The sequence below is a fragment of the Chiloscyllium plagiosum genome, unplaced genomic scaffold (assembly GCF_037043375.1).
Source record: "Chiloscyllium plagiosum isolate Xiang-an unplaced genomic scaffold, Cpla_swu_hap1 HiC_scaffold_4, whole genome shotgun sequence".
Taxonomy (NCBI): Eukaryota; Metazoa; Chordata; class Chondrichthyes; order Orectolobiformes; family Hemiscylliidae; genus Chiloscyllium; species Chiloscyllium plagiosum.
The window spans coordinates 83,618,448-84,106,034 of NW_028270142.1; the positions used below are offsets into that span (position 1 = coordinate 83,618,448).

General features: G+C 40.0%; 4 protein-coding genes and 1 long non-coding RNA gene across 11 annotated transcripts; 1 reads left to right on the forward strand and 4 right to left on the reverse strand.

Annotated features, from left to right (window-relative positions):
- Window positions 1-50,164: 50,164 nt before the first annotated feature.
- On the reverse strand, window positions 50,165-181,234 carry LOC122549475 (chloride channel protein C-like). Its single transcript, XM_043689335.2, has 16 exons — window positions 180,925-181,234; window positions 166,454-166,583; window positions 165,037-165,117; window positions 164,170-164,345; window positions 157,732-157,824; window positions 156,592-156,835; window positions 152,399-152,593; window positions 149,620-149,699; window positions 142,864-143,003; window positions 139,152-139,323; window positions 134,941-135,112; window positions 111,689-111,855; window positions 77,354-77,533; window positions 71,061-71,154; window positions 57,935-58,027; window positions 50,165-51,187 (listed from the first exon to the last, which is right to left on the reverse strand). The coding sequence occupies exons 1-16, from the start codon at window positions 181,164-181,166 to the stop codon at window positions 50,969-50,971; spliced, it is 2,478 nt and encodes an 825-aa protein (XP_043545270.1). The 5' UTR covers window positions 181,167-181,234; the 3' UTR covers window positions 50,165-50,968.
- Window positions 181,235-191,083: 9,849 nt separating this feature from the next.
- Window positions 191,084-214,401, reverse strand: ube2v2 (ubiquitin-conjugating enzyme E2 variant 2). Of its 2 annotated transcripts, none has more exons than XM_043688300.2 (4): window positions 214,300-214,401; window positions 194,151-194,290; window positions 193,226-193,351; window positions 191,084-192,357 (listed from the first exon to the last, which is right to left on the reverse strand). In XM_043688300.2, exons 1-4 carry the CDS (start codon window positions 214,313-214,315, stop codon window positions 192,211-192,213), a joined length of 429 nt encoding a protein of 142 aa, XP_043544235.1. In that variant the 5' UTR covers window positions 214,316-214,401; the 3' UTR covers window positions 191,084-192,210. The 2 variants fall into 2 exon arrangements, with proteins under 2 accessions (XP_043544235.1, XP_043544233.1); XM_043688298.2 differs by having other exon boundaries at window positions 214,294-214,351.
- A 3,399-nt stretch (window positions 214,402-217,800) lies between these two features.
- Window positions 217,801-236,002, reverse strand: mcm4 (minichromosome maintenance complex component 4). Of its 4 annotated transcripts, none has more exons than XM_043688294.2 (18): window positions 235,875-236,002; window positions 234,659-234,752; window positions 230,487-230,564; window positions 229,729-229,896; window positions 229,165-229,325; window positions 228,947-229,048; window positions 226,803-226,898; window positions 226,603-226,698; window positions 226,348-226,486; window positions 225,936-226,156; window positions 225,001-225,121; window positions 224,548-224,807; window positions 221,378-221,743; window positions 220,975-221,102; window positions 220,580-220,787; window positions 220,254-220,482; window positions 219,410-219,543; window positions 217,801-218,450 (listed from the first exon to the last, which is right to left on the reverse strand). In XM_043688294.2, the coding sequence occupies exons 3-18, from the start codon at window positions 230,554-230,556 to the stop codon at window positions 218,358-218,360; spliced, it is 2,592 nt and encodes an 863-aa protein (XP_043544229.1). In that variant the 5' UTR covers window positions 230,557-230,564; window positions 234,659-234,752; window positions 235,875-236,002; the 3' UTR covers window positions 217,801-218,357. The 4 variants fall into 4 exon arrangements, with proteins under 4 accessions (XP_043544229.1, XP_043544228.1, XP_087842551.1 ...); XM_043688293.2 differs by lacking the exon at window positions 235,875-236,002 and adding an exon at window positions 234,852-234,987; XM_087986425.1 differs by lacking the exons at window positions 234,659-234,752; window positions 235,875-236,002 and adding an exon at window positions 234,474-234,551.
- On the forward strand, window positions 234,923-483,757 carry prkdc (protein kinase, DNA-activated, catalytic subunit). Of its 3 annotated transcripts, none has more exons than XM_043688290.2 (86): window positions 234,923-235,196; window positions 244,806-244,882; window positions 245,668-245,760; window positions 246,340-246,414; window positions 249,929-250,028; window positions 250,816-250,928; window positions 251,331-251,430; window positions 251,518-251,573; window positions 253,107-253,137; window positions 254,845-255,002; window positions 260,836-260,982; window positions 262,738-262,902; window positions 263,597-263,765; window positions 264,673-264,722; window positions 268,421-268,564; window positions 269,911-270,063; window positions 272,585-272,700; window positions 276,348-276,504; window positions 279,017-279,103; window positions 280,400-280,519; window positions 283,881-284,037; window positions 285,400-285,503; window positions 285,606-285,696; window positions 293,464-293,627; window positions 294,127-294,273; window positions 303,010-303,117; window positions 305,212-305,438; window positions 309,208-309,302; window positions 309,790-309,889; window positions 312,328-312,461; window positions 313,548-313,802; window positions 315,798-316,024; window positions 318,798-319,006; window positions 320,227-320,350; window positions 322,564-322,722; window positions 324,940-325,143; window positions 328,623-328,808; window positions 330,555-330,659; window positions 335,185-335,352; window positions 336,637-336,764; window positions 338,169-338,376; window positions 343,043-343,221; window positions 344,690-344,858; window positions 352,924-352,989; window positions 353,416-353,488; window positions 357,102-357,250; window positions 361,288-361,428; window positions 364,912-365,031; window positions 365,954-366,097; window positions 368,446-368,597; window positions 370,081-370,212; window positions 383,960-384,065; window positions 388,956-389,080; window positions 390,697-390,846; window positions 392,472-392,645; window positions 398,801-398,899; window positions 399,052-399,262; window positions 400,386-400,575; window positions 401,705-401,911; window positions 402,591-402,706; window positions 405,371-405,502; window positions 407,099-407,278; window positions 411,291-411,499; window positions 411,814-411,952; window positions 413,387-413,575; window positions 417,599-417,823; window positions 420,703-420,811; window positions 422,488-422,599; window positions 424,656-424,842; window positions 427,087-427,261; window positions 427,907-428,097; window positions 428,190-428,370; window positions 429,819-429,979; window positions 433,101-433,312; window positions 438,164-438,251; window positions 438,334-438,477; window positions 440,175-440,382; window positions 451,925-451,992; window positions 455,903-456,123; window positions 457,152-457,235; window positions 458,523-458,606; window positions 460,505-460,576; window positions 471,617-471,818; window positions 473,788-473,976; window positions 475,516-475,655; window positions 482,526-483,757. In XM_043688290.2, exons 1-86 carry the CDS (start codon window positions 234,923-234,925, stop codon window positions 482,728-482,730), a joined length of 12,495 nt encoding a protein of 4,164 aa, XP_043544225.2. In that variant the 3' UTR covers window positions 482,731-483,757. The 3 variants fall into 3 exon arrangements, with proteins under 3 accessions (XP_043544225.2, XP_043544226.2, XP_087842548.1); XM_043688291.2 differs by having other exon boundaries at window positions 458,526-458,606; XM_087986422.1 differs by lacking the exons at window positions 234,923-235,196; window positions 244,806-244,882; window positions 245,668-245,760; ... (7 more) ...; window positions 260,836-260,982; window positions 263,597-263,765 and having other exon boundaries at window positions 262,828-262,902.
- On the reverse strand, window positions 397,814-451,895 carry LOC122549083 (uncharacterized). Its single transcript, XR_006311401.2, has 6 exons — window positions 451,553-451,895; window positions 428,172-428,342; window positions 422,090-422,158; window positions 411,557-411,898; window positions 409,355-409,440; window positions 397,814-398,463 (listed from the first exon to the last, which is right to left on the reverse strand). It is a non-coding gene; the product is annotated as an uncharacterized LOC122549083 (long non-coding RNA).
- Window positions 483,758-487,587: the final 3,830 nt, after the last annotated feature.

Sequence of the window (487,587 nt, forward strand, 5' to 3'; positions counted from 1 at the left end):
GGGCATCAGTGAGCAAGTTATTGCTGAGCAGATGCCTTTTGATGGCACTGTTGATGACCTCTTTCATCCCTCTACTGATGATCAAAAGTAGACTAACGGATCTAATTGGCTGAGTTGAATAAATTCCATGTTTTGTGCACAGGACATATCTGGGAAATTTACTGTGTTGTTGGATAAATGCCAGTTCTGAAGCTGTATTGGACTGTGGCACATTCTTAAGCACAAGTCTTCAGTACTATTGCCGAAATATTGTCAAGGCCCACAATTTCTTGAATGTAAAGGCTGCTCATGTCCAGGCAAGTGAAACCTGTTCCCTCATTCATGTCTGTATCTTGTATCTTGCAGATGGTGAACAGACTTTGGAGAGTCAGAGTATGAATTACTTGCTACTAGAATTCCTAGCCTCTGACTTGCTATTTTAGCCAGGGTATTTAATTCAAACACCCAGTTCAATTTCCGGTCAATTGTAACCGCTAGAATACGGATGGTAGGGAATTCGATTATTTTGATGTTATTGTATTCAAGGGGAGATGGTTTGAGTCTTTCTTGACATTGAATGGAATTTGTGCAAAGTTACTTATCACTTCTCAACCTCAAACCTGAATATGCCCTTGACCTTGCTGCATGCGAGCATGCTTTCGTATCTGAGAAGATATGAATGGTCTTGAACATTGTGCAAACATCAATGAACATCTCGCTTCTCATTTTGTGATGAGGCTAGGTCATTGATGAAATAGTTGATGATTGTTAGGCCTGGAAAACTATCCTGAGAAACTCATGCAGTGATGTCCTAAGGATGAAATGTTTGGCTTCCGACAATGAAGTCTTGACAAGGGTTTATAATATGCTCCAAGAAAAGATGTCAAATTCAGGTGAACCCATACGGTTATACATAATTTAACAAAAAATTCTCTCCCCTCTGTGATCCAAGAGACAATGTCACCCTTCTGTAAAAGAAGATGGTATCAGTGGAGTTAAATATTAGGCATTTTTGTTCATTTTCTCAGTGTGTATATTATTGGAACCAATAAAGCGATATTTCAAGACACTGAGGTTTGAATGAGGTTTGTCCAGAGAAGGAGAGCCCTTCTGGAAAGTCAGATGGCCTGCATCAGTACAGTCCTAGCAGCGACACTGTGTGTAGTGGCCACTGCTGGGAACGTAGCCAGCCCTGGATATTGACCTTACCAGGCTATTTGTTCCTAATGTGGAAGCTCTCATAATATAAGTCCGAAATATTGGTAATGTAATTCAGCAGATTGTTATTACCACCTTTAAATGTATTGATATATTACAGTCACAGATACCTTAATGTCTGGTCTAATATCAGTTTGGGTACAAACAGTGCTTCCAGCTGCATGTCATGCTTCAAGCAGCCCCAGTTAAGATGGATCCTGAGACCTTCATACTCTTGGATCAAATGCTATGATATGATATCATGAGCAGATCTCTTAAAGATCTACTGCATACTAACTGTGAGACATAACACCACAGACATGAAGTTGAGGAAAGTATAGTGCTGATGCCAGGGTGGCACACTTTAGATGAGGGAAATGAGGTGGCTTGGGTATCCATAATTAGAACATAGAGCATAGAACATACAGCACAGAACAGGCCCTTCAGCCCACGATGTTGTGCCGACCATTGATCCTCATGCAAGGTAAACCTAATGTACAAACCCTTAAATTTCTGTGACCATATGCATGTCCAGCAGTCTCTTAAATATCCCCAATGACCTTGCTTCCACAACTGCTGCTGGGCAACGCAGCAGTTGTGCTCTCACAACTCTCACAACTCTCTGCATAAAGAACCTGCCTCTGATATCCCCTCCATACTTTCCGCCAAACAGCTTAAAACTATGACCCCTCGTGTTAAAAATTTCTGCCCTGGGAAAAATTCTCTGGCTATCAACTCTACCTATGCCTCTCATTATCTTGTACACCTCAATTAGGTCCCCTCTCTTACTTCTTTTTTCCACTGAGAAAAGTCCGAGCTCAGTCAACATCTCTTCATAAGCCCTCCATTCCAGGTAAACCTCCTCTGAACCCTCTCCAAAGCATCCACATCTTTCCTATAATAGGGTGACCAGAACTGGACACAGTATTCCTAGTGCGGTCAAACCAAAGTTTTATAGAGCTGCAACAAGATCTCACAGCTCTTAAACTCAATCCCCCTGTTAATGAAAGCCAAAACACCATATGCTTTCTTAACAACCCTGTCCACTTGGGTGGCAATTTTAAGGGATCTATGTACCTGCACACCAAGATCCCGCTGTTTCTCCACACTGCCAAGAATCCTGTCTTTAATCTTGTACTCAACTTTCAAGTTCGACCTTCCAAAATGCATCACTTCACATTTATCCAGGTTGAACTCCATCTGCCACCTCTCAGCCCATCTCTGCATCCTGTCAATGTCCCGCTGCAGCCTACAACACTCCTCTATACTGTCAACGACACCTCCAACCTTTGTGTCGTCTGCAAACTTGCTAACCCATCCTTCAATCTCCTCATCCAAGTCATTAATAAAAATTACAAATTAACACATGCAGCTGTGCCAATGTGCAGTCTGTTTACACTGGGGCCTCAGACAGACACCATGAATATTTTATGTACAGCAGGGAAATACCTATGTCACATGCAAGGGGAAGGGAGTAGGGCTGGATGATTTTTGGGGACAGGTCACTGATGGGTTCAGAACGCCCATAAATGAGGAACCCCCTTTGTCCACAACCAGTCACACAGATAAAGATTTTAAAAAACTGAAAATGCTGGGAAAACTCAGCAGATCTGGCAGCATCTGTAGAGAGAAATCAGATTGACCCTTCCTCAGAACCACCCCTGAAATAAAGCTTTTGAACCAGGCCACTGCTTCACTGAATGCCTGAAATTATTGTGGATTTTAGGAGCTTTGTGAATTTTTAGGATTACGTCAGGAGTTGAGGCTGCTTTTCTGCAAAAACTGAACCCTGTGGTCTCATGTTGATGGGAAAAGGAATATAATCTATTCTGATAATAGTGCAATAGGAGATAGACTTGGTCTGACTTCATCCACAAGTATACTCAGTGACAGTCAGCTGCTAAGGACCCCTATGAGGAAGGGTCACTCGACCCAAAAGGTTATCTCTGATTTCTCTTCACAGATGCTGCCAGACCTGCTGAGCTTTTCCAGCAATTTCTGTTTTTGTTTCTGATTGACAGCATCCACAGTTCTTTTGGTTTCCATTTACACAGTTAAAGATGTCAATTTTGATACGTGGCATGGGTATCTCCCTTCTGCACATAATATACCCATGGAATTTATCTGAGGTCCCAGGGGAAACAGGTTGCTCATTAGCATGCCTGCAACTGCACAAAATATTGTGGCGGGGGAAAGGCAAGAAGGTGGTGGACATTGAACCCCAGCCTTTAAATCCATTAGCACTGGGCAAATCCAACTTAATGTTTCAGTTTGACACTGTTCTGATGAAGAGTCATTGTCAATCTTAAATGTTAACTCTGTTTCATTGCAGATTCTGCCTGACATGCTGAGGTTCAGTAGGTATCCATTATCAGCAGTATTTTGCTTTTGCATTAAGAGTGAATGAGGGAAGTCAGGAAATGCATCTAAGAACATTCAAATTCAAAAGCCCCCCCAGCAGCATACTCCCAGAACAGGTAGGCAGGTGCCTTTAAATTATATGAACTCATTTTCCCCTGCAAAAAAAAATGCCTTTGTTCTTTTTTTCCTATAATAAACTGATGAGTATGCTTGCAGATGAAATCAGGCCAAGTCTATCTCCTACTGCGCTATCAGAATAAATTATTTTTCTTCCCATCAGTATGAGACCACAGGGTTCAGCTTTTGCAGAAAAGCAGTCTCAATTGCTGAGACAATCCTAAAACATTCATGAAGTTCCGAAAACCCAAAGTAATTTGATACATTCGGCAGTGGCCTTGGTCATAGCCTTTAGTTCAGGGCTAGTTTTTATTTTGCTGGTTACTTTCAGTTGTCAGCTTTTTGCAAACATTTGGTTTCTTGAAGCTGTTGGTTAGCTTTGCCAAATTTTAAATATTGAAGTTCATGAATGTTGTAGCTATTTTGTCACATCAGCTCACAAATATATTAAACTGGACATTGTAACAAAAAGATGTCCTGCAATAAATTAGTAGATTAATTTTTTAAAGAAGATTTATAAACCAGTATTGGATACAGTTACTGAAGTTGCTCTTGCAGTTTTTCAGTTTTTAAGTGTATTGTCCAGCAAAGAACTGTGCCAGATAGACCAGCAACCTTCCAGGCTCAATTTTCACACAATTCTGAACTAACTGATGTCAACATTACCCCATCTAATTCCAACCAAAAATGTTTTATTTAATGTTGCTACTAATGCACTGTATTAGACAACAGATCGCTGTTTTTCAGATGAATAATAATTAATGTCATGCCCAAACTGAAGAAAACCAACAAAGTTTCCAATTCATGATCAGTTTTCAAAAACATGCCAAGAAATATGAAGATACCAGGTAAAGCCAGGAATTGGCATAAAATATGTTGCCTCTCTCCTGAGTAGACTTCTGGCACCCCGAGTTTCCATTTCAACTGCAGGGGATAAATTGTATCGGGCAGTTGACAGGCAGGAATCATAAAACCAGAGGCAACACAATAGGATCCATTCTCAAAACCTCTCCAATGTAACCATACAGTTGACAGGTAGCATTTGCAACAATCCTCAGCGAGAAGCGCAGAGTGGATAATCCATTTTGGTCTCCTCCAGAGATCGCCAGCATCACAGATGCCAGTCTTCAGCCAATTCTGTTTACTCCACATGAAGGAGAAAGTGAGGACTGCAGATGCTGGAGATCAGAGCTGAGAATGTGTTGCTGGAAAAGCGCAGCAGGTCAGCAGCATCCAAGGAACAGGAGAATCGACGTTTCGGACATGAGCCCTTCTTCAGGAATGAGGAAAGTGTGCCAAGCAGGCTAAGATAAAAGGTAGGGAGGAGTGACTTGGGGAAGGGGCGTTGGAAATGCGATAGGTGGATGGAGGTTAAGGTGAGGGTGATAGGCCAGAGTGGGGGTGGGGGCGGAGAGGTAAGGAAGAAGATTGCAGGTTAGAAAGGTGGTGCTGAGTTCGAGGGTTGGGACTGAGACAAGGTGGGGGGAGGGGAAATGAGGAAACTGGAGAAATCTGAGTTCATTCCTTGTCTCAGATTCTCCTGCTCCTTGGATGCTGCCTGACCTGCTACGCTTTTCCAGCAACACATTTTCAGCTCTTACTCCACATGAAACCAAGAATTAGTCAGAGGCACTGGATACTGCAAAGGCTATGGGCCATGACAAGATTCCGGCAATAGTATTGAAGTACTTGTGCTCCAGAACTTGCTGTACCCCTAGCTAAGCTGTTCTAGTGTAGTTACAACATTGGCGTATACCCAACAATGTGGAAAATTGCCCAGATATGTCCTGCACAGAAAAAGCAGGACAAACTGAACTTGGCCAATTACCGCTCCATCACTCTTCTCTCAATCATCAGTAAAGTGATGGAAGGTTCATCAACAGTGCTCTGAAGCAATAACCTGTTCAGTGACACCCAGCTTGGATTCCATGAGTGCCACTCAGCTCCTGACCTCATTATAGTCTTGGTTCAAACATGGACAAAAGAGCTAAATTCCAGAGCTGAGGTGACTTTGACATGCTTTGATGTCAAGGCTGCATTTGACTAACTGGCATCAAGGACCCCTCGCAAAATTGGCATCAATGAGAATCAGAGAGAAAACTCTCTTCTTGTTGGAGATATACCTGGCACTTAGGAAGAGATCAGTCATTTCAGCTCCAGGACATCTCTGTAGGAGTTCCTCAGGATAGTGTCCTAGGTCCAACCATCTTCACTTGCTTTACCAATGACCTCCTTCCATCATAAGATCAGTAGTTGAGATGTTCACCAACGATTGCACAATGTCCAGCACCATTTGCAACTCCTCAAATACTGAATGTCAAATGAAATAGTGAATATCCAGTGTCAAGTGAAACAAGACTTGGATGATATCCTGGACAGGAGAGAGTGAGGTCTGCAGGTGCTGGAGATCAGGGCTTATGCCTGAAACGTCGATTCTCCTGTTCCCTGGATGCTACCTGACCTGCTGCGCTTTTCCAGCAACACATTTTCAGCTCTGATATCCTGGACAATATCAAGTAACATTTACACCATACAAATGTTAGGACATGATCATTTCCATAACAGATGACATAACCACCACCACTGTATTCAAAAATTCTTTATCTTCACTGAATGCCCCACTAACAACATCCTGGGGTTTTCCATTGACTAGAAACTGAACTGGACTAGCCATATAAATACATGGCTACCAGAGCATATTAGAGGCTGGGAATTTTGTAGTGAGTAACTCACCTTTTGTCACTGCAAATCCTGTCACCAACTACAAGGCACAAGTCAGAAGTGTGATGGAATACACCCACTTGCCTGGATAAGTGCACCTCCAACAACCCTCAAGAAGCTTGACACCATCTAAGCAGCCCACTTGATTGGCACTGTATCCAAAAACATTTAGTCATTCCACCACCATTCTACCATCTAGAAAGACAACAACAGAAGATGGGATTACCACCACCTGCAAGTTTCCCTTCAATACACTCACCATCCTAACTTTGAAATATATCACTGATTCTTCACTATCATTCAGTCAAAATCCTGGTATTCTCTCCCTATTGGCATTGTGGGTTAGCAACAATAAAGGGACTGCAGTGTTTAAGAAGGCAGTTCACCACCACCTTCCAAAAGCTAACTAGGGATAGGCAATAAAATAAAAAAAAAGGAAAGTAGTCAGGCAGGCTGCCCAGCCATCAGTCAATTAAGACCCTGAAGTGACTAATTGATGGCCTTTTTCTGACTGTCCCACAATGAAGGCAAAGGCCAGCACCAAGTTTGAAGTCCAGAAGTTTTCTCTGTTCAGGCTTGTGGTAGGAAAGATTGGGATGGTAAGTACCTTCTCCACAGACCCCTTCAGCCTATTAGAGGGTCTCCAAGGTATGTCCTTTCCCATGCCCCCCTACTGGCTCTGTCTACCACACACCCTATATTCTTCATCATGGTCTGCAAACATAGTTCTGATGATAACCTCTCCCCTTACACAGAGTCTGGCTCCAAACCAGTTGCCATTGGAAAATTTTGTACACCCTGCAAGAGTAAAGTCAGAGCCAAATTATTAGCAGCCACCTGATTTGATATTGGCTGATACTGACATACAGTAAATGTGGATCAAGACACCAAGAAAGCTACACAAGCCCAAGAGCATAGTATCATAAAAAACAGTCTTCACATCGGTAATATTGCCCACAAAACCCTATTGCCCCACAAGATAGAAATTATTCATTTTAATCGAATGAGCAATGTAAGCAATACAGACCTGACACTGATGAGCAAGTGTAACAGAACAGCCTAACAATTCATTTGGTTTTGTCTTGAAGTTACTGACACAATCCACCTCTACTGTATCCCTGAGCAGTATGTTCAATACTTCTGTCAGACTTCTGTGAATTAGATAAATCTAAACTGCAACCTTCCTCCTTTGACTCACTGGTTGCATAAAATAGCACTGAAGAATTTGCACATACTGTCACTACTCAACTGCATAAATATGACATTGTAATTCCAAATTCCTCTTTTGCAGGCAAAATGCATGACAGCAATTCTAGTAGTCCACTGTTGGGCATCATCAAAAATTGCTAAACTACTACATTAGATTTATATACAGAACCCATAGCAGCATAAATATTGACTCTTCTTGCAATAGTCAACAAACATGTTTCAGATGCTTATGTCTCTAAATATTTATTTCAGAAACAGCCATGTTGCAGAGCTCAGAAGAAAAGTTCAATTTTCCAGGAATTAGCTTGTGAAAAGGACCAAATTTGCCAAAAACTATCAAAATTTCCAAGCATCACAGGATGTAAGATTCATGCTGTGATAATCACCCTTCAGTTACACAAGAAAGCCTCATGGTCATCAACTGAGTAATTCAGTAACCATTTTGCAACTTCCCAATAAAAACGTAACAGATTTTGTTTTCACTCAGTTTGAGAAACAATGAAGGTATCCTTCTATTCTCTATTTTCATTCCAACTCAATTTTATTGAGAAGTAAAAATGAAAGACAAACCCTGGAACTGCACCAAGATAGAAATCAGCAAGAAAAATAAACCATTAGGCAGTGTGCAAACTACACTAAGTTTGAGTTTTAAAAGTTTGACAGTTGTAAGGGAATCGAAAGGCTGAAAAATTCAGGAGTTTTGAAGAATTGCATGGGGATGAATGGATTAGGCATGATGCGTCTTCATTACAAGGGAGAGTGTTGGGTGGAGAAAGAGCTTCTAAAACAATGGACAGAGTTGTCTCAAACCTTGAAAACCATGCAACTTGGCCAGCATAGTAACAGTGATCAGTTCAGTGGATGGACATCTTGCAATATAACATCATGTCACATCCACATGCCAGCATCTCATGTGGCAAGCATATTGCATGCGTTTCAGTCAAATGGCCATGCCTCAAGTTCAAAAGGGACACTGTTGTCAGTCAGAATTCCCTCCACAATTAGTCAAAGACAACATCCAATCTCAATCCGACAATTTGGACATGGTCAGTCAGCTGCTTGGGACAGTCAGGGTTCAATATCATTACAATTTAGGGAATGGGCCACAGTCAATCCTACAAGTTCAATTCAATCAGTCTGGGAATTAACGTAAGTTAGTTGAGGAGCTTCACAGAGGATAACTCAGATTAGGAATCATACTGGTCACTTCTTAGTTGTGGCTGTCCTTCCAGGTCAATCGGTGTGGGGAGGCCACAGCCAGTCCTTGGATCTGTTCACTGAAACTCAAGGCAGCTTATTAGGTTCTACCACAGTGGGAGGGAAGTTGCAGAATTCAGATGTGGGGATTGGAGGCAGTGCGCTGGGATGAAGAAGTGGCAATAATTCTGTTGGGGGGGCAATTGAGCATTTACAGGTGGGACTTACTAGTGCACTAGATGTCAAGAGATACTGCAGGGAGAGTGGTGGTGGGGGTATAGATTCATTGAAGGTCACCACCACTCTTGCTTCATTGAGGAGCAGTACAGCATGGTGGTTGACAAGTTAAGGTGTAAGTCGGAGACTCAGAGGGTAATGTAGGGAGATGAAGAATTAACTGAAAGAGTTGAGCAGGAATGTGTGGAATCTTAGAACTGATGGTGTTGCGAGGGAATGCAGGGAATAAAGCAACACGGAGGTTTTAGGGATCACCTAGATTACCAAGCTGAGCCTAAACTCACCGTGTAAAGCATGACTTATGTTGCTTTCTACTCTCATTGAATCACAAATGTGCAAAATGAAAACTTGTTACCACCACACCTAAAGTAAGAGGAGTCAGTATTTTATTCTGTCTGAACATGCGGGCTTTGCTTGTGAGTTGTAAAGCCCTTCAAGAGACACTTGAATTAATCAGGCACTTTCACAGTGTTGATTGAAATCATCTCTTACCGTAGTACCCAGGATGTAAAACACATGAAGTGTTCATTTTGTGGAGCACAAATTCTGCCCTCAAGCAATATTGACACTGTCATTGGTCATTCCAGATTGATAATTATCATCTCTGAGAATCATAGGTGATCTTAAAATGATCATCTGCCAGCCAGTTTTCAACTGTCTGGCAGCTTTCCAACAGGTGATGTTACGATATTGAGCAATGACAAGTTATTATGCTACACTGGGCATCAGGGAAAGAATAACTCCTTTAGACATGGCTCTAAAGTGGCATTCAGGAGAGCTAGCCAGTGTGGCTTGATTCTTGTAGCTGTGGTTATCAGGACAGACAATCAGAGAAGTGACAATGCAAAATAGCAACTTACAAATGTACACCACTATTTCCAATGAAGACACATCTCTGTCACCTGTATGCCCTCAGAAGCTGTTCTCTTTTAGTTTTCTTCCTATTATGTGTACTCTAAGGGCTACTCATGCCTGGCACCAATTGACCAGGTGCTCAGCTGGGCTTTAAATATGGTACCAGTAGCAGAAATTCCAGAATAGTCTCACCATGATCAGCACTTCTGCTACTGGTGGATACACATTACAATGAGTGTGGCACTATAGAGGTGTGGTGCACACATATTATGATGGGCAGCAGAGAAAACTCATTGGAGTTGACAAAGAGAAACTCTTCATAAAATATCTGAAATAAACATAGTCGATATTTAGTAAAACACAACCAAAGATATTGGAAGCTTAGAATGACTAAAGCAATGTACAGAGTATTGGTAGTATTAATAAATAGAGAGATAGACAGAGATATGACAGCTGAGAATGGTTTGCTTATCAACAATAACTGCTTCTTGTACCCTGTTCAGAATATAACAGAGGTGCTGAAAGAGACTCCCTGAAATGTGAACATTGTATTAGAGCCTTGTATTTTGGTATTCAATACTTTTACTGATAGTCTTGGAAATGAATGATACAATGCTACATTTCAGAAATTTTGGCATTCAAAGGCACAATGGATTACCAGTGAATTCACACAAATAAAAAAAAATCAAATCTCATATGGATGTGGTTAGTTGGTTTGCTAGATGGTTGGAACAGAAATGTTTCCTCTCTGGCACAGTTTTACCCGAGTGAATGTTGAAGACTAACTGAATAGGCGAATGATGCTATATTTATTAATTAATAGATACACTTCATGGTACGTTCTGTTAGCAGATTTTTGAAATTTCTAACTTTTTAAATATGGATATACAAACTAATGAACAAGAAGCATGAGTAGGCCATTCAGCCCCTCAAGCCAGCTGTATCATTCAGTAAGATCATGACTGATATGATTATAACCTCTCACTGAAAGCTTTTCAGCCCTATATGCACAAACATACATGCACAAAATATTCCCTCCTAAACTCAAGTATTTGATGTAATTGCAGAGCATGTAACAGTTTTAAATCAAAGTCTGGGAAGAATTTTAGTTTTTGACAATGGGATAAAACAACAATGTTGGATGAGCCACCTGTTATATACATCTCTCCACATTTATTCCATAGGGAGTTGAAAGAGGCCTGTCAGTCTAATATCAGCCATGTTCTATTACTATGTAAAACTGAAATTAACACAAACAAGTCCCCATTGAAAAAATTAGGGATCACATTGTTGGATCTGTTTCTTCTACGATAAATTTTGTAAATGTCACTTTTATGTTCAAAGCTCAGAGTGATTCTGGACTTCAACTGCAATTTACACCATTTGGCTCCAGGCAATAGGACACACCCATGTAATTATGTGGACATGGCACAGTTATCACTGCATCTCAATGCTTGACTCTACTATTACATTTCTGAAGCCCTAATGTCAACCATCCTTGGGCCAAAATATGTCAACAGCTTCCCAGCAGTAACATACACTGCTGAGGCCTATTTGTTGCCAGATCAGTAAATGAGACTAAATCTGAAGTGAATGGTAGCTAGCGTTTAAATGCAGTAAGCTTTCATAATTCAAGCAATCCCATTCTAGAAGGTGATTAAAAGCATATAAGTAAAAGGAACTGGAAAAAAATAGTTACTGCCTTACATAAAAGTTGAAGAACTGGCAAATTTACAAGATTAAATTAAATGAAAAAATTAGCTTAAATTCTTTCCCATTTTGAGGCAATTAACTCAACCCCAGAGTCACTGGCTCTAAGCAGCTTGGATTTGTGTTTTATTACCCACTTCCTCTCTCTCAGCCAGCAGCAGCAATGTAGCCTGACACTGAAGGATCCAAGTAGCTACAATGCCAGAGTCATCTAGGGGACACTAAAAGCAACTGCCAACTATCACATCTCGCTACATTGCCAGCCCCTCAGCTGAAAGATAGATACTGATTTTCTTTTTCTCTCTATCAAGATATTTTTCAAACTTTCAATTTTAATTAAAAACATCCAGTGCAATTTAATAATCTCCCTAGAGTGGCTAAGTTTCTTTCTAATGACCCAAATGTACAGATATATTAAATACGCAGCTTAACATAACTTCTAGTTAACATAAGGAAGGTTATTCATTAAAAATTAATAATAAATTCTCAGAAGTGGCCAAGTAACATTTCAATTAACACTTTATGGTCGGTATGAAGAGTAGACAAGAATTTAACCAAACATTCCAACATACAGACCACTGAACGGTCATGGATCTAATCTTAATGCATTTGTGAAAGTTTAACTAACCAGCTTCTTTACTTTGATTTATCTAATGCTTATCGCTGTTTCTTTGTTCAAATACAGCTCTGAAAATTACATGGTGGACCATTGTTGTATGGATACTTAACATTGGACACTTAACAGTGGGCACTTAACCAGGACATTGTTTCGACCACTTTTGGAATACTGCATTTAATTCTGGACCATTCTGATCTTGCTCTGTTGTGTGGAAAGATTATTTGATCCAAAATGTTAACTCTCACTTCTTTCCACAGATGCTGCCAGATCTGCTGAGCTTTTCCAGCAACTTCTGTTTTTGTTTCAATTTTGGTCTCCCTGCTATAGGATAGATGTTGTTTAACTAGAAAAGTTGCAAAAAAGATTTTGAGCTATAGGGAGAGGTGAATAGACTGGGACTATTTTCCCTGCTGCATCAGAGACAAAAGGGTGACCTTGTAGAGGTTGATAAAGTCATGAGGGCATGGATTGGGTGAATAGTCAATTTTTTTTCCCAGGGTAGGAGACTCCAACGGGAAGTCTAAAACTAGATGGCATACGTTTAAGGTGAGAGGGGAAAGATATGAAAGGGACCTAAGGCCCAACTTTTTCACGCAGAGGATCATGCACATATGGAATGATCTGCCAGAGGAAGTGATGGAGTCTGGTACAATCCAAACATTTAAAAGGCATCTGAATGGGCCCATGAATAGGAAGGGTTTGGAGGGATATGGACCAAATTCTGGCAAATGGAACTAGATTAATTTAGGATAACTGGTCAGCATGGACAAGTTGGACTAAAGTGTCTATTTCCATGCTGTACAATTCTATTACTGTATGAAATTCCTCCATCCATTACTGTAACAGGACCAGTAATGTACTGAGAATAAATAAGTTAAGACAGCCACTAACATTATATGTGATAGACTTTTGTGGAACTGCCAGTTCTGGACTGCTGACAGCACTGGTTGGCCAGCAGCTCTCAGAGGTGACATATCTGCCCTGAAGATAGCAGAGACCAAACCAGGTAAGTGCATGATTCCATGAAATCAGGTTGGGCAGGCAATGGCCTAATGGTCATATCACTAAACGAGTAATCCTGAGACCTAAGCAATGTTCTTGGTGCATTGGCAGATGGGAGAATTTAAATGCAAGGGAAGTACAATAAAAATTGAGAATTAAAAGTCTAATGATGGACCATGAGCCAATTTTCCTTAAAACACATCTAGTTCACTGATATCCCTTAAGGTAAGAAACTACCATCCTTACCTATTCTGGTGTACGTGTGACTCCAGACCCCCAGTGATGTGGTTGACTCTTAACTGTCCACTGAAATTACCTAATAATCTGCACAGTCATATCAACCACTAGAAAGAAGAAAAGGAATGAAACTGGATGTTCTACATGGCATTGACTAAGGCATTGGAAATGACAACTTCAAACACACCCCTGTTGATCTTACAAGGTTCTCCTTCCTAACATCAAGGGGCTAGTGCCAAACTTGGGAGAGCTGTCTCACAGGATACTTGAGCAACAGCCTGACATAGTCATAATCATAGAATGATACCTTTTACACAATGCCCAGGCAGCACTATCACTATCTCTAGACATGTCCTGTCTCTCTGGTAACACAGGCCTAGCAGAGGTAATAGAACAGCGATGCAACAGTCAGGAGGGAATTGCACTCAACATTGACTCCAGGCCCCAAAACATCTCCTGGTATCAGATCAAATATGGGCAAGGAAATCTCCTTCTGAATGCAACATACCACCACCACTTGCCTGATGAAGCAAGTTGAACACCACTTGGAGGAAGCACTGAGGTTGGCAAGTGTGCAGAATATAACCTGGATGTGAACTTTAATGTTCATCACTAGAGTAGCCGATCAACACCACTACTAATTGAGCTGGTAACGTCCTAAAAGACATTGCTACTAGGCTGGATCTGCAGCAGGTGAGGGAACCAATAAAAGGGAATAAGACTTAACTTCATCTCACCAATCTGCCTGCTGCAGATGTATTGCTCCATGACAGAATTGGTAAGACTGACCACCACACAGTCCTGTGCAAAGACGCATCTTCACATTAAGCAAACCCTCCAACATATTGTGTGAGACTTTCATCATATTATCACCAATCCAACAGATCTAGCAACTCAAGAGTGGGCATCCATGCAGCGTTGTGTGCCATCAGCAGCAGTTGAATTGTATTCCAGCACAATTCGCAACCTCATAACTCGGAATATTCCCCATTCTAACAATTTCATCAAACCCGGGCAATCAACCTTGCTTCAATGAAGAATGTGGGAAGGCATGTCAGGAGCAGTACCAGGCAGATCTAAAAATAATTGACAACCTGGTGAAGTTGCAAAGCAGGTCTATGTGCCAAACAGCAAAAGCAACTGATTCCACAATCCAAATCTAAGGTCTGGAGACCTGCCACATCCAGTCATGAATGGTGGTGGATACTTAAAGAACTCACTGGAGGAAGTGAACCTATGAACATCTCTATCCACAATAATGGGGAAGTCCATATTGTCAGTGCAAAAGATAAAGCTAAATCTCATGCAAAGGTCCTCAGCATCAGTGATACCAGTCTTCACTCAATTTGATTCATTCCACATGATAATAGGAAGCAGTATAGGAAAGCATTGGATACTACAAAGGATTTGGACTCTGATAACACTCTGGCAGTAGGACTGAAGATTTGTGCTCCAGAACTTGTAGCTCCTCTAGCCAAGCTGTTCTGATGCAATAGCAATACTGGCATCTACCCAGCAACATGGAATGTATCTGCCCAAGTATATCCTGGACAGAGAAAGCCAGACAAATTGAACATGACTAATTACCATTCCCTCAGTCTATTCTTAATAATCAGTAAAGTGATAGAAGTTGTCATCAACAGTGCTATCAAGCCGCACTTGCTCAACAATAATCCATTCACTGCCGCTTAATTTGGGTTCCGCCTGTGCCATTCAGCTCTTGACCTCATTATAGCCTTAGGTCAAGTATGGACAAAACAACTGAATTTCAGAGGTGAAGTAAAAGTGACTGCCCTTGATATCAAAGCACATTAAACCAAGTGTGGCATCAAAGAGCCGTAGCAAAATTCAAGTCAGTGAAAACATAGGAAAATCTTTCCATTGGTTGGAGTGATACCTGGCATACCTGAAAATAGTAGTTGGAGGTCATCTCAGCTGCAAGGACATCTCTGCAAGAGTTCTTCAGGGCAGTCTTTGAGTTCCAACCATCTTCAGCAATGACCTCCCCTCCTTTGTAGAAGCAGAACTGGGGATGTTTAACAATGGTTACACATTGTTCAGCAACATTTGCGACTGCCAGACAATGACTATCTCTAACAAGAGAGAATTTAACCATCACCCCCTCACATTTAATGGCATTGCTATTACTGAATACCACATTATCACAGGGAATACCATGGACTAGAAACTGAACTGGATTAGTCATGTAGCTACAAGAACAAGTCAGAGGTTAGGAATCTTTAAGCAATTCATCTTTGGACTACTAAATCCTGACTACTATCTACAAGATGCAAGTCAGGAGTGTGATGGAATACTCACCACTTGCCAGGATGATTGCAGTTCCAACAAAACTCAATCAGTTTAGCAGCATCCAGGACAAAACTGCTTATTTGATTAGTACCAGATTCACTAACGTACACTTCCTCCTCCACTGATAGTCAGTGGCAGCATGGGTACCAATGAGAAGATGAACTATAGAAATTCACCAAAGCTCCTTATTTATTACTTTCCAAAACCATCACGACTGCCATCTGGAAGGTCAAATGCAGCAAGTGGGAACACCACCAGCTGCAAGTGCCATTCCAAGCCCCTGACCATGTCGGCTTGGAAATATATCACTGTTCTTTCAGTGTCACTAGGTCAAAATCCCAGAAGTCCCTCCCTAACAGGATAGGTCTACTGATACCAAATGAATTGCAGCCATTCATGAAGGCAGTTCACCACCAATTCTCAAGGGCAAAGAGAAATGGGTAATAAATATCAGGCCAGTCAGCAATGCCCATATCCCCTGAATGAATTAAAACAATGGCTGCAGTGGGATTGTCATCAGCTCTCCAACCAGTTGACAGGCCCCTACCATGACCATTAAATTCTGCTCATTAAGATTATTCATAGAAGATTGGGAGATTCAAAGATTTGTAGCTCGGGTGCTCGTTGTTGTGGTTCTGTTCGCCGAGCTGGAAGTTTTTGTTGCAAACGTTTCATCCCCTGGCTAGGCGACATCATCAGTGCTTGGGAGCCTCCTGCGAAGCGCTTCTTTGATGTTTCCTCCGGTGTTTATAGTGGTCTGTCCCTGCCGCTTCCGGTTGTCAGTTTCAGCTGTCCGCTGTAGTGGTTGGTATATTGGGTCCAGGTCGATGTGTTTGTTGATGGAGTTTGTGGATGAATGCCATGCCTCTAGGAATTCCCTGGCTGTTCTCTGTCTGGCTTGCCCTATAATGGTAGTGTTGTCCCAGTCGAATTCATGTTGCTTGTTGTCTGCGTTTGTGGCTACTAAGGATAGCTGGTCGTGTCGTTTCGTGGCTAGTTGATGTTCATGTATGCGGATTGTTAGCTGTCTTCCTGTTTGTCCTATATAGTGTTTTGTGCAGTCCTTGCATGGTATTTTGTACACTACATTAGTTTTGCTCATGTTGGGTATCGGGTCCTTCGTTCTGGTGAGTTGTTGTCTGAGCGTGGCTGTTGGTTTGTGTGCCGTTATGAGTCCTAGGGGTCGCAGTAGTCTGGCTGTCAGTTCTGAGATGCTCCTGATGTATGGTAGTGTGGCTAGTCCTTTTGGTTGTGGTATGTCCTCGTTCCGTGGTCTTTCTCTTAGGCATCTGTTGATGAAGTTGCGCGGGTATCCGTTTTTGGTGAATACCTTGTATAGGTGTTCCTCTTCTTCTTTTTGCAGTTCTGGTGTACTGCAGTGTGTTGTGGCCCTTTTGAATAGTGTCCTGATGCAGCTTCGTTTGTGCACACTCAGGAACAATGGACTGACAGAAGAGATACAACAAACAGTGAGACAAACTGTCGTACCTATGATAATAAGAAAAAGACAAACACGAGAGAAGAAGAAAAGGATAGCCAACTCCCATTCCTAGACGTGATGGTACAGAGAACACCGAACGGAGAATTCACTACAAGGGTATACAGGAAAGCCACACACACAGACCAAGTCCTAAACTATGAAAGTAACCACCCCAGTACACACAAACGAAGCTGTACAAAATACCATGCAAGGACTGCACAAAACACTATATAGGACAAACAGGAAGACAACAAGCAACATGAATTCGACTGGGACAACACTACTATCATAGGGCAAGCCAGACAGAGAACAGCCAGGGAGTTCCTAGAGGCATGGCATTCATCCACAAACTCCATCAACAAACACATCGACCTGGACCCAATATACCAACCACTACAGCGGACAGCTGAAACTGACAACCGGAAGCGGCAGGGACAGACCACTATAAACACCGGTGGAAACATCAAAGAAGCGCTTCGCAGGAGGCTCCCAAGCACTGATGATGTCGCCTAGCCAGGGGACGAAACGTTTGCAACAAAAACTTCCAGCTCGGTGAACAGAACCACAACAGATTGGGAGATTTCTCTTGGTTCTTCCCCAAATTTATCCCTCAACAATTACCATTATTATCTGGTCATTGTCAAATTAGTGTTTCTCAAAAAGTACTTCACTGACTGTAAAGCACTCTTGGATGTCCTAACACCACGTGAGGCAAGTTCTTTCTTTTTATGTTGAATGACTTAACCTTAACAGAGATCAGTTTCTAACCACCTTTACTTAACCGAATCACAGCTTGCAGCAAAATAGTAATCCTTGCTGATATCAGACAGTTTTAGTCAGTCAGAGTTGCATAGTTTGTAGACTTCCCTGACCTCAGTGAGCCAGCTATTTCAGCTTGGACTAATTAAGTTCAGCAGGATGCAACTTTGCTTGTCAGCTTGATTATCCTTGACTTAACATCCCAGCAGAAGGTTGACAAAACATTAGTGAGTCTGTTAGGGCCTTTAGTGAATTCCTCATATGAACACATTGTAACCTCATTGCAGTCATGTGTGAATGCTTTGAGTTAACAGCTAAATGCATTTGATTACTGTGCTTAATTACAGTTGGGTTGAATTATTCTATGTTACCTGCAACATGTAAACCTGATGATTTCAGAACAGGACCCTGTTAAAGGATTACACACTGTTTCTCTGCCTGATTTAATAGCAAGATAAAATTCAAAGAAGCCGATGTTTATAAACAGATCACTTCAAAACTGCTGTTGCAATAAATATTCTCTGGAATCAATTCTCAAAAGCAAAATCTCAAGCTACATATGTGTGCCTCATGGATTTGGAATGTTCTAATGGCATGAATGACACATGTAAGCATTGTTACTGTCATTTAACCTCTTCCCAAGAAGCTCGGAATTATTTAAATGAGTAGTTCTGTGTTAAAGAGAATAAACTATTTGATTTTTGAAAAGATATATACACACATAGCACAGAAAATGTTACACCATCTCTGGGGAATGATGAAATGTAAGGACTTTAGCTGGCAAATGCTAAAAAAAATTAAAATATTTTTTCCTTAAATTTTTTACAGCTGGGGTTTCAGTTCATTGCAACATAGTAAAACCAAAATGAGTCTAAACATTTAAACTGCACATAGGTAAAAATGTGTTTCTCTTTTCAACATTTCTAGATACAATAGTTTGAAAAACTCTGAAAATATAAAATTTAGTTATACAAATACCTCAAATTTCTTCACATTTTCACGAACTGTTTGTTTGTAAAATAGGAAACCAAAGTAAAGAATAAAAAGACATACAGTGCACAGCACTACTCATTTTGGAAGGAAGAGGAGGGAGAGCTTGCCCCCTCCATATTCTCCCTGGGAATAGTCAGTGAAAGTTATTTACATGATCTTTCTCTGCAAAAGTCGATGCTTCAGTGCAACATTAGTCTTATCATTATGTACTTCAATATATCTTGGCAGGCTTTGGTGTAATGTTGATGCTGAAATGTCATTGATGCTTTCTTATGGAATTCAACAGGAGATCAGACTCACAGAATTTTACAGTGCAGGAGGCCATGTGGGCCCGTCTGCCCACACTGTTCTATTACTAAGTGTCAATATTCTACTTTTTCCCGATATTCCTGAGCACCATTGCTGTCCAAACAATCATCCCGTTGGATCTGCCTCCACCACGTTTCCAGGCAGTACATTCCATATCCTAACTACTCACTGAGTGGAAAACAAATTTCTCACATCATCCTTATTTCATTTGCACGTCACTTTAAATTTATGCCCTCTTATTCCTTTTTACGAGCAGGAACAGCTTCTCCTTATCTACTGTATTCAGCCCATTCATAATTTCCGATAAAATGGTACCCACAACTGCACAATACTGCAGCTGAGGTCTAGTAAATGTTTTATGTAAGTTCAAATCACCTCCCTGCTCCTGAGCTTTATAGCCTTATTAATAATGCCAAGAATGTAGTATGCTTTATTAACTGTTCTTAATTAAATTTTTTTTGCATACACTGTAATGTGCTTGGTGTGGACCGATTCAAGGGAGTCAGAAGGCCATTTATTAAACAACATTAGTAGATGAACTGGAAGAACGCAGCAAGCCAGGCAGCATCAGGAGATGGAAAAGTCAATGGTTTGGTTATTTACCCTTCTTCAAGACTAGATATGAGGGTAGGGAGTGCTGTACATAAAGTTGGGGGGTGGTTGGGTTCGGTAGAGTAGCGGAATGGTGAGGTAGTGATAGGTGGACACAGGTAGTGGGTACGACCTGGTTGGTCGATGGGAAGGATGAATCTGGTTGGTAGCTAAAGGGAAGGGTAGGTAGGTGTAATGGATGGGAGAAGGCGGTACTGGAATTGGAGTCAGGGGATGGGTAGGAAGGTTATTTGAAATTGGAGTACTCAATGTTTCCGGGGTCTAGGCTGCCCAGTGTTGTTCCTCAATTTGCTGTCTGATTCCCTGTGGCAATGGAGGAGACCGAGAATAAACGACATTTTTTAATAGGTAGGAAGTGTTATGAACTAGGCTAGACCCCCTCAAATCATTTCAAGAAGGTAACCAAGATCATAATGTTTCTAGTTGTTTTGAGCAAGTATGAAGTGAATATTCCAGCAGGGATGCAGCTGGTCAAAACCCCTCAGTGTTAAGCAAAACAGAATTTATTTACAGAGTAGCAAATGAAACACAAAGAAAAGAGAACAGAATACAAAATAACCTGAACTATCCGAAAACTCAACAGATTATCTCAACTTAATGATGATGTTCCAAATACTTGCAACATTCTCATAAACACTGCCTTGGCAAACAAAGGTAAAATCAAACACAGGTTCATACAGGAGAGGTGTCAGAGAGAGAGATGGCAGAGAGATTCAGCATGGAACACCTTCTTCCATGTAGCTGTTTTTTTGACCAGCAGCCTCAAAACTGACTACTTACTCTGAACTACCAGACTGCTAAAACCAAACGAAACCCCCACCTTGTCTCAGTCAAATCCATCGAACTCAGCACCGCCTTCCTAACCTGCAATCTTCTTCCTGACCTCTCCGCCCCCACCCCAGTCTGACCTATCACCCTCACCTTGACCGCTTTCCACCTATCGCATTTCCGACGCCCCTCCCCCAAGTCCCTCCTCCCTACCTTTTATCTTAGCCTGCTGGACACACTTTCCTCATTCCTGAAGAAGGGCTTATGCCCAAAACGTCGATTCTCCTGTTCCCTGGATGCTGCCTGACCTGCTGCGCTTTTCCAGCAACACATTTTCAGCCAAAACCAAACTAAACCAAACCACAGAAAAGCTGAACTGGGAGAACCAGCCACTCCCTTTCATTGTACAAGTGTTTGTTTTTATTTGAAAGCCTTTTTCCAGAGGCAGTATCTGTTAGCTATAGTCAAATTGGCCTGAAAACCCATTCAAACCAAACCTCCTGGAGTCTCTGCATTTACAACCCCTCTGAGAAAAAGGGCAACGTAACCTGGTTAGAGGAGCAGCACCGTCACACAAGGAAGACATATCTTTTCGGAGTTGTGAGGGTTTGATGAAGTGTTTGCTTTGTGCCCCCTACCCCCACGCCCCATGCCAAGATGTTATCTGCCTCTTTGTGTCTCCATGCCAGGTCTCCAAAACTTGAACTCCATTCCCTTTGCTCAACATATCTCCCTAATCTCCTCAAAGCCCTCCAGTTCAAAATGCCAGACCTACCCCTTTCCATTGGCAATGTTATTTTTATCCTAGGACCCCTCATAACCCCAATATTCATCCGACTGAGTTCTGACATGGATGGGACTGCTTTGCTTCTGGCAATTCAAAGAAGCAGGCAGCTCTCCAAGCTAGAAAATCTTGTCCCTAAGGGACAGATATCCTACTCTCAGCATATGTAAGTGCCTGTAGAACTTTATTGTTGAAGGACAACTTTTTAAAGTCAGTCAGCTTGTAACTGGCATTTGTTAGGCAGGAAAACAATGCGCACCCCTACCCACCTTCCCTCTAGTGTAAAATTCACCTGATAGAAACAGTTGAAACGTTTTTATTTAAACCATTAAACATTATACTTTTAATAGTTGCTTTCAGTTGCACAGCCCCATAGATTTGAAATTCTATCCTCAATTTCTTTACCTCTCTCACTTTGCTTTCTTCCTTTTGATACTCCTTAAAACTTTAAGCAAGTTACTTTGTACTCTGTTTCCATATGTGACTCAAATGTATTTTTCATGCCTCTATTAAATGTCTTGAATGTTTTGTTCCATTAGCTGTTCTAATAAGTCATTATTGCTTTAAGTGACAAAACATCTATAATCCTCAAGATAAACTTCATATTTCAAAAAGTTGGACAATTGAAAATACAATGATCGTGATTTACTTTTGAGGGAAGGAAAGAGCTATTGTGATGTTTGAGTACTGGCATCAGTATATCAAATCCATGCTCATTCCAATAGCTGGTCAGAATTTTTGTGGATAATTTATGCTTCTCTTCTTCCTTCTTTTGATTGGATAAGTATCTTTTCCACTTAAGGAAAAGAATAGTTGGCCTGTTCCAAGACTTTGCTCCATGCTGCTTAGTGTCAGCTGCCAAGAGTAATTCACTGATAGTCCGGTGAGGATTCATCCAATAAGTTCCTTCTCCCATATAGGACATACCTTGCCTCTACTTATCACTTCACAGATCAGCAGATAATAACTTATGATTTACTGATAGCCAGCACCTTACAATAATATTTCTGTGGGCACTCTCTTGATTGACTGCTATAACTTTGGCAGAAGTTCAATAGAAACCCCAGAGAAGCAGCATAACATGTTTTTTCTCCACTGTTTCTTATTTGCTATGTTCTCTCAAAGTTAAAGCATATGATGAAGAATCCCTTGACACAAATAAGATAAGAATTGGAGAATGAAAAACTGTGAAGTATAGAAGTTACTGCCAAAAAGGTTACAGGACAATATCACTAAAGATTTGATTCTTCAAACCAAGCTTCGAGAGTGCAGTAAAGCTTCAGATTCGCGAGCTGGAGAATAAGAACTCACTATTCTTATCCACCTACGTAATAATTTACATTCTCTTTTAGCTTAGCTTATCTATAGGAAATACGTGAAATTGGATTGAACCCTAAAAGAGACAAAGATACGAAACAGCTTGAAACATGTGTGCAAATTATATCAGAACGTGTTAAATATTTTAAGGAAATCAATCGACATAAGAATTTGGTAGAAGCAAATATTGAGCCAACTTATAAAAAGGGCTGAAAGTAATCCAGCAAAGACCTATTACCTTAAACTTTGAAGACCTTAACTCTACAATTAATCTTTCTCTTCAAATGATTATTGCTTTCTGTAACTTTGTACATAAAGTACTATTTGATCTGTGTCAAAAGATTTGGCCTAGAGGTTTTGCACGAAACCAGTAAACAATAGACTCAGGTTTGAATCCTAAGAGCAAATGGTGGAATTTGAATTCACTAAAAATCTGGAATTAAAAGTCTAATGATGCCAATATCGATTGATTGGGGGGAATCCCATCTCATAGAACATAGAACATAGAACATAGAACATAGAACATAGAAGAATACAGCGCAGTACAGGCCCTTTGGCCCTCGATGTTGCGCCGATCCAAGCCCACCTAACCTACACTAGCCCACTATCCTCCATATGCCCATCCAATGCCCGCTTAAATGCCCATAATGAGGGAGAGTCCACCACTGCTACTGGCAGGGCATTCCATGAACTCACGACTCGCTGAGTAAAGAACCTACCCCTAACATCTGTCCTATACCTACCACCCCTTAATTTAAAGCTATGCCCCCTCGTAATAGCTGACTCCATACGTGGAAAAAGGTTCTCACGGTCAACCCTATCTAAACCCCTAATCATCTTGTACACCTCTATCAAGTCACCCCTAAACCTTCTTTTCTCCAATGAAAACAACCCCAAGTGCCTCAGCCTTTCCTCATACATCTCGTTTACCAATGCCCCGAAGAGCATAAAACTGCCGTGTTTACCTGGTCTGGCCTACAGGAGTCAATGTGATTGACTATTTACAGTCCTTGAAAATGACCTAAAAAGCCATTCAGTCATACCAACCCATAGAAAGGAAGAAAGAAATTGAAAGCAGATAAACAACCTGGCATCAACTAAGGCACCAGAAATTAAATTAGTAAACGCAGCCCTGTTGATTCTGCAAAGACATCATCACTGACATTTGGGGGCTAGTGCCAAAATATGCCATTACCCATTCCAATTAGGATTGAGTAATGAATGCTGGTGAAGCCAGCAATGTACACATTCCATGACTAAATAAAAGAAAGTAAAAATCGAGACAGATTAAATCTAATAAGTTACCTTGTCATTTTCTTCAATTATATCCTCAAGATCTCCCATCACATTGCTGAGCCAGATTTATCACTTATCACGTCAGTATCAACTTTTCAAACGTTTTTTTCGGAATGAACTGATATTGGCACAGCTGTTTATTCCTTGTTTATTCTGGTAAATCTTTTCCTTGTACTGTTGAGCTAATATTGTTCCTACATGGAAATGTTCAGCAGATACAGGTAGCATCCTTTCACAAGGCCTTCAACCTGTCATGACGATGGATCACAACCCAAATGGATGGTTTTTAATTTTTAATTCCTATATATATATATTTTAAAAGAGGACTGTTACAAATTAAAATGAAGACTGCAGATAGAATAGAACAGAATATAATAAAATAGAAATTCATTCTTGTAAGTAGTTTTAAATGAGAAAGACATTGAAAAGTTTTATAAGTCGCCCCACCACAGCACTGACATCAATGTCAGTAGTGATATGTAATAATTTTTAAAAAGTAAGATTGAGACAAAGTTTATCACAGTTCAGTTAATACCTCCAAGTCTTGGGAAAAGCTGATTCAGGAATGATGGCATACCCTGAAGACACAATGAAGCTGTTAATTCAGTGGTGTCTGATAAAGCCCTGACAAAACCCATGGAATGTTTTTCCTGTGGAACATCAGGGTAAACTTGAACAGAGAAATGTAATAGAAAGGTATAAAGAAGGGGAATGACTAGGTTCAAATGCCAAAGTCCTGTAAAAATCACAGTCAAAGAACCACCCATTAATCAGCCCTACATTTGCACAGTACTATGGCTCCACGGTTAGTATTGCTGTCTCACAGCATCAGGAACCTGAGTTCAATCCCAGCCTTGGACAGCTGTCTGTGTGGAGTTTGTACATTCTTCCCATGTCTGTGTGGATTTCCTCTGGGTGCACTTACTTCCTCCAAAGATGTGCAGGTTAGATGGATTGGCTATGCTAAATTGTCCACAGTGTCCAGGGATGTACAGGCTAAGTGGGCCCAGGGATGTACAGGCTAAGTGGGTCAATCATGGTAACTGTAGGGTATTACAGGAATAGGGTTGGGGCTAGGTTTGGGTGGGCTGCTCTTCAGAGGGTTGGTGTAGACTCTTTCCGCACAAAGAAATTCAAAAATTCAAGTGAAATTATTCTCTGTCTCTGAGTGCTAAATGTGAGTGAGTTGACATGTCAATCGAAAGGGAAGAGGACAGCAGAAAGGCTCTCTCTCTCTCTCTCTCTAAGTGCTGCCTGTCACTGTCAAAGGAAATGGGACAAAAAGAATTTCAACTAAATACAAAGCCAAGAATAACTGCTCAACTTTAACATTCCACACTTCACAAACCACCCAGAGAGACTGATCCATATCTTAAAACTTCTATCTTTTTCTGAGGTTCTTAATCCTAATCTGTTATATACGTGGTGCATTATTCATTCTTTTGCAGTAAGCAACTAACAAACTTATTATTTTGTTAACTCAGAAAGCTTGGTTTAATTGATTTATTTTAAAACGTAATTTCATGTGTGGTTAGGAGAAAGACATCCATCAGGGAGGGATCCTTTTAAGATTAATATCATTATGACCAACTGACGATAGGTTGAATAAAAAAGGGGATCCTCACCCTGGATTGTAATAGACTCAGAGTACTTGCCAAGAAACCAGTGGTAACATTAGGAAAGGAAATTGTTAAAGTGATGAAGGGCATTAGAAGAGAAGTAGAAGTAATGGGACAATACAGAAGCAGAGACAAAGAGTTGAGATAAAAAGATGGCTGATGAAAAGTCATTGGATTCAAAATGCTACTCTCTCCAGAGTTGCAGCCAGACTTGTTGAGTTTCTTTTGCACTTTCTGTTTTTATTATAGGAGAACATGAGTTCAATCATGCAGGAACAGATTAAAAGAATGGGCCTACTGGGGCAGTCTTGTTTGTTGAAATTTGGAAGGATGTAAAAGCAGGCTGTTCTAGCTAGGTTTCAATTATAATGATTCTTGGTGGAAACCCCAAATCATTAAGGTTCTAGATGATGTGGGCTTTATTCTCCAACACTATGGTTAGTGAACACCTTATCCCTACTCCTCTTTAAAGATAACATTTCATTTACTTGCACATTCAGTGTACATCGAGTAGAAGTTGTCAGATGTGCTTCTCCTTAGCCCAGTGGAACTTCGTTCACAAGATCAGACACTAGCAGGCCAGCTCTCCAACAGACCAGCACATTCAAACCAGGGATTGCGTAGTGATTATAACGAGGTCAGCCAGGTGAATCTGATAAATTATGGGTTCCCTGACTGGGGCTGTTAATCTGGTCCAATCAGCGAGCTCTGGCTGATCATATAAACAAGAGTGTCAGATGTTCTGTTCACTCTGAGAGCTGGCACTAAGGGAACTGGATCAGTGTCAAGGAAACTCCACATGTAAATAAAGGGTGACTGGGTGATGGGATACTGGCCTCTGTGCAATTATTTGAGAGGCAACAAGAGAAAAGCATGGCTCCAAAGAAATTCACTCGTGACAGTTGACTTTGAGTTTGGGGTAAGCATTTCTGGCATCATGCCATTATTTGGGAACTTTGACTCATTCAATCTTGCTGTCAAAGACTGGGCCCAGTACGTGCAAAGAATGCAAATTACATTGGAGTAGATGGAAAGTACAGAGTAATTCTCCTGACAGCTTGTGAGCCTGCAGCTTTTTTATTTATTAGGAGCCTAAGTTATCCTGAGGCACCAGATATTAAATCCATTCAAGAATTGGTAGATTTAGTTAAGGGATATTATGACCACAATTCTCCTCTAATTCTGAGATGTTATCAGTTTTTCACAGCAATTTGAGAACTAAAGGAATTTGTCTTGGGACTTTTGACTAGGTTAAGACAACTGGCAGAGGCATCTGACTTTGGCTCAACACTAATGAGACGCTGAAAGACCATTTGGTATGTGGGATTAATGATTAACCATGCAAAAGCACCTACTATTGGAAGCCAAACTAGCTTTATCATTAGAGAATGAGAGAAGTGAAGCACATGAGTTGCAGGGTATTCCACTAGAAGTGGACACCCTTGTCAGTCCAACTGAGTTTGGGGAACTCCACTTGAATAAAGACATTTGTGTAGCCTCACTCAGGACATTTCCTGAACAGAGGGACTCTCGGTCTGCCCACAGCAAAACTCCAAAACAAAGCCAAGCCTCGGCCAAACAGATGAACTTTTCCACAGGATCTAGGTTGATAAGTCATTGTAATTGTTGACTGTATGCAGACTCATGACAACAAACGAGTCCCACTAGACCTAAATTAAGTAAAATGATTCAAAGGCTGGTATCCAGCAGAATGCACACCATAGAGAGTCTACCTACACCTGGAACTGTAAAATTGCTCACCAACATCCAGTCACTCGGTTCTAGTGGAGGTCGATATCGGTGTGCCGTTTTAGTCTTTACCAACATTTACTCAGAACTCCAACCCTTACATTTGCAGAAGACCTTTACTAGACTGTGAAGTCATAACAGGAAGCCTTTGTAGATTAAGGATTAAGAAACAACTGGTTCAGTTACCATTGATTGTAGTAAAAGGCTTAGGCCCAAGCTTGATGGTGTGAAATTGGTTGAGAAAGATTCACCTAAATCAGTTCAACAGTATTCAGTTTGAAAATGGCTGCTTGAGTGAAGTCCTAATTAAATAGCTGGAGGTTTTTAACAAGGCCTAGGGAATATCAAAGGAGCAAAGGCCACCTTGTATGTTGATCAGGAAGCAATTCCATTTGTTATGCAGGCAAAAGTAGAGGCAGACGTTCAGGAGGCTGGAAAGTGTAGGAGTCATCAAACCAGTCCAATTTTTGGAATGGGCAGCACCAGGAGGACCGATGTAAATGCCAATAGGTCAGTTCACTTTTGTGGAAAATTTAAACCACTTTTCACTCACATTGAGGATCTAGACTCAAAGCTGGTAGGGGGTACCGGCCTTCATGAAATTGGACATGAGTCATACATATTGCAATTACAGTTACATGAGGATTCCCAGAAGTATGCTATAATTAATACCAATAAGGGTTTGTACCAATATACAAGACTGCCATTTGGAGTATCTTCAGCCTTTTTTCAGCAGACAATGGAGAACATTATCGCAGGTCACCATTTATCTAAGGGCAGTCCAATAAGAAGCACTTAGATAACTTGAACATAGTCCTTAGATATTTCTCCCGGTTGGCATGTGCCTTAGAAGGGAAAAATGTATGTTCCAGGCACCCCAAGTGACCTACTGGCGCTACAGAGTTGGCAAGACTGGATTACACTTGTTGGAAGGTAAAATGAGGGCAATCAAAGGTGCCCAGAACCAATCAAAATAAACATCTGATTAAATAGTCACTCAGTTCTAATGGAGGTCAATACCAGTGCAGCCGATGCAATGATCACAGAACCAGTCCTTAACAAAGTTCACTCTGGATTCCAACCTCTTTACTGGACCTTAAGTCTTTCCTTAGTTTGATGAATTATCATAGAAGGTCCAAGGGTTAGCCTTGGAAATAATAGCGTAGCCAAGCCATCACTTTTAGGGAAGTGAGTAAACAGCTATCATCCTCTAAAGTGTTGGCCTCCGTCCAGGAGGCCAAGTAGCAAATGTGAATGCATTGAGCTGCATCCGCTGGCAGATATACCACCGGTCCAACTGCCACTGGAAGACTTCGTCATGATTTAAAATTTTCTGGACATACTTCCAGTCACAGCTGACAATATCAGACTTTGAATGCTGAAAGATGCAGTACTGGCAAAACTGAAGAGCTGGTGGTGATGAGGGGGGGAGGGTGAAATACTATCAGGAATGCCTTTGCAGCCTGAAGAAGAGCATGAATTTCTTCTGAGACATTCCGGACGCAAAAGGCAAACTACTGTGTGTTACATGCTACCCATATCAGAGGCAGAGGTGGAGGAACCTGACCCGATGTTAAAACTCAGTCTATGTCCTCGGACTAAGAGGAGGAGGGATGTAGTTATTGTAACAAGGTCAGGCAGGTGGACCTCATAGAATAGGAGTTCCCTGATTGTGGCTGTCAATCAGGTCCTATTAGGAACCCTGGCTGGCAGATAAGAACAGGAGTGTCCTACATCCTGTTCACTCTGCAAGTTGACTCTGAGGGAGATGGATCAGTTACAAGAACGTTCCACATATGAAGAAAGGGTGACTTGGTGACAGGAAATCAGCCTCAGTGAAGTTATTTCAGATTGCAATTGGTTTTTAACCACGTTTCTTATGTAATCTTGGAAAGATAGAAGACAAACTTAGCTTTCACCCAGAATAGTCTTTCTTTTAACTCATCATGTCTACAGTTTGGGAAATCACAGTTAAAGTTTTCTTTTGAATGACATCCTTCATTTGAATTTCCCTTCTCACTCTGTATGTACACCATTCCATGATTTGTCTCAGGAGTCTGTGTAATCCAGAGAAAATTTAGATTGCCATTGAATTGAAATCCTCAGCTATTTGGTTTGTTTTTTTTAAGTAAACCATATGTTATATTTAAAAGTTCAATGTATTCGTAACTTATCAATCATAAGTAATTCAGGGTTACAATCTGTTTTCATGATACTAATCATCCCAGTTTTACTGAAAGGACAGTGACCAGAACTGTTAACACTGTACTCACCACAGATGCTGCCCCACCTGCTGGGCATTTTTATTATTTTAGTTCAGATTCCAGCATCTGCAGTACTTTGTATTTGTATTATTGCTTCCATGTTATAAGCTGGGGAATTCCAATCTATGGAAATAGCTCGATGGTTTCAAAAAAATACAAGAAAGGCACTTGTATTAGATGAAAGTGTAAGTCTACATGGATCTAGAAGGAGAATAGACTGACTAAATGCTCTATAGGAAACCGTGATAGATGAAATTGTCTCTTTTAGTCCCATAATAACATTTTTTTTTATAGATATTTTTATTAGAAATTTAACATTTTTACAAGTTTACACAAATAAACAAAACTCTCAGATATAAACATTGATATACAATTAGCTCAAATATACAAGAGCCAAAATTTGACAAAAAAAAACAAAACAACAAAAAAAAAACCCGAAAAGAAAAAAAACAAACAAACAAAACTCAACTATCTACTAATCTAACCTACAACTAACCAGGGTGTATATTTAAGTCTCTTACATGCTCGGGATATGTTAGCATCAGATATGATAAAACCCGTATTCGTGCGGGATTCCTCCCCCGAGGGGCCGCGGACCAGCCAGGTTTGTAATCTCAATTAAATAAAAGCCCTTGTTAGGATAACTGAAATATCTGTATTTATGTAATTCAAAAAGGGCTGCCATATTTTATAAAATAATTCGGTCTTTCGGTGCACCATATTTGTAAGGAAGTCAAGGGGAATACATTCCATAATTAGTCTGTGCCAATTTGAAAGTCCAGGGGGGCCCTCCGCCACCCAGTTCATCAAAATATTTTTCCTTGCACAGAAAGAAAGAATAGAAAATAGTCTCTTCCCGTACGTGTCCAGGGAGGGAAAGTTCGAAAAGCCCAAGAGGAGAGATACGGGGTCCACTTTTATTTCCGTTCCTAAAATTTCTGTCAGGGTACTTGCTACTTTAGTCCAATATCTACGGATCTTATGACAGGTCCATAAGCAATGTACAAGAGTGCCCACCTCTATTTTGCATTTAGGACACATTGGAGATGCTCCTGCCTTAAATTTTGCCAATCGAACCGGTGCTATATGGGCCCTATGAAGTATCTTCAGCTGGATAGCCTGGGTTCTGTTACAAATAGTAATTCTTCTAGCATTTTCCCAGATATCATTCCACGTTTCTGTGGAGATTTCTAGTCCCAGATCCTGATCCCATGTTTTAAGCAGATTATCCATATCTCCCGACACTTCATCATGTAGTAAATGATAAATATTACTGACGGAAGATACCCCCACTGGTCGTAGGACACTACATTCTCTATCGGATTTATAAAGACTATCTAATAACGTAGTCTTCTTCTGTATATAATCTCGAATTTGGAAGTATCGAAAGAGGTCTCCATTGGGTAATCCAAATTTCTGACGCAGCTGTCCGAAAGACATCAGGACCCCATCTTTAAATAAATCCCCGAGACATGAGATACCCCTGGATCTCCAGAGTTTAAAAGTGGCATCTGTTAACCCCGGTTGGAATCCCCATGCTCCCACTATCGGTGCATAGGGGGATGTTTTATGTGAATTACCCTCATTTTGCCGCATTATATTCCAAGCCTTGATTGTATTCAGTATTATAGGGTTTTTACAGTGATCTGTAATGATTTTCCTCTTGTCTGAGAATAAAAGGCTAATAAGTGGGTATTTTACTTGAGAAGCCTCGATGTCCAACCAGATTGAATGTGGATCAGACAAGACCCAATCAGCTATGTAACTTAATAGGGAACTTAATTGATATTTCCTAAAATCTGGGAACTCCAATCCACCCCTTGCCTGTGGAAGCTGTAGCTTCTTCAGCTTAATGAGGGGCCGCCTATGATTCCAGATAAAGGAACTCAGCCAGCCGTATAATTTACATAAAGCCGTCCTCGGCAGCATCACCGGAAGCATTCTCATAGGATATAGGAGACGGGGCAGGATATTCATTTTGATTAATGCTATTCTACCCAACCAGGAAATTGGCAGGTCTCCCCATCGCTGCAGGTCCTGCCTTATCCTTTCCAATAAATACACAAAATTAGCCTTATACAACTGACCAAATACTGGAGTAATAAAAATGCCTAAATATAAGAAACCCTCCAGGGACCAGCGAAAGGGAAAAAGGGAACCGTCCGCTAAGCGGGGTATCACAGCAAGGCCACCCATCAAAGGGTTACTGAGGAATAGAAAAACATCATCTGCATAAAGGGTAATTTTATGTTTACCTGTACCAATCCTTGGGGCCACTATATTAGGATCAGCTCGTATAGCTTCTGCTAGTGGTTCAATTATTAGCGTGAATAACAATGGCGAGAGGGGACATCCCTGACGGCAGCCCCTACCCACACTGAAGCCATCCGAGCCTAATCCATTGGTAACCACAACTGCTTTGGGATCACTATACAATGTTGAGATCCATTTGGTAAACACCTGTCCAACACCAAACCTCTCCAATGTGTAAAACAAATATGACCATTCGACCCTATCAAATGCCTTTTCCGCGTCTAATGAAACCACTACTCCTGGTATCTTTCCCTGATGACAAGCTTGAATCATATTCAGAGCCCTTCTAACATTATTGGATGATCTACGGCCCTTAATAAACCCCATCTGATCCTCCTTTATAATATGTGGCAGTATCCTTTCTAATCTCAGTGCTAACGTTTTAGAGAGGATTTTAAAATCTACATTTAGCAAGGATATTGGTCTGTATGATGTACAATCTTCTGGGTCCTTTCCTTTTTTAAGGATAAGAGAGATATTTGCCTCTTTCAGCGAAGGCGGGAGACAGCCCTGACTATATGCATAGTTATACATGTCCATAAGTGGACCAACCAGTATTTCTGTAAATTCTTTATAGAATTCAGCTTGAAAGCCATCTGGGCCCGGCGCCTTACCATTTTGAAGGTGCCTAATTGCATCAACTATTTCTTGGGGTGTAAGAGGAGCATTTAGGACCGATACTTGTTCCGGAGTTAGGTCTGGAAAAGTCAAATTTTTAAAAAATGACTGCATCCTCTTCGTCCTATCTTCACAATTCTGTGATTTATATAACTCAGAATAGAATTCTCTAAAGGTCGCATTAATCTTTTTATGATCATGAGTCAAAATACCCGTACTTTCCTTGATAGACATAATAGTCTGAGGGGCCTTTTTTTTCTTTGCAAGAAATGCTAAGTATCTACCCGGTTTGTCGCCATATTCATATAACCTTTGCTTTGCAAATAATATTTCCCTCTTAGCCGTTTGAGTAAGTGTAGTATTTAGAGCTGTCCTAAGAGCTGTAATCCTTTGCAATTTAATAATAGAAGGTCTATCAGTATATGCTGTTTCAGCCGCTTTTAAGCGGGCTTCAAGCAGACGCTGTTGTTCTCCCTTTAATTTCTTCTGGGTCGCTGAGTAGGAGATGATCAAGCCTCGAGTGTAAGCTTTGATGGTCTCCCACATCATTGACGGGTTGCTAGCTGTACCTGAATTAATTTCTAAAAAAGTTTTAAATTCTTGAGAGAAGTACTTTACAAATTTACTATCTTTCATTAAGAAGGGGTCCATACGCCAATGCCGAGGGGATGTCCCACTGTTCCTCGCCTTAGTTTCCATATATACAGCAGCGTGGTCAGAAATTGCTATATTACCTATTTTACAGGATGATATGGAATTTAAAAAAATCGAGGGGGCAAAAAACATATCAATTCTGGTATGACATTTATGTGGATTAGAGTAGAAAGAAAAATCTCTACCCTGTGGATGAAGACATCTCCATACATCTACTAATCCTAATTCTTTGTTCAGATCCATCAATTGTCTAGATCTGGGAGATACTCCTGCAGTACTCTTGGGAATCCTGTCTATTTCCGGATCCATAATACAATTAAAGTCTCCCCCTATAATTATATGACGGGCATCAAAAGCCATCAATTTTGAAAAGGCTTCCGTTATAAATTTAAAGGGGTGTGCCGGGGGGCAGTACAAATTTAAAATCCCATATTCCTCTCCATTTATGAGGGCTTTAATCAAGATATATCGTCCAGATTCGTCTTTTATCTGCTTTAGGATTTTGAAAGGGAAATTCTTCCGAACAAGAATAACAACTCCCCTGCTTTTTGAGCTAAAAGAAGAAAAAAAGGCCTGATCAAATCCGCCCTGTCGTAATTTCAAGTGTTCTTTATCTGACAGGTGTGTCTCCTGTAGGAGAGCTATATCAACTCTTTCCTTCTTAAGATTTGATAATATTTTCTTCCTTTTAAGTGGCGAATTACTCCCCTTGACATTCCAGGTGCACCACTTAACCGACTGATCAACCATAATCCTCTGGGCCAATCCGAGACCCCTCGGGAGGGGGAACCCTATCCAGAACATCCCGAGCATGGAACATGTAAAATTTACAAAAATAATGCCTCTTTAATACACCCACAACAATACAGTAAAAAACTATTTCTAAATAAAAAAAATATAAAACGTATCTAAGTGGAGACTTTCCCCCTTGTTCCCAGGGGGCGTCACTTCCTCTCCAAAAATCCCTCATGTCCTCTCCCAACCAATGCCCCACCCTTGACCCAGGCACTCCTCAATAAAATGAGGAAAATTCAAATATAATACAAAGCTAGAGTTAACAGTGAGCACCCCACCCCCACCCCTACCAACACCTGGGTATATTTGGTAATGTTAATACCATATATAAACATATAACTATAAAATTATCAGTTCAACAAATAATAATTAAATATGATAATACAAAATAACGAAGGGAAAAACAACCCCGCTCCCAAAGACAGAGGTAAAATCGAATAAGGTAACCACCTCCCCCCACCAACATTAACCAAATCCCCCAGCTTATATATATATATATACATATATATACATACACATACACACATATATATATATATATATATACATACATACACACACACACATATACATACATCCCTCATATATACATAAAATAATAACAGAAAACAACTCCAAGGGGGGGGGGGAGAAAATCAAATCCCTCTTCCCACCCCCCATGATAATATTAAACAGTAAGGTAAGAAAAAAAAAAGGGAGGAGATATAAACCAAAGCGGAAGGGGGGAAAGGCAGACCAACATCCATTATGTCCTACAGTTTATCTAAGAGAGTTCAAGAATTCCTTAGCCTTTTCTGGTGATCCAAAGTTATATACGGATCCTTCATGGTTAAAGCGTAACATCGCTGGGTAGCGTAAGGAGTACCGAACATTTAAGTCCCTTAAACACTTCTTCGCCTCGTCGAATGCCTTCCTCTTTCGAACCAGAGCCGGGGAAAAGTCCTGAAATAGCATGATCTTGGATCCTTTGTAGATCATAGCTTGGGGGTCTTTTCCGAGATTTCTAGAGGCTTCTAGGAGTATCTGCCTCTCCCTGTAGCTCTGCAGCCGGAACAGGACCGGGCGTGGGCGCTGGTTTGAGCCGGGCCCACGTATTGCTACCCGGTAGGCCCATTCCACCCTTACCTGGCCTGATCCAGCTTGCAGATTTAAAAGTTGTGGCAGCCACTGCTCCAGGAATGCTGTAAGCTGGCCTTCCTCTTCCTGTTCGGGAAGGCCCAGCAAACGAATATTTTTTCAACGACCTCGATTATCGAGGTCGTCAATATGATTTTCCAAGGTCCGGACTCGCTGCTCGAGAGTCCGGACCTGATCCACGGCCGATTGAGCGGTTGTCTCGGAGGTCGCGGCCTTTAGCTCCGCCCCTCCGACTCGGCGTTGAATTTCTTCAATTTCACGGTCGTGCTTCTGCAGCGCGGCCGAGAGCGACTCCCAACGGTTTCTGGATTCGACGATAAAGGCATCGATCTTCGAGTCAAGCTTGGAAAGCATTTCTGCAAGACTTGCTACTGTAGGTAAGTCCCCCGGGGCGGCTGTGGACGCCTCTGCTGCAGCTGGAGAGTGTGGGGGAGGGGTTCCTGCTTGCTGAGAGCTGCGGGCTCCCTTCCCTTTAGTCATTTTAACTTAGGATTAAGTTGCTTAAATGTAATATTACACAACTAATTGAGTTACTAAACTATTATAAATGATTTATAAATGATTTGGTGAGCTTGGTAGGGGGTAGGTGACCCACTGTGCCCAAGTCTTGGGAGGAGCACTATAGACTCAGTCTTACTGGGTCGCCGCCATCTTGGATCCCCCCATAATAACATTATGGTAACTATGGTCTTCCTTGGTCTTTCTTTTACAATGTTGGCCTGTATTCTCAAAGCCCAGTTTTAAATTTATTAATGAAATGCAAAATATCCCAGTAAAAATGAATCATTCTTCTTCTCAGAAGAATATATCTTGCTGACCTGTTATTGGATAAAGACTGTAATGGAGATGTGTGGAAGAGGCCCTGTCTTATTTATTCAGTTGGAGATTCTTGCGGCACTGGATGTTTCTGAAGTCCGAGGGGAATCTTCTTCTTGACAATCTCTGCATTGTTGCCCTGTTAGGTAGCACTGGTAACTTGACTGTAAAACCTCAGCAATGTTATGGCACCTATGCTTTGGATTAAACACCCTGTTGTGTGTTCATTTCACCTGACATAAAGAAAGGCATGTAACTAGTTTTAAGATAACAAGAATTTTCTGGAATGAGTTCAAATAAATTTCAGCAGGAAGCATGGTATTTAAAATCTATAAACTTTGTTTTCTTTGGAAATCAATAGCAGAGGCAGTTTTAAAGAGGAAGTGTGCAAATGCAGAATTACGTCACGAAATGGACACAAGTCAGACAGATGAAATAGCTGCACTTGATTTCTCCATTTACTTATATTCCCACAGTTTTCAGATTAAATCATTACAGGAGGCTAAGCTGCCTCCCAGTGTGACAAAACTAAACTGCATCAACCACATCAACCAGGCACCAACTTATCCTACAAGCTCTTATCGAACCTAACTGCACGAATTTTCTAAAGCTCTTTCCTAGACTGATCCCTGATGAGTCACTTAGGCCACTTAAGATGTCATTTCAGATAGCTAAGCAAATGAATACAGATGTCAAGAAACAAAGGTTACTCTCTTTAATATCACCGTGAACTGTTGCCAGGTATCAAATGTACAAAACTCAGCAATACAGCACGAAAGCCATAGTTTCAATGCCCAATCTGCACAAAAATCTCAGTCAGCCAGCCATAAGGAATATGATTGTTCCCAATAACCCAGATCTTGAAAGATGAAATATCTGGCAGATTTCCCATTCCCGATCACTATCCATTGTTCTCTGCTGAAATGTGAATTACAAATGTCACGTGATGACAGCATCCCTCTCAGCTCTGTCAACCTCTATGGTCAAATAGTCTGTCAACATTCACAGTCTCACACATGAAAAACAGCCATTTGGGCAAAGTATTTCAGGTCAGTACCCATGGAGCTGTACTGTGATACATTTTGGCGTCTTGTGGGAAGGGAGGAGGAGAGAAAATTGCAGGGTGGAAAAATGCTTTAAATTACTTGTTCCTGCCATGCAGAAGTGGCAAAGTAAAATAAACAGAACCGCTGCAGGAAGAACTAAACTCATACGTAAGAAACTGACACATCTGGAGCAATTTCAACTTGCAGCTTATGTCCTCACTTAACCCTCATCCCACTTTCAATAACTCTTTTGAATCTGTATGGAACTGATTTTTCACCATTATCAACAATCCTTGTCACCAAATCACACTTTGCAGAAAGCATCTACTCCTTTAGCACCTTCTTCTTGAAGCATCTCATTCCATCCATCACACTCATTTCAAATTCACACTCTATAAAGCTTGCCCAAATACCATAACACTTTCTCACTGAGATATCTTCACTGGTTCATCCTTCAGCTTCTTCAGTAAGCAGCGATTTCAAACATAGTTCACCATGCTCTCTCTCCTCTGCTTTTGCAAAGCTCCAATCTTCCTTGAGCTCAGATTTTCAATGAGGTGGGTGATAGGAGTTGGGAAAAGTCCCTGCCTCATGTACCCACCTCACAAAATACCATCTCTAAACACCTCATTTCATTGCTGGGAACAGATGCCAGCAGTCAAACCAACTAACCACAAAGGGAGTTTGAACATCACCCCAGGGACTATTGGATGTTTACAGGGCTGTCCCATTGCAGTGGAAACTGCAATCCCAATGATAGAATAACCCAGATAGACATTGCAGCCCTCACATCTCACACACATTCAATATATCCCATACTAAAGGACACATCCTCCCACCCATATGGTCCATTTTGCCCTCCATTGCATTTTATTCACTGTCGACAGCATTGAAATAATGGACCCTAAAGTGACCAAAGGACATGTCAATTAAAGGTTTTTAAAAAGTGACTCATTCATAAATTTCCACTAAGTTAAAAGATATCCCATTCACTGCAAGCCAATAAAACAACCAATTACCCAGACCCTTTAAATTTTCAATGGCCCTTTAAACTACTTCACCTTGTGCAAACAAACCTTGTGAATTTGATATAGATCAGGCAGCCAGATCTTTGATCCAGCAGGAACTCAGGTGTTTCGGCAAACAAATGGATATCTAGGCTCTCAGCCAAGTCTCATTATGTATTCTTCGCTGGCAGACCAGACTAGATCTGAATGAAACCATTATTTTCACACTGTCTGCCCCACTTCACCATTACATCAAGGCTAAGGAAAGCAGATTTGAATTTTTGTGGTACGAATACAGGGTTATCGTCCATCACCAGATTTGGCTGAACCATTTTCAGCATAGAAAGGTCTAACTCTAATCTGTAAAAGCTGTTCCCTGGAATATTTTCCCTGTTATAGAGCATTTCTTGGACACCTTCCCCCGTCTCCTCCAGCTCCTTCAACCATTGCGAGAATTTCAGGGACTTATTCATCATGGAGATTGACACCAGCAAATTGACTGCTTCTCCACTCTCTCCCCATTAGCCCATTACACCCCAACATCACTAAGGTTTTCCTGCCATACCCCTGTGTTTTTTCTCTCAATTCATGTGAATTGAATGCTTATCCCAGAACGACTCCACCTATCCTAAAGATTCACTGGTCAGATTCATGCATCTGAGGTCCAGTCCTAAACCCAGCAACAAGGAGCAAGAACTATCGACAGGAGGCTGAGTGGATTGTGCTGAAGAACAAGACAGTGACTGAGGCCAGCAGCAGCTTCCTATTGTTGGACAAGAAGATTTGGGTAAAGAAATGAATTAATGGGAGTATATACTCCATAAATAGAATGAGTTTCAAATGTTTTCCATTTGTAATCATGAAGCCTTGCAATCTAAATCATACATTGTTGCTTTTAAGAAAACAGGTATTCACTCAAAGGGACCAGGGTAGAGTCATATCTCTGTTTCTGGGTCCACAGATGCTGCCAGACCTACGGCTTCTTCAGAATGCTCTGTATCTTTATCAGATATCAATCAGCACTTTGCTTTTAGTTTTGGTATTCATTCAGTATGAAGACTCCATTTGCTGAGCAAAGCATTAGGTGTGGATGCAGACAGTGGGTTCATGGTCAGACAATGAGCTGTCTGACGAATTGAGGTTATCAGCCTCTTTCTCAGAGTTGAGAAAGTCAATTCGACTCCTTCAATATGGAAAGCAGCAGCATGATGTAATGGAGACAACGGAGAGATGGCCCACAAACTGAAGGTGGCCCCTCCCTAATTATTGTCTAACTTAAGTTAAAAAATGGCTTCTGCAGCCAGGCGATTACTGTGCAGGATGTGGGAGCAGGAAAGGGTGTTCTCTATAGGGATGGCCTACATACATACAGAAAGGCAGGTTAGACCTCAAATCCTATCTCCAGCTGGAAGGCTATCTCTGACCAGCTCAACTGTTCCTGCCACATGCGGGGACCTGAAAACCAACTGGAAAGTTCCAATCAGCCTCCTATAATTAATTTCAAGTAGCTGTTAACAAGCCATACCACCTACCACTAAATAAGGGTGATTAGACCTGCCTCCCCCAACATCATGTCTCAGCAAAATTAGTCCAGAGGCAGGGTGGTTTTCATACTCAGCTTCCACTGATCTCGGTTTCAGCAGGATCTAAATATCAAGCTTCTGATAAGTCATTTGGAGAAAAACTTCTTGAGTTAGCATGTGGTAAATAAAGCTTTTGATGAGTTAAAGTTTATGGAAAGTGAAGGATAGGTATCCAGGCAGGAGAATATCTAAATAGTTAAGTCTGATTGTGATGAAGAAAAGAATATTTCAGGAAGAGCGGAGGTAAGTCCAAAGGTGGAAGCAGATCATTATCGTAACTGAAAGAATGTGGATTATGTACAGAATTCAGTGTTAAATAGGATGGGATTACAAATAGCTTGAGAGAGTGGCTGGGAGATCAAGTGAGTTTATGGAAGATTTTTTAAATATCTCACCTTTTCCAACATTTGGCATTAGGAAATTACCACTCATCCATGACTGCATTTGGACAACACAGTGGCAACAAAAGGCATCCAGATAGATGGGAAACATGCACAGTGTCATAAGCATGAATGAGACAACTAATCCTATGTTTACAAATGAAATCAGTAAGGGAGTAGCACAGAACTGAGGAACAGCAGAAAACTAGAGATAGACTCTTGGAGCACTTCATCAATAAAAATGTGGGACAAAGAGAAAAGATATGGCTACAATCAAATAGGCAGCAAGAATTGAGCAAGGACTGTCCAATGAATTGAAGGAGGGTACTACAGTCAAACATGTAAAAGGTTGTAGACAGGAAGAAGAGGACAATGAGTTACAATACACAACATTAAAGAAAGATGTTAATAATGGTTTCGGTGAGGATGATTTCAGTGCTGTGGAGTGTGCAGCAGCTAAATTGGAAAGATTCAAAAGGAAGATATGTGAAAGTTCAGCATCAATTGCAAAGGCATAAAAATGTTTTCAAGAATCTGGTTAACAAGGATAGTAGACAATCACGTGTAAGAGAACTCAAATGTAGAGTTTTTAAGGTATGGGTTTAATAATGACTGAAAGGAGGAGACCTGTACTTGATGAATTATTGTACAGACCTCGCGAATATACTATACTTTTAAAAATGTTATGTGACACTCCAGCATAAAAGGTCCCCATCTTATTTTCTGAACAGCAACGAGTTAGACAACCAGTCAATTATGCATATAATATGTTTGAAGTTGAAGTAAAAACAGAATGCAGACATATTAATGTAAACTGTTCGTTGTTAATAAACTTCCAGATATCTGTCTCAATGGCAACCCATGGTTCTGTGGTATATATGACATATTATATAGAAAATCACACCAAATCAGCATGTGAGGAAAAGAAATTACCTTTCCTTGCAGCTAGAATTGATGCTGGAAATGAGGTTAGGTTATTTTCTGTTTAGTAGGAATGAGGGCAATGGTGCAGAGTCTTGGGAGTAAGATAAGCTTCTGGGCTCCAACAGGGGTTGCTGTTAGATGGTTTAGCCTGTACAAGGAAAGGGGAAGAAATACCAGAAGAATAAAACATGCAATCGCAGTCTTAGTGGAAAAGAAATTCTTGATTCCCCTTTACTTGTTCGATTTCATGGAAACATAGAGGAGGTCATATGTTCTATCATGTCTGCACCCATTTGATTACTTTGTGGCAATCTACTACCTTTTCTCCATAACCCTGTGCACCATTTTAATCCAAATATTTATCTAATGCTGTCTTGAGTAGAAACTTGAATCAAAACAATGTGCAGGGTCACAAATGGACAAGGCAAAAGAATGGCACTAAGTCATGATACTCATTTGAAGAGCCAGTGCAAACAGAGTTGACTGAATGGCATTTTCCCAGCACCATTAGAATTGTGTTCACTCATGCCCGGCCACCTCAACTGTGGTAGCTTTATTCAAAAAGGGACCAAGGGATGAACCCAGAAACTGCAGGCCCGTCAGTCTAACCACCGAGGTGGGGAAACTATTAGAAGCAATTCCAATGGACAGAATTAATTCGCACTCAGAGAGGCAGAAATTAATCAGAACAGTCATCATGGTTTTTCAAGGGGTGGATACATCTGGCCAACTGGATTAAGTTTTCAAAGAGGTGACTAGGAGTGTAGATTGTGGCAATGCTGTTGATGTAGTCCGCTCTGACTTCAGCAAAGTGTTTGATAAGATTCTGCATTGGGTACTGATAGCAGTGTAAAGAGTCAGTGGGATACAAGGGAATTATGCAAATTATATCAACAATTAGCTGAGTATCAGGAAGCAGAGGGTGCTGGTTGAGGGGTGTTTTTCCATCTATGTCCAGTGGGCTCCTACAGTGCTCTAGTATTGGTGTCCTAGTTGTTTTTTGGTTTGTATAAATCATTTAGGCTTGAATGTAGGTTGGTTGATCACTAAGTTTGTGATAAAAGCAAATATTTGTGTGGTACTAATTCTTAAGGAGGATAATCTTAGGATGATGTGGACTGGCTGGTCAGATGGGCTGACAAGTGGCAAATAGAATTCAATCCAGATAAATGTGAGGTGATGGACTTGGGCAGGACAAACAAAGCCAGGGATACATGATGAATGGTAGAACCCTTGGAGGCACCAAGGATCAGAAGGACATTGGTGATCATGTACTCTGGCTCTGGGAACAGGTAATACTGGATTTAATGTTGTACAATGAGGTAGACTTCATAAGGAAGCTGAAGGTGAAGGAACCCTTGGAGGTAGTGATCATAATATGATTGAATTTTCTCTACAATTTGAGAGGGAGAAGATAGAATCAGAGGTAACAATAGCTGAATAAAGGCAACTACAGAGGCATGAGGGAGGAGCTGGGTAGGATTGACTGGTAGAGGAGCCTAGCAGGAAGGACAGTGGAACAGCAATGACAGGAGTTTCTGGGAGTAATTCAGGAGACACAGCAGAGATTCATCCCAAGGAATAAGAAGCATGGTACAGGGAGGATGAGGCAACCCTGGCTGACCAGGGAAGTCAGGGATAGCATAAAAGCAAACGAGAAAACATATAATATAGCGAAAGGCAGCGGAAACCAGAGGATTGGGAAGTTTACAAAGACCAACAGAGGGCAACAAAAAAAGAAGTAAGGAGGAAGCTAGCCAGTAATATAAAGGAAAACTGGAAGAGTTGCTTTAGATATATAAAGGGAAAAAGAGAGGCAAAATTGGACATTGGGCTGCTGGAAAATGATGCTGGAGAGATAGTGGTGGGGAGTAAGGATATGGCTGACAAACTGAATAATTACTTTGTGTCTGTCTTCTCAGTGGAAGACACAAGTAATATTCCAAAATTCAAGAGAGTGAGGGGGCAGAGCCGAGTATGATGGCCATCACCAAGGAAAAGGTGCTAGAAAAACTGAATGGCCTGAAGATGGATAAATTACTGGGACCAGATAGGCCATACCACAGACTTCTAAGAAAGAAAGCTGACGAGGTATTGGAGGTGTTAGTGATTATCTTTCAGGAATCACTAGAATAAGGGGGGGGTCTCAGAGGACTGGAAAATTGTTAACGTGACATTCACTGAAAAAGGGAATAAGGCAAAAGACGGTAATTTGTAGACTGATTAGCCTAACCTTGGTTGTGGGTAAGGTTCTGGAATCCATTGTGAAAGATGAGATTTCTGAATACTTGTATGGCAAAATAGGGCAACATCAGTATGTTGCATCAAGGGGGAGGTCACGCCTGACAAATCTAATAGAATTCTTTGAGGAAGTAACGGACAGAGTAAACCAAGGAGATGCAATGGATGTTATCTACCTGGACTTCAAGAAGGCCTTTGACAAGTTGCCGCACACAAGTCTACTAAGTATGATAAGAGCCCATGGTTTTAGAGGCAAAGTACTAGCATGGATAGAAACTCAGCTGTCTGGAAGAAAGCAGAGAGTGGGGATAAAAGCGTCCTTCTCAGGATGGCAGCCGGTGTCAAGTGGTTTTCTGCAAGACTCAGTGTTGGGACCACAACTTTTCACTTTATGCATTAACAATCTCGATAAAGAAACTGAGGGCATTCTGGCCAAGTTTGTAGACGATACAAAGATAGATAGAGAGACAGGTAGTATTGAGGAGGCAGGGAAGTTGCAGAAAGATTTGGACAGGTTAGGAGAGTGGGCAAAGAAGTGGCAGATGGAGTATAATGTGAAAAAATGTGCACTTTGGTAAGAAGAATAGTGACATGGACTATTTTCTAAATGGGGAGAAAATTCAAAAGTATGAAATGCAAAGAGACTTGGGAGTTCTAGGCCAGGATTCTCTCAAGGTAAACTTGCAGGTTGAGTCAGTAGATAGGAAGGTAAATGCAATAATGGCATTTATTTTGGGAGAACTTGAATATAAAAGCAGGGACGTACTTCTGATGCTCTATAAGGCTTTGGTCACAGACCACATTTGGAGTATTGTGCACAGTTTTGGACCCCATAGCTCAGGAAGGATGTACTGACCCTGGAGCGTGTTCAGAGGAAGTTTGCAAGAATGGCCCCAGGAGTGAAAAGCTTAACATATGAAGAACGTTTGAGGACTCTGGGTCTTTACTTGACAGAGTTTAGAAGAATAAGAGGGGATTTAATTGAAACTTACATAATACTGAATGGCCTGGACAGAGTAGAAGTTTCCATTAGTAGGAGAGACTAGGACACAAGAGCACAACCTTAGAGTAAAGGGGTGGTCTTTTCGAACAGAGATAAGGACAAACTTCTTCAGCCAGAGTATAGTGAATCTATGGAATTCATTGCCACAGATGGCTGTGGAGGCCGGATCATTGAGTATACTTAAGACAGAGATAGATAGGTTCTTGAGTATCAAGGGGACCAAGGGTTACAGGGAGAAAGCGGGAGAATGGGGTTGAGAAACCTATCAGCCATAATTGATTGGCAGAGCAGACTCAATGGGCTGAATGGCCTAATTTCGGCCCCTATGTCTTATGGTCTTATAATCTTATGATTCCTTAAGGTATCAAGACAGGTAGATAAAGTGGTTAAGAAGACATATGGTATACTTGTGTTTATTAGCTAAAGCATAGAGTTTATGAGTATGGTGCTGGAACTGTATAAAACATTAGTTGTCATTGGTAAAACATTGTGTGCAGTTTGGAATCCATATCATAGGAGGGATGTGATAGCACTGGAGATGGTGCAGAGAAGGTTTACAGGATATTGCCTGGTTGGAGACTTCAGTTATGAAGACAGGTGGGACAGACTGGAATTATTAACCATAAAGCAATGGAGATTGACAGAGAACATGTTTGAGGTGTGTAAAATTATGAACGGCATTGATAGGGTAGACATGAAGGAAGTTTCATCTTGATAGAGGAATAAATGAATCTTCCGGGTGCTCTGGTTTCCTCCCATAATCTAAAGTTGTGCAGATTTGGTGGATTAGCTAGAGGAAATGCAGGGTTACAGGGATAGGATTGAGGCTGGGTCTGGGTGGGGTGCCCTTCAGCGGGTCAGTGGGCCGAATGACCTGCTTCTACACTGTAGGGATTCTATGAGTCTATGACCAGGAAACATAGAATTATGGTAAGGGACAGGAAGTTTCAAAGAGTTGTGAGAAAACCTTTTTTGGTTTTGGGAAACTGGAGCTCACTGCCTGCAAGGATGCTAGAGGCAGAAGCCCTCATAATATTTAAGAAATATTTAGATGTACATTCACCATACATACAAGTGGCAAGTGCTGGAAAATTGGATTAGGATAGCTAGTGGTTGCTCTGGATTGGCACAGACATGATGGGCTGAAAGGCCTTTTACTGTGCTGTAGACCTCTGTGACTGTATGACTGCACCTCCTCACACTCACTGTCACTGCAGACACAGCTCCTATTTCCTGACCCTCCTCATGCTCCCTACCCTTCCAAATGCTGCGCATGCTCTCTCCAAACCCCAAACCCCTCCAAAGATCCTCCAAACCCTTCCTCCTGAGTTTGTTCCTCCAAAACTCTGCAGATCCTGCTCACTTTCCTTGCTCTTCCAAACATTCCTTGCACTCGCTATCCCTCCAGACCAGGCTAACATTTTCTAACCCTCCAGTCCCGGATTGCTCTCCAGAACCCTCCTCATGCTCCCAGCCCCTGAAAAACCTCTTCTGTTGTTCCCTGTCCCTCTAGACCACCTCCCACTTCCTGCTCCTCCAATCCCCTCCCTGCAGTTCTTGAGTTGAGAGAGGAGAAGGTGGAAAAAGATTTAAGCAGGTGGATATGGTTGAGGAATACATCCAGTGACTACTTAATGGCCAGCCTCATGCCTTTCACCATATCCATGACCTTATCCAAACTTCTGCTGCCTATATCATAAATTGAACCATGTTCTATTCACAAATCATTCCTGGGCTCGCTAACCTATACTAGTTCTCGGCCTTGAAATGTCTCCATTTTTAAAATTCTCAATAATACTTTGTAATTCCTCCATAGCACCACACTTCCCTTATTTCTGTCACCTCCTCTAACCCTACAACTCTCCAAAATTCCTATATATCTCCAAATCTGGTCCTTTACAAATCTGCTATGTCCGGCTCCCAAAAGAGCTACCCAGTTAACCCCATTCTCTAGCCCTATCCCGGTAGCCCTCTAAATACATCACTTTTAAATATATATATATTCAGCTCTCTTTTACAACTTCTGAGAGAATCCACTTCCAACACTCTCCAATGCAACATATTCCAAATCCTTACAACTCTCTGTGTAAAGAAGTTTGTCATCATCTCACAACTAGCTGTCTTGTTGGCAGTCTTGACGCTATTAATGGAAACAGAACATCCTTCTTTACCCTATCAAAGTTGTTCATAATTTTGAAAACCTCAGTAAGGTCACCTATTAATCTTCTCGGCTCCAAGAATAAGTCCAATTTCTCTAATCTTTCCTTGCATCAATAATTCTTCATTCCTGGTATCATTCTCGTAAGTCTGCTTTGAACTTTCTCCAAGGCTTTAACATCCATCTTTCTCTAAGGTGCCCAGAACTGAATACAATACTCCAAATGTGGCCTGACCACTTATTTGTAGAGGTGTACAAATATGTTCTTGCTTTTATATTGTATGTCTTCATTTAAAAATCCAAAGATCCTATAAGTCTTCTTAACATCTATTTCAATTTGCCTGGCCACCTTTAGAAAATCGTGCTCATGAACCCCAAGGTCCCTCTGCTCTAGTACTCCCCTTAAAGTTGTACCATCAAGCCGGTATTGTCTCTTTGTGTTTCTTCTACTAAAGTGCATTACCCACATTTCTCTGCATTGAAATTCATCTGCCAGGTGTCTGTCTTTTTGACCAATTTATTAATGTCCCTCTGAAGTCACTCAGCATTACCTTCACAATTCATTATTCACCTTAGCTTAGTATCATCCACAAATTTAGGAATTTTCCTCTTAATACCCATCTCTAATTCATTTAAACAGATCAGAAAAGACAAAGGTCCCAACACCAATCCCTGGAGAACACGCCTTCAACTCATCTCCAATCTTTTAGCCAACTTCTAATTTAAGTTGCCAAGTACCCAAACATTTCTAATTGGCTAACGAATCTGCTATATGGCTCCATTTCAAATGCTTTCTGAAAGTTAAAATATACAACATCCACAACATTACCCTCATCCATTGCCTGTGTCACCTTGCCAAAGAACTCAATTAATCTGTCAGACAACTTCTCTAACCCACTCTCTTCTTTAACACGCATTTGGCCATGTGAGATAACATCTCTGCATGTAATCTGGTATCAAAACTTGTTTGCTGAAGCTCCTGTGAACTTTCTTGGTTTATTAAACCATATAAAAGAACTTATAAAACTGTAAGTTGTTGGCTTTGACTTGCCTTCTAGGACTATCCTCCAACAATGGTTGAGGGACAAGGTGGTACAGTTAATTGAAGGATAGTGAAGTCATTGGCACTTCATATTATCCAGCCATATTTTATGATGAACAGCTGAACAAGACGTAATCAGAGAACCTTGAATCCACACTCCTTGGACTTGAACAAGGAGAACAATGTGGATGGAAGAGAATAAAGGTTTTCCTTGAGAATGATTGGTGGCTTCCTAAGTATTCTCTTGAATGGAAAGTTAAAGATTATTTTTCTATTCATGTTGTTATTAAAATTGAAATGGCAAAAGGATAGGAAGAAGTGGAAGACACAAGCAAGAAGTTTATTTTTATTTTTGAAACATATTTTAATTCCTCAGATCAATCTCAGTTGGGGTCAGATTCATCAGTCACGTTTGCAGATGGCAGTCCTTGTCTCCCCATGACCATCCTTTAAGGAATGTAGCCCCTGGAATGAAACAGCAGACTTCAAGGGTACTTCGTGCAGATTTCTAAAATGTGATTGCAAAAATCACAGATGAGTCAAACGTTACCCTTTTCTCATCATGAAGTCAGTGGTGTCATGAGATGGTGCTGTCACTACTCCTAGTGCATGATCTAAAGTACACTTCTCAATGAATGCTCCAGCTGATGATACAATTCTATGATCATGTCCCACAACATCCCTATTTAGCAGGGGCACTGAGACTCACATATTTGGAGGAGATTCCATTCTGTGCAATTCCTGCAATTCCTCCACGTCATGAGATGACATTTTGCTGCAAATCTGTGTTTGGAGGCTGTTCAGCAACTGCTGGAATTTGCTGCTTGCTCATGGACTTCGAGGTACATGTGGCTATTTATTACACAGCAGCCACAGAGGCAACAACAGTTCAACCTAAATCCACTAGTTGCATTGCTTATTAGTTGCAATGAGCCTATGTGGGGAGTATCAGCAAAGCAGCTCCTTAGTAATATGATCAATCAACAGTTACAGCACATGCAAATGACAGTTTAGTATAATCATCCAGATATTGGTATATGGAGGCCTCTGGTAATGAGGACAATGGGATATCTTTACATGAAGCTTTAACATTGCAGACCTTACTCAGATAGATGCTGTAGGAAATTTTCAGAGTGATCAATTACACCTCATTCCACTCCACCCCGCCATGTCACAAGAAAGGCAACATTGCACTGGTTATTACTTATTGTGAAATAACTCTCAGTTTTGTGCGTGATAAGAGCACCTCCAAGCCTTGTGCAGTCAATGAGACCTTGGAATATGTTGGCGATTTGCTTACTGCAGATGGCTCATTAAATTTCACTTATGATTACTTTTGCCCTTCAGAGATTACTAGAATGAATTTATATTGATCAATGTCATGGTCCAGATTTCTTGTGGCCAGGGTTATGATCAACATAGTTGGTCATTGCCTGAGATACACGTCCAGAATTTACATATACAGATGTCTTTAACCTGCAACGTGTAAGTGTCTGATGAATGCAATTGGCTGAGGATCAGCATCTGTGATGATGAGGATCTCAGAAGTACCCAAGGTGGATCAGTTATTTGATGATTCAGCCTAAAGACCGTTACAAATATTTCAGCTTTGTCATTTACACTGAAGTGCTGGCTCTTCTATCGTTGAGTATGGAGATATTTGTGGAGCCCATTGCTCCAGTTAATTGTTTAATTGTTTTTCACAACTGGATGTGACGAAACTGAAGAACTTTGAATGTGCAATTACTAAAAATACTCAATATTTGCATGTGTTAATATTCCCTGTTTAATTTCAGTGATGTGCACAGGGAGCAAGGTAATTGCCTGGATGGTCATTTCTTTAAATTACAGATTATACTGTTGCAACTGGTTTACTTTGAACATTCACCCCCTATTCAGAGCCAGAAAAGGGTCACTGGATCCCAAATGGTAACTCTGTTTCTCCCTACAGATGCTGCCAGATCTGCTGAGTTTCTCCAGCAATTTCTGTTTTTGTTTCAGATTTCCAGCATCCACAAATCTTTGTTTTATTTATGTCAAGCTTTCATGGTCTTTTACTTTTCTATTAAGCAAAATTTGAATCAAAGGGCTGAAATATGGTGAAATAGCGTGCAAGGTATTTCAATCGAAACACACTTCGATCTTGTGCAAATATTCTCCCTAGCCATAGTCACATGATCTCTGCCTGCAGTTTGTGTGGGCCCCATAGTAGTCATTTTAGATTGACCTAATAAAGATGAGTGTTGAGCATACATCTGTGTTGTGCACTCATAACAGAGTGTACAAACCAAGTTTCTACTCTATGGAAAAGATTGCAAGTGGTCCTCCAATGCAGCCAAGCCATACTCTTGAGACTTGCTGAATTTGCTACCTGAATTTGCTTTGTAGCAGGGATGGCAACCAGACTCGCCACTGGGTCAAAATCTCCAACAGTGAGATAAAGATGACAGAGATGACATTAAAGATAGTGAGGAACTGGGATGGCACCAGTACAGCCAGAGGCCTTTGGCAATAATTAACTTAAGTGAGCTGTCACTTGCTAACAGCCATGTCCAACTTCTCTTGCCATCCTTTCTCCTCATCAAAGACCAAGGTTACTGGGACACTGCTTTTCCAGGAATATACTACACACAAATATTTCAAAACAAATAATAATTTAAGTAATATGCATAAATGTCTCCAAACTAATTATTCTCCAAAAGCCAGCACAAACTCCCTTAAGTATCAGTCATCTGAAGTTTTTATAGTCGTGCTTTAATTTATATTAATTTCTCAATGTATTTTCCCATTAAAAATTAAGTACAATTTCATATTACTTTCAATTTTCATAATTTATCAACAACTAGAAACAAATTCATAAAAGTTAATGTAAAATAGCAAAGCTAATTGTAATGTATAGATAGAATGGTATTAATTATGTATTTAACATTTATGGTCCATAGCACCCAGGTTGTAAAATATATTTCAGATTATGAATAATAGATTAGAAGATCTACCATTTCGCATAGGTTTTGCATTATATTGTTTACTTCATAGAAACATGCCAATTTGATAAATTAGAAAGAAAAGGTCAAACTAAAACATTCATGATTGCTGGGAAATTGAGGCAAAATATTCCTAAGTTAAATCATTTTCTTCACTAAAGCATTCTTAACTATTTACCCCATAAATTTGTACAACAATTATCAAAACATGGAATTACAATCATTGAAAAACACAAGCTCACAGGAAATTTACCATAGTTCTTTACAAGGCTGGTTAAAAGATATCCCCTGCTGGAGAACATCTTCTGAAGATAATCTCCGTATATAACATCACCCTAATAAATTGCTATTCAAAAGGGATATTAAAAAAGCTGTTTGGAGAAACCCTGAAAGTGAAGACTATGACAAAGCAAAATTTTAAAAAGCAGAAATTGGAAGTTGTGAGGATGTTATATAGACAACGTATCAAGAACAATTCTACACATTTAGAATTCCTTTCCTGTCTTAAACAGCCTTTGTGATTTACACAGAAACAGTAATATGTAAAGATTTCCATCAGAACATTTTTATCTTCTACCATTGTCTGATTCCAAATTCTCAGATTGAAGTAGTTTCTCTTCAAGGCGGAATGGCATCAGATCTTTTCGTGTAATGATGCCAAGGACACGATTTCTCAAGTCAACAACGGTCAAGTGTCGAAGTCCCAGTGTTCGAAAAATGATGTAAGTTCGTTGAAGAGAAAAATTAGCATGGACTGTCATTGCTGATTGGTTGATATGTGGTTTCTAAAGATAACAGAGACAGGTAAGAGAGTTGTATAGATAAAAGAGTTAATGAAGACTGACCACTAACAGTTAACAACAAACAACATATGCTTAGCCTACATACATTAAATTTAAGAAGTTAACATATTGAAAAATAATCTATCTTTATAGTTGGTGGTATTCTGAAAGCACTGGTTTAACATCAGAATGTAATTTTTGTGTAGCTGATATCAAAACAAATGTATCAAAGTCATCATACTTAAACAAAGTACAGTGTCAGAAAAAATATTGAATGATGATTGAATATCAATCTATAAAAAAAATCCCATATCCTCTGACCATGCACAATCCTGACTTCCACATCACTAAAATGGTCATAATGACACTGGACTCACAATTTCGTAGAATTTACAAGAAGGGGTACTTGTGCACAAAACACAAATCTGGCACACAGATAAAGCAGATAATTAGGAAGGCAAATTAAATGTTGGCCTTTATTTCAAAGGGATTAGAGTGTAAGAGGAGGGAAGTCTTTACTGCATTTGTATAAAATGCTGGTGAGATCATACCTGGAATACTGTAAGCAGTTTGGTCCCCTTAAATAAAATATATAATATCATTGGAGGCAGTTTAAAGAAGGTTCACTAGGATAATCATCGATATGGAAGCATTTTCTTACAAGCAAAAGTTAAACTCTGTTCATTGAAATTTAGAAGAATGAGAGATGATCTCATTGAAACATGTAGAGTTCTTAAGGGGAAGTACTGAGAAGATATTTCCCATCATGGGACACTCTGGGACCAGAAGGCATCACCTAAGACTTAAGAGACACCAATTTAAGATCAAGATGAGGAGGAATTCTTCTCTCAGCGGGCTGAGCGTCTTTGAAACTCTTTGCCACAGACAGCTGTGAAAGATTCTTAATGTGTAGGGGAATCAAGAGTTATGTGGAAAGAGCAGGAAAGTGTACACGAAAAGTATTGGATCAGCCATGATCCTACTGAATGGCAGAGAAGGCTTGAGGGGCTGAACAGCCTATAGTTGGTCGTATTTCTTATAGTCTACAAAACAAAACTAAGGGGCTACATCTACCAGAATGATTAGTCTCGATGGGGTGAAGACTGACTGATGACCTATTCATGGTCTCAAATTTGTGAAGAATTTTGATCGGAAACATAGAAAAGATGCTTCCATTTGTAGGCCACGGAAAAGCGATTGGCCAGAAATATAATACTGTCATTAAAAAATCCAATAGTGAAATCAGGAGAAGCATTTTTAACTAGTAAGCAGTTAGAATGTGGAGCTTACAATCATATAAAACAATTGAAATGAAAAGCAGGAACGCATTTAAGGGGATAAGCTGAAGAAAGAAAATAAATAGAAATGATCAGCACCATTTGCGAATCCTCAGATATTGACAAAGTCCATTCCAAATGCAGAAATGATGTGGAGTGCTGGTGTTGGACGGGGGTGGACAAAGTTAAAAATCACACAACACCGTACAAACTTCGAGCACTGCTCTTTCATCAGGGAGCTAGTGGAGCAGGATACATTGGACCCAGAATTTATAAGTAAAATATCAAAATGTCATGCAACTGATGCGATGTATTAGACAAACATAGATGGCTGTTAAGTCTCTAATCACTTAGAATGAGTGTCATGTGACTTTTAACCAAATACAGAAAGACATGAATAATGTTCAGCTCAGACTGAGGAGTGTTAAGTAACATTTATGTTGGGCAATATCTGTCTTCAACAAAACAGAACCCAACCTTTGACATTCAATGTTATTACTATCAATAAATACCACCCCATTAACAACATCCTGTGGATCACTATTTTCTAGAAACTGAACTGGACAAGCCATATAAATACTGTGGCTACAAGAAATTTTATGGCAAATAACTTATCTCCTAACTCCTCAAAGCCAGTCCACCATCAGCATGGCATAGGTTGGACTGTGATGGAATATCTCCCCATTTGTCTGGATGAATGCAACTCCAAAAACACTTGAAAAGATTAATTCCATCCAGAACACAGCAACCCACTTAATTGGCAGCTGTCTAGCAACTTCCATATGTACTCCCTTCACCACTGATGTACAGAGAGCTACTACTGTGCAATCTATAAGATGCATGGCAGCAATTCACCAAGACTCCTTAGAAACCACTTTCCAAACCCATGCCCCTTCCACCTAAAACAACAAGTACAGCAGATAAATGGGAATATCCCCACCCGCAAGTTCCCCTGCCTTGGAGCAATGCTGCTTGCCCTTCACTGCGTCTAAAACCTGGAAGTCCTTTCCTAACAGTACCTATACTTATGGACTGAGCAGTTCAAGAAAGTAGTTCATCATCATTTCTCCAGGACAATTATGAATGGAAATTAAATGCTGGCCAAGCCATTCAACATCAACATCCAGTGAATGAACAAAAGAAAACTGACCTTGGTGAGAAATGCATTTCATGCAGTTATCAAGTCATAGAGGCATACAGCATGGAAATAGGCCTTTGGCCCAAATTGTCTATACTGACCAGGTTTCCAAAACTGAACTAGTTTGATTTGCCTGCATGCATTTGGCCTATAACCTCTAAGCCTTTCCTATGCATGTACCTGTCCAAATGCCTTTTAAATGTGGTAATTGTACCCACCGCTACCTCTTCCTCTGGCAACTCATTCCATTTATACATATCCTCTGTGTAAAAAAGTTGCCCCTTAAGTTATTTTTAAATCTTTCCCCTCTCATCTTAAACCTATGCCTGCTAGTCTTGGACTCCCCTCCCCTGGGAAAAGGATCCTAGCCATTCACCCTATTCATACCCCTCATGGTTTTATAAATCTCAATAAGGTCATCCCTCAGCTTCCTACATTCCAGGGAAGAAAGCTCCAGTCTATCCAACCTCTCCTTATAACCCATACCTTTCAGTCTTGGTAATTAAATTTTTTGCAACCTTTCCAGTTTAATAACATTCTTCCTGTAGCAGAACAACCAGAATTGTACGCAGTACAGTGTAAGTGGCCTTACCAATGTCTTGTACAGCTGTAATATGACATCCTAACTCTGTACTCAATGCTCTGTCCAATGAAGCAAGCGTGCCAAATGCTTTCTTCACCACCCTGTCAACCTGTGACACAATTTTCAAGGAACTATGTACATGCACCCCTAGGGTCTCTCTGTTCAAAAACATTCCCTAGGGCCATACCATTAACAGTGTAAATCATGTCCTAGTTTGTCTCAGCAAAATGCAACACCTTTCATTTATCTGAATTAACCTCCATCTCACATTATTTGACCCACTGGCCCAGTTGATCAAGATCCCCTTGTACTCTTAGTTAACCTTCTTGCTGTACACAACACCACCAATTTTGTGTTGCCCACAGACTTACCAACCATGCCTCCGATACTCTCAACCAAAACATTTATATCAATTACAACAGTGGACCCAGCACCAATCCTTGCCGCACACCACTGGTCACAGGCCTCCAGACTGAACAACAACCCTTTACCACTACTCTCTGCCTCTCACCTTCAAGACAATCATGTATCCAATCTTCCTGAATCCCATGTGATCTTGATAATCAGTCTATCATGTGGAGCCTTGTTGACGGTCTTGTTATTCACGTAGACAGTGAATACCACTCTGCCTTCATCTATCTTCTTGGTCACTTCATCAAAAAATTTGATCAAATTTGTAACACATGATTTCCCACGCACAAAGCCATGTTGACGATTTCTAATCAGTCCTTGCATTTCCAAATTCTGTAGATCCTGTCTCTCAGAATCCTCTGCAACCACTTATCCCCCACTGATGTTAGGCTCACTGGTTTATAGTTCCCTGGCTTTTCATTGCAGCCTTTCTTAAGTAGTGGCACAACCCTCCAGTCTCCCGGCACCTCTCCCATGGCTATCAATGATGCCAATATCTCAAGCAAGGAGGCTTGCTGATTCTTTCCCATCTTCCTACCTGAATACACTTGATCAGATCTTGGGGATTTATCTACCTTTGTGTTTTAAGATCTCCAACACTTCCTCTTCTGTAATGTGGACTCATTTCAAGATATAATTATTTATTTCCTGAGTTCCCTAGCTTTCCTCTTAAGTTTATTCCTAAACCCCTTATACTCAAGGGACTCATTTGATCCCAGCAGTTTATACCTGACATATGCTTCCTTCTTTTCCTTGACCAGAGCTTCAATATCTCTAGTTATTCAGTGTTCCCTATCCTGCCAGCCTTGCCCTTCACACAGGAACATGCTGGCCCTGAACTCATTATCTCGCTCTTGAAAGCCTTCCATTTGCCAGACATCCCTTTACCTGTGAAGAGCCTTCCTTAACCAACTTTTGATTGTCTAACATTGTCAAAGTTAGCCTTGTCCCAATTTTGAACTTTAACTTGTTGACCAGAGCGTTCCTTTTACGTTTTATTTTAAAACTATTTTAAAACTAATGGAATTATGGTTTCTGGTCCCAAAGTGCTGCCCCACTAACACCTCAGTCACTTGCTCTGACTTATTTCCCAAGAGGAGGTCAAGTTTTCATGCTACTCTAGTAGGGTCATGTGATTGAGAAAGTTTTCCTCAACACACTTAGTAAATTATCCCCCATCCATGTCCTTAACACAATGGCAGTCTCAGTCTATGTTTGGAAAGTTAAAATCTCCTACTATTACAACTCTATTATTCTTACAGCTATTTGCAATCACCTTACATATTTGCTCCTCAATTTCCTGCTGACTATTGGGGAGCCTGTAAAACAACCCCATCAAAGTGACCACCCCCTTTTTATATCTCAGTTCCTCCCATATAGCTTCACTGGATGATCCCTCAGGAATATCCTAATTACTGCCGTGATGTTATCCCTAATACCATCCCCCCACCACCACCCCCAGCCCCCCCCCCCCCCCCCCCCTTGCTTCCCCTTCCAATAGCATTTGTATCCTAGAACATTGAGCTGCCAGTTCTGTCCGCCCTCAGCCATGTTTCTATAATAGCTATGATATCCCAGTCCCATGTTCCCAACCATGCCCTAGGTTCACCTGCCTTACCTGTTAGGCCTCTTTATTGAAATAAATGCAATTATAACTGTAATTCATAAATCTTCCCTCATTCCTTGCTGTGCTCTTGCTTGCCTGTCTATTTAACTTGCTCTCTAACTTCTGTATTAGCCTCAATCTTCACTTTTGTCTCACTGCTATCTTGGGTCCCACCCCCCTGCCAGAATAATTTAAACTCTCCTAAGTAAATCTAACAAATCTCCCCACCAGGATATTGATCCCCCTCGAGTTCCGGTATCTCTTGTACAGGTCACTCTGCCCCAGAAGTGATTCCAATGACAATGCATCTATTGCATTTAATATTCATAGCTGTAATATTTTCAGGAGAGAGAGAGAGAGTGAAACATGGAGAATGGAAGGTGTAGACAGATGGAGTGGTTATTCTAGTGAAGGGTTAAATCACAACCTTAGAATGAAAGGATGACCAAAGGGATGTAAAAATATTAAACCCTTTTGGATTTAGAAGAATTTTCTCATTCTTTTTCTTTAAAGGTATCGGGGCAAGGGTATTGGGTAGTAGCTAACATCCCATCCCAACCAACAAGATACTTCACCTGATTGCCCAGCAATCAGCTCAGAAACTAAAAACAATACAGGCCTTACCATTGACAACTCAGCTCATCAGAGCTGACCTGCTTCTGACTAAGTCCACTGGTTGAAGCCTAACCCTTAATGGAACCAGCAGCGAGAAGGTAAATGTTTCTTCTTCCTGTCACAGTGTGGGAGTCATGGGGATAGGGCATGGTCAGGGTGTTTGGAGTCAGGGTAGGGCTGTCCACAGTTTTCAGGGACTACCTCTTGCCCCTTCGTCCACTCCTCCAATTTTCTCCAGAGTTGGGCAATTGAAATCTCCCCTAACCCAGAAGGCAGATCTCCATGTTTTCCCAGTCAGAAACTTTGCCAGCTTGGGAAGATGGTGAGCTAAGGTATTTGTGTGGTTAATTTGTCGCATGATTTGTTTATAATAGAATTTGTTATAATGTAGCACAATGATTATTTGGAACTTCAGGGCTTTAATTGCTGTCGAGTTGAGAAAGTTCTCAGTGGACCTTCTTGCTCTGTAATTTAATACTGAGGTGCGCAAAGTTTCTCTCCTGGGCCAACTGACCCCATTACTTCCTTTTCTCTGGGGAGGGAGAAATTGCACCCAAAGAATTCAGAAATTAGAAGGGAAATCACACAATGCTCAGTGAATTTTATAAACTCCAAAGATTACAGAGAAGATTCAAGGAGCAGGATGTAGACATTTCAGAGAACATGTATGGGTAATACTATAAGAATTGCTTAGCAATCACAAAGCAGACTGCTAAAAGTTGACGCATGCAATTATTCTGGAATATACAAGAATTTACTACATGCAAGTGCAGTGTTCCTGCAGGATTTTCCTTATAAACTAAAAGTTTGGATCTTGGCATGCAAGACATTCTTATATAGGAAGTACCCATATAAAGGTAAACTTTGCTTCACCATTAAGAGATTGGAAAATATTAGACACCTAATTCAGTTACTGCTATATAAAATCTTGCTGATAATGCAAAAAACCGAAGTAAATGACAGCACAGAGTCAACACAGCAGGGCTCTTGTGGCACAGTACCCCTACCTCTAAGCCAGGAGGTCCTCCTGCTTCAGAGATGTGTAATAATATCTCTGAACAGGTTGATTAGAAAATATCTAAAGTCTGCACACTGACAGATCTTTGTACAGTTGGCTTACCAAATTGACATAGTAGTCCTTATAACGATTGTCAGTTCTGTACTCATTCAGGAGAAGATTCATCTTAGTTGAGTTTATCAGCTTGGCAGACATCTATTAATAAAATAACAACAACAGCTGGTTATGCATCCTTTAACATAATAAAACATCCCAACACACTTCGCATGATTGTTACCAAACAAATTTTGATATTATTTAGGATATGTCTAAAGAGATCAGCTTTCAGAGATATCCTTAGACTGGAAAGAGAGCTGGAAAGCCAGAATGATTGTAAAAGGGAATGACAGAACTTAGAGTCTGAGCGACCAATGGCCCATCTGCCAACAGTGCAGTCATTGTAATTGGGGATGATCAAGAGGTCAGAATTAGATGAATGCAAAAGTATTGGAAGGTAGTAGGGATGGAGAAAGTTGCAGAGATAGGATAGGTGAGGCCATTGATGGCAACCAAGGACGGGAATTTCAAAACAGTTCTTTCGCTAATTAGGAATGTATACAACGTCAGTGAGCATAGGAGTGATTGTTGAGTGGACTTGGTGCAAGTTAGGACATTGAGTAGCTGAACTTTGGATAGTTTCAAATTAAGGAGAGTGAGTGATGAAAGGTCAGCCAGACGTGGATTGAAATTGTTAAGTCTAGAAATAACAAAAAGAGAAATAATGGTTTCAAAAATGTTGGGGTAGGAACAGATTCAAGTGATGTCATGCGTGGAAATAGATGTCCTCATGATGGAATGATTGTGTCAGCTATCTCAAGATCACACTTAATGAGTGAACATGGCTTGATATCAGATGTTTGCATGGAGAGGGGTAGAATCAGTGCCCAGAAGCAAAGTATATGGCAGAGGAAATGTCTTTGGGCTGCCCAACATTTAGCTGGAGACATATTCTGCTCATCCAGTATAGGTGACAGACAAGCAGTCTGATCATTTAGAGACAGTGGAATAATTGAGAGAGAGTGTGGTGACATAGAATCAGTGTTGATACCGTGGGCTGAATATTAGCTACCAAGATGGTAGCATAAAGCATAAAGTGAAATGTATCCCAAAAGAATGATTTTCACTCAGGGGTGTAGGGGAGTGGAGGGACTGTGGTGGGAGGTTGGACCAAGGGCAAGCAAGTACTAAGTCAACCAAAACACTCGATTGAAACTTCCCAGCTAAAAAACAAAAGCTGCTCACCAGAGAGTTTTCTTAACTCTTACTGACAATTACAGCCTTTTCTTTTTTTAAACTTTAATGCGCAGAGCATTTAGAAACTTTAAAACAAGATCATTATACTGACTCTTTCTGCCTTTCAACAGCATTTATTTCTATTACATGAATATATGAGTCACATACTAGCCTTGCAATAGCCAAATGCAATCTGTTTTAATTCAAAGTTAAAAATCACACAACACCAGGTTATAGTCCAACAAGTTTAATTGGAAGCACACTAGCTTTCGGGTGCCACTCCTTCATCAGGTGATAGCGGAGGACACAATTCCAAGGCACAGAATTTATAGCAAAAATTTACAATGCGATGTAACTGAAATTATACATTGAAAAATACCTTGATTGTCTGTTGAGTCTTTCGTCTGTTCGAATACCATGATAATTTCATTTCTTTCATGTGTAAGTCACAAAACCTTTTTTTAAAAGTTGCTTTCTCAGGTTAGCTGTAACAATGGGTGATAGCTAGACAATATGTTGAAGGTGTTAGCCCCCTGTGTTCTCTGCCTATGCCATGATGTTTAGATTGATTCTAATCTAAAAAGTGAGATAACAGAGTTTTACATGAATTCATGCAGTTTTTGAGCAAAGCACAATGTAACTCTGCAAGTACAAATTCACCTCACAAAATATATGTGTGTGTCTCTGTCTGGGTTGGGGGTTGAGAGTGTGAGAGAGGGTGTATATGTGTGTGTAGTGAGTGTAGAGTGACAAGTCTGTGAGGGGGTGCATATGTGAGTGTGGGAGGGTGTGCGTGTCTGGGATAGGGGGATTTTTAACTTTGTACACCCCAGTCCAACATCGGCATCTCCAAATCATGTTTTAATTCAGCACTGAGTTCAAATGGCTCTATTGAGTCCGGGATTCATTCCTGTGTGAATGCCATCTTTCCCACACTGGCAAATATTGATTGTGAAGAAGATGGGGATGGAAGGTCTGTGGACTCTTCCCAACTCTGCAAAAATCTAGTCATACATGTTTAAATTGTGCCACTGAAAAGCGGCACATGGATGAGCAATAAAAGGGGGCCCAGCATAGATCACTGGGGAGCACCAAAGCTAATGGCACAGAAGCAGGAAGAGAAGCCACAAAGTTAATTCACTGCTTATATATACTTCTAATTAACCATTCAAAGAAGTTATGACCAACCTCTGGGCAGGTGAGTCTTCTGACCCTGAGGTAGGGACACTACCACTGCACACAGGAGCCCTTGATTCACTAATTATAACAAATAGATAGGAAGGGAATCAAGTGAAAGCGTTCTCACCCAATTGGATGGCAGTAAAGAAGAAATGGAGAAGGATGGTGTCAAAGGCTTTAGGCAGGTCATGATGAGTCAGATGGGAGAGTTTGCCTTTGACAAAATCACATGGAATGTCATTTGTCTCTTTGATAATAGTGAAACAACACTGTGCCTAGTGGTAAAATCTGATTGGAAGGATTAAATCACAGAACCCCTGAAAAGATTGGCACGGATTTCGAGAGAATTAATAATATGTTTCTAGAGAGGAAATGATGTTGGTGTTAGTGGTATAATTTGCAAGGACTGAGAGGGTCGAGGTTTAGATTTTCAAGGAGTGAGTGATGATGACAAATTTAAAGGAGTGAGGAAGCTTTACATCAAGAAAGAAAGCATCAGTGACATCAGCTAATATTGGACCAGAAAAGAAAGGAGGGTGGTCAGCTGCTTAGTGAGACTAGGATAGAGAGAGCAGGTCTGACAGCATTTGCAGGGAGACAGCAGAATTAATGTTTTGGATTGAGTTACCTTTCCTCAGAACTTACTTTTCCAACAATTTCTGTTTTTGTTTCTGATTTACAGCATTCTTAGTTCTTTCCATTTTTATTTAGAGGGAGCACAAGTGGGTCTTTTGGATTCTTCTGTCAAGAAGAGCTGAGAGGTTAAGAGGAATGAAAGGAGAAGCTAGAGGAATGTAGTTAAAAATCACACAACACCAGGTTATAGTTTTGAAGCACCAGCTTTTGGAGCACCACGTCTTCATCAAGTGTTTGTGGAGAATAAGATTGCAAGACACAGAATTTATAGCAAAGGTTTTGCTACAAATTCAGTGTCTACAAAGTAATTCTCCACAACCACCTGATGAAGGTGCAGTGCTCCGAAAGCTAGTCCTTCCAAATAAACTCTAACGCGGTGTTGTGTGATTTTTAACTTTTGTACACCCCAGTCCAACACCAGCATCTCCAAATCATGACTGAAGGAATATATAGGTTTAGGGTTAGGGCATAGAAGTTTGGGTCTGTGAGTTAAGGGAAGGGGAAAAAGAGGCAGCTGAACAATCCTCTTAATCTTAGAGGCAAAGAATTCCACAAATTTTGTTCTTTGAAGGGATGGTGGAGAAGAAAGGAAAGAGAGATTTAAGAAAATACTTTGTAACAAAGAAACTGGAATTTGTATTACAGACCAGGATGGTCATGAAATAGTAAGTAGCTTTAATGAACAGGTGAGGAGCCATTTGTGCTTTGTTGGGTCCAGCCAATGCAATGCAGAGTGGCTAAACCATTTGCTACCATTACAGTCAACACTTTTATATCAAAAACTGGGTAGAATGTGGAACTCACGACCATAGGAAGTGGTTGAGGTAATTTGCGTAGATGTGATCTATATGGACTTCAGTAAGGAGAACAACAAGGTTCCCCATAGGAGACTGATTAGCAAGGTTAGATCTCATGGAATACAGGGAGAACTAGCCATTTGGATACAGAACTGGCTCAAAGGTAGAAGACAGAAGGTGGTGGTGGAGGGTTGTTTTTTAGACTGGAGGCCTGTGACCAGTGGAGTGCTTCAAGGATCGTTGCTGAGTCCTCTACTTTTTGTCATTTACATAAATGATTTGGATGTGAGCCTAAGAGGTTAGTAAGTTTGCAGATGACACCAAAATTGGAGGAGCAGTGGACAGCGAAGAAGGTTACCTCAGATTACAACAGGATCTGGACCAGATGGGCCAATGGGCTGAGAAGTAGCAGATGGAGTTTAATTCAGATAAATGCAAGATGCTGCATTTTGAGAAAGCAAATCTTAGCAAGACTTATATACTTAATGGTAAGGTGCTGGGGAATGTTGCTGAACAAAGAGACCTTGGAGTGCAGGTTGATAGCTCCTTGAAAGTGGAGTCGCAGGTAGATAGGATAGTGAAGAAAGAATTTAGTATGCTTTCTTTTATTGGTCAGAGTATTGATAACAGGAGTTGGGGGGTCATGTTGCGACTGTACAGGACATTGGTTAGGCCAATGTTGGAATATTGCGTGCAATTCTGGTCTCCTTCCTATCGGAAAGATGTTGTGAAACTTGAAAGTGTTCAGAAAAGATTTACAAGGATGTTGCCAGGGTTGGAGGATTTGAGCTACAGGGAGAGGCTGAACAGTCTGGGGCTGGTTTCCCTGGACCGTCGGAGGCTGAGGGGTGACCTTATAGAGGTTTACAAAATTATGAGGGGCATGGATAGGGTAAATAGGCAAAGTCTTTTCCCAGGGATTGGGGAGTCCAGAACTAGAGGGCATAGGTTTATGGTGAGAGGAGAAAGATATAAAAGAGACCTAAGGGGCAACATTTTCACACAGAGGGTGGTACGTGTATGGAATGAGTTGCCAGAGGAAGTGGTGGAGGCTGGTACAATTGCGACATGTAAGAGGCATTTGGATGGGTATATGAATAGCAAGGGTTTGGAGAGATATGGGCCAGGTGCTGGCAGGTGGGACTAGATTGGGTTGGGATATCTGGTCGGCATGGACGGGTTGAACCGAAGGGTCTGTTTCCATGCTGTACATCTCTATGACTCTAAGTCCTCTGTTTCCACGAAATTACAAATTTATTTATCGATACCAAAAAATAGATAACAAAAATTAACATTTGCAGACCAAATTGAAGCATGTGCAATAGTTTTAACCATTTTAACGAGCTCTGAACTCTCAAATTGCATCATACATGGGGTTTCTCAGGAACATTACAGGGGAATGACTGTTGATGCTTTCAAAATGAAATTAGACAAATATGTGCAAGCAAGAGATGCTGAGGTATGTTCAAAAGTCTGGGTTAGACAGCCGGAATGGGAGGAGGCTTGTGAAGAACAAAGGCTAGTTGAACTAAATGGTATGTTTCTGTACTGTACATTGTATCTAATTCTATAAAGTAGATATTTACTATATCACATCAATGCCATATGAAGTTAACGTAAGAGCAGGAGTAGGCCAAATGATGCCAGAGGCTGATCCATTATTCACTAGATTATGACTAATCCTTGGCCATCATTCCACTTTCTCATTGCTCCACATATCATTTGAATCCTCGAGAAACCAAAAATCTCTATATCTCAGCCTTAAGTATATTCAATGATTGCACAACCACAATCTTCTGGGGTAGAGAATTGTAAAAAGAGTCACAGGTGTTTGAGTAAAGAAATGTCTCCTTATCTCAGTCCTGAATGATGACCCTCTAACTTAAGATATATATGTACTCTAAATTCTTCAACCAAAAGTGGCAATCTCTTAGTAACTATCCTGTCAAACCCCATCAAAATCATCTGTTTCAAAGATTTTAACTTTACTTCAATACATCAAAGGAATTTTGTTGCTTCACCCACCTTCCCCAGGACCAATGCCAGCTGCCTATGTTCACCAGCGAGTTGCTTACTTCCACATCATTGACAGATTGTTGCACTGCATTAAAGCCAGGCTTGACTCTTCTGACAGAAAAGCAGCATCCCCTCTGTTACCTTTTCATCCTTGGGTCCAATACTATCCTACCTTCAGGTGGCACATTGGCTCAGTGGTTAGCACTGCTGCCTCATGGTGCCAGGGGCCTGGGTTCAATTCCAGCCTCAGGTGACTGCCTGCGTGGAGTTTGCACATTCTCCCTGTGTGGGCATGAGTTTCCTCCGCATGCTCCAGTTTCCTCCCACAGTCCAAAGATGTGCAGCTAAGGTAAATTGGCCATGCTAAATTTCCCATAGTGTTTGGTGCATTAGTCAGGGTGTAAATGCCAGGAAATGGGTGTGGTTGGGTTACTCTTCGGAAAGTTTGTGTGGACCTGTTGGGCCAAATGGCCTGTTTCCACACTGTAAGGAATCTAATCTTTGACACTTGGTTAGTGCAATGAATTGGTGGCATTATTTCCAACTGCAATTGACATTTGGTAGGTCTGGCAGCATGAGGCAATGGTACTGTTTCTTTATTTACTTCAATGAAAACACAAACCAAAAGACAACTCATAGTTAAGATCTAGGGTGAAATATTGCCTGCCGACCTGGAGATAGTTTTGAACCTTACAAATTCCAAATGGCATAAAAAGCCACTTCTGCAAGACAGGAAATTGCTACAAGATAGCTTAAAAATCAAACAAAATTAAGTGGCTGGCTAAGGAAGCATTCAAGTGAACTATTGTTTCCAAAGATCAATGAATATTTTCTATGTGTACAGTAACATTGAGAGAGGACACAGGTTTACTTTCCAATTACGTCCCTGTTCTGAATCAACAGCCAGCATTAAAGAATGACATGTTTACTCTGCCCATCTTTCTTTCCATTATACAGTCCAGCAGTCCAATGCATGAACTTCTCCTGCGCAAACAGAAGAAATGACAAGTTCCATTTCACCGAGAACAGGAACAAGTAAGAGAAATACTGAAATGTATGTAATTTAAGGACTTCAACATATTTGCTGAAACATGCTCCAAAAACTTTAGAACCCTCTAAAGTAAAAATAATGCATGTGATCTACAGATTCACCCAGGAATTATACAAGATCCTGTACAGATTTGATAAAATGAATGTAGAAATAATGGTTTCCTCTTGTGGGTGAGTCCAGAACCAATGTATTGTTTTAAGATTAGCGGCCACCCTTTTAGAACAGCAGTGAGGAGAATGTTTTTCTCTCAGAGGTTTGTGCAACTTTGGAATTCCCTACTTTGGAAGGAAATGGAGGCAGGATCATTGAATATTTTTAAAGGTGTAGGTAGATTGTTTCTGTTGTCCAACAAAAAATCTGAGGTTATCAGGATTAAATAGAAATGTGGAATTCGAAGTGAATAAGCCGTGGCTTTTTTCCCCAGGAACATCAGAGGCTGAGGAGTGACCTTCTAGCGGTTTATAAAATCATGGATGGCATGGAGAGGGTGAACAGCCAAGGTCTTTTTCCTAGGTTGGGGGAGTCCAGAATGAGATGGCATAGGTTTAAGGTGAGAAGGGAAAGACTTAAAAAAGCCCTGAGGGGTAACTTTTTCACGTGGAAGGTGGTGCATTTATGGAACAAGCTGCAAGAAGTGATGGAGGCAGGTACAACTATAATATTTAAAAGGCATGTTTATGGTTTTATGAATAGGAAGCATTTAAATGGAAATGAGCGAAACTCTGGCAAATGGGAAAAGGTCAGATTGGGATATCTGGTCAGCACAAATAGGTTGGATCAAAGGGTCTGTTTCCATACTGTATGACTCCAATACTCTCATTCAGTCATGATGTTATTGAATGGTGCAGGAGGCTCAAGGGGCTGAATGGCCAGTTTCTGCTCCCAATTCATATGTTTGTATGCACTTTTATAAATCTTGCAACAATTTCTCCCACTCCACCACCAAACATATAAAAACTATTTTGGCTCATATTAGAGTCATAGAGATGTACAGCATGGAAACAGACCCTTCGGTTCAACCCGTCCATGCCGACCAGATATCCCAACCCAATCCAGTCCCACCTGCCAGCACCTGGCCCATATCCCACCAAACCCTTCCTATTCATATACCCATCCAAATGCCTCTTACATGTCGCAATTGTACCAGCTTCCACCACTTCCTCTGGCTCCTCATTCCATACATGTACCACCCTCTGTGTGGAAAAAGTTGCCCCTTAGGTCTCTTTTATATCTTTCCCCTCTCACCCTAAACCTATGCCCTCTAGTTCTGGACTGCCCCCACCCCAAGGAAAAGACTTTGCCTATTTACCCTATCCATGCCCCTCATAATTTTGTAAACCTCTATAAAGGTCACCCCTCAGCCTCTGACGCTCCAGGGAAAACAGCCCCAGCCTGTTCAGCCTCTCCCTATAGCTCAGATCCTCCAACCTTGGCAACAACCTTGTAAATCTTTTCTGAACCCTTTCAAGTTTCACAACATCTTTCCGATAGGAAGGAGACCAGAATTGCACGCAATATTCCATCAGTAGCCTAACCAATGTCCTGTATAGCCGCGACATGACCTCCTAACTCCTGTACTCAATACTCTGACCAATAAAGGAAAGCATACCAAACGCCTTCTTCACTATCCTATCTACCTGCGACTCCACTTTCAAGGAGCTATGAACCTGCACTCCAACGTCTCTTTGTTCAGCAACACTCCCCAGGACCTTACCATTAAGTATATAAGTCCTGCTAAGATTTGCTTTCTCAAAATGCAGCACCTCACATTTATCTGCCACTTCTCAGCCCATTGGCTCATCTGGTCCAGATCCTGTTGTAATCTGAGGTAACCTTCTTCACTGTTCACTACACCTCCAATTTTGGTGTCATCTGCAAACTTACTAACTGTACCTCTTATCCTCGCATCCAAATCATTTATGTAAATGACAAAAAGTAGAGGACCCAGCACTGACCCTTGAAGCACTCCACTGGTCACAGTCCTCCAGTCTGTAAAATAACCCTCCACCACCACCCTCTGTCTTCTACCTTTGAGCCAGTTCTGTATCTAAATGGCTAGTTCTCCCAGTATTCCATGAGATCTAACCTTGCTAATCAGTCTCCCATGGGGAACCTTGTCGAATGCCTTACTTAAGTCCATATAGATCACATCTACTGCTCTGCCCTCATCAATCCTCTTTGTTACTTCTTCAAAAAACTCACTCAAGTTTGTGAGACATGATTTCCCACGCACAAAGCCATGTTGACTATCCCTAATCAGTCTTTGCCTTTCCAAATACATGTACATCCTGTCCCTCAGGATTCCATCCAACAACTTGCCCACCACCGAGGTCAGGCTCACCAGTCTATAGTTCCCTGGCTTGTCCTTACCGCCCTTCTTAAACTGTGGCACCATGTTTTTCAACCTCCAATCTTCCGGCACCTCATATGTGACTATCGATGATACAAATATCTCAGCAAGAGGCCCAGCAATCACTTCTCTAGCTTCCCACAGAGTTCTCGGGTACACCTGATCAGGTCCTGGGGATTTATCCACCTTTACCCATTTCAAGACATCCAGCACTTCCTCCGCTGTAATCTGGACATTTTACAAGATGTCACCATCTATTTCCCTACTGTCTATCTTCCATATCCTTTTCCACAGTAAATACTGATGCAAAATATTCATTTAGTATCTCCCCCATTTTCTGTGGCTCCACACAAAGGCCACCTTGCTGATCTTCAAGGGGCCCTACTCTCTCCCTAGTTACCCTTTTGACCATAATATATTTGTAAAAACCCTTTGGATTCTCCTTAATTCTATTTGCCAATGCTATCTCATGTCCCCTTTTTGCCCTCCTGATTTCCCTCTTAAGTATACACCTACTGCCTTTATACTCTTCTAAGGATTCACTCGATCTATCCTGTCTATACCTGACATATGCTTCCTTTTTCTTAACCAAACCCTCAATTGCTTTAGTCATCCAGCATTCCCTATACCTACCAGCCTTTCCTTTCTCGCTGACAGGAATATACTTTCTCTGGATTCTCGTTATCTCATTTCTGAAGGCTTCATATTTTCCAGCCGTCCCTTTACCTGCGAATATCTGCCTCCAATCAGCTTTCGAAATTTCTTGCCTAATACCATCAAAATTGGCCTTTCTCCAATTTAGAACTTCAACTTTTAGATCTGGTCTATCCTTTTCCGTCACTATTTTAAAACAAATAGAATTATGGTTGCTGGCCCCAAAGTGCTCCCCCGCTGACACCTCAGTCACCTGCCCTGCCTTATTTCCCAAGAGTAGGTCATGTTTTGTACCTTCCCTAGTAGGTACATCCACATACTGAATCAGAAAATTGTCTTGTACGCACTTAAGAAGTTCCTCTCTATCTAAACCTTTCACACTATGGCAGTCCCAGTCGATGTTTGGAAAGTTAAAATCCCTACTATAACCACCCTATTATTCTTACAGATAGCTGAAATCTCCTTACAAGTTTGTTTCTCAATTTCCCTCCGACTATTGGGGAGGTCTATAATACAATCCTAATAAGGTGATCATCCCTTTCTTATTTCTCAGTTCCACCCAAATAACTTCCCTAGATGTATTTCTGGGAATATCCTCCCTCAGCACAGCTGTAATGCTATCCCTTATCAAAAATGCCACTCCCCCTCCTCTCTTGCCTCCCCTTCTATCCTTCCTGTAGCATTTGTATCCTGGAACATTAAGCTGCCAGTCCTGCCCATCCCTGAGCCATGTTTCTGTGATTGCTATGATATCCCAGTCCCATGTTCCTAACCATGCCCTGAGTTCATCTGCCTTCCCTGTTAGACTTCTTGCATTGAAATAAATACAGTTTAATTTATTAGTCCTACTTGTCCCTGCCTGCCCCGACTGTTTGACTCACTTCTGTTCACAGCTGTACCAGTCTCAGATTGATCTCTTTCCTCACTATCTCCCTGGGTCCCACCCCCCCAAATTACTAGTTTAAATTCTCCCGAGGAGTTCTAGCAAATTTCCCTGCCAGTATATTAGTCCCCTTCCAATTTAGGTGCAATCCGTCCTTCTTGTACAGGTTACTTCTACCCCAAAAGAGATTCCAATGATCCAAAAATGTGAATCCTTCTCCCATACACCAGCTCTTCTGCCATGCATTAATTTGCTCTATCCTCCTATTCCTGCCCTCACTGGCTCGTAGCACTGAGAGTAATCCAGATATTAGTACCATTGAGGACCTCCTTTTTAAATTGTTGCCTAACTCTCTGTAATCTCCCTTCATAATCTCAACCTTTTCTCTTCCTATATCATTGGTTCCAATGTGGACAATGACCTCTTGCTGGCCCCTCTCCCCCGTGAGAACATTCTGCACCCTCTCTGAGACATCCTTGATCCTGGCACCAGGGAAACAACACACCATTCTGCTTTTTCTCTGCTGGCCACAGAACGTCTGTCTGTACCTCGGACTACAGAATCCCCTAACACAATTGATCTCTTGGAAGCCGACATACCCCTCATTGTATTTGAGCCAGTCTCAATACCAGAAACTTGGCTGTTCGTGCTACGTTCCCCTGAGAACCCATCACCCCCTACATTTTCCAAAACAGCATACCTGTTTGAAATGCGTATATCCACAAAAGGCTCCTGCCCTAGCTGCCGACCTCTCTTATCCTTCCTGGAGTTAACCCATCTATGTGACTGTATCCGAGACTTTCCCCCCTTCCTATAACTGCCACCCATCACATACTGTTGCTGTTGCAAATTCTTCTTCGCTTCTATCTGTCTCTCCAACCAATCCATTCGATCTGATAAGATTCGCATCCAACAGCATTTATTGCAGATATAATCTGCAGTAACCCTTAAACTCTCTTTAAACTCCCACATCTGACAAGAAGTACATATCACTGCAAAGGCCATTTTTGCTCCTTCGCAATCTACAGACCCAGAAAATAACACCGTCTTATTCCTCTACAAAATAATGGTTAAATTTATAGTTATGGCTTATATTTTAAATTTAATCAAGAGACTTATCTCCAAAAACATATAATCAAGAAAGAACCCACTGTACTCATTACTGTAGCCTTTCTATTGGACAGATTTAAAACAACGATTAACTTATCTGGTTCTGTGTTGTGAACTTTGCCCAAACAGGTTCCTCCAAGATTAGTTGTGAATTTCACTATTTGTTAATTTTCCCAGATGCACTCCAATGTCCAGCGATACATGAATTCAAAAACAGCAAAGGCAATAACTGTGCAGGTTCTCTCTTCTCTTGCACTTTCCTCACTATGTGCTTCCTTTGTCTGTTCTTCTCCCTTTTAAAACTGCTGTTGTTTTGACTTTTTTTCCCCCCAAGTTCCAAAACAATGCAACAGCATATAAAACAGTAATTCTAACCGTTTGGTCAGGATACAGTGAATGTGCACTGTAAGCCACAGGTCAATGCAATTGCTCAGCCATTTAAGAATATAGTTTTATTTATAGATCAAGTAATTTATCCTCTAACATACAAATTCAATTGCTATTGAAAACATGCTTACTTTTAACAGACTGAAACATTTCAAAACAGTAGCCCAGAACTTGCTATTAGCAGACCCCTTCAGGCCAGCTGTAGATTTGCAACTATGTGTTCTCCTCAATTCACATTATCTTCCATATTGACAGTATTATATGTCACTAAAGGCATGTAGTACTCTTATTTCCTTTGTCAGCACTATGTAATTTAAAAGACAAGTGTAATAGATTGTAATCTCTCTGTTTCCTATTGTCTTTCTGAAAATAATATTGTAGCTGAGATCATTTATCAGCTGGCTTGTTGAGATTCAAATAGAAGCTGGATTTCTCATTTAAAAAGCTCATGACAATTCTCAGTTCTCACAAAGTATTGAGCTTGATAGAGTGCAAAGACAGAAAGCTACTACCACAGATGCATGGTAAAACCTAAGGAGTACAGTCAGTATCTATTGTTATGCCAACTATCACATCGATAAAAATTGTTAAAGCTTGTGGTGGTGGTATTTTGCTCACATCACGGTATGCCCCCCAAGATTCCAAATTTTCCAAATTAATCCTACAGGGTGACCTGGATCCAATCCAATCACATTCCTGAAATTAGTACGTAATACTTAGGCTGCATGATTTCCTACTACTTGCTGCCTGCAACAAGTGGTACATTGGTCATCTAGATATAAATATGACCCTGGAGTTACAATTAAGGCATCAAATAGGTGAGTTGATTAGACGAATAGGCACTGGAAACGATGAGTGTTATTACTTTGTCAAATCACTTCAGGTTATCTTACCTCATTGTAGCTCATCTGAGAATGTTGTTTGCAGCTGTCATCATTTTGTATTTCAAATAGCATTTCATTTTCCAAGATTCGACAAAGTTCTAACCTATTCACAAAATAAGTAAAAACGTGGCTGAAAATTCAACACCGGGAACTTAAACAAATAGCAAATGCTTGAGCCATTAACATTTGTAAAGTGAAAAGATGGGTAAATGAATCTGGAGTAGACATTTATCAGAATTTCTTTGTTTATCATTCACACCAAATTGAATGGATGCTCCCGTTACAGAATGGAAGATTTATTTGCAACTAGTATGAGCACCAAGCACCCCATATCAGGTGTTGTACAAGTTAATTAAAAAATTGACCTAGGATGGAGTGCAAGCAATTGTTGGGTAAGAAAGTCCAAATTTTAATTTTAAATAAATCTAATTAAGTTTACAATTGATGCTAAACTGAAATCTACAATTTAGATTTACACAAAGCTTTTTTTAAAAAACTTTCTAGTGAAAGAGCACTTTAATTAAGAACCAGCCAAAACTGGATCCTCATTAAATGAATCAGATCAGAATTTTGTGTTAGGAGCTCATAAAACTAGCAAACTTAGTGCCACTTGAGTGCAACTTACATAGAATGCCAGAGTTAAGTGATTCAGGGACTTAAGTGAAAGAATGGAAAGAGGTGTTCTATTACTTTTACTTAAACTTTTGCCAATCTCTGGGGAATGATTTTTGCTCTTCTACAGGAGAAGAAGTTAGTTACTTGCTGAGCATCTGGTAAGTGATGGAGGTTTATTCTATTCTTAAGGTTCAATGTAGTATAGTAACTAGTGAAAATGCTAAAATAAAGAAAAAAACACAACTAAATATACAGTTGCATACAATAAAGAAGTAATTCCTTCGAACATACTAAGAATGGCACAACTGGTGAAGTACAGCGAAAAGCTTTGTTTCTGAACAGTACAAGCAGCACATAGTAAGCAAGGATGTACAGATCAGATGTTGTAAAAAGATTTAGAGGCATACAAGTTACATTGCACAGGGCGTGCACCAGCCAAGATCAGCTTTATTTGAGGCTAGACAGTCCATTCATCAATCTAATAATGGCTGGGGAAAAGCTGTACCTGAAGGAGCCATTGGCACAGCACTAGAAGTGTAGTACGTATACTGATGGGATAGTCTCCATCTGAACTGTGCTGGAACCAGTGTTGCTTGCCAATTAAATTGCTAAGGAAGCAGAGAGGATCTTAGACTAAACAGTGGGGTCGAGGGATCAAATTTGGGAAGGTGTGGTAAATCAAAGAGTAGAATCGAGGGCACAGAGAAATGTATTAATATGGAAAATGACAAACTGACCATGATAGGAAGGTATAGAGTATACAAATTTAAGAGTCAACCAACAGTTACGACTAGAATTTGCAAAAAGAGGAAAAGGATAAAACTAAATGTTGTATATCAGAATGCATATAGTATTCAAACAAAACATGAACCATGAGTGCAAACAGAAATGAATAAATATGATCTAGTAGCCATTAGAGACATATGGCTGTATGATGAAATAGATCGGGACCTGAATTTTGAAGCTTGAAGGTGCATGATAGTTAGGAATGACAGGAAAGTAGGAAAAGATGACAGGATGTCTCTGTTAGTTACTGATGGTATTCTGACTTCCAAAGTTCAGGAAAACAAAATGTGGAAACAATTTGGGTAGAAATGAGAAATATAAAGAAGTCACTTTTGGGAGTGGTGCGCAAGGCTCCTAAAAGTAACCACAGCGTAGCTAGAGTACAAAGAAATAATGAGCCCTTGTTAGAAATACATGGTGAGAATTATGGGACATTGTAATTTACATATAAACTAGAAAAGTCAAATGGGCAAAGGGAGCCTGAATGAAGGGTAAATTAAATGTTTTCAGAATAAATTCTTAGACAGCCTGTTCTGAAGCAAATCAGGAAGCAGGTTATGCTAGGTCCAGTATTGTACAATGGGATGGCATTAGTTAATGATCTGTAAGTGAAGGTGTCCCTTGGCACCATAATATGATTGAATTCAGCTTGAGAGAAATGAGAGTGGGTCTGAAATTTAGTTAACAGTAATTATCATGACATGAAAACCGAGCTAGCTAAAGTGAATTGACAAATAATGTTGAAGAATAGGATAGGCCAATGAAGTTTCAGTGGCAGACAGTTAGGGGATATTTCAGAAGATACAGATTAGATACATGCCAATAGGCAAGAAAATTTCCAATGAATATATTCATCTATGGTTAACTAAAATGTTAAAGGTAGCATAAAGTTTTATAAGAAGCTTATAATTCAGCAAAGATTGTTGGAACATCAAAAGAGATTGGAAACAATGTAACAAAAGCAGTGATGAATGACAAAAAAATTAATATAGAGGGAAAAATCATAGAGTGAGAGAAAGCTAGCCAGAAGTTTAAAAAGAGATAGCAGAAGTTTCCATAAATATTTAGAGAAAAAGAGTAGTTAACAAAGGAAACATTGGTGTGATATAAGATGACTCTACAGGACTAATAATGGGAACTAAGGAAACAGCAAATAAATTGAACAAGTAGTTCACATCACTATAGTGGATTTCAATAACATTCCAGAAGCAATAAATCATGAAATGGAAGGGAGGGAGGAACTTAAGAAAATCACACAGTAAAATGGTTCTGAGTAAATTATTAGACTGACAAGTGCTCAGGTCCTAATATACTTCTTTCTAGGGTTTTAAAATAAATGGCTAGTGAAATAATTGATGCAGAGAAAGCAGGAAAATGCAGTCCAATTAGCTTCACATCTATCACAGGAAAATGATAGAAGCTATAATGAAAGAAGTTATATCAGGGCATTTGGATTAGTTCACAGTAAACAGGCAGTGTCAACTTGGATTTTTTAAAAGGGAAATTATTTTTGACAATCTATTGGAGTTCTTTGAGGAGGTAACACATGTTACCTCCTCAAATGGATGTATTGTACTTAGATTTCCGTTGGGCATTTGATAAGGGGCCATTGCAAAGTTTATCGCAGAAAATAAAAGTTCGTGGTGAAGGTGTAGCATATTGGCATGGATGGAAGAGTGACCAGCTAACAAGAAGCAGAGACCAAGTGTAAATGGGTCACCTTCAGGTTGGCAAAATGGTTTTGACACCTTAACAGTTTAAATATATATAAATGACAAAGATGAAGGGATGGAAAGTACAATTGGTGAATTTGCTGACAACAGCACAGCATAAGTTGTGAAGACGATACAAGGACGTGACATAAAAGTCAAAAGTTAAGGTTAATTTTAAGACAGTGAGAAAGCGAAGGTTGGAAAATGGAGGATAATGTGGGAAAATGTGAAGTTGTCCATTTGGGAGGAAGAATAAAGAGAAGTATATTATTTAAATGGTGAGAGATCATCAAGTTCTGAGATGCCAGCAGATCTAGCTTTCCTCTACATAGCTCATATAAAGTTATTATGCAGGTACAAAAAATAACTCAGAAAGCTTATAGGATGTTATCATTTATCAGGAGGAGAGTTGAATAGTAGAGTTATGCTTCAATTACGACACAAGTGAGACCATATCTGATGTATTGTGCACAGTATTAACAGCCATATTTACAAACAAACACACATTGCAGAAGGACTATTAGACCCATACCTGGAAAGGGGGAGTTGTCTTTTGAGGAAAGATTGGAAAGGCTAGGCTTTTAGACCCTGGAGTTTAAGAGAGGAGGAGGCAACTTGATTGAATGTACAAGATCCGGAGAACTCTTGACAGGATAAATATGGAAAGGATATTGTCACTTATGGGAGAGTCTAGATCAAGGGGTCACTGTTTAAAAAATCAGGAATCACCCATTTGAAAGGGAGATGAGGCAAAAAGCTTCTCTTAGAAGATTATTCCTGGATCATTTGAGTCTTTGAATCTCTCTTCCTAGAAAAGTGGAAGCAGAGAATATTTCTGGAAAAGAGGTAGATAATTATATAGCAAGAAGGTGAAAGGTTATCGGGGATGGCTAGAATGTGGATTTAAGTTTACAATCAGTTCAGTGATGACATTGCTAAACAGTAGACCGGTCTTGATGGGCTGAATCTCCTGCTGATAACTTGAATGTTCTTTTATAACCCTCCTTTGCATGCTTCAACAATGGGGACCTCAATATAACAAATCGGATATCTAAAGATGATAGCTGCTAAGACAACAAAACAGAAGCAATAGAATCAAATGATATAACTCAGTGAACCTGTTCCTCTATTCAACAAGTTCCTGGTGAAAATTTATTTTTTTCCTTTTTTTAATTAACTATCCCTGTATTCACTTATTCCCTTATTGTCAAGAAACCTTGTTGGCCTTAAGATCACTGCTGTCCCAATGACTGGAGCTCCCTCCATCTCTGTTGCTGCATGTTCTCCTCACTGAGTCCCTCAACCTTGGCAGGTAAGACCACCTTGAGAAAGGGTCTCTCCCTCTTTCGCTCTCTCCTTCCATAAACTCTTCCTCCAACTTTCCTTTACTTGATTACTTGGAACAAGTGCCCTGCTATCATTTGAAGCCTTTAAATAGTTAAATAGTGCCCACTTAAAAGGCTTCAACTCCACACTGTTGATATTAACACAACAATGAACAGGGGACTATATATGCAATGAGTATGGCAAGCTAACATGTTGAGGTTGCTTGTGGTCTCCTGAGGAAATCCTTCATTCCAAAGCATTCAATGCATGAATGAGGAACCTAGCGTTGGAACAGGGGCTCTATAATAGTCATACCCCTGCACTTGCGACAACTCCACTACTGCCCTCTCCATAGTGCTCCCAACCACACACAACCTCTTCCACGATATTCATCTCTGGCCTCAGTCATGACATGATCCTGGGTCTTAGTGGATAGCATTTTGGTAGCAGCCACAGACGCCCTGGGTGCCGATACTGAATAGTGGAGTTGCCAGCCTCTGATTGGCTTACAGCTCTTAGTGAGTGGGATTTGCCATCCCTTTGGCCATGGTTCAATGAAAAGCCCTTGGTAGCCTATTGATTACTTGATTTTTTCATAATTTGGCAGGCTTTGTCCAAGGAAACTATATAGGTCTCTCATCAGCACTCCAACCATTAGCAAAGGTACCCACCATCTCCATACAATTCCCCCACTATATTTCAACATTTCACTGAAAGGGAAGGAAAACCTTCAGAAGAGACTAATGGCCCATCTATCTCAACATTAAAGATCCCATGGAATAACTTGAACAGCAGAGGTTCTTTTGGTATCCTGAATTGTGTTTTACTTTCACTAAATAGCACCATTCACCTTAGCAAGGAATTGTTTGTACAGAACCATGTCTTTATTCCCTAATGAACAACAATCAAAATTCATCAAAACAAAAAAAAAAGAATTTATTGTGGAAGTAATTTGAGACATTCCAATGGCATACCAAGATGTTATATTAATATGAGCATTTTTTTCTCCCAAGGGGAGAACTTCAAATTGTCGTCAAGATCACCTGATGTCATTCACAGATGAGTTTGAAGTAGTAATTCACTTAGAGTCTCAGTTAAAATTGTTAAGTAGCAAGAAGAAATCACAGAATGAACAGCAAAATTAAGGAAGCATTTCAAAGAAAAGCATAGAAATGTTTTCAGGTTGAGAGTCAGGCCAAATGACTAATGATTATCTACTGTTAACTTCACCAATTCTAATATCAACTGCACACCAAGTATGACAACACAACCGAATAAATTAAAATGGATTTGAGTTTCAAACACAGCTGGCAGACTTTGAGACCAATGACACATAATGCATCTTAACTTTTTTATTTCTGTTTTTACTTTCTTTGTTGGATTCTCTTAGACCATTCTTCTCCAGCTGGCAATGTAGTAAGTCCAGGAATATATATTTTGACATTTTCAAACAAATAACATTGAATGTCTTGGCCAACAGTAATGTACTTTCTTAGTTCAGCATAAGCAGAAAATGATTCCCATTTGTCCTTATGCCCACTGAAATTCCTTTTATGCAAAACGCTGAGGGAACATTGACCAGCTCCTTGTACATATTATTGAGAACTCAGAAGGTACTGGCTCAATTAATTAAATTTGAATAGTGTTTGTTTCCAGCCAATATGATTTGAATTTAGATTTCCTCATGCACCATTTTAAAACTGTCTGTTCCAACAGTTTTGACACAATGGATACTACCACCAGTTGCTCAGTGATTTCTTATTGTTCAAAGTGCAAAATTATTTAGGTCTGTACAATTCATTAACTTTCATCCATATTACTAAGTAACAAAAGCACTGGGATTTGTACACACAAATTGCTCACCTGGTGATGCTTCCTATGAAGACTTCCTCATGGAATGGTTCCATGTGATAAACCACAGGGAATCCACCATGTTTTGTCTCCAAGAGAAGTGCAGCCAGGGAAGAGACCTTTTCCCTCAGATGGAGGACCTTTACTTGGCATTCCATGACATCTTTCACTGTAAATAATTCTAAATTCAGACTGTGGGAATGAAGGACAACATTAGGTATGATTAAGCAATCCTATTGCCATGAAAAACGTTTCTCATGTGGTTATTGTTTGTATAAAAGAAACCTTAAATGATTTGAATAATTTAATACAATCTTGACTCCAGCCTTTAATAGGAACATTTATATTCGTTCAGCTTAATCAGTTAAAAACAACTTTGTAAGATCTGTGCTTTCTCGATTGCTAAGTCAATGTCCACTCGATTGGTTTTCAAGTTATCCATGTGCATATCACAACTATAAATTATAATTTGAAAATGTAACAATTAAGCTTGATAACACTTGCCTACTGTTAACTGAACAATGTCACATGACGGGAGTAAACAATTCCATTTTTCTTTTACTTATTATGGGTTTTGACAGATTGTTCTAGACCAGTGCTTCCCAAACAATTCCCCACTGTGACCTTATTTTGAGATCTGAAGATTATTGAGACCCCCTCAGTGAAAATAATTGAGACCAAGGGCAAGGCAGAAGCAAAGAGAGTGGAGCGGTGCATGTGAAGGAAATAGCTGTATGAACAAGAGCTGCTTAGAGCAGAAGAATGGCTGCATAACTCAGATCTACAGCAGCCATCATTCCCTTGGAGTTCCAACTTCAGAATTTTAGCTTATGACCGCACTTGGGGTTCTGACTTCCACCTTGGGAACCCTTGTTAAATTGAGTAGTGATAGCCACTCTCTATTTCTGAGCATAATGATGGCAAAAAAGATAATTGATAGTGCTTTATTGAAGAGAAGAATATTGGACACTTCTATTAATTAAGAGATTATAACTTGCTACTTTTTTTTAATCAATGTTTGCACTAGTTGAAAAAATAAGGTTACCCAATATGTTTCACTGAAGTTAATATGTAAGGAGACTCAATTTTTCTGCAGAGACATCTAATCATGAAATTGTTAGCAAAAGTTTTGCATACTAGCATGGACTGCCACAACTTATAATGATTAAGAACCTTTGTCCAAGTTTTCAAAGTATACACATGTTCGGAATGGCCGAAAACTTTAATAGGAAGTACACTATTATTGGAAGATTATGATCCTTATTTTTGCTGATTTTATCACCTGAACTATCTCAAATGTATTTAAGAACAATAACATCTCACTATGATATCTTGATGACTTTGAATTACCATCGGCATTTGTTTCCTGTTCTCTGATTTCCAACAAGCTTGGTTATACACAATTAGTATGTGAAGTTATATTCGGAATAAAGTAACCTAACATATATATATATTCAAATATCCTTTTGTTCTGAATACTGATCAAAAGCTTCTAAAATTTATATTTTCTTAACACTGTTTTAACTTTGCTGCATATTCAAAGATAGACTGTTCATTTGTCAACTTAGCAGTTTAGCATCAAGCATAACCATCCAAAATGATTACCAACACAGATTTTTAAATTATGTTTCTAATGTCAAGTTCCCATGTTGATTTCATTATCAATAAAATGTTTGCTGAGAAGCTGAAGTCACTTCCCACCAGGAGTACTGGCAGAAGTAATTTTAGCAAAACATGACCCTGCACTATCCTCTTATGTGTACAGCTGGCCTGATGATCACATTTGCCAACAGAGCTACCTGTATATTCAAACAGGTGAATTTTAGATCAAATGTGGATGATTGTTTTATTCCAACTAAATGCCAAGGCAGTATGATCCAGGAAAGATATGCCATCCATCCTTCCAAAATAAGGATAGAAGAATTGGTTAGAATGCACGTGATTTTCTTCCCTAGATATCAACAGACAATGTTATTCATAAATATCAAATTTGCCTGATTAATTCACCTGTAATTCCTGAACAAACTTTTACAAAACCATGGTAGTATATTCATCTTGGTTTTGACTGGCTGAAAATGTGGCAATTTTTCCTACTTTAAAATCTTATTTTAAATGCTGAAAGCAGTTCAATGTCAACCACAGGCGCATATGATTTTTCTTAGTTTTTGAAATAATAGGGAATGTCATATACTTGGAGAAAGTGAGGACTGCAGATGCTGGAGATCAGAGCTGAAAATGTGTTGCTGGAAAAGCACAGCAGGTCAGGCAGCATCCAAGGAGCAGGAGAATCGACGTTTCGGGCATGATTCCTGAAGAAGGGCTCATGCCCGAAATGTTGATTCTCCTGCTCCTTGGATGCTACCTGACCTGCTGCGCTTTTCAGCAACACATTTTCAGCTATGTCAAATACCTCTCTACACCTAGATGGTATCAACAATAAAGAAAATTGAAAGGACTTTACATTCAAAATGTCTCTTAAAAGGGTGATGCAGGATTCACTAGACCTCATTCCCAAGCCCAATTTCACACCTACTGAGTTAGTAAATGGATGGAAGTTATGTGCCCATTTTCACCATTTCAAATCTAACTTGGAAACATCAGTGTTGAGAAAGATCTTTTACAATTTTGAGAACATGTCTGGATTTCTGTAGCAATATGAAGTGAAAGAACAGTGGTGAACACAAAAGACTAAGAGGAGGCAGTTTCAGGGTTACAATTGCATTTTTGTTTTAAATTTCATTATTTTTAACCCCAACATTTAACATAAATTCAAAGGTTTCATGGATCTGTGGATGTCTGAATAATAGTCAAGAATCCCACTGATTAGAAACTGAACATAAACTTGACTTTCAAAGAATAAATGTTTCAAGTTTCCACTTTAGATGTACGTTCTTGTTTGATTAGAATGCAGATTAGAGAATCAGACAGCAAGGTCAATGAAACTGATTCACAGTTCTGCTGATTTACTAGTAAAGAACATAATGAAACATCAGCAGCTTAATGCTAACCTTCTTACCCAGTTGTCCAGTGTGCATTTTCATTGACCATGCTTAAGATCAGACCCTCAAAAAATTGTTGTTTTGTGTCACAAACTGTGAAACTCACCCCAAACTCTTTTTTTATGTAGGATATTTGAAACCGAGCTCTAGCATATTGGATATTTTGAACGTTTATTCAGACACTCAATGGTGGAATTTTCCCAGCCTCTGAGCACCTTTGAAAATTTTTTAAATGTTGGGAAAATACCCAAGAATGAAAAAATGAGATTCTCGACACAGATAAAAAAAACTATCCAATGTGTCCACTTAAGATTCTCACCTTGCCTTAGATTTATGGTCATGATCAGTGAGGATCATCATAATGTACCTTCTCTGAATTGCCTCCCATTAAACAATATCCTTTCTTAAATACGGAGACAACTGCTCACAGTCCTCCAGACATGGTCTCACCAATACCTTGTATAGTTGCAGTAAGACTTACCTACTCTTATCCTCCAATCATCTTGAAATAAGGGACAACATTCCATTAGCTTTCCTGCTTACCTGCTGCAACTGTGTGTTAGCTTTTTGTGTTTCATGCACAAATACCACAAGTCCCTTTGTGTTGCAGCTTTTCTCCATTCAATATTACTTGGTTCTTTTGTTCAGCCTTCCAAAATTAACAACGTCACATTTTCCCACATGATGTGCCATTTGCCAACCTTTTGCCCATTTACTTAACCTATCAATATCTTTCTGTAAAATGTTTGTATCTCTTTTGCAAATTGCCTTTCCACCTGCTTTTGTATCATCTGCAAAATGGTGAATCTTATTGGGAGACTTAGAGTGTGAGGTCGGAAAGAACAATTGGTGGCTCTGACCCTTGGGGAGCGCAGAATGCCATTTCTTGTACCATTGGTGTGCAATCCTCTGGATTGTGAATGCTGTCCTCACCTGGGTACTACTTCAGACTAGACTGGTAGTATTTGAAATGGCACACAACTGGGGTTTAAATATGGTAGCCATCACATGAATTCTTTAAGGTGCCAACACCAGCTGCACTTACACCACTGCTGAATGTAAGATTCCACAAGACTAACCTTGTTAAGGGTGGTTGCAAGAATTGATGAGGTTAACAGTGGAGAATTGGGTGAGAAAATTCATCAGGGCTCATTTTGAGAGATGCACTACAACATTCCGCAATATTAACATTATCAAATCTTGGGAAAATTCAGCCCATTAATTGAGATTGCATAACTCTTTAAACTAAATGGACAAAATGTTACATGGCCTGATTGATAGACATGAGCTATGGTGGTGAGATATGACAGAATCATGTGAGAAGTGATCAAGGTCTTTGTCAATGTTGGGAACACCTCTGCATTTTTTAACTAAGTTCATGGCTTTGAGCTGAGATTCCCTCTAGTGGAGTGCTACCTATTAATGGAGATTATTAATGACCTTACTGACCACACATCTTGCAGTAGATTAGATTACTTACAGTCTCATTGATATGCAGTTTTCTGTGGTACCACCTGCCATGAGGTAAATTTGACGCTGAGAATTCCTAACACAGAAGTCAGAGGTGTATGGCAACTTCATTTTACCACCTGTTCTAAAGGGTCTCCATGTTGGACACCTAGCACCAACATATCAAGGCATGATCCATAGCTGCTGGCTACTGAGTTTTGAGAAGATTCGCAGCTCAGGTTGAGGTTCTGGATGTAAGTTTGCTCACTGAGCTGGTGGGTTCATTTTCAGGTTTTTCATCACTATATTAGGTAACATCACCAGTGAGCCTCCGGTGAAGCACTGGTGCTATGGCCCGCTTTTTATTTACACATTTAGGGTTCCTTGGGTCGGTGATGTCATTGCCTGTAGTGATGTCAGTTCCTGTTTTTTTTCCGGAGGTGGTAAACGAGATTCAAGTCAATGTATTTGTTAATAAAGTTCTGGTTGGCGTGCCATGCTTCTAGGAATTCTCGTGCATGTTTTTGTTTGGCTTGTCCTAGGATGGATACGTTGTCCCAGTCGAAGTGGTGTCCTTCCTCATCTGTAAACACTACATTAGAACAAACAGGTAGAAAAACTAGCCACCAATATGCATAAACATCAACTAGCTGCAAAAAGACAGCTGAGGCTCCCACTATCACCAGCATTCTTACATACAGATAAGGAAGGACACCACTTTGACTGGGCCAACACATCTATCCTAGGACAAGCCAAACAAAGACACATGCAAGAATTCCTAGAAGCATAGCAAACCAACCAGAACTCTATCAACAAACACATTGACTTGGAGAAAAAGAACAGGAAATAATATCACAACCCAAGGAAACCTAAACATATAAACAAAAAGCAGGCCATACCACCAGTGCTTCACTGGAGGCTCACTGATGATGTTACCTAGAAACATCTCAAAACAAACCTCCCAGCTCAGTGAGCAAACTTACACTCAGATACTGACTACATATAACCATCCAAATTGATCCAGTCCACAGACATTGGCAACTGATACGTGCCAGCATTTAAGAGCCCTTTTGGCAAACCGTCAATCCACTTACAGGTCGCTTCTGCATTTCAATGCTGCATGTAGGGTTATACTGATTCATCACTATAATGATACAGCAAGGACATTAAGGACCCACTCACCCACCACAGACTGGACCAGGCTGCATCTCTGGACAGCTCACTCAGTCTATCAACTGTCACTAATTTGGAGGCTCCCTGGAAGCTCACAGCATACCTGCCTTACTTTGTCTTTTTGCACCTTACCTCTCAGCTGATGAAACCATACTTAAAGTAATGCTGTAACCCAATGCCATTTAACACAGACCCCCAGGAAATGTGTCATGGCAGCAGTGTCAAGTAGGATAGCCTTCTCTCAGAGAGTCCCTACACAGGAAGCCATGGGCAGCCCTCATATCCAGTCCAGGGGTATGGACAAAGTCAGTCAGCTGCTCAGGACAGTCAGAGTCAGGGCAGCTGCTCCGGACAATCTTTACAAGAGTGAGAATCCAAATGTCGAACATTGCACTACCCATCTTGACTGTTTCTATCTGTTATGGGTTATTTTCCTCCTGGAATGAGAGAAGGGCAGGCAATAAGGGAGATGAAAGTGGGAGGCACAGTTGATACTTTTGGAGCAGGAGGGAGGTTTTCCAAGCAAGTTAGCAGAGTTATAGAGATGTACAGCACAGAAACAGACTCTTCAGTCCAAATTGTCCCTGCTGACCAAATATCCTAAATTAATCTAGTCCCAATTGCCAGCATTTGGCCCATATCCCTCTAAACCCTTCCTATTCATATACCCATCTAGATGCCTATTAAATGTTGCAGTTGTATCAGCCTCCACCACTTCCTCTGGCAGTTCATTCCACACACGCACCACTCTCTGCATGAAAAATTTGCCCCTCAGATCCCCTCTCACCTATGCCTGCTAGTTTTGGAATCCCCTATCTTGGGAAAAAAGACCTTGGCTAGTCACCCTTTCCATGCCCCTCATGGTTTTATAAACCTCTGTAAAGTCACCCCTCAGCCTCCAACACACCAGGGAAAATAGCCCCAGCCTAATCAGCCTTTCCCTATGGATCAATTCCTCCAACCCTGACAGCATCCTTATAAATCTTTTCTGCATCCTTTCAAGTTTAACAACATCTTTTCTATAACAAGGAGACCAGAGAGGGCATGCAGAATTAAGGTAGATGACAGCAAGTGAGGCAAGATGTTGTAAGCAAAAGTGAGAGCCTCTCTTTCTCCCCATACATATCTTTCAAGCCACATATTTACCCCTTTAGTCTTACTGACTAGTGCCAATTTGCTCATGGCTCAGGTAGTAATCTGGACATTACCACCTTTTTGGTTCTGCTTTTTAATTTCGCCCCTGCTGGTTCCCTTAGCAGAGTCTCTTTCCTCCATCTGCCTGTATCATTGGTACTTACGTGGACCACAACAGCTGGATCTTTTCCCTCCCACTCCAAGATCTTCTACAGCACAAAGGAGATACCCTGAACCTGGGCATCAGGTAAGCAACAGCCTTTGGGACTCTAGATCCTGGCCACAAAGAACAGTGTCTATTCCCCTGACTATATTGTCCCCAATTACAACTACATGTCACTTTTCTCTCTCGTCTTGAATGGCTCCCTGTATCGTGGTGCTATAGTCAGTTCGCTCATCCTTCTTACAACCCCCAGTCTTGTCCACACAGGAAGAAGGAATCTCAAGGGCTGAGGCTCCTTTTGCACTTCCTTCTGGATCCATCTACTTGCCTCACTCACAGTTACATCTCCTGATTCTGACCATTGACCAAGTTCAAGGCATTTAATCCAAGGGGTGTGACTGCCTCCTAAAACATAGCCTCAAGGGAATGCTCCCCCTCCCTGATCTGTCACAGTGTTAAATGCTCAGCCTCCGGTTCATCAAGCAATGGTCTCTATGACTCACAATGGGGCCCACCAGCTCCGACATCATGCAGGTACAACACATTACCTGGTCCTACATCTCTATTTTAATCACTTAGCACTTAATTTGATTTTATAAAATTTTGTAATGGTTTTTTAGTTTGTAACGTGTAAATATTTTCCTTATTTACTTTTAATCTGCAAGTAAAGTAACCTATTGTCAAATTAGTAGTATCACCAGTCGTGGAGAGTGTGGTGCTGGAAAAGCACAGCAGGTCAGGCAGCATCAGAGGAGGAGGAGAATTGATGTTTTGGGCCGAAGCTCTTCATCAGGATTCCCGAAACGTTGATTCTCCTGCTCCACAATGCTGTCTGACCTGCTGTGAGTTTCCAGCACCACACTCTCGACTCTGATCTCAAGCATCTGCAGTCCTCACTTTCTCAGAGTAGTATCATCAACCAATGAATTTGTGTTTTAAATGTGAAGTCACTCTTTGTGTTGAGCCCTGATCCTGGGCTTCAAATTATCCTATTAAAAAACCTTACAAACTATGAGCCAAAAAATAGTAAAAAGCACTTCTTCCCCTCTTCATCAAATTCCCATGCTGCCTCCAAATTCCCAAAACTATATACTCACTCAGGCTCTCTCTCACTTTGGCTATGATCTCTCCATGTTGTTCGTACAGAGCTTACTGATAGTGCACTTTCAACAAGCCCTCTTTTAAAAGCCATCCGAAAGCTCGTACTTTCAAATAAACCTGTTGGACTATAACCTGGTGTTGTGTGATTTTTAACTCTTTTAAAGGAGTTGCTCATACCCAGCATGAGCAAAACCAATATAGTGTACAAAATCCCATGCAAGGACTGCACAAAACACTACATAGGACAAACAGGAAGACAGCTAACGATCCGCATCCATGAACACCAACTAGCCACGAAACGACACAACCAACTATCCTTAGTAGCCACACACGCAGATGACAAGCAACATGAATTTGACTGGGACAACACTACTATTATAGGACAATGTGTTGCTGGAAAAGCGCAGCAGGTCAGGCAGCATCCAGGGAACAGGAGAATCGACGTTTCGGGCATAAGCCTGAAACGTCGATTCTCCTATTCCCTGGATGCTGCCTGACCTGCTGCGCTTTTCCAGCAACACATTTTCAGCTCTGATCTCCAGCATCTGCAGACCTCACTTTCTCCCCTATTATAGGACAAGCCAAACAGAACAACCAGGGAATTCCTAGAGGCATGGCACTCATCCACAGATTCAATCAATAAGCACATCGACCTGGACCCAATATACCGACCACTGCAACGGACAGCTGGAACTGACAACCGGAAGTGGCAGAGACAAACCACTATAAATGCCGGAGGAAACATCACAGAAGCGCTTCACAGGAGGCTGCCAAGCACTGAGGATGTCACCTAGACAGGGGACAAAACGTCTGCAACACAAATTCCCAGCTCGGCGAACAGAACCACAACAACGAGCACCCGAGCTACAAATCTTCTCACAAACTTTGAAATTTTTTAAAAGGTTATTGACCTGCTTCCTACAATGCTATACCTTCTTCTAGGCAGCTAACACAGCACTGACCCAGGTGGCAAACCTGCACCTAGTCTTGTCTGGTACTGTGGCCCCAACTGCTTGTCTTGGGGAAGCAGTTGCCCTGCCTCTGCTCTACCCTGTCCACTGGGACACCCCAATCTTAATGCCAGCAAACTGGAGTGCCAATTTTCCCTTCCCTGCCATGGTTTGGGCAAATTTCATAAACCATGCAGGGCAGCTGTGGACTGGCAGTGCTGGTCCAGGTGCACAACTTCCTTTTAAAGATAGCACTGGTGTGCTAATGATGTTGGTTCATTCTGTGATATTCAAATAGTGGCATGGTGCCACATGGTTGGCGAGGGTAGAATGGGACTAGAATTAGATGAAAAGAGCACCATAGGAAGGACTAGGTAGTTAATGAGGCGTATTTGATAACCTGCAGCAAGAAAATTCAATGAGCTTCTTGGACAGAAATCCTTGATGAAATTGACACCTAGCCTGAAACTATAAGACTTGGCCCAATAATTTTGCACATTCAGTATTGCATTAACCTTATCCAATTTTTTTTTAACATCATTGGGTACTGCTCTTCTTACCCTGTGAAATCTAGTGTTCAGAACAATTTCCTCTTACTAAAAACATGCACGGTTCTGAATTGTTCCATTGTTGATACACACTAATAACAATAGAGGCATTCAGGAAGAAATACGGAGTGAACCTTGTTTATCTCTTATCTGGACTGAAAGCAATTTACATGTTAAACTAGCCTTACCATGTACAGTACTGATTTAATATTATCACGGGTGGACCACCGAGTTGTGAATAAATAAGCCTGGCTATAACTTTGGTTACAGCGTTGTTTCGCCTATAGTGATAAATCGCAAACATACGGCTTTTAAATTGTTTTTACATTTTACATTGTTGGCTTTGGTTATGGAAGCTATTTGATAGTTTCCACACTGGTTTTGTCCAATTCTGTAGCAATAGAAATTAGTTTTCATACTGATTATTTATGGATCGCTGAGAACGTTTTGTAATGTCAGTCTTTTGGGTGTACTTACGTTTTTAAACAATTTTTGCTCTAATTAATTTAAGCATTTGAGATAACTTTTAATATTCAGCATATCATTAGGTGTAGCCTACAATTCTGTTGTTGGGTTTAGCATTTAGCCTGAGTTGTGCATTCAACTAAATGGTAGCTTGAGACATTGGCTGGATGTGAGAATGGGATTGCTAAAATGGGATTTTCACACAGTAATTTTATACATGTTAACAGTGAGTTAAAGGTTCTATTAAAATAATAAGATTGCTGCTTGTTCATTTTGTTAATGAACATTAGAATAAGGACACTCTTCTTCCTATCAGGGACTCAGTTGCAACACCATACACTCCAAATCATTTAGGTACAGTGCAACAAGATTTGGGACAAAACTTTACCTACCATCACTTTGCCCAGTGACACTTCTCAACATCAAGTCTAAAACATCACCTATTTCTACAGACATTTTTGTCAATTCCCACATAAGCAACCTCCTAGTCTCATGGTGAGATTGTCAATTATTGTCCAATAAGGAATTTTTCATTTTGTAGTTTCAATGCAATTAAAATCTGGATTGAAGCTAATGAAATTTATTTCACATACTGTAGCTCTTTTAGAAACAGCCAAAAGGAAGTTTCCATTCCATCGATTTGAGCTGCATTTTAATTCAGATCACAGAGTTCAAGGTTTATTGTCCATCCAAACATTCCAGATCTATATCTTTCAAAAGATTACTTTTAAAACAGAAGCTATTGTCATTTTCTGATTTAAAAAAATTAGTTTTGTCAATAAAATGTAAAAGCTTTGAGTTTTACTGTGGTTGTCACAGCAAGATAAAGTCATCAAACGAATTCAAATCGCCATTACTTGTGATGTGAATAATCAATTTTCAGAATACTTATGCTACTGATTAGATTTTCACATTTACTCACCTCCTGTCGACTCAACCTCATCTTCCGCACAGCAGGAGCACATTGACTCCTGGTGAGCATTCAATGCTTCATAGCTTCCAGGCCCTCTCCCAACCCCAACTACATGAAGCCAGAATACAGCACCAATTCATTGCCTGGAGCATCTTTCTCAACTCCTGTCAGTGCTTGTCTCTTGCTGTCTCCACATTATTTCTCCAGTGATTCTTACTTTTCTCCCTGATTACAGCTACTTTCAGAAGTTTCTTATGTTCTTGTGGGTCTCTCAGTCACTTTTCCCAGAACTTCAGAATCCATCTTCAACTTCTTGCAACCAACTTTAGAACATGCTTTTAAAGACCTGAAACTAAGTAACAATAGAACACCAAACCACCGGAACCTTGGAACTCTGGAATACCAAAAAGCCAGAACACACTCCCCTCCACACTGCATTTCTAATGCATGCATTTTTAGAATGACATTTTGTGTTCTGTGATTTCAATTTCCATGCCAGGTCACAGCACTTCCGATCAGCTGAAGATGATGTGGCCCTTTAAATGTTTAAAAGCCTAGTGGGAAAAAAGTACTCTCAACCTCTACCCAGAAACAAGGTACTTTAGTTTCATTAGAAGCCGAATATTGGTGACCTACAGACTGCTCAATTTTCATAGGGCCAAAGCCACCTCGACATCTTGTCTGAATCAGGCAGGCAGATAGCCAGTGGTATCTTACTGAGAACCTGCTATTCAAGTGGATCAAATCTCCCTTTGTGGATGTTAGGAAGTGATCTACTATTATGACTAGATCCTGGGTGTGATTCTCCAACTTGTTCCAAATCAGCAACCTCCTTGGTGTGGAGAGATGAACTGAACCCCTTTTTAGTTACTCATGGGCCATGTTGGCTGGTTGCAACAAATGTATCCCTTTGCTTATGAATACCTTTGTCCCAGACTTAACAAGGAATGAATGAGTTTATGCAAGATTAATTAGTAACACAACATACCAATATGCAGATTAGAAATAAAAGGGGAATCCAAAAGGATAGAAGTTAAATAAAATATACAGATCAGTCTCTGAATTGCTCCCAAAGAGCAGGTAGTTGAACTTTCTGGCCTTTGCAATAATGGTTATCAATAACGTTGATATTAGTAATTGAACAGTTCATTTCAAGAGTCTTCGTTTTGCAGGTTGTTTGACATTCTGTTGTTCTGATTCCATTCATTTATGACTGAACTCCAGTATTCAGAGTGAAACAGAGTCCTTTTGTTGTCTGCTTTCTTTTTGTCTGGCTTACTAACCAACTGACTTCTAAGACTTGGAATGAGAGAGAGTTACAATACATGGGTGACTAATGGATAATTCACAAGACGCTAACACTCAAATCCAGGCTAGTGAAGAAGTGTACCTTTGCACCCCCCCCCCCCCCCCCACCCCACAAACACTTCCCCACACACACCCCCCCCCCACAATCTCACCAGCACAATTCAATCAAATTGAAACTGGCTTCTTAACCCCTGCTCTTGTGCATTCTTCAAAGAGAAAAAGAAGAAAATATATCTGCAGTTTAGGATATAATCTAAGTGACTAGCTTGTCAGCTCCTCATGAGCTTTGTTGTCACAAAAGATCACAGTCTAGTCTGTTTTGACTTGCTTCTTCCCCGTTTCGAGGACTGTCATTTGAAATTCTCAATTTGTCTTCAGCTGTGACATTCAATGTGTGTCTGTTTCTCCAAATAGCTGCATAATTTGTATCTGCAGCGACTTTTGGCAGAATCAGCCCTCTTTTTAAAAAACTAACTTTTGATTTACAAGTTAAAACTGTTTACTGTACTTGGAGTTCTCATCTATACTCCTAACACTTCCCCAGGCAATGAGTATAATGACATTCATTCTCACTTCATTGTGAAGGGTGCAAAAAAACCTAAACTAACACGCACATACATACACACACAAACACTCACTGTCTCAGCTTTGGTCGGTGCCATTTTTAAGCTCTTTTCAGTTGCTTGGAAAGACAAGGGTGCTAAATTCAAGAATGTACATTGAACAATATTTCAGGAGTTTTTTTAAGCAGTGTAGTGAGAAAAACATAGATTCGTTAAAAACAGAACTGAGAATGCATGCTCTCATACTGTTCCTCATGAAGCTGATGGTCCTCAACATTATAAAATGCAATACTCAGTGAAAAAGCAGTTTAGGAAAACAACCATTCACTAAGAATTTAAAGATTTCTACAGATTCTGCCACTTCTGTAGATACAAGTCAAAAATTAAACAACTGTGGCCTTATATTTAAAACCTAAATATAAATTTATAAATTTAAAACCTTAAAGACTTTTAAAGCCATGACCTTTAAACTGTGTAGCCTTTATTCTCCATTCCCATATCTCTCCTGTCTGTATAAGCATAGTTGTGTGTGTCTTAGATGTCACTTTTTTTTTAAGGCTACTGTGTAATAAAAATAATCTTTTTCTTTATCTAATACTTTGTACTTGACTCCTTAATTTTGACCACAACTGCTTTTGAAATGTAGTTGCAAGTTGCTTTTGAGATGAGAAATAAAAACATTTGTTGCAACTGATCCGAGGGTGGTAAAAGAGGGAAACTGACTCACCTTTCCTCACCTGGTCATGTCAGAGTCCAGAGAGTTCTTACAGTCATAGAGATATACAGCATGGAAACAGACCCTTCGGTCCAACCCATCCATGCCGACCAGATATCCCAACTCAATCTAGTCCCACCTGCCAGCACCCGGCCCATATCCCTCTAAACCCTTCCTATTCATATACCCATCCAAATGCCTCTTAAATGTTGCAATTGTATCAGCCTCCACCACATCCTCTGGCAGCTCATTCCATACGCGCACCACCCTCTGCATGAAAAAGTTGCCCCTTAGGTCCCTTTTATATCTTTCCCCTCTCACCCTAAATGTATGCCCACTAGTATTGGACTCCCCCACCCCAGGGAAAAGACTTTTTCTATTTATCCTATTCATGCTTCTCAATGCTCCAAGGAAAATATCCCCAGCCTCTTCAGCCATTTCTATAGCTCAAATACTCCAACCCTGGCAACATCCTTGTGAATCTTTTCTGAACCCTTTCAAGTTTCACAACATCCTTCCAAGAGAAAGGAGACCAGAATTTCATGCAATATTCCAACAGTGGCCTAACCAATTTCCTGTACAGCCACAACATGACCTCCCAACTCCTATACTCAATGCTCTGGCCAATAAAGGAAAGCATACCAAACACCTTCTTCACTATCCTATCTACCTGTGACTCCACTTTCAAGGAACTATGAAGGTGTACTCCAAGATCTCTTTGTTAAGCAACACTCCCCAGGATCTTACCATTAAGTCCTGCTAAGATTTGTTTTCCCAAAATGCAGCACCTCGCATTTATCCAAATTAATCTCCATCTGCCACTCCTCAGCCCATTGGCCCATCTGGTCAAGATCCCATTGTAACATGAGGTAACCTGCTTTGCTGTCCTCTACATCTCCAATGTTGGTGTCATCTGAAAACTTACTAACTATATCTCCTATGTTCATATCCAAATCATTTATATAAATGACAAAAAGCAGTGGACCCAGCACCAATCCTTTTAGCACTCCACTGGTCACAGACCTCCAGTCTGAAAAGCAACCCTCCACCATCACCCTCTGTCTTCTATCTTTGAGCCAGTTCTGTATCCAAAAGGCTAGTTCTCCCTGTATTCCATGAGCTCTAACCTTGCTAACCAGTCTCCCATGAGGAACCTTGTCAAACACCTTACTGAAGTCCATATAGATCTGCCCTAATCAATTCTCTTTGTTACTTTTTCAACAAACTCAATCAAGTTTGTGATTTTCCTCACACAAAGCCTTGTTGAATACCCCTAATCAGTCTTTGCTGTTCCAAATACATGTAAATCCTGTCCCTCAGGATTCCCTCCAACAACTTGCCTACCATCAACTTCAGGCTCACCAGTCCTATAGTTCCCTGGCTTGTCCTTACCACCTTTCTTAAATTGTGGAACCACGTTAGCCAACCTCCAGTCTTCTGGCACCTCACCTGTGACTATTGATGATTATAAATATCTCAGCAAGGGGTCCAGCAATCACCTCCCTAACATCCCACAGAGTTCTAGGGTACACCTGTTCAGGTGCTGGGGATTTATCCACCGTTATGCATTTCAAGACACCCAGCACTTCCTCCTCTGTAATATGGATATTTTGCAAGATGTCACCATCTATTTCCCCACATTCTATATTTTCCATGTCCTTCTCCACAGTAAACACTGATGCAAAATACTCGTTTCGTATCTCCCTCATCTCCTGCGGCTCCACACAAAGGCTGCTGATCTGTGAGGGGCCCAATTCACTCCCTAGTTACCCTTTTGTCCTTAATGTATTTGTAAAAACCCTTTGATTCTCCTTAACCCTATTTGCCAAAGCTATCTCATGTCCCCTTTTTGCCCTCCTGATTTCCCTCTTAAGTATACTCCTACTCCTAAGGATTCACTCGATCTCTGCTGTCTATTCCTGAATATACTTCCTTCTTTTTCTTTACGAAATCCTCAATTCCTCTCATCATCCAGCATTCCCTACACCTACTAGCCTTTCCTTTCACCCTAACAGGAATATACTGTGGCCGGACTCACATTATCTCATTTCTGAAGGCTTCCCATTTTTCAGCCAACCCTTTATATGTGAACATCTACACCCAATCAGCTTTTGAAAGTTCTTGCATAATACCGTCAAAATTAGCCTTCCTCTAATTTAGAACTTCAACTGTAAGATCTGATCTAGACTTTTACATCACTATTTTAAATCTAATAGAATTATAGTCATTGGCCCTAAAGTGCTCCCCCACTGACACCTCAGTCACCTGCCCTGCCTTATTTCCCCAGAGTAGGTCAAGTTTTGCACCTTCTCCAGTAGGTACATCAACATACTAACTCACAAAAGTTTCTTGTACATTCTTAATAGATTCCTCTCCATCTAAACCCTTAACACTATGGCAGTCACAGTCTGTGTTTGGAAAGTTAAAATCCCCTACCATAACCCTTGGTACTTGGATGAATTAGAGGTGGGCGGGGGGGGGGGGGGGGTAGGGAGTAGCTAGGAACGTCGAGGTAGAATTCTGCCCAAAATACAGAAAAAACTGAAATTGCAATACAAGTGGCAAAGCATCCAGAGGTGGACACAAAGGATTGTGAAACAGATGAATTAAAATTGGAACAGCAAAGATTTGTTCTGGAATTCAATGAAAGGGAATAAGAAAAGCCAAAAAAAAGGAGAAAGAGAATTCCAAAAAAAAAGAAAGAAAGGGAGTGTTCTAATAGAGACAGCTTGAGTTGAGAAAGGAGTATTTCAAAGAAGCCAGCTCTGGTTAGAGGACTATGCCTCACTCAGACTTAAGGGCTGAAGTATTCAGGTTTGTCATTTAATCCCTAAGTTTGACGAGAAGGAGATGGTCACAATTTTTACCTCTTTTGAATGGTTAGAACATCAGGTAAGCTGGCCACTCCAACAACTGACACTGCTATTAAAGATCAGACACCTTTGTGAAGTTAACTTCCTGAGGAGAGACACACTGACTATGAAGCAGCACGCAGTGCCAACTTAAGTGCATATTAGTTGGTGCCAAAGGCATATAGGGAAAAATTCCATACCCGCAAGAAATGACCTGACCAGACATAATTGGAATTTGAACAGCATAAGCAGTTTGTTTCTCACCAGTGATTTTTAAAAATGGAGCCACCATTAAAAATCTTTGTGAGGTAATTCTCCTTGAGGAGTTGAAAAATGTAATACTCTTTCCAATCTGGATGTCTGCATAAAAACCAAACAGTACCAGAGCCCAGTCAGGCAACAATTCTAGCTGATGACTATGAGTTGACAAGCAGACTCAAAAGTGATGGAAGCTCTGGTCTGGAAACTGTCACAGGCCTGACAGAAATAAGGGTGATATAAGTGCCTTAGAGACAAGCTTTTGAGAAAAAAGAAATCTGTAGAAAAGACAGAGCTGTACCTGACTTTTAAAAGGAGAAATCCAATTGGGAGAGAGCTGAGAAGTCCTTTCATTGCAGGAAGCCAGGACATGTAAAGGACAATTGTTGGTTTCTGTGTCCACCAAAAACCCAAACTGCAAAACCTCAAAGTAGCAATCTGACCGCTTCTAAAAGCAACATTGCCTTGCACATTAAAGGTGGACAGTGTCTGGTCAGACCCAACTTTAACCAAAATAACTTTCAAAAGTTTTTGTTAATATGGAAGGAAACCACTGACTCCTAAACAGCCAAAGATGGGAATCAGCATCTCAGACCCCAGATCTGGGCAGACATTGGTGGAAATAAAAAGATTTTCCATTTGGAAGCTAACTAAATACCAACATGCTGATGAATGGGCACATGGGAAAGGGCAACTTACACAGAACGTGATCTCATTACAGATCTGGTGATAATAGGAGTAGTTCCAAGTATGCCAACATTAGGGAAAAATGTAGCAACAACTACACCAAAGAATCCTGGATGTCCATGAATATTCAGGACCAGATACAAAAAGGGAGCAAATCAACAGAGACCCTAGTAGAGAAAAGTGGGAACATAAAAAAGCAGATAGGAGAGCTAACGAGGACTGGAGCACAGCTAATGTGGTTCCAATTTTCAAGAAAGGTGGTAAAAATAAAGCAGGGAATTTATGACCAGTGAGTCTCACATTAGTGGGAGGGAAACTATTGGAGAAAGTTCTAAAAAGGTGAGAATTAACCTCCACTTGGAGAAGCAAGGTCCTCTTTTGTTCTGTATGACTCTATGACTGGACATACAGACTTATTCACAATTAATATAGACAAAAGAGAGACTTTTGACACATAATGTTGGTGAAAACTAGAACTGTAGTCAGGGAACAAAATTGTGAAGTTGGAAAGTCCAAATTACAAGTGGAGGTTAAATTCTCTCATGGTTCCTTTTGATTTTTAAGACTGATGACATTCTGTTGTCTGTAGAGCAATGATCATTCTTCACTATGGTAGTTGATCTAGTGGACCTAGAATTCTTGCTAGAATTCTTTCTTTTAAGCTTGGCTTTTGCTGCCTTTTTTTACCCTCATGAAGCAGAGGTGGGGAGCCTGTGTACTGTTTGCAGGCTATTGATGTCACCAACTGACCTGCACCTACACACTTGTAGCAAACTGTAGCTCAATCAATCCCAGGGCTATTGTCAGGTAGTCCTTCCTTAATTCAGACTCTTGTTACCACTCAGTCTCAAAGTAGCAATCTGACTGCTTCAAAATGCAACATTGCCTTGCACAGCTAAAAATGTGCTCCACTTGATCTTTTCAATCTATACAAATCTCCTGGTATTTTAGCTATATCAAAAGTGTTTGACTTCCATTCCAGTTTACACTCCAAATAGGAAAAAAAAGTGATCCCTTATAATGTGTAATTGCGGTTAATAACCAGGTGAGCTTGGCTGTTTACACTCATCAATATTTCAGCAACAGTTCTCATAAGCAGGATCACATATATCTACAAAGCCTGAACTAGTGCCACCTGCTATTAGATCAGGGCAGAAGCAGACTTCTGCTATGTACTGCAAGAACACTCATAACTAATAAATGGACAGGGCTGACATAGCCAGTGATACTACAGGGATGCTGCAGGATACATCCTGCCTGTTTTTGTATCAGCCTTGTTGATTCTTACCAATTGGTTCAAAAGTCTTTTATCCTTCAGATAGCTACATGGATCATTTTGTCCCTCTATCCTGCCAATTTTTTTAACTACCTGCATGTCCTACTTTCATTTGACACTCAATTTTCTGGTCCTCTTGGAAGGCTACATCTGTGCCTGTCTAACTCTGGAACCATGAATAATCATGTAAAAATGTTTACACCAAAAGATTGACAGTTAGATCATGACCATACTGACAAACTTTGTATTGACTCGCACCAGTAAAGGAAGATTGGCTGTAACAAAATAATCAGAAGCAACTATTTTAACTTGGACTTGATAGGTTCTACAATCACACAGCTTGCCAACATGATGCCTGGGCCTTTTTAACTCTTGGCTCTTATTTAAATATGTATGACAGGCTGCCTCTCAATCCCAGCATGATTCAGACAGTCTGCCAAACGTTCACATGAGGAAAAATTCAGAACAGCATTGGAATTAGGGATGCAGTTCTTAAAATAAGGTTGTATAGTATGTCTTCATGCAATTACCACTGGGCAACTTTATTTGCCTGGTCTGAAACAAATCTTTCTCTGAATTGCAGCATCAGACTGAAAGATACAGAGAATAAACAAGCTGGGTAGACGAGTTGCCTCAAAAATTTCACCCAATCTGATTCAGAGGTATATGCCAAAAGATTTTAATTCAGCTGTTGAAAGCAAAGTAATATCACCTGCAGATTTGCTCCAAGAGCAACAGTCATCCGCTTCTGGGGAGGGGTTATAGATAAGGCCACTGCTCCTGCCTCTATGCCATAACATGACAGGAATGCCAAAGGAAATGGTATAGCTTCACAAGAGTATCAAAAGGTAAATACATCACTCCATTATTCCATCTGTCTTAGAAGCAGTCCATAACATTCCTTTTGCCCAGCTCCACTACCAGGTTCAACAATTTTCTCCTCTATCACACAGCTTACGTGAGATCACCAAGGCAGACTGCAGCACCTCTCCTCATCATTACCAACTCTTTCTTTGCTCTCTTCGTTAGGCTGTACACTAACACCATTCACATATTGCTTGCAGGATCCGTAAGTCCTCACAATACTCTTTCTCACTTTTCATTATATACCATCCTGCTCCCTTTGGATGGAAGAGGCTAAATTCAGCTCTAAAGATTTTACAAAAAGGGTACAAATTTCTTTGAATGTTGTACATAATTATATTTGAAATGTGTTCATTAGGGTGTTTTTGCCTTCTATTTCTAGTAAAATCTCGAAATTTCTTTAAAAACAACCTTTCAAAGTTACTGAAAACACAAACAAAAGGGAACAATAGCATTGTGGTTATTTTTGTACTTATAATCCACAGGCCTGTACTAACGATGCCGAAATTAGAATCAAAATGCTATCACATCGGCTGGGAAACTTAAGTTCAATTAATTAAATGAAATCTGGGATAGAAAACTTCAGTGAGTGTGACCATGAAATAAATAACAATTCAGTAAATCCTATTTGGTTACTAATGTCCTCTAAGGAAAGGAACCTGTCATCCTTACTCAGTCTGGTATATATGATTCCAGATGAGCAACAATGTGGCTGACTCTTAGTGCCCTCTAAACTGGTCTAACAAACCACTTTAGTTGTTCAAGAAGGTGATTCATCACTACCTTCTGAAGCATAATTAGAATTAGGCCGTAATTACAGCCTTGCCAATGACTAGTATATACTGTGAACAAATTGCAAAAACAAAACATACTCAATGAATTTAGAATGTCACTGTAATGTTACAATGTACTCCAACTCCAAAATAACCAGTCACTGTTTTATCAGATCATCTGCTTATAAATTTATTCCATAAAAAAGACATTTTATAAAAATTATTAGCAAACTTAAATCATAAATTCCATGAAGGGTCCAGTGGCTGTATCAATTGACTTGAAAAGGAGAGGTTGGGAGTGGCAGTGGTAAATAAGGAATAATAATCAAACCACACTATTGGCAACGAAGGTAACCTCACCCACCCCAACCACATATTTAGACTCCAGGCGTCCCATCTATTGAGAACCCAGGCATCCTTTCTGACTATTAATTTTAAACGGTTGGAAAATCATGCATCAAAATTTCTGATATACAGTTCTGGTGTGTGCAGCTCCCTCAAAGCACCTTAATCTGCCAGATTTCTGAAATACTGCACAGTCTCAATTATGATTGCTATTGCAAGGCAATGTATAAGTATCAATAAGGCCAAAAGTATTTCTCATGTTAACATTCGGAGCTATAAAATTTTAATAGTTACTGTTTATGGACACCTTTCCACTATATCTATGCATTGAATATTTTTTCTCCAGAAGAACGCTGATTACTTGGGATGCAGCCATAATTAAATACTGGCAAGTGGGTAGAGACTATTGGAGCCAAAATGGAAAATAAAAACGTCTGGTACCTTTGACAAATTTGATGAAGAAATCAACTATTCCATTGTATTCATCAAGAGATCCTTTCATAGTGCTCTAATTTTCCCTGTCATTATGCTACATATACGCCATTTGTTATTAATGTGTTTTTATTATGTTTAGAGTGGAAGCTGTGTTGCACCATCCCAGGACAATTGGGGATATGAACTGCTAAATTCAACCAACACAAAAGTCAAATGAGTCTGTGGATCAGAAGAATCATAGGACTTTTTCATACAATATATCCATTAAAATCCTTAGCTACAAGGAGCTAAGCTGAAAGAGGTAATTTTTTAGAAGATTAGGTTTAATAGAATGTGTTTTGCCTCAATAACTTTGAAATGCTGTATTTACACATACTGGATATCTGGTGTCATACAGTCCATTCTTTGACCATTCTAACAAACCCATTCTAGAAAAGCAAATCTCAGCAGGGGTATTGGAATCTGAGTAGAAGTTCTGTTAGATGATTACCTTGCAGTCATAAAGTGTTGAGACAAACATTTTCAGTCTGAAATAGAGTCTTCACTGACATCTACATCTTCATTCATGTGTGGAATAAAGTGAGGAAGTGGTGGATGTGGGTACAATTACCCTAGTATCTTTTAAACAATGTAAGTACATGAATCGGAAAGATTTGCAGGGATATGAGCCAGGAGCAGGCATGTGGGACTAGTTTAGTTTGGGATTATGTTCAGCATGGACTGGTTGGACCTAAGGGTCTGCTTTCATGCTGTACGATTCTATGACTCTATGCTAGCAGGGCCATGGCATTTTTATCCTTTGGCCTTCAGTCAAATGTCTCTAAACTACGTCCTGAGTCAGGCAGTGGCACAGAGCAGTTGTCAACAGGTAAAGATTAAACAGCCCTTGACCAACATTAGCTTCTATGTAAATGGCAGGGATGAGGATTCAGGAGAGTCTCTCAGGAGGAAAGGGATAGTACAAATAGTACTTTCAAATTCATGATCTGAACCACTGCAAGGACAAGGAGACACAAGGGAAAGGGATGTCGTGCAGGACAGAAAAGGTTGCGACTTGCCTTTCAGATATTCTTATCTTGTCCCCAGACTCCAAACCCATTCTGTCACTGAACAACATTTTCTTGCAGTTTCTCCTCTTTCTTCAAGATAACTTAATCTGGGCTTTATTTCTTGCTCTTTCAATCCAGTTTCCACCATCCAACAATCAGATACACCCCCCTCCTCTTTAGTTGAGTAAGCGGCCATATTCAATCCTTTAAGATTAGTGTGGTGCTGGAAAAGCACAGCAGATCATGCAGTATCCGATGAGCAGGAAAATCGACGTTTTGGGCAAAAGCCATTCATCAGGAATTTCCTTCGCCTCGAATGTTGCCTGACTTGCTGTGCTTTTCCAGCACCACTCTAATCTTAGCTCTAATCTTCAGCATCTGCAGTACCTACTTCTGCCATATTCAATCCTTCCACTACCCAAAGTATAGTCCTGCTGACACTCAAAATGGCATCGTTACCTCATCATGAAAAATCCAGACAAGTCTTCAGTTCTTATTGATTACTGCCATTACCAGCCTATTACCTCTCTTCACTAATTTTGCAACTTTATTTCATCTCAGAGCTAAGCACCACTCTCTTCTAACTCTGTTTCAATTCCATTGGTTCATCATCTACTCTTTTCATATAGCTGAACTGAACCAACCAAGTTGCAAACTGTATCCCTTGTGATTGTAGCCTTGATACATTTGTTGTCCTCATTCTCACTCAATTCTCTGCTTCATTTCATAGTTAGTACACTATCCTCCTTCAAAATTTCTCCAGCAGCTTGGGACCAGGTATCAGCACCAGAAACAGCAACTCACAATGACTCCTGATAAATTACACAGAGGAAGTGGTTATGTCAAAAACTCCCTTTCAAGGATTAGCCTCTTCAGCCATCGTCAACAGTGAAGAGCTCAGTTTCAACACCTATACTAACAAGAAATACTTCAATTTCTTTAACCCCAGAGCTTTCTGGTGTCATGCTGCTTGTTCAAAATAGAGTCCTTTTTTAAAAATTATTTTATTTGATCTGGGTTTTGTGATCCAGTCCTAATTTTCCTATAAGAAGGCTGTGTGAAGAAGTTCCATAACTTTTATCTAGTGGCAAGGAAGGAATGGTAATTTACAGAGGTTCCCACATGTTGTGTCTCCTTGTCCTTGCAGTAGTTGAGATCATGGATTTGAAAGGTGCTATCTGAAAGGGGAAATACACAGCCTAGGCACTAAGAGGGACTGATAGAGAAGGGTAGTTAGTAGTAATAGTTACAACAAGTTCATGTTAACAGTATCAGATGTGACAATGTAATGATATGATTGGATAATATAATCACGTGTTCAACTTTGATAGGATAGTATAATCATGTGTGCTAGAAGGAGCTAGCTTGTGGTAATGCATCAACTAACAAATTCTCCATTGTTTGACTTAAGTGAGTGCAAAACAGATTAAAAATCTAACCTTCTCTGAAAAGGCAAGTACAATCTTTTCATTGTTCAGGCTCATACTAATGCAAAGTTTTGTTCTTAAAGTTGATATATAGATATATATTCTCTAAGCCAGTTGGAAGCTTCTTATTTGTTAGCTATACAAAACCTTTGTTCTTGTGATGAAGATTTGAGTTGTACACTATTTTCTTGACATCAACATCTTCCATGTATGATTAAACTTATAAAAAGACACCTGAGTCTAGGATGAAATAAAAGGGGGTAGAATTCACCCTTAACAGATGGTGCCATGACTGGGGATCTGCTTGGAACCTTAAATGAGCCATAGACTACAACAGTGGCAATAATAAATTCATTTAATATTGGATCATCAGCTCTTCAGAGGCAGAAGTGCCATTGACAAAGCTTGAGCTGATTGGCAGTGTTCCTGAAACTTTTCAATATTAACTGGAAGTGGATAATGACTTAGAGAACGTACACCTATACGTCAACTTTAGGGGCAAAACTCCACATTAGTATGAGCCTGAACAATGAAAAGATTGTGTTTGCCTTCTGGAAGAAGGTTAGATTTTCAATCTATTTTGCATTCACTTAAATCAAACAATGGAGAATTTATTAGTTACCAGGAACTAGCTCCCAGATGCATTTAGATTTGGATTCACACCACTCATAATTCTACTGGTTTAAATCCAGTGTATAACAAAATAGAGCAGTGTGCAGACAGGGAGCAATTTCAGATTGGTAGCTGTAGTATCCATTTGCAGCTGCCTTGTTTGTCCAGGCAGCTACCCAACTGGCATGACACTTTGTTATGTTTCATAGTAGAGCTGACATCCACAGAGATTTCTGAAGGAAACATTTCAGATGGATTTCCTCGTCATTTTCTTTTCCACTGGCAGCTGTCTCACTCTTGCCGTTAGATCTTTCCTTACATTTCAAATAATGCTTTTCTCAACTACTCATCCACTCAAAATGACAATCACATTCTCCAATTTGTTAGAACAGTAGAAAGCCTCCTATTGTTGAGGATAGCTGCTTCGGAAACATGTATATTTTTACATTAGCTCAAACAAAGTCAAATGCTGCTGACAAAAACTGGGTTGCTCTTGCGCACAGTGCAGTAAGGCTTTTTATTTCAGTAGGTTCCCTCTAGGAAGTCACTTTGAGAGATGCAAGATGGATAAGCCAGTAGCACATAAAATGCTGACTCTTCTTTGCCCCTTTACATAACATTCATATGAATGTGCCTGCATGTTACCAACCCAACAGCTAATTTGTCAACATCATACATACAAATGATGATGGGACAAAAGATTCCAACTTTCAGGAAAATGTTCTTCAAGATTTAGCCGAAGCAGAGATACCATAAAGTGACCTCCAATTCTGATCTGTGGTCATCAATTCTAGACATACACAAATCACAACTAGATCACAAAGTATTAGCAGAGATTTCTTTCCACCAATCTGGTGGATTTTGGGCTAATTTGGTTCAGCGGATGAGTAACATTGGTTGAGACAGTGAACTGTTCATTCTGTGTCCAGCATTTGACCTATACTCTGCATCTGCAACTAGAAATAAAATTGGGCATGTCTATCCAAATATAATCCAACGCATTAGGGTACGGTACAAAAGATGAGAATACATTGAGTCAATCCACTCTATCTTCAGGTCTGAACTTTGGCAATTGCCAACAAAGGGTGAAACTAGAGGTGACGCTAATACTGGACAGTAGGATCCGGAGCACCATGTTTTAGTGATGACCATCAACAGGCCTCCACATGGGCTAATGCCTGATTAAGGGCTGCATTACTCCAAGTATCTGCCAGCCTGATCAGACAGTCAGTTCTGCAACCTCTCTAGTGCCATTGCCTCTCTGGCCATTGGTGAGGCTACAGATCCAGGAAGAGGACACCTTCAAAGAGACACAAGTTAGTTTTGGGGAAGCCAAAGTCAGGTAAACAGACCTGAATAATTGGGGTTGGAGGGTGAGGAGTCATGACGGACCAGGGGACCGTTGTCATGTATTGTGACATTCCTGCTAAGACGGGGTGGGGACAATCCGTAGGGGTCAGATAGGAGATTCCCTGCCAACAGTCCTTTTGAAACCCACCATATCTCATTGTCCTCCAATCCATTGCAGAGTTTCACCTGGTGTAGATTCAATTTGTCTTCTCATGAGCATCCAAATGCCATTTTTCCCTTCACTAGTATTATGCCATGGTGGCGGGAAGACATCAGGTTCCCCACCTGACACTTCCCCCTGCCATTTTGCCAGCTCTCCAATCAGCTTGTACATCCCAAAGGGTCTGCAAAATTCATCACAAAGAACTGTTCCAATTCAGAAGGAGGACTTTTAATTCATCATGTCTGTGCCAACTCTTCAAATGAGCATCTCACTGAGTAAGATTGTCACTGAGCACACCAAACATTTCTAGTAACTAACACAGAAACTATGGGGAATACTTTTACATGCCTGAAAATAAAAACCTCTGGATTACTTCTATTGCTTCCTGTTGTCCATGCCTGCATCATAACAAGGAGCTAAGGCAAATTGTGCAGCCATGAGCTTGCTTTATGCAGTGATGCATTACAAACTAATCCTGCTCCTGATAATCTCCTGAGCCCTGAGAAAGAGGCCAAACCAAAAGGACAAGGCAGCAGTGACGATGATTAACTGCAGCATGTCAATCATACTATTGAGCATAGGTTATAGCAGCGCAGTGGCTATGTTACCAAACTAGTAATCTAGAGCCTGGATTAATAACCTGAACTCATCAGTTCAAGTCCCACCAGAGTAATTCAGGAATTTTAATTCAGTTACTGAAATAAATTTGGAATAAAGAATCCAGAATCTGTAATGGTGACTGTGGAAATACCATAAAGATTCATCTGATTTGTTACTGTCATTAAGGGAAGCAGATCTGTTGTCCTTAATTGACTTAGTTCCTGCAACTCCAGACCCATAGTGATGTGGTTGATTGTTAAGTACCCTCTGAAATGGCCACTCCAAGTACTATGGGCAGGGTCTTTTGGATAGTTGTTTTTTCCAACCTATCCACCCCACCGGCCCAGAGAATTGGCCCAATCAGTTTGGATAACAGTATTCTCACTGAAACCAGTTGAAACAGTGGCCAGGTCTGGGACTATAAGCAGTGCCCAGATTCAAGACTCAGAGCTCAGGAACTGAACTTGGATTTGTAAGAAATACTGAGGAGGATGTCAATGGGGAGGACAGAGATATATATCAGCAGAATGATCAGTTATGGATCTAATGGAATTTAACACAGTGAAGTAAAGGGACAGAAAGACCTGAAGGATCACTTGCAAAGGCTTTTGAAGCTGGTCAGATGTATTGAGAGAGTATTGAACGAACCATATAGGATCTGGAGCTTCATAACTAGTGAAGTCATGCTGAACCATTAGAACATTCTGGTTCAGCAAAATGAGACCATTTCATCCAGTTCTCGTCCCCAAATTTTAGAAAGGATGTAAAGGTCTCTGAGAGGGTGAAGAGGAATTTATCCAGAAATGTTTCCAGAGACAAGGTATTTTGGCTACCATGCCATGTTGAAGAGATTGAAGTTGCTCTCCTTAGACCAAAGATGATGAGGGGAGATTTGATAAAGGAGTTCAAAATATGACAGGTTTAATTAAGGTGGATAAAGAAACACTGTTTCTATTAGCTAATGGTATTTAAATTAGCTGCTAGTAACACTATAGTGGGTGTTAATGACTTGGATTCACTGTTTATAAAGTTGTGACAATAAATCATTTTAAAAGGATTCACATTTAGGGAAATTACTGCAGGACAAGAGGGACAGATCAAAAAATGAAGTTGATTGCATTTCTCCACAAAGAGCTAACTTGAGACTATCTGGGATAAATGACCTTTGTCTGTGTGATATTGACTCTATCACTGCATCTATGCATGACAGCATTGTCATGATTAAAGAGTGGAGACAAAGGATAGGATTTTTATCTTCAAGACAGGAATCATGGATTGTGCCATTTCCTGATGTTACAGTTCTGCCTTGTGCCTGACAATGTCCATCCATGCTACTTTCATACCAGAGTCTCAAGGAAAGCTGAGGTCAGGAAAGATACTGCTCAAAGCAGGGTCAGGTTTGAAAAAAGGCATGTGGAAGCTGTGGTGCGCAGGTTAGAAGGCTCACCTCCATTCATTGGGGCATCAGCCCAGTTTTATGAATGAATGTTAGGTACACTGGCCCTCAGCCCTCATATTCAATTACACCTATGTCTTTAATAATTTTCCATACTCCTTCATATTTCTCATGCACTTCATCACCCTTCTATATCCTGTTGTATCACCCAATCTCCTCCATATTTTCCATGTACCGTCCATGCATCCACTTTACCCATTCACCCAGTATCATGTGCCTCATATTAACAGAGAAAATTTCTGAAACATAAATAAACAATTATGTATTAAAACTCTACTCTTAAAAATGGGTGATATATTGGAGGATTGGCTAAATAACAGCTGACAGCATTGACATAAAGACATCATTTTCAGCTTGGTCAGCAGAAACAACTGAAGTGAAACAGGGATCGATGTTGTGGTCTTCACTACTTAAGATCTATGTTCACTTGACGAAGGGATAGGTTGCATTGCAGCCAAATTTGCAGATGACACAATGATTGGTTGGAAACCAAGCTGTGAAGAGAATGCAGTGAATTTACAAAGGGATGTGGATAGGTGAGTGTACAAAAATGTAGCAGATGTAGTATAAGGAAGGAACTTGTAAAACTGTCAATCAAGCACACAGCCCCTCATCCTCTTCTTGAAAACTCTCACCAATAAAAGTAAATGAACAGCCATTTTAATCCATTAATTGTTCATACACTGCAAATTGAATTGTTATACAAAGCAAAGCATAATGTGCCCTGACCAACTGTGTATTGTATAAACAAATGCTGCTGGCTAAATCCATTAGTTGGTTTGGAACTCAGCCAAGCATTCTATTGATATTCTATTTTATTTGGTTAAACAAACCCTCCAAGACTCATTACAAGGGTGCTTCCAAAGATGACAACCACATTATTCAATTTATCATAAGCTTTGAAGAAGTAGGTACACAAACAAACCACCTGGACTAGGACTTAACTGCATTTTCCTGCTTATCCCCCATGTCCACTTGCACAACAAAAATCTAACTCAACCTTGTCAATATTTTTTAAAAAACACATCTTCCGTTGTTCTCTATGAAACAGAATTCCAAACTTTTAACAATCTCTGAGAGTAAAAATTCATGTTCAGCTCAGTCTTAAATGCCAGACCCCTTATTTTGAAACTGACTCCATGTTTCCCATGAGGGAAAATATCTTGACTGCATCTACCCTCTCAACCTTACTCAAAATCTTACATGTTTTAATAAGGTAATTTCTCATTGTTCTAAACTCCAATGAATATAAACACAACTTGCGTAACCTTTCCTTATAAGTCAACACTTCATCCAGGAATCAGTCTAGTAAAGCTCCTTTGAACTGTGTCTGGATTATACCACTTCCCACCCTACCTCTTGCAAAAATGCCGTCCCGTATTCCCAATTCCTCTGCCTCTGCCGTATCTGCTCCCAGGAGGACCAGTTCCACCACAAAACACACCAGATGGCCTCCTTCTTTAGAGACCGCAATTTCCCTTCCCACATGGTTAAAGATGCCCTCCAACACATCTCGTCCACATCCCGTACCTCCACCCTCAGACCCCACCCCTCCAACCATAACAAGGACCGAACGTCCCTGGTGCTCACCTTCCACCCTACCAACCTTCGCATAAACCAAATCATCCACCGACATTTTTGCCACCTCCAAAAAGACCCCACCACCAGGGATATATTTCCCTCCCCACCCCTTTCCGTCTTCCGCAAAGACCGTTCCCTCCGTGACTACCTGGTCAGGTACATGCCCACATACAACCCACCCTCCGATCCTGGTACCTTCCCCTGCCACCGCAGGAATTGCAAAACCTGCGCCCACACCTCCTCCCTCACCTCCATCCAAGGCACTGAAGGAGCCTTCCACATCCAAAGTTTTACCTGCACATTCACTAATATCATTTACTGTATCCGTTGCTCCCGATGCGGTCTCCTCTACATTGGGGAGACTGGACGCCTCCTAGCACAGCGCTTTAGGAAACATCTCCAGGACACCCACACCAATCAACCACACCGCCCTGTGGCCCAACATTTCAACTCCCCCTCCCACTCCCACTCTGCCGAGGACATGGAGGTCCTGGGCCTCCTTCACCGCCGTTCCCTCATCACCAGACGCCTGGAGGAAGAACACCTCATCTTTTGCCTCGGAACACTGCAACCCCAGGGCATCAATGTGGACTTCAACAGTTTCCTCATTTCCCCTTCCCCCACCTCACCCTAGTTCCAAACTTCCAGCTCAGCACTGTCCCCATGACTTGTCCTACCTGCCTATCTTCTTTTCCACCTATCCACTCCACCCTCCTCCTTGACCTATCACCTTCATCCCCTCCCCCATTCACCTATTGTACTCTATGCTACTTTCTCCCCACCCCCACCCTCCTCGCCTTTATTCCTGATGAAAGGGTTTTGCCCGAAACGTCGATGTTACTGCTCCTTGGATGCTGCCTGAACTGCTGTGCTCTTCCAGCACCACTAATCCAGAATCTGGTTTCCAGCATCTGCAGTCATTGTTTTTACCCTCCAAAAAAAAACACATCATTCCTTAAGTAAGGAGACAAAATTTCACATAGTACCTAAGGTGTGGTCTCTCCAATGCTGAATACAGTTATAGCAAAGCATCCCAACTTCTATATTACATTTCCCTTGGACTAATGGCCAACATTCCATTTGCCTTCCTAATTACGTGCTAACATTTTCTGATTCATGTAAGAGCTCACACAGATTCCTCTACTCCGCAGCATTCCAAATCTCTCTCCACTTAAATAATGCTCTGATTTTCTGTTCTGCCTGCCAAAATGTCATACCTCACATTTTCCCTCCTTATACTACATCTGCAACATTTTTGTACGCTCACTTAACCTATCTCCATCCCTTTGTAGATTCTCTGCATCCTCCTCACAACTTGGTTTCCAACCAATCATTGCATCCCCTGTAAATTTGACTGCAATGCAACCTGTCCCTTCATCCAAGTTAACATAGATCTCAACTAGTGAAGACTAATCCCTGTGCCACTTCAGTTGTTTCTGTTGACCAAGCTAAAAATTGTGTATTTATGTCAATGCTATTTGTTGTTATTTAGCCAATCCTCCAATATATCACCCAAAACCTTAGCTCTTATCTGATGCAGTAACTTTTATGTGATACCTCATCAAATGCTTTTAAGACATCTATATATACTCAATCTAATGGCTCCATTTTATCTACCCTGATGCACATCATCAAAAAACTGTAATAAATATATTAAATGCAATTTATATTTCACAAAGCCATATTGATTCTGCCTGATTATGCTCTTCTAAATATCCTGCGACTACCTCCTTAATAGGCTGATGGTCTGATAAGACTATGGCAACTTGACTTGAGTAATGAATTCCAGCATTTCTACAATGACAAATGTTGGCCTGTAGTTTCCTTGTCATCCTCCTTTCTTGAATACAGGTGCTACATTTAAGATTTACTGACCAAGTAAGACCTTGCCAGAATCTAGGGAATTTCAGAAAATTACAGGTGCTTCAATATCTCTGCAGCCACTTCTTTTAAATCCTAAAGATTCAGTCCATCAAGTTCTGGAAACATTTTAGCCTTTAATCCCATTAGTTTTCCTTGTACATTTTTCTTGTAATCACAATTGTTTCAAGTTCCACTATTCTGTTTGCCTATGTATTTTCTTCTATTTGTGGGATGTTTTATGTGTCTTCTGCAATGGAGAGAAATACAAAGCAACTGCTTAATGTTTTTACCAATTCCAAATTTCTGCATATAAATTTGCCAATCTACCAGCTGAGGGAATGACACTCACTTTGCTATTCATTTCCTTTTTGCATAATACTAAACCTTTTATCATCTGTGTTTATATTTCTTGATATATTTTTCTCATACTTCAATCCCGTACTCTTTTTATTTTAGTCATATTTTGCTGGTTTCTATTTTTCCCCCAATCTCCTCAAGTACCATTAATCTTTGCAGTGTTTTATCCCTTTTCTTTCAATTTCATACCATCCTTAACTTCTTTAGTTAGCCATGGATAATGTATCCTTTACAAAGAGTCTTTTTTTCTCAATGGAATTTGTCTTTATAGACTTATGAAATATATCCTTAAAAGTCTACTGCTACTTCTCCGCCAGTTTAATGTTTAAACTATTCTCCAATTCCACTTTAGCCAAATCTGTCTTCATATCCCTGTGACTACCTTTGTTTAAATTTAGGCCACTAGTTACAAATTGACATTTCTCACCGTCAAACTGAACCTGAAATTCTATCATGTTATAACCACTCTTACCAAAAGGATCTTTTACTACGAGACCATTCATTAATCCTGGTTTATTATGCATTACCAAATCTGTAGCCTAGTTATTTTATGATTACAGTCTATAAACTCATACTTCAGAAGAGCTTTATCAAGTAGATCTATCCAATCCATGTGATGTCTGAAATCCACCAAATAGTTGTAGGATCCTTCCTGTAGGTTCCCATTATTTCTTAATTTATACTGTCTCTCGGTCTAACTGCTGTCAGGGGACCTACAAACAACTCTCACCACTGACTTATTTCCTTTGTTATCCCTACCCTCAACTTAAACTAACTTTACATATAATAGAATCCCTACAGTGTGGAAAGGGGCATTTGGCCCATCAAGTCAGCACTGTTCCTCCAAAGAGCAGCCCACCCCTTTGACCTATCCTGTATTTACCAGGGCTAATCCACTTAGCCTGCACAGATAATTTAGCGTGGCCAATCCATCTAAGCTGTACATCTTTGTACTTTGGGAGGAAACTGGAGCACCCAGCAGAACTCACGCAGACACAGGGAGAACATGCAAACTTCACACAGTCACCAAAGGCTGGAATCAAATCCAGGTCCTTGGCACTGTCAGGCAGCAGTGCTATCCATTGAGCCACTGTGCCCCCTTGATCCACTGAGTCAAGTTAAAATTTCATTGTTATACTGAACTCATCTTATACTAACAATGCTACTCCACCTCCTTTTCCCTTCATTATCCTTCCAAAATTTCAAATACACGTAAATATTAAGGTCCCAACCATGGTCACTTTCAAGCCATACCTCTGTAATGATAAGATTATGCCATCTTGTTACAAATGCAGAATGCATTCACATAAAAAAAATCAATCAACTCGATCTTTTTACCATTTTTTCCCCACTCAAACCTTTTGCTAGTGCATTCTCATGTTAAATGTTCTGCCCATTCCTTTTACATTCTGGAAATCACTGACTTATCATTGCCCTGCACTATTGCCTTGTCCTTCCTCTTCAACTTTCCACATCTCGTGTCATGTGAGCACTCCTCCTCAGCTATCAATCCAGAGACTATAACTTTTGATGTTCTGCTTTTTAGCTTAGCCCTGACTGCTCATACTTCCTCAGTAGAACCTCTTTCTTCATCTGATACATCTCACTGATACTCAGGTGAGCCATGACAAATGGATCTTGCCTCTCTCGCTCCAAGTTCTCCTTCAGTCCTGAGGCAATGTTCTTAACATTAGCACTGAGCATATACCTTAACACTTTTGCAATGTTGTTCAATTAAATGCTCAATTACATTTTAAAGACAAAGCAGTAGCTGACATTCGCACCGTAATAGATGCCACTCTTCAGCCACTCTACATGATATCAATAAATAGTTGAGTGCATTGGATAAAGAAATGTTTATGGGCTTCAATAATATTATGGTTGAAGTGCTGAAGAATTATATCCCAGATTGGCTGTGCATTTAACCAAGCTGTTCCAGTATAACTATGAAACTGGCCTCTACTTGTCACTTTGAAAATAATGCTTGTATTTCCTACTGACAAAAAGCAGCATCAATCCATTTCAGGCATTCGTCAGGCCCCTCAGCTGACTCTCAATCATCAACAAATGAAGGATGGTGACATGAACAGTGCTAATGAGTGTCATTTAGTTCCCAATGACATACTCACTCATGCCAGCTTGGGTTATACCAGCTCCAAACCTCATTACAGCCTTCAATCAAACATGAACAAAAGAGTTGAAATCCAGGGGTGAGAATCACTTAGAAATATATCATTATTATTTCATGGTGAATTCATCAAAATCATTGAACTGCCTATCTACCAGTAATGTGAATGACATACACTGCATGGACTCAAGAAGGCAGTTCACTGCTAATTTTTCAGTTTGCACTAATTACCAGCAAACCATCAGTGCCCACATTCACAGTATCAGAGCCTGATTTAAACATATTAATAGTGTCCACCACCATTAAAGAAATGACCAGCAAAAATGTATTAGCTCAGGAGTGATGAGCCAAATTTTATTGATTATCCCAGTTTGCCCCCTCCTGCACATTGCTGGGGACAGAAGTTAGGTCATTAATATCGAATTTATTGACCAAAATAGAATAAATATTGAAATACTCGACCAACTCATTATTATCATTTGTCATTGTTGAACAAAGTCATAATCCACAACAAGGAGTATGTCTCCTTTTCAGTATTACATCCTAAATCAATGCGAACAGTCCTTAAGGCATAAGAAAGACAGTTATCTTTTGTAACACATTGTTAAATCCCAACTCCATTCCGACAGTAAATTCATAAATAATCTTTCTCAAATCCAACTCTTAATCCTGTCAAGTTTGATTTATTCAATTATTTAACCTCAAACATTCCAACATAACACAAATCAGGTATGTGAGTGTCTGATCATAGAAGATGAGACACGTTTTGGATGGTTCTGAAGATACTTACGGTTTGTTCTGGTACGCAACACGTGGTTCTGGCTCCAGGAATGGAATACATTTTTGTTTCAGTAAAGAACTGTACAATGAACGGTTGAACAAGTCTCCAGTCATCCTGGCCACCATGACAGCTACCATTATTGGCAGTAATGACTGCACATCATTGGTTAGTTCCACCTGCAAGAATTTTGAAAATAAAACAGTTCAGCATTAACCTCAAAAATAATTGCAAGTTTAATATTTTAATTTAAAATCATGTTAAATGAGAATGTTCTTAAACAAGAATTTAACAATTTGGTCAGAATTAAGGAAGGTGTTGACTTCCTTTACTCATAGATAATATTTAAATTGCTATGCATCTTCTCTGGAAATAAAATCACAAAGCTCTTGTTCAATGTAATTTTAGAGCATTTTTCCATCTTTATTATAATTGTTATTTGATGAATCACAGCATAAAATTAAGCAACAGATGAAGAAAACAGAAATTTTAATATTTAATTTTCTTTGGTTCATCATTTCACTGTTCCACAATTATGATGCACATATAGTATAATTTCATTCCTGATGAAGGGCTTTTGCCCAAAACGTTGATTCTCCTGCTCCTCGGATGCTGCCTGAGCTGCTGTGCTTTTCTAGCACCACACTCCCCTACTGTAGTATACTTGAGCTAGATTTTCGTCCAATGTGTTTTCAACAACAAAAATGAATTGGATTGGACATCTGTTGCCCTGGCAGCAACATGACGAAGAGTTTGAGACCATTAAACATGCAAAATAATTTCCCAGCTATATCTTCAACAAAATAATGCTGTAAAATCCAACTATAGTACAAAAATCTAGCTCAAGTATACTACATGTGTAATATATTTGTGAAACTGTGAAGCAATGAACAAAAGAAAATTATACGTGAAAATTTGAAGCAGGTGTGATTAAACCAGAAACCCGCTACTCTTACATCTCTGCCAAGACTCTGTTCTTGGATTGTTCTTTTCCTCATTTGTATGCTGCCTTTTCAGACCCTCTTCTCCAGTCATGGAATTGGTTCCACACATACATTGATGTCACTTACCTCTACCATTTACCTCCCATATTTCTTGATTAGCTCTGTGCTGTCTCATTGCTTGTTTAATATCCAATCATGGGTAAGTTACAACTTATTCAATTAAACATTGAGAAGACTGAAGACATCAGCTTGCTGCTGCAGCATAAGCTATGTATCCTGGCCATTTTCCTTACACCCCTCCACAAAAAACTTCTGGAGTAATTATCTCCCCAGTAACTTTTTGCCAGTAATCTGTAGCACCTAGATGAGCAGGTGAGTCAAGAAACCTGTGACAGAAAGTCAAGAGACAGAGTTGGATCTATTGGAGTTGACTGGAATTGGTTGTTGCTCTGCTAGAGAAAGGAAAAGGAGGTTGGGTAGCACTATTAATAAAGGAAGGTATCAGTGCAGTGGTGATTGACAATATAGGTGCAATAGATTGTGATGTGGAATCAGTTTAGGTGGAATTAAGGAAAAGAAGTTGCAGGTGGGACTTGCCTATGGACTCCAAAGGAGTTGCCTGATGGTAAGGACATAGTATAAATTGGAAAGTAATGGAGGCATGTAGGAAGGGCACTATAAATGTCTTGGGTGATTTGATTCTGCATATTAACTGGATAAATCAAATGGGCAAGGTTAACATGGAAGATAAATTTAAAGGGTGCACCAAGAGCTGCTTTTTAGAGAAGTATGTTTCAGAATCTATCCAGGAATGGGCGCTTGGAATAATAAAGGATCATAGAACATAGAACATAGAAGAATACAGCGCAGTACAGGCCCTTTGGCCCTCGATATTGCGCCGATCCAAGCCCACCTAACCTATACTAACCCACTATCCTCCATATACCTATCCAATGCCCGCTTAAATGCCCATAAAGAGGGAGAGTCCACCACTGCTACTGGCAGGGCATTCCATGAACTTAACACTCGCTGAGTGAAGAACCTACCCCTAACTACAGTCCTATATCTACCCCCCCTTAATTTAAAGCTATGCCCCCTTGTAATACCCGACTCCATACGCGGGAAAAGGTTCACACTGTCAACCCTATCTAACCCCCTATTCATCTTGTACACCTCAATCAAGTCACCCCTAAACCTTCTTTTCTCTAATGAAAACAGCCCCAAGTGTCTCAGTCTTTCCTCATACGATCTTCCTTCCATACCAGGCAACATCCTGGTAAACCTCCTCTGCACCCGTTCCAGTGCTTCCACATCCTTCCTATAGTATGGCGACCAAAACTGCACACAATATTCCAGATGCGGCCGCACCAGAGTCTTATACAACTGCATCATGACCTCAGGACTCCGGAACTCAATTCCTCTACCAATAAAAGCCAGTACGCCATATGCCTTCCTCACCGCACTATTTACCTGGGTGGCAACTTTCAGAGATCTGTGTACATGGACACCAAGATCCCTCTGCTCATCCACACTACCAAGTATCCGACCATTAGCCCAGTACCCCATCTTTTTGTTATTCTTCCCAAAGTGAATCACCTCACACTTAGCTACATTGAATTCCATTTGCCACCTTTCTGCCCAGCTCTGCAGCTTCACTATATCCTGCTGTAACCTGCCACATCCTTCCTCACTGTCAACAACTCCTCCGACTTTCGTATCATCCGCAAACTTGCTCACCCAACCTTCTAACCCCACTTCCAGGTCATTTATAAAAATGACAAACAGCAATGGTCCCAAAACAGACCATGAAGAAACTTTGCCATCAACTACTACCCTCTGTCTTCTTCCATCCAGCCAATTCCTAATCCAAACCTCCAACTCACCCTCAATGCCATATCTCCGTATTTTCTGCAGTAGCCTACCATGTAGCTAAGGATTCTCTCATAGGTCACCATGACAACATGGTAGAATTTCAATCTCGTTTTGAGGGAGAGTAATTCAGCTCTCAAAGCAATGTCTACTTAATGTCAGTTACAGACATCTGGAAAAAAAAGAGTTGACTTTAGCAGTCTGGGAAAATGAACTAAGGTGAAAGTCAGTGAATGAGCAGTAGCTGACATTTAAGCAGAAATTCCACAATACTCAATAACAATTTATTCCAATCAAAAAAGGATTTAATGAGAGGGATGAACCACCCTTGGTCAACAATGTTAAAAATCACACAACACCAGGTTATAGTCCAACAGGTTTAATTGGAAGCACACTAACTTTCGGAGCGGCGCTCTTTCATCAGGTGATTGTGTGATTTTTAACTTTGTACACCCCAGTCCAACACCGGCATCTCCGAATCTTGGTCAACAGTGTTAGTCAAGAAGAGAATCCAATCAAAAGCTAAGGCATGCAAAGTGGCAAAAACTAGTGGTAGGTCAGGGGATTGATTTTTTTTTAAGGATCAGCAGTGGAGGACTAAAAAGCTAATAGAGGGAGAAAACAATTATGAAAGTAAATTGGCAAGAAATATAAACTAAACTTAAAGAGCTTCTATAGGCATTTGAAATAAAAGACATTAGCTAGTGAGTGTGGCACCTTTGGAGAATATAAAATGGATATTAATAGTGGCTACAGGGAAGCAGCAAATAATTATACCAATATTTTGAAATGGTCTTCACAGTGGAGTATGCTATAAATATTTCAAAGATAACAGATAAGGAAGGTAATGGGAGGAATGTTCTTGCAACACTCTATCACAGTGGACAAACTAAAGGGACTGAAGATAGATTAGTCATTAGGATTTACATGCAATTCATTAAAGGAAGTTGCTGTATAAATTCAGGTCTTTCTGCTATAACACACATTCCATTAATGCAAATTCACTGTAACATGATTGCCAAATTGGGGACACTGTTTCTAAAGTGCAAACGTTTAAAGGGCATGATGGTTATTACATGATTCTGGCCCCATTAGTTTAAATAGTGCTGCTATTACATGATTTTCTTTTAACACAGAATGGCATAAGACTGGAACTAATGCCCTAGAACCAATTGTAGTGGACATATTTGTTGAACTATACCAAGATTCACTGGATTCCAGGAGGGCTTCAACAGATAGGAGAGCCCCTTTTCAAGAAGAGAAGGAGACAGAAAGTAGGAAATTATAGCCTAGTTAACCTAACATCTGTTGTTGGAAAAATCCTACAGTCCATTTTAAAGGAAGAAATGGCAGAAAATTAGGAAAAGCTTAACATAATCAAACAGTAAACATGGTTTAGTGAAAGGAAATCATGTTTGACAAGTTTTCTAGAGTTCTTTGAGGAGATAAAATGCAGAGTTGATAAAGGGGAAATGGTAGATGTAGTTTATTTTGTTTTCAAGAAAGCATTCAATACACTGAATGTAAGTTTGCTCGCTGAATTGGAAGGTTCATTTTCAGATGTTTCATCAACATACTAGTTCACATCATCAGTGAGCCTCCGGTGAAGCACTGGTGTTAGTGCTCTACTTTCTATTTGTGTGTTTAGGTTTCCTTCGGTTGGTGATGTCATTTCCTGTGGTAATGTCATTTCCTGTTCTTTTTCTCAGAGGGTGGTAAATGGGGTCCAAGTCAATGTCTTTGTTCATAGAATTCTGGTTGGAATTCCATGCTTCTAGGAATTCTCGTGCATGTCTTTGTTTGGCTTGTCCAAGGACGAATGTGTTGTTCTAGTCGAAGTGGTGTCCTTCTTCATTTGTATGTAAGGATATTAATGAGAGTGGGTCATATCTTTTTTGTGGCGAGTTGATGTTCATTCTGGTGGCGAGTCTTCTACTTGTTTGTCCAATGTAGTGCTTGTTACAGTTCTTGCAAGGTATTTTGTAAATGACCAGGAACATTGGGGAGCAACAAGAAATATAGTAGTTGTAGGTTATAGAACAGTGAGGAATACAGTGAGGAGACAAAAGCAATTGCCACAGTGAAGAGCGTTAGTCCAGATGGTTATGTTTCCTACCCCATGCCAGGATCCAGGACATCTGCTCAGGGCTGGAGAGATGCTTACAGTGTAGAGAGAAAGATCCAGTTTTATTGGTGAATATAGGTGAAAAATGTGTTGCTGGAAAAGCGCAGCAGGTCAGGCAGCATCAAAGGAGCAGGAGAATCGACGTTTCGGGCATAAGCCCTTCTTCAGGATTCCTGAAGCTCTGATCTCCAGCACCTGCAGTCCTCACTTTCTTCTCCCTGGTGAATATAGGTGCCAACAACATGCATAGAACTAGGAAAGGATTTCTATTAGAGCCAGAATAAGGAGCTAGACACTAAATTAAAAAAGCAGGACCTTATTATTACCTGAGCCTATGCAAATTGGCAGAAGGTACACAAAATTAGAGAGGTGAATCCGTGGCTGAAAGGATTCAGAAAGCAGTACAGACTACACCTGGACCATGCTGGAGCAATTGTTCACGTGAACTGCATAACTAGACAAAATGTTTTGAACTGAATGGTGGGGCAAAGAATCAAATGTGGAAAGATGTAGTACAGGTATAACAAGGAGTAGAGCTGGAAATGTGTTGCTGGAAAAGCGCAGCAGGTCAGGCAGCATCCAGGGAACAGGAGAATCGACGTTTCGGGCATAAGCCCTTTTTCAGGAATGATTCCTGAAGAAGGGCTTATGCCCGAAACGTCGATTCTCCTGTTCCCTGGATGCTGCCTGACCTGCTGCGCTTTTCCAGCAACACATTTCCAGCTCTGATCTCCAGCATCTGCAGACCTCACTTTCTCCCCTAACAAGGAGTAGAACCAAGGGAAGAGAGGAAACCAGTAATATGGAAAATGAAGGGCAGAGAATTGGAGAATAGAACAGGGAGTGCAAATCTTAGAACACACCAACAATCAAGATTTCTCAACACAAAGATTTTAAAACATCAAAACTGAAGGTTCTGTACCCAAATGTGCACACCATTTCTAGCAAAAGAAATTCATTGATGGGTTTTATTCACTTCAATCTGTGCTATCTGATAGCCACTGCAAGGACGAGGTTGTAAAATTTGACTTCTTAACCATTTTATCTACCTCTGCCACTACATTAAGTGACTGGCGGACATACACATCAAGATTCTTCTGATCCTCAGTGCTTCCTGGGGTCCTACCAACCGTTCATCACATAAGTCATTTCCTTGTTTGTTCTGGCCAAGTGCCTCACCTCACATTCATCTGGATTGAATTCCATTTGTAACTGATCAGTCCATCTGACCAGCCTATCTATATCATGAGTTATTATGAGTTATTCATATATTGTCACATGTATCTAAAAAGTGTTTTGTCGCCACAATCCAACTCAACTTTTCATTACAAAAAGAATAAAAAGAAAATTACTTAAATAGAGTTCATCTTCTGTTCAAATTGGGTCTCATACACAGCTCTAGGATTTCTGCAAAGTCTCTACAAGCTGGCCCATGCTTTAAGGAGTCTGCACTTTCATTCGTCTGGTTTTATTTTATATGCTCACGAAATGCATTGCTTTTTGTTTCTCCCATTTATCTTTTTTAACTGCATCCATCTGTAATCTAAGACTATCACATGATTTATCACTTCACATTTTGGTGTAGAGTCATAGGGTCTTCCAGCAAAGAAACAGTCCTTCAGTCCAACTCATCCATGCCACCCAAGTTTCCTAAACTAAACTAGTCCCATTTGCCTGCATTTGGTCTATTTCCTTCCAAACCTTTATTATTTGTGTACCTCTCCAAATGTATTTTAAATGTTGTAACTGTACCCACATCTACCACTCTCTCTGGCAGTTCATTCCACACACGACCAACCCATGGTGTGAAAAGATTGCTCCTCAGGTCCCATTTAAATCTTTCTCCTCTCACCTTAAAAATATGATCCCTAGCTTTGAACTCTCCCACCCTAGGGGAAATACCGTTGCTACTCACCTGATCTATGACACTTGTGTTTATAAGTCTCTATAAGGTCACCCCTCAACTTCTTTTACTCCAGTGAAAGAAGTCTCAGCCTATCCTTATAACTCAAACCCTTCAATCCCGGCAACATCCTGGGAAATCTTTTCTGAACCCTTTCCAGTTTAATAATATCCTTTTTATAGCAGGATGACTAGAACTATACACAGGATTCCAAAAGTGACCTCACCAATGTTCTGTACAACTTCAACATGATGTCCCAATTCCTATACTCAATGCTCTGAGCAATGAGGCAAGCATGCTAAACACCTTCTTAAACACCTTGTATATGTGACGTAACCTTAAAAGAACTATGTACCTGAATTCCTTGGTCTGTCTGTTTGACAACACTATATAGTGACTTACTACTAATTGTATAAGACCCACCCTCATTTGTTTTATCAAAATACCTCACCTTTATCCAAATTAAATTCCATCTGCCACTTCTCAGCCCATTGGCCCAATTGGTCAAGAATGCTTTGAAGTTTTAGAAAACCTTCTTCACTGTTGACAATACAACCAGTTTTGGTGTCATCCACAAGCATACTTTAAATGAATGACAAACAAAAGTGGATCCAGCAACAATCCCTGCTGACCACCACTGGCCACAAGCCTCTAGTCTGAAAAACAACCCTCCACCACCATCCTCTGTCTTCTACCATAAAGGCAGTTTTGTATCCAATTGGCAAGCTCTCTCTGAATCCCCATGTGACCTAACTTTAGTAATTAGTCTACCATGTGAAACCTTGTCAAAGACTTTACTAAAATTGAAGAAAACAATGTCAACCACTCTGCCCTCATCAAGTTTTTTGGTTGCATTCTCAAAAATCTCAACCAAGTTTGTGAAACATGATTTCCCATGTACAAAGCCATGCTGAGTATCTCTAATCAGTCCTTGCCTCTCCAAATGAATGTATCTCTCAGAATCCCCTCCAACAACTTACCCACCACTGACGGCAGGCTCAGAGGTCTATAGTTCCCAATCTGCTCCTCACAGCCTTTCTTAAATAAAAGCATAACATTAGCTACCCTCCAGTTCTCTGGCACCTCAACAGTGGCTGTAGATGATACTAATATCTCTGCTGGGGCCCCACCATTTCTTCCCTAACTTCCCACAATACTGTGGGACACATTGGACAAGGTCCTAGAGATTTATTCACTTTGTTTTTTTAAGACCTCCAGCACTTCTTCTTCTGTAACGTGGACTGTTTTCAAGACATCAATATTTATTTCAAGTTCACTAGCCTCTGTTTCCTTCTCCACAGTAAACGTTGGCACAAAATATTCATTTAGTATTTGTCCCATCTCCTGTGATTCCACACATAGATAACCTTGTCATCTTTAAGGGGCCCTATTCTCTCCTTGTTGCTCTTTTGCTCTGAATATACTTGTAGAAACACATAGGATTATCCTTAATCTTATCAGCCTAGGCTATCTCATATCCCCTTTTTGCCCTCCAATTTCCCTCTTAAGAACGTCCCTCCACCCTTGGCATTTTTCAAGACATTCACTTGATCCTAGTTGTCTGCACTTAATATATCACTCCTTTTTATTCTTGACGAGAGCCTCAATGTCTTTATTCATTCATTGTTACCTACTCTTACAAGCCTTACTCTACACTCTAACAGGAACATAATGCCTCTGGATTCTCATTATCTCACTTTTAAAAGCTTTCTACCTGCCAATTGTCCCTTTACTCACAGTTTACTCCAATCAACTATTGGAAGTTCCTGTCTCATACCATCAAAATTTACTTTAGTCCAATTAAGAAATGTAACTTGTAAACAAGGCTTATCCTTTTCCATAACCATAACCATCCATCGACTTAATTATCAACCTACGTTCAAGTGTAAATTCATTTATACATGCAACAAATAATAATGTTGATCCCTATGGAATTCCACTCGACACAGACTTCCACTCACAAAAATACCCCTCAACATCAATAGCTGCTTTCTGTCACTCAACCAATTCTTGATCAAATTAAATTTCCTGGGATTCCATGGGCTCTTACCTTTGCCCCACACAGGACCTTATCAAAAGCAGACTGTTCTTGATAAATCCCTACCTCTCCAAATGTAAATTGATTCTGTCCCTCAGAATTGCTACCAATGGTTTCCCCACAATTTATCAATCTGCAGCTTCCAGGCTTAGGCCTCAATTTCTTCCAGTAACACATTGGCTGTCCTCCAGTCCTCTGGCATTTCTGCTGTAGCCAGGGAGAAATTGAAAATTATTGCCAGCACCCCTATTATTTCCTCCCTTGTTTCACTTAATAGCCTGGGATACATTTCATCCAAGCCCTGGAGATTTGTCTACTTATAAGCCTGACAGAATACTCAGACCTCCTTTTGAAGAGTCATCTAGACTCGAGATGTTAGCTTGCTCTCTCTCCACGGATGCTGTCGTACCCACTGTGATTTGTTGTTTTCAGTACAGATTCCTACATCTGCTGTGATTTACCCCTACTCAGAACTTCTACTCTGATGATAAAGCTAATGATATGATTGCCATCAATGAGGGATTGAGAGAAGACATTAGACAAAAAGAGGCATGTAAAGTGAAGGGTCTTAGATAATACGTAGGAGAACCATGCTTAGTAACCTATAATATACTGATATAAATAAAAGGATATTATGGTTGTGGAAGAGCCTTACTCAAGGTTAAGGAGGCTACAGCCTCAGGCAGCATGTATGTGCAGACAGCTGCAGCCCAGATATAAAAAGGAAAATGATGTTAGTTACAGTGTTAGACTGAAACATAAAATAAAACAAAATGCACAGTTTCACAAAAAAACCTGAACACCACCAAAAGCTCCATGCAACCATCAGAATCCAGTATATTATGAACTTTCAGTTATTACTTCCATAAATTTGACACCATAAAACCAAAAGAAAAAGGCGCAGAAATTAGGCCATTCAGCCCATCGGGTCTGCTCTGCCATTCAATCATGGCTAGTAAGTTTCACAACCCCATTCTCCTGCTTTCTCCCCGGAACCTTTGATCCCCTTGATACACAAGAACCTATCTATCTCAGTCTTTAATATACTTCATGATCTGGCCTCCACAGCCTTCTGAGGCAATGAATTCCACAGATTCATCAGTCTCTGGCTGAAGCAGTTTCTCCTTATCTCCATTCTAAAAGGTTTTCCCTTTACTCCGAAGCTGTGTTCTCGGGTCCTAGTCTCTCCTACCAACAGAAATATCTTTCCAACTTCTACTCTATGCAGACCATTCCGAATTCTGTATGTTTCAATTAGATCCCCCTCCCCCACCCTTGTAAACTTCATTCTTCATATGTTAAGCTTTTTATTCCTGGGACCATTCTCGTGAACCTCCTCTGAACACGCTCTAGGGCCAGTGCATCCTTCCTGAGATATGGGGCCCAAAACTGCACACAATAAACCAAATGTGGTCTGACCAGAGCCTTATAGAGTCTCAGAAGTACATCCCTGATTTTATATTCAAGTCCTCTCAAAATAAATGTCATCATTGCATTTCCTTTCTAACTACTGACTCAATCTGCAAGTTTACCTTGAAAGAATCCTGGTCAAGAACCCTCAAATCTTTTTTCACTTCAGATTTCTGAATTTTCTCCCCATTTGGAAAACAGTCCATGCCTCTATTCTTCCTACCAAAGTGCACGACCTGACTCTTTCCCACATTGTACTCCTTGTGCCACTTCTTTGCCCACTCTCCTAATCTGTCCAAATCCTTCTGCAGCCACTCCACCTCCTCAATGCTACCTGTTCCTCTACCTATCTTTGTATTGTCTGCAAGCTTAGCCAGAATGCCCTCAGTTCCTTCATCTAGATTGTTAATGTATAAAGTGAAAAGTTTTGGGCCCAACATTGAGCTTTGCGGAACACCACTGGCTACCATCCTGAGAAGGACCCTTTTTTTTCTGCTTTCTGCCAGACAGCCAAGCTTCTATCCATGCTAGCATCTTGTATCTAACACCATGGGCCCTTATCTTACTCAGTAGCTTCCTGTGCGGAGCCTTGTCAAGGGCTGTCTTGAAGTCCAGTTGGATAACATCCATTGACTCTCCTTGGCTTAACTTTAATTTTTCTTCCTCAAAGAATTCTAACAGATTTGTAAGTCATGACCTCCCCTTGATGAAACCAATATGACTTTGCCCTATTTTACCATACACTTCAAAGCATTCAGAAATCTCATTCTTCACAATGGATTCCAGTATCTTAGCTACAACCGAGGTTTGGCTAATTGGTCTGTAATTTTCTGTCTTTTGCCTTACTGCCTTTTTAAACAGGGATGTCATGTTAATGAATTTCCAGTCTTCTAGGACCCTCCCTGATTCTAGCGATTCCTGAAAGATCGCCACTAACAACTCTGCTATCTCTTCAGCTATCTCCCTTAAAACTCTGGGGTGTAAGTCCATCTGATCCAGGTTTATTTATCCACCTTCAGACCAGTTTTTCTAGCACCATCTCCATGGTGATAGCCAAGCAAACTGTTAAGATGACTGACTCAAATCATGTGACATTTAGAAATTGTCTACAGATGATATCAAGCCTCAACTGACCACTTCATGAAATATGAACATTCACAGCCATCCAGGACATTCACAGATCGCTTTGTTTCAGGATGGGTCACCAGAAAAAGACTGGAATTTCCAGACTGCCTGTCTCCACGCTTCATACTGTGGCAAAAGGGAAGATTGAACCTCAACTTGTGAAAAATGCTAATGTATGACCACAATCAATTTTATATTTTATTGTGATGGTTTCTCCCCAATCTACAGTAGACTAGATGGACTACATAGGTGTTAATCCACAACACAGGATGGGAAATAACATGAACAGGACACCTTATTTGGAAAACATGAATTTGGGAAAGGCAACATGTTTGTCAGCTGTGGTACCTTCGTCTGTTTTAAAGATCAGCAAAGAGCAGTTTTCATACAAGACCCACCAAAGCCATCAGCACCATCAGTTTCACCAATCTGCCAACAAAATTTAGAAACCAGCTGCAAGATATCAAACAGTCAAAGGATTAACTTATTCCAGTTTTCAAACCTCATTTGAGACTCAACCTCCTAAATATTTAACAATATAAACCTTCACAATCTGCAGTGAACGTTTAACTTCGTAAGACGTTTACATTAAATTCAAAGTGTTCAAAACTATTCAAGAAACTGAATGTGTCCCACGTGGGACAGGAGCTTACAAACCAAAATCGGAGTTGATCATAATTTGTAAAATTTGTACCTGTATCTAATCTTTGTATGTGTGAGAGCATGTATCTTATGTATAATTCAAGTGTGTGACAGTAAATGTCTTCTTTGCTGCGCTTTTCCAGCAACACATTTTCAGCTTCTTTCAATTTAAGCCTCCAAAAGCCTATTGTTTAGTTATTTAGAGTAGAATCCTGTAGCATAGAAACAGGCCTTTAGGCTCACCATATTTATGCCAACCAAATTACATTAATCCTCTTTATTTGCTTATGGTCTATAGCCTACTATGCCTGGGCACTTTAAGTGCTCATTCAGAAGCTTCTTAAATATTGCAAGAGTACTTGCCTACATCATCCTCTCAGACAGCATCTTCCAAATACAGTACCTACCACTGTCTGGGTGATTTTTGTTTCTTACTCAGATCTCTTATAAAACACTTGCTTCTCACCTTACACTTATGCTGTCTGCTCTGCCATGAGGAAGCGAGTCTTGCAATCTACCCAGTCTGTGGTTCTCATAATTTTGAATACCTCAGTTAGATTCTCCTCAGCCTGCTCTGCTCTAAGGAAAACAATTCCAGTCTCTCCTCATAACTGAAACTTTTCACTCAGGCAACATCCTGGTGAGTTTCCTCTGCATTCCAATGCAATCATGTCCTTCCACTAGTGTGACAACCAGAACTGCCAACAGTATTCCACCTATGGCCTAACCAATGTTTTATCAAGTTGTAGCAACATGTTTACATGTCCTTGTTCCTGTATTCTGTGCCCTGACTAATGAAGGCAAGGATCCTATATGCCTTCTTCACCATGCTGTCTATATTTTCTGAAGCATTCAGGAATCTACTGATTCAAGCACAACAGTCCCTTCGTTCCTTGGTACTCCGTAGGGACCTACTATTCATTGTGTACATCCTTTCCTTATTAGACCACCCAGAATGCATCAGGATTAAATTCCATGCCATTGATTTGTCCAATTTAACATTCAATCAATCTCAATCTGTAGCCTGAGACCATTCTTCTATCAACAACACCAATTTTTCTGTTATCTGCAAACTTAATCAAACATTCTATATTCACATCCGAGTCATGAATTTACACAACAAATAGCTAGGAAGCACTGATCCCCGTGATACACAACTTCCACAGGCTTCCAGTCACAAAAAACATCCCTCCACCATCACTCACAGCCAATTTTGGATCCATTTTGTCAACTTGGCTTCGATCCCAAGGCTCTTTCCTTTCGAACCAGTCTTCTATGTAGGACCTTGTTCAAGGTCTGACTGAAATCTTTGCATTCCACATCAATTGCATACTACACTCATCAAGATAGCTAGTCACCATTTTTTAAAAAATCAATTAAATTGAGTTTTAGATAAATTTACTTGGGATACTCACTCCAAGGCTAAGAGAAGACATAGTTATTTCCTTTCAAAACATGCTGATCATGCGCAATAAGTGAGCAAATACATTCTGTCATAATATTACCCCTTATTGCATATTTAATTTCTATTTCTAAAACTACAAAGAAGTAACACAAAGTCAAAATTACTGAAAAGTCTCAATTGTTTCTTTAAAGAATGAGTCTGAGTTCACTAATATCCACTAATCAATCATTTGGCATGGAAAATCAATATTGCATTCTCATTATCAATGTTTCCAATTGAACCATGCCCCCAACAACATCCAATAATTTATATACTGTAATCAAAAGTCATAAGGCACATCACAAGATCATTATACAGAAATGTATGACCTCAATATATTGCATTCCTCTTTACAGAATTAGTTCTGGATTTGCTGAGATTGTAGCAAGATTTTATAACCAGTAAGATACAAAAGATATTTCCCTGTTAAAGAATTCTTTGTTGAAAATATCATTTTTAAATGTCTTCATATCCTGATATTATTTATTAGAAACTGAATTTTCAGCTTCCCATTTTGTCCCAATTAACCGACACATTGGAAATACAAAATGAGTTTCCAAATTTTCAACTGGATATTATTTGTATATATTTATCAACAACAGAATTTTACAGGATATCCCAGTTAATCTTAATAATGGTTTCCTGTACAAGGGTGGTCCATTTTAGTTAGTTGATGCTTATGCTAATTTCTGGTTCAAAGTGCACAACTGTTGAAGTACTGCTCAATATCCTGTTGTAATTCAAGATTTTTGGTTCAGTGCATGGAATTTAACAGATGCAAATAGTTTTTGGTGAGTGGCTTTCTTTGAACAAAAGAACACCATCAAATATCTTGAAAAATCTGCAGTTGTTTGGAATGATTATATTCAGGATTTGGCAAGTGATATGCCTAAACAAGATACTGATCTTGAATATTTATCCTTTAGTTCACCATAACAGGAAGCTGCCTGGCTTTTGATCTGACTTGTTTCTTTAATCAGGTGGAAATATTAATGTTGTTACTGTGAGAAGCCATAGTGATTCTTACTGACTCTAAACAAACTTGAAATAACAATTTGATAATCACCTCAGTGCAGAAATATGCCACAAAGTCTAGGCAATATTAATAGCAATTGCAAGGTATGAAATTATTATATTTTCATATCACACAATTCTTTCATGTTTCTTTTCCTTATTCAGTATTTGAATCCATGTAAGATCCTAATTAATAGATGAACAAGCAATCCAGCAGTTGGAAGCTCCTGTGACACCTCCTACCATTTTGCTATATCATCAGAGCAGGCAGCAATTAATGCAAAAATCTACTGATTTAAAAAAAATGTAATTCCTAATTTTTTCACAAGGTACATGGAAATTCCTCCCAATTTTAGAATGCTCAGCTCTACATTAACGCTGCTATCCTCAAATGTTCACCCATGTGTTTGTCCAGAGTTAGAGCCCTGGAGGAAAACTATAAGTGGAAGACTCATGGGCTCACTGAAATTGCATTTCCCCTGAAGACCTAAAGCTGATATTAGCTTCTAATTGATATGTTGGAAAAATGTGATGATTAGAATGAAAGTTTTTTTTAAAACTTCAGTTCTTGGAATAGGCTGTTCTGATCACTTGCATTCCACAACAGGGTCATCCAAAACTCAACTGCATAAATTAAGTATAGCATCAGAACGTTTAGCAATGAGTGACACTAATGTATTTACTTTGTCAATTATGACAAACCCGCTTGCCCTGTTTTAAAATTTCACTTCACACAAGGCAGTACCCCCTCTGACAGAATTAATTCTGGATTTGCCGAGGTTGTAGCAGGATTTTATACCCAGTCAGATACAAAAGACGTTTCCCTGAAAATCTTTATACACTAATATTATTTATTAGAAACTGAATTTTCAGCTTTCCATTTTGTTTAAGAATTAACTGGCGAATTGAAAATCATAGTTTGAGAGATAATTGTGAGAAGCTACAGGTTTAACAATAACATTATTCTAAAACTATTTATTTGTAATGATCTTCCACAGGCAGGACTTTCACCTGACATCTTCCACATGATACGAGTTCGTCAGCATGGTCCACCCGATGGGGAATTATACCAGTGCCAGGACAGAATGGGCATTGCAGCTGCCTGCTGCAAGAAGATGGGCAGCTGATTACCAGAATTATAGGTCCAGATGGGTATCAATTTACATAGCAGTCAACATTTTGTCAATGGAGGAGTGACCCCTGCTATGGCGGAAGCCACCAGCTACTGAAAGACAGCTTCACTAAAGCTGCCCAAACCAGGCTCAATGTCCTAGAGCTGGGACCGTGGACAGGGAGGTCAGCTCCCTGAAGGAACCATGGACAGGGAAGCCAAGCGCACCCCGCTCCTCCCCCCAAGCCCCCCCGACCACAATGGTATCCCAGCAATATCCATCTCAACTGGCACTTGTCTCCATGATCTCTTGCATCTTTTCTGGCCGAGCTCTCAAGGTGCTCTGCATGCTGCAGCTCCAGAATTGCTGGTCTTTGATTGAGATGTCAGCAGCAAGAGCATGCCCACTATCTTTAATGGGATATTAAAGCTGGCCAATTATAAGGCTACCCAAAGCCAGCCAATTATGAGGCAACTAATTTTTAAAAATACCAAGCAGCTCACACTCTGGCAAGTATGTACTCAGGACCTGCCTGACACCCCCACAGTAAAATTCAGGCCCCTGCATCCAAAAATTAGACAGTAGCTAATATTGTTGTCATTAGCAAATGCAACATTGATACTTAGTTACTGATTCATTCTCAACTCAATGCAATTATCACGCATAATATCAGAAACATATTCAGATCTTCTCAAAAGAATCCCAAAATTCTAAATCTTTGGAAATCCTGACACCTAGTGGTGAAGCTAAAACATCGAATAGCAAACTTCAGGCATATTCCAATTTAATGCACCAATGGAACTGAAGTTTCTGAGGTAGTCAACCGCTATTTGCACAGTGTGCAAAGACAATGTCGGGTTTGGAATGTGGACAGAATAGGGGCAACACCTTGCTCAGGTGAAGCTTGCATTGAGATTTCCTGAGGGAGAAGAAACAAATCAAATTCAAATATGACACTGATACTGTAGTTCCGTAATTTTAGTAAATAATGTTTTGTTTAAGTTATGGAGGCTCTAAGAGAGACCAAAAGAGGCCATTACATCAAGACCGGGGGAGAAGGCATTGCTAGGGTTATTTTTCATCTTGTTTATAGGGCGGATCATTTACCACTCAAAGAATTTCTTCCAATGAAATCAATGATTCAGGAAACTTCTATAATAGATTGGCAATCTACTCTTCCAGATTATTGGGCAGTGATGATGAAAATGTTCCCGAGAGAATATTTCCTCGTCCTATTTTTAGCTCTCTTTTAAATTGGTTTGAAAGCTTCTTAGGCAAAAAGGAAGAAAGTTAGACAAACAGAAAGCGAGAGAGAATAAAGCACATAGAATCATAGAATTCCTACAGTGTGGAAACATGCTATTGGGTCCAACAAGCCCACACCAACCCCTCCAAGAATAACCCACTCAGACCCATTCCCTTACCCTATTACTCTACATTTACCCCTGACTAATGCACCTAACCTACACATCCTTGAACACTACAGGCAATTCAGCATGGCCAATTCACCTAACCTGCTCATCTTTGGATTGTGGGAGGAAACCAGAGCATCTGGAGGAAACCCATGCAGTTGTGCCCTTATTTCTCAAAACTTGCTATGAGATTAACACACTTTAAATTTAAGAGATTTCCCACTTAAGGTTGAAAAATGGATTATCTTTTGATTTTAGGGTTATGCTGTCTGTTGTGTTCTCAACCCCAAGCAGCTGTGAAGACTGAGTCATAGAACCATAGAATCCCTACAGTGTAGAAACAGGTCATTCAGCCCATTGAGTTCATACTGACCCTCCACCAAGCATCCCACCCAGACTCAACTCCCTACTGTATCCCTATAATCCTGCATTTCCCGTGGCTAATCTTGCTAATCAACACATCTCACACCTAGCAAACAATTACATAATTTTGAATTCAATGTTTACACCGATACATTAGAAACTTATAAAAAAGCACTGCTGTATCCAAAACCATTTGGCCCTTCACCAATCTGTCTGGCCTTCCCCCCAGTGTGGACATACAGTTAAGAGATAACCTTTTCTGAAATTGGTAGCCAGACTGCTGATACGACCATATCAATACCCATTTTACCTTGCTCCTTTTTACATTCCACTGACTTCGATTAAAATAGCCAGCAGCCACAGTATTTTAATCAGCACTAAGTTACATATTAAAAGACATTGGAAAAATGGATTATCCAGTGCAGACACAATGGGCCAAATTACCTCCTTCTGGATCACAATTATGTGATTAAATGCAAATTTTGTGGGAAGAGTGCAAAACTTCAGCAAGTAAATCTCACAGGAATTTTATTGCCTGTCCAGCTGTTTTCCGCGTATCCATGCAATTTGATGACAAGATTAGCAAAACCATGGCAGAATTAGAAAATAAAAAATTTATGACATTAATCTTAGCCATTGTGCTTGGATGTCCTTTCTTCAAAATTGGTGTTACATCACTCTGTAATGCACAATCTTACTAAGTAAACAGCTGGTTTTGGCTGTGTTTTTATATTGTTATTTCAGGTGTCTAACTGCCTCCTACTTGTGGTTTACAGCTGATTAAGAGGATTCATTCTTGTCTTTTTGGCTGGCAAGCTGCCCAAACTTTGCTTGAAGTCTCAAGAGAGCAAAACTAGGAATAGACGAGACACTTTGAGCAGTTAAATTTAATTCTGATTCAAGACTAAAATGCATTGTAAATAAATTTATTAAAGATCAGTGATGCAAATTCATCTCTCTTAAGCCTTCTTGAATCTTTTTGGTTGTCTCAATTCATTTTCATAATTAGTGTGAGTAACTGGAGCCAACTTGAGGCTATTTGATGTCAAGAAAATTCCATCTTGTTATTTCTATTCAAATTTAGGCCAAGTTGCACTGCATTTTTTTCTTTACAGCATGTTTTAATAATCCTGGTTTACAATTCATCAAATCAAATGTGACTCCACTCGTTATTGGCTAATTAGATAATTTCCTATTGTTTACAAAAAACTTTTTACATTCCAGGTGCCTTCTGTTTAGAATTTTTTAAACACCTTTACAAATGATTCTGTATCAAAATCACCAACAAACTTTCCTTATTAGGCACAATTTGTATTCCATAAACTGATTTTGGCATGGAATTATTGTCACACTCTGTGCCTCTTTAACTGCTTCATGTATGTTTTAATGGAAAAATATTGTGACAGATGCTTTAAAAATATTTAGTATTTAACAAACACAAAAAATCTCACTCAACTTACCTTCACTTCCTTGGAATGAAAATAGATTAAGAATCATTTTCAGTTTAAGAAACAATTCCATTTATAGTTATTTGGTACTACAGAACTTGGGTATCATTGACAAAAGACACATTTTATCAAAACATTTCATCTTGCACTCAAGACAATTCACAAAAAAATACAAATAAAGGTAGAATCAACATTTATACTGAATGAGAGAGGACAACTGATTATTTGGCAAGTGGACTCTGTTTAGTAGGAGCATTGCAAAAGAGATGCAGCCATTAATGATAATCATTAACTGCAAAGTTTGAGGTGATTCCTGGAGGGATATGGTTTCAAGCACCCAGTTACCTGAGTTCTAATTCTCAGCACAAGGCAGCAGTAACCTGGGGTCAATGTCTCTTACAAATAATAATATACCTCACCCAAAGATTCCTGCCTTTGGCTGTTTGCTCAGAGCAACAATGGGTAGGAAGCAGACCATTGCAGCTGTGAGGGTAGATACAGCTGATTTGTATCTGAAGTCACCCACCACCTAGGTTCCATGACTCTTAATCGTTTACTATTAGAAGACAGAGGGTGGTAGTAGATGGAAAGTATTCAGCCTGAGAGCTCAGTGACCAGTGGTGTTCCGCAGGGTTCCATTCTGGAACCTCTGCTCTTTGGGATTTTTACAAATGACTTGGATGAGGAAGCCGAAGAGTGAATTAGTACGTTTGCCGATGACATAAAGGTGACAGAATGCAGAGCTGACCTGAGAAGTGGCAGACGGAGTTCAACCTGGAAAAGTGTGAAGTGATTAATTTTCGAAGGTCAAATTTGAATACAGAATACAAGGTTAGAGGCTGAATTCTTGGCAGTGTGGAGGAACAGAGGAATCCACATCCATAGATTTCTCAAAGTTGCCACCCAAGTTGTTAGGGTTGTTAAGACAGTTTCCTGGTATGGTGTGTTGGCTTTCATTAGCAAGGGAATTGCGTTTAAGAGCTGCGAGGTTGTGCTGCAGCTCTACGGAGCCCTGGTTAGATCATACTTGGAATATTGTGTTCAGTTCTGGTCGCATCATTATAGGAAAGATGTGGAAGCTTTAGAGAGGGTGCAGAGGAGGTTTACCAGGATGTTACCTGGACTGGAGGGCATGTCTTACGAGGAAAGGCTGAGGGAGCTAGGGCTTTTCTCATTGGAACGAAGAAGGATAAGAGGCGATTTGATAAAGGTGTACACGATGATGAGAGGCATAGATAGAGTGGATAGCCAGAAACTTTTCCCCAGGGCAGAAATGGCTATCATGAGAAGGCATAATTGTAAGTTGATTGGAGGATGTTTTTGTGGAGATATCAGAGGTAGGTTCTTTACACAGAGTATGATGGGTGAGTGGATTGCACTGCCAGCAGTGGTAGTAGAGTCAGATACATGAGGGACATTTAAGAGACTGCTGGACAAGCACATAGTAAAATAAAGATAGTAAAATAAAGGACATGTAGATTAGCTTGATCTTAGAGTAGGATAAAAGGTCAGCATAACATCGAGGTCCGGAGCCTATACTGTGCTGTGCTGTTCTATGTTCTATGTAATTTCCGTCTTGACATTTTCAATTGACCTTATCTCAACAGTTTTGTTTTGCTGGAAGCATTTCCAATTTCCACAACCTTTTGGGTGATGAAGTGTTTCTGACACTTTTTGACATGGATGAAGCAGATTTTTATTGCAGAGCATTATAGCTGCACCTATATCTCTTCTAAACAAAAAATTACATTTTCCACTTTTAACATTCCCAAATGAATTACAATCCAATTTTCAAAGATAACAATACTTAAGGTATATGATATATGGACCCAGGTGAAAGGAATCAGGAGGCCGAATTTGGATTGTAATTATTGGGAAAAGTTAAAATGATTGCATCCCAAATTCAGTTTTCAGCTTTGTTAGTTCTTCAATGTTACCTGTCAGAGCATCAATGTGTATATAATAAAATATAGTTAAGTGCCTGAAATGGGATTGAGAAGACCCGGCAGCAAGTCAGCATCTCTGATGCAGACTGAAAGAGCGGACCTGGGCAAGAAGGATAGAGGCGGGGAGATAAAACCCAACAACAGAGAGCTTCTTCAATATGTTCCTGTATGTTAGAGCCAACGTGTACATCACTGGGAATAAGATGTAAAAAAGGAATCATGTTTGACAAATTTATTAGTGTTCTTTAAGGATACAACAGTTTATAAAAAGCAACCAGTAGATGAAGTATATTTGGATTTCCAGAGGCATTGGTAAGATGCAACATAAAAGCTCATTATACAAGATAGAAGCTTATGGTTTTAGGGTAATGTATCATCTTAGGTTGAGAATCAGTTAATAGACAGAAAAAAAGAGAGTCAGGGTTAAGGGTCTTTTCAGGTAAATAGTGGAGTTCCACAAGGATCTTCAATTATTTGCCATCTATATTAATGATTTAGATCACATGGAATCAAGGGTGAGCTGGCAAATTGGATACAAAATTGCCTCGATGGTAGGAAGCCGAGGGTAATAGACAAAGGATGCTTATCAGACAGGAGGCCTGTGACTAGTGGAGTGCTGGGTCTATTACTGTTTGGTATGTATATCAATGGTTTGGATGAGAATGTACAAGGCATGATTAGTAAGTTTGCTGATGACATTAAAATAGGCAGTATAATGGACAGGGAGGAAGGTTCTCAGAAATTGCAGCAGGCCTTGATCAGCTGAGGAAGTGGGCTGAGAAATGGCAAATGGGGTTTAATATAGATAAGTGTGTGGTCTTGCATTTTGAAAAGTCAAATGAATGTAGCAATTTTGTGGTGGATGGCAGGGCCTTAACGAGTGTAGTGGAACAGATGGATCTTGGAGTTCAGATTCACAGTTTTCTGAAAGTGGAGTCACAGGTAGACAAGGCAGTGAAGGCAGCTTTTGGCACACTGGCCTTCACCAGTCAGGGCATTGAGTAGAGAAGTTGGAAAGTTATGTTGTAATCATACAGGATGTTGGCGAGGCTGTAGTTGGAGTATTGTTGTCAGTTTTGGTCACCTTACTAGAGGACAAATGTTATTAAACTGGAAAGAGTGCAGAATAAATTTGCAAGGATATTGCCAGGACTAGATGGTCCGAGTTATAGGGAGAAGTTGGACAAGCCAGGACCTTTTTCTTTAGAGTGTAGGAGATGGAGGGGTATTTTTCTAGAAGTGTGTAAGATCATGAGAGGCATGCATAGGATGAACGTACTCAGTCTTTTTCTCAGGGTTGGGGAATCGAGGTCTAGAGGACATCAGGTTAAGGTTAGTGGGGAAAGAGTAAAAGGGAACCTGAGGGGCAACTTTTTTTTACACAGGGAGTGTTATGCACATGCAATAACAAGTTTTGAGAAGATTTGAAGCTCAGGTTGAGGTTCTGGATGTAGGTTTGCTCACTGAGCTGGAAGGTTCGTTTTCAGATGTTTCATCACCATACTACGTAATATCATTAGTGAGCCTCCGGATAAAGCACTGGTGGCATGGCCCGCTTTCTATTTATGTGCACAGGCCCAAGGAACCCTAAACACAAATAGAAAATGGGCGATGCCACAATAGGCGCGTCATCCAGAGGCTTACTTATGATATTAATTAGTATGGTGATGAAATGTCTGAAAACGAACCTTCTAGCACAGCGAGCTATATCCAGCATATGAAATAAGCTGCTAGCGGAAGTGGTTAAGGCAGGTACATTAATAACACTTAAAAGGCATTTGGACAAATACATGGATTAAAAGGTTATGGGCCAACTGCAGGGAAATGGGGTTCGTGCGAGAGATACTTTGGTCAGCATGGATCAGTTTGGGCCAAAAGACCTGCTTCCATGCTGTAAGATTCTATGACTTAAAGGAGGGGCAGATCCAACTTGCTGATGATACAAAAATAGTTGGGAGGACATGTGATGAGGTAATACTGAATCTGTAATAGAATATAGATAGGGTGAGAGAAAAACTTGTCATATGGAGTTCACTGTAATAAACAGTGAGTTTGTACATTTTGCTCAGAAGAATCAAAAGGCAGGCTATTATTTAAACCAAAAAAGACTAAAAGAAAAGTGCCATGCAGAGGGAAATGGGTGTTCTTAAGCATGAAATACAAAGGTATAGCATGCAGGTGCAGCAAATAAGGAAAGAGGCAAATGGAATTGTGGCCTTTATTACTAGAAGGTTAGAGTCAAAGGCTTTGACCAATAGAAAAGGTAGGACACAAGTAGGGACAGAACACAAGAACAAAACAGTCACAGAAATCAGAGGCAGAAATAGAAGGAAACTTGAGCCAGGACCAAACAAGTGTACCATATAGTTGGTGTTTTCTAAGGTATCTAAAACTGGCCAGTATAAATTTAAAAAACAAAACCACTATTGGCAAGCATAATTAAAGATGATGTCAATGAACATATCTTACCATGATAGCGGTGAGCGAGATTGTCAGTCTAGAAACCCCACAGAAATATGAGGCAGCTCCAATTATTGCAAAAAGGCCAGGATCTATCCATGCCCCATATTTGTCAGTTTGGACACCAAACATCGACACCATGATGAGACCAATTATTCTGCCATATAATGCTCCAGTGTACCTGATGAAGAAGATAATCAGTTCTAGGGTGCTTCACACACAATTAAACTTTAAAAAAAACTTTCAGACCATAATTAAAATAGATTCACAATTACATTTTACTGGTGAAAATTTACAAGTATTATACATCAAGAATAGAAAGTGTAAAACCTATTATGATCCTGATTTACCACTTGGAAATTCATTTACAGAGTCATAGAGATGTACAGCATGGAAACAGATTCTTTAGTCCAACTCATTCCATGCCGACCAGATATCCTAACCTTATCTAGTCCCATTTATCAGCACTTGGCCCATATTCCTCTAAGAGAAAGTGAGGGCTGCAGATGCTGGAGATCAGAGCTGAAAATGTGTTGCTGGAAAAGCGCAGCAGGGCAGGCAGCATCCAAGGAACAGGAGAATCGACGTTTCGGGCATAAGCCCTTCCTGAAGCTTTTCCAGCAACACATTTTCAGCCATATTCCTCTAAACACTTTCTACTCATATACCCAACTGGATGCCTTCTCAATGCTGTAATTGTACCAGCCTCCATCACTTCCCCTGGCAGCTCAATCCATACACGCACCACCCTCTGCAAGTAAAAGTTACCCCTTATGTCCATTTTATGTCTTTCCCCGCTCACCCTGAACCTATGTCCTCCAGTTCTGGACTCCCCTACCCCAGGGAAAAGGCTTTGTCTATTTATCCATCCATGTCCCTCATGATGTTATAAATCTCTATGAGGTTACCCCTCAGCCTCCAAAGCTCCAGAGAAAACAGGCCCAGCCTATTCAGCCTTTCCCTATAGCTCAAATCCTCCAACCCTGGCAATGTCCTTGCAAATCTTTTCTGAATCCTTTCAAGTTTCACAACATCCTTCCAATGGGAAGGATTCCAGAATTGCACACACTATTCCAGAAGTGGCCTAACCAATGTCCTGTACAGCTGCAACATTACCTCTCAACTCCTATACTCAATGCTCTGACCAATAAAGGAAAGCATACCAAACACCTTCTTCACTATCCTATCTACCTGCGACTCTACTTTCATGGAGCTACGAACCTGCACTCCAAGGTCTCTTTGTTCAGCAACATTCCCCAGGACCTATTAAATGTATAAGTCCTGATTTGCTTTTCCAAAATACAGCACCTCGCATTTATCTAAATTAAGCTCCATCTCCCACTCCTCAGCCCATTGCCCCATCTGATCAAGATCCCGTGGTACTCTGAGGTAACTTTCTTTGCTCTCCACTATACCTTCAATTTTGGTGTCACCTGTAAACTTACTAACTATCCTTCCAATGAACAAACAGAGATCAAATATGAAATATTTCTCTGGAGAAAAGAAAATGATACAGCCCATGGATTGTTTATTAAGGTCGCAATGTAGAGATGGGGGCTTAATGTTCTTATGATCAGGTTTGATCTTCATTCTAATAACACTGTGCTGCTATTTGGGCATTCCTACTGCGATCCATGTCTTGAGGATCACAGGTAAGCTATAGGGAAAATATTCTAACAATTGCCTTAAATATGTCCTCATATGAGTCTAGTGGTAAAGGCTTGTTTTTCAAACTGGAGGCCTGTGACCAGCAGTGTTCCACAAGGATCAGGGCTGGATCCACTGCTTTTCATCATTAAAATTAATCATTTGGACTTGAATATAGGAGGTGTGGTTAATAGATTTGCAGCTGACACCAAAATTGGTGGTATAATGGACAACGAATAAGATTACTGCAACTCGATCTTGATTGGATGGGACAATAGGCTGAGGAATGGAAGATGGAGTTTAATCTACAAAAATGTGTTACAGTTTGGTAAGGCAAATCAGGGCAGAACTAACACAGTTAATTGTAGTGCCCTGGGGAATGTTTCCAAACAAAGAGACCTAGGGGTGCAGTTTCATAGTTCCCTGAAAGTGGAATTGCAGGTAGACAGGGTGGTGAAGAAGGCATTGTCACACTTGCCTTGATTGGTCAGAACACAGGGTATAGGAGTTGGACATCTTTTTGTACAGCTCATTGGTAAAGCCATTTTTAAAATACTGCATACAATTCTGGTCTTCCTTCCATCGGAACAATGTTGTTAAACTTGAGAGGGTGCAGAAAAGATTTACAAGGATATTGCTAGGATTGAAGGGTTTGAGTTATAGGGAGAGGCTGAATAGGATGGGGCCCTTTCTTCGTGAAGCATGGGAGGCTTATGGGTGACCTTATAGAATTTATAAAATCATGAGAGACATAGATAAGGCGAATAGCCAATGTCTTTTTCCTAAGGTAAGGCAGTCCAAAACTGGAGGGCATAGGTTTTGCAGTGAGAGGGAAAAGATTTAAAAAGGGACCTGAGGGGAAACCTTTAATGCAAAGGGTGGTGCATCTATAGAATGAGCTGCCAGAGAAAGTGGTGAAGGCAGACACCATTACAATACTTAAAAGGCATCTGGATGGATATATGGGAAGAGGTAAAGAGGGATATGGACCAAATGCTGGACTAGGTCAGATAGAGGTGTCAGATCAGTATGGACCAAGGGGTCTGCTTCTGTGTTGTTTGACTCTAAGACTAAAACAGATTACACCAGATAATGATGTAATTAAGGAAAAATTGCATCTGATGTTGGCACAGATAAAGGAGGATGTATCAGGGGTTGACATAAGTAAAGGCAAACTGTGTTGGAGATTGACACAAGTAAAGGAAAAGTGTACCAGAGATTGACATAGGTAAAGATAGGCTGTCATAGGTGAAGACAAAGATAGGCATGTTTAAAGGTGGACTGTATTAAGTGAAAACATATTAAACAGGCTGTACCAGAGATTAACACGTGTGTGTGTGTGTGCATGTATATTCCAAAAATGTATAAAACAGAATGTCTTAGGTAAAGTCAAACTGTATCAGATATTGGTGTTAGTTAACACAAGCGCTACCAGGGATTGATGCAGGTAAAAACAGGCTGCATCAGAAATCAACGCAGGTAAAACAAGCAGAGAGTGGCTGGAACAGATTCTTCAATCCAAACCATTTTATCAAGAACAGCTGCAACAACAGTTTGCATGTTATACAGCTCATTTAATGCAGTGAAATGTCCCAAGATACTTCACACGAGTGTTATCAAATAAAATTTGACACTGAATCACAGGAGATATTCGGGCAGGTAGCTAGAAGCTTAGTGTAAAAAGAATGTTTTACAGAAAATTGGGTAAGTGAAGGAGGTTTATAAAAGGACTCCAGACTTGAGGTCCTTGACAGTTGTGGGCATGGTTAGCACAGTCAGAATTATAGAATCCCTACAGTACAGAGAGAGGCCATTCAGCTCATCAAGTCTGCACTGACCCTCAGAATAGCATTTCACCCTATCCCCTACATTTACTATAGTTAACCTAACTAGCCTGCACACTAGACGGCGATTTAGCATGGGCAATCCATCTAACCTGCACATCTTTGTGGGAGGAAATCAGAGCATCCAACGGAAAACCACGCAAACACAGGAAGAACATGCAACACACACACACACACACACACACACACACACACACACACACACACACACACACACACACACACACACACACACACACACACACACACACACACACACCATAAAGCTGGAATTGAGCCCAGGTCCCTGGCATGTCAGGCACTATTGTGCCACTGGGCTCCCCTACAGTTGGAGTGATTAACATCAGAGTTGCCAAGTAGACAAGGATCAGAGGAGTGCAGGTATATCATAGTTGCAGAGCTAGAGAAAGTTATAGAGTTGGAGAGGCACAAAGGTATTAAAGGATCTACAAACAAGGTGAGAATGTAAAAATTTGGCATTGCTTAACCGGGGGCCAGTGAAATTCATGGCACAGGAGTGATGTCTGAAGTTAATCTAATGAGGATTAGGAAACAAGCAGCAATGTTTTGAATGGAATTAAGTTTATGAAGGTTGGAAGTGTTGGATTTTCACTAGCATTAAATCAATAACTCAAACATTTAGGTCACTTTGTCAGATAAACATATTTGTCAGCCTTTTTAGAGATTACACTGGAAAACATGTTTCTGTTAGAGTAAAATGCTTCTTACAGCATTGGTATGACAAGTCCACATGCCATAGCAGTACCAGCTGTCCAACAAGAAAATAGATAGTAAATAACAAGGGTTGTCAAGAGAGCAGCATATCCAAATTCTTCAGGCGTCCCTCTTCTGAAGAGATACACAATTCCATCCTGTCCATTACCAAACAGAAGCGCAGCAGCTGATGGCAGACACAACAGTTAAGGTAGTGTGGATCCACAATAAAATAGCAACAATAACTTATAGTTAGATGGCACTTTAATATAATACGCAATAAATACAGAAATTGTTGGAAGTACTCAACAGGATGGTCAGCACTATGGTAAGAAAACAATCAAAAGTTAATATTTCAAGATGATCTCCTTTGATTTTAAATTGATTAGATGTTTTTAAAGTTGCATGGGGCAAGCAGTGATGAAGTGATAATATCACTGGGCTCGCAATCCAGAACCCCAGACCAATGTTCTGGGAGCATAGGTTTGAACACCACATGGCATATGGTGAAATATGAATTCAATAAAAGTCTGGAATAAAGACCTGGCCTAATGGCAATCATGATACCACTACTGGTTGTCATTTTAGAGAGCATATTGTTTACTAGTGCCCTTTAGGAAATGATATCTGCTGTCTTTACCCAGTCTGACCTGCATATGACTCCAACCCACAGCAATGTAGGTGACTCTTAACTGCCCTCTAGGCAATTATGGATGGGCAGTATATAATGGCCTTGCCAGTAACACCCACATCCTGTGGATAATTTATTGAAAAGTACAGAACTTGAGCACGGTCAAAATTGAAAAAATGCTATTGAAATCTTTTTTCCTGCACTCATCGGAATAGAAGTCAAGAAATGCAATTTCAAAAAGGGAAGAAAACTTTATGCTACACGAGAAGAGCTGATCAGTTGGTAATTTAATTCTGATTGATAGTTGCGTTGGCTTGGAGAATGTACATGGAACAGTTAACTGTCAACTTTATACTAAGGTCTTTCAGCTATTTGCAAAGGGCAGCACACTGACTGTACTCAGCCATTCTTTGCTTGTAAAACTCAGAAGTGAGTGTGCGATATTAGTCTTTATTCCATGAGTGGAGAGTGTGGTGCGGCCCAAAACGTCGACTTTCCTGCTCCTTGGATGCTGCCTGACCTGCTGTTCTTTTCCAGTACCACAATCTTGACTCTAATCTCCAACATCTGCAGTCCTCACTTTCTCTTCCTTTATTCCACGAGTGACCAACAGTTACTACACAATCCAGGTTGTGCTAAAAAAAATGTGAATGACCAAGTTATAATTAACAATCAGTTTTATAGTTGGGTTCCTTTACAAAAAGAAAGTACATGCCCACACATTTTGGTTTTTCAACTAATCAAAGGAGACATTTATTCCTGTGTGCATTCCTTATGGCAATGCTTTAAACAATCAGGGTCAATCTATCTGGTTTGAATGAAAACAAAAGCTTGAAAGTTAGCTGTTTCCTCATATAATCTCCAAAGCACTTTCTACCAATCAGAATTCATTTGACAAAAAAAAATCCTCTTTTCATGCAATTATATGACAATGGATCACAATCCTGAATTAGTTATGGATATATATTTTTTTTAAGTACAACATATGCTTTTTAAATGAAAGACACACAAGCAAAATGATAAAAATTCAGTAGCCACCTATGAATTTAGTCTCAAAAGAATTCATGAAAGATCACGCCTGAACAATATCAAGAGAACTTTAGATAGTAACACTTTAAATGAGGAGGAGATGTCATTCAAAACATAAACTGTAATTTCCTATGGTTTGTGCCCCAGGCTGTGAACATGCGAGGATGTTAAAAAAAAGGTAGATCTGGGTGAAACACATATTTGTGTTGTATTCTTCCAGGAATACAAAAGAAATGGATCTTACAATAACTGTAACCCCCATGTCTGTTAATGTGCCAGCTAGTGGCTCAAGTTACATTGTACTAAACTGCAAGGGACACAGCTGAGGACTTCTATAAAATATGCATGTTCAGGTAAAAGGAAATAAAGTCACTCTCTTACTTTTTTGACTCATCTCTCAATTTTAATCGTGTATTTGTGACATGTTTATATAATATTTCTCACATTTTAATAAACTCACTCTATCTTTAACTCAAGGAAACCTGGTAAAATTGGTTTCTTTTAAAATGATGGAGAAGGCATATGTGAGGGAAGTTATCCTTTTTTAAAAATTAACCTTAACATGAGCACCTATTTGGGTGGGGAATGTGGGAAGGAAAGGCGATGTGGGGTGGGGTGTGGATTGAGTAAAGGTGTGGAGCCAGTTCATCCCTCTTCACCCAGAGCATAGCCATATTTTAAAATCATTTCAGGGGATGTGGGCTTAGGTGTCTGGGCCAGCTTTCATTACTCAACTCTAATTGCCCTTGGGAGGGTGACAGTGAGCTTCCTTCTTGAACTGCTGCAGTTCACTTGCTATAAGTAGACCTATAATGCTGTTTAAGATGGAGTTCCAGGAATTTTACCCAGCGGTGCTAAAGGAATGGCAATATATTTCCAAGTCTGGATGGTGACTGGCGTGGAGTAGAATTTGAAAGTGGTGGTGGTGTTCTCGTGTATCTGCTGCCCATGTCCTTCTAGATGGTAACGGTCAAGGGTTGGGAAGGTGTTATCTAAGTAGCCTTGGTGAATTTCTGTAGTACGTCTTGTAGATGGTACATTCTGCTGCTACTGAGCTACAGTGGTGGATGTGATAACAATAAATTGGGCTGCTTTGCCATGAATAGCATAAAGATTTTTTGAGTTTTATTGGAGCTGTACCCATCCAGGCAATTGATTATTATTGACTCCTGTCTTTAGCCTTATAGAACAGCTGTGAGGAGTGAGTTGAAGATTCCTAGCCTCTGATCTGCTTTTGTAGCCAGAAGGTCAGTCCAGTTCAGCTTGTTGACAACAATAGCTATCAAGATGTTGATAATGGAGGACTCAATGATAGCAATGCCATTGAATAGTAAGGAGCAATGGTTACATACTTATTGGGGATGATCACTTCATAGGTGTTGTGTGGCACCAATACAACATTTGAGGGATTCCCATCTGGAATTGCATTTTACTAGGGACTAGTGCCCAGTGATCAGTCATAACAACATGTAAACTATTGTTTCCTTTGAGATTTGAAATTTTTATGATTCTGTTCTGTTCAGCATAAGAGAAAATAAAAAACCTGATAAAAGTATTACAGAGTAATTCATTTTATATGAAATCTATAATTGGCATTTGATATTTTTGGGTATTCTGGGCTATTATATTTCATATAAAACTTACACTTGATATATTATTATGATTTAAATTGTTATGCAAGTAACAGCAGTAGCAGTACAAATAAAAGATATTGTGTCAAGAATAGATAAGGAATACTATTTGATCTATTTAGGTTCATCCATCCAAACAGCACTGTGACATCTAATTACTTCCTAACTGAAAATGACAAAAATATCCAGGTGACTTTCAACATTAGCAAAATCCTCTACTAGTAACAATTGAGGTCACTAAGAAGCATAACAGGAGCAGAACAATAACTGAATATTCCTAAGTGATCATCTCACTTCCAGATCGCTAAAAATCTCTCTACCACCTACAAGGTTTGATACGCATGTTATGGAATATTCAACAGGAACATGATCAGCAGCCCTGCCACTCAAATAAATATCAGTCCCTCAAAAATTCCAGAACTTGTTCCAGTATTACCTTGATTGTAAGTGTGATTTGAATATTTTACACCACTGGATCCAATCCAGCTTGTGCCCGATGGACAGTTGTAGGAGTTAAAATATTCTGTCTTACTCAGTAGGTGAGAAGCCTCTGTTGAAATGTCGTTGCATAATGATCTAGTAAATCATTGAGAGAAAAATTTTAACTATGTTTCTTGCAATACATTTAACAATAAATACCAAACAAAGAAAGTGTTAGGAGATGAACTACGAACACTTACTAAATGATTACTGAAAATGAAATTTATAAAAATAGGAGGGCTAAGTTAAAGTTCCTGTCGTGGTTTCTATAAATTTTAGAATCAGCAATGCAATGACAATACTTTGTTACAATAATGATTAAAACATTTCAAAAGAAATATGTATTTTAGGCATTTTAATTAGAATAATTCAGTGCAACTTATTCTGTGTGTCCCTTATTCGTTTATTAATTTATGTCAATTTGGCTGCCATCTTGAATGATAGCACAAATGTGGCTTCAAATTAGTAAAATAAAAGCGAGGTATGACTTCCAAAGTGCTACTTCTCAATAATTTAACATTAGCCAGAGAGTTAGTTTTAAGTATAAAGCTGTATATGAAAAGTGAGCAATAAATTTTGATTCTAAAGTGCAGAACTACTACAGGGTATTGACCTACTAAAGGGAGAACAAGGATAAATTCAGGAAAATCAAATTGTAGACTTAATTCCAAAGACTTTTGCATATCAAGTACAAATGATCCACTCAACAGCAGTAATAGTGCAAAGAAATGAAGCTGATCTCTATTGGGAATTTATGAGAATCTGTGTAGAACTAAGGAACAATGTTAGCTTTTCTACCTAGAACAGATACTTGAGAGAGACAATCTTATCAAAGAGGTATAAAATAGAGAAGAGGTCTGGAAAATGTTATTCCAATATATTGATTTTAGTTGTGGCTGTGAAATAAACAAGTAAAAGGTCATTTTATGTCTGACATCAAAATCCTTCTTCACACGAGGGTAAAGATATTTGAGCATGATGGAATATATGGAACAAAAAAAAAAGGAGCTCAAATCCCATGCATAGGAAGCAATGAAATCAACACCAATAAATCTGGTCATTCATGGCTTGACACCAAAATAAAAGACATGTGATGGATTTTGTTAAAAACAAAGTTAATTAATTGCTTTCACTAGACCTGAAACTGTAGTCACACACTAGCTGTTTAAAGCTATATGCCCTCAGCAAAACTAGAATCAAACATATCCAAAGATCAAATGAGAAAACAGAGAACAGTCAACAGTTTATTCCCTAAAATAATTTATAAAACAAGGTGATGCAGCAATAGATGGAGTTGAGCATTGCTCAAGATGGGTAAACTAGAATGGGACATTCAATCCATTAAGTTTATGCTTGCTCTCTGAAGAGCAATCTAGTCCAATTCACCCAACTGTAACCCCTTGCATTTTAATTCTTTTTCAAATCATTCATTGGCTATATTTCTACCACCCAGGGAGGCCATGTGCCAGAACATTACAACACACTGTATAAGCAGCTCCATCTCATATGCTCCCTGTAACTTATCTAAAACTACAGCCTCTTATTGTTTCATCATCATACAAGATTGTCAGAATTCCACACCAGATAATTAACCTTATATGATGATCTGGATTAATAACCATGATTTTTAAACTGAGTAAATTGATTCATCCAAAGGGTTTACGAAGATACTAAAAACACAGGATTCCACACTTTTGAATAAACAAGAATAACTTCATAATATAGCATTAGAGCAGAAATAGAATACAAAATGTATGCACAACATATTTGTAACGCCTAGAACTATGGCCAGACCTGCGTGTCCTGGGCCTCCTCCATCGCCAAACCTTTACCGCCCGACACCTGGCGGAGGAACGCCTTATTATTCTGCCTTGGGACCTTGCAACCACTTGGGATCAATGTGGATTTCAACAGTTTCCTTACATCCCATCCCTCACATTATCCCAGCCCCAAGTCTCCAACTTGGCACCGCCCTCCTGACCTGTCCATCACCTTTCCCATCTATCTGCTCCACCGTCCTCTCTGACCTATCACCATCTCCCTCACCTTCATCTACCTATCGCATTCTCAGCTACTTTCCCCCCCAACCCCACCCCCTCCCATTTATCTCTCAGTTCCCTAGCCCACAAATTTCATTCCTTTTGAAGGGCTTATGTTTGAAACGTTGATTCTCCTGCTCCTCGGATGCTGCCTGACCTGCTGTGCTTTTCCAGCACTACACTGCCCAGGGATAGTGTGCCTCAGTTGAGTCTTGATTGGCAACAGTCTGTCTCTGAGTGTTTCAGATTTCCATGATACAATTAGATGCTTTCTGACAACTCCCTCAATGGTAGAGCTTAAATTTTAAAGTTATTACTGCTTGATCGAGATTCCACAGCAAAGGAAATACTTCCCCTTTTTCTTTTTATCATCCTTCAATCATCTTAAATACTGTACCATGAAAAATCCTGTTCTCAACCTTCCACATACGAAGAAATACAAAAACAACTCTAAGTAACCTAACCTATTTTTGTCCATAAAACACTCAATTATGCACTGCACTCCTTCCAAAATCATTACATCATTCCTGAACTGTGGTGCCCAGAATAGAATGTATTGCTCCAAACGGATTCCATTAGCCATTATATTTTTGTTTTACCCATCCGCTGGTAGTGATTTCTGTACTTGGACCATTGAAAGTTCCTGTTCATCCACAGTTTCTAGCTCCTAACCATTTAGAAAACCTTCTGATTTTTTTTGGTCCACTGTGAATAGTTTAAGGTGAGTGGAAATCAGCTTAATATCAAACAGGAGATGACTTGATTTAATCTGAGTGAGCAGCAAGGAGGAAAGGGGATTGGCATTCATTAATGTCATGTAATTGTTATGTAACAGACATAACAATTTCAGAAATGTAACAAATAGGAATGGGAGTGGATCATTCAGTCCTTTGAGCCTGGACCACCATTAAATTTGATCATGGCTGATCATCCAACTCAGTAATCAAAGGAAATTTCTTCTTATCTTAATTTTAAAAGGCCTACACAATATCCACAGTGGCTAGGCACTGGTCTAGTGGTATTATCATTAGACTGTTAATCCAGAGACCCAGGTAATGTTCTGGGGACCCAGGTTCAATTCCCATCAAGACAGATGGTGTAATTTAAGTTCATTAAAATCTGGAAGTACCAATCTAATAATGACTTGAATCCATTGTCGATTATTGGAATACCTATCTGGTATGTCCTTTAGGGAAGGAATCTTCCTTCCTTACCCGGTCTGGTCTACATGTGACTCCAGACCCACAGCAATGTGATTGACTCTTAACTGTCCTCTGGGCAATTTAGGGATGGGCAATAAATACTGGTTTGGCCAGCGACACACTCATCCCATGAATGAATTTTTTAAAAAGCCTGGTTCTGGATTCCCCATTAATCAGGAACATTCTCCCTACCTGGTTCAAATTGTATAGGTTTCACTGACAATGGATGAAGGATACCAGTTATTAAAAATCCATGTTACCTGGTGCTTTCATTTGGTTCAGAGGTAAAATACCAACTCAAACATATAGTGCAGTTCACAGATTCAATTTCTGGTGGGTATTGAGTTAGCTAATAAGGACAACAATGAGGACACTAAAATCACCTTGTCTGTAATAGCCTGGAAGTAAAAAGGGGCAATCAGTTATAACTTCCAAGTTTAATTTAATCAACTAAACCACTTATTCAGAGGTTCAATGGAAAATTCAACAGAATCACAGAATTCCTTATTTAATCTGTAAAAGACTCAAAGGAATCATGAAATTTCATGCAATTAAAAACTGAATTCAACTATTTCAGTGTCATGCCTGGAAATTGCATGTCGGAGAGTCAGAGTCATGCAGCACGGAAACAGACCCTTCGGACTAACCAGTCCATGCCGAACATAATCCCAACTAAACTAGTCACACTGCCTGTTCCTGGGTCATATCCCTCCAAACCTTTCCTATTCATGTATCTATCTAAATGTCTTTTAAATATTGTAATTGTACGTGCATCCACCACTTTCTCAGGAAGTTCATTCCACATGCAAAGCACCCTCCATGTAAAAAATTTGTCCCTCATGTCTTTTTAAATCTCTTCTCAACTTAAAAATGTGTCCCATAGTCTTGAAATCTTCACCCTAGGGAAAAGACAACTACCATTATCTCTATCTATACCTCTCATTATTTTATAACCTTCTATCAGATCGCCTCTGAACCTTCTATGCTCCAGTGCAAAATGTCCCAGCCTATTCAGCCTTTCTTTAAAACTCAAATCTTCCATAGCTGGCAACGCTCTGGTAAACCTCTTCTGAACCCACTCCAACTTGATACTAACCTTCTTATATCTGGGCTATCTGAACTTCCAGAAAAGGTCTCACAAAATGTCCTGTACAACTTCAATATGACTTCACAATTCCTAAACTCAAAGGACTGAACAATTAAGGCAAGCATGCTAAATGTCTTTTTAATCACCCTGTCTATTTGTGACACAAATTTCAAAGAATTATGTACCTGTCTCCCTAGGTCCCATTGCTCACAGGCCTCCAGTCAGAAAAGCAACCCTCTACCATTACACTCTGCCTCCTGCCATTAAGCTAATTATGTATCCAATTGGCAAGCTCATCCTGAATCCCATGTAACCATAACTTTACTAATTAGTCTATCATGTGGAACCTTGTCAAAGGCTTTACTAAAATCCAAGTAAACGATGTTTCCTGCACTGCCATTATCAACCCTTTTGATTGACTTTTTTGAGAAAGTTATCAAGTTTGTGAAACAGGATTTTCCACACACAAAACCACCTTGACTATCCTTAATCAATTTTTGCCTCTCTAAATATCTATAAATCCCATTTTTTAGAATGACTTCCAACAATTTACCCACAACTGAAGTCAAACTCACAGGTCTATAGCTCCCTGGTTTCTCCTTACAACCTTTCTTAAACAAAGGTACAATATTAGCCACCCTCCAGTCATCATGCACCTCAACCATAGTTATAGATGATCCAAATATTTCTGCAAGGTGTCTCGTAATTTCCTCTCTTACTGCCCACAACATTCTGCAATACATTAACTCAGGTCCCGAAGATTTATCCTCCTTTACGTTCTCCAAGACCTCTCAATCCTCCTCTTCTGTAATGTGAACTGTTTCCTATACAAAACCTTTGAAATATTAACTGTAATCTGTTTGAAATTTTCTGGTACTACTTTTTTACTACTTTAAAATGGGCACAGATAGACTGTTAAGTTGGTTGCCCAGGGAAAAGTGATTTTGCAAATTTTTGTACAAACATAAAACTATTTCAAATGTTTGGAGAGTTCCTAATTAAATGACAATAACCTTCCCTGAATAAATATACCAAGATAACACCCATTTGGTGAATTAACACTTCATATTATCTTACCAAATTGCAAGTCCAGACTTGATGACTGCAAATGCTATAATAAATAAAGGAAGTTATTAAATAAACAGTCCATCATAACTAGGTGCAAATGACCTCTATCCATTCCTTATTTTAAAGTAATGACTTCCAACTTCAAATCATTCTGGACCAATCACCAAATCTGATTCCAGATCACACTAGAGCCACACAGATTCTTATCATACCCAAGAGCCAGGGAGAAACCAATCTGTCTACAAACAACACAGCAAGAAACAGCAGCAGCAAGGACAGCAACCCATTTTGACTGGTTCTCTACAAGGAAGAAAGTGCAAAAGAAACTCCAAATAATGTGATCTTGATAAATGGCAGGGTAGGTTTGAAGGACCAGATGGCCTATTCCGACTCTTATTTCTTATGCTGTTTTGTTCTATGGTCCAGTCAGACTATGAACAACTGATTTAATCTAATGCTAGAAAGTACATGTCTTTGAATGATAATCGTATTTGGAATTTGAACCCACCAGATCTGAAATTTCTTCACCCAGATAGTGGTGAGCCTATGCAATTCTCTGCCACAAGTTGAGGCCAGAACATTGAATGTATTCTTGAAAGGGATCAAAGAATAAAGGGAGAAAATGGGAACAGGACCACGTTCTTGAGCTGATAATCAGCCAGGATAATCATGCCGTAGTCTCAAAGGGCTGAAAGCCTACTCCAGATCCTATTTTCTATGTTTCTATGTTTAGAGTTCAAGAACAGAAAAGAATCACTTCAGCAGACCTAGCTTATGAACTGTCTCTTTGTTTGTAACTTGTAAAATTTCACTGTCCACTTCTCCTATGTGTGTGTGTGAGTGGCGATTGACTAGTGAGAGGCACAGTGTTAGATTTTGGGGGGGAATGTGTGAATAAATAGCCTTCTTTAATTATATCCACAATATGTTGTTGTTGTTGGCATTTCAAATTAACAAGACAATCACAAGAAATACACACCTCCCTTTTCAAAATTACATTGATTATAGACAGTAAGAAAAGAGGACAAAGTTTAAAACATTTCTCTTCCCTGGTGGTAACATTAATCCCTGTATTCTAGTAGCCTTGCTATTGATTATCCAATGATCATTGAAGGAAGCACATGTGGGTGAGAACAAAGGGTGAGAACAGAATGACTTACACAAGTGAATAGCCCAAACAGCATTTAAAACCAAATCTCTCATGTGTTGAAAAAACAGCTGTTCCTATGAAATGGTATTTCAATGAGGAACTAAAGGTTTCAAGAGAGGAGTGGAGGGAAGGTTTGGGATTGGAAAAGAGAAAAGTGTGTTCTTACCTGTTTTCAGACTCATGGCTAGAGAGCAATGTGCATGGGAAGAAGTAAGGCACATAGACAGTAGCCGTAATTGTGATTATCTGAAAATAAAGGTTACAAAATATCAAACTTCATAAATGATGTATCTGTTCTAATTTCAGGTATGCTTGCTGGAAAGATACTAAGGAGAGAGGTCCAGGGTTTTGATCCTGTGACAATAAAGGAACAGTGATAAAATCCAAATAACAATGGAAATAAGCTTGGGAATGGCATTCACATGCATCAACCAGGAAAAGTCACCGTGGAATTCTGAAGAGGAAATTGTGTTTAACTAACTAGCTGGGGTTTTTTGAAGTGGGAGAAGAGGGTCAATGAGGATGACACATGTGGTATACATGGATTTCCAGAAAGCAGTTGAAACAGTGGCATACAACAGAATTGTGAGGAAAGTTATAAGTCATGGCATGATAGAGATAGTAGCAACATGGATACAAAATTTGTCAATGGAGGATGGTTTCTTGTGGTGTTCCTGGGGGTCAGTATTGGGATCCTTGCTCTTCTTGATCTTTATTAATGGTCTGGATCTTGGTGTACAAGGGATAATTTCACATTAGTAGATGACATGAAACTTGGAGAAATTGTAAACTGTGAGGAGGACAGTGCAGATTCCAAAAGGGCATTGACATGTTGGCAGAGTGGGAGGACAGGTGGCAAATGAGGTTCAATGCAGAGAGGTCTGAGATTTGATTGGCAGAACATTGAGAGATAATATAAAATACTTGGTAAAATTCTAAGGAGATGTGTAGGAGCAGAGGAACTTGGGTGTCTATGTGCACAGATCACAGCTGGACTTTGTGTATAGATATGAATGTCACATTGGAAAGATGTGAATGCATTGAAGAAGGTGCAAAAGTGATTTACAGGAACGGTTCTAGGAACAAGAAACTTCAATCATGAGGATAGTTTGAAGAGTTGGGACTGTTCTCCTTGGAGAGAAGAAGGCACATTGGGTACACACAATCATCAGTTAGAAGTAGATATTGGCCATTCGGCCCCTCAAGCCTGTCAAACTGAAGATGACCTGTCTGTGTTTTGCATTCCACGCGCATATCTACCCCCAATAACCTTTGATTCCTGTGCTGAATAAAATGTGCCTGTTGTCTAAAGGCTTTAGGACCCTATCTGAAAATGTGTTGCTGGGAAAGTGCAGTAGGTCAGGCAGCATCCAAGGAGCAGGAGAATCGACGTTTCGGGCATGAGCCCTTGTTCAGGAATGCCCTTCTTCGGTCATGAGCCCTTCCTGAAGAAGGGCTCAGGCCCGAAACGTCGATTCTCCTGCTCCTTGGATGCTGCCTGACCTGCTGCGCTTTTCCAGCAACACATTTTCAGCTCTGATCTCCAGCATCTGCAGTCCTCACTTTCTCCTTTAGGACCCTATTGCAATCTTGGATGATGTCATGGAGGTCTCCTCACTGGGCATAACTAGCATAATGTGGATGGAGTTAAGGGGAAGAGGGAAAGACATGAAAAACAAAGCAGAGCATTAAGACTAGCCATGTGAAAGATGGAAACATTCAGCCGAGCATTTAGTGGGAGAATTTATGGAAAAATTCAATAATGCAATAGTAAGATTAGAGCCTGGTTCAAAGCTGAATACAACATATTATAGAATTTAGTTTAAATATGTAGTAAAAGTATTATGGAGAAGTCCAAGCCTAAAGGTAGTTCTTGGCCTTGACCAACCTTGAACACAAACCATAGATGTGGACAAAAAGCACACAACGGAAGTTTAGATACCTCAACCTTAAAAATATTTAATGAACCTACCTCCATTACTTTCTGAGGCAAAGGGTTCCAAAGTCTCACAACCCTCAGAGAAAAAAAATCTTCTTGTCTCTGTCTCAAAAAGGGGGAATACTTTAAAACATTGCATGTGATCTCTGGACTCACTCACCGGAGGAAACATCCTTTCTATGTTCACCTTGTCAAGACGATTCATTAAGCATGATTTTCCTTTCACAAAACCATGATGACTATTCCCAATTACTTTCAGTTTTCTAAATGCCATACTAAAACGTCATTAATGATCAATTAACACCTTACCAATGACAGATGCCAGGCTAACTAGTCTATTGATTCTTATTGCGTTCCTCCCTCCATCTTAAATAAAGGGCTAATTTCCAGACCAACTTTTCCATAATCAAAAAAAATTCAAAAACGAATGCCAACACAGGAGGTTATTAGCATTCTTATAAGGCCCATGCCCAAAGTCCATTAGGATCCGAGGGCTTGTCAGCCACATCTCTATCAGTTTGCTCAGTACCACTTCCTGAACAGTAATTTCACCAAGATCCTCTCTCACTTCCATCTCCTGATTTACAATTATAACCGGACAGGATGCTTAATGTTTCTATTTTTCTATTTCTACTTACAAGTATGAATGACAGCTGAGTAATATAACAATAATTGTGTTACACAGGTTATGATGAAGAAATCAGCCTGAAACTGAAGTGTAGCAATACACCTAAAGACAATATAAAAAAGCATAAATCACATAATTTGGAGATGCCGGTGTTGGACTGGGGTGTACAAAGTTAAAAATCACACAACACCAGGTTATAGTCCAACAGGTTTAATTGGAAGCACACTAGCTTTCGGAGCAACGCTCCCAATTAAACCTGTTGGACTATAACCTGGTGTTGTGTGATTCATAAATCACATAGGGGGACATAATTGGAAGTATTGGCAGAAAAGCAAATCAAATAATCTGTGTTCAGCAGTAACATTACAAGAAACTCACCAGTGTCAGGACTGCCTCTGTGAGCTTGCACACCTTTTGCACAAACTTATATTTAATTAAGTTAAAGAATTCTGTCCGAAATTTGTTGATTCTCAGGTTCATGGAGACAAACAATGCTCCCAGCAGACCTCCTACAATTCCCAGGATAATGGTTGGAATGAAGACTAAAATATTCATGTCCAGCAAGTATTTAACCTAGATAAACACAAATCAAAAAGGATAACAGCAATTCAAAACTGAAAATCTTCAGTCCTTTCAGAAATAAATGTGTATTCCAGTACAGAAAAGAAAAGATTCCAAAAATATGATATTATAAATAAAATACCATACACCACAGCCACCTGAAGCAGGAACTAGTAGATTAACATCCCTGATTAACAGTACTGAATTCATAAATCTATTTGGTAAATCAGATGCCACAATTAACCAGGGCTTTGTGCATTGGAAATCATGTCTCACAAATATGATTGAGTTTTTTGAAGAAGTCACAAAGAGGATTGATGACGGCAGAGTGGTAGATGTCATTTATATGGACTTCAGTAAGACGTTCAACAAGGTTCCCTATGGGCGACTGGTTGGCAAGGTTAGATCTAATGGAATAAAGGGAGAATCAGCCATTTGGTTACAGAACTGACTCAAAAGTATATGACAGAGGGTGGTGGTGGAGGATTGGTTTTCAAACTGGAGGCCTGTGACTCGTGTTGTGACACAAGGTTCACTGCTGGGTCCACTACTGTTCGTCATTTATATAAATGATTTGGATGTGAGCGTAAGAGGTATAGTTAGTAAGTTTGCAGATGACACCAAAATTGGAGGTGTAGTGGACAGCGAAGAAGGTTACTTTTTCTTGCAGAGGGTGGTGCATGTATGGAATGAGCTGCCAGAAGAAGTGGTGGAGGCTGGTACAATTGCAACATTTAAAAAGGCATCTGGATGGGTATGAATAGGAAGGGTTTGGAGGGATATGGGCTGGGTCTGGCAAGTGGGAATAGATTAGGTTGGGATATCTGGTCAGCATGGATGCATTGGACCAGGGGTCTGTTTCCATGCTGTACATCTCTATAGCTATGACTTTAAGTTGGGTAAAATAAACAAAGTCAGCAATACTCTAACTTCTTCTGAACTACTGAGGCTGCTCATTTGGCATTGAGTACATGATGAGATCCAACAGACTGACTGTAGTTCCAGGAGAATCAACGTTTCGGGCATAAGCCCTTCTTCAGGAAGGGCTTATGCCCGAAACGTTGATTCTCCTGTTCCCTGGATGCTGCCTGACCTGCTGCGCTTTTCCAGCAACACATTTCCAGCTCTGATCTCCAGCATCTGCAGACCTCACTTTCTCCTGACTGTAGTTCCAGGAAAGAATCAACACCTTGATGAAGGAGGAGTGAAGTTTGGGTGGAATAATAAAAATAAATGCATAAATACAATTGGGGGACGTGGTGGTGAAAAGGCAATGTTACTGTCAGTGATAATCCAGAGGTCCAGGTTGAGGTTCCAGGGACAGCTGGTGGAATTGGAGTTCAAAAAATAAAATTTGGAATTGGAAAGTAATGGTGACCATGAATCTAGCATTACTTTCATTAAAATAACATCTAGTTGACTAATGAGATGGAAATGTGTTGCTGGAAAAGCGCAGCAGGTCAGGCAGCATCTAGGGAACAGGAGAATCGACGTTTCGGGCATTAGCCCTTCTTCAGGAATGAGGAAAGTTGGTCCAGCAGGCTAAGATAAAAGATAGGGAGGAGGGACTTGGGGGAGGGGCGTCGGAAATGTGATAGGTGGAAAGAGGTCAAGGTGAGGGTGATAGGTCAGACTGGGGTGGGGGCGGAGAGGTCGGGAAGAAGATTGCAGGTTAGGAAGGCGGTGCTGAATTTGATGGATTTGACTGAGACAGGCTGGGGGGAGGGGAAATGAGGAAACTGGTGAAATCCGAGTTCATCCCTTGTGGTTGGAGGGTTCCTAGCCGGAAGATGAGGCGTTCTTCCTCCAACCGTCGTTTCGCTGTGGTCTGACGATGGAGGAGTCCAAAGACCTGCATATCCTTGGTGGAGTGGGAGGGGGAATTGAAATGTTGAGCTACAGGGTGGTTGGGTTAGTTGGTCCGGGTGTCCCAGAGGTGTTCTCTGAAACGCTCCGCAAGGGACACCTGGACCAACCAACCCAACCATCCTGTAGCTCAACATTTCAATTCCCCCTCCCACTCCACCAAGGATATGCAGGTCTTTGGACTCCTCCATCGTCAGACCACAGCGAAACGACGGTTGGAGGAAGAACGCCTCATCTTCCGGTTAGGAACCCTCCAACCACAAGGGATGAACTCGGATTTCACCAGTTTCCTCATTTCCCCTCCCCCCAGCCTGTCTCAGTCAAATCCATCAAATTCAGCACCGCCTTCCTAACCTGCAATCTTCTTCCCGACCTCTCCGCCCCCACCCCAGTCTGACCTATCACCCTCACCTTGACCTCTTTCCACCTATCACATTTCCGACGCCCCTCCCCCAAGTCCCTCCTCCCTATCTTTTATCTTAGCCTACTGGACCAACTTTCCTCATTCCTGAAGAAGGGCTAATGCCCGAAACGTCGATTCTCCTGTTCCCTAGATGCTGCCTGACCTGCTGCGCTTTTCCAGCAACACATTTCCATCTCTGATCTCCAGCATCTGCAAACCTCACTTTCTCCTCTAGTTGACTAATGTCCTTTAGGGAAGGAAATCTCCTATTCTTACCTAGTCTGGTCTTCATCTGACTCCACAGCAATGTGGTTGGCTCTGAATGGCCCTCTTAAATAATTGAGAACGCTACGCAAGACACTCATGGCAGTTAGTGTTAGGCAATAAAAGCTAGCCTTGCAGGAAAGCCCAGAAATTAAAAAAATACAATTACACATATATCCACAGGTGTCATTCAAATTGTGCCTTTTAGCCTATGCTCCTGCATTACTTTCTTCCATTTAAAATCTTTTATTTTGTGCATCGCTGTGTTAAATTTCAGTGAAATTATGCTGTGTACCCGCAAAGAATTAAAGCAGCAGCCGAACTACCAGACCCTTGGAGAATACCTCTCGACACTCCTTACTGTCTGATACACAGTCATTCACCACGACTCTCAGTTTCCTGTCACTTAGTCAATTCTGTATCCATTGTCCCGGTTTAGTCTTCATTTTAGGATATCGTTCAAAGATATTTTCAGACCCTTAACACTTTCAAACAGTTTGTGGATATCCGAAAATTATGATAATGTTATCATTTGAGGTATCAGCATGTGGTGACATGAAATGAAGGTTTACTGGAGTCAGATGACAGGCCCAGTGAGATAGGTTGTGATCCGGGGATGACATTGCGGTAGGAAGGGAATCACACTGAAGGAGGGTCTCCAAAGGGCAAGGGAGCCCTTAAGAAAATCTACCACCCCCTTTACCCACCCACCAGCTTGAACGGAGATGAAAACTTCATAAGGGCCAGTTCCATTGCCAATTAGATACCAACAGTGGCATGAGGAGACCATTTAGTGACCATTCTTTGGACAATTAAGAAAAATTAAGTTATTGGCATCCTGTCCTTTCCGTGACAGTTGTCAAAATAGCATGAGGGTAGATGGATAGAATCTGGAGTAACAGCCATATGTGTAGCCAATGCCATCCATCTGCTAACCTACAGGAGGCTGGTTTGGGTTGGGAGGGTGGGGGTTGTAAATTGCAGTGCAATATTTCCATACTAATAAATACATATTGCTTTGGATTTTCAGAGTCTTGCTTCAACAAGTTTGGAAGTAACCCATCCAATTATCATGGATGTGTCAAACAAAGGGGAAAATAGCAGAATGCATCCTCACCAGATCAGCTACATGTTCCTGTTTATTAAGAAAATGTCAGCGTCTGCTGTAGTTCCGATTCCACAAAATCCGTTTTAAAAATTAAATTTTACACTTCAACAAAGGCTTTACAAACACGAGTGATATTTTGTCAATAGCGTATTCATCTGATCTTCAGTGAAGTATATATATTTCACTGGTATACATCCTGATTTCAAAGTGAATTTTAATCCCCTCAGTGAACTTTATTTTAAAAATCCCAGTGATTTATAATGGCTACTATTTTTTGTCAGATGTTTCATTGTTGAGAAAATTTAACAGCAATTCACAGTTCGTTTTGAATTAATGGAGTTCGGTAAAATGTCTCTCTGCAGAACGTACCCCAAACAAGATACTCTCTTCAGCCTTGAAGAATCCAAAATGTCCCCGATAAACAAATCCATGGAAGGAAGAGGACAGGAGATCAGTAGTAAATGCAGCCATCAAACAACAAAATAAGGTCTGCCAAGCTAGTTTGATATCCCAGTAAGAAGCCACCTCTTCAAATGTAAACAGCAGTCCACCCATAGGGGCTCGAAAAACAGAGGCAATGCCTGCTCCTGCTCCTGCAGTAATGAAGTTTCTCCTGAAACAGATGAATATTTATTTGAGAGATAATGCCCTTGAAGCTCTTCTAAATAGGAATTTTAAAGAAATATTTTTGTTTTGCTGCAAATAAAAGGAATCTTCCATAGTTTGAATAATTATTTTCATTCATTTGCAGACCACTGTAGAAAATACATTTTTCAAAAAACGGTCTGCAATTAAACCCATCAATTTCACCAAGTTACTCATAATTCTCAACCATAAATGTGCCACACAGACAAACCAATGCAGTTTTATAGAACTTTGGTTAGGCCGCACTTGGAATATTGCGTACAATTCTGGTCACCACACTACTAGAAGGATGTGGATGCTTTGGAGAGGGTCCATAAAAGGTTTACCAGGATGTTGCCTGTAATGGGGGATTTTAGCTATGAAGGAAAATTGGATAGACTTGGGTTTGTTTTCACTGGAATGAAGGAGGTTGAGGGGTGACCTAATAAAAGTTTATAAGATTGTGAATGTCATGGATAGAGTGGAAAGTATGAGTCTTTTTCCCAGGGTGACGAGATCAATTACTAAGGGACACAGGTTCAAGGTGAGGCAGAGGAAGTTTAAAAGAGATGTGTGAGACAAGTTTTTCACACAGAGGGTGATGAGTGCCTGGAATGCGCTGCTAGAAGAGGTGGTAGCAGACACAATAGCAGCATTCAGAAAACACCCGGACGAATACATGAATAGGAAGGGAATAAAGGAATATGGATGCTATAAGTTAAGAAGTTTTAGCACTGAAGTGAAAAATGTGTCAGTACAGGCTTGGAGGGCTGAAGGGCCTGTTCCTGTGCTGTATTGTTCTTTGTTCTCTTTGTTCTTACACAAGAATTAAATTTGCTATGCTGATTCAGTGGAATCTACTTTTACAACATTAAAGTCAATTACCTGTCAGCACAGTTTCGAAATCTTGTGAAGAAAGGAAATTGAACTCCAAATGTGTCAGATTTAAACTGGCTTAGACCACTTGCAAGAATGGAACTATAAAGAAAGTCATATTTATCACAAACATGATTATTCACATTTCAATATAAACTGAAAATAAGAATATTGTTACAATTTGTGAGTCCAACCTTGTCAGTCAATTTCGTCTTGCATTGCTTATTATTCAGAACGTATCTTGCAATATTCAGTATCAAAATAAACTGTAATATAACTTCAGCTTTGTAATTTAGACCTGTGCTCAGTATAGCAGATATTGAAATATTGACCTCCCAACAGGTTTTCTCCTTCTCTCTTGGAATGCAGCGTTCAGACAAAACAAGTACTACTTCACCCCAAGAATTATGTTCATTTAACATAAAACATCACAGAGCAGTACATGGATTTCACAGTGAGATTAGTTCTGTCCCTTAACAATTCACAATATGAAAATACAGCCTTGTTACCTTCCAGCTATCTGTCCATTTTTGAAGTAAGCTATTGCAAATAAAACTGTTTCAAAATGTTTCCTACTGACTGCTTTGACACTGTCACCTGCTTTGGATTTCAGATGTAACAAGAGTTTTCTGTCTTAAAAACTGAATGTGAGGAAATACTCAGCAAGTCTGGTAGCATCTGTGGAGAAAAAAATGTTAGTGTTAAATCTGTTTTCTCCTTCTACAGATACTCCTTGAGTAACTGAGGATTTCCAGTACTCTAAATTAGATTACATACAGTGTGGAAACAGGCCCTTTGGCCCAACAAGTCCACACTGACCTGCCAAAGCGTCGGCCCACCCAGACCCATTCCCCTATATTTACCCCTGCCCCTGACAAGTGGGGCAATTTAGCATGGCCAATTCACCTAACCTGCACATTTTTGGACTGTGGGAGGAAACCGGAGGAAACCCACACAGACACGGGGGGGGGAATGTGCAAACTCCACACAGTCACCTGAGGCGGGAATTGAACCCGGGTCTCTGGCGCTGTGAGACAGCAGTGCTAACCACTGTGCCACCGTGCCGCCCACTCTCTGCTGTTATTTTAGATTCCCAGCATATGGTTTTAATTTGAGAACTCCCATGCCTTTATGTCATACATGGACAAAATGGGGGTCTACATTCAATCTGTGAATCATACTTCTCACAACCAAAGCATGCCAGGAGGAAGGAGACAAGAACCATCTTAAATTGTTCTTGAAGCCTCATTTTCATAATTCCAGTGAGCTGAATGTACTAGTTAGTGCGCTGATGTAACTGCCTCATCGACTGATTTTAGCTGATATAAGCATCAGCTGAGATCCAAACGTGAGTTTGAGTAAAAACAGGGAATAAGGGGTTTAATTTTATTTTATCTCCAAGGTCAAAGACATTAACAATGGAACAAATTTTTTGTAGAAGGCAATGAAGGAATGCCAAAAATTCCAAATAGTCTTCACAGAGGAGATAAGTATTGAATGCCAAAGTACCAAAGATGAGCACAGATTAATAGCTGAGGTAATTATTTTAAGATGAGCAACACTGAACAAATTACTTAAACTTAAAGTGAACACATTATCAGGGCTAAATGACGTATAGCTAAGGATCCTGTGCCAAACCAGACTAAATTGTAATGTCACCACCTGTATCTTGTCAAACTCTGGTAGAAAGAGAAATTGCACCAAAGCTCTAAAAAGTGCCAAAGTGGCATGTGGACTAAATGCAATCAGACCCACTCATGAAGATCACAATGCACAATTATCCCACACCCCCATCCTCTCTACCACTAAACTACCAAATAAAGTGGCTATAGCACTGAAAGAAACCATCAGATTGAAAAGCCCAGGCCACCTCTTTGCAAGATCAATTTGACTATGCACACTTTCCTCCTTTCCTCTGGGCTCTGTAATGATTTTACCTTCAGTTTCTTATTTGTCTTTCAAATACAACTGAATCTGGCTACCCCATACTCTTAGGCAGTACATTCCAGAGCACTAATACTCTCTGTGTAAAAATGCTTTTTTCTCATGCTACTTTTGGTTCTTTTGCTAATCACTAAATCTCTGCCCATTGGTTTTCCATCCATCTGCCAAAGGGAATCATTTCTCTCTATCTATCTTTTCTAGATTCTCATGTTTGGAAACACTTTGACCAAAGCTCCTTTCAACCTTCTCTTTTCAATCCATTCAGGTAGCTGAAGGTCTGTGTTGCTGGAGCTATTCTCAAAACAAAAATTCTAGTCAGTGGTTGTAAAATTTTCCCAAATGGCTTTTACTGTTACTGTAAAGCTCACTTTCACTTTTTGGACTGTGAGATTAAAATAGGAAGGAAATATTGCTTTAAACCAAGGGACCATGGAAGAAGATGTTGCAGTTTTAAAAAAGCTTTTACTGCAACACATTATTCATTTTATTGACAATGTTGCTTTGTTCAAGCAATGTGGAAGGATGCTAGACACCTTACCTCCATGAGTGCATGGAGAAGGGCTAATGCCCGAAACGTCGATTCTCCTGTTCCCTAGATGCTGCCTGACCTGCTGCGCTTTTCCAGCAAAACATTTCCATCTCTGATCTCCAGCATCTGCAGACCTCACTTTCTCCTCCATGAGTGCATGTCCAGGGCCGTTTTACCCAGTGACAGACTTCTGATTGGTTTGCCTTTTGATTGACAGTTGTGTCTGTTCTGGACTATTCAGCATAATGGCAAATTCTTGATTGGTTCCTGGGTGATTGGCTACAGCTTTGTGTTTGGACAAAACAGCAGAAACATCCAAGAGAAAACATCCTCATTCTGTGAGTAGAGAAGTAAACTAAAAGTCCCAAGGAGCTATCTACCTTCTCTTTGCAAGGGAAGGGAAAACAGGAGAAAAAAAATCACCTTTTGAGATACTGAAAAGGGAGAATCCTAAACCAGTGAATGAAAGGTTGAGAATCAGTATGTCCACAATCTTGTATCCTAATCAAAGAATCAAAAGGAATCTGAAAGGAACTGCTGGAAAATATTTCATCAATGCCTGTAATCTGAACTGCGGCCAGAGCTGTGTTCACTGATTTTCCTTTACTTCTTACCCCTTTCCCCCGTAATATTTATCACCCATCTTGGTTTCTTCGCACGTCAGTTCCAATATGGGACTTTTCTTTCAATGGAGTAGAGTGTTATAAGTGAGCAATTCATGTTTCTTTTCTTTCATCAGTTAAAACTAAAGCTGTATACAATTAATATCTGTTTTCTTGTTAAGTACAGAAATCTGGTGAGTTTTTCTGTTAACATGGATTTGTCAGTCAGGTAAATTAGGAACTTACAATAATTTGATTAAATCTTTTCACATATATGATAACTCAGGAATCGTGAAGCTTGATTTGCAGTGAGTAATGAAAATGTTTTGTCATATTTGCCAATTCAACCAATAAGAAGTACATGGCAAGAATTGGACAAGGTAGTTTGCTGCCTCCAATCTTCTTTTGTCTTTAGTTTCTCTTGGGTCCAACTAGTGATTAGTGATAAAGAGTATGTCACTGTAGTGTATCTACAGAAGAGGCACTGTTTTTAGATAACAAGATTGCTGATTTTGTTATTTGTTCTTGTGAAAACTAGAGTAGAATTCCTTGTGTAAGATCAGTAGAATAGGTGGAGCTAATGTAACATGAATCCCTTCAGAATTATTAACATATACAACAATGGATCCCCCCACACCCTGCTTAAGTTGTAAGTGGTGGAGTATTCAGTGATGGTCATGCCTTTGAATGTCAAGAGGTGGATGCGTACTGCTTAAAGCTAAATGTTGTTCAGGTCTTGTTACATGTAGACGTGGGCTGTTTCATTAACTTAGGAGTTGTGAATGGAACTGAACATTGCAATCAGTAAACATCCCCACCTTATGATGGACGAAAAGTAATTGATGAAGGAGCTGAAGGAGGTTAGCCCTACAACACTTTATTGAGAAATTCCTGCAGTGATATCCTGGCAATCAGATGATTGAACTCCAATTACAAAACCTTTCTTCCTCTGTGTTAGGTATGACTTCAACCAATAAAGAACCTCCAATTCCCATTGAATTCAATTTTCCTCAGATTCCTTGACTGCATAGCAACAATCTGAGCTTCCACTGAAAAGCTCAACAGCTGGTGTTGTAACAGTAACTGTACTATGAAACATTGCATTGTAGCTGAAAATGTGTTGCTGGAAAAGCGCAGCAGGTCAGGCAGCATCCAAGGAGCAGGAGAATCGACGTTTCGGGCATAAGCCCTTATGATCCCCCAACATTGCATTGTAGTTGGGACTACAAATGTGCAAATGATCATCATTTCCGTGGTGGAAAGGATTGTCACTAAGCTCAGTTCTAAGTCCAATGCTGGACTCTTTCACCTAACATTTAAACAGAAGCTTTGTGATAGTGCATTTGTGATAAGCAATTTGTTGTGCATACTCACAGTTTTCTTGTCGGCAACATTTGTGAAAGATGAACCAGTGTACAATATAGCCCTTCAGCAAACTGAGGAGGCTGGTACTGCAGTTCATAGCATACAGCATTTGTCTAAGGTCATTGAATTTCTAATGTTCCTGAATACAGGTCTTTGAGGTTTTGGTTTCCACAGCTATCTGCTTTCAGTACCATTTAATACAATATCTGATCACCTGAGAGTTTGCTTGTGCCGATCCTATAAAAAACTTACAACAACTGGTCCATCAATAAGCCACCCCTCTTTTTGAGGTTTAGGCTATCTTTAACGAATGAGTGTTACCTTTTACTTGAGATACCAAATTATAATTCTGGCCCACTACACTTTTGTGTATTTACACATATACATAAATAGAGACAATTTGGTAATTCAGCTACATTCCACTTTTTATTTCCTTATAGAACATAGACTCTTCATGGGTGAAAAGTGTTTAATTTGATCTTTGTGTGCTCACAAAAGCTATAGAGAAAGTTTAATACATTGAGTTTGTATTTGTGTGACTTACACATTTGATTGCAGAACAGTCTGCATCAACAAATACTAATAAGCCAAAGTATTTTTCAATGTTTTTGTTCAAAACACGTGGCATGGAAATATCTCATCTTATTGCGTGTGTATAGTTTTATTTATTTAGATTCTTTGTTTTGAATACAAAAATGCCAAGGTAAGAGATGTTAGATATGAGAAATGCAATTTTGTTTCACTTATGGCATCCAGCATGGACATCAGAAATTATCCAAATTAGCACTGTGTACCTTTCTCGAGTAAAAGTTCCTTTTACCACATCCCAACAATATTCTTTGGCTACTTTTTCATGCACCCCTTCCCCACAAAAATCACAAACCATCTTTAAAACCTATTCTTGATTTGTTGAATTAAGTTAAACACTTTCACTTTCAAAAACATAGTACCTTTTGCAGAGCCCAGGTTGCGCTTGTTCCCAAACAATTCTAATGTTCTGATTTCCTCCTCTAGCTATCAAAAAGAGGAGATATACAATCTCAATCATTTGTAAAGTGATATTTACAATTATTTATGGTCATAGATCAATTTTTCAATCTGATATAATTAAACATTTTTATGGTTTTGAAGTGGCTGCTTTGTGTGGAGTTATCAGGTCATGTGTTGGCTTGTGCATAGTGATGCTGCTACTTTCAGATGAAACTGAAGTAATTTTACAAGTAGAATAAGCAAAGGTTTACTAAACACACACTACTACATTAAAAAACATGCATCTACTAACCAACCAAGTTGTCAGATTTCTACTGGAGATGAGGGCATTCATGAACTAGTGAAATGGGAAAGTTAGTACTAATGTTCAGATTGGTGTTCAGTAGGATCCAGTTGAGACTGCCCAAATGTAGATTCTTCGAGGAGAAAGTGAGGACTGCTGATGCTGGAGATCAGAGCTGAAAGTATGTTGCTGGAAAAGCGCAGCAGGTCAGGCAGCTTCCAAGGAACAGGAGAATCGACGTTTCGGGCATAAGAAGGGCTTATGCCCGAAACGTCGATTCTCCTGTTCCTTGGATGCTGCCTGACCTGCTGCGCTTTTCCAGCAACACATTTTCAGCAAATGTAGATTCTATCAAGTTGCATGAGGAAAATATCTTGGCTAATTATGTTGACTAGCAAAAAGATCTGTACAGTTTTCAACCTTTTTAAGTATTTCCTGTGACTTATTTAACTTGTGTTACTATTCTTGCCATTATTTCCACTGAACTCTCACAGGGTTTGTTACATTCCTGTTTTTGAGAGCTTTTGCTGCAGGTTTGAAGAAATTAATTCGGAACTGGAATTAGACATTTTGTGTTCTCTCCCAGCTATCAGAAAGAGGAGACATACAATCTCTCAATCTTGCCAAAATGATAGTTAAAATAATTAATTAAATCATTATGTCTGATGCAATTATACATGTTTATTGTTTCAACTCAGTAGTCTACAATTTAAGCTCAGTAATGAACTACTTACCCCATATGAATCATTGGTCCTTCTGGCCCACAAAATAGCCCAGAGGCTACCGCTAATACACAAGACACCAACGTCCCAATCAGTGTTTTTATATGAAAGATACCTTGGATTGAGGCACCATTCAGAAAACCAATCACTTCTGGAAGGCCACTTGGCATACCTGAAGGACATAAGATCTGGGAATACCAAACAAATAGTGACAGTTTGTGTGAATTACACAGGAATTCTTTAAAGCTGCACAACTGTGATTTTAACTAAATTTTGCATTCTGATTATTCAAAATTTTGAGGTTATTCAAAACACTGATAATAGAACAAGTGGAAAAGAATGGTGGCTAAATGATTATACATTGCCTGTATATTGCAAAGTTCTCCAGGACATTTTTGAATCCTTGCAGTGGTCACGTTTTTAAACAACGTGTTAAAGTTTTACAAGAAACAAATGTTCACCAATATAATTCTCTGATGACAATTAGACAGACAGACCTTGCTGTGGATCATTTTATCCAGCTTTGTTAAAGGTAAAGTAACTTGCTCAGTAGGTAACTATGAAACTCCCCAAGTGTTAAAAGTTTAACTATTTCAGAGATTCCTTCAAAACCTAGTATTAAATTATATTATATGCCTTATATGGGCCACACACAATCAGCTTTCCCCTCGCCTTGACCCAGATGCATGTACTGTTTCAAGTGTCTCCATCTACAATCTGCACCCATCCCCTTTTGCTATTATGCCATAGCAAGAAATAAATTTAAAAGAATTATCAGTCACCAACAGTGCAACATCTACATTAAATATCATGTTTCAATCATTTGAACCATGCAATTATAATGATTTTTATGGAAAATTACATCATAGCATTTCTCACCAGCACTGTTCCAGATGAGAGTGTGACCATTGCCAATCCAATTCCAACTAGGCAGATCCATGTGAGGAAAAACTGATTATTCTGTACAAGCAAACAAAAAGCTCAAATTTTTAAGTTATCCGATCAGAGCCATTTTTGTTTAGTTGATCTTATGTAAAGGGCAGTGATAGTGGGTAGGAGTTCTACGTCAATGCCCCTTCAAGAACTCAGTGTTATAATCCCAGCTGATATTACTGGACAAGTCAGATTCAAGACTGAATTGAAACCTAGGTTGACAGATCATATTTGTTTTTTCTTTGCTTTTAAGGAGATGACATTTCACTGAGATGTGCGCAGATAATGTTGCAGACTTAGGTTTAACAATATAACAGATGTTTATTACACAGAAGAAATTAAGATAAAATAGAACAAACAAAACTATCTACATATAACAGAGAATTTAAACATTTAAAAAGTAAAGTACAATCCAATTATTCCCAAGAATACTCCTTTACAGTGCTCACAGCAGAAAGAATTCTCTTCTCATTCATGCATTTCAGAACTTAATTTAACTATATTTTCAAGTCGCTGTCTTGAAAATCTGACAGATTCTTCCTGGAAGCACATATAACTGAACTTTGACTTTCTGAGCTTCAAGTAAACCTTCATGGTTTTAAACAAACACTCTTGGACTGTAACTTTTAAACTAAGCTCCTTATATTGACGAAACCACTTTTTAACAGTCCTAAATCACCTTCCTTTCTCAGGAACAACATCCAGCTTCAAAGTAAGAAGCTTTTCATTTCAAGTTATGGGCAAATCCAGAATCTTCTATTTGAAAGCCTAATGCACTACACAGTTTACCTTGCTCTTGTAAACACTCCCAATTACTCCTCAGAAAGTCTCTTTCTTTAATACTACATTTGAAAGAAGTCACCATGGCTACCAAAATGCTTATGAGTTAATCATTAAACCCCTTCAGATACACAGACCCATACGAGTTATTCAAAATCTAAATGTTAAAATGTATATTCTTTACTGAGCTTTGTCAGTTTTGACCATTCTATCTGGCTCTAAACAGAAGTCAGGACTGCCTCTTCAGTGACAGGAAATTACAACAAGACACAATCCAGATACTATGTACCTCACTGTACAATATTAATTAACAATAGACCACTTAATTCTACTTGGCCAGAAATGGTACACGATGAGAGAAGAGTAGTAAATGTATTTGATACATATAATGACGAAAGTGGGGTGTTTTAGGGAGAAATAATTTATAAGTGGAATTGTTACTTAAACTAGAAAATTAGAGGGCACGGTGTAATTTTCAACTTTGTAGTGGCATAATTGAAGAACTAAACAAAATTTAATTAGTAGCAAAATAGGAAGAATTTCTAAAGTAATTTCATTACATCAATTATTTTGTGTTCCTTACCTGTATATAGTGTAGAATAAGCTTCCATTTCAATTTGACGAGAATATCAATTGTCTGATTTACCAAGAATCCCAGAATCCCAACTGATATTCCAATGAGTCCCATCATGAACCAATAGTCCCAGTCTGACCTGGAAGAGGGTAGAAAATATTTGTGCGAATCTTTTTAATTTAAGAAGGTAATTAAGAACAAAATTGTGTATAAAACCCATTGAAGATATTTCAACATTCAAATATTGTTGATTTTAAGCCAATTATTTTATCCACCTTTGTTCTATTTCTCTGGATGCCACTATCTAACAAAAATCTATTGACCTTAATCTTGAACTGAGAAATATAGGAACTGGTGTAAGCCATTTAGCTGCTCAAGCCTATTTCATTAATTTATGTGAGCATTGGTGCTGTTACCTCATTTACCTTGATACAGAGAGTAGGCCTATGGTTTGTCACCTTAATGGCTGCCTTTGCATTCAGCAGGGAACGAAGTAGTGTGCATTTATAACACATGGTACAACCAGCCTTCTATTCTTAAAGACAATCTGTCCCTTTGAAAGAGAAGCTGCACTGAGTTACAGGACGATGCTGCTGATTTGCTATAATTCGAACTGAGGAAAAAGAGGTATTTCAATAGAAAGAGAAGTCCAGTTGCAGAGAGGTAAAACAGACACACACATACACAAAGGTAGAGGAGGGGAAAGCTGCTGTCTCTCTGCTGAATTCACTTTGGGAAAATAACGTCCATTTTGGGATTAGATCTTGAAGCAAAAGAAAGTGTGGAATGTTATGGCAGCTGTCAGTCTGTCAGATGTCACCAAACACCAGCAAATGTCTCTGATCTCCTTTGTCATTGCAACTTACTCAGGATACACATTGTTGAGAATTCTTCAAATTCTTTTAAGGAGGACAATCAGACAATCAGAGGAAATAGATGGTGACACCTTGCAAAATGTCCATATTACAGAGGAGGAAGTGCTGGATGTCTTGGAACCCATAAAGGTAGATAAATTCCCAGGACCTGATCAGGTGTACCCTAGACCTCTGTGGGAAGCTAGAGACGTGATAGTCACAGGTGAGGTGTCGGAAGACTGGAGGTTGTCTAATGTGATGCTACTGTTCAAGAAGGGTGGTAAGGACAAGCCAGGGAACTACAGACGTCGGTGGTGGGCAAATTGTTGGAGGGAATCCTAAGGGACAGGATGTACATGTATTTGGAAAGGCAAGGACTGATTAGGGATAGCTAACATGGCTTTGTGCGTGGGAAATCATGTCTCACAAACTTGATTGAGTTTTTTGAAGAAGTAACAAAGAGGATTGATGAGGGCAGAGCGGTAGATGTGATCTATATGGACTTCAGTAAGGTGTTCAACAAGGTTCCCCATGGGAGATTGATTAGCAAGGTTAGATCTCAGGGAATACAGGGAGAACTAGCCATTTGAATACAGAACTGGCTCAAAGATGGTGGAGCATTGTTTTTCAGACTGGAGGCCTGTGACCAGTGGAGTGTCACAAGAATCGGTGCTGGGTCCTCTATTTTTTGTCATTTACATAAATGGTATGGATGCGAGCATAAGAGATACAGTTAGTAAGTTTGCAGATGACACCAAAATTGGAGTGTAGTGGACAGCGAAGAGGGATACCTCAGATTGCAACAAGATCTTGACCAGATGGGCCAATGGGCTGAGAAGTGGCAGATGGAGTGTAATTCAGATAAATGCGAGGTGTTGCATTTTGGGAAAGCAAATCTTAGCAGGACTTATACACTTAATGGTAAGGTCCTAGGGAGTGTTGCTGAACAAAGAGACCTTGGAGTGCAGGTTCATAGCTCCTTGAAAGTGGAGTCGCAGGTAGATAGAATAGTGAAGAAGGCGTTTGGTATGCTTTTTTTATTGGTCAGAGTATTGAGTACAGGAGTTAGGAGGTCATGTTGCGGCTATACAGGACATTGGTTAGACCACTGTTGGAATATTGCGTGCAATTCTGGTCTCCTTCCTATCGGAAAGATGTTGTGAAACTTGAAAGGGTTCAGAAAAGATTTACAAGGATATTGCCAGGGTTGGAGGATTTGAGCTATAGGGAGAGGCTGAACAGGCTGGGACTGTTTTCCCTGGAACATCGGAGGCTGAGGGGTGACCTTATAGAGGTTTACAAAATTATGAGGGGCATGGATAGGATAAATAGACTAAATCTTTTCCCTGGAGTTGGGGAGTCCAGAACTAGATGGCATAGGTTTAGGGTGAGAGGGGAAAGATATAAAAGAGACCTAAGGGGCAACCTTTTCACGCAGAGGGTGGTACGTGTATGGAATGAGCTGCCAGAGGAAGTGGTGGAGGCTGGTCCAATTGTAACATTTAAGAGGCATTTGGATGGGTATATGAATTGGAAGGGTTTGAAGGGATATGGGCCGGGTGTTGGCAGGTGGGACTAGATTGGGTTGGGATGTCTGGTTGGCATGGATGGGTTGGACCGAAGGGTCTGTTTCCATGTGTACATCTCTACGACTCTATCTATGACTCTAAGCAGGACAGCTGGGCTGGAAAAGTCTTTTCCTTCCTCAGGCTAGCATCAAAAAAAAATTCAAACAAACAATCTCCAAAGCAGAAGCTGCAACTCAATAGGCAGACACCCAGGAAAAGGTGTCTGCAGTAAACAAACATCTATCACAAGGCATGTGACATTTGAGATATGAGCTGTTAAAACAAGTTCAACTGTCCTTTCATGGACCTCTACAACAAAAGAGCATCTATGTACATAATATTTCAAGCCCTACCAACAAAAATGATAAAATATGAAGCTACCATAAAAGTCATCATTCAATCAAGATAGTTAGAACTCATCCACATCACCCACATATTCCACCTTACTCTCACAAGCCTACATACAGCAATAGTCTTACAGAGAGACAGAAAATAGGTGCAGAGATTAGCCATTTGGTCCTTTGAGCCTGTTCCACCCTTCATTATTATTATGGCTGATCATCTAACTCAATACCCTGTTTCCACTTTCTCCCTAAAGCTTTTATTCCCTTTAGCCCTAAGAACTATATACAAATCCTTGAAAACATTAAATGTTTTGGAATCAACTGCTTTTTATAGCAGAGAATTCCACAGGCTCACCACTCTCTGGGTGAAGAAATTTCTCTTTATCTCAATCCTAAATGTCCTAACTCATATCCTTAGACTGTGATCCATGATTCTGGACTCTCCAGTCATTGGAAACATCCTTCCTGTCTTTTTACTCTATCTTGTCCTGTTAGAACTTTACAGGTTTCTGTAAGATACCCCCTCATTCATCAAAATTCCAGTGAATATAATCCTAACCGATTTTAATATGTAGGTCCTGTAATTCCAGAAATCCGCCTAATAAAGCGTCATTGCACTCCCTCCATACCCAGAACATTCATACACAAGATATGGAGACCAAAGCTGCACACAATATGGTCTCACTAAGGTCCTGTACAATTGCAGCAAGACATCCCTGTATTGAATCCTCTCGCTATGAAGGCCAACATACCATTTGCTTTCTTCACTGTCTGCTGACCTGTATACCTACTTTCAATGACTGGTGTACAAGGACCACCCAGGTCTTGCTGCACCTCCCTCTTTCTAAATCTAGGTAAAAAAGTTCCAAACAGCAGCAGCTCAGCACATGACACCAGACCCAAGTACAAAAATTGTTCTGCTTTGCTTCAGCCTCCAGTCTGCTCCTTACCAGCACTCTGCAACAACAAGGTATATGCGAGAGCAGGATCAAATTACTGCAGATGCTGGAACTTACACTGAAAACAAAAAATGCTGGAAGTCACAGCGAGTCAGATTGCATCCATGGAGAGAAAGCAAGCTAATGTTTTGAGTCTCAATGATTTTTTATTAGGAAGGCAGATAATCATGTGAATGCTGCTAGATTAGTTTGGTAAGTATTATGGAGTTGTCAATAAGTAGAAGCCTGACATAGGTATCCTTATTATCCAGATGTTCCAAGGCTAGGGAATTGCCATCCACTGTGGACCTGTTTCACTGGTTGGCAAATTGCTAGGGACCGATGCAGGCTCGGAGGCTAGAGTTGATGTGGGCCATGACTAATCTCTTGAAGCACTTCATCATATGGACTTCAGGACCACCAGACTGTAGTGGTTGAGGCATACTGCATGCGTTTTCTTTGGTACTGGGATGATGGTCATTTTCTTGAAGGATTTTGACCCAGTGACAATAAAGAAACAATCACAATAGAGGTACAGCCAGGATGATGTGCGATTTGGTAAGGAATTTGCAGGTTGTGATGTTCCCATGCATCTCATGCCCTTTTCCTTCTAGATGATAGAGATTACACATTTGAAAGGTGCTGTCAAAGGAGTCCTGTTGAGTTGCTACAGTGCATCTACTTTAGGGTGTTTATTCCTGCCATTGTGTGCATCATTCAGGAGCAGAGAAGAAAGAGGTAGGCGTGGCCACTGAAAGTGAGGGGTTGGCAGCTTCAGATTTAGGAGCAGTGAGAAGGCAGGCAGAGCTGGTTAGTGAGAGCAGCAGGAAAAGAGAGACCATTGACAGAGTTGGAAGCTGTGCAAACATCGCCAGCTAAATCAACAGGGAGAAACGGGAGAGGAGCTTCAGATTTGGGAACAGTGAGGAGACAGACAGCTCCAAAGACCTGAAAGGTAAACTTTATTTCTCTCTGTCCACTGATGCTACTGGACAGACTGAGATTATCTGTTTTTTTTCACCAAAGATCTCCAGCATCCATAGTAGTTTGCTTTTATTTGAGGACAGAGTTGGATCTGGGCAGTTAAAGTCTCTCTCGAGAGAAGGCCCAGAAACTAGAGGGTGAAAAGTGACATCAGGAATTTAAAGTGATGTGAGCACAGGAGGAAGATTTGATTGGTGTGAGGCGAAGCATGCAGCCTGCTCTAGTCTTTGATGATCTCCAGGAGATGGTTGATATAGAGCAGACTCTCTGTTTCAAAAGTGACCGATAGTTAACCCACAAGCAAGATTCTAGCTTGGCTCCGAGGATAAGGGCGAAGGGTGATTAGAGGCTGTGTGTGAGAGAGTGCATGTCCCAGTGTCTGTCCATCTATACAGCTGAACCTGGTCTCTAATTGTCTCAGTCATACTTGCCATTGGACAAAGGCATTGTTCCATTAGGACCATACATTAGTTAGTGAACAACAGTCACCCTATTTTAAGGGCCCACAAATGGACATCTTCCAGCAGCACCCCCAACATAACACTTAGAAACTGGAACCATCAGCACCATCATAGACAACCCCAATGAGACCAGGTGTGAATAACATACCGCTATAATAGCCCTGAAATTAAGTGCCATGACTTTTCTCATTGCTGCCCTAAAGGCGACACAGCAGACAGGAAAAGATCAGCTCAAAGAATCAAGCATTGAATATGCCTTCTCTGAGTAAATCTGAGGGAAAACACTGAATTCATGGGATTTCTTTTAAAATATAAATAAATGAACTGAATGACTGTTTGTGCGAGCCTTCCTGAGGGATAAATAAATCCTAATCCAGAAACAGTGCACCACAGTCATTAATACATGCACACCAACTCTAGAAGTGATAGATGAGACCAACAAAGCATTCTACTCAAGCTTTGGTCAGTTATTGTCCCATGTCCCAAGGAGAGACAAGTTGATTGCCTTTGGGGATTTCAATGCCAGAATTAAGAGGGGCATAATTCCCTGGAAAATGTGATTAGTAAGGAAGGTGAGGGGAAGGCAAACAGTGATGGTGTCCTCTTCCAGATAAAATGCTGAGACTATTGCTTGGTTCCACTGATTGTATTCCAAAGCATGCTACCCTTCATTATCTCAGCACAACCCTAGCCCCACAGGAGATTAGAAAGGCCTTCCAACACCTGAGAACTAACAAAGCCAATGTAGCAGATGGAATCTCTGCCACAATATTGAAAAATGACAGAGAAGCCTTACAATGGCACAGGTAAATGAGCTCATCCAGAATGAAAAGCACATTCAGTGGATCTCCAAGATGCTGTAATTATGACCATCTTCAAGAAAGGAGGTAAGACTGATTCTGATACCATAGAAATATAGAAAATAGGTGCAGGAGTAAGCTGTTCAGCCTTTTGACCTTGTTCCTCCATAATCATGGCTGACCATCCAGCTCAGTCCAGTTCCTACTTTCTCTCCATACCTTTAGTCCTAAGTGATATAACACACATCCTTAGAGAATGACCCCTGGTTCTAGACTTCCTGGTCATCAGAAATATCCTTCCAATATTTATGCTGAACAGTCATGTTCAAATTTTATAGATTTCTTTGAGGTCACCCCTCATTTTTCTAAACTCCAGTAAATATAGACCTCACCAATACAGTCTCTTTTAAACCTTCAGTCCTGCTATCCCAGGAATCAAGCTAGAATATCCTTTCCCAGATAAGGAAACTAGAAATGCACACAATATTCCAGGTACGATCATACCGAGACCCTGTACAAATGCTACAAGACCTCACAGTCCCTTTACTCAAATTGTCTTGCTATGAAGGCCAAAATATCATCTGTATCAACAAAAACAGAAATTGCTGAAGAAACTCAGAACCCTTTTACTGAAGAAGGGTGGCTGGATTCAAAGTATTAAATTTGCTTTCTCTCCATGGATGCTGCCAGACTTGGTGAGTTTCTCCAGCAATTTCTGTTTTTGTCTCCGATTTACAACATTTACAGTGCCTTTGGCTTTTATTCTATTTTTATTTCAGGTCTTCATTATCCTTAGTTATTTCTTCTATTTTACCACTTGCAATCTTCACCACCTGCTGCACCTGCACACATACCTTCAGTCACTGATTTAGAAGGAGACCCAACTTTCATTGTACCTCTCCCTTTCCTAACCTATCACCATTGAGATAATAATCTGTTTACCTGCTTTGCTAACAAAGTGAGCACAATCAGAGCAGGTTCTTTTTTCACACTGGCTGAGGTCTCCAAGGAAGATTAGTACAATCAGGAAGAATTGATCATATCCAGAATGAGGCACAGCCCAAGTGAATGTATATTTCTGGAAATTTGGAGCAGCATGGGAATTCGGTGTAGAGGGGAATAGATGCGTTTTGCTTACTTTTTTTGGCTCATTGGTTTCTTTTAACTGGATAAATTAAAGACCGGGATTGGGAGCCCAGCACACAGCATAGAGTGACAACAGAGGAAAGCTGTAAGTTTGTTGTTTGACTCCTTTATTTTAAGATTCTTTCAGACTAAAGATAAATAGGACAAATATTTTATAGACTAAAAACTAAAAGACCAATAGGAAGCTTGTTTTTAAAAATTAAGAACGAGGCAAGTAAAATAGAGATGCCAGGCCAGGCAATGTGTTGTACCTATATGATGTGGGAGCTGTTCTGATGAGACAGGGTCCACTTGAATCATCCTAAAATCACTGTCCTGGCAAATCACATAACTAATGCTGTGGGTAGGATTTTAAACTAAATACTGTGAGGGTGGGTTCAATCACATAGAAAATTAGGGCAGAATGTGTGAAGGAAGGGCACCAAGGAAGTGTAAAAGTGGGTGAAAATTTAATAATAAAACGAATTTAAAGGTTTTGTATCTAATGCGCAACCATTTGGAATAAGGTAGATGAACTAACAGTGAAAATAGGGTAAATTAATGTGGTCTCATAGCCATTACTCAAACATTATTACTCAAACATTACTCAAACATTACTCAAACGCCAGAGACCTGGGTTCAATTCCCGCCTCAGGCGACTGACTGTGTGGAGTTTGCACATTCTCCCCGTGTCTGCGTGGGTTTCCTCCGGGTGCTCCGGTTTCCTCCCACACTCCAAAGATGTACAGGGTCAGGTGAATTGGCCATACTAAATTGCCCGTAGTGTTAGGTAAGGGGTAAATGTAGGGGTATGGGTGGGTTTCGCTTCGGCGGGTCGGTGTGGACTTGTTTAGGCCGAAGGGCCTGTTTCCACACCGTAATCTAATCTAATCTAATCTAATCTAATCTAATCTAATCTAAATATAATTATTATGAAGAAATCAAAATGGAAACTTAACATTCAGGGATATTTGAACTTTCAGAAAGACAGAAGGGTAAAGACATAAGGTGGTAGGGTAGCACTGTTAATCTGAGATGAAATGAGGCCAATTGTGAGAGAAAATCTAGGCTCAGATGATGTAGGGAACCATTTGGGCAAAGGTAAAAAAACAGAAAGGGAAAGAAGACATTGCTAGGAGTAGTGCAGAGATTCCCAAATGATAGCCATTCCGTAGTAAAGGCTATAAATCAACAAATAATATGAGCATGTGAAAATAATAGAGCAATAATTATGGGTGATTTAAATCTTCATGTTACTTGGGTTAATCAAGTTGGACAGCATAACTATAACAACAAATTCACAGAGTGCATTCGGGATAGTTTCCCAGAACAATATTGAGGTTGAAACTTTATTGCTGGAACAGCACAGCAGGTCAGGCAGCATCCAGGGAACAGGAGATTCGATGTTTCGGGCACAGGCCCTTCTTCAGGAATGAGCAGAGAGTGTTCAGCAGGAGAAGATAAAAGATAGGGAGGAGGGACTTGGAGGAGGGGCGTTGGAAATGTGATAGGTGGAAAGAGGTCAAGGTAAGGGTGATAGGTCGGAGTAGGATGGAGGCGGAGAGGTCAAGAAGAAGACTGCAGGTCAGGAAGGCGGTGCCGGGCTGGAGGGATCCGGCTGAGACAAGGTGGGGGGAGGGGGGATGAAGAAACTGGTGAAGTCCAAGTTCATCCCCTGCGGTTGGAGGGTTCCCAGTCGGAAGATAAGACGCTCCTCCTCCGACCGTCGGGTTGTTGTGGTTTGGCGGTGGATGAGTCCAATGACCTGCATATCCTCGGTGGAGTGGGAGGGGGAGTTGAAATGCTGTGCTACAGGTTGGTTGGGTTGGTTCGTCCGGGTGGCCCAGAGGTGCTCTCTGAATCGCTCCGCAAGTAGGCGGCCTGTTTCCCCAATATAGAGGAGGCCACACCGGCTGCAGCGGATGCAGTAGATGATGTGGGTGGAGGTGCAGGTGAATCTGTGGCGGATATGGAAGTTTCCTTTGGGGCCTTGGAGAGAAGTGAGGGGGGAGGTGTGGGCGCAAGTGTTGCACCTCCTGCGGTTGCAAGGGAAGGTGCCGGGAGTGGAGGTTGGGTCGGTGGGGGGTGTGGATCTGACAAGGGAGTCGCGGAGGGAGTGGTCTCTACGGAAAGCTGATAGGGGAGGGGAGGGAAATATATCCTTGGTGCTGGGGTCTGTTTGGAGGTGGCGGAAGTGACGGCGGATGATGCGCTGTACATGGAGATTGGTGGGGTGGTAGGTGAGGACCAGTGGGGTTCTGTCCTGGTGGCGGTTGGAGGGGCGGGGCTCAAGGGCGGAGAAGCGGGAAGTGGAGGAGATGCGGTGGAGGGCACCGTCGACCACGTCGGGGGGGAAATTGCGGTCCTTGAAGGAGGAGGCCATCTGTGTTGTACGTATTTTGAACTGGTCCTCCTGGGAGCAGATGCGGCGGAGACGAAGGAATTGGGAGAATGGGATGGCGTTTTTACAGGGGGCAGGATGGGAGGAGGTGTAGTCCAGGTAGCTGTGGGAGTCGGTTGGTTTGTAGTAGATGTCAGTGTTGATTCGGTCGCCTGAGATAGAAACAGAAAGGTCTAGGAAGGGGAGGGAGGAGTCCGAGACTGTCCAGGTGAATTTGAGGTCGGGGTGGAAGGTGTTAGTGTAGTGGATGAACTGTTCAACCTCCTCGTGGGAGCACGAGGTAGCGCCGATACAGTCATCAATGTAGCGAAGGAAAAGATGGGGGGTGGGGCCAGTGTAGTTGCGGAAGATGGATTGTTCCACATACCCTACGAAGAGGCAGGCATAGCTGGGGCCCATGCGGGTGCCCATGGCTACTCCTTTTGTTTGGAGAAAGTGGGAGGATTGGAAAGAAAAGTTGTTCAGGGTGAGGACCAGTTCGGTCAGTCGAAGGAGGGTGTCGGTGGAAGGCCTCCTTCTTCAAACACAGATGGCCTCCTTCTTCAGATCTCCAGCATCTGCAGACCTCACTTTCTCCTCCCAGAACAATATATCATGGTGCCTACAAGGGAGCAGGCTATCTTGGATCTGACAATGAGTAATGAGACAGGTTTAATAAATTAACTCAGAGAGTAAAAGATCCTCTAGGAATTCCAGAGTGAGACACTTGAGTCAGAAACAACTGTTTAATTTAAATAAATGGAATTACAATGAAATGAGGATAGAGTTAGCGAAAGTGAACTGGGCAGATAGATTAGCATAATGACAAAAAGCAAACAGTAGCAGACATTTAAGGAAGTAATTCATGACTCTCAGGAAAAATACATTCCAAAAAGAAGAGAAGATTCTAAGAGAGGGATGAAGCAACTATGGCTAACTAAGGAAGTTAAGGAGAATATATAGTTAAAAGAAAAAGCATTTTAGAAAGCAAATATTGGTGACAGCCCGAAAGACTAGGATAAATTCAGAATCCAGCATGGGAGGACTGAAAAAGGGAGAGAATATAAGGGCAAACTAGAGAGAAATATAAAAATGAAAAAAAGATCTTCTTTCAGCATATAAAAAAGATGACAGAGGTGAATGGAACATATGCACCTGAGAAAATGAATCTTGGGAGACAGTTTTGGGGAACAAGTAAATGGCATGGAGTTAAACAGATACTTTACATCAGTCTTTACAGAGGAAGACACTGCCAACATCACATTAATACTAAAAAATACAGGAGGTGGAATGAAGTATCATCACCATCATTATCAGATAAACTAATGAGGTTAGGCACAGGAGTACCCTGACCCTGAATGGCTTATATCTGAGGGTCGAGAGTGTGGTGCTGGAAAAGCACAGCAGATCAGGCAGCATTCGAAGAGCAGGAGAATTGACCTTTTGGGCATAAGCCCTTTGTCAGGAATGAAGCTTGTGGGTCAGGGCTGAGAGATAAATGGGAGTAGGGTGCGGTTGGGGGGGTGGTAGCTGGGAAGCAATAAGTGGATGAAGGTGAGGGAGAAAATGAAAGATCAGAGGGGGGCAGTGATGGACAGGTCTGGAGGGCGGTGCCAATTTGGAAGCTTGTGACTGGGATAATGTGGGGGAGGGGAAATAAGGAAGCTGTTAAAATCCACATTGATCCCGTGTGGTTGCAAGGACCCAAGGTGGAATATGAGGCGTCCCTCCTCCTGGCATCGGGTGGTAACGTTTTGGGGGTGGAGGCGGCCCAGGACCTGCATGTCCTTGATGGATTGGGAGGGAAGTTGAAATGTTTAGCTCTGGGACAGTGGGGTTTGTGGGTGCAGGTGTCCCAGAGATGTTCTCTGAAATGATCTGCAAGAAGGCGTCCTGTCTCACTGATGTAGAGGAGATCACACAGGGTGCAATGATTACAATAGATGACATTGGTACAGGTACAGGTAAATTTCTGACAGATGTGCAAAGATCCCATGGGGTCTTAGATGTAGGTGAGGGGAGTGTTATGGGTGCAGGTTTTGCACTTCCTACGGAGGCAGGGAAAGGCGCCAGGAGTGGGGTGTGGGTTGTGGACCTGACAAGGGAGTCACAGAGGGAATGGTCTTTTGAAATACTGATAGGGGTGGGGATGGAAACATGTCTCTGGTGGTGGGGTCAGTTTGGAGATGGTGGAAGTGGCGGAGGGTGATGCGTTGTATGTGGAGGTTGGTGGGGTGGAAGGTGAGGATCGGGGGATTCTCTCCTTGTTGCTTTGGGAGGGGTGGGGTTCAAGGGTGGTGGTGCGTGAAGTGGAGGAGATGCGCTGGAGGGCATTGGTTGTAATTTCAGCATCTGCAGTCCTCACTTTCTCCCTATATCCTAGGATCCTAGAAAAAGTAGCTACAGAAATTCAAGGTGCATTGGTTGTAATTTTTCAAAAATCAATTAATTCTGAAGAAGACTTGCAAACTGCTAATGTGACACTCTTTTACAAAGAGGGAAGAAGGCAAAAAGCAGGTAAATATAGGCTAAATAGTCTAACATCTATTGTTGGAAAAGTATTAGAATCAATTATTATGGACAGCACAGTGGTTGGCATTGCTGCCTTACTGCACTCGGGATTCAGGTTGGAATCCAGCCTTGGGCAATTGTGGGGAATTTGCACCTTCTCCCAGTGTCTCCATGGGTTTCTATTGGCTGGTCTGGTTTTCCCCCAGTCCAAAGATACACAGGACAAGTGGATTGGCCATGCTAAATTGCCCCGTAGCATCCAGGGATGTGGAGGCTCGGTAGATTAACCATGGTAAATGCAGGCCTGCAGGGATGGGATTTATCTGGGTGGGATGCTGTTTGGAGGCTTGGTGCAGACTCGATGGGCCAAATGGCCTCTATCAGCCCCATAGGGTTCTATGATTAAGAAAATAATCACAGAACATTGGGAAAATCATAGTCTAATCAAGCAGAGTCAGCATGGTTTCATGAAAGGGAAATCATGTCTGACTAGGTTATTAGAAGTTTTTGAGGATGTCTTAACCAAAGTAGATAGTGGCAAACCAGTAGATATCTTGCTGTTGGACTTCGATAAGGTGTTCAGCGAGGTACCTCACAAAAGGTTAAGTCATAAGACGTCAGACCCCACGATGTTAGAGGTATATTGGATAGAGAATTGGCTAAGTGGCAGGAAAAAACGAGTGGGGATAAGAGTTTTTGTTTCGCAGGTTTCCACAGAGATCGGTGCTGGGGACTGCAACTGCTTACAACATAAATTAATAGCTTGGAGAAAGGAAATGAATATGTTGTAGCCAAATTTGCAGATGAACTAAAATAGGTGGAAAAGCAGGTTGTGAATGGGACACAAACAGTTTATACAGAGATATTGATAGGTTAAGTAAGTGGGCAAAAAGTTGGAAAATGGAGTATAATGTAGGAAAAGTGCAGTTGTTCATTTTGGAAGGCAAAAAGAACAGAGTATTACTTAAATGAAGAAAACTGCAGAAAGCTGCAACACAAAGGGGTGCCAATCAAAAATCTGAGATGAGAAGGAATTTCTTCTGTCAGAGGATTGTAAGTCTTTGGCACTCTTTGCCACAGAGAGCTATGGGGGAAGAGTACAATTCAAGGCTGAGATAGTCATGGAATCATGGACTATGGGGAAAGAGCATGAAAGTGGACGTGAGGAAAATTGGATCAGCCAAGCTCGAGAGGCAAATGGCCTACTCCTGTTCTTATCTCTTATGGTCTTATGGTCCTGCCTTATCAACCTCGCCTCTTGCTTGAGGTGTGGTGGCCCTCAGTTTAAACTCAGAGAAACGTAATAACACCTCTGAACAGGTTGATTAGAAAATATCTATTCTGGGGATTGAAGAGCTCGTGTGGTGCCATAATAGTGTCTGTACTTGAAAAGGCTCAAGCTCAAGAATTCAGGTTTTTTTAAATTCCACTGTTAAAACATCTGGCAATTCTTCAAAGTGGAGGCACTTAACAACATTCCAATTACTTTAGCAGCCATATTAGTTGCTCAGCCATAGTTTTTCTCAGAGCACTGTTAACCATCAAAAAGCCCATATGTTTCAGAATAATGTAACCTCTACTCACCACAACTCCACATTATCCCTTTACTAAACATCTGTCCTTAAACTCATTATACTCTGAACAAATGTAGCTACCTTTGGGAAGAATCTCATCCCACAATGCATTTTTCCTTTCCCTTTTCTCATGTAAAAGTCACTGGCTTCTATTAGGATACCCTACTGGCACTAAGCACTCTCCAGAGATCTGGTATTCTACCTATTCTCCATGTGTACAATCAAACAGTAAACATTGGTCAGCTATTGTAGCATGAAAGACATGAGCCAATCCCATCTTCGGTCAATGTCCATACAAGAAACACACATACACAGAGGCACTCAGCATTTGGTGCAGAAATGTGAGCAGATTAAAATGCTCATTTTCCAGGAAGTTGTTCAGGCATGTCGTGAGAGTTCAAAGTCATGAGAGTTCAGGTTCAAGTCCCACTCCAAGAACACAAAAATCAAGGCTGACAGTCCAGTGCATTACTAAAGGAGGTCTGAGACGAAGGTACCGACTTTGAGATGAGATATTAAACTGAAGGCCCACATTTCTGCTCTGCAGGATATAAAAGATCCCATGGCATTATTTCAAAGAAGAGCATGGCAGTTATCCACTGTGTCTTAACCAAATTTATTCCTCATTCAACATTACAATGGAACCCAAACTATTTAGTCATTAAGACACTGCTGTTTGTGGGAGTTTGCTGGGCCTAATTTGGTAATTCCACTTTATACAAAAATAACTATACTTCAAAAATATTTTATTGGTTGTAAAGCACTTTGAAATATCCAAAGTTTAAAAAGAAGTGCTGTATAAATACAATTTTTTTCAAAGGTAGCACTCTAAAATGAGCCTTTGATTAGACTTTTTAAAATGTGCTTACATTCTTAAAACTTAAAATTACTGATCCTGTAATGAAAATATCCAAACAATAAGCAGAAATTGTGCTCATTACCTGTAAGGCTTTTCTCGCAACCATTTTTTATAAATATCACTGTGAGAAGGTAGGTAGTCCAGACTCTCATGTGATGCTAGGTTTTCTTGATCTTTCTGAGTGCACTTGACATTAGTTACGTTGTCCCCATTATTCCTATTTTGAACATGATGTTTACGTGTCACAGGTCTGCATTGTTGTAACAAGGGATGCTCTTCAGAATCCTTCCATTTCCTGGTACCCTTGAAGTGCAGTGATGTCATTTAGCTCCAGTAGCTTTCAGACCCTGAGAAATCAGTGTCTCAAAAGTTGAAAAAGGGAAGATGCTTGTGAAAAAGCAAAGATCACTGACTGTTCAGTACCACGAAGATCCCAAAAGAGAAATGATTGTGGCTTTGGTGGATTCTTGTGAGAAATAGAGCTAACTGGAGAATGCTTCCACTAACCTGTTTTATCTAGGTCTGTTTACTGACAGGAGATGTTGAGTCAACAGAGATTCAACACAACTTAAGAGCAAAGATATTGGTAGATTAAAAAAAAATCATAGTTTTGTGGCTTATACCATCCATGATATGGAATTTTAGTTATTGATAAACTATAATCCATTTCAAACAATTATTCTACAATTGACCCAAATATGACAATTTATAATGTAGGATCACCTCTCTATTAAGTTTTGAATACATTGTAATAACTGAGTTGTTTTACTCACTGCTGTTTGGTATTGCTGCAATAACTTATTGCCAAGCACGAAGCCCAGATTTCTTTCATTTTCCATGCAATTTACTGTCCATTTAATATTCACCTCATTATATTGTTAGGTGGCTATCAACAACACCTAAAATGACTACTCTAATATTGGTCGAATATCTTCCTAGACTCTGTGATGTACAGGCCATTCATCCCTGAAATATTCTCCTTCCTGGCTGTGACAGGATGGCTGGAATTGTTGGGTGGTTCAAAAAGTACAAAAGAACTGAGGAAAACTAAGTTTCATGGGTGGAAATTGAATGGAAATAATTTTCACGTAGGTCTGCAGCAAAAAATATTCCTCACTCATCTATACACCACTAATATACTGGAAGCAATGAGGAAATTGAACCTTTTTGTATTAATTAAGTTAAGTGGCAACACTTTATGCAGTACTGGTGGGCAGTATCATTTTTGGTGCTGGTCATATGTGTATTTATTTTAAGAAAATTTTTATTGAAACACCAAGATTCAAAATGGCAGCGCAGAAGTCAAAACTGTGTTAAAGGCTGCCTGAAGTCACAATCTGCGCACTCTGCATTCTGAATCACATGAGGGATGCACACATCATTGCCTTCCACAACATATATTTGGCATTCGGAAAATGGACAGGAGTGGTGATCCTGGCTATTTCTTTCATGTCATACCATTTTTGGTTACTGCAGAACTTGTATCTATCGTCTATTATTTATCATTTGTAGGAACTGTGGGAAAATCGGATTTCTTACAACAATGATTGCATTTTATCAGTTGTGAAACAATCTAAGATGTCCAGAGATTGAAAGTGCATTATATAAACTAGTTTCTTTTTATGACTACAAAGAATACATTTTATGCAAATTTATATAGCCGAAAGAGTGAGGAAGTTTTTTCCCATCATTCCAGCTGGATTCAAACTTAGCTTTAAAAGTTAGAAAATGTGTTAAGCTAGGGTACTTGGAGCAAATTTTGTCCCAGACATCCCCTTTCCATTTGTGAAGAAGTGTTATCCTGATGTCACACAACCCAACCAGGCGATGCAATGTTAGGACAAATTTATGCTTCACTGTTCAAACAGTATTAAATTGCAAAATGGGTCCAACATTTCTTAAAGTGTTTGACACCAAATTACAGGTAAAGATTTTTAAACAATTTCTGCTATTGCAAAGTAGAGCAAGATCTGGGGTGTTTTTGGAAGTATTGAGTAAATTTCTGAATGTGGGAGTGTTGTTACATCTTAGAGAGGAACCTGGAAATAGGAGTAGGCCACTCCATCTGCTTCATTAAAACCTTGAAAATTTTGCACAAGTTGCCCCTTAACACTTCTAAATCCCTTAAAACACAATCCTGATATACATAATCTTCCTTCACCTAAGTCATCTCCAGCAAAATAATACCAGCAATAGCACGGTCTGGTAGGCTGCCAAATAGGGTGACAGAATCTTAGAGATATACAGCATGATAACAGACCCTTCGGTCCAACTCGTACATGCCGACCAGATAATCTAAATTAATCCAGTCCCATTTGCCAGTATCTGGCCCATATCCCTCTAAACTCTTCCTAATCATATATCCATTCATGCCTTAAATTTTGTAATTGTACCAGCCTCCACCACTTCCTCTGGCAGCTCATTCAATACATGCATCACCCTTTGCATGAAAAGATTGCCCCTTGGGTATCTTTGAAATCTTGCCTCTCTCACCTTAAACTTATGCCGTCTAGTTTTAGACTCTCCCACCCCAGGGAAAGGACGTTGTCTATTTACCCTATCCATGCCCCTCATGATTTTATAAACCTCTATAAGGTCACCCACTTCAGGGAAAATAGCCCCAGCCTATTCAGCCTCTCCCTATAGTTCAAACCCTCCAATTCTGACAACATCCTTGTAAATCTTTTCTGAACCTTTCCAAGTTTCACAACTTGATCCATCCTTTTCCTCCAAGCCTAGCTACAACCAACTTACACCTGGATAACTTGCCCAACATATCAATATGATTAGGGAAGTCATGTTGGGAAAATTGATGGTACTAAAGGCTGATAAAATCCCAGGGCCTAATAACCTACATGTTAGAGTGCTCATGGAAGTGGCCCTAAAAAATAGTGGATGTACTGGCAGTCAATTTTCAAGAGTTTATAATCTTGGGAAGTTCCAATGGATTGGCAAGTTGCTAATGTTACTTCACTATTTTAAAAAAAGAGATAGAGAGCAAAGAGATAGAGGGAATTATAGAGTGGTTAGCCTGAATTATAGAGTGGTTTAGTATTGAGGGAAATGCAGAGTCCATGAGGAATGATTTAATAGCAGAGCATTTGGAAAACAGTGACAGAATCAAACCGACTAAGCATAAATCTACAAAAGGGAAATCATGCTTGACAAACCTTGAGGATGTGTTTAAGAGCTCACAAGGGGGAGCTAGTGGATCTGGTTTACTTGGGCATTCATATGGCTTTTGATAAGGTGCCATACAAGAGATTAGCATACAAAATTAAGGTATATGAGATTGGGGTAGTTACTGACATGGACAGAGAACTGATTGACAGGCTGGAACAAAGAGCACTTTTTCCTGAGTGGCAGCTGGTGTCTAGTGGGGTACCACAGAACTCAGTGCTTCGACACCATCTATTCATTAATATATATTATTAATATATAATCTTTAATATCTATTAATGATTTAAATCAGGGAACTCGATGCAATATCTTGAAGTTCGCAGATGACACAAAGTTGGCTGGGACAATGAATTGTGGATATGCAGGGATGCTTCAGCATGATGTAAACTAGTTCAGGGAGTGGGTAAATACAAAGAAGATGAAGTGTACTGTTATCAACAAAACAGGAAGGCAGATTATTAAGTGAATGATGATAGATTGAGAAAGGAGGAGATAAAAAGAAACTGTGTGTCCTTTTACACTGGTTGCTGAAAGTAAACATGCAGGTACAGCAGGCAGTGAAGACAGCAAATTGTATGTTAGCCTTCATAGTGAAAGAATTAGAATACAAGAGCAGGAAGCTATGCAACAAATGCACAGGGCCTTGGTGAGATCATACCTGGAATATTAGATGATCAACTATATTAATATTGACTGGTGGAGCAGGTTCAAAGGGTCAAATAGCATACTCCTGTTTCCATTTTCTAAGTTCTTATCCCAACTCTATGTTAGCCACCAAGATACATGCAGTGTATGCATCTGAGCTTATGACCGCTTGGAAAAAAAATTAATGAAGCTGTTGCACTCTCTTCCTCCTTGGTGTGATGCAGCAGGTAGTTAGCAGCTCTTAGCTCACTGAAAATAGGAAATCAGAAGGGGAAGTTTGGGTTGAGGGTAATTGGGCAGTGTGGTCTAACTAAGGCTCTATAGAGCTGCAACATCAATCCCTCTGCTAATGAAAGCAAACACACTACAGGGTATATACTTTCTTAACAACCCTATCAACTTGGGTGGCAATTTTGAGGGATCTATGGACATGGACCCCAAGATCCCTCTGTTCCTCAACACTGCCAAGAATCCTGCCTTTAACCTTGTATTCTGCAGTCAGATTTGACCTTCCAAAATGAATCACTTCACACTTTTCCAGGTTGAACTCCGTCTGCCACTTATCAGCCGGTTCTGTCTCCTGTCAATATCCTGTTGCAACCTACAACAGCCTTCTACGCTATTTATGCTGCAATCTATACTATACTTCTCTGCTGCATGTCATTGGCAATTTACTAACCCACCAACTTCCTCAACCAAGTCATTTATAAAAATCACAAAGAGCAGAGGACCCAGAACAGATCCCCGCAGAACACCACTGGTCACTGAGCTCCAGGCTGAATATTTTCCATCTACTACCACCCTCATCTTCTAATGGCCAGCCAATTCTGCATCCAACCAGCCACGATTCCCTGTACCCTATGCCTCCTTAGTTTCTGAATGAGCTTACCATAGAGAACATTATCAAATGCCTTGCTACAAATTCATGTACACCACATCCACTGTTGTATTTCATCAATGAGTTTTGTCACATTCATAACAATACTCATTGGTTTGGCTATGGATGATTGAGTGCTGCCATCATTTCCTCCAGATATCACTACAGGGAAAATAATGCAGAGTCAGGATGGTGATGCCATCAGTTGTCCACTTGAAGTCAAAGGACTTAGTCAAGTTCCTCGACTTCACCACCATTACTGAGCAGAGCTAGATACCAGGTAAAAACAATGACTGCAGATGCTGGAAACCAGATTCTGGATCAGTGGTGCTGGAAGAGCACAGCAGTTCAGGCAGCATCCAAGGAGCTTCGAAATCGACGTTTCGGGCAAAAGCCCTTCATCAGGAATAAAGCCTGCAACAGTCATATTGGGGGTTTTGAACTTTGATTAGACTACAGCTGGAGTACTGCATGAAGTTCTGGTTACCACACTACAGGAAAGATGTGATTGGACTGGAAGGGATGCAAAGGAGATTCACCAGGATGTTTCCTGGAATGGAGTATTTCCACTACGAAGAAAAGCTGGATAAGTTTGGGTTGTTTTCTTTGGATATGGGAAGATTGGGGAGGGGAGGGGGCACCCTTAGTTGAAGGGTCGATAACGCAATTTTAAGGAGAAGGGCAGAGTGTTCAGATGGGATTTCAGAAAAAAAACATTTTCATCCATAGAGCGATGGAGGTGGGGGTCAGGAACATACAGGTTTGTTAAGGTAGGCAACCTCTGCATCTTTAAAAATTACTTGAATGAACACTTGAAGTGTCTTACCATCCAAGGCTATGGGCTATTGCAGAAAGTGGGGCTAGTGTAGGTCGTAGCATTTGGTGGCACAGACATGATGGGCCAAAGGTTGTACTGTACTGTTTGATTCTTCAAATAGTAAAAGCTAAAGCAGCAGCAAAAGACTGGTTTTCTGAAAAACTTCTCTTTCTCCTTTCCTCTGTCTCCCAGCTGAAGAGGTTTAATCAATCAGACCTTGCCAAGTTGGGCAAATAAAGTCTGCTGCACTTACACAGAAATAGTCAAAAAACATTATGAGAGGTCTCAGCAAATACCTTTCAGTTTGTGGCTGTGGAAGTCTTTTGTCAATATTCACATAGATGAAATCCTCCACTCCATGTAGATTTTAAGGTGATGATCATCAGCAGTAGACAGACAATGGACAGTCTCCACAAGAGGCACTGATCTTACATAACAAGAGGTAGTTTATTGCAGTATACGAAAAAGTACATATTTTGACTAATTAAGTATAATTGGTTAAGACTACCAGGAGGTAGGTATGTTACTTCTGACCTTGAAATCACATGCATGACCTGATTTGCCAAAGACTGTGTCTCATCAGATTAGGTGAAGTTTATGCAACTTCATGCAACAACTCTTTCAGAACCATTATGTTACACAATATAGAGCACAATGTTGTTTCTTGGGGTAGGGATCTGGAAACATGCCACAGTGATAAATTTGAACATTAGTGCTGCACGCTGAGATTTTTAAATTTTCTCCATCTTCAATATTCTATTATTGCTCACTCCCTCAACTCCAATTTCAAAAACAAAATTAGACAACCACAATTTGAAAACAGAAAAACTGGCAATTTTCAAAAACTCTCAAATGAAGAGCACAAAACACTGGTTTTCTTAGATAAAGTGCCATTGTATATTTTCAACAAGGTATTATTAATAATTTTATTTGTTGGCCATATTTGAAGTATTTTTAAGCAGTAGACATACATAGAACTAAAATACAATTTGCATTCTCTTTCTCCAATTCTCTTCTGAATCCTGACACTCAAAAAATCCCAGATTAGTATTTCTCACAAGCACTGGTCATTAATGATTATGGCATGATGAGAATTATTATGGCTGAATCCCCAGAAAGGATGCATTTCCTTCAAAGCAACAAATGTCAGCTTGTTTCATCTTGCTCTTCCAGTTTTACATTTATCTCAAAACTGTGTAAACAATTTTCAAAGAAGACAATGAAATAAAGACAAAGAATCTTGCATACGTCATTTCAGTAAACACCAAAATCCGTGTCAGTTGAAATTGTACCTTTACAAATCAAATCTAAAAGGGTTAGTGAACACAAAAATGTTGTTATTGAACCAAAACGTAATCTTTCTTGTTAAGGACAACCAACTATGGTGTCTTACACTGACATTTAGCGATCTGGTTATGCCTATTCTTAGAAATTTAACATGTTTCATAAAAACTAGACAAGGCAGTAAATAAACAAAATGCTAAAAACTTGCCCCATCTCTACTAAAGTAGTATTTAGTGTTTTGTACATCTGGGAATCAAGGGTAAATGAACTCATTTTCCCCTTCTAGTGGCATAGCCAACATTCAGCCCCTAACACCACTAAGGTATGTTGTGCGCAATCTAAGGTCGTTAGTAATTGTTACTATGTTTCTAAAATAATTCATTGGCTATGAAATAGTTTAGGGTATCACAGGACATAAATCCAAGTCACACTTACCATCACCTGAGTGGCTCACAATTCAGCAAAGCTTCAAATTTACGATTTTCATCCTGGTGTTCAATCCCTTCCTCGACCTTACCTCAGTTTCCAACCTGCCAAAACCCTGAAAAGTTTGCTTTTCTGGGCTATTGTGCATCAAGTTTCTTTTATCCATATTGATAGATGTGACTTCAGCTATACAGGTTCTAATACCTGGAATTTCCTCCACACATCAAACCTCAAAGTACCTCTCTGACAAGACTTGGCTCACTTGGCCAAAGTCTCATGTGGCTTGGGGATTTGAAGATGCCATGGAATATTTTAATACTTCAAAGGCATGATATAAATGCATGCTTGGTATACAGGTTTGGTACTCATCCTCCATCCAGATGAAGCTATATCATTAGCCCTACCAGTACCAAAATATATCACAGAAAGCAAGTTTACTCTTTTCAACAGGGTGAAATCACAGGAGATTAAGCCACAGACAACTAAACTGCAATTTTTAAAAATTTAGCTGCCACAGTCGAGGGTGATTTCCTATGATGGTTAGAAACACTTTGGACAAGATGCTAAATAAAGCAACAAGTTTTATCTTTAAATTACACATTGCCCCAGTCCTGTAATTTCATCCTGTTCTACAACCATCCATACCAAATATACTAATTATACAGCATGAATCAGTATAGGAATGACAACACAAAGTTCATAGCCATCTGAGGACACTCACACGATCAACTCTTCTCACATCTATCCTTGGTATGAAACACTTTGGTGAGAGGAAGAGGAAAACAAATTGCCAAACATGGTAGATACACAAAACACTGAAGGTTGCAATGCCATAAAAAAAATTACTGACTTTAATTTTAACAGAATACAACCAAAAAGCAGTTGTTTAAACTTGTACAGAACATCTTTGTGTGAAGGAAAGTGTCTCACAAACTCGATTTTTTTTGAGGTAACAAAAAAAAGATTGAGGGCAGAACAGTAAATATTGCTTTTGTAGAATTTAGTAAAGTCTTTGACAAGGTTCTGCATCATAGACTTTATGTTAGATCACAGATTCAAGGAGAGCTTGCCAATTGGATTAAAAAAAAAATCGACTTGATGGTAAGAGATACAGAATGGTGGTGGCGGAGGGTTTTGTTTTTCAGACTGGAGGCCTGTGACAAGCAGTCTTTCACAGGGATCAGGACTGGGTCCACTTTTGTCACTTATATAAACAATTTGGATGAGAATTTAGGAGACAGTTAGGAGGTTTGTGGATGATATCAAAATTGGCAGTATAGTGAACAGTGAGGTTGGTTAGCTACGATTACAAAGAGATCTTGACTAATTGGATCAATGGACTGAGGAGTATCAGATTGAGTAGAATTTGGATAAATGTAAGATATTGCATTTTGGTAAAGCAAACAAAGGCAGAACCTATACAATTAATGGTAAGACACTGGATAGTGTTGAAGAACAGGGAGACCTAATGGTTCAGGTGCATAATTCTTTGAAATTTGCATCAGATAGGCAGTGGTTATAGAGGCATTTAGCACACATGCCCCCATGGCTCAGACTGAGTATAGGAACTGGGATGGTATGTTGAGGTTATACAGTAAATTGGCGAGTCCTCTTCTGGAGTTCTGAATGTACAGTTCTGGTCATCTTGCTCTAGGAAGGATATTAAATTGGAGAGGATTCAGAAAAGATTTACCAGGATACTGTCAGAAATGGAAGGTTTGAGTTATAAAGATAGGCTGGGTCTCTTTTTCATTGGCATGTCAGAGGCTGAGGGATGAGGTGCGTGGATAAGGTGAATAGCAAAGGTCATTGCCCTAGGAGGCAAATTGTTTAAGGTTAGAGAAGAACTTTAAAAAGGACATGAGGGGTAACTTTTGTTTTTAAAAACAGTGGTATGTTTGTGGAAAGAACTGCACAGGTAGTAGTGCATGCAGGTATAGTTACAACATTTAAAAGACATTTGGATAAGTACGAGTGGAAAGGTTTAGAGGGATATGGGCCAATCACAAGCAAATGAAACTAGTGTAGCTTGGGGGAACCTTGGCTGGCATGGACAAGTTGGACCAAATGATCTGTTTCTATGTTGTATGGCTCTACTCTGTTGAACAGTTCTGGTCTTCATATTATTAAAAGAATAAACACAGGAGAATATATAAAAAACATTTCTGATAGCAAAACTGAGGTTGTACCCAATGGGAACAACTGACCAGGAAACAGCTCTGTCACCAAATGGGTCATTATGATTAGGAAAATGTTATACAGTAGACAAAATTGATATTGCAACTTGCAGCAAGGCTATAAGATGGGTTATAAGTAGGTCATAAAACTAGTAGGAATTTTGGACAAATTCCTTATGAAGAGAATGCTTAGAATGTGCAAGCAATAGAGAACCTGGGGAGATATGTAGGGAGAGAAGGGATAAAAGGATATGTTGATGGGGTTTAAAAGGGTGACAGAAGATCCTACACATAAAAAATAAAACCACACATGAATGAACGCATTGGCCTGTTCATGTTCCATAAGTACTATACGACACTGTGCAAAGAAGTTGTTCAAGAATTTTAAATGCATTATTGATCCTGATGTTGGTTGTGGATTCTGTGCTTCAGCTTTGGATATCAGTTAAGAGTTTTTGAAAAAGTCTTCAATTGTAGTAAGTACACATTTCTAGCAAAGCCAGCACTTATTGTCCATCCCCAATTTCTCTCATGAAGATGGCTGTAGCTCAAGGTAATTCATTGTTGTAAATCATTTTTGGGTATGGAGGGAATCTTATTTGGCTAATGATCATACCTAGATATACTGATTCAAGCTGAGTACACTGTAATATTAGTTGGTTTTAGAAACCGCTGTTCATGCGTCAGTGTATATATATTGTAACTCTGAGATGAGCTAGATAGAGAGAGCAGAAAAGAAAGAAAGTGGAGGCCTGAAGTACATTGCTTTTTCATGGAAAGAATACACTATTCTGGCAAAATCACCAAGGTTGGTTAAAAAAAATGGAAAGATGAGCAGGATTTTATATTTTGTTTATTAAATGAATACACCCACCTTAAGTTTTCTCACAAACTTGAATGGGAAACAGTCTTCTCAAATACAGCAAATTGATGAGACAACTCATAAGAGAAAGTAAACTTCAGATAGTATACTCTACCTGATTATTTTTCTGACACGATCATTAGCAGCTTTTAGTCTGAGAGAATTAACATTTCCCATAAGATTCTAAAGGGAAAATCTGAGCCTAGCATATTAACTAGCCAGGTCACTTTGCCCTCCAGAAGTAAGATAAGTTTGAAAGGCAAAGATGAATGTTTTCGCTTACACGTGCGAAATCAATAAGTTCGCAACCAGTAACCACTTGAATGATTTTACCACTACTTTTTTTAAAAATACATTTGGTCAAACAGTATCACCCAATTCAAAGGCTTAAATGAAAAGCATCTCACTGCACCTTATTCACATCTTCAAGACTAGCTTTAATTTTAGGAAGTTCTAACTATACACCAGTATTCTTTTCTCGCAAATTCAAATGCATGTTTTGGTAGAATCAGGCTGTAAACAAACGTAATATAACTTGATACACAAGAGCTGCTTAACAGAAAGTCATTTTCATAAATACAAATATTAAAACATTCTCAACACACTGACATTACAATTAATCTGCACCACAATGCAGCAAAATGATGAGCAAAAACTTCAACAACCCTTATCATGAGTGTAGTTTGCATAACGTACACAACCTCAAATGTTTTCAATACAGCTCTTTTTTATCGGAAGGTTCCAGAGCATGCCATTATATACACCAACTACTGCCTTTATTACCAATAATCTGTTTAACATATATATTTGCTATGATCAGGCAATAAATGTCTTGATTTCACTCCCAATCTTCACCCCTCCCTCCCATAGAAGCCGAGATTCCAATGGCTTGTATATCATCGATATCATCATTGCCTTGATAAGAGAAAATAAGTTACTCTGCACCACTACTGAATTTATTTGTGGTTCAGAACATTATTGTGGACATACATTTCAAGATTGAAATCTTTTTGTTGGCATTTAGTATTGCAGAGAATTGACAAGACATGAATAGGAAGTGAAGTTTTTGAGAGAGAGAGGTGGGTCTGGATCCATTAAAATTAATTGTTGTAAGTCTGTCCTTCGGGAGGCTGAGAAATCTTCACATTCTCTTTGCAAGTCATCATACGCCTTAGATCTTGAAGTATAGCCTTAATACTATAGGAATTTTGCCACTTAGATAGAACTGGTATACTACGTGAATCCACCTGCAAGGGAAAAAAGTTTAGTAAAACACATGTTTTGTCAGCATAAATGTAAAATTTTATAGAACCTTTATTTTGTTTGGGAGACTGTGTGGAGTTTGCACGTTCTCTGTGTCCATGTGCGTTTAATTTGGGTGCTCCAGTGTCCTCCCACGGTCCAACGATGCGCATGTTAGGTAGATTAGCCATGCTAAATTGCCTACATTCCAGGGATGTGCAGCTTAGGTGGATTAACCAAAGGAAATACAGGGTTACATGGATAGGGTGGAGAGGTGGGTTTGGATTGGGATGCTCTTCGGAAGGTCAATGTAGACTTGACGGGCTGAATTGCCTGCTTCCACACATAGGGATTCTATGAGGGTTAATGTAAATCAAAGGCTTCCAATTTAGCACAGTTGCTATTTGTTTTGGGAAGAGTTGCAGGGAAACATAAGAAATACAAGGAAACTAAAGAATAATGCAATGCTATCACGTAGCATATGGGATCCATGGTGATAATAAATGTTATTCTACTCCATTAAAATTGCATCACTGAGTAGCTCCAAGACAAAATGCACTCTCCCAGATTAATAACAAAAAAAACACTAGAAGCAAGATGTCCTCACCTTCTCTTGTGAAATCCAAAGATCTGCCCTTAAAAACTGACAAAAGCAATGCTGATCATTTACATAGTTTCTTAATTAAGGATCTTGAACCACATATAGAAATATGTAATAAAGAGAGAAAAATAAGATTTTGTTTTCTTACAGACAGAAGTCGTCAGGAGAAAATGAATAGAAAAGTTAAAGGTTAAAAAGTAATATATTTTAGATTGCAACATTACACAAAAACAACTGTTCTGAAAATAAAGATTAGATAATAATTGACTCACCATTCCATTGGAATTATTTATTCCATTCATATTTATTTTTGTTACAAATCTAACAGTTGGAGCTACATCTGGGTATTTACTCCCACACTCTATTTTCAGGCTGTATATTCTGTTTTCAAAACAAGTCTGAAAAAAAAACACTAATACATGTAATATTTCATAGATCAAGTGCAAAAGCAATACAGCAGACATATCAAAAGTGATCCAAAAGTCTTTTGTAAAGTGCCTCACCAGACACTTACACTCAACTGCAACTGTTAAAGAGAGGTCAGCTTTAACTGCATGTTTAGAAACTCCTTCAGGCATTTTCATATACAAATGCCTCTATTTCCTTTCAGACAAGAAGATTAGCCAAGTACCAAGAAGTTCAAATCTCCCTTCCTACTACTATAAGTTCTTTTGCTTCCTTTCTACAATGCATCAGCTCAGTGACACCAGTGGATTGTTTAGCATTGGTAAGGATCACATGATGGATAAACAAAAGGGCTTTACAGATCCAATGCTGGTCAAAATCATTGCCAGCATATACAAGAAAACTGCCTCAGGATAGTGTGCATGTCCTCCATTTAGCCCTCAATGCAACAGAATAATTATTGAAGGCAACTTGCCCACAAGGACAGGTGCCCTCAGCAGGCCCTTGACTATGTCGAGTTAACAGCATCTGAATTCCCAAAACCTTCTGTACAGCAGCAAAAGTCTATCTGAACTTTCTACCCATCATCTTAAGCAATCAATACAGCACAAACATTAAAGGTATAACACAACATGACGGTAGATTACATCCATTCCTGAGTTCACAGGTATTTTGGCGCATATCAACCCTGACAGGAAAGTGGAAAACATAAGTATAATTCTCAAAGGAACACAAGGAAAGAACATCTGCATGACAGTAATTTAACCCTATATAGCATGTTAACATACTGACCCTCGGTGGCCCAACAATCATTCCTGTCCATCGTGTGAGTGTCATGTCTTCATCATCCTCGAGCCCCCAGCTCACAGTTCCATCACCTACACCTTTCTGGCCTTCTTCAAGTTCTTCCAACAAACAAAAATTGCGAGGAACTGTCCAACATGAAACAAAAAAAAGTTAGTTAGTTGTGTAGGCGTAAGTCAAACTCAAGATCTGGTAACCAAAAGAAAAATTTCATAAAACCAGAACTAGAGGAACCTCGATTATTTGAATATTGGATTATCCAAAGATCCTGCAAACACCTTGCATCAAAGAGGTACGTGCACTGTATTCGATTTACCTATACCGAAGATGTGAAAAACAAAAACAGAAGCAACTCAAGCATTAGCAACTGGATTTTTTTTTTAGGTAAGGGTTGTTGCATAGTCCTTTGCAGAAGTAAGCGTTTTACAGTATCCCTGGCACTTTACTGGGCCGTTCATTTAAAAAAAGGCCAAGAACGTAAACGCATACATGAGGCAGGGCTTCCGTCTTTCTATCGTGAGACGGAAATCCCAGAAACACATACTGGAAATGGTTTTGCGATTGTAGAAGCAGTTCAGGACCTTGTTTAATGGTGGGATTTCATGGTAAGGGTTTAGTTCTTCTAATTTTAATCTGTAATTTGCAGACTACAAATATTAGTCTGTTTAAATGTCAGATTCACTAAAATTATAGATTTAGACAAATTGTCCAGTAGAACACAGCATTATATGAGTATGGGTTGCCCTGCTTTAAGCTAAAATTGATTATCCGAATAATCAATTAATCGAACGAAATAGTGCCTGCCCATCTTATTTAATAACCGAGATGCCTCCGTATGCTCTTTCAAAACTCAACTGTACATTAGGTGTAAAGCAAGTTTTGTCTGCAAATTCTAAGTTTGGACCTGAAAAGGTGTTTACAACTGGCTCAACAGAAATTGAATTTTAACTATAAACATAAAGGAGAAATGATGATAGTACTGGACTAGTAATTCAGACGTTCAAGCTAATGCCATGGGTTCATAGGCTCAAATCTGGCGATAGAGGCGGGTGAAATCTGAATTCAGTTAGCAAATCTGGAATATAAAGCTAGCCCTGGTAATGGGGGCCATAAAGTTATTTTTTGCCTTGAAACCAACGGGATTTACAAATGTTCTTTAAGGGACAAATCTACCATCCATAACAAGACTTAACAACTTGACTGGACACTCTCCACAATGCACGTGACTTTTTACTGCTCTCTGAAGTAGCCTAGCAAGTCAGTGGCTCCAAGGTCAATTAGAATTGGCAACAAATGCTGGCCTGGCCAGCGATGCTGTCTTTCAATTATGAAAACAGTAATTAGTCTTATGTTTAACACATTGAAATTATTCCAAAAAATAAGACATACACAGAAGGTACTACTAGCAATACATAAAAAAATGATTACAAATCTTACACAGCTCCAAAATCTAGCAGCTTCTTAATCACATCCTATTAATTCATATCAACAATGAGTTCATGTTTCAGTCTGTCAACTGCCTTACATCATATTCATTGACTCATTGCAGACAAAAGCAATTTTATTATGAATTTGACAATCTCACAGATGGGAGGAGGCAATTGTAAAGTATTATTACTAGACTAGAATCCAGAAATTCAGGTAGTGTCCTGAATCCAACCAAGCAGATGATGGAATTTAAGTTCAATTAAAAATAAAATCAGAGAATAAAGGTCTAATGACTACAATGACTGAATTCTGTATTGTCAGAAAGAGCCCCCTTGTTCACTCATACCCTTTGGGGACGATATCTGCCATCCTTACCTGATCTGGCCTACATGCAACTCCAGACCCACAGAAATGTGGTTGACTCTTAACTGGCCTCTGACATGATCGAGGAAGCCATTCAGTTGCATCAACTGCCAGAAAATCTCAAAATAGAAATGAAACCTGATAGACCACCTGGCATCAAAGGCACCAGAAATGACAATCACAACTCTGCAAAGTCCTCCTCATATCCGAAGCCTAGTGTCAAAACGGAGAGCTGTACTATAATCAGTCAAGCAACAACTTGACAGTGTTGTACACATGAAATCATACATTACACACAATGTCCCAGAAACCACCAGCATCCATGGATATACCCAGTCCTACCATAAAGACAGACCCATCAGAGATGGCGACGCAGTCGTATACAGTTAGGAGTGCACTGCCTGGGAGTACTCAACATTGATTCATCAGTCAAATGCAGGTGGTACCTAATAATCAACATTGAACACCACGTGGAGAAAGCACCCACAGAGGCACAGAAAAATAATCTGGATGGGTTTTTTTTTAAAAAATGATGCATTTTTGGCAATGACAGTCCTGAGAAATGCTAAAATTCAGATAATTAAAAGGCATCCTTGCACATGAATTATATGAAATAAATGGGCAGGTACTGCAAGCAATTCAGAAGTTACATTCTCACTTGCATTTCCTCAAATCTTACAAAAGGAATTACTGAGATGAGGCTAAAGGTAAAATATATTTGTGCACATACAGTTATGCTTACTTTAAATCTCAACTTAAGTCATTAAATCTCCTTGCAATAATGTAAATGCTACACTGTCCGTGTCAAGTGGACTAACTATTCACTTTCTCCATGAGTTTTCTTTTAATCTAGTCCTATTCGAAAATAAACAAGCCTTCTTTTACTAGGCTTTATCACATGAAACTACACTGTCCATTCATAGTTGGATAGGAAACTCATGTCCAGAATTTCTCTCATGTTCTTCAGATTGTAACAGAACAAAGCCAACACCACTTAAGGAAATACAATATATTTCCAAGTCAGGATGCTGAGTGACTTTAAAAGGTATTTTGCAAATGGTGGTGTTCCTAGGTATTTGCTGCACTTGTCTTTCTAGATGCTGGCAGTCATGACTTTGAAAGGTGTTATCTCCTGAGCAGCCTTAGCAACACTGCTGTTACTGAGTGGTAGTGGAGAAAGCAAATATTTATGGGCATGGATGTCAATCAAATAGGCTGCTCTGTCCAGGGATGTGCTGAAAATGTGTTGCTGGAAAAGCGCAGGTCAGGCAGCATCCAAGGAGCAAGAGAATCGCGTTTCGGGCATAAGCCCTTCTTCAGGAATGAGGAAAGTGTGCCCAGCAGGCTAAGATAAAAGGTAGGGAGGAGGGACTTAGGGGAGGGGCGTTGGAAATGCGATAGGTGGAAGGAGGTCAAGGTGAGGATGATAGGCCGGAGTGGGGTGGGAGCGGAGAGGTCAGGAAGAAGATTGCAGGTTAGGAAGGCGGTGCTGAGTTCGTTAGATTTGGCTGAGACAAGGTGGGGGGGTGGGAAGGGAAATGAGGAAACTGGAGAAATCGGAGTTCATCCCTTGTGGTTGGAGGGTTCCTAGGTGGAAGATGAGGCGCTCTTCCTCCAACCGTCATGTGGCTATGGTCTGGCGAAGGAGGAGTCCAAGGACCTGCATGTCCTTGGTGGAGTGGGAGGGGGAGTTGAAGTGTTGAGCCACGGGGTGGTTGGTCCAGGTGTCCCAGAGGTGTTCTCTGAAACGTTCTGCAAGTAGGCGCCTGTCTCCCCAATATAGAGGAGGCCACATTGGGTGCAGCGGATGCAATAAATGATGTGTGTGGCGGTGCAGGTGAATTTGTGGCGGATATGGAAGTATCCCTTGGGGCCTTGGAGGGAAGTAAGGGGGGAGGTGTGGGCGCAAGTTTTGCATTTCTTGCGGTTGCAGGGGAAGGTGCCGGGAGTGGAGGTTGGGTTGGCAGGGGGGTGTGGACCTGACGAGGGAGTCACGGAGGGAGTGGTCTTTCCGGAACGCTGATAGGGGAGGGGAGGGAAATATATCTCTGGTGGTGGGGTCCGTTTGGAGGTGGCGGAAATGATAGCAGATGATATGCTGTATATGGAGGTTGGTGGGGGTGGTAGGTGAGGACCAGTGGGGTTCTGTCCTGGTGGCGGTTGGAGGGCGGGGCTCAAGGGCAGAGGAGCGGGAAATGGAGGAGGAGATGCGGTGGAGGGCATCGCCTACCACGTCTGGGGGGAAATTGCCATGTTGGAGAAGGAGGCCATCTGGGTTGTATGGTATTGGAACTGGTCCTCCTGGGAGCAGATGCGGCGGAGACGAAGGAATTGAGAATATGGGATGGCGTTTTTACAGGGGGCAGGGTGGGAGGAGGTGTAGTATAGGTAGCTGTGGGAGTCGGTCGGTTTATAGTAAATGTCCGTGTTGTTTCGGTCACCCGAGATAGAAATGAAAAAGTCTAGGAAGGGGAGGGAGGAGTCTGAGACGGTCCAGGTGAATTTGAGGTCGGGTTGGAAGGTGTTAGTAAAGTGGATGAACTGTTCAACCTCCTCATGGGAGCACGAGGCAGCGCCGATACAGTCATCGATGTAGCGGAGAAAAAGGTGGGGGGTGGTGCCAGTGTAGCTGCGGAAGATGGACTGTTCCACATATCCTACGAAGAGACAGGCATAGCTGGGGCCCATGCGGGTGCCCATGGCTACTCCTTTCGTTTGGAGGAAGTGGGAGGATTGGAAAGAGAAGTTGTTCAGGGTGAGGACCAGTTCAGTCAGTCGAAGGAGGGTGTCAGTGGAAAGGTACTGGTTGGTACGGCGGGAAAGGAAGAAGCGGAGGGCTTTGAGTCCTTCGTTATGGGGGAATGGAGGTGGTGGAGGGCGTGGGTGGTGTCCCGAACGTAGGTGGGGAGTTCTGGGACTAAGGGGGACAGGACCGTGTTGAGGTATGCAGAGATGAGTTTGGTGGGGCAGGAGCAGGCTGAGACAATAGGTTGGCCAGGGCAGTCAGGTTTGTGGATATTGGGCAGAAGGTAGAAACGGGCGGTGCGGGGTTGTGGTGCACCCGATGTGGCCTCCTCTATATTGGGGAGACAGGCCACCTACTTGCGGAACGTTTCAGAGAACACCTCTGGGACACCCGGTCTAACCAACCCAACCACCCTGTGGCTCAACACTTCAATTCCCCCTCCCACTCCACCAAGGACATACAGGTCCTTGGACTCCATCGCCAGACCATAGCAGCACGACGGTTGGAGGAAGAGCGCCTCATCTTCCACCTAGGAACCCTCCAACCACAAGGGATGAACTCCGATTTCTCCAGTTTCCTCATTTCCCCTCCCCCCACCATGTCTCAGTCAAATCCCTCGAACTCAGCACTGCCTTCCTAACCTGCAATCTTCTTCCTGACCTCTCCGCCCCTACCCCGGCCTATCACTCTCACCTTGACCTCCTTCCACCTATCGCATTTCCAACGCCCTTCTCCCAAGTCCCTCCTCGCTACCTTTTATCTTAGCCTGCTGGACACACTTTCCTCATTCCTGAAGAAGGGCTTATGCCCGAAACGTCGATTCTCTTGCTCTTTGGATGCTGGCTGACCTGCTGCGCTTTTCCAACACCACATTTTCAGCTCTGATCTCCATCATCTGCAGTCCTCACTTTCTCCTGTCCAGGGAAGTATCAAGTTTGAATGTTGTCAGAGCTTCATACTCCTGATTCATACCTTGCACGTCGTGGACAGGCTTTGGGCAGTCAGGGTAAGAGTTACTGACTGCAGGATTCTTAGCTTCTTTTGTATCCACAGTATTTTTATGGCATATTCAGTTCAGCTTCTCTTTAAAGGCAATCTCAAGGACAGTAATAGATGCATCGACTTGAGGAGTGTCAACATGAGAAATTTGCCTTTTAGAGAACTACACATTTAGGATTATTCGCGATGATGTCCAAAATGTGCCATTAGCAGTGATTTCAGCTGTTAAACTTCCCTTCCTTCTGCTGTCAGCTCTCTCTGACTTCCACTCTCAGCACTGATTTATCATGCTTAGTGCCCCTCCAAGAACAGGTTATTCTTAACTCATGTTTGTTGCCGAAAGGCTCAATAGTAAGAGTTAAACATAGACTGGGAGATTTCTAATCTGACAGTATTACAGTTCACAGTAAGATTTAACCCAGGAAAACACTAGTTTACTTTTAATAAGGGCTTTACCATCTACTGACTTCTGGTGGCAAGTGAACCAAGAGCCTTCTTGATTCCATTATATATGGCAAATAGATTTCCACTGCTGCAGACAGTATTTTTTTTGACAATGGCAGATCCAATCCAAGCTGTATCACCCTGTCATTTTCACAACTACTTATTTACTTTCAAGGTATCCAGTGCTGAAACAATTTCGTTTATGTGGTGTGACAGGTGAGGTTTTGATTTAATAACAGGTTCATATGGGTCAGAAAATCTTGCACTTCATTTACTATTCTGGCACATTAATCAAAGAGAAGAAAGTGAGGACTGCAGATGCTGGAGCTCAGAGTTGAGAGTGCGTTACTGGGAAAGCACAGCAGGTCAGGCAGCATTCAAGGAGCAGGAGGATCGATGTTTCAGGCATAAGCGCCTAATTGGGAAGGAGGCTTGTGGGCCTGGGCTGAGAGATAAATGGGAGGGAGGTAGCTGAGAAAGTGATAGGCGGATGAAGGTGAGGGAGAGAATGTGATAGGTCAGAGTGGGTAGTAGTGAACAGGTCCGGAGGGCGGTGCCAAATTGGGATAATGTGGGGGGATGGGAAATGTGGAAACTGTTGAAATCAACATTTATCCCATGTGGTCCCAGGATGGAGTATGATGTGTTCTTCCTCCAGATGTTGGGTGGTAGTGGTTTGGTGGTGGAGGCGGCCCAGGACCTGCAGATCCTTGACGGAGTGGAAGGGGGAGCTGAAGTGTTCAATCACAGGCCGGTGGGGTTGGTGGGTACGGGTGTCCCAGAGATGATCTCTGAAATATTCCACAGAAGGCGACCTGTCTCCCCAAATTGATGTCATCTACTGCATCTGGTGTGGTCTCCTCTATGTCCCCTCCCCCTCCATCAAGGACATGCAGGTCCTGGGCCTTCTCCACTGCCAAACCGTTACCACCCGAGGCCTGGAGGAAGAACGCCTCATATTCTGCCTTGGGACCCTGCAACCACATGGGATAAATGTGGATTTCAAAAACTTACTCATTTCCCATCCTCCCATTCCCGCCCCCCCCCCCCCAAACCAACATTACCCCAGTTCCAAGTCACCAACTCAGCACCACCCTCCGGACCGGTCCATCAGTCTCCCCTCTGACCTTCATCCACCTATCGCTTTCTCAGCTACCTTTCCCCAAACCCACCCCGCTCCCATTTATCTATCGGCCCCGGCCCACAAGCTTCACTCCTGATGAAGGGCTTATGCCCAAAACGTTGATTCACCTGCTCCTCGGATGCTGCCTGACCTGCTGTGCTTCTCCAGCAACACATTCTCGACATCAATCAAAGAGTCCATCTACCTAATTCATACTAAGTAAAATTGAAAAAAAAATTGATAGAGATAACAAATCTGCAACATATGAAAAGTGGCGTTTGCTAAAATGCCTGAGGGAAGACTTAAGGCAAAAGCAAGTGAGAACCTAACGATATAGGTTCCACACCTCCCAATTTCTTGGAATTAAATGGAAGGATATGGTTGAAACGTGAAACAAGTGTACAATGTTGTCAATAGTCAGACTTTATTAGTTTCGACTAGCATTTTTAAAAACAAAAAAACGACTGTACTTCAAATTAGCTCGTTATTCTTTCCAAGACTGGATAGATCCTGCAAAATGATTTTTGACACAAACCTGCCAAAGTTTAAAATTCTCCAGTTTGGCACCATTTAGCCATGTCAGACAGGGACCACAAAATATAGGAAAGATGTCCCAATGAAAACAGGCACATGGAGGACAGAAGACTACTTCATTGCAACATATTGCTTTGGCTTACACTAATGTTACCTTATGCTGGGTACAGCAAGCAAACAACATCTAAACAGCCAACATTGAGGGGTGGGAAAAAGAAAAAAAATCTTCTACATTTGGTTAGCTTTCAATATCAAGCATTCCCAATTAGAAGAGTGAAAATAGAAAAATAAATCAATTTGTTTTATGTTACAAAGTCACCATGGAACAAGTTACAAGACATTTTGCTAAACAGATGTTACAAATTGGATACAATAAAAATACTAAGGGAGCTTGAAAGTTGTTCAAAATAAGCTCTTTCTCCAGACAAGTGTATCGACTGACAGCTTCCTATATAAGCCATTTAGTACAGTTTCAGCATAAACTTACATGAAAACATAATTGACAGCAAAAGGCAGCTTCTTTTCAATTGTAAATTCATAACATCAATTGCCTTGTCCTATAGAGTTGCTGACCAATGTAGCAAAATAGTATTTTGCTACTCTCATTCCTCTAATAATAAGAGCATTAGCCACAGAAGTTTACATTGCATACTGACCAAGAGGAAACAAGCTAGCAAAACAAAATAAATGCTGCCACATCAATAAACCTCCAGATGTCATATCTACATACCAAAACTATTCATATTTTCAGCAATGCTGCAATCAGTTACAAACTATATGCTATTTCAGTATATTACTTTAAACAACTGAAGTATTGACAAACATATCCACCTGAATAACCCAAGCTTGCACTTCATTGAGGCATTTGAGACACCCTAAATTTCCACACTAGCATAATCAGGTAATGGCCATTTTATTATTTCACTACACAGTAGTTTAACTAGTATGTTTAAAATTCTTTAATATCACATTTGAAAAATACGCTAATTCTTTTACATAACACTTTTCACAAAACATTTTCAAAATTGCTCTGTAGATGAGAGGAGAAAGTAAGTTGGCAAAAAAGGAGAGTGAAAACATTATTCCTATGCCTATCAAGAAAGTTCCCAAAATGCCTTTTGAAGTTGAGAAAGCATTGGTGAAATAAAAGCTTGGCAGAATTTCAGACGCTTTATTCATTCCAGTTTCTTGCACTTTAGCTACATAACAACATGCACTTTGGTCAGCATGGATTAAGATCCATTTTCAAATGCAGAACCCATGTTTCAGCTCTGTTGGGACCTCAATACAGGGAGAAAATTTAAACTCACCTTGTAAAAGTGTAATTATGTCCCAATTCTCTGGAGATTTTTTTTAATTACTAGCTTAATTTATAAGTAATATAACCAAAGTTCATAAAATTTCACATACTTATTGGCACTTTTTAGGTGACTGCCACCTACTGGACCTCTATTGATTTTACTTAACTCTGCCTACAGCTAGTGGTTTTTAAACATTGTAACTATACCCGTATTCACCACTTCCTCTGGAAGTTCATTCCACACACAAACCATTATGTAAAACAAAAATTGTCCCACATGTCTTTAAATCTTTCTCCTCTCCACCTTAAAATGCTTGAAATCCCCAGTCCTAGAAAAAAAGATCTCTGCCATTCACTTTATCTATACCCCTCTATATTTTATAAATCCCTATAAGGTCACCTCTCAACCAAGTCTGTTCACATTATTCCTACATTCACATAGGCTGATTCACATACCTGGACAGCCAAAAGGTTGTCTACTTTAAATATATTCAAAGGAGCATCCAGACCCCAAGCAAAGGATTCCAAAAATATACAACCACTTGATTGAAAACAGTTCTCAGACCTATGGTTGATCACTTATCTAGATGTTAGTATTTTAGATTCCAAAATCATGTTAAATGTCTCAGCATGCATCGTCAAGCCCCTTCAAAGCTTTGTATGTTTCAAAAAGATCACTTTTTGTCCCTCTAAACTCTATAGTGTTGGCCCAATTGCTCAACATTTTAGAAAAGCCCTCTTATTCCATGAACTAAAAAGTAAGTGAGGTCATAGATATGTTGATACTAACTTTCCAATAATTAATCATATAACTTCAGGCTAACCAATGTAAGAATGCTTTGTACAGCACAGCTTTCATCCTATGACAACTGTTTTAAACTCATGTGTTGGACTTGTGCGCATTAGATTCTATGATCAGTTTGAGCTTTAATTTATTTTAGGTAAAGAATTATTGTGGAATCACACATAGTTCTTGCTGTAAGGAAAATGATTTTTGTGAATTCTGAGATATATCAGTTGGGATGATAGCTTATCACTAGGAGGTAACAACATATTCTAAGCAGAGACATTATTTGCCTTTTGGAGCCATCTTGTCTTGGCAAAGATCTACTGGATTAGTCTTATAAATTGGAAAGTCTAAAAATAAATGGTGTGCAAGTGTGAATGAGGACAGATAGGAAGTGATGTCACTACACTGACCATAACTTTTCAAGGAATCAATCTGGAATTAGGCAGACTACCTCTCCAATCTAAGACTGCCCATGAATGATTTAAGTTCTCAAACAGCCAATTAGAGCTCACTTGTCTTTGATCAAGCTGAAGCTGTAGTGGCTAGTAATGGTTAATAAGGCTTCGGTTATAATAGTTTGATGCACAAGGAGAAAGATCAAAGGCAGAAGAACTGCAGTTATTGGAACAGAACAAGAGATTGGTACTTTGTCAACCTGTGTCTCAAGCTGGCATCCCAGTGGATCAACTATATTAAATACCATTTTTTTGGTTTAAAAACACTAAAAATTCTTGAAAGATTTAGACCTGGAATGAGTCTTGCAACTAATCAAGACTGGTAAACTTTTGGCTTTCTTAAGCTCAGTCTATCAGTAATTGTATTTGAGGACTTTGTGGTGCAATGATAGTATCCCGACTTCTGAGCCAGGAGTCCTGGGTTCAAGTCCCAGGTTCAAGTCCCATCTGCTCAAACAGTGCTTAATAACTTCAAAGACATTTTCTAATCACTGTTCAATGATTGTAATTTATCAAAACAGGTTGGTTAAAAATAACTTACAATTGTAATCAACCTAAGTATTAAAAATAAAGTGAAAGCACATCCTAATCTTACACTTCAAGAAGGGAGGAAGTAGGCAAAAAACAGGAAATTACAGAAACTGTAGTTTGCTTGATGCTTGCAATGGGGGTAGATGTTAGAATCATTGAGATGGTTACGGTTGAGTATTTTTAAAAATCTCATTATCAGGAAGCATCAACGTGGTTGAGAAAAGAAAATCATGTTTAACATTTAAAAAAAGTTTCTGAAGTAGTAACTTGCTGTGCATAAGGGGAGCCATAGACATATGGTGATGAGTTTCCAGAAGGCATTGACAAGGTATTCTACATAAAAGATTATTACGCAAAACAGGAGATCATGGTGTAGGGGGTAATATATTAGTGTGGACAAATGATGGGTCAGCTGACAGAAAACAGTTTATGCACAAATAGTTAGCAGAATGCAGATGACAAAGATAGGTTGGAAAGTATGATCTGAAAAGGACAGGTGATGGTTGTAGACTGATAGGTTGAACAAGTGGGTAAAAATCTGGCATGAGCATAACGTGGAGAAAAAGTGGTAGGGTATTTCTTATACAGAGAACTACTGCAGAAGACATGCAAAAACATGCCAGAGAATTCCCAGAGGCCTGGCACTCCAACCAAAACGTCATAAACAAACACATAGATCTAGATGCCACCTATCAACCCCTCAGAAAATGAACAGGAAATGACATCACCACAAACCCCAGGAACCCCATCCAGGAGAAAGGTATAAATAGAAAGCAGGAGCCAACAGCTTCGCTTCACTTGGGGGTCGCCACTGATGATGTTACCTAGCCAGGTAATAAAACGTCTGGATATCAAACCTACAGCTCAGCGAGCAAACCTTCACACTACTGCAGAATTCAGGGGCGTAGATTAACCTGTGTTGTTTATATTAACTCGAAGCATTTGATGAAGTCTTACATACAAAACCGTTAATAGCTAGAAGGCCACAGATTGAGGGCAAATTACTGACGTGGCCACAAAATTGGTTGAGTGATAGGCGAAGAAAGTAGGTATAATGTGTAGATACTCAAATTGATAGATCCCATAGGGACAGGGCCTGTTATTCATATTTATTAGCTACCTGTAAAATGGCAGAGCGCGTCATATGTCCAAATTGGGTGATGACAAAGTTAGGGTGAATTGTTGACAGTACAGAGGTTAGCATAAAGTTACTAAGATATTAATACACTAAATAAATGGGCAAAACATAGCAGATTTAAGCAAGTATGAGGTTTTCCGTTTTAGACTGAAAAAAAATAGATCGGGTACTTTCTAGACGATATCAATTTAAATACACTGAATGCCCAAAGCGATTTGGGGATTCAGCTGTATAGATGTTTAAAATGTTACAAACAGGTACTGAAGATAAGGAGGCTAATGGAATGTCTGCCTTTCCACCTAGGGTACCGGAGGATGCAGAAATTATACAAAACTCTGGTTTGATTCCACTTGGAGCATGGAGCGCAGATTTAGGAGTCATACAGCACAGAACCAGACCCTTCGGTCCAACTCGTCCTTGCCAACCAAGTTTCCCAAACTAAACTAGTCCCTTTTTCCTACATTTGACCCATACCCCTCCTCTAAACTGTCCATGTACCTATCCAAACACCTTTTAAATATTATAACTGTATCCGCATCTACCACTTCTGACAGTTCATTCCAGATGTGAATCACCCTGTGAGGGAAAAAGATTGCCCCTCTGGTTCCTTTTAAATCTCTCCTCTCACCTTAAAAATATGCTCCCTCATTTGGAGCTGCCCTATCCAAGGGAAAAGGTCTTTGCTATTTACCTTATACATGTCCCTCATCATTTTATAAACCTCTAAGGTATGATGATGCTGTCAGTTTAACAAGATTTTGTCCTTGGGTTTTTTTTTTAAAAAAAGAGACATCGTAAAGGCAGAAGTGTTGAGGGGTTGAGGAAGAACCCAATTTAACGATGATAGGGGAGTGCCCATTTCTCCCAGTTCAGTTTTATTTCTAGCCTGGCTTAGTTGTGTCAGTCACAAGATGCTGGAATCCAGGAAGGTTGCAAACTTCAGCAGATGATTCCTGACTGACTTTGCTCTCTGAAGTCTCTTTGGATATTGTTTCCTCCTATCTGTAACATTCTGTGTTTCAATGCACCGTTTTGCCATGGCGTGTGTTTATGGGATATTACTGGATTGGAACGGTTCCTGAGTTAAGTTGCTGTATGAGGGTGGTTAAGTTATTCTAAATTCTGTTTTCTTTTGTGTTTCAACTGTGGTGTTTAAATAAATTGTTTTCCATAAAGCGGAGTGGTTTGGCCATCATATCTGGAATATGCACTTCATATCTGTCTTTAAAATAAGAAAAAGCAAGGGTCTAGGCTACCTTAAAATATTGAGGGCATTTGGCCTGGTCCATAACAAAGGTCACCTTTCAACCACTGTGAAAGTCTCAGCCTACCCTTATAACTCAAACAATCTGTCTCGGCAATATTCTGGTAAATATTTTTGAACCCTCTTGAATTAAAATAATATCCTTCCTATAGCAGGATGACTGGAACTGTACATAGTCTTTAGCACTGGCACTCCCTCGTACAAGAATTACTCTCTTCCACACTCAGGGTAAGGCCACTGGTGACTGTACAGTCCAATGCAGCTTTTGCAGACTTTGCCACACCAAGGGCAAGAGGTGGTCATGGGATATTGGTATGGTAGCACATTCCTTCCTGTTTTCGAATGGCTTCTGCTTGGTCTCCTGATGGCAAGTCTTGAGGCATTTGACACCTTCCTGGATGCTCCTCCTCCACTTTGGATGGTTTGGACTAATGATTACCAGGTGCCAGTGGGAATGTTGTATTTTGTCAGTGAGGCCTTGAGGGTATCCCTTAAGTGTTTCCTCTGCACCTGGGGTTCGCCTGCCATTTTGTGGCTGGGAGCAGAGTGCCTGCTAAGGGGGTCTCATATCGGTCATGCAGATGCCATGTCCAACCCATTGCCCCTGATCAAGGGTGGCCAGTGCCTCGATGCTGGGGTCATTGACCTGATCAAGGACATTGGTGTTGGTGGGTCTGTCTTCTCAGCAGATTTGCAGGATCTTGCTCAGGCAGTGTTGGTGATTCTGGACCAATGGTGCTGGAAGAGCACAGCAGTTCAGGCAGCATCCGAGGAGCTTCAGCAAAATCGGCGTTTCGGGCAAAAGCCCTTCTTCAGGAATACCAGTGTTGGTGATGCTGCTCCAGCGCATTGTGATGTCTGCTATAAACAATTCAAATCTCAGAGCAACATAGGAGGATGGTAGCCACCATGAGCTTGGTGTCAGATCAGATGTTGTCCTCGAACACCCTTTTCCTCAGGCAGCTGAATGTTGCGCTAGCACACCGGAGGTGGTACTGCATCCCTTTCATCAATATCTGCTTGGATCTACCAGACACTCCTGAGATTTTGGAAATGTGTCTGTCTAACTATGGGCCCCAACGATCAAGGATTTGCTCCATAATGCTAAGCAGGGTTGGTGATGACCTTTGTCCTACAGATATTCAGGATGAGACTCATCTCTCTCATGCCTCTGTAAACATGTTGATAATGGTCTGTCGTTCATCCTGAGTTTGCACAAATGCAAGTTTCACCCACATATTGTAGCTCGATGACTTTGGTTTTGACTTGAAAGTGGTGGAGGTTGAATAATTTTCCACTGGTTCTGTACACAGTACTTAAAGTGGCCTCACCAACATCCTGAACAACCTCAACATGACCTACAATACTGATTGGTTTGAGCAATGAAGGCAAGCATACTAAACACCTTCTTCACCACCATCTACCAGTGAACCAACTTTCAAAAAACAATGTATCTGAACCCCAAGGTCTCTCTGTTCAATGACATTACCCCTGCCTGACCATTAACTGTATAAATCCTGCCCTTATTTGTTTTACCAAAAAACAATACCATGCATTTATCCAAATTAAACTCCATTTGTCAGTTCTCAGCCCATTGGCCTTTTAGGGAGTACAACATTTGTTTACAAGAATGATACCTGGAGTTCAAGGGTTAAGTCGAAGAGGAGACAAAATAAATTAAGCCATTTTTTTCCAGAATTTAGAATATTAAGGAGCTTTATGAATAAAGTTTCAAATTATCAATGGGAAATGATAGGCCAGATAAAGATGAACTATTTCCACTGTGTGGATTCTAGAACTAGGATCAGATGTTCAGGAGAGATGTTAAGAAGCATTTTTATACACAAAGGGTGGTAGATGATTGAAACTTTCATCCAAAGGCAGCACTGGATGCTGGATCAGTTGTTAATTTTAACAAAAATTGGTCTAATTCTGACTTAAGCAAAGGTATTAAGGGATATAGGCCAAAGCCAGGTACATTCAGGTAGGCTTCAGATCAGCCATCATCATGGCGAGTCCTGAGGGTTTGAATGGCCTACTCCTCTTTCTGAGCTCCAAGTGCATGTGCCACAAAAAACTTAATATGCACATACAGCAAAGTAGTCAAGCCTAATCAAATGTTTTTATTTATTTAAAGAGAAGAATGTTTGTTTCAGTTATATAGGGCACTGGTGAGACCAGATCTCGAATACCGACCAAAGAAAACCCATGCTGCAAATCTGAAACAAAAACAAATTACGAGAGAAACTCAACAGGTATGGCAGCACCTGTAGAGAGAAAGTGGAGTTAACGGATTGGGTTCAGTGTCCCTTCTTCAGAACAAGACTTATGTCACTGGCAGCAAACATTAACTGTTTTCTCTCCAAATGGTACCAGACCTACTGAGCTTTCCCAGCAATTTCAGTTTTTATTCCTGAATACTGAGTACAGTTTAGTGTCTTAAAGAATGATGTAAATGCATTGGAAACAGTTCAGACATAGCTTACTAGATTGGTACCTGGAATGAATGAGTTGTATGAGGAAAGGTTGGGCAGATTGTGCTGGTTTCAACCGAAGTTTAGAAGAGCAAAGGGTGACATACTGAAGTATACAAGATCCTGAATGGCCTTTATGAGATAGATATGGTAGGTATGTTACCTGTTCTCATGAGCCCAAAACTAGGAAGTACTATTTAAAAAAAGTGAGCAGTCAGCCTTTTAGGACAGATGAGCGCACATTTTTTTTTAAAATTGTGCGAATGTAGAGCTACCTTCTTCAGAAGGTGATGGAGTCTAGATTATTGAATAATTTTAAGGCAGATGTTAATTCATTTACCTTACAAGAATCTAAGATTGTGAATAAAATGTGGAAATTGAAACCAACAGATTAGCCATAATTTTATGGCAGCATGTGCGCTCAAGGGAGCTAAATGGTACTAATCTATATTTCACGCGTAACCTTTTCAACCTAGGAATCTATCTAATCAATCTGTTCTGAACTACCTACAGTAGCTCAGTGGTTAGCACTGTAGCCTCAGTGCCAGGGACCCGGGTTCAATTCTAGCCTCTGGCAACTGCGTGTGTGGAGTTTGCACATTCTCCCTGTGTCTGCATTGGTTTCCTCTGGGTGCCCAGGTTTCCTTCCACAATCCAAAGATGTGCAGGTTAGGTGAATTGGCCATGCTAAATTGACTGTAGCCTAAGGTGCATTAGTCAGGAGAAATGAAGAGAAATAAAGGAATGTCTGGGTGGGTTACTTTGAGAGTTGGTGTGGACTTGCTGGGCCAAAGGGCCTGTTTCCACACGATAAGGGTTCAAAGTAAGTGTATGCTTCCATAAACAAACTGTGTGCGATATCCTTGGTGAGATCTCAATGCCCTGTACGAATAGAGTCACAGATGTATAACACGGAAACAGACCCTTCAGTCTAACTTGTCCATGTTGACCAGATATCCTAACGTAATCTAGTCCCATGTGCCAGCAGCTGGCCCATATCCCTCCAAACCCTTCCTATTTGTATACCCACCCAGATGCCTTTTAAATGTTGCAGTTGCACTAGCCTTCACCACTTCCTTTGGCAGCTCATTCCATACACGTACCACTCACTGCGTGAAAAAGTCACTCCTTAGGTCTCTTTTATATCTTTCCCCTCTCGCCCTAAACCTATGCCCTCTAATTCTGAACTCCCCCACACCAGGGAAAATGCCTCATCAATTTACTCTATCCATTCCCTTATGATTTTAACACCCTCTATTAGGTCACCCCTCAGCCTCTGACGCGCCAGGGAAAACAAACTTATAAAAACCTCTCCCTATAGCTCAAATCCTCCAACCCAGGCAACATTCTTGTAAATCTTTTCTGAATCCTTTCAAATTTCACAACATCCTTCTGATAGGAAGGAGACCAGAATTGCAAGCAATATTCTAATAGTGGCCTAACCAACGTCCTGTATAGCCGCAACATGACATCCCAACTCCTATACTCAATACTCTGACCAATAAAGGAAACCATACCAAACGCCTTCTTCGCTATCCTATCTAACTGCAACTTCACTTTCAAGGAGCTATGAACCTGCACTCCAAGGTCTCTCTGTTCAGCAACACTCCCTAGGACCTTACCATTAAGTGTATAAGTCCTGCTAAGATTTGCTTTCCCAAAATGCAGCACCCCGCATTTATCTAAATTAAACTCCATCTGCCACTCCCCATCCCATTGGCCCATCTGGTCCAGATCCTGTTGTAAGCTGGAGGTAACCTTCTTCGCTGTCCACTACACCTCCAATTTTGGTGTCGTCTGCAAACTTACTAATATGCTCACATCCAAATCATTTATGTAAATGATGTAAAGTAGTGGATCTAGCACGGATCCTTTTGACACGAGCTTTCAACTTCATATTCCACTCATTTTACAATCATGTTAAACATTTGAATTGTACCTTTTGGAAAATACTTTAATTTTCTATTCTTTATCTGCCATCATGCTACCCACTCAATCCACATTTCTTTACACCCTCTTTGTATCCATTCCCATTTATACCTGCCCTGTCAACAATCTTAAATATGTTACACTCAGTCTTATCTAAATCATTAACTTAGATGGTAAGTAGCTGAGGACTTAGCACAGACACTTGTGGTATACCAGTTAGTGTGCTAACTTGAAAACCCGGTTTCTCCTAATGTTTCTTCCTACCCATTAACCAACTCATCAACCATGCTTATGTATTGCCCCCAGCTCCAAGAGGCCTTACCTTGCATTTTTCGTACAACAGTTTATCAATTGCTTTCAAATACCCTTTTCAAATTTACTTTTGTTCTTTGTCATTGACTCCCATTTACATTTGTCTCTACCATCTATCAAGTTTCTTGTGCGACGAGGTGCCACACAACAGGCTGCTGCATAAGGTATGGATGCATGGCGTTACGGGTAAAGAATTAGCATGGATAGAGAACTGGTTGACTAACAGGAAGCAAAGAGTGGGGATAAACATGTGCTATTCTGGCTGGCAATGACTAGTAGTGTATCACAGGGATCAGTATTGGGAGACCACAATTATTCACAATTTATATAGATGATTTTGAGTTGGGGACCACGTGTGCTGTGTCAAAGTTTGCAGATGACACTAAGATGAGTGGCAGAGCAAAGTGTGCAGAGGAATATAGATACTTTGAGTGAGTAGGCAAAAGTCTGGCAGATGGAATACAATGTTAATAAGTGTGAAGTCATCCATTTTGATAGGAGTAACAGTAAAAAGGATTATTACTTGAATGGTAAAAAGTTGCAGCATGCTACAATGCAGAGGGGACCTGGGTGTCCTTGTGCATGAATCACATAGGGTTGGTCTGCAGATACAAGTAACTAGGAAGGCAAATGGAATTTTGTCCTTTTTTGCTAAAGGGATTGAGTTTAAAATTAGGAAGGTTATGTTGCAGCTGTACAGGGTGCTAGTGGGGCCACACCTGGAGTACTGTGTGCAGTTTTGGTCTCCTTACTTGAGAAAGGATGTACTGGCACTGGAGAAGTTACACAAGACATTCACTGGAGAATCAAAGGTTGATTCCAGAGTTGAGGGGGTTGGCTAATGAAGAAAGCCTGAGTAGACTAAAATACCATTCATTGGAATTCCGATGAATGCAGGGGGTTGGGTGGTATCTTATAGAAATAAAAGAAATTATGAAGGGAATATAAGATAGAAGTGGAGAGGATGTTTCTACCAGCAGGTGAAACTAGGACAAGAGGGCATAGCCTTAAGATTAGAGGGAGCAGATTAAGGACTGTATTGAGAAAAAACTTCACCCAGAGGGTTGTAACTCTATGGAACTGCTTGCCCAGTGAAGTAGTTGATGCTGCTTCAGTAAACGTTTTCAAAGTTAAGATAGATTTTTTTTAAACAATAGAGGAATTCAAAGATTAGGTAAGTGGTTCTGAGCCCACGAAAAGATCAGCCATGATCTTATTGAATGGTGAAGCAGGCTGGAAGTTAGCCTACTCCTAGTTCTTATCCTGCACTCAAATCAACAGTATACGGCATTCTTTCCCAGTTCTATGCATTCGTTACTTACACATACGCCTTATTTAGCAAAATGTTTGAATCCTGCTGAACATTTTGGTGGGCGACAGAAATAGAAACGTTTGAATCTGCTGAAAAGGTGCCGCTGCAGATATAGCCCAAGCAAATTACACACCAGATATAATTGTCAAAAAGACGAAACCAAAGTTCACGTTTCGTGCTGCTGAAAGTTGGCCAGAGATAGACCATTTGTTTCCAATCTGTATGATGCTTACGTCAAAAATCTCAAAACTCATAACAAAACGCCCCATAACAAATGCAGAGAAAAATTACGGTTAAACCAGTTAAATATTCGCTCGCAACCCCGAAACTCCGTCAGTCTAAAAAAAATCAGACGCAGCAACTTTTTTTTAAATTGAGTAACACCGTTACTTCCCCTTTGTCACAGCTGCATCTGTAAATTACGCATCACAGTCACAGGATTTTGTAAATAAACTCAATACCTAAAACACCTTAAGGGAAAAAAAACTATCCTATCAAAAATAATCTACAATACAACTAAACAACGCGAAAAAACGTTTTCTCCAGATGTGTGCGGTTCGAAAAAACACCTACGTTAAAAAAAGACTTTCGTATAAATAAGACAGGGTCATACAGGTATCAACACATGGAGCAAGAAAAACCCCTGCCCGCTACCCTCTGAACACCCCAACAATACACACATTTTCAGGTCATGTACAAAGTCTCCGCCACACCAACAGCCAAACAGGCGGAAACAAAACCAACTTCCGTTCCGAGGGACTGGGGACGGCACAAACTGGAGGCCGCCCAGGGACAGTTCCTCGGGCCGGCACGCATCCTCGGAAAGTGCTACCCCCACATCCCATTGGAGTTGGGCCGCGGCTTTCGGGTCTTAGCCCGGACTAAAGGGCCGGGGTGACCCAGGCCGGCATCCGGCCGCGCTACCCGCCTGCTCCCGCTCACTCGGACCTTGGCAGCCCCTCTCCCCTCCCGGTTCCCCCCTCGCTCACTCGGACCTCGGCAGCCTGTCATCTTGCTCCGACCCAGGGAACCGGCGCCGACTCGGCCGCTCGCTCGTCACTTCCGGTCTGTCGTGCCCACCATGCGCGCATGTGCGTCTGCTTACCGTTTGAGTGATGGACCGTGGGTGATCCCTGCACCTGGAGTCTGCATACTCACATCCGACTTTTCATCGTCTCTCACTGCGGCACTCCTTCATAAAGTCTGCACAACTCCATTACCCTACAATCTGTCTCATTCTCTTCAAAACTCACAATCTAACCCTCCAGGATGGCCTGCAGTCTCCAGTAATTGAAAACCAATCTTCAGAACACCGCTGTACTCAAACTTGGGAGAAAAATCATGATGGGAAATAATTTTCATGTAATATTTATCTTTAGCAGGCGCAAAAGATACTTAAAATACGGAGACGGAGAAAGCGTGTCAAGCATAATCCAATTTCGTAACGATACTTTGCTTTTCAATTGTCATAGCAAGACATTACGACAAAAGGATAGATGCATAGGCTAATTAATAAGACCATAAGAAGCGGAAGCAGAATTGTCCATTTGGTCCATCTAAACTGCTCCGCCATCTAGTGAGACCATGATTGATCTGATAATACCACTTTCCTGCTTTATGCCAATAAGTGTTGAGTTCTTTACTGATTAAATGTCTATCTAATTTTTGAATACACCTAATAGACCAGCTTCAACAGCACTCAATGTTAAACTATTGCACAGAACAAGGAAGAAAAACATACTCGACATGGACCTCACTAATCTACTTGCAACAGATGTATTTTTCTATGACAGTATCATTACACAGTCCTTGAGATGAATGCCTAACTTCACATTGAGAATCCGGTGGCACAGTGGTTAGCACTGCTGCCTCACAGCACCAGAGACCCGGGTTCAATTCCCACCTCAGGCGACTGACTGTGTGGAGTTTGCACATTCTTCCCGTGTCTGCGTGGGTTTCCTCCCACAGTCCAAAGATGTGCAGGTCAGGTGAATTGGCCATGCTAAATTGTCCGTAGTGTTAGGTAAGGGGTAAATGTAGGGGTATGGGTGGTTTGCGCTTCGGCGGGTCGGTGTGGACTTGTTGGGCCGAAGGGCCTGTTTCCACACTGTAAAGTAATCTAATCTAATCTAAAAAAAACTTAGTATAACCATTCTAAATGGAACAGACTTTGAATGTATCTATATGTGGAGGGCCATCAGCAGCAACAAAGTCATTCTCCAACATAATCTGCAACTTGTCAAATGCCCCCACTCAATCATTCAAATGAAGGAATCAATCCTAGTTCAATGAAGAACGTATGCTAGATCACTAGGCATACTTGAAAAGAGGTGTCAACTGGTGAAGCCTTATGAAGACTACTTTTACATCAAACAGAATAAATAGCAAGTGATAGATAAAGTTAATTGGTTCCACAACACCAGATCAGATCTAAGCTCTTAGTCCTGCCACATATAGTTGTCAAAGATGGTAGAACATTAACTCATTGGAGAAGGAGGCTCCACAAATATCCCCCTTCACAATAATAGGAGAGTGCAATATATCAGGCAAAAGACAAGGCTGAGGTATTCACAACAATCTTCAGCCAGAAGTGGATGATCCATGTCAGCCTCTTCCAGTGCTTCCTAGTATCACAGACATTAGGCTTCAGCCAATTTGATTCACTCCACATGAAGTGAAGAAAAAATTGGTAGCACTGAGGAACAAACTGATTTGGGCTTAACAACACTCTAGCAATAGTATTAAAAATTTGTACTCGAGAACTTATGACAAGCTATTCCAGTATAGCTACAACACTGGATCTACCCATAATGTGGAAAATTGCTCAGGTACATCCTGTACACAAAAAGCAGGACATGTTAACTTTGCCAATTACTGCCCTATCTCTATTCTTGATCCTCAACAGTGGTATCATAGAATTTGCTGAGCAACAACCTGCTCGCTGGCTCCCATTTTGGGTGACTCAGCTTATTACAGTCTTGATTTATACATGGACAAAAGGAATGAATTCCAGAAGTGAGGTGAAGTGAGATGAGAGTGACTGTCTTTGAGATCAAGGTCACTTTTGACTGATGTGTGGTGTAAAGGACAAAACTGAAGTCATGGATATGGGCAAAAAATGCAATAAAAGAGGCAAAATGATTTGAGACAAGGTGGAGGGCTGGAGAGATCAAATGACAAAGATTCACGGTCCAAAGCAAAAGCAGTGGCAATGGGACAAGTTTAGAAACAACTTGCATACAATTATCATTAATTAGAGCAAATTTCCAGTAGTATCTAAAATTCTATCACCATTTACACAAGAATATAGTTACTAGAAAAGGTGAATATCAGTTTTCCAATAGCAAAACTGAGTTGTATCTACCAGGAAAGACAGAATAGTCTGGGTCTCCATTCTCTGGAAAACAGAAAGCTGAGGGGTGACCTGCTAGAGGTCTTTAATAAAATTACAAAGGATTTAATATAGATTGGAGAATATATTGCCATTTGTGGGGAGGTTTAAAACCAGTGGTCAAAAAACAAGATGGTTTGTAACTGCGAGTTGCAGTTGAAAATTGAACTTTGAACAATGCTTTTAAAAACAAGCAGAGAACAAAAGACCAAAGCTTGCTTTTGGAACTGCTTGGAAAGATAATGCAAGTTAATTACTGCTCCAAGAAAACTGCAGACGATTTGGCACCAAGCTGTTGCCAAGTTCAGGGACTGGCAGCTAGGTGGATGTTGAATTGGTCAATCAAGAGAACTAAAGCTGACTAGCCAGCCACAGAGAAATCAAAGAATTAACTGATTCGGCCTGAGTTTTGGGCAAGAGGCAGTCTTGTTTTAGAAGCTTTTGGACTGGGACTGTTTTTGTTATCTATTCTTATTTTCCAGTTATTAACTTCTTGTAAGTTCTAAGAGAAAAATCCCACTCTAAGAAATGAGTCTCCAGTAGCTCTTCAGAAATCCATCATCATGAAGTGCACGAGAAGCTGAATAAGTTCTTGTTCCCATGGTAGGGGAGTCCAAAACTACAGGGCATATGTTTAAGATGATAGATTTAAAAGGCACCTGAGGAGCAACTCTTTCAGGCAGAGGATAGTGCATGCATGTCATTTCATTTGATAAAGGAGCAGTGCTTAGAAAGCTTGTGATTCCAAAAAAAAGTTGTGTTTCAACAAATTAGGTTCCTGATGAAGAGCTTACGCTTGAAACATTGACTCTCCTGCTCCTTGGATGCTGCCTGACTGGCTGTGCTTTTTCAGCACCACACTCGTCGACTTTGATCTGCAGTCCTCACTGTCTCCTTCGAATTATGTTACCATTCTGTCACTGGACCAAAGTCATGGAACTCCCTTCCATTTGACTCCCTCTAAAACTTGAAAACTTTGAATTTAGATTTTCAGGTTCTAAATTTTACTAATTTCTAATGCAGCAGAGTTCATACTGGCCCCAATCCATTTTACACATCACTTCTGCCTACAACAAATTTTACAGCATTTATCAACAGCCAAAAGCCAAGTTTAATGTCATTTTTGTTCTCAAATTTATTAGGTGGAAAGAACATCAAATTTACAGTGCACAATAATAATGATTTAAGATTGTGAATATTTCATCTTATTTATTTGGCACAAATTAAAATCCAGCATCAGTATAAATCTAAGTTCCCTAGTAGATCTGTATCAATCTTCCAGTCATGAAGTGGGTAGCTTCCATCATGTCAAACGTATCAGGAAAAAAAGTGAGCAAAGTTTTATTGTTAGTACAAATCAAATATTTTCACTACTTCATTAACATTGTCATTGAATTATTTCATTTTTTGAGTCTCTAAAATGGCACAATGCATGAAAAGTGTAAAATTGTAACCTGATATTTACATCCCTGGCAGTGTATTAGCTGATTGCTTTAGTTTTGAACACACTATTAAAGACATGAAGCTTGGCATTACAAAAGAGAAAAACAGCTTAGAATGGGATCAGATATTTAAACAAAATGATGTGAAATACGTCTGATTGGTATATTGCTTCAGTAAAGATAAGTAAGCATTGTCTGATAAATTTCTTTCAACAGACTTTTACAGCAGTCGAACAGTTTTCCCAGTTACAGTTAAGAAGTCTTCATCTGCCAGAGCTCGGAGGGCCTCCTCAAACATATCCTTGGTAATAGCCTGTGAAAATTAAAACAATTCTAATCAGAACTCAAGCCACAAACACAGATGAACAGTAGTGAATCTTTTGTTGTAAAACCAACTGGTTTGTTGTTGTAGTCAAATTATGCTTTTAAGTCTCAGAATAACAATAATTCTTTTCACCTACATTGTTGTTTGTTCCTGTCCTGCAACATGGTATACCTAAAGTCTACAATTGTTGCTACTATCACCCCCACCTACATGACAATATGATCCAAATGGAACTATTAGAACATAATACAAGCAGAGACTATTTCTTCTATGGTTGCAGAGTATAGCATCAATGGCACACCTCAGGATATTGGGATAAGGATTCCTTTCCTCAAAGGGTAGTGAACCTGTGGAGGCCTATTCCACAGAAGACTGTGAAAGCCAAGTCGGTGAACATATATACACACACATACTCAAGAAAAAGATAGATACATTTCAAGATTTCATAGGCAAAGACTATGGGGAGAAAGTAAGATAATGACACTGAGATACAAGAGAGCTAAGGTCACGCAGAATGGTGGAACAGACTTGAAGGATTAAATGGCCTACTTCTGCTACTAGTTTCCATGTTTAATGTACAAAAACTATGTTGGTGTGGACTTTATATAAATATTAGCAAATGCAAAACATTACTACAGCAGAGCTGGGCCATACAGTAAGGTTATTCAAATAACCTAGCCATTTTTGCTCTACAATGTTAGACAATACGAGACCTTGATCAGGACTTTTGTCTTTCTACAAATTTCACAATCCATAATAGAGATCCACAGGTTTAAATATATGCCAGTTACAACACCATAAAAACAATGATCAAACAATAACATCGGAAGAGTAGAAAGATAGAAAACTGAAACAAAAGAAACAAAACTGTTAAAACTAAGATCTCCAAAGCTTCCACTTCAAATACATGATATTCTCATATCTTTCTATTCCATATAAAAACTTACAACATCAGATTGAGATCGCAGATCATCAAAAAGTTGCTGATATTTCATAGCTGGAGTTTTGCCTTTAGATTGAATAAACTGCTTTAAGGCTTGAGCTAACTCCTCCTTGCGTTTACGTGCAGTGGCACTCATTCCTGAAACAAAATTGAAGCATGGGTTTACCATTGTATCAACTGTTTGATATTGTAATAATCTTTAAAAGTGATTATATGAATAGATCTATGAAGTTTGTGTGCAAAATGTGAATATAAATGAATGGAATGTTTTCATAATTCTGAAGGTTCAGTGTAGCACAATTAGGTGAACAAATTTCTTCATTATGTAACAACAGTGCACAAAAGCCTTAATCTCAGAGAAAAAAAATGATCAAGGCAATACTTCAGTTTTACATGTCTAACATAGTCATAGCTTTTCCAATTGACACAGTCAATTTAGGGCTAAACTTTCAAGTATTGTACTTTATACTTGACCATGAGGAACTGGTGAGTCTACCCTAACCTATCAGTTCAAAAGTGAAAACGCAGTAAGAAGTACCATCTTTCAAAAAGATGTTAAACCATGGCCCCACCTGCCTCTCGAGTGAGTTTGTAAGATCCATGGGATTATTACTTTGATGAACAGCAGAGAAATTCCCCAAGACTGGATTCAAATGAGATATTAAACAATGGACAGCACTATGCTATCCAATTACATATCATTAACATTCTACCACAAATACATTTTCAGTAAATTGTGGAATCTAGTCATGAACACAACTGTAGAATTAAAACTTCCATTTTCTTTTGTGTATTATATATACTGTCCCAACTTCCTAAACCTGACACCCAAAATGAAAAATTATTACCTGTAGTAAGAATAGATATATCTACGATTCCAGTTCTTGGGTCAGTCGCAGACTGTTTCAGAGCTTCCCGGTGAAGGCGTTTTGCCTCTTCTACATCAATATTTTCCACTTTTTCAGAAAACCGCACTTTGGCATAAGCTTCTGCCAGACGTATCAGTGACTCCAATTGTCGGGGGTATGCTGAGACCATACCTCTACCGCTGCCAACTTTCCTCATATCCACGTAAGCCTTGAACATTAAAGCAAGCAATAGCACAGAAAGCACTAGATGAAACGATACATTTTGAAATAAATATTTAGTAGCAAAGCAAGAACAAAGTTCTTACCTCAATCAGTGATTGACTGGCTTCCTCACTAAGTTTAGGGTGAATATAAGTGCGGCCATAGGCAATATAATCTCTGAGCATTGCCATATCCAAGTATTCTTCTTTCATTTCCTCTTCGCTTTGATAGTAAAGGGAAACCAAGTGATGGGCAAGACGTCGATCATAAGCTTCATCTTGTGGGTCCAACATAAGGAAGATCAAGTCAAATCTAGAAGTATAACCAACATGCTTACAACATTGTTACCAGCACAAAATAGATGTGATAATTCCAGATAATATTTTACAGAAATATTTTAGTTTTATAGTAGAGAGCAATCATTGCAAAAATTCAATAGGTGACACAGCAAATGAAAAACACCGTTAGCATTTTAAGTCTATGACTTAATTTATCCTACCTGGACAGCAACGTATGTGGAAGCTGGATATTTTCTATAGTTGTTTTTTTGGGATTCCACTGTGACTCCACTGGGTTTGCAGCTGCTAGGATAGACGTGCGGGCATTCAGTTGACAAATAATCCCAGCCTAAAAAGGTACAGTTTGAAGGATTTAATTTAGAAGAAAACATTTCAGAACCGCCCAAATATCGAGAAGGCAATTTGTACAGAGTAGTTTTATTTCATTTCCACACAAAAACAGAGGGAAAAAAACTGATTTATAACTAAACAGAAGCAAGGACCATACAAATTATAAAGATAGAACCATGTCTATTCATTGAACTCAGATTTTCACATGCTGGTTGCATATTTATTTCAACTCTGAATGCTAACTTTGAACAAAATTGTAAAAAATATTCTTACTTTTGCAATGGAAAGGGTTTGCTGCTCCATAACTTCATGCAACACAGACCTTGTGCTGTCATTCATTTTATCAAACTCGTCGATACAGCAGATACCATTGTCACTAAGAACAAGGGCACCAGTCTGCAAGACCAGTTGTCGTGTCTCAGGATCCTTGGTTACATAGGCAGTTAGACCAACAGCGCTGGAGCCTTTACCAGAAGTATATTGACCTCTGGGCACCAGGTTGTACACATACTGAAGCAATTGTGATTTACTGGTACCAGGATCACCACACAGTAGGATGTTGATCTCTGCACGGAAATTGCCACGGCCAGTGTGACTGAAATCTTTGCGTGTACCACCAAATAACTGCAGTAAGATACCCTGGCACAAAATACAAAAAACAATTTTAACAAAATGTAAACTTTTAGAGTCATAGAGATGTACAGCATGGAAACAGACCCTCCGGTCCAATCCGTCCACGTCGACCAGATATCCCAACCCAATCTAGTCCTACCTGCCAGCGCCCGGCCCATATCCCTCCAAACCCTTCCTATTCATATACCCATCCAAATACCTCTTAAATGTTGCAACTGTACCAGCCTCTGGCAGCTCATTCCATACACGTATCACCCTCTGCATGAAAACGTTGCCCCTGACGTCTCTTTTATATCTTTTCCCTCTCACCCTAAACCTATGCCCTCTAGTTCTGGAGTCCCCGACCCCAGGGAAAAGACTTTGTCTATTTATCCTATCCGTGCTCCACATAATTTTGTAAACCTCTAAGGTCAGCCCTCAGCCTCCGACACTCCAGGGCAAACAGCCCCAGCCTGTTCAGCCTCTCTCATTAGCTCAGATCCTCCAACCCTGGCAACATCCTTGTAAATCTTTTCTGAACCCTTTCAAGTTTCACAACATCTTTGCGATAGGAAGGAGACCAGAATTGCACGCAATATTCCAACAGTGGCCTAACCACTGTCCTGTACAGCTGCAACATGACCTCCCAACTCCTGTACTCAATACTCTGACCAATAAAGGAAAGCATACCAAACACCTTCTTCACTATCCTATCTAACCTGCGACTCCACTTTCAAGGAGCTATCAACCTGCACTCCAAGGTCTCTTTGTTCAGCAACACTCCCTAGGACCTTACCATTAAGTGTATAAATCCTGCTAAGATTTGCTTTCCCAAAATACAGCACCTCGTATTTATCTGAATTCAACTCCATCTACCACTTCTCAGCCCATTGTCCCATCTGGTCCAGATCCTGTTGTAATCTGAGGTAACCTTCTTTGCTGTCCACTACACCTCCAATTTTGGTGTCATCTGTAAACTTACTAACTGTACCTCTTATGCTTGCATCCAAATCATTTATGTAAATGACAAAAAGTAGAGGGCCCAGCACTGATCCTTGTAGCACTCCACTGGTCACAGGCCCCCAGTCTGAAAAACAACCCTCAACCACCACCCCCTGTCTTCTCCCTTTGAGCCAGTTCTGTATCCAAATGGCTAGTTCTCCCTGTATTCCATGAGATCTAACCTTGCTAATCAGTTTCCCATGGGGAAGCTTGTCGAACGCCTTACTGAAGTCCAAATAGATCCCATCTATTGCTCTGCCCGCATCAATCTTCTTTGTTACTTCTTCAAAAAACTCATTACATGAAGTTATCATTAGATGCACAACACTATGTACAAGGATGAAATAACTGACCTAAGATATGTTGGTATTTTATTCAAAGAATGCAGGGTAGACATAAACTATAACCAAGTTGTGGGGTGATTCTGGAAACTCAAATATCTAGTACCATGAAATAATGGGAAACATACAAGACACCATGACAATTTTCTAAGTTCACACTTTACTGGCAGAAATGGAGTGGAGATTTTGACTATTGCATTGGATTAAAAAAAAATTTACAAAATAAAACTAACCCAGAGTTGATGTTTGCCAATATTTATAGCTCCTAGAGTAGTTGAATGCTGAACGTGTAGAAAAAGGGGAGGTGGGGAGTAAGGAGAATGGAAATGTAGCACAGATGTACTTTCAAATTTATTCACAACATAAATAAACAAAGAGTAAATAGTGATGATTCCCACTTGCTGTCTGTGGGAACTTGCTATGTGATGATGAGGATTTTAAAAGTGCTCAGTTGGCTGTATTGCAGTATAAGATGCCTACAGAATGTTCAAAGAACTGCATGAATTCAGTTCGTAGATCCCAGCAGCAATGGGTTAATTAGTTGTGAAAAATGCTCTTCCAGTTTGAGCACAAAACCAGTAATTGTTTTACTGTAGTAAGCACATACATACAAGTAACCTTTGAAAGGCAACGCATGGAGAAAGTTTGACAATAAGGGCACATCGGCCCAGAAGTTCTAGTCAGGTGTGAAAATATCATTTCTGACCTTGACTAGTTTAAAAAAAAACTCATTTATATTTGAATCATTTTTTTATTGGAGACAGGGACCGGTTATAAATCTGACCAGGAATTCTTGAATCTAGCAGTGAAGAGGATCATTGTAGAAAACCACATCGTTTTCTACAGCACTGAGAGCTATATTATGAAATTTAAATGTCCAGCAGACACTATGAAAGCTGCAATGAAAGGGTCAGAATGAAAGTTGTGTGGGAACAGGGTAAGGGGGACCTTGGAGTAGAAAGGCAAGTACACGAGGGGTTAGGGTACCAGGTTCTAAGGGGAGTTAAATGAATGATTACTTAGTATAGATCAGGTGGTTGAGAGAATTCGGATGGGTTGTAGAGAGATGTCACACTGAGGGTTTGTGTGGTGGGGGTTGGGGGTAGAGAAGCTGCTTGTCAATAGCGAGTCAAGTTTCACTTCAACAATTAACTGAGAGTTGGAATAGGCTTTTAAGCCTCTAACTGTTCCTTGGTTACTATTAATCTTGAAGTGAGTTGGAACTTCTGAATTCTCAGATTTTAAAGGGGCTTTTTTGAAGGATTCCAGATGTAGTGGAATTGTGCGACAGAACTTTCAATTTCCCAGTTAAATGCCACAGAGTTAGTTGCATTGAGGTATCTGAATGGTCCCAAGGCACAGCCGCCTCCAAGCATGAAGAAACGATTACTTGGGTCATTGAAACGTCTTGGCCATGTTGCTTTATAGTTGTTATGAATGTCATAAAAAAGGACATTATAAAGATACGTTCAAAGAGCTACAGTATACCTTTTTGATATCTTCATGCTCATAAATACTAGGAGCCAAAGCAGCTGAAAGTCGTTCATAGATGTCAGGCTTCTTAGAAAGCTCTTTCAGCATTTCAGCACGCTCCTCTGTGAACAGTTTCTGTTCCTTTTCTTCTTCAAGTCTATGAAGTCGTTTCTCATCAGTCTTGCGAAAGTGAATAACGTCAATATGAGTCTTATACACTGATTTCACATTGCTAACTCTGGGATTCACACGGATAGGTACAGCTCTGTAAATACCTGGATAAGGAAAACAAATTCACACGTAAAGTCCTTCAGATCTTCTTAAAAGGTAAATCATCAGCTACCCATTGAATGTGTTTGAAAACGCAAGGTTTAATTTTACATCTCGAAATTAAGCTACATTTGTTGTTTTAACCCCTTAAATAAAGTCCAGCAAATTAAGTTTCACTGTGCTCAATCAGAGTAAGACCTGTGACATTCACTCGATCTCCAGGCTGCACTTTGTCCACTAGGTCATTGTGAGCGAAAAGTATAACTGTATGTGGTGTCTGTCCTGCAGGCATGTCTTCAGGGGACTCCTGCAACTTAACCTGCAACATTATAAAAGAAAGGCAAAATTAGTTTATTAGACCAGCAATGGCAGCTGTACAGTTGTATTTCTGAAGTAAACACAGCTGATATATCTGAAGGAATCATCTTTTGTTTTACTTGATCTAAAGCTCCTCTACTCTATATGTTATGCTACAACCTGCCCCGAAACCACCTTCAACCTTGAATCAGTTATTATGTATATCATTAGTAGACCTAGATGATTAGTTTTGCAGGGAAGTATGCAGCCTATTGTTCAACATCTTGTTGATTGCAGTCAAGTGTACACAATTATCATGTGGGCTAAATTTGTACCACAGAATAATGAAAATAAGAGTTGAGTTAATTCCATGATATTGTCTTGACTGTTATCAACTGTCCAATACTTAGAGTCATAGAGCTGTACAGCACGGAAACAGACCCCCTTTGGTCCATCCTGACCAGATATCCTAAACTGATCTCATCTCATCTGCCAGCATTTGGCCCATATCCCTCTAAACCTTACCTATTCATATATCAATGCAGGTGCCTTTTAAATGTTGTAATTGTACCACCCCCCACTACTTCCTGGGACAGCTCATTGCATACACGCACTACCCTTGCGTGAAAAAGTTACCCTTAGGTCCCTTTTAAATCTTTGCCCTCTAGTTTTGGACTCCACTAACCTGGGAAAAAGACATTGGCTGGTCACCCCATGATTGATGATTGGAAGTACTGCTTTGCAGTTAGGGGAAAAGATTCAGTTGCAACCCAATTATTTAGCAGTAATTGTACACCTGCATTAAAGGATGCTTGTATTTCTGAAGAATAACATACCATCTGTTTATCTGAAAATACAGAACGGTTGTGGATAAGAGCCATACTGTGTGTGGTGTTGCAGTTCTTGCACACAGATGGTTCAGCAATCCGTCCACGATCAACTTCCACCCTTGTGCAAAAAGCACACACTTGACAGGTGAAGAATGCTTCTTGCATCTCAGGAATCAGTTGAGAAGTTCTGATCACCATGCCACTGACTGTAATTAATTGATCAATATCTGCAAGGAAAAGACCAAACAATATTTTGCATTATTTTAAACTTAGACCAGGAAGAAAAATTCTGATTTTCAAAACTTTCTTGCAGATGCCTTTCAAAAAATTTAAAATTGTTCAAGCGAACATTAACATAAAATAAAAGAGAGATTTACAAACTAAATCCAGTTTGCTTTAGTTTAGCAGCAAAACTTACCTTCTGGATTCAGACTTCTCATATTTTTAGTTCTCAAAGCATTGTATGGTCGCACTTGGATTTGATGCTCCAGTAGAGAATCAGGGAATCGCTCAAAGAAAAGCTCATTGACAGCCATATCAAAAGTGGGAATCACTTCCTAAATATTTTAAAGATATTAATTAGCTTCAGAGCACCAATTAACATATTTTAAAGTTTTCAACATTTTAAAACCGATGATTCTGAAGTAATTATTTTCCATATAATGTACATTACCTGTGGATAACAAATCAGCTGCCTGTATAATTCAGGATCAAATGTTCTTAAATGAGAAGAGTTCACATTCAGAAATGGCTCTCCCACCAAGTTCATCTACAATACAAGCACAAAGTCAATTTCATGCAGTGCTACAAGACTTTTGTTGGGGAAAAAAAAGTAATAGGTAAATTAGCAAGTGTGGTAAAGATATACAATACCTCTGCAAGTCGTTGCATGTAAAGTGGTTCATTTATGTCTATGCCTGCAACTTCCTCTTCTTTAGCAGAAGGATCAATAAACCGCTGAAGGAATCTCTGAAAAACAGTACAAGGATTACTTTATCATTTGGATTATTATGGAAACAACACATCTCAACACTCGTTTAATTCTGCCACCTTATCAATCTAAACTGAACAATTGCTGACTGATCATTTTACTCTTCACCAATTACTTCTTTACTCTTCGATTACTAGGGGTCACGCATTCAAGGGGAGGAGGGAGATATTTACACAGAGAATGGTGGGTGCCTGGAACATATTGCCAGCGGTGGTGGTAGGGGTCAGCACGATAGTGTCATTTAAGATGTATCTAGGCAGATACATGAATGAGCAGGGAGCAGAAGGATACAGATCCCTCTGTACTAGATAGAGGATCTGGATCTGCACAGGCTTGGAGGGCCGAAGGACCCGTTCCTGTGATATAATTTTATTTGTTCTTGTTCTTTGTGCCATCAGCAAAATCGTAGAAGGAACTGTCATCAGGTCTATCAAGCAGTATTTATATAGCAGGATCCACTAGATTTCTGATCCCATGACAGCCTTGATCCAAACATGCTCAACAAAAGCTGAATTTCAGAGGTGAGGCACGAATGACTGTTCTTGACAGCAAAGCTGCATTTGACCGATTATGGCATCAAGGAGCCAAAGCTGAACTAGACTCAGGGAATCGGGGGAATCTCTACTGTTGGAGCCGTACCTACTCAAAGGAAAATGGTTGCTATTGTTGCAGGTCAGTCATCTCAGCTTCAGGACATCTCTGCAGCAGTTCCTCAAGGTAATCTCTTAGGCGCAACCATCTTCTGCTGCTTCATCAACCATCTTCAATCCATCTGAAGGTTAGAGGTGGGGATTTTCGCTGATGTTTGCACAATGTTCAGCATGATTCATGATTCCTCAAATACTGAAACAGTCCAAGACTATATGCAGCAAGACTTGAACAATATCCAGGCTTGAGGTGGTAAGTGTCAGTAACACTGTGCTACACAATTGCAAGTAAGAGGGAATCTAGTTGTCATCCTTGACATTCAATGGTATTAACATCTCTCAAAATTCCATTATCAATATTCTGGGGGTTCCAAAGACCAGAAACTGAACTGGACCAGTAATTTAAATACTGTGGCTGCAAAACCAAGTCAGAGGTTGTCGCAAATATCGTAGAAGGAACTGTCATCTAATTTCCCAAAGTCTATCCTATGATCTACAGGGCACAAGGAGTTTGATGGAATACTTTCACTGCCTAAAGAAATTTCAGCTCCAACATTTGAGAGAAAGCAACCTACTTGATTAGGATCCTATCTGTCATCTTGCATATTCACCATGTACCCACTGTCAATAAAACACACTTGTTCACTAATTTTCTTTTCATTAGATTAGGTTAGATTCCCTACACTGGGGAAACAGGCCCTTCGGCCCAACAAGTCCACACCGACCCTCCAAAGATTAACTCACCCAGACCCATTACCCTACTCCCTATTAATGCACCTAACACTACGGGCAATTTAGCCTGGCCAATTCACCTGACCTGCACATCTTTGGACTGTGGGAGGAAACCGGAGCACCCGGAGGAAACCCACACAGACACGAAGAATGTACAAGTTCCACGCAGACAGTCGCCTGAGGCTGGAATTTTGGGGAGCCTTATTCGACTCCAGATCCACAGCAACGTAGTTGACTCTGAACTGACCTCTGAAATGGTCGAGAGAGCCAATGATTTCAAGAGCAATGAAAGCTGGAAGCTCTCATCCCGTACAAGAATAAAGAGTAAAGGAAAAATAAAAAAATCAAGTGCTTTATTTTGTCACAAAAGGCCAGATGTGCTCCATATATTCTTGACATTTATCTTGGTTTAAGGAAATTATTGAATTCTCAGTCTGAATGGCAAGCTTAGAGACCTGTGCGTGCATGCACGGTTTATCTAAAGGTTGTTGATTCATTTCAATAATGCCATTTTGCAACAAGCAGAGGATAATGAAGTAGTGTCTCCAAATGAGTTCAGAAGAACAGCTATTTTAAGAATAAATGCAAACAGTGTGTTTGCAAAGTGTGTGAGCAAAAATAAACCAATAATTTTTTTTGAAACTGACCTGGAACTTTTCTTTGCATGCAGTTACATTGACATCTGTTCCCCAGATTACTAATTTCTGACCAAGGGATTGCTCACTGGTCACAACGTCATCTGCTGAAGGCTGTAAGAGATCAAACGCTTAAGGACAACTGTTAACAATAAATTTACTTCTTAAAAATAAAATACATACATATAAATGAATTCACAGATAACTGATGAATCTGCTTAACTTCCTACCTGGTCTGCATGCAAATCAACCTGACGGACCTTACGTGCAGACCCAAGATCAGGACGCTGGCGTATAGGTGTCCCCCGTACACCACTCCGGGGTGTGCCTTCAACTCTAGAGCTCGGTGTGCCATAGGTCAAAGGTGAGCTTATGTCAAAATCACTGGCAGCTGGGGGACAACAAAATATTTTTGACAGCTACTCCAAAAAAGTGACTAAATACACAAGCAAACGTGTACTTTTTTTAAACATTCTGGTATAGACCAGGTTAAAACGCATCAAATGCACCAACTCCATTTTCAAACAATAAAACACCAAAAGCTAGAGTCAATGCAATAAGATTAGCATTCAGCCTCACAAAACAGAATTTATCAGAAAGAGACTGAATGCAAAACGTACAGATGCTTAAAGTAAAACTGATGCTTATTTGGTGGTACATTCACATCATCCTCTGTTCTGAGTGGGTAACAAAACAAGACCACAATATCTACTACGACTGTTGCAGACATAGTCCACACTCTTGTTAAGTATTTGAATTGTTGGCAAGTTTACACTAAATGAAAAACAACAAACCTGAATGGCGTGACCGTGCTGGGCTAGATAAGAAGGATGATTCCTGCACACGTAGGCTCTGAGCATCTGCTGCTGGAGAGGTTGGCATTGGCTGCAGATCCCCAGTGGATGTTGACTCATCCAACCGTTGTCTTTGTGATGGTGGAGACTGTACTCCATCACTACGAGCTGATTAGAAGTTGCCATTAATATCAAACCCATTTTAGCATTCTCCATAATGCTTTATCGAAAATACAAGTAACATAATTCAAGCTCCCGTATGGCATATACAATAAAAAAAGGCAAGGTTTTCAGAGTTCAAATCAGCAGTACCATAACTTGTTATTTGCTTAGATATTAAATATTTTACAGAACTGTAATGTAATACAAGATAGACAGTTTATCATGATGAACCTCTAATATGTTCAAGATATCAAGTTATTAGAAATAAATAATTCTTGCCTCTTGTCCAGCTAATAACCATCATTAACATAATATCTGTATATCAGTATTCCATGAAACATTATCTTGAAATAAATGCGGATGTGGTAAACTAGCTAATTTGCTGTTTTACATATTTTAATGAAATTGACATCTCAATGTTCACATGTTTATCTAATCTGAACTAAAATATTTAAACTATTTTTGTTCAAAAACAATAACTAAAACTGCGGATGTATCAGTAGGCTATTTTGTACCCAATAAAATAGAATGGCTTGGAGGAAATTTACCACAGCTTGAATAGATCCTAATTTACATTTATGCTTCAGTGAACTTACATGTGGGGGGATTATTGCCCCTTCCACGCTTCCCCCCTTTACGACTTGGTGTCGATGTTGGTGAAGACATCTTTATCACTAAGAACAGAAAAAAATACACAAACATTTACTGCTGAATTCAACATGAACATGTTTATGACAGAAATGATCAAAATACTTATGCCATCTTATGAACACTCTTAACACAAATTCCATGTTAACATAATGAATTTGTCATCCATGAGACATTCCATTTCTCAATTCTTCCAAGAGAAGAAAAATGAAAAACATTGTTACTTGCTGTTATTTGAACATACTCACCATTCTGTCCTCCAAGACTACCAAGCTATAACAGCAGGCCTATTGATTTTTTTTTAACATCCCTCAGATTTTATTAAAGAGGAACAGTTATGCTTACAGAGATTTGTAGGCTACTTAAATAACTTGAAGCCGTACAGAAGTGAAGTACAAATCTCTCAGTACAGCGTATACATTATCTGAAGTTGTGAATGTAATGTTAAAAAGCTAATGTGGTCATTCTCTTCAGCTGCTTGAGAAACAAGGACATTGAAACATTGGAAAGTAGCTCCACTAAACGCATTTCCACAGCTGAAATTATGAAGAGTTGAGAAATATGGAAGCTTGAGAATGGACGTGTAGCAACTGAACAGTGATCTAACACCAGTATGCAAGCTAGTTGACAACATAGAAAAGGTTCACCGTAAATACTCATTTAAATTAAACTATGATAATAATCTAAGCTCAAGCTAGTAAAAAGGGAACATGAGGGCTTTTCCCAGGAGATTCCTTAAACAAAAATTCATCGACTTGTGCAAGGTTATTTATGGAGAAAGTGAGGACTGCAGATGCTGGAGATCAGAGCTGAAAATATGTTGCTAGAAAAGCACAGGAGGTCAGGCAGCATCCAAGGAGCAGGAGAATCAACGTTTCGGGCATTCCTGAAGAAGGGCTCATGCCCGAAACGTCGATTCTCCTGCTCCTTGGATGCTGCCTGACCTGCTGCGCTTTTCCAGAAACACATTTACAGCAAGGTTATTTATGGTCAGTGAAGTGGAAGAACAACACCATAAAGTGGAGGCATAGAGGTCAGTCATTCAGCTCATTGAACCTCTACAGCACTCTTCAGTACAAAATTCCAGATTCACTACCTGCTGGAAGAAGAAAATCCTCCTCTGTACTCTAATTGAGTAACCCCTTATTCTATTATTGCCCCTCGTCTTCGACTATAGAAATAAAGAGATTAAGTGCTCCGGCACAAGAGTGCTAAGACTGTGAATTTGTGAAAGGGAGAGTGATTTAAGATTTAATCTTGCCAAAAATAGCTTGCCAACACTCTAGCATTTTACTTATTGCTTATGCTGCAGAGCAAGTGAGCATTTCTACTGTGTATTTTTAAAAGTAAAAATTGGTCTTTAGATTATGAGTGTTTAGAAGGAATAAGGGAAGGTCCAGAGCATGTATTTAATATTCTTTGACCCAGAGAAAACGAGCATAAAGACAGCAATCTAAGGACAAGTCATGATAAGGTGGGATATTCCTCCTGTGCCATGTGTAACATCAGGGACACTTCCAATGTGCAGGGTGACCATGTGTAGGATGTGTATCCAGCTGCAGCTAGTGGAAATTTGCAGTTTGGATCGAGAGCAACACCTTGGGTATCTGAAAAGCTGAGATATAGTGATAACACATACAGTGAGATAGTCACACCTTGTGTAAAGAGTGCAGAAACAGAAAATCAATGTGAGATCACCAGTCAGACTAAAAAACACCATGCAGTTTGTGTTGGAGTACCTTGGAACTACTTCTGTCAAACAAATTGCGGATATTATTGGGGGAGAAAGATTTTCAGTGGAATGCAGTGACAGCTAAGTCAATGACACCAGAATTGGGTAAAAAAAACAAGGAAATGACAGATCAATTGAACAACTATTTTAATTGTGTTTGCACAGAAGACAACACAAATAATGATCCAGAAATTGGATGCAGTGCATTTCAATATTCCTATATAAAAGGCTGATGTATGTAATCAAAGTACATGAGGTTTGTGGTAATATACTGAAGTGGAATTAGAGTTGGTTAGCATGCAGGAAACAGTAGGAATAAATGGGTTGGTTTTGGAGTGAAAGGCAGTGACAAAAGAAGATACTACAGTTATCAATGTTGGGCCTTAACTATGCAAGACATATATCAACAATTTGGGTGAAAGAATCATGTTGTGACTATACAGGACGTTGGTTAAGCCACCTTTGGAATATTGTGCGCAATTCTAGTCTCCCTCGTATAAGAAGAATGTTGTGAAACTTGAAAGGGTTCAGAAAAAATTTACAGTGATGTTTCCAGGGTTGAAGGGTTTGAGCTATAGGGAGAGGCTGAAAGGTCTGAGGCTGTTTTCCCTGAAACGTCAGAGGCTGAGGAATGACCTTTTAGAGATTTATAAAATCATGAGGGGTATGGATAGCGTAAAATAAGAAGGTCTTTTCCCTAGGTTGGGGGAGCCCAGAACTCGGGCATAAGTTTAGGATGAGGGGGAAAGGTTTAAGGACCAAAGGGGCAACTTTGTCACGCAAAGACTGGTGTGTGTAGGGAATGAGCTGCCAGAGGAAGTGGAGGAGGCTGGTACAATTACAACATTTAAAAGTCACCTGGATGGGAAGATGAGTAGGGAAAGTTTAGCAGGATATGGGCCAAGTTGCTGGCAAATTGGACTGGATTAAGTTAGGAGATCTGGTCGGCATGGACAAGTTGGACTGAACGGTCTGTTTCCATGCTGTACATCTCTATGACTAATATAGCCTAGTTTACTGACAACGTAAAACTAGGTGAGATTGCAAGTGCTGAGGTCGATGAATAGAGCCTTCAGGGCAATTTAGACAAGTTGAGTGAATGGGCAAATGCATGGAAGATGTGGTATTACATGGATGAGCGTGAAGTTGTCCACTTTTGTCAGAAAAACAATTGAAAATATTACTTAAATGATACGTGAGGAAGAGCTAACATAAAAGGGGATCTTGGTATCATAATTCATTGGTGATTCAGGTAAAGCAAACAGTTACAAAGGCAAATATGATGTTGGTTTTACTGCAAGATGATGAGCATCCAGGAGCAAGGAAGTGTAACTGTAGCTGTACAAGGCCTCAGTGAGACCAGTTGGATTAGCTGTGCAATTTTAGTCTCTTTGCCTAAGAATATAATTGCCTGGGGGAATACAGTTAAGGTTCACCAGTTTGATTTCCTACCAGGACAGGTATGTTGTATGAGGAGAGTATGGGGGTCAGGTGGGTCCATATTCATTAGAGTTCAGAAGAAATGAGAGGGGTACAAATTTCACATGGGGCTAAATAGACCAGATGCAAGAATGACATTTCCCCAGATCAGGGTATTCTGAACAAAAAGTCAGTTTCAGGTAGTATGTGGGGGAATTTTGCACTGATATGAGGAGAAATTTCTTTATTCAGAGCTCTACCATAGACAATGGAGACCAAGTCACTTAATAAGTTTTAAGAAATAGATTTCCTAGAGGTTAAAAGTATCGGGGGCACAGGGAAAGAAGAAAAGTATGAAGTTGACAGCATCAGTGATGGTCATTTTGAAAAGTATAAACGGGTTTGACGGGCTGAATAAGGTATTTCAGTTCGTATTTTCTCGGCTTGTTTAGTAAAATAATTAGTTGCATACCTGGATAGTTTGATGATAGCTAAAGTAACGCTCGCTGGTGATCATGGAAACAATCTGTTTTCGCTTTCAAGAGTTTGGTCGGAGCGAACAAGGAAACTAAGATCTTCTGGACGCAATAAATCGATCAAAAACACGACTTCAAATAAACTCTAGGTACCTTTAAAACATTATTTAAGTAATATCGTTTTTGCTACTTGCGATACTGTCCTTTACTCTTGCATCGAAAATGTCGCTTGAAATAAAGCATCCGATGCGAAATTGGAGTTTTAAAAAAAATTAAGTTAAATCCGTCCATGCGGATGCAATACTAACCGGCTGGCCTGAGAGGAGACTATATAAGGTTCACTGAGCACGTATCTTATCCGACAGGCTGAAATTTTAAAATTTCAATTTATTTTCACGGTCGAGCACAAAGACAACACGGCAAACACAACAAAGCCTCATAATATTATGAACAGTTTAGAACGTGAGTTATTTGCTAATACACTGAATCCCACCTGAAAGCTCTCCCTCTTCACTCTGCACACGACTTTTCCCGCCAAGGCTGTCAGCTGACCACCAATCCGCGCGCTTCGCCCGATTCGGAAGGATCTACCCCAAAATAATTATGGGGGTGGAAGAAAGAATAAGGAAGGGGAAAAAAAGCTGGGAATGCAAGTTTAGAAATCGTATCGCAGGAAGCGTTTTTACCTCACATATACAGGCATAACACTAAATGTTTATTGTGTGTGAACTGCATGGAATCATTTTGAGAATTGTTGATGAATGTTCAATGTCTCCAACCACTCCCCCACCCCAGCGGGGCGGTGGAGAGGGCGGGTTTAGAACGCTGTGCCGGCAGGGTTCGCACTGGGACAATGGCTGCTGGAATGCGGAGACATGGAGCTGGCGTGGGGCTCGAGGTGGAGCGGCGGCTGCAACAACTCGAGCAGCTGCTGTCAGCCCAAGACAGCAGGAGTGCAGCAATGGAGTCACACAGTATAGTCGCCAACCTGACCCATGACCTTCTGCACAACACTCATGAAAGCCGGCTGGGTGGGTAGAGACAGGCCGCTGGTTGAGGCGCTTAAGGTTTGCAAAAGTTTTTCTCCCCCCCCCCCCCCCCCATTTGGGAGGAGCTCGCATCCCTAGAGCAACTGACCAGGACAAGGAGGAGTTAAAAACCGCTGGTTCTTTGTATGTTCCCCCAGCGCCACCTCCAATTTGTTCCTTCATCACCGGGATACCGTTTATGGTCTTCCGGCAATAAACCGAGTTGGCAGCGCACTGGCGAAGTACAGACTTAGCTGTTGTATATTTGTAAAATAGGTGTTTACACTCTCAATTAGTTGTCGGAGATGTAGACTTAGATTTTTCCCAAGGCCAGATTATTCTCGTTGCTGAAGCATAGGTGAGAATTGCTTGTTGAGACCCTGCGAAATTCCCTGCAGGAGATTCAACCAATTTCCCGGAAAAAAGATTCTGCTAAGTAATTCACGTCCACTTGGAAACTTTCGCAAATATAAGTTTTAATCAGAGGGTTCCCATTTAATTACGTTAATAGCTGTTGAACAAAAGTTACGATATTAAAACCTATTTAACGTCTCGCTATTCCGCTTACTCCATACTGTCCTCGAAAATCCCCCCAAATGCATGTCCCCCATACCTCTTGCAATCCCTCCCATTCTCCAGTAGGAGCTTACACCCTGTCCTACTGTAAACACTGTCGCTTACTGTCAAAGAGGTTGCCTGTGATGTTTGACATAGAACTTTCAGAATATGGCTGCTGGATGCACTTAAAATGTGGACATGGATGGCTTCCTTGGACTGTTCTGCACAACCAGAGTGGCAGAACGGTTCCACGTTTCTGAGCTCTGATCGGAAACTGCTGTCAGAAATGCAGAGCTCTTTCGCTGCGTAAACAAGGAGCAGTGCAATAACAATGTGTGTGAGATTGCCACTCCCCAGAAAATTAGCCACAGTTGGCAGTACAATTAAAGGCAATGGTTGTTTCATCACCAGATTCAGGCTTTCAAATTGCGCATGGGTGTATTTAGATTTATTTCATTTTATTATCCTAAAATTATTTCTGTTTATGGCAGAAAAGTGGAAAAAGTTAGTTTTTAAAATTTGCATTTGTCTCAGTTGTAGGAGTGAAACAAAAAGGGTCAAAACAAGTTTATAACTCGTCAGATAACTGGCTTCCAAAGTCTCTTTGTCAATATGTTATGAAAGGTATAAGTGGTTATGGTGTTTTGTTTGATGTGTTTTCTGAGTCAGCTTCAAAGTAACTTTATGGATATTGACCGTTGTTTTACCATTTTTGTCAGATTTTGGAATTGTAATGCATTGAGGTAACAAAAAGCCAGCAATTATTTTAATATTTTAAGTTGTCTATTGAATTATCAAAATACCAGTGAACTGAGAACTTGGTGCTAAATACATGAATTACACCGGTCTGAATTGAGTAGATTATAGTTGTCAAAGTTGCGAAGGTAGTTTTTCATCAATCGTCTGATATATGTTTAGGAGGTTGGTATTGCCAGAAGTTGATCATGTCGTATTGAATTAGTTTCTATCATGTGTTAACCCAGGCAGAGTTGCTACACAGGAATAGTAAAAGTTATTCTTCCTTGTCAAAGATTAAGTGATAGTATGTTATTTTATAGAATCCTGACAGTGTGCAAGCAGGCCATTTAGCCCATTGAGTCCACACCGACCCTTCACAGAGCATTCCACCCAGATCCATGTCTCTACCTTATCCATGATGTGGAGGAGACGGTGTTGGACTAGGGTGGATAAAGTTAAAAATCACAAAACCAGGTTATAGTCCAACAGGCTTAGTTGAAACCATTCGCTTTTGGAGCACCAGCCCTCCAAAAGCTCATGCTTCCAAATAAACCTGTTAGACTATAACCTGGTGTCATGATTTTTAATTTCTACATTATCCCTATAACCCTGCATTTCCCATGGCTAATTCCCCTAGCCTGCACGTCTCGGGTAACTTAGCATGGCTAATCCACCTAAGCTCCAAATCTTTGGACTATTTGAGGAAACTAGAGCACTGGAAGAAACCTACGCAGTTAAGGGGAGAATGTAAGTCCCTTCTGTGAAATAATTTTAGACGTGCCTTCTGAAAGAACATTTCAGTATAAAAATCTAATTGTTGGTTTGTGTAGTCTGTTGCGATGTGTAAAGTTTTCATGTTGGCTAGTCTTGATTTACTGATGGAGAGGGTACTAACTTGAAGGCAGCACTTCCACAAAGTGGAGGTTGAAAATCAAAGGCCCCTTATCCCCAGACTACATTCATTTTCCCATTGATGTTATGCTCAGGATAATATTTGAGAGGTCTGGAAATGGGTGACATGCAGGTTTAAAGGCTGAATAGTGGAACTGAGCAAACCTTCAGGTTAAGGGGAGGTTGTCGAATGAGAAATCTGGCAGGAAAATATGAAGTTGAAATTTACATTTCAATTTTGAAATAAAGAATTTATAAAACCAGAACCAGCTTATTGTGTCCAACTCTTGTTCTTTGTTAATTCATTGGATAATTAAAAAAAAATCTGGTCCTTCTGTTTTCCAATTATTGACAATGCTTCCTGGCCAACACTTTGTCCAACCACCTTTCTACCCCAAGCTACCTTACTCCTCCAGGTACTTTGTATGGGAATTGTTATTGTGCCCCTGCTGTCATTGTCTACTAAGTCTACTTGTTAATTCTCATTCTGCTGACTTCACTTGCACCATGATTTTCACAGTCTATTGATAGCTTTGTTCCAAAGCGTAGTTTACATTTCCTGGGGATCTAAAAAGACACAGGCTTGACTGTACTGAGGTATAGCTAGTCATTGGCAGTGTTTTGACTTTCAAAATACCACATCTCCCTTTCCATAGGGATCATTCTTTGTCAATGAGGATGAAACAAATCCCAGACTAAATGACTAAACTACCATCTCCCAAATCATCCTATTTAACTCCCTTGTTCTGATGTTCAATATGTTATAGGAGGAGGTTACAGACTTAATTTCAAGATTAAAATTATCCTCGCAGCTGGCTCAGCCACTAAGCCTTCCTTTTTCACACTCTTGATCCTTCAGTGTTTTATCTCCAGTCCAGAATTTTGAGGCAAGGTTTTTTGTGGGTCATTGTCCATGCACTGATGGAAGCAGTAACTTGATGTGAATTGGCTATATTAGCTCAGTTGTGACCAAAGTACATGTAGAATTATCTATTGCAGGCCCATCAGCACACAAGGTCCTGTAGTCCACTTGACGGATACATGGAGTACCTCTTGGCATAGCTAAATCAACTTTGAGAGAAAAAATAAAAGGTTGTAGCTACTGGGTCATAAGTTTGGAGTATATAAAGTATCCTTCTATAAGGTGATATGTTGCTGTAGCTATGGCCAGGTGGGCAATAGAGGGCTACCCTCAAAGTCTCACAGGAATAGTGCCCCCTGGCCTGCCACTGGGAGGCTACTTCCAGGTAGCTAATGTGCTTTGGTCGCTGTCAGAGTCCTGAGACTGACTGAATATTTCTGCCTCCTTTTCTTTTCCTTCAACCTGAACTGGCCTCTGGCAAAATGGCTGAATCTTGCAAATAGGCTCGCCAAGTAATGATGGGCATTACAACGTACCTCCCTCTGCCAGTCTGTTTGCATTTTCATATCAGGCTGAAATCCCTGTCCATATCGCTAAATAGCATTTCCACATCTTATGTTTATCTCAAAGACACAATTCTTTGTCACTTGATCCAGTCGTCACCCAATTGTCACCACTGAATGACCCTACCTCCTCATAATTGTCAGAACTACTGTAAGTAGCTCCTTTGATACGGACACAATTCCCCTCCTTTTTAAAGTCTAATCACTTATCTCTTCAAAGAGTCTGCTCTTGATTGTTCTATCGTAAATTACTTAAACAGACAGTTGAAAATATGTCGTAAAGAAGATTAGAATGCAGGAGGATATATATATAGTTGAGTGAGTGGGTAAAATTATGACAGATTGGCATGTGATGTGGGAAAATGTCAAGTTCACTTTTTAGCAGCAAGAATGAAAAAAACTATTATTTAGATGGAGAATGATGGCAGAAATCAGAGATGCAGGGGGATTCATGTCTTTAAGTAGATCAATTGCAAAAAGCTATTATGCGAGTGCAGCATATAATTGAGACGGCTAAATGGATGTTATTCTTTATTATGTGAGGACTAGAGAGCAAATGTGAAGATGTAACACTATACAGGACATTGAGATGATTTTTCGCTTTTGTTTAACTTAGTCTTGTTTAAAGAAGGATGAAATACATTGGAAACTGTTCACAGGAAGTTTACAATGGTGCATTTGTAGTTTTCAATATTGATATTTGGGATCAGTGAACAGTAGGTTGGACAGTCTGGGCTCGTTTCCACTAGAATTTGGAAGAGTGAGAAGTGACTATCTTAAAATCCTGAATGGTCTTGACAAGGTGGGTGTGAATAAAGATATTTACTTTTGTCGATGAATCCAGAATTGGAGAGAGTATTTTAAAATTAGAGGACATCCTTTTGCAAAGAGATGCAAAGAACTTTTATGGGTGAAGTTGTGACTTTGAAATGCAGACTCAGAACGCAGTAGAAATGAAGTAGTTGAATAAAGGCAGTGATTGATTCCCCTGTGTAACAAGAATCTAAGACTAGATGGGACTATGGAATTCAATACACAAATAGGTCATCTTATTGAATCATCCTGAGGACTGAGTAGTCTCCTGCTACTTCCTATGTTTATGTGACTTGTCACCCCTGGAGTTCTCTGTTTGAATTCCTTCATTCAGGCTTTCACAGTGCTCAAAACTGAGATTATGTTGATCTGTGACACCAATCACCCTTGTAGTTTGTCACCATAGTTAACTCTAACTTTGTACATTATTTGGTTTTGTTAACAGCTCCATTCTCACCCATTCCACAACCAGACTCACTTGTTCAATTCTTATCTGCTTTAATGCAGGCAGCATTTTCCAGCAGTATCTTTTTCCCCCTTCCTCCTTGTACATTATCGTCTCTGAAATAATCTATGTTTGATCATTGGTTCCTTCCTTTTCTCAGTTCCTGCATGTCTGCTACTCAGTCAAAATCTTCTATGCTGTTCTCCTTTCTATCATTGCAGTGATTGGTTATGGACATCGAATTATGGATGCAAGTTTCAGAGGAGGGGGTGCTATGTTTGACAGGGTTGATTGTTAAGAGATTGTTTCCTCTTCTTAGAGCATCTAAGACGAGAGACCATAATCTCAGAATAAGGGGTTGCTCTTTAGTTCATAGATGGTCATACAGCATAGAAACAGACCCTTTAGTTTAACTAGTCTACGTGAGCCATGTTCCCAAACTAAATTAGTCCTACTTGCCTGCGTTTGGCCCATATCCCTCCAAACCTTTCCTATTTGTGTAGTCATCCAAATGTCGTTTAAATGTTGTAACTGTACCTGCATTTACCACTTCCTCTGGTAGTTCATTTCACACGTGAACTACTGTCTTGTCAAAAAAAAAGTTGCTCCTTGTCCTTTTTTAAAACATTCTCATCCCACCTTAAAAATATGCCGCCTAAAATCTAGAACTCTCTCATCCTATGGAAAAGACCCTTTCTATTCACCTTACAAACCTCTGAAGTCTCCCCTCAATCTCTTATGCTCTAGTGGGAAAAAGTCTCCAAGTTAATAATATGGCAGGGCAAACCGAACTGTACACAGTAGAAGTGGCTTCACCAGTGTCCTGTACAATCTCAACATGACATCCCAACTCCTATACTCAAAAGATATAACAATGAAGGCATGTGTGCTAAATGCCTTCTTAATCGCTCTGTTTACCTGTGATGCAACTTTCAAAGAACTATGTATCTGAACCTTTAGGTCTCTCTGTTCGACAACAACATTACCAGGGATCTACCGCTAATTATATAAGCCCTGCCCTTGTTTTACAAAAATGTAATACCTCACATTTATCCAAATTGAACTCCATCTGCCACTCCTTTGCCCATTATCCCAATGATTAAGATCTCTTTGTAATCTTAGATAAGCCTTCTTCCCTGTCACGTTGGTAAAACAAGGGCGGGGCTGTAACCAGGAGGGGAAAGTTTTAGTGTCATTTGTAAATTTACTGTGCTTTCTATATTCTCATCCAAATCACATATAAATGGCAACCAAAAGTGGACCCAGTACCAATCCCTATGGAACATCACTGGTCACAAGGCTCCAGTTCAAAAAACAGTTCTCCATAATGGCCCTCTGTCTCCTATCATCAAGCCAATTTTATGTCCTGTTGGCAAACTCCAAGCTGACTCAGAAAACACATCAAACAAAACACCATGACCACTTATACCTTTCATTTATAGTGGCCTGTCCACAAACTCCATCAACAAACACATCGACCTGGACCCAATATACCGGCCACTACAGCGGACAGCTGAAACTGACAACCGGAAGCGGCAGGGACAGGCCACTATAAATGCCGGAGGAAACACCACAGAAGCGCTTCACAGGAGGCTCCCAAGCACTGAGGATGTCACCTAGACAGGGGACGAAACGTTTGCAACAAAAATTTCCAGCTCGGCAAACAGAACCACAACAACGAGCACCCGAGCTACAAATCTTCACCCAAACTTTGAAAACCCATCCTGTTCACTAATGTTCTTTAGAGAAGGAAACTGCCATCCTTACTTGGTCTGGTTTACATGTGACTCCAGTCCCATAGCAATGTGATTGGTTCTTAACTGTCCTCTGGGCAATTAGGGATGGGCAATAAATGCTGCCTGGCCAGCGATGCCCTCAACGAATTAAAAAAGAAGGCGTGTAAAGGTTGGATCATTAAGTATATTTGAGGCCAGGATTGAAAATCTAACCACAATGGAATCAAGGTTTACAGGGAAATGGCAGGAGAATTTTGAAGATTTACACATCTATAATCTCATTGAACAGACTCAATGGGCTGAATGGCCTACTTCTGCTTCTTTGTCCTGTAGTCCTATTAGCCAGCCTTGTATCCAATATAATAGTGTGACAACAAAGTAAATCTCTTTGGTCTCTATAATCTCAAAAATTATCCACTGAGATGACCCCATCCTTCACAGTATCTCTCTCATTTGGTGGTGGTAAAGCCAGCAATTGTTTCTGTCGTGCCTGGCGGGCCACACTGTCAACTTTTTTTTCTCTTGTACTTCTCTGCTATTTTCCCAACTCTTCCTTTTGTCATGTATCTAATCATCTTTACTATGGCCAGGGCCAGTATAATATCTTCTAAAACACCATTAAAGGATCCACTGCAGTTTTTCTCCGGTTTCATATCTGTCTTGCTCTGCAAGAAGCCATTGGGAAATGTGAGAGTGGCATAAAATAAAACAATGAGATTTCCCCTTTCTGCTGGGAAAGTGCTACCATGTTCCACTCACTGTCTGCAGTCCAAATGTGAGTCTGGGAACCTGGATTCTAATCCATGTTATTTCATTATATGGCAGAGGCTAATGATTCAGTTTTGGTGTGACTTTTCAGCATCTGGCTTTTGCCGCTGTACTGAATTTGGTAAACTCATTTCATTCACTCTTTGAAATGTTATCAACAGCCGTTTTTTTATAAACTTATCTATGCATTTCTTGTTGAGGTGAAGAAACAGGGTGAGACATTTGATGTGATGTTTATGGATAGAAGAGTAGTGAGGCTTGGAATTGACAGCAGACAATCTTGTTTTAGTTCTTTTCCATTGGTAGTTTTGATTTAAATTGGCTTCAAGAGATGTGAAACTTGAAAGGGTTTAGAAAAGATTTACAAGGATGTTGCCAGGGTTGGAGGACTGGAGCTATAGGGAGAGGCTGAACAGTCTGGGACTGTTTTCCCTGAAGCGTTGGAGGCTCTTGGGGTGACCTTATAGAGCTTTACAAAATTATGAGGGGCACGGTTAGGGTAAGTAGACAAAGTCTTTTCCCTGAGGTCAGGGAGTCCAGAACTAGATGGCATAGGTTTAGGGTGAGAGGGGAAAGATATAAAAGAGACCGAAGGGGCAACTTTTTCACACAGAGGGTGGTACGTGTATGGAATGAGCTGCCAGAGGATGTGGTGGAGGCTGGTACAGTTGCAACATTTAAGAGGCATTTGGATGGGTAAATGAATAGGAAAGATTTGGAGGGATATGGGCCGGGTGCTGGCAGGTGGGACTAGATTGGGTTGGGATATCTGGTCGGCATGGATGGTTGGACTGAAGGGTCTGTTTCCATGCTGTACATCTCTATGACTCTAAGAGGTTTGTCCTGATCGTGGTTTGCTAATCTGGCAATGGTTGGAGTGTTGAAGAGCGCAAGAACATTTTTGGAATTTAGATTTAAAAGCAGAGGCAGTTGGATGTTGGTTACTTCTATGAAGGATTTTGTTGATAAAAGGCTAGGTCAGAGAGCTTCTGGAACAGCGAATAAATTTAATATTTTGTCAGAAAGCAAATGACTGCAGACCCCTGTAGTGTTGATGGAAGGACACTTATACCTTTTGTCTCTGGCAGGGTAAACATGTGTGGTCATTTATTTTGTTTCCAATTCAGAAGAATCGAGGAGTGAGAAAGCTTTTAATTTCATTTGGAGGACGTCATTGTTGAGTTTAGAAGTAAGTTTAGTTTTTCCTCCCAGAAGTAGTTCAGGTCAGTTCAGGGAATACGTCATCTCAGTTGAAAGTTTAGTTGTAAAACTTCCATACCAGGAGAGTTTAGTTAGAAATCTGCAGGTTATTAGAATTGTTTAGGCTAACAAATTAGTGAAAAAGTTCATTGCAACAGATTTGAAAAGGATTCATTGAGTTGTACCCACAGTCCATGGCAAAGTAAATGTGAGGAGTTTAGAGAATACAGGTTGTTCTGCTAAAACATGACAGTTGCGTTCCTGTGCAACCTCGCACTATAGAAAATTGCTATACCCAGTCAGCAGAAAGTTCATGTTATCCAAACAGCGTCCACAATTTGTCAATTGCATTATAGCCAATTCGCAATGATGCAACTTGCGTTATACCAGAACCTGTACTGTAACTCGAATTTCTATAATGGATAGTGTTGGGAAGCAGGCTGAAACATTGTTTTGCTGCATAATTTAAGATCATTCTAACATGCTTCTATATGTAGATATTTGGATTATCTTTTTATTCCTTTTGTAATAAACTCCATTCTGTTATTTAAAAAATCATCTTTGTGTGAATATGTTTGTGAATTACCACCAGGAACCAATTAAACAAAAAACATAATTATGATTGAACAAGCCAGGTTTCATTCTGGAATCTGACTTGATCTGAAATACCATCAGCCAGTATCATAATACTAGATCAAAGAAACATGGATAAGTAGCTAGGAGTTCTCCGATGGTGACTATAGGAAAGTGACTCTCCAATATTACCACAAAATACAATATTAATATGAAATGTATCTGCAGTTTGTAACTACAATTTGTTGACCAAGCTGTCTGTAAGTGTACTGATGAATTAAAATTCTCCTTAAACACTAATTTGCTGTTACAGTATTGAGTAAGTTGAATATTTCAAAGTTATGGTAAATACTCTAATACTAATAACACTAGTCATTTTTCAAATGAACGCACATATTTTTGTGTGATGAATAATTTGTGTTTCTTTTGATAGTGTATTCTCACATTTCTTTTGTTTATGTACAGCCCTACACAGTTCATTGGTGTTCTCAAAGGATGAAGGGTTACTGATTTTCCTTCGAAAATCACTAAGCAATGAAGAGGTAAGTTTTCCATCAAGGAAAGCTGTGCATTCATATAACGCCTTTCATAACTGCTGAATTTGCGAAAGAGCCTGATAGCCTGTGTTGTTAATTGCAGTTTAGGAGATGTGGCAACCTCCTACAAACAGCAGTATGATACTGACCAGGTAATCTATTTTAGAGATTAATACTAACTAGGACACCAGGAGAAGCAGCTTTGTAAAAAATATTCATTAACGGGATGAGGGCGTCGCTGGCTAGGCCAGCATTTATTGCCCATTGGACAGTTAAGAGTCAACCACGTTGCTGTGACTTTGGAGTCACATGTCGGCCAGACCAAACCATGAACCACATTGGTGTTTCTGAATATTGACTATGGATTCACGGTCATCATTAGACTCTTAATTCCAAATATTTATTGAATTCACATTCCACCATCTGCTAAGGTGGGATTCAAACCCAGGTCCTCTGAATATTATCTGGGTCTCAGAGTCAGACGAAAAGTCACCTATAGACTCAGAATGTTAGCTTGCTTTCTCTCCTTGGATGCTGCCTGTCCCTCTGTGATCTCGCAACATTTGTTTTTGGTACAGATTCTAGAAATTGACTCCTACTTCATTGAAGTGTAAGCCTAGGTTTTGTGCTCAAGTCTCTGGATGAGATTTGAATTTACAATTTTCAGATTCTTAAATCTGTATTCTATCACTGAATAAGGCTGACTTTGCAACTACCAAATGTGTTGTTAGCAGTTTTTAGTTTAATAATGTATTATGTAACATATTTGTAAAATCTCATTTGACTTCCAGTTTCGGGATTGTAGAGAAGACGTTTTGAAGTTAATTACTGCATTTGTTGAAAAGATCAAAGAGACAGTTGGACCATATGCTCTTGACATCAAGGTAAGGGACTTTTGTCTTCCAGTTTCTGAATGAACCTGTGAATATGCACTCAGTTAAGTATAACAGGATATGTGTAGTTTGGCAGCATACTTAGGGAATGAAAATAATCGGCTTTGTTTTTATAGTCTTTTTTTTTAAACACTTTTAATTTTTACTGTGTAGGAAGTTCCTCTGAAGCACTCCATTATGTAACGAAGCCATTTAGAGTGTAAATATAACTTGAACATTAATAAATGATACTGCATAAAGTGTCACTTGATGAATTTCGAAGTAAAGATGTGATCTGCTGCCCTTTGTGAATATGAATGTTCACCAACTAAGTCAAAGTATCTCTGGGAATATCTCCATTTGAAATAGGAAGCACAATTTAGTTGTTTGTAAAGTGATTCTAACTTTGCTAACTTTGCTGGGTGTTGGAAGGGTTTTCAGATTTGGCTGTGTTATGAATACCTGTACAGTGAATTGAAGGAAAAACTGCAAAGTCTCAGGACACTATTATGTGCTTGAATATTGAAGTGATGTGCAAGTATGTGATGCATGAAAAGGAGAATTATATATGTTTATTGTCTTTTTTTTAAGGATGTGTGTCTTGTGATGTACACCAAAGAAAAGGCTGCAAAGTGTAAGGTTGCTGCCTTAGACCTCCTCCTTGTGGTAGGATCATTTTGTCTCATTCAGTTCATTTTTGGGAATACTTCACAAGCAATCAGCTTTGATTTTTAAAGAATCTTTTTGAAAAATGCTTAGTATGGATTATAATTAATGAATGTTAATCCTTGTGTGCTAGACATGCATTTCCTCAAATAGATATAATGAACATAAATTTGTTAATAACAGTTTAGTTAAGTTGGCTCCTTTCTTTCTGGTTTAGAAGACTATGCATCCAATCATCTTTCTCAGGTTTAAGTGCACAATTTAGGCTGATAATTCAGTGCAGTCCTTGGGGAACACTGCATTATTGGATAAATTGTGTACCAATTCCAGTTGTACTCTAAATTTTCCATAGCTGTATCCGGAGAATAACAGGCAATTCTTCCTGTTCTAGTTCAAATTCACCCCGTTAAATAATATGACATGAACAGATTGACTTCTCATTTATTTCATCATAACTTGTGCAGCTGATGGAAGTTGGGGTAAACAATGGGACCTTTACCCTGCATTTGGCATTACTGTACTTGAAGTACTTTTAATATCAATATCTGATGCCTGAAATTAAAATTTCTTCCATTTATTGGCACTAATATTTCTCATCTTGTAGGCAAAAGTAAAAGGGGTGAAAAGTGGCTATCACATTTGCCAGCACATCTGTAGTGAGTGAAGTATTTCAGAGCATAAGGTAGTTATGCTTTTTGATGTTTTAAAACAAGCTCTGATTTGATAATTTTCACAATATAGATTTTACTTATATAATGAACAATGAAAGACTAAGTATTATGATCAGAGTTAATGGCAATACTGGACAAGCCAAGTTTCAGAGTGGCTTGACTTGGGATCAGTACCCTGCTGATCTGAATATCTAGGGGTGCAACAAGGTCTTTGAACTAATTAGAATGGGTGCTCGGGAGATTATATAGGCTTTCAAACAAAACAGCAACATTGCATGGCAACTATTTTGTTAATGAAACCCGAAGTGGGTCAGGAGGGATAGTGTGTACAGGCAAAAGGAAACAAATAGGGTCAAAGGGGAAAAAAATGGTAAAAAAGCAAATTTAATGGCCCTTCACTTAAATGTCTGCAGAATTTGGATCAAAACAAATGACTAAATGGTACAAGTCGAGGTTTTGGATTTGATCTTGTAGCCATTATGGAGACACGGTTACGAAGAGATTAAAGTTGGGGGCTGAATTTTCAGGAATATGTGAAAAGCAGAAAGGGAGGGATGGTGTAGTAGCTTCGTTAGTGAGAGACGGAATAATAATGAAGCAAGACATGATGCTGGTTTGGATTATGTAGAATCCAGATGGAGGTACTGGGGGGAGCAGTCCATAGATCCCCTAAAAGTAGCAGTTTTGTAGGACTGAGAATAAATATTGATATAATAAGAATACATTTTAAAAAGCCATTGCATGAACCATGGTTGATTTAAATCTTCATTTAGATTCTCGATCAAATTGATAACAATACCTATGAGGAAGAATTCATAGAGTGTATTCAGTGCAGTTTCTGAGAACATTGTTCGAAACAAGGATCAGGTTATTTTCTATCTGATACTGTGTGATCAAGCAGGTTTAATAAAAGACCTCAGATTAAGAGTGACCACAACATGGTAGAATTTGACACTCAGTTTGAGAAGGAGAAACCTGTGTCAGATTGAACTATGCTAAACCTAATTATGGATAATTACATGAGGATGAGGGCTGACAATTGCTGGAATGGACTAGGAAAAGCGGCTTAGCACAAAAGATTGTTGAAGAACAATGGCAGACAGATTACAAAGATAGTTCATGGTTCATAATGAAGATATATCTAAGTGAGGAAGGGCTCTAGAAAAACTATGAACTGACCACGGTTAACCAAGGAAGTTAAAGGTAGTATCCAACTGAAAGAAAAAAAAATCCAAAGTGGCAGAAATTACTGGTAAACTGGGGATTGAGAAAATTTTAAAAGCCAACAAAAGATGTCCAAAAATAATAAACAGGGAGAATATAGACTATGAGAGCAAATGAGCAAGTAATATTAAATATCGTCTTTAAATATGGAGAAAAGGATGGAGAGGCCAGAGTGAACATAGACCTCTTAGAGAATGAGGCTAGTGAAATAATACATGGAAACTAGGAACTGAAAAGGAGTTAAATAAATATTTTGCACCAGTCTTCGTGGTAGAGGATATTAATGGCATTCCAAAAGTACTAAATAATTAAGGGGGCCAAGAAAGCGAACAAATAGACTCAATAATTATCACCAGAGAAAAAGTACTGATAAAAAATGAATGGAGCTAAAGGCTGATAGCTAAAAGGATAATGGATGCACTGGTAGTAATCTTCCAAGAATCCTTGGAAAGTCTAGAGAATTGGAAAACTGATAATATAACACCTTTAATTAAAAAGAGAGAGAGAGACAAAAAGTAGGCAATGAAAGGCCAGTTTTCACATCTGTCATTGGAAAAATATTAGAATCTATTATAAAGGATTTAATTGTACATTTAAAATACATAATATCATCAATCAGAGTCAGCATATCTTCATAAAGGGGAAATCCTGCCTGTCAAGTTTATTACAGGCTTTTGAGTTAACAAGCAGGAGAAATAAAGGAGAACAAGTGGATATAATATATTTGGATTTCCAAAGGCATTTGATAAGCTACTTAATAAGGCAAGAGCCCATGATGGTTGGGGCAATATATTAGCGTGGATAGAGGATTGACGAACTAGAAGAAGAGAGAGTGCAGAGATAAAGGGAGCGTTTTCAGATGGCAGCCTGTAACTTGTGAAAGTGCTACAGGAATCCTGTTATCACAGTGATTTACATTATATATCAATGACTCGGATAAGGAAAGTGAATGCACTCTGTACACCTTTGTGGATGACAAAAAATGGTGGGAAGGCAAGTAGTGACGATGATTTAAAGAGTCTACATAGGTTATAGACAGGTTAGGTAAGTGGGCAAAGCTTGGCAGAGGGAATATAATGTGGACAAATGTAGGGTTATGCACTTTAGCACAAAGAATAGAAGAGCTGCATATTATTTAAATCTGAAAAGACTGTAAGAAATTGCAGCACAGAGAGATTTGCAGGTCCTTGTGCATGCATTGAAATTCAGCAGCTAATGTGGAAGGCAATTGGAATGTTGGCCTTTATTGTTGAATGAGCTGCAGTAGTTTATCTCAAATGCAGTAAAATGTTTGGCTATATCATTTAGAAAATCCATTTAAATCTGTAAGTATTAAATTGTATCGGAAGACAATGCTATGACAGACATTTTGTGTTAAATACCTGTACGTAACATTAGTTGAAATTAACCAACTGATACTGTTTTGGTTGTAAGATTTGGCAGTGAATTAATGTGCAAAGGCATTGATTATGTTGAGCCATTACAGTGATCCTTTAAAGCCTTGTTATTTATGTAAGCCTACCAATGCTAAAAGCTAACTCTAGCACTTCGAATAACTGTCGTGTAATTTGCTTTTTTCATTTATCAAAAAAATAAATAACATTCAGATGAAATTTCAGTTGTTACACAGTAAAGTCTGTCTACAAGAATTTAAAATCGGAGACATGTTCAATAAATTCTACGGGGAATTGGCGCAGAAGAGCAAACTTCCAGACACAGGTGTGTTTATTTTTACTTCATATTAACCATTTGTTAGAGAAGCACAAAAGGCAACATTTCTGATCCTTTTTTTTCAAAACTGTGAATAACCATAGCAAGCCACTGCAGGATTTTATAAAAATTCTACCACTTTCTATTTTCATCATGTAATATTTTAAGAAAATGGGAGAATGGAAATAGATTGGCAGTTTTAATTTCTGTATCTGGCAATTTCTGCTATTCAAATCCCATCCAAGATCTCTGGTGAAATGCATGTTAATGGCATTCAGAAATAACGTATGGTAGTTACAACTCCTTAATAGGAACAGATGATCAAGTCTTCCTTTTAAAAGATCATACAGTTTGATAAAAAAGATGACATCACAATGCAAAAGGAGGGGGTAATGCAGCATGCAGAGATTTGCTTGCCATGTTTAGGATAATACAGTGATAATCCATGTTATAATTCATCAGTGCTATGATTGATTTAGGAATGTTTACTGCCGTCAGAACTGGCAGTGTTACTTTGAAGTGGAATTGGATGTTTTGCATGGTAAATGGATAAGTGTGACACAGTAATCATTGGAAGGTGTGCCATTTTTCAGCATGAAACTATCATTCACTTCACTGAGTAAGATTTGATAAAACACCAGTCTATGGTCTTCAATAGCTATAGGCATGTTTGCTTATTCTGGAAGTCATATGTTTCATACATTTTAATAAATATAACAGTCATTTATTTATGTAAACCTTTATAGGAAACAAAGATGTTTGTATTAATATTTATTTTAAATGACTTGTTTCACAGTGTTGGAGAAAGTATATGAGCTGTTGGGTGTTTTAGCTGAAGTGCAGCCTACTGAAATGCTTGATAATTCTGAAAAGCTTTATCGTGCCTATTTGAATGAATTGAAAATACAGGTGAGTTTGAAATCCTGTTTTTTTGTAATGTACAATTTTGTTTGTAAGCATTGCTATTTTTAGATGTTTTTCACCCCTCAAAGTCGTCTTTCCACCAGGTGCAGAAATTGCGTGCCCTCTGTTTTGTCTTTGCATTGATTATGTTAAAGAAAAATAAATGTTGAAGGTGATATACTTAGCTACTGTTTTCCATGTATTGCCAGTCTCCCATAGCTTTTCCCAAGGCAAATATGGGATACACTGATCTGTAAATGAGGTGTGCACATACTGCCACTGAGGTATAATATGTACTGATAGGCTTGTCTTTTTAGACAGGTCAGCGAGAAGATATTCTCGGTTTCTTTTTTGCTGTGAAACTGTTAAGCCTTTTCATAAAATTTTTTACAATTTCTCGCTCTTCAGATGACCTCTGCAACAAGACAGCCCAAATTTCTGGTGGTGTCAGGCTGCCTTAGAGGGTTAATAGCACTTATGGTAAACTTCACTAAATCTATTGAGGAAGGTGAGTTTCTTGTTTAAATTATGTTGAAATATTGACTTGCACTCCAGAAACATGAAAAATATAACTACTTATGTATGTATTTTTTAGATCCAAGAACATCAAGAGAAATTTTTGACTGTGCAGTGAAAGCCATAAATTTAAAGGTTAGTTCAAAAGTGTGTAGAAAAATGCTTGCTCATTGGAAGGGTAACTGAATTAAGGTTAAACATTGCCTTGGGGTAATTGAGAAATCTTAGTGCCAAAGTATCAGTGTTGTTTCAGACACAATTTAGCTGAAGGACCTATGAAGTTTGCAAACTGCCAAGGTGGTAGTGGGACATTAACGAGGGCATGATATCTGAAGGTATTGCTTTTCCAAAACATAGTTTTAAATGCAGGATTAATGCATATATTGTGATTTCAGAGATGAATAATCTAATATATAGTGTTTGGCTTGATATGACAGTAATTGGATAATTTACTTTCCATTGTCCATTAGGATTTTGCACTTCATGTACAAGCTTGGGCTTTAGTTAAATTTTAGGAAAATTAATATTTTAGTTTTAATTATATGCAGTTTATAAGCATTACATGATTCTTACTGAGTAACCAGTGGGAAATAGTTTTTGGAAAATGAACAGAGTACCCTCGGATTGTGTTCTACTACCCTTTCAAATTATGTTTCCTGATGGAGTGAGGTCCTAATCTCATCCTCTTTGCTGGAGCGAGGAGGAAAGTGAGAAACCAAATCAACCCACACCAGTTGGTACATTTATTGATCAATAATATAAGATCAGGTTGGGCAATTGCTGTGTATCCAAAAAATCTTATTGTTCAAAACCCATTTTACAAAATATTGTAATGTAACCTGATCCCGAACATTTGAAATCCTATCTCTCCATCTATTAGCCAAAAGATTTATTTCAAAAAAGTGAAAATAACTTTGAATTTAAGTTCCTGCAATAACAAAGTATTTGAGAGTATTTGGTCACTTTGGACTTAGCATGTTGGGCTTTGGTTACCTTAGTTTTGTACAACATTATGAATAATCTTTGAGGGTGCTGATTCAATTTGGCTTTGTTTTTTCTGCTTACAGAAGTTGCCTATTCTAACTGCATTTTGCCTACATAGCAATGAATAGGACATATGTTAGATATGCTGATAGTAGTAAACAGTGGTTGCACAAGTGTTGGCAGGTTTACTCACATAATGATTGTTTCGACACAAGACAAAGATGACTCCTAAATGAGCATTGGATTGATGAACTACACCACACACAACAATAACTCAGTTAATATGCATATTTGCTGTTTCCAGTTGGAGGGATATCTAACCCACCCAAGTCAGAGGAGTATTGTTTTCAGACTTATTGCAAGCAGTGTTTCGAAGGAAATGAAAATTTTAGTCACAAAGTACTGGGCCTCTATCAATTAATATACTTGATGGGAGTTATTGACTAGCAAGAGATTAAGTCTCTCACTCTCTCTCCCCCCTCTCTTTTTCGCTCTATTTTCCTCTTTGCCTCCCTTTTCTCTTTCATTTCTGGAAAAAAAACTGGGTGCATGCTGTTGGATACAAAGCAGTAGTAGAAGCAATAGACTGTCTAGTGCCTCTGAAAAGCAGAAGACGACGAATGTTACTATTCAGTAGCAACACAGAATGGTATGTTTCAATAAAATAATTGTTTCATTTTACAGATCGACATAAAGAGATATGCTGTTCCTTTAGGTAAGATATTTTTGATTAATTTATATCACTCCTTCAAATGTATACAATTATGATGGAAGCTACGTAGTTTATGTATATTTTAATGTCTTTCATTTTGGAGTTTTGGCTTTTGAACTAATGGCACATGGGAGTTTTGAGTGTCTGAAGGGTTTTAATGATCAACTTGTACGTATTTCTGAAACCATGATGATTTATTTTGAAACACCATATTAGAGGGAGACGTTCTGATGAGTAATGGAGTTATGTTTACTTTGGGAGAGTTTACAAGCAAACAAAGTAAACAGTGTGATGAATTAAGCTTTTGGACAGAAGGTTCTGAAATAGTTTCTTTCTATGCGAAATACACATTTTTTAGTTTCAGTTTGGGCAGGTTTTCAGACATCTTGGCTGAAGTTGAATGGCTGAAAAGATTGCTCCTGAGAAAGAGAGAGAATTTAGGACTGTGTATAGAGTTTACTTTAAAAGTTCAAGACCAGAAGTGTTTGGTTACAACCCAGCAGTCATGAAGTAGTGAAACTGTCAAAGCTCATTTTTCTGTTAAATCAAGGAAGAGTTATCAATTTAACCAGGAATTGAAGCTGCAACTGAGCCAATCCCTATGTGGGATAGGGAAAGAAATCCTCACTGTTGTTTGAGGATTATAATGCAATGCTTTTGGAACTAACAGAGTTGGGTTTTTACCATGTGTTTCAAAATCTTTAAACATTTGTTATATGTAAATCTTTTGTTTTTGTTAAACCAAATATACAGCATTGTGTGTTTCAGTGAAAGGTCACCTTGTTTAAAAACCAAACAGGCAAAATATGACCTAGCAAACCAAATTTTCATTTGAGATCTGACTTGTCCAATAATACTACCAGCTGGTATCATAACACAATAACCATTTGAAATTTGAAATGTTTTGATTACTGACGTCGATCAATGTTCATCAAATGGATCCCAACTTTGGAAGTGGTATTAAAGACAGGAAACACAGGAAAATATACGGAAAACTGATAATTATATTGTTTAAATTTGTAATGAACTTGTCACTTCCATTTTATCTTGACGTTGCCCAGCATGTGTCAAAACCAAGTTTAAAAAGGTTGGCAGCTCTTTTGATAACAGACTCAGATGGCCATTCTTAATATGTGTAGTTGTTCATTGAATATTGGACAGCTATTTCAGCATCAAGTGCCATGCAATTTATCCCATCCTCATTGTACAGAGGAGCCTTGATTATCTGAATGACATGGGCAGGAGTATTTTGTTTGGTTAATCGAATGCTGGATAACACAGTTTAACCAAGCATCGGGATCTTGTGCTCTTGTCCAGATAATCCGAAATTTGGATAGTCGAATGCCAGATCATCGAGGTTCCTCTGTGCATTTGTGCATACAGAATCACATGATAATGATCAAGATGTAAAAATATGTTGCTGCTTATTTTGTGTTGGATACGAATAGATTGTAGCATACCAACCTGGTTGCTATTGAACAACAAATACCAGAGATTGAATTTGGCATCTTTATGGCCTCTATAGATCAATACAACATTATACATTTAAATGTTAAATTCTCCCCCTGTTCAACTTGGTTATTTTGAGATGTGCTTACAAATTTATAAATTAAGCAATTGCTACAGCTGTAACTAGTTGTTAAGGGGAAATTGAATAAATGTGCCAGCAGGATGTCCGAGAGTTCAACACTTTTTGTTTTCTGTTTTTAGCTGGGCTGCGCCTGTTCACACTACATGCCAGCCAGTTCAAGACCTGCCTCATGGACAGTTACCAAGTACTGTTTGAAACAATGTCAAAATGGTGTGGCCATACTAATGTTGAAATGAAAAAAGCTGGCTATGCGGCTCTTGAGAGTTTCCTTAAAGAGGTAATAAATTTTCCTTTAATTCTTGTACTATTTGAATGGAGTTTGCAAGTAATACATATTTGACGTACCTGACAGGTTAATAAAAAAAATTCTTCATCTAACTTCCTCTTTCTGGAAGCTGTGCAGCAATGCTAGAATCCTCATAAGCTGGTCATTTGTCTTGGATTTTTTCAACAAATTTAGTCACATCACATTGTAAACTTTTGCTATAAATCCTGTGCCTTACAGGTGTGTCCTCCAATATCACCTAATAAAAAAACGTCACTCCGAAAGCTAGTGTGCTTCCAATTAAACCTGTTGGACTATAACCTGGTGTTGTGTGATTTTTAACTTTGTACACCCCAGTCCAACACTGGCATCTCCAAATCGGGTTTAAATAAAGCACCATGGCTGTGAGGTGTTAGCACTGGTGAGCACTCTGCCATTGCTAAGCACATATTGTGAAAGAGCGATGACATATAATCATACAACACAGAAAAAGACTCTTCGGTTCAATTCATCCATGCCGACCAAGTTTCCCAAACTAAACTAGTCCCGTTTGCCTGTATTTGGCCCATATCCCTCTCAACCTGACCAAACGTTTTTTAAATGTTGTACTGGCACTTGCATCTACTATTTCCTCTCGCAGTTCATTTCACATATGAATCACGCTCTGTGTGAAAATGTTGTCCTCAGGCGCCTTTTAAATCTTTCTCCTCACACTTTGAAAATATTTTGAACCCTGTTACCTTTGCTATTCACCTTATCTATGCCCCTCATGATTTTATAAACCTCTCTGAGGTCATCCCTCAACCTCCTAAACTCCAGTGAAAAAAGTCGCAGCCTATCCAGCCTCTCCTTATAATTCAAACAGTCCAGTTCCCTGTAACATTCTTGTAAATCTACTCTGCATCCTCTCCAATTTAATAATATGCTTCCTATAGCAGGATGACCGGAAATGTACACAGAATTTCAAAAGTGGCCTCACCAACATCCTGTACAACTGCAACATGACATCCCAATTCCTATACTCAATGGTCTCAGCAATGAAACAAACACGCCAAAGCCTTCTTTACCACCCTGTCTATCTGTGATGCAATTTTCAAAGAACTATGTCACTGAACCCCGAGATCTCTGTTCTATACCCAGGACCCTACCATTAACTGCATAAGTTTTGCCCTTGTTCATCTTATCAAAGTGCAATACCTCATATTTACCCAAACTAAACTCCATCTGCCACTCCTCGACCCATTGGCCCAATTGATCAAGACCCCTTTGTAATCTTAGATAATCTTCTTCACTATCCATTATACCACCAATTTTGATGTCATGCACAAACCTACTAACCATGCTTCTTAAATTCTCATCCAAGTCATTTGTATAAATGATGAAGAACAGTGGATCCAGCACAGATCCCTAGTGCATACTTAATATGATGCACGACAGAAAATTGTCGAAGCAAAGTTACCAGGCCTCAATGCAACAGCCTAAAATTGACACTTGGCAAAAGTGTGGGAAAATTCAGCCTGTAGTGTCCAACATTACATCTGATTCTTATGTTGGACAAAACTTATTAAATAATACTGATCATATTAACAACCTAATATTGATCATGTTCATAACTCTAACAACCAATTTAAGATCATGACTCACTTACACATGCCAGAGCCATATATATTCACACACAAGGCCCTGCCTTTCGCAAACTGAAAGATCACGTCCACACATTGCAATTGAACAAAACCCTGAGGGTCAACCACTCTCTACAGCACTCCCAAATTTGCCTGGTTCGAATTTAAATAAAAACAAATCGGTTCAATATCTGAATTAATTGTGGATAGTGAATAGTTAACTATCGTGGCTGTTGTGGTACAGATTACCATTAGCATCGATGTTGGTAGTTAAACAGTCGATTTCAAGTTTTTGGCTTTCTCGGTTGACTGAAATTCTTTGAGTATGATTTCTTTTAGCATTAGCTGACAGGCACGACTCAGAGTGAAAAACGACTGTTTCGAAATGCATTCTTCTTGGCAATGCTCTACCAACTAGGGTCTCATGCCAACCAATCACCCAATTGTTCCTGTCAGATTTGATATTCTTGGAATTCTGTCCTGATGAGTACAAGATGAAAATTGATAACATAACTCTCTTCTCAACATCTTTTCATTATGTTTAAATGAAACAATGGTTTCACTTCTTATAAGTTATAGACATAACTGAAATTATGCATTGAAAAATACCTTGATTGTCTGTTGAGTCTTTCATCTGTTAGAATACATGATAGTTTCACTTCTTTCATGTGTAAATCACGAAACCTTTTTTTAAAAAAGTTGCATTCTCGGGTTAGCTGTTAACAATGGGAATAGCTAGACAATATGTTGAAGGTGTTGGCCCCCTGTGTTCTCTGTCTATGCCATGATGTTTATGCGGGCATAGACAGAGAACACGGGGCCAACATCTTCAACATATTGTCTAGCTATCACCATTGTTAACAGCTAACCCAAGAATGCAACTTTTTTAAAAAAAGGTTTCGTGATTTACACATGAAAGAAGTGAAACTATCACTGTATTCTAACAGATGAAAGGCTTAACAGACAATCAAATTTGCAATGTATAATTTCAGTTACATCACACTGTAAATTTTTGCTATAAATTCTGTTCGGATTGAGCCCTCCACTATCACCTGATGAAGAAGCGTCGCTCCGAAAGCTAGCGTGCTTCCAATTAAACCTGTTGGACTATAACCTGGTGTTGTGTTATTTATAACTTTATTGAAACCCAGTTGTGCACTGGTTCAAATACTACAAGCCAAGAACTGCCCTTTGTGTATTGCTTTGCTGTTCCAAATGCCATGGTTGAGTATGGCAAGTTGATACCCCACTTCGAATATGGAGACTGGAGATCCTGGTGGATGGAGCCATGTAGAGGAGTAACATCTTTTTTACACAGGACCACCAGAGGATATCACAACACCAGCAGTTGCAAGCTTGGCCAGAAGTAACCACCTGGTTCAGTGTGGTGTCCATGGGATGGAGGAACACGCAATAATGCAGAAAGGAGTTGAATGACTTTGTCTGCTTCACACAGGAAAGTGCCATCATCTTCTCTCTGCTACCTCTCACTCTCACTCCATTACTGCACCCATCTCCCACCAAAGCACTTGGGTCTCTCATGATCACTGTTGCATGTGTTATCTTCACTCAATGTTCTCACCCATCCCATCATTTCCCACTCCCCAAAAAAAAGAACACAGTCTTCAACCCCCCCCTGTACTTGTGCTCACTCATTCAGCACATCTCACCACCTTTCTTGATTGAGGATGGACAAGCCCCCCAACTTCGTGGATATAGGTTGCAGGTGGTTGTAGCCCATGGAGCATGTCCTGAGGGATTGGGAATGGTGCTAACATTGTCATGACTGTGGACCATGGTGTCAGATCACCTTTGAGCATTTTAAGTTTGATTATAACTTTGGAGATTGCTGAGAAAACTCAGCAGGTATGGTAGCATCTTTGGCGAGAAAGCAGAGTTAATGTTTCGTGTCCAGTGATGCCGAGGAAAGGTCACTGGACCCAAAATGTTAATTCTGCTTTCTCTCCACAGATGCTGCCAGACCTGAGTTTCTCCAACTATTTCTGTTTTTGCTTCTGATTTCCAATATCCGCAATTCTTTTTGCAATGCAACATGCCCTTTAAGTAAAAGGAATATAGTGAAAAGTTGACTGCAAATGCACATTCTGTGACTGCCTGGAGACAGAGACAGAGACAAAATGCACTACAAACCAAACTTCTTATCTCCTGGGGTTATCTCAGCATGTGAGCGTGATGATTACATCACCTGATGAAGGAGCATCGCTCCGAAAGCTAGTGTGCTTCCAATTAAACCTGTTGGACTATAACCTGCTGTTGTGTGATTTTTAACTATGAGCATGATAATTTAAAAAAATCGTTGTGAAGGCAAGAGCCATAATTGCAACTTAAGGACAGGAGTTAAAAGTGGCTTCAACCCTTATCTATGTCAGCTGGTAACCTGACTCACTGGTATGTGGACTATTTTCCCGTGAGGCTGTTATCTCCGAGGCCAGCTGTTTAAACACAAGTACGCTGCAGGTAAGGAAAAGGAAGTGGTTATTAACTCCGAGTGGTGCCAGTCAGCTACTGCCGAAAGGAATCAAGATAAAAGAGTTTCAGTTATTTACAAAGCCAAAAGTCTTAAAATTAACCATTCAACTACTAATGTTAATGTTTAATTATCTACTGACCAAAAACTAAGGTGTTTTTTTTTTCAAGTTTTTCTCTTTTGGATTCAATGGTTATTTCTAACCTGTTTACATGTATGTTGCTATTATTTCTTCTCACATTTTGCAATTAGTAGGCTCACCCTTCATGTTAATTCAAGGCAGCTTGGTTAAATTGGCTTCTTTTAAAACATGTTCATTTAATTCTGGGAAAAAGGTTACCTACAAGGGAAGGGATCCTTTTAAAATTAAACTTGTTGTAACCAACTGTGGGGGTAGGTAAATAATCAAGAGAAGCCGGTTCACTCCTCCTCATCTCAAGAGCTTAATGGTTTGAGGTATCTTGTCTGCAATCATAACAAACTGGGTGGCCCCGCCCAAGGAATAGTTGTAACAACATCGAGGCCTGGAGAAGACATTGATGCTCTGAGTTTCAAGCCAGACATAGGTGCAGTCTGTTTTCTCACTGCTACCTGAGAGAATAGCAACCTGCATATAAATGAGGTGAAATTAATTTAAATTGAGATTTTAATATCTGTAAATAGAACCCCTTACCTCCTACTAGCAAGATTTTCATCTAACTGATGAAACTTTGAGCGGAAAATTGGATCTTTTCTCTCAATTATGAGAATCTCATTTTCCATTCTTGCCACAATCTCCCAACTTATTGTCATTGCCCACATCTTTCAGAAACTGGGAACATTTTATTCTACCTTCTGACTTTTGCAACTGTGGGCCATTTGGTTACAGTTAACTATTTAGCCCAGTGTGAAATTTGAAGGAATATGTGTTTTGATATGATCAAACAGTCTTTGGGACATGTGGCAAAAATATTTACCCTCCTCTAGTGTCTCTAACTCTCTTTTTCTAATATGGAGATGAGACCGACTCATGGCGTTCATATGTGGTCAGACAACTATTTTAAACATTTTAACAAGACTTGCTTGATTTTCAATTCCGCTGTTTTAGAATGTATCTTCTTGTTTTGTTGGTTTTATTATGGCTTTATTAACCAGTATTGTTGCTTTTAATTATTTGTCTATCTACACTTCCAAATTCTTTTGCTCCATTTACCAGTTAATACTTAGTGTGTGTCCTCCTTATTCCTCCTACCAAAACATGCCACCTTTATAATTAAATTAATTTGCAATTTCACCTAAAATTAGATTCCTACTGTTTATGTGTCAACTCTTTCAATAGTTAATTCTGATTATAAAGACATTCTTGATGCAGTGGTGTCCTGGGTACAATGATAATATCTTTTAATTTTTCTTTGAACAAGAGCATTGTGGTGTTTGAGGATCCTGCAATTTTGTCCCAGCTTTGGCGAGATGTATTGTGGGTGATATTGGACCAGCTGCCTGTTATATGTAGTGTCTGATTTTCCATTTCTTTGGAGTTTATTTTAATTCAAATAAAACTTTCGATTTGATCATACTGGATTATCTTCAGATGTATCCCAAAGCTAATTTTGTGTTTTGCAGTGGGGCATTGTCACTGCCAGTGATCTTATCTGCATATTTATCCATATGTAATATTGTTACACTGAATTCGTCAGCAGTCTGCTCAAACTGGCCAAGCTGTTAAGCACATACTCTTTATCTTTTCCATACACAGATTGCATTGCAGGTGGCAGAAGATGCTCATTTACACAAAGATAAGTTGCAGTACTTCATGCAACAGTTTTATGACATTATCCGGACAATGGAATCAAGCACTAAAGAACTCTCTATTGCTATCCGAGGATATGGACTTTTTGCAGCTGTATGTTTCACTTTTTTTACCCTGTTATTACTTGGTTTATACAGCATAACAAATAAAGAAATAAAAGAAGTCTTTCCATTAATATTAGCTAATTTTTCAAGTATTACAAAACAGTAAGATCTCATTGACTTTTGCATTATGATGCAGTGAATAGGTGATAGCTTCATTAGTTGAACTGAAAATTACTCAGCAGAGCAGTTGGTATATTTTGTTTCTACACATAATATTTACTTGGATTAAACTGGAGAGTTAAATTCCTAATGAATGTTTGCATTAAGTTACTAGGATTGAGGCATTGCTGAGGAAGATAAATTTTGGCTATTTCTCGATGGTGCACATGAGCTACGAGTGCTTGATACATATTAAAATCCAATAAGAAGATATAACTGGAACCAATGATTGCAAAATTTAAGAGCATTTATTTGTACAGTTGCATTTTTCAAGCCAGCACCTTCTAACCCAACGGCCACACTTTTATGGCGTGCTCATTTAAGGGACGCAGGTGAATCTCCATTCATCGCCCTCGTGAATTTATTCTTGATTTTATACAACTGTTTTTTTAAATTTGATATGTTGGGTTGTTGCTGTGCAAAGTAGCAATTTCTTTTGCTACTGTATATTTATTAATTGTACTCTAACTGTGATTCATTGTGTAGCCTTTTCAATTCCTTCCCAGGATATAGGCATTACTAGCTCAGCCAGCATTTATTACCTTTTCCTAACTACCCTTGAGAAGTTGGTGGTGAGATGCCATTTGAAAGTTTGCAGTCATTGGGGTATAAATGCATCTACAGTGCTGTTAAAGAATTCTATGGTTTTGAAACCATGTCAGTGAAGGAACAGTATTATAGTTCTAAATTAGATGGGGTGTGATTTTTGAGGGTGGACAAACTCCTCCTGAAAAGGCAAAATGACACAGATTTAGTGTCTGCAAACTGTTGTATACTGGAGGTATTATCCAAGATGTGCATTAGGACTCCCCTGACGTCCTGGGCCTGCCCACTTAGTTGGGAATCACCCAAGAAGTTTGAATGTCTGATAGGCAATTCACCTGCTCCCTGTGACTCTCCACAAAAGTCTCCAAACCTGAACGAATGACTTCAGTAGGTTTCTTCCATCAGGTACTTAATTGAATAGTTGGCCAGGAAATGTTGGACAGAAATTCCCATCTCACTCCAGAGGAAAAATAGATTTTACTCCCTGATCCCCCAATCCAACCAAAGTATCCCCCTGACCACCTGATTCAACAAGAATCCCAACCTCACTATCCAAACCATCCTGATGAGCTCCTGACTCAACCCATTACCCTCCTACCATGAAGAGAAAAGAACCCCAGTCTAATTCAGTCTTACACGCTGGATGTAACCATTTGATTTTGGTATTGTTTAAGTTGTGCTTTCTTTATACTTTCTCCAGTAACTCAAAATTATTTTTATAATTTGGAGACCTAATTTCTTTTAAGGAAAAAATTGCCAAGGATTTAAAGTGGAAGGCTTGAGGGAGGGGATGTGACAGTGGAATTAGTTTTCAAAGTGAGAGTGGAGAGATGGCACAAACAAATGCTCAAGATAGTTTCTTTATGTACTGCAATTGGTATGTAACAATCCAACAAAAATAATGTTGAAAATTAAAGCATCAGATCAATATCTTTTTAAGTACTTTCTGGGAGTGCAATAGTTTTTTTTGGATTAACTCAATGACAATAGTACAGTCTCAATGCAGACTCAAATTATTTTATGTGATTCCCTTATGTAGCCCTGTAAGGCTGTGGATTCTCATAATGTTGACTTCATGTACACGGAGCTGATTCAGCGTTGTAAGCAGATGTATCTCACTGAGGCAGACACAGAGGATGACAATATTTATCAGCTTCCCAGTTTCTTAGACTCGATTGCAAGTGTCATCTTCCACATGGACAAAGTAAGTTGACGTGGTGTTATTTTCTTTGGAAAATTTGTAATCATCCCATATTTGTCTTTTTTTTCCATGTAGAGTTTTGTGTTTTGAGAACGCACGTAAGTTCAAAGTTTATTTGTAGTTCTCAACTTATTTAATTGATTATGAATGATCTTTTAATGGCAATATATGCAAAGCTGTGAAATCATTAATGATTTCAAGTAAGTATTTCATTTACATCTTGATTTTTTAAAAGAATAATTTCCATTGCCACACACTGTACAGTCACTTGAAGGTGAGTAAATCTTTTGTTTTATCATCATCATCATCATTATGATTGCTGAATCCTACTTCTGTTTGGTATATTCACTAGTTGTAAGGCTGAGATTTAAAGCTCACCACATAGGAATCGCACCTATAGGCCGTGTCTTCCTACTCTGCACCATGGAATACAAGATACCAGTGCATTGCCTAGAATAAGTAGACTTAATATTTTAGTCACTGAAGAGCCTAATTTATTGTTAAAATTTGTCCTCAAAACCTAGTTAAAATACTCATTTGCACTGTAATTTTTAAAACAGCGAAAGGCAAATTCAGTTGCATTTAGTGGTGATAACATAGAACAATAAAAAGCTTGTTAACTATTTGTATATTCTGATTCATTTTTAAAAATGTCATTTGCATTTTAATAATTATTGGATGTACTTTTCCTTTGCAGATCCCTGGTATTTATACTTCTGTGTTAGAACGTCTGTTGGTTGTTCAGATTGACAGCTTCCCACTATACAGTGTGAGGATGCAGCCAGTTTGTTGTCATTCCATAATTAAACTGTTCATAGCCCTTGCAGGAAAGGGCCCTGTTCTCTGGAGTTTTATTAGCACTGTAGGTCAGTACCAATCCCCAATATTCAAATTTGTTAAACCGTTCCATCAGTCTCTTGTCAGCGGTGCACTGTCTGCATTGGTGATTTGGAAACTTGTGTCTATTTACCAATGGTGGGTTTCATCAAGCTTCTGTCAACACTGGGAATGATCACTTTGGCTGGACTGCCAAAATATTCCCAAGATGTGTTGACATAGGATTACATTAAGGGCACTTTCGTGGCTTCAAAGAAACTGTTGTGTAGCCTGATGTCACTGAATGCGTTTTGTTGTGCTTAATCAGTTTATACAATAGAAATCAGCAGCTTTGAACCATTCTTAAGGAAATATGTTGAAATTCAGAGACCAAGTAGGGTGACTGGCAATTTTCAGTTAGGTGCTGAGAAATTTGCATTTCTGTTCCTTTCTGTGACTGAGATCATCATTCTGTTCTGTTTTTAGGCAAATTTTGTAAGAGCAGTGAGAATTGTTTTCAGAAGCAGTGAAGAGTTTAATATTTAGATTTAGTATTTCTAATTTTTTTCTATTATTATAGATTCAAATTGAAACTGAATTTTGCTGTTCAGATTGGGAGCAAGAACATTTTGTGCTTATACACATAGCTGTTGATGTAATGAAAAAATAAGTTCATTACTATTGTATTGATGATTATTGACCTACAGCAAGTTTCTACTTAAAGCAGTATGACAAACTGTTACATGGCAGAAGTGTTAAGATTGTTCTTAAATATCTGGCAATCAATTCAGGAGTGCCAAATCAAAACTTCAAAGTTCTATTTGTGGAAACTACTCTGACTGTTCTTATGACTGTTGCACAAAAATGAATTGAAACTGTACCCCTGTCTGTAACTGGCAAACTTGCATTTTGTTAGTTATTGTTTTATTTAAATTTTTTAAAAACATTCTGTTTCAGTGCATCAAGGTCTAATTCGTGTTTGTTCAAAGCCAGTTCTGCTTCCAGGGGTAAGAAAAATCTCCGTGACCTCTGCTTCCTTCGACAACAATCATGACTAGTTGCACTAAAGTTGCATGTGTAAATATTAGCATAAAATTGCTTAAGGAATGAGAGTGAAATTCTTTTGATCACAATTAAACTGAGGCACTGAAAGATATATTCTCAATAGGAGCCAATGCCTCTGTTAATGTAGCAAGAAAGGAATTTTGTGCCGGTATTAACAAAACATTAGTTCAGAGACAATATCTGTTGTGCTCAGTATTTAAAATGTGTAGAAAATGTCTTTGTTTCCTAAACTGTAAGTACTAAAATACTTAGTGAGCTGATCCTGTGTCTTGCCACTTTAACTATTGCTACCTTTCTTTATTGACATTTGTGTTTTTATCTTGCAATGTTCCACCAAATACAGTGCAAAATTTAGTAGTTCCTTAACTGTTGATCTTCAAAAATTTGGCACCTCTGTTATTTATCTGACTCTTGAAACAGATTCTGCCATTCGCTGTCCATTGCCTTTTCATTTTATTCTGTGGTTCTTCAACTCATGTTTAAAGCTTTGCTCCGACATGACTGAAATGACTGATACACTTTTCTTCCAATTCATAAAGTCCACTATGTGGGCTTTCAAAACCACTAATAGCTGACTGAACACATCAGCTAAGCCAGCTTGGTAAAATTTTTGCCTTGGGCCTGGACATAGTGAGGACAAGCTCGTCTGTAGGACAGCTGAAGGCTGACACTACAACACTGAGGGAGTGCAAGCTCATCAGAAGTGTCATTATTCAGATGAGACATCAAGTTGCTTGAGACATCTCAAATCATTCAGGAGAGTCGAAAAGATCCATTTGCAACTCCTGTTGGGCATGATATTTGCCCAGCAGGTTGAAAATATTCCTGTACCTGTGTCCTCTGCAAACATTAAGCGCATTTTCATATTAACACTTATTTCATTTAGTTTCTGAGGAGACCAGAAGCAGTGTTCATAATGTAAATGGAAACTTGGATTTATATAGTGTGTTTAACAAAATCATATGCCCCAAGGTGTTTCACTGGAGTATTATAAAGCAATATTCAGGTCCTAGGCCCAACTAACGTCATCTGTTTCTTCAAAGACCTTCCCTGCATCATAAAGGCAAGGGGTGGGGGGTGGTGGTGGTTGTTGTTGTGGTGGGATGTTTGCTGATGTTTGCACAATGTTCAGCACCATTCTTCAAAGAATCCCTACAGTGTGGGAAACAGGCCATTTGGCCCAAGAAGTCCACACCGACCCTCCGAAGAATATCCCACCCAGACCTATTCCCCTACCCTATTGCTCCACATTTTCCCTGACAAATGCACCAAGCCTACACCTCCCTGAACACTATGGGCAATTTGGCATGGCCAGTTCACCTAACCTGCAAATCTTTGGATTGTGGGGGGAAGCTAGAGCATCCGGAGGAAACCCACGCATACACGGAGTGAATGTGCAAATTCCACACAGACAGTTGCCCAAGCCTAGAATCGAACCCGGGCCTTGATGCTGAGAGGCAGCAGTGCTAACCACTGAGTTACCGTGCCACCCATACTTGACAAATCGGTTACTGTAAATAGTGCATGTCCAAATGCAGCAAGACCTGGAAAATATCCAGGCTTGGATTGACAACTGGCAAGTAACATTCATACCACACAAATGCCAGGCAATGGCCATTCCAATAAGAGGCAATCAAACTACTGCCCTTTGACACTCAATGGTATTGCTATCAGAGTCCCCCACTATCAACATCCTAGAGGTTACCATTGACCAGAAACTTATTGGTGGCTCAGTGGTTAGCACTGTTGCCTCACAGCAACAGGGACCCAGGTTCGATTCCAGCCTCGAGTGACTGTCTGTGTGGAGTTTGCTCATTCTCCCTGTGTCTGCGTGGGTTTCCTCCGGGTGCTTCGGTTTCCTCCCACAATCCAAAGATGTGCAGGTCAGGTGAATTGGCCATACTAAATTGCCCATAGTGTTAGGTGCATTAGTCATAGGGAAATGGGTCTGGGTGGGTTACTCTTCGGAGGGTCGTGTGGACTTGTTGGGCCTGTTTCCACACTGCAGGGAATCTAATCTAATCTAATCTAACCGCACTTGCTATATAAATACAATGGCTTCAAGGGATAGGAATACAGTGGGGAGTAACTCACACCTGACTCCCCTAAAGCCTGTTCAAAGCACAAGTCAGAAGTATAATGAAATACACCTCATTTGCCTTGATGAGTGCAGCTCCAACAACAATCAGAAAGCTTGACACTTTCCAGGATAAAGCAGTCCACTGATTGGCACCATATCCAAAACATCCACTCTTTCACCAATGATGCTCATTAGCAGCAGTACTAATTACAAGATGCAGAAATTCATCAAAGATCCATCAACATCACCTTCCACGCCCATGATCACTTCCATCTAGAAGAACCAGGGCAACAGACACATCAGATACCACCATCTGCAAGTTCCCCTCCAAGACACGCACCATCCTAACTTGGAAATATATCACCATTCCTTCACTGTCACTGGGTCAAAATCCTGGATTCCCTCCCTAAAGGCATTATGGGCCTAGCTACAGCCATGAACTGCAGTGGTTCGAGAAAGCAGTCAATGTTACCTGCTAAAGGACAACTAGGGCAGGGCAATAAATGCTGGGCTAGCCAGCAATAGCCAGATAGCATGAGTCAATAAAAAAGTGACACAGCCATTAAAGTGATATGGTCAAAATGTGAAATACAAGGAGTAACTTAAAGGAGGATCGATAGGTAGAGAACTCCACAGAGCTTTAGAGAGGCAATCCTAGAGCTTTAGGGCCTTGGCTTCTCAAGGTATGGCCACCAAATTCTGGAATAATTACAACTGGTGATGTTCAAAAAGCCAGAATTGGATGACTGCCAATATCTTGGAGAGTTATCGTGCTGTAAAGATAAGGAGGGACAACACCATGGAAGGATTTAGAAACATGGATAAAAACTTTAAATGGAAGGTGTAACTTTATGAGAATTAGTGTGGGCCAGTGATGAACAGGGTTTGGCATTAGTGAGAGCACAAACAGCAGAGTTTGTCGGAGGTAAGAGGCTGAATAGAGGATGGGTCAAGATACAAATAAGGAGGTTCAGAAAGGGAGAGCTTGGAAGGGTGAAATTGTGGAGGTAGGTATTGATGAAATAGGAAAAATGGATCTAGCAGGTAAGCCAGAAGACACTTCAGAAGTCAGAAGTCCTCATCATTTAGCTACCCAAGGGCCAGAAAACCTGGCTGACTAGGGATAAATTTTAACCTATGAGGGAGGCACATTTATTATACTTTGAGGAATTAAGTTGGTTGTGTAACCACCACATCTACTGCTTCAAAATGTTAATATTCAACATGATTCTGTTTGGGAGTTTTTTTAATTCCAAAGAGCTAGGTTTTTGCAGATCTACTGGCTAAACGATCGTAGTTGTGATCAACTACCAAAGGCTGATTCACCACGATTTTAGAATCAGAAGTCAAGACACTCACTTGTTTTCTCTGATTCATCTCACTGCTTTTGGCAGAATATTCAGCAAATTATCTTTGTCTTTCTCTTTCAAATACTGACTATACTGTTTTGAATTCCCTGCAATTTTTGAACTTGTTTGTTTAATTTTGCAAGTTTCTTCGTTATATTCTTATATGTAAGGTTATACCGACTGTAAATATTTGTGCTGATTAATCCCTCAGGAGGAAATGAGGAAAGCTGAACCGTGGTCTAGTGCTCAACAATCACTCAGCAATGGTAACATGGGAACAGGAAAATGGAGAGTTCCTTCTTATAAAGATTATTTGGAGTTATTCAGAAGTCTGTTAGATTGTGGAAGAATGAAGGTGAGTTGGGATTGTAGTGTAAACTCTCACATTCTGCCTCTTATTCAAATTTGATATAACTTCTCAAACAAGTAAACTTCAGGGTGAGGCATTGCATTTGTTTATATTAAATAATTCACTTTCTCTTTTATGTAAGCAACCGTACAATTACTCCTTGAAATTACAGTAGAAGGGAGTCATTATGATCATGGTTTGCCTGTTTCCCTTTGTTTCTGGGACTCGGTGGGTGAGGGTGGAAATGGAAAACCTGTTAGCTTAGCCTTAACTCACAATGCACTGAGCAACCTGCTTGTCCTTTTTCACAAACATTGTACCATGATTATGAGACCATTCACTGAACAGAGCTTAAAAATACTTTTAAAATACCTTTTAGACTTTCCATTTGTAGTAAATGTTTGAGGTCAATGTATTCTAGGAAAATGCCATTGTAATTAAATTTCTGCTTTTGTAAATCTATCCATCGCTAGCCAGAATAATTAACAGCATGGCTTCTCTTACTTTGTGAACAGCAGCACGAGGCTGCATTAACTCTTCTGAATTTGAGAAACCTTTAAAGTTATTCTGCACCATGACAACGGGGGTCACATGTAACAGGTCTTTAGAACCATCAGACAATCTCATCTTCTACATGCCCTTCGTTGCTACAGCTGCCTCCAAGGTGTGTGGCGATTGCTTTTGAGAGGAATAATTTGCCACCAGCTGCTCCCTATACCATCAGCCCGAGCGAATTATAAAATTTAAATCTTTTCAAAACCTGAATATTGTTTCTATGGAGAAGCAGTTCTAGCACATCTCAGTCCCAATCAGGACACAAAGCAGAAATTTATCTCCATGTAATCCATCAGTTATCTGCATCCTGAAATCTTCCTCCTTTAATTCCAGTCTTCCCTGTTTCTATTTTATCTACACCACTCCTTCTTTCGGTTTCCAAGCTTGAATATTCAATTCAAAAACTTATTTCTTCACCATGTACTGCAAATACTTCTCCAGAAAACCTTCAATCTTCCCAAGACAATTCATGAGCTTTGAAAATCTAACTTGCGAAATAATGTAATCATTGCGCTTTTATCGTGTCTTGCTTTCAACTGTATTCAATCTTGATGATCTGTATAATAGTACATATTAGCTATTCAGTTAGACAGAAATGAAGGGACTCAATGACACTGCAGGTTTTCCCCCATAATTATAGTTAAAAGTAATATGATCTTAAAACTCAGAAGTATAACTTAATTCTTGAGTAGTCAGGGTTGAAATTGTGAAGCATATAAGGCATTGGAAGATCAAAGCATGAGATTTGTTCCGGGTAGAAAATAAATCTAACATTTTTGATGTTTTATATTTTTAAGGAATCTGGATTGATTTATGAGACATTTCAGATGTTTGATTCTCCCCTGAAATCTTTAAATCGGCTGCTGTATGACGAATTTATTAAATCAGTGCTCAAGATTATTGAAAAGTTGGATCTGTCAGTGGACAAACAAAGCCCGAATGAAGAAGGGGTATTACTTGTTTTTGTCTTTATTACAGTGTGTTTTCTACGTCCAGACATTTGATCACTGGAAATTTAATCAATATATTCTGAGACTCTTGGAGCTATTGGCTGGGATTATCCTCTCCCTACAATTGACAGGAAGGGGAAATAAGCTGGCTTGGTACTGCTGAGAAATCCACCACCTCAGCAATCAAGTCTGGGTGGCAAAGTTCATGGCTCAATTAAGTTCCTTAATTGGTCTGTGAATAGCCACGTAAGAGCTCAACTCACTACTGGCCTGATTACCGACCTTTTTACAAGGTGAGGAATGTGACTGCTCCCCTCCCCCTTCCCCCCCCCCCCCCCCCCCCCCAAACCACCTGAGAGCCCCACCCCACAATGATATGGAAAAATATTTACCATGTACTCAGTGCAACCTTTCCTGGCTGTCCATCCTGGGTCTCCAGTGATGATTTGCAGTTCCCAGTAACTGCTGGCCTCTGGCAATTTTTGATCAGGTGGGACTTCAAATGTCAAGTCTGTTGATTGGCTGCGATGCTCACCAGTCAGCAGGCTTTCTCTGGCCTGCCACCACACTTCATGTAGAGACTACTCAATCCGCCCCATTGTTTTTCTTTGCGGTGTATCTAAAACCTCATTATACAGAGGAACCTCGATTATCTGAACGACACGTGTTGCGTTCAGTTAATTGAATTCCGGATAATCGAATGCCAGATAACATAGTTTAGCCGAGCATCGGGACATTACGATCTTGCCAGATAATCCGATATTCGGATAATGAATGCTGGATAATCAAGGTTCCTCTGTATTGATCATAATTGTAACCCTTGATCCCACGAACATTTAAGAACATATCTATCTCAGTCTTAAATATACTCAATGACCTGGCCTTCACAGCCTTCTGTGGCAACAATTCCATAGATTCACCACTGTCTGACTGAAGGGAGTTTCTCCTTATCTCCATTCTAAGAGGTCTTCCCTTTATTCTAAGTCTGTGTCTTTGGGTCCTAGTCACTCCTACCAATGCAAACATCTTCCCAAAATCTCCTCTGTCCAGGCCATTCAGTATTCTATATGTTTCAATTAGATCCCTCTGAACCTTCTAGACTCCATCGAGTGTAGACCCAGACTCCTCCAACGTTCCTCATACGTTAAGCTTTTCAATCCTTGGACCATTCTCATGAACCTCTTCTGAACATGCTCCAAGGCCAGTATGTCCTTCCTGAGATATGGGGCCCAAAACTGTGCAAAATATTCCAAGTGTGGTCTGACCAGAGCCATGCACAGCCTCAGAAGTACATCCCTGCTTTTATATTCACCACCTGTCATAATAAATGGCAGATTAGAGGTTAGTGTTAATTTGCATTATCACTGTCTGGTTTAAAATTGGGAGAAAGTGAGGACTGCAGATGCTGGAGATCAGAGCTGAAAAATGTGTTGCTGGAAAAACGCAGCAGTCAGGCAGCATCAAAGGAGTAGGTGAATCGACGTTTCGGGCATAAGCCTGAAGAAGGGCTTATGCCCGAAATGTCTATTCTCCTGCTCCTTTGATGCTGCCTGACCTGTTGGTTTAAAATTGCGTACAGTTAGAGAGTCCAGTGATTCAGACCTAGTCGACTCAATTTCTACCCAGTGCTTCTAGATGTCTATTTTATGAATTTCTTATCAAAGATAGGAAATAAATGTGATCTTGCCACAATGGCAGCATTACGTGAACAAAAAAAAGGGAAAGGTTAAAAAGGAACGGTGGCACAGTGGTTAGCACTGCTGCCTCACAGCGCCAGAGACCCAGGTTCAATTCCCGCCTCAGGCCACTGACTGTGTGGAATTTGCACGTTCTCCCCGTGTCTGCGTGGGTTTCCTCCGGGTGCTCCGGTTTCCTCCCACAGTCCAAAGATGTGCAGGTCAGGTGAATTGGCCATGCTAAATTGCCTGTAGTGTTAGGTAAGGGGTAAATGTAGGGGTATGGGTGGGTTGCGCTTCGGCGGGTCGGTGTGGACTTGTTGGGCCGAAGGGCCTGTTTCCACACTGTAATGTAATTTAATCATTAGAATCTAATGTAATCCAATCCAAAAGAACTATTAATATTTCTCGTTGTTGCTACAAGGGTTATGCCTGAAACATCGACTCTTTGGCTCTTCAGATGCTGCATGAATTGCTATGATTTTCCAGCACCACATTTTATCGACTTTGACTTCTCCAGCATCTGCAGTCCTCACTATCTCCTAGTTGCTAAAATAGTGCAACCATTGAGAAGCAAAAAAGGTGCAATTTTAGCCACTTGAGCTGTGCATTTGGCACTGCACGTATGACGCGCAAATAAAAACTATTAAAAAGTGTATTCCTAAAAGTGGTGCTTAAATTAAATTCCCATAAATGATGGATGAGATTGCATTTTAATTTGATTAATAATTGTCTATTTAAAAATCGTAAAACATTGCAATGATTCGTTGCAGAAACTAGGTGCAGAGCTCAAATAATTTATTGAAAGATATGCCATTAAGTGAAGTTCACTGATTGCTTTGCAGGGTTCAGGTGACATCAACAGCAGTATTGTAATCCCCACAACAGATCCATCGGCAAACCTGCAGCCGACTAAACCAAAAGATTTCACTGCTCTTTTCAATTTAGTAGAGTTCTGTGGGTGAGTATGCAGCTATTAATAAAGTGATAATATAAACGTCAGTTTAATTATTTCTGACAATAAGTATCATTAATAAATTGTTGTAATCTATTGTTTCCTTATTTTCTGTGGACTTCTTAGCTGTCCTTTGAAGTCACCGCTCAGATAAATTCACCAAAAAGTATTAAAGTAATGAATGTGTTTCAGAATCGGGTGATGGTCATTGGTGATGGGGACTTTAGTGAATGAACAGTGAGCCAAGGTTTTCCAACTAGACTTGGCTCTGATTGATCTAATCTGCTAATCAACTACAAATGTCATCTCTCCTGTTGGTGGATAAAATATCTACATCATTCAGAATGATAACAACTCAAAAGATTCATAACTTTTAAGCTGAAGTATGACTTGAGAAGTTAACCATCAAGATTGTCCTTGTCTACATCATAATTTAAATAGGTTTGTGAGCAGTAGGATTTAATTGATTATACAATACAGGTCATTCTGTTATAACATGCATTTTGTTAATGCGAATTCGCTATAATGCAATTGACGAATTTTTAAAGTGTATATTGGTTTTAACACCATTCCGGCCCCATTAGTTTAAATGGCATGACTATTATGCAATTTTCTTAAAACATGGGATTGCAAGTGAATGGAACTCCTGCATTATAGCAGAACTGACTGGATGTATGTCATGATCACTCTTCATATCCCCCTTCATTGGTGGGTTAACGTACAATGCCCAAAACCTAACATTAGTGATGTACAGCTTCCACCTTACTTTGAAACATATTTAATATTTAAGGGCTTTATGATGAATTTACTGCAAAACATTGATTTCAGAGCACAGTGCACTCATACATCCAGTGTCAAATATATGAGTAGAAGAAGGCTACTTAGTCCTTGAGTTTGTACTACCTCTGGGTAAGATCATGGCTGATCTGGTTACTCCATATTCCCTATTAGGCCCAATAATCTTTCTCCCCTTGCTCATCAAGGATCTATCTAGCTCTGCATAAACAATATTCAAAGGCTCTGCTTCCATGGCCTTTTGAGGAAGAGATTGCCAAAGTCGACTAATACTGCTCTTATGTTTTAAGTGGATGGTAGTCATGTTTAAACAGTGAGCCAAGTCCGAGATTCTTCCACAAGCTTTCCATATGCATGCTATCAAAACTGTCAAGATCTTAAATGGCTCAATGAAGCTGCCTCCTACCTTCTAGGCTCCGGTGGATACAAGCCATGCGTGTCCAACTTCTCCTCATAGACATAGAAATTAGGATTAGTTGGCTGAGCCCTTTGAGCCTGCTCCGCCATTCATTATGAATGTGGCTGATCCTCTGTCTCGATTCCAAATTCCTGCTTTTCCCCATACCTCCAGATACCTTTAAAATCTAAATCTTTATCTATCGCTTTCTTTAATACATTCAGTAACTTGGCCTGCACAGCCTTCTGTAGGAGATAATTCCACAGGTTCGTTACCCTTTCAGTGAAGAATTTAAATGTTATTTTAGTTGTAGAAGTCTACCCATATACTGAGACTGTATCCTGGTGGATGGTCTCTCAAGCCAGGAAGAACATCCTCCCTATGTCTAGTATTCCTAGCACTGTTAGAAATTTACATATTTCAATCAGATCCACTCTCATCCTTCTGAGTTTCAGTGAGTACAGGCCCATTTGAACCAATCTGTCCTTCTAGAACAAACTTGTCATTCTCAGTTTCAGCTTAGTAAGCCTTTGCTGCACTCCCTCTATGGCAAGTAGGTCCTTTCTTGCAGGGAGACCTGTTTAGGTATTAGTCTGGTAAACCTTTTTCAAACTGCCTCCAACTTATTTACTCCTTTAAATAAGGAGACCTATAAACAATATCCTGGATGTGGTCTCACCAATACCCATTATAGCTAAAGTATAACCTTCTCTATCTTTGGATTCAAATTCTCCTTCAATAAACATGCAATAAACAAGCCTTTTGCAAATCACATAGTAGGACACCTAGTCTACCCATCTCAGAGTTCTATAGTCTCTCACTGTTTGGATGATATGCTTCATTTTGACAGGAAGAATAGAAATTGACAGTTTCCAATTCCCAAGTTATACTTTATTTGCCTGATCTTTGCCCACTCACTTTAGCTTCTATATCCTTTTGTTATCCTTATGCTGTCATCACAAGTCATTTTCTTGTATCTTTGCATCATCAGCAAGTGTAGTAACCATGCTTTTGTTCCCTTCATCCAAGTCATTTATGTAAATTATAAAAAATTGAGGCCCCAGCGGCATGTTACAGCAAGCCAATCTTCTATCAATACTAATATGTTACCCCTTTAGGATTCTGCAATGACCCTGATTTGGCTGATTATCAAATGCCTTCTGGAAATTTAAATGCGGTACTTGCACTGGTTCCCCTTTAACCACAATGTATGTAACTTGCTCAAAGAACTCTTAAAAATTGGTGAAGAATGATTTCCTGTCACAAAACCCAGTTGCTTCTTTAAGTGCCATATAAGGTTTCTAATAATAGCTTCTAACATCTTCCTTGTGACGGATCTTAAGCTTACTGCCCTATAATTTTCTGTCTCCCCCATTCGCTAATTTCCATTCTAATAGAATGTTCCCTCACCTAGGAAGTTCTAGAAAATGAAACCAACACATCAACTATCTTTCTTGCAACTCTTAAGACCTTGGAATGAAATCCGCCAATACTCAGAAACTTGTCAACCTACAGCTTTAAAAGTTGTTTAATGCTACCTCTCTGGTGAATGTATGTTCCTTAAATTCGTCCTTCCCTTCCAATTCCTGATTTACAGCCATTTCTGGGATGTTACTTGTACCCGTTACATGCAAAATATCTGCCAAATCAACTGCTATTTCCCTGATTTCTGCTATTAATCTCCCAGACACTTTCTATAAGACTTGCTTAATTTTTCTTTTAATCTGTAGGAACTCTAACTGTCTGTCTTTATGTTTGTAGCTATTTTTCATTCCTTTAGTTTTTCCCTCATCTTTCTTAGTCATTCTTTGCTTTTTTGATATTTTGTCCAATCTTCTGATCGGATAGCCATTTTTGCATAATTATCTCCTATTTCAGTAAATTTGATACTGTCTTTTAATTTTTAAAAAATTAACTACAGAATGTGAACCCTCCCTTTTGGATTTTTCTTGTATTCTGAACCCTTAATGTCTACCATTGCACCTGTATTGACTTGTACCGTAACCTAATTCACCACTTCACTTCAATCGGTACTGCTGTCATCACCTTGTAGTTGCCTTTATTGAAGTTTAAAATATCAATCTTGGATCCACTCTTCTGTCCCTCAAATGAATATTTAATTCAAGCATATTATCTTTACTGCTGACTAGAGTCATCTTCAAGATGAGGTTGTTAATTAATCCTATCTCATTAGAAAATGCCAGGTATATTATAGTTGTTGCAAACATTTTCAATGAACTGCTCATCTGGGCCACCTTTGCCCATCTGATGTTATCATAGATACGGTCTATATATAGGTTAAAATCACCCCTCATAATTATTGCCATACCTTCCTGATGACTTCCCATTATTTCTTCCTTTATGCACCTTTAAACCTCTGCACAATTTTATTTGTGGTTTGTTTTGCAATATTTAAATATTTTTTCAGTTACTCAAACAAAACAATTGTTTTCTAAATCAGGGAATTGTTAGAAAAGCATACAGACTTCTTTGAACATTGGGTGTATAGATTTGGACATGAGCTCATTCTACGATCAACACAGTTTCCCCTCGTCAGTGGATTCTACAAGCTTCTGTCAGTCACAATGAAAATAGCCCGAAAAATTAAGTATTTTGAGGTAATGAAAGTATATACATTTAGTTGTCTTTTATTATCTCTGTTTGTTATTTTGTATAAAATGCTTTGTCTGAAAGGTGAAGTTCACAGAAATCCCCATGAAGGACGCATTGAAGTCAATTGTTATCTAGCATATTAGAACAACCCAGGGAACTGAATGATCAGTTTCCCTCATATCTTGGAGAAAACCTAATTTTTGCTCAAACTCTTATATGTCATTGGTAAGCTGAGAAAATTATTGTAAAGCAATTGTTTGCCTCTGCTATTGTTCTGTTAATATGTTGAAGGAGGAAGTTTAGGATATTCTAAACTGCATCAGGATAGACAAGTACCCAGGGCCAGATGGGATCTATCCCAGGTTCCTGCGAGAGGCAAGGGAAGAAATAGCTGGGGCATTAGCAGATATCTTCATATCCTCTTTGACCATTGGCAAGGTTTCAGAGGACTGGAGATTAGCTAATGTTGTTTCCTTGCTTAAGAAGGGAAGCAGGGATAATCCAGGAAATTATAGGCTGGTGAGCCTGATGTCTGTGGTGGGGAAGCACATGGAGAAGATACTGAGGGACAAGATATATGCACGTTTGGAAGAAAATAGACTAGTTACTGACAGACAGCATGGATTTGTACAGGGAAGGTCATGTCTCACCAACGTGATTGAATTTTTTGAAGTGGTGACAAAGATAATTGAAGGACTGTGGATGCACCTTTTCTGGACTTTAATAAGGCGTTTGATAAAGTCCCATTTGGCAGATTGGTACAAAATCTAAAATCACGTAGGACTCCGGGTGAGCTGGCTAGATGGATACAAAACTGGCTCTGTCATAGAAGACAGAGGGTAGAAGTGGAAGGGTGTTTTTCAAAATGGAGACCAGTAACTCGTGGTGTTCCACAGTGATCAGTCTTAGATCCTCTGTTGTTTGTACTATATATATCAATGATCCAGAGGAGAATGTGGGTGGTCTGATTAGTAAGTTTGCAGATAATACGAGACTGGTTGAGATACTGATGAGCCGATGATTGTGCAAGAATGCAACAGGATATAGATTGGCAACTTGGACAAATATGAGGTGATGCATTTTGGAGGATCAAATTTTAGGTGGGATTTATTCAGTAAATGGCAGCACCCTTAGGAACATTAGCATACAGACCGATCTGGGCGTGCGGGTTCACTGTTCCTAAAAAGTGGCAACACAGGTGGCCAAAATGATTAAGAATGCATGTGGCATGCTTGTGTCGGCAAACCATGTTGCAGCTGTATAAAACCCTTGTTAGGCATAGTGTATGCAGCTTTGGTTGCCACACTACCAGGAAGATGTGGAAGCGTTGGTGAAAGTTCACCAGGATATTGCCTGGTCTTGATGCATTAGTTATGAGGAAAGACTAAAAAAAGTAGAATTGTTTTCACTAGAAAGACTGAATAAGGGCAGATTTGTTTTTTTAGTTTAGTTTAGCTGGCACAGGCTTGGAACACTGAAGGGCCTGTTCCAGTGTTGTACTTCTCTTTTATTCTTTTTGTCTTTTGCTCAAAAGCTGCCATGGGAAGGTTTTAATTAATGGCCATTTTTGTGAATTATTTGAATTCCTTAAACTTCGTTAAAAATATGTTGCAACAAATGTACAGCATGCTTTGAATTACTCATTTCTGGATAAATACATTTCTTCTGAAATTCTGATTGGACTCATTACTGATTATTTCATATTTACAGCCTTTAGTTTTGGACAACTGGAGTCGTTTTCTTTATGTTTATCTTATAAATCCCTTTAAAAATCACAAAGACCCATGTTGGATCACTCCGAGAGAAATGATATCTTTTAATCTTTTCTGATAAGTATATCCTCTTAGGTCTGGATTCATCCTTGTGAATCTTGTTTGTAGCTACTTAAATCCTCTATATTCTCTTAGCAGTTCTATTCCACAAGTTACAGAGTATTCTTGTAGTCTAACTAAGGTTTGCAATATGTTTAATGTAGCTTTTTTTCTTCTTAGTTCCTTGAGGTTGAACGTTTGGTTTGCTGTCTTATGACCTTATTAACCAGCATGCTATTTGCAGTCATTTATGTATATGTAGTTCCCTTTTTTTCTGCATCCCATTAAGACTCCTCTTATTCTTTCTTATAACCTCTCTCAATTTTAATTAATTTATCAAGTATACATAAATTATGCAAATATATTAATGTTGTCCTGTATCGTCTCACTTCCTTTGTATCAGCTAAAGCTTCCAATTTGGTGTCATCCATGGATTTCTGTATTCCAGTTCCTAACTCCAGATCATCAACATAATTTGTGAGGTTCTGATCCTTGTACCATTATTTTGTCTCATATATATTAACATCGCCACTGTTTCTTCTATTCCATGGCTAGCTTGTTGTTCATTCTCCTACCAGTCCCAAGACTCCACATTTTCTGACCAACATTGTGAATCCACAGAGAAATCACGCTTTTGATGTGCTTGCTGCTTGAGTTTTGTTATTGCTTGAGTATCTGATTTAAAGGGAAAATTGTGTTTTGCCAGGGTGTCAACCCAAAAACCCGAAAACAGTGTCCCAAGAACCCAGAAAAGTTTGCCTGCTTTGCGCTATTTGGAAAGTTTGGAAAGGAGGTGAGAATCATCTCAAATGCTGTTGAATGCAAGTTCTGTATGATTTAGCATTGATAATTCAAAAACCATTTTACACTGAACGGAATCTACATTAAGTAGTTAATAAAATGGAGTGGGAATTTCATCCTTAATGCTAAATAATTAGATAATTTAAATTATTCAACTTCAAATTGAGCATATTGTATTTATTAATATAACTAGAAAAATGTCAGTGAAAAGATTAGCATAAATTATCTGTAGGTTTTAAGATCAGTCCTTTACCTGCTGGATTTGTTAACGTGTTATTTGACGTCAGGTAGCACTTACGTAAGTAAAAGCAGAAGTTTATTTCTCAAGTAGCTCCAAGGTACATGATGCAGATTGCATGTTGTCTGTCAGAACTAGCAACTTAATGAACCAGTTAGATTTTTTTATTTTGTACATTTTTAAAGAAGTATTGCTGGAGGTGAGACAGCAACATTTTAGGGTTACTATCCTTAAAAACAGGACAACAAAGTCATTTAGCAAAATGATGGAAAAAGGATTTTGTCAGGCTTGAGCTGCATATAAAATGAAGAAACTCCGAATGTTGTTCTTTGGTCATTGAGGTTCCTGTCATCCATATAAAGCAGGAGGAATTACATTTTAGTTTATTTTTAGCTTAGGAAACATGGGAAACTCTTGACTAACTTAATATGGTTTAACTCAGTTTCACCAAATGTTATTTATGAATGATCTTCTATTTTTTCAATATTGTTGGGTGAGGTTCAATTAATATCTTGGATTTTAACTGAAAGTTGCAATTGATAGTAGTCTTCAGAACAGATTGCATTCATGATATACTTAGAATCCAAGAGTGTGGAAGCAGGCCATTCAGCCCATCAAGTCCACACCGACTCTCTGGAGAACATCCCACCCAGACACCCCCCCTCCCCCCCCCGCCTCAAACCTCGTCCATCCCATCCCTGTAACCCTACATTTCCCAGGGTCAATCCACCCATCCTGCACATGCCTGGACACTATGTGCAATTCAGTGTGGTCAGTCCACCTAACCTGCACATCTTTGGACTGTGGGAGAAAACTGGACCACCTGAAGAGACCCACATTGGTAGTGGGAGAATACACAAACTTCACACTGGGTCCCTGGCACTGTGAACCGGCAGAGCTAATCACTGAACCATAGTTTTATTTAGAAATGTTAATATTAATATAAACTTTTGCTAACTGTTAATGTTCATATTTTTAACTTGATAAGATGTATAAGGATTGATTGCACAATGAGTTAGAACCTGAACTTTGCTATGTTATTTATTACAGGTAGCAATCAGAATGAAACAGTACAAGGATGAGTTACTGGCTTCATGCCTAACATTTGTGCTCTCTCTACCATATGACATAATTGAACTTGATATAAAGACTTTTATTCCAGCTTTGCAGGTTTGCATATTATACAATTTAAATCTTCTTTGTACTTTATAGTACTTTTCAGAACTATGTTTTAATACCAAATGTCAGCTTAGTTGTTCATGTTATGTAGTTTGAATTTTGGATGTTCAAAATAACATTTACTCTCTGTCTAGTGAAACCTGCTTGATAGTATTTCAGTTTGGAATTCATTATTTCAATTGGTCATTATCTGTGTATGTTTCTAAACTGCATTACTATTTATGCATAAGCCTTGTCTTCCTGTTGCCAGCTTTTGTCTCATTTTGTCATGTTTGACATTTTGTCAATAAGTTCTATATTGGCCTTTATACTGGGTCTTGCATAATCATACACTTTGACCACTGTAATTGAAAAACATTTAGAAGTAATTTCCCAACTTAGATGTACACATTGGGGCAGTTATGAATTTACCTTGTCACCTGCTGAATTTGATGAGTATCTGGAAAGACACTGCTTGATTAGGGACAGCCAGCACGGCTTTGTGAGGGGTAGGTCTTGCCTTACAAGTCTTATTGAATTCTTTGAGGAAGTGACCAAGCATGTGGATGAGGGTAGGGCAGTGGATGTAGTGTGCATGGATTTTAGTAAGGCATTTGATAAGGTTCCCCATGGTAGGCTTATGCGGAAAGTCAGGAGGCATGGGATAGTGGGAAGTTTGGCCAGTTGGATAGAGATCTGGCTAACCGGTCGAAGTCAGAGAGTGGTGGTAGATGGTAAATATTCAGCCTGGAGCCCAGTTACAAGTGGAGGTCCACAGGGATCAGTTCTGGGTCCTCTGCTGTTTGTAATTTTTATTAAAGACTTGGAAGAAGGAGTCGAAGGGTGGGTCAGTAAATTTGCAGACGATACGAAGATTGGTGGAGTTGTGGATAGTGAGGAGGGCTGTTGTCGGCTGCAAAGGGACTTAGATATGATGCAGAGCTGGGCTGAGGAGTGGCAGATGGAGTTCAACCCTGTCAAGTGTGAGGTTGTCCATTTTGGAAGGACAAATAAGAATGCGGAATACAGGGTTAACGGTAGGGTTCTTAGTAAGGTGGAGGAGCAGAGGGATCTTGGGGTCTATGTTCATAGATCTTTGAAAGTTGCCACTCAGGTGGATAGAGCTTGTAAGAAGTCCTATGGTGTATTAGCGTTCATTAGCAGAGGGATTGAATTCAAGAGTTGTGAAGTGATGTTGCAGCGTATAGGACCTTGGTAAGGCAACATTTGGAGTACTGTGTGCAGTTCTGGTCACCTCATTTTAGGAAAGATGTGAAAGCTTTGGAGAGGGTGCAGAGGAGATTTACCAGGATGTTGCCTGGAATGGAGAATAGGTCATACGAGGATAGGCTGAGAGTGCTAGGCCTTTTCTCATTGGAACGACGAAGGATGAGGGGTGACTTGATAGAGGTTTATAAGATGATCAGGGGAATAGATAGAGTAGACTGTCAGAGACCTTTTCCCTGGGTACAACAGTGTGTTATAAGGGGACATAAATTTAAGGTGAAGGGTGGAAGGTATAGGGGGGATGTCAGGGGTAAGTTCTTTACCCAGAGAGTGCTGGGGGCATGGAATGCGCTGCCTGTGGGAGTGGCAGAGTCAGAATCATTGATGACCTTTAAGCGGCAATTGGATAGGTACATGGATAGGTGCTTAAGCTAGGACAAATATTCGGCACAACATCGTGGGCCGAAGGGCCTGTTCTGTGCTGTATTGTTCTATGATGCATGACTTGACTAGATTATGGAGATTATTCACTGGCTACAGCCAGCCAGATTGAATGGCCGACTGGTGAGTCAGCTTTTGGCACTTGATTGTGTCCAGGGATTAGAGAGAAGTGAAGGAAGAGGATGGGAGGTGGTTTTGGATTCTATACTATAGAGCCAGGGAAAAGCCTTTCAGCATCTATCCTGTCACACTTCCTCAGAATCTTATATTTCAATGACAGCATTTCTCTTTGTTCCAAACTTCAGAGAATGTAAACCCATTAACATAGTATATCTTTCATCCTTGAAATCATTCTATGAACCTCCACTGTTTAACCTCCATGTATATATTTTTTGATGACACCAGATATAGTGTGCCAATGCATTGTACAGTTCTATATATTTGTATAAACCTTGGTCTCCACTGTTTTGATCTTCATGATATGTAACATTTATGATTCTTTTCTCCATGGAAAGAAACTGGAAGTGACCTGATAGCTGTCTTTAAGATTACGCAAGTGTTTCATAGATTAGACAGGGAGAAGATGTTTCTACTGGTAATAGAAACCAGAACAAGTGACCATAAATATAAAGTGATTACTAATAGTTCCAGTGGGAAATTCAGGAGTAATGTTTCTCTCCAGAGAGTGGAACTTGCTTCCTGAAGGAGTAATTGAGGTGACTAACACAGTTGCATTTTGAAGACAAATATTGGACCTGTTGAATCAAATGATCTGTGTCTGTGCTGCAAGTTCTATGTGAAGAATATATGGCCTATTATTTGTAATGAATAAGCTTACAGAACCCATAATTGGGAATATAATATTTTCTGAAAACACAGGTTGATTAAAGACAACCAGCATGCTTTTGTAAATAGCACATAATGCTTAAAATCCAAGAGTTTTTTTTTAAAAAGCAGTGAATTAAGGATGTAGAATGGTAATTGTGAATATTGATTATCGGTTGAAGAAGTATCAGTAGGCGACCTGTAGATAAAATTAAGGTGTAATGCATTGGGAATGTAATAAATGAAGCAACATGAATAGGAATATGGTTAAAAGGGAAACAAATAGGTTTGTGGTTAATGAGTGTTTTTAGGGTGGCAGAATGTAATCTGTAGAAAAAAAAACAAAAAAAAACTGCCGATGCTGGAAATCTGAAACAAAAGCAGCAATTGCTGGAAAATCTCACCAGCATCTGTGGAGAGAGGTCAGAGTTAATCTTTTGTGTCCCGTGACCCTCCTTCAGAACTATTCTGAAGAAAGGTCACTGCACCAGGAATGTTAACCCTGATTTCTCTCCACAGAGACTGCCAGACCTGTTGAAATTTTCCCGCAATTTCTCTTTTTGTTTCTGGATGTAATCAGTGCTGTCCTCCATGGCTCAATGGTTACCTGATTGCTTTTGTCCATATATTTAAATTACTTGTATCAATTTCAAAGACATAAACAGGTCAGTAGTTCTTCAGAAACAAAGAAAAAACAAGCATTTGAAATCCTAGATTTTATAAATGCACGTAAGAGGACAGAAGTAATGCTAAACTCTCTGTGCAAATCATTAGTAAGCCAAAGTTACAGTATGACAGAGATAGCATGGGTAATGGTGGACTGAATTAACGTTAAAATTCAATTATTCTTTGACTTTCTTTCCACTGCTTCCTAAATCAGACTGCACTTAAACTTGGCCTTAGCCACATCCCACTTGCTGATGCTGGATTGGATGCTCTTGAGCATTGGTCAACTCGTATATCCAAGCATGTCATTGAGCCTTATTACAAAGACATTTTACCACACCTGGATGGTTACCTTAAAACAGCAGCTTCAAGTAAGATCCTTCAGTTTGTCTCTGTCTCTAATACTAAATTAACACTTTATTTGTTAAATAAAATTGTTCAGTGGGAATGTAAAGGTATTGACTGTTAGAATGATCCAGAAAGATTCAGTCTTGTAAGCTTTACAGTTGGGTGCACATTGTTGTGATTTCTCCACAGATCATGCAAAACTGTTGGATTATATTTTAGTTAACTGGTTGAAATGTATGCTTTCAAGTGAGTTTACAGAAAATAGACAAAGCTGGAGGAATTTTATAGTCAGATGCACAATAGTTGTTTTATTCAGAGCTTGTGTGATGGATGAAGACTCAATTTAGGGAGTATTAACTTGAAAAACAAAATAAATCCAAAAATTGCAATTAGGTGACATCCAAGTTTGACTATTGAAAACTTGCTGATTTAACAGAAAAGGAAGGAAACAAAGAATTTCAGTGCATCAGGATCTTGAAAAATAAAATATGACAAGTAAAGTAAATAGATGAAATGATTCATTGAAAATGAAGAACAGATATTCTATGACTGTTTAAAATGTCATTTCATAATGCAGTGCAGTTCAAAGGATATTTTACCAAGTTTCAAATGGACTAATACTGATCTACACTTGGCAATGCTTAAATATCTATTCATTTAGTCCCAACAATGTAAAAACATATTTTGAAGCTTTCAGGACATTCTGAATGTGTTTGACTGTCATTTTACTTTTTCAGTCTAGACACAGATGTCATGTAGGAAACGAGGCAACCATGAAAGCTTGCTCAAACATCAATGAAAAGAATAACAATGTCTTTTTTTGAAGTGTTATGATCCCAACAAATTGTAATACTGGATAAGTCAGACTCCAGAGTGAAACTTGGTTGGATAGACCACAATTTTGTGTTTGCATTTGGTGTTTAGTCACTGAAAATTTTCTCACTCCATTTACTTGCACAGAACTGAAACCACACATCTGTTTGATCTTTATTGTATAATTTGGTCATTTGAATTTTAATAATTTATTATGTACTTCTATCAAAATTAGATGAAATAGTTGGCCTAGAAATTGGAAGGTCTCCCTTATTTTTATTTGAATAGCAATGGACTATTAAGTCAGACAGAGGAAGTAAATCTGGCCTCATTTTAACATCTTAACTGAAAGGTAGCCCCGCTGACAGTGCAACCCTTCTTGGAATATCAACCGAGATCAACTACCCAAATTTTGGGAGCGGGATTTACTTAGAGGCTTGAGGGCTATCAGCTGAACCCAGGTCATACTTGCACTTTTTAGCCCAAGCTTTGTTTCAGAATTCTGCAATCATTCTTTTTTTTTTAAATTAGTTTTAATTTTTGATATTTCATTTTTTCAAATTTCATTTTAGATGAATTTGAAAGCAATTGGGAAATGATGAGCATGAATACTTCAAGTAAAGGTGGTAACAAAGTTCTTATACGCCGCCTGAAAAATGCAAGGGACCTTTCCATGGTATGTAACTTTTTTTGAAGTTTACTTCTATAGCCTGTTCCTAATGATTTGTGGGTAATACTAAACTGTTTTGAAATCTTTGTTTTGCTTCTTGTGAAACAGAGTGAAGAGACCCCTGCTGCTGCTGTGAAGAAAAGAGTAGTGCGGTTACTTGGGTCCCTCGGGGGTCAGATCAATCGAAGCCTAGTTGCAGGTGGGTGTAACAACCATTGGAAGTATACAAGTGAAGAGGGCACATAACAGAGTGTATATTCTACCGCTCAATGAGTAACTCAATGTTTTTGCAATTATGCTACTCTTCCTCGAAGCTTTGGTTGATGTTCTTTATCTCGAAAGCTGTAAAAGAAAATTCTTTTATGAAGAGCTGATGAGGCTTCCACCGAGAAACCCAGTCCACTTCCACAAATTTTGAAACCTCTGCTCATATTCTGGAAGCTGTGACAAGTTGTACCAAAGAAGCTGAGACTATCTATGGGAGTGTAAAACAGCCTGTAATCTTTCTAAAATTTACAAATTCCATTTTCTCCATCTCCTCCAGTTGAGAAAACCTCTTTAAGAAAAAAAGTTCCAGGATCTGCATCACTGCCAAAACCTAATTAGCTTGCCCTTATGTTAGCCCTATTCATGTACCAAGTTTAGTTAAACCTTTTTGTTAGATTCTAAGATAAATTGTTCATAAACTAACAAATGGGTGGGGGGAAAGCATTACCTTCCCCAATCTTGGTGCAAAGGTCAAAAGGGAAGGAAATATAAGGCTGCCGTATATTGTGTAATAATATTTGTTGAAAAATATGTTGCTGGAAAAGCGCAGAAGGTCAGGCAGCATCAAAGGAGCAGGAGACCTGCTGCGCTTTTCCAGCAACATATTTTTCAGCTCTGATCTCCAGCATCCGCAGTTTCACTTTCTCATAATTATATTTGTTCTAAATTTGACTTTAGATTTCATAGATAAATTTATATCCAGTTAATACAATAGTATTTATATTAACTTCATTTTTTAATGGTATGATGTGGCATAATGGAACTCAGTGCTCTTGCTGATTTAGATTGAGTCTTTTGTGCTTGAAAGGTAAAAATAATTATTTGCAAGCGAGAGCTGAATGGAATTAATAACCAGTGGAACAATTAGTTTAATAACAATAATAACCTAAATGTTCATTTTCTGTAACTTAATTTGTTGTTTTCTTGATACACACATACAACCATGAGTCCTAATTGTTTACATTCCTGTAAATTGACAATGAAACAGGTTGATTTGATTTGATTTATTGTCATGTGTACCTAAGTACAATGAAAAGCTTTTTTGCGAGCAGTACAGGCAGATTATAGTAAGTAAGGACACATGGATCATAGGGTGATAGGTTTGTCCTTATGTCCTGGATATCATATGCTTCACACAGTCGGGAAGGAAATGTTAAAGGTCAACCAATTCACAGACTCCTCCATTTTGTGTCACCAGTTGTCGTCAATGACAAACTCGTGAGCATGTTATCCAGCTTCCAGTTCCTCATTGGCTAGAAGTGATAGATAAGCATCAGAATTTGATGTCCATGCAGCTTGTACTCAGATTCCTTTTTAAATTTTTTGTTTTAAACAAAGGTCTTTGATATGGATTTGCATCTAAATAGCATTCATCACCTTAAAAGCAGTTTTTGAGAGAGATCTTACCTTTCTTCATGTACCTCTTCACTTATGCCAAATGGAAAATATAAGTTTTATGAATGAATGCTGATTCATTCACCATCCATGTTTGAACCCACCGAATTAATATGGGAATTAATGGCCTTGTGAAATACCCACATTAGGTAGTAAGCTTCTTGTTCAAATGCTCTTTGCCACCTTCCTATCAAAGTCCATATCCATACATTTTCCCATATCATATCCTGTCTATCACCTAACACTCACTTAAACTGTCCATATATCTCTGAAGACTTGGTGTCAACTTATTACTTTTGTGTTATCTGCAAACTTGGTGATAGTTCATTCATTTCTCTCTTCCACATCATTCATACACATTGTAAACAATTGTGGCCCCAGCACCAATCCTTGTTGTATTTTGTTAGTTGTCGGCGCTATTCTGAAAATGTACCTTTTATTCTAATTCTGTCTTCTGTTAGTTAGCCAATCATCCTTCCATGCTAATATACTATTTCCAGCACCGGGGGTTCTTATCTTAAGTAGCCTTACAAGGCAGTACCTTATTAAATGCCTGTTGGACTTCCAAATACTTTACATCTACTGTTTGCCCTAAATTATCCTACTTGTTAACTCATCAAAGAACTGTAATATGTCAGGCATAATTTCCCTTCATGAAGCCATGCTGACTCTTCTTGATCATATTATGTATTTCTAAATGCTCTGTTATATCTATTATAATAGACTATAACGCTTTCTCAATAGAAGACAACACTTTCCCATGGATGGATATTAAGATAACTGGTCTATTGTTGCCTTTTTTTATCATCTTCCGTTTTTGTGCATGGGTATCATATTAGCAGGCTTATAATCCTGTGGGACTTTTACAGAATCTAATGATTCTTAGAAAATTACCAGTGCTTCCACTATCTCTGTAACTACTTTTTTAAATATCTTGGGATGAGCTATGCGTAGTGATTGAGCTTTAGTCCACTAATTTCCCTAGTAGTTTTTTTTTAGTGATAGTTACTGTATTTAGTTTATCTCCCACTTTTTCTTCTTGATTATTCAGTGTTTTTGTAATGCCATTAATGTATTTTACCATGAAGACTTGTGCAAAATACTAATTCAACTCCTCTGCTATTTTCTAGTTCTCTTATTATTACTTCTCCAGTCTCGTTCTCTCATTCTCTGTTTAATTTGACCCCTCTTTTCCTTGTTAAATATTTAAAGGAAGTCTCATTGATCAGTTCGGTATTTCTTGCCAGTTTACTCAAAGTTTACCACCTTCCTCATTATTTTTTTACTTATTTTTGGTTGGATTTTAACATTTTCTCAGTCCTCTGGCTTACCACTAACTTTTACCACAATGTATGTTTTGGTTTTAAATCTGAAGCTATCCTTCACATCCTTGGGTTAACCATGGTTGGTTTATCCCATTCCTAGAATCCTTTTCCCTCTTCAGGATTAAACCTTGCTGTTGGTCATTCTTAAAAATCTGTCATTGTTCAGCCATCATTTTTCTGCTGAACTCCTTTTCCAGTCCATTTCAGGCACCAAGTTTGTGCTGGAGTTAGACGTAAAACTTTATAAATGCAGCAATGGATTTGGAAATGAGCAACCCTCACAAGTATTCATGTCTCCCAATGATGAGGTAATCCTCTGTGAATTGGCCATGTGACCTGCCTACTAGAATCACCTTTTATTGAAAAGCTTAGGAATGAGCCAAGATACATAATTGAGAACAGCAGCCAGGCTAAATTGAATAGAAAACTTAGGAAACAGGGAATAAATGGAGTGATGGTGCAGTGTGAGTTGAAAAAAAAATAGTCTGTGTTTCACTGTTTAATTTAGATAGTTGAATACTATAACAACTGGCAAAATTTCAGACACTTCAACCATCGCAATCTGATGTTAGTGGCTGTTTTGTTTGATCCTTCATGAGATGATGTTGTCACTCGTCATTCTGTCTTGGAAATATATTGCTTTTTCTGCTCTGTTTCTGGATTAAAATCCTGGAATTCCTTCCTTAAAACAGTGTGGTGGTTCTGCCTACAGCACATGGATTGCAGTGGTTGAAGAAGGCAGCTCGTCACTGCCTTCTCAAGGACAACTAGGGGCAGTCAATATGGCCCAACCACCAATTTTTAAAAAAAATTCATTCATGGGATGAGGGCAACACTGGCTGGGCCAGTATTTGTTACTCATACCTAATTACCCAGAAGGCAGTTAAGAGTCAACCACATTGCTGTGGTTCTGGAGTCACATATAGGCCAGACCAGGCAAGGATCCCTCCTTAAAGGACATGTCCATTTCCCATGAATGACTGTATATTTTTAAATAAAAGCTCCTCAAGCCTGTCTTGCCATTCTGAGATCGTGGACAAAGCTTTTCGCTGTGCCTTAGTACACGTGACAATAAGTTCAATTCAGTTCAATCTGTCCTGGGGCACAACTTCTTTTTTGTGCCAGCGCCTCATAGCCCACTACTTCCTGATATTTCTTAAATTTGTCTATCTCTTTAGATACTTTCAGTGATTGCTTGTGTGGTTGGGTGATTGGTTTATGATGCAGGGTGATGCCAACATGAGTTCATCATTACCACAAAGGTCCCTCCTACTCAGCCTCACCTCTCTTCTGAGGCATGGTGACCCTCTGGTTAAGTCACCACCAGTTGTCTCTCTGTAATGAGAGAGCAGCCTGTGGTCCTCTGGGATTGTGGCAGCTTTATCTTTTAAACTCCAATGTCGTGTAACTGATGGCCCAAAATTCAATTTTCCACCTTAATTTGTTTGTACCTCCGTGAGAACATTTTGTGTTTCAAAACCTGGAAGACCCAACCTTTGGATGATTCGTTCTTTGAATTAAATAGGTTGCATGCCAGCACCAATTCTCTTTGGCATCTTTTCCTCTGCCATGTTCTCTGACTTTCATGATATTGATCCTAGCATTGAACTGGGCTATTACATGGATGGGAGGCTTTCTGATCTGAGCTGACTCCAGGCAAAGGCCAGGGTTTCCAAGGACGGACCTATTTGCTGATAACAGTACCCTAGATGCAATTTCAAATTAGAATTCCAGTGAAGCTAACTGAAGTGAGTGACCAGCCTGCTCCAGGACACACCTATATCGAACTCAAGGTTACAGTCAGTGGATGAGTGTCTGTCAGCAATGCTCAAGTTCACTTATCCAAGCAGCACACTTGTTTGAGTAATCTATATTGAGAAAATGCATGCAGAAATGGCCACAAGAAGTGTAGCCTTTGCTAGACTTTGCCAAGGTGTCCCCATCTGCCTTCCATACTAGAAGTCGAGAGGGCAACAGACTTACCATGCTGCTGGATACCTGCACATTTTGGCATGTGCATCCAGATAAAGCAAAAAATCACCTTCACTGGAGCGGTCTTTGGAAACTCCTGAAGTTCAGGTGGCAGAACAAAATGCCAGACACTGAGATGCTAACCTGAGCCAGCATACGAAGCACAATGTTGACATTGAGTTGTCTGATGAATTTCTTCATACTGACTTTTGAGAAAATCTGGAAATTCACACATACATGATTATGTTGAGCTCTTCCAGATGTAGCTGGTTTGCTGGATAATTAATCAATTCTCATTATTTTAGTAAGTTAGGTCAGTGCGGCAAGCATCTAGGAAGGCAAGTGCTTTGTAAGTCTTTATTGCATGGGGTTTGGGCTGTAAGCATAGTTAAGTTTTGCTACAATGTATAACTTTACCAAAGGAAGGATTTGCTTGAGTTGGTGGAGCTTCTGTGAGGGTTCATTATACTGAAAGGAGAACGAGATTACATCAGTATTAGCTAGATTTTGGAAGAACAAGAATTTCTCATTGAAACATAGAAAATTCTGAGGGCTCAAGAGGGAAGATGCTATTTCCATTATGTGGAGCGTGGTCATAGTCTCCGGGTAAAGTCAGCCATTTGTGAACATCTGCAGTTTTGTACCCTAGAGGGCTGTCGAATATATTCATAGCTAAGTATATTCAAAACCAGGAAATACATCTTTGGGCAGTAAAGTAATCCAATGATTTGGGGAGAGTGCTTGAATGTGAAGTTGATGAGCCATGATTATGACTGAATGACTGACAGAGCAGACTTGAGAAGCTGTATGGCCTGCTCCTACTTCATGTTCTTGTGTTCAGGTATCCTTTTTCAGCCAATCTTTCTGCAGGACTGGCCAAAATCAAGCCAAGGAGGGTAATTGGGAACAATTAGGAACAACAGTATTGAAAAGTGCATGCCGATTAAGTTGTGTAAATATGTAATTGTAGTGATTGCAAAGAGATTAAGGAACACATTTAATAACACGTAAAGTTCATGTTGGAATGGGTGATTAGTGTTTTGGAAATGGAACATAGAAAGAGATACCTGAGAAATTAAATTGGTATTACAAGTGGAGGTTGTTTTTATTTTAAATGAAAGGTTTGCAGAGAAGCTGCTCCAGATATACCTGCTTTGCTTGCTTGAAATCATTTATATAAATGATTTGGATGTGAGCATAAGAGGTGTAGTTAGTAAGTTTGCAAATGACATCAAAATTGGAGGTGTAGTGGACAACGAAGAAGGTTACCTCAGATTACAACATGATCTTGATCAGATAGGCCAGTGGGCTGAGGAGTGGCAGATAGAGTTTAATTCAGATAAATACGGGGTGCTACATTTTGGGAAAGCAAATCTTAGCAGGACTTATACACTTAATGGTAAGGTCCTGGGGAGTGTTGCTGAACAAAGAGACCTTGGATTGCAGGTTGATAGCTCCTTGAAAGTGGAGTCACAGGTAGATAGGATAGTGAAGAAGGTGTTTGGTATGCTTTCCTTTATTGGTCAGAGTATTGAGCACAGGAGTTGGGAGGTCGTGTTGCGGCTGTACAGGACATTGGTTAGGCCACATTGGAATATTGCGTGCAATTCTGGCCTCCTTCCTATCGGAAGGATGTTGTGAAGCTTGAAAGGGTTCAGAAAAGATTTACAAGAGTGTTGCCATGGTTGAGCTATAAGGAGAGGCTGAACAGGCTGGGGCTGTTTCTCTGGAGTGTCGGAGGCTGAGGGGTGACCTTAGGGGTTTATAAAATCACAAGGAGCATGGATGGGGTGGGGGAGTCCATAACTAGTGGGCATAGGTTTAGGGTGAGAGGGGAAAAATACCAAAGGGGCAACTTTTTCACGCAGAGAGTGGCATGTGCATGAAATGAGCTGCCAGAAGAAGTGGTGGAGGCTGGTACAATTGCAACATTTAAAAGACATCTGGATGTGTATATGAATAGGAAGGATTTGGAGGGATATGGGCCGGGTGCTGGTGGGTGGTACTAGATTGGGTTGGGTTGGGATATCTGTTCAGCATGGAAGAGTTGGACCGAGGGGTCTGTTTCCATGCGGTACATCTCTGTAACTCTGACTTTATGAGAATGATTGCAGAAAGCTGCAGTGCATAAGGATTTGGGAGTCTCTGTACATGAATCATAAAAGGCTAGTATCCAAATTCAGCAGGTAATAGAGAAGGCAAATAGAATATTGCATTTTATTTCAAAATGAGTGGAATATAGAAATAGGGAAGTTTTGCTAAAGTGATACAAGGCACTTATTAGACCACAATTAGAATGCTGAGAACAGTTTTGGTTCTCTTCAGTAAGGGAAGATACACTGGCATTGGAAACAGTTCAGAGAAGGTTCATTAGATTGATCCTACATATGGAAGGATGTTCTTATGAGGTGAGGTTGAGTAGGTTGGGCTTGTACTCATTGGAGTTTAGACAAATCAGAGCTGACCTTATTGAATGTACAAGATTCTTGCTAGATAGGATAGATGTTGATAGCTTGTTTACCCTTGTAAGAAAATCTAGGATCAGACGGCATAATCTCAGAGTAAATGGTTATCTATTTAAAACAGAGATGAAGATGAATTTCATCTGAGGGTGGGACTTGAGCATAGAGCCTGGATCATTATATGCAAAACTGAGATAGACAAATTTTGTTTTTCAGTAAGGGAATCGAGGATTATGCTGGGAAGGCAGGAAAATACAGTTGAGGATCAGCAGAACAGCTATGATTTTTGATGAATGGCAGTGCACGCTTAATGGGCTGCTCCTATATTTTGCGGTCTAAAACATCAAGTCTAAGCATTAGAGTAATTTCTTACAGGTCAGGGGGAGGCTTCAGCTTGTGTTATCAGTATCTTCTTTACTGAAGGTTATCATTAAAGTGCATGTTCAAATGGACTATGCTTAGTTTTCATGCAGAAATAAATTAATTATAAAATACATTTGCTAAATGCTATCAAGAAATGTTTGTGTTCCCACTTCAATTTTACAGCTACTTCTTCAGAGGAAATGATGAAGAAGTGTGTTGCGTGGGTGGCAGAAAAGCCATTGAGTTTTGCTGTACCATTTGCAGACATGAAGCCTGTCATTTATTTGGATTCATTTCTGCCCCGCATCACTGAACTTGCACTTTCTGCCAGTGACCGACAGACAAAGGTGAGACAACATACTCTGTACTTTTTATACCTGATCAGATGCAATATTCTTCTTGGAAAAGAAAACCATAATGTGTTAGAGTGCATTCTGCTGCCATTGTACTGTTCCTGCAATGTATCCGCTACGTGAAGAACTTAGCATTTTTTTCAATAGTTGCCATGTTATGTCAACCCAAAATGATTTACATTCTGTTCTACCAATGCTTAAGATTATAACATACTTCATTTGTACCATATTCACAGCACAGTTAGTTTATGTTACTTTCTGCTTATAAAATTCTTCCTAACTTTATAGACTGGGTTAGCTTATTTTTAAATTCATTACTTTAAAATGAGAATTTGAGCATGTGGAACTGTATAGTCTTGGTTAAGAAATTGTTATGACGCCACTCAGAACTACTGGTCTCTTTGTTTTCTGTTTTTGTGAAACTGCAATTTGAATACATTTCTTCATAGTTTTACTGTGGTAAAACTTACTCATTAGTATTAAATCTTACCAGGTTGCAGCTTGTGAACTGCTGCATAGTGTTGTGGCATATATGCTAGGAAAAGGATCCCAGATCGCTGAGGGTCAGCAAGAGACAATGTACAAGCTGAACAGACAGATATATCCAGTCTTGCTGCGTCTCGGTTGTGATGTGGATAAGGTAAGAAAGCATTTGGCATATGTCGGAAGAATTTGATAATTTAAGCAAGCTAATAAGTAATTATTATTTCATCTATAGTTGATAAAATCTATACATACATTTAAGTATGAAAAATATTGCACAATCTCTATAAGTGTAACATAGTTTCTGTCATGTATTTTCTAGTGTCTCAGTTAAAGTGACATATTCATTATTGTTATTTCTGAGTCCGCCTCATTTGTGTTTTTAGGATCAGATACAAACAGCAGTTTCCTAAGGTCTGTTTGTTTGAAAAATATGCACAAGCCTTTTCTCGAACATAAACCCTGCTGCATCTCTCTACTTCTCTCTACTCCTCCCTTTCTCCAGCTGTCTTTATTGTTTAAAATGCTTCATACATGAACATCATTTTTAAATATAGTGTCTGCATAATGCTTTTCAAACAATTATTGGAGTATTCTCAGCCTAACACTGTGAAGCCGCTATTCTGAAAGATTTGGTGGGTAGAAAGTTCATACAGCCTTCATTTTCCTGAATGCATTTCTCAATAATCCTGCAGTCCAAAACTACTTTTTTCAATTTTCTCAGGAACTCCCTTGTACTCCTAAGCTGTTCTATTGCACTGTCAGTTCCTATACTCCCTAAATCCTAGCAATTTCTGGCCAATAGTTGCATATCAAGCACTCTGCTTTCCACTGTGTCAGATACAGTTCTTTACTCACTGCTCCTAGACCCCAATTGATTGCCTGTCCTCTCCCTTCCTCCGCTATTATATCCCTGTAAACTTCACAGTACTTGGCTTGATGGTAGGAAGCAGAGGGAAATAGTGGAAGGATGCTTGTTGGACTGGAGGCCTATGACTCGTGGAGTGCCTCAGGGATTGGTGCTGAGTCCATTACTGTTTGTTATCTATATCATTGATTTGGATGAGAATGTACAAAGCATGATTAATAAGTTTGCTGATGACACTAAAATTGGCGGTATCATGCATAGTGAGGAAAATTATCAGAAATTGCAGCAGTATCTTGATCAGCTGGGGAAATGTGCTGAGAAATAGCAAATAAAGTTTAATAAAGATAAGTGTGAGGTCTTGCATTTTGAAGAGTCAAATCAAGGCAGGAGTTTCATGGTCAATGGTAGGACCTTAAGGAGTGAAATGGAACAGAGGGATCTTGGAGTCCAGGTTCACAGTTTTCTGAAAGTGGAGTCACAGGTAGACAGGGCAGTGAAGAAGTCTTTTGGCACACTGGCCTTTATCGGTCAGGGCACTGAGTACAGAAGTTGAGAAGTTGGTGAGGCCGCAATTGGAGTATTGTGTTCCATTTTGGTCATCTTGTTATAGGGAGGATGTTGTTAAACTGGAAAGAATGCAGAAGAAATTTATGAGGATGCTGCTAGGACTCGATGGTTTGAGTTATAGGGCGAGGTTGAACAACTTTTTTCATTAGAACATTGGAGACTGAGGGGGGGGGCCTTATGAGAGGCATGGATAGGGTGAATGCACTCAGTCTTTTTCCAAGGTTGCAGAATCGAAGACAAGAGGGCATCAGTTTAAGGTTAAAGGGGAAAGAATAACAGGAAACCTGAGGGGCAATGTTTTTACATGTTGGTGAAAATAAATCTTGTGCCGAATCGTTTAAAACAAAATAGTCAGGAGACGAGACCTTGAGCAATTAACTAGCTTTATCATGACCATAGGGAATACATCTTCGTTCAGGACAAAGTCCAACATATTCCAACTTTCTTCCTACCTCAATCTTGAGCTTTTGATTATTCCTTGCTTGTCAGTGTAATGAGACATTCACATTCTGTCACAGTCAAAGTTAGGTAGTTTAGCCACATAAATCTTGGCTGTGACACATAGCTGCTTAACCAAGTGGGCAAAAGCTAAATATTTCTCAGTCATTCCATTTGCAATTCTAACAATATTTTCAAGGCAAGTTGTTCGTGCATTAGTCCACAACCCAGGGGAAATACAACACAGTCTTTAATAGTTGCCCAGTGTGTCCCAAATGCCAAATTCATTAAAGTCTGGACATGCTGAAGCAAGCAACCATACGTAATGCAGATTTGTACTCGCCAATTAAAAATAACGTTGGGCGCGTGAATGGATCGGGGCATCTTGAAGCATGCCACAGACCTCAGAGTGGATCTGTTATGGAGAAAATGTAGAGAATCACCAGGAGACGCAGAGAGTTCTTCAAGAAGAAGGTCTTTTATTTGCAAACAAAACACCGTGACCGTCAGAAAGCAGATTCTTGAATACCCACCAACCTCAGGGTCCATGGTTCTTTATATCTTTTTTAATCATGTTTTTGTTAGCTTATCAGCATGTCCAACTATGTTAATCAAAATTACCTCACTCCAGCTATACAATAAACCGATGATGTTAGTTCCCACTAACTCTTTAGTTGCGCCACTATAGTTTTTCCTGCAGTCTACTTAATGTTATCCTAATGTCACGATTAGATATTTAGTGTCAGCTTTGCAACAATAGTCTTTCATCCCAGACCCTACTTAATGTTTCTAATGCCATGATTAGATATTTTACTGTCAAGGGTCTCAAACAGGCTGACTCCACTACCTATTAATTAAATATTTAATGTCATGTCCCAAACATTTATTATTACAACCTATTCCAAACCTGCCATGATAATATTTCGCAGGCGAGGCTGACTTTACTAACTGTGTTATCTCATCCCACCGGAGTGACCTTTCAACCCCAACCTTACTCTGCTAATTGGTGTTAGAGCATTCCACTATTCTTATCCCATCCTGCCACAGTGACCTTTTGACTAGTGTAGCATTCCACAGACCCCTTGCAACAGATTGCCAATGATCTTCATGCTTTAACCCTTCCAATGCTTTCATGCTCTTTATTTTCCATAGGTCCAGGGCTTATCAAAACAGAATTCCTCAGCCAGGGCTCAGACAGCACTGTGGCTAGCAGGCTAAAATCTTACTGCAAAACTTGCTTTGTGACAAAATGGCTTCTGCACAGTTTTGTGTCAATTTTGGTAACAACATTTAAAAGGCATTGGATAAATACATGAATAGGAAAGGATTAGTAGGGTATGGGCCAAGTGTAGGGAAATGGCATTGGCATGGATGGACACCGTGGTTGACATGGGTCAGTTTGGGCCAAAGAACTTGTCTCTGTGCTGTAGGACTCTATGCTCCTATGACTACTTCGATCCATGACATTGCATTCACACTTCCCAGACTATTGCGTCTCTCACTAAACCCAGATCCAGTGCTAACAGGTTCAAGCACCTTTTTGTAGTCTGATTGCAACAAGTTTATCAATACTTTTATGATTGAACTGGGAGGAGTGCACTAGCTTTCTCTTGCTCACTACTCCACAGTTTTTAACATAAATTAATGTTATATCAGTAAAGGTCATTGACAAAGCAGCCTAACCATCTTCAGATGCTAGTAGTATTCACACTCCTAAGTGCCAGGCAATGACCATTTCCATCGAGGGAGAATAAAACTATCATCACTTGACGTTCAATGGTGTTACCATGACTGAATCCTCCAGTATCAACATCCTTGGGTTACTCATGACTAGAAATTGAACTGGACTACCAATATAAATACAGTGGCTTCAAGAACACGTCAGATGTTATGAATCCTGCAGTGAGTAACTCACCTCCTGACTCTGAAAAGCCTGTTCGTTATCTACAAGGCACAATTAAGGAATATGATGAAATATTGCCCCTTGTCTGGATGAATGCAATTCCAACAACACCCAAGAAGCTTCACACCACCCTAGGCAAAGCAGCCCATTTGATTGGCCGAGCACATCCTCAAACATCCATTTCCTACCCCATCGACACTCAGTAGCAGCAGGATATACTGTAGAAAGTAACCAAGACTCCTTAAAACCCTTCCAAACCCACAACAACTTCCATCTAGAAGGACAAGGGCAGAAGACACAGAGAATACCACCATCTGCATGTTCCACTTCAAGCCATTTGTCATCCTATCCTATAAAAGGTTCCTTTAGTGTCCCTGGGTCAAAATTCTGGAACACCCTAATACCATTGTGGGTCTGCTTACAACACATGGACTGCAATGGGTCAAGAAGGAAGCTCACCACCACTTCTCAAGGTCAACTAAAGGTTGCAATGAATGTAGGCCCAGCCAGCAACCCCTTCATCCTGTGATTGATGTAAAAGAAAGCCCTTTTAGTGTCTGTATGTTGTCTCCTTATGACATCCTTTCTGACGTCAGGAAATTCAGCAACCATATCTTTGGTCCCATCCAAGTCACTTATATAAATTATAAAAGTTGAGGACAGGAACTGGTTCCCATGGCATATTACTTGTTGCGTCCAGCCAGCTGAAAAAAGACCTAAGGAACAGGAGAATTGACGTTTCGGGCATAAGCCCTTCTTCAGGCTTATGCCCGAAACGTCGATTCTCCTGTTCCTTGGATGCTGCCAGACCTGCTGCACTTTTCCAGCAACACATTTTCAGCTCTGATCTCCAGCATCTGCAGCCCTCACTTTCTCCCTAAAAAAAGACCTATTTGTGCTTCTGTTCTATTTCCTATTAGCGAGCCAGTTTTTTGCTCATGTTGTTACAATCCACTGAGGTAACATACTATAAGTCAAGTTGTATTATTTTTGTAGTCACATCATATATTTGGGCGTCGGTTAGCTCAGTTGGCTGGACAACTGGTTTGAAATGAAGAATGATGCAATCAGCACTGATTCAATTTCCGCAGTGGCTGTAGTTAGCACGAAGGTCCTCCTTACTCAACCTCGCCTCTCACTTGAGTGGTGACCCTAAGGTGAAATGCATCTTTCTATCTCCCCCCCCTCTTTCTTTCTTTCTCTCTCTCTCTCTCTTTTGCAGGCGCACGCACATTAAACTGTGGAGTGAATTTGTAGGTACAATCTCTTGTTCAAAAAGCACACAATTTCACTGAATGTGGCATTTTATCAACTCCTACTTTGGAAATAAAAGACACAAGCAGATTCCAAGCAAAACCGCATGCCTAAAATTCATGTCTGGCCAGAGTTCAGAGGTGTTGCCTCCTTTAAATTGATAACACCTTGAAGTTATGTCAGAGCAGTGGCTTGAAAGAAATTCTGGGATTAATATTAATATCTGCGCCTCGATTGTAACTAGTTAAAAGATTTAAGAGCCATCTTAGGTGTGTTCAATTTATTTGCATGAGTTATATGACCCTTTGATCTTTGCTTAAATTCTGTGTCTGTCTTCCTCTCTCATTAACACCTGATGAAGTAGAAGTGCTCCGAAAGCTCGTGTTTTCAGATAAACCTGTTGGACTATAACCTGGTGTCGTGTGATTTTTGACCTTGTCCAACCTAGTCCAACATGGCACCTCCATGTCACATCTTCCATAGGACAGAGGTTAAACCAACTGGCCAGTAGTTTCCTGCTATCTTTCTTTCTCCCTTTTTGAATAAAGACTTAGATTCACTAATTTCCAATCTTAGAGCCTTCCCCGAGTCCAGGGAATTTTGAAAATGTAAAACCAAAGCATCAACTATCTCATTAGCCAGCTCTTTTCAGACCGTAGAATTAAATTCATCAGTACTTGTCAGTCAACAGTTTCCATTGGTCGCTCAATCACACTCAACTGACGATTGTAATCTTCTTGAGTTCCTCCTTTTTTTCCATTTCCTGATTTACAACTATTTCTGCAATATCACATGAACTTTCTGCAGTGAAAACACCACAATATACCTATTCATCTGCCATGTCTATATTTTTCATTATTAATTCTTCAGACTTGCTTTGTATAGGATCATTCTATAAATCCTTTTATAAAAAATAACTTTAGAAATGTTAACTCTGTTTTAATGCATATAGCTAGCTTTTTTTCGTACTCCAATGTTTTTAGCTTTCAATGTATTTGTCATTTTTTTTTATATTCCATCCAGTCTTTTGACCTGCCATCCATTTTTTGTGCAATTATAGTTTGAATTTGATATGTCTTTAGCATTTTAGTTCACGAAAGTGATGGTGGGCTCTCCGGTTTGAATTTTTCTTTCTCATTGGGATGTATGTATTTTGTGTATTTGGAGTTACTCATCTGATATTATGATTGTTACCGACTAGCATCTTCACTATGTGATTATTAATTAAGCCTATTCATTGCACAATATCAGGTCAAATTATCCTTCTCTGCAGTTGGCTACAGGCCATACTGTTGTAAGTTTAAAAATCACACAACACCAAGTTCTAGTCCAACAGGTTTATTTGGAAGTATAAGCTTTGGAGTGCTGCTACTTTCTCAGGTAGGGCGTGGGGCAGGATCATTGGACACTGGATTTATAGTAAAGGATCAAAGTGTCATACAACTAATGCGATGTATTGGACAAACCTACATTGCTGTTGAGTCTTTAATCATTTAAGATAGGTTGCAGGTTTCGAGTAATTAATATGTAAATCCCAGAACTTGTTTCAAGTCACATTTTTGAGAAGGTTTTTTTAAAAAAGGTGACATCTCAGCTCAGACAATGCATTAAAGGTGTGAGGTTAGAGTCTGTCTGTATTCCAACCTTGAGTCAGACCTGTTCTATTTCCAAAGTAGGAATTTATAAAATGTCACATGGACTGACTGCCTACAGATTGTGTGCTTTTTGAACAAAATAGAATGCATCTGCAAGTACAAATCTGCAAATGCAAATTCACTTCACAGACTTATGTGTATGTGTGTGGGCAGATGAGTGAGAGGGAGAGGGAGTATATGCCAGTGAGAGGGGGTGCGAGTGCTGAGCAGAGGCTGATAGCCACATTCGGTACCCATGGCCTCAACTGGGATCTTGGGTTCATGTCACACTGCAGGTGACCCCACTACACTATACACACATATAGACGCCCTCCCTTATACACGATCTCTCACACATACTCATGCAGACCCAGTCTTATACACACGCTCCCTCTCAGACACACACATTCCCCACACACTCATGACACCCTCTCACAGGCAGATACTCTGCCACAATCACATGCACTTACACTCTCTCCCTGTCTCCTACAAATGCACGCACACACATACATAGAAGTCTATGGGGTGAATTTGCATTTGCAGATTTGTATTTGCAGATACATTCTATTTTATCCAGAAAGTACGCAATCTGTAGGCAGTCAGTCCATGGCAATATTTTATAAATTCCTACTTTGGAAGTAGCACCAGTCTGACTCAAGGTTGGAGTACAGACAGACTCTAACCTCACATCTTTAATGCATTGTCTGAGCTGAGATGTCACTTTTTTTTTATAAAACCTTAAGTTATCTCAGGAATGTGACTTAAAACAGGTTCTGGGAGATGGAGAGGGAGAAGGAGAAAAGTGGGCTTACAAAGCAAAAAGATATGGCAGCATTGCAGGGCAGTTATTTGGGAAAAATTATACCCAGAGTGGAAAGGACGGGACAGTGTACAAACATTGAAAAACAGTAGCAAATGAGGAAAGTGTGGCAAAAAGGCAACTTTAATGACTCTTTATGTGAATGCACTTGCTATTCAGATCATAATGAATAGACAAATAATGGTTAATAGATATGATCTTGCAGCCATTTCAGAAAAAAAAGATTCAAAAGAACCCAAAACAGAAAATGAAAAATTGAGTGCTATGTGACTTTTCGAAAAGACATGTAGGAAGGAAAGGTTGCTTGATAGCTTTGTTAATACACGGAATAAGAATGATATCAGCACATGACCTTGGATTGAGCGATGTAGAATCCATATGGGCTGTGGTTAGGGGGGGGGGTGCCCTCTTGTGGTGCAGTGACACTGTCGCTACCCCTGGGCCGGGAGGCACAGGTTCATGTGCCACCTGCTCCAGAGGTGTGTAATAACATCTCTGAACAGATTGATTAGAAAACCAGGTTAATAATAAAAAAGAAATAACAAGGGGAAGAAAACAAAGAATAAATCAGGAGATAATGAAGCCATTTAAAAGAGGCAGTACATTAATTATGAGAAACATTAATCTTCTTGTAGATTGGGAAAATCAAATTGGCAAAGGTACCAACGAAGAATAATTCATTGAGTGTATCTGGGACAATTTCCTTGTGAACCCAATTAGGGATCAGATTATCTTGCAGCACATTAATACCTAACAAACTTTGCCTGTAGAATTAAATCTCACTTTATATCAAAAATAAAAAAAATAAATTGGTACTGACCATCCACTCTATTACTTATGATAATTACTTAATGTTTTATGGATTAACCCTACTGAAATTCCCAATAAGAGTGAAGCAAAAAATAGCCACCAGCCTGTCACTTATCCCTGGTCTCCTCTGATGTCAATCTTCAATTTCACTTTCCAGTTGTACTTTCTCCTCCAATCTGTGTGCTGTGTGCTAATGCTTCTCTGCTGGTGGTTCCTGCTGTCTGTTCAAACACTCTCTCCCCATTTGTCTCTGCTGATTTGACATGGTGATCCCTATTCGCTTAATGCATCTCTACTGCTGTCTCTCTGGTGATTTCCACTCTGTTTAAAATGCTTTGTCCCGATGTGTTCTGCTGTATCTACTGTCAAGATTTGCTTATGGTAATTCATTTTTATTAATAAGCTGGAGAGAAACGATGATGCAACATAAACAGATTCTGCAGAGAATAGTGATCGTTTTCCTTTTATGTTTTCTATTCAGTATTAAGCATGCACTGAGTAATTGACATTAATTATATAGTGCGATCCAATCTTGGACTGAATTAGGTTTTTGTGGTGGTAACAGCTGAACCTTTTTGTTGCATTTCACTTTTATATAGGTAACCAACCAGTTGTTTGAGCCACTTGTTATGCAGCTTATCCATTGGTTCACTAACAACAGGAAATTTGAAAGTCGGGATACAGTGGCGCTACTTGAAGCTATTCTGGTAATAATTGTTCACTTATGTTCTTAGTAATTGAACACTCAAAACAATCTTTTAATTCCCTGTAAACAGAATGACTATAAACAACTGTTTTGATCCAAATAGGACTGAAGTTTATTTGTTTATGAAAGTAAGGAGACTAACATCTTTGTAAACAGCTAAGTTCAAGGAAGTTACATAACCATAAGATAAAGAAGCAGAGTTAGGCTATTCAACCCATCTACTCTACTTTTGGTTCACGACTGATCTGTTTCGTAAGTCCATTCTTCTGCCTTCTCCCCGTATTCCTCGAACCCCTTACTAATCAAGAATCTGTCTATCTCTATTTTAAATACACTCAGTCATTTGGCCTCCACACCCCTCTGAGGCAATGCGTTCCACAGATTCACCACTCTGATGCTATGCCTTGGGTGCTATGCTCTCCTACTAATGGAACCATCTTCTCTATATGCACTCTATCCAGGCCTCTGAGTATTCTGTAAACTTCAATTAGATTCACCCTTATTCTTCTTGACTTCATGGAGTAAAGGTCTAGAGTCCTCAACCCATCCTCATATCATAAAGTCTTCATTCCCAGGATCATTCTTGTAAACTCCTCTGGACTCCTTCGAATATCAGCATATCCATCCTTAGATAAGGGGCCCAACATAGCTCTCAGTATTCCAAATACGATTTGACGAGAACCTTGTTTCAGCTCTTGTATTCTAGCCCTCTTGAAATGAATGCTAACATTGCATTTACCTTCCCAACTGCCAAATGAGCCTGTGTGTTAACTGTAAGAGAATCCTAAACTTGGACTCCTAAGTGCATTTGTGTTTCAGATTTCCAAAGCTATTCTCTATTCAGAAAATTGCCCACACCTGTATTCTTCCTACCAAAGTGTATAACCTCATATGTTCCCCAGTTATATTTATTTGCCACTTCTTTGCCCACTCTCTTAGCTTCTTAACTTCCTCAACACCACCTGTCCCAATACCTATCTTTGTGTCATCTGCAAACATGCCCTCAATTCATAGAATCACAGAATCCCTATAGTGTGGAAGCAGGCCATTCAGCCCACTGAGTCCATAACAACCCTCTGAAGAGCATCCCACCCAGACCCACTCCCCTATCCTATCCCTGCATTTCCCATGGCTAATCCACCCAGCCTGCACATCTTTGGACTGTGGAAGGAAACCAGAGCACCTTGAGGAAACTCAAACAGACATGGGGTGAATGTGCAAACTCCACACATACAGACACCCAAGGGTGGAATTGAACCCAGGTCCCTGCTGCTGTGAAACAGCAGTGCTAACCACTGAGTCACTGGACCAACCTTCATCCAGTTCCTTCGTCCAGATCATTAATGTATAACGTGAATAGTTGTGGTCCCAATACAGACCCCTGTGGAACTCCACTAGTCACTGACTCCCAGCCTGAAAGAAACCTTTTATCCCCACTCTGCCTTCTGCCAGTCAGCCATTCCTCTATCAATGCTAACAATATCTTGCATCATACACGATGACCTGTTTAGCAGCCTGCTGTGCAACAGTTCGTCAAAGAACTTCTGAAAATTCAAATAGATCACATCCACTGGCTCTCCTTTGTCTAACCTGTTTGAAATGAATGAGGCAACTTAGTTATATAAGATAAATAAATGCTTAAAATTCTCAACATTTATTTTAAGTTCCTTAGAGGCTTTCTGTATTTAACTTGTCCCAGTTATTTCTAAGAGCTGAATGAATATCAAAATAAATATTCAAATTAATTTAATGTCTTTTTAAGATTATGGCAAATAGTGATTGTCTTATTAACATGTCCATGTATATTCAGCTACTGAATGTGTATCCAGAAGAACAGCAAAGGGAATTGAGAAATGAACAATCCTTCAAAAATGTTTCTAGCCACTGCAAAAATCTAGTTAACAGAAAATATCTTAAAGCTAATGAATTTCAGAAACATCACTGATCTTGCAATACAAGTTGATGAGCATATCACTTCCTGATTGGTGATATGTGAATTACATTCACTAGACAGTGCTTGTTCCTGATACAGATTGCAATCTAACCAGTGTTGATTTTGTTCTGAAAACTCAAGACAAATATTTAATTTTATTAGGATGGCATTGTGGATCCAGTGGACAGTACTCTGAGGGACTTTTGTGGAAACTGTGTTCGAGAGTTCCTTAAGTGGTCCATAAAACAGACAACTCCAGAGCAGCAGCAGAAGAGTCCAGTAAATACCAAATCCCTTTTCAAGAGATTGTATAGCCTTGCTCTTCATCCCAATACTTTCAAACGTCTTGGGGCAGCCCTTGCCTTTAACAGCTTATATAGAGAATTCAGGTTGGTTGCTTTGGGACTAAACATTTTCACATCGATAGCTGAACCAAAATTAAATCCTCAGCGATACATTTCACCTCACAGCAGAATTGAACAATTTGTGCAATGCAGCAGCATACTTTTGAGTGCTCCGTGATTTGCAATCCTATTCTTTTTAATTGTAGAGTTATTAACTATTTCATTATTGAATAAAAAAGATTAAGAAATTGTTGATTATTTAATTTGCAAACTTGAAGTGTAAAACATCCTCCCTGCATCTAGTCTTTCCAGCCTATTAGAATGCTTTCAGTTTAAATTTAGGAGGGGTAGCTACAAAGGAAACAATGGCACAATGATATTAATCAGGAGTTCTGATCATGATATAGTTACCATGGGTGACTTCAGTCTCCATTTACAGTAAGTAAGTTTGTGTGGAGTATGAGGTATGAGTTCCTGGAGATGGATTTTTGGAGGAGTATGCTGAGGAACTGACCAGAGAAAAGCTATTTTAGATTGATTGATTTATTATCATGTGTATCAAGGTACAGTGAAAAACTTTATTTATGTGCAGTACAAGCAGATCATAGTATCAGGGATGTACAGATCAAAGAGATTTAGACAGAGATGAACAGGTTACATTGCACAGTGTTCGCATGAGGCAAAATCAGCATTATTTGAGGCTACAGAGTTCATTCATCAGTTTAATAACGGACAGGAAGAAGCTGTTCCGGAACCTGCTGGTGCATGGGTTCGGGCTTCTCTATCTTCTGCCTGATAGAAGAGGTTGTGGAAGATCATTTTTGGGGTGCAGTGGGTATTTGATGATGTTAGCAGTCTTTCTGCAGTAGCGAACCATGTGTTGGAATCCATGGATGGAAAATTGGCTTCCATGATGGTTTCGGGCTGTGCACACCACCACCTGTCGTTTCTTCCGGTCCTGGGCAGAGCAGTTACTATACCAGGCTGTTACGCACTGGGACAATGTGCTCTCAGTAGTGCATCTGTAGAAGTCAGTGAGGGTCTTTATGGACATGCCAAACTTCCTGAGCTGCCTGAGGAAGAAGATTTGTTGTCATGTAACAAAAAAAACTAATTAATAATTTTGTTGAGAAAGAACCTTTAGGGGTCATAATGTGATAAAATTCTACATTTTGTTTAAAAATGAGATAGTTCATTCTGAAGTAAGAATGTTAAATTTAAACAAAGAAAATTATGAAGATATGCAGGATGAATTGACTGAGGTGGATTTGGGAAAATACCTGATGGTTGTAAAGGTAAAGTCACCGTAGTTCTATTTGACCATACCATCATTCTCTTGTTAGAGAGAGACACAACTGGTTATAATTTAATCTGAGGGTCACCATGCCGCAGGTGAGGCTGACAAGGAGAGTCCTTGATAACCTCAGCCAGTATATGAATTGACCCCACGTAATTGGCATCAATCTGCAAACCAGCCAACTGAATTAATATGTACTCCAGTACATGATACAGAGGCAATGAATAAGTTTTAAAGAACTATTGCATTATTATAGTTACTGTAAACTAAGGAAGTTAATTATTTTATAAGATTAAAAGAAAATACCTATACAATTACCAGATATGATAATAGACCTAAGGACTGGGAGGGTTTTAGAATACGGCAAAGGAGGATGAAGAAACTGATAAAGGAAAGGAGAATCAAATATAAATGTAAACAAGCAAAAAAAAGCAACACATTGTAAAAGCTTCAGTGGAAACATAAGTATGAAATATTTGGCTCTGGAAAATATGAGTCCATTACAAGTAAAATCAGGAACATTTATGATGGGGAACAGAGAACTGGCAAAGAATATAAATGATTACTTTGTCTCTCTTTTTTACTAAGGAAGATATAAGAATCTTTCAGAATTAGAGATCCAAGGGATTAGAGTGAATGAGGAGCTGAAGGAATTTAATAGTAGTAAGAAGGTTATGCTGCAGAAATTAATGGGAATAAAAGTCAATAAGTTCCCAAGATGTGATATTATTGAAAGAGATAGCTATTGAGATCATGGATTCATTGATGATCAACTTCCAAAATACTTGAAATTCTGGATTGGTTCCTCCAGATTAGAAAGCAGCAAATGTCACTTATTTAAGGAGAGAGAAAATAGAAAATACAGATCTGTTAGCTGTACATCAATAGTAAAGAAATTTCTGCAATCTGTTATAAAGAATATAATGAATGCTTACATAATAATAATCTGTGCACAGTATGGATTTGTGAATTGAAATTTGTACTTGATGAACAGTTGGAGATTTTTAAGGATGTGAGTAACATTTGATAAAAGAATAGTAAGTGGTGTTGTATACTTGGATTTTCAAAAGAACTTTGGAAAGGTCCCCTTTGGTTAACAAAATTGCACTTGGGATATTAGCTAATGTACTGGAAAGGATAAAGAATTAGCTAACAGGAAGAAATCAGTCAGAATAAATGGGTCATACTGACACTGAGGCTTTTGCTGTCGGTGTGCCACAGGATGAATACTTGGGCACCAGCTGTTCACAATATGAAGCAATGAGTTGGATCTGAGAACCAGATGAGGTATTTCCACATTCTAAGGTCATGCAGAACTGGCTGACAATATTTGCTGGTAAGGTGCAAGAGTCCACAAGTTCTGTTCATCCAGCTCCCCTATACTCATCTACAGTGACAATTGCCTAATGTATTGAATCCCTCTTTGGCCTCCTCCACTGTCCAGTCTCTGTAGTTTCCTGATTGTTGATTTACCATCTTTGGTTCCTCAGTTCAGACTTTTGTGCATCCTGCATGCCCCTGTTCCCACCATTAGAAATTCAGCTGTCAAAGGTTTACTCTCTTGAATTTCAGACTTAAATTTTTCAATCTCTTTTTCCTGAGAAACTATCTCAAAGTTATTTTTTCAAACAAACTCTTGATCATACTGGCGAAAGTGAGTACTGCAGATGGTGGAGATTAGAGTCAAGAATGTGGTGCTGGAAAAGCACAGCAGGTCAGGCTGCCTCTGTGGAATAGGAAAATCGACGTTTCGGGCAAAAGCCCGTGGTCAGGAATGAGGACTGATGAAGAGCTTTTGCCCGAAATGTCAATTTTCCTGCTTCTGGGATGCTGTGCCTTTTCAGCACCATACTCTTGACTCTGACGGGCGGCACGGTGGCTCAGTGGTTAGCACTGCTGCCTCACAGTGCCAGAGACCCGGGTTCATTTCCCGCCTCGGGCAACTGTCTGTGTGGAGTTTGCACATTCTCCCCGTGTCTGCGTGGGTTTCCTCCAGGTGCTCCGGTTTCTTCCCACAGTCCAAAGATGTGCAGGTTAGGTGAATTGGTCACGCTAAATTGCCTATAGTGTTAGTTGAAGGGGTAAATATAGGGGAATGGGTCTGGGTGGGTTGCTCTTCAGGGAGTCGGTGTGGAATTGTTGGGCTGAAGGGCCTGTTTCCACACTGTAAGTAATCTAATCTAATCTCTAATCTTGACTCGATCATCCTCCAAACCTTTCCATTACTCCATGTATTTTTCTCTGAAGCGTTTATTTTATCTTATCCCTTCAAAATATTTTGAGGCATTTTTTTTGTTTCACCTACTTTGTACTTGCAACATATTGTTGGAGCTAACAATATATCTATATTTGATGCATGGTTTAGTAGGAAAAGTTGATCATTTAACATGAATGGAAAAATGAATTCTTCTGCACAAAGTACACTTGAATATCATATATGACACATTGGTATACATATAAGATCAAGTTTTAAATTATTTGGCAATTGCTAGAGGTAACACTTGTCAATTTTCCTAGGGAAGAGAGTGCGTTGGTTGAGCAGTTTGTGTTTGAGGTATTAGTTGTCTATGTGGAAAGCCTTGCTCTGGCACATGCAGATGATAAATCATTGGGTAAGTTCTTTATCATATTTCCTGTCATTTCTTTATATACAGCAATGTTGAAGCATCATAATTTTTAAGACTCTGTTAACTATGTCTTGTTTTAACTTGACCAGCCTTCTGAAAGGGAGAATATTTATGGCATAATGGTGTCTTCCTATTTATCTATTAATTTATGGATGTATGCTTGTCACCTCTGCAATTCTTTTGGTGACTTCAGTCCATCAGATGTATTTCTCTAGAATTCTAACCTGTCCCAGCAAAATATCTGTAAAAGATCAAAACATTTCCAGTGAACTGCTTTGTGTTTTACTTATTTGTTATGATTGAAGAGCTTAAGTTTTATTATTTTATGCAATTTGAACACATCTGCAATTAATTAGGAAAAAAAGGCTTAATTCTTAAACAGTATTAAAATCCCGACTTAAAATTGATGAGAATTGTTCTTTATCATAAAATAAATTGTTCGTAATCAAAACCAATTGTGGTTTTTTTTTAGGTACAATTCAGCAGTGCTGTGATTGTATCAACCATTTGAAAAGAATTATCAAACAAAAAGCTCATGAGTTGAATAAACCTGTCAAAAGGCGTGTGCCCAGGTTTGTGTGTTGCTTATTGTGAAACTTCCGACTTGAGTATTGTGATTCTTGCCAAATCTCGCCTGTTGAATGTAAAACTTTTTTTGTTTTCCTAGATAAATTAGTAAGGTCAGTCCATTTTTCCCTTAGTTCCCCTGTGCATTGCTTTCAAAGTGAGCATTTTTGCTTGAGAGCAGGACCAGATGCCATCCAGTGCTCCCCTAAAGTGACTGTTGTGGTTGTGTTGAGGTGAATTTCAAGAAACCACTTGACTCGGCAGCGTCACAACAAAAACTCCAGTTTTGATCATACTCTTCATCCACATCTCTTTATCCTAAGGATTGTCAGAATTCAAAATGCGAGTCTATTTACTCTATGCTATTCCCTAATTTAAAGGCACTGAAGTCAGCTATATTATTCCCATCTCAGTCCTAGCTGAGCAAATTAACTTAATGATTGAGGACTGTTGAAGTTAGTAACTTTACAGTTCTGTATAACTAAGTGACACACGTAATATATTTGCTCATATATCGAAGAAGCATGTGTAACTACCTTTAAGTAGTGTGCCGGACAGCATACCTGACTCAAAATTATTATTTGTAGTCTGAAACCTGTATAATGTGATGAATTTCTCCTTTGGCTAAAGTGGCTTTTCTTAACAGACAGGAGGGAGTAGAAGTAGAGGCAGACTTGGAAGGGAATCCCTAAAACCTGGAGAGAATGCATTGAGCCCGGTCTGACTTGAAACTTGAAATCGGAAGAGAGAGTGGAAAGAAAAACATCACGGGAGAGTTATACAGATTCTCTCTTGTTGTAAATGGTCATTGCCTGGCACATTTATGGCATGAACATTACTTGCCATTCATCAGCCCAAGCCGGAATATTGCCCAGGCCTTGCTTCATTTGGAAACAGACTGCTTCAGTATTTGAGGAGTGATGCTGAACACTGTGCAAGTTCAGTGAGCATACCGACCTCTGATTTTAGGATGGAGGACAGGTCACAGACGAAGTAACTGAAGATGCTCACACTAACCTGAGGAGTTCCTTCATTGATGAGCTATGGCCGAAATGATTAACCTCCAGCAATCACAACCATCTTACTTTTTGCAAGGGCTGACTCCAAACAGTGGAGAGTTTTACTGCAAAACTCAGTTGATTACTGCCTTGATGTCAAGGGCTGTCACTGTCAGCTCTTTATCCATTTTTGGACCAAGGCTGACTGAGCCTGGTGGAGCCCAAATTGAGCTTCAGTGAGCAGGTTATTAGTGGATAAATGCCACTTTATTGCATTGTTGACTGCCCCTTCCATCACTTTGTTAATGACTGAGAGAGTTGACTGATGAACCACTAATTGGCAGACAGATTTGTCTTACTTTGTCCGACAGGAAATAACTGGGTAATTTTCCACATTATTGGTAGATGCTAGGGCTTAGCCATACTGGAATGCCTTAGCTTGGCTTGGCTTGGGCATGGCTTGGCTTGGACAAATCTTCAGAATCATTGTTGAAATGTCCAAGCCCATAGTCTGTGCAGAATCCAATACCATCAGCTATTTCTTAATTTCATGTGAAGTGACTTCACATTGGCTGATGGCTGGTATCTGCATTATGGGGAGCTCAGAAGGAGGCTGAGATGCAATGTTCACTTGGCACTTCTGGCTGAAGATGCTTACTTATGCTTCAGTATTGTATTTTGTAAGTGATGGGCTTCTCTATCATTGAGGATAGGAATATTTGTGAAGCCATGCTAGTCACCAGTCAGTATTCAATTGTGAGCACTGATGAGTGATTGTTCATCTGAGGGTACTATTCCGCATGCTACCACAGCTTAAAACCATGTTTATTTAAAACTTGGCCATTTTATTTTTAAAAAACGCAGAACCTAATAAAAACTGCACCACACATCTTGTGACGGAAACTGTCCTTAGTCTGAAAATGGATCTGAAAATGCATTGTTATTTGGACACTTCAATGTGCTGTTATTGAATGATAGTGACCTACATATCACAATACTCCAAATGCAGAACAATGCAATGTTGATTAGAGGTCAAGTATTTACTCCACGAAAAAAAGGGGTACAGTTGGGTTCGGCATTCACACATCAGTATTTCTAACCATCAATTCAGGAAGAGTATAAATGAAAGCCTTCTAGCAGGTTGCCACAATATCTTCTCAATTGTAGAACAGTCACAAGATAGGAGAATGGCAAGGGAAGATAATGAAATGGGAAGTAATATTCATAAATGTTATTTTTCTGATAGTGTGAAAAGACTTAGGTTCTGAGACATACCTAAATCCTATGGCTAGAAAAATGTAGAAACAAAAATTGCTCAAGGCATTAAGTTTGTACAGCTAGTGTCTCTGATATCTATATGACTGTGAACAGGTAGTTGTAATTTAAAAAAATTCCCAGAATTGTGACGATATGTTCTTTTTATGTTTCTCATTTTACTTCCACAGGGGATTTCCTGCTGATCAGATGGTATGTTTGACAGATGTTGTCATGTGGTTACTGGCTCAGTGTGGGCGACCCCAAACAGAATGTCGGCATAAATGCATGGAGCTCTTTTATGAATTTGTTCCCATTTTGCCAGGTGTGTTTGCTTTATTTAATAAAACAACTATAATTATAATTAATATGCAATTTATTTCTTTTATTTCATATTTCCTTTTTTTGAAATAGCAATTAGTCAGATTACTTATGACTTTGATATGTGATATATTAATGAAAAACTGTCAGTTGTGCAATTTATTTACAAAGTAGATCTTTCCTTAATTGCAGTCTGACTTGTATCACTGAAATATCATGCCAGACTCCCCGCCCCAAAAGAAAATCAAGTTCTTATTGCCGCCCAGCCTCATGGGTTCACAACCCCTTAGCCTCTGTTTGGAATCAGTTCCATTACTGCTTATTTAAACAGCTATTTAAGATGCTTATTGTGGGTATCAGATTTCTTGCCTTTCAAAATATTGCTCAAATGTTTGAACATTGGTTTTAAAGCAATCCCTCCCCATTTCAGTTCTCAACTTTTAAATAAACACAATGAAAGCAAATGACATTTACATGTCTCTATTATAATTAATTTAGGTTCAAGGTATTTGAGGATTGATTAATTCAAATTAAATAATTCTCAACCTTTTCTGATATTTATAAAAAAACTTCAAAGTTCCGTGAATCTTTCTTTTCCAGAGATGCTTGACTGGTCACTTTGGTTCTTGCAGTACTAATGGTTGAGGTGGCAGGCTGGTGTTCTGTGAGCATGCTGCACTATGTCACTTTGAACTGGATAGTATGAAATACAAATCTTGCTCTTCCTCCAGCTTTCTGTTCCAGATGCTTGGCTGATGGTTGGAATCTCTCAAAACAATGCAGTTGCTATTTCATCAATATAATTGGCAAATCAAGCATGGATTAGATTGGAAGAGTGCATTGTTACCACAGTACCATATGTGCTATCAGGTTTCCACCATTGTTTCAAATTGTTATATGATTTTTAAGAATAAGTGATAACAAGCACAGAGATTGCTGAAGAAACTCGAGTCTGGCAGCATCTGTGAATGTGGAGAGAGAAATAGTTAAAGTTTCGAGTCTAGTATGACTCCTCTTCAGAACTTAGGAATCAGAATTACAGAATAAATGATAACTGTAATTGAAAATGATGCCTGTATTTTTGTTTTAGGAGCCAGAACAGCATCATTGTGGTTGGAAGAAATTTTGAGGAGAAATGGTGTTTCATTCCTGGTTAATAAATTTGAAGGAGCTGGCAGTGATCATGACAATTGTTCAGGAATTATTTGTCATCCCACCCTCCAAGCTCTGAAAGAGCCTTTTAGTGTCAGAGCTGCACTACAGTGGATGGATATGTTACTGGCAGCTCTGGATTGTTACAATACCTTCATAGGGCTACATTTGGTCAAACCAAGTAAAATAATGGGTGAGAGTGCTTTTTTATGTATTTTTACATTTGAGGTATAGCTTACAATTTATTCTATTTGACAATTAAAATATTGTTTGCACTAATCAAGGTGAAGACTTACATCTGAAACATTCCTCTGTCTCACATCTTTGGTACTGAACTTACTGTGTTTTTGCAGTATTTTCCTTTCTGTTCTTCTGCCTTAATCCTGTTGTATATAGGGAAAATGGCAGCTAGTTGAGAACTGTGAATCTAAATTATCCTGCTGTGGTGGGAGGGAAAAAGAGTGCCAGCATGAATTTTATTGGAAAGAGGAGAATGGTTGCCAAGATGACTTTTAAACAATATGATGAAGAATGATAAGTTTTAGTTGAGGAAGGTTGCCAGTGTAAATCATAAAGGACAGGGTAGAATAGTGCCAGTGTGATTAGGGGAAAAAGGCATGAGCAACAACTTACATTATTGAACCACTTAACATGGGAAAATGTACAAAGGCGTGTCACTGGAGAATGATTGGCACAAATTGACATTTAGCCATTGGTGCAAATATTAACAGAGGTGATGTTTTAGTCTTAACCAAAGGCCAAGGTACAAGAAGTGTCTGAATAAAGGAAAGGAAGGTGGAGAAGCAGAGAGATGTAGAAAAGGAAATATGGATGTTAGGGCCTCTGTGATGGAGACAGACTTACTTGAACCCTTCAAGGAAGAGCTGGATAATAATGTACAGGAGTGTTGAAAGGTCACATTCTTTGAAGATTGTGATGCTGGGGAACGTTGCAGAGATAGAGAACATGAAAGGCATGGAGAAATTGGAGAATGAGGATGAGAATCTTAAATTTGAGGCATTGGTAGGCCAGGACTCAATGTACAACACATGGTACTTGTGACTTAACATTCAGCAGATGAATCTTGGATGAAGTAGGTTTAGGAATGTGGGTGATGTAAGGCCAACTGGGAGAGAATTGAATTAGTTGAATTTAGAAGTAATAAGAACATAGATGAACCTTTTAATGGCAGGCTGATGCAGGAACAAGGCTGGGTGACATTCAGAAGGTGGTCTTTATAATAGAGTGCAAGTATAGTTGGATGCTAAGACCAGAATCAAATAGGGCCACCAGAATTGAGAACAACCTGGATTCAACCTGTGAGACTGTAGAGGAGATGAAATCACTAATAATAAAAAAAATAGCATTTATGGTGGAAGCTGACAACAATAGATTCTGGTTTGTCAGTTGCTTCATTTTGAGGAAGCTACAGCTCAACTAGAATTGGATGTCACACAAACAAACTGAAATTTCAGAGGGTTTGAGAGAGACCGAAAGGGTGCATGCACAATCTGATTTATTTTTAGAAAATGTCACCAAGTGTTTGCAATTGTCGAGAGAGAAGAGAAGGTGAATTCAAGCACTCCAGAGGTATGGTGTAGGGAGAGAGCCACTGCAAATTATTTTCTTGCAAAACCAGATGTTAAGAAAGGAACCTTGTGAGGGGAGTACTGTTCACATGTACAGTGGGAGAGTGGCTTTTGAAGAGAATATTGTGGTCAGTTCCAGCAAAGGCTCCATATACTGAACCATTTTAGTGATGCAGGAGAGGAGAAGACAGTTGTTTGTGTCGAGGTAAGATAGTGGCAATAAAGTTCAATGAACTGGAAGGTTAATTGTGATTTTATTTCAGTTTAATAGTCAAACGTAGCAATATTGAATACAAATACATTTACACTATAGCCTGCTGCTTTTGAGTCAGTTTTCCATTTTCAACTTTAAAATTTTTCTAAATATTTTCTAAATATATTCGATCTTCACCAAATGGTGTATTTCTCTTATTATTAACTTTACTCTGGAGTTACCTGTTTCAACATGTCTGGTCAGTAAATTGCAATTCTTAAAACCACTGCAAATTAGGGTCTGTCGGTGAAATCTCGATCCAGAGGGATGATGGAAAAATGGAAGTTCTTGATAAGCATAATACCTTGTACTAAATGTCTTGGATGTTTTGTTTGGACATTTCCAGGAACTTACGAGAATTCCAGCTTCTTGAAAGCCCTGAATTTCTTCTTGACAAATCTTGCAAGGCATGACATCACAGCTGCAGAGGAGAGCTTTGCTTATGGCATCAAAGGCATACTTTTTAGCCCGAGGGAGAGAGAGGACTACAATTTCAATAAATGTACTATCATTGTTCGTATTATGGAATTTGTTAGCATGGTCCTGGAGGACTGCCAGCAGGATTTCTTGAAGGTAATAATTCAGATATTTACAGAATGTACTGAGTATTTGGATTTGGTTAAATTGAGTTTTATAATTATTAGTCAATAATATAGAGTAATGCTTTTATTTTAGCCATTTTTAGCCTTTTCTAGCTTGAGCTGCCTGTTGGTTGGGCCCTCTGTCTCTGTTCCCTTTTGCTCTCAGGAGAATCTTTTCTTTATTCATTCGTGGCATTTGGGCGTCACTGGCTGACCAACATTTATTGCTCATCCCTCGTTGCCCTTGATAACATGGTGGTGAGTTGCCTTGTTGAACTGCTGCAGGCCACATGTTGTGGGTTGGGCAAAAGTGAGGACTGCAGATGCTGTAAACCAGAGTTTAGATCAGAGTGGTGCTGGAAAAGCACAACAGGTTAGGCAGCATCCGAGGAGCAGGAAAATCGACGTTTCGGGCAAAAGCCCTTCATAGGAAGGCTTTTACCCGAAACGTCGATTTTCCTGCTCCTCGGATGCTGCCTATCCTGCTGTGCTTTTCCAGCACCACTCTGATCAAAAAATGCTGTGGGTTGGCCAACAATGCCATTAGGAAGGGAATTCCAGGATTTTGACCCAACAACAGGTGATATGTTTCCAAGTCAGGATGATGGTTGGCTTGGAGGGAAATTTGCAAATGGTGGTATATCCATGTATCTGCTGACCTTTTCCTTCTAGGTGAAAATAGGCATGGCTTTGGAAAGTGCTGTCTGAGGACCTTTGGTGAATATTTGTAGTGCATCCTGTAGATAATACACACTGCTGTTACTGAGTGTTGGTGGTGGAGGAGTGGATGTTTGTAGATGTGCTGCCAATCAAGTGGGCTGCTTTGTCATGGGTGGTATCAAGCTTTCTGGCGTGTTGGAACTGCACCCAACACGCCAGAAGTGGAGAACATTCCAGCATTCTACTGACTTGTGCCTTATAGTTAATGGAAAGAGTTTGGGGAGTCAGGTGATGAGTTCCTTGCTATAGAATTCTAGTCTCTGAGTCAGTGGTCACCCCAAAGATGTCGATAGTGGGGGATTCAGTGATGGTAACACTGATTGAATACACTGAAATAAAATCACCATTAAGAGGTGGTGATTAGATTGTCTCTGTCTCTGTTTAGAGATGGTCATTGTTTGACAGTTGTGGCAAGAATGTCATTTGCCACTTGTCAGACTAAGCCTGGATATTGTCCAGATCTTGTTACATTTGACCATGAACTGCTTCCGTAACTGAGGAATTGTGAATGGTGCTGAACATTGTGCAATTATTGGTGAACATCCCCACTTCTGACTTTATGATGGAGTGAAGGTCATTGATGAAGCACGTGAAAATGGTTGGGAATACATATGTTCAAACATCACAGCTGTGATCTGTAAACTCAAGTACAGGAAATTAAAACTATGGACCTTGTGTTTTATGTCACAGCATAATGCTAACTCACTACTTTTATTCACCAAATTGTTAGAGCCTTGAAGGAGACCATTCAGCTAGTTTGTGCTAGCTTTCCAAATGAACATATAACCTTCTATATTCTTCCTTTTTAAATGACCATCTGTCTGCATTTTGAATACCTCAATTCAACCTGCCTCCGCCACACTTGTTAGTGATTCCAGATCCTAATGCTTCTCTGCATGAAAACATTTATCCTGTCACTTGTACTTCCTTCACTAATTGCTTTAAATCTGTGCCCTCTCATTCTCAATCTTTCTAAAGTTGAAACATTTTTTCACTGGTTACTGTGTCTCGATCTGTCATGAATATTGCAATCAGATCTCCTCCCAGGTTTCTTTTTCCAAAAACATCCGCAGCTTCTCCAGTGTGTCTTCATAAGTGAAATTCCTCATCTCTGGAACCATTTGTATAAAGCTCTTTTTTTCTCCTATGCATTCATGACATTCCTAAAGTACAGTGCCAAAACTGGATGCAGTAGTCTGGCTGAGGCCAAACAAGTGTTTTTGTGCAGGTTTAATGTAACAGTTACTGGAGTCATAGTGTTTTACAGTATGGAAACAGACCCTTTCATCCAACTGATGCATGCTGAACTGGTTTCGCCCCATTTGCCAGCATTTGGCTCATGTACCCATCCAAATGTCTTTTAAATGTTGTAATTGTACTTGCCTCCACCATTTCCTCTGCCACCTAGTTCCATAGATGCACCACCATCTGCATGAAAGAGTTGTGCCTCTGGTCCCTTTTTAAATCTTTCACCTATCACCTTCAACCTATGACTTCTAGTTTGAGACTCCCCTAGCCTGGAAAAAAGACCTTGGCTATTTACCCTATCCATGCCCTTCATGATTTTATAAACCTCTATAAGGTCATCCCTCAGCCTCTGATGCTGTAGGGAATAAAACCTCAGCCTATTCAGCCTCTCCCTATTGTTCAAACCTGCCAATCCCAGCAATATCCTTGTAAATCTTTTCTGAATGCTTCCAAGTTTAACAACATTTTTCCCATAGGGAGACCAGAATTGAATACAGTATTCTAAAAGTGGCCTCACTAATGTCCTGTAATGTGGAATTTGATACCCCAAGTCCAATATGCAGTGCACTGACCAGTGAAGGCAAGTGTGTCAAATGCCTTCTTCACCACCCTGTCTACCTGTAATGCCACTTCCAAGGAATATGAACCCTGAATATTCTTGCTTTCCATTCATTCACAGATACCTGCAGCCGAACTGATGTATTGAACCATGTGAGTTCATGTTTGACTTTTCTTTTTGGTTGAACAGACTATATTCTTCTAAAATTTCTTTGCATTTTTTTCCCTTTTCCATTCAGATGCTGGAGAAATACTTACTAAATTCCACCCTGTTCGAACTTGTAGCAACAGTAGTCATTGATCCACCGAGTATTGGATTTAATATGGCAGATGTACAAGTGATGAAAGGTCTACCAGATATCTGTGTGAGGTTGTTGAAAGCAGCACTAAGATCGCCTTATCAAGAATCATTAGAGTGCAGCATGAAAAAAAGGCTTAAGTCACACAGGTAAAATTAGATGTTACAGGAATAATAATGAATTAAAATGTGAGCCGACAGGTTTGGCACATCTGTGGAGGGAAAACAAGTTTAACACTTGAAGTCTGGGGACCCTTCTTCTGAGGGTCTCAAAACATTAACACTTCTTTCTGTCCCCAGATGCTGCCAGACTTGCTGAGTTTTCCCAACAATTTGTGTTTGTTTCTGGAAAAGATTTTCTGGTGTAGGAGACAGTCCAGAGAAGATGCATTAGACTGACCCCAAGTAGAAGGAGGAGGTTGGGACTGTACTCATTGCAATTTATAAGAAAGAGAGGACACCTTCTTGAAAATTAAAGGTTCTTTGGAAACTATGGGGTAGGTGTAGGAAGGTTGTTCTGCCTTGTGGGAGAGTCGAGGAACAGAGGGCATAATCTCAATAAGGGTCATACATTTAAGTTAGAGATAAGGAGGAATATTTTTCTCTCCAAGTGTTGTGAATCTGTGGAAATTTTAATCACAGAATGCTGTTGACGCTATTAAAGCATATTCAAGACTGAGATGTTTTTTTTATCAGTAAGGGGATGGTTACAGTGAAAGAGAGAAAGTGAGGGCTGCAGATGCTGGAGATCAGAGCTGAAAATGTGTTGCTGGAAAAGCGCAGCAGGTCAGGCAGCATCCAAGGAACAGGAGAATCAACGTTTCGGGCATAAGCCCTTCTTCGGTTACAGTGAAAGGGCAGGAAAGTGAAATTGAGGATTATCAGATTAACTGTGAACTCACTGAATAGCAAAGCATACTTGATGAACTAAATGGTCTGCTTCAGTTCCTACGCCTTTTGGTCTCATGGTCTAAAACCAATGAGGGAGAAGAATCCGGCTCAAATTTTGCATTTTTTGGTAGATTGACTGAAGGACTCCCATAAGCATCATCTCGGTATCGCAAAAGCGGAAGGGATCTGCTGGAAAAGATGAGGAAATTCATTTAACACAAAGACTGTCATGGAAGAAAAAGACTGATACATGATTTTTTTTTTAATGTTGTAAATATGAAAACGTTAGATTGCTATCTGCAAAATTGCTTAAGATTTCAGGCCAAACTCTTGCATCAGACCATTGTTTTGTCAAAGGTGTTGACACAAAATGTTAACCCATCATTTCTGTTTCAAGTCATAAAAGATTGTTTTAATTTCAGATTTCCAGCATTTCTGCATGTTTTAACGTTTAACTTATGTGTTTATGTGTGTGACAGCATTGAAGATCTGTGTAATGTTGATCTATACAGTCAGTCAGATCATGCCAAATTGAACTCCATACTGTTAGCCTGCAAACAACTCCACAAGGCTGGACTTCTGAACTCTGTATTGAAGTGCCAGGTAATTTTTACATCACAAAATCAACAGTTAAGTCCCATACATATCGAAGTAGTTTTTTTTCTTGTATCGTATCTGCAGCATTCATAGGAGAGTGGGGTTCAAGTTCCACATTCTCCAGAAGCGTGACATAACATTGCTTAACAGGTTGATTGGGAAAATACTTATCTAAAGAATTCTCAAATATGCAGCAGACAGTTGAAACAACATTAATTTATTCCTGAAGCAGTGCTTCATGTTAATATTTCCAATTGTAAAATGCAATTTCACACCCAAACGTTAATTGCTGTTGAGATGAAGAGCAGTGTCTGGCACGATATAGGATTTTTCTTTAAAGTTTTATGTCAGTGTAATGAGTTTGAAGTGATTTTATTAACAAAATAGATCTGAGTGCCATCTCTCATTGAAGTAAGAAAATTCAGCCTGCGATACGCCAGAATTATCCCTCCATGGTAAGGGTATCTTCTGTCCTGGCAAAAAAAAGGTGAGATGTAAGAGGGTAAGATTGCCACTGAAATCAAGATAATGCCCAGTATGAACAAGAAGTAGATGAACAGAGCAGTAGATGTGATCTGTATGGACTTCAGTAAGGCGTTCGACAAAGTTCCCCATGCGAGACTGATTAGCAAGGTTAGATCTCATGGAATACAGGGAGAACTAGCCATTTGGATACAGAACTGGCTCAAAGGTAGAAGACAGAGGGTGGTGGTGGAGGGTTGTTTTTCAGACTGGAGGCCTGTGACCAGTGGAGTGCTTCAAGGATCGGTCCTCTACTTTTTGTCATTTACATAAATGATTTGGATGCGAGCATAAGAGGTACAGTTAGTAAGTTTGCAGATGACACCAAAATTGGAGGTGTAGTGGACAGCGAAGAGGGTTACTTTAGATTACAACAGGATCTGGACCAGATGGGCCAGTGGGCTGAAAAGTGGCAGATGGAGTTGAATTCAGATAAATGCGAGGTGATGCATTTTGGGAAAGCAAATCTTAGCAGGACTTATGCACTTAATGGTAAGGTCCTAGGGAGTGTTGCTGAACAAAGAGACCTTGGAGTGCAGGTTCATAGCTCCTTGAAAGTGGAATCGCAGGTAGATAGGATAGTGAAGAAGGTGTTTGGTATGCTTTCCTTTATTGGTCAGAGTATTGAGTACAGGAGTTGGGAGGTCATGTTGCGGCTGTACAGGACATTGGCTAGGCCACTTTGGAATATTGCGTGCAATTCTGGTCTCCTTCCTATCTGAAAGATGTTGTGAAACTTGAAAGGGTTCAGAAAAGAGTTACAAGGATGTTGCCAGGTTTGGAGGATTTGAGCTATGGGGGGAGGCTGAAAAGGCTGGGGCTGTTTTCCCTGGAGCGTCGGAGGCTGAGGGGAGACCTTATAGAGGTTTACAAAATTATGAGGGTCATGGGTGGGATAAATAGACAAAGTCTTTTCCCTGGGGTCAGGGAGTCCAGAACTAGAGGGCATAGGTTTAGGGTGAGAGGGGAAAGATAAAGAAGAGACCTAAGGGGCAACGTTTTCACGCAGAGGGTAGTGCGCGTATGGAATGAGCTGCCAGAGGAAGTGGTGGAAGCTGGTACAATTGCAACTTTAAGAGGCATTTGGATGGGTATACGAATAGGAAGGGTTTGGAGGGATATGGGCTGGGTACTGACAGGTGGGACTAGATTGGGTTGGGATATCTGGTCGGCATGGACAGGTAGGACTGAAGGGTCTGTTTCCATGCTATGACTCTAAGTCTGAAATGCAAGCTTAAATTTAACTTGGGGTGAGTGTCATATTGGCAGGGACCAAGACAGTTTTGTAAGCTGTCTTGAGCTCCACAGCATGCAGTTGGGGTGATTTGAATTCTGTAGTCTCTTCTACCATTGGAAAATGCTAATTGACTGGTGGGTGGGATAGTAAAAGGCCGACTTGAGGGATCATAGGCAGTCTGGTGCGTGTTTCTATGGACTATGTGACTTGTGGTGGGTATAGGAAGCCCAGTGTGGAGGAGGCCTTTTCTGTTCCTCTGTAAAGCAAGTTTAAAAACAAAGAGAAATATATTATCTTCCTGGATTCTTCTGGCTGTGGCTCTCATGTAGATCATTTGACCAATCTTGTGCAAGAATAGTGACCAAATTTTATGTCTTTATCCACTGTGAGAATTAGTTAACTATGATCAGAAGAATATTAAAATACATTAAGTTTGAAATGTTACTGTTATTTAACACAGGTTGGAAGTATTGTCCCACCACTGAATTTGAAGCTTTTATCAACTGTCTATAAAGGGATTGCACCTGGAGATGAAAGGAAATCACTTCCGACAATGGATGTCAGCAGTAAGATGTTAGCAGATGGACTATTACAGCTGTCATTTTCTCTTGGTGGGCAGGTCAGTGACTGTTGCAACAAATAAAAAGTGTGATGGATTTCAGAAGTAATCTTCCATTGCAATGCAGTTGTCAAGTGGAGATCTTTTGCCATGGTCCTTTATGTTTCTTTCCTTACTTATATTTTCTGGTTGAAAATAAATTCTTGAAAATAACCGTTTGCAGTACTGGAAAATTTACTACATCTCAGTCTTCACTTCTAAAATGGGATTTTATGGGAACCCACTGAGTATGCTGGGAACCAGTTGGGGTGAGAGGATATGATGTTTGTGTGGCAGAATTAATAGGATGATAGGAATGGTGTATTCATTGATGTCCTGCAACTGCTGGTGTTTTATCAGTGGCATTGAATAGTGGACAAGCCTCAGGTTCATTGAAGTTGTTAAGCATCCGAAGATGTGCAGATTAGGTGAATTGGCCATGCTAAAATGTGCATAGTGTTCAGGGATGTGTAGGATAGGTGCATTTAATCAGGGGTAAATGTAGAGTAACAGGGTAGGGAAATGGTTTTGGGTGGGATACTCCGGAGGGTTGGTGTTGACCTGTTGGGCCGAAAGGCCTGTTTGCACACTGTAGGGATTCTATGATCCTGTTAAAGGCCAATTATTGCCCTCTTCTTGCTGTCACTGAGAATATGTCAACAGCCTCTTGGTGCAGTGATAGTCAAAGTCCCAGGTTCAAGTCCCACCTACTTCAGAGGTGTGTCAGGTTGATTAAGATCATTTATACTAGCAGCAGTGGTCACTTGGCTACTTGGGACAACCACTAAGTGTATCAGCATCCTCTTTGAAGGTTTGGAGTGGGTCCTTCTGATTGGGCACCCTATGGCCCTTGGAAGGAATCCCACTTCCTAATGCAAGGCTGACCTTTTGATCGCAGTTAATGCTAGTCTTACTCTCTGAATAGCTCTGGTGAGCGTGATGTTACTTAGCTCGGTTTGTGAGCCTTTTTAATTTGTGCTACTGCTGCCTGGTTGTTAACTTTTGCTGAAAAATGGGAAAAGCTCTGTCTAGATTGAACTAGAAATCTCTTGGATCTGATCTCCTGTTGTCACTACCTTTTGCTGCAACCAGACACAAGTAAATGTGCATTAGAACTAAGGAATTAAGACACTATTTGTCAAATAAGCTTTAAATAAAATAGACTGTGAAGCACCCAAATCCCTTACTTTAGTAATTTCATAGCTGGTAGTTAAATGATTAAGAATTTAATGAATTCATCCTGGCATGATTGACCACAGTTTCTTCCTCCAGCTGTCTGGGATCTCCCTTACTTGATTCCATTCCTATACATCAAGGTGTAACAAGGGAACAACCTGCAATGCTCCACTCTGTTCCTGCAGTCTTGCCTCTGGTATCTATCAAGGATCTACTCTTGGTCCCTCTTTATTTCTCACCTATGCACAGTGCCATAGTGACATCCTTGTAAACCCCAATATCAGGTTTGCTAATGATATTCAGCTTTTCCTCACCATCACCACTCTTAACAGCACCATTGGCTCTGATTAGTCACATGGTTTGTTTGGTCTCCAGTATTGTCTTAAACAGTCCCAGTTGACCCTGAGCTTGGCTTAACTGATCATCACTAAGTTGACCTCCTCCTGTTTTATACATCAGCTCATCTGCTTAAGCTATTGTCTGTGCTTTTGTGAGCACTAAGCAAGACAATCACATACTGGCCACATTCCCAAGTTGATCACTCTGTAAATGAGGACTTGCGTAAAACTTGTAGCATAACCTGCACCTGCCCTGTTCACCTGTAACCCTACTCATTTGCTTTCATTGGTCCAGCAGGACTCTGTTTGAAAGTCTTTTCAAATTTCTCAATGGCTTCACCCTCTGTAACCACAACAGTCCTACAACTTTGGAGAATTTCCAGGTCTTTACATCCTTGAATTTAATTATTCCACCATATACCTTCAGCTTTCATAGCTATAAACTCTGGAACTGCATTTTAACACTGCTGGACCGCTCCTTTGGGACTCTCCTTAAGAACCTGTCTCTGTGACCAAGCTCTGATGTGTGTTTTGTTGTTAAATGTTAAGGCTCATAAAGCATGTTGGGTTGTCTTATGACATTAAAGACATTCTATAAACACAGCTTGTTGACACTATGAAAGATTAGTTCGGACTTGAATATTATTTCGAACTGAAGATTTTATCATTACTGGAAAATGAAATTGGAACTGTTTAAATAGACTCTGTCTCTTGATCCTTGTAGTGTGAAGAACTGGTCTCGTTGCTGTTGAACACAGTTGAACTCTCTGTGCCACTTTCAGGAGCATCACAGAGACACTTCATCAGTTTTTCTCATGGTGAATACTTCTACAATTTGTTTCCTGAAACCATTAACAGTGAATTGCTCGGAAATCTAAACTCTGCAGTTGCCCAGTTAATGACATCAGCAAGAGAAAACCCAAAAATGGTAAGCACTGTTCAGATTATAATTGTACAGGGATTATTATGGATGAACATTAGAGAGGGTGCCAATAATTAATGAAGGCATCTTTTTTAAATATTCCTCCAGATAACCTGTTTGTCAGAGGATATTGATTTGTAGTTATAGGGATACCCAATATATTCAGCTACTCTGGATGTAGGTCTGCTCACTGAGCTGGAAGGTTCGTAAGCAAACCTACAACCAGAACCTCAACCTGAACTACAAATCTTCTCAAAACCTGCTAATATTCAGCTACTAATACCATCTGGAATAGTTTGGCAGCAGCTTGACTGACCAATCTGGTCCAGTGTTAAAGGATACTGCTGCTAGACTGGATTTGTGGCAGGTGGTGGGAGGATCACCAAGAGAGAAAAGCATAGTTATCTTCATCTTTACCAATCCGCCTGCTGCAGATAGCTCTATCTATGACAGTATCAGTAAGAAAGACAGTTACACAGTCCTAGTGGAGGAGAAGTCCCGTCTTCACATTGAGAGTAAGCCCACTCATAATTACATTGTAAACAGTACAGGTATAGAATCTCATGCCTGGGCATTCATAAGACATTGTGGGCCATCAGCAACAGCCACATTGTACTCCCAGTATAATCTGCAATCTCATGGCCTGGCATATCCCGCACTCTCCCTCTACCAGAAGATTGAAATGCAGAGATCAAGAGGGCATGTTATGAGTAGCACCTGACAAACCTGAAAATGAGGTGTCAACCTGGTGCAGCCTCAAAACAGGGCTACTTGCATGCCAAACAGCAGACTCAGCAAGTGATAGAGCTCAGTGATTTCACAATCTGTGGTTCAGACCTAAGCTTTGTAGTCCTACCATAACCAGTTGTGAATGATAGTGGACAATTAATATCAATATGGGAATCCAGCACGTTAGTGCAAAAGACAATGCTGAATCATTTACACCTAATTTTCAGCTTGAAGTACTAGATGAATGATACATTTTGGCTCCCTCCACAGGCCTCACAAATACCAGTTTTCAACCAATTCACTTTGCTCTATGTAATATCAAGGTATGGTTGGAGATAGTAGAATCTGCAAACACCTTGGGCCCTTACAACATTCCGGCCGTAGTACTGAAGACTTGTTCTCCACAACTTGCTGCCACCTAACCAAGCTGTTTCAGTCCAAGCATAACACTGGCACTTACCTGAAATTTATTGGAAAATTTGTCCAAGTATACCTGGACAAAAAGCAGGACAAATCCAACCCGACAAATCCAACCCGACTAAGTAAAGTGATGGAAGGCGTCATCAACAGTTCTATTAAGCAGTATCTATTCGGCAATAACCCGCTGAGTGCATTTGGGTTCTGCCAGGGACATTGAATTCCTGAACGTAATTGGTACAAACATGAACAAAGGAGCTGAATTTCAGACATGAAGTTAGAGTGACTACCTGTGACATAAAGGCTGCTCTTGACTGAGTGTGGCTGAGCTCTAGCAAAATTGGAATCAGTGGGAATCAGAGGAAAACTTGCAGCTGGTTGGATATCTGGCACAAAGGAAAACGGTTGTGGTTGTTGGAGATCAGTCACCCCAGCTCCAGGACATCTCTGCAGGAGATCGTCAGGGTAGCGTCCTTGAACAACCATCTTCAACCGTTTCATGAAGGACATTGCCCTCCATCAAAAGTCAGAAGTGACGAAGTTTGCTGGTGACTGCACAGTGTTCAGCATTATTCACTACTTCTCAGGTACTGATACAGTCCATTTCCAAATGGAGTAAGACCTGAACGATACCTAGGATTGGGCTGACAAGTGGTAGGTTGTCACTTGTTAGCAAGTTGTCACTGTGTAAATGCTAGGTAATGACCATCTCCACCAAGAGACAATCTAATCATTGCCAATTGACATTCAATGTCATCGTAACATTGACATCCGGGTGGCACGGTGGCTCACTGATTCCTGAAGAAGGGCCTGTGCCCGAAACGTCGAATCTCCTGTTCCCTGGATGCTGCCTGACCTGCTGTGCTGTTCCAGCAATAAAGTTTCAACAACGGTTACCACTACAGCCTCACAGCGCCAGGGACACTGGGGTTTGATTCCAACCTCGGGCAACTGTCTGTGTGGAGTTTGCGCATTCTCCCTGTGTCTGCATGGGTTTCCTCCAGATGCTCTGGTTCCCTCCCACAACCCAAAGATGTGCAGGTTACATGAATTGGCCATGCTAAATTGCTCATTGTGTTCAGCGATGTGTAGGTTAGGTGCATTAGTCAGAAATAAATGCAGAGTAATAGGAGAATGAGTGTGGTTGGGATACTCTTCAGAGGGTCGGTGTGGACTTGGTGGGCCAAAGGGCCTGCTTCCACACTGTAGGGATTCTATCACTGAACCCCCAATATCAACATCCTGGGGGTTACCATTTACCAGGACTGACCTGGGCTAGCTTTATAACTTCTCCATTGACAAGAGGAAACTGGAAGCTAGTAATCTTTCAGTGACTAACTTTCACCTCTTAAAACCTCAAAGCTTGGCCATCATCTAGATGACTAAATCGGAAGGGTGATGGAATACTCCCAACTTGCTGAATGAATGCATTTCCAACAACACTAAAGAAGCTTGACACCATCTAGGACAATGGAGTCTGCTTGATTGGCACGACACCTGCAAACATTCACGCCCTCCACTAACAATGCTCACTCGCAGTTGTGCGTACTATCTACAAGATGCGCTGCAGAAATTCATCAAGGCTCCTTAGTAGGCAACTTCCAAACCCATAATTATGACCATCTAGAAGGACAAGTGCTGCAGATACATGGGAACACCACCAACTGCAAGTTCCCATCCAAGCCACTCACTATCCTGACTTGGAAATATATCACTGTTCCTTCAGTGTCACATGATCACAATCCTGGAATTCTCTCCCTGATGGACTCATGCGTATAGGTACACCGAATGGACTGCTGTGGTTCAAGAAGGCAGCTCACCCCTGAAGACAGTTAGGCATAAACAATTGATACTGGTCTAGCCAGAGACGCCCACATACCATAAGCACGTAAAGCATAGAATTGGCAAGTATTTTGAAATGTAATCACTGTTGTATCATAAGGTGGGTTGGCTCTGATTAATAGTGATCTTTTTTACCAAGCTACATTAGCTCCTGTTTCCACAGGTCCAAATTATGTAGATTATACTCTAGTTTCTTTTGCATAAAGTCTTTTAAAAATAACCTAGAAAAACTAACTTCATCAGTCATTTCACAGGATCTGTGATGAGGCCTAATGTTGCAATGTAAAGCTTTGATCAGTGTGAAACCAGACAGGAGATTGAGACATATGGATTTATTTTATGATGATTTATTTGTGTATGCACCTATACTGTGTGTCAGCAATAGCAAAACAAATTGTATTGTTTGAATTTATTGATTGAGGATGCCATAAGATTTTTAGCTATTCCACGCTCTGTCCATACACAATTAGAATGCTCTTCTTTCTACTTTTTTTTAGGTGAGCGCTGTTCTGAATGGAATGCTTGACCACAGTTTCAGAGACCATACTGTCCGAAAGAAGCAGGGTATTTACCTGGTCAGTGCTGTACTTTCAAACTGGGCAAAACTTGATTCCTGGTGGTCAGTGAAATCTAGCCCTGAGAGTAAGATGGCTGTCTTAACACTGCTTTCCAAAGTACTGCAGGTATATTATGTTTACCATCTGTCTGTATGTCTGATAAATGTGAATCAGTGCAATCAGGATATGAAATTTGAATCCCATGGAAAAGTGCACCTATACCTTCAGAAACATATTGTTGTTTTGGAGACAGTGTTGTGTGTAATGATAATGTTTCCTGTTATTAGAAGTAAAATTAAGAGAAGATACAATATCGGGTTTATTTGTTCAAAAACAGCTGTAATCATGTTGAGCAAGATTGTATTTAGAATGGTCAAATAAATAACCAGACTAAATTGAATAATTAATCCATACTTTTCTGAAGAATTGTTCAAGAAAATGCAGTCAATTCTTACAACATTGGCTCATCAATATTTGCTTTGACACTTTGGTGATTAATCTGTAAACATGAAATCTGTCTAGTAGTCACATAATTACAATGTTTGATTCATCACTTTCTAATTGTTAATCTACTTGTTAATAGATCATCTTACATTAAACAGAGAGAATAAAGATGAAGTACACTTCATGTCAACTGTAATTAGGTGAGGAGAGATACGAAAGAGGATAAGCATAAGATTGGAGAAATATGGAGAGGGAGAGACAGAAAATATTTGTGGAAGGAAAGGAAACGAGAAACAGACACAATGAATTGAGAAATGGAGGGGGCAGGATGCATTAGGGAAAAGTAATATTTATGTCCTATGGATTTGTAAAATTTGTAGAAATAATTTGTAAAAAATTAAGCTGCATTACAAGGAATCATGCACTTTAAAAATGCACTAAACTACTAAGAAGGTGAGACAGCACTTTGGTTAAAAAAAGGCTCAGGATTGCTCTGTTAGGATATTATATAGAAGAGATTTGAGAGAAAAAGGAGCCAAAGTATGAACTCAAAGTAGTTTGATGAAATTTGAAGTTTGGCCAATGTGACTGTGTCGTCTTTGTTTGTGGCTGAATTTGAAGGTCAGAGAGAACTTGGTGAAGGGATTAGCAGGAAGGACAGGTAGGCGGCTGACGCTCAGATTTGAATAGGACTTCAAAATAATAGTTTTACGTTTGAACTGAATCTATGAATGTAAGTATATCGATTTCAAATTTCATATGGTGTAAACTTGGCACTTCAAGTAAGGTTTTATGGTTAGAAATTACATGTAGATAAGGCCAATTTAATAAGGTGTTTTAAATGTTTGTCTTCAATGTTATGTCTTTCTGTATTTATATTTATTCTGTAGGTTGTGGAATTTATTTTTGGGTACCAATTCTGTACAGAGGGAGTTATTCTCTTGGCAGGCAGTGTACTGGAATGAAAATGTACGGCACTGGAAAAGCACAGCCGTTCAGGCAGCACCCATGGGTCAGGAGAGTCCACGCTTTGAGCATAAGCTCTTCATCGGGAATGTTACTTTCTCCCAATGTACTGGAATGACCTATTAATGATGCTTCTCAAGCCAATTAAGTTTCTCCCAAAGACACTGTTTGCTTGTCCACGATCCAGTCTGCCATAAACATTGTGTGCTACCAGTTAGATTTCTCCTCGCAGGCCAGAGACAGACTGAACCAACCTGACCTCAGTACCTTCTTTGAGACTGAACATGCAACCTAGAACCTCAATGTCACAAAGACTGTGGCTGTAACATTTCTCACCTCCATTCCTGATTCAGCCTGTTATTGAAACATTTCTTGGGAAAAGAATCTTCCTTTTGGATTATTTGTTCGATTTATCTTTGTGTAGAGTTTTGTTACTTTGAATGGATGTGTTTTCTTTTTCAGATTGATTCCTCAGTCTCTTTTGGCAATAGTCATGATGCATTTTCAATGGTATTTCAAACTTATACCACAATATTGACGGACTCAACATTGGCTTTAAACTTGAAGGTATCTCTTTAAGAGTATCTTTTGGGAAAAGCTAAGTATGTTGTAGGCTCTAGTTGTTTTAAATTAGCAAATTTGAGTGTGTGAAATTCCCATCTATTTTTTCCAGATTTCTGCGTCACTAACCAAGATGCTTAGGTAAAAACAATGACTGCAGATGCTGGAAACCAGATTTTGGATTAGTGGTGCTGGAAGAGCACAGCAGTTCAGGCAGCATCTGAGGAGCAGCAAAATCGATGTTTGGGCAAAAGCCCTTCATCAGGAATAAAGGCAGTGAGCCTGAAGCGTGGAGAGATAAGCTAGAGGAGGGTGGGGTGGGGGTGGGGAGAAAGTAGCATGGAGTACAATAGGTGAGTGGGGGAGGGGATGAAGGTGATAGGTCAGGGAGGAGGTTGGAGTGGATTGGTGGAAAAGAATATAGGCAGGTAGGACAAGTCATGGGGACAGTGCTGAGTTGGAAGTTTGGAACTAGGGTGAGGTGGGGAAGGGGAAATGAGGAAACTGTTGAAGTCCACATTGATGCCCTGGGGTTGAAGTGTTCCGAGGCGGAAGATGAGACGTTCTTCCTCCAGGCGTCTGGTGGTGAGGGAGCGGTGGTGAAGGAGGCCCAGGACCTCCATGTCCTCGGCAGAGTGGGAGGGGGAGTTGAAATGTTGGGCCACAGAGCGGTGTGGTTGATTGGTGCGGGTGTCCCGGAGATGTTCCCTAAAGTGCTCTGCTAGGAGGCGTCCAGTCTCCCCAATGTAGAGGAGACCGCGTCGGGAGCAACGGATGCAATAAATGATATTAGTGGATGTGCAGGTAAAACTTTGATGGATGTGGAAGGCTCCTTTAGTGTCTTGGATGGAGGTGAGGGAGGAGGTGTGGGCGCAGGTTTTGCAATTCCTGCAGTGGCAGGGGAAGGTGCCAGGACGGGAGCGTGGATTGTAGGGGGGCGTGGACCAGACCAGGTAGTCACAGAGGGTTCCCTCCTCCCTGAACTGCTGTACTCTTCCAGCACCACTAATCCAAAAACAAGATGCTTAGGTGCATATTCCTGTTCATTGGTTTCTGTTGAGCTGTACAACTTGTCACCACTTGAATAGGAGGTGCACACAACACTAACTCTCAGTTTCTGCTCTAATTTTGTTTCTCCTTGATTCTGTTATCCCAAGGAGCGATGGAAGTTCTCTGTTTGTTAACCTCCTTTGGCAGCAGATGTGTTAAAATAGACTTTAAAACAATTATGAGAGTATTTCTGAAATAAGAGACATGCAGTTGAAGCTTTTCATCATGTATCCCTTATGGCAGAATTGCAAGAGTACCAGAACAGTTAATTGCATTCCTTGGTGCACCTCTAAGGCTTTGCCTCTACCAGTCAGTGTCCACTTGCCAAGCTATCAGCATCCTTTTGCTTTGCTGTATAAATTACTTTTTCATTTAAGATTTGGTATCTTGCAAAAATACTAAAAACATTGACTGCACGTCACTTTTATCAGAAACTGATTGTGATAGGTTGTTGTACAGGTACTCAATCCTTTATCCAAAATCCTAGGGGCCGGTTGTTTTCCGGAATTCGGAATTTTTCAGATTTCGGAATAAATGACATTTTCACGGTGAAATAAAAAGCAATTACCTAACAGCAGACGCATGCGTGAATAGTACAATTGATGCCTGCCAGTGCTGGGCCACGCTGCCACATCACATCTCAGTGACGCTGTTTGAGTGGGTGTGGAGTTGGGTCACCTATTTGCACGCAAAAATGACGCTCCACACTCCTCGAAAAAGATTTTGGAGCTTTTCTGATTTTGGAATTTCCAATAAAGGATTAGATTAGATTAGATTACAGTGTGGAAACAGGCCCTTTGGCCCAACAAGTCCACACCGACCCGCCGAAGCGCAACCCACCCATACCCCTACATTGACCCCTTACCTAACACTACGGGCAATTTAGTATGGCCAATTCACCTGGCCCTGCACATCTTTGGACTGTGGGAGGAAACCGGAGTACCCGGAGGAAACCCACGCAGACACGGGGAGAACATGCAAACTCCACACAGTCAGTCGCCTGAGGCGGGAATTGAACCCGGGTCTCAGGCGCTGTGAGGCAGCAGTGCTAACCACTGTGCCACCGTGCCGCCCATATTCCCACTTTTTCTCCATATCCTTCATGTCAGATTGTGTACCTGTATTAGGAAATTTGAAAATGAATAGTGGGGGAAATGTAATGAGGAAAATAATAAACCAGATAATTAACATTACACCAATACCAATCAGTATTATAAATGAAATTCAGAAACTATAAGTGCAAATCAGCTTGGGGCAGTGTGGTAACCCCTCCTAAATTGAGTAATTTTGAGAGCTAAACCTACCTGCAGAAGAGATTTGTTTTTTTTTGGAATTAAATGAAAGATAGGCAAGAAAAATAGGGAAAGATTTTAACTGATTAATCATGGAGAAGCTGTTTTCTTGGTGGGGGTGGGGGTGTCAATGTATTGATGAAAGGTAACTGGAAAAAGAGCCAGAGGATAACTAAGGATGACGAAAAGTTTCGCAATGAGTTGTTACAGTCAAGAGTGCTGGAAGCAGATTCATAGATAACTTTCATAGAAATAAGGAAACTAGGAGCATGAGTCTGCCATTTCGCCCTTTAAGCCTGCTCTACCATTAAATATAATCACAGTGGATCCTCTGTCTCAAAGCCATATTCCCACTTTTTCTCCATATCCTTCATGTCATCAATATCTAAGAAATTATCTTTTTTTTTAATATAATCAGTGACCATGTTTCCTAATGCCAGTCCTAAATTGCCTACCCAGTATTCTGAGATAATGTCCCCGGTTCTAGATTCCCTCTCCAGGGAAAGCATCTTCCCTGTTTCTTGTCTGGTTAGCCCTGTAAGCATTATATGTTTAAACTTGGGCTCCTCTCATTCATCTAAACTCTAGTGAATACAAGCTCAGTCAAGCTAATCTCTCCTCATATAACAATTGAGTCATTCCCTGGTGTCAGCTTAGTGAACCTTTACTGCACTGTCCTATAACTGTCTGAGGTAGGCTAAACAAAATTTCACACAATACAACAGCTGTGGTCTCACAAAGCCTCTGTATAACTGCAGTATGGCATCTGATTTTGAATCTTGCAATGAAGCCAAATATACCGTTTACCTTCCTACTTGCTTGCTACACCTACCTGTTAATGTGGCTCTGTTTGCCGAGCTGGGAATTTGTGTTGCAGACGTTTCGTCCCCTGTCTAGGTGACATCCTCAGTGCTTGGGAGCCTCCTGTGAAGCGTTTCTGTGATGTTTCCTCCGGCATTTATAGTGGAAATATCACAGAAGTTCTTCACAGGAGGCTCCCAAGCACTGGGGATGTCACCTAGACAGGGGACGAAACGTCTGCAACACAAATTCCCAGCTCGGCGAACAGAACCACAACAACGAGCACCCGAGCTACAAATCTTCTCACAAACTTTGAACACCTACCTGTTGACTTTCATTAACTGGTGTACAGGGATATCGAGATCCCTTTGTACTTCCATATTTCTAATATATCACTGTTTAAATAATACTGTTTTTTCCACCAAAATGTGTTAACTTCATACTTATCCATTTGTACTAAATCTGCCATGTGTTTACCCTCACAGTCAATTAGTCCAGATCCAGACCCTGAAGCCTCCTTGTATCCTTCTCTCAACTCACAATCCTACACAGTTTTGTTTTGTCGGCAAATAAGGAAATATAGCATTCACCTATCTAAATCATATGTTGTGAATCATTAGACTAATCACTGCCTGCCACCTGGGGAAAAGACCCACTTATTTTCACAAACAGAAACTCAGCATGCCTGGCAGCATTTGTGTTGAGAAAACAGGTCCAGTAATCTTCGAGCACTTTTTTAAAAACATTATACTGATTTTCTTCAGATCCTTCCTCCCTCCCCTCTCTCCCTCTCTCCCTCTCTCCCTCTGTCACTCACATTCTCCCTCTCTCTCTCTCTCCCTCTGTCACTCACACTCACGTTCTCTCTCCCTCTCTCTCTCTCTCTCTCTCTCTCTCTCTCTCTCTCTCTCACACACACACACACACACACACACACACACACACACCTCTTTGTTCAGTAACATTTCAGGGAAATGATTTGAGTCCTGTTTTGTGAAGGCAGAACCAAAATATGTGTTCAGCTTTTCTGCTACTTTTTTATTCCTCATCTCAGAATAAGAGGCCAACAATTTAGGACTGAGATGAGGAACATCACTCAGACAATGATGAATCTTTGGAATTCTCTGTGGAAGCTCAGTCATTGAGTTCAATGCAGAAACTGAGAGATTTCTAATTACTAATAGCATCAAGGGACATGGCATATGTTGTGTAGATCAGCCATGAATTATAATGTCAGAGCAGGCCTGAGGGGCTGAATAACCTCCTCCTGCCCCTGTGTTCCTGAATGAATCGTGTTCAAAAGCCCTTGCTAGATTTGAAATGTTTCATCTTTTGAATGAATGGAATTCAAGTAGAAGGATTTTGAAACTTGTTTTTACTTTTCTTAGACCAAGGCAGTGATCATATTGCCATTTTTTACACAACTTCCAGAAGAAAATCTTGTCACGCTTAAAAATGCTCTCAACCATTTCATAGCTTCCCATTTTCCTATGAAATCAGATGAATTTCCTAAGGGTACGTTGAGATACAACAACTATGTTGACTGCGTCAAGAAAGTAAGTGCTATTTGTTGACATTGCACTTGAGGATGGAAAAATCTGACTAGGCATTTTTTGTCCAGTATTTCTGAATGCATGCATTTTTTCAAAGTCTTCATCTTGGATTCATTTATTGGTGAAGGGGCAATTCAGTTTCAGATATAATTTCACTGAAGTATGGTATAAGCATTTTCAGCATGCATACATAATAAATTGAATTTATTTCACATTGTGTGAAGTTAATGCCCAAAAATATTGGTACTTTTCTCTCCTTCCCTCTTCCTTCCACATGTACATTGGTAACATATCTGCTGTTGCAATAGAATGCATTTAGAGAATAGCTGCACCTGCACATAGCATTCCTAAATCTCTTATGAGATCAGAATTTTATTACCAAGGATCATTTAGTAATTAAATTAGTGAAGTTCTCATAAGAGCAAAAATAATTCCCAAGAAGTGAAAGATATTAATAATTTGGAAGTTAAGTCAGAAACGAGTCCAGTGAAGTCGAGCTGCTTGTCCAGCAATGAACTGTCCTTTGTAAACAATGGGAAAAGCAGAACCAGCACAAACTCCTCCTTGTTGCTGATTGGATAACTCTCCCAGACCCCTACCTCAAATTGAACCAGACTATTTGCAACTTGTTGCCTGGTTTGCCACTGAGTTGAACCTGTGATCTTGTATTCTCTTAATCCCAATGACAGCCTTATTTCATCTTCACAGCACTGCTGATCTCTATCACTACCTCTGCCCACCCTAACCCAACTCCTGCTCATTTCTTTGTGCTCTCTGGACTGAATTAGCCCAGTACTGCATTGTCCGCTATCCCATCCTTTATGATTCTCGCCCTTGATGATCTCACTTCCTTTGACCTAATGTCTTACTTTATTTATGGATCTGGAGTGTCCCTAGGACTTTTTCTCTTTTAAAAGTACTCCATAAATTACCTTTATTTGATTTGCTGCAAGCAGCTAGTATTAATACCAACATGTGGCTGAGGGAGTACATTGTACAGTTTCCAACAATGTCATTTGTACAGGGTACCGTGTTTCAGCTTTGTAATTTAATTTGTTTAGAAAATTTGAATAGAGCGAATTTGACATTTTGGGCTTTTGTTATTAATTTAGGAACTGCTGAACATGAGCTGAATGCTAATTCTTGGTGAATGGTCTTGTATTCTCACTCACTAGTGTTATTAACCATCTTGTGTTCTTCATGTTGAGAGTTATATCTTATGATTCTTAACGTTCTTAAGTACTCTGATTCTTTCTTTGAGTTGGTGTGATTCATTGTGTTTTTCAGTTACTTGATGCTTTGGAGCTATCTCAGAGTCCACTGTTGTTACAAATTCTGACTGAAGTTCTGTGCCGTGACAACAGGCATGTCATGGAAGAAGCATTTCAGATTTGTTTCCAAAATATCGCAAAAAGGTATCACATCTTGTATACAGTGTGGTAAACTGAAGGAAATTGGTTTCTAAAGATGTACATATTTATGTTTTCAGCCCCATTGCAACTTCATATTAATAACACAATTGATCTGATACAGATATGCTAACAATTTATTGTGATAGCACTAATGTTAGTAAATTTGTTATCCCTGGACATGCCTGAAGATTTGCTTGTGATTGTAAATATCAATATTTGTTCATGGCTTTGATATTTAGTGTAACAAGGAAGGTTTTTATTAGCAGATTTATTTTATTGAATGCATGTTCTTTGGATGGATTAGTTTTAACCACAGAATTACCGCATGGTCTGTTATTTCCCAGTCTAGTTGTTCTTTTGTTGTATTTCATCTGTTGTTCAAAATGTAGATGGGCAATGAGTTCTTGATTACATTTGTGCTGATTTGAACTGGCTGATATGAATAGCTAGCTCATAAGTGGTTGTCCAGTAAATATGAAGATTTAGAAACTGGATAACAAATGTGATCTATGGGTTACGGTCAGTTCCGTTGTAATGTGTTAGTTGCATTCCCGTGCAATCCTGTGTCACAAGAAAATCATGTATTAGGAGTACCAGTTAAACCAATGCGGCTGAAATTGCATTATAACCAATACAACTTTAAAAATTCGTCCTTTAGAAACACTGTCCCCAATTCATCAATCAGCGAATTGCTTCAGCGAGTTTGCATTCATGAAATGCGGGTGATAGCACACTTGTGTTTTTACTTGCATATAGGTTGGCAGGTCTTTATCTGATGGATGAAAACCAAGTTTGCAAGGTAAAATAACATCAGGTTTGGGGGGCTGAGTGAGACTGGGGGGTACAAGGTTACTGGGCAGTAGCGGTGTGATAGAGATTGGGGGGAGGTTCCTGATGATACCTTGGGTCTGTCCCATACTTCTTTTTAGTGACCCAACTCAGTTACCAACAATCATAAGAGAGTATAGGTATGAATTTAGATTACTCCATAGTCTCAGAGCTCCCACATATAATCAACATTTCTTCACACCCAAGATTGTACCTTGGACAAGAAGTTAGTGGTTTGCTCCTTCCAGGTATCTGCCAGTGCTTGTTTTGTACCTATCCACCAAAGCAACAACCTTGTTGCAGCATTTCACGATCCAAGATTGTTTTAATTAATTTCCTATCATCTTTTACTTAACCTCCATTTAGTGCCGCATTGATGGCAGAGAGAGATTATGAACTCGCTAGGGAGGAGTATTCAGAGTATTATTCCAACTGGTTGTCGCACTTTCTGTCATATTAAGATTGCATTATGGTATGAATAATTTGGTTGTGTTTATTTTATTCTTGTATGATATAATAAAAAAACTGTGTTCTTACAGTTAGTACCCCAAACTAAAATCTTGTATTTAACTGCATTAGGGGTACCTGTGAAAAGCAAGTGGCTCTACTGGAAGCTGCATATGAAATGTTCAGAAATGAAGAAATGCTTCCTAATGCTACAAGACAGTTTGCCATGGACCGTTCTCTTCTGACACTTATTGGGCACTGCAGTCCAGATGCCTTAAGAGAGTTTTTTTGCAAAATTGTAAAGGATGCCATGGAAATTCTGCATTCCAGATTCACAAAGGTAAACAGTAATAGTTTACATTTGTATGACACCTTTTAATTGTAATGTGTACTTGTTAAAAATATTTTGAATTTTCCGTGAACTGTGATCATTTCAGCTGTTAGTGTAGTCATTTATTTATTTTATAATTACTGTAGCAAAGGTTAGAAATGGAAGCTGGAGAAGGTCATATATTCAGTTTGTGAGAAGAGCTGTAGCTCGGGTGCTCATTGTTGTGGTTCTGTTCGCCGAGCTGGGAATTTGTGTTGCAGACGTTTCGTCCCCTGTCTAGGTGACATCCTCAGTGCTTGAGAACCTTCTGTGAAGCGCTTCTGTGATCTATCCTCCGGCATTTTTTGTAGTGGTTTGAATCTGTCGCTTCCGGTTGTCAGTTCCAGCTGTCCATTGCAGTGGTCGGTATATTGGGTCCAGATCGATGTGCTTATTGATTGATTGAATCTGTGGATGAGTGCCATGCCTCTAGGAATTCCCTGGCTGTTCTGTTTGGCTTGTCCTATAATAGTAGTGTTGTCTCAAATTCATGTTGCTTGTCATCTGCGTGTGTGGCTACTAAGGATAGCTGGTCGTGTCGTTTTGGAACTGACAACCGGAAGCGACAGATTCCAACCACTACAAATGCCGGAGGATAGATCACAGAAGCGCTTCACAGGAGGCTCCCAAGCACTGAGGATGTCATCTAGACAGGGGACGAAACGTCTGCAACACAAATTCCCAGCTTGGCGAACAGAACCACAACAAGGTCATATATCCCCCTCACATACTTTCCCATTCAATTCACACTTCATCCTGGTCCTCAAAATACCAGGTTTCCTCAGAGACCAACACTGTCTATCTTAACCTTGGATGCACTCAACTACTTAGCTTCTGCAGTCTCAAAGATTCTCAGACTCTTGAATGAAGAAATGTTTCCCCATTTGAATGCTAAAGGGCTGATCCCTTACTTTTGAGACAGTCATCTTTGGTTTTTGAACTGCTCTCCCATTAGGGAGAGATGGCAAATGGTTCTTTAACCTGAGGGTCACTGCATCTCAGGCGGGGGGTGGGGGGTTGTGAAGGAGAGTCCTTTATGGTAACGGTAGCAGGTGCAGGAAATTAACTCATGGCGCCACTCTGCATAACAAATCAGCGATCTAGCCAACTTAACTAATTGACTTTCCACTGACCAGAGAAAAGGTGATTCTAGATCTGGTGGCTGTACAACAAGATATGGTTAATTAATGATCTCCAAGTGCAAATGCCCTTAGGTAGCTGCAATCACAATATAATGTCAGTTTGAGAGAGAGAAGAGTGGGTCCGACACTAGTATGTTAAACTTAAGTAAAAATAAGCATGTGGATATGAAAGCAGAGCTCGTTAAATTAGATTGGCAAATTAGTTTCAGGGGTTGGTCAATTGAGATTCATGACAAACATTGAAGGATGATGCAGTTTAGAAACATTTCAATGAGAGAATAAAATTCTAAGGAGAGAACGTATGGTTAAAAACAATAACGATCATGTTAAATTTAAAGAAAACAACTTTTTCGCATGGATTTAAGGTGGGGGCAGAAGGGCAGAGGGATATTAGGATTTTTTTTTCATTCAGAGGGTGGAGCTCACTGCCTGTAAGGGTGTTAGAGGCAGAAACCCTCAACATTTAAGAAGTATTTGGATGTGCACTTGCAATGACAAGGTATTCAAGGTATGGGCAAAGTGCTGGAAATTGGGATTAGAATAGTTAGGTGTTTGTTTTAAACAAGTGTAACACAACAGGCTGAAAGGCCTTTTTCTGTATTGCAGATCACTGTGAATGTATTACCTTTTACAAAATAAATTTCAGTGGACTGACATTATATCAGTATAGCCAAAACCATCTCAGGCATCAGACCCTAAACTCTGTCATCTCTCAACTTGTAAATGTCATGGAGAGAACAAAAAAAATGTTTCAAAGACACTTTGAAACTGTCCTTGAAACAAATACTGCATTAATGAGAGAAATTTGCTCTAGTTGTTCAGAATACCACATCTTGTCCATCAATCTGTATCATGCACTAAATTGTAATGATGGCAGCGTGATGGCATAGAGGGAAAGAAAAGACGCAAATCCTGCATTTTGGATCTCACTACCTTGTGTTCAAAGCTTCAAGTGTTCAAAGATCTGTGAGTTAAGAATTTGCTTGTTCGTGCACATGAAGATCCATGGGAGAAATTCGCAATAGAATAGGCATTGTCCTTGAATCAAGAGACAACTGAGGCCCAAGCATTGATTTTTGCGGCATCTCAATAGTAACAGTTTGCCAACCTGAAAATGATCTGTTTATTTCTACAGTTTTCTGTCCTTTAACCAATTCTCTATTCAGGCTAACATATTGCTTCAACCCCATGAACCCTTCATTTGTGCAGCAGTCTTTTGTGTAACTCCCTCATGTCCTGCCTAGGATCATAGAATTGGTGCAGTACCGAATGAAGCTATTCAGCCCATTGAACAATTGCTGACTTTCCGTAAGAGCAATTCAGTTTATTCCTGTCCCTTTTTGCCTGTTGTCTTGCAAGTCGTTTTTACCTTATCAGACGTTTATCCAATTATCTTTAAACAGCCAGGATTGAGACTACCTTTACCACCCTTTCAGGGCTTTCCAGATTGGAGCCACTTTCTGTGTTAACCAGATGTTTTTCTCATATTATTTTTGCCAATCACCTCATGCCTATGCCCTCTGACTCTTTGCATTTCTGCCAGCAGAAAAACCTTTCTTCCAATGTTGTCTGCTCCTTATTTCTTATGTCCACCCATATTTTTCATATTGGTCGTCCAAGTGAACAGACTGGCTCACTGCTATTCATATATGATCATTAATCTTTATATCTATCCATTTCTATTTTGACAAATATCCAGGCATAGTTAGTTGCCAGTCTTGCGTATCATTTTATAAAGTTATTGTCATAGCAATGAGATCATCCCTCTTTATCTCTGTACCACTAATTCGTATGTCATTATACTTTTTAAAAAATCAGATGTGGACGTCACTTGTTAGACCTACATTTGTGTTTGCAAATTCAAATAAAGGCACTTTTAATTTGAACTGTTTAACATTGATCATTGATTTGACCTTATACCTCTCCGTCTCTTCCTGTTACGCAATCATAGAATCCCTACAGTGTGGAAACAGACCGGTAGGCCTAACACGTACACACTGACCCTTCAAGGAGTAACCCTTCCAAACCCATTCCCCTACATTTACCCCTGACTACTGCACAAAACCTACACATCCCTGAACATTATGGGCAATGTAACATGGCCATCTTTGGACTGTGGGAAGAAAATTGAGCACCTGGAGGAAATCCACGCAATCACAGGGAGAACATGCAAACTCTACACAGGCAGTTGCCTGAGACTGGAATCGAACCTGGGTCCCTGGCGTTGTGAGCCCATGTTAACTTTGCTCCAATTACTGCACTGTTCTGTCATCTTGAATTTTCTTTTTAGATTTATAAGTTTCCCCTCAATTCAACTGTGCCATTCCCACCACTACCACGACCTAAACTTTTACATTTATAGCCCTATTTGCAGTGAAGTTTTCAATTCTCCAGGTCATTTGGCATTGGCCAAGTTACAATGAAGCTCACCCAAATAGTAGTGGTGTCAGTGCTTCATGAATTGAAGCCTTAGCTCCAATACTACTCTAAGCCATGTATGTAGCTCCCTGATATGTATGACCATATGTATATCTATACACCTCTCAGATAATAATATAAAAACTATTATCTTCAGGATCTGTGTGTATGACTTTGACCCTTGACTCTTCAAATGCTCTCAGCAGAGTCTCATTCCTGAATACCACAACAATTAAATCCTTCGCATCATGCTTTCAACCTCTTTCCAACTGCAAAGACATATCCTTACCCCAAGCACCAGGCATGCAATACCGACTTTAGGATTCCAACTGTGGGGTTTGCAAAGGATAATATCTATCCTCCTGTTAGCTGTATGATCTGCAATTGCGATCAAATTTCTTCTTTACTCGCCTCACCTGAATGACCTCTTGAATGAAGGTGATACGGTGAAATTGCCCATCCTTTCCTGGAGTCTTTGTTGCCATTCATATGGATGCCAGGACTTTCTTAGTCAAAGTCTAAAGCTCCTCCATCACATCATCCTGTGTCCCGTACTACTGACCACATGTAAGCTACTAGCTCGTTTAAAGAGTGTAACTGCCATCTAAGTCAAAGTGTCCAGGTAACTCACCTTTCTTCTTGATGCCCTGACAATGTCTGCAGTTTGAATTCCAGCTCAGCAGTTCGGAACTGAATTTCCTCAAATTTGTGGCACTTGCCACCAATTTGGTTTCTCAGGATTTCGGTGGTCTCCACGAACACCTACGTGCTGTAGTCCATGCCTTGCCATCCTTCACTAACTTTGTTTTATATATTTAGTTAGAAAAGGTTTATATTTACTTGATATTTTGAGTTAATCACTAATGAACAGTTGTTTATCTAGTTTTAGATATTGGTTAATAAAGTAACAGTTACATTTTGCTGTCTGTGTGTCTGCTCCCAATATTTTCTCCATGCCACACTTGGCCACTGGCCCCCACTCCTGTTCTGCTCCCAATATTCTCTAATTTCCAAATTAGAATTGTAAATTATTACATTATATTTGATATAGCTTCAAAAATGATTGTTTATTGCAGACAAACGAGTCATCTTTTGACAACCAGTTGACAAAAAAAATTGGCTGTTATAAGCTGTTTGAAGTCATGTACACACGTCTGCCGAAGAATGATGTCTTTTCAGATGGGTCAAAGATAATCCAGGCGTTCCATTCTGCGGGTAACGTAGAGGGCAACAAACTTTCAAAGACTTTGCTGAAGTAAGACTTTGTGATCTCGAAGTGGAAAATACGTTTACAAAAGTTTTTAAAATGTTCCTTTGTGCATATGCTTACTTTCAAGGTATTTGCTGTGATTGCAGTTACTTTTAATATTTGCTTGCACACATTCTTTTTCCTCATTTGTTCATTATCTGCATTTAAACCTTCTTATGGCGTTGATGGATATTTCACCAAAGTACTTGTCCAATTCTGTGCTACTGTCATATACTTACATGAGTTGCCTACTATAGTTTGATCACATTGTTCTCCTTATCCTTACTTAATTGTGTCTTTTTCCCAGCTAGTTTTATTAAAGCAGAACTATGCTTTAACTGTAGATTTTGATTAAAATATTCTCTATCATCATTGTCCCAATGGTCACCACTTAGCCTTCTTAGTCTAGTGCAAAAGTCTCAACTTGTGTCTTTGTTCATAATTAATACTTTGATGACACCCTGATGATTAACGATGGATATTTTTCATAAATTTGTCCCTTCTCTAAAGGGAGTTAACTGGACATTGTTAGACCGGTTGATAATTGAGAATGCAGGAAAACATTATAGTAGGCTTCATTACTCTGTAACTATGTTTTTCATGGCATGTGGCTGCCACTGTCAAGGCCAGCATTTGTTGCCCGTTTCTACTTGGCCTTGACCTGATGACTTGCAAAGCCATTTCAGAGGGCAGTTCTAATCTTTGCATTTCATAGGAGTCACCACATTTCTGTAGATCTGGGGTCACTCGTAGGCCAGACTAGATAAAAATGGCATACTTACTTCCCAAAAGTGTCATCATATGCACTAGTGTTTTACAATAATCAACAGAGTTTTCATGATCATATTATAGAAACTAGATTTTTAATTCTAAATTCTAGTCATTAAATTTAAGTTCCACTTTCACAAATTGCCCTGATAAATTAACTCAAGATAATTAACTCTTTGTTTTCAGGCGGAATTATTGCAGGAGTTCAAGAGTCTGGAAAATCTAAAAGCAAAACAAAATTTTCTTTTCAGTGCTCAGTAATGCTGTAGAAATATTGTCCAAATATTTTGCAGTGTGTTTATTCTGTACTGTTCGAACTTACTTTCTAAAACAAGGTGTTGTACTTGTGAATCACAGCGATTTTATTGTGATAATACACTCGTGAGTTCATTTTAGATATATCAACTAAATTGATCAGCTTATCACGCCACTTAGTTTTAAAGTTAAGCCATCCTATTTAAGGAAGTTCTGTTCTGAAGAAGGGTTACTGGACCTGAAATATTAACTTTCATTTCTCTCCTCAGAGGCTGCCGGACTTGCTGAGATTTTCCAGCACTTTCTGCATATGTTTCTGATTTCCAGCGTTGTAGTTCTTTTAATTTTTTTTCTACTTAAGGAAACGTCTCACATTAATTCCTCATGAAAAAGAAGTACACTTTTCTTGCAAATAAAAATATGTTTATGTACTTTTTTCCATTCTGTGAAGGTCCTGTTATGATACAGTTACTGAAAACATGGCTGGTGAGACTCAGCTTCTGGAAAAGAGGAGACAGTACCATTGTGCAGCTTATAATTGCATGATTGCAATCCTCTGTTGTATTTTCACAGAGGCCAAATTTTATCAAGGCTTCCTTTTCAGTGAAAAACCAGAGAAGGTAAGATAAAATTCTTAAAATTGAAGGTAAAATCAGGAATAAAAGAATGACTAGAGTAAGGTCAGGGCCAATCAAAGACAGTAGTGGGAAGTTATGTGGGGAATGTGAGGACATAGGAGAAGGGCTTAATGAGTACTTTAATATTCACATTGGAAATGGGCAATGTTAGTGAGAAGATGGAGATATAGGCTACTAGGCTAGATGGGATTGCAGTGGACAAAAAGGAGGTATTAGCAATTTTGAAAGATCTGAAAGTAGATAAGACCCCTGGGCCGGATGGGATTTATCCTCAGATTCTCTGGAAAGCCAGGGAGGAGATTGCAGAGCCTTTGGATTTGATCTTTATGTCATCATTGTTGACAGGAGTAGTGCCAGAAGACTGGAGGATAGCAAGTGTTGTTCCCTTGTTTAAGAAGGGGAGTCAGGACAACCCTGGTAATTATAGGCCAGTGAGCCTTACTTTGGTTGTGGGTAAGGTGTTGGAAAAGGTTATAAGAGATAGGATTTATAATCATCTGGAAAGGAATAATTTGATCAGGGATAGTCAGCACGGTTTTGTGAAGGGTAGGTCATGCCTACCTAACCTTATTGAGTTCTTAGAGAAGGTGACAAAACAGGTGGATGAAGGTAAAGCTGTTGATGTGGTGTTCGTGGATTTCAGTAAGATGTTTGATAAGGTTCCATACGGTAGGCTATTGCACAAAATATGGAGTTTGGGATTGAAGGTGATTTAGTAGTTTGGATCAGAAATTGGCCAGCTGAAAGAAGACAGAGGGTGGTGGTTGATGGGAAATGTTCATCCTGGAGCTCAGTTACCAGTGGTGTGCTGCAAGGATCTGCTTTGGGGCCACTGTTGTTTGTCATTTTTTAAAATGATCTGGATGTGGGCGTAGAAGGATGGGTTAGTAAATTTGCGGATAACACAGTTGTGAATAGTACCGAAGGATGTTGTGGGTTACAGAGGGACATGGATAAGATGCAGAGCTGGACTGAGAAGTGGCAACCGGAGTTTAATGCAGAAAAGTGTGAGGTAGTTCACTTCGGAAAAAGTAACTGGAATGCAGAGCACTGGGCTAATGGTAAAATTCTTGGCAGTGTAGATGAGCAGAGAGATCTCCGGTGTCCAGGTGCATAAATCCCTGAAAGTTGCCACCCAGGTTGATAGGGTTGTTAAGAAGGCATGTGGTGTGTTGGTGTTTATTGGTAGAGGGATTGAGTTTCGGAGCCACGAGGTCATGCTTCAACTGTACAAGACACTGGTAAGGCTGCACCTGGAGTATTGTGTACAGTTCTGTTCACCACATTATAGAAAGGATGTGGAAGCTTTTGAAAGGGTACAGAGGACATTTACTGGGGTGTTGCCTTGTATGGAAGGAAGGCCTTACGAGGAAAGTATGAGGGAACAGAGGCTGTTTTTGTTGGAGAGAAGAAGGTTGAGAGGTGACTTAATTGAGTAGTATAAGATAATCAGAGGGTTAGACAGGCTGGACAGTGAGAGCCTCTTTCCTTGGATGGTGAAGACTAACACAAGGAGACATGGATTTAAATTGAGTGGTCAAAGAGTTAGGACAGATATCGGGATAGTTTCTTTGCTCAGAGAGTAGTAGGGGTGTGGAAAGGCCTGCCTGCAACAGTAATAGACTCGCCAACATTTAAATCAGCATTGGACATACATATAGACAATAATGGAATGATGTCGGTTAGATGGGCATCAGATTAATTTCACAGATTGGTGCAACATTGAGGGCCGAAGGGCCTGTACTGCGCTGTAATGTTCCATGTTCTATTTCTCTGTGTGCCGTCAGTATTAATAACAATTGCAGTTAATAGTGCAATGACAGTCTAGAAGGGTGAGCATTCTGAAGAAATGATTACAATACTTGCATTCATGTCAGCTGTATTTTGTGCCATTTTGCAGAACATTACTAATTCCTGTAGTTCAAATCAGAAATTTGAATTTCTGTCTGTGAATTCCCATAGAATGGCTTGCAGTTCCAGTGACATGATTGATAGATACTTGATGGAATCTCAGAATTGTAACCTGCATGAGTCAGAAGATATTTGGTTCAATTTTTCTGTGTCCAAGTTTACGAGTCCAAGTTTACCTGTTCCTTTTATGCAGATCTTGATTGAAAATATATAAATATTTATTTAATGCTTTATCAAAAGCTGTTATGAATACTTTTTCCACCTCTGCTATTATGAGGAATTCTGTGTTTTGACAGTCCTCTTCAAAAAGAAACTCTAATCTCTCCCTTCACTCTTCTTGTAATCCTAAATTTAAACTGGAGTTACTGATTCCCCACAGCAAACATCCACAGTTCCTGGTGCCAATCTCTTTGAGTGAATCTCAGTTAGCCTCACTCTCCTACTCGCCCAGAACTTTGGTCTTCATTAAGTAATTACAGTATCCAGTTTTCTTTTAAAAGTTCCTATTGAATTGACTTCCACCTATGTGGGTGCTGGGTTCAAGGCTGAGCTAGCTAGATTTTTGATCTATAAAGGGCTCAATGATTATGGGGCTGAAGGAAAGTTAACTTAAAGCCGCAATCGGATTAATCACATTATTGAATGCTGGAGTAGTTTGAATGGGCCACGTGGCAGCTTTCTGTTGTACTCTTACTGTACTCATTGTTTATTATATTCCTGAGTTCATGCCTTGTGTAGACTTTGAAAAAATTCTTTGCATACCCATATCCAGAGTATTACCCATTAATATACACCCATACAATGTTTTAAGTCATATTAAAGAGAGTAGTTTTGTTATTAGATTTTTAACAATTTATTCATTGTCTGCGTGATACGCTTTGTTATAAAGTAATTGGCTAAACGTAGTGATATCCATCCCATTCGATTAAACATCACAATGACATTCATATGTAATCAGAAGCAAAAACAGTCAGTTCTGAAAAAGAATCACCTGATCCGAAACATTATCTCTGATTTTCTGCAAAGATGCTGCCAGACTTGCTGAGCTTTTCCACCAATTCCTGTTTTTCTTTCAGTTTTTACTTTATATGAAATATTGCTTGGGAGACTTAAGCTATGTGTAAGAAAGGAGGTTATCTCAAGTGTTGTGTACACATTCTTTAAAAGAGATCATTGAATGTTCATAGGGTTTGTACAGTGTGGAAACAGACCATTCAACTAAAAAAGTCCACACCGACTCTCCAAAAAGACCATCCCACTCAGACTCCTACCTCACAGCCCTATGGCACTTCCTATGGCTAATTCACCCAACCTGCACATCCCTGGACATCATGGGCAATTTGGCATGGCCAATCCACCCAACCTGGACACCATGGGCAACTTGGCATGGCCAATCCACCCAACCTACACATCCCTGGACATCATGGGCAACTTGACATGGCCAATCCACCCAACCTGCACATCTTTCGACTGTGGGAGGAAACCGGAGCAGCTGGAGGAAACCTCTGCAGACACAGAGAAAACATGCAAACTCCACACAGATATTGAACCCAGGTCCCTGATGCTGTAAAGCAGCAGTGCTAACCACTGAGCCCACTGTGCCACCCATGTAGTTAACAAAGTTTCCTGGAAATCATGTGACTGATAATAGCTAGTTGCTTTGCTGTAGACCCTGCAAGGGCTATGCTTGAATAGTGATAGCCTTGCAGAAGTTCTAGTTTTAGCTGGTTGAGTTGGAGGGAAGCCAGCTAAGAACAAGCTGCCTCAGCTAATTCTTTTCAGAATTAGAAGGGAAAATCCTTTACTTAGTTGAGGGTGAAATTTATTTTTTCTTTTGGAAGGGTGATTAAAACATCTCAAGATTGAGCATGCTGTGCAACAAAGTGGGATATCTTTGTGCAGATTGCTGGAAGTTATGAGGTAAATCTCTAGGATGTATTGAGGCACATGTGGTTGGTGCTATATGTCAACTCAATGGCATGGAGACAGGACCATTTGAGGAGCAGGAGAGTTGACATTTTGGGCAAAAGCCCTTCATCAAGATGGCTTAATGATGAGCTGATGAAGTCCTTACTGATGAAGTGCTTTTGCCTAAAACGTCGAACCTCCTGCTCCTCAGATGCTGCCTGACCTGCTGTCCTTTTCCAGCACCACACTCTCAACTCTAATCTCCAGCATCTGCAGTCCTCACTTTCGCCATGGAGACAGGAGACCCAGCTGAAAGTACTGCAGGCATAGTTATGGCTGTTACTGCAGTGGTGAGACCAAGTGTAGACATTGCTGTGGGTGCAGGATAAGTAAACAAGATATCTGAAAGTTAAAAGAAATTATTGTCAAAAGAAAATCTAACTCATAATTCCTCAAATGAGATACATAATCATCTTCTTAAAGATGCAACAGCCATTCAAATTCTTTTTGCTGAGGAAAGACATGATTTTTCCACCAAGTTTTAGTATTAGTAACTGATATTTTATTATAATTTGGGAGCACTGTCCATTATTTTACCCATAGATGGAGTTGATTTACATTTAGGGAATGATTTAACAGGAGTAAATGTTATAGCTTCTCCAGTAGTCATAGAAAAGTCAAGTGAAGTCAAGGAGATGGAATAATTATAGGGAATGGTTCCAGGCATTTTCCTTCATGCACAATGACTTGAGCAATATCTAAATACAGTCCATATTGAAGATCAAACTGGCACCACAGACAGATGTTTGGTTAATTGAAACTTGCTTTAAGAATTTGGATAATCTGAAGACATTGTTAATAAGTCTTGACTGATTGGATTGGCTGGCTGAGCCTGAGTTAAATAAAGCAGCACAATCAGCTCAAACTGAAGTTGAAGTCAAGGGATGAATGAACTGCAAATGCTGGAGATCTGAAATAAAAACAGGAATGTGCTAGAGAACCTCAGTGTAGAGTCTTACAGCATGGAAACAGACCCTTTGGTCCAACAAGTCCACACCGTCCAAGCTCCCAAACTAAACTAGCCTGACTTGGCTGCTTTTGACCCAAATCCCTCCAAATCTTTTCAATTCATGTACCTTCCGAATGTCTTTTAAATGCTGTACCTGTACCAGCATCCACCACTTCCTCTGGCAGTTCATTCCACACAGGAACCATTCTCTGTGTAAACAATTTGCCCCTCATGTCCTTTTTAAAACTACTCTAACCTTAAAAATATGTCTCCTAGTTTTGAACTCTCCCACCTAGAGAAAAGACCCTTGCTATTCACCTTATCTATGTCCTTCATGATTTTATAAACCTCTACAAGGTCATCCCTCAACCTCCTGTGCTCCAGTGAAAAATGTCCCAGTCTATCTAGCCTATTTTTAAAGCTCATTCTGGTAAATCTTTTCTAAACTCTCTCCAATTTAATAATATCCTTCCTATAGCAGGGCAACCAGAACTGCACACAGAAGAGGCCTCACCAGTGTCCTGTACAACTTCAATATGCCATCTCAACTCCTATACTCAAAGGTCTGAGCAATGAAGGCAAGCGTGCTAAATGCCTTCTTAACCACCCTGTCTACCTGTGACCCACATTTCAAAAAATTATGTATCTGAACCCCAAGGTCTCACTGTTCTACAAAAGTACCCAGGGCCCTACCATTAATTGTGAGAGTCCTGCCTTTGTTTGTTTTATCATACAACAATGCCTTATATTTAGCCAAATTAAACACCATCTGCCACTCCTCAGCCTATTGACCCAATTGATCAAGATCTCTTTGTAATCATAGATGTCTTCGCTGCCCCCAATACCACCAATTTTGTTGTCATTTGCAAACTTCCTAGCAATGCCTCCTTTATTTCTTATCCAAAGCAGGTCTGGAAGCATCCGTGAAGAGATAGAGAAGGGTAATGTTTTAAGTCCAATGTGACTATTCTTTTGACCTGATGAGTTTCTTTAGCATTTTCAGTTTTGAGGGAGTTCTATAATGCTATTAATTGAAAAAATTGGGTTCTTGTGAAAGCGGAAACCTCCTCTCAAACCTGCAAGCAATGAGTGGTGAATCATTAGACAGAGCTACCATCCACTACTGAGAGAAGAGTCATAGAGTCACAGAGATGTACAGCACAGATACAGACCCTTCAGTCCAACTCATCCATGCCGACCAGATATCCCAACCTAATCTAGTCCCATTTGCCAACACTTGGCCCATATCGCCCTAAACCTTCCTGTTCAAATACCCATCGAGATGCAGTCTTTAGTTGATCCCTTCAACTTTGAAACAATAACTCATTTTACTAAAAGACCAATAAAAATGATGATCATTCACACCTTTTATCAAGAGGTGAAATTGGAAGCACTTAAATTATATCTTGTGCAGATAAACTTTGGGCAGTTGACAATAGAACAGAGAATTCCTTTAACCTCAGTTTTAAGTGAGTGTCATTTATTCTGTAAATGTGTCCCCTTCTTTAAAATTCCCATCACTGTATATTCAATAGGAAGTGTACCCCTATTCTTCTTCTACCCGAGAAGGAGAGGTATATTTCCTATTGAAATACACAGTTCAATATATACCCCTCATTCTTCTAAACTGTAATGATTAAAGGCCTAACTTTTTTAGCTAGTCTTGAGAAGTTAATCTCTTCATTGCAGAAATCAGCCTCGTACATCTCGGTTGAACTGCCTTCAGTGATAATATATCATGTCTTTAACATGTACACAGTACTCCAGATACAAGCCTAACCAACACCCTAGACAGAACAACCTCAATTATCTGAACAAGATGGGCAGGGAGTATTTTGTTCAGACAACTGAGAGTTTGGATAACAGATTGTTTGTGAAATGGATAGCGTTTTTACTGGATCTTGAGATCTTATTCAGAAAATCCGAAATTAAGAGAATTGATGTTTGGGTAGTCGAGGTTGTTCTGTATAATTGTAACAAGACTTCTTTATTTTTTAAACTCCAACTCAAAGTAATAAAGGCCAAAATTCTGTTTGCCGTCTTAGTTACTTGTTGCATCTGCATGCTAACTTTTTGACTTTAATACACAAGAACATCTAGATCTCTCTCTGTTGCACTTGACATTGGTATCACACTTGCTACGTCCCAACGTACTGCTAGAGATCAGCAAATTCTCTGGCTAACTATGCACAAATACTAATATATTGAAGATGCTAACATTTAAACAAGCTTCTAATAAATCTTGTGCATTGTGATTTCCATTTTATAATTACAGGAAGGGTATATTGAGCATGATGAGCTTATGTGACAGTTTCCATTTTGCATGTAAATGTTTATGCTGAAATAGCATGCATCCTGAATTGTCAATTTCAACATGCATCTTGAATTGTATCAATATAGTTTGATGTAGTTCACCACTCCCCTCTTGTTTACCTAGAAGATTACATGACGTCTTCAGTGGTGAACATTGCAGCAGATCAGCTTGATTTGGATCAGTATTAAAATTTGATTTTTATACTTTCTGTATGAACATGTTAACATTGGTATTTCTGAAGTATAAATGCATCTGTTGATAAACTAGAATACTTTGGATGCTGGAAATCTGAAATATTGATAGGAAATGCAGGAAACCAAAATCAGCACATTAGGGCACCTCCATGTGTGGAGGAAAGCAGCATTAAGGTTTTGTGTTTGCAACCTTTCATCAGAACTGGGAAAAGTTAAACATGTAGCAGGGTTTGACCAAGGACATGGATAAGACAAGGATAAAAGGAAGGTTTATGAAAGAGTGGAAGACATGAGAGATTGCCTTGAAAGACTATGTTTGCATCCAGAAGAGAATGACGATAGGGCACTACAAGAAGCCAGGAAACAAACTAATCCCCTAGAGAAGTGCACTGCTAGCTGAAAGAAATGAAATGAAACAAGCAGAGAAAGGGGAAAATAACAGGAAGGATCTGTTGACCTACTAGTGAGGTTGAGTAGTGAAGTATGAGTAAAAGCTAAATTGAGATATTTTTAATGTTAGGATACTTTAAAAGGTTGAAGGGATGAAAAAGGTAAGGGTTTAAAGAATTAAAATGTATTTCAGTAAATACTCATTTAAGGATAGAAATCTCAACGTGTCAACCAATCTGTTGACTCCTGTGAATTGTCAAAGCATTCAGGGAATGGCTTCTTCTTATCAGGAGGAACATACAAATCATTTTTCTTTCCTAGAACATCTTTATCTTGGAGAATCTGATTGATATCCAACGTGCGTACAATTTTCCTGTGGAGATTGAAGTAAGTAGTATTTCTTATTACAATTCAGCAGAATGAGTGGAGGATGATTCTGTATTTTCTGTCAAAATGTCTCTGTTTCATGCTTATCTTGGGGGCCTTGGTGTGCAGATGAATAAGGAACGGAATTGGAAGTGTATAACAAAAACAAAAATGCCAACAAAATTAGGATCAAGGAAGCAAAACAAATGAAAAACAGAAACAAATTTAAAAATTGGAAAAACAAAAAAAAGAAAGTGGCATTTAGTTATAAATATCATGCTAGAATCTTGTACAAACAGTTTGTAAGAACCCAATTTAATTGGTTCCATACTTTATGTATACAAAAGAAACATTCTGGAAGGGCAAAAGTGCAAAATGTATAAAATGGTATGGAAAAAAATCTGTCAATTTTTAAAATGTCCTGTTAAATTAAATATTCTGTTTCAGGTTCCAGTGGAAAAGAAAAGAAGATATTTTGCAATTCGAAAAGAAGCAAGAGAATCAGCAGAGGGAGATTCAGGTTTGTGTGGAATTTCAAATTATAATCTAGGTTTTGAGATAATTTACAAATTGATACCTCTAAATAATAACTTTTCTTTAAATGAGCAATTCCATTGGCCTTAATCTTCGATTGCAATGGATTAACATACATCCTGACTCCTGATTACTGCACCAGTCTACTTGTACTTATCACTGTTCACATTTGTCACCAGACTTATACAACACCTTTTTTTCTTTATAGAATTTCTACTTTGACTTGTTTTTAAAGGATCTTGTAATGCAATGCACTCTATGAATGCAGGTCCTTACATCCACTTTCCTTAGTTTGTTTCTTATAAAGCTATTGTAGTCTTGAATGATATACATCATTTCCTAGCGGTATCGGTGACCAGCTGTCTAATCCAATGAATTTGCCAGTGTTGCACTATATATCAGTTGGAAGATGCATTGAAGAATTGCCGGATGGCTTGTTATGGTTTCTTATCTTTCCTCCTTAAGACAAAGTCAGCATCTGAATTTGTTAATGTAATTCCTCTGCTCTCTCATTCACTCTAATCTGTCTCCCTCTGAATATGCTCCATTCTGCTCTCTCAGGTTCATCGCTAACATTATAATCAAATCTGCTGATGAGAGTGGTGCTATTGTCATCTGGCATGCTGACATCTCCAGGGTGGATGATGAGTGCCAACTCCCTCCTATGTCCCCTGATCCATGACCCTATCATTGAATGTTATGTTGTTATTTTTAGCTTCTTATGGACTTCACTTCATCCAATGATCTATCTTCCACTACTTTCCACATCATTATCCTCCAACCACGTACATCTTGCTTCTACACTGTCCCAAAATCCATAAATAGGACTGCCCTGGGAGAGTAATTATTTCAGTCTGTCTCTGCCCCACTGTCCTCATTTCTTACCAACTTGATTCTCTTTTATTCTCCCTTTCTCTAGTCTTTTCTCACTTCATGTTCTTCTGATGCTTCACATCTGTTCCACAATTCACAATTTTCAGGTTCTAGCTGCCTATTAGTCACCATGATTGCATAATTCCTCAACACATCCATCCCCAATCGGGATGATCTTGAGACACTCCACAGCTTTCTTGAAAGGAGGCCAAAATAGTCCCCGTCCACCACTACACTCCTTCACCTGTCTGAGCTCATACTGACTTTGAACAAATTCTTTAGCTCGTCTCATTTTCTCCAAGTCAAAGTCATTATGGGTATATAGATGGGCCCCAATGGTTTCTGTGTCTTTGTGGGGCATTCTTTGTTTCAGTCCAGCTTGGGCCCCCATTCACAACTCTTTCACTGCACATCAATTATGTCATTTCTGTTGCTTCCTTTTCCTATTTGGAATTGTAATAATTAGTCAGTTTTGCTTCTAATTTCCATGCTTCTCTCACCTTGCCAATCTCCGAAGCCTCTATTCCCTTCCTTTACTTCATTGATTCCATTTTTGGGATGGGGTGTCCACTAGTATTCATTACAAATCCACCGACTCCCACAGTTACTTATATCATCTCATGTGCACCCCTTTGTACTGCAAAGATTCCTATCCATTCTCCAGTTGCTTCATCACATCTGTTCTGATTGTGCCACCTTCTGATGAGGTACTTTTGACATTACCTTCTTCTACTTGATCGAGAGTTGCCACCCATTGTGGTTGAGGGGGCCCTATCCATATCCAACCCATTTCCTGCACTTTGGTTCTCTCTCCAGAACAACGATTGGGATCTCCTTGGCTTCGTTTGCCATTTCACTAACTTCTACATTCAAAGAATCATTCTTTCCACCACCTCCAGAAGGATACCACTATCAAATGCATTTTTTCCTCCCCTTCCTTGTCAGTATTCCACAGGGACCATTACCTCTGTGAAACCTTGCTCCATCCCTCCATCACTCCTAACACAGCCTCTCACTGCCACGTGCATCTCCCCATGTGATACAGAAGAAGTGACACTTGCTCATTCACCTTCTCCGTCATCACTGTTCCAGGTTCCACACACACCTTCCAGGTGAAAGAGGTTATTTGTATCTCTTTCAATCTATTGTATTCGCTGCTCACAATGCATTCACCTTTACTTTGATGTGATCAGATCCAGACTGCATGGCTGCTTTGTAGAATACTTCTGCTCTGTCCATAGAAATAGAAATAATCCTGACTTTCCAATTGCTTACCATTTTAATAAACCATCTTGCGCTCATGCTGATATTTCTATTTTAAGTTTGAAGCCCAAAGCACCTGGAACGATGACACCTCGTTTTTCACTTGGGCATTTTATACCCTTTAAGAATCAACATTGAGCTAAAAAACTCCAGATCACGAACATATTCTTCCATTTTAATTTCAATCCTGCGGCCCCCCCCATCCCCATTGATTGCATGGCTTTTCCCTCAGCAAGCTGGCCTAGTTGCAGTACTAATTTTCATATTTACACTTACCACTTATTTTATACGTATGTCACTCCTCAACATTCACACTCATTTTGTCTTTTACACACTCCTGTAGCTCCTCCTTGCCTAATTACTCTTGAACTGAATTACTTTCCAAGCTATTTCTAAAAGCAATCAGGTATAAAATGCAAGTCAGACCAAGTAAAATTACCATATTTACTTCCCTGAAGGAAGGTCAGCATCTTTACCTCAAAGGTATTAGTGAACTGGCTTTAGACTTATTGCTTCTATTTGGTCCAGATTAATTGGTTAAATTTATGTTCTCCCAGCTGCTGTGGTGGACTTTGAACCATGTCCCCAGATTATTAGCCTGGGCTTCTGGATTAGCCCAGTGATATTACTGCTATACCACCATCTCCCCTGCTTTTAGGAAGAAACTAGTTAGACACATAAGGGAATAGGGAATATAAGAATATATTCATCGGGTTCTATCAAGTAAGTAAAATGGAAGGAAACTTGGACACAGGATACACACTAATATAGACTAGTTGGACCAAATTACCTTTTCTTATGCTTTATATTAATTCTATGTAAATAGTAAAGAAGATCAGAGAGCTCCATAGCCTATCTCACAACACCAAGAATGCCACAATTGATGAGGCATTTATCATGTCCAGTCAGCATTGAATAATCATCTGCAGAGAGCTGTTACATAGTCTATCTCTCTTCTGAACTCTGAATATGAATAATCTCAACATGATAAATTCTTCAAGGTTTCTTTTATGTGTATATTTTTCACTTTTTTTTCTCTAACAAAGTAGCTTAATGCAGGGCATAACTTGATGTTGCATTAAATTGCATCAGTGTGTATCAGGAGATACACAGAGTTTACAATTTTTGGGAATAGAAAAGCTGGGATTATCCAATGTCTCGATTAACTTAGTTCCTACAAGTCAACGGAAAAGTGTTGATTGTTGTCATAATGTAAAATGCAGCTCAGCTTGTTTTGTTTCCCTTCATGAAGCAATATGGAGAGGAGTTGGCTTCTGTCCAGTGAGGAGAAGAAAAACACATTACTAATTTCATAGACATCACTAAACAAAGAATGAGAAATGCGAGCAAGAGTACAGCCAGTTGGAGAAGTAGATTTTCTACTGCATTGCCAAAATGGAACTTACATAATTTTGTGACATGACTAAATCTTACCTGTGTTGGTGACTCTTCTCTTTATCCAGATGAACCCCACTATTTGTCATCGCAGTCATACATGGTAGACAGTAGCCTCAGTGAGGAAATGAGTCAGTTTGACTTCTCTACAGGCGTCCAGAGCTTCTCATATAGTTCACAAGATCCCAAAGTGTCTGTACTTCGTACCAGAAAAACGGTAATTATTTATTTCATGTTTGAAGTGATTATCAAGAATGTAGTTGTTTTGGTTGAACATGTAGTAATGATAATCTGCATAAGGACAGACCATGTTCTCATTTCTCCACACCTCACAGTCTTCTACATTCTACTTCAGTTACTTGAAGGAGCCTCCCATTTTCAGTGTGATATTTTCTAACATTATCTTTCACCCTCTTGGATGACGTCTCTGTAATCTGCCTGCAGTCACCTCCTTCATGTTCTCACGCATACTGACAGGCCCTAACGTGTTTAAGTTCATATTAGTGATATAAATTGAATGGGCCAATAAGATCATAAACAACAGGAGGAGTAAGCCATTTGTCCTCCTGTCCCACCTAAAGCTTATTTTGGCATTCAATATGACAAATATCATTCAGCCTTTAACAGTGCTCTGAAATGGCTTAGCAATCAACTAATTTCCAGGACAGTTAGGGATAGGCACTGATCTTGCCAGTAATGCCTAAATCCCATGACACCATAAAGAAAATAAAAATCTCTTCACCCAGTTCTGCCATTTGTTTGCTGCAGTTTCACTTTCCTACCTTGGTGTGTCTCTAGCCAATGTACCTAAACAGAGTCGGTGCGTTGAGTCTCATTGTGCACACAGATCACACTGCAGCCAGAACTGGAAGTAGTGTGCCTCTCGTTCGGCATCCTGCTGCCTGTCCTGATCTTCCTTTCTTATTGCTGGCCATATTCCTCACTGCTTCCTTCACTGCCCAGTTCACCACTTTGCTGAGGGCATAAGTCAGCGAATGAGGCTCTAAGGACTCTGTCCAACTGCTGATCTGGATCAAAAATTTTGCAGTTTATTTCAGGGGCATTTGACTGCTACATGAAATAATGTTTGATTATGATGGCACTATACATGTCTTGCTGTGCTCAAGTCATAGACTGCAACTACATCGGCAATGAGAGTGCCCCCTGAAAGTTGAGGTGGCAGCAAACACAGTATTTCTACCCAATCTCTTGATTTCCTTCAAGTAGAAGTTAAATTTTTTAACAAGACATGGGAAGACTTTATCTATTTGTGCTATAGTAATCCCACAAACCAGTGTATGAAGTATTTCCTGTCACTCTAGTTGCATGGTGTGTGCCGCGTAATTTGCATTCATTCGTGCAACATTATTGCCTAAACCTGGTCCCACACATGAAAAAAAGAGTTCTGTGCTTGAAGGAACCCTCAAAATAAATTCATGGGGTTGGTTTTGTTTGTGAAGATTGTTGAGTGATGAACATTTGTTGATGTGTTTTTATTATGGTCATGTGATTAATTACATAATCCAACTGCCATGACTGTTTAATAGGAGACTATTCTTTATTTTTCCATTGTTACCTGTTATGTCCATGTTAAGTGAGAAAGAGGGACCTGACCAAAGCTGACAGAACTGCTTTTTGTTTTGCTGAATCACAGAAATCTTTAAGCTGGAAGACAGTCATTCTGCCTATTGTGCCCTTGCTGACCATAAGTGACCATCTAGCCTGGCCTCCCTTTCTGGCTCTTGTCCATAGTCTGTAGCACATCCAAGTGCTTTATAAATGTAATCAGAGCTTCTCCTCCACCACCTTAAGGCAGTGAATTACAGGTTCCCCATCATTCTTTGGATGGAAATGTTTCCATCAAACGTTGTCTTTAATCTCCTAACTCTAACCCTAAATCCTTGCCCCCTGATTCTGGATCCCTCAACTAAAAGGATTCTATCCATTCTATCTTGATCATCATAATTTTATATGCTTCAATTAAGTCTCAGTTTCCTGTGTTCCAAAGAAAGCAATTATTCTCTGTTAAAGCCTTCCTCATAACTAACATTCTGCAGTCTCGTCAACATCCTCTTAACCATTCTGTGCTTTTTAGGGCAATCACATCTTTAATACAGTGTGGTGACCAGCACTACACACAGCTTGCCAATATTCCTAGCTAGTGATTTATTACAGTTCCCAGCTCCTGTTTTCTGTGCCTCAGCTAATAAAATTAAGTATACTGTGCCTTTCCACCATGTTGTTGACCTGTCTAGTCATTTTTTGAGATCAGTGGACATTGCCCTCTGGTCTCCTACACTTCAGTGTCCTGTCATTTATTTGAAGTCCATTTCTAACTGTTCCATTAACCTGTCTTGTCATTGATATCATCCTGCAGTGTCCAGATATCGACTTCATTTCACACAGACAATTCTTTTTCTACAGATTTCTTAATCGTAATCCTTCTGTTCAAGCCCAAATCATTGATGGAATCATACAGTACAGAAGAGGCCCTTCAGGCCATTGAATCTGTACTGTCAAAATATACACTACTATCTACACCAGTCCTACTTGCCTCACAAGGCACATAGGATAGGGATAATATATTGACATGGATTGAGAAATAGTTGACAGACAGAAAAAGAGTGAGAATAAATGGGACATTTTCCAAGTGGCAGGCAGTAACCAGTAGGGTACCACAAGAATCAGTCCTTCGGATCCTGGATGTTCCTAATAGATATAAATGACCTGGATAGGAGAAACAAATGCAGCAGGTTTGGTGATTTCACATAACTGTGTGGGATTGAGAGTTGTGAGGAGAATGCAAGGAGATTTCAAGATGATCTCGACATGTTGTGAATGGATATACACATGTTAGATGCAAAACAATGTGAAGTTATACCCTTCAGTGTGAAAAACAGAAAGGATGAGTATTATTTAAATGATGTATTGGGAAATGTGAATGTATGAAGGGATCTGGGTGTTCCTGCACACTAGTCAATGAAAATTGACAGATAAGCGCAGCAAGCAGATTGGAAGGTCAATGGTAAATTGGCCTTCATTACAAGAGCATTTGAGATGAGAAATAGGGATGTGTTATGCAGTATTACAGGGCCTTAGTGAGACCACACCTGGAGAATTGAGTGCAGTTATGGTTTCCGTGCTTAGGAAAGGAAAAAGATATAGTTACCCTCGATGGAGATTCATGGGGCTGATATTGGGGATGGCAGAATTGTTCTACGTGGCAACATTGAGTCGATTGGGCCTGTATTCAATAAAGTTTAGAAGGATGAGATGGGATCTGGTTGAAACTTATAAAATTCTAGCAGGACTGGACAGACCAGATGTAGGAGAGGATGTGTTCCCAGAACTAGGGAACGCAGTCTCAGGACGTGTGGTAGACCATTTGGGTAATGTCCCTCAGAATATTTCTTACTGCTGACATTACCCTGACTACTGTAATTACTCAGTCTATCCATTTCTCACATTTTACTATTTATAAAAAAATCTTCAAATTTTCCTTGACTTTATTTACATTTTTTCATGCTGTCTCTTCACTTTCTTAATATCCTTTTGCATTTCGTTTCATCTCTACTTCTTATAATCCTGAGTTTCTGGAATTTTGAGCAATATTGTAAGATTTCATTTTATCTTAACCACTCTTTAACTTCTTTGACATCTAAGGAATTCTGAATTTGTTAGAGCTACCCTTTTTCTTTAATGGAATATGCTTACTTTCAACCTTCACTGTCGTCCATGAATGCTTGTCATTGACCTGTGAACAATTTACCTTTTTTTCCTCATTTAACCTATTTTTCTAATCAGCCTGTTCAGAGATGTCATTATACACCTCTGAAGCAGGTGGGACTTGAACCCAGACTTCTCAATCTAGGGGTGGCGGCTTTACAGTTGCACGACACCAGCCCTGAAACTTTATTGCTGGAACAGCACAGCAGGTCAGGCAGCATCTAGGGAACAGAAGATTCGACGTTTCGGGCACAACGACACCAGCCCCACAATTAATCTTCAAATGGTTGTTTCCAATGTTCTACAACTGAATCGCATCAAACTTAAACCATCATATGACAGGAACTGTTTGAACGCAATCTATTGTTTAATGGCAAGTCAGAAGTTGAAAAGGTGAATTTTCATTCATGCCATCCTTTTGATTCCATTTCATGCATTTTTGGAAAAGTGGTTTTAATTATGGTGGTATTAAAATAACAACAATTTGGAATGTTTAATGCCTCACAAAGTACTTCTCTATTCCTGCAGGAGTGGACAGAGTCAAATATCATGCTGAATGACATTGTGGAACTCGAGATGGATGAGATGAATCAACATGAATGTATGGCAACCATGACTGCTTTAATTAAACACATGCAGAAGACTAACATTACACCTAAAGTTGAGGAGGTGAGGAAACAATTGGAAAACAGCTATTACATTTACTGTTATATATGGCACACACATACGATAGGGAAAAAAGTATTCAATCTCATACAGGCTGCTAAAATGTTGCAAGGGAGTAATTTAGAATCATAGAATTCCTACAGTGCAAACAGATGTCCCATCGCATTTGCACTGTCTGTCTAAAGAGCATCCCATTCAGACCCCATCCCTATTCTGTCTCTCTAGCCCCTGGCTGATCCACCTAGTCTGCGTACCCTGTACACTAAAAGGGAATGTAAGATTAGAAACAGGCCCTTCGGCCCAACCAGTCCACACTGTCCCTCCAAAGAGTAACCCACTCAGACTTATTTCTGTCTGACTAATGCACCTAACACTATGGGCAATTTAGCATGGACAATTCACCTGACCTGCACATCTTTGGACTGTAGGAGGAAACTGGAGTACCCGGAGGAAACCCATGCAGACACAGGGAGAATGTGCAAATCCACACAGGTAGTCACCCAGGGCTGGAATCGAACCTGGGATCCTGGTGCTGTGAGGCAGCTGTGGGAAGAAACCACCTGTAAAAATCCACGCCAACACAGGGAGAACGTGCAAATTCCATATGCATCATCCAAGGCTGGAATTGAACCTTGGTCCCAATTGCTGTGAGGCACTTCCTGCCATATTCCTCATTTGTTCATTTCGTGAAGCTTTCATAGGTAGTGGAACTACTGTCTACTTGCAGGAAGTGGAAACAGTCTGCCTTGTGCTGCTTGAAACAGTGCAATGTGAATCAAATTTCACCTTGCTTATTTATCCAAGAATTTTTTAAAAATCAAATCTGTTTATCTAAATAAAGAAAAAGAGAATAATTCACATTCCAAGGCCACAAGTCTTCCTTAAAGCACCTCACTGCCAATTAATTACGTTTGAAGTGTATTCAAAGTAGACAAATATCAGCAGCCAGTTTGTATTCAGTAAGGTCCTACGCACAGCAACTGAGATAATGACCAGTTAATACAAAGGCAAAATGCTTTGAGTGCTGGAAATCAAATATAAAAACAAAGTGGGAGAGAAACAACATAAGTGATTTCACCTTAATGTCCCTTCATCAGAGGAGGTGGTAGCATTTGTGGTGATGTCACTGGACTAGGAATCCAGACCCTAGTAAGTATTCTAGGAGCATGGTGAAATTTAAATTAACAAAAAGCTAATGCCACACATCTGAACACTACTATTTAGCAGGGCTGTTAATTACAAGCAAGTAAAGGTTGAGGAAGCTCTGGATGTGCTATATTCCACCACGGACACCCTGGAGACGGAACACCCCGAGGCCATGTTTATTGTAACTGGCAACTTCAATCAAACCAACCTAAGGAAGGTGTTGCCCAAGTATCACCAGAACATTACCGTCCCACCAGGGGCCTAAACATTTTCGACCACTGCTACACCACTGTGAAAGATGCCTACCACTCCATCCCCTGCCCTCATTTCGGGAGCTCCAACCACAATGCCGTGTTTCTTCCCCGGTTTTCAGGCAAAAGCTACGTAAGAATCCAACTCATTGACTACAGTTCAGCCTTCAACACTATTATCCCCTCGAGACTGACTACTAAACTTAGTGATCTCTGACTAAGCCCCACTCTCTGCAACTAGATTCTCAGTTTCCTGACCCACAGGCCACAATCAGTGAAGACTGGGGACAATATTTCATCCTCACTAACACTCAACATTGGAGCCCCCCAGAGGTGTGTACTCAGCCCCCTACTGTACTCACTGTATACCCATGACTGTGTCACCAAATACTAGACTAATTCCATTTACGAGTTCGCTGATGACACCACCATAGTTGATCGAATCTCAGATGGCAACAAAACAGACTACAGACGTGAGGTGGAAGACATGGAAAAATGGTGCACTGAGAACAAAATAGCTCTCAATGCCGGCAAAACCAAGGAACTCATTATTGACTTTCGGCGGGATGTTACTAATGCCCCCTACACATTAACAGCACAGAGGTGGAATGAGTGGAGAGTGTCAAGCTCCTGGGAGTGGTCATCCGCAACAAGCTTTCTTGGACTCTGTGTGGACGCACTGATTACAAAGGCCCAACAACGTCTCTTCTTCCTCAGGCAGCTGAGGGAATTTGGCATGACAGCGAATACCCTTGCCAATTTTTGTAGGTGCGCCTTCAAGAGCATTCTGTTTAGATGTATCACTACCTCGTATGGCAACTGTACCATTCAAGATTGGAGATGGTTACAGAGAGTGGTGAACTTAGCTCAGACAATCACAAAGGCCAACCTCCCATCTATAGAATCCATCCACCAGGCTCGCTGTTAAGGAAAGGCCGTCCGCATTCTCAAAGATCCCATCCCACCCTGGCAATGCTTTTCTACAACCTCTACCATCGGGGAGAAGGTCCAGAAGCCTGAGCACACACACCAGCCGGTTTTGAAACAGTTTCTACCCTACTGTTGTTAGCAGATTGAATGGACTCTCAAACTCTTAACATTCACTTAAACCTGTGTTTTTTGTGTTTGCCACTGTTTACTTATTATTTACTTATCTGTGCTACTTAACTCTGTGTTTTGCCCACATTGCTCGCAAGACAAAGCCTTTCACTGTGCCTCGGTACACGTGACAATAAATTAAACTCAATTCAATTCAATTATGAGGAGAGGCTGAGTAGGTTGGGCTGGATTGATATTTAGAAGAATGAGAGGCGGTCTCATTGAAACGAGAAGATTCTTAGGGGGGCCTGACAGGATAGATGTGGAACAGTGCTTTCCCCTCACAGGAGAGTCGAGGACCAGAAGGCATAATCTCAGAATAATGGTTCACATATTTAAGTTGGAGCTAAGGAGGAATTTCTTCTCTCAGAGGATAGCAAATTTCTGGACTGTATGACCTTAGAGGCTGTAGAGGAGTCATAAAGTATATTCAAGGCTGAGATACACAGATTTATAATCAGTATGGGAATCAAAGGTTATGGGGCAAAGGCAGGAAAGTGGAATTAAGGATTATTAAATCCGTCATGTTCTCATTAATGGCAAAGCCGACTCAATGGGGTATGTGGCCTACTACTTCTCTGTCCTATGGTCTTATGATTGTCACAAAAGCTAATGTCCTTCAGGAAGGAATTCTGCCATCCTTCCCAGGTTGAGCTTACATGTGACTTCAGATTACAGCAACATGGTTAGCTCTAAACTACCCTCTAGGAAACTAAACGTGGACAATAAATGCTAGCCAGTCTTGCCCACATCCTGAAAACAAATTTCAGAATCTCTGAAACATGTCCACCCCAACCTAGCTTTTCTGCTCAGGTTTTCACAAAATTCGCAACCTCTGACTGAGACAGGGGAGATACCAACTAAGCCAAACTAACATAGGGATGAATAATTTAATTATTACTTTATAATTTTGTTGCTATGGTAAAAAATTGAAAACTTGTATTCTTGGATTTAACATTCAAGTTATTTTCTTGTAATCTTTCTATTGCAGGGGAAAACCCCACATGAATTTCCACCATGGATGAAATTTCTGCATGGAAAGTTAGGAAATTCTGCAACACCGTTAAATATCCGACTCTTCATTGCAAAGCTTATTGTTAACACTGAAGAGGTCCTAAGTTTATTAGCTCTTTTAACTTGTGTTTATTTATATATTTGTTTTAATATGAAATTCTTTGATTCACTGTTTTGAGATTTACTTGGTCTGTTTATCAAGTTGGCTGGACAAGCTAACTCCAGTCTTTTCCTATACCCTTGAACAACCTGCAGTCAGTTACTCAAATATATATCAGGTTCACTTCTCTTCGGCACTTTGTTTCTCCTGCTTTCTGCAAGGCACTGTTTGACATTCACACAGAACATCTGATTAACGGTCAAGACCAATAAATCATAGGAATAACTCTGGCATTATAATACTTAATCTCAAAAACTTGGTCTGCAGATCATTGTCACTGAACAGTAATTGTTTTTTGGTTTATTTTCCATAGGTCAGTTGTAGATTTCTGCATTCTAATGTTGTGTTTAGCAAATTTGTGGATATAATGTAAATTCAATTTTGTCACAGGAACACTGCTACTGAACCCTGGAAAATAAAATAGATATCCAAACGGTCCTCAATAGTCATCCATATAATTAAAATTATCCATCAATGTGTTGCACTTTCAACTTTACCATCATGATTCCTCAGTCCATTTTTATAATAGAAGCTAAGTAGACTTTGCTGTAATTGTGTTCTTTCTTACAGCGCCATCAACTTAAGGTACCTGGCAAGCAACATCCTAATCTCTCAAGGCATATGTAGCCACATTTTCTTTTTCTTTTTGCTCGCATATGATGTACATATATACTTTCAAAGCACAGAGTTGCAGTCTGAGAAATTTATCAAAATGTTCTTTTCCTCGATATTTTAATGAGAGTTGAGGATTTCATTAAATATAATTATGATGTGCAAGACAAGTTTCAATAAGTATTATTCTGGTATGAAAGAGTTCATCTGAATTTGAGCGAATGCGAATAACTATATTTCTTTGTAGATATTCCAACCATATGCCAAGGAATGGTTGGGGCCCCTTCTGCAACTAGTAGTTTCAGGCAATAATGGAGGTGATGGCATTCACTACATGGTTGTGGAAATTGTCGTTACAGTTCTATCTTGGCTAAGTGTGGCCACTCCAAAGGTACAGGTTAGCCTTTGGATCTGTCTCATTATGTTTATGTCAAGAAAGAGATATTTTAGTTTCCATGTCATTGACTTCAAAAATCCTAAGTTACAATTTCTTGTATTAAGTTCTGAGCTACATTTGGAAAGGAAATATATGGAAGGATACAAAAAAAAGAGCAAGGACGTAGGAATAGAATTGATCACCATAGTAAAGAACTAACAATCTCACTGCATTTAGCATTTGATTGGCCAAACTAACTCATCGTTTGCTGCAATTTGATTATTAATGTCAAAATAAGTCAGCATTCGCAATCTGTACAAATCTGACCAAATCCATCAAATTCATTCGGTTTTTAAAGCAGTACCTGTTTGTGACTATATTTATCAGTATCCCTGTTCCTATTCTCTTCCTTTGTGGCATAGTAGATGCGCAATAATCGCATCTGTAATTTCAGGAAAGTAGTGTCCCAGAGTTCAGTTACATGGAGCAACTGGACTTCACTTGCTTAAGGAAGAGGCATTTAAAGAGAAGTTTAGTAAAGGGATTCAAAATTATGAAGGGTTTTACATACATAGACAGATACAACTTAGAAGATAGAAGCTGGAGGAGGCCATTTAGCCATTCAAGTCTGCTTAGTCATTCATAGAGTCATAGAGATGTACAACAAGGAAACAGACCCTTTGGTCCATGCCGACCAAATATCCTACCCTGATCTCGTTCCGTTTGCCAGCAATTGGCCCTGATCCTTTCAAACCCTTCCTATTCATATACCCATACAGATGCCTTTTAAATGCTGTAATTGTACTATCCTCCACCACTTCCTCTGGCAGCTCATTCCATACACACACCACCCTCTGCATGAAAAAGTTGTCCCTTAGATCTCTTTTATATCTCTCCCCTCTCACCCCAAGCCTATGTCCTCTAGTTCTGGACTCCCCCACCCCAGGGAAAAGATCTTGACTATTGATCCTACCTATGCCCCTCATGATTTTATAAATCTTTATAAGGTCACCCCTCAGCCTCTGATGCTCCAGGGAAAATAGCCCTAGCCTAGTCAGCCTCTCCCTGGCAGCATCCTTGTCAAGCTTTTCTGAACCCTTTCAAGTTTTCATCACAATCATGGCTGATCGTCCAACTCAGTAGCCTAATCCTGCTTTCTCTCCATAACCTTTGATCCCATTTGCCCCAAGTGCTATATCTGGCTGCCTCTTGAGTACATTCAGTGTTTGGTATCAACTACTTCCTGTGGCAATGAATTCCAAAGGCTGACCACATTTTGGGTCAAGAAAATGTCTCCTCATCTCCGTCCTAGATGGCCCATCCTGAATCCTCAGACTGTAACCCTTGGTTCTGGACACACCCTCCGTCGAGAACATCCTCCCTGATTCTACCCTATCTAGTTCTGTTTTGAATTGTACAAGTCTCTGGGAGGTCCCCCTTCTTTATCTGAACTCTCGTATAAACACTCCTAACCTAGTCAATCTCTCCTCATACGTCAGTCCCATCATTCCTGGAATCAGCCTGGTAAACCGTTGTTGCTTTGAGAGCAAGAGCATCCTTCCTCAGAAAAGGAGACCAAGCCTGCACCTCACTAAGGCCCTGTATAACTGCTCCTGTACTCAAAACCTCTCTCAATGAAGCCCAACATGCCATTTGCCTTCTTAACCACCTGCTACACCTACATGCTTTTGATTGACAAAACAAGGAAAAACTAATTCCACAAGTTGAAGGATAAGTAACCAGATAAAAAATATTCATGGTAATTGGCAAAATAACCAGATGAGCAGTTATTTTATGGAGCAAGTTCTGATCTGGAATGCGCTGCCTCAAAAGGTGGTGGAAATGGGTGGCACGGTGGCTTGGTGGTTAACACTGCTGCCTGTCAGTGCCAGGGACCCGGGTTCAATTCCAGCCTTGGGTGATTGTGTGGAGTTTGCATATTCTCCCAGTGTCTGTGTGAGTTTCCTCTGGGTGCTCCGGTTTCCTCCCACAGTCCAAAGATGTACAGGTTAGATGAATTGGCCATGCTAAATTGCCAATGGTGTTTGGTGCATTAGTCAGGGGTAAATATAGGGTCGGGGAATGGGTCTTGGTGGGTTGGTGTGGACTTGTTGGGCTGAAGAGCCTGTTTCCATACTGTAGGGAATCTAATTTAAAAATAAATTCAGTAGTAACTTGGGGAAAAAAAATTGGATATGAAAAGAAAGAAATGCATGGCCATGGGAAAGGGAGTGGGAAATGTTGAAAGTTTTTAGAGTCAGCACAGGGACAATGCAGATCAAATGGCCTCTGATGCTGTATGCACTGATGATAATATTGCAGCCTGAAATTAAGAAATGTCAATTCTTAAATACTGTTATTAGGGAGACTTGAAGAATGAGATCCTTGCAAATCGCCTTCTGGAGTTTTTGATGAAGAATTGTTTTCACGAGAAAAGGGTGGTATTCAGACACAATCTGGAAATCATTAAAACAGTAGTTGAATGCTGGAAGGATTGTCTATCCATCCCTTACAGGTATGGGTTTTGCATTTGACTACCCATTAGCAGGACTTTTACATGTATGAATACAATGGTGCAATATTTCTCAGTGGTCAGGCTGTAATAAATTAGATGTAGAAAATTTTGGAGAGTGGAGTTTCAGCCAGAAAACAATGATTTATTTTTGAGCCACCAATTTTTTTTAAAAAGTTAACATTTGTAAAGAGCCTTTTACAACTTCAATTCTCAGTGACTTTATAGTCAGTGAAGGGATTTTAATGTGTAATTACTATTTTACTGGAGAAAAATTAATAATTACAGTAAGGCCTCATAACGGTAATTTGAAAATGACCAAATAGTCTTTATTGTGTACGTAAGAAGACAGTTGTGGTTTAATATTTCATTTGCAAGAAGGCACCTGAAGCAGTGCTGCATTTCCTCAATGCTGCATCATGTCAACATTGATTTTATTGTCAAGTATTTCACCTGACAGTTGAAAACATGACCTTCTATGTTGAGTGATAGCCATGTTGACTGTTAGCATTAGCCTCCCATATACAGAGCAACCTCGATCATCCAAACAACACGAGCGGGGAAGGGCGGCACGGTGGTACAGTGGTTAGCACTGCTGCCTCACAGCGCCAGAGACCCGGGCTCAATTCCCTCAATTCAGGCGACTCTCTGTGTGGAGTTTGCACAATCTCCCCGTGTCTGCGTGGGTTTCCTCCGGATGCTCCGGTTTCCTCCCACAGTCCAAAGATGTGCAGGTCAGGTGAATTGGCCATGCTAAATTGCCCGTAGTGTTAGGTGAAGGGGTAACTGTAGGGGAATGGGTCCCTACAGTTTAAATTTTGTTGGATAATCGGAAGTTTGAATAATCGAATGCCGGATAACACAGTTTAGTCAAGCACCCGAATCTTGTGATCTTGCTGACTAATCCGAAATTCGGATAATCGAATGCCGGATAATCAAGGTTCCTCTGTATAAGGAAGAAACAGGGAAGCTGTGGTGTGCATTATATCCGTTCCAGCTGAAACAGGAGCTGTTCAACCTAAGACCAGTTTCCACCTGTTGGGGTGAAGTCCTTGAGGATGCAACATTTCAGGCGCCTCTACAAGATTCTATTTTTAAATGCATTAAAGGTTTCTACCTTTTCCATCTATTTTCCTCAGTTAATGTTACTACAAGCAAGTTTAAAAGTATTCCCTCCCTCCCCTCCCCAAAAGCAGTTATCTCAACCCATGCAAACCTCAGTTAAATGTCCCCTTAGCCTCCTCCATATCAAAGAAAACAATCCCAACTTTGCAAATGTTTCTTTACAAATAAAATTTTCTATTTCTAGCAGCATCTTTCTATGCATGAGCTACAAAAGTTGTAATAGCTAACAGGATAGAAAGCAGGAAAATGAGGCAAAGTTGCTTTAAAGAAATTACAGTTTTGGAGCATTGTGTTTGTCTGTAAAAGATCTTTGCTGCATGCTTTATCTTAACTTTTGAAAATTTTACTACAAATTGTGTAGCCTGATCTTTGATCGATTTGCTGGAAGGGATCCGAATACCAAAGACAACTCTGTGGGCATCCAGTTGCTTGGGATTGTTCTTGCCAATAACTTACCTCCATATGATTGCAAATGTGAAATTGACAGTGAAAGGTAAGGTAAAAAATAGTTACTAATCTTAGCTGCAAAAATTTAATGATTCTGAAACTGTAAATCTATTTAAACTTCCTAAAATGCCTTTAATAGACCTAAAATTGTCGTCAAAGTAGAACATTATAAGGAAGGGTCGTTTTGGGCTCAATGTTACCACTGCTTTTTTCTCCACAGATGCTGCCTGACCTGCTGAGTTTAATAGCATTTCCTGTTTCTATTTCAGATTTCCAGCATCTGCGGTGCTTGGCTTTTGGGATAAAACTTTGTTTAATAATGAAATTATATTTTATGTTGCCTTCAGTACACGTTGTAAATGTGTATATACGGAATCAACATTGATTTGATATGTCAAAATCTCAGTCTCCTAGCACCATTTGTTAGTATGACATTACGAAGTTGTCTGGTCTGAACACGTATAATCCTGTGGGCTATTCAATTAATAAGTCAAACACCCATGAGACTTGAGGACATGCAGCTGATTCTGATGCTACACATTGATGCTAAAGGAGAAGGATTAATGATTAAAATCCATATAGTTAAATAGTATTCAGATCTGTGCATCCAGAAATTTCTCTTAATTTTTTTTAGTGTTTATTCAAGGGATATAGACAATGCTCGCCAGACTAATATTTGTTGCCCATCCATGATTGGCTGGAGAGGTCACCTGTGGGTCAGGAATGTGATGATGCTGCTCCTTTAACAAGGTTATGATGTCCTTGGCTTTTTTTTTCAGAGAGCTGCCTCCAAGAAGTCTAAATTTGAAGGATTTTAGGGCCAATTTGATTATTGCTAACTGATACTGCCTCAGGCAAAAGCCTTTCAAGTTTAAAAACAACTACAGTAAAAAGGGAGTGGCTAGTTCTCTCAGCTCAGCTTTTCTCTTACATCATATCATCCTCTGCCACTTCCGCCACCTGCAAACGGACCCCACCACCAGAAATTTGTTTCCCTCTCCACCCCAATCAGCATTCTGGAGAGACCATTCCCTTTGTGACTCCCTCGTCAGATCCCCGTCCCCCAACAGCTCACACCTCACACCCGGCACCTTCCCTTGCCACCGCAGGAAGTGCAAAACCTGTGCCCACATCTCCATCCAAGGCCCCAAAGGATCCTTCCACATCCGACAGAGATTTACTACACCTCCACCAATGTCATCTACTGTATCCGTTGCACCCGATGTGGTCTGCTCTACATTGGGAGACAGGAAACCAACTTGCGGATTGTTTCAGAGAACATCACTGGGACACCTGTGGGAAGCCTTCAAAATGAGATAACAAGAATCCAGAGAGAGTATATTCCTGTCAGGGTGAAAGGGAAGGCTAGTAGCTATAGGGAATGCTGGATGACTAAAGAAATTGAGGGTTTGGTTAAGAAAAAGAAGGAAGCATATGTCACGTATAGACAGCATAGATCGAGTGAATCCTTTGAAGAGTATAAAGAAAGTAGGAGTATACTTAAGAGGGAAATCAGGAGGGCAAAACGGGGACATGAGATAGCTTTGGCAAATTGAATTAAGGAGAATCCAAAGGGTTTTTACAAATATATTAAGGTCAAAAGGGTAACTAGGGAGAGAATAGGGCCCCTCAAAGATCAGCAAGGCGGCATTTCTGTGGAGCCACAGAAAATGGGGGAGATACTAAATGAATATTTTGCATCAGTATTTACTGTGGAAAAGGATATGGAAGATATAGACTGTGGGGAAATTAGATGCTGACATCTCGCAAAATGTCCAGATTACAGCGGAGGAAGTGCTGGATGTCTTGAAATGGTTAAAAGTGGATAAATCCCCAGGACCTGATCAGGTGTACCCTAGAACTCTGTGGGAAGCTAGAGAAGTGATTGCTGGGCCTCTTGCTGAGATATCTGTTTCATTGATAGTTACAGGTGAGGTGCTGGAAGACTGGAGGTTGGCAAACGTGGTGCCACTGTTTAAGAAGGGCAGTGAAGACAAGCCAGGGAACTATAGACCGGTGAGCCTGACCTCGGTGGTGGGCAAGTTGTTGGAGGGAATCCTGAGGGACAGGATGTACATGTATTTGGAAAGGCAAGGACTAATTCGGGATAGTCAACATGGCTTTGTGAGTGGGAAATCATGTCTCACAAACTTGATTGAGTTTTTCGAAGAAGTAACAAAGAGGATTGATGAGGGCAGAGCAGTAGAAGTGATCTATATGGACTTCAGTAAGGCGTTCGACAAGGCTCCCCATGGGAGACTGATTAGCAAGGTTAGATCTCATGGAATACAGGGAGAACTAGCCATTTGGATACAGAACTGGCTCAAAGGTAGAAGACAGAGGGTGGTGGTAGAGGGTTGTTTTTCAGACTGGAGGCCTGTGACCAGTGGAGTGCCACAAGGATCGATGCTGGGCCCTCTACAGTTTGTCATTTACATAAATGATTTGGATGCAAGTATAAGAAGTACAGTTAGTAAGTTTGCAGTTGACACCAAAATTGGAGGTGTAGTGGACAGCAAAGAGCGTTACCTCAGATTACTACAGGATCTGGACCAGATGGGCCAGTGGGCTGAGAAGTGGCAGATAGAGTTTAATTCAGATAAATGCGAGGTGCTGCATTTTGGGAAAGCAAATCTTAGCAGGACTTATATTCTTAATGGTAAGGTCCTAGGGAGTGTTGCTGAACAAAGAGACCTTGGAGTGCAGGTTCATAGCTCCTTGAAAGTGAAGTTGCAGGTAGATAGGATAGTGAGGAAGGCGTTTGGTATGCTTTCCTTTATTGGTCAGAGTATTGAGTACAGAGTTGGGAGGTCATGTTGCGGCTGTACAGGACATTGGTTAGGCCACTGTTGGAATATTGCATGCAATTCTGGTCTCCTTCCTATCGGAAAGATGTTGTGAAACTTGAAAGGATTCAGAAAAGATTTACACGGATGTTGCCAGGTTTGGAGGATCTGAGCTACAGGGAGAGGCTGAACAGGCTGGGGCTGTTTTCCCTGGAGTGTCGGAGGCTGAGGGGTGACCTTATAGAGGTTTACAAAATTTTGAGGGTCATGGGTGGGATAAATAGACAAAGTCTTTTCCCTGGGGTCGGCGAATCCAGAACTAGAGGGCATAGGTTTAGGGTGAGAGGGGAAAGATATAAAAGAGACCTAAGGGGCAACGTTTTCACGCAGAGGGTGGTACGTGTATGGAATGAGCTGCCAGAGGATGGGGTGCAGGCTGGTACAATTGCAACATTTAAGAGGCATTAGGATGGGTATATAAATAGGAAGGGTTTAGAGGGATATGGGCCGGGTGCTGGCAGGTGGGACTAGATAGGGTTGGGATATCTGGTCGGCATGGACAGGTTGGACCGAAGGGTCTGTTTCCATGCTGTACATCTCTGACTTTATGACTTGCACCAACCAACCCCACCGCCCCGTGGCTGAACACGTCAACTCCCCTACCAGCCTGCCAAGGACATGCAGGTCCTGAGCCTCCCTCATTGCCAAACCCTTACCATCTGATGCCTGGAGGAAGAATGCCTCATATTCTGCCTTGAGACCCTGCAACCACAAGATCAATGTGGATTTCACCAACTTTTTCATTTCCCCTCGCCCACATTATCCCAGTCCTCAGCCTTCACCTTGACACTGCCCTCTTGACTTGTCCATCACCTTTGCCATCAATCCGTTCCGCCTTCCTCTTTAACCTGTCACCTTCTCCCCCATCTTCATCTACCTATCTCATTCTCAGCTATCTTTCCCCCAACCTCACCCCACTCCCATTTATCTACGGCCCACCAGCCTCATTCCAGATGAATAGCTTATGTCTGAGATGTCGATTCTCCTGCTCTTCGGATGCTGCCTGACCTGCTGCGTTTTTCCAGCACCACACTGTCAACTCTGATCTCTCTCCTCAGCTTTTCTCTGGTTTGGTTTGTCTGGTTATTCACTGAAAGCAGTCAGGCAGTTGTAAAAGCTGCTGGACCCAAAGAAGTAGGTCCATGCTGATCCTCCTCCTCTCTCTGACATCTCTCCTATAAGACCCTGTGTTTGATTTTACCTTTTGTGTCAAGGGGTGTTTAGGGGGATTGTCGCAAGTATTTGGAACAGCATCATTAAGTTGGGATGATCTGTTGGGTTTTTGGATAGGTTATGTTATTTGGTATTCTGTTCTTTTTTGTTTGTGTTTCATTTGGTAATCTTGAAAATAAATTCTGTTTTGTTTAAAGCAACATGGTTTGACCAACTGGATCCCTTCTGGAATATCCATGTTACACCTTCTTAAAACAACGAGCAAAGTTAGGTTATGGGCTACTGTCTTGAAATGTTTTGAGGGGGTCGGTCCTGGTCCACAACAGGAGTCACGTGTAAGAAAGACTACTTAAAGATGGCAGAGGGAAATCTAAACATTTAATATAAAGGGGTAAATTCTGAAAGAAAAGGGCAAGGCTACGTGTGCTCCTCTTGCTCTAAATGGGAAGTTGGACACAGTTGCAATGCCCTGGATCAGAATAAGTACAGGGAGTGTCTCCAGTTGCAGCTCCTGGAAGCTCACATATCAGAGCTGGAGCAGCAGCTTGGGACACAGTGAGACAAGGCAAGGCTGAGTGTATCGTGTTTAGCGCATACAGAGAGAAGGTCACTATGCAAGCTAAGATTCTACATGCCGGGAGTGGAACTGAATATCCAGCGGTATTCAGTTTTTAGGAAGAGGAAGCAAAAAGGAAGAGGAGGTGAGGAAGCATTAATGGTTAACAAGAAAATGAATGCAATTGTGGAGAATGGTATAGGTTGTGGTGAAGTAGAATCTGTATAGGTAAAGCTTAGAGATACCAAGGGGCAGCAAACAATAGGGTTTTCTATACATCACTGAACTGTGGTGGTAATGTTGGTGAAGGCATTAGATTGAAAATCACAGATTCAAGCAATAAAAGTACCAATATAATTGTGGGCAACTTTAATCTGCATATAGATTGGACAAATCAAATCAGTAACAATACCCTAGAGGAAGAACGTTAGAAGTATTTACAAGATAGTTTTCTGGATATCACTATGTTGAGAAATCTGCTAGAGAACAGACCATCCTGCTCTGGATAATGTGTAATGGGAAAGGAATAATTGGCAGTCTAGCTGTGCACGACTCCTTGGGAAAGAGTGACCATAATATGATGGAATTCTTTATAATGGTGGAGAGTAATGGTGTTGATTCTGAAATTGGGGTCCTGAATCTAAATAAAAGAAATTATGTGGTACAAGCTGGCGAGGTTAAATTAGGGAACATTACATGAATGGATAACAGTGGATAGGCAATGGCAGATATTTAAGGAAAGTATAGAGGATCTGCAACAGTTGTTCATTCCTGTCTGGCACAAAAATAAAATGGGAAGGGTGGCCCGACCTTGGCTAATGAGGGAAATTATAGATTGTATTAGATCCAAGGAAGGGGTGTACAAATTGGCCGGAAACAGCAGCAAGCCTGAGGATTGAGAGCAGTCTAGATTGCAATGAAGAGGAGAAAGGGACTGATTAAGAGGGAGGGGATAGAGTACAAGATTTAGTTGAAAAATAATTGTAAAAGCCTCTCAGTCTGTAAAGAGCGTAAGATTAATGAACACATAGAACATAGAACAATACAGCACAGAACAGGCCCTTCGGCCCACGATGTTGTGCCGAACATTTGTCCTAGCTTAAGCACCCATCCATGTACCTATCTAATTGCCGCTTAAAGGTCACCAATGATTCTGACTCTGCCACTCCCACAGGCATCGCATTCCATGCCCCCACCACTCACTGGGTAAAGTACCTACCCCTGACATCCCCCCTATACCTTCCACCCTTCATCTTAAATTTATGTCCCCTTGTCACACTCTGTTGTACCCGGGGAAAAAGTCTCTGACTGTCTACTCTATCTATTCCCCTGATCATCTTATAAACCTCTATCAAGTCACCCCTCTTTCTTCACCGTTCCAATGAGAAAAGGCCTAGCACACTCAACCTATCCTCGTACGACCTATTCTCCATTCCAGGCAACATCCTGGTAAATCTCCTCTGCACCTGCTCCAAAGCTTCCACATCTTTCCTAAAATGAGGCAACCAGAACTGCACACAGTACTCCAAATGTGGCCTTACCAAGGTCCTATACAGCTGCAACATCACCTCACTACTCTTGAAGGCGAAAGGAACTCCCGTGATGAAGGAGCAGCACACCGAAAGCTTGTACTTCCAAACAAACCTGTTGGACTATAACCTGGTATTGTGTGACTTTTAACTAAAAAGAGAGGTAGAGAGAAAAAACAGAATTATAGACCACTTAGCCTGATGTCAGTAATGGGGAGAACACTAGAGTCCAATTTAAAAGAATTAATAACAGAGCACTTGGAAAACAGTGACAGGAGTAGACAGTGTTAGCATGAATTTATGAAAGAGAAATTATGCTTGATAAATCTACTGGGATTTTCGAGGATGTAATTAGTAGGGTTGATAAGGAGGAGCCAATGGACTTGGTTTAATTGGACTTTCAGAAGACTTTTGACAAGGTGTTACATGATAGATTAGCATGCAAAATTCAAGTGCATTGGATTGGGGGTATTGAACTGACATGGATAGAGAACTGGTTGGCAAACAGGAATAAATTTGTCTTTTCTGAGTGGCAGCACTGACTAGTGGGTTACCACAGAGATCAGTGCTTAGAGTCAGGCTATTCACAGTATATAGTAATGACTTAGATGAGGGACTAAATATAATATCTCCAAGTTTGTAGAAATGCAAAGTTGGGTTAGGAGGGTGAGCTGTGAGGATAGAGATGCTTCATTGTCATTAGGACCAGTTGAGTAAGTTGGCAGCACTTGGCAGATGAATATCTTGTGCATAAATGTGAAGGATGTCGGATTATTATCTCAATGACTATAGACTGGGAAAGGGGGAAGATGCAACAAGACCTGAAACCAGTCACTGAAAGTCAGCATGCAGGTGGTGATATGCAGTGAAGACAGATAATGGTATGTAGGCCTTCATAGTGAGACAATTTGTACAATATTAAGTACAGTTTGGTCTCCTTATGAGAAAGGACATTTCTGATTCCTGGGATGACAGGATTAATGTATGATGAGAGACTGGATCAGGGCTATATTCACTGGAATTTAGAAGATTGAGGGAGAATCATTTAGTAGCCTATAAAGTGCCAACGGGGCTCGACAAAGTAATTGCAGAAAGGATGTTCCCGATGATCTGGAAGACCAGACCCAGGGGTCACAGTCTCAGAATATGTGATAGGCTTTTACAAGAGAAATTTCTTTTCCCAGAGAGTGTTTAACCTGTGGAATTCTTTGCTGTAGAAAGCAGTTAAGGCCAAAACATTGGATGATTTAAAGAATGAGATATAATTCTTAGGACTGAAGGGACCAAAGGGTATGGAGAGAAAGTGGGAACAGTTGGATATTGAGTTGTGATCCTATTGAATGACTACGTAAGCTTGAAAGGCTAAATGGCCTGCAGTTGCTCCTGTTAACTTCCCTGAAAGAAAGTTCACATTTGTGAACCATATAGGTTTTGACAGTAATGAGTAGTTACATGGTTGCCAATAGGCTTCCTTTTAATTCAAGAGTTTTAAAAATTGAGCTTGTATTTCACCATCTGTCAAGGTAGGATTCAGACCAATGAACCCTGAACACTACTAGCCTGGAATTCTGGCTTATTAATCGAATGACATTGCTACTCTGCTACTTCCTCACAGTGGAAATGGGCACGATGTGATAAACTGCAAGATTTAGCTACTAGCAAACAAAGATTTAATTTTTTTTTAGAAAGGCTATAAATAGATTGTTAAATTGCAAACAGCATACACTGTATTTTGTTAAGAACTTTTTGTAAGGTATTTTTAAAAAATTTTGCCTAGTATCAGTTGGAAAGGGATGCATCAGGCTAGCTCTCTCTTTGATAAAACCAAAATTCTTTCAATGCATATAATGATTCAGAATGTCTTTAAATTTCTTGCAACTCCCGAGATATGTTGTGAATGTTAAGATATTTGTATATCACAAGCTGAGACTTTTAAATTCCTTGTTCCTGATTGGCAAGGTTTGGGCATCAGATTCGGCTCCCCATTTCATTCCTGGTGTTTTCAATTATTGTCCCAATACAACGTCATCCAATTAGACAAATGCTATTTCAATTCCAGTTGTTGAGCTGGCTTCATCACTGGCAACAGCATTTATTAACCTTCTATCATTGCCTTTTGAGAAGGTGACAGTGATGTGCCTTCATAGGAATATAGGGCTCAGGAGCAGGAGTGGGTCGTTTGGCCCTTTGTACTTTCTGTACCTTTTAAAAACATCATGGCTAATCTAATTTTAGTCTCAGCTCCAGTTTTCTCTCTGCACCCAAGAACCCTTTGACTCCTTGTCTACTAAATATCTTGCTAATAGATTCAGTGACCCAGCATCCAGTACCTTGGAAAGAGACTTCTACATTACAATGATCCTCTGAGGGGGAAAGAAATTCTCATCATTGCTGCCTTTAAAAAGGAGACTTCTAGATTTTGTCTCCCCATAAGATGGCCCACCTTTCTAGTATTCACCTTATCCAGCCCCTCAAGAAATTATTATATGCTCAACATTCTTCGAAAATCCACTGGATATATGTCTAACCAGTTTAACCTTTCTTCAGAATATAAGCCCTTCACCTCAGGAATGAGTCAATGGATCTTTTCTGAAATGCTTCATGTTTTGTCTCAAATAAAGAGACCAAACCTGTACAGAGTTCTCCAGATATGATCTCACCAAGGCATTGTGCAGTAAAATATTCTGCCTTTTGTATGCCATTCCCCTTGAAACAACAACAATCTGTTTGCCTTCCTAATCACTGGCTGAGCCTGCAAACTAACTTTGTGTCTCCTGTACCAAGACACCTGGATCCCTCTGTACGGCCGAGTTCTGCAACCTCTCTCCACATAAGTAGTAAATTTCCTTTCTGTTCCTCCTGCCAAAATGGACAAGTTCGCTTTTGCCATATTTTATTCCATCTGCCAAATTTTTGCTGACTCACTGAATCTGTCTATAATTCTTTGAAAATTCTCCACCTCTTCTTGACAACCTCAAGAAGAGACTGAGATGAATCATTCAGTTGTCTTTGCTGCTTCAGATAGCTTTAATGCTTCATCTTGTATTTAAAACTGCTGTGTTAGGCATCCCCCATCATTGGCAATGTGGACATCTCTGGAGTTTCTTCCTCCATTTAATTGTTAAATTATCGATCATTGGATGTGGGTGGACAGAGCTTTAAATTGATCCATTTGTTGTGGGTTTGATTTTCCTGCGTATGACATGTTGCTTGTGGTTATTTTGCTTTTTTGACAATACTACTGTGTTACAGCTTCACCAGATTGTAAGGAATGCCTGATGCTGTTTCTGGAATGTCCTGCTAGCTTCTGATTTGAACTAGCTTTGGCCCTCTGGTCGGATAGAGCAAAGAAAATTTACAACCCAGGAACAGGCTCTTCGGCCCTCCAAGCCTGAGCCAATCCAAATGTACTGTTTAAACCTGTCGGTCAATTCCTAAGCACCAGTATCCCTCTGCTCCCCACCTACTGATGCATTTATCCAGACGCATCTTTAATGAATCTACCGTACCTGCCTCTACTACCTCTGCTGGCAACGTGTTCCAAATGCCCACCACCCTCTGTGTGAAGTACTTGCCGCATGTATCCACCTTAAACTTTCCATCTCTCACCTTGAAAGAGTGACCTCTCGTTATTGAATCCTTCACCCTGGGAAAAAGCTTGTCTCTGTCCACCCTGTCTATACCCTTCAGGATTTTGTAAACCTCAATCAGGTCCCCCCCATCTCCTTTTTTCTAATGAAAATAAACCTAACCTACTCAACCTTTCTTCATAGCTCGCACCTTCCATACCAGGCAACATCCTCGTAAACCTTCTCTGCACCCTCTCCAAAGCTTCCACATCGTTTTGGTAATGTGGCGACCAGAACTGTACACAGTGTTCTAAATGCAGCTGAACCAATGTCTTGTACAATGTTAACATGACTTGCCAGCTCTTATACTCAATACCCCGTCCAATGAAGGCAAGTATACTATATGCCTTCTTGACCACCCTATCCACCTGTGCAGCAACCTTCAGGGTACAATGGACTTGCACTCCCAGCTCTCTCTGCCCATCAACTTTTCCCAAGGCTCTTCCGTTCATTGTCTAATTCGCTCTAGAATTAGTCTTGTCTAAATGCATCACCTCACATTTGTCTGGATTGAAATCCATCTGCCACCTTTCTGCCCAACTCTCCAGTCTATCTATATCCTCCCGTATACTCTAACAGTCCCCTGTGCTTTCTGCTACTCCACCAATCTTCGTGTCATCTGCAAACTTGCTAATCATACCAACAGTGCCCTCTTCCAGATCATTTATGTATATTACAAAGAACAGTGGCCCCAATACTGACCCCTGTGGAACACCACTGGTCACCTTTCGAGAAACTCCCTTCAACTACTACTCTCTGTCTCCTGCTGCTCAATCAGTTCTTTATCCACCTAGCTAGAACACCATATGACTTCACTTTCTCCATTAGTCTACCATGGGGAACCTTATCAAACACCTTACAAAAGTCCATGTATATGACATCAACTTGGTCACTTCCTCTTTCATCTATCAACTTGGTCACTTCCTCGACGAACTCTATTAAGTTGGTAAGGCACGATCTCCCCCGCACAAAACCATGTTGCCTATCACTGATAAGCCCATTCTTCTCTAAATATAAATAGATCCTATCCCTCAGTACCTTCTCCAGCAACTTTCCCACCACCTACGTCAGGCTCACTGGTCTGTAGTTATCCGGAATATTCCTACTCCCCTTCTTGTACAGGGGGACAACATGAGCAACCCTCCAGTCCTCCGGCACCTCACCTGTATTTAGGGATGCCACAAAGATATCTGTCAGAGCCCCAGCTATTTCCTCTCTCGCCTCCCTCAGCAACCTGGAGTAGATCCCGTCTGGTCCTGGGGATTTGTCCACCTTAATAATCTCTAGCCTACCCAACACATCTTCTCTACTTATGTCAACGTGATCCAGACTAATCAAACTTCTATCTCTAATCTCAACATTCATCATGTTCCTCTCCGCAGTGAACACTGATACAAAGTAATCATTTCAGAATCTCACCCATTCTCTCAGGTTCGACACACAGCCTACCTTTGTTATCTTTTAGTGGACCAATCCTTTCTCTAGTTACCCGCTTGCTTCTTATATAAGAATAAAATGCTTTGGGATTCTACTTAATTCTGCTCGGTAAAGCTATTTCATGACCCTTTTTAACCAGCTTGATTCCTCGTTTAAGACTTGTCCTACTCTTCCGATATTCCTCTGGGGCCCGTTCTGTTCTTAGCTGCCTAGACCTTATGTATGCTTCCCTTTTTCTCTTGGCTAGTCGTACAATTTTTCCTGTCATCCATGGTTCACGAATCTTGCCCTTCCTATCCTTTGCCTTCAACAGGAAATGCCAATCCTAGATTACCTTTAACCTATTTTTGAAAGCCTCCCACACCTCCCTTCAAATAGCTGTATCCAATCCACATTTCCGAGCTCCTTCCTAATTTTGATATAATTGACCTTGGCCCAGTTTAGTATTCTTCCCTTAGGACCACTCTGTTCTTTATCTACGAGTGTTCTAAAACTTACAGAATTGTGGTCACTGTTCCCAAACAAATCCCTACCGCAACTTCTACCACCTCTCCTGGCTCGTTCCCCAGTATCAGGTCCAATATGGCCCCTTCCCTCGTCAGACTATTGACAAACTGCTCTAGAAAACTCTCCTGGACGCTTCTTACAAATTCTACCGCATCCAGACCTCTGACATCAAGTGTATCCCAGTCAATGTTGGGAAAATTAAAATCTCCCATCACCACTACCTTATTGCCTCTACATCTTTCCATAATCTGTTTATCGATTTGTTCTTCTACCTCACGCTCACTGTTGGGAGGCCTGTAATACAGCCCCAACAATGTAACTGCACCCTTCTTATTTCTCAGCTCCACCCATAATGCCTCACTACCCAAGACCTCCATAGTGTGCTCGTTTAGCACAGCCGTGATATAGTCCTTCACCAGCAATGCAACTCCACTCCCCCTTTTACTTCCCTCCCTGTTCTGTCTGAAGCATCTATATCCTGGAACATTTAATTGCCAATCATCATGCCCTTCCTTCAACCAAGTCTCTGTGATTGCAATAACATCATACTCCCAGGCACCAATCCAAGCCCTAAATTCATCTGCCTTACACACTATACTCCTTGCATTAAAGTAGATGCATTTCATTCCACCAGTTTTTTTTTTTTGCGCTCATCTGCTCTCTGCCTACTCTTCCCTTTATTAATGCTTTCTTTATAATTCTTCCAGTTTCCACCTCACTGCCTACTTGTTTTCTGTTCTGGTTCCCAGCCCACTGCCACATTAGTTTAAAAAATCCCCAATAGTAGTAACATAAACTCCCCCAAGGGCATTGGTTTCGATCTGGTTCAGATGTAGACCGTCCATTTTGTAATAGTCCCATCTTCCCCAGAACCGGTCCCGATGTCCAACAAATCTGAACCCCTCCCTCCTACACCATCTCTCAAGCCACGTGTTCATCCTGCCTATTTTTTCATTTCTACACTGGCTAGCACGTGGCACTAGTAGTAATCCCGAGATCACTACCTTTGAGGTCCTTCTGTTTAACCTCTCTCCCAGCTCCCTGAATTCTTCTTTCAGGACCTCATCTCATTTCCTCCTTATATCGTTGGTGCCTATATGCACCAAGACAACTGGCTGTTCACCCTCCCCTTTTAGAATGCTCTGCAGCCGATCGGTGACATCCCTGACCCGAGCACCTGGGAGGCAACATACCATCCGGGAGTCCCGTTTCTGGCCACAGAACCACCTATCTACTTCCCTCACAATAGAATCCCCTATGACTATGGCCCTACAAGTCTTTTTTGCCCTTCTGAACAGCAGTGCCTGCCATGGATAGTGAGAGTAATGATTGATATACTGGACTGTTGGGATATAAGTTAGTTGAATACAGTCCTGCTGCTGCTGATAGTCCACAACACCTCATGGATCTTCAGTTTTGAAGTGACAGCTCTGTTTTAAATCTATACAGTTTAGCATGGTGGTAGTGCAATGATAGATATATTGGAGTCAGCCAGATTGGTGAGGATAAGATCAACTAGTTTTTTTTTCCTGTTGGTTGTCTCACCATCTGCCACAAATGTACTTTGGCAGGTATGTCCTTCAGGATTCAGTCAGCATTTGTATCTCACTCTTTGCTTCCGACTTCCTGACATACTGCAGCCTGTCTGTGCTGTTCCTCAAAGAGTGTCCCAAAACCATCAAGGATAGTAATACATAAGCTGCTTGGTGGAAAATAGGTAGGTTAAGGTCACCTGACTATATTATGTCCTGCACAATTTTAGTCTCCAATAAAGAACGTATCCCTCCCATTGAGCTAGGTTACTATAATGCCTAATGCTCTTTAGTTGGTCCAAGCAGACTGGAAAATAAACTTTATGTTTTAATTAGTTTGGCTTGAATGATACACATAATTTAACTGCTCAGATAATTGCACTTGGTGTAAAGGACTCAATTAAGACACTTCAGGTTTGTCTCAAAAAGTGAAGATTAATGTGTTTGGCAAATGGGGAAAACATTTGCTGGTGTACAGCATTAATAGTATATAGTGATGCCTTATGCTAAATACTCTCAGAAAACTACATTTAATCAATCAAAATTACATTAGATTGTTTTCATTTCTATTTTACTTCTGTCAGGTTCTTTCAGAGACTGGTGCATAACATTTCCTTAACACGTTATAAAGAGGTCTATGCAGCAGCTGCAGAGGTCCTTGGGCTTGTCCTACAATACTTAGCAGGAAAAGTGAGTACCATTACATTTAAGTAATTAATTCATACAACTTCTTTGTGCTTTTGGAGATGTGCTTATTGGTTTTGTATCTGAGTTTGCAATGTCTTTATGTCTCACATCAGTCCCAACCCTCGAACTCAGCACCACCTTCCTAACCTGCAATCTTCTTCCTGACCTCTCCGCCCCCACCCCGACTCTGGCTTATCATCCTCACCTTAACTTCCTTCCACCTATCACATTTCCAATGCCCCTCCCCCAAGTCCCTCCTTCCTACCTTTTATCTTAGCCTGCTTGGCACACTCTCCTCATTCCTGAAGAAGGGCTCCTGCCCGAAATGTCAATTCTCCTGCTCCTTGGATGCTGCCTGACCTGCTGCGCTTTTCCAGCAACACATTTTCAGTCTCACATCAGTGTCTTTGTATCTTACAGCCGTCTTAGAGCAGAGATGAGTAAATGTGGATACAGTTATTATCGAGCATGCACTTTTCTCTTTCTCATTGAAGAAATTCATGACTTTCCTCTTTATTATCCTATATCAAATGTCATACCATAGTAGGGGGGGGGCAGTATTGTTTACGTTGACAATTGTGTTACAGATTAGAGCACTATAACTTTTCTCTGAATGTTTTAATCTGGTCTCTTGTCCTGCAGGTGGGAGGTAAATTGTAAAGTCACTGTTTGAGGAACTATTGGGACCAGCCAGTAACTAGAATATGATGCCCTGATGGCTCACCTATTCGACTGTTACTAAGAATATAAAATATTTTCATATAAAACTAGGTATTCATGGATTGATAGTTATTTTCTCAGTAAATATGGAGAAGGGAGAGATTTCTGACACTTTTCTACTTGCGACATTTTTTGTATCTTGTATTGATAAAGTCTGGAATTATACATTGGAGTTGCTTCAGGGCAGTTACCTAATGTCTTGCAGCCTCTGAGGGGATTTCACTGCCAACCTCCATTCCTCAGCCTACTCCCACCTTCACGTGGGATGGGCCAAATTTCAATTTTTTTCTCTCCCCAAGGCGCTCATGAGCAAGTTTTATATGTGGATTTCAAGAAGGTGAGTGATAAAAAAGATCGTTAAGAGAGCTCTGCAAGATACTTTATCAAAGTTAAAAATCACACAACCCCAGGTTAGTGTTGTGTGGTTTTTAACTTTGTCTACCCCAGTCCAACACTGACCTCTTCACAACATATTTTATCATAAAACTTTAACTGCCTTTTCACTTCGGAAGCAGAGCTAAAGAGAGACGGACTAGGTCCCAAGTCCTGTTCGTCAATAACAAGATGTGTGGATCAAGGAAGCACTAAAGATTTAAGTTTAATGAACGTTGACCTTGCTTTTGCTTCTCATGACACATACTGTGAGCTGGTCTTGGCAGAATTAGTACAAAAGTGGGCTTTGCAAGAGGGCTGCCTTCCAGCCTGTTTTGTGAATTGTATTTTGTGGAGAGAACAGGAAGAGATGGCGAGGGTTTGTGTGTGTCTGGCTGTCTGTCAGTCTCACAGTTGCAAAATCTCTCTTTCATCGACTCTCACCTTCACAGATTCACTTCTTCAAAATCTCTCACTCCTTCCCTCTCAGACTCTGTCAGTCCTTGCCTCCCTCCCTCATAGACTTTTTTTTACTACTTCCATCTGCACAAGTTCTTTCACATTCTCCTGCACAGACTCTATCACTCATTCCTCCCTGATTCACTCATCCCTCCCTCAGATTCATTTCCTCCGTCATAGACCCTATCACTCATTCTGTCCCTTACCTACTCCCTCCCTTCCTCACATTCACTCACTCCTTCCTCACAGACTAATTTACCTCCCTCCCAGAATCACCCACACAGCTCCTCAGAGTTACTCACTCCTTTGCAGACTTACTGCCTCCCTCCCTCCCTCATAAGTTCAATCTCTCAGAAACTCACTCAAACCTCACTCATACTCAGTCCCTCCTACACAGACTCACTCATACCCTCTCAAAGTTCACCATCGGGGTGGTGTCTGCCACATCGGTGACAGACTGTGCACTGGACTCTTCAGTCACCTTAAAATTCATTTTTTGTTTGCAAGTAAGTCGCCCTCAACCACAAGATACTGCCGAAGAAGAACAGTCAAATTGCATGTGCTTTGAGTTGGGAGTCTTTTCTACTGTTGACAATTGTAACAATGTCAACAAAATGGGATTTTATTGTTCTTATTTTATCAGGAATTTTATGTTGCATTTTTGTGACCAGCTTCAGCTGATCCTTTAGTTCTGGAAAGACAAAATTTAATGTGTTCCTTAAACTCAAAATTGGAAGGCTTGATCTCTCTCTCTCTCTCTCTCTCTCTCTTTTCCTTACAACACAATAGCCCTAATATTGATAAGGACAGTGTATGGTGAAAATTGGGTTGATTCCCGAATGAGGGTTTGGAAGAACACCTTACATATCAGGGAATTTAGAATTCTTGTTGTTTTTGACACAGGACCTTGTTGTAACATTTGCTTTCCAAATTCTGGCCGAGTATTGGCAATGTTGGCAGGCTGACTAGCTGATGGGCAAGAATGGTCGCATCTGTATCAAGCAAGAGATGAATGAGCAGTGAGGTTTTGGATCTAGATGTTAGGGAGGGAGCCCATTATGAAAGGAAGATAGTGAGAGATCTGAGTATTGGGGGAGATGGAGATTGCAACATATGGGGGGGAAAAGACAATAGACAATAGGTGCAGGAGTAGGCCATTCTGCCCTTCGAGCCTGCACCACCATTCAATATGATCATGCCTGATCATCCTTAATCAGTATCCTGTTCCTACCTTTTCTCCATAACCCTTGATTCCACTATCCTTGAGAGCTCTATCCAACTCTTTCTTAAATGAATCCAGCGACTGGGCCTCCACTGCCCTCTGGGCCTGAGCATTCCACACAGCCACCACTCTCTGGCTGAAGAGGTTTGTCCTCATTTCTGTCCTAAATGGTCTACTCCATATTTTTAAGCTGTGTCCTCTGGTTCGGCACTCACCCATCAGCGGAAACATGTTTCCTGCCTCCAGAGTGTCCAAACATTTAATAATCTTATGTTTCAATCAGATCCCCTCTCAGTCTTCTAAACTCAAGGGTATACAAGCCCAGTTGCTCCAGTCTTTCAGCGTAAGGTAGTCCTGCCATTCCAGGAATTGACCTCGTGAACCTACGCTGCACTCCCTCAATAGCCAGAATGTCTTTCCTCAAATTTGGAGACCAGAACTGCACACAATACTCCAGGTGTGGTCTCACTAGGGCCCTGTACAGCTGCAGAAGTACCTCTTTGCTTCTATACTCAATCCCTCTTGTTATGAAGGCCAGCATGTTATTAGCTTTCTTCACTACCTGCTGTACCTGCATGCTTACCTTCATTGACTAGTGTACAAGAACGTGGTAAAAACAATGACTGCAGATGCTGGAAACCAGATTCTGGATTAGTGGTGCTGGAAGAACACAGCAGTTCAGGCAACATCCAAGGGCAAAAGCCCTTCATGAGGAATAAAATGCCCGAAACGTCGATTTCGCTGCTCCTTGGATGCTGCCTGAACTGCTGTGCTCTTCCAGCACCACTAATGCAGAATAGTGTACAAGAACACCCAGATCTCTTTGTACTGCCTCTTTACCTAAATTGATTACATTTAGGTAGTAATCTGCCTTCCTGTTCTTGCCACCAAACTGGATAACCATACATTTATCCACATTAAACTGCATCTGCCATGCATCTGACCACTCACCTAACCTGTTCAGAGGCTGCATTTGGCAGAGGAAAAGCTGAAGCTTTGGGTATGGAGATGGGGTTAAGGGTTTGGTGGAAGCATTGCTGTTCCTCCTGTCCTATAAGAAATGCTGTAAAAAGAACGTTTACCTTCTCGTAAACATTTTATTGCTCAGTTCCCTGATCATAAGGAAGCCTACACTGCATTGGTTAAAATGAAATTCGATTCCCCGTTACACTGTGGGGACATAGAATCAGAGAATCCCTACAGTGTAAAATGAGGCAATTCAGACCATCAAGTCTGTGCTGATCCTCTGAAGATGACCCCACCCAGACCCTGCACTGTGGCCTACAATCCCACATTCACAGTGGCTAATCTACCTAGCCTGCGCGTCCCTGGACACTACAGGGCAATTTAGCATGGCTGATCTACCTAACCTGCACATCTTGGACTGTGCGAAGAAACTGGAGCACCCAGTAGAAACCCATACAGACACGGTATGAACATGCAATTTCCACACAGTTACTCAAAGGTGGAATAGAGCTCTAGTCCCTAACAACTGAGCCACTGTGCTACTCATAATTTTAAATATATGAATGAATTGTCTTGCATTTCCACCATGAGAGTTGCACATCTTTTAATTTGTCACCATTAAAGTGTAGACATCTTTCTCCTTTTGAACCAATTATCTCCTATGTATCATGGTGTTATTGTCAATGCTAAACTAAGAATTTAAGTAAAATGCCCTGAAAATAGTAGCCTGTCAGGAGTTTGAATACTATTCCCATTGCTCGTCAGCTCTTAATAATCCAGAAATACTTGCTTTTCAAAAGAAGTTAAAGGAACAGTAGCCACCCAAACACAGTAAATAACTCGACAAGAATCTCAAAGCAAAGATTCCCGAATTCCTTACTGAGCATGTCGTTAAGTCAGGTATAGTTCAGGTGAAAAGTTATCAGTCTTTGTTTTTCTATCTTCATATTGCTGCCAGACCTGCTGACTATTTCCAGCATTTTCAGTATTCGCAGCATTTTGCCCAGTTATTACAGTTTTGAAGTTGTTCCTTTTCTGTAATTTTCTACTTTTTTTTCCTAGAGAAGCAGTGTAGTTATTGTAATTTTCTTTGTCCAGCTTTTGATTTACAATTCTGTGGAGTTTAATGTTTTGATTGTATTTTTATCTTGCAGCCAATGGATTGTGCAGTTCATGATTTGGTTGTCAAGGAATTACAACAACTTCACAACACAAAGGAGGACAAGTTTATTGTGTGTTTGAGCAAGATTGTGAAGCATTTTCCACCTTTTGCTGACAGGTAATGGTTAAAAACTTGTAATGCATCTCTTCACAACCTCGCAACATGGATACTCCTTTCCGGATTCAGAGAAACAAGTGTAGCAACTCAATTGTTCCAGTTATTTTAAATTGAATGGTAAATTGACTTCATAGGCATGAATGCTGAACTAGGCTCTGAGCTGAACTAGGTAGCCCACTTGAAATACTTTGGTTTTATTCGATCTTTTGTTTTGAAGTTTTGAAGATTTGAATAAGTTAATGCTAGAAGCAAGTGGAAAACTTGTTTCTATTGCCATTTCAAGTTTTAGACTCATTTTGCATCCATTAAACTGCAAAGTGTGTCAGAATGTTTCTACTTCTGAATTCCATTGACAGTATATAGCATTTCCAGATAAAAGGCGTAAAAGAATTCAGAGTAAGGTTCCCTTTACATTGCTGTATCTTCACCATAGTATTCCTCAATCATAGCTCCTGAATAGCATCCTTAACTATGCCAGCATATTCTGAGTGAGATTGCCATTTGTCAAATTGTTTGAAAGTTGTGGAGTCCTCTAAAATTCTATTCAAATGGGAGTCTTAGACCTGTTAGGCTTCATCCTCTACAGTGAGACATAAGCCCACAACCTTCTGACTTGGAGGCAATATCACAGCTGAACATTACATTGTCCATGGACTTCCAAAGAGTTATGGACTGTAATCCAGCAATGTTTCAATAAGCTAATAATTGAAAGGCCCTGAGAAATGTAATACCTTACTAAATCATTAGACCGTTAGCAACGCTTACAATAAAATCAAATCCCACTGTGGTTTTAATTGCTGTAAATTTAGTGCTGACTTCGTGAGGATTAAATTTGGTCAGCACTGATTTTATGCAAGGCTCAGTTAGTTGCTTTATCTATCAGAATTAGAAAGATTGCACAGGAAAATGCTCAGGTCTCTGGCGAGATTTGGATGAAAGTTAGTTGAATGGGATAAAAAGTGTCACCTTAATTTTATTTTCTTAGCAAGAACAGCATAATTTCACAGGTTTCTATGCATTTGCAGCGGATGGATGGAATTTTCTATATCTGGAGATGGTGGACTTGTAGATGGGAAGGTAACAGTCAGTCAGGGTGTTGGTGTAACAGAGCCCTGCTACCATCCCATCTCTGCAGGAAATAATTTCTGGGCCGGAAGGCCCTTGATCAACCTTTCCGATTTACTGCCACCTGAGGCATGTTACTCCATGCTCTTATGTTCAGTGAATAAATAGATGGAATGCTTTTTCTTCCTGTAATATTGGTCGTAATTTAGTTATTCTGGGTTATTTCCGAAATAGTAGAGGACTCCCACTAAGCAGTGCTAAAAGTCAATGCTACTGATAGATTTCAAAATTTTAAATGGAGAAAGAGTTGTAAGGTCTTATTTCTGATATTTGTCTGATTACTGATCATTTAGTTAAAAGGGAATTATGCAACCTTGTGGCAGTCATCTGGAAATCTGAATTAATCTCTTGCTAATCATGTCTGTCTGATTACAACATGGTGAAACACTAATTTTGTTTTGTCAATCAGTGTAATGGCAATTTTAAATGGACATTGAATTTTGTACTAACAATTGAAGTTCTAAAGTGCTTTGTGATTACTTGTTTTCAAGGTTTATGAATGCTGTATTTTTCCTAATGCCAAAGCTATATGGCATTCTAAAAACGCACTGCCTCGAGGTAGTGATGTATAGGGCAGAGGAAATCCCTGACATCCATATTCAACTGAAGAGCAAGGATTTTACTCAGATCATGAGTCATAGGTGAGTAGGTGAACTATCTTGGTTAGGTGATATGAAAATCTATTTTCTGTTTCTTACAGTATTAATTAAATTTAAGTTAGTTCTCTTTTTCTAATATTATAGCACAAATGCATTTTCACTTTTTTCCAGTTCACTAAATTTGTGCTGGTCTTCCCCAGCTGGTTAATGTGTCCCCTGCCTCCATTAATGTAACTTTTAAACCAGTGCAAGGAATTACATAAGAATGGCTCAGAATAACTTTGGTTTATCCCTCTCTGTTAGGACCAAAGTACGCAGTACTATAGACGTTTTCTTCTCAAAGTTTTATTATGGTTGCAGACTGCCAGTGGGTAGTTCTTAATCTTAACCCATGTTATACTTACGTAGCATGTTGTCCTGCATTAACACATTCACTGCATTGCCACATTGTCTGCATTACATATTGTTTCCCCAGACAGTATGTTTCCATATTGTAATAATGACTGCACTACAAAAGTACTTGACTGACTGTAAAGTATTTTGAGACAACTGATGACCGTGAAATGCTTTAAATAAATGCAAGCCTGTTTATTTCAAAATTTCTTTGGATATATTGCATGGTGGAATGGTTCAAGTTTGTTCACGTGCCTATCAATGCATGCCACATAGGTATTGCCAATGTTTTATCTTGCAGGCACTCTCTGTTGTGGAGTTAACCCTCATTGAACTTTGACAACTCAGATGCCAACATTTTTCAGATGTTTTACAAGTATGCTGTGTGTACATGCTTACTTTTGATATCATTGACCATTTGAAATAGATTCCCACTTGCTTACTAAGTAGAAACGGCATCGTGTTTTCTATATGTAAATCTTAACTTCAAAGTTCAATAAGTTTTATTTTTCATAAGCGTTATACAGCACTGAAGTATACCCTTTAGTCCTACACGTCCAAGCCAACAAGTTATCCCAAACTTAACGAGTCCCGTTTGCCTGCTTTTGGTCCATATCACTCCAAACCTTTCATATTCATGTACCATCCAAATGTCTTTTAAATGTTGTAATTGTAACCACCTCTATTTTTGTTTTGAAGAACATTGTTTTGTTTTTATAAAATGTTATGCAACTGAAAAGGAAGACCTGGATGTACTTCAGTATCATTGTGGGGTATTGAGACTTCTGTTGTGATTCATGAAGGGTAAATATAATTGTTTAAATATAATGGAAATGTATCCTGGTACCTTTGTGGTGTATGTGCCACCCAGAGGGAAATCGATCCAAGCCAGATAGGTGGATCTCTTGGTAATATAAACAAGAAATTCAGCATGTCCCACAGTATCTGTGGAGAGTGAAGCAGAATTTCAAGTTGCAAATATTTCAAGTCCAATATGACCATATTTCAGAACAGAATGGATCTCCAGTCCATGTTGAATTTGCTGATCCCGGCTAATACAATTGGAGAAGCACTTCATCCTTAGAGGAGAATTAGAAAATTTGCTGGGTTTTCAGACCCAGATTGCGCCTTCAGAGTGTGCAGACAGCTGGTGACTACATATTGTGTTTGGTCATGGTGTCCCTCAGTTACTGAACGGTCTGCCTGAGTTCAAAGATTTTGCATAGTGATTTCCATAAAAATGTTACAGCATGTTAATCTGTTTCTCTTATAAGGGATGAAGACCGACAGAGGGTTTGTTTGGACATTATATATAGGATTAAAGACAAGTTGAAGTCAGCAGAACTGAAAGAGCTGCTACATTCGGTGGTGGCTTTCATTTCTCATCCATCTCCCATTTGCCGAGAGAGAATGTATGATATTCTAATGTGGATATATGACAATTACAGGTATGGAATTAAGAACAAAAATGATTTCATGATTTAAAAAATCTAGACAGTTTAGGAGGAATGATTAATCTTTATGGAGGTACTTCAGCCCCTTTATAAACTAACTTGACTGAAGGAAGCATTCAGTTGAATATACTGAGATTTGTTGTATTTCAATAATTTTTTTATATTTTATTTCTTTTTTTGCACATTTGTTTTTATAATGATGTAATTTGCTGATTAACGGGTTACACTTAATTTAGATGTCTGTATTTGTCAATGTAATACCATTCTTCCAGTTTATATCTATTTTGCATTATTTCACATTCTGATCAGTATACTCAGCAAGAGTAAACATTTATACACCAAAGTCATTAAACTCACTGACCATGCCCATATGATTGGTCAGTTATAATTGGAAAGGCCTGCAAGATGTTTCCCTAAATGACCTTTACACCCCTCTCTGGACCCGCTGCTGAGTCTTACATCAATGTTGGGGTTGGAAATGTCTGCACTTTTCATACTTGTAATTTCATTTTCTGTTTATAAGTTATGTATATTATTGCAAACTTTTGCTACTTGTTTGTATGTATGAGAGGGGAAGAGACAAGCTGTTGTAAGTCTTCTTGCACTCTTCCACTCCTATCGATCGCAGATAATTAACAATAGCATGATCATGTTTCGCAACACTTGCTGATTTAAAAGAAATATCCTTAATTTGGTCTGATGACAAAGTGTGTGAAATACATGAGAGTTTCAACACATCCTGTTTTTATGCAATGTTCAGTACACACTAAAACATCTAAACAAGAAAATGTGCAAAGAGTTTTTAAACATAAGGCTGAGAAAAAAGATCAAAGATTGGAATTTGAAAGTTTTCAGCATAGTCAATCAGCTAATGAGGTGGATTTTGATGTACTCGTTTAGAGTTTTGTGGCAGACAACTGTGGATATATTAGCATTAAGCCAAGCAGAAGCTGCTTCACTGGTTTTCTTTGTTAAGAACTGAATGAGGTAGACATCTTGGCTACTATTCCTTTGTTTTGGCTTGGCTGAAATGTTCACCCAAACAAGAGATGTGACATTCCGGGAAATCTTGATTTAGATTTTGTCTTGATATCTAGAGCAGTTCTAGTTTCTTCAATTGGTCTTCAGAATTCAAATTCCTCATTAAACTTCCTCTCCACTTTCCAGTGCTTTTACATCCTTCTTAAAGTACATTGCCTTCAACTGGATGTGATACTCTAGCTGAGGGCGAACTAATGTCTTACGTAAATTCATCATAACCTCCTTGCTTCTCTAATCTGTGCCTCTATTAATAAAACTTAAGATATCTTTCACTTTATTATGGTGATTATGGCAAGGACTGAATGACATCACAGGCTCTAAAAAGAGGGAGTGCAAGATAGCAGACGATGACACATCCCTCCCAGATCGTCTCAACGCCTTCTATGCTCACTTTGAGCAGATTTCGGTGGAGAGCTAACACCTATTCTGACAAATGCTGACGAACCTATCCCAATAGTCACTGCATCAGAGGTCAGATCAGTTTTCCTTCGTATGAATCCAAGGAAAGCTATGGGACCCAGACAGAGTACCAGGCTGGGCACAGAGTGTGTGCAGATCAACTAGCAGAGGTCTTCTTGGACATCTTCAACCTCTCCCTGCAGCCGGCCACTGTCCCTGTTTCAAGAGGGCCAACATCATCCATGTGCCTAAGCAGGCTCATGCAACATGTCTCAATGACTACCGCCCAGTGGCCCTAACTTCAGTGATCATGAAATGCTTTGAAAGGCCAGTCATGGCATTAATCAACTCTAGTCTCCTCACTACTCTTGACCAACTCCAGTTTGCCTATTGGATTAATAGATTCACGTCAGATGCCATATCACTTGTCCTTCACTCCTCCCTACAACATCTTGACACCAAGAACAGCTACGTAAGAATCCTACTCATTGACTACAGTTCAGCCTTCAACACTGTTATCCCCTCGAAACTGATTACTAAACTTAGTGATCTCTGACTAAGTCCCACTCTCTGCAACTGGATCCTCAGTTTCCTGACCCACAGGCCACAGTGAAGACTGGGGACAATATTTCATTCTCACTAACAGTCAACACTGGAGCCCCCCAGTGGTGCGTACTCAGCCCCCTACTGTACTCAACTGTATACCCATGACTGCATCGCCAAATACCACACTAATGCCATGTACAAGTTCGCTGATGACAGCACCATAGTTAGTCAAATCTCAGGTGGCAACGAAACAGACTACAGACGGGAGGTGGAACGCCTGGAAAAATGGTGCACTGAGAACAACCTAACTCTCAATGCCGGCAAAACCAAGGAACGAATTATTGACCTTTGGCGCGATGTTACTCATGCCCCCCTACACAGCACAGAGGTGGAATGAGTGGAGAGTGTTAAGCTCCTGGGAGTGGTCATCAACAACAAGCTTCCTCGGACTCTTCATGTGGACGCACTGGTTACAAATGCCTGACAACGTCTCTTCTTCCTCAGGCAGTTGAGGAAATTTGGCATGACGGCAAAACCCTTGCCAACTTTTATAGGTGCGCCATCGAGAGCATTCTGTCTGGACGTATCACTACCTAGTATGGCAACTGTACTATTCAAGATCGGAGCCGGTTACAGAGAGTGGTGAACTTGGCCCAGACAATCACAAAGGCCAACCTCCCATCTATAGAATCCATCTACCAGGCCCACTGTCAAGGAAAGGCTGCAAGCATTCTCAAAGATCCATCCCACCCTGGCAATGCTTTTCGACAACCTCGAGGAGAAAGTGAGGTCTGCAGATGCTGGAGATCAAAGCTGAAACTTTATTGCTGGAACAGCACAGCAGGTCAGGCAGCATCCAGGGAACAGGAGATTCGACGTTTCGGGCACAGGCCCTTCTTCAGGAATGAGCAGAGAGTGTTCAGCAGGAGAAGATAAAAGGTAGGGAGGAGGGACTTGGAGGAGGGGAGTTGGAAATGTGATAGGTGGAAAGAGGTCAAGGTGAGGGTGATAGGTCGGAGTAGGGTGGAGGCGGAGAGGTCAAGAAGAAGACTGCAGGTCAGGAAGGCGGTGCCGGGCTGGAAGGACAACCTCCACCATCAGGGAGAAGGTACAGAAGCCTGAACACATGCACCAGCTGGTTTCGAAACAGTTTCTACCTTACTGTTGTTAGAATACTGAATGGACTCTCAAACTCTTAGCATTCGCCTGTAAATGTGTTTTTGTTTTGCTGCTGTTTACCTATTGTTTGCTTATCTATGCTATTAACTATGTGATCTGTCTGTATTGCTTGCAAGACAAAGGTTTTCACTGTGCCTTGGTACACGTGACAATAAATTAAATTCAATTATTAACTGCTCTGTCAACCTGTCCAGTCATCATTCGTACCTTATGTACAAACACAGTCATGTCCTTCTGTTCTGTACACACTTTCGAGTTGTACCATCTCTTTTTTTTATATTATCTTTCATGTTCTTCCTATTGAAATATATTATCGCACACTTCTCCACGTTAACTTAACCACCTGACCACTCAGTGTAGAAAATTGTCTGTTTGCACTGCTTCTAAGTGTTGTATCATTTACAAATTCTGAAACTGTGCTCTTTACAGCAAAACTAGATCATTACTTAGGAAACATAAATGTCCTAACATCGATCTTCTCTGGCCCAAAATACATCCTGTAATCATTATGCTAGTCAACCTTGTATCCACATTGCTACTACCCATTTTATTCCATGAGCTCTGTGACTTTGTCAATGAACCTGTTGTGCAGTTCTCAATTAAATGCATTTTAAGTCCATGCACGCAACATTAACATCATTGTCCTCATCAAGCTTGTTTGTTATCTCTTCAAAATACTCCATTAAGTTAGTTAATCCTGATTTTCCTTTAAGAAGTCTGTGCTTACTAATAGTAACTAACACTTATTTGTCAAGTTTTGAAACCACCAAAGCCAAACTGATTGATCTCTAGTTGGTTGGCTTATCTTTGCATAATTGTTTTGAACAAGAACATGACTTGTGCAGTTCTCCAACTATCTGGCAGCATCCCTGAGTTACAGAAGACTGAAAAGTTATGGCCAGCACCTCTATAGTTTACATTCTCACATTTCTCTATCCTTGATACATCTCATTCAGTCCCGGTGCCTTGTTAACTTTAAGTGCAGAAAACTTATCCAAATAATCTCCTTCTTTACCATCCTCTCTACCTGCAACTCCACTTTCAGTGAACCATGCACTTGCACTCCAAGGTCACTTTGTTCGGCAACACATCGCCAGGGCCATATCGTTAATTGTGTAAGTCCTGTCATAAGCATACTTTTTTCTGCTCATCTCCAACGAACTATCACACTTATCTGTGTTCAGAACTAAAACCTGATGGATTGCAGGATACACTCAGGGAGCTCCTGTACAATCTGCTAAAGTCCTTTTTGACTGCTTGCTCATCTCCCATTACCTATCTCCTGGCATTCTCTTAAGGTACTGAGGGACCATATCTATTAACATGTTATCCATGTAACCCTCAGTCTCAGATGCGCCACAGCTATGCCAGCTGCTAACTTTTAAAATCTCGTCTGCACTCTTTGTAATGTCTTCACGTGCTTGCCAAATTATGGTTCTCCAAGGTAGAGACCACACCAAGTTTAACATTACTTTGTTGCTTTTGTACTCTGTGTTCCTGTTCTTAAAACTTGGATACTGTATGCTTTATTAACTGTTGTCCCTGTCCTACCACGTCCAATAATCTTTACACATAGACATCCAGTACTCCTGCAACCCTTTAGAATTATACACTGTATTCTATATTCTCTATGTTCTTTGAACCAAAATGAATCACTTAAAAACTCTTTACTGCATTAAATTTCAACTGCCACTTATTAGCCCATTCACCAACCTAAAGCACTTGTCAAGTTCTACACTATCGTCCTTTTGGTTCATATTAACTGCACTCTTACAGGCCTCAATTAGGTCACTGGCAGGCAGCCTAATGCGCGTAGAAAAGAAGGGTCTACAGCCAATGACACACACTTTAAGAGTTCACCTTCTCCTTTCCTGTTACGAATGGAATGTAAAATCTAGCCCATGGTGTGTTTCAGTGTAATTAATAATGTAGAGTAGTAATTGAAATAAACCAAGAGAATGTTGAGGTACATAGACAAAATACCACAAGTGCTGGAAATCTAAAATAAAAACAGAAATTACTGGAAATACTCACCAAGGGAGCATCTATGAAGAGAGAAACAGTTATTGTTTCATCGGAACTGTTTTCATTGACACATTATTGACCAGAAACGTTAACTTTATTTTTGCCTCCACTGATGCTGCCAGATTTGTAGATTATTTTCAGTATTTTCTATTCTTATTTAATGAATGTTGAAGTGCCTCATCACACAGTGTTTGCAGGAGTAATAAAACATTATCATGCTGCTTATGCTCCAAGGCACCAGGATTCAATAGGAACATGTATTGAAAGGTTGTGAAATGTATGGATACCGATAACCCCATAAATGAATAATTTGAACTAATGAACCCAGAGTAATATTTCATAGTAAATCAGATTGACCAGGAGCACATCAATTAAATTATAATTAACAAAAAGTGGATTTAAAGCAGATTTAATAAAATAACATGGGTGATGTTAGCTGTCAAGTCCTAAATAAGGGTTACACCTGAAACATTGACTTCTCCATCTCCTGATGCTGCCTGGCCTGCTGTGTTCTTCCAGCCTCCTGCTCCCAGCATCTGCATTTTTTTTTTGTCTTCAGTCAAGTGTAAAATAGGCAAGTTTGATGTGTCAAGTGACAATTTCTCACCTTTGTGTTGCTTTCCTGTGTTAATCAGAAAAAATAAATCAGTTGAAATTCTTGATGCTCCGGAACAAAAAATAGTTAAACTCAATATATTCAAATGTGTGAATGAAAACACAGTTTTGAGCTGAGAAAATATTCTCCCAAGTTAATGCTGAAATTTTAATTTTATTTCTTTTTTCTAATTTATACCTAAGATTTTGTGCTGAGACATTTTTCTATCAAAGATGCACAGTGAATAGTAACTTTGTACACTTTTCACTGTACTCATATACTCATGAAAGTCAGTGGGAAGAAAATGTTTCATTTATTGCTGTATCTTGATACAAATGCAGTAAATCTTAATCCTTCTCTACAGAGACCCAGAAAGTCAATCTGATCCTGACTCCAAAGAAATATACACAGAAACAAGTGATGCATTACTTCAGGGATTGACTGATGAAAATCCTGCACTACAGTACGTAACTGATTAGTCACTAATTAACTTGGAAGGGAGTTGAATCTTTCATAATGATCCTGTAGAATGTTGTCAGTAATAGTAATAATTTTTTAAGTAATGATTATTTTTTGAAAAACAAGATTTTTTTGATGTGAGTGCTTTCTTTTCAGATTGTGTGTTAGAAACTTTTGGAGTCATGAAAACAGACTTCCAACAGGCACCCTGGACAGAATGTTGGCCAGTCTTGGATCATTATACTGCAATAAGATAGAGACCCAATATCTCAGTATAGCCACCAATGTGCTACTGGAAATGACGAGTCGCAGCCCTGACTATAGCCGTGAGATGTTTGAGTATCCTCTATCTGAATGCAAATTTCAAGTAAATAAAAGAGGCTTGTTTGCTGTGTTACTTTAGCTGTTCATCTGTAATTTTATAGATATAGATGTAATTGAATTTTTTTGAAGACTACAGCCTGTTCTGATGTAATGTGATAGTTCTATTCCCATGTGATTCCACATTATAAGAAAATCACGTAATAGCAGCACCATTTAAACCAATGGGACCAGAATCACTTTATAGCCAATGCAGGTGAGGAAAGTTCACGTTCCACAAATAATCATTTAAATTCTTCAATTATATTAGAGCCAGTACAGGTAAGGAAAATTCATGTTCTACAAATAATCATCTAAATTCTTCAATTATATTAGAGCCAATTTGTGTTAAAGAAACACATGTTATAACAGAACCGACTGTATAAATGCATTATTACTACCATAAACAAAAACTCCATAGACTTAAAAATTAACCTATGTTATAAACTCAAACAAAAATAAAAATTGCTGGCAAAACTCAGCAGGTCTGGCAGCATCTGTGGGAAGAAAGCAGAGTTAATGTTTAGAGTCCAGTGACTCTAATGTTCTGATGAGTTTTGCCAGCAAATTCATTTCCGATCTCTAACATCTGCAGTTTAATTTTAGTCGTAAACTCAGAAAAATATTTTTAAAATGCCAGTTTCTTTTTATTTTCTGTGTATAGAGTGATGTGGGCATGGATAAATTAATTGCTATCCATTTTTCATTTGCGTATCACTCGTCAATCAGTTCAGCATTTTTGATAAAGTTTGATTACATTTTTAAAAAAGTAATTCTGCCCAAATGTACTGGGATTAGATGTTTTATTTTGTCTCGTGTTACTGTTATGTTACAAGAAATCCACGACACCCTACTTCATTAGAAGAACTTAGTGGACCACCTGCATGTCTTCCTGAAGATCATTCTAAAACCTATGGTACATTAGTTCAACCTTTTACTGTCACATGATTACATGGAGTTTTGCAGCTGACCCCACTGCTCCTAAAGTTACTGTCTTATATATTTTCAGAAATGTTGTCCAAAATCATCATTTCTTGGGGAACGGAGTTCAAGTTTAAATTTTTATCTCACTTTACAAGTGTTACTTATTGCATCTTACTGTTCTGCAATCTGTACTCATTTTTTTCTAGGATTATTCCATTGATTCAAGTTGGCATCAACGCAGTAGGATTCTTACTCCTTTGTTTGTGGAAACTCAAGCTTCAGCAGGCAGTATTAAAAGGTCATCACAAGAAGCATCAGCTGCAGATCAAAACACAATCGGTGGCCAGATTAGGGCCACCCTAACCCATTATGAATTTACACCAACTCAGAATTCTGGTACATTACTCTTGTTTAATAACATTTTATTTTGAGAGACTGGCTATAATACAAAAAAAAGTAGCATTAAATCTCACCACCAAAAAATTTGAAAAACGTAGATGCTTTCAGTAAAAGTGAATATATAACTGTTGTAAAAACACGATTTGTTAATTAGTGTTCTGAATGACAGGGAAAGAAAGGAACTGGCTTTATAGCCAATGGTCTACATGTGACTTCAGCCCCTCACCAATGTGGTTGACTTAACTGTTAATAAGCTACTCTGTTAGCTCAAGCCTATTTTCTCAGAGAAACTAAATTGGCAATAAATTCCCACCTTGCCAGGATATCATTGTGCCTAAAAACTGTGACTAAGGTGGTCCAGTTGACTATTTCACTTTTCATAAGGTTTAAAAACCAATGTCTTTTTAACTTATTTTCTCAACATTTGAACTTAGCAGACCCTGTACAAAATTGTTGACTTTTGAAATACTGTCTATAGTTTTGTTCTCCTTACTGAAAAAAGTATATTCTACTAAGAAATTTCCTTGGAGGCAAAGTAACAAAGTTTCATTGATCAGAATCCTGGAGTAATAGGGATTGTCCCATAAGGACAGTTTGAATGGAGTGGACTGTGTCTATATTTTCTAGGATTGAGAAACATGAAAAGTGATCTAATTGAGTCTTGTAAAATTCTAAAAAGGTTTGATAGAATCTGGGAGAATGGTCACCCAGGAAAAAACAATCAAGAACTAGGGTTCATGGTCTCCAAACTAGAGGAAAGCCATTTAAGACTCAGATAAATTTATTCACTTAATGGAGTGGATCTTTGGAATTTTCTACTGCAGAGGTCTTTGGATGCTCCATTATTAAATCTGTTCAGACTGGTAGTTTGTTGTATACCAAAGAAATTAAGAGATATGAGGCCAGTACGAGAAAGGTTATTTGAGTTAGAAATTCATACTGACCTCCATTGATTGGCAAAGCAAAATTGAGGTCCAGATGCCCTACTTTTCCTGTTTTTGTGTTCTTATGAGTTTTTAACTTACTCATAATGGAATTCTATCTGAGAAATGATGTCCAACAAAATATATTACAAATGTGCAATGTGACTGTTATTCTTTTGATAATATTTGATGTCCCTTTCTAGGTGCACGGAATTTTAACTGGTTAACAGGGAGCAGTTTGGATACTTTTGCAGAATACTCCCTTCCTTTCTCAGAATCTGCATCCTCCTCATTACTTGTATATTCTAAACGAAGTGAGAGGTCACAGAAAGCTATGAAGCCTGTAGGTCCAGACTTTGGACAAAAAAGACTTGCTATCCCAGGAGATGAAGTTGATGCCAAAACAAAAGGTATCGTCAATTAAATTTAACTTCATCCTTGTTTCTAATTAGTTGATTGGTTCCTCTTTTGGTGCTTTCCATGTTACATAAAGTTGCCACACTGCTGGTAAATCATCTTCAAATCAATCATCATGTTCGGATTTGGTGAGTGATATTATGGCTGGAAGTCTTTCCTGCCACTAACCCTCCCCATTTATCCAGGCAATCTGGCTCATACGCTTGTCTCTTCAATTTTCAGCAGAGGTGTCACTGTGGCGTGTTTGCACATCGCTCATGGGAAGTACAGAATGAAGGTGTTTTTCCCTTTGATCTTGCTTCTTCTATAGTATATCCTGATCTCCAAACTAATTCCTCATTTTTTGTTTGAATTGCTGTCTAAGTTTGGGTATCATTTACCATTGGACATCATGTCAATTTTCTTTCAAATCACGGGTGTGAAAGTAAACAGAGACAAGGCAGGTGGGTAGACTTACATTACAGATTAGCTGTGATCTAATTGAATGGCAGAACAAGCTGGAGAGGCTGAACCCTGTTCAGTAAAAGGAAAATAATTAAAAACAAATAGAATGATACAGGGACACAAAGATTTAAAGAGTAGTGAAACTGAGAAGCATCAGGAAGATGAATGCAATTTTCTGCTTGTGAGCAATAGCATAAATGGTTAACTATAGTATATTTGGAATTTTAGCCGTAGCCGATCAGAGAGCAGACATCCTCCGCCTGAGGCGCAGGTTCCTCAAAGATCGACAGAAAGAGAACCTCATTTTTGCCAGAAAGAGCATTCAGGAAAAGCATCTGGCTAAGGTAATTCTGCTTAACATTTTTCTTTGAAATATCATTTAAATTTTTGTAATTTCCTTGATATTTTGCTACCTCAATATGATTACATCACTGCTGTCACTTCACTGCCGACAGGCACTACCTTTTCTGTTATTGAATAAACTTAGAAATAGCTATTCTCTTGAAATGCATATCTTATAAAACAATCCAGCACAGTGTAGTGCATTAAACATTTGTTGTGCTTTCAGACATTAGAGCAAGATCTACTTATCACAAAAATATTTATGAAGCTTTTTTATCCATAAAACAAAGAAAAAGACTAATTAGGTGAGATTAATTTTAATTGCATCTCAAAGCCAGGATGATTGTTGAAACTATGGACCTTAATATCTTTCTGATATCAACATAGAAATAAATTTCAGTGGAGATAATCTTATTCCACAAATTATTTTGAAGATTGTAGTTCATATCTATGGGCTGTAAAACATTGGCTTGTATAATGTACAGGTCATTATGCTGCAACACGACAGTTGCATTCCTGTTGTAAGTTTGCTCGCTGAGCTGGTAGAATTGTTCTCCGACGTTTCAACACCCTGCTAGGTAACATCACCAGTGAGCCTCTGATGAAGTGCTGGTGTTCTGTCCCGCTTGCTATTTATCTCTCTTGGACTGTTGTGGGTGATATCATTTCTGGTTCTTTTTCTGAGAGGTTGGTAAATGGAGTTCATATTGGTATGTTTGTTAATGGAGTTCCGGTTTGAATGCCAGGCCTCTAGGAATTCCCGTGCATGTCTTTGTTTAGCCTGTCCCAGAACGGATGTATTGTCCCAGTTGAACTGGTGTTCCTCTTCATCTATGTGTATGGATACTAGTGATAGTCGGTCATGTCTTTTGGTGGCTGGTTGGTGCTCATGTATCCTGGTGGCTAGTTTCCTGCCCGTCTGTCCGATGTAATGTTTGTTGCAGTCCTTGCAGGGTGTTTTGTACATGACCTTGGTTCTGCAGGTTGTTGGTACAGGGTCCTTGAAATTCATCAGGAGCTGTTTCAGTGTGGTGGTAGGTTTGTGGGCGATGTCTTTAATGAATAGCAGGGTGGCTGGAGTTTCTGGGTGTGTTGTGCCTCCTTGTTTAAGTCTGTTGTGACGGAATCTGTGGCTGCGCTTACCCTGAATATCCTGTGGCTGCCTGTTGTTCCTGAATACGTTGTATAACTGTTTTTCCTCGGCTTCTCTTAGTTCCTGGGTGGTGCAGTGTGCTGTGGCTCATTTAAATAATGTCCTGATGCAGCTCCATTTGTGGGTGTTGGGATGATTGCTCCTGTAGTTGAGTATCTGGTCAGTGTGTGTCGCTTTCCTGTGGACGCTGGTCTGTAGCTCTCCATTGGCTTTGCATTCTACCATGACGTCTAGGAAGGGGAGTATGTTGTTCGCTTCCTCTTTGGTGAACTTCATACCGGTAAGGATGGTGTTTGTGTTTGTGGGTTTCCTGTAATCTGTTGCATTTTGTGATGACAAAGGTGTCATCCACATAGCGGACCCAAAACTTGGGCTGGATCATGGCAAGGGCTGTTCGTTCTAACCTCTGATTAACTGCTTCAGCCAAGTATCCTGATATTGGTGATCCCATGGGTGTCCCATTGATTTGTTTGTAGGTCTTGTCGTTGAAGGTGAAGTGGGTTGTGAGGCACAGGTCTATTAGTTTGAGGATACTGTACTTGTTGATGGCGCTGGTGCTACCAGGTGTTTGTGTCTTTGGTTTGTCTAGCAGAGAGGCCAGTGTTTCTTTGGCTAGGATGATGCTCATTGATGCAGAACGTTCTTCTCGCTCTACAGAAAATAGCAATGTAGAAAATTGCTGCTGTAGAAAATTGCTATACCTGTTTAGCAGAATGTTTGCATTATTCGAACAGCGTCCACAGTTTGTCAATTGTGTTATAGCCAATTTGCTTTCATACCAGAACAACCTGTGTATTACTCTTCATGCATGCAGGTTTATTCTTTTAACTTTACTAGAATATCTTTAGAACAAAAAAGACCTGATTTCAAATGATAAATTTTATTTGGCTTTGCTGCAACACTGGCATTTTTGGGGGTGAGAGCAGGGTCATAGTATTGAATGGTCATCTCTCCAATTGGATCACTGCTCACAAAGGAAGAGAAATTTACAAGTTGCTGGATTGGACTGTTGTGTTTCAGGTAATGTTTCATATTGCTGGCAATATGACATTGAGGAGCTGAAATTAATCAATTCCTGTGCTAGTTGATGTTTGATTATTATTTAAAATAAATGCCAAATGTATTCAAGGAGTGCAGAGGAAAGTCAAACATTTGCAGTAAGGAATTAATCACAAATATTAATGAGAACAATTTCACCTCCTAGGTTTTCAAGTATGAAGAAGAGGGATAAAGGGAGCTGAGTAGTTTTGATAACGAAGGAATCTCGCTGATTAATCAAGAGATACCTTTAATTATATGGACGTTGATCATTTTAGTATTTGCTTCACTGGAAAGGTGCATCTTATATCAGAATCACAGAGGTCAACAACACAGAAAAAGGTCCTTTGGCCCTTCAGAGTAAATCTCTTAAAAAGTAATGTTTGAACTGGGTATAAATCAAGTTTGATAATTAGGGTATGATATGATGAACTCACATGGTAGTTGTATTAAATGTTACTTATTATTTTTCCAGGAAATGAAAACTGAACAGCTGAAGAAACGTGATGCACAGGTGACTCTGTACAGATGTTATCGTGTAGGTGATCTACCTGATATTCAGATCAAATTCAGCAGTTTAATTGCTCCTCTGCAGGCTGTAGCTCAGGTTTGTAAACCAGATCTAATAGATTTCACCTTGTATTGATAAGTCAATTTTAGTTAACACCTATTTGCTGATTTTATTTTGACAAATTCATTTTTCTATACCATTACTATTAACTTGCAATGCGTGCAATAATGTCTTTATTTGAATATATGGAACACTTCTAACTTTAGTATTTACTCCCGGGGCATACACCACAAATAAATCTCTGCAGAAATGCTAGCTGGCTTTTGTCTAAAGCTGTTTCAGTGACCACAGTCAAGATGTTTTATGAAATAAATTTAGAATAAAAGTAGTGGCTAATAGTTAGCAAAATGAAACTAGTTGAACAAGGATTTTCAGTTTCTATTTATCTTAGGCATTCGGGTTTATTTACACTTTTAAAACAAGATCAATCAGATCCAGTCCACCGGGCACTACTATTGTGTTGAGTTTTCATCTGGAGTTGAGAGTGCCGAATGCAGCTGAGATATTGACAGTTCCAAGGACTTTAAGGAGAGCTGTTTATAGAGTGATTCAGCCCAGGGATTTATACAGCTGAAGAAATTCACCCGGCCCATCATTCCTGTGTCAACTCTTAGCTAAGTACATTTGGAAGAAAATTTCTGAGCAAGGTCATGGCATAGTGGCAATGTGGAGAAAGTGAGGACTGCAGATGCTGAAGATCAGAGTCGAGAGTGTGTTGCTGGAAAAGCACAGCAGGTCAGGCAGCATCCGAGGAGCAGGAGAATCACCGTTTCGGGCAAGAGCCCTTCATCAGGAATGAGGCTTGTGAGCCGAGTGGGTGGAGAGATAAATGAGAGGGAGTGGGGTTGGAGAAAGGTAGCTGAGAGTGCAATAGGGAGATGGAGATAGGGCTAATGGTGATAGGCTGGAGAGGAGGGTGGGGCAGATAGGTGGGAAGGAAGCTGGACATGTAGGACAGGGCATTATGGTGGTGCCGGGTTGGAAGATTGGATCATGGGATAAGGTGGGGGGAGGGGAATTGAGGAAACTGGTGAAATCCACATTGATCCCATGTGGTTAGAGGGTCCCAAGTCGGAAGATGAGGCATTCTTCCTCCAGGTGTCGCGTGATTAGAGTTTAGCGATGGAGGAGGCCCAGGACCTGCATGTCCTTGGCGGAGTGGGAGGGGGAATTGAAGTGTTCAGCTATGGCGCAGTGGGGTTGGTTGGTGCGGGTGTCCCAGATATATTCTCTGAAGCACTCTGTAAGTGGTAATGTGAATAGACTAATAATCCAGGGGCCCAAGCTAATGTCTTGGGGCCTGGATTAAAATTTTGCATTGAAAAGTAATCTAATGAAAGCTACCCTAGACCATGAAACCATTACTAATTGCTCTAATAACCCATCTGGTTCACTGATGCCCTTTTAGAAGGAAATCTGCTATCCTTGCCTGGTCTGGACCATGCGACTCCAGACCCACAACAATGTCATTCGCATTAACTGCTCTCTGAAATGGCCCAGCAATCTTTCAAGGACCGTTCAAGGCAGTTAAGAATGGGCAGTAAGTGCTGGTCTTGGCAGTGAAGGTGATTCATTAAAGAAAGCAACTAAAAGAAAACAAAAGTAATATGAAAATTTGTAATTGTTTTGCAGAAAGACCACTCGCTTGTTAAGCAACTTTTTAGCTCCCTATTTTCTGGAATTCTGGAAGAAGTGAGAAAGTCTAAAACAGCTGCTGAAATGAGTGGCATTGGAAAAGAGCTCTTGAAGCATTTTACATTTTTGCTCAATACTACAACTTTGTGTTTTCCACCATTTGTGACCTGTATTCAGGTAAACAAATTGTTGCTTAATAGAGTTATAGTTTAGTAGCTTACTAATCACAATTGTGATTCCTAATTTGGGAGATTTCAACTGCTATCAATCAAATAATTAATCTTTATGGATTCTCCACTGTGAAAAGGTAGAGAAAGCTTACAATATTTGAAAAAATTATTATTACAGTAAAATAGGGTTAGAAGCTGCATTTCCAAACTGATTAGCCATCTGATTGCTCTTAACAGCATGCTTTGTTGATATAATTGTCTCTTCATATTGTGTATCAGTTTCTCTGATTTAGCATTTCTGTAGTGCTCCTTACTTTAAACCAGATGCTTCAAAGTGTTCTACGTTGAAGAAGAAAAATCGAGTGGATCAAGAGAGAAGGAAAATGGACAGGCCTAGAACAGATTACCATAGTAATTTTTAAAAATGTGGATTGTAGTAAGGAGGAGAGAGATGATTAAGAAATTTCAGGGATCAAGCATGTAGTCGTTTAATGATCAGCCACCACTGGTTAAGTGAAGTATGGACTATCAGGAATAAGGTAGGGAGTTGGAGGGCTTGAATAGGAATATTATGATCTCAAAGATCATTTAATGTTAGAGTGGAGAAAAGCTGGGGAAGCTGTAAAAGTGAGGTTGAGACCCCAGAAGTCAGTCAATTGGGGCATATGAGCCTTTAGATTTTGGGAAGAATGACATTGATTAGAATGTGGGACTTTACATGGACGTTGCAACATTTTCATTTTCTTTTATTATTGAAGAGGGAAAAATAATAGGAACATGGGTCATTTAACCCCTTCCACTTCTTCCTCCATTTAATAAGACTGTGGTTAGAATAGAGAGAAGTGTAGGTTTCTGAGGAATAGGGTGCTAATGCCAGACACATGGCTGAAGTGAAGAGGAAGGGTTGGAAAAGGAAACATTTTGTGAATTAGATGAATCCTGAAGGAACATAGGGTCATTCTAGTTCATGGCTGTCAGTCTCCTCAATGTCATTTTTCTGCACTAATTCCATATCATTAATCCCCAAAAACCCATGAACTTCAGTCTTGAACATGCTCAATATTTGAGCTTCCACAGTCCTCTCGTGTAAAGAAGTTCAGAGATTAACCATCCTCTGAGTCAAGAAATTCCTCCTGTCCTCCATTTTAAGGGATTACCTCAGGGATTAATTTAGTGAACTTCCGTTGCAGTCCCGCTATAGAAAGTATAGCTTACTTTAGATAAGGAGGTCAAAACTACACAGTATTCTAGGTGTGTCCAATGATGGCTCTATATAACAGCAGCAGGACATCTTTACTTCTGAATTCCAATCCTCTTGAAGGGAAGGCCAACATGCCAATAACCTTTCTAATTGCTTGCTGCACCTGTTGTCTTCTGGCTTTCTTATAAGTAGCTTCCTTTGATTTACTGGAATCCTTCATTCTTTCATTAACCATGGTTAATTCCCCTTTCTCTTTGGATGTTTGTGCCCTGGAGGAATATATGTTGTAGATGTTATAGTATTCCTTTAAATATTAGTCATTACCTGCCTGTTGTCAAATCTTTTGGTATATTTTCCAATTCAGTCTAGTCAACTTGCTGCCATACCTCATACTTCCCTTCTCTCAGAATTAACACCCTTGTTTCAGAATGAAATGTGCAGCATTCAAACTTCATGGAAAGTACTATCATATGATGGTCACATTACACTGAGATTGTTGGTTAACCCTTTCTTATCATGCAACACCAAATCTAAAATAGTCTGATTCCTATTTGGCTCCTAAATATACTGTTCCAGAAACCCATCTCATATACACTCCAGCAATTTATCCTCTCATGCTGATTTGGTTAACCCAGTCTGTAAGCCAATTGAAGTCGCCCATTTTAACCTTATAACCTTTATTACATGCATCTCTAACTTCCTGATTTATAGCTTGCCAACGTTAATACTGCAGTTTGGTGTTCTATAAAACCACTCTCACCAATGTTTGTTTCCTTTGCAGTTCCTTAGCTCATCCAAATTGATTTGGCATGCAACTCCTTTGATCAATGATCATAATTTATTAATTTATGCTGTATTCCCTTATTCAGTCTGCTAACCTACCTCCTCCTCCTTTTGATGGTTCCCTCCTAAAATAGAATATCCTTGGATAGTCAGTGGCCAGTCTCGTTCATACTTTAGCTGCATCCCTGAAATGGCAAATAAATCACATAAATTTGATTCGATTTGTGTATTCTTTGCATTCAGACAGAGTGCCTTTAATTCAGCCTTTTTAATATTATTCTCCATTTTGATCCTTTTTGATGCTTGCTTTATTGTTTTCTGTTTTTACTTCTCTTTTCCTTTTACTAGTTTTGCTTCTCTTGAATATGAGCTCCCTCTTAGCTTCTTACTCCCTTGCAATTCAAGTTTAAAATCTTCTGAACTACACCAGAAGTCTCACTGTGAGGATATTCGTCCCAGTCCTGCCAAGATGCAACCATTCCATCTTATATAGATCATACCTGTCCAAAAACAAGTTCCATTGCCTTAGAAAACTGGTGTCCTCCCTCCTATGCTAGTTTTCCAGGCATGTGTTCAATTATTCATTCTCCTGTTTCTCTGTTCACCAGCGCACAGGACGAGGAATAATCCTCAAGTTATTGCTTTAGAGGTCCACTTTTTTAGTCTTTTTCCTAGCTCCCTGAAATGTGACCTCAGGGCCTCAGCTGGCCTTTCTACCCAAGTATTTGTGAGATGCAATTGCAGAGAATAAACTTGATGAATGTTCATTTGAGATGGTTCTAGGAAAGTGACTTGGATATGAGGATTATCAAAGCTATCTGTGCCAACAATATGATTGCTTTTGGTCTTGAATATTCAAAGCCTCGTGAATCATCAGGTTGGAATATACTCAAACTGTTTGGTGTAACTGCACCTTAATGATGTTTTACCAAGGGATTTTTGTCAGTTGAATGTACAGATTTCTTTGATCCTAATCCTAAGATCTGTCCATTGAATCAATCTGATTCTTATATAAATAGCTTCCCCAAATGTGAAACACCAGTTTCATAGGTTTTTTACTTCTGTGTCAGTGATGCACTGGGATAGGTTTTCCCAGAGATATCAGCATGATTGGAGGTTAGCAGAGTTGTTCTATCTTCAGTGACATGGAAGACTGGATTGGATCCCACACACAGAATTTGATCTGCCCTGTCAGGAGCTTGTGTTTTAGTTTTATCATGTGGATTTGATGTTGCAACGGTAATTTTTGTATTTTCGTGAACAATGGGGCTACAGTGTGATTATGAGACTTAAATGGGGTAAGGAAATTGATGGAAATGCAGAGGATGAGTTAAAGTGAAAATGCTGCAATTAATCAGTTACACTTCATGCAGTATGGTTATATAAAAACAAGTTGTTTGACATGAATGTTGGCAAAGGAATGATTGTGAGATTGCTGTAATGTTTAGCAGCATTTCAAAATGCAGACGCTGTTAAAATATAGAAAATGTAGTAGCTTTTTTAAGGTTGTAAGGAATTTGATAAAATGGATGTGAAATGAATGGGGCAGATGGTGACAGAGTGGTTAGCACTGTTGCCTCCCAGTGCCAAGAACCTGTGTTCGATCCCAGCCTTGAGTGACTGTCTGTGTAGAGTTTGCATGTTCTTCACATGTCTGATATTCCTCTGGTTTCCTCGCACAGTCCAAAGATATGCAGATTGGGTGGATAGAATAGGAGGCTGGGTCTTGTTGGGATGCTCTTTGGATGGTTGGTGCAGACTTGAGGGACTGAATGACCTCTCCACACTGTACAATGATGATTCTGAAGCAATTTCTGGTTTATTTAGCGTAATTAAGTTCAATTTTAGTTTATATTCTGTATCCACTTAAATGGTTAATTAGATGGATAAATTGTACTTATGCCTGATATTTGTATTCTAGACGTTAAGTGATTATTTCTATGATTAAAGACTTGCATTTGGAGAAGATTGGGTAACATATGTTTGGATGGTTTGCATTGTATCAGTATTGTCCTGTTATGTTTTCCTTTGCAAGGATATGAGTTGCAAGCACCCAGATCTGTTGAATCTTGATCCCTCTATTGTAAGCTCAACTGCCTTAGTCAGTTTACAACAACCAATGGGAATTATGCTTTTGGAATTGAGTTTGATGCACCTCAGCCTGCCAGAAGAACCTCCAGCAAAAAGACCACGAGGCCGAACCCAGCTGCCTCCTGACACTGCCCGATGGGTAGAACTGGCTAAGTACGTCTTTATGTAATTATTAAAACATTAAAGTGACACATATGAAAATATGCTTACTGTTGCTAATGTTACTTTTCTTCCTCCTTCATCCAAAGAAATTGATTTTTGCTGCAGTTCCTTCTGTGACTATCTGACCAAATACTTTCGTGTGAATCGAACTTTTCAGTCTAACTTTGAAGTAATGGTCACCTTGTTGTTAGCACCTTGTTATGGTGCTACTGCCCACCGAACACCAAGGATAATGTAAAGATTTTTTTTTAACTTGGCGAATGTTCATTCCAGAAGCTGAGTGCTTGACTTTGATCTTTCTGCAGATTGTACCGATCACTGGGAGATTATGATGTTCTACGTGGGATCTTTAGTGAAAAGATTGGTACAAAGTCCATCACCCAAAAGGCACTGTTGGCAGAAGCAAAAAGTGATTATGCAGAGGCAGCACAGTTATATGATCAGGTAAAAGTGGTTGTGAGAAAATTGACAGTCTGACAAATGGTAGGCCCTGAATATTGAAGAGTAGTGTTACGACGCAGAGGTCGAAAACCTCTATTAATTAAAACCAAGCATCCGGAAAAGCTCGCCTTGCCTCATATTCTGTTAAAAGTGTGTGTGAAAGAGAACTCTTCATTTCCACTATTTAAAGAAAAATAACAATTCATTTTCCTAACTGTAATAGTGAACACTAATCAAAACTATTAACAAGCAGAACACTTTTTCGTAACTAATTACTATCTAACTCTATAAAAATGCTGCTCCAATAACCCAATTATTAAACATGGCATTAACTTAAGCTCAAGTTCACACAGTCTGTGTCTTCTCTGCTGTCTTCAGTCTTCTGTCTGCCGATCTCCCTAAGTCATCATTTTTCTTTTTACTGCAAATATTTTAACAGGAAAAGGTACCTTTTGATAGAGCGAGCTTTCTTATTTCTTTGAGAGCAGAATGTTAGATGGGCAGTTAGCTGTACAGCTGTTGCTCTGCTGTTCAGTGGCAGTTGCTCTGACCGCATTTCAAAATGCACTGGTTTTATATCTCCCAGCATCATATCCTCTCATTGGTCCAATGTTGTCAATACAATAAATTCAAACTCAACTGAGTTTTAGTATCCTGGGCATAAATTAAATTAATTGGTTAAATTTGAATTGAAGTCAAAACTTCAACTAAAATTCAGGTATTTATTTAACAACCAATTAGTTGTTTTGGAATTTTGGAAAAGCCCACCTCTTAGCTGTTCTGTTTGACAGCTGTGGCTGTACTTTAAATTTATTTTAAAAATTCAGAAAACACTTTTTCTATCTTAAAGTGAACGTACACTCTTTCGATTGCATAACAATAGGTAAATGGAAACCCAAGAAAGGCAAAGAAAGTCTTCTGGGGTTGCATTGTTACAGTGTGAAAACTGGCTGCCTTTCCTGTTCCAAAGAGAAAGATCAAGAAATCTTCTATTCAAACATTCAACCTTAAATGGTTGTGTTTCTGTTGCAATGAATATAATATGATTTCTGAAAAATGGGAGCAATTGCAAATTTTTGCATCACAGCAGCAGAATAGTAGATTGTAAGCGTTGACCTTTTTATTAGCTTGATCATTGGCAAGGCCTGCATTTATTGCCCATCTCAGTTTGCACTGAAGGGCTGCCGGTGAGCTTACATTAAACTTTTATTCATGATGCTCTCACATTGCCATTAATCAGCAAGTTCTAATTTGTTATCTACATGAATTATGTTTTTTCCCCTTAGCAGAACCCTTTATTGTTAATGTTTGTTGTCATTTTAACTTATTTTTGATTGTGGACCTATCAAAAAAAAATACAGGACTAGACCTTCAGAAACTGTACTATAATATCTTTTTAAGCTAAGATGATAAAGTTAATATGGATTTGATTGACAGGCCCTGAATACTGAAGAGTGGGTAGATGGCAACCCTACAGATGCGGAGAAGAACTTTTGGGATATTGCAGCTTTAGAATGTTATAGTCACCTGACTGAATGGAAGTCACTGGAATACTGTTCCACTGTCAATATTAGTGACAAAACCCCTGTGGATTTAGAGGATATATGGACGGATCCTTTCTATATGGTGAGCAAAAGAGCCTCAAGTTTTAGGGATGTCCATTGTTCCAACATTGTCCTTGTGCGCTTATCATTTGCCCAGAGAATAGTGAAATCAATATAAATCTGTTCGCAGACAAAGCTCTATTTAAAAGTAGTTTACAAATGTGTTGGTTAATATCCATGCCTTTCTGGTTTTTTTCTTGGTGTGTTTATTTGCGATTACTATGTTACTGAGTGCACACAGACTGATAATTGGAGAGCAGTGAAGCTTTTGATATTGCAATAGAACCAGCATGTCAGTTCTTCAACTTACAGAAATCTATCTCCTGTACTAACGTTTTTAGTTATGTCAACATATTGAGGCTGTGTTTGCGTGATATTTCATGTATAGTTTATTGCGTAAGCATTTGCATTTAGAATAATTTGTATAACTGTTCTCTCCATACTAGTGAACCAACATTAGTAACTGTAGGGCTAATTGATGAGAGACTTATCCAAGATGAATGAACTCGATGAATGGAGTAATTGCAATCACCATTACCCAAATTGGTTATATCACAGCCACTTCATACACTCAAGCTTGCCCTCACATTGAAGCTGAACCAGCTCAACAGCCTTAGGCTGGTCCCCCATGTACCCATTCATTTTTACAAATCAAAAAGCTGTTCACTTTGCTCCCAATTAATTACTGTGATTAACACAGCACAAATTAGTAAAATGTTTTGGCTCTGATTAATTGGCACTTGTGGCATTCAAGAGAATACTCAAAGGGAATCAGGCAATGTAATTAGCTCCAGAGTAGTTTCAATTTTAAGTTAGAGCTCAGGCACAGGTTGTTTGTCATTTTTTTGCTATCACAATACTTAACCATCCAGATTTTCTGTACAAACTGCCCTATGACATTTTCTGATATTATGCACCAGGTTGTAGTATATATTTTGAACCACGAGATGGTGCTGACATATTCTGATCAGTCCTTTGCCAACAAAATATCGATCAGTCAGATTGGAAACTCCTGTTATATCAAATTTGTCAGTTGTTTTCACTGGCAGAATAGGAAACCCAATCAAACTACATCCTTGGTAAGTTAAAGTTCCAGATTTTGAAAGTGCCAACATTAACCAGCGTCATTCACTGTACAAGATCGTGCCATTGCAAGGTGTAAATTAATCAAAAAACTAAAATCTACTCATCTCAAATTTACTGAGTCATAGCATCTCACAGCATGGAAACAAACCTTTGGTCCAATTTATCTGTGCTGACCAGCCATTCAAATCTGACCTAGTCCCATTTGCCAGCATTTGGTCCGTACCTCTCTAAACCCTTCCTATTAATATACCCATCCAGATGTCTTTTAATTGCTCTAATTCTTCCAGGCTCCATCACTTCCTCTGGCTGTTCACTCCATACACTCACTAACCTCTGCGTGTAAAGGTTACCCCTCAGGTCCTTTTTAAATTTTTCCCCTCTCACCTTAAGCATATGCCCGCTAGTTTTGTACTCCTCATCCGAGGAAAATGACTTTGTCTATTTATCCTACCCATGCCCCTCATTATTTTATAATCCTCTATGAGGTCACCCCTCAGCCTCTGATGCTCCAAAGAAAAAAGCCCGAGCTTATTCAGCCTCTCCCTGTAGTTCAAACCCTCTAGATGCAGCAACATTCTTATAAATCTTTTCTGCACCCTCTCACGTTTAACAACATCTTTGGTATAGAAGGGCTATGAGAATCGAATGCAATATTCTAAAAGTGGCCTCATCAATGCTCTATACATATTCTTTTATTATTGAAGTGGGAAAATTAATAGGAATGCTGGTCATTTAGCCCCTTGTACGCAACGTTATGTCTAATGAAGGCAAGTGTGCCAAACACCACCCTCATCACGCTGTCTACCTGCAACTATAGTTTCAAGGAACTATGCACCTGCTCCCTTGGGTCTCTCTGTTCGGCAACACTTCTCAGGGCCCTATCATTAACTGTATATTTCTTGCCCTCTTGCCGTACCAAAATGCAATACCTCAAATTTATCTACGTTAAACTCCATCTGCCACTCCTCTGCAAATCAGCCCATCTGATCAAGGTCCCATTGTACTCTGAGATAATCTTCTTCGCTGTCCACGACAAGAATTATTTTGGTGTCTTTGCAGACTTACCAACTGTACCTCCTATGTTCACATCCAAATCATTTATATAAATGACGAAAAGAAGTGGGCCCAGGACCGATCCTTGTGGCACACTGCTGGTCACAGGCCTTCAATCCAAAGAGCAGCCCTCCACCGCCACAGTCTGTCTCCTACTTTCAAGCCAGTTTTGAATCCAGTTGGCTAGCTCCCCCTGGATACAATGTGATCGAACCTTAATAACCAGTCTACCACGCTGAACGTTTGTTGACCACTTTGCTGAAGTCCATATAGACTATGCCTACCGCTCTGCCTTCATCAATCTTCTTTGACAGCTCTTCAAAAAAGCTCAATCAAGTTAGTGAGACACGATTTCCCACACACACAACCATGTTGACTATCCCTATCAGTCCTTGCATGTAAATTCTGTCTCTTAGAATCCCCTCCAACAACTAACTTACCACTGACATAAGGCTCGCCAGTCTATAAATTCCCTGGCTTTTCCTTACAGCCTTCCTTAAATAATGGTGCCACATTAGCCAACCTCCAGTCTTCCAGCACTCACTCGTGGCTGCTGATGATATAACTATCTCAGCAACGGCCCCGCAATCTCTCCCCAGCTTCCCACAAACATCAGTATGTTTTCATTCATTTTTTATGATCAAAAGTGCAGTTCTCGTCAAAGCCAGCTTGCATAACGTCCCCTTGGTGATCTCAAAATTCCATCTAATACAAATCTGTGATGTGCCCCTGCAATTTGACATATCCTGATCTTACTGTAATTACACAATTTCTCTAGTTTGGAATGCTTGGGACCAAGATATTTATCGACTTTGGGTATTTTTGGGATTTCAGGTATTCTATAGATTCTAGAATGAGGTTGGAATTTCTAACTGCAAATCGCACACCAGAAAATAAAATTGATATAAGTAATTACTTGAAGCAAAAGACTTTATAATGAAGCATGAAATTGTTTTACTTATTCAAATACTGTTTCTTCTGTGTTTCCACAAGTACTAAATTAAAATGAAGTCATGACTCACTTGAGTCTGCTGAATTTCCACACAGCTTTGGGTTTTTTATCCAATCAATAGATTTTCACACTGGAGACATTATACTATGTTATAGGGCTGTTGTGGTGCAGTGGTAGTGTCCCTGCCTTTGAACCATTAGCCCTAAGGTTATGTAATAACATCTCTGAACAGATTGTTTACAAATAATTGTGCAAACCTCAAGTCTTGTGTTTAGTATAGAAGTGGATGATCAAATCAGTTGCCTCTCCCACATTATCTTCATTTATGTTTTGTTTGCTACGTTTGTGAGTGTATCCCTTTTGCTTATTGTCGCTGCTTTTTCCAGTACACTCTGCACTATTTACGTCTGACTGCAATATGCAATAATGAATGAAAGTTCAATTTGTATCAAAGGTTTGCATATTTTTAAATGTCATTCAGGTAAAGGCGTATGGGGATGAGCACACTGATGTTCTTCAAATGCACACTTTGTTTTCTAAAAGCCTGGCTAGTTGCTGACTAGGCTGTTAGAGTGTATAATGCTGTAGCTTGGGGAGGAATGGACATCTTCTCCATTCTAACTAAAAACCACTCAGTGCTCTTCTGGTGTAATCGAAGGAAAAAGGCATGGGGATAAATAAAAATATTTTTATTATGATGCAGAAATGATTAAAAGAGCTGCAAATGATTTAAAACAAAATAAAGAATTGCAGATGCTGAAAATCTGAAACAAAAACAAATTGCTTGAGAAACATTAGGTCTGGTAGCATCTGTGGAGAGAACTCAGAGTTAATGTTTCAAGACCAGCGGGCCTTCAGAACTTGCAGTGATTTCTGATTTTCTGTGTTAGCTATATGTAATGTGATGGACGAGAATCTGAGAACAAGAAGTTTTATTCCTGAATTTATTCTTAGGAAGCTTATTTGCCACACATGATGCGTAGTAAAGTGAAGTTACTGCAGTTGGGCGAAAATGACCAGTCATTGCTGACGTTCGTTGATAATGCAATGAAGGTGGATCAAAGGAAAACTGTTATTGAAACCCGATACAGCCAGGAATTGAGCCTCCTGTATACCTTGCAGGATGACTTTGATCGTGCCAAATACTATGTCAACAATAGTATCCAAAGTTTCATGCAGGTTAGTACCTGGCATATAGTTAGGAATTGATAGTCTCTCCATAAGCTAAGCTTTGTTTGTGCATTTGTTCTTTTCATTTATTAGAGAATTTATCTGCCACATGTAGTTAGTGTTTAAAAACAAATTCATAGTTATGTAACTAGCATGTTAGCCATGGGTTCTTCAGATTTTTAGAGTGCAAGAAAGAGATAGGAAAGATTTGCGTTTATAAAGTGCCTTTTAGGACCGCCAGATATCTCAACGCATTTTGTGTTCAGTTTTACATCCATTTGGTAGTGTAGTCACTATTGTAATACAGGAATTACTGCAGCCAACTTGCACATCACTAGCTCTCAGTTGGCATTAGGAGACTGACCAGGTCATCTTCTTGTGATGTTGTGATGTTGATTGAGGGATAATTCTCCTGTTCTCCGTGGAAAATAGTGCCATAGGTATTTTTTGGTCATCCAAGAAAGGAAACAGACCTCACTTTTCATCTGAAAGATGGCAAATTTCAGAAGTGCACTCGTTCACTGCTGCATTGCAGTGGCAGCCTTGAGTTTTGTGTTTGAGTCCTTGAAAAGGACTTGAATTCACAGTCTCCTGACTCAATTTCAGTATCAAGAGTGCTACCAACTGAGTTAAGGCTCTCACAATCAAAGGTCCTGCTCACCAAATACTTGTGTCAGGAGGTATATTTGTATCAGAAGGGGAAGATCAGGTCGTGGTCCATATAGAAACTAATAGCATTATAGAACAAGAAATGGTATGAAAAGCTAATAAACGACTTTATCTGAAAGCCAAGGCATTTGTAACAAAATTGTTTAACTAGTGGCACAAATCAAAGACCAGTCTAATGCTCTGGGGCATTCATTTCATACCCATACTCTGGGGCGGCATGGTGGCACAGTGGTTAGCACTGCTGCCTCACTGCGCCAGAGACCCAGGTTCAATTCCCGCCTCAGGCGACTGTGTGGAGTTTGCACATTCTCCCCATGTCTGCGTGGGTTTCCTCCGGTTGCTCCGGTTTCCTCCCACAGTCCAAAAATGTGCAGGTTAGGTGAATTGGCCATGCTAAATTGCCCGTAGTGTTAGGTGAAGGGGTAAATGTAGAGGAATAGGTCTGTGTGGGTTGCACTTCGGCGGGTCATTGTGGACTGGTTGGGCCGAAGGGCCTGTTTCCACACTGTAAGTAAGTAATCTAATTATCACACCAGTTCGTGGAATTTAAACTCAATAAGTAAATATGGAATATAGAACTAATCTCAATTATAGTAACTATGAAACTACCACATAAAACTAACGTAGATTATCTTACTAACTTATTTGGTTCACTAAAGCCAGAGTATACCTGTGATGGAAATCTGCTGTCCTTACCTCATCTGGCCTACATATCATTGCAACACCACAGAGCGTGATTAGCTCTAAACTGCCCTTTGAAATGGCCGAGTACATTATTCATCTCAACAATTACTGGCTTTGCCAATGATGCCCATTGGCAAAGCCTGTTGATCATTAGAGTGATATGGTTGCAAGGTGACAAAGGTTGGGCAATATTTCACAGCACATATAATTTTGGAAAGATGATTAGAATGGAAAACATGAGTAGTAGCCCTGATAATAAAGGATGACATGAGAACAATAAAAAGAAAGGATCTTGACACACAAGATTGAGAAATAGTATCCTATAAATGGTGATTAGGAAGAACTCTGGTGAAAAAACAATGTTGGGATTGTTTGTTTTAGCTCTCTCTCCCCTCCCCAGCCCACTTCTCCCACCGTGTATCCCATGACAAAGCATTAAATGATAACTAACGAGAGCTTGTAGCAAGAGCAAAGTATTAGATGTGAGGGATTTACATTTTTTTTAAACTGGAAGAATCAAATGCATAGGATAACTTGGAAGATAAGTTTGTAGGATTCTTTTGGAACAGCTTTCAAGAGCAAAACATTGAGGGATCAACTCAGAATAAAGCTACTTTAGATCTTGTATCATGCAATGAGGTCAGGTTAATTAGTAATCTCAAAGTCAAATCTCCTTTGGTGGGAAGGAATGATCATAGTACAATAGAATTCCATATTAAGTTAGATGACACCAAGAGTTAAAGCCAATTACATAAGAGATGAGGACTGTATGTTGATTTGATAAATAGTCTAGAGATGTGCTGGAAATAAATAGTGAAAACCTTTAACAAAATATATTAAAATAAAGTTCCATTTCAAAAATACAACTGAAAAAGTTGTGAAAGATCCAGCAATGGCCTATGAGGCAAGTTAAAGATTGTATTAATTAAAGGAAGAGGATAATAATCATTTAAAGAATGATTGTGAACTTTAGAATTACAAGAGTTCTAGCAAACAGCAAAGTGCTACTGAAAAGTTGATAAAGGAAAAAATAGAAAACTAGCCCAGGATCCCAAATCAGAGTCTAAGAGCTTTTACAAGAATAAAAAGATAGATAAACTACAATTTGTTCAAAAGAGGCAGAGACGAGAGTTCTTATCATGAGGAATGATGAAATGGAAGTGATATTGAACAAACTTTGTGTGTCTGTCTTTGCAGGAGAAGAATTTGTATTCAGAGATTAACTGAGGAGATAATAGAAATGAGAGACTTAGGTAGCTAATACCAGCAGAGATAAATAAGAGAAATTTAAGGGTATAACAATCAACAAAGTTTTAAAAGAAATCGCTGTAGATATAGTGGATGTGCTGGTTATGATTTTCCAGACTACTCTAGATTCTAGAGTGGACCTAATAGCTTGACAATCAGAAGGTATAATTCAGGTAGAGGGAACGGGAAAATAATAAACAATAAGGTTCTAAGAAAATATGTATGTTTTTGTGTTTCATTTTGATAACAAATGACCATATAAATGTGTTCAATGTTCTTTTTCTAAGAATTATTCCAGCATTGACCCACTGCTCCACAGGAGTCGACTGACCAAATTGCAGTCTCTTCAAACTCTGACAGAGATCCAGGATTTTCTCCATTTCATCACCAAAGGAAGTAAGATCCTGTACTTTGCCAAAATAATAACAGCTATAACAGAAACATGCTGATCCTCCAGCTGAAAGTTCACCACAGACAGGATGCAATCATTTTAACATTTTTAATAATACGGTACATAATGGCCAAATGCCTCATAAGAAGGAATGTAAGCTTAGTTTTAATTGAATGTACTTGCTAAACCCATACAAAATGGTTTGAATCATTTTGAAGTGCATCATCATAATGTTTTGCAATGACATTGTGGGTCATCTTGATGGCTGAACTAAAATAAATAATTAACTGAAGTCCTTGCGCCTTACTGAAACCAAGGACTTGTGACCAAGATACCACAAGTATTTATAACTTGTTTCATGCAGGATAAGAAATGCCAAATGCAATATTTCAATCTGAGTCAGAAAACCTTGGAATTTATTTCCACTTGCTTTTCTGATATCACTGTAGGCAGTCTCAAGGTTTTTCACTTTATATATATTTGTTGTGAAAATGTTTATTGATATTTTCTCAGTAATTAGAAGACATACTTCTGACTTTGACAGCACCAGAATTTAAGGTCCTTGTGACATCAATTAATAGTCACTTAATGGCCTTAACTACCACGAAGCCAATATCCTGCTTCCCCCCAGACAGGTAGCTCGTTTCCAGACAGGGAAACCATGGCAATCGGTCAGGGTCCTTCAATTGCCCAAATCAGAGGGACAGATGAGAATAAGGATTTGACTTTGAAAGTTACCGTTCTGTACTTGTCTTCAATCCCCTTGACCATTGCCTCCCCCAACACTCACCTTCACATGACAAGGACGAGAAAGAACTTGGCTTTCTCTGAATAGCTGAGGAGTAGGCCTTGACCAGCAGCTTTCACTAATGCCAAGGCCCTTTCGATAAAGTGAGGCACTTGTCCTCACTCTATCTGCCTAAGATAGCAGGCAAGTGATAGTGAGGATGACGTGTTTGTTACCATTAAGCACATTTGATTTCATACTTCAAGAAAATATGAGATGTTTGTGCCTACAATCCTGAAAGGGCTGCACTTTTCTCCAGCTCAGATGAGTTTCCATAAAGATTGCATAAACATTGCCTGCTTCCACCTCACCTTATCCATACATCTGTAACCTTCAGACTGGTCTTTTGCACTGCTCTTTTGGCCACTTTCACCTTCTGTAAACTTGAACTGATCCACTATTATCCTATTCCATCCAGCATCAAGATCCACTTGCCCAGAGGTACAATCCTCAATCCAACACCTTTGTCACTATGACTCTTCTGTGTCAAACTTACTCTGTTGTCAGCAGCTGTGCCTTTGTGGGAAACCACTGGATTAGCTGTGGTAGCAAAAAGAAGCGATTCCTGTAAATTTGAACAGAATAAAACTATTTTGTCATCTGATGTCTTATTTTCCAAAGTGAGCATGTTGTTTTCCAAAAAATGATTGAATTAAGTGGTTCAACAAAAACAATGATCAATGCTATTAATATTTGCTTATGATGTTCGAACTACAAAACATTTACGGATGAAATCCACTTATAAATGTTTACATGCCTATTACAGCATTCATAATCAATATTGACATGCCATAACCTGACTCTATTTAGTCTGAGAGTAAGATTTTCACAAAGTAATCTAATTTTATGAATAATTCACAGTTTGAGGAATAACTATTCAATTGAATTTTGCAGGTAACTTAACCTCTGAAGTACCACTTCGAAAACTAGTAAGAACATGGGTAGGCCGGTATCCAGAATCAAAGCTGGATCCTATGAGTGTGTGGGATGACATAATCACAAACCGGTATGATGCTGGAATGAATTTGTCCAGATTTTTAGCAAAGGAATTATTTAATGGCTCTGCAAATTAATTATGAAGTGGAAACATTTAGGGGAGGCAGTGGTGTAGTGGTAATATCACTGGACTACCAAGATAAAACAAAAACCTTCACATGCTGGAGATCTGAAACAAACAAAATCAGAAATTGCTGGAGAAATTCAGCAGATCTGGCAGCATTTTTGAAAAGCAAACAGAGTTAACATTTCAAGTCTCCGTGTTCTGAAGAAAGGTCAATGTTCTGAGGCACTTGTGTTACTCTGATAGTTGCGCTGTGACCCTAAGTACTTGGGGTCCTGGGTCAACATTGATGACTTCAGGGACAGTCCCCACCTAGCTGTTTATCGATGTGCTGCACCAATTGAACTCAGATTTTTCTATCCGCTGTAGCAGAATTTGCAGACTCACCCTTTACTGGGGTCGTGTTCATGCCCTGGTTACCATCAATGCACGTGATGCCTTTAGAGAGAAGTAGGCATCATGGGGGATACAGTGCTTTATCTCCCCTTCCAACTCCATTTTAATTTAGTCCCACTTTTACTGGTTTTCATTGCTCATAATTGACATGATTGGTTAAACAGGTGATTACTGGTGGTAACTAAGGATTGTACCAAGGTACCTCTATACCTGAGATGGCGCTATAAGTGACAACTTATCAACTTTGAGTACATATGACAATAAAGCTAATCCATTAATACATTCGTTCCATTCATTCATTCAGTAGTTAAAAGAAAAAGAGAAAAGGTCATCGTGATTTTGGTGGTGGAAAAATCGCTCAGTTTGCGTAATAGCACTTCAGAGTATGTGTGTATAAAAACCCTCTTCCCGCTCTCCCTTACCTTACCCCACTCACCTTTGGTTCACATTACCCATAATGGGCTTTGCAGGTAAACTTCTAATTGGCTACACAGGTGATTACTGCTTGTGGTTAATAGTTAAAACCAAAAACAAATTATGGTGCTTTGATGGTGGGAAAGTCATTTGGTTATGTGTGATAACCCTTCCAGATATACATAAAGCAAACCTATAAGGGCTGTTGTGGCACACTGGTGATGGTCAGTGTTTAAAAGATGTGATGGTGATTGGTGATAGGGAGAAAAATTGTGTTTAAGAGCACTTCTGGATATAAAAAAAAGGAAAAAGCAGACTCTGGTAGCATTAAATAGATGGAGAAAAAAAAGTCACCATCATTTGATGATGGGATTTAAAAAATGCTCAGTTGTGTGTTAGTGCACTTCCAAATATAAAGGAAAAAAAAAGAAGACCCGGGGATGGGTCTGCAGAACCGTCTGTCCCAGGCTGAGACTAGCCTATGTATGCTACGAGTATTTTAGTGTTTAACAGCAAGTGATGTTCCTTTCCAATCAGACTTTGAGTTATTATACTGCCAAAGCAAACAACTTCCCATTTTCCCATATTACACTTCATTTGCCAGATTATTGGCCATTCACTCAACCTATCTATGTGTCTACAAACCTCTGGTGCTTTCTTCATAATTTTTGGCCTATCTTTATGACATGTGCACATTTAGCCACAATGCCTTCACTACCCTCACCTACGTCATTGATATAGATTATAAAATGTAAAATGTTGAGCCCTTAGCACACACCCATGTGGGACTTCACTCTACATCCTGCCAATCAGACAAGAACCTGTTTGTGAATGCTTTCAATTTTAAAATTGTTTCATATCCTACCAATTGTTTTTATTTTATAAAAAATATTTGCAGTTTGTTTCCAACTTTCTTGGTTTCATCTCCAAATAAAATTTTAAACAAATAAATTAAAGCTGCAGTAAGCTGTGGATCTGTCTGTCTTAAGCTACCACATCCTAATGAAACCTTACCCATACACTGCCTTTCACCCAACACTCTGGACTGTTTGGGTTTTCCTGAGCTTTCTAAGTCTGGCACCAGCCACCCCTGACTTCAAGTTTATATTTAGTGCACAGCTAATGCTTCAAATGATCAAACTGTTTTTTTATTATAATGTTTCTTCCATTTTTTAAATCTTCTATATCACAGCTGCTTCTTCCTCGATAAGATTAAGGAGCGACTGTCACTTCTTCAGGCTGATGACAGTATGGAGGTGGATGACGAAGGAGCTGAGACACAAATGGATATAGACAAGGAAGAAGATGATATCACCATGCTCATAAGAAGCTGTAAATTTAATATGAAGTTAAAAATGTTAGAAAGTGCAAGGAAACAGGTATTTAACGAAACATACAGACATCTGTTGCTCAAAAGTAGTAAGTGTAAAGATATTTGATCCGTCATTCTCCTTGGCAAAGAGTGCCAGGAATTGATATTGGTTTGAATTTGCCCACTGATATCATTGCTGAACATAGAAACAAGAGTAGACCTTTCAGCCTGTTGCACCTGCCGTGCCATTCAATACAATCATGACTGATTGAACACTTCAATGCTTTTTAGCTACCTCATCCCAATAGCCCTAATGTCATTGGATCACCAATGGGAGCATCTCTCACCATGTGTCATAGTCTCAGAATAAACAGGCACCATTTTAAGTTGGGGATGAGAAGGAATTCTTCTCTGAGGATTTGGAATCTTTGGAACTCCTTATTACAAGATAGCTGTGGGGGCATGTCCTGGGGTACATTTAAGGCCAAGATAGTTGGATTCTTGATCAGTAAGAGAATGAATGGTTCTGGGAAAAAGTCAGGAAAGAGGACATGAGGAATGTTAGATTGGCAATAATCCTACTGATTGGTGGACCAGGTTTGAGGGGTCAAAGAGCCTAATCCTGTTCCTATTTGTTATGGTCTTGCAGGCACACCATGACAAATGTAATATAGGACCTTTTGAAAGTCCCAATACACAGTAAGTGCCTAGAGAGTCAACTACTGTTGACTGGCATCTGGAGCCTCTCCTCACCACCACAGCAACCCCTCCCCAGAAAAAGCTTTTTGTTACATTTGGAGATTTCAGAGGATTCTGACTGATTTACATGGATAATTAGCCAAGACAGATTAGACAGATTCAAGCCTTCCTTTCAGTCCTGGAAACTTAGCTCTCCCCAGTCACTTACAACCCCATACTTCCACACTAATGATCCTCAAACAAATATCTGACCCACCCTAGCTCTTACTCACCTACCTGCCATACTACATTCTCACTACTCACCTGCTATCCTACCTCTCCACCTTATCTGTTCATCCATCTGGCACCATAAGCCACTCCCATTGACCTTACATATTTAACTATTCTTCTTGTCAAAGAGATAATCAACTTTTTTATCATGGAATGTGGCATTTCCTGTTTAGAAAGCAGGAGTGGTCTGGCCTCCTGCGTTGATGATATACTGTGCAAGAAAGCGTCTTGAACAGGTACAGTCCACATTTCTCAAGAGGGAGAAAGTGAGCACTGCAGATGCTGGAGATCAGAGTCGAACAGTGTTGTGCTGGAAAAGCACAGCCAGATTTCACCAGTTTCACCATTTCCAGCACCACACTCTTTGACTCACGTTTCTCAAGAGTATAGAATCACATATACAGGCCGGAAGTTCTGAGAACCAGTACAGGGTATGTAAAAAGGAAGAGTGACAATCCAACTGTGAGTGCTGTTGTCAGAATTTCTTTGACCCATTGTCAAAGATTTCCTCGGTCTGTAAATAGGAAGAGAATCATGAAATTAAACAAGAGGTGAAGGCAGGAGTACTTTTAATGGTAGTAATTAAGTTAAAGAGGCATTAAACAAATACCTGGGGTGGAATTTAGTTACAGCAACAGTGAGTACTGGTTAGAAAATTGTTGGGAGTCCTGCATTGCTTCATTCTTGGAGACCCATTGAAATCTAAATGCAATCGAGCACTTCAGTTACCAGCCTCACGCTTTCTCCCCCCCATGATCAAGGTTTATTGCAGGGTGATAATTTTAGTTCACAGAGCTGCTGGCCAGACAGGGACAACAGCTCTCCATTGCTGGCATTACCATTGGGAGCAGGAACTCCTGCCATTAATGCTCAGAAACCATCACTGTGAATTATTGCTAGATCCCTGAAAACAGGCAGTCGCATTGATCATAGGCAGCAGTTACCATCAGCGAGGAGAGATTGGTGACTGAGATGGGGTGCCCCCCCCCCCCGCCCCAAATATCTTGGCAACATGGTTCTTTTCAAGGCAGCAGGTAAACCAATTGAGAGGTACGAAAGAAGATCTGTGTCAGTCCACAAAATCCCTCAGTGCCATTAAATTCCAATGAGAATTTAAATGTCATTAAATTACACCACTGTAAATCTTTAACTTTACGGTTGAAATACTTCAACTTATCTAATTAATGTGTAAATAAATTCTAAGTGTGACAAACTTGTAAAGTACCTGCGCATTAAACCTGGTATTTTTGATTACAAAATTAGCCACTCTTCAAGTTATTGTTATGTTCATTATCATAATGTTTGAACTTTTGCAGATGCTAAATTGTTTTCCTAATTTCAGAACAACTTTTCAGTGTCCACCAAGCTGCTGAAAGAACTTCACAAAGAATCTAACATTCGAAATGACTGGAGATTCAGGTGGATACAAAGTTATAGCCGATTCAGTCATAAACGTAGTCGGAGTATGAAGAGAGCTGACCAGATAGTAACGGTGATGAAAACCATTCCACTGCTAGGTAATGGCTGACAGATTTCTAACAGTGATGTAACAAATTGAAAATTACTGATGTTAGGTCACACCTCTCACTGGGGCAAGCTCCTGACAATTTTGCCACCGGATGGAAACAACAGATCAATTTGCCACAGGCAAAGAAGAAATCCAAAAACATTGATTTTCCCATAATATGTAGCATCTATCCACTCACTATCAACTGAATTGGGGACAGCAGATGCCTGAAAACTAACCTACTTATTCAACTGAGGAGTAGTCAAGTGATTAAATATAAAACAGGAAAATGCAAATCAGAAAATAATTCTTAATTATTGTTATTTGAAATAGTGAGTGTGAGGAATCCAAGTTAGAACCTTGTTCAAATTTTTAAAATTAATATTCTTCTCTGGGGATATCAAATTTACTTCTCTAAATGATATTAGTGAAATAAGGGAATTTTTACAATGATCAACATTAGTTTTTAATTCCCGCCATTGGCAAGATTCAAACCTATGACCCCAGAGAATTAGCCTGGATCACCAGATTACTAGTCCAGTGACAATGCCATTCCACCACCACCTACTTCGAGCAAATACCAAAACCATTTCAGAGAGAAATGCTTAAGGAGGAGTTAAAATCTTCAGGTCTTAAATGATATCTTGCGTTACAGGTGAAATAGATGTGGATAATCTAAATACACAAAGACATGCTTTCAGAGACCAGAACACATTACTTGGTACAACTTACTACATTATGGCTAATGCTCTGAATAAAGATCCATCATGTCTTCAGTATATCGAGGAGGATCGAGCAAAAAATGTTAAAAAACTTTCTGGAGCTACCAGTGACAACCCAGTGCAGGTAGCAAAAGAATCTTGTAACTATTTGAAAAGATGAATAAGTACAGTTAATATCTGAACGTTATCTGATCGCACCTTTTTTTTGTTCTTCAGGTTTCGATTGGATTATACAGAAAAGCTCATGAATATCTTCAAAGTGCTGTTAAGAAAGCTGAAGAAGAAGTGCAGTCTCTTTCTGAAGAACATGTTGATACAGTGGGAGTGATTAAGGCCTACATGACTTTGGCAAATTTCTGTGACAGATGTCTGCGGGAGGAAGAAGAAAGTGAAAATAGTAAGAATACACTCAAGCTTGTATTTTACATAACATGTAGCAATTGTGCTTTATATACACTCCCAAAATGACTGGGAAGGAAGAAAGGCTGGCAAAAAAAAAGTATGATCTTGCTGTTTCCCTCACTGACTGTCCTTGAATATGGCCTTAACCCAAGATGGCGTTCTGACGTGAGAGTCATTTGGACTTTCCAGGTGGGAGCCCCAGTTTTGAGGCTTGCAAGGTGACCTTAGTTCGGAAGGGGCCCTTCTTGTAAAGAGCAATGTATTCATCCTTCACTTTTTTTTACAGCTTTCACAAGAATGTTTACAAATACTTTGTCACAGCTCACTTGGGTAGTGTGCTGGAAATCAAGCTCTCCTATTCCTAAAGTCCCCTTCACTGGTTGAGATTTTGCCCCTTTTAGTATATCTGAAGGTATTTTATCCCCATCTCCTTTTAATGCTTTGTAAAGAGAGCAGTTTGTAGTGAAATGGTGAGTGAGAACAGTTACTGGGAGACTTGCTGTTACTTGTTCACATAAAATCACAGATATATTATGGTGTAGAAGGAGGCCATTTGGCCCATTGTGTCTGCACTGGCTGTATGGCCTCGTGCCAAGCTCCTGCCTTTATCCCACAATCCTGTAAATCATTACACTCCAGTCAGCCTTCTAGTGCTCCCTTCAATACCTCAATTGATCCTCCCTCCACCACTATATTTCCAGGCAGTGCATTCCATGCCCTCACCACTCGCTGTGTATAAAGGCTTTTTCTCATGTTACCCTTGCTTCGTTTGTTTATCTCTCTTTTGGATGGAGAAATTGAGGTGATTTGTAAGCTTGAATGTTTCTGCTCTATTGCCCACATAAAGGGTTGGAACAACTTGCCCAGGAACCAATCAGGTTGCTGTTACCCTCCTGAGCCCACAATAACTGGCTAATTGAAATCCAAGAGGAGAAAGTGAGGGCTGCAAATGCTGGAGATCAGAGCTGAAAATGTGTTGCTGGAAAAGCGCAGCAGGTCAGGCAGCATCCAAGGAGCAGGAGAATCGACGTTTCGGGCATGATTCCTGAAGAAGGGCTTATGCCCGAAACGTCGATTCTCCTGTTCCTTGGGTGCTGCCTGACCTGCTGCGCTTTTCCAGCAACACATTTTCAGTCAGTAATTGAAATCCAATCAAAGTACTGTCTCTGGGTCTACCTACTCTGAAACATAGACACACATAGATGGAGCCAAGATGTCTTATAATCCTCCGCCACTACTTGAATAAGACAACATTGCAGATACAGCTCTCAGTGAGATCCACTGACTCATTTTTAAACCGCATTTTCTTCTTCCACAGTTTGCTTGCTTTGTAGCAATATCTTTTAATCCAAAAATAAAACTGTTCTTTAGAACATTGTTGCTCCATTACACACTCTTGGTTCTTTCATGTCTTTTAAATAAATAAATTGCTGTTTGTTACAGTTAACAATTTTCCTGAACTGCAGACGTACCCAGCAAGTGTAGTGGAAAATTTGTTAAAAGCATTGCAGTATAATTCGAGGGAAGCTAGACTGAGATTCCCCAGATTGTTACAGATCGTGGAGTTGTATCCAGTGGAGACACAGGACGTCATGACCAGAGGGGTATGTACTTGCTCCGCTGACAGTTATCTTTCTGTATCTCACAAACTGCCCTGTGAACAGGAGAGTTATACTTTGGAATGACAACCGATTGCAGTCATTGGCAGAAACACTGCAGGAATAAGCTTCCTTCATATTTTGTGTATTTACTTTAGCAGCACAGTTGAGATGCCATTCATTTTATGAGATGGGATTGAAGGAGATCAGTTCTGTGTGCAGGAGTGCCAATGTGTTATGTCACCAGACCCTCTATAATAAAAGCCTACGCTATAATCGCCCATGGATTTGGAACGGGGAAGAAACACTTGGGGCTTCCAATGCTTTTTACTCTGCTCCTTGCTTTTACTCCATTAACAGCATTTTTTGTGTGAATACCAGGCGAAGGCAAGGTCAGACCTAGTGAAGAGGCACTCAGATGTAGAGTCATAGAGATGTACAGCACCGAACAGAACCTTCAGTCCAACTCTTCCATACTGACCAGATATCCTAAATTAATCTCATCCCATTTTCCAGCACTTGGCCTATATCCTTCTAAACCCTCCTTATTCATGTACCCATCCAGATGCCTTTTAAATATTGTAATTATACTAGCCTCCACCACTTCCTCCAGCAGCTCATTCCATGCATGCACCACCCTCTGCATGAAAATGTTGCCCTTTTAAATCCTTCCCCTCTCACCTTAAACCTGTGCCCTCTAGTTTTGGACTCCCCCCACCCTGGGGAAAAGGCCTTGACTATTCAGGTAGGCGAAAGTGAGGACTGCAGATGCTGGAGATTAGAGTCAAGATTAGAGTGGTGCTGGAAAAGCACAGCATGTCAGGCAGTATCCGAGGAGCAGGCAAATCGACGTTTCAGGCAAAAACTCTTCAGGAAATCCTGATGAAGGGCTTTTACCCGAAACGTCAATTTTCCTGTCCTCGGATGCTGCCTGACCTGCTGTGCTTTTCCAGCACACTCTAATCTTGGCCTTGATTATTCACCCTATCCATGCCCCTCATGATTTTATAAACTCCTATAAGGTCATTACTCAGCCTCTGACGCTTCAGGCAAAATAGCCCCAGCCTATTCAATCTCTCCCTATTGCTTAAATCCTCCAACTCTGGCCACATCCTTGTCAATCTTTTCTGAAACTTTTCAAATTTCACAGCTTCTTTCCTTTAGTAGGGAGATCAAAATTGCACGCAATATTCCAATAGTGGCCTCACCAATGTCCTGTACAGCCATAACATGACATCCCAATTCCTGTACCCAGTGTTATGACCAATGAAGGTAAGTATTCCAATCACCGCCTTCACCTTGTCTACCTCTCACTCCTCCTTCAAGGATCTATGCACCTGCACTCCAAGGTTTGTTTGTTCAGAACACTCCCCAGGGCCCTACCATTAGCAGACCTGCCCTGATTTGTCTTTCCAAAATGCAGCACCTCACATTTATCTCAATTAATCTCCATCTGCCACTCCTTGGCCAGTTGGCCCATCTGATCAAGGTCCTGTTGTACCTGAGATGACGTTCTTCACTATCTACTATACCACCTATTTTGGGTGTCTTCTGCAAACTCACAAGCCATAAGTTATATTCACGTGCAAATCATTTATATAAATGATGAAAAGCAGTGGTCCCAGCACCGATCCTTGCAGCACATCATTGGTCACAGGTCTCCAGTCTGAAAAGCTCCCCTCCTCACCACCCTCTTCAAGCCAATTTTGTATCCAAATAGCTGCCTCGCCTTGTGCTCTCTGTGATTTAACCTTGCTAACCAATCTACCACACGCCTTACTGAAGTTCAAATAGACAGCATCCATGATTCTGCTTTCATCAATCTTCTTTGTCAAGTCTTCAAAAAAACTCAATTAATTTAGTGAAATATGATTTCCCACACACAAAGCCAAGTTAACTATCCCTAATCAGTCTTTGTCTTTCTGAATACATATAAATCCTGTCTCTCAGAATCCCTTCCAAAAATTTATAATCCAAAGATCTAAGTTTGAACACATTGCAGCATGTGGGGAGTTTAAATTCAATTTATTAAAAAATTCTGGAATAAAATGCTAGTATCTATAATGGTGATCATACAATTAGCACAAATGTTAGTGGGAATGGGAGTCCTCAATATTGGCCGCAGAACCTATTAAATCTTGTGATGTCAGGTCAGACATGTGCAAGAAAACCCCTGGTTTATTATCACATACAGTCAACTGATGATTCAGTGTTCCTCCATGTGGCACAGCATTAAAAGGACGCTGTGAGGATAGCAAGTGCATAGAATTAACTCTGGATGCAGGATTTCAATGTCTCCCACGAAGTGGGGTTGAGTACCTTTCCTACTGACTGAGTCCTTGTGGCACTTGGTGAAAGAACTAAAACAAGGGAATAGTTTTTCCTGACTTCATCCTCTTGAACCCTGTCACAGGTGCACCTATTCATGACAGTATTAGTAGGAATGGCTGCCATCCAGTCCTTGTGGAGACAAAGTTCCATTTTCATAGAGAGGTGTTGGTAAGTAGAATTAGAATAGGCAGATAGTGTTAGCCAGTAGACATGCTGGGGAATTTGATATTTTCTTTTTGATATGCCCAGTATTCATGCCAAGTTCGATGTCCTTCAGTAAAGTTTGACTGCTCCTTCTCAACTAGTAACAGAGCAGTCCATGCTCCTTCAGTGGGACTCTGTTTTCCAATTCTCATTCAGTGGAGTTAAGAATTTTACAATTTTAATTACATTGTTGGGCCAATGCTTGATGGGGAATTAATAAAGATTGTTTTAAGTTTTATTTTTTTCATGCCAAAACTTATTTGAAACAAAAAGAACATTGTCTTAAAATAATATTTCCATCTTGTGTCACCATGAATCAAAGCACTAAATCACTTCATTTGGACGCAATGTTTATAGATTCATTGTTAGATTTTAAATATTAGGCAAATGTCAGTGAAAGTAGTTTTGATCACAAGTTATTTATCATAAATAAGGTTTCCTCTATGATAAGATAGCTGACAAGTCAGTTACTTAAGTTGGTAAATGGCACATGCAGTGAGAAAAATGATCTTTAAGGAAATTCTTTATTTAAATAATTTGCTTAGTTTGTGGATAAATATGATAAATTAATAACTCTTCAAATTTCCCTCAGGTGTCTACCATTCCATGCTGGCAATTTATTGGTTGGATTAATCAAATGATGGCTGCACTTGACAAAAAAGAAGCTTGTGTTATCCAACCCATCATAGAGAAGATTGCAGATTCCTACCCACAGGCTATTGTGTACCCATTTAAGATTAGCAGTGAGAATTATACCTTTGAACCATCTGCAAATGGCAACAAGAACAAAGAGTTTGTTGAGAGGTAATAAGAAGTTCTGTTATTCAGTCATCCAATTTTTCATTAAAAGGTCTTTCCACCTTGTGAACTGTATCAGATAATTAGCAGGTCATTTAAGAAAGAGATGAAGGAACATTTAAACAACTCAACAGTGGCAAAGGTTTTATGACAACATAGACATGGAGAGAAAAAGTTGCAAATTGAAGAGTAAATTACAGGAGAATACAAAAGCTTATTCAAAGTTTGGGAGAAGATTTGTAGCTCGGGTACTCGTTGTTGTGGTTCTGTTCGCCGAGCTGGAAATTTTTGTTGCAAACGTTTCGTCCCCTGTCTAGGTGACATCCTCAGTGCTTGGGAGCCTCCTGTGAAGCGCTTCTGTGGTGTTTCCTCCGGCATTTATAGTGGCCTGTCCCTGCCGCTTGCGGTTGTCAGTTTCAGCTGTCCGCTGTAGTGGCCGGTATATTGGGTCCAGGTCGATGTGTTTGTTGATGGAGTTTGTGGATGAGTGCCATGCTTCTAGGAATTCCCTGGCTGTTCTTTGTTTGGCTTGCCCTATAATGGTAGTGTTGTCCCAGTCGAATTCATGTTGCTTGTCATCTGCGTGTGTGGCTACTAAGGATAGCTGGTCGTGTCGTTTCGTGGCTAGTTGATGTTCATGGATGTGGATCGTTAGCTGTCTTCCTGTTTGTCCTATATAGTGTTTTGTGCAGTCCTTGCATGGGATTTTGTACACTACATTAGTTTTGCTCATACCGGGTATCGGGTCCTTCGTTCTGGTGAGTTGTTGTCTGAGGGTGGCTGTTGGTTTGTGTGCTGTTATAAGTCCTAGTGGTCACAGTAGTCTGGCTGTCAGTTCTGAAATGCTCCTGATGTATGGTAGTGTCGCTAGTCCTTTGGGTTGCGGCATGTCCTCGTTCCGTTGTCTTTCTCTTAGGCATCTGTTGATGAAATTGCGCGGGTATCCATTTTTGGTGAATACCTTGTACAGGTGTTCCTCTTTCTCTTCCAACGCCACACTCACAGGAATCCGATTCACGAGAGAAGAAGAAAAGGATAACCAACTCCCATTCCTAGACGTGATGGTACAGAGAACACCGAACGGAGAATTCACCACAAAGGTATACAGGAAAGCCACACACACAGACCAAGTCCTGAACTATGAAAGCAACCACCCCAACACACACAAACGAAGTTGCATCAAGACACTATTCAAAAGGGCCACAACACACTGCAGTACACCAGAACTGCAAAAAGAGGAAGAGGAACACCTGTACAAGGTATTCGCCAAAAACGGATATCCTCGCAATTTCATCAACAGATGCCTAAGGGAAAGACAACGAAACGAGGACATGCCGCAACCCAAAGGACTAGCCACACTACCATACATCAGGAACATTTCAGAACTGACAGCCAGACTACTCGACCACTAGGACTTATAACATCACACAAACCAACAGCCACCCTCAGACAACAACTCACCAGAATGAAGGACCCGATACCCAGCATGAGCAAAACTAATGTAGTGTACAAAATCCCATGCAAGGACTGCACAAAACACTATATAGGACAAACAGGAAGACAGCTAACGATCCGCATCCATGAACATCAACTAGCCACGAAACGACACGACCAGCTATCCTTAGTAGCCACATACGCAGACGACAAGCAACATGAATTTGACTGGGACAACACTACCATTATAGGTCAAGCCAAACAAAGAACAGCCAGGGAATTCCTAGAAGCATGGCACTCATCCACAAACTCCATCAACAAACACATCGACCTGGACCCAATATACCGGCCACTACAGCGGACAGCTGAAACTGACAACCGGAAGCGGCAGGAACAGGCCACTATAAATGCCGGAGGAAACACCACAGAAGCGCTTCACAGGAGGCTCCCAAGCACTGAGGATGTCACCTAGACAGGGGACGAAACGTTTGCAACAAAAATTTCCAGCTTGGCGAACAGAACCACAACAAAAGCTTATTTTCTGGGAGAGGCTGAAGATATAGGGTGTTATGCAATTAGCAGAGAGGATGAGGTTAGAGTCATAGAGATGTATAGCATGGAAACAGACCCTTCGGTCCAACCCGTCCATGCCGAACAGATATCCCAATCCAATCTAGTCCCACCTGCCAGCACCCGGCCCATATCCCTCCAAACCTTTCCTATTCATATACCCATCCTAATGCCTCTTAAATGTTGCAATTGTACCAGCCTCCACCACATCCTCTGGCAGCTCATTCCATACACGTACCACCCTCTGCGTGAAAAAGTTGCCCCTTAGGTCTCTTTTATATCTTTCCCCTCTCACCCTAAACCTATGCCCTCTAGTTCTGGACTCCCTGACCCCAGGGAAAATATTTTGTCTATTTGTCCTATCCATGCCCCTCATAATTTTGTAAACCTCTATAATGTCACCCCTCAGCCTCTGACGCTCCAGGGAAAACAGCCCCAGCCTGCTCAGCCTTTCCCTGTAGCTCAGATCCTCCAACCCTGGCAACATCCTTGTAAATCTTTTCTGAACTCTTTCAAGTTTCACAACATCTTTCCGATAGGAAGGAGACCAGAACTGCACGTAATATTTCAAAGTGGCCTAACCAATGTCCTGTACAGCCGCAACATGACCTCCCAACTCCTGTACTCAATACTCTGACCAATAAAGGAAAGCATACCAAACGCCGTTTTCACTATCCTATCTACCTGCGACTCCACTTTCAAGGAGCTATGAACCTGCACTCCAAGGTCTCTTTGTTCAGCAACACTCCCTAGGACCTTACCATTAAGTATATAAGTCCTGCTAAGATTTGCTTTCCCTAAATGCAGCACCTCGCATTTATCTGAATTAAACTCCATCTGCTACCTCTCAGCCCATTGGCCCATCTAGTCCAGATCCTGTAGTAATTTGAGGTAACCCTCTTCACTGTCCAGTACACCTCCAATTTTGGTGTCATCTGCAAACTTACTAACTGTACCTCTTATGCTCGCATCCAAATCATTTATGTAAATGACAAACTGTAGAGGGCCCAGCATCGATCCTTGTGGCACTCCACTGGTCACAGGCCTCCAGTCTGAAAAATAACCCTCCACCACCACCCTCTGTCTTCTACCTTTGAGCCAGTTCTGTATCCAAATGGCTAGTTCTTCCTGTATTCCATGAGATCTAACCTTGCTAATCAGTCTCCCATGGGGAACCTTGTTGAATGCCTTACTGAAGTCCATATAGATCACATCTACTGCTCTGCCCTCATCAATCTTCTGTGTTGGAATATTTAAGGAAGTGACCAACATGCCTGATATAAAGAGTTTCAGAAATCTTGAGATCAAGTAAGTGGCCATAGTGGGTATGAGTTTATAATAATGGCACAGATTTGAAAATGTTTAAGTCAGATGAGAGAAAGATACACTGAAATCATGAAGGATGAAGAATCATGGAACACAAAGTGTAAAGGAGGAGAAATAGATGTTTCCTTCTGAGAATATGACAATCACTAGAAAAGATCTAAATGGTGTTTGAAGCTGGATTCCTCCAATGCTGTCTATCTGAGAATAGTTTTTAAATTCATTTTGAGTTCACATTTATATCTCACTTTTCTCAGATTATTCATAGAATCCCTACAGTGTGGAAACAGGCCCTTTGACCCAACAAGCCCACACCGACATTCCGAAGAGTAACCCATCCAGACCCATTCCCGTACCCTATTACTCTACATTTACCCCTGACTAATGCATCCCTGAACACTATGGGCAACTTAGCATGGCCAATTCACCTAACCTGCACATCTTTGGATTGTGGGAAAAAACCGGAGCACCCTGAGGAAACCCACGCAGACACAGGAAGAATGAGCAAACTCCACACGGACAGTTGCCCGAAGATGGAATTGAAGCCAGGTTCCTGGCGCTGTGAGGCAGCAGTGCTAACTCATTTGTATAAAAAAGTTACTCTCCAATAATGATCAGATCGGTAGCTAATCTACCTTTTGAGTCTGTACTCACCAATTTAATCCCATGCCCCAGTATTTCCCCTAAAATCTGCAATCACTCCTTTTCAAGTACACATGCAATTGCCTTTTGAAAGGTCCTATGATCTGATTCCAGTACCCTTTCATGTGGTGCTTTCCAAATCTTGACAACCATGAATGAAATAACTTTTCTTCACCTCTCCTCAAGTTTTTTGACAGTTATCTAAAACTATGACCTTGAATAACTGACCTAACTTGTCAAAGGGAACAGTTTTGTCAACTTGCTCCAACAAACTGCTCATAACTTTGAATGCCACTATCTTTCACAGACCTTTTGGTTTTGTTTTTTTCACCTACATAAAAACTATTGCGTTTCTAACTTGTCTCCTTTCTGAGGGAAGATCACGACTAGAGAACAATCTTGGCTATCCGAATTTCAGAATATCCGAACAAGATCTCAAGGCCCCGATGTTTGAATAAACTGTGTTATCCGAACATTCGATTATCCGAATATTCGATTATCTGAACAAAATACTCCCCACCCATGTCTTTCTGATAATCGAGGTTGCCCTGTATAAGCATTATATTGTTTCCATGTCTACAAATGCTGCCAGCCATGCTGAATATTTTAAGCATTTATATTTATTAACACCACCACTTCAGATCCAACACCAAACCGTGCTTTCTTGACATCTCAAAAATCCAGTTGCCTTTGTTTCTCATCGACCTGTTCCTGTATGCAGCCTCCTTTCCTACTGTCCATGTTCTTCACTCTGTCACTGATCCAAATTTTAACTATTATCTTTGTTTAATATTTGTTGATGTGAATGAGATTGTCATTAAATCTGCTTTATGTTGATGTTTAGAATCTGGCCTGTACTATCATAAACACAATATTTTTTCTTTTCAGGTTAAAAACCAAACTCAATAAAGGGGGTGTTGTTGAAAGTTTTATTCATTCCTTAGAACAGTTCAGTAATCCAGACTTGCTCTTTAAGGTAATATTCAGAGTTCAGACATTTCTCAATATTAATTCAAACTTTACAAATGAACAAAGCAATTTTTTTATTCTTTCAACAGGACTGGGCTAATGATTTCAAGATTGAACTGGAGAAGAAAGTGAAAGATAAAAAACTTTTGAAAAACATGTATGATGAAATGTACTCAAATCTAGCATCTTTACAATTTCCTGGCATTGGAGCATTCAGAACAAGATATGTTCAGGTTGGTGAAAGTTCATCAGTTAATTTTGTGTCCACTAGATCCATGTTGGAACCTAATCTTTCATGTCTGAGATGACCTCTGAGTGCACAAAAAGCTGTGGCCTTTGATAGATGCTTTCAAATCAGTTCAAATATCATTACTTCTAACAGTAATAAAAGAGTATTAGACTTCAAGAGTGAGAATCAGACTCCATAAATCAATGTGATCTAAATTAGTCAAGGTGAATTTAAGCATTTGTTCCTGTGGTCAATTCATTTTGCTTTCTTCAACATTTTATAAAATTCATTGTATTCCTTATAAGATGTACTGATATTTAAGAATAGAATTCTTAGACTGACTCGTGCTTATATTTATTTTTATATTTTAAATATTTCTTTATCACACTTGAGTGTGAAGAGACTACATTTAGAATTCAGAAAGCTTTCAAAATATTTATTTTTTTGTTTTGAGTCATTGAGCAATGGTTGCTACCAGATCAAGTGCTCTCCTGCTGAAACAATATTAAGAATTCATTGTCAATAAATACATCTGCTTCCAGATATTATTATTTGGAGAGTAATAATGTGCAAGGGTATAGGAAAAAGCAAGAATTTGGCAGTAAGGGATAATCTTCATTTGAAGAACCAGTGCAGACACAATGACCTCCTTCTTTGCTGTAACACTTGTGTGATTCTGTAAAATAGGAGGAGAGAGAAAATTTAGGGTAGGGTAATGTGGCTACTGACTGGGTCCTTGCTCCATCCATCCAGCTAATGGTGTTACAAATAAAAATTAAAAATGCAAATAAAAATCTAATATGGGTTGATGTAGTTAATGTTGAAAATACTGAGTGATTACATTGTATCCAGCAAGGTTCACATTTAGAAATTCCCAAACGGATCTAATGGCATTTCTAACTTCCTTTACCAATAAATTGTCATGAATTGTATAACTTGTTAACACTTCAACAGTATTTTTTTTCTTTCTGGTATTTGTTATATAATTTATTTCTCTCACTCTTTGCTCTGTCAATTGGCACTCAGCACCACATCTCATCTAAACATATTAAGTCCTTCTCGGTTTGGTTATTGGCACTAAGCATCCAGTGGGATGAGCCTAGACTGAGTGTCATTTAAATGCACATCACAGCTGACTCCAGTCCTATCCACATCCAGTGTGGACATGTTTATTAGACATTATTAGCAAGTGGTGGAGGCTGGTACGATTGCAACATTTAAAAGGCATCTGGATGGGTTTTTGAACAGGAAGGGTTTGGAGGGATATGGGCCGGGTGCTGGCAGGTGGGACTAGGTTGGGTTGGGATATCTGGTCGGCACGGACGGGTTGGACCGAAGGGTCTGTTTCCATGCTGTACATCTCTATGACTGTATGCTTTGATAAAATCTTGTTTCTTCCCTATCCCAGTCCCGAAAGAGATCAGACCTATTGTAGCATCCTTAGCTCATTCAATGCAGATAGGAGATTAAATCTTGTACCTTTCTGATTTGCATGACTGAATTTGAACTAGATGTGGATTTAAAAATTTGTTTTCATTTTTGAAAGGAGGCAATAATTAATTTCAGATTGAAAGTTATTTGTAGGATTGTTGTTTCTGTTGTATTTACCTTAATGGCCTATCCAAGTAGAATGTATTCCAGTTATCAGTTTCATAACAGTGTGCACTAAATCTTACTGTAATCATGCTTTTACAATTTCAGGTGTTTAAAAAAGCTTTTGATCAATATTATGGAAAAGAAGGTTCAAGACTACTGGACATGAACATAAAAACTTTTGATGAAGCAACAAAGAAAATCCTGGAAACAGTGTGCAAGAAACAGCAGGCGCCACCTGGGAACTTGAAAGAGTACTCACCGTGGATGAGTGAATTCAAACCCGAGTACCTCAGGAATGATTTAGAAATCCCTGGCAAGTTACATCCTCTTAATATGATGCACTGTGTTTTAATTATTTATAACTTTACTCAAAACGCTATTATAAAACTGACTACACAATGTCAAAACTACACTTTCTGTCACATACTTGTTGAATACTGAGCGTGATAAGTTTATGATTTTTAAATGTAAATAATTATAGTTCTTTTTAACATTCCTTTAAATATCACATTATTTTAAATAGAGTTACCGAGATGTACAGCACGGAAACAGACCCTTCAGTCCAACTCGTCCATGCTGACCAGATATCCTAACCTAATCTAGTACCACTTGGCCCATATCCCCCTCAATCCTTCCTATTCATATACCCATCCAGATGCCTTTTAAATGCTGTAATTGTACCAGCCTCCACTGGCAGCTCATTTCATACACAAACCATCCTCTGTGAAAAAGTTCCTTTTATATCTTTCCCCTCTCACCCTAAGCCTATGCCCTCTAGTTCTAGATTCCTACACCCCAGGTAAAAGACCTTGTCAATCTACCCTAACCATTCCCCTCATGATTTTATAAACCTCTCAGCCACTGATGCTCCAAGGAAAACAGTCCCAGCCTGTTCAGCCTCTGCTTATAGCTTAAATCCTCCAACGCTGGCAATAATCCTTGTAAATCTTTTCTGATCCCTTTCAAGTCTCACAACATCCTTCCGATAGGAAGAAGACCAGAATTTCTTGCAATATTCCAAAAGTGGCCTAAGCAACGTCCTATACAGTGCAACATGACCTCCCAACTTCAATGCTCTGACCAGTAAAGGAAAGCATACCAAAAGCCTTCTTCACTATTTTATTACATGTGACTCCACTTTCAAGGAACTATGAACATGCGCTCCAAGGTCTCTTTGTTTAGCAATACTCCCTAGGACCTTACAATTAAGTGTATAAATCCTGGTCTGATTTGTTTTTCCAAAATGCCACACCTCTCATTTATCTAAATTAATCTCCATCTGCCGCTCCTCAGCCCTTTGGCCCATCTGATCAAGATCCCATTATGATCTGAGGTAACCTTCTTCGCTGTCCACTACAACTCTAATTTTGGGGTCATTTGTAAACTTAATAACTATACCTTCTATGTTCACATCTGAATCATTTATATAAATGATGAAAAGCAGTGGACCCAGCACTGATCCCTGTGGCACTCCACTGGTCACAGGCCTCCAATCTGAAAAACAACCCTCCACCACCACCGTCTGTCATCTATCTTTGAGCCAGTTCTATATCCAAATGGCTAGTTCTCCCTGTATTCCATGAGATCTAACTTTGCAAACCAGTCTCCCATGAGGAACCTTGTCGAATGTCTTCCTGAAGTCCACAAAGATCACGTCGACCGCTCTGCCCTCATCAATCCTCTTTCTTACTTCTTCATAGAACTCAGTCAAGTTTGTGAGACATGATTTCTCACACACAAAGCCATGCTGACTACCCTTAATCAGTCCTTGCCTTTACAAATACTTGGGAATCCTGAGAGACAGGATTTACTTCAACAATTTGTCCACCACCAATGTCAGGCTCACCAGTCAGTAGTTCCCTGGCTTGCCATTACCACCTTTCTTAAATAATACCACGTTGGCCAAACTCCAGTGATACAAATATCTCAGCAAGGGGTCCAGCAAACACTTCCATAGCTTCCCACAGAGTTCGAGGGTACACCTGATCAGGTCCTGGGAATTTATCCACTTTTATGTGTTTCAAGACATCCAGCACTTCCCACTCTGTAATATGGACATTTTTCAAGATGTCACCATCTATTTCCCCACATTCTGTATCTTGCATGTCCGTCTCCACAGTAAACACTGATACAAAATACTCATTTAATATCTCCCCCACCTCCTTCAGCTCCACACATAGGCTACCTTGCTGATCTTTGAGGGACCCTATTCTCTCCCTAGTCAATCTTTTATCGTTAATGTAGCCATAAAATCCCTTTGGATTCTCCTTAACCCTGTTTACCAAAGCTATGTCACGTTCCCTTTTTGCCCTCCTGATTTCCCTCTTAAGTATACTTCTGTTGCCTTTGTGCTCTTCTAAGGACTCACTCAGTCTCTATACCTGACATATGCTTCCTTCTTTCTCTGAACCAAACCCTCAATGTCTTTAGTCATCCAGCATTCCCTACACCTACCAGCCTTTCTTTTCACACTAACAGGAATATACTGTCTCTGGACTCTCATTATCTCATTTCTGGAGACTTCCGAATTTCCAGCCGTCCCTTTACCTGCAAACATCTGCCCCCAGTCAGCTTTTGAAAGTTCTTGCCTAATACTGTCAAAATTAGCCTTCCTCTAATTTAGAACTTCAACTGTTAGATCTGGTCTATCCTTTTCCATCACTATTTTAAAACTAATAGAATTATGGTCACTGGCCCCAAAATGCCCCATTACAGGAAGGATTTGGAAGCATTGGAAAAGGTGCAGAGGAGATTACCAGGATGTTGCCTGGTTAGGAGGGAAGAGGCTGAGAGACTTGGGTCTGTTCTCATGGGAAAGAAGAAGGCTAAGAGGGGATTTGATGGAAACATACAAGATCATCAGAGGATTAGATAGGGTAGACCGTGAAAGTCTTTTTCCGAGGATGATGACATCAGCTTGTGCAAGGGGGCATAACTACAAATTGGGGGCTGATAGATTTAAGACGGATGTCAGAGGCAGGTTCTTTACTCAAGAGAGTGGTAAGGGCGTGGAATGCCCTTCCTGCCAACATAGTTAACTCAGCCACATTAGGGAGATTTAAACAATCCTTGGATAAGCACATGGATAAGCACAATATCTACGGATCTTATGACAGGTCCATAGGCAATGTACAAGAGTGCCCACCTCTATTTTACTTTTGGGACACATTGGAGATGCTCCTGCCTTAAATTTTGCCAATCGGTCCGGTGCTATATGGGCCCTATGAAGTATCTTCAACTGAATAGCCTGAGTTCTGTTGCAGATGGAGATTCTTCTGGCATTTTTCCAAATGTCATTCCACATTTCTATAGAGATTTCCAGTCCCAAATTCTGATCCCATGTTTTAAGCAGATTGTCCATATGCTTTATGATGTAATAAATGATAAATAGTGCTGACGGAAGATACTCCCATTGGCCATAACACTCTACGTTCTCTATCTGATTTATAAAGACTATCTAATAATGTAGTCTTCTTCTGTGTGTAATCTCGAATTTGTTAGTATCGAAAGAGGTCTCCATTAGGTAATCCAAATTTCTGATGCAGCTGTTTAAAAGACATCAGGACCCCTTCTTTAAACAGATCCCCTAAACAGGAGATACCCCTGGATCTCCAGAGTTTGAAAGTGGCATCTGTAAGCCAGTTGAAATCCCTGTGCTCCCACTATCGGAGTATAGGGGGATGTTTTACGTGAGTTGCCCTCATTTTGCCGCATTATATTCCAAGCTTTAATTGTGTTTAGTATTATAGGGTTTTTACATTGATCCGTGATGATTTTCCTCTTGTCTGAAAACAAGAGGTTAATAAATGGGCATTTTACTTGAGAAGCCTCGATGTCCAGCCAGATTGATTGTGGGTCAGACCCAATCGGCTATGTAGCTTAATAGGGAACTTAACTGATATTTCCTAAAATCTGGGAAATCCAATCCTCCCCTAGCCTCTGGAAGCTGTAGCTTCTTCAGCTTAATGAGGGGCCGTCTATGATTCCAGATAAAGGAACCCAACCAGCCATATAATTTACGTAGTGCCAGCCTCTGCAGCATCACCGGAAGCATTCTCATAGGGTATAGGAGACGGGGCAGGACATTCATTTTAATTCGTGCTATTCTGCTAAGCCAGGAAATTGGAAGGTCTTCCCATCGCTGGAGGTCCTGCCTTATCCTTTCCAGTAAATGCACAAAGTTAGCCTTATACAACTGACCAAATACTGGGGTAATAAAAATGCCTAAATATAAGAAACCCTCCAGGGACCAGCGAAAGGGAAAGTGGGATCCGTCCAATAAGTGGGATATACTAGCAAAGCCACCCATTGGCATAGCCTCCGATTTTGAGAAATTAATTTTATAGCCTGAAAATACACTAAATGTATTAATAACTTGGATTAAGTGAGGCACGGATATCAAAGGATTACTAAGAAATAGAAGAACATCATCTGCATAAAGGGTAATTTTATGTTTACCTGTACCAATCCTCGGGGCTGTTATATTAGGATCAGCCCATATAGCTTCTGCTTGTGGCTCAATTATTAGTGTAAATAGCAATGGCAAAAGAGGATATCCCTAACGGCAGCCCCTATCCACACTGAAGGTATCCGAGCCTAATCCATTGGTAATCACAACTGCTTTGGGATCACTATACAATGTTGAGACCCATTTGGTAAACACCTTTCCAATGCCAAACCTTTCCAATGTGTAAAACAAATATGACCATTCAACCCTGTCGAATGCCTTTTCCGTGTCTAATGAGACGACGACTCTTGGTATCTTTCCTTGATGACAGGCTTGAATCATATTCAAAACCCTTCTAAACATTATTGGATGATCTACGGCCCTTAATAAACCTCGTCTGATCCTCGTTTATGATATGTGGCAATACCCTTCCTTCCCTCAATGCTAACGTTTTAGAGAGGATTTTAAAATCTACATTTAGCAAGGATATTGGTCGGTATGACGCGTAATCTTCTGGGTCCTTTCCTTTTTTGAGGATGAGAGAGATATTCGCCTCTTTCAGCGAAGGCGGGAGACAGCCCTGACTGTATGAGTAGTTATACAATGTCCATAAGTGGACCAGCCAACATTCCTGTAAATTCTTTCTAGAATTCAGCTTGAAAGCCATCTGGGCCAGGTGTCTTACCGCTCTGAAGTTGCCTGATTGCGTCAAGTATTTCTTGGATTGTTAGGGGAACATTCAAGACCGATACCTGTTCCGGACTTAGGTCCGGAAAGGTCAGGTTTTTAAAAAATGACTGCATCCTCCTAGTTCTGTCCTTGCAATCCTGCGATTTATATAAATCAGAATAAAATTTTCTAAAGATTGCAATAATCCTTTTATGATCATGAGTCAGAATACCCGTACTTCCCTTGATAGATGTGATAGTTTGAGGGGCCTTTTATTTTTCTTTGCGAGAGGTGCTAAGTATCTACCGGGTTTATCGCCAAATTCAAAGAACCGTTGTTTTGCAAATTATATTTCCCTCTTAGCCGTTTGGATAAGTGTGGTGTTTAGAGCTGTCCTAAGGGTCGTAATCCTTTGTAATTTGATAATAGAAGGTCTGTCAGTGTATGTTGTTTCAGCCGCTTTTAAGCGAGCTTCAAGCAGACGCTGTTGTTCTCCCTTTAATTTTTTTCTGGGTCGCTGAGTAGGAGATAATCAAACCTTGCGCGTAAGCTTTGATGGTCTCCCATATCATTGGGTTGCTAGCCATACCTGAATTAATTTCTTCAAAAGTTTTTTAAATTCTTGAGAGAAGTACTTTACAAATTTACTGTCTTTCATCAGGAAGGGGTCCATACGCCAATGCCAGGGGGATGTCTCATTGTTCCTCGCCTTGATTTCCATATATACAGCAGCGTGATCAGAAATTGCTATACTGCCTATTTTACAGGATGATATGGAATTTAAAAAAATCGAGGGGGCAAAAAACATATCAATTCTGGTATGACATTTATGTGGATTGGAATAAAAAGAAAAATCTCTGCCCTGTGGGTGAAGGCATCTCCATACATCTACTAATCCTAATTCTTTGTTCAAATCCACCAATTGTCTAGATCTGGGAGATACTCCTGCAGTACTCTTGGGAATCCTATCTATTTCTGGATCCATAATACAATTAAAATCTCCCCCTATAATTGTATGACGAGCACCGAGACCATCAATTTTGAGAAGGCTTCCATTTTAAATTTAAAAGGATGTGCCGGTGGGCAATACAAATTTAAGATCCCATATTCCTCTCCAATTATAAGGGCTTTAATCAGAATATATCGTTCAGATTCGTCTTTTATCTGATTTAGGATTTTGAAAGGGAAATTCTTTCGAATAAGGATAACAACTCTCCTACTTTTTGAGCTGTAGGAAGAAAAAAAGGCCTGATCAAATCCACCCTTTCGTAATTTCAAGTGTTCTTTATCCAATAAGTGTGTCTCCTGTAGGAGAGCTACATCAACCCTTTCTTTCTTGAGGTTTGATAATTTTTTTTCCTTTTGACTGGTGAATTACTCCCCTTGACATTCCAGGTGCACCATTTAACAGACTGATTAACCATAATCGTCCGGGCAAGTCCGAGATCCCTTGGGAGGGGAAACCCTATCCAGAACATCCTGAGCATAGAGCATATAAAATTCACAAAAATAAAGGCTCTTTAATACACTCACATCAATATAATAAAAAACTATTTCTAAATAAATAAAAACGTATTTAAATGGAGATTTTCCCCCTTGTTCCCAGGGGGCATCACTTCCTTTCCAAATGTCCAACATATCCGCTCCCAACCAGTGCCCCGCCCTTGACCCAGGTGCCCCATGATAGGATGAAGAAAATTCAAATATACTACAGAGCTAGAGTTAACAGTGAGCACCCTACCCCCCACCCATCCACATCAACACCTGGATATATTTGGTAATGTTAATATCATGTATAAACATATATAACTATAAAATACAGCCTCAACAAGTAATAATTAAATATAATAGTACAAAATAACAGGGGAAAACAACCCCGCTCCTAAAGACAGAAATAAAATAGGATAAGGTAACCACTTTCCCCCACCAACATTAACTAGACCCCCCCCGACCTATATATATACTTAAAAAAGGGGGTGAGAAAATCGCTAAGTAGAGAACAAATAAATAAACCCCTCTCCCCATCCCCCCGAAGATAATATTAAACAGTAAGGTAAAGAAAGGGATTAATATAAAAAAAGGGGGTGTAAACCGGAGTGGGGGGAGAGCAAAACAACATCAATTAACTCTTACAATTTATCGAAGGGAGTCCAAAAATTCCTTGGCCTTTTCCGGCAATCCGAAGTTATACACGAACCCTTCATGGTTAAAGCGTAGCGTTGCTGGGTAGCGCAAGGAATGCTGAATATTTAGATTAGATTAGATTCCTTACAGTGTGGAAACAGGCCCTTCGGCCCAACAAGTCCACACCGACCCTCCGAAGAGCAACCCACCCAGATGCATTCCCCTACATTTACCCCTTCACCTAACACTACGGGCAATTTAGCACGGCCAATTCACCTAACCTGCACATCTTTGGATGGTGGGAGGAAACTGGAGCACGCGGAGGAAACCCACGTAGACACGGGGAGAATGTGCAAACTCCACACAGACAGTTGCCCGAGGCAGGAATTGAACCCGGGTCTCTGGTGCTGAGAGGCAGCAGTGCTAACCACTGTGTCACTGTGCCACTTCTTTAAGTCCTTAAACACTTCTTCGCTTCGTCAAACGTCTTCCTCTTTCGGACCAGAGCTGGGGAAAAGTCCTGGAATAACATAATCTTGCATCCTCTATAAATCATGGCTTGGGGATCATTCCCAAGATTTCTGGAAGCTTCGAAGAGCATCTGCCTCTCCTTATAGCTCTGCAGCCAGAACAGGACTGGGTGGGGGCGCTGGTTCGAGCCGGGCCTGCGTATTGCAACCTGGTAGGCCCATTCCACCCTTACCTGGCCTGATCCAGCCTCCAGATTTAAAAACTGTGGAAGCCACTGTTTGAGAAACGCTGTTATCTGGCCTTTCTCTTCCTGGTCGGGAAGGCCCAGCAAACAAATATTTTTTCGACAACCTCGATTCTGTTATAGTCTCGGAGGTCGCGGCCTTTAGCTCCGCCCCTCCGACTCGGTGCTCGATTTCCTTGATGTCTCGGTCGTGCTTTTGTAGCGCGGCCGAGAGTGAATCCCATCGGCTCCGGGACTCTTCGATGAAGGCGTCGATCTTCGCATCGAGTTTAAAGATTATTTCCACGAGGCTCGCCACTGTAGGTAAGTCCCCCGGGGCGGCTGCAGACACCTCAGTTGCAGCTGGAGAGGGTGGGGGAGGGGTTCCTGCCTGCTGAGAACTGCGGGCTCCCTTCCCTTTAGTCATTTTTACAGGAGATTAGATTGTTTTAATTAAGTACTGAGCAACTAATTACATTAAGTAAAAACTATTCTAAATGATTTGGTGAGTGTGGTGGAGGCGGGTGGCCCACTTTGCCCAAGTTTTGGGAGGAGCACTATAGACTCAGACTTGCTGGGTCGCTACCTTCTTGGGTCCCCTCTTGTACACACTTAACAAATTCCTCTCTGTCTAAACCCTTAACACTGTGACAGTCCCAGTCTATGGTTGGAAAGTTCAAATCCCCTACCATAACCACACTATTATTCTTACAGATAACTAAAATCTCCAAACAAATGTGTTTCTCAATTTCCCGCTATTAGGGAGTCTATAATGCAATCCCAATAAGGTGATCGTCCCTTTTTTATTTCTCAGTTCTGCCCAAATAACATCCCTGGATGTATTCCCAGGAATATCCTCCCCAAGTACAGCAGTAATGCTATTCTGGATTAGTGGTGCTGGAAGAGCACAGCAGTTCAGGTAGCATCCGAGGAGCAGCGAAGTCGACGTTTTGGGCAAAAGCCCTTCATCAGGAATAAAGGCAGTGAGCCTGAAGCGTGGAGAAATAAACTGGAGGAGGGTGGGGGTGGGGAGAAAGTAGCATAGAGTACAATAGGTGAGTGGGGGAGGGGATGAAGGTGATAGGTCAGGGAGGAGAGGGTGGAGTGGATAGGTGGAAAAGGAGATAAGCAGGTAGGACAAGTCCGGACAAGTCATGGGGACAGTGCTGAGCTGAAAGTTTGGAACTAGGGTGAGGTGGGGGAAGGGGAAATGAGGAAACTGTTGAAGTCCACATTGATGCCCTGGGGTTGAAGTGTTCCGAGGCGGAAGATGAGGCGTTCTGGCCAGGCGTCGTGGTGGGGGAGTGGTGGTGAAGGAGGCCCAGGACCTCCATGTCCTCGGCAGAGTGGGAGGGGGAGTGGAAATGTTGGGCCACGGGGCGGTGTGGTTGATTGGTGCGGGTGTCCCGGAGATGTTCCCTAAAGCGCTCTGCTAGGAGGCACCCAGTCTCCCCAATGTAGAGGAGACCACATCGGGAGCAACGGATAAATGATATTAGTGGATGTGCAGGTAAAACTTTGGATGTGAAAGGCTCCTTTAGTGCCTTGGATAGAGGTGAGAGATGAGGTGTGGGTGCAGGTTTTACCGTTCCTGCGGTGGCAGGGGAAGGTGCCAGGATGGGTTGAAAGGGGGAATGGACCTGACCAGGTAGTCACGGAGGGAACGGTCTTTACGGAAGGCGGAAAGGGGTGGGGAGGGAAATATATCCCTGCTGGTGGGGTCTTTTTGAAGGTGGCGGAAATGTCGGCGGATGATTTGGTTTATGCGAAGGTTAGTAGGGTGGAAGGTGAGCACCAGGGGTGTTCAGTCCTTGTTACGGTTGGAGGGATGGGGTCTGAGGGCGGAGGTGCGGGATGCGGACGAGATGCGTTGGAGGGCATCTTTAAGCACGTGGGAAGGGAAATTGCGGCCTCTAAAGAAGGAGGCCATCTGGTGTGTTCTGTGGTGGAACTGGTCCTACTTGGAGCAGATATGGCAGAGGCGGAGGAATTGGGAATACGGGATGGCATTTTTACAAGAGGTAGGGTGGGAAGAGCTGTAATCCAGGTAGCTGTGGGAGTCGGTGGGTTTGTAAAAAAATGTCAGTGTCAAGTCGGTCGTCATTAATGGAGATGGAGAGGTCCAGGAAGGCGAGGGAGGTGTCAGAGATGGTCCAGGTAAATTTAAGGTCAAGGTAGAATGTGTTGGTGAAGTTGATGAATTGCTCAACCTACTCGCAGGAGCACGAGGTAGCGCCAATGCAGTCATCAATGTAGCGGAGGAAGAGGTGGGGAGTGGTGCCGGTGTAATTACGGAAGATCAACTGTTCTACGTAGCCAACAAAGAGACAGGCATAGCTGTGGCCCAAATGTATGCCCATGGCTACCCCTTTGGTCTGGAGAAAGTGGGAGGATTCGAAGGAGAAATTGTTAAGGGTGAGGACCAGTTTGGCCAAACGAATGAGAGTATCAGTGGAAGGGTACTGTTGGGGACGTCTGGAGAGAAAAAAACGGAGGGCTTGGAGGCCCTGGTCATGGCGGATCGAGGTGTAGAGGGATTGGATATCCATGGTGAAGATGAGGCGTTGGGGGCCGGAGAAACGGAAGTCTTGGAGGAGGTGGAGGGTGTGGGTGGTGTCTTGAACGTATGTGGGGAGTTCCTGGACTAGCAGGGATAGGACAGTGTCGGGGTAGGTATAAATGAGTTCAGTGGGGCAGGAGCATACTGAGACAATGGGTCTGCCAGGGTGGTCAGGCTTGTGGATCTTGGGAAGGAGGTAGAACCGGGCATTGCAGGGTTCCCAGACTATGAGGTTGGAAGCTGTGGGTGGGAGATCTCCTGAGGTGATGAGGTTCTGTATGGTCTGGGAGATGATGGTTTGGTGATGGGGTGTGGGGTCATGGTCGAGGGGGGAGTAGGAAGAGGGGTCCTCGAGTTGGCATTTGGCTTCAGCGGTGTAGAGGTCAGTGCGCCAGACTACCACTGTGCCCCCTTTATCCGCTGGCTTGATGGTGAGGTTGGGATTGGAGGGCTGCGCGTTGTGAGGGTGAGAGGTTGGAGTGGGGGAGGGGGGTAGACAGGTTGAGGCGGTTAATGTCCCGGCAGCATTTGGAAATGAAGAGGTCGAGGGCAGGTAATAGGACAGCGCGGGGTGTCCAGGTGGATGCAGTGTGTTGGAGGTGGGTGAAGGGGTCCTCGGAAGGTGGGCGGGAGTCCTGATTGTGAAAGTAAGCTCGAAAGTAAGCCCTCCTCTCTTGCCCACCCCTCGCTTTCTGTCCTCCCTATACCATTTGTATACTAGAACATTAATCTGCCAGTCTTGTCCATCCCTGAGCTATGTTTCTGTAATTGCTTTGATATCCCAGTCTCATGTTCCTAACCATGCCCTGAATTCATCTGCCTTCCTTATTTGGCCTCTTGTATTGAAGAGTTGTTTTTTGAAAATCCTGTTTCATGTAATTGTCATCATACTCTATTATTTGTATTAGAAATGCCATGCTTTTTGAAAGGGAAATGGAAACATAGAAATTAAGTAATGGAAGTAAAATTTAAAAAGGTAGTTCACTGACCTTGAACTGTTTTTGCTAATGTCACCATCTCAGGGACCCATTGCTGCACAGTCAGTGTAATCTCTTAGAACAATTTTCACAACTTGCAGGGGATTGGTGCAGGGGTACTGGGTTGGATTGGGTATGGTTATGAAACATTTTCAAGTAGCTTTTGCTTGTAAGCTGCTTTCTCTATATGCATGGCTGAAGAGTGACATTGGCAAGGTCTTGCAGTGGATGAATACCAACCAGTCGTGTCAGCTTTGGTGCAAGAGTGGAAGGCATAAAAAGAAGGAAATGAAATTGGGAAAAATAAGTTATAGCTTAAATACCCACTTTATTTAAAACACGAAAGTCACTCAGCCATCTATAACAATTTTCTTTTCTGTCTAGGACAATATGATGGTAAATCCAAGCCAATGCCAGAATATCATGCACAAATCACTGGATTTGATGAAAGGGTATGAATTATTTTAACTTTTTAATTAACTGCATGCAAATTTTGATCAAATTAGCTATTTCTTTGGTGAGGAATTGCTAAGCAAAAAAAGTGATACTACCGTAGTGATGAATATTAAAATAGTGGAAACTGTTACAAGCAGTAAACTGTTGCAGCTAGAACTCAAACTAAATATCTGGAAATATTGAACAGTCAGGCAGCATTTACAGAGATAGCCCTTCTGAATTATTAGTTTAAATGGAGAATAGTTTTTGTTACAATGGCTAACAGCTTCATTAACCAGGCCCAATAAAGTGAAGGTAAGTGCAAATCAATGCTTTGGCAATGCAAAATCTGCTTTCTCATTTCAATGTGTTATTCTATGACTTGTGAAAAAGTTGTATTCATCTCCTTGCTTGTTCTTAACATTTTCTGAAAAGTTGTTGTTTTTTAAACACATAGAAGTATCAGCACAGTCCTGAAAGGAAGCTGTACCTTGCTTTGTATATCGCTGCATATTGTGTCATGAAGTACAATCTATCTTTCAGTATTGTTATTTTATCTGACTGTTTTATGTAAATGTGTGCCTTGTATAAAAGAAATATAAGATTGTTGTGCACGTTGGTACCAATGACATAGGTAGAGAAAGGGTTGAGGTTCTGCAGAGAGAATATAGGAAAAAGGCAGGAGGTTGAAAAGTAGGTCCTCGAGGATAGTAATAAGGAACTATTTCCTCAACCATGTGCTAGTGAAAGTAGGAATAGGAGTATAGAGCAGATGAATGTTTGACTGTGGAGCTGGTGCAGTGTGCAAGGATTCATGTTTTTGGACCAGTGGGATCTCTTCACCGTTAGAAATGACCAGTATAAGAGGGATGGATTCCATCCCGGTGGAGTTGGGAGGTGGTTATGGAAAACATTATGGCCGTACTTACGGAGGATATTCCTGTCCAGTCAAGTTATAGGGTGACTTAAAAATAAGAGGATGATCATCATGTTGGGATTGTATTATAGGCCTCCCAATAGTCAGTGGGGAAATTGGAGCAAATGTGTAAGGAAATCTCAGACATCTGTAAGAAAAAAAAAATAGGGTTATAACAGTAGGAAATTTGTTAAATGTGTTGGAGGGTTGCTTTTTGGCCTGGAGGCCTGTGACAAGTGGTGTGCCCCAATGATCAGTGCTGGGTCCACTGCTTTGTGTAATTTATATAAATGATTTGGATGTGAATGTAGGAGGTATGGTTGGTAAGTTTGCAGATGACAGCAAAATAGGTGCCACCAAAATTACAGTGAAGAAGATTATCTCAGAGTACAACGGGACTTTGATCAGATGAGCCAATGGACTGAGGAATGGCAGATGGAGTTTAATTTAGATAAATGTGAGGTGTTGCATTTTGGTAAGGCAAATCAGGGAAGGACTTATCTAGTTAATGTTAAGGCTCTGGGGAGTGTTGCTGAACAAAGGGTTGCAAGTGTATAGTTTCTTGAAAGTGGAATCACAGGGAGACACGGTGGTGAAGAAGACATGCTTGTCTTCATTAGTCAAAACATTGAGTATAAGAGTTAGGTTGTCATGTTGCAGCAATACAGGACATTGTGAGGCCAGTTCTCAAATATTTCATACAATTCTGGTCACCCTTCTATAGGAAGGATGTTATTAAACTTGATAGGGTGCAGAAAAGATTTACAAGGATGTTGCCTGGGACTAGCAGGTTTGAGCTATAGGGAGAGGCTGAATAGGCTGAGGTTTATTTCCCTGGTGTGTTGGAGACTGATGGGTGACCTCATGGAGATTTTTACAAAATCATAAGGGGCATGGATAGGGTGAATAGCCAAGATATTTTTCATAAGGTGGGGGAGTCCTAGAAGACGTAAGTTTAAGGTGAGAGGGGAAAGATTTAAAAAGGACCCAAGGAACAACTTTTTTCACACAGAAAGTGATGTGCATATGGGACGAACTGTCAGCGGTAGTAGTGGAGACGGGTACAATTACAACATTTAAAAGGCATCTGGATGGGTATATGAATAGGAAGGGTTCAGAGGGATACGGGGAATATGCTGGCAAATGGGACTATGTCAGGTAGGGATGTCTGGTCACGTAGTTGCGTTGTACCAAAGGGTCTGCTTCTGTGCTGTCTGACTCTGACTTTAAAACTGAGTGCATAAGTGAAGGCTGCATTTATGGCCAAGCACCACTAGGTGGTGCAGCATGCGTTTACGTACAGAATTAAAGTGCAGGGCTATGTCACTGTAAACAAACTGAATGGCAGCAACCAGAACAGTATCTGGGTGGGGCCCAGGCCTCTCAATATTTAACTGTCATTAAGTTCACAATTTATAACAATTCTCATAGAATCCAGAGTAAAGGTTGAAACAAGGGTAAATTCTCGAATAGTTACGTATTGCGAAAATTAAATTTAGCCTGTGAATATGAAATGGGGTGAACAGGTAGCAGGAGAAAGTGAGAATTGCAGATGCTGGAGATCAGAATCAAAATATGTGGTGCTGGAAAAGCACAGCGGATTAGACAGCATCTGAGGAACAGGAGACTTGACGTTTCGAGCATAAGATGTTCATCAGGTAGCAGACAGGAGGGCTGTGAGCTGAGTGCTGGAGCGTAATGGTGAGGTAAGCTCAAGATCAGATGATGAGGCAGTGAGCTGAGCACTGGAGCGGGGCAGTGAGCTAACCACTGGAATTGGGCAATGAGCTGAGTACTGGAGCAGGGCAGTGAGCTGACCACTGGAATTGGACAGTGAGCTGAGTACTAGAGCGGGGCAGTGAAGCGACCACTGGAATTGGGCAGAGAGCTGAATGCTGGAGCACGGCAGTGAGCCTGGCATTGGAGCGGGGCAGTGAGCTGAGCACTGGAGTAGGGTAGTGGGGCAGTGAGCCCGGCACTAGAGTGGGGAAGTGAGCAGAGCACTACAGAAGGGTAGTGTGGCAGAGAGCTGAGCACTGGAATAGAAAAGAATTTTGTAGAATCCATATAGTGTGGAAACAGGCCATTTGGCCTAACAAGTCCACACTGACCATCTGAAGAGTAACCCACCCAGACCCATTCCCTACCCTATTACTCTACATTTTCCCCTAACTTATGCACCTAACCTACACATCCCTGAACACAATGGGCAATTTAGTATAGCCAATTCACCTAGTCTGCACATCATTGGACTGTGGGAGGAAACCGGAGCACCTGGAGGAAACCCACACAGACATGGGCAGTCACCCGAGGCTAGAATCAAAGCTTGGACCCTGGTGCTGTGAGGCAGCAGTGCTAACCACTGAGCCACTGTGCCACCCCGGAGTGGGGTAGTGAGCCAAGTAAAGAACCTGGAGCAGGGCAGTGAGACAATGAGGTGAGTACTGGAGCAAGGCAGCAAGACTAGCTCTACAGTAGGGTAGTGAGACAGGCTGCAAGGTGAGCTCAAAGAAGGGCAGTCAGTGGTGCGACAAATGCAGTGATGATGTCAGCAGCAGTGAATGTACCTACAATACTTCCTGTTCACACACATCAGTGACATCAGCTCTCCCTTTCCTAGACCATTGTGGTGGCAGGAGATACCCCAGGAGTGAACTAATATGACTGCGTTTTTTTTATGTGACTTCCTGTTTATAGTCTTTCAATGGTACTGAGCCAAAAAAAGTGTTGAGGATTGTTTTTTAATTGGAAACATTAAACACAATTCTTTACAATCAGAATTGCAATGGTAGGATCAACAATTTAGAAATGATCTCTTTGTTGAGAAAATTTCATTTAAAATTTGCATGAACAATTAAAGATTATTCTGAGGTTATAATTAATATGTAAAATGTTTGGTGTCAGTGGTAGGTTTGATAGTGTTCCAGATTCAGTAACACATTCTATTTTGCAAGTTCGTTTTCACAACAGTGATAATAATGCATTTTTAATTTCTAATTATGGTTTTACAGATAAAAGTTATGAGCTCTATAAGGAAACCAAAGCGCCTGATAATTCGTGGGAATGATGAAAAAGAATATCCTTTCCTTGTGAAGGGTGGTGAAGATTTACGACAAGACCAGCGAATTGAACAACTATTTGACATCATGAACATTATCCTTTCTCGGGATGCTGCTTGCAGTCAAAGAAACTTGCAGTTGAAGACATATCAAGTCATACCTATGACATCTAGGTATGGCAATTAAATGGAAAAAAAGGTTATTAAAAATTGACAATTGTTTTAACAATACCACATATTAACTGAAATTAAACATTTAGTAAACTGACCCCAAACGTATTTACAGGGACATCAGATAAGTCAAGATGGTGTTTTCCTGCAGTACAGCCTTAAAACTTGTATGTACCTGCTGTCTCTGAAATCACCTCAGATAAGCCAGTTTTCAACTCTGACTTACATTTATAGAGACCCTTATGAGGGAGGTTGGACTCCTTCTTCTAGAGCAGTGGTTTCAATCTTACTTGAATGTAATAAGTGATGCTTGTTTTTACTTAAATATTCCCTTCTCTTCAAAAGCTGTACTTTTTAAGAAACAGACAAATAAAAATACTTAATTTGAGAAAACACCCTTGATCTATTTGCGTGAAATGTACATTTTAATGTTGGCTCAATTGTAGACACAGTATTATATAGATTCAATACTATGTAGATACTAAAATCTTCAAATAATTTTTACATTTAAATAACATTTTCACTTCAATAGGAGAGCTTAGCATCTAAATGTTCAAAGTTGTTTGGCATTTTACTTGTTTACGTTTTTTTACAAAAGTCGACCATCGTCAGTTCTCCTGAGTTAAGGCAACCGGAGCACTCTTTAATAAACTGAGGTTCATGTTGGATGAGAGGTAGATCACGCTTGCTATGCCCTAGTTTGACCTCGTGATCCAAAGAACAGCAGTAAAAATACTCATTCAGCAAATTTCAGTTGCAGTACTGGGACTTAAACATGCAACACTTTGCATGGGAGCTGAGTATTCAACTGCTTGCATAATCATCATTTTCCTATAGGGAGAGATTTCCTTTATTTGCTATTTATGGGCAAATCATAAATAGCAATATAAAAACCACATTTATGATTTCATTACAGATGGTGAATGCTTTCCTTAATGTAGTTATAGTTGATGACATACAGCAGAAAGTATTGTAAACAATATATATTTTGTTTGCTATTTCCTAAATTGTAATTTTCTTTTTGTCTTAAGACTTGGTTTGATAGAATGGCTAGACAACACATGTGTAGTCAAGGATTTCCTTTTAAGCAACATGACTGAGGATGAGCACAAAAGGTAATGTTCGAAATGATTGAAAAGATGTAATATCAAATCAAATAATAATGACAGTTAAGATCTAACTCTCTCTGTGGTTGGGTCCAGTGTGATTTAATGTGGTGAACAGTGAATAAAGGCTTTGAATCATCCAAACAGTGAATTTTACTGCATAATTTTGATTTACACGTATTTTCTAGAATTTCTAACCCAAAATTTTTGTGACATAATTTTCTGTGGCAAGAAAATTAACTTGTCCTTCCCAGTTCCCTTTTTGAAATTTTTTGTGTGGGAAGTTGCTGAAAATGTGAGGTGAGAACAAGCTGGATTTGCACTTAATGGAGAAGCAATGGCACTCCCTGCTGACTTTGAAGAAAGCTGTCCACAAAGATCTAGTGATCTCTACTGTGTGGATTTTCAGATTCTCAACAGTTTGAATCTGGTAGAAAGTTGAAAGGATTTTGAGGCATCCAGCAGTAGTGATGTCAGAAGTAGGTTAAACAGCTGATAATATTGAAGTATTCGCACAATCAGCTAAGAAGATAAAGACTGATTATCTTTCATTGCCAGTTTAACTTTTCAGATAGCAAGCTAAATTATTACAATTAGGTTAAGATAGAAGTTAAAATGCCAGAGATAAACTTGAAACGTTGTTGTTTTTAATGCAATTAACAACATTCCACAAATATAAATTTAGCATTTTGGAGTCAGTGAATAATAATTATGAACATAGTGTCCTGGCAAAAACACAGTATGTTATATTCAACAAATGCTACTTTTCAAGTGTTTTAGGCAAATTTAACTGTGAAAGTAGAAGTTTTCATAGTTCATTGTTGCTCAAGTATTTGCAGGATTTCTCAATAGTGCACCCTCTGGCGGGACGTGTAGAGTGGAAACCGAGGTGGGGTAGCGGAATGAAAGGGTCTTGTTATACAAAAGCATCAATCACTAAGGGCTGCACAACAGCTTGGCAAAGTTATATAAAAAGAACATAACCATCATGCTTTATTTTGGAGAAATAGAAGGGAAAATATGGATGTTATTCTAACCATGCAAATAAAAGCAAAATACTGCAGATTCTGGAATTTGAACTATAAACAGAAGATGCTTGAGAAACTCAGCAGGTCTGATAGCATCAAGGGAGAGAGAAACAAAGTTTATGTTTGAGCTCAAACACACTTTTTCCAGAAAACAGCACTTGAGAACCTTATTTTGACTCTATGTTTGCAGACAAAATCAGTAAAATTTCAACAAAGGCTTTCTATCATGACCAACTTATATTTATTTTTATTTCTAAACTGTACCAAGAAGACCATCGCCTAAAGAACTGTTTAATGAATGGCTACAAAGAATATCAGGATCAAAGAGTGATCTATATGGACAAATGTACATGTGAGTAAAACGTGCCTTGAACAGAATCTAGTTTTTTCAGCATTTTGGGTGCTTCAGTTTTTCAGTCTTATATGCTGACTCAAAAGATGATACTACTGTTTAAGAATATTTATGCTCAAATCTATGTGAAGGAACATTTCAGAGGCTAACAATTGAAACCATGTATCAAATAAGTAGGACCAAAATTGAAATAAACTGGATGATACCACTAATTTGTAATTGTAAACATCAGTTTATCTCCAAAGTTTCATTAATTAATCATTGAGTTAGATGAGGCAGTGGCATTGCAATAATGTAACTGGATTGGTAATGCAGATAATGTATTATTCTGGGTCATGGCATTTAAATTCCTCCATGGCAGATGATGAAATTATAACTGAATAAAAATTTGGAATTGAAACCTAATGGCAGCTGTGTCAATTGCAAAATCCATCTTGCTCACTAAAGAAATGGTGTCCTCACCTGATCTGGCCTACAATTGACTCCAGACCCAAAACGTGGTTGGCCATCCTCCTCATCTCAATCTTAAACTGGTACCCTTTTATTCTGAGACAATGCTGCCTGGTTGCAGACTCTCCCATAAGGGGAATCATCCTTTCAGCACTTACCCTGTCAAATCTCTTCAGAATCCTGTATATATTTTAATGCGGTCACCTCTCACTCTTCTAAATTCCAATGAGTAGAATGCTAACCTGTTTAACTTTTGCCAAAAGTCAAACTCTCCATACTGAGGATCCATGTAGTGACCCTTTCCGGATTGCTTCCACTGAATACTACCTTTCCTTAAATAAGAGGACCAAACTGCTCGCAGTACTCCAGATGTGGTCTCACCAGCATCTTGTACATCTGTAGTAGTGGATGAGTAATAAATGCTGGCCCAGTCAGTGACGTCCATTTCCCACGAATGAATGGAAAAAAATACTACTGCAGAACAATTTTGCAGAACCACAGGGAAATCAAGGGGTGTGTAGTGGGACTAGTTGTGTTAATCAGAAAAAGCCAGCACGAAGGTGAAAGACCCTCCTTGTGTGCTTTAACCACTCTATGATTCTAAAATGAGGGACTGCAGTTATTGGCAAAATATGTTAAATGGTTTGGAGGAAGAAGAAGAATATATTGTTGCCAAATTTGCAGAGGACACAAAAATAGCTCAAAAGCCAAGTCGTTAGAGATCCAAGGACTTAAAAAAGAGTAGGGAAGTCTTACTGCAATTATACAAGGTGCTGGTGAGACTACATCTGTTGTGGTTCTGTTCGCCGAGCTGGGAATTTGTGTTGCAGACGTTTCATCCCCTGTCTAGGTGACATCCTCAGTGCTTGGGAGCCTCCTGTGAAGCGCTTCTGTGATCTTTCCTCCGGCATTTAAGATGACAAGCAACATGAATTCGACTGGGACAACACTACTATTATAGGACAAGCCAAACAGAGAACAGCTAGGGAATTCCTAGAGGCATGGCACTCATCCACAGATTCCATCAATAAGCACATCGACCTGGACCCAATATACTGACCACTGCAACGGACAGCTGGAATTGACAACCGGAAGCGACAGATTCAAACCACTACAAATGCCGGAGGATAGATCACAGAAGCGCTTCACAGGAGGCTCCCAAGCACTGAGGATGTCACCTAGACAGGGGACGAAATGTCTGCAACACAAATTCCCAGCTTGGCGAACAGAACCACAACAACGAGCACCCGAGCTACAAATCTTCTCACAAACTCCTCATTTTCCTTCTTAAAAGTATAAAAATAAAACTCTCTTCTGGCTGAGTCTAACTGTTCAAATAAGAGCTTCAAAATGCAGAAATGTGCTTAGGTTTGATGAGCATGTCTTCAAATTTGATCAATCAGAATTATTAAGGTGTTGACTAATATTTTGAATGTTTTTACTCTCAGGAAAGCCAGTCGAACTGAAACAGTCAAAGCTTTCGGACATTGTGAGCGAGCTGTACCACCAGACTTATTAAGGTGAGAACAGACATTAAATATGAATAGATAATTATGTTTCATGATAGTCATTAAACTGTACAACTAATCTAACTGTCTTCACCAATTCTCCATTATCTAAGTTTCTCTACAAAATTGATTATTTGCTATTGTTTGATGGAGAATGCTTTCCTATCAGTCTCCTATTTTGGCAGTAGATAGATGTATATTACTGCTGCCTTGAAAGCTTTTAAAGCGAAACTGCATGGGAGACATACCGGAGCCCTTATCCTCAGATTTACTATGTCTTCCTTGCATAACCATATGATGGTATGGTCAAGACTGGTGGGTATGGCACCATGCTTGTCTACTCTTTGACAACGTTTGTTAAAACATTGATCACAGGACTTTCTTTGCTGTTATCAATGTTACTTAAAACACAATTAAATGCTGATTGGAAGGTTTGAGATCAGAAAGTTAAGATTCTGTGAGCCAAATTTTTCTGTATAATTTCTTTTGGTTCTAAAGGTACGTGCAAGTTAAATTCAATACACTTCATTTTATGACAATTAAAACTTTTAAATAATTAAAGTATTTAAATTTAGGCTCTTGAAGGAAGCAGGAACAGAAACAGTGGTTCCATTGGTTATAATATTCCAAAATTTCATGAATGCAGGAAAGATTCCAGAGGGTTGGAAGACTGTTAAAATATTACCCAGATGCAAAAAGAGAGGGTGACAGAAAGTAGGAAATTTAACATCAAAGGGAAACTGTTAGAATCCATTATTGAAGAAGTAATAAAGGACATAGAGTCATAGAGATGTACAGCATGGAAACAGACCCTTCTGTCCAACCTGTCCATGCCAACCCAATATCCCAACCCAATCTAGTCCTACCTGCCAGTACCCTGCCCATATCCCTCCAAACCCTTCCTATTCATATACCCATCCAAATGCCTTTTAAATGTTGTAAATGCATCAGCCTCCACCACATCCTCTGGCAGCTCATTCCATACACGTACCACCCTCTGCGTGAAAAAGTTGCCCCTTAGTTCTCTTTTATATCTTTCCCCTCACACCCTAAACCTATGCCCTCTAGTTCTGGACTCCCCTACCTCAGGGAAAAGACTTTGTCTATTTATCCTATCCATACCCCTCATGATTTTATAAATCTCTATAAGGTCACCCCTTAGCCTCTGACGCTGCAAGGAAAACAGCCCCAACCTGTTCAGCCTCTCCCTATAGCTCAAATCCTCCAACCCTGTCAACATCCTTGTAACTCTTTACTGAACCCTTTCAAGTTTCACAACATCTTTCCAATAGGAAGGAGACCAGACTTGCACGCAATATTCCATCAGTGGCCTAACCAATGTCCTGTATAGCAGCAACATGACCTCCCAACTCCTGTACTCAGTACTCTGACCAATAAAGGAAAGCATACCAAACGCCGTTTTCACTATCCTATTTACCTGCGACTCCACTTTCAAGGAGCTATCAACCTGCACTCCAAGGTCTCTTTGTTCAGCAACACTCCTTAGGACCTTACCATTAAGTGTATAAGTCCTGCTAAGATTTGCTTTTCCAAAATGCAGCACCTCGCATTTTTCTGAATTAAACTCCATCTGCCACTTCTCAGCCCATTGGCCCATCTGATCAAGATCCTGTTGTAATCAAAGTCAGCATGATTGTATGAGGGGTAAATCATGTTTACTAATTTGTTAGAGTTTTTTGAAGATATAACAAGCAATGTGGATAATTGGGGATCTTTCAGTATAACTTGACTTTCAGAAGGTATTTGATAAGGTCCCATACAAAGGTTAATACACAAGGTAAGGTTACAAGGGATAATTTATGAGTTTGGATTGAGATTTGACTAACCAACAGAAGGCAGAGAGTTGGGATAAACAGGTTTTTTTTCTGTTTGGCAAAACCTAACTAGTGTGGTGCCGCAGGATTCAGCCCTTGGGGTCCCAACAATTTACAGTCTATATTAATGACTTAGATAATAGGGATTGAAGGTATTCCAGCCAAAAAAAAATTGCGGATGATACTAAAATAAGTGGGAAAATAGTTGCAATAAATAAAGAAGAAATTTACAAATGAATATGGATAGATTTGATGAACAGGCCAAAATTTGACAGATGGAGTTTAACATGGAGGTCATGTTGTGGCTGTGCACGATATTGGTTAGGCCACTTTTGGAATAGTGTGTGCAGTTCTGGTCTCCTTCCTATTAGAAAGATGTTGTGAAACTTGAAAAGGTTCAGAAAAGATTTAAAAGGATGTTGCCTGGGTCAGAGGATTTGAGCTATACGAAGAGGCTGAATAGGCTGGGGCTGTTTTCCCTGGAGTGTCAGAGGCTGGGAGGTTTATAAAATCATGAAGGGCAGGTCTTTTCCCTAGGGTGGGGGAGTCCAGAACTAGAGGGCATTGACTTAGAATGAGAGGGGAAAAATTTAAAAGGACTTAAGGGGCAACTTTTTCACACAGAGGGTCGTGCATCTATGGAATGAGCTGTCAGAGGAAGTGGTGGAGACTGGTTTAATTACAACATTTAAAAGGCATCTAGATGGGTATACGAATAGGAAGGGTTTATAAGAACATGAAGAACCTAAGGACTAGGAGCAGGAGTAGGTCATCTGACCCTTCAAGCCTGCTCCGCCATTCAATAAGGTGATGAGTGATCTTTTCGTGGCCTCAGCTCCACTTATCCATGCTCTCACTGTCCCTTTAATTCCTTTATTGTTCAAAAATAATCTATCTTAGCTTTAATAACATTTACTGAAGGAGCATCAATGACTTCATTGGGCAAGGAATTCCATAGATTTACAAGCCTCTAAGTGAAGAAATTTCTTCTCAATTCAGTCCTAAATCTGCTCCCCCTAATTTTGAGGCTATGTCTTGTTGTCCTAGTTTCACTAGTGGAACTATGCCAATGGAAACATCCTCTCTACTTCTAACTTATCTATTCGCTTCATAATTTTATATGATCCTCTCTCATTCTTCTTAATTCCAATGAATATAATCCCAGTCTACTCAGTCTCTCCTCATAAGCCAACCCCCTCAACTCTGGAAACAACCTAGTGAAGCTCCTCTGCACCCCCTCTAGTGCCAATATATCCTTTGGAGGAATATGGGCCAAGTGCTGGCAGGTGGGACTAGATTAGGTTCGGATATCTGGTCGGCATGGACGCGTTGGACCAAAGGGTCTGTTTCTGTGCTGTATATCTCTCTGACTCTATGGATAAGTGTGAGTTTATCCATTTTGGTCCGAGAATAGAAAGGCAACATATTATCCAAACGTATAGAAATGTCAGAATGTTTTGGTGCCAAAGAATCTATGTCCTCATGCCTGAATTGCCGAGAACTACTATGCAGGTACAGCAGGTAATAAGAAAGGCAAATGGAAATTTGGCATTTATTGGTAAAGGAAAAGAGTATAAAAGTAGGGAAGTATTATTGCAACTGTACAAGGTATTAACAGAACTACACCTGGAGTACTGCGTACAATCCTAGTTCCTTACTGAGGTGACTATTGACCAGAAAATGAACTGGACTAGCCATATAAATACAGTGATGACAAGAGCAGGTCAGAGGCTAGATATCCTGCAATGAGTAACTCACCTCCTGACTCCACCATCTAGAAGACATTAGTCAGTAGTGTAATGAAATACTGCTTATTTGCCTGGATGAGCGCAGCCCCAAAACACTGAAGAAGCTTGACACCATCCAGCTCAAAGCAGCTTGTTTGATTGGCACAAAATCCACAAAGATCCACTCCCTCCACCATCACTGACCTTCAGTAGCAGCACAATCAACAAGATGCATTGCAAACATTCACCAAGGACAGCAGTTACATGGGAAAACCACATTTGTACATTCCCCTTCATGTTGCATACCATCCTATATATTGCTGTTCCTTTAGTGTCAAAGGGTAAAGTCCTGGAGTAGACTCCCCAGTGGCATTGTGGGTCTACCTAAACAAAATGGACTGCATCATTTCAGGAAAGCAGCTCACCATCACCTTCTCAAAGGATCGCAAATAAATGTTGGCCTTTCCAACAAAACCCACATTCCATGAGTAAATAAAGAAAACAATTAGTGTCTCAGCACATTCTGATTCTATTTTTGGAATTCTCATCAATGTAAATGGCTTTATTTCAAATGGAATGGAGTATAAAAATAAGGAGGTTTCAGACCCCAGATGAAATACAGTGAATAGATTTAGGCACCTTATCTAAGGGAATTAGAGTAGAGATAGTCCAGAGAACGTTAACCAGGCTACTACCACATATGGGGAACGACTGTTTTTAAGAATAGTTCAGTAGATTGGGCGTGTGCTTGTTGGAATTTAGAACAATGAGTTTGAAACATGCTTAGGGTACTTGACAAGGTAGCTGCAAGAGAGTCTAACACGAGAGGGCATAATCTCAGAATAAGGGTATGCTCATTTAAGACAGAGAAGAGGAGGAATTTCATCTATCAGAAGTTTGTGACTCTTTGAAATTCATTGCAACAGTCAGCTATTGAGGCTGGATCATGAGGCATATTCATGGCTAAGAAAGATGGTTTTTTAAACTGTATTACAATCAAGGGTTATGGGGAAAAGGAAGAAAAGTGGCGCTGAGGATTATGAGATCATTGAATAGTGCAGCAGACTCAATGGGCTGAATAGCCTACTTCTCCTATGCCTTATGGCCTGAAAGGGGCAATGTATAATTGTTGCACTTATATTGTGGTTGTGTACACTCAGATATGTTCGCATCACATCAAGCATTGTCAGTTTGTAGCAGTTTTGAATCAGAGTTAAAAGTCTAACCTAGAGATTGGAGCACATAACTAACTTGGTGAACTTGTCACAAATAAGTGGTATAATTTCCCCGACCACTTTCCAATCAACTTCTCTTCCAGCTGTTAGACCAAGGATTTATTTGCTCTACTTCTCTAGCTGAAACACTCCGTGATTTGTCACCTTTAAAGCAGCCTTTGCCCAAATTTGGGCATGTAAAACTTCAGATCTCTAGTAAAACTTCAGCTGAAAAGACCGAGGAAACTGAGTTTTTCCCCCACTTTGAGGATACAATCAGAACAAAAGCACCCAATCTAAAAATAAAATCTCTCTGCACAAAGCACAGCCAGTTGCACAACACAATGTTGTTTTCTGCTGCTTATCACATGGATCAACCTAGCAAACAAATCAACTAGAACTTCCTGTGCTCAAACTCTCACACATTGGAACATTGAGGAAATAGTGTACTGTCCAGTGTGACATCCTTACAGTAAAGTGGTACATCAAAGTGACATCTGCCTGCTTAGATAAGTGTAAGTATGATGTAAAAAGACTTTTTATCCTGACTAATGTTTATTCCCCAATTGATATTATTAAATCATCTCATTGTCAAAAAGTAAAGGCACATTTTATTGAAGTTTTTTGCTTTGCACTCATCAGGAAATGCGCAAGAATAACTATTTAAGGAAGAAAAGCATTCATACTTTTTGAGAAGAGACTGCTGATTTTTTGACAAGTGGACTCTGATTGATAGAGATATGATATTAAGAAAGCACCAGCTAATGATAATTGGCAGTTAACTAACAGCTTTGTTTACATTTTAAACTAAGCAAGTTGATTCTGATTGATCAAGACATTAACCTGAAAAATGAACAATGGATAGTTGTCACCTATTTTGTTGTGTTGAAACAGATGCAGTGCATATACAGGTTATTTCTGTTGGCAAAGAATAAGGCCTATGTATTAATCTAATTAACTGATCACTTTAGCTCATTTGCTGTTTGTGGGAAGTGACTTTGTACAAACTGGCCTCAAACTGTCAACACAATTACACGTTTAAAACTATTAACTTGTCCGTGAAGCAGTTTGATTATACTTAGGTAATATATTAGTGTCCTTTATTACATGCATGCACTGTATCACATGTACACAAGTTGGCTGCAATAATGCAGTTGGCTGCATTTGCCATAATGACAAATTGTATTTATCTCGACCCTTTAACATAGTAAAACATCCCAAGATGCCTCCCAGGAACATTATAAAACAAAACATTTGGGCCTGAGTTAAATAAGGAGAGAGTACGACAGATAACTAAAACTTCAGTCAAAGGGTATCATAAAGGAAGAAAGAAAGGAAAACAGGTTTTTGGGAGGAAATTTCAGGGCTTAAAGCTTTAGAAACCAGTGGTGAAATAATTGAAACCAGGGATCCTCAAGAGGCCACATTTGGAGAAGTGCAATTATCTTGGAAGCTTGTCGTACCAGAGGAGATTCCAGAGATATGAAGGGCTTGTTTGAAAATGAGGATAGAGTCTTTAAAATAGATTGGTCACTTAATCGGAAACCAGTGAAGGTCACTGAATATAAGAGTGATGGATGAACAGGGTGTCTTGATGTGAATTAGAATACAAGCAGTAGGGTTCTGGATCATAGCAACATGAGGTACCAGCCAGAGAGGTGCCTTAGAATGGTTCAGCCTAGAGTTAACAAAGATATCACTTCGTACTTCTCTGAATTCAATTTCACCTGTATATGTCCAACCATTTCCTATCCTGTCTCTTGATATGTATCAATAACATGCTCACCATGCATATATTTCAAAGTTTTGTGTCACTGAAGATTTTGGAATTGCAATCTGCATTTTAAAACGTGGACACTAATATAGATCAAGAAAAACAGTGTCCCCTATGCCCTCATTCATTATTAAGCTTTGTTTCCTGTCCTGGGATTCAACATTGCTGGCAAGTCTATTGTATGACACTTTATCAAAAGCCTTCTGTTGCTATTTTTACAATTTTATGGCTTTTTGATATAAGATTTTAGTATTCACAAGGAATTTCTGGAGGATTTTCATGGGGTTGGCGTAAAGAAGTTGTTTCCCTTTGTGTGGATACTCAACTAAGGCACTATAAATATCAGGCAGTCATTTGAGTTTGAGATATAAGGAGAGGCTGGATAAACTGAGACTTTTTTCACTGGACATTAGGAGATTCAGGAGTGACCTTTATAAAATCATGGGGGGCATAGATAGGAAGTCTTTTCCTTAAAGCTGAGGAGTTTAAAATTAGAGTGTATAATTTCTAAGGTGAGAAGAGAATGATTTAAAAGGGATCTGAGGGCAGCTTTTTCACATAGATGGTGGTTAGTATGTGGAGTAAACTGCTAGAAGATTTAGTAGATGCATGTACAATTACACTTAAAAGACATTTAGACAGGTACATGAATAGGAAAGGTTAGAAAGATATGGGCCAAATGCAAGCAAATGGGACTAGTTTAGTTTAGGAAAAATGCACATGTTGGACAAAAGGGTCTGTTTCCGTGCTCTATGATTCTATGACTTGATAGACTTCTTCACTTCAAATGCATTAAGTTCTGATCAGAAAATCAATCTAGTTATTTAAACACCATTTAATTTTGTCAAATCATGTCAGTTTTCCTTAAATAATCAATCTTTGTCTACGCAGCTGTTATAAAATGCCCTGTATTATCATTTTGAAACATTCTTTCATAATTGAAATTAAAGACACTTGCCTGAGGTTGCTGGGTTTATCCTTTTTTTTGAAAAATGATGTAATGTTTTACAAGAAAAAAGATATAACAATGGGCAGTATGGTGGCTCAGTGGTTAGCACTGCTGCCTCACAGAACCAGGGACTCAGTTTGATTCCATATCCATGTGGAGTTTGCACATTCTCCCTATGTGTATGTGGGTTTCCTCTGGATGGTCCGGTTTCCTCCTACAGTCCAAAGATGAGCAGATTATGTGGCTTGGCCATGCTAAATTGTCCATAGTGTTCAGGAATGTGCAAAATAGGTGGATTAGCCATGCGAAGTGTAGAATTACAGATGGGAGAGAGGGTGCTGGACATTTTTTAAAAACCCACCGACTCCCACAGCTACCTGGATTACACCTCTTCTCACCCTACCTCCTGTAAAAATGCCATCCCGTATTCCCAATTCATCCGCCTCCGCCGTATCTGCTCCCAGGAGGACCAGTTCCACCACAGAACACACCAGATGGCCTCCTTCTTTAGAGATCACAATTTCCCTTCTCACGTGGTTGAAGATGCCCTCCAACGCATCTCATCCACATCCCGTACCTCCGCCCTCACATCCCACCCCTCCAACCATAACAAGGACCGACCCCCCCCCGGACATCACCTTCCACCTTACCAACCTTCTTATAAACCACATCATCCGCCAACATTTCCGCCACCTCCCAAACGGACCCCACCACCAGAGATAGATTTCCCTCCCCACCCCTTTCCGCAAAGACCGTTCCCTCCGTGACTACCTGGTCAGGTCCATGCCCTCCCCAACAAACCACCCTCCCGTCCTGGCACCCTCCCCTGCCACCACAGAAATTGCAAAACCTGCACCCATACCTCCTCCCTCACCACCATCCAAGGCCCCAAAGGAGCCTTTCACATCCATCAAAGTTTCACCTGCACATCCACCAATGTCATTTATTGTATCCGTTGCTCCCGATGCAGCCTCCTTTACATTGGGGAGACTGGATGCCTCCTCACAGAGCGCTTCAGGGAACATCTCTGGGACACCCGCACCAATCAACCACACCACCCAGTGGCCCAACAACTCCCCCCTCCCACTCTGCTGAGCACATGCAGGTCCTGGGCCTCCTCCACCGCCGCTCCCTCACCACCCGACGCCTGGAGGAAGAACGCCTCATCTTTCGCCTCGGAACACTTCAACCCTAGGGCATCAATGTGGACTTCACCAGTTTCCTCATTCCCCCCCCCCCACCTTACCCTAGTTCCAAACTTCCAGCTCAGCACTGTCCCCATGACCTGTCCTACCTGCCAATCTCTCTTCCCAACTATCCGCTCCACCCTCCCCTCTGACCAATCACCTCCATTCACCTATTCTACTCCTTGCTACCTTCCCCAGCCTCCTCTCTGATCTATCACCTCTGTCCCCACCCCCATTCACCTACTGTACTCTTTGCTACCTTCCCCCCAGCCCCAACACCCCCCCACCCCACCCCGATTTATCTTTCCACCCTGGAGGCTTCCTGCCTCTATTTCTGATGAAGGGCTTTTGCCCGAAACATCGATTTTCCTGCTCCTCGAATGCTGCCTGACCTGCTGTGCTTTTCCAGCACCACTCTAATCTAAACTTTCCAGCATCTGCAGTCCTCACTTTTGCCAAGGGGGTGCAGGTCTGGGTCTGGGTGAGATGTCTTTGGAAGGCTGATGTGGACTCGATGGGCCGAATGGCCAGCTTCCACACTGTAGGGATTCTATAATTTTCTCTAGCCCTCTCATTCCACCAGTATATCTAAAGATTGGAAGATTATGACCAATCTATTCTCAATTTTCTCTTTTACTTCTTTAATAAACTTGGATACATGCCATTCTAGTCTGAGTGACTTATCAATTTGAAGTACAACCTTTATAGTAACTTCACTTTATCAATTATCAGCACATCTGGTATGACAACTATCTCCTGTTTCATAATTGCTCCAATGTATCTTTTTTCTTGATAGAGAAATTTGTGAAGTATTAATTTTGTTATGACAGTGCTTCATATTTAATCATGTTTATTGACTGAAGTTTGAAATATAGTGGATAAGTGGATGAATGAAAGGAAAATAACTTTCTCAACAAAGTAGTTCTTGGAAACCATATGTTTTCAGATAATCGTGTTTGCTTGGACTCATTTAAGGAAAAACACCTGACATTTCTTTCAACTCTTCTATTTGAACGGTATTTTGCAGGCTTGGAAATTTTGTTAATTTTCAGTTGAGAAAGCCTTCCATTGAACAAGCTGCTGATCCTGTCTCTGAAACATCTTTCAGTGTCAAATCTGATTGTCCTCTTGAAGAGCGACTAGAAAATATCCCTGAGCAAGCTGCACCTGTCAAGATCCCGGAGATAACTGTTTATCTTAGTGGAACATATTGACAAGCCAGAATGCCAGGCGGAAGGCCTTGTAAACATTCCCCCCCAACCCTCTGACCTTTTTTTGCCTGTGTTAATCTTTTTAGTCCCTGATAAGCCTCATTCCTTTACTATCCTTTACAATTAATATGCCTATAGATTCTTTGTTTGCTGACAGCTGCTTCTTTGCCTCTTTTACTACTTCCTTCAGTTCTCAGAGTTTTCTATTTTCAATTAGGTTCCCATTTGTATTATCAACTTGACATCTGCTGAACCCTCTTTTCTGCTCCATCTTACTCCTCTTCTCTTTCATCAATTAGGAAGCTCTAGTTTTGATTGCCCAACGTTTTGCACCTTGAGGAAACATCCCTTGATGATACCAAAACCTCTTGAAAGGCAAAGCATTGTTCATTTACAGTTCTGTTCACCAATTATTGATTCCAATTTATCCAGGATATATTCATTCTCACCTCAATGAAATTGGCCCTCCTCCAGTGAAGCAATGTTAAATGATTATTCTCTAATCCACCTGAATCATCATGTTTCCCCAGGGAAGGGGAATGGTGTTGGTGGCTAGAGAGCAAAGCTTTTTGCAGTTAACAATGATGGGGTTCATCACTGATTTTGAAGGATGATATTCACAAAAATGTAGCAGTTTCTGTGGCATGGCTTTCAATAACAAGCTTTTCCTATATGAATTTGAATTTGTTGCAAAGTCAAGGGAACCTCTAAAAACACCAGCAGCAATGGTATCATTAATTAAGTAACCAATCTCACTGACAAATACTTATTTGCTTTCTTAATAAGTCTTACAGTTTATTATTTACAAACTGAAATATTGAATAAGCCTTAAAAAATTTGTATTAACCTTGCATTTTTATCATAATGAAAGAATTAGATATTACACAAATGAAATTAGTATTCCAAAACCAAAGAAGTTTCTCAGCAGTTATGACTGACTACACTTATAAACCCGTTACACCCCATCTCTGGATTTTCTCATGCAAGTGCAGGTATCAAATATTACTGACAGCTTTTCTTTCAATGCACATGCAAAGTGCAGGCTGTTGATCCATTACTTTGTTTTGAAAAATTGAAATAATTTTTTGAAAGTGAAGTTTACATGATTGTATTTTTCTCTAATTCTTGTTCTCACTATTCCTTAATTTCATTTAGGAGAGCATTTACAAAAATGAGTACCACTCCAGAAGCTTTCTTAGCTCTTCGCTCCCACTTTGCCAGTTCTCATGCATTAATGTGTGTGAGCCACTGGATTCTGGGAATCGGTGATCGACATCTCTCCAATTTCATGATCAACCTGGAGACTGGGGGAATGGTGGGAATTGATTTTGGTCATGCATTTGGTTCTGCTACTCAGGTATAATTATGAATCTTATTTTGTTATAACAATTATCAACAACAGTAAAATGCATTTTATATGTAATTACCACCTGAAAACTTTAGATTAGATTACTTAGTGTGGAAACAGGCCCTTCGGCCCAACAAGTCCACACCGACCCGCCGAAGCGCAACCCACCCATACCCCTACATTTACCCCTTTAACCTAACACTACGGGCAATTTAGCATGGCCAATTCACCTGACCCGCACATTTTTTGGATTGTGGGAGGAAACCGGAGCACCCGGAGGAAACCCACGCAGACACGGGGAGAATGTGCAAACTCCACACAGTCAGTCGCCTGAGTCGGGAATTGAACCCGGGTCTCTGGCGCTGTGAGGCAGCAGTACTAACCACTGTGCCACCGTGCCGCCCACGGTGACAGATATATTCATTTCTGTCAGTTTTTCCTTTTAAAAGAGGCCAATTTTGCCTCCTTATGCTAGTGCAAAATAATCCTTGTGGACTCAAATTTCTGACATTGAATTTAGTGTCCTAATTGTGAGATATATTAAATTTTAGGACTGGCTTAATATTTGGAGTAAATGGAGAGGAGCACATGGCCTATTCTAGGTTGTCTGTGACAGTAAATCTGGGGGTTTGATTGTTAGATCTCCATAGAAAACTCAGATTATTTTACAGGGAGAGCAAAATATATACAGGGAACGATGACCGCAGTCTTTGAGTATACCAGCAGAAGACCCTAAGTCGCATAAAGTCCCAGAAAGGTGTTGTCAGTAATTGAGTTCTCAACAGTGTCAACTGGAACTTCAAATTTATCTTTAAAAGTAAAAAGTTTATAAAAGGATTGTTACGTTAGGTATTTGAGAAACATTTGTTTTATTTGAAGTGTATTATTGGCTATTTTCGTTGAGGTAGCACTTAATTTTTTTTGTTTTTCATATGTATTATTTCCGAAGTGCTTCAATAAAAATTTTAAATACAAAAAGACAAAGCAGGCATGATACTCAAATTGTGAATGGTTTAAGGTTGAGCATTTGTTGGTGAGAGCTCAAGATCAGTTACTTCCTTGAAACATACTCTATCTAGACTCTGCTATTCTGTTTGGTTTATGCTGTCAGGAAATTATTTATTGTTAGGATTTTTGGTTGTTCACTTTGGATTTACCACAAATGACTAGTCTGTTCCAGTTGCATTGTTTTATGGGGAAAGTTTGGACAGGTTTAGAAAAGTGATTTGATTGAACTATCTAAGATTGTGCAGAGTCTTGACAAGGTGGATTTTGAAAGGATGTTTCCACATGTGGCAGGTCCAGACCTCAGAGGCACTATTTTAAAATTAAGGGTCACAGTTTTAGGACTGAGATGAGAATTTCTTTTCTCTGGGTTATGCAACTTTGTAACTTTATCTCAGAAGCTGGTAGACAGGGTCATTGAATGTTTTTAAGGCACAAATTGATAGATGCTAATTAGGCAAGCAAATCAAAGGTTTTAGGGAGTGTATGAGAGTTGAAATTCAAAACATACAGATCTGTCATGATCTCCCTGAATTGTAGAGCAGGCTTAACAGACTTAAAGGCCTACTTCTACTTCTAATTCATATGTTTGTTAATACATCAGGATAGATGTTACAGTTCTATAAAGTTAAAAATTGTATAATACCAGGTTACAGTCCAACAGGGTTATTTGGAAGTACAAACTTTCAGAGCGCTGCTCCTTCATCAGGTAGCGAGTGAGCTCCGAAAGCTTGTAGTTTTAAATAAACCTGTTGAACTATAACCTGATTTTGTGTGATTTTTAACTTTGTCCACCCCAGGCCAACACTGGTACCTCCACATCGTGGTTCCATAACCATGGTTCATATTTGCCTATTTCCACTTTGTAAAGTTCTGTTTGAGTATTGAGTCTAGGTGAAAAGAAAATGTGCTTACATAAAAATCTGTGTGTTTTACAGTTGAAATACTAGTCATGGGTCTATATTCTTTGTAGTTTCTTCCAGTGCCAGAGTTAATGCCATTCCGCCTAACCCATCAGTTCCTGAACCTCATGCTCCCAATGAAGGAATCTGGCCTTATCTACAGCACAATGGTGCATGGATTGCGAGCTTTCCGTTTGGATCCGGATCTCCTCCTCAATACCATGGATGTCTTTGTTAAAGAACCATCATTAGACTGGAAGGTAACTGACAGTGGAAATGAGCAATGGTAATACACTCAATTAAATGGATGGATTTCATGGTTCTTTAGCTGCAATTTAAATTTGATGTATCCCCTTCTGAGAATATCAGAAATGATGTGCAGAGAGTCTGAATTTATGGTTGCCAAATATTGGATATTATGAAATCTGCTGTCCATTCTGTGCTATGAAGAGTTGTATTGAAAAATAGGATAATGGTCTGCTTTGTCACCTTTGAAGAATAACTGCTATAACTCCTAATTTCAAGCTAATTGACCTGTCAATTTTATTCTGATTCTTGTAAATTATGCTGGAACTTGACCTCTGAAGTTGTCATTCTTTAAGGTTTTCCTGGTCAGGTTAAAGCTGTAGTGTTTCAATTTTAAGCCTGTCTCAATTTTAAAGTGACCAAACATTTTTAAAGTGACTTGTCTACGAGTAGAATGAGTGCGGTATGCACGGTTGATTTTAAGGCTGCTGTATGCTTTCATTGGGAAGTGTTGTTAGGTCAGTATTTTTAGAGAAATGTTTGAATGAAGACTGATGTGAATAGAGTAACATGGTTTTAACCAGATCAACTAATTTTAATTTTAAAAATTGTAATCCACGTACTTCACATGTGTATGTTTACTGAACAAAAGTCCATAGAATGAGATAAAACAATATTTGCCATGCTGCTTTTTGTCTTAACATTTTACAGTCAAACAGAATTAATAAAGTGGAATGCATTTGCAGTGGCAATTGTATTCCAGCAACTACATTCTGTTACAAGGCAGTGAGGCAGGAACTCTCACAACATTCAAGAAATATTTAGATGATAACTTGAAACTCCAAGTATTGGATAATGGTGTTAGGGAAGATAAGTGCTTGATGACCAACCTGGACACAATGATCTAAAGAGCCTCTTTCCATGCTGTAAAGCCCCACGACTCTGAGAGGTTTAAAGGGTACAGAAAAAGTTTACTAGGCTGTTACCAGTTAAGGGGACAGGTTGGAGATGTTTTGATTTGTTTTTCTTGGAGCAAGATGGTTCAGAGGTGACTTAATGGAGGTTTTCAAGGTAAGAGGTCTTGATTAATTTCCTCTGATGCAGGTGTCAATAACTGGAAGTCATAGATTTAAAATGAGTAGCAAAAAATCATGAGAACTGACAGACAAATTATTTCAGAGATGTCAAAATCTGGAATGTTTTATTTGAAAAATTGGTGGAAGCTGATTCCACAAATTTTAATGGGAGTTGATAGGCATTTGAAGATAACAGGATTCCAAACAAAAGCCAAAACTTATGAAACTTAGCATAACTGCTGTTTCAAACATTGATTTTGCACAATTAGCTGAATGCCCTCTTCTGCGCTGTAGGTTGTATGTTTCTATTGCAATAGAAAATACACATTTAGGGGTATTTGTATAAAAACACAAAAGTCACTTTAGGTGGCCAGTTATTTGATTAATTGCTTTGGTTAGCCAAAGTGTTTGGAATATCATTTATTACAAGAGTTTGTTATGCAAAGAAATACTGTTTACATTTCTTCCTTTTTGCAGAACTTTGAACTGAAACAGTTAAAAAAAGAAGGATCGTGGAGTAAGGATGTTAACATAAATGAAATAAACTGGTATCCAAGACAAAAGGTGAACTATGCCAAACGGAAACTTGAAGGAGCTAACCCATCTGCTATCACCAGGTTGGTTTTATATTTGGAATTAACATGCTTATTGCTTATAAAGCTGAATATTATAACAACTTAAGTTAGGAACTAAAATGTAGTTCAGTGGCTGGCTGTCTGTGTACAAGATTCATTCAGATTGTTAAATTATTACTGTGGTTGTGAGGCTATTTCTCCAAAATACTGAATATGGCTTCCTTAAGTCATGTTTTAATATAATGAATTTGTCGACATACACTTTAAATTTTTTCCTACCATCCCTCCCATTCATTTGAATACAGTTTCAGCTGATTAATTATGTCCTTGCCTTTTCTAATACTGGGTCCTTTTTGTAACCCTTTGTGCTTTCTTTGCTATATCTTTTTTTCCCCACAAGCAATTCAAAACTGCAACAATCTTCCACAAACCTTAATTTCCATGCCATCTAAAACTTATTTAAGGATCAAATATTTAGAAAATTAATATGATCATTGATTGCATTCATTATGCATTTACTATGAAAATTCTCCAATGGAAGACTATGAAGGGAAACCTTAGTAAGTCCAAATATTCGAAACAAAATAAGATGTTACTCTTGCCTTTTAGTACATATGTTCAGACTGCTCATACGCCATGTGAAAGAATATTTTATTTCTTTATATTTAACAATTTTTAACTGTGATTTGAATTAACTCATATCCTACAATATGAAATGTATTTGCTATTTATCAGTTTTGATGCCAAATCTTTAGGTCTCTAACCCTAGTGCTGCATCTTGAAACTTTATATCAAAAGGTAAACAGGTATGCTTACTGTGAAACATCATTCTTGTTCGATTGGTATTAATGTTATGAACAATGTTGTTTTCAGAAATGCCCACATTTGACTAGTATCAACTTTGTTAGCATTCTTTGTCTCTGAGTTGGAAGTTTTCAGACTCCAGCCCCTTATAAGACCTGAACTCTAATAAAGGCAATCTTCAGTGATATATTGTACTGAATTATCAGAGGTGCCTCACCTGGGTGAGACTTGTTGCCACAGTGAGTCAGATAGGCTTAAAAATACCAGTGACATTTTTTAAGCAGCATTTACTGGATGTCCTGGGCAACATTAATCAATCAACTACCACCACTAGAAAAGATCATTCACCTAATTGCTTTTCACCAGTCAAACATGTTGGTTTGTTTACCCTGTGTTAAATACACAAAAATGCAGTTGTTTCTTGCTAAGTGCAAATATACTGATGCATATACCAGTAAAATAACAGTGCCAACATATCAAAGGTGTCAGCTTCTTAATCTATAAAGCCATCTAGACATCCCAAGAATATTACATTTTCAATTTTTTAATGTCCTATTTACTTATAGGAAAATAAATTAATGTTACAACTAGTTTTAAGTGGTTTTATTATATGAGTAAAAACAATTTAAAAAGTCTGTGAAAACATATAAAAATACGAATTAGGAGAAGGAGTAGACAACTCAGCTTCCTGACCAACCAGATCATGGCTGATCTAAATACTCCACATTTTCATACACCCATGGCAAATTTTGACCCACATACTTATCAGGAATCTATTTACCTCTGCCTGAATAATATTCAGACTCTGCTTCCACAACTGTTTGAGGAAGAAAATTACAAAGGCTCATTACACACTGAGAGAAAACGTTTTCCTTATTTCTTCTTTAAATTCGCAATGCTTTATCTTCAAACAGTGACCCCCTTTTCTAGAATCTTCCATAAGACAACCTGTGAAGACCCTTCAGATTCCTGTATGTTTCTATGAGATCACCTCTCATTCTTCTAAACACCAGTGAAGACAGTCTCAACCTGCTTATGGGATAGTCTATCCATAGCAGGGATCATGGGTGGCACGGTGGCTCAGTGGTTAGCACTGCTGCCTCACAGTGCCAGGGACCCGGGTTCGATTCCCTCTTTGGGCAACTGTCTGTGTAGAGTTTGCACATTTTCCCTGTGTCTGCATGGGTTTCCTCCCACAATCCAAAGATGTGCAGGTCAGGTGAACTTGCCATGCTAAATTCCCCATAGTGTTAGGTGCATTAATCAGGCTAAGTACAAGATGGGCGGCACGGTGGCACAGTGGTTAGCACTGCTGCCTCACAGCGCCTGAGACCTGGGTTCAATTCCCGCCTCAGGCGACTGACTGTGTGGAGTTTGCACGTTCTCCCCGTGTCTGCGTGGATTTCCTCCGGGTGCTCCGGTTTCCTCCCACAGTCCAAAGATGTGCAGGGTCAGGTGAATTGGCCATACTAAATTGCCCGTAGTGTTAGGTAAGGGGTAAATGTAGGGGTATGGGTGGGTTTCGCTTCGGCGGGTCGGTGTGGACTTGTTGGGCCGAAGGACCTGTTTCCACACTGTAATGTAATCTAATGTAATCTAATCTAAAAAGATAGGGGAATGGGTCGGTGTGGACTTGTTGGGCTGAAGGGCCTGTTTCCATACTGTAGGGAATCTAATCTAATCAAGTGAATCTTTCCTGAACTGTCTCCAACGAAATAATGCCTTTCCCTAAAGTAGTGGACAAGAACTGCTCACAGTACGCCAGGTGTGGTCTCACTGGCCCTTCTACAGTTAGAGTAAAATTTCCTTACTGTTACAATAAGGGTCAACATTCCATTAGCCATCATGCTGCACTTGTATGATAGCTTTCTGTGTTTAATGCACAAGTACTCCCAAGTCTGTTTGTGCTGCAGCTTTCTATAGTTTTTCTCCATTTAAATAATATGCTGTTCTTTTGTTCTTGCAAAATGAACAACTTCACATTTTTCCACATTATATTCCATGTGACAGCTTTTTGCCAATTTACTTAACCTATCAATTTATCTCTAGAATCTATATGCCTCTCACAGGCTCCCTCTCCACCTGTTTTTGTGTTGATTGCAACTTTGGCCACAGTAGATTCACTTGCTTCCTTCAAGTCATTAATATATATTGTAAACTGTTGTGGTCCCAGCCCTAATCCCTGTGGAACCCCATTGGTAAGGTTGCCAACCTGAAAACGAATCCCTTATGCCCACTCATTGTTTCCTGCTCATCAGCCATTTGTCTATCCATGCTACTGTAACACCTCCCAATACATAAGCTCTTATCTTATGACTTAACCCTTAGTGAAGTATATTGTTGAATGCCTTCTGGAAGTCCAAATGCAATATATCTACAGGTTCCTTTTTATAAATTAGTCACTTTCACGAAGGCATGCTGGCTTACTTCATTACATTATGTTCTAATGTTTTGCTGCAAAAGTTCTTCTATTACTTCCTTAATAATCGATTCCAATATTTTTCCAACGATATATGTTGAGCTAATTGACCTATAGTTACTTGGTTTTGACTCCCTTTTTGAATAGGGGTGTCACATTTACAGCTTTCCAAATCCTTTGGTACTTCTTCAGAATTCAACAATTTTTGAAAATTTACAACCAATGTATCTAGTATCTCTGTAGCAATCTTTTTCTGAATCCTAGGATGCAAGCCATTCAGGCCCAGGGGACTTCTGTGACTTCGCCTCATTAGTTTGTCTAATAGCACTTCTTTAGTGATGGTGATGGTACTTAATTCCTCCCCCATATTCTTTTATTAATGAGATGTTCGAAGTATCTTGCACCATCGAGGCGAATGTAAAGACTGATGCTTAACTCCTCTGCTGTTTTCTTGTTCCCAAAATTGTCTCTCCAGATTCATTTTCTAAAGGACCTATGTTCATTTTGACCTCTCTCTCATTGCCAGTTTTTATATTCCTTGCTAGTTTCCCTCAGTTTATTTTCTCTCTCCTTAATATCTTTTTAGACATCCTTTGCTGGATTCTGAATTTATCCCAGTCTTCAGACTTTATCTCCTTAAATGCTTTTTTTCTTTCACTTAATACTTTCCTTAATTTCTTTGGTTAATATTGGTTGGTTTATCCCTCTCTTAGAATCGTTCCTACTTTTTGGATGTATTTTTTAATGAGAGTCATGAATTGCCTCCTTAAATGTCTGTCACTGCTTGCATACTGTTACTCCTGCTAATACTGCTCACAGTATTCACATTTCATTGTAATTCTCTGTATTTAAGTTAAACACAGTTTTTTCTGACTCAGATTTCTCACTTTCAGACTCAATATTAAATTCTATAATGTTACCATCTCTACTTCCTAGTTTATCTTTTACTCGTTTGTGCTATCAATTTGTCAATCTTATTCCAAATGCTTTGTGCATTAAGATATAAAGCCTTTAAATTTGTTTGTTTATTGAACTTGCCTTCACTTTACAACTTATTAGTACAATATAACGTTTACACATTCTGTCCCTTCCCTTTATTTTTTGAGAACAATCAACCCTATCCATGCACTCCTACAATTTCCTTTACCTTTGATTTTATAATTTTCCATACACTGAACCCACGCCTTAATTTAAAGCCTATCTGCAGTCCTAGTGTTATGATTCACCAAGACTCTGGTCCCAGCATGTTTCAGATGGAACCATCTTATTGGAACAGCTCCCTCTTTCCCCAATATTGATGCCAAAGTTCTGTGACTTATAAGTATAACTTCCCTACTTTTGTATTCCTTTCTCCTCGCATGAACAATAACATTCTATTAGTTTTAATTACTCACTGCACACTGAGCTCCTCTGATTCAAAAATCAGAGCACCCAGTTCACTCTATATTTCAGAGCTCTGCAATGTCTCATCATATAGACTATATGTTTTTTTTATATCCTTCAAAATCTGTGTTTCACAATCAATAGCATGGAAACTACTGGAGAAAATTCTGGAGGAGAGTATTAAACTCCATTTAGAAAAGGTTTGATCGGGATAGTCAGTATGATTTTATCAGAGGGAGGTCATGCCTAACTAATATGTTTGAATGTTTCCAAGAAATGTCCAATTATGTAGATGAGGATCAATGTAGTTTATATTGATTACAGAAAAGTCTTTGACAAGGTCCTATATAGGAAATTGATAAAGAAGTTTAAAATATTTCGGATCCAATATAAATTGGCAAAATGTAGCCAAAGTTGACTTAGCGGCAGGAAACCGAATGGTGGTAGAAGGATGTTTGTGTAACTGGAGGTCAGTATTCAGTGATGTACCAGAGGTTGGTGCTGCGTCCCTTATAGTTGTGATATATGTACATTATGTAGATGAGAATGGGGTGGATGATGATACGTTTGCAGATGACACAAATATTCGTCGGGTGGTTGACAGTGAGGAAGAAGGAATTAGATTACAAGAGCAGTGGCTACAAGAGCAGGTAAGAGACTAGGGATCCTGCAACGAGTAACTTACTTCCTGACACCCCAAAGTCTATCCACCATCTACAAGGCACAAGTCAGGTCTGTGATGGAATATTCCCCACTTGCTTGGATGGTTGCAGCTCCAACAACACTAAAGAAGCTTGACACCATCCAGGTCAAAGCAACTCACTTGATTGGCACCACATCTATGAACATTCTAATCCCTCCACCATCGGCGCTCATTAGCAGCAGTGTGAACTATCTACAAGACGCACTGCAGAAATTCACCAAACATCCTTAGACAGCACTTTCCAAACCCATGACCACTTCCATCTAGAAGGACAAGGGCAGCAAGTGCTTAGGAACACCACCACCTACAAGTTCTCCTCCAAACCACTCACCACCCTGACTTAGAAATATACCGCCATTCCTTCACAGTTGTTGGGTCAAAGTCCTGGAATTTCCTCCTACTGGCATTGTGGGTCAGTCCATAGCAAATAGACTGCAGTGATTCAAGAAGAAAGCCTCCAGGGCAAATAGGATTGGGTTATCAATGCTGGCCAGCCAGTGACGCCAAAGTCCCACAAATGAATTTAGAAAAGGAGGATATAAATGGATTGGTCAGATGGGCAGATCAGTGGCAGATGGAATTTACCCCTGATAAGTATGAGGTGATGTACTTTCGAACAAATAACAAGGTAAACAAGTGGTCAATCAGTGGCTCAATACAGTACTCTGGGAAGCTTAGATGTGTAGGATATTTGTCCACAAATCCTTGATGGTTAGGATTAGGAGTAGGGCAGGGCAGGGTTTAACTGTTTCTCTTTCCACAGATATGTTTCTTGAAAATTAGAGTTTATTCAGGTAAAAGGCAAAAGAATCTAAAGGATGATGTAAGGATAATCTTTTTTTACATAGGGTGTGCTTAGTATCTGAAATACACTGCCTGAGTATGTGATGGAAATCATTTGAATCATGGCTTTCAAAGGGAGTTGAATAATTATCTGAAAATAAGTAAATTTCAAGGAAAGGGGCTGAAGAAACTGACATAAGTTGTTCTTGCATATCGTTGGCAGCTGGACAAATGGCATCTTCTATGGTGTAACCATTCTATGATTTAAAAACTTATCACATAAATACAGCAATGTCATGCTGAATAATATGTTTAAATTCTAAGTCTCTCAGTAAGAGACTGTAGTGAACATTCAGGAGGAATAGACAACTCAGACAACAATTCTTTGATTTCCATGTTTAACTGTGTGTGTAATGTTGCTTGACATTGCTCTCCAATTTTACTTTTTAATAATGATGAGGGCTGGGGTCAATAAAGTGTGGCACTAGAAAAGCACAGCAGGTCAGGCAACATCAGAGGAGCAAGAGCGTCAACATTTCTTGCATAATCGTTCATCAGGACTCGAAGCATCAACTCTCTTGCTGCTCAGATGCTGCTTGACCTGCTGTGCTTTTTCCAGTGCCACATTTTGTCGAGTCTGACTCTCCAATATCTGCGGTCCTTACTATTTCCATAATAATGTGGACTACTAATTGTACTGCAAAAAATCAGGGCTTTTTCTTCTCTTTACTTTCAGAGATATTAATGTTGAATTTGTCGTATTTAAAAATTATGCACACATCACCTTTTCTCAAATTCATGTTAATTATTTTCATTTCAGAGATGAACTACAGTTGGGGCATGAAAAGTCAAAGGCTTATGCTAGCTATGTGGCAGTAGCCATGGGAGACAAGAAGCACAATGTCCGAGCCAGAGAATCAGAAGAAGGACTTTCTGTAGAATGCCAGGTGGATTGCCTGATTGATCAAGCAACGGACCCAAATATTATGGGTAGAGTGTGGATCGGTTGGGAGGCGTGGATGTAATGGAATGCAATAAATTGTGATGCGAACGTAGAAGGCAGGGAAAACTGTTTTTATGTAAAAAATAATCTTTATATTCAGATTCCAAGACAATATTTCAAAAAAACCTGCAATTCTTTTTTCTATTTTAGTGTAAACATGTTTGACAAATGTTAGATTTATTGCATTTAGTTTTACCTAAAAGTTCATCATACCCTTGTCATCAAAATAGGCAGTCAGCATGACCAGGTGCTTTGTCATTGAGAAAAAGTCTGAGCAATGACTTACCTTTGGGTTGGCTTGTCCATTTCATACAGTGAAGCAATCAGTAACAACCCGAGAGGAGTTTGTTGTTTCCTGAAGAATTGTCTAGGATCTATGGAGGCCATTGGATAAATGAATGTTTGTGGATGAGAAAATCAAATATTAAAGTTGTAACTTTGAAGCTGCAGTGGGGTACTGGATGTTGATTATCAAGGAAGGTCATTAAGATATCTGAAATGCCATATTAGCACAAAATATTGAGAGATTGATAATATAAATGATCAGAGCAATCTAGAGGAAAGCATTCCTCTGACAGTCTGATTGCTTATTAAATAATCCGTGCATCCTGCTTAAATGATGTTGTTTCTTAGTATATACTGTATAAAATTAAAGGAAAATAAGTACTTTCAGCATAAGGTTTTGTAAGACAAAAATTGAGAAATTGTTTTTAATATCGGTTTTTGTAACCAATCAATACTGTGTATAACCTTCCACCAATTATCTTAAAAATCAAAGATGCAATCCAAATACCAGTTCTCATCTTGGGTTTTACATTCTTAAATTTGTATGTTATCAAAGTCTCAAAAAGTGCATTTAAAATTAGAAGAAATGTTCTGTCAGCATCCTCTTTACATTGATTTTGCTGCTTAGCAGGTTTACAAGCTGATTGAAACCTGTGTACGACTAATTCTAACTCTTGGTGGAGCATCCTCATATTGTGCATCTGCTTCACTCAGTTAAAATCTGTTCTTCTAGGATTAATAAAGGTCAAATGAATTTGTATGAAGTAAGACATTTATTTAAAGATGGAATACATGATGGTAATTATATTAGAATGAAAGTTTGACATTTGTCCTTATTTCTTGAATCTCATTGCTTTCATTCAGAATAACATTGGAAAAACAGCAAACCATCCTTCAAGGAAAATGGTGGAAATTAAATAATAAGTGTATATATTCTGCACTCTTTCTAATACGTATTTTTCATGATTTTAAATAATACTCTTCAACACAGCCATGTATTATAAAAATATTTTTTAAGAATATTGGAGTACATAACACGTTCATAAGTTGACCTGTATCTTCTAGGAGCCATAATCGCCATTCGTTTGCAGGTATTTTTATCTACAGTTCAGGTTGGGACATTTAAGAACAACTTCTTAAGAAATGCAGATAAACTATATCTGAATCTTTCTTCATAGCTTTGCCTAAATGGTCCCATGCTAACTTTTTTTTAAGATAACTGCTGCATTCTGAAAAACTTTGGGATATTCAAATACATTTTCAGGGTGTGAGTGGGTAGAGTTGTTGGGGGAAGAAGGTATATTTGTTAGTTACACAGGAGTTGGATATGATTTTTAACCTGTTTAACATATTCTAGCTAACTATCCAGGAAACAAACCAGTTATCTAAGTTTCTGTCTGTAAATTAGTGCAGAGTCCTTAGGAATTAGGGAATGCCCATCAGAAGATTAAGTTGCCAGGCAATTCCCAGCATCAGTGTTTGGCTTCCAATGTATGGCTGATCTCTAACAATCGGGATGCCAGGTGACTTTGCTTGTTAAGTCCTATAATCATAAATACACTTTGTAATTTTACTGAACTATCTAAAACACTGACCTAAATGTCTGCATTCCATGTTAGGCTGTATTGATATTTAGTAATACAGACGACTTCAAGGATCACTTCATATTATACTTATGAGATTTATCACAATCTCATTTGGTTTGATTTTTTTAAACAACTGTTACATGTGTTCTGTTAAAATTAGAAATTCTTGTCTTACTGCAAAATAGTTAGTAATTGAAAGTAAAAAAATAACCTTTTATAAAGACTACTTTATATTTGCTAGTTCTGTACATGTATAGGGTTACATTTATTTGAACAAGTATATTGCACCCTTATATCAATGTCTGACAAGTTCACTGTGAAGAAGGCTGCAATATTTCCTTGGTGACAGTTTTCATTCTGATTTCTCATAGTTGTCCCAATTTATAGTAAAGCTTTCAGGTCTGTACTTAGCACATAGAGACATAGAAATGTACGGGATAGAAACAGACCCTTTGGTCCAACTCGTCCATGTCAACCAGATATTCTAAATTAATCTAGTCCCATTTGCCAGCACTTGGCCCATATTCCTCCTATCCTTCCTATTCATATACCCATCCAGAAGCCTTTTAAATGTTGTCATTGTACCAGCCTCCTTCACTTCTTCTAGCAGCTTATTCTATACACACACCATCCTTTGCGTGAAAAAACTGCCCTTATGTCCCTTTTTAAATCTTTCCCCTCTCACCCTAAACCTATGCCTCACCAATGTCCTGTACGGCTGCAACATGGCATGTACTGGAGGATACACGCCCACTCCTACTAGACTTTCTTCATAAGGCAATCTGCTCATTCCAGCTTTTAGTCCAGTAAACTTTTTCTGAACTGCTTACAATGCTTCCTGTTATCAAGCCAAGCTTCTATCAATGTCAGTATATTACTGCTACCATGTGCTTTTATTTTTCACAATAACTTACGTGACATCTTGTTAAATGCCTTCTGGAAATATAAGTACAGTACATACACTAGTTTATCAACATTCCATTATCAACAGCACAAATTACTTATTCAAAGAACTCCAGTAAATTAGTTAAACAGGATTTCCCTTTGACATAATCAGGTTGGATCTGCCTAATTACCTTTAACTTAATAAAATGCTCTATAATAACATCTTTAATAATAGCTTCTAACAATTTTCTATGACAGATGCTAAGATAAGTGACTTCTTGCTGCCTCCTTCCTCTTTTGAATAAATGAGTTACATTGGCTATTTTTAAATCTAAAATCTAATGAGTTTTGAAAAATTACCAACAACACATGAACTATCTAACTAGCTACTTCTTTTAAGATCCTAGGATGAAATCCATAGGATATGCAGATTTGTCATCTTGCAGTTCTAACAATTTACTGAGAACTACTTCCCTGGTAGTTATAATTTTCTTGAGTTCTTCCCTCCCTTCTAACTCTTGAATTACAGCTATTTCTGGGATGCTACTTGTATCCTCTTGTGAAGCCCAATGTAAAATAACTGTTGAATTAACCTGCCATCTTTTTATCTTACGTAACTAATTCCCTAGGCTCACATCCCTCCAGACCTACCCCTCTCTGAGGATGAAAGATCAGTCCTCAGCAGAGGCCTCACCTTCATTCCCCTACGCTCTCGGATTAATGAGTTCAACACGCGGCGTGACATCGAACAATTCTTCCGCAGCCTTCGCCTCCGCGCCTACTTCTTCAACCAAGACTCTCGCCACCTTCTGACGCCTCCAACACACCCCATCCACCTGGACACCCCGTGCTGGCCTCCTACCTGCCCTCGACCTCTTCATAGCCAACTGCCGCCGCGATATTAACCGCCACCTGAACTCCCCCACCCCTCTCACCCACTCCAACCTCTCACCCTCGGAACGCGCAGCCCTCCACTCCCTCCGTTGCAACACCAACCTCACTATCAAACCAGCAGACAAGGGAGGCGCGGTAATAGTTTGGCGCACCGAACTTTACACCGCTGAGACCAAACGCCAGCTCGCAAATACCTCCTCCTACTGCCCCCTTGACCATGACCCCACCCCCACCACCAAACCATCATCTCCCAGACCATCCATAACCTCATCACCTTGGGGGATCTCCCATTCACCGCCTCCAACCTCATAGTCCCACAACCCCGCACCGCCCGCTTCTACCTCCTACCCAAAATCCACAAACCTGACTGCCCCGGCCGACCCATTGTCTCCGCCTGCTCCTGCCCCACCGAACTCATCTCCGCATACCTTGACACCGTCCTGTCCCCCTTAGTCCAAGAACTCCCCACCTACGTTCGGGACACCACCAATGCCCTCCACCTCCTCCATGATTTGCGCTTCCCCGGTCCCCAACGCCTTATCTTCACCATGGACATCCAGTCCCTGTACACCTCCATCCCCCATCACGAAGGACTCAAAGCCCTCCGCTTCTTCCTTTCCCGCCGTACCGACCAGTACCCTTCCACTGACACCCTCCTTCGACTGACTGAACTGGTCCTCGCCCTGAACAACTTCTCTTTCCAATCCTCCCACTTCCTCCAAACGAAAGGAGTAGCCATGGGCACCCGCATGGGCCCCAGCTATGCCTGCCTCTTCGTAGGATATGTGGAACAGTCCATCTTCCACAACTACACTGGCCCCAACCCCACCTTTTCCTCCGCTACATCGATGACTGTATCGGCGCTGCCTCGTGCTCCCACGAGGAGGTTGAACAGTTCATCCACTTCACCAACATCTTCCACCTCGACCTCAAATTCACCTGGACAATCTCAGATTCCTCCCTCCCTTTCCTCGACCTTTCTATTTCTATCTCAGGCGACCGAATCAACACGGACATCTACTACAAACCGACCGACTCCAACAGCTACCTGGACTACACCTCCTCCCACTCTGCCCCCTGTAAAAACACCATCCCATTCTCCCAATTCCTTCGTCTCCGCCGCATCTGCTCCCAGGAGGACCAGTTCCAAAAACGTACAACCCAGATGGCTTCCTTCTTCAAGGACCGCAATTTCCCCCCCGACGTGGTCGACGATGCCCTCCACCGCA

Coding starts and splice junctions, on each gene's coding strand:
- prkdc (XM_043688290.2), top strand. CDS start 234,923: ATGAATGTTCAATGTCTCCAACCACTCCCCCACCCCAGCGGGGCGGTG. Junction 438,478..440,174: donor TCAGAACAAGATATGTTCAG/GTTGGTGAAAGT, acceptor TTACAATTTCAG/GTGTTTAAAAAAGCTTTTGA. Junction 440,383..451,924: donor GAATGATTTAGAAATCCCTG/GCAAGTTACATC, acceptor TTTTCTGTCTAG/GACAATATGATGGTAAATCC.
- ube2v2 (XM_043688298.2), bottom strand. CDS start 214,315: ATGACAGGCTGCCGAGGTCCGA. Junction 194,291..214,293: donor GACAGGCTGCCGAGGTCCGA/GTGAGCGAGGGG, acceptor CATGTTGGACAG/TTCCTCGCAATTTTTGTTTG. Junction 193,352..194,150: donor TGATTGTTGGGCCACCGAGG/GTCAGTATGTTA, acceptor TTTTTTTTTCAG/ACTTGTTTTGAAAACAGAAT.
- LOC122549475 (XM_043689335.2), bottom strand. CDS start 181,166: ATGACATCACTGCACTTCAAGGGTACCAGGAAATGGAAGGATTCTGAA. Junction 139,324..142,863: donor AAATCACACTTACAATCAAG/GTAATACTGGAA, acceptor GTCTGCCATCAG/CTGCTGCGCTTCTGTTTGGT. Junction 51,188..57,934: donor AGGACTACTATGTCAATTTG/GTAAGCCAACTG, acceptor TGTTATCTTTAG/AAACCACATATCAACCAATC.
- mcm4 (XM_043688294.2), bottom strand. CDS start 230,556: ATGTCTTCACCAACATCGACACCAAGTCGTAAAGGGGGGAAGCGTGGA. Junction 226,157..226,347: donor GAGAAGTCTGAATCCAGAAG/GTAAGTTTTGCT, acceptor TTTTCCTTGCAG/ATATTGATCAATTAATTACA. Junction 219,544..220,253: donor TATATCTATTCTTACTACAG/GTAATAATTTTT, acceptor ATTTTGTTTCAG/GAATGAGTGCCACTGCACGT.